At 42.0% G+C, this 487,019-nt stretch overlaps 3 protein-coding genes and 3 long non-coding RNA genes across 22 annotated transcripts; 4 read left to right on the plus strand and 2 right to left on the minus strand.

Annotated features, from left to right (window-relative positions):
• The first annotated feature begins 2,738 nt into the window (after window positions 1-2,738).
• On the plus strand, window positions 2,739-3,478 carry LOC113012208 (uncharacterized). Its single transcript, XR_003270664.1, has 3 exons — window positions 2,739-2,817; window positions 2,893-2,990; window positions 3,163-3,478. It is a non-coding gene; the product is annotated as an uncharacterized LOC113012208 (long non-coding RNA).
• A 2,065-nt stretch (window positions 3,479-5,543) lies between these two features.
• Window positions 5,544-20,068, plus strand: LOC113018638 (coiled-coil domain-containing protein 149-like). Of its 3 annotated transcripts, XM_026161829.1 has the most exons (13): window positions 5,544-5,716; window positions 6,642-6,803; window positions 7,216-7,254; window positions 8,859-8,966; window positions 9,053-9,169; window positions 10,834-11,006; window positions 12,262-12,334; window positions 12,515-12,599; window positions 13,189-13,333; window positions 13,522-13,598; window positions 14,717-14,749; window positions 17,843-17,947; window positions 18,872-20,068. In XM_026161829.1, the coding sequence occupies exons 1-13, from the start codon at window positions 5,666-5,668 to the stop codon at window positions 19,429-19,431; spliced, it is 1,728 nt and encodes a 575-aa protein (XP_026017614.1). In that variant the 5' UTR covers window positions 5,544-5,665; the 3' UTR covers window positions 19,432-20,068. The 3 variants fall into 3 exon arrangements, with proteins under 3 accessions (XP_026017614.1, XP_026017615.1, XP_026017616.1); XM_026161830.1 differs by lacking the exon at window positions 14,717-14,749; XM_026161831.1 differs by lacking the exons at window positions 14,717-14,749; window positions 17,843-17,947.
• Window positions 20,069-22,930: 2,862 nt separating this feature from the next.
• Window positions 22,931-32,213, minus strand: LOC113018640 (uncharacterized). 5 transcript variants are annotated; one of them, XR_003271835.1, is made up of 8 exons: window positions 31,686-32,213; window positions 31,383-31,499; window positions 29,274-29,335; window positions 27,057-27,127; window positions 25,850-25,932; window positions 25,579-25,771; window positions 24,948-25,067; window positions 23,772-24,256 (listed from the first exon to the last, which is right to left on the minus strand). It is a non-coding gene; the product is annotated as an uncharacterized LOC113018640 (long non-coding RNA). The 5 variants fall into 5 exon arrangements; XR_003271833.1 differs by lacking the exon at window positions 23,772-24,256 and adding an exon at window positions 22,931-23,765 and having other exon boundaries at window positions 31,383-32,213; XR_003271831.1 differs by having other exon boundaries at window positions 31,383-32,213.
• dhx15 (DEAH (Asp-Glu-Ala-His) box helicase 15) lies at window positions 30,465-56,443 on the plus strand. Of its 2 annotated transcripts, none has more exons than XM_026161833.1 (14): window positions 30,465-30,714; window positions 32,381-32,687; window positions 34,021-34,214; window positions 34,547-34,706; window positions 35,941-36,159; window positions 39,433-39,600; window positions 46,853-46,939; window positions 47,353-47,502; window positions 48,008-48,116; window positions 52,323-52,514; window positions 53,579-53,701; window positions 53,798-53,988; window positions 54,827-54,996; window positions 55,809-56,443. In XM_026161833.1, exons 1-14 carry the CDS (start codon window positions 30,704-30,706, stop codon window positions 55,924-55,926), a joined length of 2,199 nt encoding a protein of 732 aa, XP_026017618.1. In that variant the 5' UTR covers window positions 30,465-30,703; the 3' UTR covers window positions 55,927-56,443. The 2 variants fall into 2 exon arrangements, with proteins under 2 accessions (XP_026017618.1, XP_026017617.1); XM_026161832.1 differs by lacking the exon at window positions 30,465-30,714 and adding an exon at window positions 30,727-30,878.
• Window positions 56,444-65,473: 9,030 nt separating this feature from the next.
• Window positions 65,474-368,251, plus strand: ppargc1a (peroxisome proliferator-activated receptor gamma, coactivator 1 alpha). 10 transcript variants are annotated; one of them, XM_026161839.1, is made up of 14 exons: window positions 65,487-65,949; window positions 330,327-330,506; window positions 349,948-350,142; window positions 351,212-351,337; window positions 352,518-353,101; window positions 353,729-353,883; window positions 354,853-354,898; window positions 355,101-355,174; window positions 359,298-360,522; window positions 362,195-362,287; window positions 363,191-363,311; window positions 365,080-365,201; window positions 365,537-365,688; window positions 367,685-368,251. In XM_026161839.1, exons 1-14 carry the CDS (start codon window positions 65,869-65,871, stop codon window positions 367,786-367,788), a joined length of 3,258 nt encoding a protein of 1,085 aa, XP_026017624.1. In that variant the 5' UTR covers window positions 65,487-65,868; the 3' UTR covers window positions 367,789-368,251. The 10 variants fall into 10 exon arrangements, with proteins under 10 accessions (XP_026017620.1, XP_026017621.1, XP_026017624.1 ...); XM_026161835.1 differs by having other exon boundaries at window positions 65,474-65,949; window positions 352,518-353,883; XM_026161836.1 differs by having other exon boundaries at window positions 65,474-65,949; window positions 349,951-350,142; window positions 352,518-353,883.
• Window positions 97,268-99,819, minus strand: LOC113018642 (uncharacterized). The gene is made up of 2 exons (XR_003271836.1): window positions 99,098-99,819; window positions 97,268-98,203 (listed from the first exon to the last, which is right to left on the minus strand). It is a non-coding gene; the product is annotated as an uncharacterized LOC113018642 (long non-coding RNA).
• Window positions 368,252-487,019: the final 118,768 nt, after the last annotated feature.

A 487,019-nucleotide genomic window follows, 5' to 3' on the forward strand; every position in this document is an offset into this window, starting at 1 on the left:
CTGTTGTAAATCACAACAGAGATATCTGTTCTTACCTTTTGCGTCAGGGTGCAGACCCAAATGTACCTTCTGAACTCCTATGGGCACCTTTGCATTATGTCTCACTGTCCGAAGCACCTCTTTATTTTGTAGATCTATTGCTTGAGGCAAAAGCTAGCCTAGATGGATGGAGTCCTACTCCTCTGCAACAACAGATATTCACACCAATGCAAATTGCAGCCATTAAAGACAGGGAGGATATCATGAAAAGGCTCATCTCTGCTGGTGCTCTGGTGACACTGCCATCCAAAAAAGATGCTCAATGGCTTATGGAAAGTAAAAAAATATCTCAGATGATTAATCACTTTGCATCAAATGGAGATAGAGTGTGTTCCCAAATTAGACATTTTTTGGATATGGAAATTGCTATTTGTGAAAAAACATCTGATGAAGTTTTTAAAATGTTCAACAGTCACATGTTGTTAGAGCATCCTAGGTCTCATCTGACCATGATTGAAATCCTTTTTACTCTTACTGGGAGATGGAAAGATAAATACTGCCAGGCTTGCATTAAATGGCTAAAGAAAACTGGAAATGTGAATACTTACATTGAAGGTGCAGCCAGTCGCTTTCCAAACATCCCCAAGACACATGTAGGGAGGGCAGTTGAAAGTTTGAGTGCAGTTTTCTGCACAATGGAAAACATATCAAATGAGCATGCAGTAGCTGTAGTTCCACAACTACTGAAACTGCTTTGCTTAAAAGAGAGACCTGACATCTGTGAATCAGTGCTACAAACATTGTATGTGATAACACAGAAAACAAAAGGCACAAAGGACTGGCACGTCAACCTTTTAGAGAACTTATGCAGAAGAGTTGCCCCTTTTGTAAATGAGCAACACTCCACTAAGATCAGGATTTACACGTACGCTATATTCGCAAACCTGGTGTCAGTTGAACAGACAGCAAATATTTTAAAATCAGTGGGCATAACTTCAGTGCCCGAGGACATACTGACATCTGTAGAAATGGAAATAAATGAAAAACTGAAAGAGGTGCTGAGGAGTCTGAAAAAGTATTTCAGCAGGTCAAGCTCAGAATGTGAGGGAAATGCAGTCTCAACTTTAGTCAGGAAGAAGAAAAAGAAGAAGAAAAAGAAGGAAAAGGCCCAAAAGCAAGAAGACCCAAATGATGAAGTTTCCACTGCAGCAACTGAACCAACAACAGAAGTTTCTGTTATGGAATCAACTTCAAATTTAAAGCCTTTTGACTACAGCACCAATAAAAATGCAGAAAAACAAAAATGGCTTCCAATCAGCAACAGGTGGAAGGACAAACTGGAGATGCTTGCTGACACAGATGACAGTAAAATATCCAGAATCAGAAGCATTATTTATGTGAATGATGCAGAATTCAGAATAGCAAAGGGAAGTGATGGTACTGAAGTCTTCTTGGGGCTGAGAGAGGATGGCACAGAAGTTGCCATTAAGAGAATGTCTAAAAGCAACTATGAAGTGCTGAAGAACGAAGAAGGAATCCTACGACTTCCTGAACTCGATAATCCTCATATTGTACGATATATTGATGCTGCAGTGGACAAGAAGTTTGGATATCTTTGTCTGCAACTTTGTGAATACACCTTGGAAAAACATATCAAGAATGATGACCATGACCCACTGATGTTAAAGAAACTTGTCAGACAAATTCTTGAAAGTCTAAAGGTGCTTCACTGTGGAAATCCTAAAATTCTTCACCGAGATCTCAAACCCCAGAACGTTTTGATTGGTAAGACATGTTTGAAATTCAGAGAAAAACAAAACAAAACAGATGTCATGAATTAATGATTTATTTTCATGAGTTTTGTACTTTATGCCTCCTGCAGATGTTACTGGGAGGGCAAGATTAGCCGATTTTGGCATAAGCAGACGCTTACTCAAAGGCCAAACAACTCTACATACAAGCAGTGCAGGAACCAGATACTGGATGGCCCGAGAGACTTTAGCAGAAGAAGCGGAAGAATCTGTCATATCATACAAGTCAAGCACTGACATCCAGGTAATACAGGTCCATTAAACTTGATTAACTGAAAGATGCCTTGGTAAAAATACCTAAACTGATGTGTTATTATTAAGGTGGCAGGCATGCTGATTTATTATATCCTCTCTGGAGGCAACCATCCATTTGGCAAATCCTTTAAATGTGAGTCAAACATTTATGATGGAAAGTACAGTTTGGATCATGTTCAAGATGTGGTGGCAAAGGATCTCATCGAGTGGATGATCAACAAAGAGCCAAAGGACAGACCCAAAGTAGAAGAATGCTTAAACCATCCCTTCTTCTGGACTCCGAAAGAGTAAGGAAGTCATGCTGTAACAGAATCTGCGATTTCTAGTTTAACTTTAGTAAAGCAAGAATAGATTTGCTCATGAGAGCCTAAACTGTGAAGGATTTTCAATCATTTTCCCAGGCATGGGGGGAAAGTTTTCAGTCTATTGCTAGGCTTAATACATATGTTGGGAAAATGAGGTCAAACTGTCTTGTACTCAGAAAGGCATGTTAACATTGGCAGCAATTACTAAATTATTTTCCCATACATTTCTGTTCTTGTCTTTTTAAGCAAGACTATTTTGTGCCGCTCCTGTTATTATTCAAGATTTTCCTCTTAGTTTTATGTTGTTACTTATAAAGCGTAATGTCAACTTTATTTCCAGGCAGTTTGAATATTTGAGGAAGACTGGCAACAGGGAGGAGGTGGAAAACTGTCGAAAGGCTGATGAAAAGCTGATTGGTTCACTAGAAGCATATGCTAATGGATCCTTCAAACTGTGGAAAAATAAGGTGACTTACAGATGAGAGGTCAAACTTATGTATTCCTAAAGTCCAGTTCATGACCACCATGTTTTGTTGTTACAGTTTCCTGAAGAGCTGGTTCGGAAGATGGATGGCAGAAAGCCGTACCCTGAAACGACACTGGGATTACTGCGCTTTATACGCAATTTCCATGAGCATAAGTAAGTTAAACTAAATGAAAAACATTATTTCATGAACACATATTCATATGTGTATATATATATAAATTTCTTGTAACTATATGCACATATCACAAATATTTCTGATACTATGACAGATTTGGAAGCTTACTTCTCTGTTACTACTCATTAATAAAACTTTCCTTGTTCACAGTCGTGAGGACGCTCCTCACATTGACGTATTGGTGTTATTTCCTGATCTCTTTGGGTGTGTTTACAAGTTTAACAAGGATAAAGGCTGGAATTTAGAAGGAAAGAAGGAAATGTTTCAAAAAGAAGAAACAAAGGACATTTGTACCGCCTTTGCAATGATGTCTACAAGTACGGACGACCCTCTGAGTTTCCCAGTTCAGGAATCTCAATAGTGACTTTAAACAAAGTTGAATTCAGTAAGGACGAAGGCTGTCATAAAGGCCTGTACAGCATGACAACCATTCAGAGAAAATGTATATAAGCAAATACTATTATTAGAAGTACAGATGTTAATGAAAGCGTTGAAGGATGCTTTATTTTGTTCAAACGTGTGTATATATAAGAACACCACAGAAACCAAACTAGCAAAATCAAAATGTGTTCTACACAATAATCCAAAGTTTTGCACCTGTTGTTCATTGTGACCACTTTCCAAATCCTGATAGAAGGAGAGATGTTATTTTAAGGGAGCTACTAGTACTAGATGTCAGTAATGTTATTTGTATGGTTTTATAGTTAGTAGTTAATTTAAAATGTGCTATTATGGTGGCTGTATTTGCAAATGTTAGTGATAAAAATTCTTTGTTACTTTCAGCTTTAGTAGATAGATCAGTGGAAAAACGACAGGAAAGCAGGAGCAGAGAGAGAAGGGGGAAGACATGAGGCAAAGGACCGCGGGTCAGACTAAAACCTGGGCCGGCCCTTCTCGGCCATATGACATGTGGGCGCCTGCACAACGTGCTGAGCTAAACTGGCGCCCAATAAAAATAAAAATACACTGGCGGTACTTATGAATAAATTCTTCCACTTCTGTTTTTATAGACAGCGTTATTCCAGATAGGAAAAGGATAAATCTACTTTTTCCTTTTTTAATGTATTTTATTTTGGTTGTGTGAAGCAAATACATAGCTTAAGTATGCATTTTCATTTTTGAAAATTTATATATAACATGTCAACTGTATACTAGTATTATGCACTATGCCAACTTTTCTGTTCATGTATTTTGAATTAAAGTGAATGTCATTGAGAATTTACCAAATATATTAGAATTTGTATGTTTTATCAAAGATTTTATCTCATGTTCATTTTGTAAAAAAAACTGCAAATTTAATGTTTAGTAGCTAAATAAATTCCCTTTTTAAAAAAAAAAAAAGTTGAAAGATGTGCTTCTTCCGTTCGCCAGCATAGTTGAAATCAGGCTTCAGAATGTGGAAATGCTGAATTTCATTTAATTTCATTCAATTAAAAACATAGTAGCTTGCAGATCTGAAACCTGAAACCAAAACTGAAATGTCTTGAACCTGGGTTCTTTCTCAAGGCCAAGGGTGAGAAACTTGACTGGCTTTAAAAAGATGTCCAGTTGTACAGGGGCAAAATAACCCCTCAGCACTCTTGTGCATGATCTCAAAAATATTTTTCATGAGTTCATGACCTGCAGTCAATTGTTTTAAGTATAACTGAATACTAATCTGTAATGGTGGCTATATAGTGCCAATATATTCCATTTACATTAGCATCAAAAAGGAGGAGAAACAGCACATGCTTTACTATGTTATTAACACTGAATGAGCAGTGGCCCTTGTTTGTTTGTTTGTTTGTTTCAGGCTTTTTACAGTGAAAACGCCTGGCTTGAGGGTTCCCAGCAAGATTTTCCATAACAGGTTGCCTCTCAACAAGCTCCTGCCTTTATAAGCTGATATCTGGTGTTTGCGAGGGGTATCTGATTGGTATAAAGTTGGTTAATTTGTAAGAAATTATACACATTACGTGTCCTCCCCTGGAAATGATCACTATAGACCTTATAATTAAAGGAGCTTGCAAAGAAAAGCGTCTTGACTTCTTTAAGTTGCTTGAAGACGTTTCACCTCTCATCCGACAAGATTCTTCAGTTCTAAGGTCAAATGGTAGGGAGCCCAGATTTAAACCTAGTGGGAGTATCCCCCCCCCCCCCCCAAAGAGGGACAAAAGGACCCCCTTATAGACCTTATAGTGCCCAGGCCATCACTGTTTACAAACTTTACAGGGTCTATAGACATAAAGAAAACAGTGCATTTTCCCCATATAATTTGTATTATTTAAGCGTTTTGGTCGTTTCTCTCCAAAAAGTGCTGAAACGGAATTTTTTTTAGTGGAAGACTTTGTGCTTTTATTATGAAGGAACCCATTTCCGCTTTGTCATTGTCAGCTTCACTGATTCTCCACTATTTATCTCAAATCTCTTATATATATATATAACTCGAATCGTTCTTATAAAATCGTTTAAAACTTCATTGTATAAAATTGTCCAAAACTGAATTTCTTCTAATATAACATTATTTTCACAGACTTGCCGGAAGTCGTTTCCATATTTTGTCTTTCTGCGTAACTTGACAGCAGAGGCTAAGAAAGTGACGTTGCAGGATAAACAAACGGATGAGGAGAGGGGGGCTGGTGTGTCGTGACATTTTTGCAAAATATTACGAATAATGCAGTCTTCCAAGAGGAGTGAGAGTGACTGGCAGGGGCTAGTCAGCGAGGTAAGTGAGGGGGAGAGACCGTAAACAGCTGCAGACACTGACCGGTTTTATAGATGTTTCCCGGTGTCCATATGGAAACGAGCCTCTGTCTCTTAGCTTTCATACACCTGGACGTTCATTAATACACGCACGAGCTCAACGTTTTTTGACACCGGTGGGCTCTTCATTGATGGCTTCTGCTAGCTATTCCGTTAAGCTGATAGCATACGACTGTGTTGGTGCAAATACACCAACCCACCCCTATATGATGATGCTACTGTGTACTGATAGGGTAGACCCACCTGTGGGCTCGCGTTTAACCTGTTAAGAGTATTACCGAGTAAGCTATTTGTATATATGAAGGTAAGCGTGTATGTATTTTGGCGCTAACGCAGTAATTTAAGCTTGTAGGCTAATTTAATTAGCACTATATGCCGCAAATATCGAATAACCTGCACCTTTATAACATTTGACAGACCATAGAAATAAGAAAATAATTAGCATTTAACGCAGTAATGAAAAAAAAATGTTTGTTTGTTTTGATTTATTTTACTGTAACTGAAAGACATGGCAAGCACTGAACTTAACAAAACTACTACAGCACACCGTGCTGCATGATAGGAGCTGCTATTTGGTTATAAGCTGGTCTGACTGCTATCGGTCTCCACTGTTCATTATTGTGGGCCTTATCTGTACGTCAAACACTTCACTCCAGTGTGTTTTTCCACCTGTGGGAAACAGGTTAGGGTTGGTTTTGTTTGCACAATTAATGTAACCGTTCCCATCACAGAATAAGATAAACATAAAGATACATGATAAAACCAAGAACAAGCTTAATACAGATGTTACATGTCCAGCTGTGGTCCCTGAAATAAACATGACTGCCAATTCAGTCAACAGTAATAGATCTCATAGCACCATGGCTCTCGTGCATTGTTTGCTTAAGTTCTTGGTGTGTAAGCGGAAGTTGGAGAGTAAGAAGGAAGCCCTCCTCATCCTGTCCAAAGAGCTGGACACCTGTCAGCAGGAAAGAGACCAGTACAAGCTGATGGCCAACCAGCTGAGAGAACGCCACCAGGGACTCAAGAAGAAGTACAGGGAACTCATTGTGAGTGGTTCAGCCTTCAAGGTGGTACTTTTTTGTGACCACCCTTTAGCATGAAGTATTTTACAGCCATGAGCAAAATGAATCGACAGTCCGCTCCAAGATGTTGAAATTCATTTTCACACTTGTGGTATTTTTTGTCATGTTAACAGGATCATTACTTTGCTTAATATTGCAGATCCTGATCTGATTTTGTCTTTATGTATTTTCTAGATTTCTTGAAGGAATATCGATTTTTTTGTGTAATTCTGATAGAGTTTCTCTATTCAAGCCCACCCCAAAGAAAGAAAATATTTTAAATTTTTTGGCAGCAGCTAAACGTAGATATTCAGTTTTCCATTTACACGCTGCTACAGTTTATAGTATTTGCTGTATTATTGCAGCTGATGATAGAAGTCTTTTTTTCATGTTTCAGGATGGTGACCCCTCTTTGCCACCTGAAAAACGCAATCAAGTAAGTTTTAATTTTATTAATACATATGCTAATAGGTACAGTTAAATGAGGTAATGTCTATTAAAAATGTGTGTAATTCATAAACAGTTAATCCAATGCTTATGTTAAATTCACAGCTTGGTTGTTTATTTGAAATTCTTCGTGCTGGCATACAGAGGCCATTTCTTTTGTGCTGCAGGATAAATATCAGGGTGTATGTTAATCAGACTCCTCTCTCTCTCCTTATTGAATGCACTTAAGTAGGTGAGAATTCCAGACTATTGTTGTTCTAGGGTGGGTGTGTCTTCTACAAGTCCTGAGGCCTGCACTATGAAGCAGGATTTTGTATTTTCCAGGTAACTCCCTGGTTAAACCTGACTTTTCTGTACTGCAAAGGTGGCTCACTCCTTATCAGTGTACATCGCCATGGTAACATATGCTGTGAACCTAACCTGCTATGGAACAGGATGTTTCCCAGATTAGAGATCAGCAGGCATGAAATCCTCATCTACTGACTGCTCAGTTTTCTGGAAAATAGTGGCACTATCCATGGGACCTCTGTGCACGGGACAGAAGGACAGAATAGGAGCATCTAAAGTTTTTTTTTTTTAATGGCATCTGAAGTCTTTGTCTTTCCTTGATCAACATCAGTGATAAATCTGGATTCTTAGATGCAACTTTGTTCCATGATTTGTTTTCTGTTAGCTTCACTTCCACCAACACCACTAGATCTATAGCTGAGAAAATAAAAAGTGAAACTGCCCTCTAAACTTAATGATAGATTCATGATATTGACAAGTTTGTTAATATAGAGAGTTTGCATCTTCAAATAGCCTAAACCTTATTAATATTGTAAGCCTTTTCCTGTCTTACTGCCCAAAGCTCTGAAAGTGCTCACACATTCATTCAACACTAAACTGCTGTACAGTGCTTTTCCTGCCATGCTGCTGTGTTATCTGAGGCACTTGTGTTGGTTTTAGTCTGTATTATGTTTTTTTAACCTCTTCATATTTTTTGTATAGTATAGTTTTATTTTCCTATGCAAGATGACCTACTCTGATGCCAGTAAACCCATCGATAATTGCTATTTCTGAATGTTGCCAATGCCAACCCTTTCATGTTAACGCGCAGGGGAAACCTTGGATTAACTTAGCGCCTTGACAGCCAGCTTTGTGTGACTGCTTATCCTGACTGCCAGTGTTAGGTTAAGTGAATCCAGATAACAGAAAGATGTTCTGCTGAACTTGCTTTGTAACATAGGGCCCTGCATGACTCTGTCTTATTGTGCTTTCAGGGACATGGTGACACTGAACAGTTGCTGGTTGAATAGCACTATAAAATACAATGAAATAGTAACAAAACACCAGTGAAATGAAAAATGAAAATACTAATGTGTACACTAGATGGCACTAAATAATTGTCTCTTTCATTAGAACAGGATTGTGGACTGGCTTTGTTTTTATCTCTGAAATTTTGTGGATGTTAAGATAGGCATTTTTTTTTTCTTGAGTTGAAGAAGGAAAATGTTTGATGCTGATTAAATGTGATTTCCTGGGGTATTTGAACCTTGTCTGGCCTGGCACAAGCTGTTGTGCATTCACTCTTCTCCTCCTCCTGCTCCGCAGGTGAACCTGGCTCAGCTGCTGAGGGACTCAAGGGAACGAACAAAACAGCTTGCCGAGGAGGTGAAGGAGCTCACTCAGAGGCTTGCAGAGGCCCAGGGGGATAACAAGGTGAAGTAACCAGGGGTACTCGCACAAACGTACATGGAGATTAACTATTTAAGAGAAGTAAAAAGTTGAACTTCTCTTTTCTGCAGCTCCTGAGGATGACCATTACTCGACAGAGGCTGGGGGATGAAGAGGTCGGGGTGCGTCACTTCCCCGCCCATGAGCGTGAGGATCTGGTTTGCAAGCTAGAGAGAGCTGGGCTACAGGTGGACGTATTTCTTACCTTAAAGCACTTTGATACGTTTGGCAATTAATCCTCCATTTTCAGGTCCATTTCTTCTTTTGTGGAATATTCATTAGGATGTTGCTACAGGATTAAGGAAAAGGAGGGAACTCCATCCAGGGACATGTCATTTACAAATTTAATCCAAAAGAAAGAGTGTTTTTAAAAAAAAAAAAAGTCTAAATCACTACCTAGGACGTTAATTATTGTTAAAGTCCTAAGATCGCTTTGTAACATATTAGCAGTTGCACAGTACTGTCAAATAATACAAATAAAAGCATTTTCTATGTGGGGTGGTGGAGCTTGGTTTGAGCTGTTTAACCAGATGCTTAAAGTCCTGTTTTCTGACATATAACTCCATCAGTAATTTCCATCCACTGTTCACTTTTCCTGTCATAGGGAGTGCTCCAGTGACACTGACGATTGATGGAATAGTGAAACATGTTTGTAGTTTCCACATTTAGCAGGAACTTTTTTGTTGCATATCTTACAAAGCCTTGTGCTTAGTTGGAGATTATTGAAGTAGCTCCCTTTTTAGGCACTAAATCGCTCCAACATATACTTGGTCTTATGTCATTTTTTTTTTTATCACATAAAACTTTATGCCGGTGTTTTTGCAGATGACATGATATGGCACAGCTCTAGTTATCCCTGTCACTTCACAACAATGATCTAGGTTTGAATCTTTTGTCCATTCAGGGTTTGAAAATGTGTGTGTCATTAGGTAAATGAATGTAGGATGAACAGGGTGAGTGTAAATGGCAATTAAGTCCAGTAGTAAGTGATTCAGTAGTGACAATTTCTATTGAAAACCAGTAACTGGTGCAGATTGTAACTACTTTAGAGTGTTCTTTTCTGCTTTTCATAGTCTTGGTTGATTGGGTATTGTCGTAACCCTGATGGGTCGATGTTGACATGCAAGTTATTGAATTTGATAACTCGAGGATGAAGCAATGTAGGAATTTTAAATCTATTCCATTGGTGTATCTACTTCATGACCTCGGCTCAAGGTCAGGAGTCAAAGGTCAAGTGTTCATTACACTCATTCAAAGGTTAAGTTGTCCTACAGTTTATGTAGAGAACAATGTAGTGACTTGTATCATTTTTAACTACATATTAATAAGACTGATTTATCTAATTATTAAGTTTCTAAAGAAACCTGACGTTTCTGGAACTGTTCGTTTCTAGTCAGGGCCTCATGACAGACATTTATTATAGATTTCCTCAGTAGACGTAAGCTCAGTAATTCATTCATTTTGTTTAAAACTTTCCATAGTGAATCACACTTTTTGCTTGGAAATGCACTCGGCGCATTACTGTCCATGTGCTTTGAATTTAATTTCAGAGTAGAACATTTTATTATTGGCAGAATCCTCTCTGCACATTAAACACAGTAAATGTATTAGACTGATAAACAATACTTCCTCCTCTTTGAAACCCGCAGTGGAGCCACTTAACTGTTATCTACTAGAGTGGAAGCTGCTCACTTTAAAACAGCAGGGGAGCTCCTGAGTTGCTGAATGCTAAAAACAGTGTATGCAGCCTCAGCAAACTCTACTTTAATGAGCAAAAGCTTTGAAATATCCATCACGTGAACGTTTCCGTGGCTTCCCTCACAAACAGTTCTGCCTGTATGCCTTTTTCTAGATGGAGGAGATGGAGAACAACATGAAAGCACTGACAGACGAGCTCCAGGACGTGAAGGCAGAGCGCACTGTGTTCAGAGAGAAGGCGGAGCGACTAAATATGGAGCTGAATCATATTTTGGGGAACCATGAGGCTCGCATCATTGATGTGGACGCCCTGTGCATGGAAAACAAGTGAGTTAGAGATGTGCCAGACAGAAGTGTCATCATTTGACACTTTTTAAAATACATTTTTCAGTCCCAATACTATCTTCTAAAACATCAAAACTATTTAATACCAAACTTCGAATTTACCTAATAAACGTAATTAGTGTAAACCAACTAAAAGGTATGTTAAATCTTGAAAGTAGACATCTTTGACTTCAGTATTAACTTCATAAACTCCTGGCATTTTCTCAGCTACCTTTCATCATCACCTTTTTCAGCAGTCTTGAAGGAGTTCTCACACACTGAGCACCTCCTGGCTGTTCTTCCTTACTCTGTGGTGCATCTCATCCAAAAACCTTTTCAACAGTGGTTAGGTTTGGATGTCTGTGGATGCCAGGTGTTCCTGATTCTGAACACCATCCTTTTTTTGAGAGAGGGGCTTTAATGTTCCCCTATTGTGCAATAATAATAGAAGTCAGAAATTGCTGCAGGATGAATTCTGAGTAAATCATCATCAGTGTCACTAGCAGATGTCCTCACAGTATCACACCATCTTTGCCATAACTAACAATGAGAGACACGTGCATGTCCATTTCTTGTTTCTTAGATGATAAAGGTGTGATTTGCACAGTGTCCTCCAAACAGCTCCTGCTGAGATGTGTTTGGTTCCTATCAAACTTGAGGGCTCTAATCTGAAGTGCCAATGATTGACTTCTGAGGCTGTAATCCTAATAAACTTCTCTCTTGGTCTTCCTGTCTGGAGGCAATTGTCATGAAAGACAGTTGATAGATTTTGAGATGGCACTTGGGGAAACTGAATGAACTGACTGACCTCCTTTTTTTTGAAATAATATAAACTTGTTTCTCTCTTTATTTAGATGGCCATTTCTTGTTGCTTAACTAAGCAGTACTGGACATGTTCTTCCTTACTGTACATGCGCTTCAGTGTTTTTACCCACGTCTTATGTGGTAGTCATGTTTAATCGGGGTGGACGTTAGCTAACAAAAGATCAAAAAAGCATGGATGAAGAGAATGCTTGGTTTCATTTCCATATGAATGCATTTTTTATGTTGTGACTTCTGTGTTCTACATGGCAGAGGGTGAGCTAAATGACAAACAGCAAGACAAACATAAACAAGAGTCATTCACGTTACCAAATGCTCTTTTTGACACTGCCTCCTGCTCACAGTGCACAGCGATTATACATGTAATGTGGAACTCCTCTGTCTGTCATGTGTGTTTTGACTTTGCTGGGTGTCTTTCTAATCAATGTTCCTGTAGGTATTTACATGACCGTTTAAATCAACTGCAAGAGGAGGTGAACCTGCTGAAGTCAAACATCATGAAGTACAAGGTACAGATTGAATGCTGCAGTTAAAATGTGACACAGACATTGCCTGACTCAGTGCATGTAATTTCTTTACATGTGTATGGTTTTGTGAACGTTCTTAATGCAAAGGAAGTGACTTTTTACTAAAATGTTCGTGTGAATCAGCAGGGTGAGCTTTATTCTCTTGTTTTTCTGTCCCTGCAGACAGCCCTGGAGAGGAGGAAAAACTCCAGCACATATGGGAAATCAAATAACAGTCCTCTTACTGGAGTCCTCTCAGCCAAACAAGGTGAAAACACAACCTGTTCAGCTCACTTTGAGTTCTTTAAACTCAGACATAAATAGATGTAGTATTAGCTGATCTGGAAACTGCAGAAAGGCACTAATGCGAATGTTCTCAGGCCAAATAAACTCTACAACTGATGGCGTGTCTTCAGTATAACAACCACTTCCTTTGTTTCTACCCGTGTCTCAATGGATTATTTAATAACTTCTCTTTTTGCCGATCCTCCGAGCCACTGCCGGACACCAGCTGGGTTACTAATTGTATTCTGAGTGGTAAAGAGCACCACTGGCAGGGAAATGAGCCTGCCATGATGACTGACAGTTGCTGGCAGAAGCAGCACAGTGGGCTCTGGAGTTAAAGTTAGGAGAGTGTCACCTAGAAGACATCTGTTTCTAACTCTCCATCTCTGTCTTACTCTTATCATGCTGTGTTCCCTGTCTCTTGTTATATCACCCTGCTTTCTTTGTTACCTATTTTTAACTTTTGTGTAAGTTTTATTGGGGGATTATTGGCATTTCTCTTCCCTCCATTTGTGGCTCTCTGTCCCTTTCTCTTCCCATCCTGATTTTTTCCCCCTTTCCCTCCTTTTTAGTTCAAGAGATGCTTCTGGAAGAGCAGGGCTGCAGTCTACCAGCCACGCCTCAGTCAATCGCCGACCTCAAGTCTCTCGCCACTGCTCTCCTGGAGACGATCCATGAGAAGAATTTGGTCATCCAGCACCAGAGACACAGCAACAGGTATTAATAGTTCCTGCTTTGCCGCTGATGGCATCATAATGGTAATATTTCACCTTTAACCCCCTAACACAGTTACATTGTTTGTCTAGCTGTTACAAGAATTCTCCTCCTATAAAGCAAACACTGGAATATGACATAAGTGTGCGCACACACACACACACTGACCCTTCTTCTCACCTGGCCTGCAGGATCTTGGGAAATAGAGTTGCAGATTTGGAAAGGAAGCTGAAGACCTTGGAGGTTTCAGGATTATGGAGTCTTCCAGGTGGGTCTTTGAACACCTAAGCTGTTCCACCATCAAACCTTTTATGAATCCATTAAAAACTAAAAGTAGTTCAGCAATGTTTATTTTGAGACACTTTTGTGCTTTTGGAAAAATGATCACATATGATGAGTAAAACTAATGAATCATATTAATGTATCGTTTGAAGACTACCGCTGAGAACATGTAATCTTTCCCACATCATTAGAAAACATAAGTGTGTGTGTGTGTGTGTAGCCAATAAAACATTAAGATAAGCAAAAGATCAGACGTTGGCTGGTGTCAGATAGCTTTGTCTTTGCTCTGCTCTGCCTTGAAGACCAGCATCCCGGCATCGCCTTTTCACTCTTGACAATGAGACTGGTGTTATGTTTGTAACATTTAATGAAGCTGCCAGCTGAGGACCTGCGAGGCATCTGTTTCTCAAACTCGAGACTCTGATGTCTTCTTGCTCAGTTGTGCACTGGGCCTCCCACTTCTCTTTCTGCTCTGGTTAGAGCCAGTTTGCTCTGTTCTTTGAAGAGAAGTGCACACTGTTGTACTTCATTTTTATTTAATTTTTTTGGGGATTTTTCCTCATGGAATATCTTTCACGTCTAAGAACAAGAAAACTGAAAAACTGGAAAGTTGACTTGTTTTTTCTGTCTGTTTAAATCCACACAGGCTGAAGCTCCAGACACGCGACTACTTAAACTTTAAGCTAATCAGCTAAAACAGCTTTTAATAATCTTCTGTTACTATCATAGTCATCATCTACTACATAGATATTCCATTAAAATCAAGAAAAAGATAACAATGACTTTAAAGTTATTTTGATTTAAACAAATTAGGACCTCTTTTATTTTAAAGGTCTATGTAAAATCTCCTAAAATCATGGATACAGTATTGAAGTGCATCCATATAATAAATATGATTTTCAATTTAAGTTAAAATCATTTAATAATTGTCTCAGTGTTGTCCATCTGATGCATTTAAAGGTTGTTTAAATGACCCGGAGATCTTTGCTGGGATCGTTCTAGCTGGCCTGCTGGTTTAAATTCATTTCCTCTCCTGTCTTTTTCATTAATGAGCTTTTCTGTTCATAACACTGTGCCTTTCTCTCCTCTCTGGCTGCGTCTCAGGCTTGACCTACCACGTATCTGTGGGAATTGGGAGTATGTATTCCTTCTGCCCCACTTAGTTCATCCATGCCCTCCACTATGTCATGCCAGGACAAATCTGGGCAGACGCCCAGAAAACATGTCACCTCATGCCCACCGTTTACAATGTGTTGACTCCATTGACCACCAGCTCATGTGTCTGTTCATGATACCGCTGACTGAATCAGGCCGACGGAGTGCCACACACTGATGCTCTCGGTCCAGTGGACCTGTCTTAAATTTTACTCACAAGAGAAACCAAAAAAAAAAAAAAGCGCTTTCTTTGAGTGATGCAGTTGGGCTTCTTTTAAGGGCAGCACAGTACTGTTGAGTAGTAGTAGTAGAAGGATTCGAGGCTCTCATAATACAGATGAGAGCCTTGTTGAAGACAGTTTGTCATATACAGTTTTGGTATATGAGGGTGTAAAGTCAAAGTTCTTATTATTTTATCAGAAAGTGAATTTTTGCACCACTTTTTAACCCTTGATCCTATATTTGTATTTAAAATTGAAGTATAAAAAATGCTGTATCGGCTGTCAGATTTTCCTCAAAGACACAGCTCGTGACTTTTCCTGTCCTGCAAAGACGTCCGACTCTCAGTAGAGCAAAACCAGTCCAAAAATATAAAACTATTTACCAAACGTAATCGAAAAACATTTGCGGCCTGAAACAAGGGGACCGTGCTTGCTCACTTAGAAAGCAGTTCCCCTTTATCTCCACTGGAGGGAGATGTTGTGCCGTCTATGAAGCAGACTGAACGGTGGAGGGGCTGCGGCTGGATGGAGGTGCCCTGTCATGAGACCGTCATTCTCTCCGCCATAAAACTGACAAGCATCCATTACTGAAAATGATTGCCCACATTACAAACACATTTAGGGGAATGTGCCGTTATTAGGGAATTTGTAGACGAGGGCCCAGAGTGCCTGACGACCACGCTGTCCACCACAGTTAGGGAGACAGAGATATAGAGAGAGATGTGAGCGTCTGTGGCCTTGATGCGAGATGAAGTTGGGCTGATTGATATTAAAGGCAAACGGGATAGGATGGAGGGCCTTGGCTGCCTACCTGAGTCCCGGAAAACACTAGAGGTGACTACATTGTCTACGGATGAGAGAGAGCCAAAAACAATAACAGTGACATCGATGCGGTGAGTCAGATAAAGTTGTGATTGATAGCTTCCCCCACCCCAGTCCTCCAGTTCAGCGCCCCCACCTCCTGTGCTGAATGAGTGTGAGCTGAAATGTAACACTGCGAGTGAAAACCTGTCAGAGTGCATCAGAGATTGAAAAGACAGAGGTGGATACAGAATGCACCCTGTTTTGGTCAACTGACAGACTTTTTCCAGTTAAGAGGAAGGCATTTCCTGTCAATGTCGAGCTAGACAGCACTGCATAGTGTAAGCTCCTGTGACTAGCTGACAGCTATGTACACTTCTCCCGTTTGTGATATAGTCTTTAATATCCAGTATGATCTGGTGTCACATAATATGGAATAGTCCTTTTTTATGCGCATAAACACACATATAAATTTGCGTGTTTGTTAGATGTGTTTCAAAGAGGTGTAGAGGTGGTTAGATGATGATACAGGCAGCTGTCAGTAAGGGTTCAAAGCAAACCACTGGTGCCTCCTATCTCTGAGTTCTGCACGCCTCATGGAGACACAGCTGCTGTGCTCAGTCTGGGTCTTCGTCTGCATATCCAGTAACCAGCATCGCTTTATTACTGGCTTCAAAAGGCAGTCTGGTGAAGTTTTCCTCGACTGTTCTCCTAAAAATAAATCTAAACTGTCCTAACACAATTGCAAGTTTAGATGCAGTTTCACACACTACTGGCCAGTCCTACCTATGTGATGTCGATATATTGCTCAGCATTCTAGCATCTTCCTAAATGGCACTTTTATGTCTGCCCAAAATGGCCCATATCTGCATATCTTTGGCCTTGAATGATGGCAGTGGCTCAGGGTTGGTCTGTTTGCTTAGACTCAGCTGCTGCACCACCTTATATGGATCTGATGTTACGTGTGGGATTAGATTTGACAATACTTGCCATAAAACATCATCAGGCTCAGTTTTCTGACTCGTGGGTCAAGTCTTTTTCCCACAGCAGTTGTTATTAGTGCCAAAAATAGACCAGATCAAGCTCAAAGTGTATCTGGGTGAAAATATAAAAGCCTCCACAGATCATCAGTCTGTGTTGTACTGGGTTGTTGCTGTTTGCAAGAGAATAATCACAAATGATTTGTGGAAATATTGTATTGATTTTTTATGCTTTATTTAGCAGATATTTGGCTAATCGGGCTGTTTTTAGTCAAAAACAATCATAAAATTGATCTTGGTTTTGTTTTATGACAGTTTATTATTTTTAAATATCTTAGTAGTGGCCTATTGAAGTAACCAAAAGGAATGCAGTTTAACAGCCTAACAGCATATTAATGGCTAAACACAGTCTCACAGTTAAATAATTAGAGGAACTTTCTAGACAACATGACTTTTTTGTTTTTGCTTCTTTTGATTTACCCAGCTGGTACGACGAATTCTAACAGTCTCTCCCTCGCTCGCTGTTCCCATGTCAGTGTAAACATTGAGCATCCATAACAATATGGACTGTTTTCATAACAATATGGTGTCCGTTCACCATTCATGATTCTCATGCATTGTGTCTTCCAGTCATCCATTTTCTCGTTCTCCTGTTTGTTTTCTTGTCGCACACTTGAACGGTCGGAGACACACGCAGAGGTTCGCCTGTTCACAGGCTACGTGCGACGGCAGAGGCTGCTAACTTCCAGCTGAGTGTCTGTGCATATAGTTTTGTGTGTATACTCGTGACGTCTGGTTTATAGTGCACAGTCTCTTTTGAGTAGCATATGGTGTCAGCCTAAGAGGCGTGCAGCCATCACTAATGAAGACAGATGAGAGGGAGCTGGAGCCTCTTCCTGTGAGCACTGCAATGCATACGTGCGCCTGTGTTTGCATGCACCATCGTACATGTGCTCCATCCAATCTAACACTCCTCCACCCTCCAAAAAACCCTCTACATATCACTTGTTTGTTGTTCTCATTTGGACCAGAGAGTAACTGGGAGCGTTTTCTCCTTGGCGCTGATGTTACAGGGACAAGAGACAGTATCACACTAAATGAGAACCTTCAGCCAGAGCTCCGTCCTACACGTGTCACGTCTCAGCCAAACATGCAGCCCAGAGTGCATCCACCCAAAGGTGAGTGTGTAATTGCGAGTGACTGGCTTCTCCAGTCAATGATAAGAACTCCTACCGCTAATGGCGTAAACACTGCAATTAGGCATTGCATGCTAAACACTCCTTTCTACCTTCCATGTTTAACCCAAGTCCTTTCCCTTCCCGCCTCCACTTCTCCCTGCTCCTCATTGGTGCAAGATGCCCAAATGCCATGGCATTTTGGAAATGTGAGGCAAATTCTCGCCCACTGACATTCAGAAACTTCTGCCATGTTCTCTTTGAAAGAGGGTGGGGGGATCAGGGTGGGAGGACTATAAATATGGATGCCACTTCAAGTAATGTTGCTTTCTTCTTGCGTGTTTTTGCGTGTCTGTGTGTGCGTGGGGGTGGGGGGACTCTATGTGTGCAGTCTTTAACCTTTTTGCCTGCACATCCACAAATATGGGTCAGTAATCCCCAAAGTGAGAGCATATTTTGGCGAAGAAGCAGAACTAAGCTGTTGCTATTGCTGAGATGCAGGGCGTCACACTTGTCTTGCGTCCCCTTGTCTGGGGCACCGCTGCTATATTTAGCCTGTTGCCATGGAAGCACTTCAGTCACATAAGTAATTGAAATAAGTTTCTACATTGACACTGTGATCCAACTCTGAGAGAGGAAAGTTTTTCTAGCAGAATCAATACGGGCTTTTTCATTTGTGGCTGCTGTTTCGGTTTTTTCATGCATTTTAAACTCTTGTCTAATGCAATTTTTGTTATATTGTTTCGTGTGTGTGGTTTTTGGGTTGGTTTTTTTTATTACTGTTATCAGTTATGACAATAATTATTGTCTCTAGCTACTCATTAGAAAGTTTTCCTTTTTTCTTTTTCTTTAAAAAACTTTTTTGGCTCCAGCTTCAGATCAAGTGAGCGATTAAAATGACCAGTCATCTCATCTTCCTTTTCCCAGTTCTTTTAGACGACAGAAGTTCACATGAATCATCTTGGGAGTGCCACACCGCTGGCGCTGACCTTGGCACAGATGGTGTCAGCAGGGAAGACGCACCTGCACTGCACAGCAGCCTGGAGACTCTTGACAGGGTGGAGACGAATGGGATTGACAGAAGGGGGGGGGAGCTGGTGACCCTTACAGAAGATGCAGGCGTAGAGCTGGAGGAGGGGCGGAGCCCTGTGGAAGAGGCAGGGCATGAGATAGAAGGAGTTGATGATGATGAAGAGCTGGGTTCCACGGTGGAGGAAGGAGAGGAAGCAGCTCTGGCGCTGGATGTCCCACAAACTGAATCAGACCTTCAGTGGCTTTCAATTAAACAAGCTTCTGTCAGTCATTCGGAGGTGGGTCAGCGGCCCTGTGAATCCCAAAACAGTGAGTCCGATAATGTACCTGAACATGAAGAAGCCTCTGTGTCAACTCCAGAGAGCCAGGCTGCAGAGGTGTCGAGTACAAGAGAGTGGGACGTTCAGTGTCCCTCTGCACAGAGTGACTCCTGTCATAGTGACAACTTGGCATGATCCAACCGAGAAGCTTATTTAAATCCTCGTCCTTGTCGTCGTTATTGATGATTGCATTAATCATCCACTGTTGCATTCCCACAACACAGCCAGTGCTCACGAGCTGTCTTCTCCACCGCTTTAGTCAATAAAAGAGAGAGAAAGCACTTTTTCAGCCACCACTGACAAAGCTCGAAGTGCACTTTGTATCCAGACAAGCTTGTTGCTGCACAGGAACAGAAAATCTTCAAATCGATGGAGTTGCAAACTTCATGCCCTGCAGGAAGAATTTAGCTAGGAAAATAACAAATATGGCAACATGCGTTCCTATGCCCCATATTTCCTTTCCCCTGCGATAAGATAATCCCACTTGTTTGCTTTCTTCTTCCTAAGGGATGTTAATAAACTGAATGCTGCATTTTTTGTCACTCTTAGATGAGTTCAAATTTTCATACCAAAACTTGTAATGAATGTGCACATAATTGTGAATTATTTAATCTTAATACCGGAGATTCTATTGATGTCTGTTCAGCATTATGGGTGAATCTTATTAATGAGTCCATTTTTATTTTTCCATATTTAACAGTTGATTTTTGAACTACACTACATGTGCCTTATATGTGGAACTCGCTGATATTTATAAATGTATAAACCTGCAGCATTGGTGGTTGTCACTTTTCTTTTCACAGATTAAGCTAATACAGACTTTCAGTCATGTGAAAAAGAAAGTTTTCATAGGAATCTGTGCACTCTTATAAATACGTACACCTCATAATTGAGTAGCTTCTAGAGCCACATTTAGCAGTAATAACTTTACATAACTATTTTTTATATGATTTTATGAGTGTCTCACAGTCTCATCATTTATTCTGTTGTAGACTTTCACGCACAGCAGAAATTCAGACCAAGCTTTAGCTTTCAGACAGATGGCCTCATATTTGACTGAGAATATTTTGGTATGCGGCGTTCATGGTTGACTCAATGACTCAAAGGTCTCCAGGTCCTGTGGCTCCAAAACAATGCTAAATCGTCGTCCCTCCACCGCCATGCTTGAAAGTTGGTATGAGGTGTTTGTGCTGATGTACTGTTTGGTTTCCACTGAATGTGTTCCAGTGCAATATAGAAATATGGAAATCTCTACTTTGGTCTCATTTGTCCAAAGGAAATTGTTCCAAAAGTCTTGTGGTTTGTTGTCATGCAACTTTACAAACCTAAGCCCTGCTGCGATTCTTCTCTGAGAGAGAAGAAGCTTTCTCCAGGCACTTCTTACAAACAAGCCATACTTCAGCTTTTTGTAATTGTATTGTTCTGAACTTTTAACCTAACTGAGGCCCGTAGAGTCTACGTTGTAGATCTTAGGTTTTTGCAGCTTTTCTGAGAATTGCCGGTTTGCCTTTCAACTGAATTTGCTGGGCTGTTCTTTCCTGGGACGATGGTGGCATTATGTCAACACACAACAACGCCAGAGCAGCAAACTGTCCAAACTTCTCCTTTTATAGAGGTGCTCACACCTGCTGATGATCAGCTATTCAAGTGCATTTAATTAGCAGCACCTGGCTGCTATTTCTCTGACAATGCCAGTGGAAGTAGCAAGGGTGTACTTGGTTTTTCCACATGACTGTAACTTTATTGGTCCTTTATATCCTGCAGACACACACACACACACACACATCAAAAGTAGAACTTATTATTTTAAAAAGAAAGAAAAATGTTTATTTTATGTAGGCGGTAAACAGCGAGACCAAACCATTAAAATAGTTGAACTAGTTAGCCTAAAGTCATAAATGCAGGCTTTCTGCAAACATAATACCAAGCCTTCTGGCTCTACAGAATGAAAATAGTAGGTGGTGAAAAGTACATTTTTGTGCCGTGATTGATGAACATCCAGCTTCTACCAAGTGTTAGTAGCACAAACACAAAGTAGACCCAACCAGCTCCTGTACAAGAATATGACTACTACAATATTCACTTATTTTGTTAAGACTTACAATGAACATCTGGCTTACCATCAATTGAAATGTTTGGAACGTGATGGGCTGTGTCAAAGGAGTACTTCAGCTTATCTGACAGGGCTTTTGATATATAAGCGAAAGGTTGCGAACCAGTGGTCTTGTGGGATTTAAAGTTGGATGTTTGTAGCAGCTCTTAAGCTAGAAACCACCCAGGCAGAAATTTTATCTGATCAAAACTTCAGCCGACGGAGGCTGACTTTGTGAACCTGGTGTAATAGCTGTTTGAGCTTCCACACACACACACATTAAGGTTTGATAGTGATGTTCTGGACCAGAAAATGAAATTTGTTCCAACGAAGTGTTCACAAGGTTGGTGTCTCATTAATTCTAAATGGAGCAGCTTCAGTCCTTTACTGAGTGACAGATTTGAAGTGCTTAACTTGATTCTCTATTTAGAGCCTTACGTGTTCAAAGACAGTGTGATGAAGAAACATTTAGCAATTATTTATAATGATAATTTCACAGTTTCTCTGGATAAAAGCGAGAAAACGTATGAAAAAAATCAATTAAACTAAAAATATTGATACTGGCATTAGCTATAGGTCAAAAGTGGATGCTTGTATGTCAGGAATTTATTTGCTGCATGCCTTTCTAAAATCAACATCGTCAACCACATGCACATTTTGCTCAGTGTGATTGTTTATCTTCAACATAAACAAAGTTATAAACACCAGAAGTTGTCTTGCAATATAAAGTGGATGTGCAAACACACCCGTTTTGTCTTACAGCCAAAGTCCAGAGCCCAGTGTCTATAGAGAATCAGTGGCGAGGCCTACTCTGCCTGCATGCAGGTGACAGCTGGCCTCTCCAGGCAAACGCAGCGTCAAAGCCAGAATCTATGAACTGCTTATTCTGCAGAAGGCCACTTGCTATTTTTAATCTCTGACACAAAATAGAGGCGAGGAGAGGGAAAGAATTCAAGCTAGGAAGCCGTGGTGCGCACCCAGCGTCGGCCCCATGCCAGGCAGCTGATTTGGCACACTGCAGCAGGTTTAAGTTTATAAACCAGATGGAAACTGAACTAATCAGTTTGCAAGATGATACCAGCTTGCGATTCCTTTCCTCATAAAGTCATTGACCAGTTTTTGATTGTGTGCAAGCGTGTGAATCGCTTAAGGAAATTAGTCAGCTTTGCATATGTTAGAGAAGAAGTAATGTGTTGGGAGAGGCGGGTGACTGTGGAAGAATGAGCCACATCGGGTGCTCTTGTGGGCTGACTCCATGTTGCGTGTTTTTTGGGGGAGGTTTTGTCATATTTCTAACCATGAACTTAAAACAAGATTCTGAAGTATTATCAGAAACCAGGCCCATACATCTGCCATACATTTGTTTACTATATGTCTATACTGGTATAAATTATGGGCCACTAATCAAAAATAAGGTCCATTAGAGAATTAAAAGAATATCCACCTCTCCAGCACCACCTTTAGAGAGTCCAACTCCATTCCCATGACATTACTGGCCTTGCACATACAGTAAGTTTACTGAGTCTGTTGGCATCTGCGACCCTCAACCTGCTCCCCCAGCATGCAACAGACTCATAGAAAATCACGAGTACTCACAGATGTTAAAAGATCTCAGCCGCCTCAGAAAATACAGACGACTTTGGCCCTTCCTGTAGAGTGCAGTGGTGTTTTTAACCCAGTCCACTTTATTGTCAGTGTGTACTCTGAGGTATTTATAGTCCTCCACTATGTCCACATCGACCCCTTGGATTAAAGCAGGGGTCGCTGGTTTCCTGGTCCTCCTAAAGTCCACAATCAATTCCTTGGTCTTTGTCACGCTGAGCTGCTGATGATTCTGCTCGCACCATGAGACAAAGGAGTCCACCACAGCCCGCTACTCCATCTCATCACCCTAGCTGGTGCATTCAACCATCGCAGAGTCATCAGGAAACTTCTGAAGATGGCAGGTCTCTGTGTTGAGGGTGAAGTGGAAAGGGGCGAGAACGGTCAAACAACAAAGAACCAATTTTGAATTGTATGTTCAAGCATTTTGTGACCAGCACCTGCCATTTGTTCCCCTTTCTTTAGCTGAATCCAAGTCTTGTCAAAACGGATGGAATTATGAGTGCAGAAAAGGAGCATAGGTTTTTTTTGATTCACCATGCCATAAAATCAGCATGACAAACATGTTGCTAAGTCCAGTAGAAGCATAACTGGATAGTAAAAACACACAATTGAACACTTTCAGTCATGGATTGGCCTCCCAAGAGTTCCTACCTCAACATTATTGGAGCGGTGTGGGATCATCTTCACAGAGAACAGAACAAAACGTAGCCAACGTCCAAAGAAGAGCTTTGAATGTCCTCCAGGAACCCTCAGGAACTATTCCTGAATATTACTAAAAGACATGACAAGAAAGCTTATCTCAGAGAGTTCAGGCTGTGTTGAAGACTAAAGATTGTCAAAGATTGTGATTTTGAAGCTCATTAGATTCTACAAACTCTATTTATGCTTTATACGCTTCTTTTCTATGTATGTTTGCAAATGTTTCATCGCTGCACCTATTTCCCATTTCCTAGCTTTATATAAAGAAACTGTTTAATACTTGATTTTTTTGTTTTACAGTAATCTACCAAACACTGAGGTCAGTACATCCTCCAGAAATCCTGCATTAACCATGTTATGCCAGAAATACTCCAAAATGTTTTCTCAGTGAAGATGAGTTAAGTGTCGGGATCCGCTATTGAAGATAAAATACTTATCACTAAGATTAACCTTGTATGATGTTATAATATGAGTTTATACTTGCTTAGGATTCAGCAGAGACGCTGCCTCTTTAACTGTTACCCGTCAGAATTTCATTGGTGGGTGTTTGGTCTTGTCACCAAGCTGAAAGATTAAGCCCCCCCCCCCAGAGAGCAAAAGAAAATTGCTGAGAGCTGTTGTAGCCAATCATCACCACGACAGATAAAAATGAGGCTACAGAAGTAGCCCATGCCAAAAAGTAATCTTAGCCCCTTATCTTTGACAGCGACATCCCTCACTGTATTGCGAGTAAAAAATGTGCTGAAATCACGTAGGTGTGTGTTTGCATCTGTATATTTGTGTTAAAAGATATCAAGACAAGAATAATTCCTCTGTGTGCGTATGGCCATTCTGTGATTTCTGTCTCTTTGTGCTCATCTGATACCCTTACATGTTTAAGATGTTCAAATGCCTTGTGTAGTATTGTATATATTATATATAGGCTTGTCAGTATTAACTCGCTTTGTTCTGTTCCCTGGCCACCCATTTATCGCACTCTGGAGCATGAAAAGTGGGAGACACTGGCCAGGTCACTGCAGTGCTCACTGGCTCTAATAAGTGTGAGCAGGGTGCCAGGTGGATGTAGGAGATTTTGACACCCCATCATCTGTGGGTCTTCTGCAACTTCGAGGGATGGGGGCGTTTGAAGTCAGCAGTTTCCAGGCCAACCATTCAGCAGGGTTAATTACTATACCAACCAGGTGCCCCCTACCAGTAATGATCAGCGCCCTTACGATCCATTCACCATTCACTCACCTTGCTTTTTTACGCTTACCTGAGTTTTATATCATGTAGTCCCTTTGAGACACTAGAGTTCACAGAGCCATGCAGGTTTGCTCTCGGGGTGCTGCAATTTGAGGACTTTCTGCTCTGTTGCTGACAAGGCTGTTAATATCTGAGACAATAGAAGAAGAAGAAACACAAGATACATGTGTCAGTCATCTTTTCTGTACTTGTTAGGATGGAGTTTCTAAAGTATCAACGATGCACTCTGCATAATTGCCCCTTTTATATAAGCTGTTGCTGCAATGAGTGTGTTTATTTTGTATTTGTTAAAGTGGACTGTTTATCCTTTTCTTTACCATCTGTGTTACAGCTATACTGGCTGAATTCTTATTATGATGCCCACATTAAATATTGCCAAAGTTTGATATAATGATGTCAGCATATGTGCATGTAATCCCGATGGGTCACAGCCCTGGTTTTTGCTACTGTTTAAGCTATATGATGTCAAAAAGAAGAGATGTAGTGCTTGAAAGATTAGTTGTAAAACAGCTGGTTGATCATCTGCAGAGGAAAGGTTTATTTGAAGACTTATAGTCGGGATTCAGAATTCATCGCAGTACAGAAACAACATTAGTGAAGGTCACGAATGATCTTCTTATGGCCTCTGACAGTGGACTTACTTCCTGACATCTGGTTTGTCCTGCCAGATGTTAGTGCAGTGTCCGACATGACAAGTTTGGTGGTGGGTCAGTGATGGTCTCGGGACGCATATCCATGGAGGGATGTACAGTTCACTACAGACTAGGCAGTAGAATGATGAAATTCTTGGAGCCATTGTCACTCTACGCTGGTGCAGTGGGTCCTGGGTTCCTCCTGTTGCACAACAGTGCAGGCGTGATGAGGTGAGAGTATGCAATGCTCTGCAATGACATTCCAGGAAAACAGACTAACCTCCTGCTTCATTTTGATTTTTGGGCTGTCTTTGCAGGTTGATCATTTTCCTTTCCATCAAACGATGTGGCATCCCTGCATTTCTAACACATTAACCAGTCTGCATCAGTATAGATATCCAGTGTTCCTGTAATTTATCTGAGCAGTGTACGGTACTGTGCAAAAGTTTTAGGTAGGTGTGGAAAAAATGCTGTAAACAAAGAATGCTTTCAGAAATATAAATGATTGTTTATTGGCCCCAAATGTATTCTGCAGCAGGACAACAACCCCAAACATACAGTCAAGTGACCATATATTAAAATAAAGTCTAAAGCTAAGCTAACTTGAGCAGGCTGGACCCTTGTACGTATGAAGGTCATTATCACCCAGCGCTTAAGCTGCAACATAAAAAGGAGGCTAACAGAGTTTATTGAATATGTAAGATGAAATATAAAATATATAAACCTATATAATAATGAAAAATAAAGATACATCCTCGCAAGACAACTTAGGCATTCCTTCAAGCCTTATGCTGCCATCTGAACTTCTGACCTTAGAGCCCAGGCAAAGGCCAGTACCAATTACCAAAAATGGCATCAGTCATAGTAATAGAGAAGTTTCATCACAAAGTACTGTCTGCCCAACTCCTGAAAGTTCTTTGCAACCTGCAATGTATTCAGTTTCCAAATGTCTTAGTGGAAAGACTGAAACTGACAACACTAACAACAACATGGCTCCCGGGACCCTGCTGGGAAGCAAGGAAAGCAAACTCTGAATGTTGGAGGCACGAGAACTTGTGGACAGCCGATAAGCAAAAAGGCCACACGGAGGGTCAGCACGTAGTCACACCATACAGTCAGATCTCTATTAAGATAGGAGATGGTGGGCCAGTGTGATAAGAGCTGACAGGACCTGCTGATGTGATAACAGTGATGGGGCACCAGCTGCAGATGTCACTGTCCCTAACCAACAGGGGAATTGGACTGAACTTTTTCTGGATGAGAGCGAGGTAGTCCTCAATTATGCTCAGATTTCATAGAACTTTGGTAATTACAGGATACTGCTAATGCGGAAACATTTTCATATTTAATGGTACAGTGGGTCATTTTTTTAGTACATTTAAAAGAGAGAGAAAAATAATGCTGTATTGATTATTTTTGCTTCCTCATCTCAAGCCTCTTAACACTCAAAAACAACATAAAAGTTAAGGATATATTAAACAACTCACCTCTGTATCGCTGTCATTGGTCAGAAGTGACTCATCGACTTCTGTTGGGTTCCTCTCACAAGGTTTTATAGCTTCCTCCACAGTAAATGGACATAGACACATATTAACAGCAGAGTTAAATAGTGGACTGACAGGGTACGCTCACTACAGCAGCCAAATCAGAAACAAGGCTATAGGACTGTTTTTAAAGCTTTACACTCCCTGGAGCACAATGGCCTCATTAATCGCAAAACTGGGGAGGTTTGGATCCACCAAGAATCCTGGGATATGACCATCTGGCCAAACTGAGTAACCAAGCAAGAAGGGCCCCTGCAGAGATGGCAGAATGTGCCAGAAGGAGAACCATCGCAGCAGCACTCCATCAGTCAGGTTTTTATGAAGCTAGACCGAAAGAAGGAAACTTGCATGAAGGACTTCTGATAGTCTGCTTGGAGTTTACCACAGTGTGGCCATTTTAAAAGTGAAATGAGGAGCAATGCCTAATATTTGCCAGACATAGTTGTCATTCTACTGAGGGGGGGGGGGGTAAGGGGGTGCTTCTCAGCAGCGGGGACAAGGGGGGGCCAGTCTACGCTGAAGGGAGAGTGAATGCTGCCAAAGCTTGCAGCCAAGACAACACTGGGTTGGAGTCGTGAAGCCAAGACACTTGTCCTTGGCATCAGGACAAGCGTCTGACTGTCCTTAAAGCCCAGACTTAATCCTCCATACAAAATGGCATCCAGTGTGATGAAGCTTGACAGCATCTTCCAGGAAGAATGAGATAGCCTGCCCAAATCGAGGTGTACAAAGCCTGCATAGACCTAAGAGTCTCTTCACCGAGTCCTGCATGACAATGATATAACAGCTCCTTCTGTATTGTAAGCCCTGTGGTTTAAAAAAGACGGAACAACCAGCAGCTTCCTTCAAGTTTGTCTTAACTTTTCACTTTCGAATGAGCTGGACTTGTTTTCCCACTCCACTTCTCCGTCATGCATCCTCACTACTTCATTACATCCTCCTCATTCCCACAACCTGCAGCGTGCTTACATAGATTCCTGCTCATTTGTAGACATCAAAACCCGAATCATTTTTTCAGTTTGTAATTGCCTAAATAAGTGACTTTTCGCAGTTAAGCTAATTCTATATACAGCATTCTGAACGTTTGGGAAATGATTAGCATATTTCCCTGCAACGCCAGCTGCCTACGTGCTAAGCACACTGAATTTACCGTTGTTCAGTATTTCAAAACGCCTGATCCTTATGATATTTCATTGGTTGCCACAAGGCTTGTTAAAACTTCTTGTTAATACGGTATTGGTTTATTATGCAAAGCCACAAACTGCTTTGAAGTATGTGTAGCTAACATGGATACACGCTGATAAGATGGAAATACATGACCTAAGTAGCACAGCAAGTTCAAGTTAACTTAAATATTACAGAATTATTACTTATACTACAAATTACTCAGGCTAATTCACTGTGCCCCTCTCTCAAACTAAAAAAAAGGAATCATAAAACAACTACAATGTCATTTTGCATCTCTCTGTAGTTTTGTTTTGTGTGTCTGTGATAATTTGCCATCTCTTTGTGCTGGCTTTGCATAACGTTGTAGTCTTTTGTTGTCATTTTCTGTCTCTTTTTAGCTGCACTGTCTCTTCAGGTTGGGCTTCCCACTGTGTATTTCTTTTGTAGTACGGTTGTGCATCCACCTCTTTGTAGCTGCTTTAGCTTTGAGTCTCTTTGTGGTCATTCTGTGCTTCAGGTTCTGAAATGTTACTTTAGGTGATATAAAGGAAAGTTTCAACAAAAGTCCTGGATTTGATTTGGATTGAAGCGAGATATGTTAGCATTCACTTAAAACAAAGGCTGATGAGGACCTCATGACCCCTGTGATCCCTGGCGCTGGCCATCCTTTCTCCATATGTTCTATCCTAGACAGATTTAAGATACTGCCTGGCTATGTTGATTTGCCCCCCATCCATGCTCTCACTGCCAGATATGTTTGCCAGAGCTATTTCATACACAATTGCACTGATATTTAATAGCCTGTGAAAGAGAGGCAGACAGCAAGGTAGAAAATTGCCCAGTATTTTAAATTATCCTTAACTTTTATACCAATATTACTTTATAGCTGTAGCGTTGACTTCTCTTTAACCATCACCATCAATCCATCAGCTATAAGCAATGAACCATCTGCTATTATACAGCTTGTTAGCAAAGTCCAGGCTGAGTAATTACCTGTGTCAAAAGCGATGATTGTCTTCTGCGACGGATTATTCATCACTTTATAACTGCAGAGACTGAAAGAGGGATTTTGAAGTCATTCTAACAGAGCCTGCGAGTATTTTCCACAGTTGTCTGCTTAATTCACACAGACACACACATACAGCATGAATTATTGATAAGAGCCCTCAAACTTATTGGGTTAGTTTTAGACAAGTGGTACATGTGTATGAAACTGAAGATAATAATTAGGCTAATGCACCCATTAATGAAAAACTGAGTGCATGACAATACATATCCTGATGGAGGCAGCCAAAAAAGGGTTTTCAAAGAGTGTTAATTAAGAGGGCTTTAAATGGATACGAGGACCCTGCGACGGACCGGCGACCTGTGAAGGGTGGATGGATGAATGAATTGATCCACTCACCTCTTTTCAATCTAGATGTGTTTATACACCACTCTAAATTTAGTCATTAGTTATTATTAACTTCTGGAACTCTTCCACATTGAGTCGTTTGTCCTGTCTCCCTCCCCTCACCTCCAACTAGTCAGGGCAGATGGCTGCCCTTCCCTGAGCCTGGTCCTGCTGGAGGGTTCTTCCTGTTAAAAGGGAGTTTTTCCTTCCCGCTGCCGCCAAGTGCTTGTTTACTTTGTTTTTATTGTCTTTAACTTACAATAAAAAGTGGCTTGAGGTGACTGTTGTTGTGATTTGGCGCTATATAAATAAAATTGAAATTAACCGATGGATATAAGCTCATTACTTAAATCAAACTGCAAATTGTTTTTGCATGTGTTATTTGTTATTTGTGAAGTCAGTGTTTGCCTTAAGTTAACTGAAAATAACAGAATATATGAACATGCACAAACAGAGGCTTTTGAAGTTTATTAGGCACGTAGAAAAGCAACTTTGCAGTGGCATGTGAACCGGCAGCTCTGCTCTGGTTATGTGAAAAATATTAAGTAGATACAAATATGTAAATTTAAAGGTTAAAATACAGCCTTGAGTCCCCGCAGAGGCTTTAAGGGTCCCCACCAGTTTTACTCCCCAGAACAAATGTTTGCATTCTGATGTGTTCATATAGATTTTTTAAATGTATGCACATTAAAAATATTTCCAGATGATTTGATCTTTTGTTGACACAAAGCTCTGAACTGAAGGGGGCGAGCCTGAAGTAGTGCCCGTGTCTGTATGTGTGCGTATGATGTTGTTTGGCGGGCACATCATCCCGACTCTCCTCGAGAGAAGCAGCGGACCTCCTGCATCCTCCCCCACATCCCAAACCCGCTGCACCGTATCTGCAGGCACCGCGATAACCTTCATGGACCGCATTATGCGCACGAGTCAGTAAAGTCGGGACGATTTTGTTTGGGTTTTTTCTTTTTACAGCGTGCTTAGCGGGTCTCACAGTAAAATCGCGGCTTTCGAGTCATTTTTGTCAAGGATAATGATGATGAGGTAAGAGCTTCCGGTCGCCATTTTGCCGGTGTGTAACGGTTTGGGCAGAATCTGAATGGAATAATTAGCCGCTGTTTGGACTGATACCAGTGGGAGATGTCTAAGCGACATCGTTTAGATCTGGGTGACGATTATTCGTCGAGTAAAAAGAGGTCCTCCGATGGGTATGTGACGGTAGTCCTCATATTTTAGCGTTAAGCCGTTTTGCTGTTTTTAAACCTCTGCAGCCTGATTGTTGTTGCTCTGACGCTAACTAGCTATGCTAGCACGTATGCTAAACACGGTCAGCTAACAATTTAGCTCCAGCAGGTAACAAAGTGTTCAGTTATTCTACTGATGGGGTCACATATGGAGGTGAAATTTAGCAATGGTTCTCCACCAAAGCACTTAGCACACAGTCGGTCAGCCATCGGCCTGGTCCTTTCTGCACGTGGCTAACGTCCCATGCTAACCGGTGCTAAGTGTTTCTTTAGTGCTAAGGTCAAAATTTTCGTCACACAAACTCAGCAGGTGATGTTGAGTTCTCGGCTGGTATGGCGTGCAGCGCTTAGTAAAAATCGCACAAGGAAAGTTTCTTATGAGTTGTACACGGGACACCATGCTGGCTGGGTCAGCGTACAAAAGAAGACCCCTGACAGTCGCTGTCATACCCCGGGCTGCTTTGGTACCTTGTCTGCAAGGGTCCGCAGTGTGGATAGGCACCTGCCGGGCCTGGAGCAAGTTGAGGAGGACTCTTGCAGATTCAGCCTCAGGGTCATTGCTGTGCATCTCCCATCGCGTTTGACCTTAGGCGACAGAGAAATAAAACAAACACACGGCAGGAGGCGTTGAGATAAAACAACCCGTTATGTGACCTATAAGAAGTTCAGTGCCATTACTAACGTAAATAAGTGTAAATGAACATGAAGGAGCTATGCGTGTATATTGCAGCACTCCCACAGTCAAGGACGTGAATGCTAAGAGATGCTTACTAGCACACACAAAAAGTCTTGCCACCCCCTCTTCTGACAGTCATGTTTGGCCTCGTTGTCAGTGAATCTCTAGAGTTGTGTAGAGCTGAGAAGTTTTTAGTAGTTAAAATTTAGTTGCATTTGTATTACATATTTGATTAAATTCGCAGCTGAGCGTTTAAGGCTGCCCTGCCATACTGGGCACCACCTTGTGTATCAGAGGTACTAATGTGTCACGTGTTATATAAGCACAGCATCTGATGCATCTGGCCTGTGTGTGTACCCAGCATCACTGTCTAATAATGTCTAGTTATGACACCTCAAAGCTTTTTGCAGCTGATGCGACAGTGTTTATGGTTCTCGTGTGATCTTAAGGCATTTAATATATCCTTTTGCAAAAGAAGCAAGAATACCGTGGACGATTAGTTTATCTGTGACCTTTGCATGCTACACTTGATTAGATTGCTTTTTGCAGTGGGTAAGCCACCGTGAATAAGAATGTGCAGTAACCTTTTCATGGGATTTTTTTTTTTTTTTTAAAGAAAAGCTCTTGACGTGGCCTAACATTTGAGCAATGTTTGTCCCGAGTTGGGCCTCTTGTGTCTAATTATGTGCGTATCTTTGTTTAATGATGTGTTGTTGTGTCGCAAAAAAATCAGTTGGTTCGTGTGGCAGTGCTTCATGAAATCTTAAACTCATGCATCTCGCCCTCACAGGCGCGACAGAGACCGTGACGAGAGGTCGCGGGACCGCGATCGAGACCGTGACAAGGACAGAGATGTGAAGCCGTCCGGGGTGCCTACGAACCCAGCTGCAGGCATCGCCGGCTTCCTTAAGCAACCCGGTATACAGCAGCAGATCAACCCCTTCACTAACCTGCCCCACACGCCACGCTACTATGAGATCCTCAACAAGCGGCTGCAGCTTCCCGTGTGGGAGTACAGAGAGCGCTTCACTGAGATCCTGATGCGGAACCAGTCTTTTGTGCTGGTGGGAGAGACAGGCTCTGGAAAGACTACACAGGTAGAAAAGCAAAATATGCAGCAGTTTTATTTCTATAATTTTCCATTAGCCTCCTCCAATATATATATATATTTTTTAATCTTTTGATGAAACTGTGTCACATTAAATGAAAGCTAGAAATTCTGCGACTAAAATTGGTATAATTATATCTTTAAAAACAGGGTGGAATGAACAGATGATGCATTTTAAACAGTTCCGTTGCTGAGCTGATTCCCAGTTTGCGGTTGTTAAGTTTATTTTAAGTTCTTGAAAGAGCTGGGTTGTCTGTTTTTTATATTAACATGAGAGAAAATTAGAGTAAATCACTGGCTGAGCTGTGGCCTCCTCCTGAGGTGAATATAAAGTATCTTCCAAACACTTGTTAAAATGAAAACGTGTAATCTTGTCAGTGCTTTCTGCTTTGGCAATGGTATAAAATATGTGTTCCTCACAGTCACTGTGAATTTTAAAACCCAGCAGAAAAGCGGTCTCATATAGATGCAACCATAGTAAAGGACCACCAAAGTAAAAGTTGTTTTTAATGTGCGCTAAATGATTGTCATCTTATCACTTTAATAGTGATAAATCATTCAATTAAATCATTGTTAGTGGGTATGTGTGGACATGATTGTCCAGCTCAAGGTTGCAGAGGAAGTGGAGGCCATCACAACTGTCAGAAGGCAGAAGGCAAGATGCATCCTGAACCGGTTGCCAGTCATTCACAAATCCAACAGTTGAAGCTAACATGCATACCTTTGAACTGTGGGAGGAAGCTGGAGTACCCAGAGAACCCACACAGAAAGGCCTTGGCTGCCGTTTGAAGGAACCCTCTTGCTGTGAGGCTGCAGTACTAGCTGCTGTAACACTATAGCTCACTGCAGATCTTTTATTTGCAATGTACTCTGTGACTATTGAATGATTCTGCTGCGTCTTAAGTGAGTTTCTTGTCCTGCACATGAACTCCAGCATATTATACTTGTGCGACAGCGATCCTTGTTCTGCTTTGCAGCCTCGGCAAGCTTGATGTTGCGGATAGCAAGTCAGTTCCTGCTGAAGAAGACAGTGAACTGGGAGAGAATGGATGACTCTAAAAAATATCTTATGTAGCTCCTTTTGTTTTTAGCAGCATAGCTGCAGTAAATGTTTTGACTTTAATCAGTAAAGGCTTTGCAGGACCCAGCAGGTTGTATTAATGAACGCAGTATTGCTCTCTGTGGTTTTAATCAGACATCTGCATTTGACCTTCACATCCAGCGCCCTGCTTTTATCTGACCTGCAGTCCTGCTCTTGTTTCTCGCACATCTATAAACACTCTTTGGTTCAAACAAAAGCCGACTTGTCCGCTGTGTTCCAGATCCCCCAGTGGTGCGTAGACATGGTCCGGTCATTGCCGGGACCAAAGAGAGCCGTAGCCTGCACCCAGCCCAGGAGGGTAGCGGCCATGAGCGTTGCCCAGAGGGTTGCAGATGAGATGGATGTCATGCTGGGCCAGGAGGTGGGCTACTCCATCAGGTTTGAGGACTGCAGCTCTGCCAAGACCGTCCTCAAGTAAGAAGGGTGTTTTTCAAATTAAAGCCTACAGCTGTATTGAAACTGATAATTGCAGAAAACTGGCAAGAATAACAATAGCAGTTTGCTGGTTGCAGTTTCATTCAGTAGCCCGAGTAAATAAATAAGCTGTAATAAAGTAGTCAGGTATAATGTATTAACACAGTTCTGCCCAGAGCACTTTCAAAGGGGAGGATGTCCCTTTGGGATCCCCACTTGCTTCTATTTGAAGCAGGTTTTATTCAGATAATGCGGTTTTACGTAATGATAGAGGGTGAATATATGATCAGGCTTCACAAACCGTGTTTACTGCATGGATGCTGTTCTCCCAGGTACATGACTGATGGAATGCTGCTGCGGGAGGCCATGAACGATCCCCTGCTGGAGCGCTATGGTGTCATCATTCTGGACGAGGCCCACGAACGCACATTAGCTACAGACATCCTCATGGGGGTCCTCAAGGAGGTGGTCCGCCAGAGGCCTGACCTAAAGGTAAAAAAACAGCTTTCAGAAATACACTCAGTTCACTCAATGTTTTTGTTCCTATTGCCTTAATTTCATCATTAGTTACTGCAGTGCTTTTGGGCAGCTGATACATTGATTTTAAGGAGCGAGCTTCCACATGTTCCGGTTTTATCTGTCAATCGTTGTTTTGCATTATTTGCAAAAATGTGTTCCTCTTACGGTTTCTAAAACGCTGCTGGAGACGTACATAATACTTGCCCTAAGGATACATTCGCTCGCAGCCGGTGTTTATGTCCCTCTTCTGTCACTCGTCTCTTTTGTCACATTTGTTGACAGTGTCCTCATGCCTGACAGCTGTGTATCTGCTGAGGGAACGGGGGGAGGAAACAATCCTGTTAGCTTCAGAAATGCAGAAATGTGTTCTGCACTGCAGCAACGGTGGAGATTGCCTCTCAGAGACGTAGGGCTGTTTTTAAACCAGCTAACCAGTAGCAGAACAGCAAACGTGTCGGTGTGGATGGGAGCACAGAAGCAGGCAGGAGTTTTATAGGGTAGAGCGTGCCAGGCATAATTCTCATAAAGCAGATGGATAATGACTGGTTGTTTGTCAGCGTGGAATCAAAGGTTAGATTGTTGTTCGCAGACTGTTAAATGAGGTCTAGGTTATTGGGAATGATCATCCACCCACACCCCTCTATCTCCTTCATCCCTATCGCCTACCGAATTTGAAAGTTTAATTTGCCTTGATTAAGAGCAATTATGATGTCTCGCAGAGCGTAAAGCGAAATGCAGAGACGCTGGCCCCTGAAAATGTTTGAGATTGAAAATGGGAGACGTGTTTCCCATCAGAATCCTAATGCACTCTATCTAATGGATCTGGAGAGAACATTGTGTATCCAACATCAGGAACAAGGACTGTCATAGCTCTGTGTAGGTCACTGACTTGGATTGTAATGCCAAGTACCACATTATAGACGCCATCTTGAGTTTGTGCTTCAACCTAAATTCACAGCGTTATCCATCCCGTCCTCATCTATCCTTTAATTGCTCACACGTGTGTCTACTTAATATATGTCCTCATCCTCCAATCATCATCAAGCTATTTAAAATGTTAAATGATTCCTCATTCGAGTGCTCGCTGCCATGGTGATGTACACTCTGCTGTCTTTACGTTTTCTTTAACCGCTTTCACGAGCACGTTGAGCCTCACAGACGCGTTAACACGTCGCTCTCTCGATTTCCCGTGTCCTTCTCGGTTCAGGTCATCGTCATGAGCGCCACACTCGACGCCGGTAAGTTCCAGGTGTACTTTGACAACTGCCCACTGCTAACCATCCCGGGACGCACGCACCCCGTGGAGATTTTCTACACACCGGAGCCAGAGCGGGACTATCTGGAGGCGGCCATCCGCACCGTGATCCAGATCCACATGTGTGAGGAGGATGAGGGGGACGCTTTGCTCTTCCTCACTGGACAAGAGGTAAACTGCCTTGCAGATTCTCCAGATGTTACTGGTGTCATGTTCTAAACAGTAGAACTGAGTTTATTAATTTATAATTTTATGTCATATGGCCAATCCCAGTTTATTTATTTATTCATTTAGTTTTCAGACTAACAGTCCTAAACACAAATATGGTTAATCTGCTATGAAATAAAAGGTTTAAGCAGCTGGAACTCGTGACTGTGTGCTGTCTGTGCTTCATAGAAATTGAAACCATTAAATCAATTTCATCTTTAAGTTAAGCATCTGCATATTAATCTAATTACATAGATCAGTCGCTCGCATAAACTGTTTGGAGCGCACGCACACACAGGCGCGTACTCTCTGCACAGGAAATTAATAATTCTCAGATTGATAGATGCGTTTTTGGAAACCTCCAGGATTTGTACAGCGGCTGGAGGGAGGAGGAAAAAATAAAACCAAAAAAAAAAAGAAAAGAGAGAAGTGACCCAGATTCTGCCCTTTCCACAAATCTCAAAAATTAAGTCATTTATTTTTTTTTTTTTCCCCTCCCTGCAAATGTTGTCCACTGATGTGTAATGGAGGGCAGGGTCCATGCCCAAAGTGATGAATTTGGTCACAGCTGGGTGAACACACACGCAGACACACACACACAGAAAAGCAGCAACAAATGTTTCAATCTCCTGATCACTAGACAGGAGAAGCCTGACAGATCCAGCAGCGGCCGTGCTGGTGTGAATATCCTCTCAGCATTTTGACAAAATGGTGCTGAGATCATGTGATTAGTGGTGGATGTAAAGGAGGATGTAAGTTTACAATGACGCGTCCCCATCTTTCCTGCAACGTACTAGTTTGGTTGTTGTGGGTTTCTCATTTCCATGGGACAGTGAGGTGTTTATTAGCAGTAATTATTTGTCAGTCGACACCTACTTGGCTGTTGTAGTACACCTACGTCGGTTTCATTTGTCAAAGCAGGATCAATATGCAGCTTGTTACAAACAGGATAAAGTCATTGGGGTGGCATGGTGTTTGAAGTGGTCTCCTTTGAGGAGCGCTAATTGATTTTTAGATTTAGTGGCATCCCAGCTGCTCCGATGAATGAGAAGAAAGGTCTGGGATATTGAGAGGCTGTGCTTTTTTTTTTTTTTTTTTTCTCCTTTGTTTTTTAAGTTTAGATGTAATTTGTTGATTTAAAGTCCAGCCCCCCACACACCCACACCCACACGCTGTGTCAAGCTAAGGTATTACTGACCGCACTCCCACGGTGAGTTCATTATCACCCTCCCCTAATTGGGTTAAAGAAGTTAATGTGTGTTAGGTCTGGCAGAGATGGTTGTTCAAAGGGTGCAGCAGCACGCCCCTCAAGCGCTTCTTAACCTCTTCAGTCTCCCAGCAACTTTGATGTAGACTAATGATTGGGAGGCAGATCCACAGCAAAGCCATAGACTCTTTTTATCTGACTGTTTAATTTATAACAGACGGAGAGGAAATGCACACAACTCCCATCCTCTCTCTTCCGCAGTTTATTTTTCTTCTCTGAGATATTTAGCTTCCATAAACAAATAGAACTGAAGCACCAACTCCAAACAAGAAAGTCGAAACTTATCACAGCTGTCGAGCAAAGATAAGTCCTAATATTTAAGCTTCCCCCTCAGCAGCTAACATCAAAACATGATTGGCGGCGGGGGTTGTTTGCTAGTCAAGAGGAGTTCCTAAATGTGTTGGTTATTAGCTTGGCTGTAGATTGTTGCTTCTGGGGTCACAGGGAGAGCTGGTGGACAGGTTCCCGACACTGGCCAAGTGCCCCTGTGTGTGTACAGACACACGCAGGGGGACACGAACACACATACTTTGTCTCCATGTCCCTAAGGGACTAGACAGCCAGCTTGCTTCCAGCATTTTGGCAAAGAGGTCCACTTTTTTTCCCCTCCATGGCAGCTGCTGCTTCCAGAGGCTTGATAGGCTATTAATACTGAGGCTAATTTTACCAATCCATTCAGATTTACCGTTTTCCACTTGTCACTGTGTTGATTAAGAAGCACATGGCCATCAGCGGGGTTTGACTTAATGCGATGAACAAGGGGACAAACAGAGCTAGTAACACATTCGCAGTCCAGAAGAAAAACAGGGAGGGAGGGGCTTCACAGTGGTCTTTTCTCATATCAAGGTGAGTGTGGCTTCACACGGCGGCTCCAAATGAAGTCAGTTTTAGTCACGCTTAAACTCAACAAAAGCACAGTATGTTTTAAAGGAGGATGAAAAATCCCCGAGAAGTTCAGAATGCATATTTTATTTACGGACTTGGGGATGAAAAGGGTGTGTAGAGACCTCTGATGTGGCCCATTTTTATCTCTGTGAGCGCCACTAGAATAAGTTTGGAATCAAAGGGCATGCTCGTCAGTGCCTCCGCTGCTGCATTGCTCCCACGGGCCTGCAGGTGGTGCAACAGCATCAGCAGTAAAGTGACACCCGTAGCACTAATAATACTGCGGCTTCATGAGATTAAACGATTGGTGTTAAAGGAAGTAAGAGAATGTTTCTCAACGGTGGGAGCTATTCAGAAATGTTCTTTGGGGCCATGCAAGAAACTTCTTAAAACTTTCAGAGATGTTAAAGACATGAAAGTATATCTGTGGGAAGAGTGATAGTGATAATCATATTCCAGGGCTCTGGAATATTTAAGCATATTTAGTAGATTTAAAATGATATTGTCATATTCTTTGGAGAACAGGCCCTAACCCAGTGTTCACTATGGTGCTTTCCTCATTCCTAGTGCAACTCAGGCCTGCTGTCTGTCTGCCAGCCCACCGGCTCTGGAACGTTCAGCTTCACTAAACTGATCTGCCATGATTTGCCGCTGGTTATGCATCAGCGCTGCAGTCTCATATCACATTCCCCCTCTACAATACTGCACTGTGGAATAATGAACCCTGTTTGAGTCTGTCTGGCTCTGTGCGTGTGCCTTCAGAGCATGCGCGTCCATGTTTTCCATGATTGCTGCATTTGACAACAGAGCCACAGGGAGCTCAGCAAAGCATACTGCAGTCCAGGTTTAATTTCCTCCGTGAGATGGAGCGATAGTTAGAACAAATGTACTGTAGCAGGGAATCACGCTTTCCCCCGGCCGCCGCTGCCTCCTCCTCCTCCTCCTCTTGCCTTCCCTCTGTCATCCGGATTCACCGCCATTGTTTATCCAGGTGTTGTTCGCATCCGGCTCAATTTATTTATTTCTTTTGGCGTTTGCATACACAAGCAGCACCTGGATTAATTGTCGTGCTCCCAATCTTTCAGGAAATCGACGAAGCCTGCAAGCGAATTAAGAGGGAGGTTGACGACCTGGGGCCCGAAGTCGGAGATATCAAAATCATCCCGCTGTACTCGACGCTGCCTCCACAGCAGCAGCAGAGGATCTTTGAGCCACCCCCGCCCAATAAACCAAATGGCGCCATCGGAAGAAAGGTATAGCTGCCCTGTTGCTATAAAAACACACAGAGGGGGAGGTAGAAACGGGGAGATGGGCGGGAGGGGTGGAGGCTAAGTGAAGAGAAATTGAGTGTGGTTGGTGTAGAAAGGCCAGATGGGGAATAAGGTGGGTAAAGTGAGAGAGCTGGAAGGAAGGAAGGGACTGAAACTTTTTTCCCTTTCTCAGCTTTAGCACAGAACTGACTCACACAACATATGCTGCTTTTGTCAGCATGCAATTCTCTGCTCTAAATTATAACTGGGGTATTACTCATGCCCTCCGAGCCTGAGGAAAGTACTGCATTCTCAGTCGTTTTTATCTTTCCTCTACATTTACACAGAGCCTGCTGGTACTGGGGGGAAAAAAAACAGGCCTCAGACCTCTGCTTTATAAAACCGTGTAAAAGATGCACTTTATATGGGATGACCGAAAACAGGACTCTTCTTGCCGTACACCGTACAATCTTCCTTCAGTCACTTGATCGCAGAGGAGTGGATGATCCTTCTATTGATACAGACACGAAAGAGTTCCTCTCTTTTGTGTGACAGTTTCTATTCACAGGGGCTCATAACCACAGCAGCAGCAGCAGCACCACCTGCACCGTCACACTGTTGGCTAGGGATCTGACAGAATATCCGAATCTCATAGCTGCCAGCAAATGAGTAAACACTCATCCCAACATCTGATAGGGGACGGTGTTGATGAATGACTCATTGCTACAACCCCTCTAATTGAGGCAGATCAGGCTGACATATGAGCAGCGAAAATATTTATGGGCTGTCAAAGTTAAATATGTCACATTAAGCAGGTCGGCCATCAAGTTTGTATTTCTTATAGGCTTGTGTGGTATCTTTTTTTTCCCCCTAACTTACTGACATTTTGCCAGGGTTTATGGCATATGATGGTATTTATGTTTAATAATGAATAAAACCAAGAAAAAAACTGCCATTACACTCCGGCGAAGAGCAGTTTATTACATGACATGTTTCCTTACAAAAAAGAGAAACCTAAGAAATTGCAGATACATGTTTTCGTTACAAAAAGGACAGATTTTTAACTTTCCAACAATCCTCGAACTAACCAGGTGTAATATACGTTTCCTTCAGGAAAAACGACCACATATAAGCAATTTATTCAATGTGTCTCATTTAAAAAATGATCCTAAATTAAACTGCTGTAGATGATTTATAGAGGAGTGTGTAAAACACTTATTTGTAGCAGTTCTGAAAAAGAAAAATGGAAATGCATAACTGGTGGCCCGGTTATTATTTTTTCTTCCTGTGACTATGTTGTATACACTGATTCCAGTACTTTATAAATGTTTTAAAATCAACAAGAAATTAGAAAAAAAGTCCTTTAAATTCTTCATCTATATTGTTTTGTTTCTTATGGAGGCACAGGACTTTGGGGAATATAATACGTGAATGCCATACTATGTAACAGTGGTTACTATATACAGCTGGAGCACTGCATAGCCACGTCCAGTGCAGGTTAATACTGTAGACACTATGACTTGTAGAAAGAAAGCTGCTAGTGCTAGCTCTGCAGCATTTAACAGCAGTGTTTTGTCACATTTAGATGAGTTAGATTAGATTAGTAGCTAACTGCCTCTTTCCTTAGATACTTGTCAAACGGTCCTGTGACTCTGCTGCTGCAGGCACAGACAAAGTGGGCTGAATAGACACAATCCACCAGTGGTGTTGTCAAACTGGCATTTTAAAGAGTTACGCTCTTTAGCCACCTGTCTGTGGAGGGAAACAGTTGTAATTTCAACTGGCTCTTCACGAGCACATACTTCCTTCTTTTTGCTTTGTGTTTTTGTTCACTTCCAAACATCTGTGTTATTTTAACAGAAAGAGGAAAAGCTGTGATATTTATTTTAAACACTATCGAAAATCATACTGTTGGGATGTATAATACCCTGATGTACCAGCGCACTGCCCAAGCCTAACTTCCAGCAAGGCCCACACAGAGGTCCTCCCCTCGTGGTTTAGATCATACATTTGGGCACAAATCCCTCCTCCAATTACTGTCCTGAGCCTTGAAATTTCTTCAGGCTTTCTGTTTAAATGAGCTGCATGTGTGCTGCAGAGGCTTAAGTGGCCCAGTATTGGATAAGATCTTTTTCATAAGTTCAGATATCATTGCCAGTATTTTCTTTTGCCGTTCAAGGGGATGTTGATGTGAAGTATGGCCAGTGTTGCTTAGGGGAAGCCTTTTAATATTACTTTGCTCTGGCAGTGGCCCCCGTTTGGTTGCGGTTGTATATGGACATTTGTCTGATGTGCTAGAGCTCACCCCACTGGGACTGCACCACTTAAATAACAGTGATGTTGTTACCTTGCTCTTCTCTTGGTGGATAAATTTCGTCGATGTCTTCACGATACCCATGTGTTCAGTTCATACATGAAATAAAGTGAATTTGCTGGTCCTCACTGTTGAGCCGGCGAGCACTTTGAGCTTCAGAGCAGCAGTTTGTCCTTCCCCCCCCCCCCCACCCCCCATTTGTCACGTGCCTGTTGAATTGGTGGAGGTGGCATCTAAAGTTGCCACGCTTGAAGTAAATGTGCTTCTCCTCAGTGACTGACTGAGCGACTCATCAAGTGAAAAATGCAGAGATGTCATCTAAGCCAGCCCAAGAGAAAGTAGTGAAGAAGAATTAAGGTTCGCCACATCTGCCACTATGCATGCTAACGACTGCATTAGGCACCCCTCAATTAACATAAAGCACTAGCTCGTCATTGCTCTATTTCTCCAGGAAAGCCACTGATCTTCCATTCTGAGCAGTTTTATCATTTAAAATCAAGTCAGAAATTGAATAATTGCCAATAAAGACCATAATCTCGCTTTGCTTTCCAGCATCTCACAGATTGTCTCTAATAAGTGTGCTATGATGAGTGTTAGGATTGTTTTTTAGCATTGTCACGTTTGAAATATTTCCTCCAAATGTCACTTTTCTATTCTGTTTCAATGAGCTTTGAGTGTGGGTGCAGCGACTCTGCACGTTCTGCTTCCCTCGGTCAGGGGAAGGCTTTATTTGTCAACAAGCACGCGTTCCTCAGCAGGGGATGTGAAAGATGGCCCGAGTTAGCTATAGTACTTGCTCTCTTGCAGGTAATAACCCAGACATAACATGCAGAGATGATGTTCTAATGATATTACTGATGAAGAGGCCAGGGTTATCCAGTGCAGCAGCAGACTGGAAGGAGCAAGCCTGCGTTGAGTGTAATGGGCCTGGCCTGGATAATCCTTCAGAATCAATGCAGTCAATGAGGTCTCACCCATATGATCATGAAATGTGAGAGGGTGTCATGTGAGGCATCTGCTAGAGCAACTGACTGCATCCCAACACGCAGGAGGGTGGCAACCTTCACTAGGCTTTCTTTTTTTTTTAACTGGACTTTGAAGCTTTCCATGCCTTTCATTGCTCCCTGAGATGTTGGCCGCTGACATATCTGTCCGATCGCCTGATCTCGTCCCTTTTTTTGGCCGGCTACTTTAATCCCAGACTGCTGCTGCGGGTAATTGGTCTCCCAGCCATGTGGCTGTTTTCAAACTTTAGGTCACCAACAGCCCTTCAAGCTATTACCTGTCGTTGGGATCGTTTTTAGGTACCTTGTGATTCTTTGCTTTGTAGTTCAGAGCCTGGGATTGTATTTTTTTATATATACCTAAAAGGAAAAGGTGTCCTTCTTTTACATTTACATAAAACCTGTCTCCAGTAGCTTAGAGACCTTTTAAGAAGACGTTTCCACTACATGCATTGACTCAAGTATGTTTCACTTTGTTTGTTTTCCACTGTGATAAAATGCAAGAAATGCCCAACGTAGTTAGCACAAGGAAAGGATGAGCCATTACTGACCTGGATGGGGTATTATTATTACGCTCTTTATTATGTGGTTATATTGTCTTGTTAACTATGCAGAATATTTTTCACTACACTTCTTGGCCGTATGCTACACCCTCCATTTCTTTGACTTCACGTGAACAGTTTTGTTCGGAGCCATTCTCACTCCAGCTGTCTGTAAACAGCCTTGTTACAGTTGACCTCTTACGAGCGTTTTCATCTCCATTCTGTGCCACGAGATGACCGTACCCTTGTTTCTGTAGATCAGGGGTGTTCAATTAAAATTTAATGAGGTCTAGTTAGAGAACATTTCCTCACACAAAGCTTTGCAATATCATAAAGTATTAATATACAGTCAACAGTTGGCTGTCAAGTAAAAGGAAGTTAAATTCAGCATTATTTCAGTAATGTTTATTATTCATTTTCACAATAAAATAATAAATGTTCTTTTCTTATTTCAAGTAAAATAAGGTTTGTGTTCATAAATAAAAATTTTAAAAAAGCAGTTCAGGTTTCCCCTTCTTTTTTTTCATCAACTACATTTTCCATGTAAACTAAACTAAAATCTATTTTCTCTCTGATTCCCGGACTTACTGCTCTTACAGCTTGTGTCTCCTCACTTAGTTTTCCTTTTTCACACGCGCTCTGAATAAATCTTTTAATTGGCTGAGAAGCATCATGCGGGATAAATTACAATGCACACACATTGATTACCTTGAAGAAAAAGGAAAAGGCGGCGCAGATTCAAAGTAATCTTACGGCAAATATGAGCAAAGTTGTGCAGAGTAAAATCGAAGCGGTAATAAATTAAGGTCTAGTCGTGGCTTTGGGTTCTTGAAGAATAGCATCTTGGTCTGGAGCGAGGCTCATCCCAAGTTTAAACTGAGCATTTAGAGCAGTCTGAAGGTTTGAGTCAGGGGGATTTTTATTAATATGAGCATACTCTATTGTAATGACATGAAAAGCCTTTTTCATTCTGTCTTCTTTGTTTCAAACCTCCGAAATTACCTGAAACTTTGATATTTTTTTTTGCAGACTTAGTTTCAGGAAGTTGTTTGCAAAGTGTGTGAGAAACACTGGGAATAAACATTTTAATCTTTGACAGTGGTTTTATATTACTACCACAGATTCGCAGCCTATTGCTGTGGCAGTAGGCCATGATTGTACTTTTAGCTTTTGAACCGTTTGGCCTGTTATTTATAAAGCCTCTAGTACTTTCATTTAAATCTAAATTAAAATAGCCAGGAACTCCTTGTATAAAAGCCAACCATTTGGCAGATAGTGCCATGTGATCAGTTTCATACCAGCATTTGCCATCTCTCTATTTGCGGGCTTGCATGCTAAGGGGAATGTGGTTTCGACAGGTGAATTACTCGAGGTCAAGGGCTGAAAGAGGGGAAAAAAGAAGCCCTCTCTGGCATTAATAACTAAATAGTCAGGCATTCTGTGGCTGAAGTAAAATCCTCGCTTAAAAGGTGGGATTTAAAAGTCTCCAAGGCTCACAGCTTGAAGACAGCTGAAGAGGCACAGCTACAAAGGAAGTGTGTCAAGTGTGCAAAATTGGTTCTGTGGACCTGTATCAGCAAAGACCACAGAGACCTGTTTGGTTTTGTGCTTGGCATTTTATTATGAAGACTAACCAAGAAGCGCGGACAGCTACCACCAAATTGCTCCTCAGGTCAGCCTGCAGCTTGTTCCTGACCTGGTAAATGTTGAGCTGGCCAGAAGGCGGGGGCTAAGTGTGGAGGCATCTTTATTTTATTTTTTTCACCCCAGAAACCCTCAAATTTTAAACTGGCAGCTGCCAGCAGAGTGGGCTGTGACACTGCCCCCACCGCCTTGATGAGTTAAAAAGGTTTCTGTGTCCGGTCAGTTTCCAGCGTTATATAAGCAGAACTGAGCCTGGCAGCGGTCAAGGTTTGCGTGAGTGTAGCTGTAGATCTGCCTGCCTGCTACTTTCCCTCTGTTTGTGTTTATGCTGACAGTGAGAGACCCATAGTTTCATGTGACTCATTCAATGCACATCTTTTTTATTTGCTTCGATTCAGCTGTCATTTGTCATTGACATCTTTGCTGTTTGGGATCATTCATCATCTCATAAACCAAGCAGCTAATTTTCACTTATATTCTTATTTCCTTTCCCGTTTTTTCTCTTCCTTAAACTATTTTTAATCCATCAGCTCATAACTCCTGAATGCCTGGAATGAAAATAATTCTGCAGATTTATTCAGTTGCTTTTTTTATTAAGCGATATAAGTAACTACTATTTTCTTACAGCTCTTGCAATGATCGGGGATAACATTATGACTGCAGTGAATAACCCTGATTATCTCTTCATCGTGGCACCTGTTAGTGGGTGGGATATATCAGGGAGGAAGTGAATATTTTGTGCTCAAAGTTGATGTTTGAAGCAGGAATAATGGGCACGTGTGTGGCTTTGATGGGAGACTAACACAATGTTAGGCAGTTGGTTATAATGGTACGCCTGATTGGTGTACATATATTGTGTAGCAAAACCTTGATTGACACAGTCTTCCAGAATATTTAGAACTAAATTAAATGTGAGATATTTTCAGTGTTATTTGCCTCTGGTTGTGTTGCAAGTGTGGCTTTGAAGGAGCCGGCATTGCAGCGTTGAGGGGTAAGTTGGCATGTCTGCAGACAGCGGTGTCGCACATATCAAGAGACGCGTTTTCGGTTCACATGAGAGATTTGCAGCAGCCCTCAATTAGAGGGGAGGAAAAAGATGTTTTTGATGAAAGTGCTAACCACTGTTGCACACCATGTTTTAAAAAGCAGGCCACCTAACAGAACCCATTAAATTAAGACTGCTCTGTGGGTTTGAAAAGCTTTCCAAAAGAGGGAAGCTGACATCCCAACAAACCCAGCGACATGCCGGAGATAGAGACTCCAGCCACACACACACACGTGTGCACACAAAACTCGAGTAATTTTTATTCGATGAGACACCGAGCACCAAGCCAGCACTGTGCACAAATCTGTTGATAGCACTAGATTGCAGAAACTGTTGTGGTGTCGCTTTGTTGGGCTCGCTCGGCAGCCTGCAAACATTGATCTCTGCAGACTCATTGAGCTGGCTCACATCAGAGCAGACGCTGATATCCACGTTTGTTTTTCTCTCTAATGTTTAAGGATCACTGATTTCTCAGCACTTTGTATGAGGTTATCTGAACCTTTCTTACCAGAGGAACTTCTTTCTGATAGGTATAATGATGTTTTTGTATTTATGCTATGTTTTTTTATGCATCTTAATGGTTTGCTCAAACTATTTTCATGCAGTTTTATGTATCAAATTGTAGCAGACCAGTCTCGGGTCTCATCAGTCCCTTCAAAGTCCCCGGGCGGATCATTTCTTAACTCGCGTCTTCTCGTTTTCACAGGTCGTCGTGTCAACAAACATCGCCGAGACGTCCCTGACCATCGATGGGGTGGTGTTTGTAATTGATCCCGGATTTGCCAAGCAAAAGGTTAGCTTCCCTTTTCTCCCTGCCACCATCCCCCCCCCCCACATCTTCTCCCACCACTCTTTATCTGCCGCGATCATCTGCTTCTGTTGCCTGAGAATCCCCAGATAAACACAGCAGTGCACACCTGACAGCAGCAAAGATGGAAAAGCCTGTTATTTATTCCTCTGACATTTCACCAGCCTAGAGCCAAGTCATACACATGGCACAAAAAGAGATTATATATGCTCCAAGGTGGATTGTGCGCGCGTGTGTATTGTACGTCTTCTTTTTGTTTGCTGCTTGTATATATAGTAGATTGTAGGTGGGTTTAAAAAAAATGAATAAAAAATACTAGCTTTTTTTTTTTTTTTTTTTTTACTCTACCCTAGTTTTTATTCAGATGAAATGACTCATTGACCTCGTTTCCCTCTCAGGTGTATAACCCACGAATCCGAGTGGAATCCCTTTTGGTCACAGCCATCAGCAAGGCCTCAGCCCAGCAGAGGGCAGGCCGTGCCGGACGTACACGCCCGGGAAAGTGTTTCCGGCTTTACACAGAGAAAGCTTACAAGACAGAAATGCAGGTAAGAAGCAAAGCAGTTTGAAAACCATTAAAATTGTACAAGTTGTAAACACATGATTGATTCTCATATCTCACATTCTGCAGTGCCACAAGCACTTTGTATTCCCCCAGAGCAGCCTTCTAGCTGGAAAAGCTTTCTATTATGCAATATTTGCTCTTAGAACTCCTCGATTCCCAGTTCAAGCGAATTATCATTCCAGGAGCCCGGTGCTAAAACGCACCTTTTTTCCACCCTTCCTCATAACCCCCGTTAATGACACGGCCACCTTGTGACAAATGGACCCGTGGGGGCCCAGTTCTCCACTTTAACAAGCTAATTCTTTCACATCACGCCGAGTGGCAAAGGGAATTTTTTTAAACAAGTTAAATAGCCCTTTGAATGCCCCAGACCCCCGGTCTCTGTTCAAGTTGACATATGAGTGATGCATGAGTAGATAATAAGCAGGCCTGACGAATTCATTTTGAATTGTTCCTCGGGCTTCTTTTGTACCTCTTTACTGGCACAGGACAACACGTATCCAGAAATCCTGAGGTCTAATCTGGGCTCTGTGGTGCTGCAGCTCAAGAAACTGGGCATTGATGACCTGGTGCATTTCGACTTCATGGACCCACCAGGTTAGTGTAACACAAATGTTACTCTAAAACCTCCGGGTATGATCGGCTTCATATTGGATCCAAAACAAATATTGGAACCATTCCTAAACGCAAACGGATACATCACTTATGCTTCTGCTTTTTAAAACAATTCCAACACCATGTTATTTTTTTCTTAAGTAGCTTTGCATGATTAAAGTTTGAAATGATCCTTGTTTATCTCACGGTGGGCTATGTCCATCCACAGTCTGAAACAAGCAGTTTCAGCTCCCCTTTAAGCCTACCTCCTTCTGTTTGCATGGTTTAGCACAATAGCTCTTCTTTGTTCGATTTCATGTAGATTTATATTACTTTGCAGCTGACAGCGACCACAGGTGTCAGTTAACCAAAGAATCAAAGAATATTGAGATCTTGAATTTGATTAGCGCTCTCTGAATCAGGATGAATACACTTACAAACTGTTATGAAATCGAGCAACATTTAGTCGAGCTGCAGTTGCTTTGATGTACGATATCAAATCTGGGTTGGCAGCGTCACTTGGGAAAAACAACAAAGCAAAGAAGGGATCTTGGCAGACATCAAATAAAACATAGTGAATGTTTGGAGATCTGAGGATATGTGTTGTGATAGACATGGACTACACACTAGTATCTTGCAGTTTTTATGAGGAATCCGCTCTAAATTTCTATTATTGCTGTTCAGACTGAGAAATGACTGATGTGTGCAGTTAGTATTCTGGCTGATCACTTAGTTTATGCACCGCCTGTCACTGTTGCTTGAATTATATCCGAATCCTGCTCGATCTGTGCCAAAACACAGACCTCTTCTCCCTCGAGGTGCTAAGTTATGGCATTCACCAGGAGTGTGCGTGTGTGCGTGTGTGCGTGTGTGTGTGTGCGTGTGTGTGTGTGCGTGTGTGTGTGTGTGTGTGTTCCCACGTCTTCTGGAGGAGACCACCCCTCCTTTCCCAATCCTTAACCTCCTCCTCTTCCCTCCACCCTTTTTCTCACCATAATATAGTTTTCATCTCACCTCTGAGATTAAACCCATCTCTCCCCGTCCACTGTGGCAAACGCCATTTTGAGAATGAAATTGGTTACATCAATAGCAGTGCTATCACCTTGGCTATTGCCTTCCCTTTATATTCCTCCAGAGAAACGTGACTGACCTCCACCACCACCACTCCCACGTTTCTCGCAAAAACGCAAGGGTATACATCAACATACGAGGACCGGCCGAGTCTAACCGGGAACAGTCGGGCAAAAGAGAGGGGGGAGGATCACCTTTTTATTGATTTGAGCCACTCTCTGCAGAAGGTTTCTCCTAAATAGCTCCTGAGCAGGCTGGAAGCTGCAGCTAGTTGGGTGCAACAAATGAAGTCTGCTTTAAGTCTGAGGAGTTCCCAGAGAGGGTTTTATAACGGCTATTTACAGCGGATCAATTGTGATATGCCGTGTCAGAGGCCTGCCTCGGAGAAAATACAGGTCAGTGTAGTGTCTCTGGGCAGTCGGGAAATACAGTGAGACAATAGTCTCGTGATAGAATGTTTTTTTTCTTTGTTTTTTTGGCCATTGAACCCCTTTAATCATGTTTTTGGCTTAAAGGTGTTCGTTTCAAATTGGCAACTTTCTGAGGCAACTGTAATTATTGTTCGGATACAAGGTCGACATACATTTTTTTATTATTTCCACGCATATTGGATTTGAGTCCAGGCCTTTTCCCCAGTGATGATCAGCCTCCAAACCCAAAGTAGTTTTTTGTGTTTGCTTGTCTGTAATGTGAATTGGAACCTTAATCCTCCCCCCTTACCGTGAAATGCTCAAGTACGTAGGTTATTTCTTCCTTTGTCCACCCCGCTTCCTGCTCGCTAAACACAGGAGCGACAGTGCGAGCCAGACAACCAAATGGAAAATCCAAAAAGAAATCAGTAGCGATTTACACAAGGACTTGGCTGGGTGGGATTCATTTTCCTCGTGACATTTCCAAAGAAGTACCTTTCAAAGCCAATGTGGTTTAATGTACCTTTAGCCTTTCGCCTCATTGATTTGGCCCTTGGTTAATATATCGGATTCTTGTGTGTTGAGACAGTCAATACTTACTTTCTGATGAGTCGCGTTGGGTATAGATTGAATTTCCACTCGGGTTCTTAACGCTAGCGGTACTTGGAAATCAGATTTTCACCTTTTGTGCAGGCCCACACAAGCTACTGTTGTTGCTAAGTAATGTGACCGGCACTCACTTTGTGTATAGAAAGGAAAAAAAGTAGCGTTGATGCCCCAAATCAATATTTGTTAATCATAAAAAAACACCTCCCTGCTTTTTGAAATTGAATTTTTTTTTTGGGGGTGGGGGAAAGCACTTGAGAGAAACGAAAGAGAGCGAGCGCCGCAGCTTGAGCTAATTTTCAGTTAACATGCAACTGGTCATTAGGCTTCAGCTCTCGGGAGCCAAAGGTCAATAATTGCATCTGGAGGAAAAATCTTTTAACCAAACAGTGGAAGCCTTTTGTGTTGAAGCATTAAGTAGAAAGTTCCCCTGTAATTGCATTAGTTGTTTAGGATTGCCTGAGCGGAGGATGAAAAATGAGCTCTGCCATGATTACGTCTGGTGTAATTCTGGCCGTCACATAGTGAAACTTCAGAGCGCAGCAGGTGATGGAAACGCTACCTTTTCTTCCTTTTCTTTGGGTTTTTAACTTCTTTTAATGTGCTGGTTGATCTAATTTATGACTGATTCCATGGACTGTGCTTCTCTTTTCCAGGTCCTAGTAAGTCCTTGAATAAGGAAATCGCTTTTAGTCAGTACATTTTAACTCGTGACCCAGCTGTTTCCCCACATTTAAAGAGTGAAGTTTTGAAATGCAGTAGCTTGATTGTGATTGATTTTCTTTATGTACTACTTAAATTAACAGCTGTAAATTTAATCTGACCGTGAAGACACAAACAGGAAACCCTAGCGTGTCGGACTGCTCCTCAATTGCTCTGAATATTTTCGTCCAGTTGGCATTGATTAAGTAGATTAATTTATTAGGTGTGCAAATCAAAATAGGATGTTAATTAATATTGTTTGCTATAATCGAATCTGCAGATTAGGCGCTTTCTGCCAGGCCATTGCCAAGTGGATTTTATTTTACTTGTTTTTATATTCTAGATTTGCATTAGTTAATGCATCATTTCAGACTAATGTTACCAGCAACTATTTTTACAAATAAAAAAATGTTGCTGCAGATTTTTCAGCTGTGCATTCATAATGTGAATCTCCTGTTCCACCAACATCCCAAAGGTGCTCTAGTGGATTTCGATCAGGTGTCTGTGGAGGCCAATCATGGCTGTCGTATTTAAGAAACCTGTTTGTATGATTTTAGCTTTGTGACATGGTTTGTTATCCTGCTTGAAGTATACCTACAGTGTTCATCATCTTACATTGCTCAAGCAGGATGGAGCTGTGCTTTCATTGTCGATCCCAAACTCTGAGCCTGCCATCTGAATGTTGGAGCAGAAATTAAAGCTCATGAGAGCAGACAATCTTCTGTTGCTCAGTTTTCATAAGCCTGTGTACTGTAGCGCCTGTTTCCTTTCCTAGCTGAGAGGAGTGGGGCCCAGACTTCTGCGGCTGCAGCCCATCTCCTTTGGGTTTTGCGTGTTCAGAGATGCTCTTCTGCACCTTTTTTCTCTTGTTATGTTGTTTCATTTAAAGTTCAGTGGTCCATCTTTACCAAGTGTATGTTTCTATGTGCCTAAGTGCATCAAGTTGCTGCCATGAGATTGTCTGATTAAATCAGACAATCTGTGGCCGCCACACTTTTGCAGTCAGTGAAATAGCAGCAGTACATTAATAAAATTAATGAAACCTTCACACACTCCTCCTTCCTGTTGCAGCTCCAGGATCAAATGACTTCTCTTGGCAGGAACCGTGTCTCAGATGTTTTAGCTCACTGTCATATGAAACCCACAAAGCTGCGACTAGCACATTTAGCACATTTAGCTAAATTAGCTAAACGGTTAACTTGACCTCTTATCTCACTTCTAAATGTGAGCATGGAGTACGGCAGTATTAATCAATTCTGACATAATTGTGTGTGAATGAGTCCCAAACTGTCCTCCTCAAGTGTTGCTGCAATGAAAGAATGACAGTTCTGCAAATTGTCTGTTTCAGCCATCTGTGTGTGTTTTGCCCATGGGCTTGGAGCATTTTAATGGCCCATCTCTCCCGCTCTGTCTCCTCCAGCTCCAGAGACCCTGATGCGAGCCCTGGAGTTGCTGAACTACCTGGCAGCGCTCAACGACGACGGTGACCTGACCGAGCTGGGCTCCATGATGGCAGAGTTCCCCCTGGACCCCCAGCTGGCCAAGATGGTCATCGCCAGCTGTGAATTCAACTGTTCCAATGAGATCCTCTCCATCACTGCCATGTTGTCAGGTAATGCTCAGGGCTGGCCCCGCTGCTTGGGTCTGATCTGCTACTCTTTCCATTTCCTGTGCTCATTGGCCATTCCTCCCAAATGACCAGTGAGCTGTAAGGAAATTTACAGAGCAGCTTCTTTATCTTCTAAGAGCCCTTTATTCATTCTTTGACCCTTCTTGTTGGTTTAGTAGTGGTGACACAAGGATTTAAATGGGTCTATTTGATGCATACCAAAGCCCTGACTGGTTTCAGGTTTTGTGTGCGGTTATTAAAATATCAGCAGTCCAGAAGTTGAGGTCTCCTTAGTATTGGCGTAATGTGTACCTACTGAACTTCAGTACAGGAAAAGCAGTTGATAAAGTCAATGGTGTCAGCTGTTATTTGCGAGGAAGGGGAGGGGGGGAAAAAAACTACATGTCTGTACAAAATGTATAGGTGTAGCTGGAGCAGCACCAGCATGCTACAGCAGTAATTGCACTTTGGGCTTGCCAAAGCAGAATGCTGCTCATTGAGATGAATCTTGACGCCTTTGAAGGGAGCGTGAGGGTCTTTGAGAGCGGGGAAATGGATTTAACTAGGTGCTCGGACGTGGTGCGCACTTAAAGCAGGTGTTTCAGGATGGCAGGTTTTTGCTGAGTTCATTAAAGTAAGCAGCAAAAGTACACCTGAGAGCGGTGCCGCCACAGCAACCAACCATGAGGCTCAATAAACACAGCTTTTACCCATTAAAGCTACAATCAAGCAGGTTTGGCGTTAAGCAATTCAGAGCGAGTTCGTGCAGGGGGAGAGGGCAGAACAAAGAGTCCGGGGGAAGTCTACATCACTGTCAGGTGTAGGGTGGGAGGAACTGTTTTGACTGGCTGTAGCCAGAGTGTAGCAGATCAGGACAGAGAAACCCATCCTCCTTCCCTTCTCTTTGGACCCTCCTTTCCTTTTTCCACCGTAATCACTTGGCAATGCAGTGTGCCCTGTGAAGTGCTCTGTGCCTCTCTTGAGCTGAGGCCTTGTTCCTCTCTGTGGGATTTGCTTAACTTATCCCTATGGGCGGCTGTGTTGGGGCCTATACCAACCTTGTTTAGTCCCACAGTGCTTTGTGCGACCCACGGAGGCCAAGAAGGTGGCTGACGAGGCCAAGATGCGCTTCGCCCACATCGACGGAGACCACCTAACGTTGCTCAACGTCTACCATGCCTTTAAACAGAGTGAGCGGCCTGTTTCCCCACACGTTTCACTGATTAGATTCATTTTTTTCCTTTTTTAAATGCTCCTTAACCCTAAGTTGCTCTCTTCCCACACAGACCACGAGTCCACTCAGTGGTGCTATGACAACTTTGTCAACTACCGCTCGCTGATGTCAGCAGATAACGTACGGCAGCAGCTGTCCAGGATCATGGACCGCTTCAGCCTACCGCGAAGGAGCACTGAGTTCAGCAGCAGAGACTACTACATCAACATCCGCCGAGCACTGGTCACGGGCTTTTTCATGCAGGTCAGTGTGAATCTGGGACTTTTTTGTTTCTTAAGTTTTGTAAGGTTCGATGTGCTGTTTAGTCTCTCATCGTGTTGCCAGTGTCATTATTTTGCTTTCCTTTATTTATTTATTTGTTGTTGTTGTTTTGTGACATTTCATATTTGAGCAAACGCTGTCTGTATACAGCTCCTCTGCTAATCTGATGCTCATTGAAGTATTTTTGTGCCAAACATTTGTACAAACTGCAAATGCAGCCGAGAGCTGCCTGTTTTTCTTCTTCTTCTCCTTCTTCTTCTTCTACCCCAAGCAAACACACGCGCACTCGTGCACACGCACCAGCGAGCTGCTTGTTTTAAGCACATAACAAGAAATGAAATCAATTTGTTTCTCGCTCAGGAAAACAAATGGCAGTTTTGCAAAAAGCCATTTTCAGGGCTACCTGAAACAAGCAACCTGACAAGTTGAATTATGGCGTTAATATTTAAATATTTGTCAACATTAACCTTTATCTCGGAGACAAATTTGCAGCTCGTGTTCAGGCGTTCGCACTGTTTGAGATCATGTCTTTGTTTGGAAAGGCCTTTATTGAGACTGATTGCCTTGGTTAATCACAGCCGCCAATGCAGCTCGACCACAGCACACACAAAAAAAAACCTCACTCGCTACGAATTAGCCTCAAATGTCTTGCTACTTTTTTTATAATCAAAGCATTAATAATTTACTTCTTAGATTGTAATGGGACTGCATGATTAACACACACGCACACACACACCAGTAAAAGATGTGTGTGTGTGTGTACTTGTTTTGACTTTTTCTGGATTTCATGGGGTTTTCCGTCTTGCTGCGGTTTGAACAGATTGCTCACCTGGAGCGCACAGGCCACTACCTGACCGTGAAGGACAACCAAGTCGTACAGCTGCACCCCTCCACCGTGCTGGACCACAAACCGGAGTGGGTGCTTTACAACGAGTTTGTGCTCACCACCAAGAATTACATCCGCACATGCACAGACATCAAACCCGAGTGGTGAGTTTCAGCAGTTTCATTCTGAGTAAGGGGCACTTTAATTTATCAACCTGCACTACCTTTGTGCATTTCTGCCTCAAATGAGTGGTGCTGGTGCACGATAAACTACTGGTCACAAACATATCCCAATTGTGGCCTGCTTCTCAAAGGCAAATTGTGTCCGCCATAAACATCACAATTCCTGCCAGTAACATTGGTGCACTTTAAATGTTTACCAAGACTCTTCACCAGCACAGGCAATCACGTTGATGGTTATGAGGAACTAACGTTGTGCGTAAACATGACCCTGCTACACGTGAAAGTCTTTAAATGTTTTTAATTCTCAAGTTTTCATTTCAGCTATGAGTCACTGCAGCACACAGCCACTATCGGTTAATCTAGCAATTATTTTCACAATCAGCTAATTGTTTGCTCCATAAAAATGTTATCAAATGATAAAAAAAAGGCCTCCTATCACACATTCCCAAAGCTAATTGTGATATCTTGTTCTTTGCGACCAGCTGGAGCCACTGAAATGTTGTGATTTTTATGGTTATAAAAAGGCTGACAAAAGCAATTATGACAAGGATCTAATAAAAATAAGATTGCAGTCATACCAGCGTCGACTTATGAGCATCGTTGCGCTAGCAGCAAAACCGCAACAAACCTCGTATGCACGTTTCCCTCCTCCCCCTGTGACCTCGTCCAATTAAGGATCAAATTGTCAAACCCGCACCAGTAGTCGGAGTGTGAATATGGAAGAACGACACTCTCCCACAAGTAAACACCGAAGACAATTTTTGTGACTAATGTTTACTTGCTTTCTTTTCTAGGCTGGTGAAAATTGCCCCGCAGTACTACGAGATGAGTAACTTCCCCCAGTGTGAAGCTAAGAGACAGTTGGAGCGTATCATTGCAAAACTCTCATCCAAGGAATACACTCAGTACTAAGAAGGTTTGCATGTGCCGCTGCAGGAGCCGCGTCCTCGCCCGCCTGTACAAAATGAAGACGCTCTTTAGGTTTTCTGTATATTTTATTTGTTTTATTTTCATCGTTCTGAACTCTATTTTTGCTCCTGTGTATTGAATGCGTAATGGTTTTAAAATCAATGATGAATTGACCTTCGACGGCCACTTTGTTTTCTTTAAGCCAACATGGTTAGAGCACTACAAGAAAAAAGGACTACAGATGATGAGTGGTTATCAGGAGTTTAGTCATTAGTCATTTACACCTGAAGCATGTTGTTTCATGTGAATTTCAACATTCCTCTTAAAAAAAAAAAACACCCAAAATAACAAATCCCACCTTGGGATTCTTGGCTGTTGTTTTGCTTTGTTATGATGATCAAATGTAATTTATACTGCATTTTGATGCAGGTGAAATGTAATGTTCTCTTGTCATGGAGATAATTTCCTGTCACATTTCCTGTCATCTGTTCAACTTAATAAAATGGCTTTTGTAATAAGATGTTTCTTCCTCTGTCTGCGTTAAAATAACAGGATAATCTGTACATAAACTTTCTGTCTTCACCCTCACGTGCGCACACGTCCTGACTTGCCAAATCCAGCTAGTTTCCCGGCTCTTGAGGGAAGTTAAATCTTCTTACTGGGATATTGATAGCTTCAGAAACAGTTGGGGAGAGGGGGATGTTAATTGCAAATGTTTCGGAGCAAGATCAGTGTGAAATCCCTGCTGCGCTGGAGCCTGTTCTGGCTGTACTGCTTTGTGTCACTGCCTCTCTAATGTTGAAGGTAAACCTTGCGGTTGGGAGAAGTGTGCCTTGCTAGATTACACTTAGAAACTAGAAGTGATTCCTTATAAACGAAGTTGGTTGAGCTCTGACAAACTTTCTTGAGAAGCTTTTCCCCTCTCATTCTGTGGGTCAGCAGCTTAGTCTAGACAAGCTCTGTGTGGCTGGCGATGCATGAATACCACGAGGAGTATGAACAGCAGGACTCTTGAACAAGACTAAAGGGGAAAAAGATTCTGCTGTACCACCCTTGATGCCTCATCATCACAGCTTTGCAGGTGGCAGTTTAGTGCACAACAAGTTTCTGTCCTTTTAACATATAATCAAAGTGCTGTCTGAGCTGGAGAGTGAAAGCACGTAGCTCCTCGTTTTACCCTTTAATCTATAAACTGGCTTCCAGTGAAGTACTCCCAAATTATATTGGGAGTGCTTGTGTATATTTTAATCTGAAAGATATTTCAAATGTCACTTATATCAGCTTCACTTGCTCAGTAGTACAGTGGTATACACATATACTTAACAGACAAAAATTTAATCCAAGGAGGGGATACACGATCTTGGGAAGGGCAGCTGGTGTAAAAACCTGCCAAATCAAATATGTGGCGCCACCTGCTGTGATGGTCCCTTGTGAATAAGGGAGTAACCAGAACTAGCTTACTTAGGTTAGCTTACATATAGCCTGCCACAGAGAGCATGTAAGAGATGGATGGATTTTAACATCGTAGCTGTCACTGTCTTTATTTACTTGATATGGTGTGTGTGGACTCTTACTTGGTCACACTATAATCTTGGTTACCGAGCTGCATCCATAGATAGATAACTTTAACCAGGGAAGAAAGAATTGCACGTGGTGGCCTGCAAACACATTATAAATGATGTAATATGAAATGTGTGTAGAAGTGTGTACATATGAATACATAAATCTAAAATCCCACAGTTACACGAGTCAAGAACAAGCAGACATGTTAAGAAACACTGTTTGTGAATAACATCTAACAGAAACTTGAATGTTGTGCAGCAGCATACTGCAGTGATGACGACTTACACCAAACCATTCTAAATAAAGATTGTGTGCATCACACAGACACGGGTACAAGCTAATAGATTCTTAGTTAACATATGAACAATACTACAATCATTCATACTAGAATATGCCTGAAAGGCAGGAATTGAGGGATCCAGTTCAATGGTAAATGGTAAATGGCCTGTATTTATATAGCGCTTTTCTAGTCCCTAAGGACCCCAAAGTGCTTTACATATCCAGTCATCCACCCATTCACACACACATTCACACACTGGTGATGGCCAGCTACATTGTAGCCACAGCCACCCTGGGGCGCACTGACAGAGGCGAGGCTGCCGGACACTGGCGCCACCGGGCCCTCTGACCACCACCAGTAGGCAACGGGTGAAGTGTCTTGCCCAAGGACACAACGACCGAGACTGTCTGAGCCGGGGCTCGAACCGGCAACCTTCCGATTACAAGGCGAACTCCCAACTCTTGAGCCACGATCGCCCCCGACTTAAAGTAGCTGAGGTGAAGCTTCCTGCTGGCTCCCACCTGGCTGTAATTAACAATGCATCATTTTAAGACACTTCAAATGGGTGTTAAGAAGAAATCTGATGTCTTTAAGACTTCACAATGGAGTAAGCAAAGCAAACGGACATTACACTGTGGGCAAAGAAGGCACCGTGCTTTTTACTCGATTAAAAGAATTAATCCGTCATCAGAACGAGTGAATGTGCAAACAAACGCAATGTATTTAACCGCTTCTCTGCACCTTTCTTCTCCTGCAGGTGGACTGTCGACCGTATCACCATAACCTTCCTTTTGTCTCTTCTGCATCTCAACTTTACATCAATTGTAAGGAAATATACTTAAGCCTCAACTAAAGATAGAGGCAAAAAATGAACCAGTAAGCATTTTCACAATCTCTGTAGTGTCTGGATGTAGGCAGGCAGAGATAGTAGACCTGCTACTAAGGGAGTTTTAAATTAAGCCTGCAGATTGTGTAATATGCTAAGTCAGGAAATTAGCATGCGCGCTTCAATATTTTTGGACTTTTGGGAGACGAGTTTTTAAGTGGATGGCCTTTTGCTTGGAAACATCCACAGAAACCACAAAATGGTACCAGAGAGATTAGTCTTTCTCCGAAGTGAAGCCAATAGAAAACCCATTAGTTTGAGCTGATCTGGAAATTATATGGAATTGATCCTGGGGTAAGAACAGTTTTTCATGCTCAATACTTCCCATTGATTCACCCTGCCATAATTACAAATGAAAATCATTACGTCTCCAAGTTGTATTTTGTTAGTGTCTGATGTGAGGCTACATGAGGAGAGCAAGCGGTCTTATTTTCTTGCTCTTACTCTTGCGTCTGCACGGGGATGGATGTTCATACATATGAATACGCGTCTCTGTATTATTAACAGTGAAATCTGGACCGAGCTGGGATGCGCTTCATCCTTTGTTTGGCTATTAAAAGTTGAAGCCAAGGGCTTGCGGAGCACCGCATGAGAGTCGTCTCTGCATTTAATCCCACAGCTGTTACGCATCCATCCTTACACTTTGTGCTGATGTCGTGTGTGGAGTGGGCGGAGGACATTTATGTGGCTTTTTGACAGTAACTCACCAAAAAGTAGCAACCGCAAACAAATTCCAGACAGGTATTGTTCACTGTGTTTCCAAACAGTGTGAATCACCAGCTTGCTACAGCTCAATCTCCTACCACCCACAGAGTCCTGGATGGTGCCTCATCATCATTTGAGTCCGTGGGTAGGGAAGTTTATTGCAGAACACCTCAGCGTTTCAGGAAATCCATCCGCCCACCCAGTCCTCCCATCCCACGCCGGTCCTTCCCCCCACCAGCACCAAGACAGGTGTCTTATCTCCATCGCGCAGCACAAGCACAGCCAATCTTCCAGGAAGATGGCGACCGCAATGTGACAAATCCATCTGTCCTGGTTTGAATTTGTATGCTAATTTGAAGTAATAGCCCCTCTGGTGACAGTGCAAGGGAACAATTCAATCACGCCATCTATGACAGTTGCTTTCCAAGCCTTCTCTGTGATACAGGGAGTATATGCACGTACCGCCGGGTTAGGGCTTGATAGATTGGTTATGTAGGGGAGACGTGGCATGTAGACTGCATGTTTAAAAATGGCCTGCCAGTTTCGGACCACTCACGCAACTACCGAAGGCACCTGTGCAGAAACGTGCAGCCGCCACCTGTGGGCAGAGGGGGAGTGGGGGAGGCGACAAAATTTAACCTCATTTATTCCCCCACAACGCTGGTTGCCGCCCTGAACTTTCACCCAGTTTTGCTGCCGCAGCCTCTGTGAGAGATGTGTGAATGATAGAAGTATCCCCACATAAGATCACACCAACACAATTGTTACATTGTCACACTGAATTATCGCAGACTGCTGATTTGATTCAGTGAAAAGCTTTTATGTGTCACTGGGCAAGACGAAGAAACAAGTTGAAAGAACACAGAGGATCGAGGCACAAGTATAGGAACAAACCGAGCTGCGCCTCACTCTCAGAGGGAAGCCGGGTGCTATTTGTGATTTCTCTCGTGTTGCGGCACTCCACCACACCATACGAATGTATAGGGCTCCATAATCTTTAAATTAATCTACAGCACAGGACAGATTATGGCTGATGGTGACAGATAAGGCTAAAGAACAAGCTGCCATTCGTTTTGCTTGCATCATTCTTTTTCTTTGCCTCCAGATCAGAGACTGCTTTCCTTCGAGACACCGAGTTGGTTTGCCAGAATCCCGCCCATTCCAACCCCCGACTTCAGCGCAAGTGTCACGGAAAGATCAAAATCTTGCTAAATTCTTTATTTTAAGTTTTTTTTTCCCCGAACACAGAGGATTGTAATGTGTTTTATCATAATGTACGATGTTGACACCACTCGCAAGCCTCACGGCAATGAGCTAGATGAAACGCGAAGGCTGGGTTACGGCCAGTCACTGTAGCAAACATTCGCTGTCTTTCTCCCACTCTCTGCGGCAGTGAATTCTTGACAATTTCTGCATAGGAAAGAGAATATGCAACACTGTGCCAATTGACCATACTTCAAAAGGGTGCAGATCACGCATCTTGATCAAACGAAGAGGCCGGCGAAGAAGACTGACGCTCGAAAGGCCCGTCTGACTGCATGGGTCTCATATCACAATAAATGGTGTGCTAAAAGACAGTTCTTCAAATGAGCCCTGTTAGCAGCAAAATGAGAGATTGTCCGTGCTCAGCATGGCTGCACGCGGGTAACACTTATTCCGTGGCACAATGTTGTACTGGTTTGGCTTCTAAGGGCTTGTTTTCCCACAATGCTGTACAATTATTCTGATGGTTTGATGTGCAGTTAGGAATTTAGTCTAAAGCTGTAATTTCACTTTAATTGGGAGGCCTTTAATCAGTCATAATGGGCTTGATTCAGTCTGACGCCTCTATCTGTGACTTACAAAATGATAAAGCACATTGAAGAACACATGGAGAGCAGGGTTGTGAAGATTGAAATGCAGAAAAAAAGGGTTTTTAAAACAGAAATTTTAATATCTCAATCCACCTACACTAATCTTAGTCATGAAAGACAAGTGATGTGTCTAGAGTTGTTTAGCAGGTTTACATAAAGGAACACTTACTGCCCCCTTGTTGCATTGTCTAGATATATTGTGTAGCCCCATGGAGGCTCTGGAGTTATGAGTCAACCCTCCAGGATTTTCAAAGGAACATAAACTATTTTGAGGTGTAGTAACACCAGCAGCAACGTCATGATTTCACTTTAAACTTTAGTAAGACAGTATAAACACTACAGTGAGTTAATAAATCTTAAGATGTTCAGTAAAAACCTACAATTTTCCTTTAAAATGTCAAATTACATTTTTTGCTTTGTAAGTATGTGTATTATGTATGTAAATGTAAGTAGTTTAGCCATATTTTTTGTATAAGTTGACAAATTATTAAATATGTGGAGTAATTGCATGTGTATTTTGATTACAAGGCAATTCAAGCACTCATTATCTCATGATCTGGGAATAAATGAATTAATCTGCGGTTATATGTTCATCTGGTGCCATGTGCTGTTACATTTTGTACATAAGTTCTGTGAGACAAATATGGTGTACAGATGCTTTCAAGAGTTGACAGAAAGCTTCAGCAAGAACTTACTTTTGTTTACAGTAAAGGCCCATTTTACCTCTGCAGTTGTTTTGGCTTATTCCGAATGATTAAACCTCTGCCAAGGCTGGAGCTAGGCCAAGCTACGCCGGAAAATGGGAACTATGTGCTGTCAGCAGTCTTTGTGAATATATAGGACAAATAGTAAAGGTGGAGGTTGCCTCACACTAACAGGCACAAGAAAACTAACAGGAGAGCGAGAGAGATGTCAATCAACTCAGTACACAGGCCCACACAGATCTGAGGAGACACACGGTACACTCAAACACCTGTGTGGGTGCACTGTGGGTTTGAAAGTTTGCATGCCTTTTACATTTTAGCATTAGTTAGAACACAGAATCGAAAAAGAAAAAGCCCCATTTTGGATACATATTTTGGACAGAATGTAAGCTGGTGTTTTGTGGGATGAAATATCTTTAGTCAAGATAAATCCCAAATAGAGATCAGGATACATGTAGGCCAAGGCTAAGTACTGAACTCGTGTATTATGTCCTACAATATTTGTGCACCTTTTGACAGAACTGAGTCTGTTTTAAAAGAAGCAAAGGCGACAGTGACTTCTACGTGTTTCTTTCATGCACTGCCTACATCACCCCCCTATATTTTATGCAAAAAAGTCTGCTATTTTTGGATACATTTAAAGTATATGAAACACTGAGAAAAATCCATTTTGCACACAGACATTCATCTTTGGGTTTGGGGGACTAGTTGTGCTAGTACAGTAGGCTATGTTACAGTCAAAAAAAAAAAAGTCCTTCTAATTTTAAGAAAGAAGTAAACAAATTCATCAAAAAACTGGACTTCATGCTACCCCTGCCACACAGCCTGGAATGTGCTCCAAGGTTTCATCCATCCCTAAACTGGCTGGATGGATGTAAGTTTGTGCACACCGGACAGGTCAGGTAACTGGACAAGCCAACACAGAGACAGCCAATCACTCACCCAATTTAGAATCCCCAATTACCGGTAACTTAATCCCACTAACTGTATGTTTAGACTGTGGGGGGAAGCCAGTGTATCTGAAGAGAACATGCAAACGCCACACAGAAAAGGCCCAGTCAGACAGTGGATTCAAACCCAGTATCTTCTTGCTATTAGGCAGCAGCGCTAACCACTGCACAACTGTGCTGACCTGAGTGGCACAAAGTTACCAAAGTTAATCAAATCTGATAGTCAGCACATGTGCTTTTTGTGTTTACAAGTTTCCAAATTGTCTGTATAAGACTACAAATTGTTAAACCCATTAGAGACTAAATCACAGACAGCTCAGTTAAACTGGGAGAGAAGAGAAGTTATCAATACTTTTAAATGTACAAGATATTTATAGTGTGGTGATACCAATGTTACAACAAGGAGTGACTGCATTTATTTTCATTATTTTCATTTATTTTCAGTCAAATAAAATTACAAATACAATGAATTGCACGGCTGTTCACTGGTAATGGTCAGGAATCCGGTTGTTCAGTCTGACGTCACTAGCCGTGTCTGGGCCTAAACTCCGCTGCAGGTCCACATATCAAACGATCACTATGGCATTACTGAGAGTTGAAAAACTGTCTAAAGTCTTTCATCTTTAATAAAATGATCAGTGTTCTGCTCTACCAGGTGTAACAATTGAGTTTAACATCCAGGCATCCATGAAAACGGAATTTATGACATTTAACGGAGTTAGAAGTTAGCAGGAAGTTAGCTCGCTAGCTTCTATCTAAATACAATATAGCATGTCCTGACTGCGGGGTTTTGGAAACAAATTAAAACGTACAGCTTTGTTATCACTTCCAGCATAAATGAAGACAGAAAACTAAAAAGCAGTGACGTTTGTAGGGTTACTGAAGTTTGGCTAGCTGGTTTAAAATGATGTGCTACATGACCGCTAGCGACACAGCTATGCTAGCATAATATAAACAAGCTACCTTTTTTTCCACTTGATAAAAGTTAACATGAGTGTTCTCTGTGGTCAGGAACAAATGTAATCGCATGGCAGGATGCTGTAAAAGGACCAAACTTCAGCCAGGAGAACAACTGAGATAATCCATCCACAATACGAGGTTAGTCATTCATATACTGCTGCATGGGCTGGGCTGTAGTTACATCCTAAGGTTTTAAAAACTGAGCTTAAATAAATGATTAGTGGTAATAAAAGCCGAGGGAGGTCAGCAGTGATCACTGACTGTTTTAGGAGCTTTTTGAGATCAAATAGAAGAAAATACAAAACATTAAACATGTTAACAACACAAAAGCCATATTAAACGCAGACTACTTTTTTTTTTTTTTTTTTTTTTTGGAATACGTTTTATTGACAAAGCACAAAATACAGATATACAAATACAAAATAGCAAACACAATGTCAGGGGGTTCGTATAAAAAAGCAAAATAGACAGTCTATTATAGAATCACATGATATTGAACAGGGAACATAGGTTTATGGTTTTGACAGCTTTTTGACTTTGAGAATGTTGTATGGTTTTAACATATTGTTTGGTTTCATTTAAAAAGCACCGAAAGGATGGTTTTGCGTTAGAAATTTTTGACTTATGTATATGAAATTTAGCCAATAATATCAATAAATTAATCAAATAAAATTCGTTTGCCCTGTGCATGGAGTACTTAAAGAAACCAAACAATATTTTCTCGTAACAAAGAGAGAACTCAGAAAAGATAAAGGAAACAACAAAAACACAAAATTCTTGCCAGAAAAGATTCGTGTATAAGCATGACCAAAATAAATGAGAAATATCTTCCTTCACACAATTACAAAATGTACAGTTAACATCAATGTCCTTTTTATAACGTACAAGAAAAGACCTAGTTGGGTATTTTGTTATTTAATAGAAATTTCGACGGTAAGGTCCAAATCTTCTCCCATTCCAGGTCCTGGTATAAGTTATTCCAGTAGGCGACAGCTGTTGGGACACAAATTCTGTCTTTTTGAAACAGAGTTCGTATTTCACGGTTGTTTTTCCTCCTTACAGAGGGGAAACACACCTGACCGATATAAGTAACAGCAGGATCCAGTGGTAAAGGGGTCAAATTAAACGCAGACTACTTTAGGCCCGGAAGTAGGATTTGTCGCGTCATCACTGAACAACCGGATAGGGGGTTCATGAGATGTGGTTGCTGGTAGATAGCAACTATCATATAAACATAAACCTGTGAGGTCTGGAGGTGGACACATGAAAGTTTTATATGTAAAACTTTATATTTAGCAATGTATTTTAAATATAACACAGGATTCTGTGTCAGTTACTACAAAAATAGCCCTTTGAAATCAGATGACTTTGCTTATACATGCCATACACCCCACCCTTATTCTTGGTACCCCCTTTGTAAAAATCCTGGAAAAACCCTTGTACAGGTGCTAGCTTTTTGGCATACATATTAAGTGTTCACGAGGACATAAAAACTATTTAAAAGTTTTCTAATTCTTCAAACTTCCCTAAAGTGTTTTTTCTACCGGCATGTTTACCGTTTTCATGTCACTGTTTTCATAATGCCCCGGGTTTCATTAGCTGGGAAAGGAATTTTTGTTTAAAAAAAAAAAGACGTAAAAACAAAAAGCAGTTTTCTTATTTTGCTCACCGTGACCGAAAGAGAAACAGCTAACGACCACACTCCAGGCATCCAGTCGTTTCTCTGCCTTGTTATTTAAAGTATTTTTCATCGCTTTCGTCGGTAGCCACCGTTGACCCTGACACCTGAAGGCGGTGGGATGCACCCCGACACATCCCACTTTGGTTTTTTGGAGACGACGGCCACGTGACCGAGGTAACGGCAGCATCCGCGCGCACACCGCCGCTGTTCGTTTGATAGCATCCACGGCGCCGGACGGAGAAGAGAGCGGGACAGAGAGAGAGAGAGAGAAAGAGAGGGAGATAGGAAGAAGCAGTCGTCGAGGGAAGACTTGAACAAAATCTCCGTCTTGCTGACTCCTTCACCAGACGCGGCGGGCACACCATGGACGGCTATGGCCGGACCGAAGATGAGCTGTTCTCCTCCTGCCTCGTGAACCTCACCTGGGAGACGTGCTACGAGCAGGTAGGACAGGTCCCTCTCCGCGGGAGAGAACAGCGTCGTTGTTTCCGCTGCTGTGATTTAAAATGGCACAAATATATATATAGAGAGAGATATGTAAGTGTTTAAAGGGGGAGTTTAAAGGGCTGGTTTTTAATGACTGACTCAGCACGTGAGGTGAGAGCAGGTACAACTTCACAAACTTGGGGTTTTTGTGTTTTGCCAGCAGGGTCACACGAATACTTTCCTCAACTTCCCTTAAGCTTTCTGTTACTCAAACATTCTGCCTTTAAAATCAATAATGGATGAACCTAGTAGACAAAATAAATCTTATGCCGGGAATGTTATCAATAAATTAGAGGTAAACACACACACACACGCCATTATTCCTTTGAAGTATCTGAGAGACACGATCTTTTTGGTGTTATGAGTGAAGCTTTTTCAAACAGAGATCATAAGACACCGGCTTCTTACTAAAGATACCTGTGTACCTGAGACCCGTGGGTTGCTATGTGGGTCTGGAAATCAGGTAAGGCAGACTGAGATTGGAGTGAGTGTTGTTGTTGTTGCTGATGCTGAGCACTTTGATCCTGGAGTGTCGGGCCTGTTTCTCACACAGCAGAGAAGCACTGGTGTCTGTTTGGAGATAATTACCTAATTCATCCTCCCTCTTCCCTCAAGCTCAATCAGTTTTGCTTTTTAAAAACACACTTATCGTGCTATATGAAATCCCTCTTAATTCTCACATTCTAATTTGAGGGAGGAATGCGTGCGGCTAAAGTCATCTGCCACAAGAATGCCAATGAAATCATTCTCTATGAATGCTAAGAGGGCTCCCAGCTATTTAGCAGTTTATGCTCAATGATTGATGCCAAAATATTTGTACAGTGATTTTTATGGTAATTTACTTGAATGCCACCGTGAGAGCTCGGGATATATACGCGGGGAATTTATTTTTCTGTTATCAGTATCCAGGTTGCAATACAGAAGAGGAGGACACTTAAACAATCAATCTCCTGTGGTTTAGTGGGCTAGCATTTTGAATTACAAGTAATCGCAAATTAAAGAGGATTAGGCTCTTAAAGCCTGAGCTCCTGATTGGCCGTGCCGAGTGTCATATTGTAACAGTTATTTAGGCACAAGAAACAAAAGCCACCCCAAAAACATGACTCAGAAGTGCAAAGTCACTGTGAATGGCATTTTAAATGTGCAACAATTAAGCCTCGGCTGCAAAGTGGATTTCGGCACATCAGTCGAGTGCAAGCGCATTTACAAATTTAAGACACTGAAATCCACAGCAGAGAACTGACTTAGCGTTGTAGACTTCTGCTGCATTTGCATCAGTCTTCAGGGTTGGAAAGTTTAGAACTTTACGTCGCTGTTGTTCAAGGCTGAAACTGCAGACTGAAGGTAGTTCAGCTGAAAATATCGAGAGAAAAAAAGGCCATTACCTAGGTTTATTTTTCTTACACCTGCTAAAACGAACAGTTGATAAACTGATCAGCAGAAAATTAGTTTTTAAGTCTTTTTTTGTAATCAGTTCATCTTTCAAACACTGTCGCTCAGTCGATCGTTTTTACTTTTACACGTCACTTCAGATTTGCTGTCTTTGGGGGTTTGGAAATCTGGTCTGAAAATATAAGAAATCTAAGTTCACTTGGATGGATTCTTGTTTTTCTAGAGTGGGTGGTTCTGCTGTGTGGCTTAGGAGGTAGAGCAGGTCATCTACCAGACACATGGTTGGTGGTTTGATCCCTGGCTGTTCCTGTCTTAGGCAAGATACTGAACCCCAAGCTCCTCCTGATACCAGAGTAGAAAAGCACTATATAAGCCTAACCCATGTATCAGTTTGCATATCCTATTGGTCAGTAGTGGCCTGTACATTGGTATATGCTTATATTTTTTTAATATAATCTTTATATTTACAGAAAATCAAGATGTAGTCAGTACTTTTGGCTGTTTTTACACCAGCCATCCTTCCTGACAGGACCCTCCCGTTTTATCCAGGGTTGGGATCCGGTCTAGGTGTACACTTGTGCCCCCAGTGCATCTGCTCCCCAGTCTTGAACTGGGGATCTTTTGCACACAAGCGAAAAGTGTTAACCTCTGTAAAGCAGAGCTGCTATAATACTGGAAAAGGTGCTGGGGTATTTCAGAAATCATTTCATAATTTTCCCAGCCTGGCAGCATGTGTAGCAGAGTAGCATCACAGCTGAGCGGACGATGGTTCGAGATCTAATTTGGCAAATATATTGTTGATGAGTTAAACAATGTCTCCATCATTTTCTGTTTTTAATTGATCTGACATCCAGCGGGTAGCGCTGAGTATTTGATTTGGCAGATTTTTACGCTGGATGCCCAGCCTCATGCAACCCCTGGGGGATTTGTGCCTCCTCCTGGGATCAAACCAGGGGTCTTGCTTGTTAGGCCAATATGAAAACCACTACACTATGGAGATCTGTAATGAGCATATTTCTCCTTTCAGACTGGCTGATATTAGATTAACAGACAACACAACTGAAGCTTTAATCCACAGCGAAAAGGTTGGACTATTAGCCCTACATTCCCGTTCCTATATGAAGAGTTAACATAAAATGGTCTTCCTCAAATGCTTTCACATATTTTCCCAAATCAGCCTGGCACAGTCTGTATGCTTCCCATGAAAAATCTTTAATAAGTATCTTCCTGGAAGCAGGTCATCTGCTCAGCCACCACGTTGTTAGCCATGCACATATATCCTCTCTCGCCCTCCCCAAGTCCTAGGGCGGGTGGGTAAATAAATAAATAAGGCAGTAAAGGGAAATGTTGACACAGCCTGTCCTTGTGGCCAGATTATCCACTCATGCTTGAGCGCTGGGTAAAGGCCCTGCATTATTCAGCCTAAGACACAGAGACAGGGGAAAACCGTGGAAAAGCTGGGTCTTGCCGCAGGAGTGTGTGCGTATGTGTGCGTGCGTATGTGTGCGTGCGTGCGCTCTTTGGGGTGAGTGCTTCCACTTTTAAAAGAGCAGACATGGGGGATAGCTGAAACGCAAGCGGTGGGGAATATGCTGTCTTCGCTTAATTATCAAATGAACTTATTGCCTCTCCCTCCACTCCATCGCCTTCTTTTTCCCCACTCTCCACAACCCCCTCGCCAACACCTCCCCCTCTTAATCATCAGGCTTCTTGAGAGCTGCTGTCCGTGGTGCTGAAAGTTTCATCACACATTTTGTGCATGTCTTTTTGGAGTTCCAGGCTCCGGTCCCTTCCCAGGCTCCGTCGCTCTTCAAAAGCAATGTATTCAGTTTGTCTCGACAAAAAGCGTGCCAGCGCTTGGCAGTCCGACTCAAAAGGGTGAACTCTATCATTCAAGACGTTTCAAAAAAGCTGCAGGTAACACAGCGTGCGCTCAGAAGCAGTAAGAACTAATGCGTTTTTTTTATGTGTCTGCTTCTGCCTACAGCATGTTTCATCACAGCGAGGCTCAAGCTCCGTTACTACTCACTCAGTGGCTTGGTTAAATGAAACCTCCTTTGTGTGCGCTCTTATGTACAGTATTTGATCCACGTGAGTCCCTTTTTTTTCCGTGTAATGAGACAGTAGCTTCACTGTTTTGCTTTTTGTGGGTGGAGGCACTTTACAGCAAGGAAGGAATTAAAAACTGTTTAAACAGGGTTGTATTTGGAGAGCCTTTTGAGAGATCACAGACTCAGCAGAGAGCGAGAATGTGTTCCTTTCTTTGAGTTTACAGTATTGTACTCCACTTTTGGCAGGGGAAAGGGTAGAATTTCAAATATATTTAGTGTTCATAGCTAAGTATAAGAAAAATTGATTGTAAGCTGTCAGGATGCCTATGTGGCACTTGGGTTAATAAAAGCTCTCATTCAGAGCGGAAACAAACTCATCATCATTAGTCAGTCGATGGAATAGTAATTGGCAGCTGTTTGGTATCAATCAATTCATTATTTGCTTTTTTTTTCCAGTTCCAGCTTTTCTGTTTTTATAGCATTGAAACCAATTTTCTCAGTTTTATTATTCAAATGACTAATCGGTAAGAAAATTTGCAGGCTGGAGTCCTGCACATCTCTTGGCCTCTCTCTTTTTCAAATGATGGAATCCTTTTTAAGCCAGGATTTCCTCATTGTTAATCCAGTGTCTGCAACTGTCTGTACAAGAACTAGTCAAGCTAGTCTCCCCTACTGTCATGTACCACTTCCAGTTCTCGTACTACATCAGGATTATTCCTTGAAAGTTCTGTTCCAGTGACTTGTTGGCTTGCATTTGGGCTTTTCTGTCACTGTATTTTAAAAAAAAGATGAAAGAAGGAGGTTGCAGGGGGCCAGATATGGTGAAAAGGGCAAGCACGGAGCGCTGTTTGTATGGGCATGGCAAAGAAATCTTGTATTCTGTCACTGTGCAGATTTTTTTCTACTTATTTGTTCTCTTCTCAGATATCTCAGGCCTTTATTCTGTGGTGATGGTGAACTCTTGTGTCCTGTGGTTAAATTAAAAAAGAGAGGCTCCTCCTTATCTGGTGCACTTCCCCTCGCTGTGGAAGGCAAAGTTATGAGGGCTTGAACAAGGAAACTACCATGAAGGGGATAAAAGCCATATTTATTTAGGGTAGTTTGTGAAATTTTTCACCAATTGCAATGTGACGGTGGTAGCGGAAATTTATGGATTATTTCTTCAGGTAAAAGTAACAACACACTATAAAATAATGTAGTAAAAGTCACGCAATCAAAACTTTCATGGGACTGAAATGCTAGCGGCTAAATGATTAAAAGTAGAACTACACACGTGTGTAAAAGAGCTGATTTTTATACAGCTATACAATGGTCGTTTTTACTTTTTAAAAAAATCATCTGATATATTGATATTGTAGAAAGATATATCATGATAGGTATGTTTGTTATTATGGATGAGCTCATATAAAAGTTCCCATTTGAAACAACACATGGGTTTAATTCAGAAATTGTGTCAGGTGCACAGGGTACGCATCACTGCTGAGAATTTGACGGCGCTGTGCCGACTGGTAAAATAAATTGCTGAAAGATGAAACACTGTACAACTCTAACATAGTGCATGTGTGTAAATCTGAGTACGATGTCTAAAAAAAATATGGGCTGGTATGTTGATAACATCATCACCCTTAAAAATCAGTGCTCTACTTAAATATTTTATTTGTATCTACAGAAAACTAAAGCTTATGTTTTCCAGGCTGTACATATGTTTGATGTTTATATGTGAACTTGAAATGGAGCTATTCATTACGCCTGTTGAATTAAGGCAGCGCACTAGAATGCCAAAACATTGTAAAATGGATATATCAGTGTACAAGTACCTCAAAATTGTCCTCAAGTGCCTACGCTTATTTGCACTGATCAGTGGAGACCTCTTGTCCCTTTAACAGTGCAATGCGTCACTGACAACAATATGAGATGGAGCGCTTATTCCAAATAGAGCGAGAATGGCTAAAAGCAGGGGAGCTAAAGGTAAATTTTTAAATAGCCTCATTACCCGTTCCAGATTCCAGGAACTCACTTATTGTTTGTCATGCTTTCAGTCCGTGATATGCTCCGTGTACCTACCACCTCTCACAACCAACCCTGAAGGGGTATATCTAATTTTCACATTGGCACATCTTATTTCTTTTTCTTTTCTTTTTTCTTTTTTAATCAACAAGTGCGTGCCTGCTGAACACCTTGCTTTTGATAGCAACCCACAGATGCAGGGCCTGTCAGCGGTGTAATGAGAAGCGCGTTGTTCCCTTGCAACATATTGCCAAGATATGGATGGATAATTATCTAATCAAGACTTTGTGAAAGTGCCACCCCTTACTCACTGCTGACCTGCTAACCGTCTGCCAGAGCCTTTTTGCCAAGATGTATACTGCTAAATGATCATAGGGTACGTTTCAGTATTGGTGACAGTGTTGGTATATTTTAAGGCTAAAAAGGGGCATCAATTTAGAGGACTTTAAATTACTTAAACAGCAACTCTATTGGGTGTTATCTTGTTGTCAGTAGTTGTTGATCTGTGGTCATTTTGTTAATATTTAACAGTGAAGTTGGTGCTTAAAGTCGCAAAGAAACACCAGACCAGCTTATGTCGTTATTTATGAGGCATAAATCTACGCTAGGTGACACTTCATTTCATTTCCAGAGAGAAACGTGAACTACCAGAGAGAGCAACAAGCTTTGATTCCTGGTGGAACTATAAAATCTGTCATGCAGAATATCTAATTATTTGCAGCAGGAGAAGCCTTTTAACTACACCAGTGCATAATATGTACAGTTAATTGGTTAGCTGCGAAAAAACCCCAACTTTTATGCTCTTCTAGTCTCTCTGAGGTTCACAGCTAATTTAATGTAATCAAAATATTAGTTTCCAGTGATATTAATCTTGTTTTGTAGCTTTCTCGCGCCGCGCCGTCTGAATTGACGTCTAAGCGGGGTGAGTGCAGACTACATTCTTTGATTATGTGTGGGAAAAATGTCTTCCTCACCATTGACAATCTGTTGATACCTTGCAAAATCTGAGATGAAAGGAAATGCAGCTTAGACTGTGAAAAATCCTTGCCTTCTCACCGGGAGGTAAAAGTACTCTCACAAACATTGAATTGTACATCTGAAGTGTTATCAATTCCACCTGAAACGGAGGGCCCCGGTGGCAGAGCTGAACCCCTGCGCTTTTGATCGCACCAGCAGTGCCTGTAAACAAGTATTTTCCCATCTTCCTCTCCTCTGTCTGTCTCTCCGTTTCTCTGCTCTCCCTCTCCCCCACCAAGGTGTCTGGAGGGGGAGGTTCCTTTGATTATCTCTGCTGCCGATTAATTGCTTTTCTTAACCTCTGCACAGACGTGCTCCTACACCGCCCCAGAGCCTGCCGCACGCGCCCAGATGGACCCCTGCCAGGAGAAAAACAAACCGCGCCATGCTTCTTCCTCCCCACCTTCTCCCAATTACTGACCTTCATCCTTTCATTTTGCCTCGGATGTTATCGTCGGCATTATCAGGCGTATTTACTTTGTTTGTTTAGCTAGTGGCTTGGTGCACTGCAGCATTCTTAGCTACATTTTTATGGCACGCTGAGCATGTGTGATACATGCATTCATATATATATTTTTTTTTTTTTTTTTGAGGGAAGAGTTACAGGACCGGATGAGAGGAGTTTATGACATACAATACATTTACCTGACAACACAAAGTGTCTGTGTGTGACCAAGTGAAGCGGCAGGGCATGAATATTATACTGTCTTTTTTTTCTATTTCCAAACTGTCCTTATTCTATGATTAAATAGATTTTGGCCTTGAGTTGTGCTGGCCAAGCAATTTGAGTTCCTTTTTTTTTCCTCCAACACTGAGTGCTCTTTTCCATCTCACTTTGCCTTTGAGACATGCATGTGCATCACATCTCTGAAAAGGTCCCAGCCCTTGCCTCCAAATGCTGTCATATAGCAATGAACTCCCTCCTTCAGACCGTGGCCTGCTTTTTTTTTCTCCCACCCTTCCTTTAGGACATCCTGAAAGCTCGTCCAGAGGCCATCTCTCAATGATTAATGCGTTTCATCTCGCATGCAGACCACCTACTATACCTTTACAGTTTGGACAACGCTGTGCTAAAATGTTCTCAGGATGACCCAGCGGTTGGTTTGCCACGGGAGAAAGAAAGCTTTAATCAATTTTTTTTTTCAGTTGTTGCTGATTTATTTCCTGACTTTTTAGCACAGACTTGATAGGTCAAAATATAGACATGAAAGTTTCTTTTTTTAGCCTCAAGATGCTGGCAGAAAAGTGTTGGAATATAACCTTTCGAGTTCTCTAATCCATAACACTGACTTTTTAGTCTTGGTCTCCCTCCAGTTCATCATTTTCTCCATCCAGAGAAACTTCTCTTACAGCTTAAGTTTTGCGTGACTGTTTATGACATTACTGTACTTTGCTTTAGGGATTTTTTTTTATTTTTTTTAAGCGAATGTAGCCTAATTGGTTCAGGTGTTTGATACAGAGAGCACTGTGGGGCTCTAGTCTAAGAGGAGAGGAGACAGCCCACACATAACCACGCTCTGGATGCACAAATGCAAAAATCTGCATGTGAGGCATCAGCAGACACATAATGTGCACACTGACTCACTCATTCACTCACTAACAGGCTAGACTCTGAGGACTGTATGGCACAGTGTGGTGTTGCTGATTTTTTTTCCTTTTTCCCCCATCAGCAGAAAGCCGGGATGAGCTGAGCTAATTGAGCTGGGAGGCCCGGCGGGGGAACGTGGCCCATTCTCACACCAGCTCGTCACTTCCTTTCTTTACCCATCCACCCTTGCGTCTATAGTCCCATACCTCCAAACCACTCAGTGCTGCTTACAAGAATGATTTTACTTCATCACCCAGTGTTTGATTAGTGCTAGACTCATATTGATACGAGTTACAGGTGGATGAAATGCATCGCAAAGCCGCAGTTTGTAGAAAATGATAGCAGTTGCTCTGTCGACATAGTCGAAGCACATGTTGAAGTACCGGTTTGAATAATGTCAATGTGACGTGCATTAGTTTCGGACTGCTGTGTTGCATCGTACACTTTACACATTACAAGCTAAAACAGACAAACTGCGCTGTCTGAACCAGAGCAGACAAGGCGACAACAAAAGCAGATTACCTGTTCTATTTGAGGGATATTAAGACATTATATGCCATTCAATGGGCCCTGGGAGGCCCGTCATAAAAGCCACAGCAAGCTGTCGAGACGGAGACTCAGAGTTGTTTCCACCCTTTAGCTGCGTTTGGGGACTGATTATGGTCAGGCAAACAGCCCTTACCTGGAAAGTCACTTTCACTTTCTCGTCCACCATTTGTTAGTATGGCTAATGTCTCATTAAGTCTCACAGAGGGGAAATGATGTGCTCTTTGGGTGAAGGTTAGGCTCTCGGCTTATCATGAGACAAAAAGAGAGACTGATTATCACAACACAGGCGTGCCTTAGCCTGTGTCTTTCACTACAAGTCCTATTTGTGTTACTGCTCGAGCTGCTTCATTACCCATAATCTATTAGCCCTCCCTCCACCTCCCCCAAGTAAAAGTTAAAACATTTGGACTAAATGATGAATGCTTGATCACTTTCTGCACCGGTGTTCTATGGAGAGGAGTGAACGGAAAGGGGTGGGGGGTAAATTTTACATTATCAAGGAGATAATTACAAAGCAATCATAAACAGTTTCCAGTAAAGTAGTAAACAAGCCAAGGGCTTGTGCTCTTTTCCCAAGAATAATTAAAAGTTGCTTTGCATTCTATGCATCAGTGTCCTTTCCTCTGCTGAGTGGCCACCTCTTGGCATAATAAAGCTGGCTGAAGCATGGGGGGGGGAGTCCTTCACTCAAAGGTGATCGGGCGTTTTTTAGACCTTTTCCTGTCTCGTAATCTTCCCCATGATCTGCCATGGGAAACTCATTTTGAATTTATAGTTCATTTCCTTTTTTTTAAATCTTTTTCCCCCCCAGTCAACAGTCAGTTCTGAACAGCTGTGGACTGCTGTGTCACAAAGTGGGAACACTTCCAGAAATGGACTTCTACTTCTCCATGGCTTTTCCTTTAATGCCTCAGTAACGAGTTCATTCATTGATTGGTCTAGACTCAAGAGCACGGTGACTTGCCGACGAAGGTGTATAGGAATATTAGATGAGAAGGCCATCCTTTCTAGCTGAATTCTCAACCTTAAAAATGCTAATTAACTTTTAGGCCAAGTGACTCTAAAAACAGGTATTTTACTTGATATGGACAGTGGATCTTAGGCACAGCTTCATACTTTCAAATATCTTATTTTATTATGAAAGTATATCAATTTTATAGCTTGTGTTACTATTTATTTTTACTACCCCCTTCGTAATTGCTTTTAATAAGTGAATTGTTAGAACATCTTGCCCCAGTTTCAACCCTTTTAACAGAATCCAAAGCTGTCAGAACAGAGCAGCAGCTCAGGACAGGCTCCTTTGCACTTGATCAACTTCCTGTCTCAGTTTCCTGGTCTTCCTTAGAGCTTAAGATGCCTGCAGGCTGTGTCCCTTCGCAGCGCTGATGCGCAGTTGTTACTCAACTTCAAACAACACTAGAATCAGTCAATTATCCGTAGAATCGATCAACATAATGCCGCTCTCGCTCATTTAAAAGAGCCAATCAATCTGCATGAGCCTTTTTTTTCCTTGACGCAGTACTGCATTCATTTGTGTGCATGTGTTAGACGCTCATGATGGATCTACTCCAGTGACGGCTTACCTTCTGATTTATGATTATTTATCCCAGGAGTAAGACTGAAAGTTGACCTCTCATCTAGGCGTCTGCCTTCCCCGATGCCTGTAAAAACTGCATGTGGAGTCGCACAATAACATCTTGCTTGCTTAAAACTCCTAATGCACAGGAGGCAAAATTCGCTGCTTCTCTAAAAGCTCTTAATTTCAACTCGCTTGCACCTGTGTTAGCACGTGCTAGCTGCACTCACCAGCTCCTCTGTGACTTCATTACTAAATGAAGCAACCCATAATTCCACATCCCACCACAAATAAATGCTGTAGCGGCAGTCTGCGATGCGCCGAGGGTGGGGCTGGGAAAGGGGGACACCTCGTCCTCCATACCTGATGACATGCAAGGTTTATCACGTTGAGCAGAGACATGGTCACCTTACCCCGGGCCTCATTGTGACAGCCAGCAAGTCACTTGAGAGCACCATTGGAAATCAATATTCCTCCACTCTTTAATTGTTAGGAAAAAAACCTCCCCTGTTTACAGCATCCCATCATCAGTCAGGACAGTCTGACTTTCATTTATTTTTGCCTTTTCCTCTCTTCTTTCTGTCTCTTCCTCCTTCTTCTCTGTGGTGCGTGCTGGCTGGCTGAGTTTTTGCTAGATTACGTAACGGGAACTGGCTGGATTTCATTTCGGGGGACCTACTTTATATGCACACAAACGCTTTTCTGGGTAACTTCAGGGTCTTAAATCTGCTTAATCCTACTGACCACACACCCAAGAGGTCATTTTTTTCTTCACATGTTTTTTTTTTTTTTTTTTTTTTTAATCATTTGAAATTTTTATGACTTTGTCCATCAAGTTGTTTCTAATAACGCTAAATGATTGTTTTCCATTTCTGCTTTGATTGGTGTTTTTGAAAATATAAATGTTTTGGGCTCCCAGTGGATCCCAGTCTGTACAGCTTTAATATATGGAACTATTTATTCACTCTTTTGCAGCGAGTCCTAAGTTAAAGTAACACAAGATATCCAGGTAATACTGGGGCACTCTGTTATTTTAAAGGAAGAAAGACTCAAATGCAATCACTGCCTACATCATCTGGATGGGGAACTTCCCAGACTGGAAGCTATCAGAATGCTGGAGATGTAGCTGGATCTATTGTACCTGAGACAGCCGGGGCATGGCCTGGTCATGCCATAAATGACAAGGAGAGCTGTTACTGCTACATTACAAACCTCAATCTTAGGAGCTATGAACCTCCTAAGGGTGAGGAAAACTCCACCTGCTGATGTGACTATCCAACACTCACCTCAACAGGAAGGCATCAACTGTTTGCTTCTGCTGTGACATGCCAGCATGGCAGGAAGCAAATTGTGTCTGTCTGTTGTGTGTTCTTAGCTTTAGCTGTTTTTAGTCCTTTCTGCTCTGGTTCCTGTATAACCATGGTGAGAGTCAAGTTAAGATTGCCAGCAATAAGTAAGACTGAGAAGACAAAGTTTTTCTTTGTTACATATTCTGTTCATAATAGTTATGGACAGAAGTTCTAGGCATAGCCAATTTGTGGATGGTGAAGGGTTTGGTGGTCTTGTCCCTGCTGGAGATGATGGCTTTATTGGGCCATGACCTCCAGGTCACACTAGGGTAGTTTGCAGATGAGTGTCAAGCACCTCCAGGTTTGAATCCATGGCTCTCAGTTGAAAAGAGTGGAGTGCCAACTCCAGGCCAGGGATGAGTACCTGATCTGGAGTGGGAATTCAACTATTTTGGGGTCTTGTTCGTGAGTGAGGGCAGAGTGCAGCAGGAGATAGACAGAAAGATTGGCTTAATGTCTGCAGTAATGTTATACTGGTCTGCTGTGGTGAAGGGAGAGTGGATCCCAAAACTGCCACATTAACTATGATCACAAAAGTTGCAGGTTGTGATGAAAAGAAAGTGATTGTAGATGCAAGGATCTCTAAGCCCAGGACATTTGGGAAAGACTCAGGGTAAAGTTGCTATGCCAGATGAGGTGGTACAGCCATCTGACCAAGAGACCTCCTCGGTCAAGTGTTTCAGGCATTTAATGGAGGCCTCGGGGCAGAGCCAGGACATGCTGGAAAAGTCTCTGGGCTGGTTGTGTGTTTATTGGAATTATTTTATATTGGCGTCCAAATGATCCATCGTGGTTTCATCATGTATATACAACTCAAATAATATTTACATGAAATTACTGAAAACCGATTAATACCAGAATCCAAAAATGGTACATGAGCTTTTAATTAATAATGTGAATGTGCTTTGGTGTAGGTTTGTGTTTTACAAAATATGCTAATTCATTGTAAAAATTTTTTTTTTTAGATGACATTAATTACATAGCTAATAGTACTTGAAGCAGAGATAAGTTTTACTATTATTATTATTTTTCTGTTCTGATTGATTGTCACAGTAAAGTGTACTTGGTGTCCCGGGGGTCTTTAACCTCTTAAGACCCGAACTCTTCCATGACATGCATTTTGAATTTCTCTTTGATATTTGGGCATATTGGGACCCGATGAATGTAAAAATTAATTTACCAGATTTTTTTTTACCTTATTTTTGTTTTTAGGAAAAATAAGAGCCTCATATGAGGATATTTGTTTAAAATTTTGATAGAACAGTAGCAGTATAATGTCCTCGTAAGTGGATATCAGGCCCATGTAGAGCAAAATTGAGTATTTTGGCCTAAATAACCCAAAATGTGATGTCCACATATGTGGACGCCAGGTCCTAGGAGGTTAATTCATGTATGTAAAATGTCTTTGGGATGAAGTTTGAGAGTGCACGTCCTCTATTGTCTTGAGCAAACACGACATGCTGGATTCATGGCCAAATAACTTCAGGATGCAACTGCTTCACAGTCCTTGTTGTTTACTGATTTCATCGCCTTTACCTCTACAGTCCTCCTACTTATTCACAACTGTTATATTATGACCATTAAGAGCTAAGAAGTTCCTAGAAACAGACAATAAATAAATAAATATATTTATTAATATATATATATTTTCATGTTAAACTTTGTCAACGTTAAATGCTACCCATGACAAATGCCACAGTATTGCAAAGAAATAATAATAATTTGTTTAAAAAAATGTAATCTTTATGGTTGATTATTCTTTTGTGAAATGCATGTGTGGCACCTGTCTTTTGCTTTCAGTTAAGGAAGCTGTATAACCACCAGGATCTACTTTTATGTGTGAAACATGTCAAAATATGGAAGTTTACAAGTGCAGCTCTAGGGGACATCCCACTGGTATGTCTTGGAGGAGAAAAGTAAAGATGTGAGAAAGCTGGAGCAGATAACATTTGGCAGTAATGTGTCCCTACATCCTGTGTGTTGTGTGTTGTTTGTACCACTTGCAGTACTTTGTAACTTCTGTTTTTAATAGGAATGTCTTTATTTAGTTGCCATGCAAGTAAAAGGCATACATGAGGCGGGTGCTTGTTGATAGTTGATGCTAAGTGATGAAAACAGTCGCTGTGATGTCACCCACTGGTTTGTCCTCGACTTTAATTTTATGGCCAATGCCAGCTTGGATTGCTGGAGCATAGCAAAGTGACCATATATAGATGATATATAAGGGTGAATCATACAGATGCAGATACCTACTAATCCGGTCTTTAAGTCTGACGTCATTAGCAATTTCCGACAGTTATAAACGGTCTAAATTCTTTCATCCTTAATAAAATGATCAGTGTGGCTGCTCTACCAGGTGTAACAATTAAGTTTAACATCCACGCATCCATGAAAACAGAGTTTATTAAATTTAATTCAATTTCAATTCAATGCAATTCAATTTTATTTATATAGCGCCAAATCACAACAAAAGTCGCCTCAAGGCGCTTAATGGAGTTCAAAGTTAGCAGCAAGTTAGCTTGCTAGTTTCCACCTAAACATGATATACCATGTTCTGGGATTTCTCAAAAAATTAAAACGTACAGCTCTGCTATCACTTCAAACATAAATGAACACAGAAAACTAAACAGCAGTGACGTTTGTAGGGTTACTGAGTTTGGACTAGCAGGTATATAATGATGTGCTACATGATCACTAGCGACACAGCTATGTTAGCATAAAACAAACACAGTTAAGCTGGAGGATGAACGCTAACCTTTTCCACTCGATAAAAGTTAACGTGAGGGTTCCCGATGGTTAGGGACAAATGTATGTGCATGGCAGGATGCTGTAAACGGACCAAACTTAAGTCAGGAGAACAACTGAGATAATCCAACCACAACACGAGGTTAGTCATAAATATACTGCTGCATGGGCTGGGTTGTAGTTACATATAAGGTCTTAAAAACTTTAAAATGAATAGTGGTCATAAAAACTTGCCTTTTTTAGGGGCTTGTTCAGATTAAAAAGAACAAGATATAAAGCATTAAAACATGTTAAAAACACTACAGCCATAATAAACGCAGAGTAGTTTGGACCCGGAAGCAGGGTTTATAGGTCATCACTTAAAGACTGGATTAGAGCCATGTAGCATACAAATAAAATGCTACGATCAAAAATGACCATGAAGAGGTCCAGCTGACTGACTCTGTAAAGGACTGATGGGACAGAAAGGGGTAGGACTAGATGTTTTAGCAGCAGCTGAATTTTCAAAATATGGGCAAGGAGATTGTCTTTTGTCTGTTTTGGATGGTGCTGCAAAATGACCTGAAGCACCTGAAGGTTTTAAGGTTTTAGCATTGGTATAGTGAGCAGCACTAATTGTAACTTGGTTTACAAGAAAGTTCCACAGGCAGTTTTTAATCATCTTGTGTCCTGGCTGATTTGTCTTTCAACTCAGTGGGTATTTGAACCATCAGGTGGTGAACTACTGCCTCATGTGGAACAACTTTATTAAAAAAAAAACAAAAAACAAATTAAAGCTGACCAAATTCAAAAGTTATCTCTTTTAACACAGGTCAGCGCAGTCATGCCTTTCTTATGAGAAGCCCAAAGCCAATAGTTACCTTGTTTCCACTTCTCCACAAGCTTCTCCTATTAGTGTGTCACCTGGGGAGGACCACGGCTCCAAAACTGTGATTAGGCCCTCTCTGGCTAATTAACTGCTCGGGCCACAGTTGGTCATTTTCCGCCTTTAATGGAGGGATGATGCCGCAGCTGTCCTTCGTCTGTCATTCATCTGACTTGTGCCCTTTATGCCACAATTTGTGCCATAAAATTTCTAAATAGCCAAAGCTAGCATAGCATTTTTCACTCTCATTAAAGTGAGGGAGAGGTTGGTGCATTTAAGCAGCAGCAGCAGCAAAGGCTGTATTTTCAGTATGAGACATTGAATGTAAAAGTCTTCTCTCTTTGCAGAAGAGATTCCTGGTGATTCCCAGAGACGAGGTCTTATTATGACAATGTTGTGTTGCTTTAAAATGCTGCAAGCAGTGCTTATCGCTGTTAATTTTCCTCCATCCTCCCTCTTCTCCTTGGTTTCCTGCTATTCAGGGCAACAGGGTTCTTAATTATTTATACCTATCCATTACAGTGGGAAAATTGGGAGGACACTAACACACATTCAACACATGGAACATAATATTACTCATAATGTGTCTCGTTTAGAGTTTAAATCTCTACTGATCCTTCATCCTGTTTAGTGGGAATCTTAGCAGCTGAATCCAGTACCATGTAATGTGTTTTTTTTTATCTGCGTGTACGGATGCACCAACATGATCATACTCAATAAAGAGAACACAGTATAAAATCACTCTGTTATCTCTGTTACCCACTTAGTCACAAATGCCACTGGTACCACTGTGTCATCCAGTTGTGTGTTCATTAGACAGCTTGTGTTTGCCCACTCTGCCCTCTTGTGTGCATATTTTTTTCTTTTAACTCGTGCTGGTGGATTCTTTTAAAATGGTTTGATTTTATTCCTGTTTAGGACCATTTTTTTAAATGCAGCAATTTAATAAAATGGGACTAATAGTGATTTTTTGAAATTGTTTTTTAAAGGAAATATTGGTAGATATTGTTCATATACTCTCACACTGCGTTTCTGCAGCTTAGTCGGCTGTACATCCACGATGCAAATTTCCAGCCCCACCACATCCCAAAGGTCCTCTGTTAGATTGAGATCTGGTGACTTTGAGTACCGTGAGTACTCACTGTCACATTCAAGATACCAGTTTTAGGTGATTTGAGCTTTGTGACATCATTATAGAGCTGGAAGCAGAAGCAGAAGAAGAAGAAGAAGATGAGTGCACTGTGGTCATGAAGTGCTGGACAAACAATCCCCAGTTGGAACTAAGGGGATTGTTTGAAGAAAATACTCCCCACACCACTGCACCAGTATGAATTGTTGATACAAGGGAAGATGAAGCCATGCTTTCATGTTGTTTATGCCAACTTCAGACCATACCATCTGATTGTTGTGGCAGAAATCAAGACTGGTCAGACCAGATGAGGTAAATGAGATAATAAAGGTATTCAGCAGTACTCAATACATTGCAACCAGTGTTGGGCAAGTTACTTTGAAAAAGTAATTAGAGTTACAAGATTCTAAAAGTAATTAATTACTTGAAAAGTAACTATTGCGTTACTTTAAAAAAAATTTTTTTTAACCCTCTGGGGTCCAGGGTATAATTGGCCATTTTTAACTACTTGTGATTTTCCCTCCACATTTTACCTTTAAAAACTGTTTATTTGCCTTATTTGGTACCATTGTTTTCAGCACAACCTAACGTGTCTGAATTTACAGTTTTCATTTACTGTAACAACCACAAACATGTTTAATGAATCATATTTCATAAATTTAATTCAAATATAAATTGTAAATTTTAAAATCCTATGCACAAGTTTTGCAAACAACAAAGTTATTTGTAGCCATTTACCTTTTATCCTTTTTAAATAACCATTGCAAACTATTTACAGAACAATCAGCTGTTCTGCATTCGATAAGATGCCTCACAAATTATTTGTGCCACTCCAAATATTTCTGTCCATTATAAAGGAGAACATCACAGCCTGATACCTGCAGGTCTGACAGCAGCAGGGGTATCACTCCTGTTTCTACCTGGAGACAGCAGTCGCCTCATTGTCCTGACAGACAACACAAAACTATCCACAACACTACACACTAACTACACAAGACAACACATTAACTACACACTACAAACACGCTAAACGTCACAAATCTCTCACGTCTCAAAACTCTCTCTCTCTCTCTCTCTCTCTCTCTCTCTCTCTCTCTCTCTCTCTCTCTCTCTCTCTCTCTCTCTCTCTCTCTCTCTCTCTCTCTCTCTCTCTCTCTCTCTCTCTCTCCCTCCATCACTCCTAAAACTTCTTTTGTTTTGTTTTGGGTTTTTTTTGTCATAAGCAGAGAGTGCTTGCTAGCGCTGTCCTTAGTCAGTAAACGTGGTGAAACTATTGAGGAAAAAGCGTATATATTGTTTATCATGACTCTGGTTTTACGTGGCCTATCGACACAATTTAAAAACTGGTATATATCACCTTGTTGCTTTGTCATCTTGAAGTGGTCATGTGATTGGCTTACCACGACTGCTATATTCTTCCTCAGCCAAACAGCAGCACTCACGCGATTGTTTTGCTCCCCTGAGCTCCAGGTGTTGTGCCAAAAAGTGATCGTTGGGCAGATAGTGATTGCTGTCCGTTACTTGTAACACTGTTATTCCCATCACTGATTGCAACGCAATCGTCTATAATCACAATCATCTGTCCCAATATATGTTTAACTGCAGAAAAAAGTAATAATCCTAAAATGATGGAAATTATTCATTTATTCACTTTAATGTGTGTGTGTGTGCATGTGCATGAATAGTAATTGGTAAATTTTCTTTTCCTGTTGTTTGCAATTTTCCGCCTGTGACTTTGTTATTCACTGTAAGTTGAGCAATGTCCACGTGCTTTAGCCTTATTTAGTTGATAAGTGCCAGCATAAGGAGTTATGAAGTAGTAAGAGTGGTTAGAGCTATTGCATGCTTTAATAAACGCACTGATTTTGGTGGCATCGCCTCGCAGGAGCAAACAACACATCGAGATGTCAATATTTTGTCGTACCCCTCTTTAGTGCAAAGTCTTTATACTAGTTAAAGTTGAAACCTCTTTTTACTCTCTGGATGTTTATTTCCGACTACTTTCTCTTGTGTCTCTGACCCGCCTGCACTGCACTTTTTTTTAACACCCCTTCCCAGGGGGAAAGCGGATAGCACATGTGAACGGATCACTTCTGATTAGAGAGGGCGCTTTAGAAAGATGCCTGCAGTGTTTTTTGCCAGAAACAAACAGTGGTGCGGCTTCCCCAGGGAAGACTGCCATTTTCTTAGCACTGAACAACCCCCCAGTGAACTTGTATTGTTTCCCAGACACTGATAACTTTGGGCTTTAAAACGTGTACAGGCCAATGCCTTGTTTTTCACATCACGAGATGATGATATTGTTTAGGATGGCAGCAGAGCTGATTTTAATAAAGAGTGCTGGATTCAGCTTCATCTAGTCTACACGTAGAATGGCTTTTTAATTTTGTAAGAGCCTCACAACGTAAACTCACTGTCATTCAATTCTGAGACTGCAAATTTACATATAAAGTGTCTGATAAGCATATTTGCATGTTGCCAACACACTTTGCACAATTTGTGTCAACACATAAAGGCTGGGAGAAATTTGACTTTGTTTTGAATAAATTTGAGTCTTGTGACATTTTGTGTGAGAAGAGGCAGCAAGAGAAAAGATATGGGAGGTAGGTAAGTAGTGCAGGAGGGCGGAGAGCAGAAGCCGGCGACTGATTTGTCTCCGTTCTGTCGGGAGGATTTACGGTGCAAGTGTGTTGAGCCATCAATCAATTGTGGCGCACTCCAAGGACAACTTTGTCTCTTTATGCAATTTGTAAGGCTGTCCAGTCAAATTGATTCCTTAAACAGGAGCCGTCCAGCTCCCTCAGAAGAGTAAACCCCCACCCCCTTCAAAAGAAAAAAGACCATCAACCTCTGTGTTTGCTGTAAACCAGACAATAAATGATATGACTGTTGACTGTCAGTGGACAAAATCCAACTGCAAAATAAAGTGGGTGACAAAAAAACAAGATTGGAGAAGTGATTGATTAAATGTGAACAAGTGAGGATTGATGCTGTTGAGTCTCTGTGAAAAATGATTGTGGTATTATGACAGCTGTACTGAGTCCTTTGTGGATTACATCTCCATGGAAAACAAGTAAATTCCATTTTCAACAAAAAATGGACATTCATTCCCGAGATTCACTACTGGACAAACTTAGCCTTTGAAGTATGGAAACATTACTTGGGCAATTTGGTCTGAGCTTTCGTCATTTAGGGAATTAGTGTCAACGTGAAGGATTGTTATTGTAAGTTGTGTCTGTCATTTTAGCCCCAATAGTGGTGCTCCAGGAATGGCAGTGCTGGTTTGTCAGTTAATCCAGACTGAAATATTTCAACCATGGGATCCTGATATTACTGTTCCCTTTATCATCACCCAAAATTAATAGTTGTGATCATTTCCCATTTTTTAAGAGGCTAAAATTTGCAATTCTGAGTGAAGTTATGGGAGAGTACCTGGACTTTTGTGTACGGCAATTAGGAATTAAACACCTTGGTGTTGGACAACATTACTGCAAAGTGAATGACTAATCATCAAATAATAAAAAGTCAGTAAGCTAAACAAGTTAAACTTAGGCCTTTATGTTAAATTATATGGTGAACATGTTCAACATTACATCAGTAAAACGTTGACATGTTTGCATTGTCACTGTCAATGTGCTGGCTCAGTTCATGTACTTCTGCTGGTAAACATTTACTCACCTAAAGTGAATTAAAACACTATTATCTCCTCTATTCTACTATTAGCTGTAAATTGGTGGGTGGTCACATGTATTGTATATTAAATATGATGGTCAGGGAATTTCCTTTTGTGAAGCCCCTAGATAAGCGTTTTTTTTTTAAACTTTTACCATCTTAGTGTTTTGAAACTGGACAAGAGATGAACAGATCTGAGTGAGAAAGCATCCTCGGCTTAACTTACGGTAATTGGAATCAGGCTGTGTTCAGTGTGAGTTGAAACCAGACTGAGTGCATAAAGTTACCAAGAAAGTGTTTACTGAGGCCATAGATCTAAGGGCTGAGGGACAGATGGATGTTCTATGTCTTTTGTATAGTCTGTGGTGGTCCTTGTATTTCTGCTGTGTAGCCAAAAAAGCGGAAAAACATTGACAAGAGCTTTGGTGAGAAGTGTACAGTGTGCTTTTTGACCGCTGTGAGTACACCATCTTGCACTGCATGTAGCTGTACATTGTGGTGTGAAAGCACTCATGCACTCTAAACAGCAAGTGTAAATACAGAGGCATTTAGGATCCTGTCTTAGTATTAGAAGAGGAGTACAACCCTAAAACATCTTATTTTATTTGTCAGTGCTTTCTGGGTGTTACCTTAAATTTGAAAGATAATCAGAATGATTTAAAGTACATCCTGTTTGCCAGATCATATAAGCTTAAAAAATGAATAAAAATGCCTGAGGTAGATGCATGTTATCATTTCCTGCTGAGCATGCATTCGGTCTTCTTTCTTGTGGAGATTTGGGACGTTTAGCGGACAATAGGAGAGCGATTAAAAAAAACAGGCTGTACACTTGAATAATTGATGCCGGAAATCGTGCTAAGCTTTTCAGAATTCATAATGATCCCCCGTTATCCTTTACCCCAACATAGTCTCTCTCACACACATACCGTCTAATATTTCCAACAGAGGACATTACACCCGTTTATAATCATTTCTGGGACTCTTAGCCACTTGTTTACAGCCCAACCTTAAACCAAGTCCTCATAATATTATTATATAAACAAATGTCCCCACAACTGCAGTAATACAGGCACATAAACATACGCAACCCAAAATATTCAATTTGTCTACAAATGCCTATGATCAACAGCTATGACGTGTGTGTGTGTGTGTGTGTGTGTGTGTGTGTGTGTGTGTGTGTGTGTGTGTGTGTGTGTACAGTGATCACATTAATATGGAAATTTAAAAAAAAATTGCACATGATAAATTACACTGCTGAGCAAATGTCTTGGCATTGCTTTTAATATGGTCTTTAAGATTTTTAGATTAGCATCCCATCATTTTTCTGCTGTAAAAATCCAATTCAAGGGAACATTTTCCTTCCTTTCGACTCACTGAAACGACTAGAAACATAAATTTAGAAACAAATTGAGTCAAAGATTATCTAATGGAGCGTGCATCACTGCAGTTTGTCACAAGCTTTAGAGGAGTATTGCTCAACGGCCACAGTTCTTTAACTATTGAAACCATTTTATTTTCCAAATAGCATCGGTTTTGAGCTGTTGCAGCATACTTTATCATTCATTTAAGATATGAATACATTCTGCCACCACTGAGCCTTTGACAGCTGGGACAAGGCACATATCACATCCATATGAAGAATGGGTGATTTTGTGACAACAAATAGCCTGAAAATATAGTTCATTCCAATTTGATTGGGGGGGAAAATATTCCGTCTGAGGGCTGTCTGACAAACAGCACCATGACATGTCAGTCTTGCAGCACATTTTGTCTGTGATAAGGAAAGTCTAGAGGGAGGGAGATCCAATATTAACAACAGTGTTTTCTTTCACAAAAGAGATCTTTTTGGATGTGACATGTCAGGCAGTCATAAAAGAGGTGTGAAACATTAGTACATTATGTATGCAGTCTTTGGGACTGTGGCTGCTCCAGCAACGCACTTAAATTTAAGACTGTGGAAATATTTGAAAAATGATTTCCTACTAAAACCATGTGACAAGACTACTATTTGGTCAAATGTAGTTAATCGGTCAAGAGCTGCCACACAAGTAATCTGACCCTTACAGACCAATCAGCTACATATAGTTCACGAATTGAATCTACTGCTGATTTTCCTTCTCCTCTAACACAACTGAACTCCAAAACATGTTCAAGGAATTTTTTGTTACTTCTTGCACATAGGAGATGTTTTGCATTAGCGTTCTTGTTGAGGGAGACGCCTGAGTAGCGCATGCAGGAGGCAGGGCGCAGGATGGCCACTTGCTACCTGTGAATACACATGAGCATCACCTGTCGGATATTAACATCAGCCCAAATTCAGTCTAACATCAAACTAGGCAAGATATCACACTGATCATGCCCCCCCCCCCCCCAACCCCCTTTTCTGCCATGTATATGCTATTATAATGGAGGATGCTAATGTGAACTTGGCCAAAGTTTCAAAGGAGGACAGCATCAGTAGAATCAGTCCACATGATCCAAAAGCTCTGGCTTAAGACTGCTATAAACACTCAGTTTCAGGCAGTTTGGCTCTGTAGCAAATTATGTGAAGGGATTATTATAATATGGTCATATCACGCATACACCTCTGGCTGGGAGCAGAGGAGGGAGAGGGGCTTGACTCAGACAGCAGAAGAACAAAGGCCCAGTATGAGACATGTGAGTCTTGCAAATCAACTCTAGTCCAAGAATTAAATACACGGGAATGGAAATTAGCATAATGGGTCCCCTTGAAGGTTTTTAGTTTTTTAAACTTTTGTAATTATTGTCTGTTAGCATACAGGTTGAGGTATGACTGATGAATGTGAAATGAATGTGAAAATATGTGAATAGTAGCGTTTCACAAATCCAATTCTTAAATGAGGTTCGATGATTGATGCTCTCATAATCCCTGCCTCTTTTTTTTTGTTTTTGTTTGGCTGCATTTCCCCAAAATCACTGAGAGATGCACCTCTGCTGTTTATTGTTGGTCTAATTGTCTTTACCGCTCAGCTGTAAAAGGCTGATAGGGGCGGGTGGCGTGGACGCCTACGTTTTTGAATCCCATAACTTGAGAATGAAGCGATGTAGAAGTTTCAAATTGGTACCATAGGTGCATCTACTAAAAGTCTTGCACGAGTTTGACTCTAGATGACCTCGCCTCAAGGTCAGAGGTCAAGTTTTTTGAACATTTTGTGAATGGAGTAACTCGAGAAGGAAGTCACCGAGGATTTTGAAATTAATACCATAGGTGCATCTCCTAAAATTCTCAAATGAGGTGGAATCTCAGTTACCTTGACCTCAAGGTCAGAGGTCAAGTTTTCTGAAAATCTCGTGAATGCTATACTTGAGAAAAAGGTGATGTAGGATTTTCAAATTGATACCATAGGCGTATCTGCTAGGAGGCCGAGGGGTAGTACTAGCTGCTGTCAGTAGTTTTCCAATCAGGAAACACAAAAAATCCATGGATGCAACACTGGATAAATGAATTTATTGGACACAACTGACAGGTAGAGCTGCTTGACTGTGGCAAAATTGCTGATGTGATTATTATTATTTACCACTAAGTTAATCTAGTCCTCAAACCTGATATAAGAATAACAACTTAAATAGTAATAACACAAAAAAATGTAGACTGAACTAAAACGCTCTCAGCCTAGAGCTGTGGCAAAAATCACTGCTGTAAATGTGTTTTTTATTTGTTTGTGTACCTATTATTGGTACAAGCTGGCAAGCAGGATGCTAAATGTGAATAAGAGGTTATGAGTGAGTTAGAAGTTCTTTTTGTCTTAGGAAAAATACAAAATAAAATATTTGAATAAATATGAAGACAGAGGACAAATATGTGCCATGGGAGACTTAACCATGATCATTGGACTGGCATTGAAAACGCTAACCAGTGACTTGGCCACAAGGCAAGTTAGATGTTTTGCATTCAGGTAACAGCAGGACAGCATGTGTGCAGGAATGGATTTTTATTTTTAATTTTTATATTTTTATTGGATTATTTGGTCACGGTTTCTTTGTGTGGCAGAGGAAATGCTGTGGGATAATTTTGTCCTGGGTGTGAGAAATACACATGGCAGCCGTGTGGAAATAGGGCTTAGTTTAAAATAGGATGAAGTGACTGTGGTTGGAAGGAGTCATTTTTATTTTTTTTAAACTGTTGTGCTGTGCTCTTCAAAGACCCAAGACATGTTGCACATTATTTTGTCATGACTGGCCTCTATTGACAGATTTGACCAGTGACTGCTTTTGTTACCTGTAACCACACCTACTTCCAAACTCTGTCCGCGGCCGAGGGGAGTTCAGAAGAAACAGGTGCAGGGCCCAGCTCTCAGTAACCTCCTCCGTCTCTTCTTAAAGGTGGAGGAGGGAGATTTTCATTAAAGAAATGCTGAAAAATGAGAGCAGAGGTGCCATTTCACTGCAAGTAGGACTCCTCCATCTACAAGAGCTTTAGGTGGTCGCCATGTGAAGGATATCACTGTTATTTCTGCCACTTCTGACTCCATTATACTTTTTTTCAGCTCGGTCTCTCGCTGCTTATTTGACATTCCCTTCACCGGTGCATTTGCCAAGCGTGGCATTGTTCTGCTATTGACTGGCCGAGACCTGGTCAGTCGGGAAGAGTGTGTGCCCGCCAGGTTATCAGTGACATCACTCTTCAGAAAAGCAGCGTTCGCCTCTCCTTTTCCTTATCGACGGTTTGGGGAGTGCATTAAGAGTAGCTGCTTAGCCTGATTTACAGAGACACGCCAACACCTCTCTCTGCACCCTGAAGGCACCAGGTAGCAATCCAGTCTCACTCCCAGTGTTTATTTACTCGCTCTCAGGGAGGCGATGAATGTGGCTCTGACTGACAAACAATCTTATGATGCAGCCTTCATGTCAGGACTGGATTTTTGTCTCTTTCTCTCTCCTTACCAGTCTTCCTTTCTCCAGAATATCTCAGTCTGTTGTCAAGCCTTTTTTTCCCTAGCCATGGGCCCTGTTGACACAAGAATCCGTCACTTCTCACATGGGGGAGAGTGGGACAAGTTGGCGGCCATTACTATTCATGAGGCAGTGTGATCCACTCTGTCACCCGTTGTCAGCACGAGGTGTCTGTCTGCACCACCGCTCCCCTTACTCTTTATCAGCCAGGGGTGGCTAATGAGAAGCACCAGGTTAATACCACCTCTAGAACAGCAATGGCTTTAAACCTCTTAATTCATTTAGACATTGCTAATTGAAACCTATGTGAACTACACTCTGGACACCATCCATTTTCCTACAAGCCACTGCTGAAAGGGAAACTGTGTATGTGATTTGATCGCTTTTGTTTTCTGGTTTTTTTTTTCTGGTAGGTGATGGCAGGGTGAACTCACCTTGACCCTTTTCTCTTTTGAGTTTGTGTCTCTTCTGTTTTTTCGAGCAGTCCCTAGCCCTGCAAATGATAGCCATTAAATCTTGCAGGGAAATGTCACAAGACAAGCACAACCAAATAATATACTTAGAACCAGCAGTGACATGCAATACCAAAAATAACCAGCTTTGGGTAGTCAAAAACGTCTTAGTCCAATTAAAGCGAGCAAAAACAGCAGCCATGACTAAGACAAGACAACCTCCTGGATGTGGCAGAGTGTAAATTAAAAAAAGTCTTATTCACCCCGCAGTTGTCAGACATGACTTAGTCATCCTGCACTTGAGTGTTTAATCAACATGCAGCGAACACTGTGGGCCTGTTGACTAAAACCAGGAGTTCTGACTCTCCCTCCTTCAGCCCTCTTGCATATTTATCCTTGCAGCTTTTGTCAATGCTGCTGGAAATGAATATTGACAAGAGCAAGAGGGCGTTCTCCATCCCACCACACGGTCAACTAGGTGCATCAGGCACCTTGGGGCTTTTCTGTCCCTCACTGTGCGAGAGAGCTGAGCACAGTGCATGCCAATGTCTTTTTTCTTTTTCTCTCCCGCTGTCTTTGATGCATCTTTATGCTACACTGAAGGGCTGTGGCCTAATGATAGGAGATCATTCTACCTACCTTAGATGCAGCTGTAAATATTCAAATGAGCCATCATCAGTCGATGGTGAGAGAGATAACGGGTCCATCTTTTACCTGCCCCTTCTTGTGTGCGACAGCGGGATATATTTAGTTGACGGCATCATCGTCCCCAAAAGCGCTTGATTTGCGGGCATAAATTTCAGCAGACACGCACTCCCTCGCTGCGCCTGCAGAGGCAAATGCTTATTCATTTACCCGTTTGTCATTTCAATAGTTATTTTATGGTGGTGCTGTATTAATTGAACTGCTTCTACTGCACAACAATTCAAGGCCCAGTACATCTATTACAAAGGGAGTGTGCCGGAAACATTGCTGAACAGGCTCACAAATCAGCCTAAGCTGAGAGGGGAACCTCACAATAATGTAACACAATCGCACTAATCTTTCATTTGCAATGTGCTCCTACCTCAGCCATGCAAGGAAAATGTCTTGAAAGCTGCAGTGGAAAAATCAGATCGGTTGTATGGGAGTGCCACAAGATTACTGTGTATTCGGAGCTATTGTTGTTGTTGGGCTTCAAAGAAAGAAATAGTACGTTACAGAAGAATTAGAATGAGGTTTTCTTTCCTGCTCATCATTTGAGCTGCTTCCTTAGATGATCCTGTGAAATTGCTGTTAAAGGTTTTGTTTGATATCAATTTCAAATTGGGGTGAAATGTGTGAAATATCCTGGAAGTGCCTCTTATCTCATTATCATGGGTCAGGTAGTAGGTCATTTGAAATTGTCTGCTGCAACTTGAAGGGTAAGTATTTAGTCGGCTATCGTATTTAGATGTAGTTACAGTGCTGTTGTGATTTGGAGGATTTGTTTCTCCTGTCCTGATTTGGAATTGATTCACCTTTGGAAGACTTAGTGCTCCTTTTTAATCTTACTACTATTAATGGTAAAAACTATGTATTCTTTCCGATTCGATTTCACTTTCAAACAAATAACAGTAGTTTAAACTTGAGTTAAAAAAATAGCATCATGAATATACTGGAATTCAGGCAATTACGTTGCAGGTGGCTCAAACACCAAATACAAACTCCAGGGAGAAGTGCTAATGTATGACTTTTATTGTAGAGAAGATGAATAAATAAATGAAAAAGATATACAAGCACCTTAAAGATACTGCAGCAGCAGGACGAGAGGAGAGAGAGCTAAACAAAGAGCCAGCCTTTATAGACCCCCCACCCCCATATACAGACACACACGCACACCGCCCCCATGCAAGCCAGGACAGGTGCTAACCAATAAACTGATCAGGCTAGAGATAGAAATAGAAAACACCAATAAACAGGATGTAGCACTGTGTAAAGATGGCACCTAAAAGGTGACATTACTCATAAAAGCACAACAGGGCATCTGCAACAACATTTTTCTGACCTTTCTTATGACAGATTTTTACGTTTGGGCAATGTTGGCCCAGTTCTTTAAACCTGCCGTGTTTCTACATCACATGTTTACACCGGCCATACCCAAAGGGTCGGAAAAGGGAACTGGCATACGCTTTGAAGTGCCGAAGTGCCCACAGCAAAGCCAAGGCCTGCTCCTCAATAGTGCTGCAGTTTCTCCAGGCCTGTGAGAAATTTCACAAGGCAAAAAAATTACAAGATGTGAAAGATTCTGAGATTCGACTTTAAAAAAGAAGAAAAAACTTTAAAAGTTTTCCCCCCAGTAAAACTGTATCACTGTATAACTTCAGCTACTGGTGATGAAGTGCATTTAGTCTTTAGGGGATGCAACAGTATGGATGATGTAACCGGCGATATTTTTGCACCTTATTTCTAATTATGCTCTCATTACAAAAGCTTATTGCAAAGTAGACCGGAACTTGATCAGGCCATTGCATGCACAATCCATGTTAAGTCTTGCATTGTGTAATAGAGGTTGATCTAGCCTTGCAATGCCGTTCTTTGCGGGGGGAAAAAAGCAAACTTGTGTCTTCAAATTAATTATTTTTCTTTTGCACATAGATTCATAAACAAATCACTTTTAATACTGAAATTGTTTTTTTTTTTTCTATATATGTTCTGTTTCTCCACATATTGTAGAATCTTCTGTCAAAACCCCCCCAATTTCATCATCTTTTACTTTGAACAAACTGAAGTGATCATTTTTTCCTTGACTAAAGTACCGTCAGTATCAGTCCTCCTGCCTGTTATCAGCACCACTGCTCTGCCACATTGCTTGACATCACATATTCAAGTCATTGATGTAACAAGCTTTAAGACTAAACTAAAAAATCATTTAAATAACACTAATTTATCTTAGATATAGATTATGCCTTAACAGTGTTTTGAGTTCTCATTTTCTTAATAAAGCTGCTGGGGAAAAAAGCCAGCAGCCTCTTGCTCGCTTTGTTGCTTTAATTCATCTGTTATCTTCTGAAAGACTTAATAATACTTCTGTGACTCAGCATCCCGTTCTCTAAAACAAACAACATGCTCCAGAGCTGATGGGGACATCCAATTTAACTGCCATCTTAATGGAATCTATAATAAGCGCAGGGGCTCAATAATGGCAAAGCACTGCATCTTCTGATAACACAGCAAGCATCAAAACCCCTGTGATCACCAAACAAGTCCAGTTTTTTTTTCCCCCCTCAGAGAAGCGAAGAACAAAATGTCTAGATGTCATTGTCAAGTTGCTGGTAACATATTCCCTGTGGGTTCCTCACAGGGGGCTGCCTCAGCTCTCCAGTGGCCCTCACGCCATATAGAGGTAATCTGCAGTCTGCAGCACAGGGGTTTCTCTGCATTTCCTTCCACACTTCTGAAGCCCCCTGACTTTAATTTCACGGGCACCTGTTCCCTCATGTGCTCATGGTGGAGGAGTCAAATCAGACGTTCATATAGGAACTGGGAACAAACCACAGACTTGTGATTCAAGTCGAGCAAACATTGCCTGTGCTGCAGGACCACGTTACATGATGAACTTGTCTGGTTCTGACATGTAAACCAATGCTTGAGAGAGGTTTATATGTGTTGAGGTTTGTTATCACAAACGGGCGCTGCATTGTGGGAGTTTGATATACATATATGGCAATAAAATGATTAAGCTGTCCCAGATACAATATTCTTTTAGCCTTTGTTATTAATAAGCATTGAAAAATCGAGGGGTTTGCACAGCAGGGCTGGGGGGCCTACAGTGACTTGTTTGATTTTAGAAGCACGACAAAATCACCATACAAATGAGTTAAAGACAATGACTATGCTGTGATTTCTGCCACATAAAGGATAACTCTGAAAGAAAGTTAGAAGCGGCAGAAATTCTCATACTTTCTTCTTACAGCCAGTGCATGAGTGCTCACTGTCACTCTTTGAAGCCTGAAATTTTCCTCACCAAATGAACACAACAGAGGGAGAGAGCGGTGCTCCTGTGCCAGAAGAGCAAGAAGTCACTGCAAAGCAGTAGAATACTTAAAATAAATATTGTGTTGGAAACTATCCAGTAGTATGTAAAGTTGCTAAATCTAGCAACAGTAACACTAACTGATAGATGAGGAAATAAAGTCAAGGTGGAAGTGCCAAAAACTGTGCCCTTCATCTAGTGACTGGTCTTCCAGAACTGATCCTCTAACCACTTCAGGCTGGCTCCAAATGTCAGTAAATTCCTATAGACTCCCATGTTTACTGGTACAAAAAAATCTCTGGATAATTCCCTTGATTTGATTCCCTTAATTAGTACTTATAAGCAGATGTGTTGCTCCCATATACAATGCATCTGGACAGTATTTACAGCGTCTCACCTGTTCCACATTTTGTCATGTTGTATCCTTATTCCAAAATGGGTTAAATTCATTTTTCAACTCAAAATTCTACACCCATTACCACATAATGACAAAGTGAAAATGTTTGCTTGAAGTTCTTGTAACTTAAAAAAAAAAAAGAAAAGCAAAAATATAACGCATATATAAGAATTCACAGCCTTTGCCATGACACTCAAAATTGAGCTCAGGTGCATCCTGTTTCCACTGATCATTTTTCAGGTGTTCCTACAAGTTGATCGGAGTCCACCTGTGGTAAATTCAGTTTTTGGGACATGATTTGGAAAGACACATACCTGTCTATTTTTGTCAGAGCACAAACCAAGCCATGAAAGCCATGGAATCGTCTGTAGTTCTCCGAGACAGGATTGCATTGAGGTACTGATGTGGGAAAGATGCAGAAAAGCTTCTACACTGTTAAAGATCCAAGGGGCCTCCATCATTCATAAATGGAAGAAATGTGGAATCATCAGGACTCTTTCCGGGCACTCTGAACGATCAGGGAGGTGACCAAGAACCAGATGGTCACTCTGACAGAGCTCCAGTGTTTCTATGTGGAGAGAGGGGAACCTTTGAGAAAGACAATGGCTTCTGTAGCACTCGACTAATAAGGCCTAGATGATAGAGTGGCCAGACTCCTCAGTAAAAGTCACATGACAGCCTGCCTGGAGTTTGCTAAAAGGCACCTGAAGACTACTCGGATCAAACAAATGAAACTGAGATTGGAACTCTGTGGCCTGAAGCATCCTGACTGACCAATACCATCCTTGGAGTGAAGCATGGAAGGTGACGGCATCATGCTGTGCGGCTGTTTTTCAGATCCAGGGAAGGATGAATGCAGCATTTTGCAGAGACATTCTTGATGGCAACTTCTCCAGTGCTCTAGACTTCCAACTAGGGCAAAGATTAATTTTTCAACAAGACAACGACCCTTAGCACGCAGTTAAGATAAACAAGCAATGGCTTCAAGACAACTCTATGAATGTCCTTGAGTGGCCCAGCTAGAGCCCAGACTTGAACCTGACTGAATATCTATAAAGAGATCTGAAAGTGGCTGTGCACCAACGCTCCCCATCTAACCTGATGAAGCTTAAGTGGTTCTGCAAAGAAGAATGAGAGAAATTGCCTAAAAATTGGTGTGCCAAGCTGGCAGCATCGTGCTCAAAAAGACTTGAGGTATTCACTGCTGCCAAAGGTACTGTAACAAAGTATGTAACAAAGGCTGTGAATATGTATGTAGATGTTTCGTTTTATTTTTTTATTTTTAATAAATTTGCAAGATTTTCAATTCAAGTTTTTCATAAAAGGAGTTAAAAACCCCAGGCTAACCATCAACCTATTGGTTGATATTGGAAAGCCACACAATAGGACCTCTGCTGAACTGTGGTACATCCAATTTTTTTCTATATCCAAAATGCATTCATTGAGCCTTCTTATGAAGCAGTGAACTGAAAATTAAATATAGTTGCAAATCACCTGCATAGTCATGGAAAAAGATGTTATGTTGGTTGTGAGGTAGTATAGAGCAAGTGATAAGTAGACAGCATCAGCAGACTGGTCATACGTCTTCTAAGTGTACTTTATTTCCTGGCATCTCCATTCTACCATCTTAACACAACACTGGTTGTCAAAATCTCACTTGTTTTACACAAAAATGAACCTCATTAGTCTCTACCATTTAGAAATAGGTTAGACCAAACATTACAATCTAAACAAAGAAACAGGAATAAATTATTCATCCAATTGACAAACTTATTTACACAGCCAAATGGTTTGAAAATTAAAACACTGCATACAGTGCAATTCAAAAGGTTACTTTTAAGAAAATAAACATCACTATACAAAAGGAAAAACCCTTCATTTGGTTGTACCCAGTGATGCAGTCACGACCCTATATAAACAGGAAGTGCTGGGCTAGCCCCTCCCACACACCTGTTTTGGGTATAGGACCTGAACAAAGGGACAAACAAAAGTAAGTATAACCAAAGCGACATAAGCAAACATAATTTACCAGACATTTACCTGTCAACAGAAGAAAATTCAAATCTCCTGATGGTTCAGCAGTATTTACTTTAAAAGCATATCCATGAATGTAAATTGTAACGTAATGCCACCATAAACAAACCCGGGATAGTATGCATAGAAAAGTTACACCAGCAATGTCTAAACTAAAGCATTATGGCCACCTGTAAAATACATGGGATAAATTATCAATATGTTAAAGGTTAAAGTGGTAAATAAGTTTAAGCCTACCAATGTGCCACTTTGTCACATTGGTGAAGAATTTGACGGAGCATGTACAAAGAAAATAAGAACAGGTTTCAAGACAGACCACCGTGGAACTCCAGATGTCATAATAGCTGACACACAAGAGTATTTTCCAATGTTTACTGGGAAGGTTCTTTGCTTAATATCATATTTAAACCAGTTAAGAGCCAAACCCTTGACTTCTGCACAGTGCTCCATGTGCTCAATGAGTAGGTCAAGTCCAGCAGATCTATGAAAGAAGAATGACCAGAATCAGTATCAAGTAGAATATCAGTTTTTATTTTGAAAAGAGCGATTGAATACTGTGGAAGACCTTGAAAAGATACTGAAAGGTCTATAAAGGATAACGGTTAAAAATAACTTTTTCTCTAGAGTTGAGAAACCAGTGGGTGCCATCATCTTTTAAATATAGTCAGTGGTAGAGCAGTGCAAAATTATAGATCAAATAGAAGTCAGCGTTGAATTGGGGAGCTCCAGGAGCTCCAGTTGCCTAGACGAGGTTATACCATATTGAAGAAATTTGCTTTCGCGCTTAGGAGAAGCTCCTTCTTTGATCTCCTGGGGACCAAAGGTGAAACAGAGCACAAGGAAAACCTGAAGCTCAAAGAGCTTCAAGTTGGCCAAACATTTTAAAGCAAACAAAGATTGCCACAACTGGATGTGGGCGATCAGGCAGACTGCGCAAATACAGGCCCGAGGCAAGGACACGTGTGCAACAGCCTGATGAAACGATAGCAGCTTTGGCTCCTCAACAAATATTCAAATGAGATTACATGAAAGCTAGAGGAATGACAGACAAATGGACACAAATCGGGTTCCATTTGTTTACTCTTCTGCAATTGTGTTAGCCATCCCGCTCCTGGCTCCGGAGGTAATGATTGTGGTGGGACCAGATTAAAGGCTGTAGTCAGCTGTTTAGTGGGGCTCTGCTAACAGAGATTAGCGGCAGCTGCTTGGCGACAGACTTGTGGGGAGAAGGGGGGGAAACGACATCTCGGCAGAGGGTTTCATTGTCTCAGACCACAACCACCTTGATGAGTAAGAATCCCGACAACAGGAGGCAGTATGAGCATAGAGGATTGGCAGGCTTTGTTTTCTTCAAGCCACATCAAAACTCACTCACCAGCTTGTTGTCTTTCTCCTCTCCTTGTCGCTCTCTTTTCTTCCCTCTTTTTTTCAGCCTTCTTGGTGGTGTATGCATGGCAAGTCGTTGCAGATGTTGCCCGTAATGATGCAGACGGCACACACAATCATACAGAATGGAAGTAGAGCTGGCTGAAATTAGTAAAAATTACTTTCTCATTACCTCCCTCATTGCTCCTGTAAGTAGTCTGAGTTTCCGCACGATTAGGAGAACGAGCTGTGGAGCACCGTGGCTTACTGCACTCTCACACTCGCACATAGCTCACACACACAAACACACAGGGTGGAAAAAGTGAGTTAGGTTAGCCTTACTTCAACCACTTCTAAAATCCGCCCGAGCACTTGTCACCTCGTGTCACCTTCTCACTAGCCACTGAGCAAGCACCATGTCAGAGAGGGGACTATTAGACTCCAAGCAGCTGTGTCATGTTTCACATTTGGCCCTCACCTTCTTTTTTTTCCCCCCCTTTTCTAATTATTAACTTTAATATTTCAACCACTTAACCGTCAACCTTTCTTGGGCCTGACGGGAGCTAATTATTGCATGAGCTTCAATGAATGCATTGTGCCCATTTGTCCTTGTCTGAATACAATCAGAATCTCCATTGGCTCAGTTCTGAAAGCCTGGGGCCAAACACATTTAAATAAACCCACATGGTGAAATTACCTATTTTGCTCGCAGGTTATTATGAGTGATATACACTGGCCTCTCCTTTAGCCATCGACCGTGTTTCATAATATTTTAATTTTGAGACACAGACTTGATGGAGATGTAAACTTAATGGTTATCCACGCAGGGTATAAACAGGGCATGTTTATGCATGTGGACACTGGGAAAGAAGAAAAATCACTCATTTGTAATAGAAACATGCACCACAAGAGACACCTGGGATGAAATTTCTGATTGTGTGCCTGTTCTACAAGCTGCCAAAGCTGGAATACTTAAAAGGGTGCAGTTGGCACGGCTGAGTAATGGATCGCTCGAGATGGTCCGGAACAGTAGCGTGCCAGGATCGCTTTACATGAAACCCAGGAACAGAGAAAATGCAAGATTCGCATAAAGCATTGCAACAGGAAACCCGGAAACTGGTAGCTTGTGAACCACAGAAAAAAAGTTTTAAAGGAATGATGGCCTCTTTGTTTTTTTTCTTCTCTTGCTCTGAGTATGTGAGTGAAGTGTGCAAGGTGTGCTGTGTAAATCTAGGACATGGCACTGTGCCCAGGAAGGTGTTGATAATGTAATGAGCCTCTGTGTGCAAGAGAAGATATGAATTAGAGAAAGAAAAGAAAAAAAGTGTCCTCCTGTATTTGCTATGTGTAGTGGCTTCCTGAGCCAACAGATTCTGGTGTTTGTTCTGTTCACATTGATTCTTGTGCCCTGTTATTCATCTCTAGCTTGCAGAAAATGCAAGACAAACATTCATTTGCAAAACCACCGGTGTAATCTAATTCATCAGTGTAAATAAAGCAGATATGCATAATAGTCTTCGTATTATCACATTAGAAGTTTGTAATATAATCGTACTATCAGGGATGGCTTCTGTAGTCACTGACATGCCACAAGCTGTGAAGCTGATCTTTTATAGAAGTGGGGAACAATATCACACCCACAAAATTAGACTTGTTCTCCAGCCAAAAGCTTTGCAATGGCTATATGTAGGATATAGCTGTTTTAGCACCTATCCCTGGTGGCAGGACCTCATACAGTGTCAGATGTGTCATGCACTCATTTCTTCCAACTGTGTGGTATTTCTCTCTACTGTGCCTGATGCCTTGTAAAGCATTGCCCAAAAATAACTTCTCCACTGGAATGCTGGAATAGGAAGGAATCATGTTCATCCAGTCCCTCTCTGGGAACCCACGCATTTCATCCCAAAATACTCCACCTTGCGTCACTGGACCTTTTGCATAGGTTTAGAAAGGAACTGATGCCAGCTGCAGCGAGAGCATGAATGTCCATTAGCCTGTGCCAAGGTCTCATGGTGTGAAACATTGCCAGCTGACTCCCCTCCATGTAAATGAAAAGGGACTTTTTGTTTTGGCCGGGTCATAAGGTGGAGTCAGCTGAACGGGATTGTTGATCTCTGCGGGGGGGTTTTTTGTTGTTGTTTTTTTTCTTTGTGCCCTAAGCTTCAGGTTGGCACTTCTGAATGATCAGCTGTATTGCTCAGTTGAGTAGAGCTTTCCATGTAGGAACCAGTTCACATGTGCTGGATGTCAATATAATGTATAGTGTGTGTGTCCGTGTGTGTGTCCATGCACCAACTGCAATCTACTTCTTGTTTTGTAATTTTATGCTTCCTTCCTAAAGTGACCCTACTGTTGCCCAGCAGTTATTGTGTACACAACTGCTAACAACATCTCCTCAGAAAGGAGGAGGGCATGTAGAGGATGCACAGGAGGAATGAACATATGATGCAAAATGTCTGAAGAATAAGAGGAGACAGAAGCCTCGTCTTTTATGTTGTGTCTGAGCATCTGTGGCTCAGAGTCAGTTGAATGGTCGTCTGATAATTGGAAGTTTGGTGGCCCATCCGTCGCTCCTGCAGTCCTCACATCAAAGTGTCTTTAAGGAAGAAACCATATTGCATCTTGAATGTTCATGTACATTCAATATGCAGTGTGCATGTTCATGTGTGTGAAGAGGCAACATGGGACTAGAAAAGAGCTGGTCTATATCACCCGTTACAATGTTGCATTTTACTTTTTAGCCCATCCTGATTTTACGTCTTTACATTAAATTTGGGTGGCGTGGTGGTTAGCACTGTTGCCTCACAGCAAGAAGGTCTTGAGTCCAATTGCTCCATCAAATTTGTGCACAACACATGCATAATCCAGATATGTGATTAAAAACGCACGTACAGTATGACAAACTCAAAAGGTACTAAATGCTGCATACACTAAAACAGTAACTATAACTCTTCTGAAGAAAGTGTTTATTTAGTGTAAATTATTCACAGCCTTTTGTCTTACTGCCCATTTTCTGATTTTAAGAGAGACTCCGCTTCTTGGAATCGCCCCAGAAACTGTGTTTTCATAAGGAAAGGCAGAGCTCTTAATCTTGGTGTGACTGCGGGGGCCTGCGAGGACGTGGACTCAAACAGGCCTTGGAACAGCCATCGGGCTTCTGCTCTGGTGGCTGGCTTCAAGCGGTGACCAATAAATGATGGTCATTTTTTAATTTCCAGTACTCTTTCATTGGGCTCGCTGCGGGGGTATTGTAGAACAACTGATGATTTAAGACCATCTTTGATTACCCGGTTGCTCCCCCAGCATTCACTACATTCACTCAACCCTGCCTAATTAATTTGGAGGAGATCAGATTCTTTTTCTTTAAAAAAAATTAATATAGCTCTAAAATTAGACTATGTTTCCAAATTGTTCTCAGTGGATGGATATGCTTGGATACTCGCAATGAGTTTAAGTGTGGGCGTTATCTTTACCATTTAATGGCAGATGTACAATCACTGCGAGTGAACACAATTATGCTGCGAGGATGGTCTTTCAAATTACTGAGAAGCAATGACTGCATAAACTGCCCACAAAAATATATACGTTTTGCATTGTGTATATAGTATACTAGTATACTATAGTACTGTAATAACCTACTGCTTAAAACAGGACTTCAGCACATTTTGCCAGTATTGGCAGGCTAAGAATGACATTGTTTTAATAAGGGCCATGTTTTTCAAGTAGGTGTTTAGACTTTCAAGTTTGAAATGATAATATAGGGCATATAGGATCATGTACGGCACTATAAATGAGTAGGTGCATATAAAATGCAGAATATTTTTGCAGAAAGATATTTGGAACAAGAAGCTTTCTCGTTTCTGTAGTCTGCTTACAGTCCAAGCTGTCTTAGCCAGTAAATGTTTGGGGAAGCTTTTGTTGCATGAGGAGAGCAAAAAGCATCTCAGATGCTGGCTTTCGCCTGAGCTTTATAAAAATGTATAACATTTTTTCTCATTTACAAATAGGCGAAAATCCAAAACTCTGTCTGATTTTGTCACAAAATCAGGCATTAGTAAGTATGCAGATCCACGAGAGGTGATCGGTTTATACTTGATCAGACTTGGCAGAGGTACAGATAAGATCAGACACAAATTTGTCAATAATTATTTTTGTGCTAGAAATCGTGCTCAGTGCAACTCTGTCCGTTTAGAATCAGGTGTCTTGTGTCCCATCCAATACTTAATATTTGCAAGGACATAACACTTTTTTTTTTGAGTAAACAAAGAAGCCTGAGATTACTGTACACCATGTAAAAGCGATAATAACACCATGACCTCTGATCTGATTATTTACAATAATCCATGTATTTACGTTTATGTTCATTGTGAAAACAAACCTTCATGTATGAAAAACAAAACAAGGAAACTCTCACGAGCGCACATTTAGTTAACCATAAAAATAATAAACAGCATTGGCATTTACTGTCGCTCTAATAGTCATAATGACTATTACACTTATTAGCCTAAAGTAGTATGTACATACAATAAGTCACTGCTCTGTTTTTACGTGACACCATCCAAATATGTTAAAGATTTTCTTCTTGTTATTATCTGTTGTGGGGCGATCGTGGCTCAAGAGTTGGGCGTTGATTTGTAATCGGAAGGTTGCCGGTTCGAGCCCTGGCTCCGACAGTCTCGGTCGTTGTGTCCTTGGGCAAGACACTTCACCTACCGCCTACTGGTGGTGGTCAGAGGGCCCGGTGGCGCCAGTGTCCGGCAGCCTCGCCTCTGTCAGCTGTGGCTACACTGTAGCTTGCCATTACCAGTGTGTGAATGGGTGGATGATTGTGTATAGTGTAAAGCGCTTTGGGGTCCTTAGGACCAACTAAAGCGCTATACAAATACAGACCATTTACCATTTGTTATTCCTTGACTTTTCGTGGTGTTAGATTTTTCTAGCGTTGGTTTCAGGCTCTTTTAAGCATATCTAAATCATGACAAGACCTAAATGTATGACCTGTACACACAACATATGACATAAGCTTTTGATTCCATGATTGGGGATTGAGAATCGGCTTAATATGCCTTCAGCCTGCTGCCCTGAAACTGATCAAATCTCAGTGACAGCGCCTGTGACATTTCAATACGGCTTTGAGGCATTCCAAAATGAATTCTCCGTCCTGTAAAGCGATGGTCATCCTAATGAATCTGTGAATAGGCCTACAAGCTATTGATATTCAAATAATCTTAACCCTCCGGATTACTTGAGCCTTTCTAAATGGCAGGTTATGTCAGTGTTAATCTGCATTATGAGGTCACTCAAACAAGGTTGACATTTTGCCTGCCTGGACTGCCTCCCCGTCGCTTTGTGTTTGTGATACCAACCTATGTAAATAAGGGAGCTCTGCTCTTCTGTTCCGCATTGCTTCAGAATTTGTTTAGGATTAGAAATCTCATTTTGCCCCGAGCCCTGCTTGCTTTAGATCAGTCAGCTCATCTGCAGATCTCGGAGCAGATAAACACCGTCGTTCTCTGGGCCTCAGCGTTTTTTCTTTCTTTCTTTTTTCTTTTTTACATCCTGCAATTTGCAGAGAACCACTGTGCTCTGTTCCTGTCACATCACAGGCCGAATGGGGGTACAAGTGGGGGATGGGTTGGGGGGGAAGTGAGGAGGCGTTGGCACACCTGCAGGTCGTGACAAGTGTGCAAGGCATGGCAGAAAGAGTAAGCGCTCCAGGGGTTATCTACCTAATTTCAAATCCATTCTGGGAGGAAAGCCTGAGTGCTATTCCCATCTTTACAGAAAGATTTAGAGCGAGTCAGTTGACGGGGCAAAAAGGCAAGGACAGCCTTTGTGTGGGAGATGAGTGACAAAATGAGTCATGGCCGTCAGTTGGGTTATGGAGTGTGATGAGGAACAAAGAGACTGTACGCCTGTCAAAGAGCAAAGCTATTAGACCAAGTCTCACTCTACCTATCTTTACCACTGGACCACAATTTCAGATTTTCAGATTTTCAGGACTTTTGAGGGCACAAAAATATTACCTGTTGGAGTAAATAGTTTTCAGCACTGCAATCTGTTTAATAACGTTTAAAGAAAAAGGCAAACTCCTTAACAAAGTGAGCAGTGAAAAGGCGAGAGCCAAATTGGGAAATGAAAAAAAGATGCTAAAGCTACGGTTGACTGATGTCTCCTGCAGCTTTTGTTTTGTCACACTTCTCAGGTGCTGTCATGCATGGCTCCCCAACACTGTGCCAGCCCCACTGTGCTATTTCTGGGTGCAAAATATGGCAGTTACATAATTTTTATTTCTGTGGAACATGTTGCACAGGTTGCACTTGGGTCCTTCACCTTGCTACCGTGCAGAAACTGAGCTGGAAGGGGCAGAGCACTGAGTGTACTCGCTTTGTACGGCACACCAATCTGTTGGGGTTGAGTCAGAATGGCCACCCACGAACTACTTCCTCTGTATCAACGCAAGCTGGCCGCTCGCTGTGAGACGTCAGCCGCTAATCTAGCATAACGGGGAGTGAAAATGAAGCAGACCACAGAGTGGCGAGGTATTAGCATTTGAGCGTAGCGTGCAGGAGGAAAAGCTTTTTACCACCCCACTGCACCCATATGGCATTAGCACATAAAATGCCACTGTTGACATTTTGGAGGCTCGGTGGCTCTGTAAGTGCAGGGCATCGATATAAAAGCCATTAGAAAGGGTACTTGATCCTGTATTGATGGTAAAACAGTTAAGCGCCACCTAGTCAAAAGATTCTGCGGTTCTGGTGTTGCTTCTACTTCTATCGCATCTAGACTTCCTTTTTTTTGTTTTCCGTAGTATTCGGAGATACTAAGCTGTGAGAAATTTAATGACAAGCCAACAAAACCAGTCCAAGACCCAACTTCCTCCCAAACGCCTAACATCTCATACCTTCACTTGAAAGAATTCTCATGTTTATGTGGATGTTAAATGTGACCACAGCAGGATTACACCACAGCAATCATTACTTTCTCTTTGCTGCCTGATGCGTCGTGTTGCAAATCCTGCTCTTGATAGAAGTAGCAAATTAAAGCTGCTTAAAGGTCAGTTAAAGGTGACGGGCTTTCATCAGCAGCTCCCAGGGTCCTTGGTATGCTTTGTATTGATTTTTAGTGTTTTCGCTGCAAAAATAACCGTTTCTTCTTATTTCCTTTTGGCCTGAGACTAGACGAGAGTTGTTTTGCACCTCGGTGTAGAGATATATATATGCGCTTGGGATTTTTTTTCTCTTTCTTTCTTTGTTTAGATATCACAATATCAGGAAAAGATTTCAACCAATTTTTCCCTCCTAAAATGTCTTTCTGCATTGGAAAACTAGAACTGGGTACTTTTTATTCACCCCAGTTTTTGTGGGCAACTAAACTGCCAACTAAAGGCCATGCCACAGCATACAGAATCGATATGTGGCCCTCTCGGTTTTGTTTCGTTTGGGGATGTAGTGAAGCATAGAATATCAAAAGCAGTGTTGCACAAATATCTTACTAGCCATCTGTTATGACCTTGTGAACTTTATTCAGACACATTATTTTGCTCTACTAGACTGTCAAGAGTTTAAATCCAGTATAACTTAAGTTTTGTGAATGGGGTTTAAATTTGCAGATAAGGAATCTAGTAATCTGTCATTGGATTTTATATTGTAGTTCGGCTACATGGTCTTGAAATCTTCTATCATCAGGATGTTTTTTATTTTTATTTTTATCCCTGCACAGACATTTTGGCTCTGCCTTTCTTGCTGGACCAAATTTTTATGTTGAAAAAAATCAGCATCATTAAATTAGTGGTAGGTGGGGAGTCTACCAAGGTACTGATACCTCTCCTTGGCTAGCCTCTTTATCGATTTATCTGAAAACAAAATGAACATAATCTTGGTTGTTAGTTTTCTTATCTTAACACAACTTGGTATTTATTGCCACACATGCAAAGAGAAGTTTTGTGACAGCAAACTTAAACCATCACTGGACAAAAAAACCTAAAACAAAATCCATAATAACCTTTTAGCCTATTGGAACTCAGATCATCTCAAAGGGAACCAAACTCCTTCATCTCACCTGCTCGTCCAGGTTCCATTTTCAGGCTTTAAAAAACCAACCTGCGAGGGGAAGCTTTGGGGAATCACAGGTCTTTTCAGATGAGATCAGTTGAGTCGTATTTAAAAAACAAAAATGGAAAAAAACCCGACAAGGTGGAACAGGATAAACTGATGGGATAAAAGCGACTTTAATCTCAGAGTACAGGGTTTGACTCCCATATGAAGCCAAAAAACTGCTTTTTTTATGCCATATGGAACCTGAACACATCTTTGTATAACTTTGTGCATGCCTAGTCTGAGGAGCAGCTCAGAACAAAGAGGACCGATCTGCAGGAGGTGGTTTGAATATTTTCAGATTCTCCCTTTTTCTATATTTCTGCCAGCAAAACAAACTTAATGAGCACACAAAGTAACTACAGATTTAAAGACAATTTATCTTTACTTTTGTCTTAGCTGTAATCTTTGCTTTTTAGAGAATATACAAAATTCTTCATGACGCCACTCAAACAGCTCTTTATTGGAAATTATGTTTATTAAATGAAGCTGAAAGACACAGCAGATTTTTATTAAATCATTTACTGTTTTGGCAATGGACAGCATGGTGACGCAGTGTTTAGCACTGTTTCATCACAGCCAGAAGGTCCTGAGTTCGACTCTGTATTTTCTTGCTTTCTCTTCAGGGTACTCCGGCCTCCTCCCACAGTCCAAAGACATGTACTTAGTGAGGTTAGGTTAACTGGTGACTCTAAATTGCCCATGAGTTCGAATGGTTGTCTGTTTTTCTGTATTAGCCATGGGTCAGATTGACCCCACCTCTTGCCCTATGGTATCTGGGCTCCAGCCCCCCCCACTATGCAGAAGAAAATGGATGGATCCATTTATTGGAGTAAGATTTGTGGCTGTTTGTGTTGAAAGTTACAATTTTTCCTTGATGAACTCTCCCAAAAATGTATTTCAGCCTTATCTACAGAGTCTGCCTCGCTGTGTCTGAAATATTCATTTGATTATGTGACTGTTAAAATGCATCGCACCTAAAATGCTTCCCGTGCACACCTTTCCCTGTGTTGAACAATCTCTTTCCACCTTTTTCATCTTGCAGCCCCTCCTCCCCTAAATAATCTCCCGATAAGAAATAACACAGCTGATGATTAATTATAGCCATTGTGCTCATGGACTGATATACTCCCTCCTCACATCTATCTTTATTCCCCCTCTTCCCCCACTCGCGTTCTCCAGCACGTGACCATTTGGCTCTGAGGATAGCTTTCACAGGGACATAAAAGCGAGTCAGCTGTAAAGCTAAATGAAAGTCGTTTGCTCTCCACATAGTCTACTAATGTAACGTGCAGCTTTAGGGACTATTGGTCTTTCTGTAGTTATAAAGTAACACGCTCTTAAAGGCGGGGCTTAATAATTGAAAGTGATGAAAGGGGGCAAAATTAGAATGGTTGTAATTTTAAAGATTACGCGTTCATCTCTTTTTGTCTTTTTCTTCTCTCCTCGCACCGCCGTCTTTCTCTCCGTTCCTTTCATCCGTTCCCAATAAGGGATCTATACTCAGATAGATGGTGACAGTAATTTAGTTTTCCATTTGTGTATCACTCTTCATTCAGCGTGTTTTTGGTGGTTGTTGGCAGTGTTTGTCAGCGCGCATTGTTTGTTTCGCTCAATTGATTAAAAAAAGATGTTGTCTCATGCATTGTGACAGAGTATTTCCTCCCGAGATTGCAGAGTTATTACAGAGCGGCGGTCTGGACACCCGTTGATGTATTGTGCTGGGCTTTGGGACAAGGCGAGGTGAGGAGGAGGAGAAGCAGCGCTGGGAAAGGACGGGAGGGCGTGCTCAGTTAGGAGTTAAAGACGGAAAGAAAAACAAGTGGCTTGCAGACACACCAACTTCATCACACACCCCTCAAAGTGACAGCGACTAGAGCTGCATGTCTTTTGCCATGTTCCGTCCCCTCAATCATCTTTCCATCAAACACCCCCTTAGACACACACACAGACACACACGCTCACACATTACCTTACTAACAGGTTGTCATAGCACTGCCACTTGGTTGTCAGTGTCAAGGAATCCTCCACATGTCTGGAGCGGAGAAGGAGGGGAGGATGGTTTGCGTTGTCAGTGACAACACCTTGTCTGAGTTCTCCAAGGATGTGAGACCGAACAATATTGCAGGAGCCGAAAAGCCACAGCACGGACCAGGTGGGATGATAATCAGTGTGATCTAATGCCTGAAATAAGTGCGAGACGATTCTTGGTAAGCTGAAGAAACGCAGCGCCAATGTAATATTTAAAAAATGGGTATTTTCTTTTTCCAAGTATGCGTGATACTGTCAGGGACTGACTTAAACAATCACTTGAGCTAATTTCGATGAGGGCTGTCACAAAATCAAAATTCACCACAGTTACTTTTGGCAAAAGAATTCATTCTTTGCACTGTGGTAGGAAGCCAGGCTACCTACCACAGGGAGAACATACAAACTCCACACAGAGCGCTGGATTCTAGCTGTGAGGTCACAGTTAATCGCAAAAGCAGCGTATGCATATTAGCATCATTTACAGTGCTGATGTGACTCCTACTTTAAATATGTACATAAAGTTATTTAGATAGCAAATACACAGTCGTATTAACTGAAACTGAAGATAGGCTAACAATGTCTCTCCTTAACCTGTCCTTTGTTCTAACAGTCCTTTTTGCCAGACTGCTTAAATATTATTGGCAGAAAAGCAGCTGAACATTTCGTGCCTTGCCAAGTGAGGGCGAATGCACTTATTTGCATCTTTGGTGTGCACACATACATGGCGTGGACACAGTGGTGGGAGCATACAGTCTATGGGTGAGAGGAACAGAATTCTGATATGTGGATTCTCAGAAGTCTGTCAACTCTTTCTGGTTGTTGTTTTATTTCTGTAGAAGTTGCCGATTCCAGTGGCCTAAGTTCAAAATGAACCCTCAGGCCACAAAATATCACGTTGCTCCCATCATCAATGGATACTTCCCCTGCAATAATATCATTTTAATTAGGAACTCTAATCCTCTGATGTCCAATGAGTGGCACAAAGTCACTGAACTGAGTTATCTTGACTCTGAATAAACATAACATGAGGATACAGGGCCTTTCATTCAAAGCATTGATCCATTCTGGAGGTTTTCTGTCCTCAAATATCTGATGAGCTGTGGAATTCATTTTGTGTGTTTTTATAATTTATTTTGCATTTTTAAAAGAATTGATCCCATTTATAGAGTATATTCACCTCCTCGAAGTCTTTCAAATTTAGATTTTCACAAAGAAGATTGTTCCCGAATCCACTTGCGCAGGGAGAAGAAGGAAATGCAGGTTAGTGGGCAGGCAGAGCTCGAAGTGCATTTGTTGTACTGGCGCTGCTTTATGCTTCTGTGACTGTGCTGCAACAGCAACTGTGTTTACTGCTGGCTAGGTTTGTTTTTTTTTCATTTTACTTTTCCTACGGTACCTCTGTTCTGGCACGAGATGAAAGATTTGTGAGGGCTGTCTTGGAAAATTGGGTTGTTTGTTTGTTTTTTTTTTTTTTTTCCAAAGTTGGACATAGATTCACCCTGACTGCATTCCCTACGCAAGATCCAGATTTCAAACTATCTGAACTGGGGAAAAAAAGAGAGAAATAAGTTGATGACTAAATAAAAAAGTTGTTTTTCTAGCTAAGCAAAGCAGGAAGATATAAAAGAAAACATGACGATGTTTTTTTTTAGAATTTTATAATAGAAAATGGAAATTAAAGTAACCTGAAAAAGTATGATACCTGGCAACCTGCGTACAACTATCAGAGCTCTTTAAGAGTTGAGACCAACAGCCATCAGCAACTCCTGTACTGGGATTTCTGTCAGCCATTTTTGTCTCTCCCAAAACAAAATAACCAGTTAATCATGCAGCATTAACTGGTTCAGATTCTGTCGTGTTACATGTGAAATCTCCTTATTGCTATCAAAACATCTCGGAGCACAAGAATCATCTCCATTTAGATTTGTTGTTTGTTTCTTGCATCTCATGCATTTTAAAACGGTGGCTTGAATAAATAACTCCTTCACAGTCTGATGTAATACCTTCTTCCCCCGACCATTTCGTGGCGTAACGTGAAACGGTTTCCAAGCACGGGCGATGCATTTTGCAACTTCACAGCACTTTGCCGTTCCTCGCTCAGATTAAAGGGGCCTCGTGCAGCTCTGCGGTGACATGTTGCCGCTTCTCTAGAGATGAGAGGACACATTCGGGCAATCAGGATATTTAATCTGGTACGTGCATGACAATGGGAAGCATCCAGGTGACCTCTAATTGAATGGCCATTCATTCATCTGTGCCGTTGTGTTCTTAACCCGTAACTGATGCGGGCTTCGCTCAGCTTCGCCCCAGCGCCTCCCCCCCCACGTGCCTGCATCTGCAGCAGATGCTCGATTGGAGATAAGCGCTTGGGTCAATGTCGCACTCATCACGACGGGCCCGCTTTTGCCCATCGTGCCAGGTGACGGGTCCTCCCCTTTGCCGTGCTCTGACTGACAGCTCTCCGCTGACAAGGTTTATGGGGGTCAAGACCTTCTTCTGTGTCCCCTCTAATTGGAACACCGTAACCGCTGGACCGAGACCTTGGCCGCCAACAACTGGACAGTTATCCGTCTTTGTGTGAAAGACAATAGACCCCCTCTGATGAATTATCTACAGCCGCAGTCTTCCTATAGAGACGGCCCGATTGTTTTTGAGCAATCAGCATGTACTCAGTAAGCGCAGGTGTGTGTTCAATCAATTGTTGAGAGAAAACTACCTTGCACGGGCCGTTGAGAGGGCAAATATCCAAGTGTGTCAAGGCTAGCCTTGATAAAGCAGCGCCACTCAGCCCTAAACAAACAAATGAGTTAGAATAATTGACCTTCAGGCTGTGTTACTCTGTTAACCTATCCCGCTGGGAGTTAAACTCCACTCTGATTCTTTGCCCCCGCCCCTCCACCTTCCCCCGCCACCTTCCCACCGCTATGCCAGCGATTCCACACTACACGCGTCGCCTCACACACAAACACTGCAGGAGAGCTGACCAGATTTGCATAAGTCCGTGTAACTATGTAAGTGTGCGACCCCCGCCGAGCAGAGGTGAGGAGAGATTCCATAACCCATTAAGTGTAGGGAATGTACAATATGCGCGATAGTGGCTTGCAGGAGTACAAATATTTCCTGTACGGCAGACCGCGGCTTTGTGCGGGATTACAGCTAAATCTTATAATTAGCATGATAGGGGACAGAGAGAGGGAGAGGAGAATATGAATGGACAAGGGGACTGACCTCCGCTATCTCCCCCATGCATGCCCCCGTCGCTTATCTGGTTCAGCGACAGTGATGTTTATGTACAACTTAAGTTTCACGGTGACGTGCGCGCCCCATAAGCTGCAGCGTGACAGCCGAGCTTGTGAGTTGGCTTTTGATTATGGAGCTTTCAGAGAAGACTTCACTGATCCTGAGCAGCTCTTTGCTTGAATCTGGCTGATGCTGTTACAGTTTGTAGCAACGGTTTCGGAGATGTGAAGAGAGAAATAATGAAATATGAAGAAATGAAGCTAGCTTTTTTTTTTTTTAATCTTTTTTTTTTTTTGACATATTGATGAATCATTCAGATTTTATCCAGCTATCTATAGTCAGTCAGTGCAGCTAGATTTTGGACGGTCTTGTGAAAGCTGAGGTCACTGATGTAACGGCACAGCCTCAACTCTCAGGAACATTTGATTTACTCCACCGGCGAGCTCTGGTGCATCCTGCAGTGAAGTCCCCAGCACCAAGCGGTTCACTTTAACTTTCATTTAGCTGACAAAATGTATTAGTTGAATTGCTTGTGTAATCTGCGGGGTGGAGATTTTGCACTGCATTAGTCATTGTAGGCATATTTCTAACATAAGGGCATCAACTGGCATGGCAATTAGGCAGGAAATGTCCTTCCCGGGCAGAGCGAAAATCAACTTTCATCACTTTTCTGTTCATTCACAGGGCATGCATGTGTGGGATTTGATGGACTGGAGCTAATTCAAGGGAACAAAGACGATCTGATGGAGACTCATGTAGTGTCACACTTTGAGTCGTCCCCTTTTTAGATGATCAGATATTTTCTTGCTTTTTCTCTATGCCTCGGCTGTAGTTAAGTACACAAAACAGCAAAGCATAACATGAGTTACGTTGCTCTGGATGTGGAGTTTCTGATGGTGTCTGTTTCATTGATATTTTTTTTAAGAATTCCTTCCATATCCAGGATACTGCAATGAAAAATATCTGATCTGAAATTCGGACTTAGTTTGATAAATGCGCTCACGTTTGGTCATATCAAAGTTTGGCAGAGTTACGATAAACCTGAGGTGAAAATTAGCCGTGTAATCACGAATGGATTATGCAAATTAAAGATCAATAGCACATCCCTTGTTTTCCAGAAACTGTAGAGACTTTGTTTCCCCAAAAAAATAGAAAATAAAAAGGCCGTTTGGGCCTCAAGGTGAGTTTGCTGAGAGCCAGCGGGGTTCCTCATCTCCCTCCAGCAGGTAACGAGCTTATTTTCCATACGTAGCAAGGTGCATGTTTTAAGATAGAGCCTTAACAGCAGTGGCGTGGTAGTGAATTCCAATTGAGCCGAGCCCAGGTACAATAATGCTGTTATGAATGCAGCCCGTGATGTTGATGGCTTCCATATCACACTCAGAGGGACGGGGGGAGAGCCTGACATCTGTTTCAAGCACACTCCAGCCTTTACATCTCCCCACAAAGTCATGGGTTGGGAGGCGCACGTCTGGCTCTCCTAGATTAAAATGTGTCAACAAGCTTAACTGCTGGCTTTGAAACTTGCCTCTCTGCTTTTGTAAATTCCCCTGATGGCCGGCGGATTTCCATTTTCTTAAACGTACAGTTAACGCAGTCATTCAGGTGGCTCTTTAAACAACAATAATACCTGTCTCAGAGAATAAATGAAAATGGCATCCGAATGCTAAATTTTGCTTAATTTCTAATCATTGCGTGAATTACAGCACTTTGACTTAGCACAATGGATGGGTACAGCTCGGTGGCACTTTTGAGGAAATATTAAATGATGTTTATTTCCATGAGGATTGATAATCCTGCACAGGTCCTGAGGAAAGAAGAGGGTTGTTTGTTTGCTATCAAACCAGTGCTTTGGCTATCTCATCCTGTTAGAATTGGATATGTTTTTTTGGGTTTTTTTTGGTTTTAGTTATGGGGATTACTCTTTTGGACGAGCTTTAAAGACTACAGTGAGACGGGGAGAGGAAGCTGGGCTTAAGGATAGGATAAATCGGGGGAGTGTAGCAGTGGATAAAAGACGGGGAAACAGAGAGACCGAGGTGTTCAGTTGCTCAGGAAACATTCCCTTTCTCCGTTGCCTTCTCTTTCTTTTCATGGCTGAAGGTCAGGTTAAACAATCAATAGCATTAAAAAGAGCCTCCTGTCCCGGGTATATTGTGCCTGACTGAGACCTGGTCCCTATTGACAGCTAAAGGCCCCTGAGTCATTAATGTTCAAGTAGCCTAGAAACCCCTTAGCCATTGTTCCTTCTGAATGAGAGGAAATCCAATGCAGGTTTGAGGTTTGCCACACTCGGGTCATGACATTGACAAGGAGGAGGGGAAACGGAAGGAGGATTTGCAGCCACAGTGACGCTGTTCAGTCGTAAAAAAAAAAAAAGAGAAGAAAAAAATCTGAAGCAGAGGACGCCACCCTCTCACGCGGACTTCCCCTTACCCCCATTGACTTTACAGTTTTTTGAAAACGGAGTGAAAACGATTACATCGGCCTCGGCAGAAGAAGCCGGCGACCGAAGGCGGGCGAAGCGGATACGGGGGTGGGGTGGTGGGCAAAATGTGAAGACTGGTTCCTTTTCAACGTGCTGTGTCACTATCAATAGTGACACCTTGAACAATTCAGTCAGTGATATTGAAAGTGCTGTGTGTCAGCAACCCTGCCTGTGACACTCCCAGAAGGCAGCAGCTCCCCTGGTGGCAGGTCACACTATAAAAAGAACAATCAGAGAGACCTGATGGAACTAATTTCATCTGGCCTTTTTAATGTTGCCATCCTTCCCTGCTTTCACTCACTCACCACACACACACACATGCACACACACACATATATATACATGTACACATATTTATACCTTCCCATCTATACTCTTGACCCCCCCCCCCCCCCCCCCCCCTTCCCTGCCCTTTGTTTCGGCTCGTGATCGCCCCTCTCCTGCCTCACCTCTCCGTACCCTCCTTCCTCCGTCTCATCTCCTCGCCCCTCTGTTCTCGTCAGGCTTTCCTTACCTTTTGCTTTGCAGTCACGTTTTATCTCTGTGCATGACTCATTCTGCTCAATAAGCTCCAAAGTAAGCAGATTTGTCCATCTTCTCCTCTCTCTCTTTCGCTCCCCCTCTTCTCACCCCCCCCTCCTCCTAAGAAGGCTATTGTGATTCATGGAGGAAACCCTTCAGAGCAAATATTCTCTGGGCATTTCATGTATAAACATGCCTGACTTTCTATCACTTGGGGGGGAAAGAAAAATGAAAATGTACAAAAAAAGAGAAAAAAAATCGCTTTGTGTAACGCACTGATTCGATACATAACAACCAACAAATGTTTTGATTTGCATTTGGTCTGAGCCGTTTGGTCAAGTTAATGCCAAGTGTGATAAATAGATTAGTCTCTAGATGTTGGCCTCAAATGAGCTTCCTTCCAACGCTTAAGGCGGAGTTGTCATTCTAGCTAATTTGTAGGGATTTCGCCTGCCAAGAGTCCAACCGACGATGAAAGGAGTCAGCTCCTCCCTTTTAGCATTTAGACAGAAATAAACAAATTCAAACTCGGTATTAATATATATGTATTTTAAGTGGATGTGAAATCCTCCCTCCCGAATGCCATTGTCGGGATTAAGGGTCAGAAAATGCAATCCGAGTTGAATTAAGAAAGCAACCTTGGTGTCGATCTCACAGAGAGCACACTTAAAAAAAAAGAGCATTAGCTTTCTCACATTTGCATAACATTCCTATATATAGTGTTGTGGAGGGTTTGTGGAGTGACTAACACGTACAGAAAAGCATCAGAACGAGTGGGTTGTTTTAAAAGCGAAAGGGTGGGGGGGTGCGCAGTAGCTGTAATCATCCAGCAACATGGCAGACAGGCAAAGATTCATATTTAGTTGTTTTTTTTCTCCGAACATCTATTTCTTCCATCGTTTCATCAGCTGCCCAGCTCCCTAAATTATAAGAGCAACTCATTAGGAATGTTGACAATACAATATAACACGACTCTGGCACCACTCAGCAAAAAGTGCCTTACTAAGCAATGCAAACAACAACTTCAATTATGTTTTTTTTTCTTTCCTCTTCCTCCTCCCTCCCCACTCTTCTGTCACACAGCCATTTATTGCCTCAGATGATGTACAGTATGCTGCACTGGGACATACATATGGAATGGCTTGAGGACTTTAGATTAAAATTGATTTTCCTCCCCTTGGGAAGTGGAAAAAGTCAAAAATTGTTACATGCACATTTATGAAACAGATTTAGTCTGTTGACATTGAAGGCTATTTGATAAGTAATTAAATAGCCTCGACTCAAGACAAGGTGACAGGTAACCCTTTGTCATTCTTACACCCCCACACCCCCACCCAATCCCTGTATAGTAGCTCTGTAATGATGATATACAGCCCACAGTTTGTTGTTTTGCGTCTCAAACTATAAAGAGGATAGATCATGTTTTGTGGGCGCATTAGTATTTGTCAGCTGTGGTCATTTGTGCCAATTATCGAAAAGTTTCAGGCTGAAAATGTGACAGAAAGGAACAGGAAATAAGCTGTCAGATAATACAGAATTTGTCTGTGAGCTGCGGAGGGAGACACTTGGCGGCGGTAGCACCCTCCGGCTGGCGGGGTCCTCTGATTAATGAGTTATCCCAGCCTCGTAGCCTCGGACGGGCACGTGGCCGCACATCTGTGTGTCACTCAGGTCTGACACCTCCTCCCAGCCCGGCTGTCAGCCGCTCACCAAGGGATTTTCCAGATGTTTCAAGGTTTCCGAGTGCTGTGCTGGGGCCGCTGTCCCCGATTCACCATCCTGACATTGCGTTTGTGACACCTGAGTGTCTGTGTAGTGACTTTCCTCCAAAGTTCAGTGTATGCAAAACAGTTTTCCTTCCCCCCCCCGTAGCAGGAAATGCCTTATCGCTTCTGGTCCAGATGTTGGTTCAGCTCACAGGTGTTTGAGGTGTTTGTGATAAAGGCAGGTGCTTATGGTGACACGTTCAGGTTGAGATTAATTTGCGTTGTTAAGCCTCCTCAGTTCGGCCGGTTACCACGCAGAGAAAGACGTCACTTCGGCTTTTCTCCCCCACGCAGCCTCTGTGTCTTTACATGAAGCACTTGGACCCGAGTTCAAAATGAGGCCCCGTGGGGGAGCAAGTATCAATAGCCTATGATAAAAGTTCAGCAAGCAAAGCTGATATATTGCTGCTGTCCCCAAAGGGAGGATAATTTATAAAACCTTGTCCTCGGCTACCTTTTGTGCCCGTGCTATAGCTTTTACGGCGGAGCCAACGCTTCCAACCAGCGACTATATGTTGATGCCATTTTTATAATCTCAGTTTTCCCTTATTTCCTACAAATAAAAGAGGGGGGGGCTCATAATGGAATTCAGCCAAGGCATTGGATTATAAATGAGTTCTGCGCCAGGCTCATAACGTTATTTAGATTCATGTGTACAGAGACCCGTGTTCCAACTCCCATCAGCACTGCGACAGAATCAAATGTGAATATAAGCTGATATAGGGAAATTGGTTTGTAATGTGCTGATGCTTCGGAGTCCCTGTGCATAGGCGAAAAATAAAAAAAAAGAGAAAAACAGCAGTTCTCTGGCACATGCAGAGTGATGTTTTAATTACTTGAATTGGAATGATAACAGCCACCCCTCCCACCCCAGAATGAAACAAATTAAAGGGGTTACACAGAAAGTTACTTCTTTTTTTTTTCTTCTTCTTCTTCTTCTCCTTTTTTCCAAAGGTTGTTCTGTGTTGTTGTCCAACCATCTGCCTCTGGAGTATTTCTTCGTAAATCACTTTAGTATTTGAAAACCCTCCGTGTTTCTTGTGGCATTCGCTAACATGAAGCAAGGTGGCATCTGTTCCTCCGTGCCATGACTGTGATGAATCTGTGGCACGACAAAGACTGATTAGAAAAGATGGAGGGTGAGTAATGTGTGTATTCAGCCTGTTTGCAGACAGAGGGCCTTTTAGCATGTCCTACTGCATGTCCCTCAGCGTGCCACATAATGAATGTGTGCACACCGAAATGGATAGGGGAAAGAAAAACTGTTAGTTATCGAGCTCTTTAAGATTTCTCATTTGATGTTTAAAACCGCACTTTGATCATAAGCTGACTAAAAAGTGATATCAGGTGTTTGTTCAATTTTCTGTGAGTTGTAGACACTTGTTATCAGTGGTAAACAAGTTTGTTGCAGTCACACAAAACTAGATGGTTTTGTGTGACTGAACATGCCTTTTGGTTTTGCTTAATCTTTTTTTGTTACATACCATTAGCCATTTGAGATATGTCATCTGGAGTTAGCTGAACACCTTAGCGGTGATTCAAGTGTCACACAGCTGCCATGATCGGTTCTGTGGCTAGCACTGTTCCCATGTGGAGTCCACAAGTTCTCCCTGCGCCTGAATCGGTTCTCTCTGGGTACCTTCAGGTTATTCTGGCTCATGCAAAGAATGCGTGTTAGGTTAAATAGCGACTTGGCCATAGGTATGAATAGTTACCTGTCTCTCTGTGTTAGTCCTGGTTATAGACATGTGACTTTTCCAGGGTATGCCCAGCCTCTTGCTCTACTGTATGTGCCATAGGGCAAGAGGCTGGATTGGGAGTAGGCTCCTACGCCCCCGTGATGCTGATTTTTGATAAGCAGAAGTTAATGGGTGGAGGATTCTTAAGAGTATATATATATTTTTTCTTTCCAAGTTTTAATTTCTTGGCTTGGAATAGACTAGAGAAAGTTACTGGCACCAGCTAAAAGTCTCCCTCCGAACCTCCATGTACAATGGCAATGAGTTGTTTTTATGCTTTTAGATTGATTTGTTGCGGAAAGGCAGTTTAGCTACACTTGAAAAGTTCCAGAATAGCTAGGTCGCTCTTGCTGTGCCTCGAATCTCATGCTTCCACACCGGAAGCACACTACACGTACAAGGATGGTGAACTCATAATGGTCAAAAACTTGAGTTTGGAGTTCTGCTTGGTGTTCATCACTTAATAACCAGTAGGAGATATGGCATTGGTACAAATAGCAAAGATTCATTTGAGATTATCATAAAATTTTTGTTTTCATTGTAGAAAAAAGTATTCTGTTGCTGTCTGAGGCTCAGCTGATTTTAGATATTCCTGCAACTGCATGTGCTGAATCTGCTATCTTTAACCTTTATCATACAGGCTACCTGGACTTATTTTGTAATTCTGTTGGTAAATTTACAAAATATCATCTTATTGCATCATATTCATCTTTCACGAACCATTTGAATTTTTCTCCCCAGCCCAAAGTGGTTGAGGAGTTAAAATCCAAGCGAAGCTGATTTTTCTGTCTGCGTTCAGACAACATTACCTTGTGAATGTTTTGTGCTACTGTGACACATCAAATATCTCCATATAGCTTATCCTCTCATCTCTCCCGTTCCATTTGAATTTTGTGTCTAGCACAAATGGTATGGGGAGTTACGGTCATTTGAAGAATGCTTGCAAAATGGGCCTGCTGCTGGTTAAAAAAGGGTTAATTTAAGACTACACTAACTTTTAGATGTTTATGCACTAAACAATAAAGTGTGCAATGAACACAGTGTACTAATAGATATGTTAGAATTGACGCACAGCTGTTTATTCAAAGCCAAGTCAAACACTGACCCAAGGTACAGTACTTATTACATACATGTAAATAATTTCAAGTTTGTTTATTTCCCAGAATATTGGTTCAAATAATTGCTGTAGTTTAGTGTTGGGGCATAATAGCTAGATAGAAAGCTACAGGTTTTGACAGTATTGTGAGAAAGTACCAACCTTTCATCTTCGAAAAAAAAAAGAAAAGAAGCTTGCCCCTTGCCAGAATGGCTGCTTTTTTTTTTTTGTATAATTCGCTTGAAGTTGCAAAGAACATCCAAGCAGAGGAAAAGCAGAGAGACATGTCATGAACTGTTGTGCAGAGATGCAAGACATGTCGGTTTTTCCACCTTACTTGCTGCAAGGTTATCTTTGGGAATTTTGACGGAAGCGAACACGGACTGTTTTGGCAGCCAGTCCTGGAACACCTCAGTGGCTGGTCCTAAGAAAACAAGCGGTGTTCCCCTGCACTTCCAACCCAATTCACATGCTCAACTGCATAACATGCAAACTGAATAGACTTGGTTTCTAATCCATCCATTAAACGTAATTGAGACTGAAACGCTGTCTTAGAGCCAGTCTGTAGGATTGAGCTCACACGGAAATTGTGGGGATTAGAAAAATCTCAAATGTATGTATATTTTTCGTGCAGCGAGAAAATGCTGCGAGTCCCTCTGCAGAGCATCTAAAATTACCTTGTCAATCGTGCACCAGCTGCAGACTAGTTTTCTGCTCGTCTCGCTGGCACATGAAGAAAAGGGAATGTAAAAGGGTCAAAACAAGCTCTGTTTGGATGGCTTTCAGGGCCATGTGTCTAATGGAGGGTTTTTAATGAGAAGAGGCTATGACGCCTGATTTAGAACTGCAGTGACAGCCAGTCAGAGGAACAACGTGACCCCCACCACCACCACCTCCACAAGCACCAGAAAAACTGCATTGCGATCATTTGTTGTCTTGATGCAGACAACGCTCCAACTAAAATAGCAACAGAAAATCGCAAACATTCAACATTCATCCATTTCTCTTTTTCAAAAGTTGTCAGCTTTCTGTCAGTGGTGCGCTTAAGACGTATAGTTATAAGCCTGGAAAATGTAAGTGTTTTAGTCACCAGTTGCTGCTGGGCTTGGAGAAAGAACAATTTGTATCAGCCCTCCGTGTTTTCAGATTGACATTAATTATAATAACACCAAAGGGTAAGTCAATTTTAAAATTCTCAGAAATATTCTCATTGTGAAGTTACAAAGCGATGAATCATGTTGTGGATCTCGAGTGTAATACACTTACACATTGCAAATTCCTGTTTTGATGTATGTACATTCTGGGAAATGGAGGCAGTATATGGTGTCTTTGTATTGCTTCGTTTTGAGTGTTTTCCTTTTCCCTGTGCCTCCCTGTCTCTGAAAATCCTGCACTACCATAATTATACCTGGTATTTCAAGTGCATTCACAGTGATGCCAACCTGAAGTGCGCTATAAATATTCGGATTTGGAATCATAATAGCATGAACTTCAAATAACTGTCAGGCAGTAGGAGGAGGATATATTACCAGAATGGTTGCCAATCCTAGCTAGCTAAAAGAACCAGTTTTTTTTTTTTTCTTGCGTGCGTGGAGTTTCCTCCATGTTGGATACAAAACAATTGCAGCAGCTTTATAGCATGCCATTATTAAACAATGGTTGGTCTGGGCTCAGTGATGAATGCTTTCGAATGCAATTCTAGTTAAAGCTAGCTGCTTCGGAACATCCCTTAATGCAGCAGAACCTTAATGAAAAAACAAAACAAACACAACTAAAAGTTCATAGGAAGTCAACGTAAAGGCTGAAGCGGAATCTGGGTGATAAGTTCGTCTTGCTGCCAGCTGATTTTGAAGGATATTCCACAAGGCCTCCTGCATTTGGTTCTCACTCTCTTGTCATAATACTTTATTAATCGCGGAGGGAATTATATGTTAAACCAACACCCTCTTATTGTCTGAGTTCACCTGTACCTTTTTACCCTTCTCCCAGACGTACATGTAACATGCATGCAATCCCTTGGTCTTCTTGTGTTATTTCCCTAATGTTTTCTGTCACGTCAGGCACCAGGTGAGTGGACTCTGAAACAGGGCTCACAAAGGCAGTTCAAAGAGTTTATTTAGAAATAGGTGCTTTCTGGAGATCACGCAGACTAGTGAGGGAATTTTCAGGAAAGGGAAGGGTCCAGGGGAGCAACCACACTAACTTCCACTCCACACGATCCAACCACCCACACTCACCTTTGGGGGGAAAACACACTCTCTCTCACATTCTAGACTTGACAATACAGGGAAGCCACACAGGGAAGACGAGACACTGAGGTGATGCCAAGGGCATCAGTTGAGAAGAAGACACTCCTGAAACTCATTCAGGAGCCATGGTTTTACTACCAAAGTAGATCAACGTTCCAGCGATGACTGGAGCCCCCTGATTGCACTTTTCCCAAAGGTGGGGAACGAGCCACTTGTGAGTTGGGTAGAGCCTCAAGAGTCCTGCCCATAGACGACATAGAGAGAGAGAGAGTCCACTGGGGCGCCCGATTTTTTTTAAAGCTTAGGTTAAATTTTATATGTCCGTTTGGGTCCCAGTGCGGAAAATTCCATCATCACATTGTTAGCTTGAGGGTTGATGTGGACATCCACTGAAATTGCCAGACTTTAACTCTAGTTATTTTTTTTAACCTTTATCCTATTTACTATGTTTGCTGTCTGTTCTATTTCTCTTTAATAATTTTATATTTTGAAATACGAGACATGGCCATACGAAAAGTTCAAAAAGGGAGATATAAAAGAAGCACTCACTCGAAACATGAAATCTCTATGAAAAAAAATCACCCTAAGCCAATGACCCTAAAAAGAAAAGAAATGGTTCCAGTCCAAACACTCACATTTCTATTACTTTTTCCCTTCCTTTTCCTGCGCTTCTCCTTCCTCCTTCTCCAGTGTACATTGGGCTCAACTTTAGCTCTAATATCTACACAACTACATGCATCTGAGAACTTGAATATAAAACATGAAACATGCTAATCTTAAGGTTTTCTTCCTATCATTATATTCCACTTCTCCATAAGAACTGATTAAAGCTAAACCTGATTGTTGTATAATCTAGTATTCTCTTGTAAATTACTTGAGTGAATTTACAAAAAATCTTTTTTTTGGCTAAGGGGGACTGGTTCAATCATCAGCCCAAAATGTGATCTCATCAGACAGGGTCACAAGTGGGGAAAGGCGGAGCAACCTCACCTATTTGCCCAGAAGCGCTCCGTCTTCTTTATCTCATCATATATTTCAATCACAAGAGAGAGCTTGTAGGAATTTTGCCTGTTGGGTTGCAGCGCACACTTGACCCTCATCAGCACAGTAGAATTTTGTTTTTTAAAAAAAAACCTCTACATTTTTGTACTGCTGATGTGCTGTGGTGTCTGAAAAATGTAATTCATCAACGGAAGAATTTTAGCATAGCTGTGGGAGGGATACAAACGTCTCTGCTATCACATCCTCCATGTTAGGACATGCTTGTTAACTACTGCTTTATAATAACATAGCAGACAGACTCCTTGCAGAAATGAAGGGAACATAATGGGGATCTCCCTTTCTATTTAGCACAAACATGCCACCCGTTAGACGATCAGGTCCCCCAATGATCATTATTACAAGTCCAAAGTCCCTCGGCCCGGCACATTTGTGCGCACACACTTACATACCCATTCTGGATAAATATGCCATGGGTAATTATAGCAGAGAAGCGTGTCTTAGTGGAGCTGTCAGAATTGTAATTGCTAGAGGGATGGTGGGCTATCGAGAAGCGAATCGCGCTGCAAGTGCAACACTGGCAGTGGTGAGTGACTTTGATTATAAGAAGAGGGGCGAGAGATAGAGGTTATCACCCAACCCCTTCTCATATCTTGCATGTTAGGAACAAGGCTGTCTATTAAAGGCAAGATAAGAGGAATGTTTTAGAAAAGTGGCACAGTAAATACTCACATGCATTACCCTATCTGTGAATTTACTGCCCCCACCCAGCGACCCACCTCCTCCATCACTTTCTCTGACTCTGTTTTCCAGTGGATGGTCATGCCGGCATATTTTGTCCGGAGGGATATTACAGTGCACTTGTCTGGGCTTACAAAGGTAACATCCATACCTGTATCACATCAAACATGAGAGGAAAAACACCTCATCTTGTTAGAAGAAATTGCCAGGGGTAAATGTGTGCACTAGTGTGCTCGCTCAGCTTTGCTGTCATGAATTGCCCATTTCTGTGCCAGAAGCTTTGGAGGGGGGAGGAAAAAAAAGAGAGAGAAAAGGTTTGAACTCGAGCCAAAAATGGGATTTTAATTTCTTAGAAATTCCCATCTGTTTGTGCATGTGTGCATGTGGGAGCGCGAGGACAGAGAAGAGAGGAGGGTAAAGGATGAAAGAATTGAAGGAGGGGGAAAAAAAGAATACTATACCCAGAGTGACGGAAAGAACTGGAATCATGACTTTCAAATGAACAGCAAGCTTCTTCTCATGGAGATTGCTTGTTCAAATTACAAGTCATAATGTCATCAGGAAATCAATGGGGACTATAAAGGCAATCATAACAGTACATTGTGTGCGAGCCGCAGCCAAATTGCCACTCTGTTTGCCACTTTCCCCTCAGCAGATAATTGCACTGGACAACCTGAATCAAGTCTATTCATGCCGAAACACTTTACATACATCCCCCCTGTGCCATGAAGCTAATTGCATTTCAAAAAGTTATTGTGCCACAGCACCAAATATTGATTGAATGCTAAACATGCAATCTGCGAACGTAAGCATGTAAGCAAATTTCTAATTTGATTTCAGTCATTAAGGTGTGGATGGTTTCAGCCAAACTAACCTCTCCCGTCCGAGCTCAGTCTGAATCAAGATATGAAAGCCGCTGCATGCTTGGCTTTAAAATCGGCCAAAATATCTAAATTGTGAGCTTTTATGAAGAGAAAATGAACTTAATTGAAAGTGGCATGCAATTGGCCAGCATTAACCTAGCATGAAATTTGTCTTCAGCTATCCTGGGCAGCTTTGAGCACCAACTTTGCTACATCATCTTTAGAGTGACTGGACGATTTGTAATTGGTTTTGATCATTATGGCATGAAGTGGCTGCTCACCAACATCAGAAATATCATGGCGACGACAGACGAAACAGTTTCTACAATCGCAAAAAAAAAAGGTTTAAGAATTATGCAAATCAATTGAGTGTTAATATGCAGATGTCACCTGATTAGACATGATTAATAATCAGCACCAGTCCTGCAGTATTGTGCCAGAATAGGACCTAAAACCACTAACAGTTTTCCTCTTTTGTACCAGAGACTATTAGACAATTGTGTCACGTAATTGTCAGTCTGTATAATTAAACATTTTTACTTTGGGTAAATGTGTTTGAGTGGATTAATTGCCTTTTGCAAACACGATCACCAAATCATCCAGTGCGACAAAAAACAAGCACTACGTCTTTGCCCTACAATGGAAACTGAAACAGACTCTAGTAACTGGCACAGAAAACAATCTTATTTTCTCCTCATTCTTCAGCTTTCAAATTATGGTTTGGCAATGTTGCAAAATTGCTGTACATACACACAGTAGCAAAATTACTAAATAGTTTCATTTTGAGTTAGAGATGGAAACTATTATAAGCAAATTGTTGAAAAGTCAGTTTCTATATATAAATTCTCTGAATTCCTTTTTTTAGACTGAAGAAAACTAGTTAGGTCTGCCAGCCATGGGGCATGGAGGTAATCTGGTTGGTATCTGTTTATGTTAAACAGCCATATATCACAACAGACCTGTTTAATTGTTTGTCACAGGACCATAAACTGTATATAACCACCACTGTGCCTCACAGCAAGAAGGTTATTTGTTCGACTCTCCTGAGTGGCTCTCTTGGCTCAGGCTTTCATTCTTTGTGTTATAGAGATGTTATCCGTTACCCGTGACCTTCATCCACTCTAGCTTCTTCCCTCATTTAATTGATGACTCTAAATTGAGGGAGATGAAATGTGAATATGTGTTTAAACAAATGTGGCTTGTGGTCTAAAGCACTCCAAGTGGTCAGTAAGACTGGTATAAATTTCAGTCCATCTTCATTCCCAACCTGACATAATGAGTGATGGCTGGATCTGACTGAGAAACAGAAGACACAGCAGGCTTCTGGTAGGGTCTCAAAATAGCCCTAGGATCCTCTGCTTTATTGTCTGTTTAACTCTAAAAGACGTGATCATTTACAAAATGCATATGATGTTTTATAAAGTCAGATAATTGTTTGCTGAGGTTATAAATTAAATTCTCACAGACTTCTTTAAAAGTGGATACTTTTTCTCTTCTTTTCTTTTTTTTTCTTTGCGGGATTGAACTCTGACTCACTTCTGAACTTCTTCACTCTTCAGATCCAGAGGCTACTTCTTTCATATACAGTTTATGGTTGGGCTCATCAGTAACTTACATCTGTGTGGTTCAAAGCAACATTTTAAAAAATCTTCAAATAGTCAGAACTCTTTTAAAGCGCTGCAGACCCGACTGTGGCTTTAATGATTTTTGTGTTACTTCCAGTCCCAGACAACCCCAACATTTGAAAACGGCATGCATGTCTAAAATTCAAATTGTCCAAAAAAGTAATTTACATCAAATAGAGGATCTAGTTTGCTTGTGAGCTACTTCCTGCTGTGTGTTTTGGTATTTCATCAGAGATAACTTTGCCTGTTTACTCAAGCAGCACCGCTCTCTTTCTGCCGCATGCCAACTTATTACTGAAGACACTTGTAGCAGCTCTCAACAAACATCATATTGTCACACATGGGCGCCAATAATTGTGAACTCCACAATGCATGGGCGTGCGGTTGAGGCAGAGCCTCACGAAATCGCAGCTGCCACCGGCGCCTCGCCACCCGCCATGCAGAAGAAGGATTCTGTTTGCGCGGAGAGAGATGAAGGGGTGCCTCCCTGTCACGGAAACCTAACCATCTCTGATTGCATTCTTCAAGTGGTGTGTTTTTCATATGCTGTTGTTTTGAACAGATGTGTTGTTTGGAACAGATAAGAGCTACAGCGTGACGTGTACAAGCATTATAACTCGCCTTTTTAATGTTCTCCCTCAATCTTTTTCCTACCTACCCTCCCCCCTTTTTCTGGCTCTCTCCCACAACAGGTATCATGTGCCTCCGTCTGTTTATGCTGTTAGAGTAGCTTTTAAGTTAGATCCTTTGAAATGGAAACTTCGTGCGCTCTCTCTCTCTCTCTCTCTTTCCACCAGGCTTCCTAGAAGTAGACTCGTGCTCAATCTCGAGGCCTCGTTCTCATTTCATGATAATCAAGCGATACACAAGACAGTTCCTCTGCGTTTCCCTCCGCGGAGCCACGGCACATAATCTAATGCATAGAGTCTAATAGTACTATAAATATTACGCATCCAACAAAGGCCACTGTGTAATCTACTCATGAGGGATTTGTCTGTTGCTTGACTGATGGATCATTTTGGAAGGTAAACAGGACCAGAAATGATAGCCTGGTGTACAGTTTCTCCTCCTCTGGAAGTGCGTGTCTTCCCTTCGTGCATGCCACTCTTCATTTCCTTTCCCATTCAACTACCAGGGGGCAACAGACAGCATTCAATCATCACAGGACCTGATAGCTGTAAATTGTATTTGCGCGCCGAAAATGCATAATCAACAGCGGTACTTTCTTATTCATAATCTTCTCTGTGGCTCCTTTCGCTTAATGCATTCATATTCAGGTTTCCTAGATAGGAGTTGGGGCGGGGGAGAGGGGTGGGGGGACGGCAGCATGGTCTGATTACAGACGATGCTTTGAGCGCTTGCTGAAATGGAACCGACCCCCTTCTCTCCTCCTGGTTGTCCTTAGTTTTCTGCTGTTTGGTCAGTCTTCATTATTAATGGGATTGTCATGCCATATCTCTTTTATATATAGAACCTTCTAGTCCTCATTTCTTGTACTGCCTGCGTAGGTCTGTGTAGCTCACTCTGCTGACTTACATGTTCAGCACGTGATTAGTCCGTGTGCTTGTGAGGCACGCCATGTTTGGAGGCATCTTTTTTGTGTACTGGTTGTCACTTCACCACAGTTCACCATGCTGGATCAGAAAAAAATGTTATATTCATGAGGCTGTGTACAGTAGTTTTCTTTTCCCAACAAATGGCCCTCGTGGCAACATTACAATTCAGTCAGTGATGGCTGCTGCATGCGGACATGCAATACGCCCTGCTGGGAGACATTAGGAGGCCGTTGTGCCTCTTCTCGGCCACAACAAACATTTTTGGAATATGCCAAAGAGCTGGATTTCTGTGTTTTTTGTGAAATTGAGTGCACTAACCGGGTCGCAGCAGGCTAATAAAAAAACAAAAAAGAGGCCTATTTGTGCATGCTGCTGTGCATCCCCAATTATACATAGCACTGCACGATTTTTCTCCTGATGCACATATACATATTGTAAGCCTTAGCATGTTTTCCATTTGAGTGGTGATTATGGGTTTTTACTTGTGTGCGTGTGTTTGTTTATGGTGCAGGGCAGTTCCTTTTAGTTGTTTGGGGCTCAGTCAGTCTGCTTGTGCTTACTAATAAATGAAAATGAGCCTATGTGCAGTGTGCTCACATGCCGCAAACATATTTCGCATGAAATATTCACCTTACTTTGCCAAAGTGTTGTCTGTCCACTCCATTTTTACTCACTAATGCTGCAATGGGTGCTTAACTTCAGCATGCCCATATCTCACACAGACACACCCTGCGGCCAGCTCTCTAAAAGAGACTCTTAGACACTTACACACATGACTTGCAAGCCCTCTGTCTCTCTGTCTTGTTTTGGGACTAAATGTAAGATGATCATTCCTGGCTGACCTAATTTAACAAGGTTAAGAGTCTAACTTCATGCTAGTGACTCTGAGAGGCTGTGTTTGGTACAGTGGTGCTTTGAATTAAATGCTAACCCTTGCTAATTAGCTCTAAACATGGACTACAGCTGAGGCTGATGGGAATACTATTAGATTTGCAGACAACTGATTATCAATGGGAACTATAAGTGTGTGTGTGTGTGTGTGTGTGTGTGTGTGTGTGTGTGTGTGTGTGTGTGTGTGTGTAAAAGACAGAAGCAGTTTACAGGTCTGAAGAATGAAACCCAAGCCTGCCTTAAACCTGCCTTCTTTCTTATGGCCAGCAGAGGGCAGTGACTCTGGTTCCACAAAATAAGTCCGATTGTATGGACGTGTATGGGGTATGATTTAGGAGCTAACTGAGCACTTTTTGATAGTTTCAACATGATGACGATTCTGTAAATTATGATCAGAGTCAAAATAGACTGGTTTGGACTGGCTGATTTTCATAACACAAAAATGGCTCCCATATGGTCCTCGAGCCTCCTCTGTAGTCAGATCCACCACTCACATGTTGTATAAGTTTGAAAATGCTGTCTTAGCGATAGCCAACAAAAGTCAGCTTGAGGCTTCAGGACAAAACTTCACTACATTCATCTTTTCTATGACAGGAACATGCTATTTATCCTCAAAGTCTTGGCAGTTCCTGCCGTATACAGGTAGATATTTCACTGAATACCAGGAATCGTTCTCCAAATAAAGGCACGGGAATCAGAAATGTCATCAGAATCCAGTCTGGAAACAATGAATGTGTGTTTTAAATTTGATGGTTTTGGGGACATTTCATTCCAGACAGATGTGGCGAACTGCTGGATTGACATTACCAGTGGGGAAATGGAAGTGCCGACTGCGGGCAAGTTGAAGTCTGTCCTGCAGCCTTTACAGCTTTTTATAAAGTCTCTAATCAGAGCCATGAGTCGGGACCGTCCTCATCACAGACCAATCCCATCATAGTGCTCTTCCTGCCCTGTGCCGAGCTGTCCTCTTGACCTCTCCTCTCCCTGATAGCTTTTACCTTATTTCTTCCTCATCCTTTGCTGGAGCATGTTCTCGTTTTTATAGTCCTTTCCTTCTTCTCCTCGATTTCCTCCTTGGAGAGGTCATCTCTTAGCTCTTTGCCAGGCATTCACTCCTGAGATTACCTCTTCATTTACACACCCATGCAGACACCCACCCACCCACCCATCTAGACACACACACACACACACACACACACACACACACACACACACACACACACACACACACTGAGAACTCCTGCCGTCATTTTGTCCTTCAAGCTAATATCTCGTGTTTCGGCTTTGCTCTGGTACCCGCTGCACACCTAAACACAGACCATGCTCGGAGTTTGGCAGTAACTATCTTGCTCCATTTTTCATCACCATATCCTCCAAAAAAGGCTTCAGATTTGTCTTAGTGTTTTGTAGACAGGGTTAGACTGCAGTTTGGTTCAAACTCTTTATGACACTGTATCAGTTTTCCTGTGTGTGCACCTGGCTGGAGATACACTGGCTCAGGTCAATATATCATGCCTCAAGAGATAGCTCAGAGTTTGGTTTTTATCTCTGCAGTGTTGCTAAAAGCAGATTGTGGTGCATTGTGTGTGTGTGTGTGTGTGTGTGCACGCGTGTGTGTGTATATATATATTTATGTGTGAGGATTCTGCAAGTGCTGTCATTCGAGGGTGTCACACCAGGCTGCTCTCACAAAAGGACTGTTTTTAATGTGCGTCTGTGATACAAACTCGCCGAGACTGGATAGGTGACCTCGGAACCAGCTGTTTTCTCCTCACTGTACAACACGAGCACAAAGCGGAATGGCAGTAATTACTATCCCAGCATCACCTCATTGAGCCATACCGCTCAGTGTTGAACACATCGCTAATGTAATCACACTATGCTGCGCAGTCTTATGAGCAGACTTAATGTCGAGCGCGTGTCATTTGAGAGCCCGCTGCCACAGTAAAAGTTCCGGCTGGTTTATAAAGGCACATGTTTATTGTATCGTGCATTAGGCCCATTAGCCTCAGTTCTAGCTGAACCCAGCTGCTTTTCCCAGGGTCATTCCTTCAATGTGAAACTGAACTGCACGACATGGCCAACACCGACTCCTCTCAAAATACTTCAGAGCTAATGGAAGTCTTGGTAATTGACATCAATACTCACTGCTCTGGCTGTGGGTTGTCAGCACCAATGACAGAGGCTATTTTTGTCTTCATATCTCATGTGATCCATGTTTACCTTCTCCTGGAGGAGCTTTGAGTGTAGAGGTTATGTAGTTGCCTGCTCTCTCTTTAAGCAGTGGGGTTTTTTTGTATCCAGAGTTATGGATAGATATTTATGCAGAAGAGGCATATTCTTTTTATAACAATCAGTGGTCATACCCTTTAATTATCTGGCTTTTCAGTTGAAAAAAGCGAAGTTCCCAGCAGGGAATTAAAAGCTCTAGAGCATGCTGCAAGAGGCCCACAATGCTGATGCTCTACAATATTAATGCTTATGGAGCCCATCAGCTCTAATTATGTCAACCTTCCTCGATGCGATCAGGAGTACTCTTGAATATTAATGCCAAGCAACTCTTAACAGCAACGTCACCTCATCAGTGCAATAACATCATTAAGAGTGGTGCATTTGAATAGTGATTGATCCTGGGGTTTGGGTGAGCTTTAAGGCTAGCTCACTATGCACATTTTGGGATACCCATCTGGCTTTTTATTTGATAAGACCTTGGATCAGGGGGCAGGGTGGGAATTTGCCGTCTTCAAGGTGTGCAGTTCTTTCTCATGGCGGGTCAAATTTAATCAGTACTTGTATGTTTTCCTCAATTTATCCACACAGTGGAGGCAGCTTGCCATTATCATGCAGGGAAACATTTGTTGTCGCTTGATTACGCTAATGGGGAAGCACACACGAATATGAAATGTTGAACGTTATTGAAATTAGGCTTAATTGCTGATGGCATCTCAGGTTAATTTGTATTCCCTCGGTGTGAAATGTCTGTGTTTGTTTTTGTGTGCTGAGCTGCGTCTAAGTGACTGTAGATGCAGAGTACAGGAGGCCCCGAATTCACCGGGGTTCATTTTTGCTTCTCAGAAAAACAGAAAGAAATAAAAATAAGAGGACAGTTGAGCGGAGATGGTGGTGTAGATCTCTGCACATCGTTAATGATAAATAGCTTTTCGCTCGTGAATCTTCTCGTTTTTATCCCCTCAGTCCAGCCGTGATGCTCGGCCACCGGGGTGCTCCGGAGGGGAGGTGGAGTTGAAAGGAAGCACGTTTGGCTGCTTTACCGGGCGATGGCAATTTAAAAGCACTTCAGTGCACAGACTCACACACACTCCAGATGAGGTTCGCCTGCAGTGAAGACCTCTTTAACCAGGGGAGGAAGAAAACAGTTTGAAGATTTCAAGTAGCTTCTTTTATCACCTCATCTCAGTGCTAGACTTTTGTCTTTTGCTTCTTAATTATTGATGTTGATGCGATTCATTTCTTGCCAAGTTCTCCATTAAGGACCGGCTCTTAATTGTGGAGGCAAAAAACAAAGATAAAAGAAGGGCAATTAACTCCCAGCATTCCTGATGCACTCGTGATGTGCCGTGATGGAATTTTCTTCTCTCATAAATTTTTTTTGAACCTTATGGGTAACTAATAGCTTGAGATGTTACATATAATGCATGTAACTTACAACGCAGCACAAAACGGGTTGTAGGTCAGCCAGTAAAGCAGGGCATCTATGGATTGGAAGGTTGATGGTTAAATCCCTGGCTGCTGCAGTCTGCATTGCCTGAGTTGCACTTGATATGTTCATCAGAGTTTGGTTGTTAGACAGAAAGCATTTAGATGTGGAAGAAGGTACTTATATGAATGGAAGAGTGAGATGTGCTTTATAAAACACTGTATAAGAACACCCGTCTGTTTACCATCTGTCTATTCTTTTTCATTTCCACATTTTCTACATTTCGTTAATTATACTACACACATGTAAAAGGCAACACTGTGTAAATGGTTTGATATTTGGTTACCCGGCAGACTCATTTTTCAAGTAAAATGCTCCAATGTGAGCATTTTCTGTTTTTTCTCCTGTCTGAATCACAGTAAGCAGACTGTTTTGACTTTTTTGTCTGCTAATAGGTGGCAAAGTGGTGCGATGGTTAGCATTTCACCTCACAACAAGAAGGTCCTTTGTCCTGTACTGCCCCATACCTGCCTGGCTGCGTGGGCTCTCTCCAGGTACTCCGATTTCCTCCCACAGTCCAGAGACACGCATGGTGTTAGGTTAATTGGTAATTCTAAAATTGACCGTAGGTGTGAATGTGAGTGCGAATGGTTCTCTGTCTCCCTGTGTCAGCCCTGTGACAGACTGGCGGCCTGTCCAGGGTGTACCCCGCCTATCGCCCTATGACACTGGAATAAGCTAAATTAGTAGTTTCAAAAATCTGTCCTTTATTTCACACAGGAAACGAACTTCTGATTTTCTTTCACAGTAACAATATGTGCACCATGTGACACCAATTATAGTAAAATCTAAAGCAAAAAAAGCCGCATGCCAGCACAAAGCACTTGATGAATCAAGCACACTTCATTGGACAGTTGTTGGTTTTGTGTCTATCAGCAAGACGCCTACCTTCAGGAGCCCTGGTTGGGGGGAGGGGACCTGGATCAAGCAGGTCACATAACTCATCTTCTCTTAACACCTTTCATGACCTGTAATTTTTGGAGCTATTTTCAGCCGCTCACTTGTTATAAGGGCTCACCACAGCAGGTAGATCTGCATGCTTGATTTGGCTGGTTCCCATTCCTGATGGTACCTCAAAGAGGAATTGTGTCTCTGGCTGGAGCTGAACCAGGAACCGTGCACTTGCTGAACGAAGGTGCGAACTACTACACTACAGAACGATTAGTTTGTGTGTGAGTTATACTTTACTTTCTGCATATGTTCTACACATATGTGAGCTTGTGGCTGATGGACAAATGCTTTGCATGGGCCTTCCCAGTGAGCATGAATAAAGGGGAGTGGGCTTGTTAAGTAAAAGAGTATTGGCACTATAAGAAAAACAGCCATTTACTTTTATAAGTGCATATGGTACAGAGATACTGGACTCTGCTGCTATTGCTCTATTGTGTTATGGTAACCTTGTCTGTCTATACTTTGTCAAGCTTTCTTTGTTCAGCTCCACTGCTCTCATCAGTTTAATTTCCAGTGACTAAGACATTAACGTTTCAGGCCAGAAATAACAAAATGAGGTGTAGTAATTAAAATACACCAACCACAGAGGTGATTATCGCTGTCGATGTCCATCACATGTAGTCATTTACACCTTTGCAACCAGTAGGATATAGCAGCTTTAAGTAGCAGCTTATGTGTGCTTACAGACAGCAGCATCATGGCAAACCACATGTACCACATTAAGTACCAGTGATGTAGTGCAAACCTAAAGCCTTCATTTTCATGTTTTTTGGTGGCTCCCATGTAGTATGACAGTAGCAACCCATCATCAGTTCACATAATGCACAGCGTTAATGCAGGCAATGTAGGTCTAAGCAGCCATGCGGAAGAGAAGGTCAGGCTGGAATATACAGGATGGGAGAATTTGGCCTATCTGTGGAAATTATCCAATGTGGGGCAAGTCAGGAAAATGATAATGACTAAAAGATCTCATGCAGAACAGAGTCGTAAATGTGTGAATCAGTGTGGCACAAGGAGCCTCCTTGTGCGAGGCTATAAAGGTGAATATACAGTGACTGTGCAGCAATTTTCATTTCATTTAAAACTTCCAGTTGGTCAGAAAATGCAGCACAGATTGTTGCTGTTGAGGCTCAGATCTATGTGCTAGGTTTAATTGTGCTGTTTGAAATGAAAGCACAACAATTTTATAAACGTAGTATTTAGAGATATATAACTCTGGGTTTTAAGTGATGCTCATGTGTGCTGCTTTATTTTATTTAAAAAACAGTTTATGAATGATTTCTACACAGGGATGATGGGAGATAATAAAAATACAACTTATTTATCCCTCTTCCAACTCTTCTTCTTTTCTATTATTTCATTTTTTAGAGCATTTTGGGACAAAAGGAATGCACCGTATGTTCACACAGCACACTTCACTGTTAAAGTTTGCTTCACGCTGACCCATTTCACGGAGGTGAAATTCCCGGCTATTGTACTGAACCTCCTGTCCCCTCTTCTCTAGTCCCAGCTGAGTGGCTTCATCATCTCAGGGAGGGCCTCTGAATGGATGTTTACACATTGTGACTGTGTACATAGTCGACCTTGCAACCCTTTTCAAAGGATTCTGTTCCCCAGCTTGCATCAGGGTTTGGTCAGCACGGACAGGCAGATAGGCAATGTGGGCAGACCCGTCTGCTTTTCCGAGGAGTCTGTAAATTCCAGACTTCCCTCGACTGAAGCTGCAGGAAGGGTGACGGAGGGATGGACTCGGTGTGGGGAGCAGGACTCTGAGTTCAGGCTTTAATTCATACATTTTTGTGGATCTCTCTCGGAATGTTGCTGTGAACAAGAAAAGGGATCGGAGGCGAAGGGAGAGAGAAAATAACTTTCTGTGGCATGGACTGAAACATCCAGAACATCTGCTGGATTTGTCTGCTCTGTCTAGTCCAGGGGACTGAGACGACCTCAAAATAATTCATGTTACACCCTCGCATTAGTGATGTGCTGCTTTACTCTGATTCTGCTCTCCTTTCTTAAAGTTCTGCTTGTTAGATTTGCCTGAGAGCTATGTGTGTTTGAGTGTTGTGTTGTGACACTTTAAACTGTCAGCACCCTTAGCTCAGAGTGACGAAACACATAAAAGATGCATGTTGTGATATCAACTACTGGTTTAAGTCTCCAGTTTAATATTTTGGGGCCTCAAGTTGATCTAATGGCCACCTGAGGGTGTCTTCTAAAGCACGTCAGTTACCACGGACCAGGGGTAGGCAACTCCAGGCCTCAAGGGCCAGTGTCTTGAAGGTTTTAGATCTCACCCTGGGTAAACACACTTTAATCAAATAATGAGTTCATTACCAGGCCTCTGGAGAACTTCAAGACATGTTGAGAAGGCAATTTAGCCATTTAAATAAGCTGTTTTGGATTAAGGACACATCTAAAATCTGCAGGACAGCAGCCCTCGACGCCTGGAGTTGGACACCCCTGCAATAGACTCTGGTATTAAAATAGCCAGCTTCAGTTTTGCAAATGACATGTTTACAGTCTGGTACAAAAACTGTTTTGATTTTATAGCTCATTTTATTACAGTTGTGCAAATGCTGATTTTTTTCCCCCAGATTTAATTATTTTAGCTACTGTTAAGACAAAGTGATGCTACAGTGTATATAAAAGTTAGACACCGCCACCCTGATGTCACCAACCAAATTGTGTATTATGGGATTTGAAGGTAAGGATCTGTACCTGTCTGTGTGCGTAGGCCAAGGGAATCAAACATAAAGCCCAGAGGGCAGAATCAGCGTAACAAACGCTCTAATGTGGCCCACTGCATAGCTTTGGAAAATGTGAAAAAAAGGCATGAAGTTTAGACTTTTAATTGTTTTTTTCTTTAAGTTTGACAGCTTTTCCTACATTAATGCTATGTTAGGATAATTAAGCAATAGAAAAACGACTAAAAGTTCCTGTTTTTTCATTATTTACCGTGGCAATTTCAGGGGATATTTCAGGAAGGAAAAAAACGTTTTAAGTCAACAAAATCTTTGTTTTTTAATTGTAAGATATTTGATTCAGTGAGTTCCCAAAACTTTTGAGACACATATGATATGTTAGGAATAGTTAAACTTTTTTATACAGACAGAAAGGTCACACCGTGAGGTGGTAGTTGTTGTGATTTTGTGCTATATAAATAAAATTGAACTGAATTGATCCTGCTCCCTCGAGACCACAGCGGGCTTTATGTGGCCCACAATGTAAAATGAGGTTGACATCCCTGCTGTAGGCCTTTAATGTCCATTAGAGGAACTGCAGTTTTTGGCTCTCCTGGATTGGCCTTGTTTGTCGTCAACTGAGGATTTCACTCAGTAGTGACCTGCGTGTGGGCGGCTTCTGTTGCAGAGATGAATCATTATATAAATTCAAATGTAATCCTGTTATTTAACGTTGTGCGTTTTTGTATCATTTTGATGTTTTTGACCTGAAAGTTCAAGCTGCCGTTTGCAGTGGAGGGGAGTTAAAAGTGGTGCTCTGCAATGACTGCAGTGTTTTCCACAGTGACAAAGATGCTACTGGAGACAAAAAACTGCAAGTATAGTTGGAGTTTGGAAACAGGAGGGGATGAAAGAGAAAGTCAGGACTAAAGCAACAATAACACATAATCTGCAACTCTGCCACTTTTTTTCTTCTTCTGTTTTTTTTTGCACTTTCCTTACTGGGAGACAGCTGCTCTACCTTAGCTATTCCCTGGTGGTTTTGATGGATTCTTCCCCTCAGAAGAGGCAACGACTCCTTGGCTTTAACACAGCGTGCAGCTAGCTCAGGCCCAGCAGCATTTACACAGGAATGAGTCTGGGAGATGTACCACAGAAAAAAAAATAATTCTGTGTAACTCGGCTGAGTTTGAGTTAATAAAAAGTGTGAATGGTGAAAAATATTTGAATTCATCTGAGATGCTGAACAATAACCGGCTCGTGACCTCATTATGCGGATGTATACATCACCAAGTAAAAACCTCAATCTGACGTTCATGCTCCAAAAGAAAAATCAAACCCAAACATATGTTCTGTGATTTTATGCAAATATTCAAAGACAAAATTAGACTTTGGTAACGCTCTGAACTTTTTTTTTTCTTTTTCTTGTCTTTCAAGTACTTGCCAACTTTGCAGAAAAAAGAAAAGAAAACAAACACGCAGAAAAAAACAGCAGATTTTTTTGTCTTTTTGGTTTCCACTCAGAGAGAGGGAAAGCACATTGTAAATTATTTAGGCCACCTATGCAATATTGTAGTAGAATTTGTGTAATTCAAAGGAATACAGTGAAGCAAACTGCGGTATTCCTCTAGAAGAAGTCTCAAGTATTTGTTGAATAATGCATGCTACAGCATAAGACAGGCAGCCTCTGATACACAGGGACTGAGACTTGAGATTACAGTGGATGATATGACCTTTCCTTTCATGAAAAATTAACTGGCCTGATATTGAGCAGATGAAGCTTTATCCAGTGCAATCCTCCAATGAGAGCTAAGAAGCAGATGTGAAACACAGGAACTGCATCATTATCAAAAGCTAGAGAAATACTTTTACTATTAAACAGTTGGTTAAGTCTTTTTCTATTGTGGGTATGATTATTAATATTTTAATCATTACACCTACGTTTTTATTGCGTGACCTACAGAGATAACTGTGAACTCTTATTTTGTTGAGAACAGATACCTTATAAGGGTTTCAATGTGCCATTGTGCTTTCAGTCTCCACTGAGAACTTATCCATAGATGTATAATACAAAAAAGGGAGGTTGGCGAGTAAACAGTCTGCCAGTGCTAGCCTTTAGGTGCCAATCTGCCTGGTAGTTTGATGTCGGAAAACCTAAGATGCTTTCCAGTGTATCAGAATACCGTATCACCACTGCAAATCCCAAATTCGCTCCACGTACTGTATGCTTGTTTTTCAAAGCCCACAACAGCTTTAAAAAAAATTCCCAAACTTTCCCAACTACTGCTGCTGCTCAGGCAGGTATAAAATAAGCAGCGCTTTGATGTCATAAAAAAAACTTAGTCCCTGCTCTCGCCGTCATTTTCCTTTGCCAAATGAGTCACAGATGAAAAATACCATATTATACAGCAGGACCGTCAAGCTGTCACTTAGGTAATGAAGTTGGTCCAAACCATTTGTCTTATTTTGTCACGCTTTTTCCCCATTAGTCATACCGCGCTAACCATTAGCTCCTCAGGAACCCCCTTCACCCAAGGACACTTAGGCTCTCACTCCAAGTGCGACCGAGGCCGACTGATGCACCGTGGAAGACGACACGGCGGGCGCGGCGGAGGGGGTTGAGACTGATACCCGAAGAAGAAAAGAGCTGCAGAGCGTGGCACTGAGACTCGAGCGCCATCCAAAAGCAGCTTCAGTGGAAATGGACGGGTGGATTAATTAGTCAGAACTGACTTGTCTTAAAGAAGCGCTCATATTTCCAAATCACAGATGCATGATGCTGAAGTTGGAGATGAGAATTTGAACTTGTGCATCGGGATTTATGTGTGAGCTTCAAGTGAAGACTCAGGAGGGAAAGGAGGAGCACACTGGATAAAGACAGCTTCAGGCAACAATGGCAAGGATAACAGACCATGTTACTCTGACCAAGATAATCTAAACTATAGTGTAGCGTATAAGTAATAGAAGGCGAGCTCAAAGAGAGTGAAATTGAGAGAAAGGGAAGAGTGGGAAGAGAGCGACGTATGGAGGCTTGACCAGCGCCAATTTCTTGAGTTATATCTTCGGGGTACGGCGGTGTTTGCTGAACGACATTGTTATTACTCAGCCAAGTGTGGTAAACACTAACTGCTTTGTGAAAGCCAGAGGCAGGGCTTTTGCAATAAAAGTAGAGTGCCTTTGTTGTCGTATAACATGTTTTTAAGATACAGCACATCCATATTGAAGCATTGAAGGTGCATAGCATCCTTTTCCATTTAGAGGACTTCTTAAAGCACTGCTGATAGATTGGGCTCGAGGGGAAAGCAGTTTTTCTTTGGATAAGTTCAGTATTGTGGCAGGAAGTGGCCAGTGCAAGCTCAGGCACTGATCGTTAGGGAATGCGCAGCTCGGTATGAACTGCATGGCACAAGGGACTCCTACAAGAAGTTTTCTTAATAAATGGATTTGAGACTTGAAGACCATGTCTCATGTGGCTCATCTTTAAAAACGTGGTCCAACTGCAAGACAAAGAAATACACGTCCCTCACATAACTTGACCAGGTGTATGTTTAAGTGCAGGTGTGTGTGATTAAATAAAGCCTGATGCTTCTAAGTGAACTGCGTCCTTAGAGCTGGATGAGGGCCACGCGCGCTGTTATTCGCTGCTCCGACAGATGCCAGGGGGCAAGCGCGAGGGAGGGCACTAATTACCGGACAGCTGCCCAGCAGACCCTCACCCTGCCCTGGGGACAGACAGTCTATCTCATCCTAGCCCACACCCTCCTCCAAGCCTGGACCTAAGACCTGGCACCATCGTGGCCAATTTAAGTCTGTCTCCATCACAGGGAGTTGGCAGGGGAGCCTCAGGGGAGATGTGGTGGATCGGGATAGGGTGAGGAGCGGGGCTTTAAAAGCTAATATGTTATCACTCAGACATCCCGTGACGAATAAACAGCTATGATTTTAGACAAAGCTTATACCAAGTCACAAGCTCGGGGGATTGAAAGCTGAAGTCAGGGCACAACTTCAGCAATTAAATATGTTACAGCCAGGTACAAAAACAGTTTTCCTTTTAATTTTCTCCTTTACAACAACTTTATAAGCAATTTATTTAAAAAAACTAAAAAAAACTAAAAAGATTTCAGCAACTTGGGTTCATTATCTTGCACAAGGATACTTTGGCACGTAGAACAGAGCAGGGATTGAACCACAAACCTTGCGATTAGTTGATAAACTGCTCTACCTCTTGAAGCACAGCCACCTCAGTTAAAGCGAGCTAAGTTCCTCTCAAGTGCTTTTTGAGTTATTTAACAACATTAGCCTCGAGCCATAATGTTTTGCTAAGCAGTCAAAAACTCACAATAATGAAATCCATCAAGGAGCGCGGGCTGCACACTCCCCAAATGGTTGTCCATTTTTTGCCTTTCCATCAGCCATCAACTTAGCATGTGACCACTGCTAATTTCCACTATGGATATAAATAATTCATAGTTTGTTGCCACAGCAGACTAATAATATCTCAATTGATGCTTTGAGTAGACTGTGTCCTTCACCCTTCACTGGGATGGGTAGGAAAGGTATTTATAAGAAAATTGAGGTCACCACTGAGAGGAGGGCTGGCTCTTGGCCCAAAGAATATAGAGTGTTGGAGAGGTTCAGGCAGACTCATTTTGTTGGAATTGAGGGGCTAGCGAGCAGAATGCTCATCTTGCTGTTGGCATAAGCGTGAGAAGAGGAGCTAAAGGTTGAAATTATGCACCCAGAAAGCATTTGGCTCGGGTGAGGAAAAAGTGCAACGCAATAATTAAGCAGCACAATAAAAATGATTAGAACTGCTTTTGACATTCTCATTGCGAATAACTTGCGTTTAATTGCAATCACAAATTTTAAATGCCAGTTTTATGTTCCATGGCTATAAGCTGTTTAAAGTTCAATAGCTATACTCTTTAAATCTCCTTCCAATTTCTGCTGTGAGGCAGAAAAAAGGAATATACGCAGACAGAAGAGGAGACAAAAACTATGTGAAATTAGCCTCCGAAATAGAGAGGAAGTGGAGACGAAGGAGGGGAATGTCTTTCACTGGTAAGTACTGGACAGTGTGGCTTTGCTGGCCTGGAGGAGGACCCGTGTGGCTCAGCTCGAGGCTAGTTAGCTATTCAGCCACAGCATCTGTTGCAGGCTAATGGATGTTATAACCTCATAAACGTCATGAAATTGGACATTATCCCTTAATTAAAAGAACAGAGATGCATTACAATGATTAGAGTGGCACTCCAGCGAACCTGCCACACGCTCCAATAATGTTTCTAGAGGACGCAGAGCTCCTCGGCAAGGTGTTGGCGCAGGAGGGGGGTGTATAATATTTTTAATGAGCCCATTTCTGTTACGAGCTGCAAACTTTTGGTGCCCCGTCCAAACTTGGCGGGATCCTCGAAGTTCCTCCAAGCATCTTGACCTTTACCCCAATGCCTGTAGTGCTAAGAGAATAGCTCCAAGCTTGCCCTATTTTTCTCTTTTTTTTATTTGCATTTCAGGAGCTTTTGATAATGTGTCTTTGCAGTGATTATGTGCACGGCGCCAGCTCAGAGGAAACAGCTGTGCTATAAACCAGATATAAAAACAAGGCTTGATGCTTGTGTTCCACAGCACCTGGGCCATCAGTGCCCAATAAATACCAGCGGCCAATCAATCTCAAAGCCTTTCCCCGCTAAGGAGCTTCATGAAATCTTGGACAGAAAACTGCGACTAGATAATACAGCCTGGTGTGGGAAGTATTAACCCTCATTTTGGCCTTTACTCAGCGACAATTCAAAGCACTACAGTTGAAATTCCTGGACCGAGTCTGTGAATGTGCTGTAAAGGTCACAAGAGGCCTGCACTCACATATCTGTCATTGCTTGTCAAGTGCTCCGTGCATGAAAATGTCACATTGTCTGAGGAAGTTGTATGTCGCACAGGTGTCTGGTGACCTCTTTGGTACACATTGGTATCACATGATGTCATATCCATTTAAAGTGACCAGTCCTCAGTGTACTATAAATGCCTTTCTGTGTTATTTGCTTTTATGAGCAATGTGCATTGTGTCAGTAACCCTGTGTTATGCAAAACTGGGAGGAATAACACAACCTGCACGATATCGCTGCATGCGTTTGGTTGAACCAATTACATGCCAACATTCACAAGATGTGTCACCGGTACTGCGCGAGCTACGCGAGAGCGATCGCGGTGCCACTCTCGGCTCTGCAGGAATCCATGTGAAAAGTAATTGTGCATTTCTCATTTATGTATTAGGCAGTCTGTCTCCTCTATGATCTATTTTCTATCGAGACAGACACAATAATATAACACCGAGCACACGGCTTGATAAAGAGTCTATTTTTGCTCAAAGCTCCTTCCTCTGAATGAAAATGAATGAAGGCGTGTTGCAGTGGTAATGTATCAACATAAAATATTGAAATAGCCCAACCAAGGGCAAACTGCATGTAATTGAAACTCTCTCTCTGTACTGAGAACAAGGAACTGGTGTCCCCCGCATCTGAGATTTGGCAGAAGGGCTTTCAGAAGGCATTTGTTTCAGGTTTCGCTTCTTCTTCTCTTCCTCCCCAGAGTTAATTGCTTTTTTTTTTTGAGAAATTTGTATCCCAAGCATTAGGTTTCTGCTGCCTTTTTATTTTTTCCCCCTAACCTTTATTTTCGGACATTAAAGGGTACTTCCACCCCCATGCACGAGCTAAGATGATTGATTGATCTGTTCCGTTTAACCTTGATAAGGGAGAAAATGGAAAAACAAATTACAGTATCGACACTGCTGTGATGGCATGTCGTTTGCTCGGGTGACCCAGAGGTGAGTCAGCGGTGACTCTAAGGAAAAAGAGAGGCGCCGCTGTCCGGTACGGAGAGCCTCCTATCTATTTCCAGTCTCCCTCTAAATTGTGTGGTATTTGGGCCTTTAACGAATCCACTTATGCATAAAGCAAGCCGCGGACAATGCTAGGCTTCTTCTTCTACTTCCCTCACATTCAGCCTGTGTTAGAGAGCTTTAGTGAAATGAGGTGTGGGATAGAAGTCAATCTTTTTTAAATATATTTTGCATAACTGGAAAGGTGTCATCAATGCAAGGTGATTCATTATTTAAGGATTATTGTGTGTATTCAAGAGATTTAGGCACAGCTTTTAAGGTACCACTGCCAGTAAAAATAAAAAAAAATAAAAATCCACAATTATTAGAATCTTTATGCGCCTTCAGCTTGTCATCTCTTAGCTTATGTAGTCATATATTCTACATGTAGCGATGAATCAACACCTCCCATGCTTCTCTGATGGCTGCTTTGTCCTCTCCAGCATGGTGAAGAGCACCATGGGCTGGTCACCCCCTCTCCAGATTCCCTACATCTGGCAGCACCATTAATCTTCCACAGCAGCTGTGCCCCTTGTACCTGTCTCTCTTTGTGTAAGGGAGATGGAAAGTCATTTTTAGTCATTATCTTCCCCCTGGCATATGCTCATTCTGCTTATCGCTTTTAACCTGCACTTTGACGGTGAAACTAAACCCCTCCTGCCGATTCACTTGGACGGCAGCTGACCGGCAAGATGCTCGGCACAAAGGCTTCATCGTCAAAGAGGCGACTCGTTCGTTTTGACTGAACTTGTAAAAGTTAGCGAGAGAGACAGGAAGACTCGCTCAGTCCTCAGCAGGTCTGCAAGAATTCCAAAAAGGGGGACAGCTGGCGGACCACAAAGGAGAAAGAGGGCAGTCTAAGTGGTGACAGACTGCCCTCTATGTGGTATCAAGTTTACAGGGTGTAGCCACTGGAGGATAAACACATGGAAACCAAAGTAGCCATTTTGCTGGACTGCCCCTTTTGATGTGCACTCATCTGTCTCTGGGCAGACTGTGCGTGTTAAACTGCTAATTAATGGCTGACACCGAGGAGTGAAAAATGGTGCTTGTGAAGTTTTACAAAGACTGCTAGACGTTTGATGGAGCTTGGGTTGAAAAATGATTAAACTGTGGCTGGAAGCACGCTAGCTCTTATTGGCAGCTCACCCGCACAATTTTAACTGCATATTGAATCGACTATAGAGATTTAACAACCTCCTCCTTGGAGAAATGTGGAGGCTCACATCTTAAAGCATCTTCATTCAACTGCTAACGGCCAGCGAGATTTGGCCTCTGCTACTGCTGCACTGAAGCTTTGGCACTGCTTACTCAGTCCCGCCTATAGGTTTTTACCATATGCAAGCGGGCCTCAGAAAGATGTAGACCAGAAGCACAATCTGCCACAAATTCACGGGGGAGAAGCTGTAATCAGTGTAGAAAGTTTAGGTGGCAGCTCACCTTATGGCCTCTGCCCAGCTGGCTGCTGTTGGTGGTTTGAGTGGTCAGTGGGGTTGCCCGGGTTGAGTTAGCTTAGGCGGCAGCTAATTAGATCAGGGAATGGAAAGCTTCCTGTGGCTCGCCTTCACAGCCTGAAAGGTTATTGACATGGCCACAACAGCAATATCTAACGTCAATCCAATCTTAGTATCTACAAACATGAACACAGCGGCAGCCTTGGCTGACAGTCTTGAATTGATGGAGTCGAAATGTGAAGACTTCACTATAGGGTTCCTCAGACTAGTATACTTAATGCTAATAAATGTTTTTGAGTAGCGCTTTACTGGATAATGGTATAAAATTTTGGCAACAAAAAATAAGTTACTCCAGTAGGGGTTGTAGGGGTTGTTTTTTTTTTTTGGGGGGGGGGGTTGGATAATTGTTAGGACTTAGGCTAAAAATCTTTGCAACTAAGTGCTTTCATGAAATTTTCACATGCATATGTGACTACTGATGTGCTATAGACGATTTGATTTCCTTATTTGAGCCCTTACTTCTTCACCACAACTCAATGTGCTTTTTTTGTTAGTATAATCTCCATGTATACACTTGGTGTGAATTTAGTAAAGAAATGTGTTTTCTTCAAAAATTTGAATTCTAAAAGCTGATCTTTAATGAGCGTGGTCTTAACTCAGATCTTAGAAAAAAAGGCCAGTCATTAGAATGGACTTCACATCTGCTCCACCAGCGTTACTGCTGCATGTTCATGCTAATGAATTTTTTTTTTCTTGCAGCATGTGTCGTGCTGATTTGGTTTTTGTGATTTGCTGCAACTTCGCAGGATCAAAGCCAAGAAAAGCCGATTTCATTAACAATGAAACAAGAAAATTAGTTGAGCTGTACAGTGAACAGGAAATAACATACTGGTTGCCAGGCAGTCCAACTTGATGTCAGTCAAGCATGCTGACCTGTTCGTGGGTAATGACCACAAACCAGACACAAACTGCAAGACTATATCTTAGAATAGATAGTTCTTAGTGAAAACCCCTCACTAAACTCCTCCTCATTATATATATATATATATATATATATATATATCAACAGATTTCTGGCCCTCTCTTATTGTTTGGGATTTTGCTTTCAATAGATAGTGTTGTAGTAGTACAGAGTAGGCAGGAAAGTGTGAGAAGACACGCAGTGAAATACCTCAGGTCAGACTTGAACCCAGGCTGCTGGATTTAAGCTCTGGGGCAAATGGTGCTCAAAAGAGCTTTAAAATCAACACATAATGTGTGGCATGCAACTGCTCTCATAGGCATAAGTCTTACTCTGAGGTATTGGCCGAGAAGAATATTTACACCTGGATGTTTTGTTCCATTGTGCACCACTTGCACTGACGGAAACCCATGCAATCCTTTTGGCACCTTTATATTCACAACATCAGCTTTTTCCACAGTGAGAGATTAAATAAAGATCTATGTCTGTGAAAAACTAAGGCTATCACTGTTTGGAAGTTGGCTAACAGTTTCAGTAGAATGATCACATGATGTTGAGTCATCTCACTAAGATCACAGGTAACAGTAATGTACTATTTTTAATTGAAGGCAAAACAACAGTTGAGGAGTAAAGGCACCTTTGTTGCTTTTTAAAGTTTAGGACCTGATTTCTGTGGGGAACCTGTTTTGGACATCTGCAGAGCAAGCAATCAAAGATCACAGGTGTGGAGCCCAATTTAGAAACCCACATCATAAGAAGAGTTATTTATCTCTTCAAGAATCCCTTTCGCAGAACAGCTCCACCTAAAGCCCTCATGTTTTTGGAGATGATCAGCAATTTTACTTGTTGTCTGTTAGAGATAACCAGATTTGCCGTTTTGATAAAGGACAGACGACACTGTGTCACACGCATTTGACAGATTTCAACAATCAAGCAAATCATCTGGTAAACAAAACACTGGTAACCCGAGTGATGAGTTCAGAGGGTTCACTCCCGTAGTGGCCTATGGGAGTGAACCACTCAGCCACAAGGAGTCAGCAGGTTATGTAGCTGTCACCTGTCCTGTCAGGTGATACTACCTGAGAGCATCTAATGAGAAAAACAATGTATCCATTTATGTATGTATGTATGTATGTATGTATGTATGTATGTATGTATGTATGTATGTATGTATGTATGTATGTATGTATGTATGTATGTATCCATGTATCCACTGTATCCATTCACATTGTTCCCAAGGCGTCCACCAAGCGTGCAATCTGATCATGTTGTCTGACCAGTTGGATCCTGATGGCCCCCCTACTTGAGTCAGACAATACCATTATCAGAGAGCAGCGTAGATTGTAGTATATGCTCATGTTAGTGTGACAATCCAAGCTACTAGCCTTGTCTATGTTTTTATGTGGGTTTTTTTAATGTTTACATTAGAAAAGTTAGACTTGGCAGTTGTTTAAGTGCTATTAGTCTAAAAAATCCCATCTTATTAATATCACAGTTATCATCATCTAATTTCATATATAATTATATAACACGATAGTTTGCTTAAAGAATATTTATACTAATTATACTTTTAAGAAGCAAAGTGTATCCTTCTTGTAAGCCAGCGCGTCTGTCCTACAAAGGTACACAACAAAGGGCATCCTTTCTGTCCTCATAGAGATGGTGCTCACACGTCCACTTGATAAAGAGAGGCTCGGAAACACATAATCCCCATCAATCCCCTTACTTCCTCAAGGTTCCCATTATTATAATCGCACCTCTGAAGGAGACCCAGAACCCAGCCAAACTTGTTTTCACCCTTTCAAGTCGATAAATCAGACGGGGCTTCTTGGCGAGTGGTCACTCAAAAGTGGAGAAAAAAGGAAGCAGCGCGGTGTGGCTTCTCCTTGAAGCTGTTAAACCAGAGTGCAGTGCCTGAACCGCGCACTATGGCTGCCAAGTGACACGGTTGAGGTGGAGCTCCAGCTGGAGCTTTTGCCACACTCGATTCATAAAGGTTTCGAACGGCGCTCCTGAATGCCGATTACTCGGTCGAAAAAAGGATACTGTAACTGAATTAAATTTTTGATGGGGTACACGCAAGTTTAGAGAGGGGTTGCGCAACATTGTTTACAGAAGCCTTGAGGGTAATTCGAGCTTTTGTGTATCTGCCTGCTGTCAAAAGGAGGAGGTTTGTTTTGCTCCATCGAGAGACCTTTTAGAAGCTGCGGTTAGAGGTTAGGCTGTTACACAGCATGCATCTGCTTTGTCTGTGCTCCGTCTCCCCATAAGCACAAATACAGATGAAGTTGTTTTATGAGCTCGCCAAGTGAGAGGCACCCATTGTCTCTGTGTGAGGCTGATTCAAAATGGCCGCCCTCAGCACTCAAATTGATCATAATTGTATTCCCAAACTCCTGCTCAGCGGGGCATTACATTTTGTGTTATTGACTTTAAAAACACATTCAGCGATTCTACTTGCAATTTCATTACACCGCTGTCAATTACCACTCTGTGAACAAAACATGCCCGCAAATAAAATGTATGAGGTAATTTTCCAAATGCCACTTAGGAGGTACCGCTGTCTGAGCGATGGGCATGCTTAATTTGTGCACTTGCTTACTGCAAATCTGGTTATGCATAGGCAGCCGTGCACATTTCATTACCAAAACACTGGAGAATTGGGGTGATTGCCCTGGTGTTTTCACATCAATACATAAGAGGGCCGGCCAAGCCCAGGTAATTAGGCATTACAAATGTTTGAAAAAAAGGGAAATTTGGTGGTCGCCCCCCTTTTGTTTTTTTGTTCAAAGGAAACGCAAGGTGAGTGGAGAAATTATTGATCATAAATCCTGCTAACTAGACCAATTTACCTACACATCCTTTTCCTTACTTCTGCTTAGTGTTTTCTAGGTCTTCCCTCTTGCGTGTGTCCTCTTTTCTGCCATAAACAGGAAATAAACGGAGCACCAGCAGCTAATTTGGCAACCTCTCCGTCACCAATTTTAAACCATAGCCTTCCCTGCTTCCGCTCGCTTGTTTAAATCACTTGGGACTGAATATATCTATATATGTCAGTATGTGTGTTTCTTTTTCTTTTAATCTTACAGCGAGGTTTCCTCATATCGTCTGTCTGTTGGCAACAAAAAATGAAGAGGTCGTGTGTGTTGATGACCAGGTTAGAGGGCACTGAGTTGCTGGGGGCAGTGATAAGCACTTCAGAAACATATATAAAGAATAACAGCCCCCCCACCCCACACCCTAAACCTTAAGCACTGCTACTGCCAACATTTTCCCGCCCCAACCAATTACAGAAACTTTAAAGAAACTGTTGGACATGTAAGAGGATCTGAGACAGAAGCATGTGACATTTTCTATAAATTCACTGGCAGTCGCCGAGTTTGTTTGCGTCCGTCTGCCCATTTTGATGAATTTGAAGGATACTGTGTGCCTGAGTGCACTCTTCATAAAGAAGAGTGGAGCGACAAGGGCTTTCTGTTTCTGAGCCGGGCAAAAAAAGGAAAAAAAAAGTGCTGAAATGGGCTATATTGATCATCAGCAGAGGGGAGTCAGAACAATCACCATGAATTAAACTCCTCAAGGTCTTAGGCAAAGGGGATTAACAAAATTATCTGGCCTCTATTCTGGCCATTTATTGTCGGTGCTGCTGTTGACAAAAGCTTGGAAAGGCAGCAAACGGAGTCGCGGGTGAGGCAGAGCGAGGGTGGAGGGAGGGAGGGCGGTAATGAGGGAAGCATTCTTGATGAGAAACTAACAACAATGTAAACACAGCAGATAAGTGCTTTCTTGGCCCGGCAGTATTGATCATGAATAGGCTTGGTGCTCAACTTTACAGGGTGAATTGTATTTTCCTGCTGGGTTTTGATAGCCAGCTGTTAACACACTGCGCAATTACTGGCTGTGAAGACGTTTTGGTTTTTTTTCTTTCTGTTTTTTTTGGTGTTGTTTGTTGTGATGAGAGGAGGGAGGCTACGGTTAAATGTGTAGCCTCATTACAAAAATGCGTGTAAGTGGATGTGAGGCGCAATTAAAAAGTGAAACAAAGCCTTTGTTTCAAATCATCGGCAATGAAACCCGAAATTATCATTAGCACCACGGGTATGTTTGGTTGCACAATGTTCTTGAATCAAATGGCTTGCTTCTGCCTTTGGTGGTGTGGCCTCTCTCTTTTTTTTTTCTTTCTAATATTTCCTCTCCCCCACCCCTTCTTTCTCTCCTTTTACCGGTGGACTTGACTTGCAGCTAATTAATTTGCAAATTTTATTCTCAATAAAGTGCTTACAAAAAGATAATTGTGACTTTATTAACAGTTTCTTGGGCAGCAGATGGTGTTCTGCAGGCCTGCCATGTTGAATTAGTGATGACGCTGTCGTTTTATGCGCTCTCTACTGTGGCAACCCATAAAACTCCTAATTAAGGCTACAAATTAATACTACTTCTTCCCAACATTATACCCAGCCATTTCACCCAAAATTAGGGTAAACAAATACAAACACATACAGGTAAGTCTCCCATTAGTATGCACCCATTCTCTGTGTACAGTTGCTGCATTTATGTAAGGAATCTCTGTTATTATAATCATTTGTTCTATATTAAGAGCAATTAAATGCCTATTAAAGATGCCAGAACATTTGTTGGCTTGTTTGTGTTCGGCATTTACAAGACATCGGGTTCCTTGGAGCCAAATCTCGGTAAACTCCATCGACTTAATCCCTCCGATGTTTTATGAAAAACAAATTATGTCCGACTTCACCGCCGGTAATCCAGCGCATCAAGTATTGGTAACCGCCTGAAGGAGAAGTGCTTGCATTTTAATTAAGAGCCCAAGTAACGAGGCAGCAAAGTGCGCGGATTAGTGTGTTTACTTAGGAAGAGCAGAAGGAGAGAAAAAAAAAGATCTTCATTTCATTTTTTAATCTGGTCTTGGATCAGCTCCAAGCGTACAGTGACTTGACATATTTTGGGAATTGAGACACTGATCTTGTTTGGCAGAGAATACAAACCTGCCAGTGTTGGAACATCTTCAACATTTATTAATTTTTAGGTTCCAGGTGTTTGTCTGGTTTTTGTGTTTGTGTTTTTGGATGTGAATATATTTTCGCTAATGCTTTGTAAAAGTTACTTTTAACTTGACAAGTTAGAAACCTTTCTGTTTTCCTTACACGTATTATCTTCGGCTCTGTGGCCTTGCGACACTTGTGTCTGTTGGAATTTGAAACAGTTCTGTGGCAATTACTCTCTGAGGTGTTTTAAACTGCTTGCCACGAGGGTTTGCCAAAATTAACACATTAAAAATGAAATATCTCAAAATGGCAAAACTCACTATAAACTCGTGAAGGGGCAGCCGTACTTGCACTGTACTTACTCTGACAAAATTCCCTTAATACAAAGTCCAATATCTGTCTTTTTCTAGAGCTCTGACCCATGACTTAAAGTTTTAATGCAATCTAAACTTTAAGCTACAAATTTTAAGAATGGAAATACCTCAAAAAACTGCACTGCAGGTCCTATCATCAGTGGCGTGTCTAGAAAATTTTTGTTGGGGGGGGGCAGGTAGGGGCACAGATTTGGAGAAGGGTGGCAGATGTAATTGGCAGATAATGTTTAAAAAAAAATTCTACCAACCGTTAACCATAATTCAATAATCCTATAAACCTAATAACCGAATGCGCTTTTAACTCTTATTAGAATGAGATTTTAACCACTACGGTGCAAAGTTTTTAGATACTGCGTTGATAAAGTACAAGAGATACAATCAGTCAGTGTTTACTCAGCAGTCAAGGACATCAATATTTGCATAGTATTTTTACTGACATATAGTGCACATACGTATGTTTTGGGCAAAAACATTTTTGAATATTAAAATACGAACATTTGTAACAAACAATTGACAAATTAGCCAATTCCAATGTAAAACTTTATCTGCCTATTAAAAAAAGAAGATAATCTTCTCACAAACTGGTGTTTGATTTTGAAACAGGAAAAAAGTGGGGAAACAAATGAAAAGACTAACATTTGAATAAAACCTGAAAGCAAGTAAATACTTTCTATGCTGCCTTATGGTAAACTTTGGTAATATTGATCAAGAACAACACTGGCTGATGATAAAATACAGTCAGCTGGCATGGTGACACTGCCAGTATTAACCTGCAGGGCTGGACTGGGACAGAAAATCGGGCATTTTGACTACAGACCGGCCCCCCAGGTATTAAAGCCATAAAGCCTTTGACTGAAAACAAATGCTGTTGTGACAGTGATGTACACTGTCTTGTTGGTTTATGTATGATTTCTATACATTTTACATCAGATAAAAACTTTGGTTGTAAGATTTAAATAATTATTTAATAAAAGCGAGATATTTTAAATGAGAATAAGAAAGAAAAGTATTTCTTTGTGCCCCACCTCTCCCTGTTAATGCCCTACCTGGCCCCCTGGCATAACTTTGCTAGACCCGCCCCTGCACAGTTACCAACTGTCAGCTACATAAAAAAGGATCCTGGTGTTATTAGTCTCTCAGAAACAGTTCATAACTTCCCTTCAACTCATTCATGTCACCTAAAAGGTAAACCTGTTTCTCCATCACCTGTTCAGCTCTGATGATTCAGTAAGGACATCTCCTGGTTTCATCTTCATGTTTCCCTCTCACCACATATACAAACCGACATCATGACCAGCAGCTTTACAGCTGTGGCTCCAGCAAACATCAGCTGATACTGGAAATTAATATTAAATAAATTCTAACAACAGCTGATCAAGCTTAAACGTGCTGCTGTTGTTTAGCGCGACATCCGCTGGTTTCCTCTTTCTGGCACAAAGTGGGCGATAAACAAACAAGAGAGAAAAGCCGATCAGCTGATCACTGATCAGTTTCATGATTGAAGTAGCAACAGAAGAGGGAGGGGGAGATGAGAGAAGAGGCAGCTGTGCAGCGTAAACACACAGAATAAATCCAGCTTTGTCTTTTTCCATTCTAGCTAAAGTACGGGACAAACTGTGTTCCTTCTCAGCTCAATACCAAACGCGTAATATTTTCTCTGAATGAGGGACCATTCCATTTTTAAGGAGCCGTTGGCAACTCTACTAACTAACCTTATGAATAAAATAAAGTTCACTATCAGTAACATCATAGCAACTGAACAGCTGTACAGAAACTCCGTCATGCTAGCTCAGGCAGTATGAGTTATTGCAACTGACAGTAAAAAGTCAGCACAACGAAAATGAACTCCACCTAAACTTGGTTCATATCTGACCCAGATAGACTGCAGGTCATAACTTCTTACCTGAAGTTCAGTTCACCTGACACTCGGACTGGTGGCTGCCTCGGGGCTCTCCTCCTGCCTCCCCTTTCCCTCATCCACCTGCTGGCCTCTGTGGAAGCCCCGCCATAGCCACCACCAAACAACTGAGTTATTTTTACACATCGACCTGCATCTGGCCAATCCACCACCTCTCATTGTTCATGCCCGTGTGCATATGCCCGGTATGCCCGATGGCCAGTCCAGCTATGTTAACCTGCAACCAAATCTGCAGCTCCATACAGCAATGTTACGACTTAGATTATATCTTATAACTCATAACTCTTATGTTAGCTGCCCTCAGTAGCATACTGTCTGAAATATTCCACAGCTGCAATAATTCTTTAAGTGTTATTTTTTCCTTGGGATTCTAATTTCACTGAAGTTTACTAAACTCAACAAACTTAATATTACTTACCGGGACATTTATTCTGTCCTCATTTTCTTTCACCGAAAAATTGTTTCCTGCAGTGCCGTCTTTCGTGCTTGGCTCTCCTACCTCTGCTAACGTGATGCGCATAGCGCGGAAGCCGATGCTGCATTCACTTACACTCGGATATCTGAGCTTCACTGTGAAAACATAATCGGATATTTGATTGAATTTTATTGTTTTGCCTTTGGGGTGGCACCTGGGGTGGCCAGTCTGGTTGGGGGGGTGGCCTGTGCCCCCCCAGGCCACCCCGCTGGACACGCCACTGCCCATCATTGAATTCCTGTAGAGTCTTTTCAAATTAAAAGCCATCTAAACTGTCTCACGTTGTTTTGAGGAAAAAATGACTGAGTTCCAGACTGAGTGGACTTCGTAGGTGGTTACCGCCAAACTTGGTCACTTGCGAAGCACTCATATAATGAATGGATAAACATACAGTTGGTAACTAGCAGCTTTTACCTCCAAAATAAGGAAGATGGTCACGACTTAATGGTAAAGTGAAGGCTTTTGAAATAGACTTCACAACCAAGTGGTAACTTTTGTTACAACTTGTGATCATTACCACTGTATGCTGTTAGTGTTAAGGTGGAATTTTTGGAATACAGACAACCGACCTATTTTTAGCTAAGATCTACGGAGCTGCAGAGATTGGCAGATCCTACCCTTGAGTAACTCTACATACATACTATAATTGACACACTCAGACATAATCCGTTGTGGGACTTCCGCACTGTTCCCAGACTTCAGTGAGAGACTGCTGCCTCTCGAAGAAGTCATGACCACTGTTTGATCAAAGGGGCTCTGCTTCTAACGCCCACTGCTTTCTGCCAGTGCTTGATCTGGATCGATGCAGGGGTTAGTGTACAAAATCCCCAGATTCCTATAGCTGTGCAAACCCACTTCTGGTGTTCGGAAAGGAAAGTCATATTAAGTTCATGTTTGCACTCAGTCACATGTATTTCTTTTGGCCATGTGGCGTTTAAGTACAGGGGGCACCCTTAGCAGCAGGGCAGATTTGTTCCAGAAAGCCTCCGGGAGCTCCCGGGACAAATGTGTTTTATAGCAAAGCAAGACTCTGTTTCAAATGTAAAATATTTACAACAACTGAGAGTTAATAAAAAATATTGGCCTAATGAATCAATCATGTTTCTTCATGAATGCAGCAGTTTATTTCGCCTCCAGCTGTGGGTTGTTTGATACCACCGTATATGAGCTTCTGCCTGAAATTACAAACCGAAAGAGTTCTAACAGACATTTTTATTGTTTGTCTTAACTTTTCTAATAACAGGCACAAAGGCAGGCTTTGAGTTCGTATAAATGCTTCCTATTACTGTTAAAAATCTGTCTTTAGCCCAAGAACGCCAAACCAGCTCAGCTTGTTCCTTTATCAGCTTACAACCAGAGTTCTCTGGGTGCTTATAAATCCACTGAATATTGTTCATTGTGAGTTTCCCGTCTTACCAAACAAGAATAACAAGAAAAGGCCCATAATTACTGAATTTACTGCAGTTTGAGAACTCACCAGAAACTTTTCTGTTCCCATTAATGGAAAATATGGTAATTAGTTTTTCATATTCCCTCATACATTGGAGGTTGATATAACTTATTCATGACAGCAAAAACAAGAATTGCTGTTGTCTGTCCATTTTCTTTTCTGCACTGCTAGATGGAAGCAGGGGGCTTCACTGATTTCAGCAGCAACTGAGCCTTTGCCTCACTCTCTCCCTCCCTTTCAGTGTAATACCCACTGGATAAGAATCAACAGCATCATTAAACGGGGAACTGTTTCATCAAAGTGGGAATCAAGCCAAAAAGATTCCAATGGGAATGTAATCAGTTTGAGGGACGAAGGTTTATTTATTCCAGACAAAATGAAATTACACTCCCCCTTGAGTGGCATTTACGGGTGTGCTACCTGCAGTGCTGACATGTTTACAGAGTGACTTAAAAAATGCGTCTTCTTGTTTATTCAGGTGTTGCTGCACAGCACAACTCCTGACCCTGAAGTCTGTTTTAATAGATTTGTGCTTGTAACAGCAGAGAGAAATATATTAACCGCCTAGCACTTTTTTGAATAATTAAAAAGATATCAAGTTAGGTTTTAAAATTTGTGTATTAAAGAAAAGAAATAAACGAACGACATACTCTCTGCTCAGAAATGCTGTGGGCATATCCTTCGAAGGTTTTTACACCAATCCACATGAATCATACTAACGAGGCAAAATTAGCCGAGCTTGTTTTAACTGAACTTAGTTGTGAAACATGGTCTCTTAAACTCATCTGTGGGCACATACTGTATATACCAGGATGAATGCCCTGGAAAAGGAAGCGTCAGTACATCCTGTTCACCAGTAACTGTGAATTGTAAGTGAATCCAGTGAAAATCCAGTGAACACCAATGAAAGTTTGACAATCTACCCAAATTGTCACCGAGTTGGGTGTAAATGGTAATCCTCAGCTATCCATTTTTGTAGTTCTTCATAAAATCAAGACTCCTCTTTTTTGTAATTCTCTGGAAAAATTAAATGAGATGAAGCTGTTTTCTATGTTTCATATGGGGAAATTTTGGGTTGAAGGCAAAGCTAGCCAGCAAAGTGCTTAATTGCAGCATTTACTTGGAAGAATTATATCTGCTAATGCTAATATGTTGTAAAAGGGATCATTTTAAGGAGTTCCAATGTGTCTTTCCTGAGCACAAGGAGATGGAAAAACTGAAACAAAAAAGACCAAAATGTGGTACCAAAACCACTATTTGGATAACATTTGGGCTGAAAATGTGAAAATGTATTCAGTATAGTTAGGGCTGGATCAGGTGACGCTGAATCCTGCCTTAGTTACGCTGGAGTAGGCCTGGACTGCTCAGTGTCTTCCCATGATGCAGGTGCATGATGCATGATGAGTGTTTCTTCTTCACTCTCTCCATGTGTTTACACACCACTCCGCATTTAATACTTAGTTATTATTAATCTCTGGTTCTCTTCCACAGTCTGTCTTTTGCATGTCTTCCTCCCCTCACCCCCAACCGGTCACGGCAGACAGCTCCCCCTCCCTGAGCCTGGTTCTGCCTGAGGTTTCTTCCTGTTAAAGGGGAGTTTTTCCTTCCCACTGTCGCCAAGTGCTTGCTCATTGGTGGGTTCAGTAGGCTAAAAATAATGCTCAAAAAATAACTTTATAGTTTGAATTGGAGGCTATCCACATGAAAATAAAAGACTAAGGAAGTTTTATAAGGTGAACATTGCTCGGACCATCTCACAACTAATTATCTTAATTGGCAAGAAGTAAGTTGCTTCATCAGTTCAAAAATTATTTTTTGAAGTAACGGTGGTGAACGTCTAACTACTTTGTTAAAGACTTCTTGGCTAAATAGTTTAGGCATTTAAGAATATCACTATGAAATTGAAAATAATAAAGCTATTATGTTTTACATAGTGATCCGACTTTTTTGAGAGCAGTGTAGCATATCGTACATGTTGTTTTTATATTTCTTATATTATTTTTTTTAATTTGTTTTCCATCCACACACTTTAATAGACAAAACTGATAAGGTAGAAAATTGATCCAGGAAAAAAAAACATTAAAAATATTATGCACACCATTCTTTCAGTGACTTATGGGTATTTAAAGAACACAGAATTTACTTTAGTTTAAAGCTAGAACTTACATACATTTCCTTATATTGACTTCTGCATAAATTACACATTTTCCCCTCTGCTGTTTGCTGAAAATGAAGATTGTAAACCTTGTAAGTGGAGGCTGAGAGTGCTTCATAAATTAATTCTTCATCTCGATTAAATGACTTTGAAAAACAGCAGAACATTTTTGATAATAGCATGTATTTATGACCTGTTTACACTGGAAAAGTAATAAGTGGGCTTTGGTCAGAGGCAACAAATGCATCGAATTGATTTTAGTCTTCAAATGGGATTTGTTACTCAAAAAAACCCAAAACACTTAAACTATTCTTACTCCTTTAAAGACACATACATAAATTCAGCTGCTCCACAGTGGTCCACTATTTGGATTTATATGCACTTGCATTTGGTCTCATTAATCTGCTTCTGCTCGCCTACATCCGCTTCTGTCATCTTGATGTCTCAGCTCCAAGTAAATTGTCTCATGTTGTTAACAGACAATTGCTCATTATCTTACCACTCCCCGATCCAATTCTCAGGGATTATGCCTCAATTAAAGGTTATTTCGCCTCATGCTCATGGTGGCGTGGCCCTGATTTGAACCTGCTTGAGCACCAGAGGATAAGTGAATGACCCTAGAAAGAAGAATAAATCCCTCTGTTTGGCCTCAGCATGAAAAACAAAAAATGCTATGTGAAAACACCCATGCAGGAATCCTATAAATTACTGTTAAATACAGTGACTCTATTGGCATCGTGGAAGCATCTTCAGTAGCGTCTCGTCATTGTAGAACTTTATGGGCAAATGTGGGAGCTTCCCTATTAATGAAGAAGTGGTTAGGAGCCGGACACGGGCAGCGTAGCTCAGCGAACAATGCTCCATTGTTGCCGCTGAGGCTGGGCTGTCACACGGTGCTCTGATCATTACTTACCCACAGACGTCCAATGTCACGCACAATATCCCCAGGTTTGCCCTTCATAGGTTGTTGTGCATCCTCCGGTCACTCTAGCTTGCTTAATGATAACAGGCAGCAATCACACTCACATGCGTGCACACAAACAAGCCCGCGCACGGTACTGTAGTGCCAGAAAACAAACACATCTCTCACCCACCTGCTCGCCTTCTCCCTTGGCCTTTTTGTTTAGGAAGGAAGATAAATATCCCCATAATAGAAAAAGCCTGCTCCTGATGCATTTTCAACAGTCCACTGCTTCAATTACATGTATTTACTTACAAGTCTGGATTTATTTTCTGCCGACTGCAGTCTGATTTGTTTTGAATGGATAATGAAAAGGTCTTTGCTGCTATTGTGGCAATATTTTAATGCTCTGCATGCCAGCACACCTAGCAATGAACTTTATGCTTGTGAATAGTTTAATAAATCAAATAAGGGGTGAGGTTGTACGTCAAGCGGTTTGGGTGTGCTGCTCGTACGCTACGGTGAAAAGAACAGTTTATAAATTGCAGCCTCGTTGGTATGAAAGACCCCTACGATGCAATCCTGAGTGAGCGGGGGGGAAACTGGAGGAGAGGCCAGGATATTATTCACCTAGGGTTCTATGAGTTTACACAGCACTGCAGGAGCGTGCGAAGCAAGTCACACGATTGCTTTCCCAACTGGAAATGTTGGCAGTATGCAAAGCCATCTCTTCGGCTGCAGTTAGATTTCATGGGGCTGTACGCATATGATGTCACAGTATGGATATCAGGGGACACAACCGAGCTGGTTTGCTGGTAGGGTGTTACGCTTATTGAGATCATGATTATAACTGTGTCTAAACTCCAGTCCCTTTGTGACAGAGCCATTAGCAGGCTGTCACACTCTTCGGCGCGCTGTATGTATGTGACGGCTACTGCTAATACACTGACTGCAGCTCACATTCACACAATAAATTAGAGCCAACACCGTGGCATTGACCCTGGGTGCTTGGATACTTTAAGAAGAACTGGAAATAGCTTCAGTTCAATTTTTTGCCTTTAATTAGTTGCCTTTTTTTGTTGTTGTTGCTGCATAGTGATGCATCAGTTGTCACACATATCCACTTCTGTTTCCTATGTGCCTCTGCAAGGTTGCTATTACCATACATCAGTGGTTTATACAACCATGCCTGAGCATTACCAGGGCTGCAAAGTCACATTGCCAAATTGATTGCCCATTTAAAAGGATTGTGGCTTTTACAAGGTTTGGCCTCCTTCAGTTGAGTGCAAAACAAGTGCCACTATATTAAGTAGTAAGACTAGAGTGCTGATAGATTACCTTTGGCCACTCTGTTTAATTGTTGGACTTTGGTGGCAAACCTGTTAAAAAAGGGGAAAAAAGGGGGGGGGTGGACTAAATTGAGAATGTTAAATATTGAAGTGGTTGCTGGAGGGCTAATGAAATTAACAATGCAAGTAAACAGCCTCCTGCGAGTGCCACATCCTCCTCCTCCTTCCTCGCTTTGTCCCTTTATCTCATTGGCTTGTTGCGAGGAGAGCTTCGGGGCTGCGTGGAGGGAGGTGGTGTCACAGGTACCCATGCATGGAGGGTTTAGAGGGGCTGATCCAAGGTCAGAAACCCCAGTATTAACACCATTTCCATCCCACCAGACCCTCCTCCACAACGAACTCTATCTCCACCCTGCTGCATCAGCTCTATAATAACGTCAACCATAATCCGCTTCTCTGCCTTTACCTCTGGCCAAACAGCACAACTGAGCTTTGAGGCTTTGTAACAAAACTAGAATGATAATCTTTTTCATTTTAATACTAGTTTTCATTGTTTTTTGGATTTTATATTATTGAAAAGCATTGAGTCTACACATTAAACAGTTTTGTTTTTTTGGGGGGGGATCTTTGTTTTCCCTAAAAAGATGTATTTTTCTTACATATAGTTGTAGTAGAAGAATGAGGCACAGCCTTGCTTCCATATCTTTGTAGAGACTGAGCGACGGGGGAGCTTTGGCGATTGTGTTTCAACTTGAAATGGCCCAGTATGACATAATTATGTCAGTGCAGACTTACTGCTGCAGTTTTCTCAGATGCAGATGGTTTTAGCTATTGGACAGTTTGCTAGGAGCTTGGCTGTATTGCATTTGTTTTTAAGTTTAACTCGGGCCACACACATGCTCCTAATGTCCCTGCACGTACACAAGCACACAAACAAACACACACACCTGGAACACATCTGCAGTAAAGCTGATCGAAGCCAGGAGAAAGAGCTTATCCCCATTACACATTCTTCCTGAGGGCAGCAGTGGACAGCTGGCACGCATACTGTACTAGTGCACGTGAACACACATGCACACGCAATAGCCACATGTACATAGTAGGTAAATAATGCGGTCAGCACATGCACGCTCACACTGTGCACACTTTTTGTTCTGGTAATCCAGATGAAAACAAAGGCCATAAATAATCACACATGCACACACATACACAGGTATACAGATGAAGTAGGTTTACCACATGGTAAAGCTGTCCAGTTGGTGGGTAGCTGGCTTCAGAAGACACCCACTGGAGCATGACTTGGAGAGTCACTTCCATCCTGAAGGGGACTTGGTCTGAGCAGATGTGCATCTCAGGGGCATATTCTCAAATCCTATTCAACTGTAGCACCCACGAAAATGAAGAAGCTTAGTCCTCCCACTTTAATCTGCTTTCAGATTCTATTGTCATTTTCATTCTTTTCTTGGCTACCACAATCACGACAAGTTACCAGTGAATAAGAGTAAATAAACTGTTAACTTCTAACAAGTAGTTTCTAAATAACGACCAAATGGTAGAGTCAATTTAGCTTTCAAAAACATGAATTTCTTTTAAACAACAAAAGAGCTTGGCTTTGTTAAAAAGATGCTTTTAAATATCTGGATTTCACATTTAACATAGAAATAATACTTGATTTATTACACAGACAGTGTTCTGTCAGGTGCTTGAAGTGATACTGAAAACTCGCCGAGAAGACACAAGACACATCCAGTGTAGCTGCAGAGTGGTCTTACTGTATGTGGAAGTGTAAGACACCTTGTTCTTGGAAACATTCCTCAGAGATTTTGGTCCATGTTGGCATGATGACATCACACAGTGTTTATAGATTTGTGAGCTCAACATTCATGACCCAAAGGTGCCTTCATGGATTGGCTGTGGAGGCCATTCCATGAAGCACCAAATCACAACAGTCACATCAAGGTGCTTTATACTGTAAGGTAAAGCCCCTACAATAATAGAATGTCACTGGCTGATTATGTATTTGCATTACCAAGTAGTTTAGTTGTCAATGAGTGTAACTGTAGAGAGTTACACACCTTGTGAAACTAAAATCAGTCCTCCATCAGACTCCAAGTAACCCTTCGAACTTACTGAACTTACTATAGCAAATATGTTTTCAAATAACATCCCAATGTTAAAATCTTTGTAATATTAATATTAATAATATGCATAAAACCACACCGTTAACTAGACCAGTGGTCTAATTCTTTTAAAGTTTTCACCTTGCATTTGACTTCAACATGCTAACACATCGATCTAAAAAAAAAAGCATAAAATACACGCACGCACGCACGCACTAGTACTGTTTTCACCCATGAGTCTGTGTGTGTTCGTCATGGCGAACTGTGGTCAAGGAAGCCTACGCATCTACCCGGAACTCCTACAAAGCCAGGTTTGAGTGCTCTGACTAGTGTTTATTTGTCTTTCCGTTGACTTTCTTCCCCCAGTTAGATTAGTATCACGCTTGTAGAAACTACACTTTTACATGTGTGTAGCAGAAATTAAAATCAACCCCCAGCTTGAGGGTGGTTGTGAACTGACCCCTGAGCAGATCCCTACACCAGCTGGAATGCCGGTGGGTTCTGTAATGACACCTATCTTCTAACTTGGCTTTCCATTTTGGTCTCAGTTGCACTAATGTTTAGATTTGTTACTCCAGCTTGCACAGTTGTTTTCATGTTGACAAAATCTGTCCACAGACAAAAATATAACAACCATCCAAGGGATCAAACCTGTCTTTGCAGTAGCTCCTGCTGCAGTAGGTGTCTCCAGAATCACATTTTGCCATAGTGACACATACACACACACAGATGGGGAGACTCCCAAGGTGAGAACAATGCCAGCTGTGCCATCACGGCTGCTAATCAAGGACTGATCTCAGATTCAGAGGTATGTAGGAACTAGTTGCATTAACTACTTGTGCTGCCATCATTAATCGGAAGTTATTTCATCATCTCTTAGTGACTTGTAGACATTTTAGTATCTTATAGCCTGTAAAGTCTGACATAAACTGAGAGATTTATATCTTTAGATCTCTTTTTTTTCTGTTTCCTTCACACTTAAGGATATTAAATTCACACTAGGGACATTAAATTTATCACTTCAGTGCCTCAGTTAATGGTTGCCAGAGATGGTGCCGTTTACTGACCCATGTTGGTGCTTGAGCATGGGGCCTAGTTGATGTTTGCCAGGGAGGTAAACAACATTTCAGCCATACTGTTTCTTTGACGCCAGCCTTTTTAGCATCATTCACCACCACTGGTGGCAGCCATCTTAGCAGGCTGGAATCCAAGCCCCCTCCGGAGAGTATAGTCTTTTCCTGAACATGAGCCGGGGATTTGGTTTCACTAACAAAGCCATTTTCACAGTTTGTTGTGGTGCACATGAATATTCATGCGCTATTGCTTAGCTCAGTGTGTCCTCCATAAAAAACACTATGTTTATCCCCCCTCCTCCTATCTGTGTTGCATTGTTTCAGTTACAGCGGTTAGGCTGGTGGTTATACATGTGAAAGGGTAAAAGCATTTGGGTTTTAGTTTTCTATTATTATTATTATTATTTTGCTTATTTTTCTAAGCTAGAAGAGGAAATGTCCCAGTGGTTGATGGTGAGCATCATATACATTTTAGCTGGTTTAGTTGTATTTTAAGAGATAGAAACAATTGTCTTCCAAAATTATGAACAGAGGTCTCACATCCCATAACTTGAACAGCTTTGATCTCGATGTGTTTTCATATAGTCATTTACTTCTCATTTCAGCACTTTCACTCTACCTAGCGACCATTTCTCTTAATATAATACATGAAATCTCCGCCTGTTTGTTTGTTTGTTTGTCTGTGAACTCGTCCCACACAGTCAGGAGTTGAGCAACTAGTTTTGGCACACAGGTACATCTCAGGCCCCTGAAGGTTCCTATCTATATCAGTTATTGTGATGTCATCTTGATGCCCCCCTTAAAAAACACCTTATATAGCAAAAGCATTGTATAATTTTAATTTTACAAAAACATGTAATTTATATCCACAAAACTTGAATATTGAGATATATATGGTGCCATCACGTTGCCTGGTAACCACCTAACAGGTACTAAAATGGCATTTATATAGTAGAGCAGGGCCTGAGCATTGCAGGGGACACACAAAAATAGGCTAATTACTATACTTAATCACATTGAGAAAATGTGATTAAGTATATCAGTTTGCCAACAGCACCAACAGACCAGACAGTGCTGCAGCACGGGCATGTACTAGTCAAGAGGAAATTTGCAGGAGCATTTTACTTTTTCAATTTTGGTTGTTTTCTAAATACGTTTTGAGACCTTAACCTGGACAAAATGATTGGACTCTATTGTTACACTGTTTGCATATGTCTGCTAAATTTCTTATATGACTGGAACAATCTAAATCTTGATTGAAGGCTATTAAATATAACTGTTTGATGCTTTGAAGAACACTGACACGAAATATTATTTATTAAAATAGATTTAAAATATTTTGGGTTTTCAAAGCCGAACTAAAAACCTTGACTTCTTATCTGGTTGGGGGAAACAAAAAACTGTGTCTGGCTGATGCACCTTAAAGGCTGTGTCTCCGGTCCTCCCCTTATTTACATTATTTTGAAGGTAGTTGAGAATGCTGGTTGAAGGTGTTGAATACATTTTTCAGGCCTTTTCTTTGCAAAACATTTTTTTTTATTCACCTGACAGTGTTGAGAAAGGCAACACAGCCTGAATCAGTGACCTTGTATGTTTATCCACTCTATAAATGAATATTGAACAAAAGGCATTTGTGTGCACACCACTTTATAACCCACATTCTGCAATAATGCCATCAGTGTTAGGACATCTTCAGGACGTTACGCAAACAAAATAGTGGTAATATCAGTAATATGCTTTTTTTAATCATCAACTTCCTCTTTTACACCTGCTTTTAAGAAAGGTGTTGTTCAATGAAAATGTGTTATCCTGACAGAACTCAACAGATTAACCTTTGCAGTAATAAAACTATGTGTTTAGTTAAGAGTCCTTTTTTATCAGCTGGTCGATATAATGCTTTAAGGGTTTGTTCTGTTTGAAACCGTTATTCTTTTTTTTTTTTTTAGATTACTTAACACATTGTCTCATTTGAACTTCTTAAGTCAGGAGTGTCCAACTCCAGGCCTTAACGGCCGGTGTCCTGCAGGTTTTAGATATGACCCTGGGTCAACACACCTGAATCAAATGATTGATTCATTAGCAGGCTTCTGGAGAACTTGTTGAGGAGGTCATTTAGCCATTTAAATCAGCTGTGTTGGATCAAGGACACATCTAAAACCTGCAGTACACCGGCTGTTAAGGCCTGGAGTTGGACACCCCTGACTTAAGTGTTTCTTTAGCATTTATTGAGGAGGAGAAAACTCGTTAGTCAGTATTCTGTTGCTTTTTTTTGGGGTGGGGGGTTTGTGCTTATGTTTGGACTGAGAGTCCGTGTCCAGCAGTGTTGGTCAAGTTACTTAAAAATGAATTACTAATTACTGATTACTTCTCCAAGAAAGTAATCCCATTACTTTACTTTATATGATGGATTATGCAGAAAATGGAACTTCAGTACTTAATTTTCAAAAGTAATTAGTTACTTAGTTACTTTATAAAAACATGATACACAACCTGAATACGTTATAAAGCAATAGACCCTTTAGCCCAGTTCCATTTTCTGCATAATCCATCATATAAAATTGAATCAAATTAAAAAGTTTATTTTAAAAATTTTTTTATTAGTTTTAATGTTTTAACTTTATGCACATTGCATCACGCAAAAATGAAATTATATGCAACATTCTCTGACTGGAAGAAATTTGTATAACACTTAAACCAATTTTCTTCATATTCCAGCATATAAAATAAAATAATGTTCTGTGTTTACACACACTCTTTCAAATAGATGCAAGTAAAACACAGCAAAATTAAATACAATCAAAGATTGAGCAGCACTACGTCCTGTCGTTCTTAAATCTGTTTTCACCTGTTTAGCAGGAGTGAGGCTGGTGGAGGTTTGCCCGGTGCCACAGCAGTCATGTCAGTGGGGGGATCTGGGATTTTTTCTGTGAATTTCACATTCCCGTGGCAGCGTGCTACGTGCTTGCTCAGATTTGAATTTTCACTATAGAAAGAACTTACTTGAAAAAAGTAATTGGATTACAGTAACGTGTTACTTTTAACACGTTATTGCTCATCTCTGGTGGCCAGGCCAACGACCCAGTCTCACAGCCATGCAATAATTTATCAGCTCCACGACTGTATATGTAAGGCTCTAACGTAAAAGTAAAGACAACATTGTTATGTTCAGATTATTATTATTAATTAGTACGTGCAATTTTGCTATAATGTTGCACAACTGGGCCCATGACCACAACTAAGACATAGAAACAGACAGTAAATTTAGACATAGATTTAGGCCCATCTTTTACTTGATTTATTTTGATTGTGTGAATTATACGGTAACAATTGCAAAGCAATAAACTGACCGTTTGACCAACGCTGTTTGTTTTTGCTTTGTTTTTGCTTTCTTTTTTTTCCTCTCATGGCTTTGTGTGGTGACACAGTTTAAAAGGCATGACGTCTTGATAGATTTATAATTATTCCAGAACATATTCCATTAACACGTTAAGACTTTCGGATGATGTTTCTTCCTCCCGTGTACTCTTTCTCACTCACCTCTCCTGTTAGCTATCTAGCTCTGCATTACCTTCAGCTGTTTTAGTCGGGGGATTAACATAGCATTAACAGCTTACACCGTTTTCCTCTGTTGGTCTCCTACTCTGTTATCCCCCCTTCTCCCCAAACCTTTTACTTTTTCTGAGTTAAAATGGAGGATTTGATTTTTTTTTTTTAATGCAACATCAGAGCAAAGCCAAAATGAAGATGCCAGTTACATTAAGAGATATTCCACAGGGGGCTGGAGGAAAAGCGCACTGCTTTGACTAAGAAACAGTGAGGCACTGCAAGGCGCCCCCAGAGGACCAGCCTAGCGTCTGATGTTGATTTAACTGCAGAATGCTGGTTATTCCCGCACGCCACCAAATCTAGTTATAACTGTGCTGAATTAATTTGGCAGGCCTCTAAAGAGAACCAAACTGACAGAGGAAGTGAAAAAATACATTTTCTTCTTTTATTTTCGGATTTACGTAGAAGAGTAAAGGAAAAAAGCTCGAGTTTGTTGCAATCCAATTTGAGCTCAAGAAGTGTACACATGTTAAGCAAAGTAGTAGACTTACATGCCATCGGTCCTTTAACAAATTACTCTTTTTAAGTGATCCAAAGTGTAGCCTTGTCCGGCCCGCAGCAAGGTAGACCAACCTGGACTTTAAACTCCACGCTGCATATTAATGAGAAACAATTAGCATTTTTTGATTAAATGTGCACCGAAACTAAACCTTATTTTCCTACTGTTGTTAATAATACTTAGATGAATGCTAATGCCTTGCATAATATTAGCAAAGAAAGGGACAGTTATACTGTCCATTGATTTTACTGTTTATACCCATGACAGGCTTTGCAGTACCTGCTGTGTTCTCATATGCAGACCTGCTGTAGGTATTTATATCTAGTTTGTTTTATGATTCTTTTGTACATTTGTAGGGCCAGCAGGTAAGCAGCTGTAAGACTGTTAAAGGAGCAGCTTAAGAATAGTGCAGATTAGGTCAAAGCCTGCAGGGAGAGGCATGTGTTGCCATCAGATGCTTAATACTGTTACTGGAAATGTGCTTCACTTTTCTCCATGACAAATTGTTGGATTATTTTTGTTCTCTGGATTCAGTACAACTTTTGCCTGTGGCGCTGTACTTCTCCCTATCCGCCCTGTCCTTTAAGGCTGCTTGCGCGTGCGTAACGCATATTTTTTCAGCCTGTTTCCATCCGTGAACTGCAGCACGAGTTGTGTTTAATTGCATAGATGCATAGTGGGTAGAGATCCCTCGGGCCAAGCCTGCACGCATGGCCGCCCAGAGAAGACATCTGCCCCACCAACCACCTCGATGCCACCTAACGCTCATCCATCCCCTCCTCTTCAGCTGCACAGAGAGCTCTTGTGAACTGACATTACATGTGTAAGAGTTCCCCACAGAGTCCCACTTCATTGCCACTTTCACACTCGAGGCAAACACTTTATACACATGTGTGCATTACTCAATGAGGTTTTGTATTGATCAAGTGCAATTACAAGGTGTAATTAATGGCGTTCAGTTGTTAACCACTTTCATGCCATTACAATAACCCTTGTTTTATATGATGATATTGTCGTCTTGTGTGGAGGGAGCAGAAAACAATGGGTAACTTATTGGAATGGATAAGCTGCCACATCTAGTTATTTGTACCAAAATACATTTGTACCTGTAATGTGGTAATTAAAGTCACAATAGAAGTGTGTGCATGCAAACAGAGGTGCACACAAACCTTCTTATAAAAAACTATTAAATTACATGCTTATTAGGTGTTCCTCTACAAAAATCCAAGTATGTATTAATGAATAAATAATGGATCAACAGAACCACCTGTTTCTCCTCCTGCAGGTGCTGAGTGTTCTAGTTTAATAAAACTACATTTAAAAATAAACTAATTCTAACTCGAGATGACCCCAGTTTCACTTACAAAACTAAAATAAGTCTAACCCTAATAAACAAGTAATGCAGTAACTGCACACTTTGTTAGGTACACCTTATTAGTATTATTATTTATCCTTCAGAGCGGCCTTACTTCTTTGTGGCATTGATTCAACAAGGTTTTTCAAGATTTTGGTTCATATTGACATGATAGCATCACTCGGTTGTTGCTGATTTGTTGGGTTCACATCCATGATGCAAATTTCCCACTGGAATGTGCTGGAATTTTAGCATTTGCATGTTGTGTTCAAAGATGCTCTTCTGCATGTTGTACTAATTGGTTATTTGAGTTACTGTTGTCTTTCTGGCCATTCTCATCTGACCTCTGGTACCAAGAAGACATTTTTACCCAGAGAACTGCCGCTCAATGGATATTTTCTCCTTTTCAGACCATTCTCTGTAAGCCCTAGAGATAGTTATGTGGGAAAATACTAGATCAGCAGTTTCTAAAAAAGCCAGACCAGCTTGTCCGGCATCAACAAAAATGCCACGTTCACCTTTCTACCTCATTGTGATGCCCAGTTTGAACTTTAGCAGGTCATCTTTACCGTATTTACATGCCATGTGCCATGTGAGCTGCTGCCATGTGTTTGGCATTATTTGCATGGTGGTGCTGGAACTGTTGGATAGCAGAAGTACACATTCACTATAGAAGAACTAAGCGAGCCGGTAGGAAAAAACAGGACAGGAAGAGACAGGTCAATCTGGTTAGCACGAACTGACCTCACTAAATAAGAGGCAATCTTAAGTGACTCCACCCATCCTGCATCTCACATGTTCAACCTCTAGGAAACACTACAGGCCCATTCAAACCAGTACCAACAGACTCAGAAACAGTTTCTTTCCACAAACCATCATGATACTGAACACACACACACACATACCATACCAAAACTCACATACAGCAACACACACTCACGCATAAACATGCACATCACCACCACACAAGAAAAGTGCAGTGCTTCAGAGCAACTTTGCATATCTGTATAACGGTATGGTTAGTATTTTTAGATCTGTTCTTATTTTTAGCTATTTATTTGTTTGTATGGTTATTTATTCTAAATAACCATAAAAGGGAGGGCAGAGTGTCCTAAAATTAGTTCCCAAGTATTCTTGGGCAGGCTTTGCTCTATTTGGGGGACAAAGTCTATGTGTGGGTAACCCTCTTATTGAAACTTAGTCACTGCCACAGCAGGGGTCAGAGGTCAGCAGCCCTTGTAGTCCTTGACAAGCAGAAGCTGATTGGTCTTGTTTCCCTGAGGAAAGTTGAATGCCACAAACAAAGCATCCCTTGAGAAAACAAATTGGCCACCTAATGACTCCTGTCATTTTGAAGACTCCTTATAAGCCCAAATCACTGGTTGAACCTTTATGGACACCAGGTTCCCTGATCTGAAGGGCCATTCTGCACAAGAACTGAAGTGAGATTCATTTATCATTCAGGACTGAGTGGAGGGTTTTAAGATATGCAATATTTGTGTGTTGTGTGTGTGTGTGTGTGCGTTAGAGTTTGAAAACATGGCATGAAATGAAACATCTGTCTCTGTCCCTGCATTGCTCCAGGCCCTAAAGAGACGTTTATAGCAAGCAGCAAAGTAACAGTTTTGTTTGTCTTGTAAGTTACAAGAATCACACGATAAAGTCATTACTTCAAGGCAGCCCCCACCCCCATCTTGTCAAAAACTACATGGTATCCCTGTAAGCACACTTGTACTTTATGGCATATACAGGGAATAAACCGCAATCACAACACCGACAGGAATAGATTCCAGATTCATTATGACAAGATGAAGCCACATGCTCCCCCCCACACCCCCCCCCCCCACCCTCCCCTCCTACATCTTCGTGCTCAAATAGTAAGTCAATTTGTTGGCTTTGTCAGTCCCAGGGGACCTTTTTCAATGTGTCACATAAGCATTAATTGCCATAGACATATGAAACTGCACCCCTCTCCTCGCTTCTCTAGCGCTCGACAACCCCCTCCCCAGCGGCAATGACACTAAGTGCACCCCTGTGTTCCTCTCTGCATGGCTCCTCTGAGGATGTATTCTAAACAGGCTTTGACAAGGTAACTTACATTATAGAGCATGGTGATAGGTTCCTTCCCTGCTCGACAAGAAAGACATTTTGTCAGTAAACAACTTGGGAAGTGAAAGTCTCCTTGTATAATCTTGTGGAGTTTCTTATATTACAGGGAAACTGAAAGATGGAGCGATAATACGGAAGGTCAAGAAAAGTTTCGGGCTTAGGAAAATAGCCTAAAGTGAAAGGACGTGCGTACGCTCAAGCCTGGGGCTGGAGACATGAGAGAGGGGTTTTTGGACTGGCAGTGAAAGAATCATGTACTCAAGCCATCATCACAAGACAGAAGACTTTCTTCACCTTTTAATTAAACATGGAGGAAACAGAGTGGCGCCAGAGGCCCAATGCCCTTAATCAAGCATTGTAAGGTCAATGGAGAATGTTGGACTACCGCAAAAATGGAGTCTGTCAAGACGGTAGACAAAGTGATAATGAATGAGTGAGGGTGGAATGTACGGGGCTTTTAAGAGCTCGGATTACTGCGGGTTGCTTGTAGAAACCACTGCATCTAGCTAACATCAGGGACGGTGTGGAGAAACCAAGATGCAGAGTAACAAGCTGCATATTTAAGTAAACAGGGTGGAGAAAAATAGTCTAAAGGTTTCATTTATGTAAAAGTAAAAAGAGGTTTTCCTAAGATAGGTGGCATTAATGATAATTGCAAGGAGAGTTTTGTTTCCACTGTTTCTCTAGAGCAGTCCAAGTGTCATTAACTCTGGGCTAACAGAGCAAAGCATCGTTGTAAACAAGGCAGAAGTAATTTCTCTGTATAAAATAAAAGAGAAAAAGCAAACTCTCAGATAAAACATAGCAAGTTGGTGTTCCAGAAAAGGCACGCGGCCCTGAGCGTGTGTAATTGTACGTATATGTGTGGGAGGGGTCTGCTGTGATTTATCGCCATTGCAGGGCTCAGCAACAAGTCAGCTGTTAGTATTTTGACCAGGTGGCCGGGGACAAAAAGGGCAATCCCCCCCTCCAGAATAAGCTGGGACTCAAACTGTGCGTGTATTGTGCGTTTGCATGCAAATCTGTCCAATTTAGCCGTCTCCACAAGGACACGTGGAATCAAGCTGCTCTTCCGCAGCCTTCAGCGACAATTGCACCGCAGCGCTGTGCATACGTAGAGAACGGCATGCAGTGGCCGTTTCTTCTAAATGTGTCAACAGGATGCCGCTCTCACACTGTGCCTCCCAGAAGATTGATAATGAACGATTGGCTCATTAACAGAGACTATTAGCCATGTCCACATGTGCTGTCCCATGAGTGGGTAGAACACTCGCTGAATGGACACACTACAATATGAAGACTAATTGCCTTTGAAGACTGAGTCTGTATTTTCTCCTCTAATTCTCCTAGGGCCCAGAAGTGGACCTTAAGTTGGCAATAATTGCTGCAATTTTCAGTATCATTTACTCATTTCCAGAATGACATGAGCATTTGAGGACTTCTTCACTCACACCGTGACAGGCCGCAACTTCCCTGTGAATAAGTCTAGAGAACAGTGACTATGGTTCTCTGTCTCAGCTTGAGATCTACAACACACCAAAAGAATTGTGCTGTTTTCAGAGGGCTTCTCTTGCCTTTATTAGATTTTGGGCTTTTCATAATTTATTTGAACTGTTTGTACAGCTATGACTTTAGAATTTTCTCAAATCCATACGGAGTCAAAAGTGTACTAACATTTGTTTAAATGTCGCTTAGCAAGTTGTATCTCTGCAGGAAGCTATTGGTAGTGATCAACAAGCTTCTGGTGCAAGTCCCGGTTCAGACCAGGCTTTTAAGTATAGTCTACAAACTTTTGGGGCTTTGTGAAGACCATTCCAGAAGCTTATTGTTAGCCTGCTAAGTGAATTCTCATAGTCGCTCAATGCATTGTCCAATAGCGACTGAAATAAACACAAAAAAGGCTGAACTAGGCATTGCTCACAGACCCTGTTGGAGGTTCTTATCATATGATTATTGAATGTAGGCCTATTGAGGCCTGTATCATGTTTCATATTAAGCGCTCTATGAAAACAAAGCACCAGTGTGGGAGGCTCCGAAGTCTCCAGAGTTTTACCAGCAGCCCCATGCGTTACCTTGATTACTATCATTTACTAGCATATCACTTTCACTTTCTTCCACTATGCTGCATTACCTTGTCACCAATCTCACATCAAATTTTACCTGGAACACCGTGCGTGACCTTGATGTTTTCCAAGAAGGCCAAAACTTATTTTGTGTTTGTGTTAATTTCGGTCCATTTGACAACCTACTCACCTGACCTCTAGGAGTCAGAAAGCGAAACGCTGACACATGAGGAGCACTAAGAGATTAGAAAGAACAACAGAGAAGGAAAAAACAAAACAAAAACAGGATTGCTGTGCTACATGTTTTGTTTGTGGGTAGCCACTATTGCCATAACAACATATGGCCACCAAGCTGTAGATTCACTGAGCTCAGTTGTGCATTTGTTTGGGCAATATTCCCTCAAATGACATTGGCAGGTTTATTGTGTGAGGAATTAACCAATTTGTAAAGCTGAAAATCAGGCTGTTGCACAGTTGTTTGCAGTGATGTATCGGTGCAGAATCAGTTTGAGAGATTTGAACAGGTGCTCTGTGCTGGAATGTTTCATTCTGGACTATGCTGGGGCAAGATGGAATAGCTTTATTATGAACACACATGCACATAATTTCAAGTTAAGGGAAGATTTATACCCACTGCTCCAGTGTGACAGTAACAACAAGAAGGATAGGATATTACAAAATATTACCTCAGTGGGAAGAATTTTGTGAGATTTCTTACTTAGAGTTAAAAGCAGCCATAATAATTTGACTACCTAAGCAGGAAATGCTTCGATTTTTATATGAAAAGATTATAAATTCTCAGGTTTAAGACTACATAGTCCTTTGTGTCTGCACATTCAAACGATACAACAGGCATTCAGTGTCCAACATTAACCCACTAGTTGGCTAAAATTGCTGAGTAAATGTTTGTGGCATGTGCTTGGTCTGGTTTACTGTTAGCTGAAAAGACTCCAAATGTGGGTGGGTTGTTTTTTTAAATGGGTTTTGTCCCCTTTATGACAGTGTTCACTCTCAGAAAAATGGAGAGAGAGTCTGTAACCATAATAGCACAGAAGCTGTACAAAAAGAAAAACTTATGAACTTATTTCATTAGTAATACATCAAATATTATGGCTGTCATCATTACTGTTAGGCAATATACTGACACCCCTAAGCATTGAAATTTGTCCACTGTGATCATCTGACAGGAAGGCTGTTCACATAACAAGAGATAAGCTTGTCTAAATTCTGGGTTTTCAACTTTTCTGACCGAGTCTGACACACATTCAAGTGCTTTATTGCGTTTTCCCCCAAAACCAGGTACAATGCTGTCTGGTTATAAACAAATGGCACAATATTTGCATGACTTCAGCATTACTTCCACTAAATTCCTGTGTACACTGTGATTATCATGATTGTCCCTGACATAGAAAACATTTAAAAGTGTCATTACCAGCATCTACTCAGACTTTTAGTTTTGAATTCAACATGATTCCATATTACCTCAATGATTCTTAATAAAGCTAATGTATAAGTCACATAAAACATGTATTTTCATCACTAAAGGTGTGCTCGATTGATGCATTTTGTTTTTTATTATTTCATATTTTTGGCCAGTGAGTCAAAAACCGTCACACTCCTTCAGTATGTCCCAAGGAAAACGCTTCATGAGTTCAGAATTTGGAGTGTAATTTTGAGCTATAATGGTGATTAATTCCAGGAAGGACTTCCTGGAAGAGTATAGTTTTATCGCCATACACAAATCATTATTGCATTTTGTCCTTTTTTGGCTTTAGATTAGTTTCAACACAGCATATTCTTACCTTTTAATCTTGGAAACCACTCCCCCGTTCAAAGCTTAATAATAAAAATTGTACTACCGTTTATTGCAGTTAGAAACAGCTAGACAGAAGTTATATTGTATGGCCCTCCCCTTCCACCTGAAAGCATGAAGGAGAACTTTTGACCATGTAATTTATTTATTTGTTAAATTTCAAGAGATAAAGAGAGATTTAAAGAGCCTCTCTTTTATTCCAGAGCAATCTTAAAGCTAAACTTTCTAAACCTATTAGTGCTAGAAACGTATACATACCTTTGTTGGTAGTGAATCATCTCTTCTTCATTTGTCCAGGATCCATGGGCACAGTTTGTGTTTAAATTCATAAACAGTCCTGTACTTGCGTATAAGGAAAATATGCTGCATCCTGATAATCTCTTTAGACCCTTACGTTCTGCTTCCCAGTTACTCTTGACCATCCCACGGATCATGCTGTTGCACTTATTGCACCGAGACCCTGGCCTAATTTCCCATGTGGCCTCAGAAATGCATCAACTGTTCAGTTGAAGATGTACATTTCCATCAAGCGTTTGGCAGCTGCTGATCTGCATGACTGTGGGTGGAATACAGTTTGTTGTTGTGTTACTGTATTTTATGTAAGTAGTCTGAATATGTGTAGAGAGAGTCCAGGAACCCTGTTTTTCTTTTTCTCTCATTTTTCAATTGTAAAGCACTTACATAAATTCAATTTAGTTACTTATGGTAGCTTTACAGAAGGCTCTTTTTGAATCCACAAGTTGTCACTGGAACCCAGACAACTCGATGGAGAGGAAGCTACCCAGATCAGATCATCTTTAAAACGTATGTGTGGTTATGGATGACTGTTCTCGAGCAACCCTCGCTACCCCCACCCTCCTATCTCGGTCCCAAGAAAATAAAGTGTAGAAAACCGGACTCGTGCTTGCTTCTCTCTCCCCCTCTCTTTTTCTTCTTCTCGTAAAGTGACAGGTATGATGAATAACAAGTCATGTCTTGCCAGTATGATATCAAGTCTTTAGAGAAAAAAGGGCATTTCCCTCTTTTCTTGTCGGGAAATGACTAAGAGTTAGAAAAGGCAATTCTGATTTTCTGTCCAAATTCCCAGTGACGGTTTGGACACATGAAAAGACATCTTGCTGCGTGAGTGCAGGAGTGAGACGAGACCTTGTCGTCTTGAAGCCCCCCTGTGGTAATTTATGATGTCCGTTCCGGGCCTGTCATTACCTCGCCACCAACGCTTTCTTCCCGCGTCCATGAAGAGAGACGCGAGATAATTAATGCGTTTGTGAGTCCTCGCACTTCCCTGACACACTTGACTCTGTTTAATAAATGATGTCCCATATTTTCCCATTCATTATAATGTCATTAAGACATATTAATTCCCCCCGCTGCTTTAACCTTTTAGCCCGTGTTACCGCGCTAGCCCCTCTCTATGGATAGCCCCAGTTCCTTGTTCTACAGCGCTTTCATGTTGTACCATTTAAATTACATTGTCCTCCATGGGCTGTTATACAATAAGCCCATTTAGAAATAAACGAGGACAACACTTGGTGGCAAAGGCGAGCGCGCACACGGAACGAGAGTATTTTCAGACGCTTTACGGTGTGGATAAAAGTCAAACTTCAGAGAACGTGTTAAGCACATTCAGCCTGCAGGTATAAGGAGTGACTTCTCGAGAAGGAAAAGAAGCAGCGACAGTCTGTTGACCCAATTTGGAGCCCACACTTTCATGGCGCAGATGCAAGAGATGCTCTTTTTAAACACTAAAATGTACGGTGTTACAGTGCCGGTGGCGACACTGGGTCTGGTGGTTATGAAAAACATGCAGATTTGTGATTCATTGCCTTGGATGAGGATGAGGATGAGTCTCTGGTTTTAAAAAAAAAGTAATTTTAAAGAGTAATTTATTACCACTTACAGATTCAGCCCAGTCAGTCTGGTTGTACATGCAGTAGAGCAGATCTGTTCATTTCCCCACAGTGATAAATGTCCTTTTTGAGATTCTCTTTTGGACTGCCTTGCCACACAGAAGGAAGCCGTGGACCATCCGCTGGCCCGGCGACTTGCAGTGCGTGCAGCAGCACCTTGCACGCACTCGCAGCGACGATAGTGTGGGGAAACCTAAAAAGCGGTACGGTCGCTAGACAAGAAAGAGGTGGAGAGCTGAGAGTTTGTGTGTAGCTGCCTCATGCCCTTGAATTGGCCTGGGACCACCAATGCTTGACTCATTTAACTGCTCATTTATAACAGGTGGGCAGCATTAAACACTGCAGGTCCAAAGTCTGATCTCCCATTCCCTATTCATGCCTTAATCATAGCCGACTAAAAACCTAATCTGTCTCCAGATCAGTGGCCAGGGACCCATTTTATCTAGCCCCGCTAAACATATTGTGCAAAAGCCCATTTGCTGTAAATTGCAGCTATTAATCGTCAACTCAAACGGGCACCTGCACGGAATTTGGACATAGGAATTCATGGAAAGTTGGCCAGGCATGGTTATAAAGCATTTACTGCTGAAGGAGGCTGGTGCAGTTCGTTTAAAAAAAACAAAACAAGGAAAAAACACAGTTTGCCCATGACTCTTCAGCTTCATAAGGTGGCAATAAACAATTAATCATCCATCTGAGACCGTGTATAGCCAGAGGCAAAACATTCCCTCAGCTGAGGCTTTTATCTCGCGCATATCTTCAACTTTTGTGCTCACGTCTCTACCCCCACGTCCCGAAACATTCTCTGCTGCACTCAAGGACTGTAGTTACTACAGCATGCAAACTCTGACAAACCAAAGTAAAGCTGGAGCCTCCTTTACCTTGAGACTGTGACATTCACAATGCTAGCCCGGTAAAAGATATTACCCGTTTTCCATCGCTGCTGCGAGGACAGAGAGAGAGGGGGAAAAAAACCTGCTCTTGGACACCTTCAATTAGAATCTAGCCATAATAGTTCTCCAACTCATAACTCATTCTGTGTTAGATATAGTGCCAAATCTCATTTTACACTGTCTGATAGAGTGGTGCGGGATTTGAATCTCATCTGTCCCCTGTGTTCTGGCTCTACCTCAGCTTTCTCCAAAGGCACTAACATGAATTTTCATTTGCAGTCTTTGCCCTAAATAGACACACTGTACGCCTTCCTTGTTGGTTTTGTTTCAGTTCCATATATCGCAGTCTAACCACGAGTGTTTTTCTGTAAGTTTCAAAGCGTTCTCTTTGAAGTTTTTCATTCTGCTTGTTTGAGGAGTTAATGGTTGAATTGACGTAATTGTTATCTCTGCACTGAGTGAAATTGCTTAAAAGTTTTAAAGGGGATGGGAAGTTGCTCAGACTGAAAGTAAAAGATTTCAGATCCACAATGTTTAGACTGTGCAAACCAGGCTGTTATCAAAATCGCTGAAAAGGTAACTTCACATACACTGCAGATTAACATTTTAAGTGGTACTTAGAGTCCATAAGCTCACTTTGTGAAGTCTATCAACAAATCAACAAGCATGCTTGGCAGAAGTTGACCTAATAAAAATGTACACATCAAGTAAACTACATTTGTCTGCTTCTTGCGCCCCAGCAAACTTTAAACGCATCATTTATTCCATTGTTTTTCATTCTCCAGACACTTGTTGTACATTAGCGTTTTCTGAAATGTTTAAACTTCCCATTTCTGCAGCAAAAAGCCGTAAATGTAGGACGGCGTCGCCTGAGAAACATTAAAAGGTTTTTCTTCCTTGAATAGAAATGTGCTTTATGTTTCTCGCAATGCTTTTCACTCAGGCTTTTGACAAACTGGCATCCCTTGTGACCTAGTTTCAATAGACCCTCTTCGTCAGAGTATACATATCACATCAAAACACCTCAGCAGCTCCAAATCTGTCTCGCTTCCTCAGAATAACCCCAGATGTCAGTTGCATTGTGCGGACTGCCAAGGTGGCATTTGGGTTCCCCTGTTTTTGGCCGTGTTCAGTAAATTTACTCCAGCCAGATTACAAAGAGGCTGTATATTACCCACTATCAGCTTGGCAGAGGTGTCTCCCTGCATTTTTATTCCCCACCGTCCATATGGGTGGGTGACGTACTATTTGGTTTAGCCCAACTATATAATTTATCTAAAGCGAACGTGCGACATACATCACCACATGTATTATTCATGGCTAATATGTTTCCAGTAAGTGACACTAAATATACTGGAGGTTGTGAAGAATGGTTTGGCAAACTGCCTCACCCTCGCCACTGTCACCACTCGCCTCCCCTCAATCGTTAGGTTGTGTTATTTTGTGCCTGTTGCCTTGTAGACAGCTGGGCAATCCCTGGATTTTCCGTCACTCAGCAGACGTCGCAGTGTTTTTTTGCCTAAAGCGTATTAACCCAAGCGTCACCTCCCTCCTTTCCCGCTTCCACCCACCCACCCTCCCTGTCTTCCTAGCAGCGACTGCGACATCAAACTACATGTGCTGCATTCTCAAATTACATTTGACTCAGACGTGAGCGAGCCGTGGTTCCTTTTGGTATCCAGCACAAAAAGCTTTGTGCCACCCTAACCCCCCGAATGTTTCCTGTGCATGTGCCTGTATGCACACGCTGCATCCAGTTTCAGAGGATCCTTGACAGTATCACGCAGCCAATAAAAGACCACCTGTTCCAGTGTGCTAATCTAATCCGGCCTTGCACAGACTTGACGGTATTTCTTCCAGTGTCACGTTCCACAAGGGGCCCCCTCCGCCACTCTGTGGCAAAAGCCGGGCCGAGTTGTTAACAGAGCACCCCTGACACACTGTGTGACAATTTCACGCCCAGCCCGTAATCCAGCTGACACGGCTATCGACGCTCCTTTAATTGCCCTGTAGGTTTTTTGCTTTTTCGAAGATGTTGAGGAATAGAAAGCAGCGTCAAATCTGTTCCCGTGCCTCTGCTTGTCTGTCAGGCTGGCTGTCACCTTGTTATGATTAATGTATTCCCTGGCATGCACGTTTTTATTCTGGGAAAGCACACCTTTCTCCAGACGAAAGGACTGCTGTGAAGTCCTATCACGTTTTGCCTCGCTGAGAAGCCCGATATTGCACATGGCAAATACATATTTCAGAAACAACTACTTAAATTCATTTTTCAGGGTGTTGAATCAGCTTGTCTCAGTTTAATTCAGTTTTCTCTCAGGGCACTTTTGGAGCGGAGTTGAAGTGTACCAAATTGAGATATAGATTTTTCTGTCTCTTTGAGCTAGAAATAAGATCACTTGAGGAGTTTGTGAGAGGTGGGTTAGGGCTCATATGTTTTAAGTTGGAGATTGAATTTTGTCTGTCTTTTTTCACAGTCAAACATGCACATAGTAGTCGTTGAATGCACTTCATTACTAATGCGTACTTTGAAGGGAATTGAATTCTAATCCCACATAATGGCTTTCCTCAGCAAAAGAAACTTCATTTTTTGCATTAGATACCGAACTCTAATCGGAATGTTAAATTTTGTTTTGCATCACAAGGGAATCCGCTATATTACAAAGAATCACTCTATACTATTGATTGAAGAAAGAAACTATACGAATTGTAGATATTATGTGGAAAATCTGTTGCTTTTTCTTTTTTCTTCTGGCGTTACAAAATGCACATTCCTGTATTGCCACCAACAGCCACATTGTCGCAGGTAAGTATGATCGCAAGATGGAAAATATTGTGTATGTCGGACCATTACAGCAGCATTCATTTCACATCCGCTCAGAGGGAAAAAAAACAGCCATTTGAAATAAAGCCTGTACGGAGTGAAACAAGAAACAGAACCTCAGATGGCTTCACCTATCTCATTCTCACTGGGGGTCTTACAGGGACGACGAGCCGCTTCTCCTCCAGCCCAGTAGCAGATCAATACCAGGAATCAGGCCATTACGCTCCTTTGAAAGCGCTACGTGCACAATCGATATGTTATTATTTTTCATCTGTTGGCTGTATTTAATACCCTCATTATTTCCCCTCACTGAACAGAGAGGAAGCTATTCCCGTCCCAACTCGAATCTTTGTTTTTTTTGCAGTCTGGGATTGGTTCTCATTTACATTGTTGTGGAGGTATGTGTGGCAGTTCACTCCTTGTGCTTATTTGTGTGAGCTTTGTTTGGAGTCCTTCAGGACTGTGTGTTGTTAGCGAAAGCGCGTGGTCTCCTTAGATCTAGCTGGATGTTTTGCTTCTGCTGCGAGTACGTTCAGGAGGAACATGTGCAGTTTGCTTATTTTCATGAACTACTTTTGTCACACGTGTTATCCGGTTATTCAAATTTGCTTTATCCAACGCGTCGTGATTGCCCTTGACTGGTGAGGATGACTGACGTCCCAGAGCGGAGGTTAACCGAGAAAATGAGATTCAGCATAAACAGCTCTTTAGTGGTCTTTGCTTAATTCAGTGGATAATGTCTAATGTCCTCTTTGACATATAAATCATGATATATGCGTTACGCTGCATGTTTTTATGGGGAATCGCAGCGAGATCAAATGCGCATTAGCTCTTCTGCAATAAAGCACTTGATGTATGCCGAAGTGGCCGCGAACCAGGTGCGATCCGAAGCTCATGCATGGCACACGCTGTGTCCAAAATGTATGGGGCGAATTAACTGGTAATACTCATTTTAATATAAATGAGCTCGCTCATAATGATGTGAAGGTCTCCTCAACGCAGCAGGAGCGTGGCGTGGGGAGAGAGAACGGAAGGGCCCAGTTACCAAATGACAGTTTGGTGATAAATCATCTGTAATTAAACACTTTAGAAATATACGGACCACATCAGAGGGTGTGTGTATGTGGTGGTGGTGGTGGGGGGTATTAGATGGTAGGTGGCATGATAGCCGCATACATGGTGGCGTGTTAATGAACAACAAAGGAGGCGATTGGAGGAGTTGTGCTGTTGAGTCTTTGTGATCAGATAGCCTGGAGCTAAGCCTTTGTGTTCATTAGTCAGAAGCTTGTTCTGATTCATCTCCGCCGTTGTACCTGTTAAAACATCTTTTCTACATCTTTAAAATTTGACTGTGCCCAAGCCTGGCCTTTACCGTGTTTCTTACTCCTGGATAAAGATTAATTGCTCGTGATCTAAGTCATCAAGCAGAAGCTGCAGCGGGCGTAATAGACTCAGAGGAGAATGGCTTTCTCTATATGGGGGTGGAGGGAGCTTCAGGCTCCTATTATCTTGTCCTTCTTGTTCTTGGTGCGGGAAATTTAATTCTTTACCGTGCTTGTTATTTTCCACCGGTTTGGAGAACAAGCCTTCAATGTCAAGTTGCGGTGCGGACGAAGGCTGAACATGGAACGCTATCACAAAGTAGCAATTGAAGTGGAGGCCGTAGACTGGCTTATTGGGAAAGAGTATAAATCAGAGAGGACAAGTGACAGAGATTAATGCCAGCCAACCCCACAAAATAACCCCTCCAACCCACTCCAGCTTCACCCTACAACAACTTCCTGATAAAGCCACCAATGTGACACTACGCAAGGTACAATAATAGAAATGCATTACTCAAAAGCCCTTTGAGACATGTAGATAGGAGAACAGTGCCAAAGGAGAGACGTAGAAGACTACCTGGGCAAAAAATTATTTTCATGTCCTTCATAGGACAAATGGTTTCTTCAGACAGTACGAATGAGTTGAGAGGGTTTATGGCCCCTATCACAGTCACTCTCAGAGCAGATGTTCATTATGTGGTCATATTTATGATGTCCCACAGTAGAGGCTAATTTCTTTGATATATTTTTAAGTATCTGAGGTAGTTAAGCTTTTGCTGCATTCTTCTAAAGGGTCAGTCATTCTGTATTAGACTTTATTCCCTCGACTTTATTCAGATTTAATTAAAAGGGTTTAAATAACACTACTCTTTGATGTCCCCACTGTGATCAACAAGTATTTATTATAGGATTTGTTATGTAGTTTGATTCTGATGTTTTGCTTCTGGTCATAGGACCTTTCAGATCTCATTTAAAGCACCAACATGCCTTCATCTCTAATTTTTATGTTGATTTTTTTGTTTTTTAATGTGCGATTAACACATTTTCCACTTCTGGAGATAGATTTAGTCAAAAGTTTATTGCTTACTGCCTAATAAAAATGCAAGGTATAGTTGAAGTTCTCTATTCTACTCATTGCTTTTGTGATTCAGCTTCAAAGTCTCTGCAGCTCCATTTAAAAAAAAAAATCATTCCCATGAGTGACTATCTGATTTTCCTGTGATTGATTTGGAGCAGAACAGGCTAATATGGTTTGGAAAATTTAAAAACAAAGTAACTGTAAATCAATTCAACTCTTTACCATTTAAAATTAAGCGTAAATACAGCATGTTGACAAATGTTACATTTTATGGTTTACTTTGAAAAATATCAACTGAGAAAACCAGTTGCTGTAGTTTTTTGAAAGCAAAGTGTCACTTCAGTTTGCCTCATGTACAATAAGCTATTAAAGGTGGAAAAGTAAGTGCCTCCTTTATTGTATTTTTAACTTTATAAAGCTCCAATATTTTCACCTCGGATTTGCACCATTCAGTTATTCTTTCTCCAGAATGTTGTTTAGCATTACATTGTTAACATAAGTGGGGCCTTCCCTGAAAAAGACACAATCTAGCTGCAAGCATTGCTCTGAAACCTGCACCGTAAATTCTAAATAATTAATGTTACTAAGAAAACACACCTAAACGTATTACCTTAGAAATAAAAAAACAAGTAGGGTGCAATAGGAAATGTGTGTTTTCTAACAAAGGGTTTTTAATGTAGTTTAATTGCTTATTTAATTACTTAATATTTCAAGTAGCTGCACTTGTGACTAGGTGCAGCGATTTATAGAAACACGCACAAACATAGATAGAGATATGGCATATAAGGCAAACATATTCTAGAGAATAGTTCTCCAGGCTTCTTGAAGGACATGTAAAACTGTTCTTTGGGTGTTGGCTTCCTTTTGTTCCATTCTCTGAAAAGATGATCCCACACTGTCTTGATGCATGCTCAATCAATCAGCTAAGTAAATCCCAAAAGACTTAGAAGTCACTTGGATGAGCGATGAAACATTTCTCCCACTGAAAATGCTACGTCCAGATGAACAGAATCAGCCTTTTGGGTGGATCCCACACGGTTTCAATAATGTTGAGGCTCAGTCACCTCATGACTTATAGTGTTTTTCTATCCAGGTATGCTTTTACTGCATTGGCGGTGTGTTCGGGATCATTGTCATGCCTAAAAACAAAGTCTTTCCAGATGGTAATGCATGGTGGATCAAAATCTGACACTACTCTTCTGTATTCATAATTCCATCAATTCTGACGAGATCCCCATCACCACAGGCTGAAATGCAGCCCTAAAACACGACAGAGCCTCCACCCTGTTTGGTTGTGGCTGAAGACACTCACTGTTGCACCTCTCTCTACCCTTTCTATACATACTAATGATGATTTGAGCCAACATTTTCAAATTTGGATTCATCACTCAATAATACCTGTTGATTTTCAGTCTAGTTCTTATGTAAGTTGGCATACCTCAGCCTTTTCCCTTTTCCTTCCTTTCCTTCCTGACAGCCACCCTTTCAGTGAGAGTATTTCTGATGAGGCTTTGGTGAACAGTAGATGGATCAACTGAAGGGCCAGATGGATGTCAGGTCTTTGCTGGATTTTCCCCCCGTTTCTTAAGGACATGACTTTCAGATGCTGTTGATCTGCTGCACATAGTTTTGTTTTTTTTGGCCTGCCACTTCTTCCTTTACCTTGTTGTCAGAAAAGTAATATTTTATGCCTGTCAAACTGTGTTATCTTTGGCATTTTTTTTTGCTTCAACTAAAGAAATAGGAACAAATTGTGTTTTTTGCGACAGGCTGTCAGCAACAAATTGCAAAAGCCAGACTTTAAAATTGGTTCTTTGCTAAGTTGTCTGTTATATCTAGAGACAACACTGGTTCATCCCTTGAGTTGAGTTAGATGCCTTTGTTATACTCGAATGATATAGGTCAGTTTTAAGTGGCTTAACAATGCAAAACATTAAAACACTGCATTCTTTTTCTTTCTTTTCTTTTTTTTTTTTAACGGTTTTACAACGTGACTGAACTTTTTTGGGAAACTGGGGGAGAGCCTCTACTTTCTCTACACCCAGTTCACACGAACGCACACAAACTCTTCCCCAGCGACATAACACAATACTGCAATTTGATCCAGCAAACCTCTGAGCATACCTTCTCTTTCAGCTCTCTTCCCATTTCCTTTCATTTACAGGGCTTCTCTCGCCCCCCAGACAATCCAGATCCATCCATTATGTTCTTCCGCTCTTTAATTCAGTGGGCAAATTTAATTTTCAAATGAATAGCGTGCTGTTTTAATGCAAGCCACTGAAGATAAATGTGCTTTTGTGCTGTGGGTGTTTGATTGCTGACTTTGAAGAAGCAGCCTCTTTGTGTTTTGAGTCTCAGAGATTGACCCAGTAGTCCAGAGCTGCCGTAAGATGCTGGGTATCATACGTGTTACTGCTCACAATCATAAATCCGAGACAACGTGTACTTCTACTTCAGCAACTTTAATGTGTTTTGTGTGTCCCGGAGTCATGGTCGTAAGCAATGAAATACCTGTCAGAATTGTCAGGGATGTTGTTGTTGTTGGTGGTTTTTTTGGGGGGGGTTTTAACCGTTCCTGTCAAGCGGTCCGACGAATCAAAATGGCACATGCAGGTCAGGAAGGCAGTCATCCAATGCATCTCCCTGGTGCTGATTGTAAATGAGTAGAAGGTGGGTGCTGAGCTGAATGTTAAGGTCACTGTATTGTATCTTCAGATAATATTTACTGTAGATTACTGTCATTTCTAGTCACTGGATACTATACAACAAACAAGACTTTAATGTTAAGTTTTAAGCATCGATCGTCATTTTCTTGAATGATTTTTCTCTTAACTGTGACCTGCCACTGCTGATTTTTGCGATATGTCGATGGTTGCATCTCTTATTTCATGCCATTATCAGTAATTGAACAGATGATGACTCGTCAACGAAAAGTAACATATACCTGTATGTGGGCACTGCTTTAGACAGGATTTCTAGTCCCCTTGAGTTACCTGGGCTCGCTGCCAGAGTGCCAGAGAGATTAATTTATCTTGTTTGATGAACTGTAATTGTTGATAGAGTGGAGAATGAAAATGAAAATGAAAAAGATCTCCAAGGTGCAACTTTCTAGGAGTGCTCTAACAAAACTGGGGGAACGGAGACACGTGGGAGGCTCAGCGTGCTCTGATCATGTCGGAGTCGGCAGGATTGTGAAAAGGCATTAATTGAGGAGCATCAGGTTATCAGGCTGAAGAAAAAAATCTTCACAGAAGTAATCAAACCTTGATGAATTAAAGGAACGTGCTAAGCCCCTGTGTCCAGCCGTGATAGAACTGACCCTCAAGCTTAGCTGATAGCTTTATCTTCAGGATAAAGCTATCAGAATTAAAACACACACACACACGTACACAAATTCAGGCTTTATTAGCATCAGCATATTATGCATTTTCGAAAGAGGGCAAAAATACAGATGGTGCCAAAAATGGAACATGAAACTTGAGTGGAATGAAAATGTAATCACTCAAACACTCAAAAGGCTTTGGAGAGGATGCTTATGTAGCCCACATGCTGATCTTCTTTGGTAAATTACATTTGTCAGACTTTAAACATCTTAGTGGTTGATTTGATAGCTTGATTGACTTGATGAAAACAGTGCAATCTTGGGTAATGGGAATCAGCAATATTTTTGGCAAATACATGCCCTACTGAAGAAAATATTCATCTAAAATAGTCTGTGTCGATGCTGCTGCTGTTGACTTTCTGCACATGCCTTGACGGACATTCTAGTCAACATTAAATTGGATTTAAGAATAATGAATGTAAAGTTCTCGTGTTTGGATTTGCCTCCTTCTCCTTTTTCTTTATCAGTTTCTTTGCTCTTCGGTACATATCATAAGTAGCTTATGGGGTGTAAGAGCACATATGTTTTTCCAGAACTGTTTGACACACATGGCATTGTGTGGTTTGAAACACAATGTGATTGGATTGGGATGCCCTTTAAACCCACCTAGTCAATAAAGTTGCGCTCTCTGAAGTGCCAACAAAATTGTTTTGATAGTGCACCATTTGCTAGCTATAGGATGCTAGCAAGGTTAGCCTGTAAACAGAAGGGTTTTTTTCTACAATTTTAAAACTTAAACATAATGTAAACATTTTAATTGAGCAACAAAGATGAAACAACAAAGTTGGTATATTACTGGAGACTAGACAATTCTGTGTTTACCTAATATTCTTGAATGCAGAGTCTAATTTGGTACTGTTTTTGATGCTAAGCTAGTACTCTTTCCGAGTTAATCAGCTATAAGTGTGTTGTTAGCCCAGTTTTATCTGCAGGAGAATGTGGAGGCTTCTGTAATGTGCTTTACTGTCAAAGAGGAAATTCATGATGAGCAGAGAGATGCATCAGCTGTCGCTGATAATGAGCTGTGTCCTTAGTGTTAACAAATAGAGTGAAATGCAGTCGTTTTTAACGGTGACGTTGCATTCCTGGCTTAAATGTGCCTTAATGGGTCTTTTTTTGGTTGACTGATTTTATACTTGGGAGTAAACAGCTAAGAGTCTATTTTCACTGTTTGTACTACACATTTACTTAAACTCTTAGACTATGACCAGTTACACATATTTCCGCTTTTTCTCTTTTCTCTCAACTCAAAAAAAGAGGTTTATATGAAAGGATACATTTTATGTATGTTACATCTGTGCTTCTGATTATAAAAATGTAACTTTTGCAGTATAGCGGCAGTCTTTCACCTGAAGCAAAGTGATTATTAAAGGAAAAAGCACTCAAAGAATCCAGAGTAGTAATCTATATGAGAACTCCATTACTGTAAAAATGGTGGTTGTCCCGCTCCTGTCTTCAAAGAGCCTGTTAACAACCAAACCGGGAAACGTATTAGCCAATCATATTTTTGCACTGCTGCATGTGCATAGTACAGGTTCATGACAGTTTCAGCTATGTCATGACAGGCATATCTATTCATTACTGTAGAAAAGATGAAATAAGTCTACTTTTCGATCCCCATGGCATTTGTTCCGCTGCTCTGGTAGGATACACTGGAAAAGGACTGAGCCAATACTGAAGCTGCTGTGTTTTGTAACTTTGCACATGCACAGTATAAATGCAACTTGCAAGGGGGAAAGGCTTTAAAGCCTTATTTTGGGCTAAAAACTTCAAACTTTTGTAGCTGATTTAAAAAAAAAAAATTGTTGATGCTCTGCATGGAGTTTTTACAGTAAATCCTGGTTTAAAGAATGTATTGATCTTTATATTTGAGGAATATGTGGAATCCAAAATATTACAGTGAGCCTGCTTTGTCCTATATAAAGTGCAGCGTAGTTTCCTCCTTCCTAATTTATTTATTTATTTGTTTGGCATATTTGTCACATTTACATGTTTCAGATTTTAAAGGATGATTTCACTTGACTTTAATTAGTAGCAGAATATAATGATCAAGGTTCAGAGGCCACATCTCAACAGGAGAAAAAAAAAAGAGCCGTTCCATAATCACTGCACTCATTTGTTGTGACCTTTCCCAATTGCAGAAATTCAATTATTCAGTCAATCCTTTCTTGTAGTTTTTCTCAAGTATACACTCGAGCTGCACAGCTCAAATAACTCAACCTGACAATACATCCATATCTGATTTTACATCTTAAATATATTTGAAAACCTCAGGATTTGTATTTTTATTTTTTATTCCTTTTTGTGGCAACAGTAGCACCAGCATGTGTTAAAAGGCATGTCTTTCTCTCTAGCTTTACCTTCTCATCAGACATCACTGAACATTTAAACATGAAAAAAGGAAGAGAAGAACGTCAAGCAAAAAATAAATAAATTATCTTTTGGTATTTTTAATCTAATCTTTCCATCAAATCTGCCTCCGAGGAGTGCCACGATCACTCAAGGCAGCATTTTTAAGTTTTAAAAATAAAACATTTGAATTTAATTTCAGTCTCTTGTTCAGATGATGCACTAGTGCTATTTGTGTCAAATCCTATGGCGTTTATGTGCTCAATAATTGAACTGGTATGTCCATTCCCTGTAACAATCCTGAACAGGTTGAAGGGAGGCGATGTTTCAAGAGGGATGAGGGAGGGAGGAAATAAAAGAGTTAGCAAGTGGGTGCTGGTGTGCTTGCTGCGCGGGGCTGATATCATTAAGGACTCTCCATGCGTTCTGCCTTTACTCAGCTCAAAGGGCATGTTAGCCCCAGGTTCATCAGCTAGCTATTGTGTAGCGCTGGCTGAGAAAAGGCTGTGCAAGTGGCTCTGAACGGCCGAGGAGGAGGGTGCACGGGCGCTGGCTGTGTTTCCCATTTACCAACAGGGAGGGGGGTAAACAAACAGTTCGGCTTGCTTTCCCACACATATGCATGCAAACCTTTCTCCTGCACTGCCTCATTCTCTCTTTCCTGCTCTGCCTCACACTTTCGCTGGCAGTTTATGTTTCTGTCACCCACTCAGTAACTCCCTTCTTCTCTTTCCCACTGTTCTTCCCTCGGCCTCTGCTGTCTCTGTTTACCTCTCCTAAACCACCCCCACTTTTCTTTCACTTCCATTTCTTCCTCTGCCGTCTCTGTGCCTCTTGTGCTGTGTCTTCGTCCCCTAATTAGATTTGGCCTCAGTGCTATCTCATTTGGGCTCGTCTGTGGCGGTGTGCTGCCATGCCTCGCCGAGTATCCTGAGAAGGCTCTTCGTCTGTGTCGCTGCAGCCGTAACCACGTTAGCCGTGCTTAGGATGTCACCGATGGTTTGCCTTACAGACGTGCATCCGCCTGGGACCGTTGTCCGTTCCATAAAGTCTAATGGCAACAACAAAAACATGACTGAATATGAAAAGATGTTTGTGTATATCCATGAAGAATAACATTATCATTGCACTTTCTTTTTTCATTTCCATATCTAGTCTGTGTTTACATTATTATATATGCAAGTAAAGCTAATTATAGCTGTGTGTAAGTTATAAGTAATTAGTGATTTTTAGAACTGTTAAACCTCCAAGCAGAGCTACATTTGCTCCAGTTTCAGCTTGATGCTGGCTCCAAAAGAGGCTCAGTTCTCATAGACAGTTTCAGTTTTTAAAGTTTTATTTTCATATGCAGAGTAAAGAAACATATTTCCCTGTACAATGAAGATCTTTCTTTGCTGTCTACAACAAGCACAACCACATAGAATAGATAACTTGAGTAAAACAGAACAAGAAATGCAGCTAATATGTAAAGAATCATTATGTTTTATACCTTGATCTGAGCCTCTTAGTTCCAGTGATAATCATAGGTAATCATAGCCATTTTGGGCAATGCTCTGCAACCAAATTTGTTGGAACAGTTTGGGGATGGTCCCCTTCTGTTTCAGCATGACTGTGTCGCAGTGCACAAAGCAAGTTTCGTAAAAGCATGGTCAGATGAGTTTGATGTGGAGAACTTGACTGGCACGCATAAAGCCCTGACCTCAGCCCCATCGAAAACCTTAGGGATGAGGCAGAACAGAGATTGCAAGCATCCAACATCAATGTCTGACCTTACAAATGCTTTTCTGAATGGATGAATGAACAAAAATACCCACAGACACATTCTGAAATCTTGCGGAAAGTCTTCCCAGAAGAGTGGAAGCTGTTATACTGGAGCTGCAAAGAGGGGGATCAGTTTAGAAGGGATCATGGTCACAAAAGCTCCTGATAGTGTTTTGTGTAGGTGACTCGGTATTTTTGTCTAGACCCAAATAAAAGACTAATAAAATACTGAAATTGTACTCACAAAAAAAAATAATGCGAGTTTGGGTTTGACTTTTAGAACCAGCCTCAAGGAGCTGTTGAAGAACTGCAGTTTTTGGCACTTGTGTGTAGGCTTTATTTTTCAGTCCCAGAGGTTGCCACTTGGTCAGTCCTCAGTTCTTCTGTGTAAAAATGCCCAGATATATAGGGATGGAGATGCTTTGAGTGACAGCTCGGTGTTAGCTAGGTGACTAGGCCACTAGTTGTAAGCTAGGCTAACCTCAGGTAATTTGTGTCACTGAAGTGGGCCTTTGGACATCGTTGGTGGTGCTGGGGCCCAATGGACCATTTTTAATGCAGTTGAATGAAATAATATAGTTGAGATTAAATAACCAGAAAACTGGGTTCCATTTTTAGTGGGTGAAACTCCAGTGGAGGCACATGCAAATTAGTGTTGACTTAGCATGTAACTCTCTATTACATATTTGTTGACTTCTGTTTTCAAAAACCCAAACTAGCTGTGTCCATTTTTATGCAGTTTATAGCATATAGTGTTTGGGTTTGGTATAAAAAGCAAACAGTGCAGCAAAATCAAAATCACAGGAGAAGTGAGCCAAAAGTGTAAAAAATACAAAGTAAAAGAACCTAATTTTACTTCTTACTTCATGTATCAATTTCACTGTCCGTTTACTGCTTCATGATCAGTCATTTAATTATAAAACATAAACATTTTCAGGTCCTGAATCTAAAGTGAACACAAAACAACACAAAATGAAGAAATACTATTAAAAGACAACCCAAATAGACGTCAGTAATCTTTTTTCTTTTCTCCTAGTTTTTTTTTCCAAATTTAATTGCATTTTCTAATTTTTTAATCTCATCAGTTGTGCTCATTTGTGTGTTTGAATGTGGTGGAATTAGCAGAAACGTGTTTTGTCTGCTACCTGGACTTAAGATTGAGTAATTAAAGCGCCACCTGAGGAGGCAGAGTCCTGATTTGATGAGGGTTGCCAAAGATGAAGAGAATGGGCTTGATACAGCAAAAAAAAAAGGCCATTATATCACCAGCTTATTGCACTATTGTGCATTCCTCCTATGGGAGCTTGCCTTGTGTTTTTTCTACTTTATCACACACTCTCTTTGCTATCTCTCCCTCCCTTTCTCTTGCAAGCGTGTTCCCTCCCTTACTTTGTGTTATACCCCCTTCACAACCTGTACTCCTTCAATAGAGCCTGTCAGCGCTTTTTGCACTTTCCTTAGTTGTCCCTTTGGTTTCTTTCAGTTGATACACCTTTATATTTCTTTTCTTTTTCCATAGCACAATGAAAGCGTACTGGAACCTTCCAACAGTTAGCTGGAGCTAATTTATGTGTTTTCTGTCTTGGCTGATGTGCAGTGAGGAGAACATTTTGTTTGTGTTCCTGCTCTTGTCTTATTTAATCTATCCAGGATTTTAATGTAGCAACAATGTCAGCGTGCTAGCTGTGTTCTGTTATCTGTACAGTTAAATATGAATTACTGCCTAATGAGGAATGTATCTTTGTAGATGTAATGCCTATTTCATGTAATGTACTGCTCACTTGAATTTTAACCAACCTTTGTCTTTTGGGTTTTTCTTTTCAGTTTCTGTTTCTCTATCATTGATTTATTCACTGCATATCTGTCTCTTTTCTTATGCCCGTAACTGTCCTGTTTGCTCTGTACTCTCCCTCCCCTGTCGGCTACACACCTTTGGCAAACCCATCATTTCTGTCTCTTCCTTCTCTCCTCCTTCTTTTGCGCTCCCTTTCCTGTAAGCTGTGTTTGCCTCTCTAATGCTCTCTCTCCTTTTCTGTCCTTGTTTCCATCCAGCTGTCTGTTTCCCTTCTCACTTTTTCTCCATCTCTCTCTCTCTCTCTCTTACTCTGCGCCTGGCTCGCCCCGTCTGTCCATGGTGGTGTGTATGTCTTGGCTCTGGCTTCTATGGATATTAAGCTGTAACAGGCAAATGCACTGCGTTGGTCTCTGATGTATGTGTGACCTGCTTTCTGCCAGACCCAATCTCCAGCAGCCAGCCTGCCTGCCTGCTTGCCTTTTCTGGGTTAGTCCCTTCCAAGAGTAGCAGTAGTCATAGTCTGCATCCTGCAGCCAGCCTCATGGTGTAATAGCAGTACAGCTTTTATTTAGGCACTCGAACAGACTGTTTTAAAAGCAAGGGCAAACTCTGCATATATTTCTAAGCAATTACGTATGCAAAGGAAATTACACTGCCATGATATCACTTGTATTATTTGCAGTATGATAATACAAATGAGTAAAGACTTAAAGAAAATCATCTGGTTACGAAAAGAGCAAAAGTGCACAAATTGTGGTTTTTGAAGCACTCTCTTTAATCAGTGTCTAATTGATCTTTTTTACTCTACTGCCCTCTTTCACTTTCTTTGTTTTACATCCTCGGCTTGTATAGTTAAATAAAACAGAAGAAAGGGCTTTCTTTTCCAGTTCCCAGCATTTCTGCAGCTGCTTTTAGCCCTCATAACGGCCAGCCACTTGATAGTGCACAGAAAGTGATAGAGACCCGAGCATGTATATAAACATGCACCTGATCAGCGCCGTTGCATCATTGTTTTCGACTGAGTACATTTGCCTTCAGCACATCTAGAGATACAAAAGGTTCCTGTCATGCTCTCGCTGGCTCGTGGTGAGCCGTAGGAGGTACTGTGACCTATTATTACCTTATACCAGTAGGGGGCATACCATGTGGATGCCCTGCATCTACCTCAGCTGAGGGTCAACTGCTGTAGCATGAATCCCCATGGGACCCTGTATGGAGTTCTTCTTCTTCTTTTTTCTTTTTTTGCTGTCGCTGACAGGGCGACTAGAATCTGCCCATGATTTCACCTCTCTGTTGTTCTTCCTGTATCCCACCCAGCTTGCATTGTTGTGCTGCGAAAAACACGCCATCACCTAGGGTGATGATGCACAGCTTTGCTGAATAATGAGGCACAGTGGACTTTTAAAAGCAGGAATGCTGCATTCCTCGATTGCTTAGTGGGTTGGGGATTGGGGACTGTGTGTCATTGTATAGAAGCTTATAGAACACCATTTGAAAATCATACATCGTGCACCACAATGTTAATGTATTTGCATGCTTTCAGGAAGGTTTTATTTAAAAGTGAGTAAATCTGCAGGAAAGCATTTGATGTTCCACCAGCTTAATTTGGTTTCCTCCTGGAATATATAAATGCACACTGTAAATTGTGCTCTCAATTAACCCTGCACTACAGACCTACCTACAGCTGTGCATCGACTAACCTCACCCACAGTAAGGGTCAACAGGCACTTGTTTTTTTTTTTTTATAAGTAGGCCTTTCCATCATAAACTAACAGAGATCTCCAAAAACAATCTTTTTTTTTTCTTTTTTTTTTTTATATTCTTTAATCCTGGAACCAACAAACCAAAGGAAGCAAATGGAGATGAAAACCTAGAGGGGGCAGCCCTCTCATAGCGTTGTGGATCCACAGCAGATGTTTGTCACGCTGTTTTTAATTTACAATTGTTCTTCATGTTGTAAACATATTACGTCATTCTGTAGTGGAAGACAGGAGTTCCTTTCCATAAATTCTGCAGCAGTTGTCATATTATCCATTATTATTGTTGCTTCCCAGTGTTGCCTGACCAGATGTGATGTATGAATGGTGAGAAATCTGTGTAAACGACAGAAATACTATTGTTTGGGGAGGTTATTTGTTTTTTTTTCTTTAGAAGATCTTCATTTTGTCAGGAATGCTCACAATTAAGTGAGCGAAACTGACACTCTTTACATTTTCGGGTCTTTAGATGCCAGTCCCAGTTCGTGTTCAGCACCTGGCAGTGGCGTAAACGTGCATCTGAGATGCTCATCTGGCAGTCTAAACACGCCTCTGCTGTGTTTTTCATATGACAGCCGTGACTCATAGCTCCAATGACCTCTCTCCCTGGGGGGTAGCTAACATGATCTGTTCATCCCAACGCAGTCCTGATGGATTTCTTGCAAAGTTGCTCAGCGGCACAGGTGGGTGTTGGCGGGTGGGGGGGTTGTCCTAACGGATGCTCGCTTGCCTATAAGGAGGAGGGCTAAGCTGCTTTATAACAAATCCAGAGCAGTAAGGACGAGATGGAAGCAACACATCAGTTTTATTTATGGTGTACAGGAAGATCATTACGACCACTTCAATCTAAGCCTGATGGATGTCTCTAAGTGCCTCCTCTCTTGATCTTTAATGGTACCTTGTAATCAATGGAATACCTGACCACCACTGCCCCCCTTAACTTAATCCTACTGCCATCTTATTTTATAATTTTTTTTCTAAAGAGAGGTCCACGTGGATTGAGTTTTAAAAGGAGGTAATTAAACCAGTGGCAGCTGAGAACTTATTATGCCGGTGAAAGAGGAGCTGCCTATATGTTGGCCTGCTGATCGTTCAGAAGTTATCTTTAATCCCCCATAACATTAAAGGCTGGCCATTCATCAAGTCACAGGGCAGCTTTGTGCACTGAAAGGCTCCTGTTGTTGTCGCTTTTTTTTTTCTCCCCAGCAACATAATTGAAAATTTTTCCCCCCTCTTTCAGTAATACTCCCCAAAGCACTTCACCCCAAAATCGAAAACAAACCGGTATCAATAAATTAAGGCCGTATCTCAGGATACCGTGAGTTAACTCTTGCTTCAGGGTCCTTTCCTCTCCCCTTACAAAATAAAATTGTGAATATCACAGCTCATTGTGTTTTTTTGGTAACTTGTAATCCCAGTAGACACATTTACCCAACTAACCGTAATTATAATTTTGTAATTAAAACAGCGGTCAAGTTAGGAGATCATGCAGAGGTTGTTAAGCTGCATTTCTGCTGGCACGCAATCATAGCTGAACTGCCATCGGCCACTAAAAGGATGTTTTTATGCTTTAAATTAGAATATTCATAAGGAGTGTAAATGGGTGAGATTGAGTATTGTGCTCTCTCAAATGAGGATAAAGGGCATTGTTTATTGGTTTATTTTTTGCCATGGAGCCTCCACCCCCCATAAAACTGTATATGCTAGCTATTTAAATTGTTTTCAGGGACTCGATGATGACTTAAAAGTGCCAGATTTGGCCCTTAGCCTTTCTTTTTTCTTTCTTGGCTAATAAGTTTTGAAATTTCTGTCTTCCAGCTTATGTTCGTTGAGCATACTTTTTCACGCTTGGGAGTTTTGTGACCTGGCAGACCACCATCTCCCATTAAACATGCAGTACAATATTACCGTCACCACAGTTATTTATTCACATGAGAATGCTAATGTGGGAGACGAATCTGGTTCAGGCGAGGTCTGAGAGAGAGCATGACTACCCCGGAGCTATATATCCAGTCTGATGGGGTTTGGGACTAGGGACTGCTGCCATGTTCCCTTTGTAGTGAGGAACAAATGTTTCTGCTGCTGATGTGGTAAAAGCTTTTCCTCTTTTGTCACCTTCGCTCTTGGTTGAGCCCTGGCATCCCAGTGCTCTGTCACGATACAGTTTGGCCTGGGAACCGGTGACCCATGTTATTGGTTGGCAAGCCTACTTCTCACGGATGGTGGTAGGCTCTTTTCCAGCCTCCTCCTCTAATCCGCCAGCCTTTTTTGTGTTTATCAGAGACTTGTGATAAAAAAGACTCATAGGTATCGGCGAACACTAGGTGCTAAAGAAGAGAGAGCTTGATGTATTGTGAAAGCTGCCTCTTTCTCTCAGTCTTTCTTTTTTTTTTTGTATTCTCACCACTTGCCAAAAAGTTTTAAACAACATGCTCTTTCACTCTTCATCAAAGCAAAGTTAGGCCGGAGAGGAAGAGAGAGAGAGAGAGTGAATGCGGAAAGGAGAAGTTTGGCGGCTGAACAGCCATGAAATACAGCCCTCCAACAGTTATTGCTGCAGTAAAGGCAGATACATAAAATACAAAACAGAGACTGGCGTGTCTATTTATGGACCAGATTATCGGTGCATTAATCAGACTTGCTATTTGGCACACGCTGTACCAAGTCTGGGGCTGCTTTATGGGCTGCCTCAGATCAATGGGTGATCCATTCACACACCAACAACATCCAAATTACTTCTGGATAAACTTCACAGAACTCTAACTGTATTGCTTATTATTTAGTCAAGCATAAATCCACTTTAACATAATATTTCTGGGTTATTACAACTTTGGGCTTTTCGGGTAGTTCTAGCAAATACTGTCTCTTTCTGTCTCGTACATAATGTTCAAAGCATTGGTGGGATCCAGGAACATGGAGTCTAGACTCTTCTGTACACCTTTAACAATCAAGACATTCAAGAAGCAGTGCAGACTTTCAACTCAAATTCAAGGCATTTAACTAAAGTATTTCTTTAGCTGTTCAGGCATTACAGCCACGTTTTCAGAGGTGCAAAGGTAACTGGACAAGCGAACAGAATTTTAGATATATGAATTGTTTTTACTACTCAAATTAAAATCTATTGTTGTCAGTGACTGTATGAGGTCTTAACATGCTCTGCTAGGCCTTTGAAGCAGCTGCCTTCAGTTGCTGCTTGTTTGTTTGTCAAGCGCTGTCTGATTGGTTTTACAGCTTTTGAGTTAATCTGAGGAGAGTACAGCCCTGTATACTTGAGAGTCATCCTGACACTTCTATAAGGAATCAAATCATCAATAGATATTAGTGACCTGAATCCACTGGCAGCCCTACATCCAATATATTGAGTTGAATCTATAAAGAATACCAAAGGTAAAATAGCTTGACAGACATCGTAATACCAAATGAGCTATTAGATGAAATCTCGGTGCGGTGTGCAGAGAGTCCTTAAATTTTTTTGATGAAGCTTCAGTGAATGGTAGCTGGATGAACTGAGTGGTCAGGTGTATCTCTCAGGTGCTCTGTCAGGTCTTTGCTGTGTTTTTCCCCCCGTTTGTTAAGGACACGACTTCCAGATACAGTGCATCTGCTGTAGATAGTTTATTTAGCCCTGTCACTTCTTCTTTTGTCGTTGACTCTTTCATGGCTTAGGGATATGCCACGTTTTCTGCTAATGGTTTATGCCTGTCAAACTGTGTTATCTTTAGCATTTTTCATAGATTCAGCTAAATAAATTGAAACAGATTATGTTTCTGCAACAGGTTGCTAGTAACATAGTGCCGAATGTACACTTTAAAATGGATTTCTTACTAAGGTGACTGTTTACTGTAGACACAACATTGGTTCATCCTTTGTTTATGCTTAAATGATTTATTGCTTGCTATGAAAATGGTCAGATACAAAAGACTGGACTGAAAATGAGTGAAAAAGGAAAGTGTAAAGAAAAACTGAGAGACCTTCAGAAAGTCTCTTTCTGAACTTTAAAATATGACAAGAAAGTCAAAAATAGAAGATAAAGACTTTTGCAAACTACTTCACTCCTGGTTGTTTGTAATATGTTATAACTCAGCTGGCTGGGTGATTCAACCAAAAAAAGTCACATTTCTCAGAATTCCTACCCAAATATGATTTCTCTTTAGTGATGTCCCACGTCACTAATAATTAACGAAAATAAACTGAAACCATTTCCACAAATAACAGAGCTGTGAGTCGATGGTCCTTAAAAATTGAAAGGGTTAATGTTCCCAAACTAGCTCAGAGGCCTTCTCTATTATGTAGCATTGTTGACGCTCCGTCAGTCTTGCTCCAGTCTTCTCTGTCTCCCTCTTCCTTTTCTCAGCTCTCTGCCAGCCTCTACAATATTATCTCTCTCTGTGAGGCTTTAGGCTCTATCTCGACTAATTAGAATTTAATGGACCAAAAGTGATTGGTGTACTTCCAGAAATAAAGTGGGCTATTCATATGTAAAGCAAACAAACAGTACTTGGTATAGAAGTATTGTTTGGGTGCGTCTCGTGCCAGCGTCACAATGACACAGAGACTAGGGAAACATACGGGCTAAGAAGCATATTTAAATGCATGAGTTTTTTCTGTTCTTTTATCACACTTATTAGGGAGGAAACACATAATCTCTGCAATTGAATGTCTTGTAATTTTTCTTCAGCATATATTTTACTTCCTGCCATGTTTTCTTGACTTTGCTCTTTTTTTTTTTTCTCGATGTGGCCCCTGAGTGGGTGCTCATTCCACAGACCCTGAGTAATCATCATTATAAAATGATAAGAACCGTACCCTGACTGCTCCCTGTGGAATTAAACATTAGAGACATTTCTTTAGGTCTGCCTCACACAGTGGTCTCACTGTCTTACACACTCATTAACACTGTCTTTTTTTATTTTCGCTCCTCTTTTCTCTCTCTGCAGTTTGTCTAATTTTCTCCCCGTGACTCTCACACTGTTCTCTGCTTCAGTAACGTTCCCTCATTGCTTCCCTCTACTTGTTTCTCATACTAGCATAACTGATGGCTCCAATTTGTGTACTTTAAAGGGCCAATTCATAAAAGGTACTTAGGCTTGATAAGGAAATTGAAATGAATGACGACAGCCTTATCAAAACTCTCTCCCTCCTTGCACTCATCCCTGGGCAAGTGAGAGGTTGCATTGCTTTAGAAGAACACCATCGCAGTGAGAATTTAAATGCAAATCTAAATGCCTTGACGCTATTGAAGGGCCCCTCTTTTCAGAATCAATAATCATATGCGGGCACGGGGCACAGAGAACAAGAATTACTACGGGGAATTGATATACGCAAGGTTGTTTACATGTCGCTGTTAGGAGAGTGTGTGCGAAGGGACCGAAGAAAGGGATCGCAAACACACTGAAGTACCTAAAGACGCACAAGAACATAATTTTGCAAAAGCTTTCCAGGAAATATAGATTGTCACTTGCTTTAATTTAGCTGTAAACAAGACAGAGCTATTTCGTTCTCAAGGTGTAAATGATGCTGCCCAATTTTCCTTGGGGTTTAAATGAAACAAGATACATGCACAGGAAAGTTTATGACACACGGACGTATTCTTTCTCATTATACAGCAAAAATGTTTCACACAAACTGGGGGGAAACTAGACACAGTTGTAAGATATTTTACGTGGGACAAGATTTGTTGATTAGCTAATTCCTTCCTTGTTTAGGACCCTGGTACTTTATTGGAACTTATTCTGTCACATGCTGTTCTTAAAGTTAGGTCTGCTCAGCTTGTTTGACCAGCCATCCATATGATGAAGGGCAGACTTTGAGCTCTGACTGAATCTGGATTCCTTGGGCATTACCAAGGATTGTTTTTCCTCATTTGTAATGCTTTGCAAGGCCTTTGTTGCAGCTCTCTTTAGTTGTTGTCTTTTAGTTGTTCTTTCCGCCTTTATGTTTAGTCTCGGCAGGTAAAATGCTGGAGACTGATGTTCTCTTGAAGGGTTTTTTCATTTAATGGAAAGCATCCTGTGATCATCCACCACTGCATGTCTACAGTGGATGTCAGTACCTTTTCACTTTGACAACCCGGTGTGTTGTCTTTTCTAGAATGTGCCAGAAATTTGATTTTATCAGTCCTAATATTCCTTTTGTCTCTCTAATGGAATTTTCCCCTACATAAGCACGGCCTATTTCACTTCCATAATTAACTACTTTAACCAGATGTTGTTGGTTTAAATAGCAGCTTTCAAATATGACTAACATTTGGAATCACTTCATATTTTATATCTGCTTGATTTAAACAGAGAAACAGTCTAAAATGTCTAGTGAATGAATTATCTCAGGAATATCAAACTAATTTTATGGCGCGGGCCACATACAGTCTGCTTTGATCCTGACCAGTGAAACTCCCGTTTCTATCAGTATGCTGTAAAACTTTAGTTTAAGTCTAAAATTTATGTCCACCTTTACATTGTCCATAGCTGCCCAGGTGGCCAGATTAGACTCTTTGCTGGGCTGATTTTGGCCCCTGGGCCTTATGTTTGACACTCCTGGATCATCTCCTCAGTGGTTAATGCATTATTGTCATTCTAGTCCTGCAGTTCAAGACTAGTCAGCATATAACTCGACTATGAGAAGATGTTCGACAGAAATTTGGATGTAAAGTAGGAATGTTTTTTTTTTTTGTAAGTTAGTTCTGATTCTTGGAAATAAGAGGTTTCACATAATTCCCCTTCTAACCATATTAATATATTTTCTAATATATGCCCAAGTACTGTAAATTAAAAATGGATTATCTGAGAATACCTTACCAGGGCAGATCGAGATCAGTTACCTTGAAACGTAATAATTTAATGCAAAAGATGCTTGATGAGATTATCGCTGATGTGAAAAGACAAGATTTGATCTCTGTAAACAAACTTTATTGAATTGGTCCTTCTCAGTGTGTGTAACGTGTTTACATCTCTCTTCTTCAGGCGAAGAAACAAATAACGCATTATTGTTGTGCGTGTGGTTTTTCTAAATTTGCCATAACATTGCCAGAGCGTATAGGTCTCAGCTCATATCTTTATATAGCGGTGTCTAGTGAAGTGCAACGGCATGTTTTGACGCCCCAGCCCAGCTCAGCACGGCCCAGTGCCCAGTAATCACTCTGCGATTGGAGGGCTGGCATCAGCGGCTGCGCCCTCCTCACCCCCAACCACAGCCCAAACAACAGTCAGAGAGCTCTTGACAAATTGGAGCGAGTTAGCCACTCCTCAGTTCATTGCACAGCCCTGAACGCTAGCAAAACAACAACAAAATATAAAAGCACATAAAAGTAAGAGAGAGCATAGTCAGTTTCTGTCTCTACTGGCTATCTCCTCTCAACCGTCTTTTATTTCACTCTCTTGTTCTTGATCCCCCTAACCCTCAACTCTCGTCTGTTTCTTTGTACCACACACACACACACACACACACACACACACACACACACACACACACACACACACACACACACACACACACACACACACACACAGAGTCATCTAAAGAAGTGTTTGTGCTACAACCGAGCTCTCTCCCTGCGTCATGCTCAGAAATCAATCAGGGGTTAAGCTCACACCTTCTAACGAGCTCTTCTTAGAGGTACGTCTCAGCCGTTTGCTCGGGGCAGCCTCAGCCAAAGGTACAAACGCCCGGGAAACACAGAGCAGAGCCAGGGAGACGTGTGATGAAGAAAGAAAAGCAGAGTGGAGAAATGAGGGGGCAGCCGAAGTCTGATGGAAATGGAAACAAAGACTGCTTGTTCAGGCAGAACAAAAAGGAAGGTGGGATGGAGACAGATGGGAAAAGAAGGAAGCGTAGGTGAGGGCATTAGTCAAGTTGCTGGGTCTCCCGCCTTCCTACCGCAGCACACAGGTGTGTGCCTCACCTGCTCCTCATTAGCTATGCACCTGGGCCCTAATGGGGAGAGGTTGTCACAATGAACTAGGGTAAGCATCACCCCAGAAAAGATGAACATCTTCCTTGACTCGTCCTCGTGCAGACCCAAAACAAGAGCACAATCTTCTGTGAGTTACGTCGAGCAGGAGCCATTTTGCTTTGCAAACGCTCCCCGTCCCCGAGAAAGTCAGAAGAGCCGCTTCTCTTACCTGGGGTTTATTTCCTTGTAATTCGTTTTATTGTTGTTGTTCTGCACCTCAGCCCAGCTGTTCTCATCGAGTCTGGCAATTAATGTAATTTATTCTTTTGTGAGTTTAATGGCCTTGGGTGAGACCGAGACACAACAACGGCAGAATGACAAATGTTTGACAAAAGGTTTTTCTGGGCTTGGGTTGAGGCCTGCGCAGGAGTTTTGACAAATACTGGAGCCCTTGGAGCCTTCGTCTCACAGTTGGAAAGGAATTCTTCCACTAAACAGACACAAGCCTTGTTCTTCCTTGAAAATAGGATAGGAAGGATTAAAGGTGAAACACAGGTAAAACCTGAGATATGAGAGCAGGAGTCTCCTGTTTTCTTCCGCTCGACCCTCCCTCCTTCCTCCCCTTTCTCGCGTGCTTCCTTTGTTTCTTTTATTTTATTTTTATCCGCAGACGAATGACTAAAGCTGTCAACGTGTAGACAGAGTTAAAACTTTGACAAAGAAAATCACTCACTCCGTACTCTTTTATCACTAACAGCTTCTTCCTTGGCACCACGGTTGCCCCCTCAGTTTCACAAAGTTATTTAATCCTCTGTTGTGCGCTCTTTAAGCAGCGTGAGTATCGGTGTCAACTGAATAATAACAATAGCGAAGAACTGATATTGCATACAGCATGCGGTTTAACCGAACTGTCTAATTATTAACAGCGTATGACTGCTCACTGCCACATGATCGCCGAATCACTGTCACGCTCTCCAAAAGCTGTTGTGCTACGGTAATTGCTGCCCAGATGATAGCGGCACTGTCACCCAGAAAGAGACCCATCCTATCACCGACCAATTGCATCACGGGATGAAAGTGATTGCTCTGAATTGTAAGTGATTAGAGTTTGTCTAGACGTCTCAGGGAGTGATTGGATTGATTTGATGCCAGGGAGTAAATCGGACACTGTCACTGAATCACTTTTAAGTCTGTGTCATCAGGATTTCATACTACTGATATCATTTTTCTTATGGTAGCCTGTGTACTTAATCTATATGTAGTGATAGTTCCACTTTTTTCCTGTTTAAAGATCTTCAATTTGTACTCATCTTACTCTTTTCCTATTCTTCTCGTACACCGTGTCTCGTGTTCGTTTCCCTTCTCCTCATTCTTCTCCTTATTAGTCTGTCAGTTTTCTTCTTATTCTTATTCTTCTGTAGTGAAGCCAAAAAACCAAAAAGCACACAAGCAAATCATAAAAACAGAAAATTGAAACAGAAAAAAATCTCTGAAATATTTAAAAAATAAGATCTGTGCACCAACTGGTCTCACAGAAAAATACTCAGTGAGGGTATTTAAAAGCACAGGCTGCTCCATATTAAGATAAGAAATACTTTATTCATCCCAAAAGGTGGGAAATTACTGTGTTACGGCAGCCAAAGCATTAAAACCAACTTTTCTCGGTGAAATAAATAAAATATCACCGAATAAAATGGGTATAAAATTACACTGAAGGAAGAGCTCAATTGAATAGAAAATAAAAAAGTGGATAGCTCAATGATTCAAAAACTAAACAGGATAGAGTAAGCAGCTTAAAGTTAAAATGAATGGGGGTGTTATGGCTGTGTGGCAGCGGAGCTCAACCAGATACTGGAGAAAGTGTTCAGCTGCATGACCACTAAGCAGCTGCAGACGAAGGTTGGGATGCATTAATTAACCACAGACCTTCATAGTAATATTCCCAGGATTACACTGCTTTTCAATCACTGCTACTGCAATCCCTTCACATTTCTTCTCACTGCTCAGATTAACCTTCCCTTCTCTCTGTAAAGTCCCCAAACCAGATAGGGTAAGAATAGGTGTCGGGGAAGTGTTTTACCCTGTGGTGGGCAGGACAGTAACCCCACCTGTACTCTACTACTACCACAGGCGGTGTTGGGGAAAGCATTTTACAATGGATTAAATGTTCAAAAGAAACTTCTGGTTCATTTTCCTGTGGACAAATGCGACAAAAGTTTAACTTTTGTTTTAGAAAAAGGAAGGAACACCTGAATCTCATCCCATCTGTGAAACATGGCGGAGGGAGTATCAGGAACTGGCTAACATTAAAAAATTAAGGGAGTTGATACATTTATAATTGCATCAGAACATTTTTATAGGTGAATATCAGGGCAGCAGTCCATGACACGAAGCTTGGAAGAGGCTGGGTCATTAAAAATCAACAACAGAATGACTGAAGTGGAAGCAAGTTCTTGTTACAGGATGGCCGAGTGAACTCTTTAACTCTTTAACTCTTTTGAGATGCTGCATCACGACCTCAGAGTTGCCTGGAAATATTGATGAAGTCTCAAAAACACCTGCAGGAAATATCAAGAAAAGCTCCTACAAGTTGCAGAAATTAAGAGTTCACTTAGGTTTCTCAACCTGAAAACTGCGTGAATATGTTCAATAATAAAGATAAACAGGAGAAAGGTACAACTGTTTGTTTGTGTGTCTTTAGTTTAGTCGGTTTGTGTTTGGTTTCTGTTCAAAAAACATTTTTCTATATATGCATTTTGTTGTCGTTATAGTGCATGTAGTTTGTGTTTGTATCTCTTAACATTATTGTGCCTCGCAGTGCTTCTGTATCCAGGACAGGCTTGACAAAGTGCCCTTGGTATGTCCGAATTAATGGTTTGAGTGTCTATAAGATTGTCTGGTAGTGTCTGGAAAGGAGCGGAGAGCGCTGCCAAATGGCTCACGTCCAGCAGGTTGAAGAAGTCTGCTGCCATAAAGCGTACTCTACTATAATCGGAATTACTTGAAAACAGGTCGTTTAACTATTGCAGTTAACAATAAAATCATTCTCCCCCGTTCGTGACATCATATTCAGAAATGAAGTAGAATGTAGCTGACATCCTTTTACAGGTTAAAAGGGATAATTTACCTGATGCATACACCACAGCACTCTATTAGACCACTATTAAACCCATTCCTCTATTTGAGGATGAGCCATTTCCCTTAAACCACAACTCTCTTTACATGCCAGTCAAGCGTATGTTCCATTTAACTCGCCGTGGCTTTCTTTTTACTTATATTGCATTGTAAGATTGAGACCTGAGAAGAAAACCAGTCTGATTCTTCTCAATGTTCTGATCAGATTTGTCAGAATGCTTTTTATATTATGAGGGAATGATTACAGGAAAGCCAGTGAAACAAGGCAAAATCTGCATTGGGAAAAAAACCCCAAATGTTTTCTTCCACTTAGCTCATTTGTCATGCATGGAACAAAAGCTGAGAGAGGTTTCAAGGACGTCTGCTCTATTGATTGGTTAACGAGCCTGCATTCAGACCACTTCCACATCGAGGGGCGAGCGCCGCACAGACACAATGGAGCACATTTCCCCTGTTCACAATGCGGGCATGCAGCGGTCGGCTGCCTGCTGTGGAAACAGGCCCACAATCAGGCCCTCTGCCAGGGGGACACTGCCAGGGGTGAGGATGGAGAAAGGGAGAAGTGTCGAAAGGAACAGAGACAGAAAGATGTGGAAGAAGGTTGGATTCAAGGAGAGCAAAGGGCAGAAAGGAGAAAAGTTGAAGGGAGAATGATGTGCATGGTGTAGTGAAGAGAAATTGTAAAAAAGCTTAGAAAAGTGTGATCAATGTGTGGAAATGTATTTTAAACGTGGTGGACTGTAGGGTATAAAAGAAGTGCAATGAACAAGAAATGAGTTAGACTTGGAAGTGGTGGAGAAAATTTTCTTTTAAAAAGTAAGGGTGCACAGAAGAACTGCAGTGGAGTTAAGTTAAAATAAGAAGAGGAATAAAATACTAATTATCTGATCTAGTCTAAAGAAACCACAGCTTATTTGTCTGTGTGGAGGAAAATAAAGGTGTTGGGAGGTTTAAAGTTTAAATGGATGCTACAGGCAAAATGGAGAGCTGCCTTAGGTGAAATATGATGCACCTAAAACTGGCTGTACACCAATTTCTGCAGTCCCAGACAAAATGTGACTTTCATGAAATAATGACGATGGCTTTGGTTGCGGCTCCATGGTGATCCTGCAGAGCGAGAGTTCAAAATTCACCTTTTTATATGGTCTTGTGGTCAGAGACAGCTTGAAGGAATTTTAGGATGGTTACTTCCCAATGTAAACGCTGTGGACTTCATCTACTGACCAACCAATAACTGTGATTAAACAACCACAAACAAAATAGCATTTCATTCTAACAAAGAACGAAATCCAGGTGAGTGCTGGCCTTAGCTGGTTTAGGGAGTCACAAAATACACAACAGTTGCAGTACAGACTCAAAGTTTTTCTACTATTTAAGTTCACTGCCACCACCTTGGATTGTTTGGTGGGGGAGCTCCGACTTTCCAAGTTGGAAATTGTAGTATTTGCGACTTAACTTGGAACGTGCCAATAGTTAGGAGTTGGCAGTATAGAGTTAGAGCTTATTCGAGGGTTAAGATTTAAATGCAGTCAATTGAATCATTATTTTAGTGATTCACATCACTAAAAGTTAAACTAAAAGCTGGTGAATTGATCCATTTTGAGAAATTGTTCAATTCAAGTTTTAAGGCTGTCAGATATGAAGTTTTTGTTGACATATTTGTTAGGTCATGGCTTTTATTAGCTTAACTTTTCCAGTTATTTGCTTGCATTTGCAGACATTTTTTTGCAGGCTTTAAAGATGTATATTTTTAAAGCGCATACAGTTTATTTATAATTTTGACAAAGTTTTTTGCTGGAAAATCACATTTAATCACATTTAGGATACAAGAGGTCTTTCAGTTTTAATAAAGATGATTATGTTTTCTCAGATTATATTATAAATATTCAAATGAGCTGTTATCTCATTAAATAGGCACAGATTGGCGTGAACCTCAGAGACAGAACATTAAACAGCTAAATGTGTATTTTGGACATTCTCTTGCTCACAGAAGCAAACTAGCCTTAAATTTCAAAACTGTCCAGTTGATGATTATATGTTTTTTATGATCTGTCCTGTGTTGGCTCACTTCAATAATTAGTTGGATCTCTAAACATTTTCTTTATCCACGCCTCATCTTCTGACACATCAACATGTAAATACATTTTAATCTAGCCGGTTGTCGGCTGGGTAGTTTATTATAAAACTGTATTTATTAACTAATCGTATGTTTTTGTTCTGTTTCTGTTCTTTAGGAAACTATACTGACATTAGCCATTAAAATATTTATAAGTACAGTGGAGCAGAAACAACGCAAAACTCTAAAGCAGAGGTACGCCTGAAAATGCTGCTCGACTGAAAGAAAATGGTAAAAGTTTAATAGAAATATTTTGTAGGTTGCACAACTTCCCTCACTGCCTACTGTCCTCTCAAGTCTTTAAAAATACAGTCCGTCTTGTGCGCTTGACTTCATTGCATGTGACACGCTCCTGTTTCTAGCTCTCGCTGGTTAGCTGCGCTGTGTCCTCCCTGGGCTTCATCTGCCTTCCTGCCTGCTCGTCTTTCTGTCTGTCTGTCCGGGTTTCAGCTTGTCTCACCTGTCTTTATCTGTATGTATCATTGTCTTTTTCTCCAGTCTTCCCTTTATCTGCCTGTCTCTGCTTATTTTCCTCTTCCCGAATGTCTGTTTTTATTTTGTGTCACCAGCTGTCTTGTCTCATTCCTTTGACTTTCCTGATTGTTCTTTTCTTCTTCTTGTTTTATTTTTTGATTTATCGCAGGTGGAATCAAGGACCGATTCCCATCAGTACTGCTTTAGTCATTTGAGGTGAAAAGTGTTAATGTTTTATTAGAGTAAGCCAGACTAGAGGAGCGCACGCATACCTGCCAACACACATATGCAGCGGTAGCTTTGGTTGAGTGTCGAATGAATGAATGAGATGACTTGCTGAACACAAAAATTAAATTATTTGCAGATTAAGAGGAAAAAAAGCAGACAATCTGGAAAACAGCAAACACATATGTGGCAGACGCTGAGGAGAGATGGAGAAGCAGTGAGGGTGAAAAAGAGAGAAACCAGGGAGCACTACAGGACTTGATTTGTTGTTCCCGCTCCCTCCTACGCTTCTGGCTCGCTCCGGCGGTGGTGTACTTTAGTCCTGGGGAAGGGGTCATGAGCTCAACTCAACACTCAGTGGCTGACCTCTTTTTCTTTTTTCCTTTTTTTTGTCCGACAGCTTTTGTGCTTGTGTGTAGGGGAACACATAGAGCTCTCAAAATCCCCCTTTCCCCCCCTACCCAACCCCAACCTACTCCTATACTCAGATCTCATTTTCGTGGGCCGTAAAACATTGAGTTGTTAAATTTCTTTATGCGTCCTGCTCCCCTCGTGCCCCAAGGGCTCCTGGTGCGTTTTAAATTGAATGATTGCCTGCAGCTCTCAGATTGTTTAACCTCTGCAGTGGCACCAACTGCTCTGTAGGGCTGTATTTTTAGAAGTTTTGCTCGTGTTTCCCCCTCCCCTCCACCTGTGGTTTAAGAAAAAAAGAAAAAGAAATGAAGAGCGAGAGAGAGTGATGGCCATTCCTGGGGAGGTCCTCAGCCGAAGCGTGCTCGGCTTTGTGCGCTCGGGTGTGTTGTGTGTCTGTCTGCTTACAGTGAGGAGGAAGCAGAAGCGCCTCGAGGTGTGCACGCATGTGAGACAGCCAGCGCAGGCGTGCATGCATTACCGTGTGAGGCGCGTGTGAGGGCGACTACCGTTTTTTCCCTTATTTATGACCCTCACCTCTGTCCAGGATGCCAGTTTGTCTGAGGAGCAGCGGGAGGGGGAGACATAAGAGGGGAAAGAAGGGGAGAAAAAAAAAGCAATTGGGCGATTCCGAGGTGAGCGCTGTTCGGGGCCCGTTAGCTTTTATGGCCCACTAAAGAAGAAGAGAGAGAGAATGAACATCCTTCCTGCCTTGATTGACTTCTCCTTCGCTTCCCCGGCCCTGCTACAAGCTCCTTTTCTCTACTCTCTTAAGTAGCAATAATGGACATTCTCATATCTACTCTGGAAGCATTTCTCCAGGCTATAGGAAACCAGCAAAAATAAGTACGACAAATTACCTCCCATAATCATACCTTGGCTGTGGGGTTATTATTGTAGATTTAAACAGCTATACTTTGATGTCACACACAGGGAGTCAGCCCCTTAGGGCTTACCGGGTAAGCCAGATATGTAATAAAGAGCAAGTAAGCTGTAATTACACTCCGATAACTTTGTCAAGGGCACAAAGAAGTGTTTTTCATGTTAAGTTGTAAATCTGACACAACGGTCGTGTCCTGCAGCACTGGTGGCTGCTGCTCCTCCATCTCTTGGCTGGCTTTGTTTGGACACACTTTACCCCCCTCATTAAGTCTACCTGCGATATGACGAAGACCTCTTTAGTGGGAATGTGACTTTGATCCTGCTTCTGTGTATTTTCCTGCCTTTTTTTTCCAGTCCCACAACTCTTTTGTTATTGGGTGTGTTTTATGCGATGTATGCACAACTCACAGCCGCTGTTTATTTGTGTTTCTCTGCAGTTTTTGACAGCGTCTTGTGGGTTTGTGCCTTTATATTAGTTAACCATACCCTCCGTTCCTACACTATGCAATATATGAGAGAGCAGGGGAGAGTGAGTCCAGGCCGTACTTGTGATTCAATATGCACACCCCCATGGACCAAGGCTTAGGGGAGTGCATGTGCTGATGAAAAAGTAATGTAGTGTGTCTGCAAGGTACGGCTGGCTTTTCCCTCTCGCTTCTTCGACTACAAAACCTTGCCTTCCATACCAACCTGGGACCTATTCAGCTAAAAACAGCTCCCCAAAATGCTTCCCTGTTAGTTTGTCTTTGTCTTTTTTACTGTATTTCTGAGGGAGAGACATGTTTAAGATATGATTATATATACAGCAGATAAGCTATAAAAAGCATTTGTATGAGTTAGTGGAATATTTAAATAGCAACCAAAGAAAATCAACAATTAAATTTGGGAATTATAAGGTACTGTTTGGCTAGTATAGTAGTTTTGCAAAATAAGAGTCTCGGGTTTCTCCTTTTCTAATCTCTAAATATGAATGTTAATACCCGAACAGATTTGGGGGTCTATAAGTAATCTGTCACCTCAGAATTAAAAGGATCTTGGTTGTGAATAATAGAACTGCTTCATGCTGGAGGAGGATCAATACCACAATATGATTTCAGAGATTTCACAATATGGCAACCTGAAAGAGTTTGCAGTTTGAGAAGTACAGTAGAGCCTCTTCTTCCCCTTCTTGTATACAGTCTCTGTGTTGGGGTTGTGCTTCAGCCTTTCGTCAGTGTTGACAATCAGGTACTGATACCCCTCTACCCGCATCGGGTCAAAATGGTTCATGTCCTCATCTGTCTGAAGCAAGTCAGCATCTTTCTGGTCTATTTCACATTCAGAAGCAGATGATTACCAGACCACTTCCCAAAGTCATCTCTACTACTTGCCAATCACTTGTACATCTCAATACTGCTGAATCATTGGAATCAGAATATTTATGTACAGTTTCTGCATGACCCAGAGTAGAGCTGAAGGCTACGTTGTACTAGGTGAATAGAAATGGAGACAGCACAGTCTGTTATGGAGCTCCTGTATTGCACATATCAGACAGAGCTCTGCTCAATCTTTCATACCATGGCTTGTCCATCAGGAAGTCAGTAATCTACAAGATTGTGGGAGTGTTTATTGACATTTCCTGTAGCTTCTCAATCAGTAGCAACAAAGAAGATGAATGCCACCCTGCAGACGTCACTATCTATGCAGGAGCAGAGATGGGCAGTAACCCGTTACTTGTAACGCGTTACTGTAATCTGATTACTTTTTTCAAGTAACGAGTAAAGTAAGGGATTACTATTGCAAAATCGGTAATTAGAATACCGTTACTTTCCCGTAGGAACGCTGCGTTACTGCGTTACTAAAACCGTGATTTTTTTTGCGAGAATGTCTCATGACAGTGACGTAAGCGAGTGCGCCGTTAGTGACAACAGCTGTGTGCAGATCAACAGTGGATCATATATCGAGTGCAAGAGAGAGTATGAGCGTGCAGCGTTTAAAACGTGGAAGCACTGACCTTACTTTGAGTTTGATTCCATAAAAAGTGACAAAAACATTAGCGTCCGTTGTGCGTGGGAAGAAAACTTCTTTTTATAGCGAAAAAAACCCCCTAAACTTCCAAGCAAGCACCGAGTGCGCAAAGACGTAATGGGAAATTCACAGAGAAACTCGCGGATTCTTCCACTGACCGCGGCACACCTGCACCAGGGTAAACCTCCGCCTACTCTACTCCTGCTTTACAGGTGAAAATAGAGCAACAGGACCGCTAGTCTTTGACTTTATTTATTTTCTGCTGTGTTTTACTTGCATCTATTTGAAAGAGTGAGTGTAAACACAAAAAATATTTTATTTTATGTGCTGGAATGTGCAGAAAATAGGTTTAAATGTTAAACTAATTTCTTCCAGTCAGAGAATGTTGCATATAATTAAATTTTTGCTTGATGCATAAAGTTAAAAGATTAAAACTAATAAAACAAGTTAAAAAAAGAGACTTTTCCATTTGATTACATTTTGTATGATGGATTATGTAGAAAAAGTAGAATTGGGCTGAAAGATCTATCGCTTTATCACCTCTTCAGGTTGTAAATCGTGTTTTTAAAAAGTAACTAAGTAATTAATTACTTTTGAAAATAAGTAATCAGTAAAGTAACGGGATTACTTTTTTGGGGAAGTAATCAGTAATTAGTTACTGATTACTTTTTTCAAGTAACTTGACCAACACTGTGCAGGAGTAATATCTGTGTAGCATATAGAGGACTGTCTCATGCATTCCCATATTTGCTCAGGGTCTGTCTGCAAGCTGCAAAGAGTTGAGAGATGTGGTCTTGGTCCGACTGAGACTGCCCACTCTGAGGTGCAGGACTCTGTATGCATTTGAAACATTCGCACACAGCAAGAGTTGTCCTCTGCTGTCACTAGTGGTACAGTTACATGCTGTTGAAAGGCTGATAATGTTCTCTTCAGATAAACATCTCTATCTGCTTGCAAAGATCAGAAGCCAGATACTGTAGCAGTGTGGTCCAGGAATTTGATCTTCCATCTGGGTTTTAATTGACACTCCCAGCATTATCGTCGAAGGATTTCATATTCCCCATGGTGAAAACTGGAAGTGATGGTTTGGGATAACAGATCTTGTTCCACTAGCACTGGTGTACTTCCATTCATCCATCCATCAAGCCAGCTGCTTACTAACAGAAATGTCCTAATTAAATATCTCTTTCTTTACCAAGCTATAAAACATAAAATAATAAAGAATTAGCTATGGCTTACCACATTAATTCCAAGTGTCATTTGAAATCACAAAAAGTACCTCTCCTTTCTCTCTTAGTCTGTCTGGACCCCTCATTTATCTGGATCTACCTGTTAGAATTATATTATCAGCAGCTCTAATTTGTGTATTTTACGGGGTCAATTCACAGGAAGCACTTCAGGGTAAATTGAAAAAGTGAAATGAGTGCTGACAACCTCATCAGTACTGTTTGTCTTCCGCTTACATTCGCTTAAGCACACTTCCTCTGATGTCAAAGAGCCCTGGTGAAGAGAAACAGTAGCCACACCTTGGAGTGTGACAAGTGAGTCACTTAAAGTAACAGCATCCCTGTGATTGATGTCCTCTGTGCGTTTATGTTTGGCTTGCAGGTGGGAGGCGTGGAAGTGAATGGAGGGAAAACAGAGGGCAGACAAGGGATTGATATCCCACTAGAAAGTGGTGGGCCAGGTGAAAGAGGAGAGGAGCTGTGGGAGGTAGCAAGGGACTTGTCCCGCAGCAAGTTAAATCTATCTCCCTCACTACTTCTTCAACTATGGTCTCTCTGTCCTTGGGCAGGGAGTGCTGACGAGGCAGGGTTTGTCTTTGTCCCGCTAAAAAAAAGAAAGTACCAAGACTGCAGCCTTATTACAAAACTTTGCCCAAGGTCTCTGATTTCAAGAAACTTAAGAAAAAACTTTCAAAATTTGGATTGTTGAGAAAGTACCAAATTAAAAAATGCAGATCGAACAAGTTTGTCAACCCAGGGGGATACAGTATATACAGTAAAGCGCTGGACATAATGCTGCTGCACTGTTTTCTGTTTTCTCCATTTAATATCACCATCAGCTAATCTGCATTGTTCTGTAAACACGATCCATTCCCAACATTCATCTAACAAACCATTTCAATTCACTTCCCCAAGTCGCTTGCCAATTTCCTTAAGCATACAACAGAACGGAGCTGTCTGGAATTCATATGCTGCGCTATGTATATTCAGCGTAGCACTTTCTCCAAGGGGAGCCAAAGCCCATTTGCTGGCCAGGCTCGTTTGGCAGTCATGGCTCCGACACATACAGAACAGTACATTAGCATAAAATCGGGCACATCCGTGTGGCAAAGCTAGCCAAAAGAGACATAATTGCTATTGACAGAATTAACAAACACATTAAATCCCCACATTAATTAGAAAGTCAAATGTAAAAACTGTCAGGGGTGGCGGACAGCTGTCATCCATCATCTCTCTCATTGGAGTTTCATGGTAATTCATTTTCCGGCGGTTAATTTGCTTCATTTTTGCAGTGGACTTAAAGCACAGCATGTTTTAATTACGGTTGCCCTGAATGAAGTGGCCGCTCTCATAACCGCGCCTACTGAGGAGCGGAGATGTTGGTGCAGTCAGCTCCTGTGATGACCAACCAAATTAGGCTGTCAAGGCAGTTTAGCTTGCGGGCAGCTGATGGATTGATTATTTCTTCTTTAAATCGGACGATTGGTTTAATCATTAAGGATAAAACAGAAATCATGACCAAAACAAATAAATGTCTATTCAAATAAATATTGATGACCACAGAGAAGCAACACACGATTTACTCATGTGTCAAGGGAATTAAGTCTTCGAGATAATAGATTAAATGTCTTTGTTTCTTTCTCATAAGTTGTCTATTTCTTATCAATTACTGATCATTTTTTCCTTCTCTCTTCTATGTGCCTCTGCTTGGTGGCCTGGCTTGGTTTGGATACTGAAACGCCTTCACTTCACTTCTCAGGTAGTTTGATTTAATGTCTTTATTCTTTTATTTTCAATCTGTAAGCATCTGTGCAAAACTATACAATACTGCTTAAATCAAACAAAAATGTAGAATTAGTTCTTTTTCTGAAATAAAAAATTATAAGATTATAAGAAGATCTGGAAATGTTAGCTTATAACAATTAATCCCAAACATGTCATCCTGAGTCTATATTGTGTTTCACACTTGGCTCACATTTGTCAAGCAGTAGGCTGTAGTCAACAAGTGAAGCCCTTGCAATTGTTCTACATCATTACCCTCTATTCACCTTTGACCCCTTTCCACACTCTCCTGCAATACCAATCAAACAGGCATTAATATTTCAAAGCATCCTCACAAGGTACGTGAAAGGAGTCATTACGAGAGAAAGCATTTGCACTTGCAAATCTGAGTATATCTCATCTTTTAATGTAGGCTAGCGGTTGTTGGGCGTCTGCTCACCCCGCCGACTTTCTAATGTTTCTCCTGCTCCTCTGCAGAATTCATGTATTCATCTCTGTGTAGTGACAGGAATGACAGCCTGCATGCTGACGCCTCTGCACACAGAGCGGCACGCCCGGCACGCTAGCGCACACACCCCCCTCCTGTCAAAGAGGTTAAGATCACATGTTTGTCGGGGCCGTACCCCGGTGCCAGACTCCATAGAGGAACACGTGCACGGCGACAGGGCTGACCTCGGACAACATGGTTGTTATCCCTCGAGGAAGCCCAGCTGTCAATCATCTGATTGTACATAAGGCATTCTGTTTGATGATAAAATACACAGTGCTGTTATAAATAGTCATGACATTGTACAGAAAACAGAATGGTAAAAAAAAATATGGTTCAAATCTTGCTCTTGACTTTTTTGATCTTTCTTGGCTTTGATCGCTTCTCAGCAAAACTGTTTCCGCAGAGCGCTTAAACGGAACCGTAATATTGACGAGACGGAAGATAAAACAGAAGTGACACGCTGACGTATTTATGCTGCAAGTGACCAAATAACATAAAGATAAGATAAGAAGAACTTTATTTATCCCGAGGGAAATTCTTTTGTCATCGAGGGAAATTCTTTCGTCATTGAGGAGGTTAAAACAAATGAGAAGGTTAAAGAAGCGTTATTAGACGGTGCAAATTTGCCTCTGTTCAAACATTTCCCACATTAAACTGGTGACTCTGATGATAAAGTGACCACATTTCTCAGTCAAAGATCCCATAGACACTCGCCCTTTGAAATGGTAGGAAAAACCAAAACTCACTCCCCCCAAAACCCCCAATCCCACCTTTTGAACTAACCCTCTCCTTTCATCCCTGCTCTCTCTTTACATGTCCAATCGTTTATCTGTCTACCACCACATTCATTTCAATTAGAGCCCGTGCCGACTCTCTCTCCCTCTCCTTATCGATTGATGCCCCTGGCAACATGGGGCACAGGCGCTTTAGGACCTCCGCCGTTATCTTCAGCACGCACGCACTCGCGACCGCGTGTGCGTTTGTGCTGTTTATGGGCTTCGCCCTGGTCTCAGACGCAGCGGGCACCTTCGCCACTATGATCAACAATAAATATGAGCAGTGGCAAACAATTACCCCCTTAACGAGGGATTAATTGTGTCAAGATGGAGTGAGGTCAGCGCAGAGGTCGGTTAACGTCGTACATTCCTAATGTGTTTATTTTCATTAGTTAGGAACATTAGTCTTTCCCCTAGCAGCACCACTGTCCATTGATTTTTCTTCCTTTGGTTTTTTTGTGTTGTTGGTTTTTTTTTTTTAGAGACAGTATGCAAGTGTGTGCGCACTACTGCATGTAGTTATGTGTGCACCGCTCAAAGTAATATTATGAGTGTCTGAGCATAGAGCTGGCTATTGACTCTTGCTAGATCAATATTATAAATGCCTTTAACGGTGGCAGTTAAACTCATTTGTCATTTATTGGTGGTGGTGGTGTGCGTGCGGAGGGGGGAGAGTCCTCAGAGAAGCGACAAATGTATCAATCTATCGAAGCGCTAACTTCCCTTGCCGGCCTCTAAGTGTGTCATCATCCAGGATCATAACTTGAGGCGAAGCTCTGTCATGTTCACTGACGACAAGTGATTAGGTGGGACAGCGTCGTGGCGGGGCAGGGAAATGAAAGGACTGGTCATTTGTTTCTGGGTGGTAAAAATGAGGCGGTGTGCATCGAGCTGCCACCACCTGTCCCCCGTGGCTGATGGAGACGCGCCGTCTGCATGTTTACATTCGATTTGTGCGGACGTGCGTCGTTGAGGGCGTTGGAGAGAGAGGGAGGCGACAGATTTTGAAGGCTCGCTGCGAGGGAACGCGAGCAAAGCGGGTCTTAAATTGAATCAGTTTCTGGTTGCTGCAGTTGACATTGTTTAGACTTTGTCATTGACAGCCAGCTGCAAAGTTACAGTGAAGAAGGATGGATGCCGGCCTTTCAGGCCTACGCCGCAAAGAGAAACCGTTCACGGGAGGATTCTCGCTTTGCTTCGATTGTTCTTTGAACACATTTATCTACTGATTTAACTAGATAGATTTTTCAGAGCAGTAAAAAGCCTTTCCAGTCAAATATAAATTTACTTCGAGTTCCAGCAGTGATGAAAAAACATTTTTAAATCCAAGAAGAGCACATTCTTATGGATATCTACATATTTACATATTTAGGACTAAACCAAGGTTTGCTGTCATCTGTAAACATCTATAAGATGATAAAATACTATATTCAGCTGCATGTGGTTAACCGTGCTTTACAAGAATTCCAAAAAGTCGGCCCAGAGTTGGCCAAAGATGCACGATGAGACTCCCAGCTGTGCACAAACAGCCAAACAATCCAATCAAAAACAGCCACAGTTTCTAGTATTTCCAATCAGCATTAACTTGCAAATATCTGTCGCAGCAGTGTGCGAAAAATGTTTCTGATGTATGAACTGCAAATAAACATTTCAGTCACACATGCATAGGAGTCAGGCGGCCATATTTGCCCCCTTTCTGATGACGTCACATCCTCAGCCTGTGTCAATAACGGCGTGTGGACTGTGATTGATTGGCATTTTCTTGTAAACCTAGTTGATTTTTACCAGAACTTTAATCATTTATGAATGCTCTACAAGTAGGTGTTTATCTATTCGCATCATTACTAAACCACAGTCATTCAAAGAATGGACACGGCAAATTTAAGACTTCAAACTTGTTTTGTGGCTACAACACAATTTGTAAAAAGTTGTACCAGAGAATCCTAAAATCCATCACAGCATAAAATAATGTAACCTGTCAATCAATATTATAATATGAACTAAAATAAGTTAAAAAATGAGTCAAATTTTCTATAGATAGCACCTTTCAAGATAAATATCAGGGCTTCACAACAAAATCCTAAGAACACACAGACAAAAAGTTACCCAAAAGCAATTTTTACAAAGATTAGTTTTTAGCTCCTTTTTAAGCTTTTGAGCTCAGTGGGAGAGCGTACTCTCTACAAAAAGGTTGCTTTGCATTATCTCTGGCAAATTACAAGTCCTTTCACTTAATCTCTGGAAACCGATACTTGCATATGAATATGGAGAATTTCTACGAAAGCTTTCGGGTTTCTGTTTGTAGCCTAAGTAGTACTGAGCACACAGGTTTGAACAGGCTTTGGTTGCATGCAGGTAAATAGTCCCTGCAAAGGCCAAATAAAGGAGTATATTTTCTGAAATTCAGTCTAACAACCACTGGCTATCATTTGACTGAGATTTAGCTTTTTATGTATCTATTGAAATCCATATACATTATTAAACAGTGACTGGCACACAGAATAGAAGTTCTTGGTTTGGACATTATTAGGTACACAGCTCGGAAACACTTTCTGTCATAATCAATGAATGTATTATGCTTTAAAAAAGCAGGTAGTGAACTGAAGTGCTAGCATGTGTTGATGATTATGGCTGCTGTTTGTCATATTACCCTCTTTGACACCTGTACTGTCCCATCTATACGGAGCCAAACCACAGAGAGGCACTCTGACTTCTCCACATCCAGACGTCAGTGCCTTATGTGTGCTGTTTTTTCTTTCCAGAAGGTAAACAATTTCTCGTCCTTGTCAGACATGAAAGACAGATTGCTGTATATGTTGTGTGTATACATGTGTGTACCTATTAGCACACAATATCATCCCCAGGGATCTTTCTTCCCTCGTTTTCCCTTTCTCCTCCTCTTGGCATTCTCTTCTTTTCCCCGAAGCTGTAGCAAGCTATTTATAGTGAGAAGAAAGGAAAGACTATCAAAGCTGGTTCCATATATCAAAGCCGATCCGATCGTTTCCACTTCTCTAACTCCACAATGTCCTCCTTCCCAGCTCTGCTGTTCTAAAACAGGAAGGCAGGGAAAGCCCCAGAAGAAATCCTGCTTCCTCTACCCACCAGACACCTACCAGTGGGGAGGGGGAAAAAACTGATGAGGAGTGGAGAAGAGTGGAGTGAAAGTGTGGGAATGTGTGTGAGAGAGTGCGAAAAGTACGCATCTACATTTATGCATGCATGTGCTCAAATGTGTTTCTTTCGTGTTTATGTGCCGCACGCACACGTTGGTGGCTCGAGGGTTTCGGCGGCCCAGGGGTTTGATGTGTTGATGCGACATGGCCCTCATTGTCGCTGCAGCAGCTAATGAAATTACAATGAGGTCTGAGAGGCCCACAGTGGGCAGGCCCGTAAGATGCCACTGCCTGAATCCATATTAAACAAACAGTTTCCCCTCCAGCAAGCACCGCCTTCCCTGTACTCACCCTCATGCAAACACGCAGCAGGGGGAAAAACAAGACCAACGGCGAGAATCTAACGCAGCTTTAATAGGAGTGCAGCTCGAGTTCATTCACAGATCTTATGGAGGTGAAAGCTTGTTGCTCTGAGTACTTGCTCCTTTCCAAGTGCAGCAGTCCAGATTGAATTACTCCTGGAACTTTAAATGTTTCAGTTTATGCCCGTTGAATCGCTTTTAAAGCGGAGTGCTCAATCCATTCATCTTTTATGCTTTTATTTTGGGGAAGACTCTGAGAGAGACACACACACACACAAATAAGCAGCTAATAAATTTCGAAAACCTCATGAAAATGTGTTTTTCTTTTGCCCACTGGGGAGGTGGGGATGATGGTGTATTTATTTGTTTTGTATTTTTGTTATCAGGAGATAATGGCGAGAACAATGAGGAATACCCTCGGAGAGGAAGAAAGTTAAAAACAAACATTAAAGCATCTGCTTCATCAAAACCTGTAGGACTTACAGTTGCTTTATGAATATTATAATTATCTGAGTAACTAACTAACTGTATTTAGACTTTTAATTACACATCCCAGCTTTCTGTATTTTCTTACAGTGATTTTGACTTCCACAGTAAAAATCCACACGTTTGTAAGGCTTTTTGTTCACATTAGCTTTAATTACAAACCTGCATTTAGCAAAAGCTTCATAAACTATAATAAAAAACTGGAGCAGTAATGGATCAACAAAGATTTAAGAACCAAAGTGGCCAAATGTATCCTTACACCTTATTAAACACCTCTCCCTTCCTCCCAGAAAGTGTTGAGATTCCAAGCTTTGTTTTATATTAGATATACAAGTCTTGCATACTTGCATGCCTTCAGATTAAACAAGAAATGAAAAGAGCTCATTAGACTTATTAAAGCATTTGAGACAAACTTAGTGAAACCTCTAAATGTCAGTTAGCTGTGTGGCAGGCTGGTTGTGGACCCAAATGAAGATCTCGTGATGCAGAAGTGGAACCCTTATTGTGTCCTATAATTTAGGGGGTAAGCTCAAACCAGGGAGAAAACACATAGAGGGTTTTTTTTAAAACATGTATAGGAACTACGGAAACAGGGAAAACGGGAAAGGGGAGCACAGGGTATTAAGGGAAGACACAACAAAGGGCAAGGGGGAGACTCAGACAAAATATACACAGGGTAATGAGGCCAGGGGAAGACAGGTGGAGAAGGCAGGTGGGAAACACAACAGGAACAAATCAAAGATAATGAGACAAGGGAAGGTAAACTCAATACAAGGCATGTGAGACAAGAGACTATCAAAGTAAAACAAGAAGTAACTAATAAACGAACACCTGAGGTTGAGAAGGGGAGGCGCAGGGAAACTCCATTAATCAAAATAAATAATCACTGTAAAACCAAGAATACAAAAGTAACTAAAACTGAACTCCAAGACATACAGTAGAGAAGATGAGCTCTAGACCAAAGACTCAAAACATCTGAACATCAACTGTTTATAACCAAAACAGAGAACAATTCATATAAAGCTGGAATTTAGAGTTCAAAGACAAACTCTCATCAGAGACCAGCAGACTTGGAAGTGTTAACAAACAAGTGGATTGTAGTGCATTTCAAACAGGCTTTTTTCTTTAATTAGTACCATGTATGCCTTATTTTATCATTCAACCTGTTTAAATGGGCTTTCTGTGCTCTAAATCACCATGTGCGTACCAAGATAACTGTATAATCGCTTTTGTTTAAAAGCACTTTAGGAAACATAGTTACAAAACACTTGACAGTTGGAGTAATGCATTACATGCTATTTTGTTAGCAGCTTTGCCGCTGTGTGCTGGATTGAAGCTTGGCTAGGGCATATTGACGAATGTATGTGGAAAGCCAGTTATAATAACTAAGATCAGGAGAAATTAGACTGAATGTGGATAAAAAAACTTAAAAGAAGAAGAAAATAACTGACAAAAAAAGTCTAGGTGAAGTCTATAATACCATATAACTTGTTCCCGTGATTCCAGCTGCTTGTAGTATTAGGTACTTTAAGGTAGGGGAGGGTTTGTTGATTGAATACGTCACTGGTTTATTTTTTTGTCAGCAAGTATTAATAATTTATTCGTGTGCATTTCACTTGCTAAACCTGTAAAGCACAGCTGGAATGTGGTCTAGGATGAGTGATACACCAACATCTTCCAACTGGTCATCATCCCGCATCCATTAGTTGATGGTATACAGCAGTCATGGACTTGTGAATGTTCATTCCTCTGGTTTGAAAATAATACAGAATCACTCATTTGGGGTATTATAATCTGTAAACAACACAATCCATGATCGGACTGCACGTCTTGTAAGGTCTAGTGATGCCACTGAAGAAAAAATGGCACCTATTATGACCTATTATAAATGTGTTGTACACAGGAATAGAGTTTTTCACAGTATTGCTTCACTCTACAATGTTTAACATCAACCATGAAAAGCCAGATCTCCATGGGACTACATCCACTAGTCAAAGTGTGTATCAGAGTCTGTGTACAACTCGAGCTCAATACAATAACAAGGAAGGAAGTATAACCTGTTGACTCTAATTGGCAATTCATTTTTACACGTTAACTATTTAGCATACTTGCCAACCTTGAGACCTCAGAATTAGGGAGACATTCAAAAGTTTATTTATCGGATAAAATAAGTTCAATGTCACTGTTGTTATTGTCTGGCGGACCCAGCCTTTGCGATCTAAGTGGGCCACGTCCTCCAAAACCCAGGTTGACCGGAAGTGAGCAACTGTGAAATGGGACGGTCTTGCCTTCAGAATTACGTCACGAGCTCCCTCGGTGGAGTGAAACTCGTCGTCTGTTCCTTGCTGTCTAAAATATAACCGGACGCTGGCGTAAATTCTCGACCATCTCACACTTCTGTTTAATCAGTTTTCTGTTCGACGTTTATTCAGCTGTGTGAAAACCCTCCCGAGGGATTAATAAAGTTTTATTTAATCTAATCTAATCTACTAACTTTAATCTCAGTCAAACCGATTTACTCATGAACAAATAAAACACCGAAAAAGTTATTTAAGTGACTTGTCATGTTTAACCTGAGTAGCGAAAGACCGGGGGGGTTTGAAAACGATGTGCCGGGAGTTTGCTGTTCTCGCCGGCTCAGATATTTGAAGTTGACACAGCTACATTCTCACCTGGAAATATGTTAAAAGTTTATTTTGTGACCCAGAAAGAGAAATAAGAGTAATATTAAAACTAAATAGCTGCAGTAGTAGTAGTCATTGCTCGAAACTGGAATTGGCTGGGCCATTCTGGGATATGGTTCTTCAATTTTGTTGTCCAGGTGGAAAATCGGGAGAAATTCGGGAGAATTGTGGCTCCGGGAGATTTTCGGGAGGGGCACTGAAATTTGGGATTCTCTCAGAAAAATCGGGAGGGTTGACATGTGTGCTATTTAGTGTGGTGAACTGAAAGAGGCTGACTGCTAGGAAAATATAGGAGCAAAAACCACACAAACTGTCTTCAAATTGTCCAACCATCACCTCTGCTAGCAGGAACTGGACTTGGGTCCTATTATGCATGTTCTTGTACTGATTTCCACACAAAGCAGGGCGCTTACCGAAAGTCATATTTGTAAACTTTACCAAAAAAAAGTGTTTGTGCTCCCAGATCATTAGCATATGCTACCACCAACTTAATTTTTTCTATTCTTCTTTTTCTTCTTGTTTTCGTTCTTGTTTAAGGAGGCGTCCTCCATCTGATTGCTTTGTTTAGTTCGTTTGACTTGCTGTACAGTTGAGTTTAAAGGCAAAATAATTCCACATGGGTATATTTCGTGTTCTTTGTTTGCTGCAAGCTCGTCCATGATTGCATTTGCTGAAAATGGTGTGTCTATGATTGGGGGACTCACCCACTCCCTTCCTCCATGCACACTGCATACAAAGCTCACTGAATGATTGCCTGTAGTTTTACAAACTCCCTGGGTAGGGAGGCAATGGATAACTGACCCCAGTTTAAACAGGACGATGGTTTGGATAGTGAAAAAAGAACAAAAGGGGGAAAATACAAACATGCAAATTTGTTTTCATTACAATAACAGCACACGTCTCTAAGTGGCGTCCAGCATAGATCTAGGATCATCAGGATACTTCTAATAAAACTAAATGTTGTTCACCAAAGTACGATTTTTATACATCACTTTGAAGTCCAGCGATAAAATTCAAATGAAGAAAAAGATCAAGCTAAAGAGATGAAAGTGTTCCTGATTGAAATAGAGAGCTTCATTTTAAGGAAAGGGCAAGAATGGACCAACTAGGTTATGTCGAGGTACCGTTTTATTTTCCCATTCATGTATCTTTTCATAATTCACTGTTAAAAATACTCTCTCTTTATGTTACGATGGGTCCAGCAACAGGCTGTTTTAGCACCTTTTCTTTTTATTAACCTTTATTTAACCAGGCAGGGAAATCTTATGATCGACAGCCTAGTTTATGAGAGCATCCTGGGCCCAAATAGACAGAACCAACCTGGCATGCTAACTTGTTTTCTGATTGGCTGCTCCTCACAAACAGAAGGTTTGAACAGCAGGTGGGTGCCCATGATTGTTTATTCATATGGTGCACCCGGCATTTCAGCAGCTATCACAAATATGTCAAAACTATTAAATATTTTTTAAATTTTGGAGTAAAGCATTACATACATGCATTAAATATGTCACACTGATGACACTCTTAACTCTTAAAATCTTAAAAGAGCACAGATTCAACCCAAATGATGGGCTGAGGAAGGCTGCTCTAAAGTTTAGGTACTACATATAACCTAAGAAGCATTGTATATTTGGTCGATTTCTGTGTGGAAACATATTTCTTATGTGAAGTGAGTCTTGTGTGCATATATAACATTGTTAACCTCATGCAAAAAAAATAAATAAACTCCACCGCTGAAGTTATGTAGAGGACCTTGTTGTAGAGAGAGGTGAAGGTCGCTGTGATTTGATTACTTACTGGTGGGGTTGCTCGTATGTGCATGCTGTAAACAAGGCTTGATAGACAAAGCAGGGCTGGTTGCATGATAATGTGCGTGTGTGTGTGCCTGTGAGTGTGAGTGTGCAGTTTGAATCAAAAGCCTTGAAATGTCTGGTTTATGTAACAGATAACTAAAAATCATTCAAATATATTTTTTAAATTAGCTACAAATGCAATTACAGCCACACTTTGTTATTTTTCCTCACAGCTTGATGTCATCATCATATTGAAACCAATGTTGTGCAGTTCTGGTTGGGAGTTATTAAATGACTTGCTAGCTCTAGAGCAGCAGCATCTGTTGGTTTGCAGAGAGGGAAGCTAACGGTACGGGTCACTTTTAGGTTATCTGAATTTCAGAAACGAGCAGAAAAAACTGTCACTGTGTGCGGAAAGATGCCTAGAATATAATCTGCTGTTTGTGTATGTAATACAGCTGTGTGGGTATGGATGTGGGTGAATGGCTCATGCTCACTATACTGTTTCCCACAGTAATTACATTGTCTTATCTTATGCAGTTGCTATACCTGTCTGTGTTGTACCTCAGCTTCCCAAGGATGCCAGGGAAGCCCACGATAGCCCTCCCCTGTGTTCATCTCTGCCTACACTGACTTCCAAAAGAAAGATATTCCAACACAAAGCCACCATACATGCTTTATATTTTGTTGCCGGCCGTGTCATTGTTGAATATGCAAATGTGTGTGCTGAACATCTTCTTAGACCATAAACGGAGCCCTAGCCTCAGTGCGGGATATGCTTACAGTGCATGTTAGTAAATGAATAAACCTCAGCACATACAGAGCACCCATGGATATGTTAATACTAAACAAACGGAAACACGCGATGGAATAAATCTGGTAAGCTTTCTTTTGGAGATCAAATCTAGAAATCTGCTTTTTAAATGTGTCTCTGGAGACTCACAGTTTTTGATAGCATGTAGAAAAGCAGCACGCGGTGAGAAATTTTCACAAATACCAGGGCCTGATGCCGACGTTCATGATGTCTTGTGGATAAAATGTTCTGAAATAAGATTTTCTAAAAGAGCCAAAGAGCTGATAACAAGGGCACACAGCAGGGGAAAGATTTTAACTCTGGGGGAACCCGGGAACAGCAGGGTATAGCTTGTCTGTCTCACACACACACACACACATAGACACAAAGCTGCTTTTGTTTAGTTTAGCTGCTAGTTAGAGCCTGTGCCTTCAGATAGACATGCCTGTAGTATTTCTCTTCCTCCTTGTTTTCCTCCTGCTCATGTCAGTTTTAGGGCTGTGTGGGTGCTTCTGTGCTTTACATTTTTTCTCTCTCTTTTTTTTTTTTTGCTACAGCTTCCAGATTTTCCCTGCAAAGTTCACAATTTTTCTCATTTTGTTGTTGTTGTTGTTAATTAACAGGTTGCACGTATAAAAAAAAATGCTATTTAATATCCTGTGAAACATTAGCATCTGAGTGTGTGTGTGTGTGTTTGCACGTCTGTGCCATGTCTGCAAAAAAGTGACATCACGGAACCCCCGGACGCAATTAAGAGCCTGTCAGGCTGGTGTCAAAGGTGCACACAAGCCCACCCCCCCCCCCCACTACTACCACCACCGTGAGCACCTGCACAAGCAAGCGCCTGCACATCGAGGCACCCGACTCCGGCAGACCTACGCAGAGGTGTGTCGTCGCACCCGCGTTTGTGTGCAGCTCGGCGTGCGCGCACGTTCAGCCTCACACGTGTTGAAATATGGCTCCCATATTTCACTGCGCTCGCAGCATTTGTAAATGCCAACAGCTTTCCAGCACCCCCACCCTATCCCTCTCTCCTGCAATTGGACCATCCCAATGGAGGCTTCGGCTTTTAAGAAATTGAAGGAATAATCCACCAGGAATGGGGGTGGTGGTGTGTGTGTGTGTCTGTCGGGGGGGGAGGAATGGGTGACATGTGTGAGGGAGTGCTGTGAAATGGCTGCACCCTCTGCTTCCAAATATCAGGGAAGATATTGTAAACAAAGACAGATGCTCCAGTAAGCTACACGAAACAGAGGTCATTTTTCCTTCCTTTTTGAGCCAGCTAGAAGCCCTGAATTGCCCAAATTGAGACAGCAGCCATTTGTAGGTTTTGAAGGTTTAATGTCGTGTGAGAAGGCAAGGGGGGGGGGTGTTGGTTGTGTCTGTTGGTGGCCCCGATAAAAGCATTTTTGATCACAAAGGATGATGGGAGACAAAGATCAGAGAGCCGGCCCCTCCCACGGTTGCCCCCCTTCTACCTTCATCTTTCTTTCTGTGTATCTCAGCTTGCACGCCCCCGTGCCACACTCACTCAATTGCCTGAACCGTCACAGTAAATGGCCATCCTGGAGTAAATTTATAACTGCCACTTCAGCTGACAATCAAACGCTATCACTAGATTCTCACTGTCTATCACTTTGGCCCCTGCAAGCAGAGAGGACAGAGGGGCTGGGAGGGAGGGGTGGTGGTGGTGGTGGTGGGGGGCAAAAGGAATGGAAGGGCTCGGAGAAGGTAAGGCCGCCGTAGCTGGGCTAACTTTGCGCGATCGATGTGAGGTTGTAAAGAGTGCCCTTTCCCCGCCTCCTGTTCTCCCTCTGCCCCACCTCATTATTCCACTTCTCTTTCTTCTCCTCTGTCGTTTTCCTTACAGACTTTTTCTGCATTCACAATCTTTTCAACCCTTCTTAACTGGAGCCCTCCTGCCTTTATTATTGTTTGTTTTTACATTTTTTTTCTTCATTTCTGTCTATTCCCCTTCTTCCATCGCTCCCCACTTCACCACTTCTCCCTGTGTGGGCTGGCCCATGTCAAGGCCTCTGTCTCTCGCCCTCGTTTGACATGCTTCTCATAATGGTCAGATCGGGGAATACCACACTCTGCCTGTCTCTCTCCATCTCCTCCTCCTCCTCTATTCTGCTCACCCTCTTCCCTGTCAGGATGTCACCCTGTTGCCAAATGGAGAAAATCAATCGCATGTGAGCTCTCTGAAGGCTGTCTGTATAGATATAGCAAGCAGATTTTTCAAGCAGAGATTCGTGTATACGTCGGCATGCGTGCTCATACGTGTAGAAGTCAGAGAGGAGAGGAAAAAGAAGGAGGGAGGGGAGGTTAGTGACAGACTCAAGCTGGGGACGTTTGTCGCCGCTCGTCACTTTTCCCGTCAGCCAGCAGACATGACAGCCAAGGCGGGTGAGAGGTGAGTGGCGGGCTCTCAGGACCCGAGCAGGAATGAGCACAGTGTGACAGATGGCTCCTTCATGCTCAGGCCATCATGATGGGACTGGGAGAGGAGTGAGTAGAGCAATGGACAAAGAAGAATTGCAGAAAGGGGAAGGAAGAGATGTCTTTTGACAGTATCAAAACCCACCAGACATCCTTCCCCAGTCTGTCTGTCAGCTTTTCTTAACAGGGTTTGCCACTGGCTTAGTGGCAGCAGCTAATGCTTTACACAGGTAAAAAAGGCTCTGATAGACGTTAGTGGAAACCTACTGACAACGCTGCTGCAGTGTTAGGTCGGTTAAACTATTAATGCTATTACATTACTGCTTTGTTTTGAATCAAAAAGGCTAAATATTTTAAGCAGTTAAAATTGGTTAATTAGAGAAATGAAACTAAATTATACCTGATTTCTCATCGACATTATAAGCTTGAATGATGGGTGTCATGGCCAAAACCAGAAGCTTTGTGGCCATCCTAATTAATGACTCTTTTCTGTTACTTCTTCCATGTGTACTGCTGAGAGAGATCACAAGATTTTCACCTAACAATAAAAGATAAAAGCCTATTTCTATATTTGTGGTTTTTGTCCTTTGGACTTCTTTTTGGTGCCTAAAATCTAACTGAAAGCAAAAAAAGTGAAAACAATGCTAATCAGAGAGCTGGAACAAAGTGGAGAACACAAAGCTCTTAAATGGGTCACAAACCACATTCTTCTGGCTCCAAAACACGCGAGTTAGTCCGCCGACGCCACTCCAGTCTCTAAATGTGGACTTGCATCCAAAAAAACAGGACCATTATGTGTCGGTTTCCAATATTGCTGCAGCTGGTGCATCGAGACACAAACGCCAAAGGACCCTTGTGTGCATCTCTCCAGCTTGTGTGTTATCTGATTGAACAGCAGCATTTGATGCCTTGGGACGAGAATGCGTTAAAGTTTCACGGAAGAAAAAAAAAGGTCCCAAACTTTCATGCTACATTGTGGCAAAATCCTAAATTTCTTTAGCTTCCAGGTTTTCTGTACTGCTAGGAACGTGCTCAGCATCGTTCGCTAATTCTTCATCCAACTATCACCACTGCAAAGAGTGTGCTACTTTGTAGTGTCTGGGCTCAAATTATAATAGTCGTATTGCATGCATGTGAGAAGAATTTAGACCCGGACTAAACGTTGCAACGCCCTTGATTGAGAAATTACATGCATTTGGAAGACCCAATGAAATGGGCAGTGACAGTTGTCTCTGAAGATCGCTCAATCGCTCCATCATCCATCAATTATGAGTGGAGGAGGACAAAAGGAAAGGACATTCCTTAAACTGGGCACCAAGCCACACGTTTCAGCCCTTGGCAGGGAAGGGAGCTGTTGATGACGTTGCGAACCGACAAATATATTCATACGCCGGTGCTGCAAGGAGACTATCAGTAAGCTTTGAAGGGCTTGAAGGATTTGGGAAAATTGACATCCTAAAATCTATGACACTGAGTGGAGGTTGATGGTGGAAGAACAAATGGGATGCCGTTCTGAAACGCTTGACATGTAATGCATAGAGCTGTATATCAATTGAGAGAAATTAAGCAGCTGAAAGCTGAGATGTGCTGATTTAGCTTACGGGATTACGTGATGTGATTAAACTTGTTTGTATTTTAATTGCAGGTGGCACAAAAAGGAGGCTTTTTATCGCAAAGGCCCGCCCAACACTCTTAAACAAGAAAAAAAAAGGCAGGAACTTAAAGTAAAAGACATACCGCAAAAAGGCTCTTTTCCATTTTGATTCAGGTCACTGAAGGCAAAGCTGAAACAAAACAGACACACACAACCTTGTAAGACAAATGAGTTTTGTCATCCCCACAGAAGGCTCCCTTTTTGTCAAAGACCCAGAGGCTGCGGCCACGATGAATTGTGACATAGCCTAATTCCTTTGGAATTGCAGTACAGTCGATAAAGGAGCCAACGGTCTGGCAATGACCTCCAGGATAGTGTTATTGACCTATTTTGCATACACACTGGGCGCGGGGAACGGACAGGCGCTTTATTTGTGCTGTTATTTATTGGCCTGCAACATGACTGTAATGCCTGTCCAGGGACTCAGTTGGAGTGCAGTTATAGATTATCATGATTGCTAGTTATTAGTGTGTGTTTGCATGTGGGGTTCATGGCACACATACACACATGCAGGGGGGATGAGGGAGATTATTCCGAGCCTTTCTCTTTGAATAAAGAAGACGGGGGCAGTCTTGTACAAATTGTTATTGAAATAGTTTAATGCCAGTCCACCCTAACTTCAAGGACAAAACCCGGCACTACAGCAGATGACAGCTAATGCGTTAATATGATGTGTTATGTTTCGTAAGAGCTCGGCAGGACTGAAATCTTGTCACATGCACATCCCTTTACTTTTCTCTCTTCGTGTCCCTAAAAGAGACAAAACAGAGATGTAGAACCATTTCTTCAGCTACATGTCACAGTGCCAGACACTTAAGCCGTGCACTTGTTGTCTGTGGCACTGGGATGAACCCTTTCCACAAAAAGACAAGGGCCACCCCCTTCCATCTCATACTTTTTTTTCCTCCATCGTATTCTTTCGGCTCTGAATCAGCATCAGTGTCGCACTTAAGAACACTTCTTGGCACCGTCTGAAGGTCCTTTCCGCCTCCCTCGTCCGTGGAAATTCGGCTCTATAGCAGACTGATGAATGGCAAAAATAAATAAGACTTCCAGGAGAGCCCTGCGGACCTTCACAACAATACATAACAATTAGGTCTTCGGAGAATGAAAAGGCTAAAGCGGTCCACAGGCAATTAGCCGGAACATTCAAAGAGAAAATGGCACAACGTAGCTCAGAAGCAATGACAAACAACGTGCGTGTGAACATTTGAGCACACTTTATTGGATTCCTCGCAGTTCAGAAGTGTTAATCTCATCATATTCAGTAAATCAGAATGTGTGTAACGTTAAGGAAAGTTAAAATGGTAATCAGCTTCTTTTCCCACTTTGTTCTCTTCCCTTCTTCCATCTAAGTTTTTGAGGGTACATGGTATCTCCGTGGGATTAATTGCTCATTTAGTAACTCTTTTCCATATTTCACGCTTGAGAGAATATCCAAATTAGCTTTGCCATCAGAGTTCACTTCTTCCACTGGGGCTTGAATGACCACACTTTAGGACAGCACACTGAGCCAATCAGGCACTTGTAGCTCATCAGCTGGGCGGGCCACCAGCTGAAACCGCTGTCTGCTGCTTGGCTCTGTGTTGCCGAGTTGCAACGGGATGAATTGTTGTGGGACGACGAGGCAGATTGGTCGAGATTGGAGCTCCTGGGCCCTTGTTATTACTGAGACCATTTATTTCTTAGTAAATTAGAGTTTGACTGAAAGCGTCACAGGGTACCAAATGGACCCAGTTGATGCTGGTCTGGTGGACTGAGGGAAGGGCAGCGGGGTGGTAGGGGTTGCGACTAAGCGACAGTTATTATTCAGATATGGATGGCGCAGTGGCAGGCGTGCTGAAATCGACCTAATGGGGTGGGAAGGTGCAGTCGATGGCTCTCTCTGACGCTCGGCTGCACTGATATCTCTCCTGTTTTCCTCCTCTTTCAACCCCCACCCCTCCCTCGACCGGCTATCCATCCACACTGACGTATTCTGATGACTCGTGTCATTAAAGCTAACGTCCGCTGAGGAGGTAATTAGCCAAAGTATGGCATTAATCAGCGGCTAGAGCCCCTCACGCCTGCCGGGGTGTCTGCGACGTGCTTTTTGCAACCATGTTGGCCTCCCGTGGCCCCCCGCAGCTCCCTGTTTCACACATGGTGGGCATTAACCTTCGGAGGCTTGGTCGTTTGTCTATGACGGGCTTGTGCTCTCTTGTTCACAAGCTTTCTTTTTTGTATTTCTGCTACTGGATGGACCTTGTAAATGCCAGGGCTGCATTTCCGTCCGTAATGGAACTGGTGGAGCATGGAGAAAGGACATAGAAGAATATAGCAGAGGATATCTTTGTGTATTTTAGGTTCGTCTGCAGTTCCAGACAAAGTACCAAACATAGTCACTGGTTTGAGGTGAAAACACGTCTGCAGCTCTTCTCTCACGTGAGCCTGAGGCAGCCGAATGAGACTGAGTACATGTTCAATGAAGCAAGCACCTTTCTTTTACATTGGGGTTTTTAAGCCCCCTGTTAAAGCAGGTAAATGAAGTCTGTTTAGTGTTGACCAATAGGTCATTTATCTGTCCTCAAGCTCATCAGTGTCCTCCCAGACAAACAAATCACCGTGGCTTTGCCAAAACAAAATGGCCTCCATCAGTGCGCGCACAGTGACATCTCCATCTGCTGTCAGACAAACCATTAAAAGTGCAGGGCAAAATTTCAGCCCTGTCAGTGCATATAAAGTCTCTCATTTCTCTCCATCAGCACAGTCTACCAGTTCCGCACAGCAGAGATAGACTCAATCTAAAAACGGACTCCCATACTGAACATTTTGATTTCATTACCACCCGCCACTGAATATTCATATACTTCTTTTTCCCTTTTTTTTTTAAACTGCTATGTCAAGTCACACCTGGAACCAGCAGGGCGTCATACATTATTCATTAGTGGAAGGCAATGAGATGTGGTCTAATAGAGTTTACCGGGGGTGCCGAGAAGCTCGGTCTCCACTTCCTGATCCATTAAAGATGCATCTTCTCCCGCCAGTGGTACCGAGCGAACCTCCCCGCCCCGTGCGACACGGCCCCTGGGTCCTGAAGGAGCCGCTCAGCTCTCCTCGTTTAATTGTTCGGGCTCTGACCCGAACCAGGAGATTAGCACAAAGAGTAGGAGGCGGGGAGGGACTACAGCAGGCGTGGGATTTTACTTCTATAACCTCGGTGAATCCGAGTCCACTCTGGGGCTAGTCGGTGTTAGATTCAAGGTGATGTCGATCCAGATAAAGCGAGATATCTCCATAGGCACACGAGCAGCGTCTGAACTTGGATCTGACTTGCATATGTAAAAGTGTAAAGATAAAAACAGCACACTGGTAAGGCTAGGGCTTTCAAGGACCCTGTTCTACTTTGACCGGTTAACTCAGTCCAATCATAAATATCTAATCAAAGCTGAAAGAGGGGTATTTTTTTCTTTTACTCTTGCACGAGATGCAAAATTGATTTTGGCTGCAAGAAATTACATCAGAACAGTAAATCAATGAAAGAAATGGAACTACTGTAACTGGCAGAAGGTTTTAACATTTCAGCCTACCTTAGAACAGGATAATCTAAAAGCTGTCACTTGATATAACTGAGCTTTTCCTCATTTTTGTCCTGGAGCAACAGCATGCAGGTGATGATTGAGGCAACAAGATTAGAAAAACCAGGTCGTCAGTGAGCTGCTAGAACGGTTAATAACTGCAGTTAATATTCGCAGCCGCAAAGCACGCAGACAGCATCACTCGTATCCCGAAACTTGGTCCTGATTTTCCAACTTTTTCTTTTATGTCTTGCAGGCAGTGATCTTAAACTCTGCAACTCATTATGGTTAACTATGCTATAATTCTGCTTTGGGTGCAGACATTTTAATTGGCCGAGGCATGTGAGCCATGACACATTTTTCTCAGAAAGTGCCTCGGCTTAGGTTTTGTCACCTTTCTGCCCATTGCTATGCCGTCGTCTTCCCTGTCCCGCCACTAATCAGAGAAATTCACTCAGACCTCGATGGCAGAAGAGACCAGCGTTCACTCTAAATTTGGACCACATGTGGCCTCGCTAACATTAGCGGGCATCAATGGTTTCACTGATTTCAGGGTCATAGTGACCGAAAGCGTCATATCAAGTGTTGATCAAGGATCACCTACCATTATACCTTATGTTGTGAGCTTCTGTTCCTAACATTTCACACCGTAGTGACAAAGGTTGAACTATATATTAATCACACATGTATTAAAGCTCTTTTTCTTCAAAGAAATTAGATTTTTAGTTCTAACATTGTGTGCATAAAAAAGGTAGGAGTATATTTAACTTAGAATTTAAAAAGTCCTCAGAGAAGCACATCCAACATTGTTGTCCTGCCTCAAATGAACATGCTACTCATGCTTTGTGGTGATCAATGCATCGGTTTCACATTAAGACGCTTGATATAAAAGTTGGAATACTTCTAACATACAGGCAACAGATTTTTTTCCCCTTTTTTCTCACCTGTCTCTAGGAATAGTGAGAAAGCAGCAACAGCTGAGCCAACAGGCAAGTGCCAAAAACTGAACTTCCTGGAAAGACCCCTTAGTCTTGGCACCAAATGTGGGTTGAGTTCCACAGGCTCATACATTGAGTGCTTTTTATAGCCTTAAGCATTGTGACTGCTGTACAGTGGGTGTTTTTTCACCCATTTACATTTTATTAAAGCTTAAAGTTTGCATTATTGTGGCTGTGGCTGCTTGATTAACTTTGTAAAGCTTACGATACAACCTAAGAGTGACCAACATTGTTGCTGGCACTTGCATTATGTGTTGATTACTGTCCCCATTGTTTTATATGCAGTGACAGGCAACAGAACCAAATAAAAGGTTTCCACTCATCATGGTCAGTCATGTTTATCCCTCAAGTTTTTCCACTTCTTTGTACTTCTGTTTGTTCACATCCATTCCAATAGTTTGAGCAATTACCCTCTAGGAATTTGCTGACATGTGTGAGCCCCTATATTGGAGCTATGATTATTATTGCTTATACTGAGGCGATGATTGTTATTTCCTCATTGATAAATCCAAAAAGTGCAGCAAAAACGCAGCTTGAATGCACGGGAGGAATTGACGTTATGTTGTGTTGGCGCCTTTAGAGCATTTCCAAGTCCTTCTCTGACAAATAATTCAGCTTAGTGTGTGATTAATTGCCTATAACAGCCCATCCAAGAAGAACATGGTTCACCTTTGATGAGTTAAATTGACTGTATTTTACTAATTAGGTATCTGCTTCTTGCACTTTGCTGGCTTTCTAGTGTGATAGTTTTGCAACCCAGCGTTTCATCAAAGCACAAAATAAACAAACAAACAAACAACAACCTGTCTTTTATATACAGTCTTTGGGCATTTATACCTCTAACACTCTAACCTTTTCTTTCCCATATCTAATGTCAGGACCACCAGATGACCTTAAGCTAGTGTTTTCACTCGTTGCAGCACAAATTCACTCATTATGTGCACCGACCTGCTGTGTCTACACAGAGGAATAAGAGTCAACAAATACTAAATTGATACTGAAGTATGAACTATGGAGGGACGAGGTCTGCCTTTTTAACTTTTGATGGCAAACATTTTTTTTAAGCCCAAGCCTGAAAAAAATGAATAGATGAATAAACGGCAGGGGAGGGGGGGACCAATATTGATCATGTTTTATGAGCTCGCCAGTCTGGCTGGTGAGGCAGTGGCGAGGAGCTGCCACTTGTGTTTTGGTCCCGAGATCCTCCATCACACCGCTCATGTCCAAGGTAACAATCAATCTATCAATAAAGAGCAAAACAAACAAAAGGCAGAAAATGATGCATCACCCCAACAGTGCCACCCCCCACCCTCCGGCCTCCACAAACAGAAACAGTGACGACTGAATACATCTGAACTAGGCGCTTTCCAGGCATAGTTGGGGAGGAGGTTTTGGAGGGGGGACGCAAAACACAATTCGGCCTTATCGTGTTTCGTCGCCTCGCCTCCTTGAAATGATTGTTTCACTCAAATGAACAGATTGAATATATCATGCATGTTTGGCGAAGATGGAAATAAATCTTTCAAATCTGCTTTTTCTTCCTCTTTCCCTCTCCCCCCACTCAACAAAGCAATTTCTTAGCCGCCGTCTTTCTGACTGAGGGGGCCGTCTGTCATAAATTCACTCCCGCGAGTGCATAAATCTCACCTTACAGATAACATCAGGTGTGGATTGACGAGAGCCGGGGAGCGGCGGGGACGCGGTAAAGTCTACGCATGTTTGCACTGCGGGTGCAAGTCTTTCCGAGTGTGTACACATTTGCTGAGCACCTGCGACTATTTACCGTGCGTGCATTTTGTTGCAAGGTTTTATAGGTGCATCTGCCGTCTGCCATTTATTTTCTGCATCATACACATGTTTGCTGGCAGCCAGAGTGATTTATATGATTGATTTTAATGGGTGATTATCCACCTGCCATAATGCAAATGATCTGTCCTAATTTTGTAGTGGACAGCTCGGCCTCATCTGCGCTCGTTTCAGTTTGGTCTGGAGTCCATTCGTCCCCATTAATACGTTCTGCTGCGTTCAACTTGGTCCGTAACAGTCCTGCCCCATTTTTCTGTTAATCCCAATCATCTCTCCCACACACTCATCCTTATCCTTTTGTCTTTTCCTTCCTTTACTCTCCCTCCAGCTCCCTCATCCCTTCCCAGCGCCCCCACCCAACCCCCCACCTCCATTCTCCTCTCTCCCACCATGCAGCCCTGCGGTTACTTTCTGACTTGTGTGCAGTTTAATAATCATTAGGACGGGCCCTCTAATGAATAAAGTCACTCGGACTAATTGCTCGCAGTGTTTCAAGATACGAAAGAGCATGAAAGGGAATAAGAGGGGGACAAAAAACAAAACAAAAACGTAGACGTTTTAATAGCTTGTTTGCAGAATTTTAAGGAGGTAATTAGAAACACTTACAGTAGGATGACCACACGCCGCTTGTTTGTTTTTTTGCGGGACATGATAAATCTTTTGGTTGATGGAGCGAAACGATGCTAAGCCTTGGAAAAAGAATGTGCCAGAAAACTGAGGGAAAAAGAATTTGAAGATCATTCGGGTAGAAAATTAGACCACCGGGGACAAGAAGGGGGATCTATTTCACCCTGTGATGTGGATGTTTGACTGGGTTAAGCATGGCAGCCACTTGTAGATCCGTGTATTTAACACATCTGTGGTCACCAAAAGATAAAAAAGTTTTAGTAAGGTGTCTGCTAAATGTATATATTATTGGTTTTGAGGGATTTAAATTCTCTGGATTTAAATCCACACAGAGGATTTGAAAGCTCTGTGTTATCATGTTCAGAAACTCCGATGCTAGTATTATGTACACTGCTCAAAAAAAATTACATGAACACTTCTTAATCAGAGTGTAGCATCGAGTCTTCAACTTGATCTGGCCACGTCATTTTTTCACTTGATTTTCAGGGTGTCTTTAAATTCAGCCCTCTGTAGGTTGTTAATTTTCATTTACATCAAACAGTATAGCATCCTTCCATTCTTAACACATTCCCAATCCTATATCATGTGTGTTTTCAAAGTGTGCCTTTAATGTTTTTTTAGCAGTGTATGTCTTAACTACATCAGTATAAGCCTTAGTCCAACACACATACACGAATACACAACTTCAGCAGCACTTTAACCTCAGTAAAACCAAGAACTGAGAGTCTTGTCCCCGCAGCAGAAAATTGTCAGCGTTGTGAGGTGTGGACCCTGTCACTCTGGATCAAACATATTAGTATCCACCTAAGTGCAGGTGGACAGGTGTAGTTTAGGCCTGGGGCGACCCAGTGTCCTGGGGAGACCGTATGCTAGCAGAACACTGTGTGTGTATGGCTGTGCTTTGCTCCAAACACTCTCCAAGGAGAACGCAGGTGTATTGATTTTCAGCACTAGCCATAGAGGGGAGCAGATATTGGCATTAAACCCTTTTGACATGTTGCTCCCAATGAACACCACATTGTACACTTGATGTGACACACAAGCAAAGGACTTGTGCACAAGCTAGAAGCAGTGTTGCTATTACAAAGCATGTGGAGTACATGTGTATTTTGTGTGTGTGTGTACTTTGAAAAGTACCTTCACACAAACACATCCACTGTTCATACTCAGCCAAAGACAAAAATCACCCAGACTTAAATAAAAATATACACATCTGAACAGTTTCATTTATCAAACCTGCATATTGTGCACAAGCGTACCTCTACACCCCGATAAGCCGGGCATGCAAAGTAAGCTTCCTCCTCATGTTAAAACATGGCCCAAAGCAAGCTCTCATTCTCTCTCAAACTCTCTCAACCTCTTTACCTCAGTTTCTCTCCATTCATCTTTTTCCCACCATCGAGGTGCTTCCAATTGCAGGAAACTCATGTTTCCTCTTGCCTCACATCCCGGCTAAATGTCTTTGCCCTTTTATGTTTCTTCCTCAAGTGGCAACCCTTATCCCGAGGAACAAGCGCGATGACAAATACACATAGATTTAAAGTGACTTTGTTCCCTAGCAACAGAAGTCTGTATTATGCCCCTCCCCGATCTTTGTGCACCCTGGTGAAAGTTATAGCGCCTATATGCAAAGATTGCTTCTGAGCCTGACAAGGCCATATGAGTGGGGAAGGTGGGGTTATTGCTGGGTTTCAGTGTCCATCAAGGAGATGATGGTGCTGGACGATGGAGTGGGGTTAGGGGGTTTCGGGTAACAGTTGACGGTCATTCGGATATCATTACTTAAGCAGCCAGTTATCTTAAAAAGAAGGAAAATATCCCCCCTACCACTAACTACCCCTTTTTCCTTTGATGCTCTGTTTTATTCGTCTCTCAGCTCATTGCAAAAAGACATTTTCCAAATTAGCTCTTAGATCTTTTTGAGAGATGTAGCACTGAGAATTCATTGGAAATATGTTGTACCAAAGAAATCCCAGAGAAGTTCCTATGAAAAACCTTGCTGACAGGGCGCTCTGTGGATTGTGTTTCTGTTTTCTTTTTTTCCTCGTCTTCTTTTGTTTTCTCTCAAGGCTTTAAGCACCACAAATGAAATTCCATTCACTTCTGCTGTATTGGGGTAGCAGCATAATTTTCAGAAATACCAGTGCTGCATGAAATGAAGCATTAAGACCCTACATTAACACCGGGGAGTCACTGTTCTTCTTAATGCACACACACACACACACAAATTCATAAAAAAGAAAAAAACACAGCCACACACTTCGGTGAGCTCTCTGTAAAAACTGCCAGATATATTTATTTGCATAACCTGTTTTTCCTTGACTCTCACTTCAGTGTATTTTCTGCTTTTGGAATATGAGCATCAGTTCAGTTTAAGTGTTGTTTTGTTTTGTTTTTTTGCTGAACTCCTGTGGTGGACTTTATTCAAGGATACTCGCCTGCGATGGACAGCTGCCCTGTGGTCTGTAGCCCTGTGGTCTGTACAGAAGGTGTATACAAACCTTTGATAACTGTTTTCCAACTCGCACGTTTCTGAGATGGGTTGCCTGTTTGCCGCTCAGCATGGGGGCCCGCTGCGATTCAGTGAAAACCAGATGTCAAGAGAGGCAGACCACCTCAAATACAGACGGGCATTTGTGCTTCAGAATGTCATTTGTTTTAGCGAGTAATTACACATTAAAGGTTTGTTTTGGGCTAGTGATCTAGTTTGTGTGTCCACCGAGGATGTCATGAAGTGGTGACATATGTGCTCTTCATTGAAGTGGTTCACATACGTGAACGGTGAAGCATGTGGTGACAGAGACGACCCCCTCAAATGGCAGAATGAGCTCACTCGTAGATCCAGAGATCTGGCGTTGGTTCATGTGCGCCACCCAGCTAAAAATGAACAAAGATCAAGGCCAAACAGAAGAGCTTGCCTCTGCAGTTATGCCAGACCATCCAGTATTGTCTTTCCAGTTCTTACTTGAGGTAAATTTGGAGCCACCTGCCATTCCAAGCTGACACTCATTTAATCCAATCTGCCACGCTGCCCAAGATTGATCTTAGAGGTTGCTGTCCCCTCCATAGAAAACCTTATTTTTCAGCAGCAAGACCAGCAAAAGGCGCTGTTTCTCATGTTCCTAATTTAACATTATTTATCTACTGAAGGATGTCATCATCAGACAAACTTCTACTGACGGCTTTAACAAGAAAGGGGAACGCGAGAATCGATGTGCCACACGGGTGTCAAAAAGGTAGATGGCCAAAGGGTGAAACAAAATGTGATTGTTTGCAACAACTGCAGGCGTTAAAACGGGATCTTGTTTGAACAGTTGTATAGCTTTAATTCCATTGCCCTGAACACTAGTTGATGAATTGGGCTTTGTTGTCTTAGAGACAAGTGGCAATAAAAAGAGCATTTCTAATGTTTTCATGGCTGCTTTTGAGGTTGCTGAAATAAAAACAACCCTTCCTTTGTTGATATCAATTACCAGGTGACTGTTAATCAATTGTAGTGACGGCATAATGATTTGTTGTCAGATGTTTGAGGAATGAGCAATGGTGGCTTGAGTTGATTTTCTACCTTTCTCATTTTTCTTCTTCTTTTTGGGTTCCATTGACATTTCCTCTCAAGACAAAGACAACGTGAGGTAAACAGCCTCCTTTTGGGTTGGTTTCATCTCCGTTTGGATCCTTCCGTTGTTGGGCGACTCTTTCTTTTTCAGTATCACAGGAGAAACGGATTGTTCTTTTGCTCTGTAATTTTCTACTAATGGGCTCTGCCAGCTCCGTCTGCAGCCACAAAAGCTCGCTTGACAACTCAACAATTACCGCCACTCAATCGGGATGGAAATGCTGCTGCTGGTGCTTGTTGTTGTTGCATTGCTTTTCCTGCCTTTTTCCAAGTGGCACAACATTAAACGGTTCATAGTTGAAGCAGATTAAGATGCAATTCAGCTTCAGCATAGTTAAATTCTGAAACATGTTTTCTGCTGGTACGATTTGTCTGGGAAGAGTAATCATTGCAATTAAAAACAGTTCAGAAATCTAGCTTTGTAGACAACGAAAAGACATCAGAAAAAGTTAGTAAAAATCTTAGTTTGCTAATATATTCTCCTTTAAGGGGGACTATAACGCTAGTCCTTTTTTTAGGTTACAACCTGGAAGCTGATATTAAACGTGTCCGGTAAACTCAGCATATGTGCAAAAGCTCATGTTATAATTTTACTTAGGGCCAATATCTCTAATATGGTAATCATGTTTACCTCCCCTGTCCCCCAACTGGTCACAGCAGAGGGCTGCACCTCCCTGAGCCTGCTTCTACCGGAAGTTTCTTCCTGTTAAAAGGGAGTTTTTCCTTCCCACTGTCGCCAAGTTTTTGCTCACAGGGTTTCGTGTGATTGTTGGGGTTTTCCTTCTATTGTTGTATGGTCTTTAGTACCTTACAAAATAAAAGGCATTGAGTCGACTTCTGTTGTAATTTCGCACATTATAGATAAAACTGAATTAAATAGAATTGAATATGCTCATCTTAGGCACACAAGCCCCTCCCACTATTCCCTGATGCCAAGATAGTTTTTGTTTATCTTACTGTTAGTTTAGATTATGGATTAATGGGGCTTTCAAACACGGCTTTTAAAGGTTAAAGTTGCAGTATCCTGTTGATCAGGATACTGCAACTCATATCACACGTGATGATAAGAACTCTCCTCCTGTCGCTGCTAACTAAACAAGTTATCATTCCACAACACATGTATGTTACTTTTGAAAATGCTGTACTCGTGGTTTCCATGATAGAAGTCGAGTTAGACCGGTCCTCCTTCCTTACTGTTCCATTATGCTGCTGTCTCCAGAGCAGGAACATAGTTCTATTTGGAGCCCAGCAAAGCTCTCAGCTAATGCCCCCAGGGATGTAGCATCATATCTGGCCAGGAGCAATGCAGAGATGTCTAGTGGTGGAGTCTTTGTGGCTTGCCTTTTACCAGCACATCTGGCTGCAGAAGATTAGTGTGCTACTGGACCCCGGGAAAATACACATCACGTGTACTTAAAGGAACACAAGAAACAACAAGCCTCAGAATTGCTTTCCCGAGCAGTTTGTTGGGGGACGAAATAAAGCCCTGCCATAAACAGATTAGAGTATGTCAGAGAATGAATGCAAATATAAATGTAAATATGCCGAAATTAGATTTTTCAGGGAAGAGGGAGTTAATCATGTGGAAGTTGCTTTTAAAACATGCCATCAGTCGCCCCGGGTTCCTCTATTATCTCACTTGCCCTCTAATGTCTCTCAGCACTTTAGGCTTTTAATGCGCATCTTTGAAAAATGCCTGTTTGACCAGCACATTCATTTTTCCTTTCCTCCTTAATGACAATTGTGTATTTATCTGTCCCTGGTTTGCTGCGGTGTTAGTAAATAATACACTCTAGAATGATGAACAATCCATCGTTAGACATGTTACGGCAGCCTCGTAATGAACTGAAGTCATTTGTGTGGCAGTAATTACACACTCCTCTGATTAAAGATGGCTGCGCTGGATAGTATTTGGGTAATTATTCCCTTTTGCTCTATGTGATAAGCTCATAATGTCCATTCTGGAAGGGGGTGGGGAAGAGGAGGAAGTTAATGACATGCTAAGGCTGGTTGGAGTGAATATCCAGTCGCTTTTCTTCAATCACTCACTCCCTTGGCCTCTGTCGCCCCTGCAGTACGAGTGACTATCTTTATGTGTAGTGTCCCAGCATGTCAGCACTAGCCAGGCTAAAGTAATTGCTACCAACATGGCCTGGTTACACTGAGCCCTCGTTACATGAATGCTAATGACAACTAGCCTTAGCTCTTTGGGGTTAACACTAACATGTGACTGCCCCTCCAACAAAGCTAATTAAAGTCTATTTTTTTTCTTCCCTTCTTCCTCTAATTCTGTACTCCATGGTTGACCTAATCCCTATCCTTATCCATGCTTGCTGTTTGTAATTAACACTTGCCTCCCTCATCTCTCTATTTAGCTACTCTGGCAGCTCAGTCCCTCTTCCAAAGGCCTTGTCTCTTCTCCAGTAACGCACACTTTGAGTTTCCTCCGGTGAGACATCCTGTCATCTCGGCAGAGACTATTTTTTTTTTCTCTTCACGCCAGCCACGCCCCCCTCCCTGACTCTATCCCTTCATCCATCACACACACACACACACACACAAATGTTCATTTGCTACAACAGTATGACCCCAAGCACACTGTTGGATCACAGGGGAACTGGAAGCTAGTGATGTTAGCCAACAGTCAGCTTCATTTCAAATTGTTCTGGCATTAAGGAGACTAAGGCTGAGCAGACTTGGCATGTTACCTGCCGTACATGTTTCTCCGTTCACCTCACAGATCACAGAGCACTAGCTAGCGCAGAGGTCACTGTGTTATCGTTGTGTCTTGTGTTGGGTGCATTGTTGTCATGTTTGTGTCATGAACTAGCTGTGTGAAGGCAGATGAGGACCCAAGCGCAAAACTCACGGAGACAGGAGCTGAACTGAAAATCAGTGCTTTATTGCAGGTTTTACAAAGAAACAGAACTAAACCGGCAAAACTAAACTAAGGACCGAGGGAACACAGAAAGGCACACAGGTTCGGGGAGGAGACATTGACGACGTGACACTGAACTGAGGGAGACGTGGACATAAATACACGGAGGGTTAATGAGGGAAGTGGGAGCACACGGGGAACACAGCTGATGCAGATAATCATAACGAGACATGGCAGGAGTAAACACAACACTGACGGGAGACTGTCAAAGTAAAACAGGAAGTACACAGAGGTGCAGACAGGAGGAGAGAGAGAGAACAGACATAACGGGCTGGGGAAAACATTGAATGAAACACAAGGAGGGGAAATGAGGGCTCACAGATACACAGAGGGGCACACAGGGGGTAATCAAATAAGGAACATTTTAACAGGACAACCTGGGAACCAAGGCATAAATAAAGAAAAATACAAGACGCATGAAAACAGAATTCTGGGCCAACATGTCCCTATTGCCAGTCTTGGCAGCCAGGGGTCAGTCCGCCAGGGCCTCCGCTCCTGGCCGCCACCCGGCACACAATGCACCCGACCCCTATGGCGCCTCCTGCGGGTGGTGGGCCTGCGGGAGGATGGGCCCATGTCTCCTCTTTGGGCTGTGCCCGGCCGGGCCCCATGGACTAAGGCCCGGCCACCAGACGCTCGCCCTCGGGCACCCTCCCCGGGCCTGGCTCCAGGGCGGGGCCCCGGTAACCCTATCCCGGGCAGGGTAAACTGTTCCCTCGGTATCCTTTTCATAAGGGTCTTCTGAATCGCTCTTTGTCTGGTCCCTCACCCAGGGCCAATTTGCCATGGGAGACCCTACCAGGGGGCAAAAGCCCCCAGACAACATAGCCCCTGGGATCCCTGGGACACACAAACCCCTCCACCACGATAAGGTAGCGATTCAAGGAGGAGACGGATCGACAGACGGATTGGGGCTGCAGCTGCAGTAATGCAGACGCTGCACCGGTCCGTCGTGGTGAAGAGGGAGCTGAGTGTAAAAGCGAAGCTCTCAATTTACCGGTCGATCTACGTCCCTACCCTCACCTATGGCCACGAGCTGTGGGTAGTGACCGAAAGAACGAGATTGCGGATACAAGCGGCAGAAATGAGCTTCCTCCGAAGGGTGGCTGGCCTCTCCCTTAGAGACAGGGTGAGAAGTTCGGCCATCCGGGAGGGGCTCAGAGTAGAGCAGCTGCTGCTCCACATCGAAAGGAGCCAGCTGAGGTGGTTCGGGCATCTGACAAGGATGCCCCCTGGGCGCCTCCTGGGTGAGGTGTTCCAGGCATGTCCCACCGGGGGGAGGCCCCGGGGCAGACCCAGGACACGCTGGAGAGATTATATCTCTCGGCTGGCCTGGGAACGCCTTGGTATTCCCCCGGATAAGCTGGAGGAGGTGGCTGGGGAAAGGGAGGTCTGGGCCTCTTTGCTTAGGCTGCTGCCCCCGCGACCCAGCCCCGGATAAAGCAGATGAAGATGGATGGATGGATGGATGGGCCAACATGGCCCAGGACCATGACAGTTTGAGGTTGGGCTAAGGGCTACCATGTTGACAGGGGAAAAATCCCAAGGCCTTTTCAATCATAAGATACATGAATTGATTGATTGATCTGTAACAGTGAAAGAATCGTTCACTTTTAACGCCCTTTTACTAGGGCGTAGCTCTTGTTTCTCTTTTCTGAGATATTTTAATGGTCATCTAGTACAACGGAACCTATTCTAATGGTCATCAAATCACTTCTTTATAGTTATTATTCTTTGTCTTTATATACCGAGATGTCAAAACTCATCAGTAAGGGTACAGGGGAGGTCCTCAAATGCCATCTTTACTGGGGAAAAGAGTTCATCTTGTTTATTCAGGCATACATGACAGAATAAGCCACGGCTGGCACGGTATTTTGTGCAAGATTTGACGCTACATGAAGTGACATCTAATTCAAGCTTCTGGTTTTATTAATATTGTGGCTATATTTTGGTAGTAAACACAGGCGCACTTTAGTAAACGTATCAGACAGTTATTTAACTCTAGCTTACAGCATGGCAGCTTATTGCAGCTTAAAAACAGTTACTCTGCATAAGCCTGCTAACCTATGTGAAGTGAAGTGCAGTTCTGTCTGTTGGGGATAATTTGCTTTAAATAATGTACACAGTTACCAATGCTGTGCTAAATGCAACTCTTTGTTTGCAAAAATGCATGGAAACTCAGGAAAGAGTCCTAGAAGCAGCTGGAAGCATCACATTGTTATAATTTTGTAAAAACTATGTATTTATTTATTTAGACTTTATCCCGGAGCTGCATTTAATAAACACTTGACTCTATCATAGATATGAATGATGAAAAACTGAACAGAAAGGTGAAACTAAAGCCAAACTGAAGCAAGCTGTACACTGCCGATGTTAAGATATTATCAGAGTGGGGCAGACCACACACCTGGCAGCGATTCAAGCAGAGCTGGTCCTGTTTCTTCAGTTGCTTGAAAATCTTAACATAGTTGCTGCATTGTCCATTTGTTAACTTAAGATGACCAGGCCACCTAACACCAGTCCTGCACTGTAATGTGTTAATTGCACATTTATTTAATGGGGTTGGAGACAATAAACATAAGAAGCAATGAAATTGTTTAGTTGTGTGAGTGCTAGGCCTGAGCCAAAGTGGGCCATAACCACTGAAAAACACAAAAACCAGGTTCAAATGCAGCTTCGTGTAGTCGCCCTTTAAGACTTGGAACAGTGTCAACAGTGCACTGTTTTAAACTCACATAGCAAACAACAAAGAAAGAAAAAAACCAAGGCTCGAGTAAAAACCAAAATAGAATCCTGCCAATAGACCAGAGTGCAGTGCCCACAGAGGGGTGCTGTGGGGCACCATGTCAGACAGAGAGCGGCACAGGGAAAATCAGAAGAAAGCAAAGCAAATGGGCAGTGAGAGGTGGCCCCAGTTTATCGGCCGCGGCAGGCTTGGCGCAGCCTCCCAACGCTCTGGGGGAGCCTGGTGCTACCGTTTTAATGAATGTAAACGAGGACGGAGGGGACTTCCGTTGATGCTTAGCAGCACTTCGGAAGATGCCAGGAACTGGGGCTCCACTAGCCACTGTGGACCCTGGCAGCGGCCATGGCACACGCCCAGGAGAGAGGCGCCAGGAGCCGTTTGTTTGACAAGGCCCACAGATGAAGCTCATGCTAAGAACAGAGGGCCTTTGTAGTCATGGCCAGATACGCTGGAGCACAGGCCGGGCACACGCACTCGCACATATGGAGACAAACACAAATACGCATTTGTTATACCCATTTGATGGACTTGGGAGCTCAAAAAACAGATAACACACACTTTTTTCCTGTCTTAGTGTAGTGAAGTGCGCAGTCTACGTTCAGTTAACGCCATCATATCATATGCTCGGACCAAGAGAAGAAAACAAAAACGTAAACAATAAAGTCAGATACTCTCGCACATGTCATTGAGCCCTCCTCTTGCATACACAAACACACAGGCACACGCACAAGTCACTCCGGGCGCCGGTCATTTTTCCCATCATGATTTAAACTGTTGTTCCAAGGCCTCTTCCAGCCGCCCACTCGCAGCTCCTCCCCTGCACCCTTCGCCCGCTCCTCTTTGCTGTCTCCCTCACATCTTGCTGAGAATTAAAGTGACATTTTTGAGCCTGCATCCCTCAACTCGCGCTCTGCCGCGCGCCGTCTTGACAGCGGCACATTCAAGGCGGTGTCAGGCTGAAATTATACTGTCTGTGAAGCTCAGTAACGAGGCAAGGGATACAGACGCGGGCGAAGAACAGGCACACCCCGGAGCTGTGAGAGTCAACCTTCGCCTTTGAGGAGTGATGAGGAGTAGTGGGGAAGAATCAAGTGGATGAAATGAAAAGGAGTGTTTGTTTTTATGCCACAGTTTATGGAGTCTGTTTCATCTGATATTTCGAGATTGCAGGTTCAATACAAAGTCTGTGCTGTCTTTTAATTTACTCCATGTGCAATTTCCCTTTTTGGTGGTAACCCTTTGAGTAAATAAAAAGACGGGGATGTGGTTTTTGATATTGTGCCGCGCAGGGTATCATTTCAAAGGCAAGCGGCATTGAAAGCAGGTGTAATAAGTGCTTAATGTGGCTTACTTACTCGTACAGCCTCCAGGAGAACAGCTCTGTTAATTATGCAAATCGGCCCGGGGGGTGACGTCACAGTCAGCAAAATCAAAATACTCCTCAGAGCCTTCAGCTTCACCTCACTGACAGCTGACGCTGTGATGACCCACTGTCAGCGGGAGCATTGTTTCGTCAGTGCGATGGCTGTGTGCCGTTGTCATGCTCCGCAGTGGCACGGTCGCCTCTGGGATATGTTGTCAAACGTTGTGCTCACAAATCAAACTGCTCACTTGACCTCAATCTGATTAGGGACAGTTCAGAATATCGAAATGTTATGGATATCTAATACAGGATCAATTGAACGGCTGAGGGATTAGCCAGCGGAAAATGAAAAAAGTGGAACGGGATGACAAAATGTGGAAAATATGACCTGTTTCTCTCGTGTCAGGGTAGTGGTATCATTCTAAGTGCTGTGTGTGCGGCTCTTCCTTATCTGGCAGTGACTGTGCCTGTTGAGTCATCCCCTACTACTCTGACTCAAATCATGTGCTACATACTGCAGGCTAACTTTAATGGAAGATTCTTACCCAATCCTCTGCCCATGACGAGCGCTCTCCCAGGCCAAACTGCAACTGCTACTGACACAACTCGTGACACAGCCCAGGAGAGAGCCAAATGTAGATGCCGAGAGAGACGAGGGAGTAGAGAGAGAGGGGAGGGGGGGGGGATCTCTGGATGCCATGTGCTAAGCCTTCTAAAAACAAAAATCAGTGGCGTGTTTTTGCCACCATGGAAACATACCTTGTGACTGCACTTAACCTTTGCATTAGATGCCCCAGCCATGACCGACTGCATTCCAGGTCAAGCAGCAGGGGGGACAGGTTAGATTAGGTGATGTCTGTGAGAGGCAGGAATATGAGCGAGATTACGCACCCCGAGATGAGGCTAGAGTTACAGTCAGCTGGATAAGGGGCGAGGCGTTTGTGATGGTCCCTGGGAAAGTGAGCTACCCGTTGGGGATTAAGGCTAATGTGTTAAAGAAATGGGTAGGACACGTGAGTATAAAGTGTCCATGGATGAATCAGTCAGGTGGCGTAAAGGACATGTTAATGTTCAACACTAAAATCTGCAGGGTGTTAAAACTGTTATCAGGGCCATTACTTAATGTAGAGGAAATCAATGAGATCGCTCTACACAGAAACAGCGGTGGGGTAGGCTTTCCATAGTATGCAGTTCAGCTTTTCATCAGATGGTATAGCCCATATATATATATATATATATATATATATATATATATATATATATATATATATATATATATAGATATATATATAGATATATATAGATATATATATATATAGATATAGATATAGATATAGATATATATAGATATAGATATATATATACACACATGCACAAGCATACATAAATGTACATATCAATTACATAACATGTATGTGTAGACAGATTGCATTTGCTAAGTGCCTTATTGTAAAAATAAGGCATTTTGCTTCCTTTTCCTGTTGGATGGATGCCCCTCCCACCAACAGCACCGCCACTACCGCTCAATCAGAACCATCTACTGAAACAGTCTATTCTGTCGTCCCCTTTCCACAGAGCGGATGGAGTTTCAGTCCCATGACTGAGCTGCCGGAGTGGAATTGGAAAGCCAGCTTGCACTGGTTGAATCTCTCCCAACTGCCACCCCCTTTTCTCACTCGCACATTTGCCTTTGTCAGGGGGTATCGGTTTCTGCTTTGCTCTACATGTTAGGCACCACTGGACCTCTCCTCATACTGCTCCTTCTTCTCCTCCTGACACACACACAGACACATGTCACCGACGCTACTTTCTAATGATATGTCCTGCGTTGCCCCTGCAAAGCGAGACCATGAATGGGATGGAAAAGTCAGGCCTCACACAAGTGTGCTCAGCCTGTGACGTATTCAGTAAGAAGGAAACTTGAATGGGACGGGTGAATGGGTAGACTGAGAAGAGATGTCAGTGATAGAATATCCTATACGTAATGCCGAGGCACATGATTCCTTAAATTTTATATAACGGAAAAGAAAGAACATTTTAATCCTGTTAATTATTCAGAAGAACTGCTCTAAACCTTCTGTGCATTTTCAGACAGTTACAATTGATTGCATCTTTCAGATGCCCATAAGTTAGTGTCAAAGCAATGCTCAATGGGAAAGAAAGCCAACACGCTCTATCAGTACGTCCCTGAGATCGACATTGAGATGTGTTGCACCTCATTGTTTTTGACAGAGCGCTCCCAAACTGCTGCACAAGTCAACAGCGTTGGAGCCGAAGAAGCTTCAGTGCTAGCTTTGGGAATCTGCCCTTGCCCTTGGTGGACTTGTGTTTAAGACAGGCGGGCAGCTGTTGGCGCCGGCTGGAGGAGCTGCTTTAGAAGCAGGGGTCCATCCCGTAAATGGAGCCGTGCGGTTCTGATGGATCAGCACATCAGTTCCCCTCCTGCAGGGTCAAACAAATGGAGGGTAGCGCAGAGCCTGTATCACTCATGATGAAAGGAGCAGAGGAGGGAGACGTGGAAAAGATTAGAATAAGGAGAATAATCTTTTCCCTTTTCTTTGACGTGAGGAAACTTGATTCTCAAAATAGCTTTTGGTTTTTATTATGTCAAGTAAAAGGCTGGTTGTGATGAATGAACATGTTTGAAATCAATTTTTGAAGAGACCTAATTGGGACTTTTCAGAAAGTCCCCAAATACCTTACAGTGTTGTCGTTTTTTAATTTGACACATTTTAAGCAGTGCTGCTGCACTGTTAAATTTTTTCTCATCCCTTGCTTTTGTCTTTTGTTCTAAAAGTGAATGATTTGCACTGGTGAACTTTGCCACTGGCAGCTTAGCTTCGGATTTACCGTATACTGTCAGCTGTAAAGTAGAATAAATAACATGTTGTGTGTGACCCTTAAATATTAATTCACTCTAGTTACATATTATCCTGTCCTTCAAGTCTGGAAAATATCACTCAGGTTTTCCATGTCAAAAGGGCATACATTTGTAGGTTGGTGCTTTCAGCTGCTCTGTTGTTTTCCAATGGGTGACCAAGGAGATAGATCTGCATATTTGATTTGATACGGCCTTTTACATCAGAGGCACTTTCCTGAGACAACCCTTCCGTTAATTCAGGCTTGAAGGTATGAGTACATTAACCCCTGGGGCTGGGTTTGTGTCTCCTCCCAGTCTCAAAACCAGGATCTTTCACATGTGAATGTATTAATGTCTACTCTGTACACTACAAGGACATGTTCATGTATATTACCCCCCCCCCCCCAAAAGAAAAAAAAAAATTATACACAAGCTATGTTTATGCACCAGTTAAATAATTTTTTAAATGGTTATCGCGGTAACCCTGATATTCTTAAAATCCCCAATTGTTCTGTGGAATCTGGCACCAAGATCTTAGCCACAGACACTTTAACTTGCAAGGTGAGGCCTTCATTGATTGGACTTGTTTGTCCTGCACATCCCATAGATCCTCAGTTCGACTGAGATCTGGGAAATTTGGATGCCAAGTCAACACCTCAAACTCGTTGCTGTTCTCCTCAAACCATTCCTGAACCATTTCTACTTGGTGGAGAGGAGCATTATCCTGCTGAAAGAGGCCACAAGGAATACTCTTTCCATGAAAGGGTGTACATAGTCTGCAGCAATGCTGCTTAGGTAGGTGGTACATGTCAAAGTAATATCCACATGGATGGCAGGAGGTTTCCAACAGAACATTGTCTGAAGCATCACACTGCCTCTGGCATTGTGGCCATTGTTGGTGCTTTCACCTGTGGACAGGAGTCAGCATGGGCATCCTGACTGGTCCCATACACAACAAACGGCAATACTCTGTTTATTCTGACACCTTTCTGTCAGAACCATCACTAACCTTTTCAGCACTTTGAGCTACAGCAGCTCATCTGTTTGATCCGGCCACATGGTCCAGCCTTTGCTTTCCACGGCATCATGGAGTCTCCCAGGAACCTGTCACTCGTTCATAACTGCTCCTTCCATGGAGTAGTGGTGGACTTTTGATGGATACAGACACAGAACATCACAAGAGCTGCAGTTTTGGAGATGTTCTGACCCAGTCGTTTAGCCAGAACAGTTTAATCCTCATGAAACTTGCTTAAATCCTGACACTTGTCCATTTTTCCTGCTTCTAACATCAAATGTGAGGACAGAATGCTCACTTGCTCCAATAGTATGTCCCACCATGATGCCATGATGGACAGATAATCAGTGTTATTCACTTCACCTGTCTGATCCGTGTATTATGAAAATAGAGGGTTTTGCATGATCAGTGTTTGTTTCTCACAAAGTTTTAACTGATAACAAGAGTATTTTTAAAAACACAATAGTATGGCAAACGCCCAAAACATTTCACAAAAGCAGTTTGTAGTGGAGGATTTAGTCAAACTTTACTGTACATACATTTTTAACCAGCTATGAAAACTACTCATGTCAAGCCATGTTTGTCGCTGGAAAAAATACTCAAATACTCTTACCCCACAGTAATGCAGACAATGGCTGAACAACAATCGAATCACATCAAATTCTGGCACAGTTCATCACTTTCAGAGATGCAAAGTCAAGTAAGGTTTTAATATTCGTGCTTCAGCACGAGGTGCGCTCCGTGTGATGACAGTAAAGATGCTGATGGAGCGAAGACATCCTTCCCTTTCAACCCAGCCCCCACTCCAGTGCTTCATTTACCCCTCCATTTCTCTTTCCCAGTATTATAACCAGCCTGTAATTCACATGGCATCATAGGGTCCCTGTCTGTATAAATCAAGAGCCCCTATCCATGAAGCATATATTTTTGATAAAGCTGCCTCTTCATCAAGGTCTTCCGAAGCTCCGTTACTAACCGTATTGATTCCTCCTCAGATTATTTTCAGCCACGGGGGAATTTCTATTTTTCCCCCTCCTCTTTTTTTTTTTTTTTTTTTTGAAAGCATGACAGAAATGGATCTATGGTAATCATATTCCATCTGTGACACTGCGCTCACTCCGTAAATATACACTATCCTTGCTTAAGCCAGAGAATCTCTGTCTGTCTCTCCCTCCCTCTCTCTCCGATCGTACCTTAATTGTGCTGTTAGAGAAGCAGAATCTAATTCCGAAAAAAGCATCCACGCGCTTACCCTCCCCGCTATCTCTCTCTCCATTCTCCAGCCTCCCAGCTCACTCGCACACACACGCACACACACGCACACAAACTTTGGTCGACGGCAACTCCTAGAAAGCAAACAGGCCTTTGGCTGGAGGAGCCAGATAGGAGCTGGTTGGCTCCCACCAATCCTTTATCTGAGCCAGCGCTGCACATCAATAACACAAACACCACCACCACCCGCCCCCCTGTTCCTCCTCCCTTCCTCCTTCCCTCCCCTCGCTCCATCCTCTGTCACCAAACACCCTCCCCTCCTCCCCTTTCTCCTTTCCCTCCAGCTTGTACTCCTCCACTTTTAATCTTCCAAAACAAAACGCCAGAGCCCCCAATGAGAAACTGCATCAAGCTGAGAAAGTGATAAAGCAGTTATTTTATTGTTTATATATTTATATTTATTTATATATTTATTTCTTATGTGTTTGAGACCGGTGGAATGATTTGCACATTTCAATGTCAGGGCACCTTCCTGGGCTTTTTGCTAATAACCTGTTGATCTGTGCTTCTTGTTTGTGTCGCTTCTGTCAACTCCGACGCCACCGCACAAAAAAACAAAACAGACATTAACAAGCAAACCCTTTTTTAATGCCATCTTTTGGTCAGGCCAAAGCTTTTGTTGTAGCGCACGATTCACGCTTTGATTATACTTCTTTGTGTCCGGTGCTGCCTTTTTATGATGATGAAGAGAGACGTTTTTTTCCTTTTTCATACTTCAAAATGGAAGAGTGATAACAGCGTGTATTCACCCTCAAATCATCTGGATGCTCCTCTAATTGCATTCAGTTTGTTTGAGCTCTGCACCTTGTATCGCATTAAACTGCTGTTACATGCCAGATCATAACAATACGAGGGGTTTGTGCACATATACACACACCCGCCTTCATAGATGTGTGACTCTGTTCTTTATTTTAGCTTGCCATCGTCTTTTAAAGACTTTAAACAAAAAAAACAAAAACAGGTGTGTGGCTGACCCACAGGTAGAGCAGCCAGACAGTTTTTCACCAGCCGAAATTTCCCTAGTGAGCATTTCTATTCTTTCTTTCTTTTTTGGACTCGGTTATAGTGGTATCTCTTAAAAACGGTGTGTGCCTGTGCATGTTCACACAGCTTTGGGGGTTTTGCCTTAGGGGGGATAAAGACTACAAGACCTCCCGCAGACTCTGTGCACTTATAAAAACTCCTGTCCCAGCCAAATGTGTAGACATACTCCACGAAAGACTCTCAGCAATAACTGGGAATTCCCTCCAAAATTGCACTGCATAAATTGAGCACAAAAGCCAAATCTGCGCACTTCATGCAAGACCATGGGTGCAGGCAACATGCCACTTAAGGGAGCGAGGTCTCGCTCTAACTCTGCTGAATCAATAGTGCAGGCAAAATGGCACACTAATCAACATTCCATTACTGCTATTTGCATATTTGATCCAGGATTTGTTCAATGGATTATACATATTACCTGCATGATGTTTAATTGCCTTTTTAATAGACTCTGTGATTAAACAAGGAAGTTGGGTTAGGGTGGTGGTGGTGGGGAGACAAAACGGGGGTCGGGAAGGAGGTGGAGGGTGTGGGGAGTGCAGGAAATCTTATTAGAACAAGTTGCTCGCATCCTCCGGAAGACTGTGCGAAGGTGCTGGAATGAAATAAAGCAGAGATTCGTCTTGTGATAGAGGCGGCAGTGGCTGCTCAAAATTCATTCATTTGGCTGGTATTTGTTTAAGGAGATTGAAGAGGAGGCTGCTTGTTCCCTTCACCACTGAGTTTTACATCTTATCGTGTTTTGACAGATGAGGGGCGCGAGGCACTGGGATGCACACACGTGGAGTATGCATTCTTGCATTGTGGATATGCTCGACGAATTAAAGTTTTGGCTCGCACGTGAAGTTTTCATGTGCTTTTTTTTTTTTTTTTTTCTTTTGGCACGATGTGGGGGTGAAAGAACGTGCGGTTTTACCTGCGTATAAATGTGTCTTAAAAGTCTGCACCATGCAAATTATCACAACATTTTGTGTTGTCATGCAAATATGCTCAGGCAGCTATCAATGCTGGTTACCTGGCTTCCACCCCCCCCCCCCCCCCCCCCCCCCTCCGTGTTGAACCATTAATCACAGTGAAAGAATAAGAGAGAGAATGGAAGCTAACGACTACCGTTCAAGCATTAAGAGAGAAACCCAATGCAAGAAGCTAATCGCTGACAATAGACTCTCTTTAAACAGCAACAATGGGCTCACTAATCTTCAGAAGTATTAGTGCCAAGCTGTACGTAACCTAAGTGAAGCACTTCAGGACTTCAAAGTAAGCTGAATGCCTAATGTGTTGGGGCCAGAGTGTGTTTAAAGTTGTGTGTATACAGAAACTGCTCGTATGCACGAGTACGGTACACAATATGTGGATTCAGAAAAAAAAAGTTTAAAGCGCAACCAATAAACGTACCTTTTAATGACTTATTCTGAAGGCCAACATGCGTACAAAGACACAGATTCACATTCATACAGATACATCAACACCACATTTTGACTACACGTACATCATGTGGCATTTCCTAACAAGGGAAAGCTGGGGAAAAAAATCTCTCAGTGAGGTCACCCTCTCCTACAGTTAGCGGCCAGTCACCTGCTCTCATTAATAAGGAAATTAATGTTGCATTCCGTTTCAATTAACCTTCCCCGGCTACAGGAGCAAGACTGGGAGGGAGGCCCAGGCACCCGCCGAGGTCAAGGTAATTGAATTGGAGGTACACTGATCACGAGGCCAAGGAGTTGTTGCTATGGCGCTGGGGGCAACTGTTAACCTGCCATTAAGGTGGAGGTTGAGACTGCTATGCGTCAGGTCGTGTTGTTGTATCTCACAGATATGACAGTCAGCATCAGCGAGATCAGCCTTCGTAACTATCAGTTGCCAGATTAGGCGACTGACAGACTTGATTACTGGTTGGGGTAAATTTGCATAATGTCTAACGCCTGATCGTGGACTGCTGAGATGAACTGTTCAACATTAGAAGTGATGAAATGATGATCAAGCTTTTGATTCGGTGTGGTGTTTGTAAATCACATGGAAACAGAGGTTTATTTACACATTTTTTTGACGATGCAGAAAAAGATGTTTTCTAAGCTAAGACGTTTTGACCAGTTACATGCTAGGAAATTTTTCAAGGACACCTTGTAACTTTCACAAACGGTCACAAAACCAGTTTTTAACGGCCCCAAGATGACGGAAGTTGGACTAAAGCAGACAGGATATATTTGATGCAAGATACAGGGAATTACTTGCATTTGGAGCAGTTCTGCAACTTGCCATTTTTACTGAGGTAGAAAGCAGTGGAGATGCAGGTCAGCAGGGTGTGCAGCAAGAACATGTGTCACACTTTATGGATTGAAAAGCAGACAGTGTAATCTAGCTAGCAATTACATATTCTCCAAAATATATTTGCCAAGCCAATCCGTCTAATATATTTTTGCCGTACCTCAGTTTGTTTTGCATTTTGTCATGACGCAGACAGTGACAAATGAGATTATAGCCTTTTAGTGCTGTTAGTAATGTTGTATTCATATCGGTGATTTATTTTTATTTTTTGCACAAAATGTTACTTTGTGCAATTGCCACAGGTCCACTTTTGTCCCTTTGTCATTGTGTCATTTTCTTCCTCTTGCCCCCCCCACACACACACACACACACAAGCCACCCAACTCCATCTTCCTCTCTTTTCTCTGGTGTGTCTCTGATGATGGTTGTCTGCTCCTCGATTGCGCTGCTGAGCACTGGCCAACAGTAAAACACACCTGGGTGTGTCCAGCCATCTGATGAATGACCCTGCGGCTGGCGGTCAGATCGATAGGAGGAGTGTGTGTGTGGGTGCGCGCACACGCCGGAACATGTTGGGGGTGCGAGACGAGCAGGTGCGTTCTGCTGAGCTGGAAATCCCATTAAATCCTCGCCACCACGCAGACATACGCACATGCGCGCACGCACACACTCTCTTGCTTTCACACACTGCGTCCTCTGCTAACGCACATTAGTAAACACAACCACTAGCTATCTATGTCTTTACTGGCACACACCAGCCCACACAGAGCACGCTTCCAAACTCCACACGCAGCACAGGCTCTAACTTTGGTTGAAAGAGGCCAGCTATAATTCACTGCTCTACCTGTACTTGTACCATCCAGAGCGATACAAAGCTTCTGTTCTCCTCACACTAACTTAATGCAAAGGAACAGCCCTCACATCTCCTGCTTTTTGTCAGGGAAATGTCAAAATGCCTGTAACGACAGTATTCAAGCAGCACAATATGGTTGTTTGCATGTGTTGTGGCAGAGTGATATGGATACTATGACTCACATCTCTGCAGGCGCCCAGCAGGTCTTTTTGGCAACATGAAGCTCTGTGTGTGTGTGTGTGTGTGTGTGTGTGTGTGTGTGTGTGTGTTCTACAAACAGTCACCTCTCCGTCCTTACGCCTGCGCTAGGAGTGTGCAACATTGGCATTCGAAAAATAATCTTTTTCTATCTGTCTCCATGTGCTTATCCCCCACCCCTCACCCCCGCCCATCACTTGATCCCTCCTTTCCATCCTTGTCTCTCTTTCTGCCTAACACCTTCAATCCACCTGTTTCCCTCCATCCCACTTTTGTGTTCCGCTCTCTTTTTGTTGATCTCGCTTCATCTGTCATCGCTCCCCTTTTTCATCCCTCTCTCCATCCAGAATCCCCTAGCGTGACATTCTATCTCTGACACATCATGCATGTCCTGCTCCAATGATGCCAGCGCACTGACAGATCAGCCACAATGTGTGTCATCTTGCTGGAGGAGGGAGAGGAGGAGGACTGGGGTGGGGGACATATAGATAGGAAATGGCCAGCTGAACCACAGACGGCTTTGTTGTCTTAAGAGGTGTCTTCACACATGCACGGGACTTTTTTTTTATTTTACTGAAGGTATCCATGCACATATACATAGCAAGAAATGTAAGCAAATGTGTGGATATCAGATAGGATTTCACAAGATTGGCAGACAAATAGTGAAACATGACATGAAGACGCTGGGTGGGACTCACATTTTCTATTCCTTATTGCAGCCTTTCATTTTCTGTGGTAATCACCCTTGTCACTGCCATTACTATTTCCATAAGGCTGCACATACAATACATCTAGCTGACACAAAAGTGATTCTCTAAAACCTACAGATCTCTAAAAATAGAGAAATGATGCATTCCATAGCTGAAAATGTCTTTGATACAATATATAAGCAAAAGGTTTGAAGAGACTGCAATGTTCTTCACTCTCCACCGTACTATGGGTGAACCAAACAGCATGCTGGCAATTGTGCCAAGTTAATGAGGGTGGCAGAAAGGGAAATAACAGGCTTGGATAAATGCACTTGGCTAATTTTATAACAAGGTTTAATGAGGGTGATGCAATAGGAAACTTCATGGCATACGCAAAATGGAAAAGGCTTTGCTTCATCTTCACTTCAGTGTGATTGTCCGTAGCAAATTTGTCATTTAGTTCAAAATCCTTTGCCTTGAATACAAAAGTCCTGAATTATCATGCTCTGTCATATTTTAAAGAACTCAGAGTACTTTATTATCTCTTTAGAGCACTTCCCCTGTGAGGTTTTTTTTAAAACTGGCACAGCCTTCAGTTATCAGTCTCTTCTCTGGAACCAGCTTGGAGTTGGGATTTACAGTTTGGACTGGATCAGCTGACCCCAAACGATTCCATAGTCTCACCTTCTTCTCCACCCTTGAGTTTATATAATGCTGCATGTCATAAACCTTTGTCTACTCCCCAAATGTGTGTTTTGTCCTGTTTTTTGTCTTTCTGTGCTTTTCTTTTCTGTCATCTCTTCCCCTTCCCCCAACGCCGGTCACAGCAGATGTCTATCGTCTGGTTTTGTTGGAGGTCTCTTCACTAACTCTCCACTTTTCTAACATTGAGACTTAAAAAACATACAAAAACAAAGCAAAGAGTCATTCAATACACATCATCATTAAAAAAAGACAAAAGAAAGAAAGAAATACATGCATGTATTAACAATATGACCCATAAAAATACAGTTACAAACTTTTCCAAGATCATGCAGGATAATCATATCTTTAAAGTTAAATAACTTTTCCATATATATATCTATATATTTGGGCTCTATCTAAATTATACAGACTGATTTTTTCTGTCTTTTTGACATAAATTAGCTGCATTCAAATTAATAATGATTCTCACCTGTATGTGCCTGTAGCGCTTATAACATATTCAGCATCATAAAATCTGCTATAATTACAGGAATACCACTTCTCCACATCTAAACCTCGCCAAATAACGCCAAAAAACCCCCATCTAAACTACAAAAGTAATTTTCCAACTGGAATTCCTGCTTAAATATTCCATAATTTACACTGCGGCTATCGTTAATAGCCTTTAATAGCCCAGTGAAGTACTATATGATCCGAACTGAATTGAACTGAAGCGGTGTCGTCCCATAAAGTTCAACAGAACAGCAAAGTGTACGCCAAGCTACACACATTTTGGCAATCTGATCGGTGCTTGTACTGATACATTGATATGTCCCTGGTAATTGGAGCAAAAATAATATCTACACACTACAGTAGGAGAGTAGTTCAATCCACTCTGTCACGTCCCTATTTTTAGAGGAAAGCTGCAAGTACAAAACGAATCATGTTAACTCGAACCCTGCCTGATTTGATTACTGAGGCAGTTTGATCTCATCTCTACCCGCAGTCATCATTTGAACTAATGTGGTGTAAAGTAACTATCTTTATTCCACCTCTGAATATTTCCTACTTATCTGGAAGACTCTGAGAAACTTCAGCAAGTAAATGAGTGAGTGCGCGTTCATCCTGGATAAACTGCACACAGGCATACATATGGATAGCACACGTATGGATGCAAGCTGTTATACATAATGCATATGTGGAACAGCTGAGCTTATTTACAGTATACTGTCATTGGACCACAATGTGACTGACGGGCTCAGTGTCATCTCTGACCTCATTAACTGCCACTGGGTCAAAGTCGCACTAGAATGCCGGTTCGTCAAAGCGGTTACGTCACGCAAGGACGAGGAGCTTATAGAGCCCCTCTCCATCCACCCACCCACCCACCCACTCATAAGACACCTAGTCTTGTCTAGTCTAGTCAATCCCTGTAGTATTCCCAGGACATACTGCACACTTTCCAACAATAGCTAACCTGGATATGGCTAGAGCAGCTGTGTTACCGCTATTACACTGCACCTGTGGAGAGTGCGCTGTCCCGTTCCGTGGCCTCCCCGCTTCTTTCATTTAGCTGTCAAGTGTTGTATGCCCAAAGCTGGCATCGCTGGAGTTCCCTTTGTAGCTTTACACATTTCTGGGAAGCAGAGCAAAGTGGTTTGGCGTCGGATTTTTTTAGGACAATAGGCCTCTTGATGTGTCGTGTTAATTTTGTGTTTGTGACATGCTTTTTTTCCATTTCTAAATTGTTTTTAATTCGTGAATATACAGAGTGAATGTGTTTTAATTGTGTAATTCTAATGACTGTCATTCTGGAAAAACCGCTACTTGGACTGTCAAGAGAAATTTTACACATCTATGGTGTTAACTGGTGTGAAAAAAAGGCAGCTACTACAACTAAAGTAGCTCATTAGAGGAGTCCCTATATATTCAGTGGCTTCAGTCATTTTGCACGTCATGGTCTAATAGGCATAGTTAGAGTATTATGTATGGGACTGTTTTTGACAGGACATTAGAAACTGAACTTAATAGGTAATGTTTGTTTAACCTTTGCAATAGACGGTGAACTAAATACAAATGTGGAATGTCAGCATTACTTTAGAGATAGACAGTTTTTGCACTGTACCATATTAACATGCATTGGCTACCTTGCCAACCCTTTCAAGGCTCCACACTGCATGGCTTCAATTGTTTCAAACCTGTGCCGATGCAGATTCAAAAATCCATTGTTTTTGTTTAACACGGCGCTGTGACCGTGGCCCGAAGTGACAGCTACTTTCTCTTTCCTTCTCCCTCTCATTCTGTCTTCTCTCTCACCATCAATGTCACTCTCTTCCCCTGAAGCTTCTTCAATAGTAGCCCGGACCCCTTTGCCTTCTTTAAAGTGACTGGATTTGTGTCTCAATAATGAACTCAGTCAGTGGAAGAGAATGAGCAGGATTAATCCAGCCAACGGCAACGGAGGGATTTGATGATGTCATCTGTATGAATGAAGCAGTTAGTGGATTATTTCCTCCGAGGTGGAAGCGATCCAAATAAATGAATGCGAATGCCAGGGCGAAGGCTGGAAGAGTTTGAGAAGGAATGTTGAAAAGGCAGACGTGCGTTGTGCTCTTGAAACAGGTGGATGACGTGATGAAAGAGGCTCGCAGGGAAATGATAGGGGGGCAGGACAAAGGAGAAGGTAGCAACATAAAGTGAGTAAGTGTGGGTGAAAATGATTGATGGGGGAACCGGGGGAGACAAAAGAAAGGACAAATCAGTGGAAGAAGATATAGGATAGTTTCAAACCTGTGTCTTTCCATCTGTCAGGACAAATGGCATGGTGAGAGGTTGGTCTGGGCAGACAGTGCTTAGTGGGAGGTGTCAGCTTTGAGCTATGGAAGTGCTGCAGGAATCTCTCCCGGAGGCCCCAGCTGTGGCAATCACTGCTCAGTGGGCCGCTAGGCCAGAGCAATCAGGCCACCAACAGGCCATCAGCTGAGCTCTCTCCTTTCTGTGTGCATCACCCGGCTCTCCCTTCATTCTGATCACAGACATGTCGTGTTGCAACTGTGTAGCAATGGCAGTGATTTACCCTCCTGGCACAGTGATGCATCTTTAGCAACATCTGTAGTAAACACAGTTAAAATAGATTTCTGCTCATAAATAGAATTACCCTACAAATCATCTCCTCACACAAAAGTTTTGCTGCCGAAAGTCAAATACCCTACCACGCTCGTCACTCAGATGTTGTATAGGATGAAAACATATTGATGCTTTGATAATTTCCCTCTTCATTACTATAAATGAAATTCAGATTTTTAGCTAAGTGGCAACTAAAGAGCGACGTATTCTGGATGAGTTATAAGACGACTATAGTTGAACTCTTTGTGGGTCAAACGCATTGAATAATCACTTTTTAGTTTAGTCAGACTGTGGCTAAATTAGACTGAGATGAAGATCCTAATGTAATTTTTGAATATCCATCCCTGAATCCATTTTCTTTCGTTTATCCAGTTCAGGGTCACAGGGGAGCTCCGAGAGGCAGGCAACCATTCGTACTCACATTCATACCCATTAGCCAGTTTAGACTCACAAATTAACCTAACCGCATTAACTGGTAACATATCAGAAAACATTTTAGTTTTATTTCAAACTGTTCAGAACGTCATTTTTTCTTGCAACTGTATCGATCCTAACAGGGACCATTTACCATAAATCTGCCATCACAGACAATTTGGGCTTAAGATCAAATGTGCATCTTCAGAACCTCCATAAAGGGTCAAATCTGTAACTGTTCATTCTGACTTAAAGCCAACATGCTTTAGGGTAGCAGTTCGGACCAATATCACATTTGGGTACATTAGAGTACCCATTAATCTGATATTTTGATCAGATTAATGCTCTTTTCAGTAGCAATTTTACACAAGTTTCAATCAAGACTACAGCAGCATGCTTTCAGTTCTTGCCCAGGTTAGACAACTGGTCATTCAAATGCAGTGTGCGATATTTGGAAGAGGGAACCCTGCAAGGATGTTTACTCCGATTGCTGCACGATTAGCTCCATCGGATTGGTTGTGACATGTGCATGGGTTATGATCTGTGCATGAAAATCGTGAGCCTCTGTATGCACAGGGCGAAGCGTCTCGTCCTCCTTAGATTAAAAGCTGCTGGAATTGGATGAAGTGCATGACTCCATACACACTCCAGAGGAGAACAAGCTTGTACATCATTTTAAAATTCAGAGAGAAAAAGCTGCACTTAAACCCACCCGTGGGTAATCCATTTTAACTTGTGCTAAAACTCTGAAGGAAAGATCTAAAAGAAAGGCAGATATACAGATTCGTATTAAGAATGCTTTCCTGCTCTCTCCCTCTCCTCGCTCTTTCTCATCTCCCCCTTTATAAAGGTCCTAATGAGTTGTCGGTGGAGCTGAGGCAAGACATCCGTAATGTGCCATGAAATATGTAAGCCAGGCCTTTTGGAAAGTGTGTCTGTTTCATGCCTCCTCCTCCTCCTTCTATACCTCTTTCTCCCACTAGGAGAAAGAAAGGAGGTTCTTTCTGTGATTTATGCGCTTGACATTGGCAGCAGGGGCAGGTAAAGGGGCGTGGCGCAGTCCAACGTATGAATCTATCCCGACACCCTCACTTTCCCCCTAATTAGATTATTGGACTGATGAGGTAGCACCAAAGATTAAGCTCTTCATCTGTTCTGAGAGGAGAGGAAGAAGAGACGAGAGGGAGGTGCACCATCCGCTCTTTGCCCCCTCCATTCATCCATGTTTTTTCAACCTCTGTAACCCTGCAAGGCAATAGCAAGTGGCCAGAGATAATCTGCATAGTAGTAATAGTTAGAGCAATCTATATTAAGGATGTCTTTTAAATGTGAGGAGAAAATATGGAAGCTTGAAGTACCTGTACTGTACCTTCAGTTCAGATCTCAAAGAATGTACCTCGTAAAAAAAAATCTTTATAGAGGTATAACAAGACACTGTGCTGTTTCATGCAATGTTCTGAATCCAGCATATGTCAGTCATTTGAACTCCTGTCCTCAGCTTTAACTTTTCCAGTTACCCAGCAGGCTTATAAATTACCACTGCATGCATGGTGGAATTTTGGCTTCACAGTTCAGAGTGGCTGGCGGCCACCATCTCGCGTCATGCATCAGCTTACATGTACAAATGTGTGCACTAGCTTAGTACAAGTAAGACTCTGACCCCTCTGTTGGATGCAAGCCCAGCTCCTGTGAGTGAGGGAGCTTGGTGGAGTGATTGGAGGGCGTGGGGGTAGCAACTGCAAGACTGTTTGGAGTGTTTCGAGAGCTGAGGTTCCTGCATGTGCATGAATGTTGAGTCTTGATGGGGAACCTATATTTAAATCTACATGTGGCAGTATAACGGTCTTTTTACATGGTACATGTGAGCCATCTGAGAAAATTTCGATGTATTTTTATCTGTTTTTCATGAGATCGTGCGGCTGTTTTTGACAATCACTTCTTTTCCAAGGATGCCATTAGAATTATGAGTCACGATAAGACCCTTGATGTTTTGTCGCACCTCTCTCTAGATTGCGCTGTCACCATTTTATGAGACTCTCATAGTATGTTGCAGTTGGTGTGCAGTTGCCAACAAGAGCCAAGATGACAAGTCAAGCAATGTCCTTGGCTAGCACACTTGAAACAAAAGGTCTTACGGTTCATAACGCCATATTTTACCTTGTCAGTTTACTTCCTTTAGAAAAGTGAACCCAGCTACATGGAGACTCTTTGTTATAACTTTATATTCTATATTTCTGTGGTCAGATTTGATATTTTTCAATATAGAACCGTAAACCGCTACCCATCATACATTTCTTTGGCCACAGTAAATCATACAGCATTATTGGCTTGAAACCGGACTTATTAAGTTCTTGTTTATTTTCTGTCATGTATACATACTGTTACAATAGTGATGGTGCCCATGTCCAAGGAAAGTAATCCCTACAAGCCAAAAGCCAAATGAATGGATCACCTTAAAAGTAACTTTTTGAGGTTATTTAAAAGAAAATAACAAAGTTGTACCCATTCTCTGTAATCACATTTCCAACAAATTGATGCATTCTCCTTATTTCAGGTTGCCTTCCCACCTTAAATAAATTGCCTAGATGTATGTATGTCGCTAAACCAACCACATATGTGGTTCCCGTATAAGTTAAACATCCCAAATAGTGTTTTTTAAAGTATATATGGCCGTTTAATATTTGTACATGTATATTTTCATCATCTCTTTCTCCTCCCACACCACTGCTCTTTCCTCACTCATTTCCAGAGCTTAGGTCCGTTTAGTGGCTGCTCTTTTAGCTTATTTATGATCGCTGTTAGTCATCATGACATTACCATTATGTGGCCTTTGTTTGTGTGCAGTTAGTTGCATGGCTCTGAAACGACTTCCTCGATGATTTCCAGGAAAGTTTGTAGTTCGCTTTTGTGTGTCACGTGTGTATGGACATTAATGGATAAGTCAGCTCAAGGGCAGTGTATTTACAGTAGTCTCTCTCTCTCTCTCTCTCTCTCTCTCTCTGTGTGTGTGTGTGTGTGTGTGTGTGTGTGTGTGTGTGTGTGTGTGTGTGTGTGTGTGTGTGTGTGTGTGTGTGTGTGTGTGTGTGTGTGTGTGTGTGTGTGTGTGCACGAGTTATTTTAGAGTGTTTTTTCTTAGACTGGCTTCATGCCAGAAATCTGCTGGCTTACTGTTTAAGGTCAGTAAATTTACTAATTTACTGACCTTAAAGGCTTGTTTTCAAGACATGTGCATGATTCCTCTGAAGGAAACACATTTAGGCATCTATGAAGCTAAACTCTGTCTGCCAATCTTTAGCATTCCAACAGTAAAATCGAGCATATGTCAACCGTTTTTCCGAACCTGCTTACGTGAAAGCAGGTCTTAAGAATGCAATCTAAAGAAGAGTAAAACAGCCTGGAAAATCTGTAATGTTTGTGGAAGTACGCATTAGCATTGTTATCAACTCCCAGTATTTGTTCATTCACATCACTTGCTGCAGCCTCGACGAATGTAATGTGTTTGTTGGTCGGTGTGCGTGTGCGACTACGTGTGTTTTTGTAGGCTATTAGGCCAGAGGGGATGGTATCAATTGGAGCTTCCCGGGAAGATTTCCAGGAGTGTGTGTGTGTGTTCTGGGTGTGTGCATATGTGCACATGCATACACACGCTGTTTCTATTCTTGTGCTCTGCAGAGTTGATTAAAGACCTTGCTTTTTTTTCTCTTACCTTTTCCCAGTTGCTCACATTGTGACAAAGGCAAGCTTGTAACACCCAGTTCACATAAAATATCATAAGCAATTTGAACTGGAGGGTAATTTCACACTGTTTTCAAGGCCTTGTCCAGATGCTCAAGTTTGTTTGTGCGAGTGTGTTTAGTGTGTGTGTGTGTGTGTGTGTCTATGTGTGTCTGTGTGAGAGCGAGAGAGTGAGAGAAGTACCTCAGGTGTCATAAGGCTAGAAGTTATTACCTGATGACAACATTACAGCATCTCTGTCCCATGTAGCAGAGCATAGCATCCAGAAATGGCCGGGGTCAAGTAAACCCATGCTTGTTGCATTTCACAGCCAACTTGAAATAGTACAGAGGCACAATTTGTCCCATGGAGAGAACAGACAGAACATGTTCTGCACTTCGGCTCAAGCAACAACAAAAAGGGCAAGAGAGTAAATAGCTACGAATGCTAAAGATGCATGGACATGCATCAACAATTTTAGTTGTTAAACTCCTGAATCTCAGCCGCTTTTAAAGTTGCAAAGCTGTTAGAGCAGGTTGTTCCACGAAAGGGAATCTTCAAGGTGATTTCAGTCGGTCACTGAAGAGTAGATTCTTTAGTTTACATTTTCTATATTTTCTACATTTTAAGTTATGGATTCAGCTGGATGGTTAAATCACAACTGGCGCTGCTGCCAGATCTTCTTAGGATATATGTGCGTACATGCAAAGCCATCTTCAGCGCTCTCCAGAGATGCCGTTTTACTCAGATCCTGTCTCTGACTATGTCACTCCGTGGGCTGTTTGCATAAATTCATCAATAAGAAACCAACTCAACCAGACATACCAGTGAAAACAACAGCCATCCAGAAACGTAATTCCACCAAATGCATACCTGAGATACTAATTAGTGAAGTGGAGAAAATGCTTTGTGTTTCATTTCATCGCCTGGTTTCTGAAATCATGAACAGAAGAAAACCTACTCAGTGAAAACAGTAACAACAGCTCCAAGTGGAGAGAAAACAGCTTTGGCAGATTTTTTTTTTTAAAGGAGGACGGCGAGCAACTCAATGCCTTATCTGTGACGTATGAACACACAGCCTCTATTTTGGGGAACGCGGCTTTGTGTTGAATTATCGGTGACCAGGAAGGAACACAGATGCACAGATGGCCCATGGTTGGTTTTGTTAAACAGGTTAAACTATATTCAACAGTTAATTAATTAGCCTATTAAAATGTTCCACAACGCCAGAGTAACCATCCTTAGGCACGACCGTTACATACTGCTTCAGCTATTTTTATCTCCCAATAAAAAAAACAAAAAACAATAACAAAAATAACGATGCAGTTTGTAGATGCTAAAGGTAGTCTTTGTGTGTGTGTGTGTGTGTGTGTGTGTGTGTGTGTGTGTGTGTGTGTGTGTGTGTGTGTGTGTGTGTGTGTGTGTGTGTGTGTGTGTGTGTGTGTGTGTGTGTGTATAAACAGAATGATAATGATAACAAGAAGAAATGAAAAAGTGGTTTTATTTAAAGTTAAACTCTCTCTATTGCACTTGTGTTGAAATCATTCAAACATCTGACTACGGGGCTTTCACTGAGTGTTCCTGAAGCCACTCTTATGTTTTCTTGGCACTTTACTTCAGGACACCATGTTGTTGAAATATAAGCTGCCAGGCCCGAACCCTGAGATCCCAAGCACTCTGGAAAAGGATTTTACTCTGGATTGCTTTATAGTTTCCTGCATCCATCTTTCCTCCAGTCTGCATGCTGCTCCAGTCCCTGTCACGGAAGAAGCATTGTGCTACCACCACCATGTTTGCTGTAGGGATGGTATTAATAAAGAGATGCTTAGACCCAGGTTTCATCCACAGACGCCATTAGGAACTGTTCAGTCTCTCTTTCGTCTCTTTCGTTTTTTCTTCTCATGACTCATTCTCAAACTCCCAGCCAGCGATGGGAATCAAGAGTCTTTTGGCCATTTTAAAGGAGCCATGTGCCTCCAGGGTTATTGGCGCTGGCATTTTTTTCCAAACTGAAAATTGACAATCAATCAAGGAATCAATAATGGTTTGAATAATATATTATAAATATAGACACCCCCTCACTCCCAACAGACTGCCTTTTTGTAAGAAATGGCTTCCGTCTGACTCCTTTACACTAAGGGCCTTATTGGTGGAGTGCTGCACTTAGGCTTATTCCTCTGTAAGCTTCACCCATGTCCACAAAGAAACTCTGGATCTCATTCATAGTGGGAATTGGGTTCTTGTTTAGGCCTGCTTCCTTACTATTCCTGCTTCCTAATTATCCAGCCTGGCTGAGTGACCAGATTAAGAAAGAACATTTGTGGTTACTCTGCTTTTGTGTACTTCATACTGTATGATGCCAAAATGTCCTTGCATCCTTCCCCAGATCTGGTTTACAGACACTTCACTGAACCTTATGACCTGTTTTTCAACAACAGAGAGTTGAAAACCTTTCCTCTTAACTCCATTAAAGTCAATTACATGGACATGTGCACATGTGAAGATGTAGCTGCATATCAAGGATACAGATTCATTCAACACTGTCATAACAAAGGAGTTTGAACCTTTGTAAATCGTCTATTTTACTCTTTTGCTTTGAATCAATTAAAAATAAAAGTTATTGCTTTTTCATAGTGAAGTACAGTATATAGATTGATGATAGAAAAAAATAAGTAGAATTAGTTTCAGGAGGAGTCTAAAGCATAAAAAGTGGAAAACTTGAATTGATCTTCAAACTTTCCAAACACGCTGTTCATGAAGAATGTAAGTGATACAAAGGACTGATTTTTTAAACCTGCCGAACAATAAATATTGACGCAGCTATTTCAAAAAGAAACATAGCTTACATGGAGCAGAGACTGTGCTCCACGTAAGCTGTTAACATTTCTCTTTTTGTTTAGAGTGAACAAGTTCATACAGATGAACAAATGTAACCTGCAGCTGCTCTTCCTGAACTAATTCAATGTTCCACAGCTGTGATTTATGTTATTTCATCTTGTGTAACCTTTCTTTTATTTCTACTGTCAGAAGCCAAAAGTACAGAAATGTAATACTGTTGATTACAGAATTTGAATTTTTACAAAGTGGCTTTGTGGCTTCGTCTGAAGTTGACTGATTGAATATTTTTCCCTTTTAAGGATTAAAAATACACTTCGGCCTTTATGTGTTTACTTTGTCTTTGTTTTACATTTTTTATATAGTTTGTACTAATAATCTAGAAGAGTTTCAATTCCATCCACGCCTTAGAAATGCTCAAACTAGCAGTTGTCTAACACATCAAAAGTGTTCAGCTCTTTATTTATGTATACTATACGTAATTTTCACCAGGAGCACATGGACGGTCAAAAACAGTTTCCACCTGAGGTGACATGCTCATTGAAATTGGACTTTTCTCCCCTTATTTTTGGTCATTCGAGACCTTACTCTGTGTTTTGTTGCGTAACTGCACTCACGAAATGTGTGAAAAGATAGAGACAAGGAGAGCTACCTCCTCTCCAGCTGTGTTTCCCGGGGAAACGTACTGCCTCGATCCATGGTGAAAATAAAGGGAGTGCAGGGAGTGTGTTTTTTCCGTTTGGTGCCCCCACCCCTCCTCATCTTTCGTCTCCCACTCTCCCCAGGGTTTCAATTACTGTCTCCCTTCACCTCTCATTAGCACGAACAGGCCGCTCATTCTTAATGCTTGTGCATACACATGCACAAACACACACACATGCACACAAATATGGGGTGGAACACGCATTTGAACACAAATGGAGCATAGTGGAGTGTGCCACACACACCCTACTAATTCTCATATGTCCCATGTTAAGCTTTGTAAATACTGAAAAGAGCCGTTTTCCATGTGTCTGTAACTTGTGTGAACGGCGCTACTGGTAAACACCAGCTCCCTCACATCATTCTTATTCATCATTTTCTTTCAAATTCAGGGCACAATACCTGGAACCACCGAGCACTTTGCATGATTGATGGTGTTAATTATCGCAGGCTGATGTTTCACTTTCTTTCTCAAGGCAGAAAAAGTTCCTGCAGAATGGTGAAAGACAGGCAGTGACGACATCCTCCGTGGTACCATGATCCCTATTTTGGCATCATGTAAAACTTTTTTTAAAAATAATATTTTACTTATTTTAAATTTTCCCATAAGGGCATTTTACCACATAAGCAACTTTCAGTGAAAAGCACATTTATTAATGTACACTTGCATTCTTAACAGCTAATCTAAAGCTTTAAAAGGTCTTGAGCCATCCCTCTTTATGTTTTGCTTTCTTGTAATTTATTAAAGTGGTCCTAGGGAATAGTTCTCCAGGCTTTCTACAGGTCTTTTAAAGGTTTCTTTGGACATTGGCTGCTTTTTCAATCATTTCATTCCAGTGCTTCAGTGCCATTTTGTGGAGGAATGTTTTCTTCTCCTTATTTTTTACCATTTAACACTGACCTATGAATCATTCAAGCAAAAAAAAAACATCTAACTCAAGGGATGAACCAGCCTGCTGACTGATGACAGATAAAGGCGAAGAACCAGTTTTAGCCGCCTAAAATGTGTAATTTGGTTCCATTTCTTTAGCTGAATCAACAAAAAAGCCAAAACCCACCAAAGAACTGACACAGGAGCTGAGAGATGCATCTGAACCTTCAGCTGATCCATCTACTGTTCACTGAAGTCTCATCAGAAATGGTCTCAGTGGCTCGGGCTGGCTGTCAAAAAGCAATTTTTAGGGAAGGGAACAACACTATTGAAGCAGTATGGGATCATCTTGACAGAGAACAGAAAGAAAGGCTTTAAATGGCCAAGAAGGAGAACTATTCCTGAAGACTATGCAAAAAAAATTTATAAGACAGCTTAGTCTAAGCATAAGAGAGTTCAGACTGTGTTAAAGAATAAAGTCGGACCAAATACTGACTTTCAAGCTCTTCAGAATTGTATGAAGTCTGTTATTGCCTTATATACTGCATTTCCATCTCTGTTCGCATGCATCAATAAATTGCGGCACCTATTTCCCATTTTTCGAGCAAAATATTTAGAATGAGGCTTAAAACAATAAGTGTGCAGCTTTCTATTTACTCGGACTTTACAGTAAAAGACTCTTCATCCAGACCACACACAGCTGTCAGTGATCCTGTCTCCCCACATCACTGTGGTAGACAAGAAACAGGGCCTTCTGTTGAGACATCAGAGTTAGCCAGCAGGCTAATTCTGCTAATACAGATTAGCTCTCATGGGAACTGCCGTATTGATTGGACAACAAAGGCTTGTAGAAAAACGCTCCAACATTCAATTATCCACACCGATAGACATAATGCCATTCCGCTCCTCTCTCTTTCCCTCCAGTCCCCTCCTCCTCCTCCTTCTCTTCTTACCCCTGTCTCTTTCTCCTTATACCTATTTCTCTACTGGAAGGATCAGTGAGGTCAGAAGAGTGGAGCAGATAAACATGCAGGTGTGTGTGTGTGTGTGTCTGTTATCTGAAAGTAGAGGAGTTTTTTTATATACTTTGCCTCTCTCTCCTGTTTGTGTATCGCCCAAGTTTTATTCAAATTTCCATTGTTTGCGTATTTCAACATTTACATAAGCGTTGCCTGATATTTGGGGGAAATTGTGTTAATTCCACTTCTGTGCATCAAGAAATGATAACGATATAATGTCAACATGTGACACATATACAGTCGTCAGAATGGCAGGATTTCCCTTGAGTGTGCAGTTGTAATGGACTGCTTTGTGTGCGAAATATTAAGTGAGAGAGTGAGGCATGTTCCATTTTAATGAGTTGATTGTGACAGGGTGTGACTTAAGCATTTAAGCTAAGCTAAGTTATTCAAGGCACGTTAAATTACTTGATTATTACTCGTTGTGTACACTATTCAGAGTACCGTCTTTACTTTGTACCAACTTAAATGAGTACAATTTAAGCAGCTCATCTGTTTTCAGCACATGTATGTATGCAGTGCATCAGTGTGTATCAACTCAGCATGTTTGCTTTGGCCACGGCCCTGCACCCTCTTTGCACAGCCACAACGTTAGCCCTCTCTCATTAGCTCCGAACGTTAGCGCTAACTCTGATTGCCTTCGGTCAGAGCTGCACGACATTCACCTCCTATTCCTTGGGAGGCTGAGGTGAAGGTTTCTCATTTCCCACAGCCAATGACACGTGAAGGCAGTGGAGCAGGTAACAGACGCATCATCAAAGTATGTATAAGCACGCGCACGCTAGCACACGTGCAAACGTTTCGGTCACATGGTTACGCCCAGGTCATCACCATTAGACGAGCGTGGCAGTGCTTGATTGAGTGAAGTAAACGACTCGTGATCTGAGAGAATTATTAGCTAATAGCCGGAGCATGTGGACAAAGTGTGATCTCTTAGAGAGGAAATAAAGAAGGTAGGGGGGGGGGGGAAAGGTAGAGAAATAGCAAGGCAGCTCGAGAAGCACGCTCCGTGAGCACTTGCTCACTTGAATCAGCAGTGGGGTGTATTCATGTCTGTTACTTAATGTGAAAGTTGATTGGTGAGCTAAAGGTCTCTCTCTTCTGAAATGTCAAGGCTTATGAACAGGTGAGAGAATATTCTTAATGCAGGTTGCCATATTGCTTGTGCCTAATTTATTTCCCATTACAGAAAATGTTAACAAAGCATTAATGAGCTGCTGACTACATCATCCTCACTTTAAAGCACCATGTCAAGGGAACATCCGGTCCCACTTTGCATGCCATCGTGGTCTTCTGAGCGTAATGAGCTACAGAGAAAAATCAGTTTCACTGAACACCCAATGCTACAGCTCATCGTGTACTTCTATGCAGCTTAATTGCTTGGCAGAAAAAACATGAAGGAACATGCGTCGTTTTAGGGATTTCTGGCAGAAGTAGTATTGGTTGATAGGTTCCCCAGTGTTTTTATTTTCTAATACAATAATTCAAATGTGACCGGAGCCTGAAGAAGATAAACATGGTGTACTAGGTAAACTTCAGCACATTAGCTTTGTTAGCATGCTAAACTTTGCATTTAGCATGCTACTGTTCACATAGCAGCATAGCTGGAGTGGGGGAATGTGCAGACAAAAATATCAATGAAGTAAGCCCTCACGTCCAGTATCGCCAAGAAAAAACTGCAGCTAATGGCATCTTCCTAATCACTATAGCGGCCTTTTACTTACCCTCAGCCCGAGTGAAACTATTGCCACTTGGCCAGTGATAAAAAGACAGCACCATATCACACTAACGCATCACCCCTTTCACAACCTCCCAAAAGTAATTTCAGGGTTAGGGCAAAGAAGCCAACTTGTCCAAATGAAAAGGCCCTCGATGAAGAGAGGAGGCCATTTTCCCGAGAAGCCGAATTGACTGTTGCAAACAAGAGGCATGACCAAGATGAAATTGGCTCACCTGAATCCGTTACTGGGAGGGAGGGGGGAATGGAAAGATGAGAGGAGGAGGGAAGCATGACAGAGACTGGCAGAGAGAGACACGAGAAGACAAATGAGACCATGAAAGAGAAAAACGGAACGAGTGTGGGTGCAGGTGTGGGTTTAGGGCAAGTGGGGAGGAATAGGAATGACTGGAGAGGAAGAGCTGATATCATGTAGACAGAGAATGGAAGACTTAACTTTTCCACGTGGTTTGGTTTGTTGCTTTAAAGGCTTCGGTAAGAGTAATATCCTTTTTATCATAATCCCAGCGCTAGCATGTCTAGTGTACCTTTCATCATCAATAATAAAACCTAATCCCAAGAAATCAAAATGCAATATTTACCACTCATCTCCTGTGTACACTCTGTCTCTGGGTGAAATCTCTTCATACACATTTAGATAGTAATATTACTCGGATTAGATTGTGTTTGAAAACTGTTAGCTTATTGAGATTTGATTTGTACAAGTGATGCTTTAAATTAAAGCTCTGTATACCAAAACCCAGGAGTCATTATAAGGATCCAGCCATTATGTGTCTCATTCCAATCACTTCCAGTCTGGAAAGCTTGCATATTTAAACAGATATTAGCCTTGATATGACCAGAGATAAAAGCTAGCGTAAGTATGATGCAACATCTTTCGCCCCGTAATTACACATCCCATTTCTCAAATGAATTTCTAATCTGGAGTCTCTCCTCAGCAACTTGGAAACTCGCTGAAACTTTTTGCTCGGCCAGTATCACAGTTTTATAGCCCAGCATAATTGGGACCATAAACCTGGTCTGAGCCTCATTCAATAATGATTCCCTGCTCCAAATACCTGCTGGCCTTTAGCAGAATATTACTTATTAAGCACTCCAAAATCTAGCGGAAGTATTATCTGTAAGGTCAAGCGTGGAGAATCTTTCAGAGAGACTTTATGAGGTTGGCTTCTCTCACATCTGTATGCACTACAGATTGCATGCTAATGGACACGGCTGCCATTTTTAGGCTGTTTGTCCCCTTTTAAGATGCCGGTGGTAGCAGGCAAATGTGCATTTCCTGTTTTATGAAACACGTGTCTGCCCATCATGATGTCAATGAACTAAGCCAAACTTCTTAAATACCTTAAAAGTAGTGGCCAAGTGGTCTGCAGGGCTTACAGAACAGAGGCAATGTGCAAAGTTTGCTTGCCGCCATGGCTGATGCAAGTGGCAGTTTGGGCAATGTAGCTACAAGCAGTTTTGCCGAAGACAGTTCATAATAAATTTTGAGGGATTTTATCCCTCAAAAGGGATAAATCAAACAGATTCTGACAGAAAAACATCTCACGTTTCATTCAGAACAGCCATAAGCTTCAAATCTGATGCCTCAGTGCTGAGGCATCCGGCACGCTTGAGTCATGACGACAAGAAATCATTACTAAAGGTTAAGACCGCGGGTAAAGAGCCGTAAACGTTAGACAGCTATTTTACATTAACAAACTGATCTCTTTTGAGTTGGCCTAATTACACTGTTTTCTCTTAGACTTTGAAAGTAATTTGTGATTCTTGAGGGAGCAAACACGAATTTATTTAGTTTGGAATGTGTCAATTATTGGTAACGAATGAAGTGAAAGAAATGAACGCTGTAAACTTAGTTCGCGGTTCCAAATTGTGAACTATGAATGTGAGGTAGATGATTTTAATGCGAAGTCAAACTTTGCAAAGCGTGAACAATCAAGTGTGTGTGTGTGTGTTTGTGTGTGTGTGTGTGTTTAAATGTTGTTTTAAAGCAATTAGATGTCCTTTTTTCACTCTGGAACTCAATTGATGCAAATCTCCCACTGGGTGCTTGACTATCAATCAACGCAGACAGTTCATTATGATACTCAAGTTTCCACATCGTATCAGAAATAATATCAATAATATGATTTTTTTTTAAATGCCGTCTTCCTCCTGTATGCAGATTGTGGTGCCTCCTTGAGCACTGCTTGTGTTGAGTGCTGCATGTTGTTCTGGTAAAGACAGACAGCTGTTTCTTCAGCTGACTGGGCCGCTGGTTTCCAGGTCAGTCATAGCTGAAAGGAAGTGGAAATCAGGGGATGATTCGTATATATACAGATGGTTTGCTTCACGTTTTTGCTCCCATTAATGTTTAAGCATCAAAATCTGTACAAGCTTGTAATTTGGCTTTTTTTCATGTCTCTCAACAAGTCTATAAGCAAGACACTGCCCCCCTAACAGCTTCAGGAAATGTGTTTCATACTTGCTGACAGAAACCTCAAAATTAACTATTTCAAGTCTGCTCCTTGTTTAATCTGGTTCCTTTCAGCTTTTTTAATGTCCTTGTGTGATTTGAGGGTACACAGAGAGAGAGGGATAGGAGGATTTCTCTTTGAGATTCAATCCACTAAAGGGTTGTTTGAGATAAATCATCCCTGGTGTAAAAGGGGTTTCATGTTCGTAGCATAAGGTATGTTGGCCTACCTTGTAACTATTTCCCTGATTGCCTCATACTCCAAACATAGTCATCTGACATTGTTTTGTTGTATCCATCTCAAGCAGAGCGACGGTGGATTTGCTTGATTTCTTTAAGACAACAGTTCAATCATCCCTGCTATCCCACAGTGTCGCATCAGATTTTATCGCACAGGATATTCAAGGGTGTGCCGTGTGATTATCCCCTGACAATACAGATAAAAGCTATCTCTCTCTCTCTCAGTTTCCTAAACACATTGCTCAAAGATAGACACACACACACACACACCGATGATGCACCGACTTATTTACACACATACAGACACACACGCACACAATGAAAACCTTTAACGGTGTACAAACCACCACCCCCTGGCTCAACGGAGAATACCAGGATTCCGTAGAGGAGCAATTGTTTCAATGCGAGACCCGTAGTGTACCCATTGTGAGCCAAGGCCACCATCATCAGAGAGACAGAGAAGAGAATCATCCCTGAAAGAATGCCACAGATCGTTTCCCCTCCCTCGGCTTCATCCCCTGGGAGACTGGCAAACAACAAGGCGAATCCATCCGATCGAATGTCACGCAAATACACAACCCCCACGTCCAGAAGTCCTGTGATTGCTGTTGGTATACCCTGGTTATTGACCCATGCTGTGTGTGATGTGTGTGTTTCTCTGACTGTGTATATTCAGGGATGTGTATGTGTGTGTGTCTGTATTGTTTGTATCAGAGACGGATTGGAAGGCCATCACGGGCTGAGCTGACCCTATCTCCAAGGCTCGGAGGCTGCATGGAGAGATCAGAGCGAAAGCCAAACCCACTGTCTCCTAGTGTGATGGAGGAAGGATCTATGTCTGTATGTGTGTCTGTGTGTCTGTGTGTGTTTAGAGACAAGATGACATAGCCCAGAGCCCCTCTGCAGGTACAAAAGATAAGGGGGAAAGAGAAATGGGCAGCTCCACAGATGGTGGAGGGCTCTGGTGAAACAGTTTGCGTGTTTGAAAGTGTGAAGGATGACACTTGGTCACATGTATATGCATATTTAAGCACATAAATCTTGACAGAAACCTAAAGTCAAATGCAAAATAGAGTATCTAGTCACTTCAGGCTGACTTTACGGCAAGGTGATTTAACCTGTTGTTTAAAAAGTTTAAAGGATAAGGCTGCCATTTTTATCTAATACAGGACTGTGTGGAAGTGTTAAACCACTTATCTTATCTTTATATTTTACTAGGAAAATGGGAAATGGAAGCAGAGATTTACTGAAACGTGCAAACAGAAAGAGAAATACAGTATCTAAGTATCTAGATTTTGTATAATTCTAATGAACATCAAATCACACGATATTTGGTATGACCACATTTATTCTTCAACACAAGATTCTAAACTCTCTTAGGTAAGCTTTTTTGGGTAATTTCTTTAAGTAGTCTTCAGGAATAGTTCTCCGGGCTTTATGAAGGACATTTAAAGCTCTTCTTTGGATGTTGGCTGCCTTATGGTTCAATCTCTGTCAAGATGATCCCACACTGCTTTAATAATGTTGAGCTCTGGGCTCTTGGGAGCCCAATCCATGACTTATAGTGTCCCACTGTGTGGTTTTTCTATCCACTTATGCTTTGACTGGATTGGCAGTGTGTTTGGGATAACTGATGGAAAATGCTTTCCAGGTGATATGGTGGATCATAATCTGACCATACTTTTCTGTGTTCAACCAATTTTTATAAAATCTCCAACCCTCCAGCTGAGATGAGATTGCCTCCTCTTGACCTCCTCTGTACATATTTATGACATTATAAACCAAAATTTCCAAGTTTGGATTCTTCCCTCCACGAGACCTGTTGCTGCTGATTCTCAGTTCAGTTCTTGTGTAATTTGGCATTAGCTTAGTCTTTTCTCCCAGTTTGCCTTCCTAATAATGGTTTCTTGAGACATTTTGAAGAAAATTTTTATAAACTTCTGCCAGAAAAATCTGCAGTCCTGTGTTAGGTCTAATGGATTTTATTTGATGGATTCTCTTCATCTGCCACTTCTTTTGTTGTCTTGTTTTAATAAATACTTTTACTGCACACCATGCTGAGATAAAAATGTTCAGGTTAATAGCTCTTTACCTGTTGGTACAAAAATACTGTATTATGTCTGTCAAACTGTGTTATAATAATAATAATGGATTGCATTTATATAGCGCTTTTCAGGACCCCTCAAAGCGCTTTACAATACCACTATTCATTCACTCACTGGTGGAGGCAAGCTACAGTTGTAGCCACAGCTGCCCTGGGGCAGACTGACAGAGGCGAGGCTGCCATATGACGCCATCGGCCCCTCTGACCAACACCAGTAGGTGAAGTGTCTTGCCCAAGGACACAATGACCAAGACTGTCCGAGCCGGGGCTTGAACCGGCAACCTTCCGATTACAAGACGAACACCCAACTCTTGAGCCACAATCGCCCCATTATCACTGCCATTTTTATATGAAACTGAAGAAATGCAAAAACATGTTTTTATGTGTTTTGTGGTAACAAAGTGTCTAAAGACAAAATAAAAAATTAGTTAATCGCTAAGTTGTCCTTTAAGTGCAGACACAAAACTGGTTCTTTAGTTAAGTGCCTTTTTTATGCTTGAAGGACTCATAGCTAAATGTTAAGTCAAGTCTTTGAACTATTGTTCAAGACTGCTTTAAAAAAAATGAAAGGAAAATCTGGCTCATTGGATGCAAAATATAAAGAAATGAAGGGTGTCTTAAGACTTTTGCATAGCAGTGTGTGTGTGTGTGTGTGTGTGTGTGTGTGTGTGTGTGTGTGTGTGTGTGTGTGTGTGTGTGTGTGTGTGTGTGTGTGTGTTAGTTGCTCAGTGTGATCCAATTTTCTTTGTACTGAAGATGTAAATTATTAAAAACACACACAAAGTTTCATTTAAAAACCAGCAGGACGTCATAGTTTCTAGCGCGCACTACCAGAGACAGAGTATTAGTGGCATTAACGATGACTGTTTCGAGTTATGGCCTAGTGCAACTGTGCCCTATTTATCTGTTTCTAATAGTTAATTTACAAAGAAATAACTGTAGTTGGCTTATATCAGCCAGGTTCCAGCCCGCTGATCTGCTGCCCATCATTTCGTCAGCGATTTTGTGTCTCCACAGTGAGAAAAACAGCTGACAGTCAAGTCTTTATATTTAGCACTAAGAATAGAGAGGTTATCATCCTATATTGCAGGCTAAAGCAGTGTGATCTGTGAAATTGTCAAACATCCTCTGGAGCTATAACCTCAAGCCAGAGCTTCTGCTAACTGTGAATCACAGCTGCACAACTATAAGGATGAATTTTGGAGCACTCTTTTTTGCAAAGCTGCTCAGTCATGATCTTGGATATGCAAAAGATGTCTCTTCTTTCTTTGAAGTTGTGTAGTAGTTTTAAGTCTGTGGTTATTGCAAGGTTATTGTCTGACTGCATCACCAACCCAATGGAAAATTGTAGTTTTTTACATGAAGTAATTCCGCTGAAAAAAAAGAAAAGAAAAAGTCATTCTAAGTGGCTAAACAATAATGGCACCTGGAGTGTTTGGATTGCCTTTAAGCTTTTTGCAGTTCTGTCTGCCACTCCAAACAAAAAGAAAGGCTAAAATGTGCAATCAAAATGTAGCAAGGACAGCTTTTGTGTTTTTCCTGGTAGCTACTGGTAACTCTCCCCAGGGAGCTGGAATAGTTTTTGGTGGCACTACCAAAACTAGTGGTTTAGACTTTGGTCTAGACTTTGATTTAGATTCTTGGCTTGAAACTTGAGAGGAAAAGCAACATGCAGTTGGTAGTATTTCTGCTTGATTAGTAAGTATAAAGCCTGACTACTTATTAACCTATTACAAGTGTAGGTGTGAATGAAAAGCAATGTTGTCCTTGTGATAGAGGGCACGGAGGTGAAAGGATCAACACTGGGAATTCTATTTTTCCTCCAACGGGAGACTGTCCTGACCCAGATGCACCGAATCACAATGCATTTTTTTTACACTGCACTTGTTTAATGTTCTTTATTTAAAAAACAAGTTTCATAAGTTCACAACTTAATTTCTTAGAATCACTATGAAGGTGCTCCTTAGCCAGCTATGGGTATCGTCCGAGTATAGTCATGTGAAAGATTAAAATGTGACTGCTGGCATTGCTACTTCTCAGAAGGACATTTTACAAAATTATCCTTAAATGAGTAATTGGTTGCATTTAAATTCCACTGATGTGACGCTCTGCAAGAAAAGACAGTGTGACTAAGTATAGTTTTTCTCTGTAGAATTTTTCAGTCCCCCTTAGCGGCACCTCTAGTAGCTGTGTTTGCAGTATATTTCAAATTGATGAAGCCAGCCACAGCAGGAGGAGCTACACCGTGCATAATCTTATAAACTAGACAAACATTTTTGCACTCGACAAGGTTTCCTCAGCTAAGCAGATTATACTTGCAATGATGAAAACTGAATGGCTTCTTGTCTAAATTTTTAAGTGCTTCTTTGTACAATGATTCCAGTGGTTTTATGGGTGTATGGTGTATATTCAACTACTTTGTCAGACAGTGGGAGGGAACGATTAGTTGGAAGCATATTTTTGCTGTCGCACTTAATAGAAACTTTCTAGAAGAGCTGAGAATTAAATGTTACCTTATTACAGACCCTTTCATTACGAGTTTGGCATTGAGGTTTGACTGTAAATGTATTTTTAACATTTTTTGCAGTCTTTATCTTACACATTTTCTCGGTGTCTACGATGTGGCTTATTTTTGGGAGGAAAAAAAATGTGCTTTTGATGTATTTACAAATTTTTAATTATGAAAAAGAAGCATTCATTCCTTCATCATCACATTAAATTACCCATACACTGAAGCCAAATCATTTAATATATGTACCAAATAGGACTGGGCCCAGTATTGAACCCTGTGGAACACCAGTTGATAGATGCAGTTTTTTTTTTTTTTTATATAACTATCCATTTTGACAAATTTCTAGGTACATGAGAGGTGGGATTTCATTTCCTCAAATTTTCATTAAAATTTACATGCAGCAGTTACTGTTTAATTGATACTAAAACTAAAATTGTATTTAGTATAAGTAGAAAGCAGGAGTTTACTTCATTGAGAGTAATATAAAATGATTTGGGTAAGATGTATTCAAAAATAAATAGTAAATTAAAATGTAGTTTGTATGAATTACAAAACATTTTCAGAAGTGTAAGTAAAGATTAAATTATGATAGCTGCAAAATAAATCAAGTTAGAATAGCAGTGTATTTTCATGCCAAACATCATTATTGCATTCTGAGAGAGCCACACAAAGCCCTTCTGTCTAAAACTAGAGTAAATCCCACTTTGCTGTCTGCGCCAGTATCAATTATAAATCTATAAATGCTTTTGTTAGTGTAGCATGGCGACAGAAAAAAATGTCACGCTGTAGTCACTGTGATGGGTTCTTTTGAGATCTATATATTTTTTCTTTTTAAGTTAAAACAAATATTGCTTGCCCTCTCCTATTCAAACTATGTATTTTTAACTGCTTTTGACTAATCCCAAACACTTACACGTGACTCTTCATCAAATTGAACACACAAATAACCTGCAGTTAAAAGCGACTGGCACCATGGGCAACAGCTGCTGCAGGCCCGAGGTTCCCCTCACAGTGCTGTCTAATCCTAATGCAGGTTAATCTAACTCTGACCTCCTCTAGTCCTCACTGACCGATCATATCTCCACCTCTTCCTCTCTTCTCCGTACACTCTGCTCATACAGTCATTTTCAGCCATCCTTGTCTCCCATCACTTGCAATCTTTTTCTCACCGTCCTCCCTCTATCCGGTATACGTCCCTTATCTTTCTCTCTCCTACTTTTGACCCCACCTTGCTGTCTCTCTTCCTCTCCCCACCTCAGAGTTGCCTTAAGGAGATTTCAAAGCCCATTCGGCAGCAGTTCTAACTGCCAAACTGATGGCCAGATAAAGTCCCCATTTACCTTGTCCTCAGTTTCCCATTAAAGCCCATTTTTGGAGACCGTAACTTTAGAGGAAATGGGAAGGAGCGTGGAGAAAAAAGAAATCAGCCCCTTGGCCACCCTTAAGCCCTTTTTGCTGTTTATTTGCAGCAGCATGAAGGAGGAAGGGAAGTTTTTAGAGGAGGAAAGGAAGGAAAAGTAGAAATAGGACTGAAAAGGTGACTTGAAGTGTCAGTGGTCCTGTCCCTATAGGAAGGCAATGTAGTACGTAGCTGCACCCTCGGGCAAGGTAGCTTCATTGGCGGCAGAGATGGATGATCCGGAACACTGTACACTGTGTGCGTATAGAAGTTACAGTCATTTTGCCTGCACAAGGGCATAAGGCACTCTAAGTAGCTCAATTAAAATGTATATTTTCCTCATTTACTGCCCTCCTGGGTGAGCTGAAGAGATGACAGTGAGGGTTTTCTAAAGGTTGCACGAGCCGTTGTGCATGAGGGCATTTTGACAGGTGAGTGCATTTTAAGGGGCATATTTTAGGATAAAGGCAGGGAGTGGGTTGCTTGTTGGCACAGATGTATAACCGTGCAATGGTGCATACCACATGTGGTCCCCGGAGAGCCCGGGCAGGGTGCCAGCACAAGTTGGCACTGTCACCTTCAATGACTTGGGCATCACTGCCGCCACAGGGGGCCCTTTTTTTAAGCAGTGTATTTGTTCCCAGGGGATTGGCACATGCAGATAATTGGGTGTTAAAGGGAATTATTTTTGCTCGTTATAATTTAGCACACTCCATTACTCATTCATGTTAGCCACATTTTGGTTAACCCGTAGAAGCACTGTGTGCGACCTAAAAAAAATTTCTTGTCTGTTATGCACCCTGAAACAATGAGAATAATGTATAATTTGAATTATGACATAAAAAGCCTGAGGGAAGCAAGCCTTCAGAGTAAAACATCCCTTTTAAACGTTTCCATGAGCCACCAAAGCTCAGCTAATGCAGAACCCTAACCTGTTGCTGTCTGTCCAGTATGCTTATGACCATATGTGTGCTTTTGCACCCCACGTCCATATAAACTGACAGAAGCTTCCCATTCTAGCTGTCAAGGACACAGTTCAAGGAGCTGAGGGTAGTCATAAATACTTGAAACAAAGTTGAAAGGTCTCCACACCACTAGGCAGCATATTTACGAATTCCTCCTTCCTCGTCCACATGCTTGTTGTTCTTTTCCAGGGTGCACAGGGTGTTTCTGGCCTTCGACTGGAATCCTAACCCTAAACTGTAAATTTTGTACTCAAATACAACTCAAATATTTTTGAGTTGTGGTCTGCGTAAACAGCACTTCTGTACTAGGCTCATGTCCATCATATTATGTATTCCTAGCAATAATCTTCATAAGAAGATTGCTAAAACTTTGTGCTGCCTTTTGTAAAAATCAAGGCCTACTCACTCTGTCTGCTCAAGGTCTTTTTACCTTATTATTCAGCGAGATTGCTATTGATGGCCAGAGTTTTGGAGTGAACACAGTGCCCACAAATGATAAAATAAACCTTGCTCTCGCACATTTTTCCTCCTTTCCTTACTTCATCTCATGTATGCACATATGTAGTCACAAATATAAATCTTACCTGGGTCCCTTGGTATCAAAGAAAGACTACTTTTGGCCCCTTGGGCTGTTTTTCTGAGCTGTGCAGCAATCAAGGGCCAGAGAACTGCCTGTTAGTCCAGGATTAAAGCTAGCCCTCTCCACATCCATCAGGGGATAAGGCCACACACAGCCCCGCTACTCATGGGAAGACTGACACTAGCTCTGTCTTCAGGCCCAAATTGATCCCACCCAGCTATTTTATAGATTGCATCCAGTGGAGAACCGGCTTTTTGAAGGAGTGCTACGCCTGATACGGAGTTAGGTCAAGAACAAAGAAAAATTCTCTCCAGACGCACGGGCCATCTGCAAATCTTGAGGAGGGAATTGGCAAAGGAGTAAAAGAAAAGGAAAAATCTAATACTGATATCAAGGAATTTATAAACTTTTATTGCTATTATTATTGCAGAGTTCATAACAGATGCCCGAGTTTCTTTAGAGTTCATTTAAATGATTTCCTCATTGTCAGATTGCTGTTATCTACCTAACACATATGCTTAACTTATTTTCCCCCCACTGTGAATATATACCACGCACACGGTCAGCAGATATACCCGTTGCTATCTTTCTTTTTCAGACTTTTTCCTTCTTTTTCTCTTGCCATGCTATCGCTCTGTCCCTTCTAGGCCTGGGGAAGAAGGATTACTGCTTGTTGTCACAGAGCGCCCTTCACTAACCTGAAACAAGCTTGTTTTATGATAGGCCGCCTTTTTTCCCTTCCTATTCTACATACTGCTACATTGCCCCTTTCAAATGGAGGGCAACCCAAGCAGATAGCCTGGCCTTATCTTATCCTCATTCCCTCTTTCTCCCTGACAAGATGAAGGGGAAAAAACAAGGTGTTGTAGTCAGGAAGGGAGCTGAGATTCTCATGCCTTACAGTACCACTATTGTGCTTTTTTTAGTGGTTCATAATTTTAAAAAAAACAACAACACAGATCATCATCGTACTGTTTTGTTTTTGTTGCTTTTTTACATCTTTTAGTCTCCTCTCAGTTAGCTTGCTCTGACCGAGGCATTGGTTGCCCACAGGAGAAGCACGGATTTGTAACTTTGCAAACAATTTGCTACATGCACAAAAAAAAACCCTATATAATAAATACAAAAATCATAATATGGGCACTTTAACACTCTCCTTGGCACAGCTCAGTGTGTATTTATGCGTAAACACACTGGTTTAACTGTCTGATGCAAAGTGCATTGTGTGCATTGATAGCTTGCACTTTAAAATCCTGTATCATTAAATGCAAGCATGGATTCTCAGGGTGCATCAGGACCATTTTATATAACATCTCTCCCACATGCAAGAGCCTGCTCCCAACAAGGGAGCTACGCCCCAGGGTACCCAGTGCTGAGAACCCCCGCCACCACTCCCCCTTCTCCCCTTTCTGTTATCCCACTCTTTCCTTGACTTTCTTGTGATACGTGATTGATCTATGTGCTGCTGGACTCAGGTGGGCTGTTTTTATCCAAAGCATTTCTCAGAGAAGACTAGTGCTTTAAATGATTTATAGCTGCGTGCTCTTTGAGTGCGGGTATGTCTGTGAGCATTTTTGTGTCTTGGCGTGACCGCACGCATGTTAGCTGGCAAGTTTGCAGTTATTTGCGTCATGAAACGTCTGAAGTACAGCTTGAGGAAAGATTGCTTGCGCACAAGAAATACAAACAACGTGAACGGAGGTATAACAACAAAAAGCAGCCTGGATTTTAAATTTGTGGCCAACAGCATTCAAAGTTCAAAGTTCTAGTTGAGAGCTAGTAAGAAAGGAAAGGAATACATGGGAGTTCCCCAAGGTTCAATTGTAGGCCCTGTTGCAATCCACAGGAATCTCATCCCAGAATAATAGCAGGAACTTCCTTCAAGTTTACAGTTAACTATACTTACGGTTCAGAAAGCTGCTTCAGTATAGTGTGAAAGTTCCTGATCCACATAGAAAAATCTAATCCATTAAAAGCGTTGTCAGAAAGACCACTTTGCTCCCAACAGAGCATGCCAAACTAGGGCATGATTCTCACTTATACTGACCACCTGCTTTTTGACAGTCTGCCAGGGAGAGAGTGAGAGACCCTTTAATGCAGCCCCCTCCCCAAGCCCCGTGAATGAGGTCAGTCCATTTCCCAGGTGTGTATATGTGCACGTGTAGGAAGTGATGGAGGAAGGGAATGTCTGTGGGAGGGTTTCCACCTAAGTGCCAATTAGCGGCTAAAGTTATAATCATCAGTCACAGGAGAACAGGTGGAATGCTCTTTTGGAAATGCCTCGGTTAGATTTGTGATTCACGTCTCACTGAATTCTGAACTTATGAGAATCCATAACTATTTGATGAGCTTTTTTAAGATTATTTTTATGGCATTGCCGCTTTATTGGGCTGTAGTGTAAAGCAATAGCAAATAGGCAAGAGTTGGGGAATGGCTTACTGTGGAGCTTGATAGCTAGGCTTGATCTTAAGATGCCAAACTCAGACTCATAACTATACTATATTATCGCTATTATCCATCGCAGCATGACACTTTCCCACAGCGATGATGTTTTTCATAAGCCTCGAGTCCCTCTATGCTATTTCAAACTAAATTATCTCTGTGACTCCCTTCTCTTTCTGTCTGTTCTCGTCTGTCTGTACATGCTATGTGGAACATGGAGTCTCGCTGAGCGTTCAATCTTTCATGGTACCGCTACACTTCACTCCTGTTTTGACACTCTATTCAGTCAGCATGAGAGAATAGCCACTCACTCTGGCTGTCAGTCTTTCTTTTGTTCCTTCTTTTCTTGCTCGGTTCCCTCCATCTCTCTCTGCCACAGCGAGTCTAATGGCTGCAAACACAGGCAGCTCAAAATGCGTCACGAATAGGTGTGTTGGTACTGTATTTGTTGGAGTATTAGAGCCAAGGAGGAGATGAAGAAAGGCACTGAACACAATGATTAAGTATAAAGACACGCACGCACACCCACACAGACACACACACAACTACATTCCTAGTAAATGTCAACCTTTTTGATATTCTGATGGTTCACCCTGATTTCTCTAAGCAGATGATGCATGGCCACTGCAAATGAGAATGTACAACGAACACGCACCGTTTCTCTCTTATATCCTGCTAATTCAGCTATGAGTGAATGAAGAGCAAGTTGGCCCACTTAGCAGGACGTGTGGGGCCTGCATGAAGTTCAGAAAAATAAACAGTCGCAGGAACGGCAGATGCTGTACGCATGACACTTGTGTGTGAAGCGCAGATGGAAGATGTGAATGTTCATTTGTGAGTCATGAAGTGTTTATGACATAAACACGATTGTCAGATATTTACAACTTGGTTTAACGGTAGAAAGCAAGGTGCACCACATGACACAGTTAATCTGGGCGTTTTTAGTCTCGGCTTGTTATTGTGGCTGCTTCTAATTTACAGAGAATGTGTTTGTTGGTGGAGATAATGTAATATTTTTACAATGCATATACACTGATCAGACATAACATTATGACTCTCTGCTTAATATTGTGTTGGTCCTGCATTTTGCTGCCAAAAAAGCCCTGACCCATCGAGGCATGGACTCCACTCGACCCCTTAAGGTGTGCTTTGGCACCAAATGGTTAGCAACAGAAACTTTAAGCTTCAAGTTTGAGCCTCCGTGGATTGGACTTGTTTGTCCTGCACATCCCACAGTTCCTCAATTGGACTGAGATCTGTGGAATTTGGAGGCCAAGTCAACAACTCAAACTTGTCGTTATGCTCCTCAAACCATTGCTGAACCATTTCTACCTTGTGGCAGAGAGCATTATCCTGCTGAAAGAGGCCACAGCCATTAGGGGATAGTGTTTCCAGAAAGGGTGTACATGGTGTGCAGCAATTCTGCTTAGGTAGGTGGTACATGTCAAAGTAACATCCACATGGATAGCAGGACCCAAGGTTTCCCAGCAGCACATTGCCCAGAGAGCATCATACTGCCTGTGCCGGCTTGCCCTCTTCCCATAGTTCATCTGGGTGTCTGGTGTTCCCCAGGTAAACGGCACACTCACACTTGATGAGTTACATCCACGTGATGTAAAAGAAAGTATGATTGTTCAGCCCATGCCACCTTCTATCATTGCTCCGTGGTCCATATTGATCCTGATGTGCACATTGTTGGTGCTTACGCTGGTGGATAGAGGTCAGCCTGACTGACACAACAAACTGCGATGCACTGTGCATTCTGACACCTTTCTCTCTATTAATGTAGCGTCTCTACTTTACAATATAAAGTACCTTAAGGTGACTGCTGTTATGATAGATAAATAAATAAATAAAACTGAATTGAACCTTTCTATCAGAACCAGCATGAACCTTTTCTGAAATTTGAACTTTTTCTGTGAACAGCACTTGGTAACAGTAGGACTGAAGATACCTCAGGGAGGGCCAGAGAAGGGAAGAGGAAAAATGAGAGCACAGGGAGGTGGGAAAAAAAACAATCTTCTTTCCAGTTTCAAGACTCAACTTTCCTCCTGATTTCTTCCATTGTAAAATATTTTGTGTCTCATATTTCCCCCCCAAAAACACTAACAATAATGAAGAAAATTCTGTCTGCTGTACCAAAAGCCTTTTGTTTCTCTGCTGAGACTGCTTCAAAGAGCAACAGTGGTATTCAAATAAAGCACCAGTTGACTTAAGACATACTTTTTTTTAACCCCACTTACTGTCAGAAAAACCCGACAATCACAACGTATGACTAGTTTGCAATATATAACTCAACTATAAAAATAACAGCATTCACACATTTTCAATCCTAACTACAATAAGCCCTGACAGTACCCAAGAGTGCGTGTGCTAGCTTGAGTTGTTACTAAATCTGTTCCTTTCTGTGACGAGCGCTGGTCGGATACGCTGAATGTGTGATGACTGTATTTCTTTCTGTTACACAAAGCACTGCCAGTTACCTTTTATTGTTTTGTTGCTCCAAGCACATCGATATTCTCAGCGCACATAAATAATTCAAACAGTGACATGACAGTCTTTAGTTTCGCACTTTATTTTTTTTTGATTGGGACATTGCAACACTGTTTTCCAATTTGGATGGACTCATTAAGTTAAAACCCACAGTCAAGTCATTTGTGGTTATCAATTTATCAGCTTGTTCGGATTAAGAAAAGTTATCTCTTATTTTTCTGTTAGGCCATATGATTTATTGGATATGATTGAACTCCCACCAAAATAGATGTGCAGTAATAGATACATGGGAATATATGATAAAAGTACAGTAAATTTCTTTGTTCTTTGCCTGAAGTGTATACATAATCGAAAAAATGCTTTGTCTGTAATTTGTTCTTGTGAAAAGTTTCATTCAGCCCCCTTCTCACAAAATATTGCGTCACCGGGTCACGACAGTTTGCCGTTGCCCAACAATTTGGCCCACTGGATGGTTTTGCATAATGTGAAAGTTGCATAGAGAAAGGCATAATTGTTAGACTTTTCAGTGCGTCTTGCACCAGGAAGCTTTGTGTTGCAAGCCGTTAAAAATAGTTCAGATCATGAGTGGCTGTCTGTGTTTCAATTTCATCTGAGCCAGAGGCTTGAATCATTGTCAGTTTAACCTGGCAGTGGCATTACTCACGGCTTGCCATACCAAATCGAGGTAAGACAGTTATGCCAACGATCCGTGCCAGCGTGTTGCCTTGAATTGCAACACTAGCCTTTCTTTTCACTGGCAGCCGGCTGATTAAAACTCAGACATATTGTTGAAATTGCACTTTTTGTTTTGTTTTTTTTGTCTCTTAAGATATCTCAGGCTGTTCATCATTCTTTTTTGAAGTGGAAGGTGAAACATTTTTGGTGTTTTTGTAGTTTATTATGCAAAGGCTTTTACAGGCTCAGCCCAGCTGAGATGAAAGTGGATCTCATGAGCTAAAATGAGTTTGACAAACCTTGTCTTTGGAAATCTTCACTTTTGCATTCAAAACTCACTTAAAAATTCGTCATTTTGAGAATCAGGCTAGACTCAACCTGTCCTTAAAGTGTATTGTTGTTTAAGTTTATGAAATCCATGTGAAATGGAAGAATTGCAGCGGGCAGCTGATAACGCCATTGCAACTTCTGTTTCCCTTTGCCCTGGTAGACTCTACCAGAGTGCACGTTGCACCCCCATATCCCCATCCCCCCGTCTCACCGTCCCCTGCCAAAGTGTCACATCACTCACTGTGTACATTGCCAAATATTTGTGTGCGTGTGTGCGAGTGCACGAGTAAAGGGAGTGTGGGTATTAATTCCACCACTGTGAGTCAGTCCTTTTGCTGCCCTTTTCTTCCTCTCCCTCTTTCTCTCGCTCGTCCCTGTCTGGTCTCTCTTTGCTGAGCTCAAATGAGGCAAAGTTCAGCTGAAGGGCAAACCGACTTTACAGTAGTAGGCAAGAGAGTCATGTGTCTCACTGGTGCTGGAGGGCTACACTCCTAATTGACCCCCCCCCCCTCCAACAACCCTCTTCTTGCGCACACACACACACACACACACACACACACACACACACACACACACACACACACACACACACACATTCGGCCTCAGCGATTTCTTTTCTTTTATCTGATTCCATTCCACCAAAGCTGGTGTTGACAGCATAAAGCAGTTTATGGGAACAGCACGTCCATTCTTTCTAACGCCTTCTAATCAGTGGCACTCCTCCTTTCTGCTAAACCTGAAAGGGAAGAAATGAGGAGAGATTGCGGAAGAGAATCAAGGACTATAAAATGAGATAAAAAGAGAAAAATGAAAAATGAGTGGGAGAAGCAGGGGATTGCAAAAAGCAGGTGAGATTTTCTTTTAAAAAAAAGAAAGGAAATTAACATGTCCTATTTTTTTGGTAAGAGGTCTTCATTTAAGTTTCTTTTTTTTTTTTTCTTTTGTGGGGGGTGGGTAGTGTGGGTGATCAAGACCTTGTCTGTCTCTGTTATCTACTCACTTCTCTGCTACCCCATTTCCCATTCTGAAGCCAAGAGGTAAAGCCAAACCTCCAGTCAATCTAAACAGATACAATAGCTGCAGGCCAAAACAATGCACAGAGGAAAACAGAAAAAGAGCAGTGTAAGTAGGCAGAGATTGGGACAATGCGCGAGGGAGGCTGCTGTGAATTGCAAATATGGTTTGGATGCTGATATGCACGTGCATCGAACAACACACAGACACACAAACGGAAAAAAAGGGATGGGGTGGAACTGAAGCTGAGCTATATGTGCCTCCATGTGCTCAGTTACAAGATGCTTTCTGTTACCCAGTACACAAACAAAGGCACATTCACAGATCACATTCACATACTTTCTCTGTTACTGGACTGGGTACAAGTTAGGATAAAATCACTTTGATTATTGAGATAAACAGTAATTTTAACAGATGTTTTAATACAAAAGTAATTCCACTTATTTTATTATATGAAAAGAAAATGATGCAATTGGAATTTTATATTTTCACAATTTCTAACCATTTTTTTTAAAAAACAAATACTACTACTACTACTAATAATAATATTTATATTAATATTTATAAAGCGCTTTTAAACAAAGTGCTGTACAACTATTTGAAACTAAAAACATAAAAAAAAATAAAAGCGATACATAGCAATACAGGTAAAAGACACAATACAAGTTAAAAACACTAAAAATTTAAAAACTAAAAGCCATATAATTAAGACATGTAAGATAGGGTGAACAAATGTGTCTTCAGCTTAGTTTTAAAAACCTCCACAGAGCATGCCTGCCTAATATCTTGAGGGAGGTTGTTCCACAGAAACGGGGCACGAAAAGAAAAAGCTCTCCAATTGTCTTTTTTCTGGCTCTAGGAACCTTTAGAAGGCCAGAGTCCTGAGATCGGAGAGCACGGGATGGAACGTAAAGATGTAAAAGATCGGAGAGGTATGAAGGTGCCAGTCCGTTTAAAGCCTTGTAGGTGAGCAGCAGGACCTTAAAATCTGCTCGAACCTGACAACGTAGCCAATGGAGAGAGTTCAGTACAGGGCTAATGTGCTCAAATTTCCCAGTTCTTGTTAAAATGCGAGCAGCTGCATTTTGCAACATCTGTAGACCTCTAAAACTTTTCTTTGGTAGCCCAGAAAGAAGAGCATTGCAATAATCAATGCGTGAGGACACAAATGCATGGACAAGAACCTCTGCAGTGTCGCTTGACAAAAGGACTAAAGGTTACATTAAAAGAACGTAAAAGAACACCAAGAGGCAGCAGGTACATAGAAACAGCAATGGTCCAAGTACAGAGCCCTGAGGGACCCCATGCCTCACTGCACAGGTCTCGGAGAGATCATTTTTAAAACTAACAGTCTGAGACCTCCCAGACAGGTAAAATCTCAGCCACAATAAAACATTTCCTGTAATTCCAATAAAATGTTCAAGCCTATCTAATAAAATGCAATGATCCACAGTGTCTAACGCAGCACTTAGATCCAGCAGTAATAAAACTGAAGTGCGATCGTTGTCTGCATTTACCAGCAGATCATTTACCACTTTTACTAAAGCTGTTTCTGTGGAGTGATTTGGTCTAAAAGCAGACTGAAATGGTTCAAACAGATTGCTTGTTGACAAAATGCTCAGTGAACAAATTAATGACTTGTTAATGAGGTGGATTCCTCTTATTTCTTCATATTTTACTAACGAACAGGCAAAAAGCTGCAGAGATTTCTTGAAATGTGCAAACATATATGCAAATACAGTATTTTAGGCAAAAACAGAGTTTGTACATTTCGAATAAATGTATTTAATAGGACCACCTTTATTCTTCAAAACAGCCTGAAAGCTCTCAGGCAACTTGCTTGTATTTATTTAAGTAGTCTTCATTAAAAGTTTTCCAGGCTTATTGAAACTCTTCCTTGGATGTTGGCTCCCACAATGTCACAATGTGTTCTGTTGTGTGTTTTTCTATCCAGGTATGCTTTTACTGCACAGACAGTGTGTTTGGGATCATTGTCATGCTGAATCAGAGTATTATAGGGTGGATCAAAATCTGATAATGCCTTTTTGTGTTCATAATTTCATCAATTTTGACAAGCTCGCCAACACCACTGGATGAAATGCAGATCCAAACCATGATAAAGCCTCCACCATGTTTTACAGATGACTGTAGACACTCACTGTTGTACCTCCTCTGTACATTGACAATGATTTAAACCAAAGATTAAAAAAAACCCGACTGACTGTTTCCAGTCTAAACAGTCAGTCGTTAGGACAAACAGAAGTACAATACCTCACTGCCAGTGTTATAGTTTGGAAAAATAAACACACAGCAACCTATAAAACCCTCATAATAATCCATATAAAAAGGCACAGGACCAGGAAAGCTTAAGCTCGTGATTGTATTTCCAGAACAATCCCAACTGCCTCAAACTTAGTGACAGATTCATTAGGCTGTATACATGCACACCGATCTCATGCTGATGCCATGGCACACAATACAATGGTTTGCCATCACTAATCTGGCATTAGAAGCAAGGCAGCATATTCTGCAGTCCTGCAACGCAGCTTATGTTCTCTCTACAGGGGGTTCTGGCTGTGCTTCCTCTCTGCTTCTCTCTAGCTGTCTGTCTTTTTTTGTCTCTCCTACTCCGAGCCACACCAAAATAAACCAAGGCCAAAAATGCTGCAGTCTTGCATTGTTCCTCCAGCTAATTACAAGGCAACGCATGCTCAACCTTCATTTATTAGTGACAAAAATAACACCGAGATAGAGAATCACAGCACTCATTTAGAAAACACAGTGAAACAAAAGGGAGTTAATTAGGACATGAGGGGGGAAAAAAGAAGAAGAAACGGAGAAAATGTGAATAAAACAAAAGGCACTCATCAAAACTATCACTTCTCTTGACTGTGCAGCATGAAAAGGGCATGTCAGAGAATGAAGGGTTGGAGGGAGGGTAGAACAGGGGTTTTGAGCGATTTTTAAAATTTAGACAGTTTTGACTGGATGATCAGCCTCTGCTAAAGAGAGAGATTTTTTTTTTTAATGCCTCATGATTTTTAAAGAGTGACACCATGAAAAACATGCCATTAATGAAGCCTGTATTAACGAGCAGGCAGCAGACAAGAATCTCATCTTCTCCTCCCTTACAAGAAGCAGTTAATTTGACTGGCAATTTAATCTCCATTTTCTTTTTATCTGCACTCATTTCTATACATCTCATAATTGATTAGTTGGACTAATGGTACGCGGGGCCTGTGTTTTTAGATGTTAATCTGTATGAAACGAAATAAATAATTCATAACACGACATTGAAACCGAACGCGAAATTATTGCGTCGAGCTTTGGGGGGGGAAAAAAATTAAAAATGAGTGGAACGCCTGCATGTGAACGCGAACTAAAAGTGCCAGCATGTTTGCCAGTGTGACCATTCCCTGTATCAATTATTCAAACTGACAAATGGCCACAGGCCGCCTGGTGTTTTGGCCAATTACAAACGGGCATACTGCGGGGCTAAACAGGGCCAGTTTTGGCCTCGGGCATTTCTCCTGACGCCTCTCACACAGTGTGACAAGTCAGGACCCAAAACAGAGTCATTGCCACGGGTACGGTTGATGCCTGAAGTCGACCAAAACAAACAATCACCAAATGTCAAAAGGAGTGTGTGTACGTGTGTATTTGTGTGCGTGCGAGTGTGTGTTTGTGCATCACACTGCGGTGCTAAGAAAACAATGGGCCATTTCCAGGTGATTTAGTTTGTGTGTGTGTGTCTACAAACCTGGTGTGTTACACTAGACAGACGTGCTGTTGCTTTCTTTTCTTCCTGAACTGATATTTTCAACATATACTGACATTGTCATGAGCGCACCTCAAAGCCCGTATTTATGTTTCGGTGCTGCTGCTTTGTATGGGTAACAAGACAAAGGCTCATTGACATTCTAACACACAACGACGAAACACACACACCTAAAAAAAAAAAGAAGCTCCAGCTTCGAGGAAGCAAGTAGAAACAGATAGTAAGGCTCCTTTAAGTCTAATCTGATGGGCTAGTCACGTTTGAATCCGCTGTAAACCGTCCAGTAAACGCACACCTTTGACCACATAATAGTTGATTTAAATATTAATGCACTAACCAGAAATCATTTCTTATGCCGGTACTATAACTATACTGCTCCGTGGGACAATAATAGTTTGCGTCCATTCAAATATTACGGATGAAAAATAAAAGATTATGTCCTTGTTTTATATTACACCCATTTTTTTTCCTTTTTTGCTTTTGTTTTATAGAAGCTGTTATCCACAAGGGCCAACATTTAAGGACTGCCTCTCGTGGCTTATTGCTTGATTTTGATGTGCATTCTTTACCCAGCAGGGGGAAAAAAGGAAGGTGTAAGGGGGAGGTCATCCATTCTCTCTCTCAGCATCTTCACTTAGTCTGCATTAAGCACCTCTTTCCAGCCCACCAGCTCTGGTCAGGTTGTTTTATCCATAACGCATGGATTTGCAAATGAGCTGGGGGATGCGGGGTGGGCGTGGGATCGCTGATCTAATTTGCATAAAGACCCCTTCTGTGCAGTGTCGTTCTCATCACCCTGGACCCTGTGAGAGAGCACGAGAGAGAGGGGGAGAGAGAGCGCGTGCACGAGGAATAGAAGGGTGAGAAAAAGAGAGGGATTTGTCGTTCTGTGAGGCGTGGGAGTGGGAAAGCGTTTCCTGTCATGAATCACCTCACATTCGGCATCACAGTGGAGTGATGGGCCCAAAACAGCTGGCCCCATGATCAGTATTGATTTTTCTGTCCTGCTCACAGTGTGTGTGCGTGTGTGTTTGTGTGCAGGCGCGTGTGAAGGTTTGCGCAGGATGAAATTTCTGATGTTTGAGTTTGTAGAGAGAGAGAGAGATAAGTGAGAAAGTAGGCGGGAGGAGCGAGTGTGAATGATTTTCTTCCCTCTCACGTCTAGTGGTGTGCGATTGTGTAATTGGCTGGTATTCCTCCACCTCCGTGTACGAGTGCACTGTACGCGCGTGTGTTCATCACTCCACTATAATGTTTGCATAAGCCTGGTGCTGGTGACGTCTGTGGGAGGATAGTTCTCAGAGCCAAGCAGCCTGTTAGCCAATAACTTAGACAGACTAAGGCCAGTGTGGACTTTTACCACACAGACACTCAACCTTTGACCGGCCACTGGCTCGCACACATGACTATACATGAATGAGAGTAACGACTCCCTCGCCTCTTGTGTGCATTTACCTGTTTTTTAAAATTTAATTGGACACCTTTTTTAAAAGTTATAAATATGTAAGCCTTTATTTCCTGCAGCGCCTCAAAGGGCTGCAAATAAGCTTCACACGTATTTAATTCCTCTAAAACTTTCATTAATATTTCTTTTTAATTCACTTTTAACGTGGTCGCTTCCTATAGGTGAGCGAGCTGTAAATGATAAATGACTCATTTCAAATTCCCTTTGAAAGTCCACTCAATGGCTTTCATTTGAGCCTATTGACAGGACTAGTCTCAGTTTGGCAGCTGCTGGAAAGACAATTGCTTCCTGACACAGCCTCGCAGCAGAGACACAAACACACACACACACACACACACGTCCGCATGCACACACACACATGTGGTAATGAATAACCCCTGGTGGTCAAAGGGTCAAGAACCTTGTGTGTGGAAGATAAACTCTACACAAGGGTTAATGACTGCTGGAAAGAAAGAAAACAGGAAAGCAGAGGCAAGAGAGACAGACACACACATACCACTTTCTGACTGCACAAGTGTGCGCGAGTGTGGCGTTTTACAGCTGTCTGGGAGTGTGCGTGTGCGAGAGAACTATCTTAGATGACATGAAAATTGTTGCCTTTACAGCTGGTTGAGAAAACAACAATGTTGTGTGTGTCTTTATGATGATATTCTGCTTGCAAGGAGAGCCCAAAGAGTTTTTCCTGATGTATTTTTCTTTACTTTTTGATAATGACATAAAGAAAACCCTTTGTCCAGTCACTGTCGTACAGCAAGGCTATTAAAAAGAATGGCTGCTTTAATTATAGCCAAGGTATTATGTCAAGTGTGAGCTTTGGCCAGACGAGAGCTTCAGTGTTCAGTAGCAGAAATGGGAGGAGGACCAGGTGAAGTGACCACAAACACAAAGCCCAAAAATATGGCTGAGGCCACCTGCCCTCCCTCGGGCGACATATGAACCAACATTGGGAGGAGATGTGTCTTCTATGCTGACAACAGGTCCAGATTCTGGTGTTGCAGAATTATTAGTCCTTAAATGTTCAAGCGTGGAAACCACATGTAAGAGGGTGACACTATGTAGGTCCTTAAATCAGGTAGATATACTGTAGACTCCCTTAAACAGATCAAATGGAGAAATATGTATTCTCTGCAACTACAAAGAGAACACTTCTGCCGCTGCCGTATCTAATAATAGCTCAATTACCATATCCTCGAGGGCTGTATCTATGGGGAAATGTGCGCTGGCATGGGCAGTGAGATATAGCATGGAGTGTTGCTTAGCGTCATTCGAAAAAGCACTCATCTCCCTAACATTGTCACAAACAGACTTATGACACTTTAGCATTCCCGGCACATACACTTGTGGCACATTTACTTCCCAGCCTCCTCTCAGCGTTTGTGTGCAGTTTTCATGACAATGGATGCGCTGTTAACCGGAGCGCCTGACTCGAGCTTGAAGCCAACGCAGTGGAGGCACACACACAAAAAAAAAGCCTTTGATGTGACCGACACTGTGTTAGATTGCAGACTTGGTAGAGACAGTAAAGAGTGGCAAAAAAAAGAGACAGAAAGACCACCAGTGTTTGTGAGTCTTGTCAACTTGGATTTGATGAGTTTGTCTTTGTTTTGCTCTCTTGGAGCAAACTGTGCAGCGTTTATCGGATAAAATGGGCTCAATCTGAGCTTATCTCCTGGACCGACGATCAGCTTTGTCACATTTCAAGATGTCCCGTCCTGATGGAGTACTTTTCTCATACGCTCCTCCATTTTTTTTCTCCTCCTCTTCAAACAAATCAATACCCCCATAGTTTAGCCTTTCATAGGAAAGATTACAGAGAAATGGCTATTAAGGGCTTAGCCTCTATCACTTCTCCCATCTCAAAGCCACTTAAAGACTCTGGCAGTCTCGGGTTAGGATCCTGGACCCGGTGCCCCGTCACACTGCAGGGGTAGTGAGAGAGCCCGAGGATCATACTGACTTCAGAGACTCACTTGTCATTATGTGTGACCAACAACCAACCGGACCCCAGACAAAGGACTTTGACGGGACACGCTCTTAGACGAAAAACAACAACAAGAGAAACAGACAAGGGCAAGAAAAGAACATAAATATTGGTAATTGGCTTTTTACTTTTATTGCTCTTTTTTACTGAGTCACCAGACATTTTTCATTTCACTGAGACTGGCCACTCCTTCAAAATGGCTTCCTCTTCTATCAGGCTCCAGGAGGGTGTGTGACTGGAATAAGCAGCAGGCCGTTTGGCCTGAGCAGCCGGGGAATCAAAATAGCCACAACAATTGGTGCAGATATGAAAGGCAAGCCTCTGCGGCCACGGGCCTTTCAGAGGCAGCACCCCAGGTGATTGAAACAACCAGGCGCTCTGTGCACAGACCAAGTGTTGTGCTGGAGAGCAACTGCTAATGAGCTACAGTAGCAATAATGCTAAATGTTTTCTGAGCCTCTAAATCCTCATGCTGAATTTTGTTTTATTTTCCAGCACGGAGAAATAGCCTCGGAGAGTTACTCATGCATTGGCAGCGCACGCTGTTGCTCACACAATTAGCTGTCCGCAAAACGGCTACATCAGCTCTTGTTTCCGCTGCAAAGTGATGAGAGAGAACATGAATAGCATATAATTAGGGATGTTGGCATTGCTTCCTTGTCTTCTAGCTCTGTTTGTTCTATAGTCTTCCTTTTCACAAGCCTGAAAACCACAACGCTCATTTGAACAAAAAAGAACAAGATTTGTGTTGTTTTGGAATAAATTGCTGTGGCTTATTTGTTCAGTATTTCTGGCACTTGAGATTGGAATAGTATTGTGCTCGCTCTTTCTCTCTCTCACTCTCTCACTCACTTACACACTTAATCCTCGTGATTTAAAGTGCAGCAAATAGGTTTTTCTCCCTCTTTTTCTCATTTTCTCACATAGAAAATGTGTTGTCAGAAATGAAGCATAAATGATCACCACCAGAACGCAGTGAGGGGTAAAATGAAGCTACTGAACCGCACTCATGGGCGGGATTAGCATGCAGTCAATCATTCACTGATATAGTTCAATGAACACTCCTCAATCAATAAATGGCCCTGCTCCCTTCAGGTGAAAACCTTTAGGGCTACTACTTCCAGTGATCTCCACACACATTCAGATGACTAGCCTTCTGAGAAACCGCTACTTTGAAAACGTAATATGTGACTATTTACGACTCAAAGGAAGGTTATAGCGTGCAGAGCGATCACCTTTCAAAGGCTTTGCCCTTACTCGTATTTTAAAGTCATTAGTCGTAAAACTACACACATTTCACTGAGTGACGGATCAATCTAGTTTGTCCTGTGTGTTGTTTTATTGTCTAACAATATGCGAGGCTATGAGCGCACTGGCGGCTAATATGGGGACACACTTGACGCTTCGGCAGTCAGAAATGCTTTAATAGCAACCAAATATGATTTCAGTGTCCTCGGTCAGTAGAGCTGTGCAATACTGTAAATTTTAGTATTGATCTGATACCAAGTATTGGGTCAGCTTGTTTAAATGTGCTATAGGCTATAAATAAAACAGACTTGACAGTCAATGGAAAAAGTTCAGATATTTTTCACAGTGCATGTTTGAGGTATATGTTTTCCAAAAATTGAATAATTTATTTTACAGAATTCACTAGCAGGATACTTATCGTATTGCGCTAGTATTCATCCAGTACCAATACCAGAGTTGGTATCGATGCTATCCGTATTTGGATTGATGTACCCACCTCTGTCAGTTAGCTTTGCACTTGGTTTACACCAAACTGATTTATGCTAGTGCTGTTGGTAGGTTACAACAGAGAATATCGAGTTGTCAGAGTACACGCGATAACAAAAAAGTAACGATTTAGCAGTAATGTTTTAGGAAATGTAATAATTGGGGTTTTTTTGTCGCGAGTTAGATAAGAAAAACACTCCCAAGCAGGTTAGCTTGGCTTAGCAGAGTAGCAAAATATGTTGTTTTTGCTAGGCTAACATTAAATGTTTTCCTCATTTTATGCTCAACAAGAAAACAAACGGTCCAGTTATGGTAAATGGACTTTCAGGTTTACATTCATACCATTAAATTGCCAGGTAACCTAACACTCGCTTGTCTTTGACTGTGCGAGGTAGCTGGAGTACCCAGAGAGAACCCCCACAATCTCAGGAGAGCATGTTAACTCCACATAGATAGAACCCCCTTGCTGTGAGGCAGCAGTGCTAACCACTGTACCACCGTGCTGCCTGGGTACAATTGATAATGATCATAAATCCTGCTTTTGATTCTCAGACTTGATAGTTTTTCTTTCCAATTTGACAGCAAATGCCTTAATATATTTGTACACAGGCTGTAGAAACACTGTTGAAGTTAGACTTTTAAAGATTATACTTACCCATGTAGCACTGCAGCTAAATTTAAACCCCTTATGTTATCAATCTTCTTTGGTAATTACATTTTAATCAATTCTTTGTCTCAACTTTTGTGTCACTGACATTTAAGATATGGAAAGTGTACACACAATAGGTTTCTGCAGAGGTGCACCTCTGTGACATGCATACAATAGCAGGCTGAAACCAAATTCCTGCTATGATTATTTCTACAATGATATTCTGGCTTCCAAAGTGAAACCATACCATTTTGATCCAGCTTTCTCACAAGGCAATATAGAGCAAGTCTATGGAAAATTGCACCCTACAGCAGTACACCACACTAGTGTTATGGCGCTCGCATTTACGATTGGTGTTTGGGTGCGGGTGGGGGAGAGCTTTATGGGCAGTTTCACAAAGGAAGTGAAAGGACATCTTACTTTAGACATTTTTTCTTGGTTTTTTTTTGAGCAAGGGTAATGTCACAGAATGGGTGCAAGCTGGCCCCAGTTGTTCTGATCCATGATATTGCCAGATTTAACGCTATTTCCAGGATGCTTAGGTCACTCTTTTCTCTAGCGTTTTGCAAACCTGGCTCGTCTCAGGCTCTCAAGTGTGTGTGTGTGTGTGTGTGTGTGTGTGTGTGTGTGTGTGTGTGTGTGTGTGTGTGTGTGTGTGACTGAAAGAGCAAGTAAAAGAGTTTGAATTTTCATGCGTCAATGAGATGGCTTAGCCGTACGTGTTCACACGACATGCCGATCTACTATCTGTTTGAGTAGATGGTTTATATGCCTACATGCCTTTGAAGTGTTCTTGTCTCCACCAGGTAAAACCTAGTTGATTAGGTCTTTTTTTAATACCTCTTGGCTTCTTTTCTCTTTGTCTTTTTTCTCTCTCTCACTCTGTATCTGCCTCTCTGGCTGCCTGTGGCTCTCTCTGGCCGGGGGTAGCCAGGAACACGGGTGCTGTGATATGGACAGCTGGTCTCTCCATCTCCAAGGACCCCAGAAGGTGTGAAATCTGGGATACCTTTCATAGCACATTACCCTCATTTTGGCAAAAAGAGAGCGAGAGATAGAGAGAGTATGCAGCCAGGAGAGCAAAACCGAAAGAAGACAGTTATTTATACTGGAGTAAAAAAATCTTTTTTTTTGTTAAAGGACCCTGAATCACAGATTCTGTCATTAATAGACTCCCATTGACCAGTTTTCTTAATTGATTGAGGGAAAGGAGAGCTAATATTTGTCATTTTGACATGTCCATTATGGTCGTGGAGCCTCGTCCACTGGTGCTTTAGATGTGTCAATAGATGAGAATGAATTGCGAGGGATTTTGGCTGACACAGTGTCTGGTAATAGGGTCATTCTTGAAATGCTAAACTCATTCGCTGAAATTGCTGCTGATGTTGAAGTTACATCAGGGATGTGCAAATAAGAGCTTTGAAATCATCAGGGGGAGGGGGAAGAGGGGTGGGAGGTGTACGCAGTAAAACATAACCGTGATTACATTTTTTTTTTTTTTTGCCACAGCTTTATTTATTTCTGACCTTCTACTCATGCCAAAAACCACACCCCTCGTGTCCTTGTGTCAAAAACGATAGGAAGGTGAAGTTATTTATTGGCCCAACAGACTTTGAAGTCTGTTTGAGAATGGGATTTGTACTCGCTCAGGTTGTTGCTATTTCAAATCTCTCACTGTGACCGCGTACTGTAACAAGTTTATCGGTTATACTATAGTTTTATTGCGTTGGCAGATCTGTGCACTAAAATGCAACAGCTGCTAACGCAACTTGATGATGATATCTGTTCAGTGTTTTATTCATACTTCACTTTGAAGTGTGAATGAAAGGCAGGAATGAAGAAACTTTCCTCCCTGTGTTCAGCAGACCCAGATCAAATATGTGTTTCAACACTTTTGCCTCTCTGAGGGTCTGAGAACAGGAACTATATGGTCTCAACCACCAAAGCTCATTGGAGGGGGGAAATGTAATCCTACTGTGATCAAACAGATGAAGATGACCTCAGTCGCTCCCCACCACGGGTCCTCGATGCTTGCGCATTCCAGAAATGATATCAGAGGCAACGTTGGTGGCGGAGTGTGCAAAAAGGGAAAAGAAAAAAAAGGACCAAAGTTTGCTGATGTGTGAAGGCAGATAAAGTCGTGAGCAGCGTTGCAACTTTTTTTTATCTGATGGCGGGCCTTTCTAAATGTATCAGTAGCCTCAGTGGCTGTCCGGTGCGAGAGAAGATGCACAAAGATTCTCCCGTCGATACAGTCGGTTCTCATTCGATTAGCGTGCCCCTCAGCCTCCTCCCGTATCTGGATTAGTGGCCGGGCCGGAGCGGGTGTCGCACATGTACCGGGGTCTCTGCGTGTTCCATCCACAGCTTGTCAGTATGCGCAGAACACAGCGGATCAGTGTTTATTGAATCATTTTCCAAATAGGGGAAACGATAATTACAAGAAGTGGCGGCTCTGCACATTATGCAAGTGCTGTGCCATGACTTTGGAGCCAAACGGGCCTTCTTATTAAAGGCGGCTGGGCCAGCGAAGCTCCTAATCTATTTCCAAGATTTCCGAAGCTTCAGCAATCCAGGGATTAGACGTTTTCTCACAGATTTAGACCCCTCCCCTCTGCTTCACCCCGACTCTCTTCTATCCTCCACCCTTTTTGTTCAGCCTCCCCCCTCCACTACCACATGCGCTTGCTTTCTCACTCTCGTAATGTTGGCGTCTGCAGTTTGTCAACTTGAACCCTTTCTGTTCCAACACATTTACACACACACTCCCGCACAACTACACACACAAACTCTGACATATCCTTTAAATATGGAACACTTAGACTGTCACATGCCTGCCTCGATTTGTCTGTGGAGTCATGTGGGCAGGAGGATATGGAGTTTACGATAGCAATATCAAAGTAACTAAATGTGAAGCTGCCTCCTGGCTCCGGCATATGTTGCCACATGATGGGAGCATATAGCCGGGTGCAGTGTGTGTGCATGCTGAGGCAACATACTGCTGTGGTCAATTTAAAGTTTTCACCTGTCGCACAGGTACCCGCCACCATTTGCTTTATATCCTAAAAGCTACACCAACTCCAAAATGCACTGTATATTGTTTCCACATGCTAACGGCTAAATCCAATAATGCTGTTTACATATAAAAACAATATTAATCATAGCTGGAAATGTTCCCAATTTCAAAAACATATGTGGACTGAAATGAAAGCTTTTTTTCTTCTTGTTGTTGTTCTTTAAATGTCGTAAAATAAATGATTCAAAAGACTTTGCTCTTCAGACAATGTAAACAAATATGATTCATCACTCCAACCTTTATTTTTCTTTATTCGGTGGCATCTTATTTGTCACTGCAGGAACCATTTTGCTCACTAAAGAGAATGTATTTAAAAGTAAATAACAAAAAAAATGGGCTCCCCACAGTCTTAAAGAAAGGTCATTCCACAACAACAACAGCAGCAGAGGTAGCAGCGGTACTGTGGAATATGGTTTATGAGGGAGACAGCTGTAGTAAGGTCAAACAGAGGGGTTCAGAGAATATGACACGAGGGAGTAAACGGCCCTGTGTTGGTAGCTAAGAAAGGGTAGAGGTTTAGCACTGGTTGTAATTAGCTACACTCATGCTATGATCTGGGTGTCACTGTGAGACAAGTGAATATAAATACAAACAGCAGCATAAATGTTCATGTGTTGTAGCGCACAGGCGAAAACATGCATGCAAACATGTCTGACAAAGGTAGATACGAGCTGGTACCGGTGCACGTGTGCTACATGTTTGTTGGAGCTGACAAAAGCAAAACAATGCAAATCAGTTTGACTGCCTTCACATTTACATGCATGAGTTGTCACGCTGTACACTTATCTTTACTCTCGTTCTCTCGCTAATGGGATGCTGTTTAAACCAGTCCTCCTCCCTCTTTCCCTTTATCACGTGGGCTTCTTCCTTTACTGGTGACGAATTTACAGGCACGCAAACAAAAGTCACTGATTGAAACTCGGTAAGTCTAGATACTAACCACATCAAGCTTTTCAGAGGACCATTTTCCCTTGGGGTCTTGAGTTACCGCTATTTGTAGAGTCAATGCATTCATAGTGCCAAACGGGCTGGGGGGAGGACGTTTGCACTGGTGTTAATCAAAGAAACGGTTAATGCTTGGAGCTTGGAGGACTCCCAGAAATGATGCAAATTGAGAGGTTTAGCTTGTTGTAAATTCTGCGTGAGTTGACAAATTTGTATTGCCGGCTATAAAGAGGTTAAACGTTTCTAAATTAAAAAGGTACACAGTTTATTAAATGGAGAGTTGGAGAACTAAAAAAAAAAACCCAAAAAACTGTTGAATGAAGACAAGAAAATATGGAAATTGGGGGGAATACGGGAAATTGAGCTGCTGCTGTAAGCCTTTGGGGTGATACGCTTATCTTAGTTTGAACCGTTTTCATTTAACAGTCAATGCAAACAAAGAGAACATTTGATAAAATGCTGCAGAGGTAGGCTGACCACTTACTAAAAAAGAAGGCACAGGCAGACTTCATATAACAAACTACTCCAGAGATGCAAACTGAGTGTGACCAGATGAGACAGTAATAACACTCTTCCCCTTCGCCGAGTCTAACCCCCCCTTCACGGCACTCAGGTGGGACGTGCCCTCAGACGAGACATGTCACGACTCGCCTGATGGGATCCACGGAGCGGAATAACCAGGTCCGACAAACAGTCCCCCACCTCCGCCTGCCAGCTTCCTTGTTCTTCCTCTGTTCTCCCGAGCAGGCCGAACTTGACCAGCCACGGGATGTTGGGGAAGAACCCAGGGATGGGTGGGGGTGGCGGTTTGGATTAGGCCTGATCCCTTCAGCTTTCAGCACGAGCTGGAGGAAGGCTGGAAAAAGAGGCATTCTATCAGCGAATTAAACTAAGATTCATCCAGGGCTTATGTGATTAAAAGGGGAAGAGGACAGCATCAATTAACAAAATCCCTCCCCAACATTTTCGCCAATATTTGTTTGAGGACGTGCTGTCTGCAATGTAAGCCCCTTTTGATGCCACGCGCAAATATTTGGAGTTTATTTCACTGGGGCTTCTCACAGCAAATGAGCCCGTAGCTTTTAATGAGGATGGAAATTTAAAAGAACACTTGTGCATGTCAAGAAACGAACGTGTTTACACCCACGATGTAGATTACACCGGCTAGAAATAGCAACAAAACAGACTGTGTCACCAAACTTGACAATGCTATTTGCGTAACGCTGAAAAACCGAGTTTGTAGGGTTTGTTTCGAAAGCCAATTCTGCCTTATTTTCTCAGAAGACCTTGTCTTTGTGTTTCACCTCAATATGACCCCTGCTGAAATGTCACAGCGAGCCAGCCATCACAGAGAAAGGATTTTACAGCACCTTTGTGTACAGTGTGTCGCCATCTCATTAGCCCTACAATATGGTGATCTGACATCCGAGAGGGCTCCCTGCTCGTGAGACATTTGCAATCTCGGCTGACACCGCTCCCCCGTTCATTGTTTCTGGCACCATTGTTCACCCGCCACATCATCGACTAGATAAACCGCAGACATACCACTTACAACTGGCTCCCCCTGATTAGCTGCGCTGACAAACGCGCAAATAATACCCGTCCACGCGTTCATAAAAACACAGTCAGAGGACGCGTGCAAACAAGTGGCGTCTCATAACCGTGGCCCCGTTGCTACGCGAGTGCATTCTTAAAAGTTGATTCTTCAACTATTAATCCTAATTAATGGGCCTGGTGTGGAGGGGCGATAACCACTAAACAGAGATTATCAGCCAGCGGGACACTCAATAAAGAGCCACTCTGCACACAAAAGCCTTGGGTGCACTCAGTGGCTAGTCGAAAAGGGGAAGGGGTGGTGGTGGTGGTGGGGGGGGGGTCAAGTGTGAGGGGAGGAGCAGGAAAGGAAGGAGTTAAAAAAAAGTGTGAGTGATTGAGGCAGGCAGTTAAAACAAATGTTGTTGGGGGGGGGGAGCGCTGGAGAGAGAGAGGGGAGAAAAACTGGGTTGAGAAGAGAAAAGGGTCCTTTATCCCCGATCCCGGGAGTGTGGACTAGAGTGTGAGCAGCCAGATCAGAGGGCTCTACCAGCCATCAGGGGGTTCATGCTAGCGTGGCTGCAAAGCACAGCTTTCTGAGGAACACAGAAGTGGCCTCTGGGTACATGCTGGAAATAAGATGTTACAAACAGGTTTTGGGTATGGCTGTGAAAGCCCTGAGTTTTAGCCGGTGATGACTCTGTCAATCTGTCTTGCTTGATGACATACCCTGGCTTCTGTTTCTTTCCACTGTGTATTAAACTACAGACAGTTTCTGTTTATTAGTTCTGTTTTTATCTCTGTTTGCCTGCATTCTCCCCTTGTAACAGAGTTACATTTTCAGAGACGAATCCCAATGCGACTGCAACAATTCCACATTTATTCTGGTTTCGCTCAATCTGTCCATTTGCTGCGGGAGAGGAGGTGTCAATATTGTCTGTTTTTAGTAGCGGCTGAGTGAAGCTGTTTGACATGAGAAATAGACAGTACAAAGAAAAGTAAAAAAGAGAGAGGGAGGGAGAGTGAATCGCGACCAGAATTTCATTTTCACCTGAAATCTTTTACCTTTTTTTTTCTCTACTGAAAGCATCAATCTGATTTACTTGGTGTGTCTCAGTAATATTGCTTGTTGTGGCACCTTTTATGACTGATTATATTACCTCAATTCTTCTACCGAGCAGAAAGTGAGGATTTGCACAATTATGATGAGGGTGGAAATGGCACCTGGTCTAAAACAATATCATGGCTTGTGTGTTTTACCAGTAATGGGAACATGTACGTGACGGGAGATGATATGAATTGTGTCTCATTATCAGTCTCAGTAGAGACAATTCACACATGGCTCATCATTTCAAAGCAACTGGTTTGATCATTAAAATATTTATTTATTTATTTATTGTATTTATTCATTTTAATATAAGGTATAAGCTAGCAGATATTGATAAAATCATTGAGTTGCTTCCATTGCCAGTGTTACCATGTGTGATGCGTACATCCATCCACCCAGCATGCCCTGAGTCTGTCCCTAGGCTTTCTCCAGTGATGAATGCCTGCAACACCTTAGCTAAGAGGAATCTACAAGGCAGATGCCCAGACCGCCTCTGCTGACTCCTTTCGATGTGGTAGCGGCTCTTCTCTGAGCTCCTTCCAAATGACTGAGCAAAGGCTAAGGCTGAACCCTGGAGGAAACTCATTTCCACCACTTGTTTCCACAATCTCATTCATTCAGTCACTACTGAGTACCTGACCACAGTTGAGAATAGGAATCTAGATCAACTGGTAAACTGACACTCAGCTCCCTTTTTACCACTTTGGGCAGTAAATTGTTCTTCACCCAGAGTGGAAATGCTACCCTTTTGTCCCTTAGAACCATGTCCTCAGACTCTGATGTTCTACCTGTCATGCAAGATGCTTCATAAGCTGCAAACCCGTCTGAGCTGGAGTTCATCGCTCAATCGCCAAGGGATGAGTAGAGTAGAGATGAGATCCCGAGGCCATCAGGCGATGTCTGGTTGGACATCCTCCACAGACATGCCTACACATTCTATCAATAAACATCATGAACAGAATCAGTGACAAAGGCCAGGCCTGGTAAGTCTGACTTATTACTGACAATGTGCACCAAGCTTTCAACAATGGTTGTACAGGGACCAGATAGTCTGCAACAGTGGGTCTGATATCCCATACTGAAGAACACCCCCCATTTAGGACACCTTGAAAGATGTGGTCGAATACCTTTTCCAAATCCATATAACCCATCTAGACTGGTTAGGCAACCTACCATGTGCTGTCAAATATCCTCAAGAGGATAAAGAGCTTGTCTAGCGTTCCATGACTGGGACAAAAACCGCAATGTATTTTCAGCAGCTGCAAAGAATTTGCACGAGCAGTGCAACTCCTCAGTTATAACAAATCAAAATGACGGATCCATTGCCTATCTATTAAACATACTGATACTGTACCTTCACCATGGTCATTTATATCAGAGCGTGTGTTTTCTGTCGCTACTGTCAAAACACAAGTCTCAGCAGATCATCTCCTGTTCGCTTGTTGAGTAGGTGGGAGCTGTCGTCGGTTTATTGATGTAAAAAAAAAAAAAAAAAAGTCAACCCTGTTCTGTATGCTCATTACTGAAAACACGATAAAAAGCAAGGGTCGCAAATAATGTATCATTATCTCTGTCTCTCTCTCTCTCTCTCTCTATATATATATATATATATATATATTAGGGGTGCAACGATACACAAAATTCACGGTTCGGTTCGGTTCGATACTTTGGTGTCACGGTTCGATATTTTTTCGATACAAAAAAATGTTCATGCATTTTTAATTTGTCATTTATTAAAATTATAAATATATATTTTAACTCAAAAGTACAGTTTTTAAATTTAACCCTAACCCTTGTGCGTGTTTTTTATTTTGACAGCGAATGCGCACCTGCGGACCACTTATGTGCAGCCCTGGTTATTTAGCTCGTCATATTGCAGCCACAGAAATTCTTTTGTCCATGAAACCATAAAGCTGCACTTTCTTTTTGCCTTATAGTCTGATTTGTCATAACTTCTCCGTTTTGTGGTAAGCTTTTCTTTGGCTGTCACTTCTTCACCCTGACCTGTCTTATTTGGCTCAGCAGAACTGAAATGCTTTTACACGCTCACTCACATAAGCTCAGCGATTCTCTGCGCGATCAACCTCTCACATGTGTAAGCTGCGGGAGATTTCACTTGTCATGTTTGCATAGTAAGCTAACGATTAATAAGACGATGTCAGAGGAATTGGTGCACAAATTATCATCACTCACAGATCAGTGCTGTCGCTCTCTATACACAGTTCGCACGATTGCAAAGTGAAAGCAAAAAAACAAGCGCAAATTCAAACGCGACTTCAATATGTCACATATTGACAGTGGCTCACCGATGCCAATGACATAATTACCCAGCTACATTTCTGAAAGAATGCAAAAGCATTGACATATATTTTTCCTACAATAGCCCGACGGGCAGGGAAGAGAAAGATTTTGGTAGCCTGACTGAAAAAAATCGCTAGCTCCAGGACGTCGGGCTAGCGATATTGCAAGCCCTGTATCTGATTGAGGAATCACTCATCTTTGGAAAAGAGAGTTTATTACAGAGAAATGCCTCTTTCCAAAATAAAAGCTATACTATCCGCTTCTTCTGGGCTATATTCTCAGCAGCATAAGGAGAATCATGTGCTAACAGCTGTCTAAATGACTCGGCTAAAGTTAGTAGCATGCTTGCTTTTTTTTGTCTGCTTCCACTTGTCTTTGCACTAGGATTATGTCGGCGTAAATGTGCAGTCATATTCGTTGTGTTCCCACTAGTGCTTTCAGGTTAATCTCGTTGAAAAGACCTTAACGCCACAACACGGCAAATCTCCGTTAACGAGCTACCGCCGATCGCTCCGTGCATGGGGCTAGATGGCCAACACGTTAACGAGCTAACTGCGCTAACACATTAGTTCACACCAATGTAATTGAGCATTGCATGGCACATCCAACATACTGTTTTACTTTAGTCCATGACGCGCTTACCTTCAGGGTCATACGTCACATGAAAATCAAAATAATTCCAAACGCCAGATCTGAATGAGGTTCAATTTGCCTGTTGCAAGTAGAGCTTAACTTCTGTCTCGCTAGCTTGCCCTGCGCTCTTCCTTCTGACTATGCTGTCTGTGTTGAGCGCTCAGTGGATCTGCGCTCGACAGTGCAGCCTAGGCGGAGTAGTCGAACACAGATTCACTGAGCGCTCAACACAGACAGCATCGTCAGAAGGAAAATTGATAAAATAAATTACAAATGTTGTATTGTTCGATACATATGCGTACCGAACCGAAAGCACTGTATCGAACGGTTCAATATCGATACGAATATCGTTGCACCCCTAATATATATATATATATATATATATATATATATATATATATATATATATATATATATATCACACAACAGGTAGATCTCAAAATACTGTTTTTGTTGATTTTTGCAGAACAATTTGTTTCAGTTTGAGGAGGTTTGCCTGTATTATTTCTGCAACTCTTATCACAGCTCATTTCTTGCTTCTCTTCATCCACTCAGCCTTGAAATTCTTTTGAATTTTTTTTCTCCCAGAAAGATAAATATAGTGGTAGTGTCAAATACTAGTGTGGGTAAACACATTAACTATTTTTCAAATGTTATAAAAATGACTGGGGCCATGGCATTAAGGTATCTAATGTGTGAAAACCGAGGGCAGGGGGTGATACTACTGAGGGCAGGGGCAGGAAATGACACTACAAATTAGCTTGATGAGAGAGACTAGTCTGACTATGGGAGGGTCATTAGGAAAAAAGGAGCATCATTTCTTGCAGGATGTCACACTCCATCAGCAGCTTAAGGTGTCACCTGTCCTTGCTCAAAGGGTCTTTTCAACTCACATTCAGTGTGAAGGTGTTTGCCAGGGACACATGCACACAGTGGGTTTTTTTTTTTTAATTTTCCACAGCTTAGAGGTAGAATATCATGAAGTCTTATAGAGGATGGGGGAAAGCAACTGTTTTGGGTTCTGCTATTCCCTTCTGTGTTGCTTTAATTTAATAAGCCTGGCAGATAACGCACGTGTGACTGACTGCATGTTGGATCAGTGAACTGAGACATATGGATTATTATAAATGAAAAGAAAATGTGTCGGGTCAAGAAAAGCTATATGCTAGCACGTGACTCGAACCAAAGAGAGCTGCAGCTGAAAGACTCGCTCATCTATTATTTAAAAAGAAAATGGGAATGACATTTTCTGGTCATGGGTGGGTGCGTGTGCTTTGCTGTGGCAATGCCACATAGCCCCCGGAGTCATCGTTTGTGCTTACACACTCATCACAGTCCAAAGCAGTTCGGGCTTGCTCGTGACGTGATCTTTGACTCCGGGTTGCCAGTTTGGCACATACCTCCAGCGTTGCGCACCAGGAGAAGCCAGTTTCCCCAGGCTTCATATTTATTAGCACTGATGTGTGTGAGCTGGCGTGCAGCATGAGCAGCCGGGCGAGAGCGCAGCGGACGCAAACCATGCTTGACGTGGCCATCTCATGTGGAAGGCGAGAGTAAATAAGATTCCAGCAGGGAGGAAAATGCACAATCATTGCCTGGGAACTGGGGCCTCCCGTCAAGAGATTCATGCAAACCTAAGCAGGCTCCTACTTCGACTCTTCACTGAGGCTGAGTTAAAGTCTTTACTCAGTTAACCATCCTTTAGTGGTTACGAATTGACTTGAGGAATGTGCTTGGTCTCCTGCAGCAGCTAGCTTAGGCTAAAATCCCACACGTTAGCTTACCACTACCTCAGGTTGTGAGTGAGAAATCCACCGCTTTCCTCCCCCGTCCAGTTCTAAATGTCATTCCCCACAGTATCTTTCCTGTACAGATATGCTGCCCTTCAGCATGACTGGATTCTCTCAGGAAGAGATGTGAGAAGACACAAGGAAATTCTCTGATATCAACAGAAAAGTGTCCTGTGTTATTACAACACTGTGTGCACTCATGTAAAGGCTATAACTTAATCTTCGTGAGGAAATGGTGTTTGGGGCCTGGGAAAGAAAGGTAATTTGCAAGTCAGAATAGTCCCTTTAATAGAGGACTTGAAAAGAGGTTACTTGATATCGAACAAGTCTAAAAATCTGGTTTCCCAGCTATCTTGTATGAAGACCACGCATGACTTAAAATAGCCAGCAGAAGGGCCAATCATAATACTTTATTTTGAGAATGTAATTTTCTCATGCCTTGCCAGTAATTAACCTTCACACAATAAGGTATTGGAAGCACCACAGACACAATTCCAGACCCACAGTTTGTTTAAAAGACGAGGCTATATGATAGGCTGTGTGTAACAGGGGAATGGAGGAAGAAGAGAAAAAAAGGAGCCAAGATTCGACTTTATCTTCTGCAGGGAACCTTTTCTTTTGCATTCTCTGCCTGGTTTTATTCAAAACTGCTGTTTCTTCACTTCTGCTGAATTGGGTTTTGTTCCTGGCTAATTCCAGCCCGTCTCAGTCCAGGGGCTCGTGGGAACTGCCGCGATCGCTTACAATCACTTCAGTCAAACACCTGGGAGATAATTGACTGGGCTTCGGTCAAACTTGTTTTTTTTCCCCCTCTCTCTCTTTCTTTCCCTGAGTCTTCACAATGGAGACAAAGAACATGGGCACAAAAAAAGATCAGAATCACTAAATCCATTCCCAGACAAGGCACTGTATAGATGGCCCGAGAGCCAAATTGCCTTGCCCCAGTCTGGGCCAGCTGAATGTGAAAATGGTTGAGGAACAGTTGTGGTTTGAGCTTGGCCGTCTCAAAGGAGATGTAGTGTTGGAGAACATAACACATAAGACAAATGTATTGGTTTTTTTCATACCTTAACAAATGCTTTCAGGCTTTAATTCCCAGACCCAGAATCTGTAACATGGCAGAACTATACACAATAACTTACACACTAACACTGGCAGGGTGGTTTTACAGCTGGCTAACGTGCAGCAACATTAAAAGCTTCCTTTTATATAACCCTATTCAGTTTATACTACACTGGGTGTCAGCTTATGTTGAACAGTGATACTGCTCACATGATATGAAGCCCTTCTGCTTAATGGAGGTGCATTTGTTCCAAACATAACTGTCAAGTCCTGTCGTGTTACTTAGTTTATTATTAGAAACTTAAATGTCAGTTGTGTCAGTGTTTAAAAGTCTCCTTCTTTCGGATTCAAAACACACGTATAAGTATGAAAATTACATTTTCTAATATAATAATTTGTATGCACTGCAGCCACTGGTTGCCAGGGAAGATGTATATATTCCTGGTGGTTGCTAAGGTGGCTACCTGATCGCCATAGTTTGCATGCAAGACACCAATTTGTCTGCAAAAACTACTCATTGGCCGAGAGTGAAACTTCTGTGTTGTGTTGTGTCGACCTTTTCACAGTTTCACAACTGGTCTGCAACTAGTTGGTGAGGGTTTGCAGACAAGTCTGTGTTTTCTTTGTAAACTACAGATGAGCAAAGCAATTGCAAGGAGGGTGTCAGTGCAGCGCTATATACGTTTTTGCAACTGATTTCACCTTGTGATTGTCACATTCACTCGGCAACCAGTTATGAGTATGTTTTTTTTTCTAGCAACCTGGTGCTGCAGGGAGTTCCTGATATGTCTCTATGTAGACCTGTGTGACTGACATAATTATTTTAGAAAATGTCCTAAACCTAAATGTCCAAAGTAAAAACAAGGACTGACAGCTGTTATCAGACACCCACCAACATTAAGATTTTTCAGAATTTCCACACAAATGTTCCTCCACAAACACCACTGTGCACAGGACACACACACATGGGTAGTTTGGCCAAATTCACTTTGACTTTGAATTTCATATAATTAGAGATTGAAATGGCTGATCTCAGGGTTGACCCAAAAGGAAGCAGCATTCGTTTTTACTGTTATTACTGTTATTACTTTTTTTGGTGCCTTATACAGCTGCAGTAACCAGCAGTGAGTGTTTCCAGCTCAAAAGAGTTACACTCATTTATCCACATGGCAGAAATGTCACATTATCATTGGGTAGACTTCAGAGAAGCAGGTCAGATACATATGTGTTCTAAAGTGAATATAGATGCTTTACCTGAACAACATATCAGACGTGGCATCTCAAATATAGCCTCTATGGTAAGAAACCTCTGGGGTTATGCATTATATATAACTAGATGTACTGCCAAATCTTGTGCACGTGGTGCAAGCACCACAGTTTCTTCCATCAGTATGGTGAGCATTCCTGATTGAAGCCACGAGCACCATTAATATAATATAAAAAGTGAACCAAGTCTGAATAATAACTTGAACATATCGATGCAACCAGGAATGATATGTATCCCATTTCTGGAAAAAGGCTTTAGATCTAAGTTTCATCTTTTTGGAAAACCAAACTGTCCATATGTATATACTTTTAGTACTTTGGGATATTTAAACTAATACCTGCATGATCCACCATAGAAGATGCTGATCTGTCAGCTAAAAGGAAGTAAGACAGTGACTAAATACATGCTGTGAGAGTGTCTATAACATTGGCCACTTACTGTATTATCATGGTCCCACATTTGATGGCCCACATTTTTACTCAGTAAAGAAAGGGAACTACTAACTAATCATTTTTGAATTAGTGCATGGCAGCAGCAAGAGCAGTCATTAAAATCACACTGCTATTATTCATTAGACAGCACATAGACAGCACAGTTTTACTGTTAAACATAATCACGCCCAAGTTTCATTATCCGTGGGAAGTATTTATTATGAAACAATCCTGCAGCGTGCTCTTATCAGTGACTGCAATTTAGTGAATTCATGTTATTGACTCACTAATATTATTCAAGGTCATGATCCGCCATAAATAAAATCCATAAAAAGGAGCCTTGTAAACAACAGTGGACGAAGTTGACTTTTTGTCTTGCACTTGGCGGCACAGTAGTTCTCATACATATAGAAAATGATTTATCCTCCATACCATGTGGCAACCTCCTGATGTGAAATCACATTTTCGCACGGATGTGGTTATATTCTTGGACTGTTTACTCCTCGTGCCTCTGGGGCAGAGAGTAAATTGAGGGTAATTATTATTGGGGTATGGAAATGTGGACGGCCGTACATACCCGAGCGTGCCTCACTTACGAGATGCCTCACAAGAACACAAAGCGAGTAACTGACACTCGTCCACATGGGAGTCGCTCTCCCGCTGATGCTGACTGAAATCTGTAAAGTGTTTAAGTCGTGTCACCCCAATGCTACTTTGTGGATTGTGTCTTTTCATTAGGAATGTGGCCTCATCTATTTATATGACAGTCACTTGAGTCATGAGGCTTGAACAGCCTAACCCTAACCACAATGCTTTGCCAACACTGACCCCGACTGCTCCGATTTTTTTGTCTTTTTTCAGAGCTTTTGCCAAAATAATTATTTCCTAGTGTTATTTTAAAATTACTCACCTTATTCTTGTAAGCTTTTATCTCAACAATTTTCTGTCACACCCATGTCCAATCAACTATTTCCTCAGCCAGGTAATATTCTCCCATGCTTCTGTTTATATATCACATGCTTAGTGTTTCTTTGATCACCCTCCATCTTATGAGTAATTTTCTGTGAGTTTTCCGTAGTTGGAGTTTTGGATGATACCATTCTACACACCAAACCAAATCTCATACATTTCATATAGGATGTGCTGTTTTTTTTAAAGCTTTAGCCTGCACACAGTTGCTGCATATGTGCATGCCACTTTACAACCCACCTCCACTCCACTCTTTCTTTCATGCTGTGTCCGGCTTAATCTGTGTCATATGTGTTGTCAGTGACACCCACCCCTCCAGCTTTCCTTGTGTCCGTGGGGCAGGGAGGCCCCAGAGCAGAGCCATGCCACCGAACATAAATGGCTGCAGATGGAAATAGCAGTCTTTGGACTAAAGTGGTCCTTACTGTTTGTTCCCTACTACTGACTCAACTCTTGATTCAAATTCTTACAACGCTAAAGAAAACCACCACTTAAAAGACAGAGAGAAAAAGCAGAGGACAACAGTTATTGGGAAATATGTCGCATAGGTTGGATAGTCTTAAGCGCCTGGGTTGAAGGCTAATGGACTTCTTTTTAGGTTCTTGAAGACGTTTCACCTCTCATCTAAAAGGCTTCTTCAGTTCTGCATAGTACACAAAGGTTGGAGACAGCACATGCATGTACTAGTAGGGAAACAAAGTAGTCATTTGATTCTATGTTTTTTCAAATACTGCCTAAATTTTTCTGCAGTATTTTTCTGCAGTCTTTCTGACCTCAGTACTGGACACGTGACCAACTGTGCATTGGTGTTTCGTCACTAGTTGCTGGCATGTTTTCAAATTTAAGCAAAAACTAAAAGACCTAAAATGTTTCCTATATTTCAGTCTTTTGTGGATGCGCTCTACAGATAAATGGCACGAACCTAAAACATTTATATGTTTGTGCTAGCTTCAAACGTGAGAAGAAGGGTGTAAAAAAGAAAAGTTGTTGCTATGGGATGATACAATGTGAGCTATTCTGTCCCTCCCTTTGAGCAAAGTCTTGAAGTCTGCACATGTGATCTCTCCACGTTGTAACCTACTCGGGTTGCAGTTGAATGCATGCTTTGGCAGCTTGCATCTTAGCACTTCGCCTTGAAGCTATAAGAAGTTCAAGCAGGAGTCGTAATGATGTCATGACAGATGCTATAATCGAATGTCCTCCACCTTACACAACATTTGCTATACATTGCTTACAAAATACAACACAAAAACACCCCAAATAAGCCGCATCTGTTCTTGCTGGGGCCATTTAAGTTTCATTGCCTCTACATTTGTGTTATCATAGTGGTAGGTGCTCTCTCTCTTATTAGTATTGTGTCTATCATGATACCCTTCTACCTCATTTTCTATTCTATATTAGGATGACTGATGTCTTGAAATAAGAATTGAAACCACAGAGATGATTATCTTCAACACCGTAGCTAGAACATTAACAGATTTTCTTTCCATTATCAGCCAGGAGCAAGATTAAATCATGTCATCTTCTAGTTCCATATCTGTCTTTGTGCTATGGGCAGCATCCTAGCTGTTCACACATCGAGCTTTGGCTGCTAGAGGAATTTTTCACATTTCTGGCCCATTACGCTCGGCTGGGCCTTGATGAAGCCAAAATTACCTGCTTTAATTGCTGTGTTTTATAGACTGTACATGAGGCTACCCGCGCTAAATACAGCCTGCTTAAATTAATGGGAGCGTTCAGCGTTAGTGCATTTTTAATGAGGAACGGAGGCTGCCAGGATAGTTTTCTATATGATGAGGCACCCACTTTCCCCTTCGTTTGTGACACTGGCACGATGTGTTGTGGCGCCCCAGCACACACCAGCTGGTATCCAGTGTGACGCCAGGAGGAAGCCGGTGCGCCTGGTAAGGTGCGCCCCACCCAGCAGTGACAAGGAAACAAACTAGGCTCTCTCTTTGAGGCCGTTTTTTTTTCTGCAAGCCAAGCGGCGTGACATAAAACTTTCTGTCTGCGATGTAAATACCCACATTCACAGGCAACCTTTCACACAAATATACATGCATGCACATAGACGGCTTGGTATTTTTCCATGTTCGTAAACGAGCGTGCACCTGTTGTCACTGCAAACGCACACGCACACACATGCACGCACACGCATACATACAAAGCTTATCAAAGAAAAACAAGAGTTTACGGCGTTATATGTTATAGGATACAGGGTGTAACCCTGATTTACATTTGTATGTGGAGTGCAATGGAGTACGCAGAGTAGAAACGGCAGTCAGCAGAGAAGATAACCCCAAAACATTAACTCTAAATTTATGCCAGGATCCTATTCCCTCTCACTGAATTAATGCTTTAATCTCTTCCTCTTTGTTGCATGTGTACTTGGGCGCAGTGTGTGTTTGTGTGCTGGGAGGTTGGGGGTGGAGGATTATATTTCTCAGCAGCCACTGTTTTTAGTAGTTCTGTTGGAATGAAAGAATTTACCACAGAAGTCCGGCGCCTGAGAAATTGCACCTTTTTGCCATTTCAGTCTTTCCTCTATTCAAAGTCACACCAATAGTCCCCATCAGTTCTGCTGTCTTTGCATTTCCCCTTCCACAAAGAAATAGCTAGTGTTCTTTTAATGGGAGATTACCTTCAAATGCAAGCTTAAAAGATTATGCGCTTTCATATATGTCTTTGAGGTCCATTATTCGATGTCATTTCTTGAACATTCGGTGCTCTCCCTCACTTTTCCCCATCTCTCCTTTTTTGTATTTGTTCCGTGTATCTTTAATTCACTGCTTTATCTATTCAGATAATAGTCACCTGCTCCTAATGTGAAGCAAGACTTTCTTTTTTTCCCCCTTTTTTTTCCTCCCACTGGAAAATCTATGTCACATCTGTGACTTAACGTACTGCATCTTTGATCCCTTGGCTCACTCTGCATGCAGTACCACCAACATGTCCACTGACAGACCTTATCCATAATTTATTCCATTCTAAAATGAAAAATCAGACGTATGCCGGGGAATATTCATTTTTCCCATCACCGTCCTGCCACCTGAGTCATCGCTTTATGAATTATTTTGACGATTGGTAATGATGTCCTGTGTTGGTAGGCCATTACAGGAGAGGAACTTAATTCGCCCATTGTTAATTAATTGCTTCATTCTTGGTGGGAGTAATAAAAATGCTATTAAGTAAAATACCTCTATCATTAACCTAACTTTGTTAATATGGGTATCAGTGGGGCTCAATAAACAAAAGCTGTAGAGCCTACTGCTGCATAGGGGTAATTAAAAATTCACTGTCATTAATTATATTGGATGGAAGATTTTCCAATGAGTTTGATTCTAGTTAGCTATTCACAAAGATCTCCATCAGACTCTCAGCAGAAACACAGACTTTTTATCGGTCCTGGGCTTCCTGCTGTTTATCTGCACTGCGTGAGTCTATGCAGGTTTGTGCAAAAGTCTTCAGCATCCCTCATTGTTTTTATTTTACTTCCAAGAAGCCAGACTTTGTTCTGATTTTTAAAGTGGTCTTTTGAAGTTTTTCTTTGAACATTGGCTGCTTTTTTACTCATTTTCAGTCCATTGCTTTCACCCGACCGTTTTCAGAGGAATGTTTTTTTGTTAAGCCACCTAACACTGACCTATGAGTCATTCAAGCATAATAAAGACACCTAACCCAAGAGGTGAAACAGTGTTGTGTCTACACATAACAGACAACTTAGCAAAGAACCGATTTCAAACTGCATCTTTGAGTGCCTTGTTACTAGCGGTCTGTCACAGAAACACATCATTTGTTCCAATTTTTTTGTTCGATCTATGAAAACTGCCAAAGATAACATGAGAAAGAAAACATGGCATGTCGCAGAATAGTGTTTAGTAAGCACTTCGAGGAAAGTGGACAAATGGAAGACAGAAGAAGAGTCCTGCTTATAGAACTGTAGTGGATGGACAGCATCTAAAAGTCTTATCCTAAAGAAACAGGAGGCAGAGGGTGCCAAATTACACAAGAATTGTAACAGAAAATCAGTAGACTTTTCAGTCCAGTTAAACTCTCTCCTGACCTCCTCCAGTCTTGATTTTTTTTTCCTTCAAATTGGAAGAGAAAAAGGTACAACAGTGAGTGTCTACAGCCATCTGTAAAACAAGTTGGAGGCTATTCATAGTTTGAGGCTCAATTTCTGTCAGATTTCTGTCAGATTTGGATCCAACATGCAATATTGTGTGCAAAGCATCTGATTAGAAACTGCCTCATTTTTCAGCATGACAAACAGGCTGCCAGTGCAGTAAAAGCACACCTGGATAGAAAACAAACGGAGAAGAAACATCATGGATTGGCCTCCCCAGAGTTCAGACCTAAAAATGATTGAAGCAGTGTGAGATCATCTTGACAGAGAACAGAACTAAAGGCAGCCAACATTGCCAACATTTATCAAGAAGTCTGGAGAACTACCTCGAAATTCTAACTAAAGAAATTACAAGAAATCTTGCCTAGGGGAGTTCATATAATCTTCATATAATTTTAAGAAGCCAGTAAAAATACCACTGTTTACAAGATTATATTTTATCAGACGAGGTCCCTCATTTGGACAGGGACTGTGTACTACAACAAAAGATGTAATTTGCCAGTAGTCCTTGGACTATAATGGTCTACAAAGTGCACGTGGCAAAAATCTCGCAACCTGCCTATAAAGTCCGTAAAAACTCATGTAAAGATATCTGTTTATAGGGATTAATAATTAGATAGTGTGATAGAGCTTACATGTGCTGCTATACACGTTGGTGCTTATTGTGCCATAATGCCCCATAAGACACGGCTTGTTTGAAGGTTTTACCAGATGAAAGACTGGAATTATGCAAACTGCAATAAAATGTGTTTGGTCAAGAGACCATAAAGTAATTCTCAGGTTAAATATCTGCCATGTCGACCTGTATAAACAGACATGTTTGCACTGTAGATAAAACCTTGTGATAGCTGTAACATCTTTAGTGGAAGTTTTTGGAAACTGGGTAATTTTCCTAAGAAGCACAACACAGAGAAGGTAGCCCATAGAAGAATGCCATGAAAGAGGTAGCAGGAGTTTTAGTTGTAGTGCGTCACTGGTTCACAGTTAATAGGATCTCAGTGGAAAACGTTGACTCAACATCAGTAAATTCCACGGGTAACATTAATCAGCAGCTGTGCTTCTGGGAAGTAAAAGCACAGTTTTAGTAAAGGCGTAGTAAGGAAATAAGTCTTATTGCACTCAAAGCAAATCATTTTTTCTCAGTTCTCTGCAAACGTACCAGAAAGAAACGAGTGAATTGCCGGAGGAACTCCTGCATTGCATCAGTAAAATGAGATGTGGGCATCGTTGTCAGTGAAGATATTAGCTTAAGAGATTTTTTTCCCCCTTCCATTTGTTTGTTCTCGAGACAGCTCTGACAGCATGACTTCACTTGCACCAGGAACAGGCCTCGAGATTAACATCGAGATTAACATTGCCATCTTAATGCATCTCCAAGCTCATCGTTTTGTTTCTTCTCACTATCCCCCCGTCCCTTTTTTCCCCTCCCTGCTTTCTTTTTCCTCCTCCTTTTTCATCCCTGTCTCCATCTTGTCACATTTCTGAAAAACTGGCAACAAAGGCGTGAAATTGATGTGATGAAAAACAACTGGGATATCTCTATGAGCCATTTGCTTTGCCGTTATGGCCACCCTCTCTCCCCTCAGCGTGGCTCTAGGCTTTCTGTTGCGATTGAGGGCATACTGCAAATTAGCCAGCAGCTATCTGAGGTTACCAGCCAAATGCATGGCTGACCTCGCTCCCTGCCAAGCATAGCCCTCCTACCAGCTTTATGCCCAAACTTTGTTTCACTGATGCTGGGCTTTCATTGCCCACTTGTATTTATTTATTTATTTATTCTTTTGCCGTGTTCAAAATTGCGTTACAGACACATATGAGCCGCAGTATTTATTTACTTTGGCACACCTTTAATAATCCTGGAACAATTGAATTTAAAGAGAGGATGCGGTGAAAGTTTAGAATACCTAATGTTACTTATGTTAATATAATTCAAAATTGCATTTGCACTGACAAATGGCTGCAGATACTCCAAGTAAGAATAGGATAATAATAAACAGGGATTAATCTTTGCTGTGTTTCATGGAGCTTAGATTGAGTATTATGCTAAAGCCTGCTGGTTATCTTCTTTCTTTCTTTCTTTCTTTATATATATATATATATATATATATATATATATATATATATATATATATATGTATATGGCTTCTCTTACAACCAGTAAAACATAAGGTATATGAGAATTAAAAAAAAAAAACTCCCCTCGGTTATGTTCATCCCGACGCCTCCCTCGTGAGCCATGAAATCGGGCTCCGACTTTATCCCAGAGCCTCACGTTTACAAGGAGAGATAAGGGCAGTTCAGACCTATTGTTGCAGCCGGCATGACCCTAAACATAAAAGGCCATCTCGGCCATCTACCATTGTGTGCAGCTACAGTATATATTGAGCTGCATAAACCCATCCTTTTGTGTGAAGTGAAAAGAGAAGGGGCCTCTTAATTAAGCTGGCGAGAACGTAAGTGACTTCCTACGTGCATAAATGAATTCTCAAGGAAGTAACTGTGTCATCCTGGATGTGGATAAATGAATAAGTTGCTGAATGCAAGCGGCAGTAAGTGGGTTAGCATGTAAATAAATGAATAAGTTAGCAAATTAGAGTTTAAGTGTGTTAGCATGTAAATAAATGAATAAGCAAGTGAATTACAATGCGAGGGAGCTCGCAGGCTTGAATAAAGATGTTAAGGAAGCGAGTGTCAGCACTGCAAAGGAAGTTATCTCTCTCTTCAGAAAAGCCTTTGAGGACACAGTTGTTCCAAGCACGGCTTGTTGCAGGGCGGTGAGACGGCTACATCTGGCCCGCGCGCGTCATATTTTCTCATGTACAGATGACATGCCAATTACTCCTTAATTACACGCGTCATCTGGACCAAAGTGCCCAATGCCAGTGCTGATTAATCCTGTTTATTGTGGCACTGATGACAGTCCCGGTGGACACAGACGACCACAAAAGCACACAACGAGGGATTATGAAAGGCATCGGGAAAGGAGGCTGCAGGGACAGGGAAGCCAGGGCAAGGGTTGGCTGACTGAGCGGCTGCCTGACACTTCCCCAACGCTGTAAATTTCAACCACTGATAATCAGATATACTGAAAATAAGTGATGAAAATCGCTTTTATTTTCCAGACAGTGGAAACGGCTCGGGGCATAACGACGTCTGAGTGGAAAAAACGAGGAACGCTTTGGTTGCCAAAAACACTGAGGTTGCTTACTCACGAGGAAAAAGCCAGCATTATTGCTCAGCCCGGGCCCTGCAATGTGCTTACACACGCTTTCGTGCTGATGGACGGCTGCCAAGTCATTTGAATATCATGTCCAGTTAAAATCACGATTTTACACACATCAAAACCAATTACTTTCTGTCGTCTTCAAATCCGCATCTCATTATCTCTTAGTTGTTGTTGCTAACGAGAGAGAGCGGGAGAGTGGGGGGGGAGTATTTTTGCAACTCAGTTTTACTTCCAAAAATGTGACAGTCGCGAGGGGGCAACGAGGCCATGCTGGTGGTAGCGGGGGCCTGCGTGCGTATATCTGTGTGTGAAAATCTAGACCTTCCCATAAACGAACATGTAGGACATGTGAGGCAGATACCCGTCGTAAGCAGAAAGATATCAGACCGTGACTGGAATATGCGTGGGATGGGAGTGTAGTAACCACTAGATTTAACCCTGAGATACTGGGTGTGGACAGACTGGCACTGGGAAATCAAGCAGGGGATCGTGAGGTGGCTTATCTTTCAGATGAGAGATGGAACAGCTTCGGAGAGCGCAGGGAGACGGTCGTCGGCCTCCCATCGCTCTGACCCTTTGTCAGGCCGATACTTCCTGTCCCCCCCAATCACGCCTTCCTGTACTTAGGCTTCCATCTTCCTTCCCTTCCTTCCATATCTGCCTCTAATTCATGCCCGTCTTTGTCCAACGCTTTCTATCACTCACAGCAGCTCCCTCTTGCTTTTGTTACTCCCTGTCACACTCTCTTTCAGCGTTAGCTCCATCTCCATCCATCTGCTCCTTTTGTCTCTTTGCTCTTTTTCACTAGGATGCCTTGGCAAAAAATGGGTATTGACTGTGTCTTCTCTTTCCTCTCATCCCTGCTCTTTTTTTATCATTATTATTATTATTTTATTTCATTTTGTTTTTTAACGTCACTGTGTACTCCAGCACTACAAGCTCCTTTTAGGAGGTGATGTGAAGACTAGTAGAAATGCACCCTGTAAGGGGAAAAAAAGGTGATGATACAATCAGTTTTATTGTGCTGTAAGGATTTTTTTCAGGCTTGTGGTTATACACCCGGTATGCAGCAGGCTGCATGAAAGAATTGCAATTCGCATGCATTTTTCCCTCTCTCTCCCCCCCCCCCCCCCCCCCCTCTCATATTCCCCCCTTTTCCTTCTCTTTTCATTGCTCAAAATAATTAGACTGCAGTCTGGACTCAGGGGTGTAACGTTTCTGCTCACGTTTCTGTGATACAAGAGTGAGTTGAAGCACAAAAAAACCCCGGTTGTGCTGTTCCAGAAATTTCTACCTGTGCGCCACTAAACACGCCCCCCTCCCGCCTTTCCCCCTGATGCTGTTTTAATGTGGAGTTCCACAAGGTGCAGCGCACTTTAGCTGACCTAATTCTTCCTTGGCACTCTTCCAGTGTTAAGAGTTCATAAGGACTGCGCTGTCAAGGCACTGAGCCCTGCCTCTCTATTATTTTAGAAATCAAGCAACATCTGTTGTGCTGTGCCCCCACCCCCCCGACTCGTGAGTCACTGGAGATCATTTTGCAGTTTGCAGAAGAAAAAAAATGCACCTACATTTGCCCGCAGCCCAGTGATGAGACCCCGTTAACGTATTTTCACTTTGTTAAACACGATCCAACGAGCAGAAAACTGGCACTCCTGTTCTTCTGTTGCCTGTATGATTACTGTGCCGCACAGATCCGTTTTTACAGGCCACGGCTTTTTGGCTCACCAGCTTAAACTTTGCATTAAACTTCAAAAACTGCCTTAGCGGATAAACAGCATGACAAGCACTATTTTCACATGCCCTTTCAGTAGGAGAAAAAATAATAAAATTTATATGTATATATATATATATATATATATATATATATTTGACTGCGAAACAAGTGCATCTCATTTCCTCTAGTTACATCTTTGGGCATGTGGCATCTGTTTGGATTTTACAGCAATTTCAAAGTTTCGGGGTATGAAGCATTTTAAGCACAGGGAGTGTGCGAGTCTTGTTTATGTGTGCGCGCGCTCGCAACCCAAACCCTCATGGTCCATAAATTTTAATATTCCTTGTGAGTACTATACCCAAGCAAAACACAAAGTGCCTCACAAGTCCCTACACAGAGCGCTAGTTCTCCACCAAGATGCATTTCACACCAGGCCCGTGCTTGCAGTTACCCTCTCTCTCTCTCCCTCTCTCTCTCTCTCTCTGCTGCCACTTTCTACATGCATCTTGCATGACTCACAAGCCCAACAACAGCACCACAACACGCGGCTTCGGAGGGAGTCTACAACTCACTTTGCCATGTGACCGTGATATTATTTGAGCATAGTGGTGGGAGGGGGGCTGGTGATGGTGGTGGTGGAGGAACGGCCGCTACTGCTTATTCTCCACCTCCCCAAAAAAAACAGAGCTGGAGTAAGGAAAAGGGGGAGGGTGGTCCTGCGCTGCGCCCCAGGCTCCTTTTTTGTGTTTACCAGTCCCTGCGTGGGACTGATGCTATTTTCAATTCCAAGTCTCAGCCATGTCTAACTGGCCCTAGCCTCTTGATGCCATTTGCCTTAATAATATGGGCTGGATGCTCCGTGGGGAAAGTAGCCGCCATCCTGAGAGTGGCTAAATGACACAGTGGAGTTCATTGATGGAAAGGATTACATGCTTGCACGCAGGGCGGCGAGGCAACGGGTCCTCTGAAGGGCACTACAAAGAGAGGCGAATCTTCACAGGGGGAGAACGCACTAGCTTACTGTATGTCAAAGGGGGCGAGCGTCGGCATAATTTGTAGCGTCACACTGTTTATCTCACTTATAATGCATGAGTTGGCAGCCTATGGAGCCTGAGCAGATGTGTGGACATGCACTGCAGTGCTGAGAGGTAAAAGATGAAAACTGTTTTTAAAAAGTTGCCATACATTTAAAAGTCTAACCCATTTGTATTTTGTCTTTTTTTTTCTGATTTAGCAAAGCCTACTTTGAACACAACCCAGTGTATTAATTCGACACCATATCAGAAGCCCATGCATGCACTGTGTATCCATTACATTTCCTGTAGCCAGTTCTGTATGGCATTACATCCTATGTTATTGTAGAGCATTTGACTGTTGCGAAATGTGACCACTTCCTCCTCTGTCCCCTAATAAGGAGAAAACAATATGACTCATCCAGTGGAAAAACGACCCCCGTGCACCGAAGATCCGAAAGCACATCCACCGACAGCGCGCCATGCCAAGCATAAGCTGTCTTATTATAGGCCTGAGTGGCACATGAATAGATGCAGCACTCTGCTTTACCTCTGCCCTCAATTAATTCATATGAATCCAGCCACCATGTATTAAAATGGCCAGATGCTAGGATGGATTCAGTTGGGAGCAATGACATGCAACAAAGTGATATGAATCACGCCCCCCCCCCACCAGACACACACCCACACACCCATGGTGTGCAGAAGCACACTCTCAAAGGGCCAGTGACACAATTTAGAGATAAAGCAAAACAAGACACGGCCACTTAAAGTTTAAGTCACAGCTGACGCGGATTTAAACAGGATGCGTTCGAAGTCGACTCGTGATCTTAATTTCACCCGCAGAACCCGTCCATGTAAATTCTGCTCTTAAATAGAAATGTTAATATCAGATTCAATCTAAGACCAGAAATGCAAATAGGCGGCTCTGTTCCACGAGTCAGGCCATGTTGAATATTCAAACAAAGATAATTATCTGTGGATTAGACCCATTTTGGCTTTGATGACTTCTCTTGTCAACTGACTTTTCATTGAATTCCTCTAATCCTTTGTTTAAAAAAAACCATGTAGTTTGCCTCCTTGTGAAAGCACGTATGTCTCATTTAACAGATCACATTGCTTGATTTTTTTAGAGACTGGATCAGCGGTCGCTTTTCTTTCTTTCTTTATGGTCCATCTTGAAGCAGGTTAACGCTCAGCAGTTTGCAATATTCAAGCCGTTAGCAGCGGTTTTTTAGACATGCTATGCATCAAATAGGTGCTGGCAACTTTTCACACTCCATCTTGTAGATTTGGGCCTTTTGCGAGGTGATATCTATAAGAGCAGCTAAACGCAAGGGTGGTGAGAAAGCGAAGACCCCCGGGCCATTCGCGGGAGCAGAATGATTGAACACGTCGTGATGTTGGTCCCGTAGCTCGCAGTGCTTTGGCCCGACTTTCTCCTCTGACGTGGGCTACTAAACATCACCTATTTCTCATTCTGCACAAGCCTGCGTCAGTCTCCCCTCGTACTTAGCCATTCATTATCAGCTCTCTGCAACTGAAACAAAAGCTGTGGCATTTCAAAGATTACCTGTACTTCAGTAGGGCTGTAGAGCCCCGTTTTCCCCCCCACCTCTTTTGAAACGACTCCTATATCTACAAACATCTCCACCACTGCATACATAAACAGCCAGCCTACAGCAAGAAAGTGTTCGCAGAAAAAACAACAACAACAGAAAATGAATTAAAGGCCATTCAAGAAAGAAAATCATAGTACATCTATATTTAGCTTCTGTAGTCTTAATTGGCATGAAGAGTACAATCAGATAAGCCATTTGACTGTGACTCACATGCTGCTTCAGGAGAGGGAGAAATATCATTTACCGGCTTTGGTCTCTTACCAAGGTTTGTTTTTCTTTTTTCTTTTTAGTAAACCATGAACCTTAAAGTGTCTATCCGACCAGTATCTCCTGTCATTGCACTAACAGACATTTGTTAGACACACAAACAGTGTCGACCCACTTCATCTACACGTTTTTTTTTCTTTGATCACAGAAGGACTTAAGTCCAGGTTGTTGAGCGTTTTATCCGTGCCGCACTCACAAAGCCGCCTACCTTTACTCTCCATGTCACTCCCATGTTGCCCCTATATTACTAACTGTGTAGCGCTGGTCCATCTGGGCTCTGTGAGGTCACTGCACACGCCACCTGCTCCGATCAGGTTTCGCCTTGGCTCCTGGTTGGCATCTCTGGGCACGCGTGGAGAGGCAGATGTATAGATTTAGTGGTACACATGCCCTCACATGCCTATAAGCGTACCATACACACACTCATATGGTATGCACGCACACACACACGCACGCTGAGCATACACTGGTTTTCCTTGAACATAATCGGTGCAGTTTACAATTTGCATTTCCAGCTTTGTGTGCAATTTTGTGTTTAATGAGATTTATTGTAAGTGGATCGCTAATATTGGGAGGCAGCTGCTCCTTGCATGCAGGTTGGCTTAACAGACTTACAACGCGCGCACACACACACACATGCACACACAATCGGATAGGGGATGAAATATCCCGTCGAGCGAGTTTCTTATTGCAGAAATGTATTGTCAGAATTGAAGTTATTTCCCGAGAATAATATCCAAACAAGAAAATGCTTACATCTTAACAAGCGTTATTTGTTTACAGTCTAATGCAATAGTGTGGGTTTGTAATAGCATATTTCATTAAAACGCTGAGAAAATTCCCAACTGACGCTTAACTCCTGACGGCTTCAGTGCAGAACTGAGCTGTAATGGATGATGAAAGGGAGACAATAACATTTAGCACACAGTGAATTACTCCTGCTGAATTCCTGTCAGTGCTCCAACAGAAAAACCACTGTTTGAAATGTCCACAAAGCTTTTGTTTTTATTTTACTGAGGCACTGTTGCCTATACACCTCTTGTTTACACTGTATACATGGTTAATACTGCCACCTGTCCTTTTCTTTATTGCCTCTGAATGGACAAAGAATTACTTTCCAAAAGGCAGAATTACCTTCTTTGTGCTATATATTATATGCCAAAAAAACAAAGCTGTTTTTTCTTTTTTTTTTTCTTTTTTTTTCCAGTCATGAAAGAACAAACCTATTTTAGAATCTAAAAGGAAGGATTTCAAATGATTTAACCCCCATATTTACAGAAAATAATGCAAAGTAATGCTTGTGATTGTTGAATTGAATACTCTGTTTGGATTTGATGACATCACCACTTTCACAGCTGCCTGACCCGGTTGAAGATCTCACAGCTAATTAGGTTAATTGGTCAGTAATATGATTAGGTGTACAAAGAGCATGGCAGTGAGTCTTTAAGTAAACACTGCAGTGTTGATCTGTGAATATCAGCCGCTGTGCATTTTCACACCACATGCTGCTGAACCTCTGCACAGTATTGTTGCATTTTCTTTCTTACTATTTATGTTTATTTTTATACCTTTAGCTTAATCTTTTGAACACATGTAGAACTGCAAACCATATATGACAATAAAGTCTAGTCTATTCTACGAAGTAAAGACGGGAACAGTTTATCACTCTGCACAACCAAAGAGTGCAGCAATTTCAGAACATTTTCAGTAATTCAAACATTTAAACATTCTAATATCATTATTATTATCCCCTAATTATAATTCCATTATTGGATTTAGCTGGCAAGACCGAAAGCCAATTTTTTTTATGGCTGCGTTGCTGCATGAAGTTGAGAAAAACCTCTGAGAATCACTGTCAGTGAAGAAAGAAAAGAAACACATAAACAAGGTTGAAAGGACAACACGCGCAACAGCCTCATTTAAAAATGTACTCTGAAGGCGTCAGGAAATCATCCTGCGGTATGATGGTTCAGGATTAGAGGTTCTTTCTGAAAATCATGGACACTGCATCCTCCAACCCGAAATCCTGCAGCTTTGTTATCTTGATGTAGGTGCGCATGAGCAGGCACATCTGCGAGGGCACCATTAACGCTGAACAGTCTCTGCAGGATTCGGATCAGCATGTGCTGCCGACTAGATGACATATCTTTTAGGCAGAGACTGGCTTATTTCAGTAAGACGGTGCCAAACCACATTCTGCGCATATCACAGCAGCATGTCTGCAGGGGGGAAAAAGAGAGCCGGGGGCAAGGGGAGGGGTTGTAAAACGGGAACAGATCAGGCTGAGAAAGTACTTTAAATGAACAATCGTTTCATGCAGCAGAAAATGCAATATGTTCTTTGCTTATTGTGGAGAAAAAAAAACCTATAATTACAAAGCTGAAACTTAATATGACAGATTGCACTGGTGCTTAAACTCATTAAATTGTGCTTTACAGTGCTGGTGAGACATCATTTGACTTGTGCTTTCTCCATTATATGGTCTCCAAGTTTTCCTGGAATCAGTGATACAGTTACTATTAAGTTGCTGCAGAAGAATTGTAATATCAATATGCCTTGCACATTTGCAAACAAACTGAGATCACGAGGCTGAGACACAAGTTCACATCCAGAATCTTACTGATTTCGTTCTAGTTAATCTTCCAGTAAAGCAAGTAAATTGAATTAAGGACTGCTCTTTTTAGTCTGTGCAAATCCCACGAACCACCCTTCTTAACCTATTTTCATAATGCCCCCCCCCCCCCCCGCCCGGCATATGGATAGATGGGTTTTGAGTTTGGCATTTTTTGCAGTGCACGGAAAGGATTTTACTATGTGCGCAGCCAGACCCCGCCTGCTCAGCGCGCGTCACTGGCGAGTAGTGTGTGGACGCGGAGTCACTCCCCTGACTACTTTTAATAGCTTTGTCATGTGATGGAAAGCAGTTGTAAGACAGGTGCCCTCGGTTCATTCTCGGCGAGGGGCAGCAGTTGCCTCTGTGAGAGCGAGTGGGAAGCGTGTGTGGATTTCCTTTTTTTTTTTACTTGGTTTCTTCCCCCCCCCTTTTTTCTTTTTTTTTTTTTTCTTTTTTGTTTAATTTTTCGGAGCGTCATTCAGTGGCTGGATGGCGTGGGACAGGTGTAACCAGGACTCGGTGTGGAGAGAATTAGAGGTGAGCGCATCAAATAAAATCCGGCTTCTTTCATCTCTCTAGCCCTCTGGACTTTTTTTTCTCCCCTCTGGAACGATGGACAACACTGGCACGATGATCTCCACATAAGTCTGCACTCTCTCCCTCTCTCCCTCTCTCTCTCTCTCCTCCTCTTCCTCCTCCTCTGTTGCCGGTGCTGTTCGTGGCTTAGTGCGCGTCTGGACATGGTTGAGGATGCGAGGGATATACGACACGGGAATATATGACAAGTGGAGGGAATGTGCGGAATCTCCCTTTTCAGCCCAGTTAAAGATGTAGTTGTTGTAACGCGTGCACGGGCTCGGGACCATTGCTCTCCACGTAGGATCCCTGTTTAGTCGGAGCAAGTGCTTGCAAGCTGGCGGATATCTTTCCAACCGCGGACTGTACGCGCTCCGGTGCCGAGAAGGTTTTCGTGCCGAAATGACTGAAATGTCTCAAAGTCAGGTATTTCGCTGACGCATGAAATCCAAAGACGAAAATAATTCCTTTGATGTGCTGTGTCCAGATAGCCAGGTGATTTTTTTTTTTCAAATGCAAGTGCAAAGGTTGTCCACACTGACGCACCGGGTATCTGGCATTGCGCAGGAGCATGTTAATATTAACGGTACCGGTACCACGTCTGTGTGTCAACATTCCTGCCGGAGGAATGCTGCCCTGGCTGGACGGCAACATCGCGTCCAGCTAGAGTAGATCATTCCGTGTTCTTGCGAATTTATTTACAACATTCTGCTGATTTTAAACGCTTCATCCAAGTCATTAGCTCACTATCGCTCCTGTCTTTTTTTATGCAGCTTACTTTACCTGGTTAAAGCGCATGCAGACAATAACGCACATCAAAAGGATACTTATTCGTCCCCCCCTTTTTTTACCCCTTAATCTTCCGAGTCCACCCAGCTTGTTATACAGAGGTACTTGTCTGCGTTCATTATCTCAGTGATGCCTCAGAGAGGGTTTTTCACAGTAACTACATGACTGCAATCCGGCTGCACGGCTGCGATTTTGTGGTCTGCGTGATCAGATTATGAGAAAGAAATCAGCTCTTATCTAATTAAAATGCGGCTCTGTGTGTACGTGTGTTTGTGTATCTGTATATGGACGTGTGTGTGTGTGTTTTGCAGACCGTTTTCGGGATTGTTTGTTATTCGGACACCCTCCTTTGCACTTACTTCCAGGTACGCTCCAGGAGAGCATCGTTTTTTTCCTTATCTTTTCTTTTTTTAGACTGCGATTTTAGTTTCCACTCTCAACCCTACCAATGTGCGTGTCCTCCTTCAGCCGATCGATGCTGATAAAAAATGTATGCACGTATTAAAGCCCTGCTATTTAACTGTCAATCAGCGCCGCGCTCCTTACTTTAATAATCTCTCTAGCAGGTGCTTTTATGCGCGGTGCGTGCGTAAATCACCGGAGCGCTGTGGTGCACCCTGACTGTCTGTCTGGCGGCGCTATTTCATTTGTTCGCTAAGAAATCCATAAGATAATTGAGCACAGGGACGTCCATCCTCTGAATATCCTAACGGCTTTATTGCCATTTCTTCATTCCGTGTCTTGTCTGACTGGATCATCTGGGGGTGGGGGGAAACCTAAGACGCAGTGAATCTGTCCTCCTCTTCGCAGTCGCAACATAACGGATTTGTCTCATCACGGTCTTAAGTCATCGTGTATTCGTGTTGGTGCGTTTCCGAGGACAGATGAACTGTGACACCGGTGTCTGGGCGGTTTTTCCTTCTTGGCACAGCATCCGTCTCTCAGCTTTGCCCTGAGCCGAACCCGACTCTCACCCCTCCTCAGGCTCCGGGCCAAACACATCCGGGCTTCTTATGTCGTTCTTAAGGCCGGCGTTAATACATAAACAGACGCGTTGTCAAGGAGTGTGTAGACTACAGTATGAAGCTGTTTTCACAGGCTGGGTTCAGCATTTGCATAGTCAAAAGTGTAAACATGCAAACATCCCCCGCTCTGGGGGATTTTATTTTTTTAATTTTAATTTTTCCTTTTTAATGACCACTGACTCTCTGGTTCATAGTTTGCCCCAGAAGAAGCAGACTTTTGCTTGTTCAGCTGCTGGTTCAGGGGGGAAACAAACTCACACACCCCCACATCTGATGATTTGTGTGTGGCAGAAGCTGTAACATCTTCTGCATACAGGACACACTGGATAGATTACATAAAAGTGGCTGGTGAATAACAAAATGTCAACAGGCAGCATTTAGTAGCGGGGAGGCCGTTACCAGTGGCAGTGTAAGCAGCACACTGGGAGGCTGAAGAGAAGCTGAGTGGAAACAGGTTGCGGGGCTTGCACGTTGTTGTGCAAAAACAAGCCCGTCAGAAAAGCTGTTCCGTTACTTATCGATGGAGCGACAGTGAGAGAAGTCATGAATTCCAGCTACTTAGTGTGTCACATGAAAGTGGCAGATCAGCAGAGGCATCCAGAATGATCAAATGAGGGAATTAGAACGTGAATTGTCACTAAGACGAGAAGCTCGGGCTCATAATACAAATGTATGAGTTCCCCTTGTCATGCCCAGATTACCAGTCCCTCTATTCTTTTGCAGGATGGCTCAGATAATTCATTTTCTGATTTGCACATGAAAGATCTGTCATTTCTGTCTAACCATCCATGATGTTTTTCTTTTTTTAATCTTTTCTCCAGTGTGCTGCCTTGGTTGGTGAAGACCAGCCCCTCTGCCCAGACTTACCTGAACTTGACCTCTCAGAGCTGGATGTCAGTGACTTAGACGCAGACAGTTTCCTGGGCGGCCTCAAATGGTACAGTGACCAATCAGAGATCATTTCTGCTCAGTATGGGAACGAAGCGTCCAATCTTTTTGAGGTAAGTACATAAATACCACAAATCCAACTATTAACGGCCTTCATTAATGTCTTTCTCATTGTACGTGAATTATTCATAACACGGCTAGCAAAATGCTGTGGGACATTTTGCATCCATGGTCATTTCATTATTTGCTCTCCGAGGGGTCAGCACTGAGCTGGGATAAAAACACGGCCAGGCTATCGCATTCTTGAATGCAAGCCAAACACAATGCACAACTGTTGCCAGTTTACAAATACGCTTTTTGCAGGAGGAGTCGGTGTGAGGAACGATAAGCCCGAAAGGACTTTTGTCCCCTTTTTTGGACCCTGGCCGTGACGGGAGACAGCCTTATCAAATCCTGGAGCATTTATTTCAGTTCAGAGTTGGTAATGCGGCACACATCTGAAAGAACGCGTCCGTAGTAAATTTATAGTCGGGGCCACTGTGTTGCAAAATGCTTCTCAAAGGTTGGAGTGTAAAACTTTAATCTTTGCCCCGCTTCACTTCTCTCCCCCTCTGCTTCTCTCTCTCTGCACTTCTGTACTATTCTTTCCATTGGACTCTCTTTCTTTTCTCACCCGGCGACAGACGTCAGCGGGTGATGATCTGGCCGAGGCCATAAAGCCATTGGTCTTGGGACTGAGTTCCAGTCCCCAGTTCATTATAAGCCTTTATCAGTGCCAGAGATAGACAAGAAAGACTGAGATTGGATGCTTTAGCCTCGCCTCAGGAGGAAAAACCCCATCTGAGAAGGCAGTGCATGTGTGTACCTGTAGCGCAGTCCTGTAGTCACACTCCTCGGGTCTCTGTTGTGTGTTTTGTGCGGCTGTGCGTGTCCTCGGTGGTCTTGCAGGCAACAGTTGATAACAGACTAAATTCTTTCCACCACTACTACCACCACCACCTTTATATCACCAGACATTCTCCCACCGTGGACCACCCCAACACACACGCACACACACACACACACACACACACGCACACACAAAGGGGGGTGGTGGGGTCTTAAGTACTAGCTGGTGTGACTGTGGCTCCTCTGTCGTCTGAGAGTGATATGGCTTGCAGCCACCGAGTGGCTCAGGGGATGGATAAAAATACCAATGAGAGTGTATATGCGTGCGTGTGTGTGTCGTTTTTAAAACACAATGGAACTTAGCACCCACTGAGGACCCCGATGAGGGAACTAGCTCCGAGCGAGAAGCTGTGACTGACTTCCACTGTGAGCCTGAGCTTGTATTTGCGTGCCTACAAGTGCACATGCTCCCGCACACCTACGGCACGTGTCCGACAGCGCGTGAACGCCGTACGTCGCAGTAAGCGGGTGATGTTTTCATGCGCTCATCAAGCCAGCAGCTATTGTTTTATGCCAAGAATGTGGAAGGGCTTCCAATTAAGCAGTGAAAACTGGGGTTTCAAAGGAAGTAATACATTTCCCTGACCAGGGATTTTTCCATCTTTGGAAAGTTTCTAGTCACCATATGAAGCACTCAGTTCATCATACTGCAGGACCCAGTTAATCCTACTTAATCTGACAGAGGAAAGTTTGCTGCTCGGCAAGGATCAGAAGGCTGGGGGCTGCAGCTGTACTTCCTGCACCCCACCCCCTTGATTGGCTTCAACACAGAACAGAGAAGCATCCAGTGAAAAGTTAAAGATTAGAGAAATTGTTAATAACTGGCTAGATTTCAAGCCTGTAATTGTGTGTGTGTGTATATATATATATATATATATATATATTTTTTTTTTTTTTTAAATGCATGTTCCTCTCCTTCCAAATAAATAAACCTCACTCACTGAGTCTGACTATATGTGCGTTCTGAGAAAAAGCAGCTAGCAGATTATCAAGGCTGTCTCCAAAAACGTGTAACAGCTGGGTGCAGCTGTCAAGCTGATGCCCCTCTTTTTAAAGTTTACTCCCTGGAAGTTTGAACCTGCGTTCAGTTGTTAAGTGATTCAGCTGCTGAAACGGGTTGCAGCTTTGACAGAAGGAAAAACATGCCGCTGTTTCTTTTGCACCGGAGCATTTATTGTGTGGATGCTTTAAGCATCCACACTATTGAGTTCCTCTTGGGACTTCCGTACACTTTTTGGCACTTAACTACTTCTGCAATTTTCAGCCGATTTTCACCGTTCAAATTTTAAAATATTCTGCTATTTCTGCTAATTCCTGCTATGTCTTTTGGTATTTTTCACTATTATACTTTTTAAAATATTAAGCTTAATTTGTCCCATTGAAATGAATGGGAAACTTCTGCAATTCTGCTAAAATTTGCTTGTTTCTGAAACTTAACTACTTCCTCATATTTTCACGTAGAACAACCATTCAAACTTTAAAATGTTCTCAAATTATTGGGCTATTCAGGTATGATTCAGCTTTTTCAAATCTTTTGCCGTTTTACCTTTATGCCTCTTAAAGTTTTCAGTTGCAAAATTGTGATTTTTCACAAAATACATGCGTTGTTATGGTTGCTATGCACTTGGCTTCCAGTGTGCCACTGAAGGTTTTGCAGTCTTCTCTTCATGTCCGAACAACTTCTTGCTACTTGCTCAATCTTCACTCAACTTCCACAAATTATACATCAAAACATAGGTATTTTTGCTGGGTTTCCGAAAATGTCACTATCATGGTTGTGGTATTCATAGAACTTTCGCAAATCTCCTCAGACCAACACAATGTCGGAAAACTCTCCATATAAAGTCAATGGAGAGTTTGTTCAAAATCACCGCTGCATTTCTGTAATGAGAGGCATATTCGAATCGTCATATCTCCTTAACGAAGCAAAGTTAAGACATGAGGCTTGTCCCGGTATATCTTCAGACACTCGTGACGCTCACAATTCAAGAATTTCTTTCTCACGTATTACCGTTCTGAAATGAGTTGGACTTGTTTGAGGGTAGGAAATTCGTCCGTCGCTCAGATTTCTTCAAATTTCAAACCCTGGAAATGAACCACTTTTTTCTCTCGTCATAACTTTTTGTTGGATTTCCACAGAGACCTGAAAATTTCCATGACTGTTCACCAAAGCCTGCTGTCTCTTACGGTGAAAGAATGATATCGATACTCCAAATAGATTTCGAGTTACAAAGCGTTGTTTGAGGGCAAGTCAAGGCAGTTTTTGCTTTGCTCTACTCAGTTATGGTGCATTAGAAGTCAAATATCTTTAATAATTCACATTTTAATGATAAATTGTCAACACTGGAAGATTCCCCCATCTCTTCTGAACAAAACGGTGTAAGAATGACTGCTCTAGCCCCTACGGTTAGGAAATTATGGTCATTTGTTTGAGGGGAGTCGTCATTATGAGAAATAGGCTGCAATAATCCTGTGCCTCTCAGTGCTGCGTGTGTAAACAGATGCACCTGTTTTGGCGGGAAAAAGTACACAGGCTCTCTGATTGGTGGATTCAAATTCAGCAGCTCCCAGGCTGCTTGACTGAGCTAGAAACTTACTTCTCTCTCCCTGTGCATTTTTTTGCTGATTTTTTTCATTTAACAAGTATATTTGAGGGACCCTCAGCATGTTCAGCATTTTTTCAGCTGTCCATTTTGCTTTTCCAATTTTTCTGTTTAACTTATTACTATTGTGCTAAATCATACTATTTCTGCTATTTTATAAGATTTGTGCAAAATATAGTATTTCTGCCAAATATAGTATTTCTGATTATTTATAGTTTTTCTACTAAATCATAGTACAGTATTTCTGCTTTTTATAGGATTTGTGCTAAAACATAGTATTTCTACTAAATGTAGTATTTATGCTTAATCATACTATTTCTGCTTTTCATAGAATTTGTGCCTAATATAGTATTTCTGCTAAATTACAGTATTTATGCTTTTTATACTATTTGTGCTAAAACATAGTATTTCTACTAAATGTAGTATTTATGCTTAATCATACTATTTCTGCTTTTTATAGGATTTGTGCCTAATATAGTATTTCTGCTTTTTATAGGATTTTTGCTCAAACATAGTATTTCTACTAAATGTAGTGTTTATGCTTAATCATACTATTTCTGCTTTTTATACTATTTGTGCTTAATATAGTATTTCTGCTAAATTATAGTATTTCTGCTTTTTATAGTATTTGTGCTAAAACATAGTATTTCTACTAAATGTAGTATTTATGCTTAATCATAGTATTTCTATATATTTCTGCCAGGTCCCCAGGCAGCCAATCCTCTGTGAGGACTGAGACATTCAAATTTTCAAATCAGGGCCTGCACGGCTTCCCAGCCAATCATATATGTGTCCTGAGGCATTCAAATTTGCATATTGGGGCCTTCATGGCTTCTAAGCCAGCCAATCATATCTGAGGGCTGAGGAATTCAAATCCACAAATCAGGGCCTGCATGGCTTCCCAGCCAGCCAATCATATATGTGGTCTGAGGCATTCAAATTTGCATATTGGGGAATTCGTGGCTTCTAAGTCAACAAGTCATCCATGTCATATATCTCTAAAAATTCATATTTTAATGATAAATTGTCAACACTTGAAGATTCCCCCATCTCTTCTGAACAAAACGGTGTAAGAATGACCGCTCTAGCCCCTACGGTTAGGAAATTATGGTCATTTGTTTGAGGGGAGTCGTCATTATGAGAAATAGACTGCAATCCGGTTGTTCAGTGATGACGCGACGAATCCTACTTCCGGGTCTAAAGTAGTCTGCGTTTAATATGGCATTTGTGTTGTTAACATGTTTAATGTTATGTATTTTCTTCTATTTGATCTCAAAAAGCTCCTAAAACAGTCAGCGATCACTGTTGACCTCCCTCGGCTTTTATTACCGCTAATCATTTATTTAAGCTCAGTTTTTAAAACCTTACGATGTAACTACAGCCCAGCCCATGCAGCAGTATATGAATGACTAACCTCGTATTGTGGATGGATTATCTCAGTTGTTCTCCTGGCTGAAGTTTGGTCCGTTTACAGCATCCTGCCATGCAATTACATTTGTTCCTGACCACCGAGAACACTCACGGTAACTTTTATCAAGTGGAAAAAAAGTTAGCTTGTTTATATTATGCTAACATAGCTGTGTCGCTAGCGGTCACGTAGCACATCATTATATACCAGCTAGCCAAACTTCAGTAACCCTACAAACATCACTGCTGTTTAGCTTTCTGTCTTCATTTATGTTGGAAGTGATAACAGAGCTGTACGTTTTAATTTGTTTCCAAAACCCCGCAGTCAGGACATGCTATATTGTATTTAGATAGAAGCTAGCGAGCTAACTCCCTGCTAACTTCTAACTCCGTTAAATGTCATAAATTCTGTTTTCATGGATGCCTGGATGTTAAACTCAATTGTTACACCTGGTAGAGCAGAACGCTGATCATTTTATTAAAGATGAAAGACTTTAGACAGTTTTTCAACTCTCAGTAATGCCACAGTGATCGTTTGATATATGGACCTGCAGCGGAGTTTAGACCCAGACACGGCTAGTGACGTCAGACTGAACAACCGGATAATCCTGTGTCTCTCTGTGCTGCGTGTGTAAATAGATGCACCTGTTTTGGCGGGAAAAAGTGCACAGGCTCTCTGATTGGTGGATTCAAATTCAGCAGCTCCCAGGCTGACTGAGCTAGAAACTTACTTCTCTCTCCCTGTGTGTGTGTGTGTGTGTGTGTGTGTGTGTGTGTGTGTGTGTGTGTGTGTGTGTGTGTGTGTGACAGAGAGAGAGAGAGAGAGAGAGAGAGAGAGAGAAGGCCTTTTAATGGGATGATCTCATTCTAAGATTCAAATTCAATATATTTAGACTGGTTGACTGAATTGGATCTTGTATCTGATTGTGTGGCTGTTATATATTTTTTTGCTGATTTTTTTCATTTAACAAGTATATTTGAGGGACCCTCAGCATGTTCAGCATTTCTTCAGCTGTCCATTTTGCTTTTCCAATTTTTCTGTTTAACTTATTACTATTGTGCTAAATCATACTATTTCTGCTATTTTATAAGATTTGTGCTTAATATACTATTTCTGCTTTTAATAGGATTTGTGCTTAATATAGTATTTCTGCTTTTTATAGGATTTGTGCTTAATATAGTATTTCTGCTTTTTATAGGATTTGTGCTTAATATAGTATTTCTGCTTTTTATAGGATTTGTGCTTAATATAGTATTTCTGCTAAATGTAGTATTTATGCTTAATCATACTATTTCTATATATTTCTGCCAGGCAGCCAATCCTCTGTGCGGACTCAGACACATATCACATATCAGGGCCTGCACGGCTTCCCAGCCAGCCAATCATGTCTGAGGTCTTCCGTTTCCTCTCTCGTCATATCTCAGCGACGGTTGTACAAAGAGCAATGAAAATCGCAGTCAAAGTACACCAAAGTCCGCTGATTCACCCAGTACAAGAATTATGCCTCTAGTCCACCTAGTTTTTGAGTTACACAACGTTTTGTAACTCCAAAAAACTGCGTTTTTCGCCTCTCACCGGGATCTAATTCTGACTGCTCATCACCCTGTTTTTCAAAACGGCTCCTCTCTTTCCCAGTGGCACAGTTGGTAATGACACGAGTCTGCAAGCCAAAGATCGTGGGTTCGATTCCACCTTGGTCAACATGTTTTTTTCCCTACAAATTAATACACTGTCACAGACCAGTAATTCATATTCATCATTTATTACAATTCTGCAAACTTTTATGATTTTACCAGCTTTTCTAATATGGACCTCACATTCTTAACACTCCATGGCACAAATACTCTTACCTTTAGGCTCTGTGTATGTGTGTGTGTGTATCAATATTTCTCCCATTTTAAAGTATTACTCCTCCATAATTGTATTTCTGTTAAATCAAAGTACTTTTACTACATCTTAGTACTTCTGCTCAATCATAGTATTTCTGCTAAATCATTGTTATTATGCTATATTGTAGTATTTCTGCTCAATCATACTATTTCTACTATATTATATTTTTCTTTCTAAATATAGCATTTCTGCTATATAATTGTATTTCTGCTATGTTATAATATTTGTGCTAAACCAGAGTATTTGTGCTGTATCATAGTATTTCTGCCAAATTATAATATTTGTGCTAAAACATAGTCTTAATTTAAAATTACAATATTCATAGTTCATCACAGTGTCTCTGGTAAATCACAGTATTTCTGCTATGTTGTACTATTTTTCTAAATCATAGTGTTTCTGTAATGCTTAAGTATTTTTGTCTAAATATATTCTTTCTGTTATCTTATACTATTTCTCCTAAATTCTTGTATTTTTGAGAAGTTATGTTTCTGGTAAGTTACAATATTTCTGCTAAGTTCTGCTATGCTATTATATTTCTGCCAAGTATTATGTTTCCTCTAAGATATTGCAGTTCTGCTAAGTTATTCCATTTTAGCAAAGTTCCTTTGCTTCTGCAAAGTTTTTACAATTTCTGCAACTTTTCAGCTTTTTCAGCTACTTTTTGCATACAGCTTCAGCTTTAAAGCATCCACACTGCATTTTCGCAGGAAATGCAAATTTTTCTAGTTCTGGTTGCATTTTAATGCGACGCAGTACAGTAGCAAATGAGTAAACAGGGTCTGACTTGACAGTTGGGACAGGAAGTATTGCATCATGGAAATCATTGGGCCATTTTCACGCAGGGAGTGGGTAACGTCGCCAGCTTAAAGTAGGTTCGAGTACAGCAAGAGGTTAAAGTGATGGCGGTCCTTCTTTTACAAATACAGTGGGTCACTTTTACACAGCTTTATCTGGAGAATCTAAAGAAGCCCAAGCTAGGGTGTGCAAAGAAACAAAAAAACAACAAGAACAAAAAGTGGCATTTGAACAGTCGCCATTGCTGTTGTCATCACCACTAACAGGCCTCCTATGTGCATGCCTGTCTTTTAATGTGACTCTGTGCATTTCAGGCTAGTGCCATGCTAACTCTTTCCACCATAACACCACATTTGAAGACCTTCCCTGTACCATTAATGACATGCTTTGACTCATTCGTGTATATCAATCAAGACTTGGTTTGACGACCATTAGAATAGTTTCCAGGTTTTTCAAAGGGTAGCTGCATAGCCAGAGACCACCCTCTGATGCACACGCAGTCATTTTGTTCTATAAGCAGGCCTAAAACATGACAGAAACCGCTCAGTTCAGAACAGACCTTCAATGGTTCCTCATAGTTGGCTTTCAAGGGGTAAAGAGTTAAAAGTGATATGTGGCTTTTACTGGGTTGGTTGCATAAAAAGAGTGCATCCCTTTGAAGGTCTTTATTTTCTTATTAAGGGGTCGATGGGAAGTGTTTGCACACTTTTTAAGCAGCATGTGTGTGTAAAAATACTTTGTCTGTGTCTGTTTCTGTGTGTATATGCGTTCTGTTCTGGAAGCAGTGCTTGGTATTAGATCACAAGCTGTCCCCTGGCTGGCCTTTTGCTCCTTTCCCTGCCACTGTCCCAACTGTCCCTGACACCAATGTAGAGAATGATAGACCCCCACCTCCCCTCTGTAACACACACACACACACACACACACACACACACACACATAAAAGCTATTGCTCCTGGCCCGGCTTGTTTGACACCTCTTCAAAACGGGCCGACTGTGAAAGTCCACGGTCTATTTTGGGCTGCAGTTGTTGAGGGGTAGTTACTCCAATAAGTTCCCAATGTACTGCCAAAGATAACAGCATAGAAGTGTGACCCAGTGTCTTTGGAACCACAGGTCTCTACTCAGATTTCGTGTCGACCATTTGAGTGATGGAAATGTGTCACACTGGTCTGGGCTTAATTCAAATTCCACTGTGGACGTCCTAGCGGCGGTCCCTCAGGGACGTGGGACGGTCACATCACATGTATGCATGGGAAGGCATTTACAGCTGTTCTCTGCTGCGAGTCAGCCTGCGCTATTATGAAAGAAAACTGGCTCCGAGTGCAACTTTTGGCATGTCAGGGCTGCCTATACCTCGATACGTGTGAGATGCGCTTATGATAGATGGACAGGTGGAAAGACAGGACAAGGGTGAGATAAAGAGTGAAACAAAGAGGAAAGAGCAGCAAATGACAGGACAGATGCAGAGGCATGGGGACAGATGGATGGTGAAAACGTATAGACCAGGAGGGCCTTGGGCTTGTGCCAGCCCGAACGAAAGCCCCTGGATTGGAAGTAAAATGTTATGGGCTTAGTATGTAGTAAAATAAGAAGCCGAGGCTTAAAGCATTATTCAGATATCATACAGAGACGTGCTGTGAGAGCATGCATGTGGTCCGTGTCACATATGAAAGCTCTTTATATTACTCCAACAGGATGCTGTGTGTTCAGAATGTGTGTGTGTGTATGTGATGGCACTCGCCTTCAAAAGGCATTATGGTGCTTTGTCTTGTTTTGTTTTTGCCTTATTGGACAGATGCTCAGGCGCTTATTCTTAAGTAAAGGCAGATTAGATTGATTGGGTCATCTTTAGAAGGCTTTGATAAAACATGCTGTGATGAAATGTTTTCCTCAAGCAGCCCTGCCTACTTGTGTAAGCACAGATTAGCTCACACACTTGTTGGCGTTATAGCTCCTGTGAGCTGAAACAGGAACAAGCACAAAAAGCCATAGACCCTCTGAGAGGAATTGTCACGCCCACACACACACATATACACACACACACACACAGCAGAGACCCTTATTGTCCCTGTTCCTACTCCCTGCTGAATGCCGGTTGCGTTTATTTTGCAAATTTATGCTGACATTTGAGAGTACACCACCCGCATCAGTTCACTGCTCCAGCAAAGGGTGTATGAATTATCATATTCCTCTGTATAATATGATTTTCTCAAGTGAGTCTTATTAGAATACACCATACTTTCCTCATCTCGAGTTCCCTTCAGTTTTACTGTGCCGAGACATTGTTTGCACTGTCTGCTGGAAGAAATCCTCCATCACTGTCGAGCTGAAGGCAAGCTGCGGCTTTCGGGCCCGCAGCTCTGCTGTGCTGCTCCATTTCAAGACACATAAATGAGAGGGAGCGCAGACAAATAGGCTCAGATGTATAGTAGAGAGAGATGCCGACATGGGTTGTCCAAGCCTGTGTCATCTCGGAGCATCTGTCAGATCCACTCCACAACAAGAGCTCTCAACCCGCCTGCCCCATAACACTGTAGGCTCCCTTTTCCGCCTCTCTCCCGCTCTCTGTCTTTTCACTCCCAAGGCAAGGCATTTGTCCCTGGCTCATGGCAAGTTGGAACAGCAGTGGCTAAACAAATATATTCTGGCCCCCCAACAGTCGCTTCTGGAAGGAAAGGCTGGAAGGGAGATGGGAGCAAAGGAGGAGGGAAAAAAATAAAAGGATAGTAAGCAGAATGGTGAATATAGCCAAAATAAAGTCCCCACAGGGAATGTTTGGAAAAACAGCAAGGGAACATCTTTGGGTCTGGTGGTGGCTGCTTGGCTTCCCTGTCTAGTCCCCCCTTCCCTCATCTCTCTCTCACACACACTCAACACATATTCCCACTGGGCCACTGCTGCTGATTGAGGCATGGTTTGGTGTTCCTGCCCCAGCTGATCCCATGCCCCAAGTGGATACCCATCTCTCTCATCAGAGCGGAGCCTTCAGTGTGTGCATGTGTGTGTTTGTGTCTTTGTGGAATTGAGACGCCCAATGCTAAGATCAGATAGTGGGGTTTTTTTTTCTGGCCAGACACATCACGTTAGACACTTGCTTCCTGTCTCTGTGTCTGTGTCTGTGTGCGTGTGTGTGCACTGGGTGAAAATGACTATTTTTAGTACGTGGGGTAATCTTCACTAAGAGCCTTTCAGGGCTGTTTCACTTTAACCTGGCCAAAACACTAAGCCAATAATCCCCCCCCCCCCACCCACCGACTTATACTCTCACTCACACAGCAACATGTCACGCTGATGCCGCGCGATAAGGCCAACTTTCCTTGTATTATTTAACAGTGTACACTTTAGAGTGGAAGGAAGATATATAAACAGGGATTCCTGGAATGCTTTTATACTCTTTCTCTAATGCAACAAAGGCGGGAAGTGCAGGCTCCTCCTGGGCAAAGAGATAAAATGAGCTGATCAGACTGATAGGGAGAGATGAGCAAAGGTAAGAGAGAAAGCACTAGCCAGTAATGAGAAAGCAATATAAAATAACAGAGTGGAATGGGGGAAAAATATATATAGAAATGCTGAGAAAGAGGGGAACAGCATGGAGACAAGTCTTCAATCAGTGCGCGCCTCGATTTGGGGTGAAACGCTGTCAGTTTTGGACAAAACGCTGCTGCCCGTCTTCAGCAAAGGCCTGCTTATATTTTTATGCTGGTAAACCCAGCAGTTGTAGAAGTCTTCTACCCCGTTAGTCTGCCATATTCTGTCAGGCTCTGCTGGTTGTAACACGACTTACACACGAACTTGCACGACAGGTTAGTAATGAAATAAAAGCAAGTTTCCGTGTTTATGAGAGAAAGTGCTCTTTGATAAACGTCTATTTTGTTGTTGCTGGTATACAGTTTAGGTAAATGCATTTGTCCGTGTCTTATTGCAGTCTTGCACTGTACATGTGAAGGTTTTCCCTTGTTTGAGACTCAGTTTGTAAAAGCTGGAGGAAAAGAGAAAAAAAAGAGTAAAAAAAACCCCTCCCCATTTGAAAGGAGCTTTATTATGTGCACTGCATGCTCATAGCTCCAGCTTATTCCTGAAGCATTTAAGTCTGCACAGGCCTCAAATAGTTCAAGAGGCTCTCGGAGGCTCTGCAGATGCATGAGTGACTCGATGCTTGGATGACTCACTTGCTGCCCAATCAGTAGCTGCAGTAGGAGCTGATGCTTTTGCAGACATTTTGTCAGCGCGGAGGGAAAAACGCCGCTTTTTGTTTGACTTTTTGAAAAGCAAAAATTGAGCGTATTAAAATGTCATTTGGATTAGACTGAGACTTAAGAAGGAGACGTCAGTCGCGGGGGGGTTAGCTGTGTCAGAGATGGATGTAGAAACAGGCTGGGTGTCTCCAAAAGAATGGGGGTTATGGGTTGCAGGTGTTCAATTCAAAATTACGATGTACGTGTAAGCATTATTATTACTTGGCACAAACACATTGAAAACAGACTCCATTTAACTGTAAAATATGTGTTTTGTGAATTTGTGAAGTGGTGTATTTGGGATATATCTGCTGGATGTGTCTGCCATGATAGTGCTGTTGACATCAGGAAGTCAACGGCTCTAAAATTGTCTGCTTGTTGATCAGCTCTTTCCAGAAACCCATTTTCAGGCTACACACTGGCTTGCCAAACCTCTTTTCATATTGCTGTGGGCTTTGTTGTATAATAACTTGATGGGCAGATAGGGAAGGGATTTCGAGTGTTGGACGCTTGTCATCAAGTGGTCAACGACCATTGATCATTCTGTGTTTGGCAGACGTTACGCACTCTACTAGTGGGTGCAGGTGTGTCGGGTCTGCTCGGCTAAATGTAAATGTAAAGCCTATCCATTCAAAAAGGCAACATGATCAGTATTCCACAGAGAATAGATCCCAGATTAAGATGAAATTCAGCTCAGAATTCGGCGCTGGCAGCTACAAAGAAAGACCGTGAGAGCTTTCATGCCCCCACACATTCCCAACCCCTCATCCTTTCTCATCGTATCCCTGCCTCACATCGATGGGTTGGGATTGTATCGACTTATGTGCACCGTTCCTTTGATGTTTTCTTCATTTCTTTGCTTGTAAAGATGGGCGCACCCCCGCATTGTTACCGCTCACCCAACATGCGAGAGCTCGTGCAGCCCTACATGCTCGACCAGACGTGCAGCCCGCACACACACGGCAGTGGAAAGTGTGCGAGGCCAAAAAAAAAAAAAGAAGAAGAAGAAGAAAGAAACACTCAGATAACACGCTCGCAAAGTCACGACACGGATAAGAGGCGCACACGCCGCTGTGGCAGCTTTCTACCTGAATCCAAAAGCGACGAGGCGCCGGCTTGCGCGCACAAGCAAAAATCAAAGTGAAAGATAATGCGTTTATTTAGTAATCAGCAAATAGCTTTATGCGGCGGTTAAGTGGCGAAGCCTGCGAGGCCACGATAAGATCGTTTGCTTTCAGGTGTTTCCCTGTCGTGCCACATATGGCATTGAGTGCAAATTGAATAGGGTGACCTTTTTTTGCGCTGCGGAATCAAATTGACTGCATTTTTCCCCTCCCGAAAGATTGGGCCTTTTTCAATTACCATAAATTTCCGATATAGGGTCCCCTGTCGTGTGTACAAACACGCGCACGCAAAGATGCTCAGCGGGATAGTGACACAGGAGCACACCTCGAGGCGTCTTGTGGTTTGAAAACGCTGCAGACGACTATATCTTGTCCACTCCATCCTGGTTCTCCTCGGGTTGGCGTCTTTCCGAGGAAGACATTACCATGACAAATGAAACGCCACGAACTCTCGATGGGCTCGGCAGGGCCCGAAAGGTCAGGGAGCTGCATTGTGAAGGTGCGCGTGTGTGCGTGTGTGTCTAAAGGTGGTGTCAGCGGAGGATAATAACATTGAGTCTTCTTTGGGAAAAAAAACAACAAACTCTGGTTCGTTCTCAAATCTGTGTAAATGTCAGAACTGAAGTGGCCTGCATTCTCTTTGTATGTAATTGTTTTATGAATAGCTGCACTTGACAGCCGATGACAGATTTGCATTCCAGCCAGGAAATGTAGCGGCAAGATGGACAGTGGAAACACTGTGTCTGCTTCTTTTTTTTCTGCCCCTCTCTGCGCTCACTCTGTCCCCCCTCCCTGTGTTCCTCCAACACATTATCAGCAGTGTAACAGTAGGTTCAAAGGCCCCTTGCTTAGTAGTGCACATTCAGAGCTGCTGACTTAAGCAAATAGCTATTTGCATGCCATTAGGAAGAGAAGGGGGGAAAAAAGCAGAGAGAAGCACCATTCCTCATCACATCTCTGCATCTAGCTGAATATTCCTTATTTGAAGCTCCAAATCTCTGTTTTGCTCTCCCTCCTGCTGTGGCTGTCAGAGCAAGGCACAGTCAGAGCAATCACAGCAATCAGTGTTTCCACATGCCAAGCCGATTGGGAGGTAGCTGCCAAAACAAAAGAGTGTCCAATCATTATGATGGTGTGTGATTTGGTGGTGTTAGCAAACGGTTGCTTGGACCATCTGTTGGATGGCTGTAGAAGGAAAACAACAGCAGCTTGGGGCAGGACTGTAGATGGGGAGGCTGTACCGGGACAGACCGGAGCCTCCTGCGAGCTGTTATTTGGTTAGCTGTGCGAGAATGTGTGATATGTAGACGTGCGTGCGTGCGTTTTACGACGTGTTTAGATAGAGGTTACTGGATTATTTTACGGTTGTGTCATAAATAATGTGTTTCGACGGCAGTTTGCATTGTCTCTAGAGATGCTTTTTTTTTTTTTTTTTTTTGCAAGATTGCAAATCTTTCCGGGTCACGTGTGCTTCTGCGAAAAGGCACAAACCCCGAGACCGCGTGACCCAAAGTTAGACAGAAAGGGCTTGACGGGTCTGAAGGCATGTGACAGCTGATCTCAGCAGATGTGTGACAGAGTTCAGGTGGTGAGTTTGAGCAGCAAGGTTACCCGTCAAAGGATTTTTTTCCCCCGTCACAGAACCAGAAAGAACAGCACTGCTAACATCCCTTGGGTAGGTGTCACAATCGGATCTGGCCTGTGTCAAAAAGTGTAACAAGAGTTCTCTTTCTCTCTTCGGCTCACTCTGTCTCACACACACACAAACGCAGAGAAAGATATCCCCTCTTTTCACTTTCCCTTTTTCCTCTCTCATTCCCCCATCAACTCATCTGATAGTGCTGTAACAGTCTCAAATGGTTCCCCGGAGATGCATCAACTCCGCGCGCGCACACACATCCTGTTCCTTATTGATGGCTCGAACCGTTTCCTCGCTGATTTATAACTCACGTAGCCTTCTAAACCCGGATAGGCATCTGGCATCTAAGCAGTCGACTCCTGTGACATCACTGTCTCATTTACAGAGATGCCGTTTTTGTTTAAATGGAAAATAGTGACTTTGTGCCCGATAAAAAAGGATTATCCAGACCAGTTATGGAAATACAGCTAAGTAGGACGGGGAAGGCTAAAATCAGCTGCCTGGTGCCGGGGCTGGACAAGCTTGTCTCCATTTAGAAAGCAAAAGATTTTATACTACCAGTACTATGATTTTTTTTATTTTCTTTTTGGGTGTGTGTCCAGAACACGTAGAGCCACCATATCTACTTCATAGGATCATTTGCTTTGGAAATGGTTTCTAAATAACGAGATGCTCTGTTGACTTTGTAGTCACATGGAAAATGAGATGAGTGTTCAGTTCACAGCTACATGTCGTGAAACATTCACAGCCCTGACCACAATTGAGGTTTAACATTTAGTTTTATGATTTGGAACACCATCAGACTGTGTGCCACCGCCGCCTCGCTCGCGCAGACGGCCACGCGCGCACACACACTCACAGGAACTTAACAGTGTTATGTATGGTTTCATCGCTCCGTATAGGCCATAATCACCCTCTCTCCATCTCAGTAAGCTCATGCTAAATGACCAGACGTCTCTGGTGGCTGCCATGATTTGTCTCTCCACCGCGCGCCGTGTTGTACCTCACCCTCCCTGCCTCTCCTTTCTCTCTCCTTCCCCGCTGCCATATGTTGTGCCTGTGTGACCAGCCGACGTGTCAGGCCTGACTAACGCCTTAACGGCAAGCCTGACTTTGATTTATTTCCTCTGAAATCTGGGGGCCGGGGGTAATAACACAGAATGACATTATTTGTTTATCAAATCCAAGGCTGCTTCTCTTGGCAGAGTCAAGATGTGATGACTTGATACCACAACCCCACATGCTGCACACACACACACCCTTCAGTTTCTGATTGTGCCATGATTAGGTCTGGCCCGTGTCAAGCTTAACCTCATCCAAGGGAACGCTTTTGAAATCTGACAGAGAAGGGAGCAGAGTTGGAGGTGGTGGGGAGAACAAAGATGGAGATGGAGCAAAGCAATTAAATTGTCAGGGCGTAGCTTTAACCCTACCACCCAATTTTGTGGCCAATTTATTAAGCACGTTTTCTGTCTGCGCTAACTGGTTGGCGTGCTTGTATTTACAGAAAGAAAGAGCAGGAAGAGGCAGCGAGAATAAACAGCACTTTAAATACTAGATGACCCATTTTATGGGAGATATTTTATCTTCGCGCACCCAGAGTGTCTGTCACGTGTTCTGCTTCTCAATTTAAGATTGCGGAGGGGCTGTTTAGCCCGTCTAAACCCCGTCCCGATGTTACTCAGCCACCAGGTTTGTCATTCTGGCACTTTCAAAACACTTTTAGGTTCTTCTTAAACGTGTAAATCATCCATTGCCCCCGTTAAAATTTGATCGCTGGCAAATTCGCTAAGAAGCGTGGAATCCTCGGGAAGCAATTAGCAGATTTTAATTTGGCTATTTGCCCCGGCGTGCAGGAGCGAGTGTTTGTCTAAAGCAGCACCTTCACCTTCCGTTATCAGCCCGTGTGAATAGTATCTCCTGGAACATAATGCTGTGCTGTAGAACTCAATAAAAGAGTTAAAGGCAAGGACAATCTCAAAGACAGCCTGTCTGATAACAAAAGGGCCTCACCTAATAATGAACAACTGAAGTTGGCTTTCTTTGCTCCAGCGTGGGGGAGGCTGGGGTGAAGGAGGAGCGGGGGGTAAAGAGAAGCTCTGCCAGCACTTGCCAGCATGTTTTATGGCTAATTGAAGCATTTGGAATAAAACTGCTGCAAAACGGCACCCTTTAGAATTGGAGTGGGGTTAATATATTGTGATCCCACAATTAGCCCAGGATTGTTAAGATCTCTTTAATTCGGTGAGGTCCATTAAGCGGGATGGACGAGAAAGTGCTCCCGCCGAGACAATTTTTCTCTCCTCTCTTTGTTCTTTCTGTCCTCTTTTCCCTCTCAGCAGCTGCTGTAGTAATCAATATAAGCGGACGCAGGCCGTCAGCGAGGTGCTAGGTTGTGCTGGTGTTACCCCCTTTGGGTGCCATAGCTTCTGAGGTCCACCCACATGGAGACTTTGTTTATAAATAAACAAGTGGCCAGAGAGTCGCTGCCAGTAGATTGACTCTGGTGCACCAGGTGTGGTCTTTAAGCTGGCGTGGAAAAGCTCGTCCTCGTGGACAGAGGCATTAGATCATCCTCTCTCTCTCTCCAGAGCAGAGGTTTGCTCTTTACCCCAGTTTCTCAAATCCCCACTTGGCCTATGAGTGCCTCCACTAGAGCCGCAGCAGTGGCTGTTGCATGATCGTCACGACTCAGGGTTTTCACAAGTGTCTCTTACAGAATACGAGAGTCCCTTCTGGGTTATCTTTGGGGATACAGTGCGCCTGTGGGAGTCTGCCAATTGGTGGAGGATTTTTTGTGTGTGTATGTGTGTGTTTTTTTTAAACAGGACTACATTTGAGTCTGCAGAAATGCCCCAATCCCTTTCAAACCATGACATAACAAAGCCTGCACAGCTCTCCCAACATTTAATGTAATGCACTTTCTTCCCAATATAGATTTATTGGTTTAAAGTCGCTCTTGCGAGGCAAATAAAGCCACGCCTTAAACGGAGCATTGATTGAATGGTTAATGAGTGCCTAACCAGAAGGCCAGTTCATTAAAGACTCGGTTTTGATCATCTGAAATTGCTCCTAAATTTTAATTTCTCATGCTAGGATGTGCGTTTGGGTTAAGCCAAGGCTCCGGCTTTATCAGCAGTTAATACCTATCCGCTTAGTGCTCAGGTAATAACTTGGGATGCTGGAAAACGGTGAGCATTTCAATAGAGCGGGGGTTCCAGCACAGTGGATTTTGAAGCTTCTTGAAAGTAATTAAACAGCACGCCACCTCATACAGAGCAATTTCCTGCAAAGCATGTGCTTGCCAATGCAGCACAGCCCCAGCCTACGCCGCGTTATCTCTGTGAAATATGTCCCCTTTATCATTTTTTAATAATGACTGAGTGTTCGTGTTGTTAGGAGAAAATCTACTCAATAAACATCAGATTAACGTTTTCCTCACTGTTAGCTAGCTAAGTGAACGTCCAAGATATCTGTGTCATCTGTAAATGAAAATTGGAGGAGGGGAGGGTGGGGGTTGAGGCATTAAAATGGCCGCTATCTCGGCGGCAGATCCAAAACAGCGGCGTCCATGCTGTGTGTGTAATTGTGTTAAATAAGTGAGGGTAGATAGAAGCGTGCGCATGTGGGATTTTTCTGAGGAACAGCGTGGATATCTGAGAGGCGTAATGATGGCCGTGTGCCATCGCCGAGCCACGTGAATCCTATCGTGTGCTTGAAGGGATTTGCTCTTGTTGGGCTGGCCACAGAACGTCCCACGGTGATGAGGCTGTTTATCTCTCTGCTGTCCCGAAGCCCCGTGGGGTTTTTATGGCCTTGGAACCTTAAGTTCCTGTCGTCACTTGTCAATGCAAAAGAGAGCGAGCGAGAGAAAAGACACAGTCGTTCCTCACATGGACTCACACGCTCCCCTTTGTCAAGTGAGCTGCATTACTCTCAGTCTTAACATTGATCTATATACGTTCTCCTTTTTCTTTGTTTTTCTGTCTTTTTTTTCCCGACACGCATGCCGTTATTATCCCCGGTCAATAGCTGGCAGCTCACACCTCACCCTCCCCATCTCAAGGCCTTCTCCATACATTCATCTCTCTGTCTTTACTCCTCACACATTTATAAGCTGCGAGCGCACAACTTCTCCTGCACTTCAAAAAAGGGGTCTGAGTAGCAAAAACAAGCTTTATTTATAGCAAAGTGTTGAAGCTGAGTTCCCTCCCATTGTGAATGTCAGCCTGTCACACCAGCAATTTTAAATAAATCAGATTTATTTAGCTTTGGCGAGTTGTAATTTCTCCTTATCTGAGGGCCGCTCGCAAACATCTTGTCGGCAAGCGACGACTCTCGAAGCTGTGGGCTGAAGAGAGAGAAGAGCGAACTTCTGCGCATTGTTTCCTTTTATCCCCCCCCACCCCCCCACCCACACACACACACACCCACACACACACACACACACACACACACCATAAACCCCTCCATACCACAGCCTGCCCCAACCCATTGCTGTCTTCCCCCAGATACTTGCTACTTGTCAGCGTTGGTAATGGGTTTCTTGGGGGAGATATTATTTTGGTCCAGTAAGCTGTTCGCTTAAAATATGAGTGACAGGCTTGACTCACATGCACATGAGGCAAATTTTGTTTGGGTTTTTAGTGTTTTTGTAAAAAAGGCTGCCAGAACGCAGTGAGCTCAGCTGCTGCACAAAAATAAAAATAAAAAAAAACGAGAAAAAACAAATGTTTTCTATATTAACAATGAAAGCCAACCACCACCTTTACTTCCCCGAAATAAAGAAAAAGGGATGCAACTTCTTCTTCTGACTAAAATGTCCCATTCCCCCCCCCTCTCTTTTTTGTCTCTGTCTTCCCCCCTCTCCACCCCCCTACCCCCCCCCCCCCCCCCCCCCCCTCCTAAGAAGATAGATGAAGAAAATGAGGCCAACTTGCTGGCAGTGCTTACAGAGACCCTGGACAGCATCCCGGTGGATGAGGACGGATTGCCTTCGTTTGAGGCCCTGGCAGATGGGGACGTGACCAATGCCAGTGACCAGAGCTGTCCCTCCTCTCCCGACGGCTCACCGCGCACCCCAGAGCCCGAGGAGCCTTCCCTGGTAACAGCTACAGCTCTTCCTTATCACGATTCTCACACCAGCACCATCCTACAGTTCAGACATGAGTTATACCCGAGACCTGACCTCCGGTCTCGCACGTACTCACACGTACGCTGTGTTTTTGGCAGTCCAAAGCACACATCAGATAAGACTTCTCAACAAGACCAGAACCCCAGTAGCGGTCATTTGTCTGTGTGACGTTTGCCTGACTTCACACTCCGTATTTGCCACAATGTGTTCATTTATGTGCAGTCGCAGCAAGCAGGGATGCAGATGCAAGTAGGAGGGAAATGAGTGGAAAGGATCAGTGTGTTTGCTGCTCAGCGCTAATTACATAACAGCGCTATCGTGGCGCCAGTTCAGTGATACGAACGCTGTGGTTGGGGACAACTGCGGCTGACACAGTGCCACGGGCCCTGAAATCAAGCCGGGACGTAATGAAAGTCGGGGGGAAAAGGAAATCTATCTCATCTCGTCTGCTCTCAGCAGGGTCTCGGCTAATCCCCCTGTGTCATCTCTTTTGGCAAACACCCCCACCACCACAAATAAGAACTCGGCCTACCTTGGTGCTGTTATTTTTACACACATCCGTGCCATCTGGGTTTTTCTCTAGCTTATAGGCTTTGACCTAAAACGTTATGTTATGTGACATTGTAGTCCATTTTATTCCATGCTGGTCCCTTCCAAATGACCTTTAGCCAAATGCCTGAGCGTGTTTATTCAATCACATTAGAGAAGCCTAGTGGTGTGTACACAAAAACACCTGCACTGGAAAAAAAAAGAGGCTTGACTTTTCATGTCACGTAGCATGCACTTAAGTTAAAAAAAAGAAGTCTTTTTTTTAACTGCAGAGTTAGAAAATGAAAGCAACTGAAAGGCTGCCATTGTAAATCTTTTACCTTACAATGTAAAGTGCTCTGAAATGACTGCCGCCGTAAACTGGCACTGTTTAAATAAAGTCGAATTGAATTAAAAGGTGCCATTTGCATAACCCACGCTGACTCCCCGCTCCTCCTCCTCCTCCTTCTTCCTCTCCCACCTTTCTGGTTCTGTTTGGGTCCATTCGCAGCTGAAGAAACTCCTTCTGGCACCCGCAAACTCCCAGCTCAGCTATAATCAATACACAGGTGGCAAGGCACAGAACCATGCAGCCAGCAGCAACCACCGGATCAGACCACCACCTGCCGTCGTCAAGGTAGGGAGTCACACACACACACACACACACGCACACGCTGTTGATTTCACTCCCGTGCACACACTTTTTTTCCTGTTTGTGTTTGTTTATCTCTCTCACTCTTTTCTTGCTCTCTCTCGCTACTTGCTCACCCTCCCTCCTTCTCACTTTTTTTTTTTTTTTTTGCCTGTTTTGGTGGCCGCCTTTAGAAGATGTTAGACTTCTGCTCTAGCAGTCTACTGTCCCAGGGGGCCATCTCGTAATGAAAACAGGCTGATTGCTGTTGGGCTTTCCAGGCGAGGCGTCGGCACCGTTGTCTCATTAGCTCCACCACTTATCCGCCTTGGTATGGTGCCTGTTGGAGGACGGGAAAAAAAAAGAAAGAAAAAAAAAAAAGCAGCGACAGGCGCTCTTGCGGCGAGATTGATGCCTTGAGACGACAAGATCAAAATATCAGACTTGATGTACTCATTAGATGGCTCTGAAGAGAGTGTTTTTCTATAGGGGTGGGTTTGATTAAGATTTAATTTTAGTCAGCGTAAGTATCACAGGTTTTGTGAATTCTGCTAAATGAAAAAATGGGATTATTTCACTCTCGCCCGTTTGGATTTCACGCCAGAATGTGGCATACTGTGCATTCAGTGTCATATCAGCATATAGCACTTAATTGTGTTCTCTTGCTCGGTAGGACTGTCTGAAATCTGCATTTGTTATGCCTTAACGCATGCACAAAATCATCACAATGTAAAGAACATCTGTATCTCACTGTGTGGTGAATGCGGCGCAGACATATGTTAGCTCTGCGTACCGTGTTTGCACATGCAGTGCGTCAACCCTTCTTCACAGAGTCTATTTTCATACTGTGTCTTTGAGTCATCCGTTTCTGGAGCAGAGCGAATGAGGACTCCCGGAGGACGTGGTGTGCGTACAGAGTGGCGCGGTGGCGCTCGGGGGGCCACGCAATTAAAATGATGGGCGGACAGCACTCCCACCATCGCCTCCTAGACAGTTGGGCAACCACTGCGCTCGAGCTGTTTGAGTCACACTCTTAGGCTCTCCATGCCTCCGTCTCTTTTCTACTTTTGTTTTTGTTCCAAATAAAATACTTAACATTTCTCGCAACTAGATCAGCTGCACTGTGCAAAACTTTTTATTGGAGCTAACTAAGTCATTCGCTCTCTCTCTGCTCGTCCCTCCGCAGACGGAGAGCCCCTGGAACGGCAAAGCAAGAGGGGGCTCCAGCCAACAGAACCGCCCGGTGAGGCGGCCCTGCACCGAGCTGCTGAAATACCTAACCGCCACCGATGACATCCTCCTCCACGCCAAAGCCAGCGAAGCCAAGAGCACCTGGGGGGGTGCTAGTAGCAGGGACAAGAGTGGCATGGGTCTCGGTGCCTCTTCTTCCTCCTCTTCACCGTCCTCGTCATCCACTTCCTCGTTCTCCTCCCTCTCCTCCACCTCTTCCTCCTCTTCCTCTACCACCTCCAAGAAGAAGCCGGCTGTGCCGTCTCATCAACAGCAGCAGCAGCAGCCGCCACAGCAGCATCACCAGCGAGGTGAGAGCCGGGCTGGAGGCGAGTGTAGTATGGCTGGTCTTGGGGCTGGGAAGTGGCAGCGTTGCGCTCACGATGACGGGTTTGAGGAGTCGGAGGGTGCTACTATCCCTGTTGGCCACAGAAGCTCCGCCTGCGGCCATGCCCGCCCCAAACTGGAGCACGGGCCGCCCAGTGAAGAAGGAAGGCCGCCAGGCGATGCGGGCCGCCTGGCTGCCGCTAGGTTTATTAGGTATATGCACTCTTATTCCCTCCCTCCCCGAGAGGCGAGTCACAGCTGTGAGCATTGCCGAGAGGCTGCAGGCGCCACTCAGGCTAGTGAGGGCTTTGGCAGGCAAGGCCGTAGCAACAGTAACAGTGCCAGCCGTGCGCCACATAGGCACATCACAGTGACTATAAAGAAAAGAGACGAGAAGCCGGGGCACCCGTTACTTAGCCAGCTGCTCACCTCCAAAAACAGGCCCGCTCAGTATCAGGCCCGTGTCCTCCCGCATACTCCCATTACCCCTTTACGGAGCAGTAAGAGCAAATTAGCAGCGAGGTCTGAGAGTCCAGCCCGGGCTTTTTCTAAGGTTAAGGAGGAGAAGGAGCTCAGAGGGACCACTGATGATAGAAACAAGGGAGTAAATCAAGCTGAGGAGCCTGATTCAAGGCCCCTGTTGTCACCTCTCACCTTTGACCTAGAGAGCTGGGTTAACCAGCCAGATCCAGGGCTAGACATGGCCTTTGGACTAGATCTGGGGTGGCCAAGCCAGGGGGGCTACAGGGAGGATGTTAACCATGATGATGATGATGATGATGATAATGATGGTGTTGTTGTTGATGGTGATGATGATGATGATGACCATGTCATGGGCAGCCCCGCAGCGGTGCTCTCACAGGGCCCACCGAGCCCACTCCTCCCAGATACTAGCATTGCAGAGCCCACCCCTCCCTGCATCATACAAGGGCAAGGGCACCCACACATGCAGGCACTCAGCGAGCACCCCGATGACCAGGGCCACCCATTGTTAGGTAATCATGAACTGCATCCCCCCCACTGGCCTTATCTCTGCTCTCTTTTCTCCCTCTCTTGCTCTAACCACTTCCCGGTTTGATTTCACGACTAACCCCCTGTCCTAATTTGAATCTAACAAGTCATTGTTAGGGCATCAACAACAATGACAGCAAAACAGCCTGCTCGCCAATGCTTTTTGCTAGTCGCAGAGGCACTCTTTTCAATTTTCAAAAATGAGTGGGGTTTTTTTTTTGTCTTTGAAAAAACAAAGGAGGGGGTGGGAAAAGGGGTGAGCCATGTCTTGCTACTGTACGTCTTGTATTCGCAAAGCCAATCCTTGAATCATCTTTGGCTGATTGAGCTGAGTGTGCTGAATATGTACATTTAGACTCAGAGCCCCGGTGCTGCTCTCTAGAATCGCGCTACTAAAGCCACACTTCTCTTAGCTGGAGCACAAGCCGGCCAGAGCCTCGGGCAACTGCACAAGCTTCCTTGACTCTCCTTTCTTCCTTCTTTTTGTTTTTCTTTTCTCCCCCCTCCTCTGCTGTTGGTGCATGCGATTATGACTTTATTGTCTAGGGAGGGGCTCACCCACAGTCATGTGTCTTGTTTGTGGCATCGTCTCTCTCTCTGTATGTCTTTTTCCATTTCGATCTGTTTGTTGTCTTGAGCGTGGTGTCTGTGTCTAGACACCTGTGAAACACGTACCATCACTTCATCCTGCCTCACAGAGTGAACAGTCTATCCTAAGAGAATAAATTTTTTAAATGGGGTCAATCTAAAAAAAGATATACTCTGTACAATAGTGTCCATAGTAAGGCTTTCTAACTAGAAATGGGTGTTTTTTTTATTTCTTTTTTCGTAGTAATATTTGCATTTGTTGAGCCAATTTGGGATTAATTGTTGCAGACTTGTGGATCTGTTCTCTTCTACCATGAGTGTTATACTTAGATCAATAATTACCCATGCTCCTTTGTGTTCTGCAGCCAAACCAACCACCTTGCCACTTCCTTTGACCCCAGAGTCTCCAAAGTAAGTGTGAGAAGTTTTTCCACATTATTCTAGGCAAAAAAAAAGGCAACATGGAAACTACAGAAAAAAGACAAAATCAAAGAAAGCTATATAGACTAGAATCCAACCTGAGGCATTTTTGTGATTCATTTCCATTACATCTTTCTTTAGTCTTACTTTCACCTGTGAAGTAAGACGTTCTACGTTTTATTTTGTCTTCCAGTGACTACAAGGGATCACCGTTTGAGAACAAAACCACTGAACGCACATTAAGTGTGGAGATTGCTGGAACCCCAGGTAAGCAGACTTTTTCTGACAATATAAATTTTTTTTTTAAATGACCGGCCGAGTACTTATAGCTGTGGTAGGAAGTAATGGGTTCATTCCTTTCGGGAGCCTTGATAGTTCCATCACAGTTCAGAGTTCAAGGTGAAGACATAAGGAGATCAATTTTATGCGCCTAAGTATTGATTAGGTCTTCCAATCTCCTCGGCTTCTATTAGCAAACTCCTCCCATTCCTCTACCACGCCCACTGGTTTGTTAGTGAAGAGTTAATATACCTTTCCTTCCACCAGATCCTAATGCTCTCTGACTGACAGCTCACTCAAGCCCTCTCCAGGCGCAGAATACACAACTATGCTGGCTTCATCAATCTGTTCAAGTAATGGCATCCTGTCATTTAGACGTAGGTCACGGCTGCATTAAAGCTCATTCAGACATAACCGCGACAGTGACAAAGAAGCGCAAAGGAATCGTTGCGCACGTCCGCATGGACACGAGTGAAGTATAGTCAGGTGTTTGAAAACTTTGCAAAGAGCAGGGTCTTCGCGCGCTGCACGGTGCTGCTGAGAAAGCTGCCCCTGCCCCAATCACGCGGGCTCAGCGAGCGAGAGCTGTTGTTACGCACGCGTTAATTTTATTCCTGTGCTGTTCAACTGGTTCTCCTTAACAGTCATGTTTTACTGAGCTGAGCAATTCACGGGGGGCGTTTTGCAGTCGTGAAAGCGACGCGTGAATGTGTATGAGGTCCAAACTTGAAAGATCACCTTTGCAGTAATGGGACCAGGAGGCTCATTCATACATGAAACCAACATGTTCATACATGGTCAAATTAAATGGAAAGCAGTGTATGAGTAAAAGGAGCTTTAGCCTACACGTGGCAGGGAAAATTCAGATGGCTGCTGTTTTCATTGGGTTTTGCTGTGTAATTGAGTTTTGCCTGTATGATCAGCGCCTTCCTTACTCAAATTCCCTGTGGACACAGGCAGCTGCGTAGATGTTGCCAGACTGGGGATATTTCTTCATTATCAGTCACTTCATCCTTTCGTGTTATTGAGTTATGCTCAGCTAAATTAGAAAAAAAAACTATATGTAATTGGTATTTAAAAGACAAAAGGGATGAAAATGTGAGGGGAAAAGCTGCAGTATTGCAGGTCATCCATTTCTTTCACTCTTTATGTCAATGATGTTAGTAATTACCACGTTTTCTTACAATTAATTACCTAAGGTCAATAAAACAAAATAGCAGCCCTGGCCCTTTTGTCTATTTATTTACTAGCAAGGGAAATGGTCCTCATAATACCCCCTGTCTTCTACTTAGCTCCTGTGGGGGTGGAAAAGCAAACCTCCAGAGGTATCCCCCTGTCCTTCTCAGTTTGGCTGAAGTGCTGTTTAACCCATTTATGTAGATAAGCTTTCAGGGTCAGAGGGGGGATGTCTGTTGAGACCTAAAGATTGGAAAGAGCAATGCCCCTTAATCTCTGTGGCAATCAAACGCAGTTAATATTTCTTCCGCTTTTACTGCACGTGGGCGAGTCTGTTGACCTGTGGCCAAATCTAAGCCATCTGTTCTTTTCCAACACATCCATTTTATAAGCACGGTCAAATAAAGCCTTTCACCTGACTTAAACCCGTTCTGTGGAAAATGTAGGATTGAATATTAGCAGGAAAGTCATTAGTCCAGAAAGCTCTGGGCTGCTGAGCGCCTTTCTCACTTAGAGATTAGCTTTTGAGTCTCAGCGCTGTACGAGCCAGATGGATATAGATCCCAGTAAGCAGAGTTGTCAGCTTTTAGGTTCGGACTTACACGTTCCTTCGTAGATTTAGAGAATCATCCCACTACAATAGAGATAAAGGGTGGTGTTACTGATAATCAAATGGCAGTCTACCAGGTGGGCGGTCCCACCTTCTACTCCCAGGGCAAGTCGACCATGCGCTGGTGGAATTTTCCTTGACTTGCTTCCAGTAGTTTATTACTTTATGCCTTTTTGATGAGTTGTAGTAGTAGTAACCACTCATTAAAAGAAAGATAAATTTAACTGTGAGGACTTGTACACTTTGTACCTACTCGAATGATGATTAGTAGTTATTAATAGCGAGGTTTGGACTGTTTGACTGCATGTTTTCTTGACCCTTCTCGGAGAGGTACGGTGAGCACCCCCCCGGGATCTGACTGTTCAGACCTAATCTCTATCAAGCTAATAGATTTACCCTGTACTGCTGTGTTGTCTTTAATTACTGTATCTCATGACACAGAGGTGGTCTGTGTGTTGTTATTTGCCTAGCTTACTGCCGGATCAACTCTTTAAGCCTGGAGTTGTTGTTCGCGCCGAGGTCCCTTCACAATTTGCAGCTGGACGAGAAAATAGAACTATAAAAAAAACCCCCAAAAATCCCAAAACCTTGCCTCTTTCTGCCTCGATCGCTGCGCCACTGCTTTCTCTCCGGGCCCCGCATGATTGGTGCTCACACCTGCAGATCATCCATCACTAGCAAGTTTGACTGAGAGGCACATTTTTATCTAATTCTGATTTATTTCCGCCTATCGCTAATGGCTCCTAGTTTATGACCCCGTGCGTACGTTGTTTTGGACAGATGGCGTTTGATTGGTGAAACAGAAGTTCTTCAGGCATTGTGTAGCATCCACTCTCCCTCTCTGCGTCTCTCCTTTCTCATTTCCAAAGCTCATTTAATTGGCATAATGCAAATATATGTCTGTCTCGCTATCATGACTGGGGAAGAGGATTGGGGGGAAGTGAGCGAGAGAACGAGACAGAGGAGAGCGAGAAGGGAGAAGGAAAGGAAGGGAGGAAGGGGAGTGGGCGCTTGCAGTCCTACTTATAGGCACATCCAGATAATAAGTAGGATGATAAGCTGGTGGATCAGGCCTTCCAAACACAGCCGAAACATGCACATTTATGTTTTGCGATCCCACACGCTCGTTGCCAGGCTGTCTTTGCACATCCTAACACAGGATTTGATACTAATAGCTGTCATTTGGTGCAATTCGCCAGCAAGGGAAGAATGATCTGCATTATAAGAATGGCAAAGAAGAGGGGAGAGCGTAGGTGTTTCAAAGTGCCTGAGTTTGACTCCAGTGAGAGTCTGTTAGCGATGAGTGTGCCTGCGTGTGTGGGCACATTTGTTCTGCGGAAGATAAAAACAGGAAAAGATGCAGGGAGACAGAGCCGGAGAAGGAGAGATTGATCTGGTGGAAGGTGGCAGACGGGAAGAGAGAACAGGGCGGAACGGCAGACTCGAACTAAAGCGAAAAGGGGGCGATCGACGAGGAAGAGGAGGAAAGGGGAGAACGAGAGTAATGGTGTCGGCTGTTTGTGTGAGTGCATTAACAATGCTATAAAGTGGGCTCATCTCAGGACTTCCCATATAACTGCCATCTGTCTGGTTGTAAATCTGTGAGGGAGAGGGAAGCAAGAGGAGGCGGGGGGCACATCCAATAGGGACATGCCATCTGAAAGGAATGTTAACCTATTCCCAGTGCTTCCAGTGATCCACCACCAGGCTTGCTAAGGCAACATTAAGAGCGGTGACATCCAGTTCTCTTCTTACAGAAAATGTGGATGGTGCTGGCTAATCTTTAAACATGCACTGCGTCACACACACAATTGTTCTTTGAGACTACACACACACACATGCAAAAGGGTCTTGGCGCGGGACGGCGACCAATTCATCGGAATGAAACCAGACGTTTCTATGAAGCGGGCAGGGATATGATACATTCACTTTAATTTTTTTCCTGCCTGCTATCAGATGCATTACGTTTGTCCTTTCCGGGGTTATATTTTTTTCTTTTTTCTTTTTCCACGAAAAGGGATCTTTTCAAGGTCAGCGAGGTAGAGAATGGCAAGTCATCCGTATTACAGTGCAGCCATATCAAGTTACACCAAGCATTACATTAATCTGTCAAGATTGCAATAAAATAGGATTAGGCCGAGGGAAAGTGAATATTTTAATCAGCCATGTATCTGTGTCCACTGTCCATAAACTGACCCGGGAGTTTATAGAGGAGTGTGGGCGAGGAGGCAGAGGAGGGAGGGGCTAGGTGGGGAGGTTTGCGTTATGATTCCATTTTCATTTTACTGTTCCCAACCCAACCTGTGTCTCTTCCTCCCCTCGCAGGTTTGACACCACCTACCACGCCCCCACACAAAGCCAGTCAAGAGAATCCTTTCAAAGCATCTCTCAAAACCAAGTTGTCTTCATGTTCCTCCTCGGCCTTGGCATGCAAAAGAGCCAGGCTGAGTGAGTTGGGCCCCGGCGCTCTGGCCCCGGCCCCAGGTGCCTCAGGCAGGGGCCCCACCAGGAAGGGTCCTGAACAGACTGAGCTTTACGCCCAACTGAGCAAAGCAACCACCACCCTCCCTTACTCCGTCACTCAACACGCAGTGGGGGGCGGCCTTGAGGAGTATCGCAGCACCGGCAACACTAAGCGGGCAACGCCCCGTAACTACAGCGACCATGACTATTGCCAGGCAACAGCTGGTAATAAGAAGGATGGGGGCTCAGCCACTGTTACCACAACCACAGCTGTGAAAATGACATTCACCTCAGGTGCCACTGATGCTCCAGTGCCTGCTGAAGGCAAAGTGGAGAGCAGGCATGTGGAATTTAAGGATTCAGCCATGCCACCGTCATCTTCATCATTTCCTCCATCATCAGCTTCACCTGGTTTTTTGGCTAAACAGCAGAATTTTGGGTCTGTGGATGGAGAGGCGGGCCAGGTTCGGGGGTTAGGGGAGCACGCCCTCACACAAACCGCTCAGATCCCCTCACAAGAGGCCACTATTGACAGGGACCAACACAATCTTTGCGCCACCAGCCGAAAGCTCCTGTGCGACCAGGAAATCCGAGCAGAACTTAACAAGCACTTTGGCTACCCTTTGCAAGCCCTCTACAGCCCGGGTAGCCAGGAGAAAGAATCAAGCAGCAAAACGAACAATGCTACAGCTCCTCAGTCCCTCGAGGGGGGAGAGAATGACTGCTACCCCCAGAGGCTGCCTGCCTCCAGCTACCTTCACCCGGGGTTTCTGGCCTTTCACGACGAACTAGAGCTGGACGAGAGCCGTGAAAGTCGATTCCTCTTTCCATGGGAGGGCACCCCTCTGGATCTACTCTTTGACTGCGCCCCCTGCTCTCCCTCTTCTTCCCCACCATCCAGCTGCTCCCCTTCACGAGGCTCTGTCTCTCCACCTTCCTCCCTGCTCCTGTCACCCAGCAGACCTTCCTGCTGGGCCGGCAGCGGGTCCCGCTCTCGTTCCCGTTCCCAGTCTGGGTCCCGCAGCTCCTCTTCACGATACCGCAGGCGCTCTCTCTCCAGCTCACCCGACAGACGCCCGTCCTCCTGGTAAGTTATCGGTCTCTTCCCCAGACTCCCCCTTCTCCCTTTTTTGTTCTTTCACTTGGCTGCTCCACCTCAAAGTTATGCAGTTTAAACAGGACTCATAGCAAGCAGGAAACCACTTCTCAGAAATGTTTACACCACCTTGTATGCCCATTTTTAAAACAACATGGTCACGCCCTTCAACTCTCCCTTTCTGCATGTGATTTTGACTCAGAATATTTAAAAAACTGCCTCTGATAGACCGTGACCTGGCCTTTTTAGGATTTCTTCACCTCCTGCTATTCTGTGATGGAATAGATTCTAACCATATTGCAGTTGTTACACGACTCAGATGATGCCTTTATGCCAGGTGACACTTAGATCTGAGCTGACAATGGGGGAAAAAGATTAGTTGAATGGTCCCCCCCTAAACTAACAGACAAAGGACAAAAGAGAAAAAAAACAGAACATGAAAGGTGCCAGAGGCACTGGACTTTTGAACAGTGTGAGTTTTCATCTCTAGGCAGGGAGTTTTATTTGAGTGTCTTTCTAACACTCTCACCCACCCACCCCTTCTCACTCACTCCCTTGCATGCTCCCGTTTTTTGTTTGATGCTCGGGCTATTGTTTTAAGCGGCAGCTGTTGTTTTTACTGAGTGGCAAACCCTCGTCTTTTACATCCCCAGAGATGAAAGCGAGAACCAGTCTGTGGGAATATAGTCTCCAAACCCCTCTCTAAAAAAGACTCCTATCATCATAGCTTTCTGGGAGAACTACATTTCCCATGCTTCCCTTTGATCAGAGCCGAGGGGGATTCTGGTTGGGTTCTTTTGGTGAAAGAACAGAGGCAAACTGGAGTAACCGAGAGGGATGTGAATAAATTCAGTTTGTCAGGAACGGCTCATTGAGTGACTCCCAGTGTACGACTCCACCGCTGTGACTCAGTTTGTTTGCATGATTACTGAAAGGTCAGTTTACTCCGCGGAGCCAATAGAATCACTTTATTCTATTCGGGCCCTTGTTCTTCGCTCTCGCTCACATACAGTAATAGTCTCAAGGCGTTGCATCAAAATCTGACACTGACAAGCTTTCTGAAAACGCTGCATAGGGATTGGAGTTTGAACGTGACAGAGCAGTAAGCTTGTTATAGCTCCACGCAGGAGAAGATAAACAGAATTTCAGGGAAATAATTCTCTAAATCCCTCCTCACTGTTTTAAGATTTCGCAGCATAAGATCCTTGATCTTTCCAAACTGGCATTCCTTTGCTTCACTGAGCTTCCCAAACTTCTCTCCTTCCATTATTCAGGTCTTCCTTCTTCAGCAGCACTTAAATATTTAAGCATCAGAAGCTCGAGCAGTGTAGGGGAACTAGCTCTACAGTGAGGCCACTAAGGCCATAAGTATTGACCACGTCTTCATACAACATAGATAGCACGTGCACGTATGCTAGCGCAGATGCGTATAAAAATCCTGCAGCAAATCAAGCACATTTTCCGAGGGTTGTGTTAGGTCAGCACAAGGAGAGGAGACGATGCTCTTTAATGCAGACTAATGGGCCCTGTGCATATCTAAGAGGTTAATTTAGTTCTTAAAGCCAAAAGCAAATTAACCAAATGTCACACGTTTGCAACAGTATGAATGCGTTTCCTTTGTTTTTGCAAAAAAAGTGACTTTTAACTTTATTTTTCCCTTCAGGTCTCGTCACAGCACAGATTTGAATGCTTTTCGTTCCAGGAATCACAAGAGCCCCCACCCCCAGCCTCGATCTCCTCTGAGCCGCAGGCCAAGGTGATTGTTTTAAATGAATCATTTAACCTTCAATTTGTCATGTGCTTAAAACTTTTAGTTACACGCTTCAGGTCACGACAAATGTTTGGTTTTTCTGTGTGTTTTTTCTTCTTAAGATTTCTTAATGGCGTGCATGAAAGCACAGCACCACTTTTTGCTGTCACCGCTCAGAAATCCTTTGAGTTCTTTGTGAATGCCTTTCCACATCCTGTCCCAACGGGTTGGGGGATGGGGGGGGGGAGGTGACAAACATGCAGGGCAAATATGTTTAATTGATCGTGTTTTATTAGACGAGTGACAAAAGAATCACACTGATGCGCGTTCGTGCCGCACCCGTGAGCTGACGCTCCCAGCTGTATAATGCCACTTATTCAACTTACTGCCTCTGTAGTTTTGCATGAGCCACTGCAGAGGGGACCATTTCATATGCAGAGATGTACTCGCGCTGTGCTGAAACAGAGACAGAGAGACAGACTGACACCATCCCAGTGCTCCGAGCTGATTTGGCACCCACGCGCCTAATGACACCCGACAAGCCCGAGAGTCGCTCATCAGTCGAAAACTTAACGGACATGTCTCGTACTGTTCCAGGCTGGGGGAGAAAGTTGCACTTTCCTTCTTGATGAAGCCCTAACTAAGCAGAAAGTAATGACATGTGAAGTTGTGCTGACAGTTGCAGCTGCTCAGCTCCCCGACTGCGCTGCTCGCCGGCACTCCCGCGGGCCTCACTCGCGGGCTTCGCAATCGTGGCGGTGGCAAAAAAGACATCTTATTAACGTGTCCGTCTCCTTCTCTTTGCAGCCCTCGCGGCAAATATTGGTGATTGTTCTTCATAAGCATCAATGGGAAGGGCGAATTTAGAGGATGAGGGAGTGATCTCGCAATATGTCCTCGTCTCCACAGGTATGACAGCTACGAGGAGTACCAGCACGAGAGGCTGAAGAGGGAGGAGTACCGCCGGGACTACGAGAAGCAGGAGTTCGAGAGGGCCGAGCAGCGAGAGAGACAAAGGCAGAAAGCTATTGTGAGTCAGCTGACACAACTACCATCACATTCCCTCTGTAGCTTTTTTTTTGAGGGGGAAAGGGGGGGGGGTGGGGTTTGATGCTTGACTTTGGGTCTTCCTGCAACAAAGCTGATAAAAGACCACATGTAATCACTGCTGTGGCACAACGCACAAAAACCTCCCACAGACATGCACAGATTACTTGGGATGACACAGCCCTCCAGCCCGGTGCCATGTGCCACAGTGCGTCTCTCTCCCTGTGTGTGTGCGTGCTGAAAGAATACATACAAAGTGAGTTCCTGAATGATTCAGGCGACAGGCCCTTCCTCTTTATCTCTGGGTTGTGTATTTTTAACGTCTCCCGTCTGGAAACACTGTCGACTCTTATTAATCACACCACAGGGGCAAAAATGTTAAAATAGATGAAAACTAAGAGAGCAAAAAAAAAAAAAAAATGAGAGGATCTTTAATTTTAAATAAAAAGAAGGAAATAGCCACTAATTCCACTCCAATCTCTTCTTTTTCCTGTATCTACTTTAAAGAAAAATCATGCAGATTCAGTGAACATCACGTTTCTCCACCCTTATCTCCGCTCTCCTTGTCTCAGTGTGAAATTACTCGGGTTTCCAGCGGGATGGCGCTGCTACCACCCGTTGATAAAGCACACGTTAGGTGGCGCAGTAATTCGAACGATCTCGGCGATGGAGAGACGAAAGATTCCCAGCGGTAAAGCTCGAGCTGTCAAAGGGACGGGCACGCCAAGGCCGCCTTGTTTATCAGCCGTCAGCAACTACGCTCTACATTTTTAGCCTCCAAACAGTGTGCAACATTAAAGAGGGGACCAAGCACAGGACAGCCGCACGTGGTTAATCTTTACTTGCTTTCCTCAGCTGCAGCTCAAATGAGCAAAGGTGAACTTTGAGTTTAGCGCCAGGCATCCGATTTCCATACGTGTCACTACTGCCCCGAAGACAACTTTCAGAATTCCAACAGGCCTCAATGGACTTGCCCAGTAATGGCAAGTAAATGAATGAATAAATAAATAATACCAGTCATACACGATAGCCTCGGGCCTCAACTGTATTATATGATTAGCAGCTGCAATTAAAATACTCAAAAGCCAGCCTGGCGCAGTTTGTTCCTGAATTATTCCACTATGACCCTCACGTCCTCTGAGGTTCAGGGAGCAGGTTTTTTTTTTTTGCCCCGAGGCGCTCTGCTGCTGCTCTTTATGCTTCCTCTCTCTTGGATATGAATAACCTTACAATATTAACAGGCCTCTCATTTAGGGAACATCGCCAAGTTTGCTGTGTATTGTGAGTTGGACTCCCGAAAGCTGGAAAGAAAAACAGAAAGAAAGAAGCAGGCTTCTGTGATATATAGCTGAGTCACTCCCACTGCTTTATTTTTAGACTTCACAAAAAGGAAGAAGCAGCCCCAAACTTAAGACATGGCATCATTTGATAAAAATCGCTCTGCCTCTGCTTGATGAGTTGCAGAGAGAAAGAGGAATTGTAGTGCCAAGGCAGATTGAAGGCGCTTCCAAACTGCAACTCAATCAGATAAGAGGAAGCAGGCTGAACCAATCACAGAGGGAACACAACAGACAGATGGAAAAGAGGGACAAAAACAGGGGGGGCCCCCCAAAGTCGCCGGCAGTATCCACAGGAGTGATCAAGACCAATTCATTAGGTGCTCGGTGAAGAAAGGAGAAGGGGGAAAGGAAAAACAAGACTCCCCCTTTTAATCTCTTTCCCTCTGCGCTGTCTGTCCTCTTAACGAGCAGGAGGAGAGACGAGTGGTGTACGTGGGGCGACTGAGGTCCGACTGCACCCGGACGGAGCTGAAGCGCCGCTTTGAACTCTTCGGTGAAATAGAGGAATGCGCAGTGAATTTGAGGGACGATGGGTAAGGCCTCAGGATGTTCTGTCTTTGTGTGCATCTGTGTCCTATCTTGGCTTTAGTGTTGTTTTAGCACACTGTGGGGGGGGGGGGGGGTCTACTGTAACTGCTGAACTTACAGCAGAGGCCGGTGACAAATACAGAGCTTTTGCAATCTGAGAGCGTCTCCCGATTCATCTGCATTTAGGCCCGTGGAGCCTGAAAGACGCACCTTTATTGATTGTCTTTTGCATATAAATAGAACGATGGTCATGACCGACAAGGCCCCCACCCCCACCCTCGTTGAGTCATTGTTGCCCCACAGCAACACTCTGACGTGTTTATTTTCTATTCCTGACCAGGGACAATTTTGGCTTCATCACGTACCGCTACACTTGTGACGCCTTTGCCGCCCTTGAGAATGGACACACCTTACGCAGGTCAAACGAGCCCCAGTTCGAGCTGTGCTTCGGCGGACAAAAGCAGTTCTGCAAATCACATTACACAGACTTGGGTGAGTGCAGCTTTGTTGTTCTTTCCATCAGCCCCCTGCGGTCGTGCTGTACATTTGCATGCACGCAAGACTGTCAGCGGGACGTGGGGAGGGAAGGCGAATAAGCCTTGAGTGACGCTTCCAGATCAAAACGTACCCATCTCGGCGCTGATAGCAATTCCTACAGCCCAGAATGTGTCCGGCCGGGCGTTCCCGCCTCGAGATTGCAAAGAGAGTTCAGAGGTCGGGCTGTGAACATGCCGACGAGTAGCCTCGGTATCTGAAGCAAAACGAGGCAGACTCCATTACTCATGTGCACGTGAGATGCTTGCTTTTACTTTGTTGAGCTTAAAAGCAGATCTTGTGTGTTTTCACGTATGTGTGGGAATCTCATTAATAAGACAAGTCAGGGCTAGATGAAATTAGTAGGAGCGAGATGTTGTAGAAGAATGACAAGAAAAAAAGACGAAGAAGAAGAAAGTGGGAGCAAGGTGAAATCCCACAACCTCCCCACCCCCTCCACTCCCTTTAAAGTCCATCTGCTGCCAGCTGTTGTGGTGCTGAAACGAGGTAGATCCTTGATGTGGCACTTAGGGGCCAATAATTTACATTGGGGGGAGGGGCCGCCTCAGCAGCTCTCTGCCTACCTACCAGCTACTTCTGTCTGCGCTTATCTGCTGCTGCCTTTGCTGAGAGTGTGGAGGATGTAGCTGCAGTACAGCAGAACTCATTCAACATAAGTTATTCCTCAGAGTAAACATGCTTAGCTTCTATACTGGCCCGACACGTGAATCTCAATCAGAAACCCGAACCGCAGTGACGCATTTGATAAATAATGCAAGCTTATCTGTGAAATCGAGGCTTTTTTCTTCTTCTTCTGGTGTGATGCCCCGCTTCTGACATGTGGAAAAAGGAAAGAAATGCACTTTGATAAAAGGTGGTGACAATTGAGAAGCGAAGCAGCGTTGGGACTTAAGTAGCATGTGCCCCATTATTTTAAGTACTGCACAAACACAAAAGATCATCTGCTCCACTCGGAGACAACATGAAAGATGAGTATTGACTGCTCTGGAAGCAATATGTGAGGTCAGAAATGTAAAATGCGACGCTACGAGAGGGTCAGCGGGTCATTTTAAGAGAAAAAGAGCAATTTTCCCATTAAATGAGGCGGTTACTCTACTTCTTCAAAGCACGCTCTTGAAGCCGTTAGCCTTTTAAAAGAGTGCATGGCACACAGAGAAACAGTTGCTAATCCTGAAGCCTTGAGGTTAGACATTATACTGAGATTGACTAATCAGCCTGCTGGAATGGAAAGGCCTTCATTCGACAACCTCTTTGTCAGGAATGGGCTATTTTGGTCAGCCCCCATATTGATAGCACGAGATAAGAGATTGAGAGGAAGGGAGAATCTTTTAATAGCGAGGTATCCAAACCTCTTCCCATCTTCTCGTCTTTTTTTTTTCTTTTCAGAGACACTGTCCATTAGTTTTAAGTAGAGCAGCGGGGTATTTTTCATCCCTCAAGGTGTGCAGCGTGACACAATCCAGCCCTTGGCCATTGCATTAGATCAAACCGGCGTCTCCCAGCTGCCACGGTCATTCCCATTTCTCAAAGCACTAGGTGTGTGCTGCCGAGTCCTTTGGGGGGGCCCCATTTGTGAAGCTGTCTGTTGGCACAGATAAGATGCTCTTTATGTATTATCAGGTTGATCGAGAAAAACAGGAGCTATGAGAGATGGACGGACACATCTGCTGTCTTTGTGTAAAAAATATAGAAAAGCAGAGCATTCTGTCCTTGCGCTGTGATTCCTATTGGTCTGTTGCTAAAACGCAGGAAGCATAGAAACTATCGGTTTAACTTTAGAGCTGCACGTGACCGTAAGTGCAGAATATTCCCAGAGCCCTCACCGCAAACACTTCTGAGAACACAAAGGTGAACCCTGTTGTTTTATGTGCGACTTCTAAGAAATGCAGCTCCGCCTCACGCTAAACGCACAACCTTGTTGCTCCATTTCCAGACTCCCATTCAGACGACTTCGATCCAGCCTCCACAAAAAGCAAGTACGACTCCATGGATTTTGACAGTTTGCTGAGGGAGGCCCAGCACAGCCTGAGAAGGTAACCTGTTCAGTGGCACCTGCTGTCTGTCACAAAGAGGGACTTCTGATACCTCACGGTGGTTTCTCGCTCCTTTGATGACGAGACTACCAGAAGTTTTACACTCTGTCAAAGAGTATATAAGAATAAGTCTATAGACCTATATCAATATAAATGAATATATCAAAAATAAAGTTTACATGAACATAGCTGCTGAAGAGCTGGGAAGAGACATTGCGTTCTGGGAAGCCAGTGAACCCTCAGAATCTGCACGGGTTTGGTGCACTCTACTGCTGAAAGAAGAAAAAGAACTTTATTTTTTCTTTCTTTCTTTTTTGTTTTTCTTTCTTTTTTTGTTTTTGTTGTTGTTGTTGTTGTTGTTGCTCCAAGCACTACAATACCCACAATTCTTTTGGGGTGAGGAAGTGAAAACACGCAGCTTGTTTGGCCAGATTTGTTTTTTTCTTGTTGTTGTTGTTGACCTTTTTTTTTTTTTTTCTTCTTTGTTTGTTTATTCTTTCCTTTTTTTTTTCCCTTTTCAATCTGGTGTTTGGATCCGGTGTTACATCGCAAACAAAGAGTTTGGTGAAATTCTCAAGGTAACATCATTGTCTACATTTAACGGAGAATTGTAGCTGTGTATTTACAAATACTATAAAAAAAAAGGAATATTTTTATTTTATGTAAATATCAAAGTTCTTTATTTGTTACAGCTATGCACTGTAAAACGCAGCCTTTTTTAAAAATGCGGAGAACATTTCTTAATTCAGAATGTCGATCTGTAGTGATTACAATACTGTAAAAACATTATTGTACACCTACATGATGTGTAGAAGACATGACATGATTGTAGAAAAAAACAGAAGAAGAAGAAGAAAAAAAAGATGTGTCCGAATGCTCAGTTTTGGGGGAGCACGTGAACATGTGTCTTTTTTTTTTTTAAGTTATTTTTTTGTGGGAGAAAAAAAAAACAGTCAACCATGTGTAGTTTATGTCTGTTTTTAAAGTTTCTCAATCGGTGTTTTTTGCTTATACAGCCACTGTAAAATGCATTTTTAACGTCTTTTTCATGATTGCAAAGAACGTTAGCCCATTTTTTAACCCAATTGTTTCATTATATATATATATATATATATATATATATATATATATATATATATATATATATATATATATATACATATATATATATATAATATATATATATATATATATATATACATATACATATATATATATATATATATATATATATATATATATATATATATATATATATATATATATATATATATAAATAATGTGGCTTTGCATGGTCCTTGTTTGATTACCTTCAAAGAGAGAGAAAGCTGTATTCACATCTTTTCAATCAGTGTAAACACATATTTATCTATTTATTTTAATATTTGAATCAGAAAAAAAAATATTTATGGACTCCTCACTGAACGTGGTGTACCTCATGAAATTTATTTGCTATTTATGTTATGTCCTTTGATTTGTGTTATTTAACTCGCAATCACTAGACAGGGTGTACAATAAATGGTTTGGTGGGGATAATATTACCTTCTATGCCTTTCCGAAACAATCAAAACATTCAGCTAATCAGTCCAGCGGTCAGCCTCTCCCCTAACAGTCACATCTGCAGCGCATAAATCTTTTTGGGTTTATTTCTTTTTCTTCCGTTTGTTTCTTTTCCTCCCGTACAAACACAGAACATGAAGCAATAAAATGATTTTGCAGGAATTTTGTTGTGCCGTTGTGAACACACACACGCGCACACACACACACACACGCCGTCATCGCTCCACTCACGCTTGATTATGTGAATGCCAAACAAAAGTTTACAATTTCCTTTTCCTGAATTTTTTAAAAGATCTTGTATTTGATGTACAATATATATATATATATATATATGCATATGTATGTATATATATATATACATATACACATATATATATACACATATATATATATATATGTATATACATATACATATGTATATATATATATATATATATATATATATATATATATATATATATATATGTATATGTATATATGTATATGTGTATATATATGTATATATGTATATGTGTATATATATATATATATATATATGTATATACACATATATATATATACATATATATATATATATATATATATATATATATATATATATATATATATATATATATATATATATATATATATATATACACATATACATATATATATATATATATATATATATATACACATATACATATATATATATGTATATATATATATACATACATATACTACTAATATTATTCACAATAATGACAGGATGATTAATGATAATAATATAAATGAAAGGAAAAAAAACTATATAAAAAGCAATAAATTATTTTTCAGAGTTGTATTTTAGCTCCTATTGTTGTGTGATTTTTGGACTTGACCCATTACCCAGTCGCTGGTAGTTAGGATGACTCCATTCCCCCCAGCATCTCGGCATCTCGTCACCGTGGCGTGACCTTGCGCGGTAAAACACTTGAATATGTCGTCGCCCACCCGCTCTTCCCTTTAAGACGTAACTGAGTCTGTGTATGTCGTAATGCACGCGTTGCTTTGTGACATCAGTGCACATGTGACCGGCTCTTAACCCCAACCCCGTGTGTTTAAAATGTGTCGAGTTGAACGTGTTTGTTGTGTTAGTGCATGGCTATTACAGGACGACACGCCGGTGCGGTGTATACACCACTTTGGATAACTGCCTCTCAGCTCTTAACTTGGCAGATTTTAAATGACGCTCTATAAAGCCTAGTAGAAGAAGAAGAAAAAAAATCTACTCAACAATGTATCGCATGCTGCACCCCTCCTCCCCACTCACACACACACACAGTCCAGATATCACAGCGCCGTCGACATGACATAAAAGGTAACCTTGCGGTTTCTGGTTCAATTAATATCCCGTTTCGAGCGCGAGCCAAGTAATGAGAGAACCGGCTTCCATCACAGGAAGGAAAAAAAAAACTTTTGTATAAAAGCTTTGCTGATCACAAGCTTCCTTTCATCGAGTTTGATTGTGGAGACAAGAAACAGCTAATTTTTGTGATGCAAAGAGGCAAAAATTGGTTTAGGGATGGATTTCCCTCCAAAAAAATAAAAGAAAGAAAGAAAAAAAATCCCTTTACCTGTGTTTTTTAAGACATTGTTTTACTTTTTTGCTGTCTGTATAGCGTTTGGGTAATGGTGTCGTGTCCCATTTGATAGATGTGGCTTTAATCATTGTAATAATAAAGAAAAAAAATGCTTTGTAAATTGCGTAGAGTAGCAATATATTATAACACCTTATGGTTCAAATTTCAACTGTGGCGGACTTTTTAATAATATGGACGACATTGCCACTGCTTAAACGTTTGTTGGGTAATCATGTTTTCTTTTTTCTTGTTTTTTTTTTGGAAGGACAATATGTTTATTGGAAAATGTATGCGTGTGTGTGTATGTCGGTGTGTGTGTGAGTGTGTGTGTGTGTGTGTGTGTTTGTGGGGGGAGGGAGGGGAGGGCCAAGGGGTCGCTGTGGGTTGTTACCTGTTTGTGTCCTATCCACGTTGCCTTCTGCCAAGTCCTTACCAATGCCTTTGTGGTTCTACCTATTGTACGACTTTCTTGTGAATTTTATTTTTTATGTGCAATTCTCATCAGCCTCACCATGCCAATAAAGGGAAATGTGTTTGAAAAAAACAAAACCCAACCAAAAGAACTTTCTCTCCTTTCGGCGCCTTGCCTATTATCTTCCTTTCCTTGTGATGAATGTCCCTTCATCAAGCGCCGTTGTACCGTTTTCACTCAGCGCTGAGGAATGATTATGATTTCCTCTCCCTCTGATTACTATCAAGGAGACATCCTTGATTTTTTTTTCTCTTTCTTTTTAACGGGAGATTTAAAAGTTATGAAAACAATTCACGCCGCAAATGTGAATTCGCAACATATTTATCATCCTCCCCCCCACCCCCTTTCCTCCCGGCCGTGCTTCTGTATCACTGAGCTGACTGACGCGGGAGAAGTGACACAAGTCCGTCCTCAGCACATCTGTCTCCTAATAAAGAAAGTCGGCTTAATGCAGAGCAGCTTCCCCTCTTTGAAATTCACATCACCTGGGAGAGGAGGCGGCAGTCTTCTTTTTGTCTGTGTCCACAACTTGACTCCACACCACGAGCGTGCAAGTTAATTAAAAAGTTAGGGGGAACAATTTCATTAACACGATGGAGAGCTATAGTGAGTTGATGGTGTGCTTGATATTCAATGAGGCTTCATTATGACTATAACAATCCTGTCTTTTTCTTTAACACACACACTCACACACACTAACGCACACCCTCTAGCCTGGGAGATGGAATCGCACCAGGAGCTTCCACCGTCTCCTTTTCTTTTCTGCTGGCACAAAGGGAAATATGGGAAGAATGTGCATTAAACTGTAAGGTTGGGGGTCTGATTGTGTTTTTTATTAAGGCCGCTGTTTAGCCCCGGAGAAGAGAGCGGCTGGCTTTCATTTCGGCTTGGCTGCCGCGTTACAGCGGGAGGTCTCCTTCTGCTTGCCCTTTCCACAGAATGAAACTGTCCCTGGAAATCTCTGCTCCCTGTCATGATAGGATGGCTTCTTCTTCTTCTTCTTCTTTTTTTATCTGTTATATGTCTTTTTTATTATTATTAACCAGTAGATAAGCAGCTATCTCTACTCCAGTTGGAGGTAAGTGGTAGCCTTGGAGATAATGGGGTTTGATGGGGCTGGGCTCTCTGTGGGACAAACACTGAGATGCTGCCGCTGAGTTGTGCAGCTTGTATTTTATTTGGCATCTAGCTGCGGCTGTTGCTGTTGAAAATCCTGAAAATGGCACTAGCTGTATACACCCTTTGTTTCCAGCAATGTGATGGGAATGTTTAAATGGTTCTGGTGGCAAAGCAACTGAAAACAAAAAGAAATAAACTGCGCAATTTTGGCAGCTCTTTGGTGAACGTCTTAATATCTTGTAAGCAAGGCTGCGTGTGGGAAAAAGCAGTCTTTGATAATAAGATCAGACTACCTGAGACTAGTTAATTAAAGCCTGTGGGGTGGAACATGAGCGGTACTACTGCTAATTTACTATAAAGAGCCCCTTTAAAAAAAAAAAAAAGGGGGGGGGGGGGGGAGTCTCGGCCTAGCACAAGACTACCAATTTCCCTTCTCTATGAATAGACAACAAGTGACATTGAATCATCACAGATTCTATCACAATAATTAAAGTTAGCTGAAACTGATTATCTCTGACTAAAAGGCTGGCAGAGAGAATAACAACAAGATTAAAGTGTGCCAAAGACATGGGATTAGGGAGCTGTTGGCAATGACAAAATAACATCAAAGAAGTGATGCCAGGGTGCAATGCTGTGTCGCTGGGCTCTTGCCTCTAGTGTCCCTTCAAGGTTTCTCTTTGCTCAGTCCCCCAAACTCTGTCAGTGCCCCTCTCGCTCTCATTCTCGGTCCCTCCTTCTCCCTGTGCCCTTTCATTTTTAGGAGATTTCTTAAGCTTGTAGCATTAATCTGTTGCCAGGCGGCAGTCGGTGCCTAAGCGAAACAAGATCAAGAAGATTTTTGCCAGAACTGGAAGAAGAAGAAGAAGAAGAAGCAGGGTTTTGGAACATTATGATATCATAACCACAATAGCTGCGGGCGAGAGGCTGTTATTCCAATCAGACTGCATGTACAAGCTCGGGGATGATCGGTTAAGTCACATGGCCCGGTGGTGTTCTGTTGCAGGAGTCATGTGACCCTGCTGGCACCGATTTGATTGTTGAGAAAATAAACATTTCCCGCGGCGGTTTGCGGACCCATCGTCTCGAATAAAACTGTGCATTTGGTTCCTATCATTTCTGAAAGTGGCCTTTGATGAATCTAAACAGAATGAACCGCAAGATGTTGCCTGGCTTTCGATTATTGAAACGCTTCTTTTGTTAGCGCCATTTTTTTCCCTCTTTTCTCCTACAAGCCTTCCATCATATGGCACCTTATGGGAGAAGATAATGACAGTGCTATTAAAGTCGCAATCTCCCTATCCGGCATTCTAGTTTCAGCAGTTTTTGCTGTTAAAGAGTAATGAGGAACAGAAGGACAATATTCTTCTTCCCCCCCTCCCCAAACTATCAACTTTGGGGACTGAATGTATTCTTCGCTAGATAATTAATGGCTACAGACAAATGGTGGTTGATTGAGCGACTCATCCCTCTATTTTCAATCACCATCTGCTGTGTGTTGCTGGCAAAAAACAATGTTAATTACCTCGAGTGTGCCCAAGACGTGGCGTATTAATTAGAAAAACAAAAAAAAGGGAAACCTAAAAGATCCCAGTGTTTTAACGCCTGTAATGATGTGTGAGAATTCATACAGGAATCAGGCCCGCAAGGAGGTCACTTGGTAATTCGGCCTTTTTGATCATTTACCAACTTGCTCCTGTTGGTTGGTTGCTTGACGCGGCTAGTGTTTACCTGCTTTACGTGGCTCCGGGCCATGGCAGGCCTTTAAGAAGCCTGGAGCTTGCAACTCTCTGCCAGAAAGATGAATCTTCACGGTAGCCGCAGGGATGGCCAGCTGACAGAGCGGCGTTAGGATGCAGAAAGCCCAGCTTTTGTTTCACATTACCTGACCAAAAAAGAAAGAAAAGAGACGAGGCGCGACTGACTCAATGTGACAAGGCCGCGATTGGCGCTCTCTGGGTCAAAGCTGTGACGGCACCCTGCAGACGCTCCATCCACCTCGCCCTCAGACTCCCAAGTGTGCAGCTGGTGAGAGCGGATCCCGATCGGGCCCGGCATCACAGCGCCGCCATTAACGAGTTGATATAGAGAGCAGCATGTAAATGTGACGATGTGAGCAGCATATCATCAGTAATTATTTGGCAATCATGGAATAGCATCAATAACAATTAGTGTAATTTCCATGACTTCACTTCTTAATGACTTCATTCAAAATAGTGACAAATCAAATATGTTTGTTTCCTTCATACAAATAGGTCATTTACAGTCTGCTAAACACTGCCAATAAAAATAGCATCAAAGACCTGAGTTACGATGTGACTCTAGCTTTCGTATACATACTGCATTCTCTAGATCCGTGAGTATGAAATGTTTTTATCCTCTAAATAAAGCAATGCCAGATTTCTGAGATTTTTAAGGACATTTTTCTTCTCGCACATCAGAGCAAATGGTGGAAAAGAATATGGAAAATTCCAGAAAAAGAAAACCCACTCATGGGATTTAAACCCCTTATGGGAACCACTGCTTCAGAAAGTGTAAGGCTAGCCATGTACTTCATATTCTTGTTATTTAAACTGTCCCATACTAGTTGGATCTGGGTTTCATAATGGCTCCATTCAAGCATTCTTGACAAGATGGCTCGAAAAGAGAGAAAAGCTGAGTGCTCTCTCCCTGCCTGTACATACTCTTTCCGCTGTCCCTCTCCTTCTCGCTTATCTGCTCCTTGTATTTTTCGCAGAGTGGTCCTTGCGGATCGGGGCAGTTGTGTCTAAATCCAGTTCCGAGCTACTTAGCCCCCACCGAGCCTGCGCACACTGTCCCAAGGGCCCATAAGAGCATCTCTCCCTCTCTCTCAGACCCCAGCTTGAACCCATGTATCACACAAGCAAGACATCACAATACAGTAGAATGGGCACATGGACAGTTATTGTTTGTTTGCACTATTTACGTCAATGTACAGTCTGCAGCAAATGGCACCGTAATGCAATCATTCATTCCTGCCATTCTGTGCTCCCGTCCATTAGGCTAATGACATTCTTTAACCGTCCTGGCTTTCCTTGGCTGTTGAAATCACGAATGTGAGAAGTAGGAGAAAGTGGGGATGCCTGCTGCTTAATTGGAGAGCCATGATCAAATTCCAGCGTCTGGACACATCTGTCCCATGGTGACCTCGAACAATGATCCCCACAGCCGCTCGGATGTTGTTTTTTGGGGTTTAACCAATAGACCAAATGTAGAAAGTGGTGAGCAAAAAAAAAAAAAGCAAGACAATTCAGTGGCCTACATCCTGACCTTAGGGGATAAAAAAGTATCGACCCCATCGATAGTATTGATCCAGTACCGATACCTACATTTGTATCGATACCATCCATATTTGGATTGATCTGCCCACCTTTGGCATTAAATCATAAATGAAGTCACTCAGTAGGACTCATCATGAATATATGAACCAAAGTCTATATCAATTTACTCAGAATTTGTTGATACATTTGACCAATGAATAAATAGACAGGCAAGAAAATGTCTGCGGGACGACTAAAATTCCTCTAAATGTGCCAAATACATCAACAAAGAAATTACACTTTAAAGAAAGAAAGAAAGAAAGAAAGAAAGAAAGAAAAAAAGTCACGGGCCTTTATCCGCTAGCCCACATGGGTCCATATAAAATTTCCATGGTGGACTGACCAGCCCTAACAGTCTGAACTTTGTGGTGTATCCGGTAGCTGCTGAGAAATGGATACGGATTTTAAATTAAATTAGCATGAAATGTTCAAGAACCGTTTTCCGTACAACCTGAAAAATAAAAAATAAAAAGTCTCTTTGATTTTGGCTTTACAGATTCTCCCCTCTGATACATAAATAGCACCAAATCAAGGTCACGTCTTGTCAAATTAATTACCCGTTATCATCACATATCCTTTTAATCCTTATTTTATGGGCACAATTACAACAGAAATGCCAGTGTTATCCCAGAGCATTACAGATACATTCGCAGGTTTTTTTTCTCTGCATTTGGACTGTCAAAAATTTCAGCTCAAATCATCCTGACTAAAGTGCATTAAAATGCACAGACATTCAAGCTATAATTACTGGGCAAAAATACCCCATGCCTTAATCCACATGGTAATAACGCAATTAAAGTGGTGTTTCTCGGACTTGGTAATCTTCTGTGACAAGGCTTACAATTCAATTAACCCCGTTTTAACACTTTGTTTCAACTTCCTGTGAGGCTAATTTGCTTTAAACTTACTTCAGTTGCTATAATTATGCTTTAAGAAACGTCCAATTTCTGAATTATCAGTTGTTTATGTCAGTGAGGCACTGATTCTCAGTGGATAGGATGTGCTCTTATCCAGTGGGATGCCTTGAAGGCAAATTATTGTGCGTCTCCAAACTAAACAGAGAGCCTTATTGAGTCCTGCTGACGTATCATATACTCATACGCAGTGAACTGAACTTTCCCCTTTGAATCAAGGATTGAAATATTTTTGGAATGATTGATATAATAACTTTTTTTTCTTCCTTCGGTTCTCTCCTTTGCAAAGTTGCACGCGTTAGCAATGAGAGAATTTCACTTTGATGCGGCTTCAGATAATCTCATAGTACAACCAGAGCTGCACTTCTCCCGACATATACTAAAGCCAGCCGTGGATCCAACCCATTTAATCACTCTTGTTCTCTTTCTAAGCTCGTGCTGCCTGTGACATATTGAGCCGGCAAACTTTCCATGTTCTCTCAGAGAAGGTCATTGGGCCAGGCCCAATCTAGCCTCTGAAACCGAGCCAAGATTTCCACTGCTGTTGTTCAGATTAGTATTAGACGTGAGCGCCTTTCCTAAGCAAATCAGACAGTGTGAAGGACAGAGCCATTCTTCCATTCAAGCACGCCTGCTTCTTGTTAAAGAGAGACAGGGCAATAAGTTGTAGGACAAAGGGAAGTTTGTGGGAAGTCTTCACAGTTCATGAATGCTTATTTTTAAATGTGACAAGCCTCTTCATCGCGTTAGATGGCAACCAATTGTATTACACTGACTAGAACTATAGGAGCTGTCTATGCATATAATATATGTGTCAGTACTCGCAATGCATAGTCAAAATTATTATGGTTAGCAATTTGTCTTGTAAGTGTGTAAGGAATGCTTTTAATGTTTGATAATCTCAAGAAGTTTGAGCCACATGCTTCTTCTGAAAAGTACTTTTTAAGAAGAATTCAGTGCACTCGGTTGAGGGTTTTGCAGCAAACCATCAGGAACATGCAACATGCAGGAATCTTTCTGGGTGACACCCCTGCAGCCAGACACAGTGTATTGAATTCTGACACATGATACAAGGACAGAAGGATCTAACACGCACCGCTGAAGCGCAACACAGGACACAGGAAGTGTGCCGCACACTGCATGTGATGTCAGCCCACCGTGTCTGCAATGTGTATTTGACACCATTTCCATATAATAAAAAAAAAACCCCGCACAGCATACTGTAATTCAAGAGTTGGTTTTTTTTTTGCAAGCATGAACAAATTTGGCGGGCGATTTGTTATCGATTCACTTGGAAGGACAAACTTGCACCTGGACTCAATCAATGTTGATTGGGAGAGTGGCAACATGCCCACATGCAAACAGCGCAGCTGATAGGACACGCAGTCTAATTCTGGGGAAGGAGGAGAAGTTAATAATCGGCTTTTAAATAAAGCTTTCCCTTCGTAATTTTATGTTTAACTTGCAAATATCCAGAGGCATGCTATGCATTATGTCACACATTAGCCCAGAGCTGAGCTGAGCGAGCGATTCTTGTTTTGTTTTTATTTCATATTTCCATTGTTCTTCATCAAACAGAGGCAGGGGTAGAAAAACACCTCGAACCAAACAAACGAGTTTTTGGCTCACAGGACCTTATGCACGCTGACCTTGTTATGTGAAACTTAGGCCGTGTTAAATATGAACACCAGCATGCGCTTGCATTGTGATACTTTCCCTCTGCAAATCTGAAGCAGGAAGAAAGGTAACACGAAGCATGAGGCTCACATGACAGCCTGGCTTTAGCCCTATTTAGTAAACAGATTTTTTTAATATTGTCTTTATACCAGTACAGTGAGATAAAGCTTGGAGCCATTGGGCCAAACTACAACTATTTCCAATTAAAAGGGTATTCATCACATTGTGAAGCCACTTCCCTCAGCAAACACTGTCTTCCTCTACCAAGAACTTTTACACAACAATTAGTTCTTCTTTCTTTGCTAGTTTAGTGGTAGAAAACTCCAATTTTAGATACCTTGTCTGCAATGTTGTTGGCATGCTGTCTGGATGGCTCAGTTTTGGGATTATGTCAATGCCTTCAGCAGATCCTATTGCATTACATAAAGAAATATGCCATGCTGGAAAGCTTCCACTCACTCATAATGTGTGCATTCTGGCCACAGGCAACAACTTCACATCCACTCCTATCACTGACATGGCAACCAAGAATTCTGGGAGGCTTCCCAAAGCTGTTTTGCATCACTTGTCAAAAGGAAATTCTGACAGATTTACTTTAAGTTGTATTAAGTGATCTGTGACAAGTGGGGTAGAAAGACTCCAAAACAAACCGAAAAGAAAAATCTTTGATATCCATCACAGCTTCGTGCGCTTAGGGCTAACATGTTAATAAGCGGACGCTTTGAATACTCGTATAACATATCAAATATTAGAAGTTTCAGTGCTAAGTTAAAGCTCCCTTTATCCATTCCGCGTGTTTGTACTGCAGATCCCGGTGAGAATGTGACAGAAACCAAACTTTTGCGGCTCAGTGCGACTTTCAGGTCACTACTGTGATTGGCTTGTTGTTGTTCCGGCATTGCTTATTCCACATGCATCAGTAGGCAAAATCACAGGGACTGTTTTTAACTTTTGAGGCACACCTCAAAGTTAAGCTTGGCCACAATCCCGGGAGTTCAGCTGATGACTTAGGTGATACCCTTCTCCACACTCCTACCTTTCATTTGGCAAACCTCATATGAGTTCGTCTATTTAAGTAGCTTTATTCTGCTCACAGTTGGCACACATCTGCAAGCCACTCTGCAACCCACCTTTACCCCTGCTCCTCCTTCCTTTCCAACACTCAGCAGCACTTCACTAGGGACAGATCAATTGGAATAACTGAACAATTAAGAATTCAATTAGGCTATTTTGGTGATTAGATGATGAACCATCACAACAGAACAAAATCCCAGTGATCATAGGCATTAGATCAGGAGATTAGTCCAGGTGTTGGTGGTGGTGAAGATGAAGATGGAGCTATGTGTGACTCGGGTGAGGCACAGATGGGGTGGAGGTAGATTGCATGAATGAGAGTCTGAAAGGGAGAATGATACAAGAGCAGTGAGATTTAAACCACGCCAAGTGGAGGATGATTGGTTCGAAGAAGGCAGGCGCGAATATGATTGGACTAGAGCAATGGTGTCAGCATTTTACAGCATGGTAAAGTAGAAGTGATGTAAAGGACAGACAAGCAGCTGATCAGCCAGGAAAGCAGGCAAATGAGTGATTCCAGCGTCATTTAATGCGATGGATTCTTCACATAAACAGAGTGAAAGTGTATAAGGAGAGTAGGGTGGAAAGGCTGAGAGTGAGAAAAGACTCTGGCCTGATTCAGTTTTTCCCCACACACTCTCACACCCAGACAACACAAACTCCATGTGGAGTTTGACACATGCGGCTGCTGAAAGATTCCTAGATGTACTGAAGAAATACTCCAGACAAAAATACAAGAATAAGTAAAAGACAAGTACTAAGAAGTACAAGTAGGGACATCTATGAAATAAAACAAACGGGAACCTTGACAGCTTTAACAGTCTGAATTTGTCATATGAAGAGAGGATCCTTCTGAGGTAACATTTTTGGAACAAACGTCTCTCCTTTGTGTTTCCGTGAATGTTTCTTGCCGAGCTGCAGAGTAAGAACAGCAGCACAAAGGGGGGAAGTTTATACTGAAGACAGGAAGTTTGGACAGCACTCACCTAATTTGTCAGCTTGGACTGACTGGATGGCTTAAGGGGTGGCTGTGACTCAGGAGATAGAACAGGTCGTCTACCAATCGGAAGATCGGCGGCTTGATCGCCAGCTCCTCCGATCTGCATGTTGGCATATCCTTGGGCAAGATGCTGAACCCCGAGTTGGCCCCTATGATTCATGTAAGTGTGTGCGTGAATGTCAGATAAAGCCCTCAGGCAAAGAATAGAACTGTAAGCACTGTATAAATGCGCGTGTGATTGGGTGAATGGGGCTTGGAAAAAGAGCTTCGACCACTTAATTAAAGTGAAAGTGCTGTTTAAGTAGCAGTGTATTTACCCCCAACCACACTGCTAGAAACTTACCGTCTGATGTTGTCTTTCTCATGGTCCTAATGCACACTGTGGCTGTCACTGTGTTTTTATGATTTTTCCATCACCGGTGCTTCAACAAATATAACCTGATTCCTCTTCACATGATTTGCTATCCTGATTATCTCTTCAGCAAACTCGCTATCATTTTGCAAAGAGAACAATATGCTGCAGAGTAGCCCAAGGCACGTCTCTGTGTTAAAACTTACAAAAATGGGGCTGCTACTATTATTAATTTTATCTTCACTCCTAAAATCCAAAGTTCTGTAGTGCAATGAATTTTATGACATCTGTAAGCCTTTCTCCTTAAAAAATCAAATTTTCCCAGGTCTGATATCCCAGCGGAGGCACAAGCACAGGGTGTGATGGCAGAGAGAAACAGGCTAGCGCCGCTATTTTTACCTGAAGCCCAGGAGTGAGCTCAGCACAGGAGATGAGGCGGGAGGAGAGTGGAATTTGGGCAACGCTTGGGAATGTGAATTGGCTAACGTTAATCATCTGGACAGCAGAGACATTAACTGTGCATGAAGCCTGGTCTCTGGACATTGCATGTACAGTTCAAATACTGACAGAGGGCACGTGTGCGGATGTGTGAGGCTCGGAGCAGAGAGGAAGGGCACGCTGTGTTTCTTTGTGAATCTGGGACTAAGCGAGGACATGCTGTAGTGCGATCGTGGGTGTTTGTGCGTGCGTGAGGACGCCGTGCCTGTGCTGAGGTGATATACAGTGCCCTGACTTACTCTTGTAGATGAAGTGCACTTTGCTCAAAGCTACACACCCCCAAAGGAATAGAGTGTGTTTCCCAACTCACTTTTCGGGTTGGGAAACACACTGATGAAAAAGGATGAGGCTATAGCGGCGCACTCAGTCTTCGCAGGAGCCCTCGTCACACACTAACATCATTACAATTTCAGCCTCAGTGCCTCCTAACAAAACTCTGCATATTTACAGTGTGTGTGTGTGTATCCGCTATTGTCTTGTTAAAATTTTACAATGGCTGCAGAGCGCCTTCGCATGCTGAATGCAATATTGTGCCTTAATATGCCCCACTATAATGCCTACAGATTTGGAGAATGCTGATGTGGCACATCTCGCAGTGGGAGCGTCTAAGACGCACAAAAACGGAGCATTCACCCCTGAGAGAGCAAGGGCTCACCTTTTGTTATTATTTTCTGTGGCGCCGATTCGTGTTGACCTACTTTGGGAGCGGGGATTGTTGAAGCGCTGAGTACCAATGCAAATCGAATCTGTTGCTTCCTGCCTGTTGGATTTCAAGGATTTCCAGGCACATGATGCAACTGGGGGGGGGGGGGGGGGGGGGTGACTACATGGCCCACACTTAGTGCATTTCATGGATGCTGACTATTTTAAAGATGTTGTTTCAAAGCTGATCATGATACATTTTGTCTGGTGGTGGTTTTCTTGGAAAAGGTTTTGAATTGGTGATTTTTGAACGGTTTAAATTCTTGACAGTGTGCCTGGTTTGCCTAAGGACCTCTTTTAAACCTGCTCAGCATTTCAAATGACTGTGATCACACTCCGACTTAAGCACAACACTCCACCTGCTTGACAGGTATGTGTCAGAATGGGCTACCTGTCATTCTGTCAGCTCCAGAGCCCAGTCAGTATCTGCAGCTCCGTGTTTTTAACGAGGGATTTTGGTCTGAGAAGGAAAATGAGGATAGTGCAGTCATGTCATAAAGGAAAAAAGACCAAAACCAATGATACAGCAAGTACCAGACACATTAAAGAAATCATTGTTGTTAAAGTGGATCTGTATTTTCATTATTGTTATTTTCTGACACAGACATATACACTGCACAAAAAGATTAAAGAACATTTATTAAACACATCAGATCTCAAAAAAATCATGCTGGATATTTGTACTGATATAGAGTGGGTAATGTGATAGGAATGAAAAGACCCCACATCATTTAATGGAAATGAAAATGATCAACCTACAGAGGGCTGAAATCAAAGAGACACTTAAAATCAAAATGAAATAATGATGCGGTAGGCTAGTCCATTTTGGAGAAATTTCACTGCAGCAACTAAAAATGGTACTCAGTAGTTTATATCACCCCCACCCCCACATGCCTAGCTGATAATGTCTGAGCATGCTCCTAGTGAGCGATGGATGGTGTCCTGGGAGAACTCCTCCCAGATCTGGACCAGGGCATCACTGAGCTCCTGGACAGTCTGAGGTGCAACCATGCCGCGCCAGATGGACTGAAACATAATGTCCCAGAGGTGTTCCATTTGATTTAAGTGAGGTGAGTCAATGGTTGAGGTCAGCCAATAGTATCAATTCCTCATCCTCTGGGAACAGCCTGCATCCTCTCACCACACAAGTCCAGGCATTGTTGTGCACCAAGAGGAACCCAGGACCCACTGCACCAGTGTGGGGTCTGACAATGGCTCCAAGGATCTCAACAAGTGTGATGTCTAGCCTGTAGAGGTCTTCTGTCCAACACTGGGTTCAAAGTGTTTTTAAAGAGCAGCCAATTGGAAGAATGGTAGCTTAAATAGAGGAGGACTTGTGGGCAAAAACAGCTTGTTCCAGAGAGTAGGGGGAGTGAGGGGCCTTCACCAAGGGCCGATATAAGATAAACGCTGGTTATTTTGAACTGTAGCTAATGCAAATCTCGCCTTGTAGGCTTCAAGAATAAAAAGTATGTAGCTGGAAGTGAGCACGATAGGTCTCCTTTTAAATAAACTTTAATAAGGAATTGTTCATTTTACATACAGCTATTATACATTTGATAAATTCCACTTGTTGTAACTAAGTACGTGATGTAACTAAATACAAGATTTGAATTCCAGAGACTGTTTTAACTTTAAAACCTTTTCTTTCACTGTTACGTACATGCACATGTAGTAAGGTGGAAGTACTATTTCATGCCAGCGCTGGTACTATTTATTTTATTACATGCTGTAAAAGTAGACACATGGTTAGTAAGTGGCCATTTTCTTGGGTGGGAAGGAGAATCAGAGCCCAGAATGCCGTTGCCATTCCTGGAGGGGATGGAGTGTTCTAAATGTGGTGTGGCCTTTGTAGCCACGTGTGAAATATGATTTGGTGAAGAATGTCATTTGAAGGGGCAGGTTCTGCAGTTATGACAGCCCCCGAGCACTCCAGCCTCACTGTCTTTCCACTGCCTGTGTACCGCTATCTCTCTGCCAGCTATCTATCTTTCTATCCTTCACACATTCTCCCACACCTTTTCTCTTGCTCACTCCTCGCCTCCCAGTGGCTCTTTTATTGGTCTCCTTTAAAGCCAGATGTTCCCGTGCTGTGTGGATGAGCGGGGAGACAGCAGGAGGATGGCAGTAATGGGGAGGGGCAACCAAATGACATGTAGCTTCAGTATAGCTCATTCTTTTCACAATAGACTAACATCCTCTCTAGCGCTTCCTCCTCTTTTTCTTCTTCTTCTTTTTTCCCCCCCCCTTTTACCCCACGCCTCTATTTTTCATGTCTTACATTTTTCCACTTCATTTTCTTTTCCCATTTCTTTCCCAGGATCTCACTCACATTATAAACACACCCACATACACACGCTAACTTTCTCTGCCTCCCGTCTTGCCTGTCATGTAATGCAAGCGACCTAGTTCTACAGTGAGCCGACAGTTGGGAAAGAGGCAGTAGCAGTGATTTAGATTGTCTTCAATACTGCCACACCGTACACGCAGAGGAGATAAGAGGTGTGATCTCAGTGGCCTGGCCCTGTTTTCAAACCTAGATAATACTCGCTCAGAATCAGATTCCAACAACAGCACACTGGCCCCTGTAATTGTCTGCACTTGAGCTGCAGCACATTTCTGCCGCACTGAACTTTTGCACACTGTAGGGGAAATGAATAATTCTATTCTCATATCTGAAAACTATTTGAGACACGCGGCGCTTTTTTTTTATTCACTCGAATTTCCGAGTTGGAAATGTCAATTTGCCTGCTCCTTTCTCTCTCCTCGACTATAATCAACGACAGCTCCTATTTTTGCAGATTATACAGACATCGGTGTAAAGAGAGGAATAAAAATTGCCGCCATGCTGAGTTTACGGCTGACAAATAACATCCACGCGGAGATCTGACACTGCAATTTGCACTTACACACAGTGGCAAATCCTAGCCTTATTCAGATACATTTCCAGTACAGGCCTATTTTGCAAATCAATCATGCAGCACAAAACAGTGGCGCAGAGGCTTATATTTTCTGACTGACCAGAGTTGGAAGGCAGTAAGTAAATAAATAAATAAATAAATAGGTGCGATGTGGCAGGGTGTTTATGGAGAATATGAATGAAGGTAGCATGCAGCTTTTATGCCTCCTAATAAGCCCCCAAGGCTGGGGGGGGGGGGACATTACGACTCTACTGTTTTACAACCACTGATGGTCTGCTCAGAGATGTACACTGTGCACCACTTGGCTATATATGCATGAGTGTGTGTGTGTGTGTGTGTCTGTCTGTCTGTGCATGTGCGTGCATGTGTGTCTATGTGTGGATTGTATGGCGAGGGAGTCAAACCCATAGCTGTCTACTAAAGTGATACCAATGAATATCTGGCCATGAATCAGGTCGCCAGACTTCCTCTGACATGATCCTTCCTAAAAGTTATACGCTTAATAAAAACACAACTGTGTGTGTGTGTGTGTGTGTGTGTGTGTGTGTGTGTGTGTGTGTACCATGTTAAGATATCTTTGTGAGGACCACAAATTAGAATGCTACTATACTTGTGAGGACCAACAGTCACTTATGGGGACAAAATGCCTGTCCTCACGAGTTTGAAGGCATTTGTGGTTTAAGTATCAGGGTTACAGTTAGGTTATGATTAGGTTTAGGCTGAGGGTTAGGGTTAGGCATTCATTTTTGATGGTTAGGGTCAAGGTAAGGAGCTAGTGAAAGAATTATGTCAATTAGATGTCCTCACTAAGACATGAAAACAAGTGTGTGTGTGTGTGATCCGCAAGTGTGATCGCATTAGGTTTAGATTCAACTTTATTGTTATTACACATGTATAAACACAGGGTAACGAAAAACAATTTGCATCTAATCAGAAGGGCAAGAGCAGTAAGTGCAATAAGAGCAGATTATATACAGATAAGTTAAGTAGAGAGCAAATATACAGATGTACTACGGGCAAATGCACAGATATACTGATATCTACAGAAAAGGGTAGAATCATGGTCTAATAGTTATGAACAGATTATGTACAGAGAGACCAAATATACAGATGAACTACAGACAAATGTACAGCTGTATTGCTGTATATATATGCACAGATATACAGATGATCTGTATAGCATACAGATGTTCTATATTGCTATACAGACGGGCAGATATACAGATGTACTATGAACAATATAAATGGTAAATAGACTGGTTCTTATATAGCGCTTTTCTACTCTCACTGAGCACTCAAAGTGCTTTATACAACTCATGCATTCACCCAATTATACCCATTCACACAAGCACTTTACCTAAGGTCTTGATGCATGCTCAATCATCCAGGTAAGTAAATCTCCAAAAGTTGATTCTGTTCATCTGGATGTAGCATTTTGTGGGAGAAACGTTTTGTCACTCATCCAAGTGACTCCTTCAGGCCTCCCAGACCATTGTTCCTTCACTGGGCTGGTTTCAGTCATTATGCAGTGTACTGTTTATAAGATTGGGAAAACCTGCAGTCAGCTGAGAATGAAGAAGTCACTTGGATGAGTGACAAAACATTTCTCCCACAAAACGCTACGTCCAGATGAACAGAATCAACTTTTGGACACTTTACCCAAGGTTTGTAGTGCTTCTATCTAACATTCAGGTTCAAGGTTCAGTTTCGGGTAGCGCTGAGGCAGTTGCCATGCTGCAACGAGCTTAGCTTCTGTCTTGCTAGCTTGCGCTGCGCTCAGTGGATCTGCACTCGACAGAGCGCTCAACACAGACAGCATCGGCAGAAGAAAAGTTGATAAAATAAATAAAAAAAATTTGTATTGTTCGATACATATGCGTACCAAACCGAAAGCACTGTATCAAACGGTTCAATATTGATACAAGTGTTGTTGCACCCCTAATATATAGAGATGTGCCGGTGTGTGCTAAACAGATTTACATACTGCTTTGAATACATTTACAGTAGTGGAGCATAGGGCTCTGAACAGACTATAATAGTGAATAGTGTACGCACTATAACAGAGACTATGCTATGTCAGTGTCCTAAAACTATAAGGGTAACCAATGTGAGCATATGGTGAATGTGTGGAGAATGAATGACAGTAATAATCACGGTGATTGGGAGGGCAAGGGGGAAGGAAGAGTGTAGAAAGATCAAGTGAATGTGCATGGAAAGGTTCATCGGGGGACTGAGTTCAGTAGGGTGACAGCTGTGGGGAAGAAGCTGTTCCTAAACCTGCTGGTTTTAGTCAGTGGGGTCCTGTAGAGTCTTCCGGAGGGAAGGAGCTGGAGTTTATTGGCAGGATGAGAGGAGTCCCTGAGAATGATGCGTGATTGGCGTAGACATCTCTTCTTGTGGACATCCTCAATGGCAGGAAGTGGAATCCCTGTGATGCGGTGGGCAGTTTTCACCACCCGCTGCAGTGCCTTGAGGTCAGAAACAGAGCAATTCCCATACCAGACCGTGACACAGTTTGTCAGGATGCTTTCTATCGCACAGCGGTAGAAGTTACCCAGTATGTCAGTAGACAGGTGGTTCTTCTTCAGTGTACTCAAGAAAAAGAGGCGCTGATGGACCTTCTTGACCAGACTGGAGATATTACTTGACCAGGACAGATTCTCAGAGATGTGGGTCCCCAAGAACCTGAAGCTGGAGACCGTTCAACAGCTGTGCCATTTATGTAGGTGGGGGTATGGATGTCTCTCTTCTCTCTCCTGAAATCCACAATGAGCTCTTTGGTTTTGCTGGTATTCAGGAAGAGGTTATTGCCAGCACACCACATAGCTAGGTGCTTTACCTCTTCCCTGTAGTCAGATTCATTGTTGTCACTGATGAGACCAATCACCGTGGTGTCATCCGCAAACTTGATGATGGGGTTGGATCCATACCTAGGTCTGCAGTCATGGGTGAAAAGAGAGTAGGGCAGCAGGCTCAGCACACAACTCTGTGGAGTGCCAGTGTTGAGTGTGATGGTGGTAGAGCAGTTATGGCCTGACCTAACATGCTGGGGTCTGTTGGTCAGAAAGTCCATGATCCAGTTACAGATGGTTGATTCCAAGCTCCACAAGTTTGGTGATCAGCTTGGAGGGAATAACTGTATTGAATGCTCAGCTGAAGTCAAAAAACAGCATTCTTGCATAAGTATTCTTGTTGTCCAGGTGTGAGAGTACACAGTGAAGCGCTGTGGATAAAGCATCCTCTGTACTATTGCTTCAATAGGCAAATTGGTGATGATCCAGTTTGGGGGGCAAGCATGTTTTGAGGTGTGCCAGGACCAGTCGCTCAAAGCACTTCATAACTATGGGTGTGAGTGCAACAGGGTGATAGACGTTCAGGCATGTTGGTGATGAGTGTTTCGGCACTGGCATGATGGAAGTGGTCTTGAAGCACAGTTGTACTACTGTCTGGGCAAGCGACAGGTTCAAGATGTCTGTGAAGACCCCTGCAAGCTGCTCAGCACATGCTTGAAGCACACATCCAGGAATGTCATCAGGGCCAGCAGCTTTGTGAGTGTTGTTACTGTCCAATACATTATGGACATCTATGGTGATAAGAGTAAGGTTATGGCATTCATCAGGGGGTAGGGTTTTGGCAGACGTAGAAGTCATTTAGCTCATTGAGGAAGGACACATTCATGGTTGTCTGTGTGGAACTGCTGGGCTTGTAGTCAGAGATGGCATGAATGCCCATCTCTGTGTATGCATGGAAGGTTCATCACCACAAATGGATTGGGATCTGAAAGACCTTCAGGTAAACTGTGATGAACTCTTTCACACTCACAAATATTTTGTTAAGAAGATGTCTTGTAAGAACATGAATGTGTGCTTAAATCATGTCATAGCTGAGTGTGGTGTGGTGGTTTTGCAGAGTCTCTGTGTAGGCGTGCACCAATATGTGTGCGGAGCATGCTGAGGGTGCAGTCCATCACCCAACCAAGGAAGAACCTCATTGCTTGGGTCTGGCCGATGCTCCAGACTTTCAACTAGCTAAATTTACTGCCTCTTTATTTCTATTAATCTATAAGTCTTTTAATATGACAACAGGTAACATTTTGTCATAAATAGCACTTTCTATATACGCAACACATATCCTTCTCATCCAGCCATACAAGCACTTTTTTCTACACCGTAGTGCTTCTATCTAACCTTCATACACATTCATACTTCGATGAACACATCAGACGCATGAGACATCCCAACCTTCCAATTAGCAGATGACCTGCTCTATTCCTTGAGCTCAGTGGCGGCTGGCCCATAGGGGGCGCTCGGGCTCCGCCCCCCCAAATGTGGAGGAGTAAAAATATATATTTTTAAAAAATTCATCAATGATAGTTTTACTATGTGTGTGCCCATATACAGCCAGGCGTATTTTAACATTTTCACCAGCTGACTCATTAAAGTTCAACCAACAAACGGTGTTTTTCTTCTTCTGGGGCGCTCGTCAAAGCGCCCTTGATATGCAGCGAAATAGCCTATCATTAAATGGTTGCCAGGGGAAAATAATAAATATTTGACCTATCAGCGTCGCTGAATTAAATGGTTTGGGGGCGCTTAAAATTGCGCCCCTGCAGAAAACGCGCGAAGATTTGCTGTTCTAGAATTTTACCTCAGTCAGTAGCCTAAGTGAGCTATAAGGTCAGAGAGAGACGATGGCAGCGGTATTGTTAACGGTTGAGGCACAGCCTCCCCCAAATTCGGTTAGATCGCTTCTAACCTACCCTTTTGCCAGAAGGACAATGGCAGAAAAACTGCAAGTTAAAGAGTTGGGACCTGACAAGCCCGAAATTCAACTAACCCAGGCAACGAAGGAGAAGTCAAAAGCATACAACAGGACTTTTTGTCGGAGTTGGTTCCAGCGCAAGTCGTGGCTGACAGGCTGTGGAACAGCTAATGCACTTTTTTGTTTCCCGTGCATACTGTTCAAAAGTGACAAGTGTGATTTGACGTGGACACAATCTGGACAAACCGACTTAAAGCACCTCTCCGAACGAATCAAGAAACATGAAAGCTCACGAGTTCATATGGACAACAGTGTAAAGCTAGCTGTGCTAGGGAAAACTAGCATAGCGGCGCAGCTAGATGATGGACATCGGATTGCTTTAAGAAGGCACAACGAAGAGGTAGATAAAAACCGTCATATTTTATCTAAAATCATCGATTGTATTAAGTTTTGTGGTGCTTTTGAGCTAGCAATGCGGGGACATGATGAAAGTGATTCCTCAGACAATCCAGGGATTTTTAGAGGTTTAGTCGACTTGTTTTCAATAGTTATTTTTCATTCATTCAAAAAAAAAAAAAAAATCTGTTCATGTTCATTTTTACAAATCTATACAAATGGCCAGAATATGGTTGTTCATTTTTACAAATCTATACAAATGGCCAGAATATGGTTGTTCCATTTTACAACTTTTAAATTTTAAATTTAAATTTAAATTGTGTTGTTTGATGTACTCATTAAATGGGTCATTTTAGTCGATATCATAAAAATTGCCCCCCCTGAGATTTTTTTCAGGAGCCGCCACTGCTTGAGCTACATACTGTATGAATACAGTCAGTGATGGCTGTTAAAAAAGAAAGGGGGGTTTCTGTACTCCTACATCGATACCTTATAAAAACATGACCTATCGAGCTCGTTTTACAGCTCCATATTTTTATTCTTCCACTCTGCTTGAGTTGCTTTGCATGATTCACAACTGAAAAAAAATCCTCATTCCTTATATATTTTATGCATTCCCTCAGTTCATCCACAGTCTGAAATAAGTCCACTCTCTCTTGAAGTTTCTCACAAACTAGATAGCTTGAATAGCAGGTGGGTGGATCTTCTGTGCTTACATCTATACTGATGACTTGCACTTTGTCACATACTAAAGTGTAAACAACGAGCATGAATCAGAAATGCTGAATTTCTAATGTCCTGAGTTAATCTTATCAAATTCATATAGACTACAAAGATACAGAATACATTAGTTTTAGGGGGTAATATTTAAGTTGATCCTTTTGGCCCTTAATAAGCATATTAATAGTATTTTGTCATATAAATGGCTTCTAGTCATTGGGGTATAATTAAACCATGAGCTGTCGCGTACCATCATAAATAGTTTAAAGCCAGGACAAAAGATTGCAATATTTATATGATAGAGTAAGTTTATGCTGTATGCTTGTTTTTATTATTGTTTGTTGCTTAAACATGCATAACTTTGCATGCACTTCAGTGCACAGTGCAATGTGCAAAATAGCTTCTATTTATTCTTTGTTTTTAACACTTGGCCCAGTGGCTGTATAAGAGTTCCAGCTGCCACTGTGATAAAAAAAGAACTATCTTTTCCTTCAAAGTATACACTTTGATGTGTTAAAAGCCGCTGAATGTGAACCACTTTGATTTTAGGTACAGAACTCGCCTGCAGTACAGTTAGCCGCGGCAACACATATCTCCCAGGATATCTGCTAAATCGGCATCCAGCAATTTTCCAGAAAGATTACACACAACACACGCTATGCTATCAGATAAATCTGTGCAATTAGAAGCAGAGCATCGCCTCTTTGGTAGAATCTACTTTTGAATCCATTATTTACACAATTTAATGTTGGGCATAGTGCTAATTTGCAATAGTTTCATTAAAGAGGCAACGATGGATTAACTGCACAGAGAGATCAATTCCTTAAAGCATCCATTTGTGTTGTTTAGAAAAAAGTGAAGGGTGTTTTTTTTTGTGCATTCACATTTGTATGCATGCAGTGACTGGTTCAGGGAATGTACCAGAATGATTGTTTAAACCTGCTGTTTGTGTGTATTTTTGGTGCCGACTTTGCAATGTGAAGAAATAAGGATGCGGTATGTGCTGGCTGTTTGATCTGGCTTGCTGTTGTGACATTTCCTAAAGAACCAGTGGGCCTCCATCGCTGAAACAAACAGCAGTTACGAGATAACACTGAGCACCACTGCACTGCCAGTCGCATAAACTAGCGATGATTTAACCCCCAAATTATACAGGTACGCTTGTGTTTTGTAGGATTAAATAAGTATTCATTGGGGGTCTCGATGCTGCTCTGTGTACTGAGCTCTATCACCATACTGCTGATATGCAGACATTTCGTTGTATATTTGCACTAAAGCATGGAGACTCGCACACAGTTACATTTTTCTGTTAATGCTTCCCAGAACATACCGGCCGATATAATCAGTGGCTTTCTAAAAATATTTCCACCAGCGAGGGATCAATGGACAAGATCATTCCCATTCTGCTCCGATATGTATACATAAATAGACCTTTGATGGTACTGAGTGCCCTTAGGGCTCTATGCTTATGTTGCCTTGTTGTTGACGGGATGCTACTCCCGGAGCCTGTGCAGCCACTACTACTATATCTGGCTCCTCTTCCCTTGTGCACGTACAGTTTTTTACATATCATAATGCAAGGTTGAGCTTGTCTCAGAGAATATAAAACCTCACGCTTAGAATAATGCCTGTGAAAGGCAGCGCATGTCCTGTCAGAGACGCTTTTCTTTTCAATGTGATTATGTCGGGAGATTTTCCTTTCCTGCTACTTTCAGCAGAGGACGTATTTTTTTGCACTCCCATGGCAAACTTCCTAACACAGCTGTTGTCGAGTCATTTGCATTAGGCTTTCTTCTGAAGCCAGTTGATCATTATCTGACAATTGCTGGACCCAGGGGAAGTTGAACCAGTCTGAAAGTGTCAACTTTATTGCTAGAGTAGCAGAGGACTTGATGTCCACTTATATTTTTAGCAATCATAAGCTGCCACCTTTATTTTTCTGCTTCTGTGGTGTAAGCACTCTTGTATCTTTTCATATTTTGTCTGTCTTCTGCTCTTCTGCTCTAACCTATGTCATACATACTCATAAATTAGTAGAGATACATAATCTGTCTAAAATAGTTTGTGCATGACTTTTCTGAAACTTCAAGATGAGATTTTGTGCAGTTGCAGTGTTATGGAAAACAAATGTGAGAAGGAAAGGGTTGGATCTCACTGAGAAACAGAAGGACGCTTCATGCACATGGAGTGGATCGCCTAAAGCATGCTCTGCTTTCCAAACTATTTTACCAGAAATGGCACAAAAGCATTCAAAATGAACACAGTGCCGTATCAGCTAAGACTAGATTTGAGAGATTGAGGTGACTACCTTACGAGGAAACTGTACACTGACGTCATAAACTAGAAGTAACACATTTTCTGATCAACCAGAGTCGCCCCCTGCGGGCTATTTGAAAGAATGCAGGTTTTTAAGTACTTACAAGTTGACCTGAAGCCTAGATGCATTTCTATGACATTGGAACATATCATTCCATCAAGAGAAAAGAAAACCAGAGGAAATATGTAAATATATTGTATGTGCAAAATTAAATGAGCCACTACAACCAATTAATGTCTCCAGTGAAATTTTTTGTCAATTGAGGCTATGGCATAAAGTCACAATGGGTTACTCATTTGATCAATTTTCATCAAAGTTTTAGACAGAAATGGAAAAAATTTATTTACATGAAGATGACTTTCAATGAATAGCTATGTGGTTTATGTATACAGCTATATTCTGGTGAACTTGTGACCTCAGCACACACACACACACGCACACCAGAGTGAGAGAACAAAGCCAAAGCCAGATGCTTATTCACAAACATCTTTGGTCTTTGAAATCCAGGTGCAGGTGTAGCTGTCCAAAATACTGCATGGTGCTAGTCTTACTGGCAGGCATGAGGGAGGAAGGAGGACGTCAGATAGTGTCTGTCTGAAAGACTGACTGCTTAAGAAGTGACTGAAATTGTGACTTCAGGTAATAATGCAAGGGCTCCAGATTGAAAATGAAAAAAATGTTATTGGAATTTTTTTTTAAATAAAAACATTATATTTTGCAAATGGTTAAAAACTTGACCAAAATAACTAAATACGACAATCTTTTAAGTGTCTTGTATTAACGTATATAGCCCAAGTTGCTGTTATAAATTTCTGGGGCTCTACACCTAAAGTTTTGTCAGTATCGCACATATGGCCAGTATTGCATGTATTGGTAAGTTTACAGATTATATACAAAAGATGAAGGTAGCTTGTTGTTGTGCGATATGAAGCTAATAGCAAAAAGCATTGAACGTGCACTTTTCTAACAGCCAGAAGGGGGCGACTCCTCTGGTTACCAAAGAAGTCTGATTGCATGGAAGTCTGTGGAAAAACAACCTGATGAGTTTACTGTCTCAGTCAGTAGATTAGTCTTTGTGAATACAATGTAATGTTTATTTTGTAAATAATGGCCCCACATTAGCAATAAAAAGGGCCTACAAACTGCTAGAAACTCGCAGTTTTGATGATAGCTACATCCATCTTTCATATACAGTCTGTAGTTATGGTCCGTGCTACACAGCTATAGAAGTAAATCCTCTGATCACTGATGAGGACTGCTTTCCTAGAGGTACGTTTTTGTGAGTTGTCTTGGTAATAGAGAGTGCATGCACCAGGCCTCGCTCACTAACACAAGTCCCATTTGCGTAACCTGCCTAAAAAAAGGGAACAAGATTATGTGTTATAATTCTACAGTGGGTTTGAACACAGTGGGAAGCCTCTCTGTGCTCTAGCATGCTGTTCCACTTGGCAGTGAGCTACAATGACAACATCAATTTAAAAAGAAATCAGGCTCATATTCGTGTGTCCAGCCTGTGTTAGCTAACTGACTGTGCATTTTGCAAAATAAACAAAACAAAAAGCGAGGGGGGGAGGAAATACATGCATTTGGCAGTACCACAGTGCTCTGGAACTAATTTGAGAAACAGAAATCAATAAAAAGAAATAAGAGTGGAATGAGAGCGAAGAGATGAATGAAGGAGCTGAGGACTGTGCTACTGAATATTTGTGTTAACACACTGACTGAGTACCGTTTTGTCCACATGGACAGCCTGGCTGTCAGAGATAGGTCAGGCTCATATATGATTAAGGAACATGTGTAGTAAAACTTCTGAGTCTGCCTGTACTAGAACGAGGCATCACTGAGCTGCTTTATCTTCATTATCTCAACTTCAGTCCATCACTCGCGTCTCTCTAATAGGATTTGTCCGGCAGTATATTGCAGTGTTGCAGTATATGTGCTCTCATCTGCAGGTTGGGAACTTAAAGATCATGTCTGTTGACAGGGGATATATGGAGGGCATTACAGCATGGAATTAACAAGCTCCACAACACTGCTCATAACTTAGCTTGCTATCAGAGGATGTTGCTCTGGCCGAGCCATCCTTCCTGCGGAGCTTCGTAAGCTGCCGGATAGTTTGGTTGGAAAACCTTTTTATTCCTTGATGCCCTCCTGACCCCCTTCTTCCCCATATTCTGCCTCCTAAAGGCAATGCTGCAGTTACTAGGCAACAAGAAAGGGAGGGGCAGCAGCCATTATCGAGGCCAGACAAGCTGTTCCCAGTTATTATAAAAGCTATATACATGATCTACATCTACTTAGGCTCTACATTTACATTGCTGTTACTGTGTCTGTATTACTTCCAGACAAAGAACAGAACTGTGAGTTCCCCCATTTTTATTTTCATATCATTATGAGACAGCATTAGCCGACCATTTATTTATTTAGTGAAGGGTTACCCCAAAGTGCTTGTTGTTATGAAAAAAAGCAGCATTAAATAAAAATTTTGTTTAGGCACACCCCATTGCTCCATTTGCTTCCTCCATTAAATTCACTCAAATTCACTCATGTAGGACAAGATTTCTAATTGCCATATTTAATGTGTTAATGATTTAATTATTCTTTTAATTAATTTGTTACGACTAAATGACTGACTTAATTCAAGGGCTCTTGGCTTGTCTTCAGAGAGGGTGGTGGGGTGTGGGCGCTTGGGGGGGGGGGGACACCGGGCTCTGAAGATGACTTACTGATGCTTTTCCATATTAAATATCAGGAAGAAGTGGGGAAAAAAGGCAGAATAGAGAAGTCGCGCAGCAAACACATGCCGGCTTTTCTCTTTACAAAACTCAGAATTTCCTGAAAGGTTTGCAAACCATTCGTGTTTATTTCAAGACAGACAAAGTTTTTCCCTCCCAAGTGAGAAATGACTGTGGACCTAATCTGAAGCAAGCAGCTTCTCGAGGCCTCTCGGTGGGGGCGTTGTGGCTTTTCCGAGCACATCAACCACTCAGGCCTCAGCATCAAAGGATCACCATTTTTAACTGAAATGTCCTTTTAATGTCTAATATAGCTCATTTATATAATTAAGAGTTGATGGCCATAGAAAAGGAATCAAGCTGGAAAGGTCAGACTAAATATAAGTATTCCAGAGCACTCCGGCACTCTGTTAGTTTTTCAAACAAATCTACCTCTGCAGAGTATGAAAATGTGGCGTGAACATTTTTGGGCGGCAACAAATTGCTTCAAAGTTTTATTGATGATAGAGTAAAAAAAAACAACAACCCCTCAGTTGATGGATAAAGAGGCTTCTGTTCAGTATGCGGGGGACACGGCGTGGAAGTTGAAGGGAAGCTTTTATCTCTCTCCTTGTAGCTAAGGCTCCACATTTCCTTCCTACGTGCCATGCGGAGGTTATAAGCAGATGTAAATCACTGTTTCACTGCAAATCCAAAACACTTACCTCCCCATCCTTTAGAATAAGGGCGGGTGCCGTTTGCACGGTGTTTCCCGCATAGCGATTGCCATTTTGTCGCGATGACAAGGTTAAAGGTGAGATCATCAGTGTGGCGGGGTGGCTGTTCATCATCAGCAGCACTAATGGGGTGTCAGTTACTTGTGTTGTTGCGGCATCATTAAGGTGTTTCCGAAAGTGGCTCAAAGCTGCATGGTCAGCACCAGGAGAAGATCAAGTACAAGCAGAAAGGTGAGCCAAACCATTTATCTGTACGTGTTCACTGCCTCCTCAAATGAATAGTTTAGCTAATTAACAGCTGGGTGCCCAATGTCAGGTGGGACAAGACCAATTTGATGTGGGGGGTGAGGGAGGTCCTCTATTTTGTCTTCTATTTTGCATGCTGTTGAGCTTTCAGTTGATGGTGCACATCCTGAGCTTGTGCTGCATTTGCATTTATTTGTTTTCTGTCTTATATTCGTCACAAAAAAAAATGACTGCTCCCCCTACATCCCCTACATACTTGCTTCTATCACTTATACATGGCCGACAGCTGTTGATTTTATCCATCAGTAGATTATCTAACCTTACAAAGGAAAGGTCCACAACTAGCAGATGTGTTCTGCATTACTAGCCAAGAGCGATGCAAGGCAGACACCCTTAGCAAGCTAGCTGTCATAAGCATGTAACTAGCGTTCCCTCCCAAGTGAGTGTGTTCACGTTGTCATGAGTATATTTATACTCATAGACATACATAAGAACTGGGATATCATTAGTAAAGTTGACTTTTAATGAAATGTTTGTATTTTAATTAAAAACAAGAAGCGCTCTATATCCTCTGTACTTGTGATCCTTTGGAGTTTGCTACTATTCTTCGTCTGGATGAAAGGGCTCTTTACTCTAGGACAGAGGCTCTCTAACAGATCATTACTTCCAATGCAATTACTTGCAAACCTCCTTGTAACTCAGGACTACTCAAGTGTGCCCCTATTGGCTTTGCATTATTGTATTTCTCACAAACTAGTCAGCCTCTCCGCACACTGTAGCTAACTCGCCTGATGGAGAGGCACAGGATGTAATCTGGGATTAATTACTGGAATTCACCGCACCTCGCTATGCCTTTCTTCTTCTGCCGGCCGTGAGGCATCTGGCGGTGTCCGGGCTAATCTGGATGACGGTGGATTTGGATGGCAGCTGGAGGTGTCACTCAGTATATGTAACACTGTTCTGAAATCAAAAATGCGTATGCATGAGGCTTTGGGATAATTGTAGAAGGTATTGTATGGTACACTGTGTGCAGGTATGCATCATTTTACTTCTTGTATGTGGTTTTATATTCATACGAGCACATATTTGCTCATGCGAAAGAGTAGGTAAGTAGTAAGTGGAAAAGCCTGTGACAGGAGGCCCACGCAGACTGTCGAGCCACGGGTGTTTACTGTTAAAATATTTGCCTGTCTAGGGGATCTGAGGAGCAGGAGATAAGGCAGAGACAGGCCCTGTCATGAACAGAACTGTCTGTCTCCCTCCCACCCAAGTCCTCTTTATTAAAAGAACATTGATTTCTCTTAGCCTTTGATAATCCCCCCCACCAGAGTCTAATCAAAACACATCAAATGTTTGCCACCAAGGACAACCACGTCGAAAGAATTCCTCGCTCGCTGGCTGCCTTGTTTTGCAGCAATGCTTTTGAGAAAGTAGTTTTTGTTATTGCAATAGCCTAAAGTGACAGTCAAATCAGCAGCCTTGTGCTTACTCACCTATTTTTATTATTTTTTCAAAGAATTTGCATCGCTGGAAAAACTTTATCTTAAAGCTGCCATCACTCTTGCCCAAGTTGAAAACGCCTGCTTTTTAAACTTTCTCCAGTGGAGCTCCTCTCCTTGAGATGTGTGCGTGCGCATGTCATGTCTGATTCTAAGCTTGTGCGCGCGTGTCCACGAGAAGCCTTGCTACCTACCCTCGACGGGTTTTATTATTTGATCGTGTTTCCATGGTGACAGGGTGGTCCATATCAGGGATGCGGGGCGAGTGCTTAGAGCTGTAGCCTAAGCAGGCATCTGGGCTCGTCTCCCAGTTGTCGGGTTGGGCCCCTCCTGGGCCTGGCGATGAGCGAAATTATTTTTAATGGATCTTCATAAAACCATCTGTATCAGCGCACCTGCACACTGGAAGGCTATCGACAGAATGATTATGACCGCGGGACCCAGAAATTGCTCTAAAATGTGTAATCATTTTGTTTGCTGTATCTACGCCGCCACCCCCACCCCAACCCCTCCCTCCTTTTTCTTTCACATATCAGTATTCTTTGGGCCTGGTTCAACAAAGCAAGGTTATTTTCTTTCGCTTGGGTCCGCGGCCTGCACAATTTCCATTTAGATTTGAGGCTGTGTTTCTAACATATCACAGACCTCTGCTCTGCATTCAAGGATGCTTTATATTAAATGTCATGCAAATGGGCTGTCTGACCTGGCCAGAGGTGCATTGTCTGCAACAGATAAAGGTTAATTGTGGATGTTAATTTCCACAGATTGTGGATATAATGAAGCTGATTTGCCGTCCAAGTTGCATAATGTCCCGCTATCTTTCAAAACAGCGTTGACAGTGGTTGGCAGCCACTTTGGCAGCCTGTTGAATTCTCAGTCACTAAGTGTGCATGTGCTGGAAAAAAATAAATAAATAAGAAAATGTTTAAAATCCCTGTTCAGTTTGTCAGTTTGTTGTCATAACTGGTATTGCTGCGATAGAGAGAAACAGCTAGATTTACAATTATGCTTTTTTCCCCCCATCTCCTACCAAAATCATAGATCAATCCCCTGCTGACAGATCCCGGTACAGTCTTAGTCTTAGTTGAGAGGTTCGACTGTTTCTCCCGCACATCCCCCCCCCCTTATTTCTCATCAAATTTGATTTGTATGAAGATGGAGCTGATGTTTTATTTATTTCTGCCCTGCGAGACAACCTGCGGGTGCCCTCTGGGTGTCATGATTTATACGTGCTGAACAAAAACAAAAGGAAAGACAGCCACTGTCCTTGCACCTGCTGGCATATACCTTAATGAAATTCAGCGAGATGAAATTTAGCGCAACCTCTATTGGGCTTGGCCGTATCATTTTGAAGTGCTTCATTACAGCAATGGTGGTGGCCTGTGGGATATCTTCATTTGGGATGTGACATGCCTCATTCATCACAATGAGATAAAGAACCAAAGGCCACAGTTTCTGCCATAACAAGTTGCAAGTTGTTTTTTATTTATTTCTCTTTTTGTTGAATCCGGTCACACTGGTTTCACTACTCTGTCCTGCACGTGATGAAATTAGAAAACTAGAGCGATCTGACAGCACTAAATGCGCTCGTCTAAAACATTATCGCCGTCAGATCTGTAAAAACAACAGCGGGTAATCGGTGTTCAAGAAAATGTTGTTGCTCTGCAGCCGTGCCGTGCTGTGTGAACCGACTCCCACGGGTCCCCCTGGATAACTTATTGAGGCGTGTGCCCAATGTGTGTGTCTGATCTATGAATGCCTGTCCAGAGGTCTTTTATTATTCTTCAGGGCCAGATGCCTCTGTGATTGGAGGATGAAGGAGGCGCGAAGAAGAGGAGGAGAGACAACGGAATAATGAGGTTTGCTGCAGCAGAGTAGCCACTTTCTGCTGCTGTTGCACTCGCTCTGCAGCGCAGTTTGCCACTCTGCTGTGAGTTTTCTTCTGTTTCTGCAACTCTAGTGCGCCTCTTATCTCCCTCCCAGATTTATCAGTTTTCCGTCTCTTCTGCTTCCCTGCTTACTCTCTCCACCCCCGTCTCCCCCCACCCCTTCATTCTTACTGATGTGAAGGCAGATGCTTCGGGCCCCCAGAAGGAGAGTATCTCTGATATAAAAAGGCCTAATGAATGGGAGCCGCCTGTTTGTGTGCCTGCCGCCAAGTAGTGCAGCTGCACAGGCGCTGGATGGCACAAACAAAACCCTCGCCCAATCCCCCCGTCCCACCCCCCCCCCGCCTTCTTTTTTGGAAATCCACAGCAAAAAGCCAGGATGCTGTGCACGTGCGGGGCTTCAGATTGAGGCAGATGAGTTAATCCAGAACAAGACCCAACACAAAAGCAAACAAGTGAGCTTTACTCATTTGTAACTGTGGTCTAAAGGGCTTTGTCTCCGCTGAAGGTGAAGTTATTGATGCCACAAGGCCGCTAGATTATTTCCACAACCTCACTGTCTGCACACTCCAAACTCATGCTGGGGTACCGTCACTATGCTGATTTCTCTCACAATTCCCCACCTGTGTTCGGGAGCTATTTGCGATTAATTACTCCTAATGATTTTTTTGTATCCATATTGTCCTCTAGAGCGCTGAAGAGTGGCCTTGTGTCAAAATCACAAAAAAAAAAACAACAACCGCAAAAAAAAGACATTTTTTTCAGTCTCTAATCAATGTGTCAGTCTGTCTGGTCTGCTTTTTCGCTTTTTTGTGAGTTCGTGGCATTGTTTCCCCCACATTTGTTTATTCCATTATCTTAAAGCTTTGTTGGGGGTGTAATGGAAGCTTAGAAGAACAGGTGATGAGGCTAATTAGTCATTAGCGAGGAGATTAGGGTCCCAAATGACAAGTGCATGCTTTACAAGGTCATAATTTGATTAAAGTCACTGCCAGTTGATGGGAGAAGCTACCCTGAGATGATTAACTTGTCCCCCCCGTTCCTGTGTCTCTTTCTCTCCACATGCTACCGAGATGATTTCTAATTTAATGACACATATAGAAGCGAGCACGTGTTTTAGTTTTTATGTGACAGGCCAATATGCCACAGAGAAGACTCAGCCTATTTAGCTGTCTCTAAATAATCCGAGGTCCCTCACCGAGATGACAGTCCGTACTGTAAGTCGATCTGTGTCTGTGTACTGGATTGTTTTCATAAACATAGTGCAGTATCCAGCAGCGTAATGGCTCACCTTGAGCCACGCTGGCGTTTGAACTTTTGTGCTGCTGTGCTTGTTGTTTGTGTATTCAGCTGGGGGATTGTTGTGTCACGTGTCAATCTCCATCTCCCACTTCCCACATTTTGTGTTATCTTCATGCCATCGCTGACTAATAAAGGAATAATATTCCCCAAACGTCTACCGTCATTCTTTTTAGCTTCAAAAAAACAAGTTTAGGAAATCTTTAAAGGAAAAAAAATGCTTTAAAGGGCACAATGAATGTGGGTGTAGGCTTACATAAAATAGCAACTCAGTGCAAAGATAAGTGTAGTGGTGTATGTTGCCCTTAACAGTCTTGCATGTGTTGATGGCGCTAAAGTATCTTTTTTTAAAGTACACCCAGTTGTTTTTTTTTTAGTTTATTTAACAGAAAAATAATGTTGTATCTATAAATACGCATAGATTAGGGCGTATATCCAAAAAAGGCTTCTCTGGCCGGGATGGACATTACCGTTCCTCCTAATTAGTGTGGCCAAAGACAGGCCATATACATACACAAAAAGCAGAGGAGAAGACATCTTGCAGGCGTCTAAAGCTAGGGCGTTTATAATTTTGTGTGCAAAAACAAAAAGACTCAAGATATGAAGGATCATACCTATTTTTTATCATCTGAGAAGAGCTCCGTATTACCAAAGAAGAAAAACACTACCAGCATTTGGATAAAATCCCATCCTTTTTCTCCTCGCATCAAGTCTCCTCTCCTGAACTGAAATCAGGGCTCAAAGAAAAGAACACGTGCATAAACATGCTCGTGTATGCATGGCATTGTTGCAAATACTTATTGACTGCAGACATGCAACCCTGCGCCTCTGGACAGCTAGCAATCAGCATGCTAAACAAAAAGAGCAGATTGTTATAAGCTAATATTGTGGCAGCTAATGTTACACTTGAGTGTCCTAAAAAAAAACACACTTTCCCCCTGATAAACAGTTTGATTACATTCTCACATCATGTGAGAACATATTTGCTAGGTGTTTGAGTCCAGAAATATTAGTAGCTAACAGCAGCTAACAGCGGCTAACAGCAGCAAAACAGCAGCACTAACCAACAGAAAACTTGGTTAGTTCGGGCTCCTTTCACAAAGTTTTAAAGCCTCTCAAGAATAAATGTAACATGGACACATATTGACAGCTGAGGTAAACAGTTGACTGACAGAACTACTCACTCACTACAGATGAATAGCAGCCACTCTGTTTGTCCTACAGTGGCCACCTTAGCTAGAATTATGTACTTAAATTAGGAGGGTCCAGAAAGCAGAACTCACTTGATTACGTAACATGACAATCTCGCCGAGATTTATTTTTCAAACTGTAACCTCAACATGTTGTTATAGTAAACCTGAAGTAAATGCAAGGATATCATCTGCCTGAGCATCACTGGGTCCAATCAGCAAAAGTAAAATGAATAAACATGTGGTGGAGCAGGCACATTAATGGGGTCATTCTGATGATTTTTGTTGGGGGGTTTTCATGGAAGAGAAGATTTTTTTCTTAGATTACCAAGTTTGTGTGAACAACTTAAATGAGAATCTGAAGTTGAGCTCGGAATATGATCTACAGGCTATTAACTTTCTGAATTTACAGATCTATTTCCATCTTCAGAAAAATGACTGACCGCGACACCATATTACAGTTTTCATCCCCCACGGCTCATTAAGAATATCCCTTTTGGACAATTTCAGGGACTAGGACGCATATGAGATTCTAATCAAGACTTGCAGTTCTAATCTCTGGGCCTATTGCAGTGTTTTAGACAGAGAAGATGCAAACACCAGCTGCCCACTCAGCCTCAGTCAAGGCTCTCTCACTTGACAGGAGGAAACTGTTAAGCTCTAAATGGAACCAGGAGCAAACTTAGAGGCTGTCCTGATCAGAAGTATTATAAAGAAAAATCAGGACATTATTGAGAGTGACACTTCTTTGCTGCAGGTTTGTACTGAAGCCCCAGGAATCCCAACAATCAAGGGTAAACTAGTCAGGAGTTACCTTCCTGCTCTTAAACCTGAAACTTCACTGGCCTAAGGTCAATTTTTGGTGCAGTAATTGCATTTATTACGAGAATATGGTGAAAACACTTTTAAAGATGTGTTTAGCAATAAAATATATCCTTTGGCCAGTTTCATAAATTGTAACAATAATCATGTCATATATATACTTGGATTCACTTGCGGTTGTTTGTATGTAAGTCTCACTTGAAGGAAGCTGGGGGACAGGAACTGAAGTATCCCATAGCCAAACACCACACAAAAGCACATGGTGGGAGTGACTCAACCTGAAAAGTCTGATATTGAGACTATTACACTTGGTGCCAGGGATGGGGATCAAATCAAACACCTCAAACAAAAAGAGTCATGCTGGATTTATGACCTAAAGTCTTAATAAGCACTTACACCTCTCCTGTTTTTTATAGTAAGTACATGGGTCACTTTCTTTGTAACAGCTACGTATACCTGTATTTCTGTGGCTTTTGTTCTTTAATCATGTTTATTTTATTACATATTTTATTATCTTATCAGTTCACCTTTTCAATGAGAAATGTAAAGATCATAATCTGTTTTATTCAAGTGACCAGCATAGACACCTGCCATTCAAAATATGTTCTAAAAATATCCCAAAATATCATGGAGCATGCCAGTACACCCTGTCATTTGAAATCAACTTATATGAGATGTAGATTTTAATACAGAATATTACATATGATCAAACTCCACGCAGACCACGAGTTGAGCACATGCTAAATCCTAGTTGAAGGTCCATCAGCTTGACAGTGTTGTGATTATCATACCAGCAAGAAGATACCCAGCATCAAATCTAGGTGAGTACTTACTAACCACTCAGGAAAACCTGAACTGAAATCTATGGGAGAATTTTCCAGCAGCAAAGATGGTATTACAGGTATAACTTCTAATGCCATTTTTAACCTAATTCGAAACTCTTTAAAACCTCATTTTCGTGCAAAGTCAGCAAGTTATTTAAAAATTCTTCTGCTTTTTTTCTTTATCAGCATTCCTGATGATTCTATAGAGATGGTGTTTATTGGAGATTATGTATTGGAATTTCAGGAGCAGGACCACGCCTCCAAACACACTCCTTCCGGTTGTCATCTACATAGGTTCCCCCAGTTCTGCAAGCTGTTCATTCTCGTTTACGTGCCCCACCCTCCCTACCTCCTTGTTCTCAATTCTTTAACTTCTTCATTTCTATTTAGTACATGGGGATCTGCCAGGCCTGGGAACCATCGCCAGTCCCCTTCGAGACCTTCCCCAAACCGCAGCTCAGTTCATGTCAAAGCATTCACTTTTACCTACTAAAATGCTGTCAAACGTAAAATGAGGACGTGGGCCCAGCTAGTGAATGTATAAGTGTCCACTAAAGTTCAAATTAATTTGGATAAATCTTGTAACTTACTGCTCAAGTAACTGTCTGGATACTATGTGATGTGAAGTGTTTACAATGACTTTGGCCTGCAATGAATGGGAGAAATGTTTTTGTGTATTATGCATAATTTTTGAGAGAAGGCATGCATAAAATGTAGGAGCAAAGGCCAACCTAACGTCTAAGCATGAAACTGGCATGCAACAGTTTCTAGTATAAGTATTTTCCAAGCGTGCGGTTCTTTGGACTTCATGAGTCCTGCCCTTCACCTATCCCCCGAGTCACCTTCTCTCTCTATTGTTTACTAGTTGCTATTCGCAGCTATCAAATATTGATAGAGGTCAGTAGCAGACCAAAGTCACCCCATCTCAATTTTTAATGTATAATATAGCACTGCAAAAGGTGTTCCCTCCACTGTCATGCTTCTGAAGGCAAATAGTTTCCTACCAGTGCCACCGACTCAGTTCATAAATGTGTTCCCTTAGGTCCATTGAAAACCACACTGCAGCTTCATATATAGTGAACAATGCCACCAGGGGATCAGAAATACACTGAATCCCCTTTCAAAAATCAGTCAACATATTTCCTCTGTGCATCCTAAGAGGTCTTTTGGAGAGAGTAATAACCCTGAATATTCTTTGAGGAGAATGAAAAAAACTGGAACAGGGCCAGAATAGGCAAAGCAGACTCAAGACGGTAGGTTGTGGCAGTGAAGTGACTACGTTTCAAAGAAGCCACGAGCGGGATAGCGAGCCCATCTCATTTATGTTTAATGCACACATGGACGAGAAGTCAAATTAGAGATGTGGGGTCAGTTTAGGTAGGTCGCTGAGCATTGGGGACTGAAAGAAAAACATGAAAAGCGAGACGATGAGTGCATCTTTGCTATATGTGTGCATATGAGGTAAACAGGTTTGTGGCTTTGCTGGTTTTCTTCTCAGCTGTAGTTTTCTTTACATTCCCCTACCCATAAGCAGCCCTGTCTTTGAATTCTGCACATATAACCTAATTCTTTTTCCCTTTCCCTGCCCATTAAGGTTCTATATGTCTTTCTTACTGCTTGTCTCCATCTTCAAGCGGGTCCTCTTTCATTTTGTTGCCCCCTTGGTGAGGCAGCAATAGCTCCTCAAGGGCATCAGTCGCCACCACTTAAAAGATGAGCATATGTGGAAAGACCTAAGGGGCAGAGGATGCTCAGACAGAAGTGGCTCGAGCATCTGAGTAATTCGACACCCCCGCTGTACACGTTCAAAAACACATTTTCAAAGGTGAGCGATCATACTGCCAGATTAGTAAAGTCATTATACTCATCTTTTATACTCAGCAGCTAAGATTGTTGCTTTCTGGAGATGTAATTATTAGATGATAATTATTCAATAACAGCTGTGTGGAGATGGCATGCAATAAAGCTTAGACTCAAACTGGCTTACATCCGCATCTTTAAGCTATGGAGGCATTCCATTTATTGATGTGTGGGATGTTTAGGCAACAAACACATCGTCCTAGTTTTAGGATAAGGTCGGGTTAGGCAACACAAACAGTTACAGTATGTCTCATCCACCTCCCCGACCGCACATTTGCGGTCAGCGCTGCTACATACATTATATGACATAGTACAAGCAGTGAACGCTGGTTGTAAATTGTAAGGTGCAGAATCATCCGATGACAATGTAATTCCAAGCATACACAGCATACACAACCAGACACCCAATCCATTACCCTTTGCCCATCTCCCTCAGTGAACTCATTCTTACCTCTGCCTCTCTGTGGTAGAACAAGTACCAATGTGAAGAGATCGCCAAGGGGAGTCATGTCTCCTGTGGCTTTCTGAAGGCAATTCTGCCATTGCTTATTTTAGACACAGCTTGTCTCCGTGGCACAAGGCGGGGTCACTTTACTTGGACGACCAGGCCGTGAAACTCTATCCAGCACTCATGGAATAAGAATGCAGTTAGGTGAATTGATGGCCTCTCGCCTCTTTTGCCTGAAAGCGGCCTTTTGAAGGGTTAGCGATTCTACTCTGAGTGAAAGCCATTGACACGGTACAGTGTAGACTGGGAAAGGTTACACACAATACAGTAATTTAGAGTTCTTAGACAAGGGTCATCACACAGTTTAAATGTATGAAAGTCTCTTGAACATCTGACATCATCTTTTGACTGAGCTGGATGAGGCAATACATAGCAAGTAGTTGGTGTTTTATTAACTGGAAAAACATATTTTATGAGCAACTAATCTGAACATACAGTCCTCTGATTTCTTAGTTTTTTGCATATTTTGTCACATTTAAATGTTTCAGATCTAAGTGTGACAAAATCTTATAGCTAAAGATAACACAAGTAAATAAAAAGTGCATTCTGCAATCAATCAGAAACTGCAATCAATCAAATTAACTGAATTAACCATATTTTTGGAACGTTGGTTCCGGCCCTGATTACTGTTGAATCAAGAAATCACTTAAATAGATGTAGGCTAAAAGATCTCCATATGCAACAAATCATGTTATGACATAAAGAAACAGCAGAGAAACAAAATTATTGACATCTGTCATTTGGAAGAAGTTGCACGGCCATTTTTAAGGCTTCGGGACTCCAGTAAACCACAGTGAGAGGCATTATCAACAAATGGAGAAAAATTGGAACAGTGGTGAACCTGCCAGAAAATGCTCAGGATTTTCTATGAGTCTGTTGTGGCCAGTGCGATCCTCTATGCTGTTGCATGCTGGGGGAGCAGGCTGAGGGTCGCAGATGCCAACAGACTTAATAAACTAATCCGTAAGGCCAGTAATGTTGTGGGGATGGAGCTGGACTCCCTCAAGGTGGTGTCGGAGAGGCGGATGCTGTCCAAGATAAAGACAATGTTGGATAACACCTCCCACCCACTCCATGACATGCTGGTCAGTCACAGGAGCTCGTTCAGTGAGAGACTGAGATTACCGAAAAGCACCACTGAACGACACAGGAAATCTTTCCTGCCTGTGGCCATCTCCCTGTACAACGCATCCACTTAACACACTGGTTACTGCTACAACTACACGTTTCTTTTCCAGCTATTTATTTATGAGTGACTTATGTATGTATGTATATATATGAATATATTGTACTATTCTTAGTTAGCGTATTGTCTGTCTTGTCTTAATGTTGGTTTATGTTGGTTTATAATGGAGCACTGTAACAAAAAATTATTTCCCCCAGGGATCAATAAAGTATTCTGATTCTGATTCTGAACCTTCCATGGAGTGACCGACCTACCAAAATTACTCCAAGAACACAATGATGGCTCATCCAGGAGGTCACAAAAGAACCCAGAGCAACATCTAAAGAACTGCTGGTCTGGGTTTTACTGCATATTACATTGCATTTAGCTTTGAGGACCTTATTGAATCAACCACGTTCACTGAGCAAGAAAAAGGCCGGCCACTCCTGGTGCACAGCCTTTTGTTACCTAAGCAGCTCACACTAATACACCCACTATTCTCAGTACTGCTGATTCTGCCAGGAACCTGGGAATTCCCATACACAACACGTGTGAGAGCTCCAAGGTGAAAACGACTGCTGACCTCAAATATCACAAAGGTTCTTCTCACATTTGCCAAAAGAGATCCTCATGATTCCCAAGATTTTTTGGAAAATATTCTGTAGTTTAAAAAGGTAAAAGTTGAACTTTTTTGAAATGGTTTGAATTCTGGTACATCTGACATAAAGCTAACACAGTATTTCATAAAAAGAGAAAAAAGAAACTCAAGCTTGGTTCATGCAGCAGGACAGTTATCTGAAACAAACCAGCAAGTCCGCCTCTGGACGGTTAGGGGCCAATTAGTTTTCACACAGGGCCAGGTAGGTTTGCTTAGCTTGTGTGAAAAATGTGCAAAAAATGAAGAAATCATGTAGGGGGGAAATACTTTTTTACAGCACTCTACCAAGAATGTTGGATCTGGTAGGGTAGAGAAAAGAAGAAGTAGATAGTCTAAATACTTTCTTTTAAAGGGTTAAGCAGTTACTTAGTCTGTAAAACTGGCACTTGATGAGCTATTTCCTAATCTGCTGCTAAATGCTTCATTAAATGGGAAAAGACAATGCGAAACAAGCTGATGAGCATTGCCAATGAAGTGAGAGAATCTGTTTTTGTTGTTTGCCACGAATCACATAATGGGATAACAAAGCAAGCACTTGGTACCAGCACAACAAACCCTTGGATTTGGAACTACAGAGGAATCATGTAATGCTATAAGATTTGGGTCCTTGCGTTGGGAAATAAACAAAGAGCTGCACCGAAAGTTGACAAGAAAATGAAGAAAGAACAAGTGAAATTGTTAGACACTCCCCATTTCAGCAATTTCTCATGAGAAAATAGAATAGAGGGGAAAAAAACAACCTCTATTTCTATCTATTGGACCAGCCAACGGCACATCAACTATTTTCTCTCCCTTTCTCCCCATCGTCACTGAAAGCAATCATTTTAGAATTGATTTTCATGGCTCAGAGAGAAATAATGGGAATTCTTTCTAATGTAGAAATGTATGTGTTCCTTTTGGTTAACCAGAATAGACCATATTTCAAGCTTGTCAGTTGGAGGAGTAAAAATACCTCTCATCTTTTGCTCAACTTTTTTCTCTCATCCTATCCCCACTGTCTAAAGTGACAACTCATCAACTCTAAAAATCAATCATATAATTCTACGTTCTCCAGACTTCTGAAATGATGGAAGAAGTTTGGTTCTTTTTCAACCATCCTCAGGTCCACATTTGTCTATGTTTTGAGGAGATAAAATGGCATGCCAAGCAGCAAATCAATCTTCATGGTGGCGACAGGGATGGGGGGGAATGACAATTGCTTTAACATGCCCCAGTTAGCACTCACCTAATACATTCTCACTCCCTACTAACACGCCAGCGTCTCGTTGCTAAGGGACTCAAGTTAAATCTACATGTCCATCTCTCGGTTTTCAGTGCCCACCAGCACCCCGCTGTCTAATGTGGAAAGCTCTTTTCCACCTGCTCTGTTCCATTCTCCGGCACTTCCACTCTCCGGCACTGGCCCCTTTCACCCACTGAGGCTCGAAAAAAGAGGCAGTCCAAAAGCAGCAGCTCCTCTCCCCTGGATGAGCTCAAATCCATTTACCTAGGGTTTATCCATCAGCAGCTGTCGAGTGTGTAACACCCTGCCCAGGTGCCATTACTGTACCATTACATACCAGATTCCCTCAGTTTATTACCACTATAGGAGCGTGTCAGCTATTATTAATGATAGCTCAACCCCATGCCGATGAAAGAGACTATTGATTGACAGAGGAGGTGAGGAGTTTGGGGATAGCCCAGACATTATCAGCATTCCTTTTTTTTTTCCCTGGAATTTAAAATACTGTAGCTCTTCAACAGCGCTCTGCAAACTGGGACAAAGTGTACTCTATAACTTATACAGTTGCTGCTATTTCAAAATACTCTGCTGCTGAGATTCAGGTCAGCAATATCTAATGCAAGGCTCCTTGCATCTCTGAAAAATTAGACTGTGCAGATGCAGAAACAGATTGGTAAATGCGTTCTAGTGGAACCTTAAAAGATGAATTTGATAATAGTGCGCAGATAAATGCAGAACAAGCTGCCTATCATTTCATCTGTGGTATAGTGACAGATTATAGAGAAAATGATCCGGTGTTATTTTGATGTGCTTCTGAAATAAATGAGTACTTTCACATTAAATTACAAAGGACACAGTTTTTAAAGAGCTGAAAATATTTGGTAGGTCTCCTGTGGATACGTCTAATCAGATTATTAAACTCCAGTCTTTGTATTTAACCCTGAATTTCTGTCACTCCTGATGACTTCATGTTTAGACATCACACTGAAACTGTTCATAATACTCATATAAAACACATAAAAAATTTCTGTCAGTATCCTTTTTTTACAGGAAACAATAATAATCTTTTTCACCTTGATTAGTTCTTCTTTACAATGTTTGCAGGCACGTTTATGCACAGCTCTCCTAATGGTCGACCACAACATCAGATTGAAGTCTAGACTCTGACTGGGCCGTTGTGGCACCTTGATTTAATGATTCGATGATATCAAGTTGCCATCAGTTGTGCACAATATACAAAACAAGATGTCAAATGCATTTAGTGTTGGACATGATGTGAAGGGAGGGGTGGGACTTGCCCAAAGTCATAATCCTTTTCATCAGTGCCATGCTTTGTTAAATTATCATCAGGCAGTGTCAGGAGCAATCTGCAAGTGGCCACTTCCGAATCCCAATGAGAAAAAGGTCTGTTGGTCCTCATGTTGACCAACGGAATATCAATGAGCACTTAACTACCCGAAGTGGATGAAAGAGAACAAGAGAGTAAATGGGGTACAGAGATGAGCAAAGAAAATACCCAGGAGGCTTCTATAGAGAGCGTTTGCATTTCCTTTCCCTGACAGAGGAGCGAGATGACTGGAAAAGTAAACAGACTTTGTCTTGCAGCAAAAAGAGAAGTTTGGTGACAGCGCTGGCCTTTATCTGACAAGCAACCCCCCTACCACCTACACCTAAAAAAAAACCTTTCCGATAAGGAACAGAGGTAGTTATTAAATTGTAAAAGCAGGAGAGAAGCATTACTCTGAGGACTGTATAAAGGAAAAAGTACAATTTCTCGATTAAAAGGACACAAGAGATGGAGAATGTCCTGTTTCTATCCTGTTGTCTCCATTTTCCTTATTTGCTGTTGTGGTGGATCAATGATAGTGTACAGGCGTAACCTGGCAAGGTTATTTCCTCAGTATTACTGTCTTATCAAGCTGAGTGAAAACGTGTTGGTTCTGTCTGCAAGCTCAGCCAAGCACCGGGCTTACGAATGCTGACGACTGTGATTGCTCGCCTGTCGAGAGGTCATCTTGCAACACAGGGAACATTTGGTCCTTGAATAGAAGACATCTTTTGCAGGCAAAATTGTCACACAGCAATTTGGAAAATAGAAATATCACTGCCACTCATACCACCTTTAAAAGAGTCCTTTGGAAGCAGCACACAGTTGTAAACAGACTGGTGAACACTCTTTTGTGGTGCTTTCAACTAGTGACTAAAAAGAACTTTAAAGGAATTCATAGAGTTTCACAGCTGTACTCTTGTCAGACATTTGTTTTGTTTTTTGGTGTGAACCAAAACAACCCAGACCCAACCGAATCCTGGACCCAGCTAAGAGGTGTAACTGTGAGCTAAGCAATTTTTGTATCCAGATTAACTTTGTATTCCAGGATTCACAAAGCACAGCAGTGGTAGCCAGTGTTGGTCAAGTTACTTTAAAAAAAGTAATTAGTTACTAATTACTGATTACTTCTCCAAGAAGGTAATCACATTATTTTACTGATTATTTATTTTCCAAAACGAAATAGTTACTTTTTTACTTAGTTACTTGTAACTAAAAGCACAACCTGAATACGTAATAAAGCAATAGACCTTTCAGCCCAATTCTAGTTTTTCTGCATAATCCATCATATAAAACTGAATCAAATGAAAAAGTCTCTTTTTAAAAATTGTTTTATTCGTTTTAATCTTTTAACTTTATGCACGTTGCATTAAGGAAAAATTAAATTTTCTTTGACCTTGTAATTTGAAATTTGTTTAACATTTAAACCTGTTTTCTGCATATTCCAGCATATAAAATAAAATAAGTTTTTGTGTTTACACTCACTCTTTCAAACAGATGCAAGTAAAACACAAATCAAAGATTCAGCGCCATTAAGTCCTAACACTCTTAAGTCTATTTCCACCTGTTTAGCAGGAGTGGGGATGTCGGAGATTTGCCCGGTGCCGCAGAGGTCATGCCAGTGGGAGGATCCGGGGGTTTCTCTGTGAATTTCACATTCCCGTGGCAGCGTGCTAGGTGCTTGCTCAGATTTTAAGTTTCATTTTTCGCTGTAGAAGAGTTTACAGCAGAAGATAATTGTTTTGTCACTTTTTACAGAATCAAACTCAAACTAATGTCAGTACTTCCCCGCTTTAAATGCTGCATGGTCGTACGCTCCCCCGCGCTCCATATTATCCATTGTTGATCTACACACGTCTGTTGCTGCCACTCACGTCGTTCGTCATGAGACACTCTCACAAACAAAATCACAGTTTAGTAACACAGTAATGCAGCGTGCTACCGGGAAAGTAAATGTAGTCTAATTACTTTTTTGCAATATAATAATTACTTTACTCGTTACTTGAAAAAAGTAATCGGATTACGCATTACTGCCAATGTAGGGTGGTAACAGTTAGCTAGTAAAAGAAAATAGTTTTACTAGCAACTTTCCCCTTGGATGTATGCGTTAATCAAGAACTCAAGACCTTCTTCCTGTATTTCCTTTCCCGGTTTCTGATGTCTCACTTTCTCCTTCTTCCTGTATAAATTTATATCTACGCAAACATACCGAGTATGCTATAGACTTGTGAGCCACTTTGTTAGGTACACCTGTTCAACCGCTCATGAACGCAAATATAAAATCACTATTAAGCTACAACATGGCAACAGCTAAGTGCATATAAGCATGTAGACATGGCCAAGACAACTTGCTGAAGTTCAAACTGAGCATCAGAATGGAGAGGAAATCTAATTTAAAGTGACTTTGAAGGTGAAATGTTTGTTGGTGCCAGACAGGCTGGTCTTTGAGTATTTGAGAAACTGCTGATCTGCTGCAATTTCCCCACACAACCTTCTCTAGGGTTTACAGAGAATGGTTTGAAAAGGGGAAAATATCCAGTGAGCAGCAGTTCTCTTGCTGAAAACACCTTGTTGATGCCAGAGGTCAGAGAAGAACGGCCAAAATGCTTTGAGCTGACAGGAGGACAACAGTAATTCAAAAAAGCATTTGTTACAGCCGAGGTATGTAGAAGAGCATCTCTAAATGCACAAGACCTCAAACCTCAGTCAAGACAGGCTATAGTAGCAGAAGACCGCACCGAGTGCCCCTGTCAGCTCAAAACAGGAAACTGAGGCTACAATTCACACTGGTTCACCAAAATATGACAACAGAAAATCAGAACAACATTGCCTGATATGATGAGTCTCAGTTTCTGATGGGCAGACAAAAGGGATAGAATTTTACATAGACAGCATAAAAGCATGGATGAATCCTGCTTTGTATAAAGAGTCTAGGCTGCTGGTGGTGTAATGGTGTGGGGGATATTTTCTTGGATAGTTGGGCCCATTAGTACCAACTCAATATGATTTAAACACCACAGCATACCAGCATATTGTTGACCATGTCCATGGCTTTACAACCACAGGATCTCAAAGCTCAAATCATCTCAAACTGGTTTCTTGAACATTGAACTGCTTTTCACAAACAATTAAGGCAATTTTGAAGACGTTGCTAAATGTCAACAAAATCTTTGTAAACACGGTTCAGTTGTTTAACTCTACATCCTAGAGAAATGGCTAAAAAAATGAGGGAAAACACAATTTCTGCTTCAACTGCATTCCCTGGAAATGCTTTTATGGTGTTAGAAGGGCTACATTTATGTAGTGCACTTACAAGGATGCACAGGGATGTTTTCATGGGAATTCCTTTAGATGTAGTGGTGCATAACATACACTATATGACCAAGCTTGTGTAGGCATGCAGGCACTTACAGCAACATCAATTAGATTCAAATTGTAGATAATGCAAAATAATACACCTTGTGTATATAATTATTGAGACAGCAGCTTTTCAAGATTAGGTTTTGCTGTCTTCTGGCAGTGTGGTCCTGGGATTTTTTATCTTTTTTGCCACTACAAAGTGTGTGGGAAATGAGCCATCTTTGTAGCAGCAGTTCCCTTTGGTTTACAAAGGCTAATCCTGATTGAATGAGCAAGTATGAAAATAAATGCCTGTACTATTGCTTCGTTAGACTGACACCGGAGCAAAATACGAGATCTCAGTTCTTTAAAAAGCATTTCTCTTGATTATTGAAAATGAAGGCAGACTGCCAAGAAGAACAGCGGGTTTGGCTGCTGATATGGAGTGGTACTATCACTTCCCACTGGGGTTGTGAAGTATTACTTAAACATACATCTTGGCCCTCGCAAGCTCTTTGTTGTGTCAAGGCTTTCACTCGGGAATACGCTGGCTAATCTGAATTTCAAATCAAAATCAATTATTCATTAATGACTAATGCTGACTAATTGTGACCCTTTTTTGTTGTTCATGATAAGACATTGTGAAAGCATCTGACTCAACTTTTGTTGAAGAATAAGAGTGACACTTGTGACTTTCCCAGGACACTTAATGTTTTCTGTGGACTGTGGGTCTCTGATTCACTTGGATTACTTAAATACTACTTTACCTTCAACTAAGGTTTATAAGGCTTTGTGCCTGGCAGTAGGTACATCAGTATTTTGTTGCTTTCTTTTCTTTTTTAATTGCCTGTTATTTAAAATTGAGCTTTTTTGTAATCACCCTCTTTAAAACATCAGGAGGCAAATATCCGTAAACAAATATTTTAAATACGGTAAACCACCACAGTGGATTTTTAATCAGACAATCAAGATGTAACTGAAGTCCAGACATTCAGCTTTAACTCAAGGGGTTAAACAAAAGATTTGCATTAACCCTCTCAAGGCAGGCGTAGTTAAAAACTAACAACCTGATCACCCCACATACATATTTTATGAGTTTTTTTTTACTCAGAAGTACCACTGCAGGACTTGGTTGTGCATTAGCAACAAAAAGTTTAATTTGAGCCTGAGAGGGTTAACTGGACAAACTAATATAACTTTATAAGCATTGTTTTTGTTACTTGGATGAAACTCCTTTGACTTAAGTCTAAAATCTATGGGCATCACCAAATGCTGCCTTTCCTCCCTTGAGATGCTTTGCAGGCCTTTACTGTAGCCACCTTCAGTTGCTGCTTATTGTGGGTCTCTGCTTGGTTATGCTTGGTTTCCTTCACCGTACTTTTGTCTTCCTATCATGTCAGCAAAGTCTAATCTGTCGTTCTCATTCGTGAGTGCAACCAGTGGTTTGCACCTTATTGAAAATACCCTCTCTATTTCCATTCAAGGTGTCGCTTGATTATAGACTTTGACAATGAAATGCCGACCTCTTTAAGAGTTTTCTTAACTTGATTAGATGCTGCAGAGTTTGTTGTAACCAATGAAAAATGTTGTGATCATACATTTTAGTTTTCTTCTTTCGTTTTTTTCAGACCGTTTGGTGTGGCTAAGCTGATCAGTGTATTTCTTCTATTTAAGAATGTACTAGAGTGTTGACTTGGCCCCTCCTAAAGTTTTCTGCTATTAGTCACATCAATCGCTGGCAGTGCTTTTTTCTTCCCTCTTGGTATCCTAATGATCTGTCACTCTTTCTATCTTTGTTCTACTGCCCCAAAGTATGCATTATAACAAATATTATTTCTTACCCAAAAAAACATTTCTAATCTGAATGGCAAAGATTACTGTACTGCCTCGTGAAACATTCACTCATGCTTTGCACTAGTGTATACATCAACCATCTGACTGGTACTCATTTTCTCAAGCTTTCAACATTTGTGAGGTTGCCCCAAAGAACAACACATCACTGTCATCCTTCTTGCGCATGATGACACTTGCTGTGAATGAAGGGTGATTATAAAGAAACTATTTGCACCATAATCGACAAAGACAATACTTTTTATCACAGCGGGCACAGCTATACAGTTAACCATACAAAATGGCACTAAATAAAAGCTGCTCTTCTCTACATAAATTACACATGCAGCAAAACATACACTGATAAGACTTTAGTGAGACTTCATGAAGGCTTCCTGACAAATGTAACATAATCAAGAAATTACCATTAAAATACACCCATTAGCATAATTGCTAATTTGCTTCCATGCTATTACTGTGGCTCTTTAGCAAAATATCATTCATTTCCACGGTTACAGCTCCTGTGCAAAATGGTGCGCTGATGGTAACATTACCTTTTTATGCTCTTTCTGTATTTTTATTGGTAAGATGTAACTTAACATTAACAAACAGCAGATTTACTCAAAGGCAGCAAATCGAATACGCTCAAAATGTATGACCTGCTTACCAGCTAATGCACACTTATAGCTAATGTTCTCACAGGAATTTAGCATAACAACTACAAATCAAAATGTGATGTAAACTATGAAGTGGCATTGTAGTCGATTCTGTATGCAATGAGAATGAATAGCAATTTAAATGCATATTTGTTCATTATGCTTTATCATTTTAAAATGTGCTAATCATATTCATTTCACTGAGGTTTTGTCTGTGGCAATGAAGTCTATAAATGTCCCCCTGGTTTGAGCTTCTTAAAACTGTTGAGTAAAATCAGTCCAAAACCAGTTCAAAGTGTCATTTAAGATGCTTGAATCACATTTGAACTGCATGACAGATGTTGGAACGGCATGCTCCTGCCCAAACTGAAGGATTAAAGCCGTTGCCTTTGGAGGAGTGCCATTCAAGACCCAGTTGGGATGCATTAACCGGAGTTAATCTGTAAAGGTCTGTGAACTGCATGTGGTTAGAAACAGTAAGTTAAAATCTAAGTGCTCAATTAAACTTTTGACTGATTATAAATCTTTAGACATTTGAAAGAAATCCATAACATGGCTTATATTCATACTAAAAAAGCAAAGTGGGATTCCATTTGAGTAAGATGTTTTAGTATTTGCTGGCTAAATTTTTTATGTCAAAATAATTGGTCCATATTTGATGAGTGTATTTGCACAAGGCTGAAAGAGAAGCAGAGAGATATATGGTTGCTTGGGGGCTAGGGCAAGGGCAAGGTTTTGGACAGTGGACACAGGTGTTGTGCAGGAGGGTGGAGGGCAAGGCTCTGTGGACTACAGCCATTACTTTATAACTAATGAGGAAAAAGATGGCCAAACTCCCTGTGGCATGTGTGCCTCATGTGGACAGAAGCATGGACTGGGTAAGGTAATGGCACAGTAGGACTGTGCCCTTAGGCACGCCAATTGTGCCCATGTGGTCACGGCCCAGGAAGCAAGTGTATTCGTGAAAAGAAAGTTCATATCTGCAACAATGAAGTACCTTTTCTCTGCCGTACTCCTGAGAAATGGCACAGCCTTTTGAGGACACAGATAGCAGACATACTGCAGTATTATCAGGGGATATAGGATGTGTGTGTGTGTTTGTGTGTGTGTGGTTGCATGCCGCCTGCGTGCGTCAAACAGCTCTATTTGAGGTGGCAGGCACAGGTGCGTAAACGGCATGGTGGGCTCAAGCAGGTTATTGGCCGACAGATGGAGCGGAAGGCGGAGTGTGCTGCGGGGACAGGGGCGGCTGTAGGGTGGAGGGGTAGGAGCTAGAGGAGGGGTGGGTATTGTCAGTTTTCAGTGGGTATCTGCCAAGAGTGGCAACTGGTATGTCAAAGCTTTACAATCTGCATGGGCTGAGATTTCTGAGCAATAATAAAAACCTGTTCTCACTGTCAGAGATGGGCAAGGAACCAAGGTAAGTACATCGATAACACACGTGGACTATTATGAATTAACTGCCATAAAATATAGAGGCCACGCAGCACTGCCTGCTTTGCTGCATGGGGATACTAATGTAAACAGAAAATACTAGCACGCATCTGGCACATTTGGAGTATATTACCAGGAGAAGCACTCATAAATATACATAGATTAGTTTGTAATTATGTCCTTCAACAAACCGACGTGTTCTTTTAAACTTGATTAATCCCTTAAAAATAGATTGGAATGGGTTTGTGATTTGTGTTCCCCTGCCATAGTTGAAAACAGTAGCCGAGAACTTTTTTTTTTATATCCAGCCCTGCATGGCAGCTTTTGCAATTAGAATTATGATCTAAATGAAGGTATGTAGTATACAATATAACAATGTCTAAGGCAAAACAGGCAGGAGAAAAAAGGGGTGGGGGGCAAGATGTAATAAAAGGACCGAGCACAAATAGAAATGCAACCCAGAACCAACAAGCACTCGCATCCTTGGACATTTACTTTCTGAATAATCCTGCGGAGAACAAAAGAACATTTCAATTCTTGTCTAAATCTTCAGACTCAAGATATGAAGGACCATGTCCGAGTCCACCATAGTTAAATCCACTTTAAAGAAAGTTTCGTTAATGTCGGCTAACAGCAGCTAGCCTCGGCTAATTTCAGCTAACAGCCACAAAAACAGCAGTTAGCATTTTCTCAACAACTCAGACGTCAGAGTCAGAAGTGAGCGTTTTTGACTCATTAACCCGTACAACTCCTTGCACAAACTAGAAAGGAGACGTTGACGCATCTTACCCGACATTGACAGCTGAGGTAAACAGCTGTTTTTAATCATAGAAACACGCTGGCCATTATAGTTTTGTTTTTTTTCATCTCTCTTTGGTGAATTAAAGACCTTTGTCCTACAAGGCCACTGTAGGATTATCACTTGAATTGGGGGGGGGGGTAAAAAGGGAGAACTCAGTTGATGGCGAACTGCAGTCTACTGACATCTGGTGGTGAAAGTTTTACACACTGTATCTTTAAGAATAATGAATTTAATAAACTTTGCTCTGCATGGCTACATGGTTAGCTGCTGTAGTTGACCATTAATCACACCTTTGCCAATCACAGAGGTGACAGGTGGGTGAGTCAGAAAACCCTGTAATCTAACAGCATTGTGCTTCAAATGACAAAAAAATATAATCATTAATATTAATATAGAAAGAGTAGAATTGGGTATAGGAAAACAGAGATGTCAGAGGTTGGGCAAATCAGCTCTTATCGAGTTTAATACCAGTCCCTCTGTAGGGCTCATATTTTCCATTAATCTGCACCGCATGAATACTAATAGCCCCGGTAGCTTAATGGCCCTGCCCAAATCCCTGTATTTGATTTCCACTTCTCAAAGTGACCTTTTCCCCGTGTTAATGGGCTTACCTGTGCTAGATCATGTTGGAGCATGAGAAGGGATGGGTTGACTTTGCCACTTTCAGCTCATTCCCTTTAAAGGAGACCCCTGGATTTCAGCACAACGCTTAAGTGATCAGGCAGAAAAACACATACAGAGGCACAAGCAAAGGTATGACACGACCATCATACCTTGTCATCTTATTTAATAGTATATTATGAAAAGCCAGGAAGCAGCCAAGTTATAATAACATAATAAATTTGATTCTTTGGTGAAATAGCTATTGGGTAGCATTAATTTTCTTAGCTCAAAGTTATCTTGAATGCATTTCAGTTCATCTTATTTTTGCGGTGGAGTATTAGGGCCACTTTAAGAAAACAATGGTGTTAATCATTTTGAGAATGAAGTCGAAATTTTGAGATTAAAGTTGAAATACAGTTTCGAGAAAAAAAAGTCCAAATGTGGAGATTACAGTTGTTGCTATGCCCTGTGTAGATGAGTTAGTGAAATAGTACGTCAGAATCATTTTTATTTACAAAGAGATGATTTATCCACAGTTTGCTGATCGATATAAGAAAGCTGAAAAGATGGTGCAGGTCAGAAGGAACAAAACACAAACTTGGAAGAGTTGGGCGGATTTGTACAAAATGAATTGGCGCGCAGTGGACAGATAGAAGGATATTGATGGCTACACCCTTGTGCAATAAACAGGTTGTATGTTGTATCACAAGACACAATAACACGGCCGATCAATTTGTTTTCACTAACTCATCTACACAAGGCATTCTAGAGGGCATAGCAGCCTCGGCAGTTTGCCTTGGAAAAGCCGTAATCTCTCCATTTTGCCTTTTTTTCTCTGAATTTTGACTATTCTGAAAAATCATCAATAATACTTTGTTTCTTAATGTGGCCCTAATGCTCAATGTTTAACACTGTCAATCAAAGATATAGGATGGCTTTTTTGTATTAAATTGCTCACACTACTTTCTGCTTTGGTTGTCGATGTGTTTGTGTTTGCCACTGATATACTGCTGTTCTTTGCATAATCAATTAGTTGATTTATTTGTATAGCATACAAACAGACAATGCAATGTCTCGCAAGGTTATGTGCAAACAAGCTCTGGATGCATGTTACAATACTAATTAACTCTTCTTCCATTTCTCTGCCAAAACCTGTACAAGTACATTGAGTTAGTGGCTTGCACTCTTGACCTACATCATAATGATACAGTATCTACTACAGTCCTCTTGTCAATACAGGGCGCAGGAAGAATTTAGATTATGGGTGGCAAAATACTAGATGAACCTAGCAATGGACATTTTCAGAAGATTAAACTTTGTCAGCTGTTAAATGACACAAAATGATCACATTTCAAGCAGAGAAACTAGCAGTGATCATGAGTTTCATCAGCGCCAGGACCAGGAGTTCTGCTGGGTGTCATTACTTTACGCATTTGTAGAAGAAACAGTACGTATACTGTATTCTTATTGACTCTAATCCATGAAGATGCCTCTAAGCCATCACCAGTGTGGGCTAGATAGGATGAACTACTGTTAACTGTTGCAGTTAGCAAATAGTGAAGAAAGGTGGAAGATGTGAACAGTTGTAGACCTTGAAAGAAAGGCAAGGAGGCTGCTGTTGTCCAGACAAGAATAATAGGGTAGAGGCAGACTAAAGGTGGGACAAAATGTCATGAAAGTGGTTTGTTTGGACCCATTTTCTTGGATTTAGTTAGAGCTGATAAAATGGCCACATGCAGAGGCACACAAACACAAATTTGGTTGTCTTAGCTGAATTGGTCCAATTGCTTATGCTGCACAAAATCAAATATTTGATTGAACTCAACTGGGTTCGGCCTTTTAAAAGGGTTGATGAATAGTAATTTGGTATCACACTGTGTTTTACTTTTACAGGTTTTTGGTGAGAATGTATTTTTAGGATTCACATGCGTCATTCGAGAGATTTTTTTTCCCCCTGCGTCAAAGGCACCAGTTGAGATTGTCAGGCATTTGTTCTGAATCCTAAGTAATGAACCTTAAAGCAATGGGCATGCTGAACATATACATGCCAGCCCTAAGTTCAGATTTTTGTGTTTAGTGTCTTAAAAACAACCCATTTTATATCATTTGTACTCTCACAGTAGTGTAGAAAACACAGAATACAGAAACAAAGAAAAGCTTATGCAGTTTTCTTTAAAGAGTCTTTTTTAAACCAAAGCATAGGAACTTGATAAACATGAATCCTGGTCTAAATACATGAAAATAGCTACCTCCCACCAACTATTGAATGATTCCATTGGTTCCAACAGCATTTATCCTTACATTTAACTCACTTTGACCTTCTTCACCTGTCTGGCAGCTGTGGGACATAAGGAGGTCTGTCATCAGGAACCTAGTCTTGGCCTCCTCTGTCTCCTGTTGTCACATTGCTGATCTCTGCAGGTGTCAAGACCCTGGGGCTTTGTCAGTGACAGAACTATGTGAGCCCTTGCTGTCCCCATAGGCTTTAAGGTGAAAGGGGTCAAAAATCTCCCAATGCACCACTCCCCTCCTCTCTAAATGGATCTCCTTTAGGGTCTCTTGTGGAATCCTTCATTTCCTAGCCGGTAATAGAATGCAAGAAGGAAGCGGAATGGATGGGCTACGTCGCTGACAGGATGGGATGTGGCATATTTATGATGCTAGCAGAAAATCACAGGGCTTTACAATTAGGCTATCATCTGAAGATCCCTGCATTTATGTGTAGGATGCAATGGGATGTAAAGATATATGGCAGAGTAAAACAGATTTTCTCACTCAGTATTAAAGCATTCTTCTCCATTATTGTGCCTTGTACAAATCAGATGATATCCATTATGTGGGAATATCTCTAGTCCTTACAAAGACTGCAGAAGAAGTGGTAAACATGGAGACCGTGAATCTCCTTCTCTCTATTTTGCTGTTTCCCCTTTGTGTATTTCTACTTTAAAAACCACTTGTATATATGCTTGCGCACCTGTCAGACGTGTTTTTTTCTTACCCACATGAATTTTAATATCAAAGACAGACTCTGAAATTGGCACCTAACGCGCAATGCATACCCATCACCTCATTTTGAACGGAATGCTGCAACAATAGGATTATGTTTGACTGTTCATATGTAGTCAGAGATGAGCTAGATCAAGCCATGTTTTAAGTTCCTATTTTCAAAAGTGTGTGATCAGAGAAATATAATACAGATGAAACAAAGTACCTTGGAGAGAACCATTAAGGTAGTAAAGACCTGGATGAAATATGTCTTTAACAATAGCCTTCATAGCCTGTTATACTCGAATATTCTGGCTAATATAACAAAATATATACTGGCTCACATGATCCGTGTCATCCATTTCTTGATTATTTAGTCATATGTGTCTTCAGTTACAATACTTTCTGAAATCATGTGCACAGAGGTGTCTCATGTGCATATTGTTTGAGAGTTGTCCACCGTATTGGATGGGATTGAACCAGTCTTCAGAGAAAAAATATTCCTTCCCCAACTGGTTCGAGAGTTGTTCCTGGAGACTGCTGGATGACGCTAGCTGAAATTGGTCACAAAGAGGATGCTGCTTCACGAGCCTCGTGATTGCTTTGGTTGCTAACAGGTACGATGGTATCAGTTTGTGTTGGAATCTTTAGGGTTTCACTACTACTCAGAGTAGCAAATAGGTGTTTGTAAAGAAGTCTACATGTTTCATGCAAAAAAAGAACCAAAGCAATCACAATGATGGGATATATATTTCTTTTTCCTAAGGATCAGTGGTTGGCAGGGGATTACTAACCAATCTCTAGGCTTCTATGACTGGGGCTTGCCAACAGGTTGGGAATACATGTTTTTCCCTTATGACTGGTGGTTTTGAGATTTTCATAGACTGGGCTCTAGGTCTGTGTGACTGAAGCCTTACCCACTTGACCCTAACAATGTTAGCCTTTTCTGAAGCTATAGGGGATTTATGGCATCACTCTGGGCTGGAAGCAGTGCTTAAACAATGGAAAAAACACACACTTTGTCCAAAAACCTCTCATGTTTAGCTGTTTTCCACTTTTTCTTTGGTCATTTTAGCCTTTTTGGCCAGGGTGAAGGGAGCTCTGCCATCAAACAAGAAGACAGCCTCATGTAACTATGACGGTGTTTGCTAGTTCACCTTACATGCATTAATGTAATAACGTGGTTAGCCTACTCAACGTAAATTACACACGAACAACATTAAGCTACTCACGCAGAGAAGAACGGCTGCTGCCGTCATCATCCGTCATCATTTCTGCTACACTGACAGGGCTAGGGGCCAGGACTCTACTCTTCGGGTTTTTGGGGGATGTTGCTAACTCCTGGTCCGATAACAGGCACCACACCCGCAGTAGATGTGCTCGGTGTGAGGTCTTGCAGCAAGCTATCAAATACGGCGCATTTCTCGGCTTTTAACAAAATGCACTACGTCGCCAGGTGTTTCATCAGATTCGAGGTGTTGCCTCCTTTGCACAGTATCAGCTTAAAGCACTTGCTGCAGGCTGCTGAGTTTGCATCTTTTGCTGTGAAGTACAGCCAGACTTTGACCGCTTCGCCTTGGGCATTTTTAATCTGTAGCTCTGCTCTAAAAGAACGTACGTACCTGGGCCCGCCTACTACGCTTGCAAAGGTAAAATGATTGGCTAGAATCCAAAGTGTATGACATCTCAGGAAAAAAAAGCACCGAAATAAAGCACCGAAATGTGCGCTGCTTTTCAGTCTGGTTACTACCGTTTATGTCAGAACCGGTGCCATAATGGCACCGGATACCGGTACCCATCCCTCCATATGACCACAAGTGAGGGCAAATTAGAGCCGCATGATTCCTTCCTATCACTTTTCAAAACAATTTTCCTTGACTTCACTGGAAAACCGTATCAAGGAATGACAGGAAACATGTTAAGGAGAATTCACAAAGAAAACCGTGGTGATCAAAGAGTCGTCACGACACAGGTGGTCTACTGTTTTGAAAGTATGTTGTTCTGAAGATAGAGTTACAGGCAGGTTATAAACATGGGGGAAGCATTATATCCTTCGTTTAGTTAAATATATACTAAAGGAGATAAGAAAAAAAGCACGGAAATACATTTCATTAATATTTATAGCATTTGACCGCCTCTTATTATTGCTGATCCTGAGATACTTCTGGGTCATTTCATTCTGGTATTAACCTTCCTAAGCAAAAAACACTATTTGACCGCAACGCAAGCTATTGCTAGGGTTGAGCCCGAGGATAAGCACAGGGTCATCACGCCTTCTCTTACTTTCGCAACAAAACTATCGGGCCTAAACCCATCATCATTATCATCTTTCAGCTCTATTGCACTCATCTTCTGTTTTTTTCCCTCATCATATGCATTTTCTCTCCTCTACCTCTCTCTGCATCTCTCATTCTCTGTCCTTCTTTCTACATATCCTACTTTCTCTCTTGTTCATGTTGCCCCGCCCACATCTTACTTTCACTTTCTTCCCTTCAAGGCCGGTCTTCATCACAGCCCTTCTCACGGCCCACTCATCCATAGGCCCCATCCATCACCATCATGCAAAAAGAAGAGAGAAGAGGGCTGGGGGAGGGGGCAATGAGACATTGAGTGAAGAGACGAAGAAAAAGAGATGCACAAGATCCACAAAGACAAAAAGTTAGGTGTTGGCAGGCGGAGAGGGCGGGGGAACAAATGGAGACAGAAGAATATAGGAGGAGATGGCAAAGAGTGTAAATGGGACACCGGGTGAAAAGGGTAAAGAGAATGAATGCACTTTTGGCAAGGCAGAACTTGAAGACAGAAGAGTACGATTTATCCTCAGATATGAAACCAGTCATCGCCGTGTGTTGCATCAGGTGCACAAGATTGTAAAACTAAGAAATGGGTTAGAGTCTAAAAACTCTTTACCGATTTCTTGAAAACTTTGATTTGTGTCTCTGTGTCTTTTTGTTTGCGCTCAAGGCTGTGACCTTTTGACAGGGCTCTCTCTCTTTTGTCCATAACTGCCACGGGTAAGGCTAGCAAAACCAGCCCAACGCCAAAAGTGATAAAGATGTTATACACAGTGGCAGACACTTTCTGATAGATGTGAGATAATTTTACAGTACTCCTACCACGAGAGAAAAAACGACAACAAAGTTGGTTGATGGGGATAAAAAAGAAAGAATGTCTACGAAGAAAGAACAAGATGGTTGAAGGGGAATCAAAGTCAGGCAATGGGGCCCAGTACCATCCTCCAGCTATGCCTGGAGGCCTAAATGTCTAGCTGACAATGTCTATATCCGTCAGAAAATAATGGGCTTTAGAAATCGACCCTTGTGCCTTAAAACCTCAATCAGCTTAGCTGGATTTCCTGCAATTTGACAAAATTGATCAGTAATAGAGTTGTCAGCCTTGATTTCTTTTTTTTTTAAATCTGAGCATAGTATGTGCTGAATGTAAATATCTCATCTGACACCATTATATTTTTTACAGGTTCTAGTATGTGAGTACAATTATGACACTTTATAATATGTCCTATGTGTGTATAGTCATATAAATATGTTTTTTTATCGCTATCTGAAGATGATGAGTTACTGTACAGTATAATCAGCATATTTATTTAAAAACGTGGTTTGCCTCTTCTTCTATGGCTGCGTCTCTATCTTGTGTATTCCTTTTTCTCAATTTTTTTGCCTCCCCTTCTTGCAATCTCTTCTTTTCAGTGCCACAAATATAATTAATGGCAGAGCGCAAGGAAGCATGTTACTGGTTTATGGATTTTTGATGGTAATCTTGTGGATTAATTATGTGATATATGTGCCTTGTTAAGTTAATCGGGCTCGGGTAAATACAATGCATGAACTTTGATAGCAAACTGGCAGGCATTTCTCCCCTGCCTCCCTAAATCAATTTGCTCCGTTCCCCAAGTCATTCCTGCATCGTTTCACACAGAGATACTGCCAGGTATGAAGGTTGCACGTTCATTGAAAGACCCAAAAGAGGGTCAAATGATTACAGTGATTACAATGATAATGGCACAGTAAAGCCCGTGCAATCGCTCATCAGCTGCACTATAATAGACACCTCACACACCAGTATGTTTAGATGCATCTATACTGTAAATTCAGTTTCATCAACATGGAAATTGAATCGGGGTGGTGGTGGGGTGTATATCATGAACGCGTGGAGCAGCCAATTCGTTTGGCTGAAAATGGTCTGAAGTGTGCGTGTGTTTGTGTGTCCGTGTGTGTAAATTTGCATATGTGCTCGTAAGCCCACAGATGAGTACACAAATGGCATCTGTGCATTTCTGCCTGTGAGGCGAGCTGGTGTGTAATGGGAGGCGAGCAAGCTGGCAGGGATAGTAAAGAATACACGAGGACTGTGGACACCCACCCAGGGCCGGCGGACAGTCAATCTTCCTCGCCGCATCACTGAAAATGCCACTCCGCAACCAAGGTTGTTTAGCAAGTAAACAAGCCTCTGGCCACCGTGCATCCAAAGGTGTATATTTCCCAAGGTATAATGGCCAGGCAGAGGGGGGAGAAGGTAAATTGGGCTCTGCTGGCATCCTGCTGATCTCCCACACAGCCAGCTGATAGGTTTTGCGCATCTTTTCAAACGTTTCTCATAGCCTACCTCCACACACAGGGACAAAAAAAAAAAAAAAGATATATGCACTCACACCATCTCATCTCCACACACACAGGTCATGGTGAGGAGGAAAAGCAAGGAGATATTTTCTGATTCCTCCCTTCCTCCAGGGTCCCTGTTGACAGCTTTGATTTGAGTGCTGTGGTGGCAGAGGTACTCCCAGGGCCTCATCTGTACTAGTAAATCACACGTGTTCGTGTGTTTATGTGTATGTGTGTGTACATACAGGCACAAGATGGGACATCATACTGGGTGACTGAATATGTGTGTTTATGGAGTGTCAGCGGTCTCCGGGTTTAAATTGTGTCATTTTTGTGTACAATATTTACATGTAATCATGGGGTGGGTTGAGAAAGTGATAAACGCATACAGATTTCTGCATTTTACCTTTCGCACAGATCTTGATTTACTCTCTTTCCTTTTAACCAAATTATACGAGGACAGCGGTGACCATGTGTTGATCTAATACCAACACAGCGATGTAGAGTTTAGAAAATGGATTAAACTGACAAAAATCTATTTAGGCCAAAGCAAGCACTGGCTGGTGACTGAACGGGGTCCCTCACAGGCGCATAAATAAACCCAAGCAATGGTAAAACTAACATGTACTTGCGCGCATTCAGCCGTGCCTGCTTTAAGGATGATTCTTTGAAGTTGGCTGTAATTCTGAGGACCCCCTTATGCTGTTAGCTATTTTTGAATTGGCAAGAGCGGGGTGGCAAGAGTAAAATCACTTAAGCCTTGCAGCATGAAGAAAAGACTGCTTTTGACATGTGCCTCTACTAATGTTTACTTTTCTTTAAAAAAAATTAATTTCAAATTTCAGTTTAATTTGAAAGGAAACAAAATAGCACATTTCAAACACTTTTTGGACATTCACCTATAAATGGGCAGGTTGTTTTTTCCCTCGTTGCATGCTTCTGCTGTAGTGTTCCCAGGCAGGTAGTAAAATTGTTAGCAGTGGAGCATGGTTCTCTCCCTTGTTCTGTCTCTCACACTCTCTCTTTGGTTCGGTAGTCAGTTATTGGGACTTCTGGCTTTAAAAACAGTCTAAGCACAGACACACACACACACACACACACACACACACACGCACATACAAGAAGCCTCCACTGCCCCAGTGGAGCTAAGGGCCATTCACACAGCCCCTGGGCGTGCTAGAGACTCCGATATGGCCTAGTGGTGCGAGCCACACGTGGCTAGCACTATTGTCCCATATTAATACACTATCGACCCACCCAGACATGCTTTGTCAATGGAAGGTGCCGCCATACCAGATTTTCTCTGCGTCGTATTGATGCAGGGGCACCAGAGGAAGGCAGTAATGGATACATAGCCTGCAATAAGAACCTCAGCCAAGCTTGGGGGAACAGACAAAGATGGTATTTTTTTTCCTTCATCCCATAATCTTCGAGCTGCTCAAGGGTCCTATAGAAAGCATCCTTGCAGTCCAGGCCAGAAGACACAGCCTGGGTTGTCCACAGAGGTTTAGGGCTGCTATTTCAGTTTCTGGGCATGATGGATCGTTTCTCGCATCTCTTTCTCCTCCTGTCGCCAGCCATGCATCTCAGCCGCCATACTGATTTGGCAAATAGGAATGTATATGTTTACATTTGTGGGTTCAAATATAAAAATGGGAGGGGATGAGGGGAAGTTTAACTCAGCACTTTGCCGTCCCCCGATGCCTTCTCTCTCCGTAAATATCTCCAGACAGCCATGTCAGGGATTTATGTGAAGATGACAATACCAGAACTAGCTGTCCGACTGTTTCACTCAGCTCCTATCAGAGCTGTGTAGAAATATATGAAACACATGAGACAAGTATGCAAACTGCAACAACAAAACATAGTAGTCGTTTCATACACACGAATCAGATACTGTAGACACCAAATTCACAAACATTCACACACAGCAAAGAATGATTACTGGACATATTAGTCAGGATATCAGGTGAAAATAATCATTGATCCCTTTTTAAACTTGTTTATGGTCTTTTTCAAGCTGTATTCATATGTGTCAAATGAAGCAGCATTAATAATATTAATTAAGCAATTAGGAAACAACAACTGTAGCTTTGGGTTAAAAAAAAACAGGTACACAGCATGAGGCAAAGTTATGCCAGGCAAGATACTGGAATAGACAGGCAGAAACCCTCTGAGTATTCAACCATAATGACCTAAATGCAATTAAACATACGGTAGCTACTGAATATCAAATATACTTGGAAAAAGCTACTGGGTTACAGTAAGGACCTGGCCACTAATGCACTAACATACAAATAAATGCAGCCACACAGCTCAGCTTATCTCTATTTCAAGACTAAAAGCAAACTCTTGCAGTCCAGTTCATCTCTCGGCTATCCTGTTCTCTCTAGTGGTCCTTTAACAAAATTGGCAAGAGGCTGGAATCATACGGAGTATGGCCTCAGTCACACAGGCCTAGAGACTGGTTAGCAACCATCCGGGAACAACTGCTGGTTGTGAGAAAAGTGCGCATTCTCTGCAGTGACTGAGGCAGATAAAAGGAAAATACAATCACTGAACCTTTACTTCTCTTTTACATGGTGGACTGAGTGCTAACTATGCTAGACTGTCTCGCTATCCCATCTTGAGGTCTAAAGAAGCATTATACACAAAGACACACAAAGCATGCTAACTTCAGCAGATATCTTTGTGACAAGGCCTCTTTGACGTAACATGATAGCTGTCAGATTTTTTCATCTTTGAATATTTTAAGCCGGTTTCCCATCAACCCATCAATCTTGTTTTCAGCGAGAAGAAGCTCCGGTAATCCTATTGTGTGGTACAGATGAGAAAGTTTTGCATCTAAGTAATGAAGCAAACCAATCATCTAGCAAGCTAGAGACACACATCATATGTCTCATGATGTGTGTATGTATGTGCGATAATGTGCGATATGTATTCCTCTGCTCAGAGTAACCAAACAAACTACTGCAGGGCATTGTACACTTGAGTTTTACTAGTTCTGTACAATTCTGTGAAAGCCACACAGTGTGACAAACTCGCCAACAACTTTCCCTGATGTCGTACAGTAGCTGTGTGTTTTCTATTTTTCCCTTTCACAGCCCTTTGTAACTTCCTCGGCGACCCATAATGTCAGTTTTATCGACCTCAAGTGAAACACGAGGCGAGAAATGAGAACAACAACTTAGCAGGTTAGAATGCAGCTCTGAGAGACGGGCACCCATGTTTCCCCGCAGTTACAAGCATCTGAAAATTGCTTGATGCATACACAAGCAGAGAGATTGGACACAGGTGTCCAGGGTATGACAGTGCCTCTGTGTTACTCTGTGTGCAGCAGGCTGATGAAGGGAGGTCAGCCGTGCTGCCAGGTTAGGACTCTGTGACCAAGTCTTCGGGGATGCATGGGTGATGTCCCATGACAGCTGACCTGAAAGCTTCAGGTGGCTTACATTTCTACCTCTGCTTTTTTTTCCTGCTGCTGGCGGATTGCTCACTAGGTGGATGGATGAGTGAAAAGATACAGGGACGCAGTGGAAAGAGCCGACAATTTCATTTCCCATCTGCCACGTTAGTGCAGCATCAGCAAGCGTTTCATTCCCTAACCTATTTTGGTCTGTATACCAACTCCCCCCCCCCCCCACGAAACGTATCTCCCATATCAGCATGTTTCAATCAGCATAAACAGAGGTTATGTAGGGTTTGAGATCCGGCAGGTGGTGTTTAGGCCCCCCCCCCACCTCCCCCACGCCTCCACATATGGCGACACCCACCAGACCGTTCTCTTAATCTGAAAGGCCGCGTGATGAGTCAGCACGAGAAGTGTGAGATGTTGGAGTGAGAGGTCTGGCTTATCAGTGTGTCAGCCAGCAGCTGGAGTCTACATGCTGAGAGACCCTCGCTGGCAACGGAGGGAAGGACTGGCTTCATTAAAACATCTCAGGATTGGGTGACATCACTGGTTTGGCTGATAAACCAGCTGAGGCCAACTGTGGAGATGTGATAAATGTCCCGTATAACAACTCCAGAGCAGGGGTGGACTCTGTGCTCTAAAGAGGGAAATGTAAAAATTTGTCTTCATCTTGCAAAAACAGTCAAACCGGCGATGTGTGCACGCGTGCAGCTGTTTATTTCAAAACTTCCCTATTTCCCCAATCAAAATGAACCCGATCACTTTAATGCAATAATTTCCAGCACCGCAGCATCATTACCGTAAAGGCAGATTGATACGCTGTCCAGGCAAAATGGTGGAAATACAAGGGGAATAAAGTCACACAAACAGACAGCTCATTAATTTTCCCCCCCGCCTGTGCTCGAGCCTGGTGACCTGAGTTTTTCACGCGAGGCGCGAGGAAATTTACTGCTTTGACAGACTAACCAAGCGCGCTCCTTCTAATTTGTACCAGCTCAGATTTGTTTTTGTTTTGGCATCATCTTTATTTTTTATTGCAAATTACAGAGTGCCCCGAGTAATCTGGTGGGTCCACTGAATGCTAATGAGCTCCACGCAGGACTTACTGTTCAGGGAATATGAGTCGGATGTTTATGATTATTGGAACTTTTCCTCTGAGTCAATGTTTTCTTTCTTTTTTTCCCCCTTTTCTCCCCTCTTCCTCTGATGAGCTTCCTGATCGTCATAAATCTTGAGCCAGTAGTGTCCCCTGAGTGGAGCTACTGATCTTGTAATCCACTGTACCTCCCATGCAACCAGTTTTTAGTGTAAAAGGGGGAATTGTTTCTATGGGAAGTGTCAAAAAGAGGTCAGAATATTTTCAGTGGAAACATAAATCAGCTGAGAAATAGCTGAGAAAAAAAAATTCCTGCACTATAATAGACCAAGTCTATTTGGGCTCAGTCTAAATAAACCAGTCTTTCTTGGCATTGCTGTTAGGTTCTTGAAATCTTCTGGCTGGCTGTACGGGACTGAACAAAGTTTGTCTCCAATAGGTGGACATGCCTTCCTTAACCACCTATTCTGCCTCATACTGTATACTGTAAACACGAGAGTGTTGTACTTATGGGTGGTTTTTAATAAGGAACGGTAATGTCATTAAATAAACAGACAGATTGTGAGTAGTAGAGGCAAATCAAATGATTCCAGAAACTTGTCAAGGTTACACGGGCAGATGCAATGCTAAATTAAATTCCACACTGTCACTGCTTGAAGGAAAATTGAAAAGCACTAAATAGAGTTCACCTCGTATGCAGCTGGTATAATCATCTCAGTGCGTCCCTGCAAAACACGTATCGCATTTCTCTTACACACGTTCTCTAATGTTATTCATTCACACGCAAGCTGGAAATGTTACTTTTTTTCCCTTTACACAGCACCGGGATGTCTCTTTGCTTGTCACAACAGGAGATCCGGTTCAAGGGCTGATAAAAAATGACCAAAAAAATGGGTAATAGTACAATAAAATAATATCATGCATAAAGCCGGTTTAGTGCATTTTAGCTCAGTTTCAAGGAGCTTTATTTAACTCAAATTTGATTACATTTTAATTTTTTCTTACACCTGTGACAGGCTGGTATAGTCTGCCCCACCTTTAGCCCTCTGACAGGGTTCCCGCTCCTCCCCCACCCCTGTGTTGGGTAAGCAGTTAAGAGAATGCATGGATATGATATATATTTTTAGATATATATTTTCAACCACTGAATCAGAAATGGCCCAGATATGTGTACTGCCACACCGACAAGAAAAAATGAAACATTGGGAAACTCTTTATCCAGTCCCCAAGGAGGATAAATGTTTCACTTCCTCAGATAGCCTGTTTTTCAGCTTGATTCTCGGGGCAGCGTGATCCATCTATATTTGGTACTTTCAACTAAGCTACTGTATATGGTGATGTCCTTATAAATAAAACTGCTTGAGGTGTTAGTAATTTTCTTCAAATGTGTAGTTAGGCTTCAGTGTGATTTGAAAATGCTGTTACTGGCTAGTGGTAGCTTTCCTAGTTTCAGGTTCGCTTCCCATTAATGCTGATGTAGAATCATCAAACAGAGAGGTGTGTGGTGTCAACATCATATTTTGTACATGCAGAGGGGGCCATTTGCCACAAGGCAAGGCAGGCAACAGTTTGGAGCCCCAGGACAGTGGGGGCTGTCAAACTTTAAACTACAGCAGTGGCAATGTGCAAAGCTTGTGATAGTGGCAGTTTTAGAGACCAGAACTCCTTAAGGGGACTACGCTTGACTCCACTGTCTGCCCTTCCAAGGGCCGTCCATGGTTCTGATTAACCATGAAAAGCCTGAACCATGAAAATAATTGCCAGAAAATAAATTCTGGGGGAAACTGGAGTGTTTCTTTACCTTCTGATAAATGAAAAAAAGAATATTGAAGCATTAATTTGCAAACATTAATTTATATTTGTATCATATTTGTTACATCCAACATTTTTTTAATTTAGTTCTTAAAAATCTTTTGTGCAATGGGGATGGGGGCACACTAATCATTAAGACAAACCTAATGACAACTCTCAACGAAAACAGAAATTGAAAAAAAGAAGAAAGAGGAAGACTAGGAAAAAAGTTCAGTGGAGCAGATATTAACATTTAAATAATCGAAACCACTAAATGCTGATGACTGTGTGGCCGAGCCACTTGAATGACTTCCGGAAGCATCAGATTACAGATTACTTTTCAGTTGACATTGTAGGGTTGCCAACTCCCTGAAAAATAAATAAGGGACACCTCGTGGCCAGGGCCGGGCAACCTAGTTGCCTTCACCCTTCCCAGTGTGGTAGCTCTTTTTTGTGTGTGTGAAATTATTTTTTAACCATTTGACTTGAATTTGATTTAAGCAGATGCATATTCTTTGTGATATGACCATATGGGAAACAAATGATCATTTAGCCATTTATTTTTAGCTCAAAATGACAACATTAACACAGTAAAACAGGTCTCCTTCTTAAACAGAAGCCTGTCATGCTTAACTTTTGAGAATAAAAGTAAATCTTTCTTTAAAAGAACTCTGTCCTGCTTAACTTAAAATTATATAAATTAATAGAAAGCAATAGAACGAAAAATATTCTTGTAACTGTGCACATTTAGTGCATTTAGTACAATTGGCTTCAGTTGAGGTATTATTTCAGCTTTTCTAATGCTAATCAGCTGCTCCTGTTTGTAAACCCGCTTGTTCCCATGATTACGCATCTTAACTCATCATCATTATTCATCTATGTATTACTTTTATGTATTAGTCATCTATTTGTTGTAATCATCTATCCTTGCAGCTGTTTATTACACAAAATAAGTTATATTATCACACTTCTGGCCACATAGCGCTGATATTCACTGCACATGCCCATATTAACCTTAACCAGAGGGTTTAAAAAACAAACCAGTGTTTACATACCATATCTGCTTCTGCCATGGCCTGGCGGACAAAAAATTGGTAAAGGGTTCCCCGAGCTTTCACGCCCCTCATGTTCTTCATGTGCCCACCATTAGAAGCATGCCTATGGAAAAAGTGCGCCGGCACACAGTGCAGTGCGCTTTATAGGTGTTATGGTGACCTTTTCCAGCCAGGTGTTTTCCTTTTCCCATTCCTCCCTGTGCTTTTGCAGCCTTTTTTTTCTTTCTCTGAGCGAACAAACATTGCTGCTCTAATGCTGGGCTTCTGGCCCATTTTGAGACGATTTTTGAGTCGTGCGACCGATTTGGTGATCGGCCCAATTTTGGCCTTCATCGTGCGTCGTGTAGTATACGTGGGGTAACGAGAAGCGATTAACACCTCGAGCAGCTCCCGATCATCAATCGCTCGTGAGCCGCTCACACTGCTCACTCGCAAACACGTAAACGTCGGTGAAAAAGATGGAGCAGCACGGCTGTGCAGCGTGTGATCTGGACACCAGCGATGGAGGCACAACTTGTAGAACTTCGGAAAGCTCATCCGAGCCTTTTCGATGTGGCATCACAAAATTATCACGACCACAACAACCGTGAAAATAGTTGGATTTACACTGCTGCTTAATCACAGCTGCCTGATCAGTGTTTTTCATTAGCAATTTAGCAAAGTTGATGGTGGTGGTTTGTGTGTCTGTGTGAGTGAAAGACAGAGCGACAGATTTTCTGTTATAACCTTCATGTTATGGAGGCACAGTGTGAGCACTCGGGTCGCATCAGAGCATCGGGTGGTATAGTGTGAGACCTGCATCGTGACCTACCAACTTCTAACCCCTGCGAGTCAATCGTGCAGTTTGAGCAGGAGCTGAATAACGCGACTGAAAAAATCACACAGTGTCTGCCCAGCTTTAGGTGTACTGTCGGCGTTTGTTTCCCTGTTGGCCATGCTTCTTGTTGTGGTCATCTGTTGTCTTCCGGTATTTTCTCCGCAAGCGACCTTTCCTCGACCAATGAGATGAGCGGTAATCTGAATTGTCATAAGTGTGCTGTCAGCTCATTGGTCACAAAGCAGGAGAGGGGCTGGGAGTTATGCTTTCAAACAAAGCGTTAATTCCATTAACATTTATAGACTACTTTTGATTCTCACTGTATTACGGGACAAAGTGCGTCCCTTATTAGCTCAACACGGGACGTGTGCTTTTGTTTCTAAATACGGGACGATTCCGTTTTTTAAGGGACGGTTGGCAACCCTAGTTGACATGGCTAGCATAGTTTAGCTAGCAACGTAGCCTAGTGTATTCAGCTACTAATCTAGCAAGTCAGCACTAGCAGCTGCATAGCATAGCTAGCATCCTGAACGAACGTAGAAGCTAGCAGGGACAGGATTAATACTTCATCACCAGCCAACTCTGTCTTGGTCATTGTTACCTAAAAGGACAGGTCTCTGTTATTTTATTAATAATAGAAAATGTCATTTGCACTAGAATTACCACTGTGTACTTGCATGAATGAAAGGTAAAAAGTCTGTTTTTAAATATCACTTTGAAACCACTGATGACTTGGATCCACACTAGGTTAGTAACTAAAATACTAACTTAACAAATGTTAACGTAATCTCTACAAATAGGTGTGCTGTAAGTACTGGGCCACCTACACTTTACACCTACAGGAGTTTTTTGGCCCTGGAAACCCAAGCCACGAAGCTCCCGGCACACAGCTTTTGTGCTGATGTTAATGCCAGAGCAGGTTTGCAGTTATTGGGCAAGAAGAGCATTGTCGATTTGTACACCTCAACAATCAGTGATACACTTTACACGGTGCAAGTTCTTAGATGCTTCCACTTCCAATCCTTGATATAGCTAGGAGTTAAGAAATATAATAGACTGGCTTGTTGCAATGGTGGCATCATATTAGTAGTCAGCCAGTAATCCATTACGCTTTTTAGAATGACGCATTCTTTTACAGATGTTTGTGTGGCCAGATGTTTCATTTTATATAACTCTAACAATGAGAATTTAAAGACTAAGAGATGTGGCTCAATGGAGTATTTTTGTCCATTATATATACACAATCTCTATGGCAGCAATTTCTTGTTTCATTTATTCATTGTGTTTTACTGGAAAATTTATGGTTTTCATCTATAGTCAGTTTGTAGTTTGGGCTCTATTGATGAATTTTTAGATTTTGGAAGATTTGTTTACATGTAAGTTGGTGACAAAGAGTTTCAAAATCCTTGATCATACCCTGATGATGACTTTGTTTAAAAAATGATCTGGATTGGCAAACAATGACTGAAAGACAGAACAAAAGCTTGCCTGTCTGCTGGCTATAAGACTTAAAACAGTTATTGTCTCCAGAGGCTGATGGGTTAATGTTAAAAATGTAGCCTGCAGGGTTTTGGAAAGGTAATTGAGTTTAATCAGAACATATAAGCAGAAATAATTTGAACATAACTTTGTCTTGCATCCTTGACTTGTCCTTTTTCCCCTTTAGTCTCTTGTCTTTATTTTAAACTGGATGGTGCTGCAGGTACGAGACTTCATTTAAATCCTCCCTCGGGCTTGTCTTCGCCAGTAACACTGTATTTGTTGTGTTCACAAGGGATGGGGTGGGGGGGGGGGGGGGGGGGGGAGTAATAGCTTATCACACACCAGATAACCAGGCACCAAAACGAAGCAAGTGGCACAGGTTACAGATTAGTTTTCAGGATTAAGCATTTCTCAAAGGTTAATCTGAGGAAAGACAAACAAGAGTCGCACTGCCCGCCATGTGCAGATGGAATCACGCTGCAAGTTTGTTTAAATTAAATACAAAAGTTCTGGAGCGCACACATCACGAGCACGCATTTGCGAACAAACGCGTGCACATACGTGTGAGATTGCAGGCACTGCACTTGCTCATGTCATTAGTATTCATAAGAATGTGACTGATGACTTTCATTAACAAGATTGAGCAAGGATTGGGGCCCTTCAGTGTTGCCTTCTCTCACTTTTACTTTACGCTAATGATTTTTGTCCCTACATCCTTTCCCAAGGTTGACCCTGTCAATGGCCAGCACTTTCTTTCTTTCCTTATTTCATTTTTTTCTTTTGCACACACCCTCAAACACACCTCTGTTTTATACCTATGCACCTACACGTGCAATACACTCACATTTAACTGGGATCGGATAAGGCATGTGGTGTGTGTGTGCGTATGTGTTTTGTTAGGTAAACAAAGCCTGGCTCCTTTTACTATCAATGAAGCATAACCAAATCAATTTAGAAACAGCCTTATCTGCTCACAGGAACGCCGGTAGCCCAGGAGCGATTAACTCCAGAAGCCGTTAACTCTTTGCATACATAACTGCCATCGCTAAGCTATTTAAGCAATGGGGAAAGGTGGGAAGAAGTTGAGGGGGAGAAAAATGAACTTCATTTGTCCTCGTGCATATGCGTCTGCACGTGCTCGCGTGTTTGTGCGTGAATTTGTTTAGGTGAATTCTCTGTGATGGCATGTAGGTAAATGTGAGGAGATATATGCAAAGAGAGAGAGAGGAAAGGGGAGAGGAAGAGTGAGTAAGAGTGGAGGAGGGGTTCGGGGGAGGGTATAGGAGTGAATTTCGACATGTCATTTCTGAAATTGAGTTTTGATAACTGACAATTTGTTCAGCTAGTGAAATGTCAAGAGTCCAAAAAGATTGATGAAGTGCATAATAGATGTCTCAGATTGACTCTCCGCTGTGGGCTTGAGTCCCACGCACGCATCAGACCACCGAAACGATACAGAAATGAGATCTCACGCACACACATGCACGCAGGAACACAAAGTCAAACACACACGCAAACAGATACACACACACTTGACTGCTGCAGAGCACCTCTGATATGGAAAACTGGTCCACGTCAATTTAGTTGGGCGGATGTGATTTCTGCCTGAACACGGAAGTGTCATTCAAATGATGGTGACCACTGACTGAGGGCTTGTAGATTTATTAGGAGGCTGAGTTGTTGTAATAGTCTATGTAGCTGTGGGTGGGAGCACATTAAGATGAGCTGATTTTTTTCTTATTACCACTAATGTGATTTACATAATCTCGATGCATTTAAACACCGGACTGCCACAGCTCTTGGTACACCTGTTTAAAAGTTGGAGCGCTGGGATTGTCTTTCTCTCCAACTTATTGCAAATTCTGGCGCTGAACAGCCATCAATCAAGTTTCCCAGCTGACAGTACAGACATTTGCCGAATCAGTGTGCATACAGTGTGTCTACTGTATGTGGCAGCTCAGAATAACTGATGTCCAAACTTGCAAACACTTGGGTGGTTCCTGTTATATTCTTTTGCTTTTCACTCTCTTTCTTTTCTGCACATTGAAGTGAGGCATGCAACTCAGGACATGATATCGCCCATTGTTTTAAAAAGGCTAATTCTGAGGCATCATTGTTAGTATATTAGCTGACACCGTGTTGTTGTTTTTCTGAGCCAGAAGTGATCAGCTTTCTGCCAGCTGGAACGGTACAATGCAAATATCTAATCGGGCAATCATCAATTAATCAGGTCCAAACCAGGCATCTGAATGGTGAAAAAGGGGATTTGAGTGATTTTTTACTACATGATCATCTGTGGGTTTTACAGATAATAGGCCAAAAATGAGAAGATTTCCTGTGATCAGCATTTTTTTGTTGTCTCTTTAATGCCCGAGGTCAGAGGGGAACTCAACAGGGACTCAAATAACCACTGGTTACTTTATTTCTATTTTTAGTTGGTTAGTTTCCAGAATGGATTTCCTTCTTTTAGTTTTTATTGCTTGAAAATGTTTAATTCACTTTAGTTTCTATTAGCTGCAGTGTTAGCTTTGGTTTTTTAATTGTTATTGTGTGGATGGCATGTCAGAGACAGGATTTAGGAAAAATCAGTCAGAAAACACATCCACCAAACCAACATCAGTCAAGTTCACAAACTAGTTTCGGTTAGTTTTATTGTTTTTTTCTAACTCTATTTTTTTTTATCTTTAAACCTAAAATTATTTTTCACACCTAATTCGAGTTTTTAATTTACTTTTACTTAACTATAATAAACAATATATGCAGAACAGCATCTCTGAACACAGGTCAAAGCTTAAAGAGCATGGGCTACAGCAGCAGAAGACCACAATAGCTGCCACTCCTGTTAGCTTAAACTGAGGCTATATTTCACACAGGATCGTCAATATTGTGTTATATTATATATGATATTTAGATGATAAGATCAGAATTTTGGGATTTTTGGGATGCAGTGGAATGGGAGAGTGTAAATAAATCCAGTAACTGTCAATATTGACCAAAATCTCTGACGAAAGTTTCCAGAACCTTGTTGAATCTGTAAAAATTAAAGGCAACTCTCAAGGCAAAAGGGGGTCCAACCCATAAATAGCAGTTTGAAGTAGTCAGTGATATACGGGATTATTAGGTATTCTCAAAGGATTTACTAGAAATCAAAAGCGGTTATGCATCTCAGTGTGTATGTTATGCATAATACAATAGGCATCACATTTTTAAAAACACAACAGTCTAAACAAAGTAAACATTGTTCAAGAAATTAGTGAAAGTTTGTTGCAGTGGGGTGTTTATTGTTATACTGGTATATGGTGAAGTTACATAGTGTAGATATTAGAATAGAATACAACAACATACAGTGGGAAAGTGTGACATTTATACAGCTTATGAAAAGAATAGGAAGGGATAGCATGTAAATGCTTTAGTAATGCTTAGTTGGGTTTGACGTATGTGCTAAGATCTGATAGGGTTTGCAATAACAACGGTAGATTCAGTTGAAGGCTCTGGTTGACAGTTAACCATAACAAAGGACTGCTCAGCCCAAGAGGTCAAAACACTATGATGTAGAGAGTGTCTCCTTACTTAGCTGGTTAGCTCATGTAAATGGACTGATTCTTATATAGTGCTTTTCTACTCTCCCGGAGTACTCAAAGCACTCTATACAACATGCCACATTCACCCAATCACTTTATCTATACTCAGTGTTACCTAAGTACATTCACACGCCGATGAACGCATCGGAGAGCAACTTGGGGTTAGTAACTTGATACTTGAAATGCAGACTGGAGGAGCCAAGGATCGAACCACCAACCTTCCTGTTCTACCTCCTGAGCTACAGCCACCCCCTATGTCATAATGTGGGTTTGAACCCAAGACAAATAGCAACACTATAACAAAAAAGAATGTGTCTTAGTAATCAAATAGAGAGGAGAATATAGCACTGAGTTATAAAGAGCAGTGTACTCTGTGAAACTGTAGTCACAAGATATTCAGCACAGTTATCGACACAAGATAAACATTTCAGTGGTATTATTTTACTTACAGCTTGCCACTGCTGACTCGTCAACATTTCTTTTCTTTTTTAAGAAATCCATACAAGTTTCAGTTGGCCTTTGGAGCCTGAAAATATGGACTTGCAGAGCACTCCTATATAGAGTGTTAGAAAAACTTTTTCCAATGTATCTAATGTAATCATCAGGCACTACAATTATTTTTAGATTTTTCTCATAAGAATAATACGATTTTAAGATAAGAAGAAAATCAACTGACTTATTTTTTCCACTTGTTAGTCGTCTGTGGTGGAAAACATGATTTGTTGCCCTCAGCCACACATATGGTCTTCCAAACCTATTTCTGCAATAGCACGAGAGGATTTTAACATGATGCGTGTTTGACAGCCAGACATCATATTAAAATCCTCTCACACTAATGCAGAGGTGCATGTGGTGTGTTGGCCATGTAATGATAAACATAAATGATGTCACATAGGATAAGCACCACTAGCGGAGTAGCTCCCATGCTCTCGTGACGCATTAATCATTGTCGACACCGCCACATGTTGCAATAATCTGCTGCTGACAATTCAAGCTGGAAGTGAGTAACATTTTATTTAAATTTAGTGAAATCTGAATTATGTAGGAGTAAACTAAATTAAAAGAAGGGGAAAAAAACAGCTAAGAGGAAGCAGAGCGGAGGCTTTGCAAATGTAAAAGATGAAACGAGCTTTCAGCAAGGCTGAGCATCTCTGAGCTCACCGGAATAAGCCAAGACATCCCTCTTCTGTGTTTGTCTAGCTCGAGGGTGCGACTCACAAAGGTCACACGTGTCATTAAAATTAAGGCATCGATAGATGGGATATTTTCACAAAGGTGACAAGATCCCATCCCGGCATAATTAGCCTCATTTTTATAGCAAGCAGGTCACTTAAAAGTCAATTTCGGTGATCACGCCAATGAATCTTTACACCATGTGTTATAAACCTGTTATGCTGTGGATTCGAATCCCAGTGCACCACATGGCTAACCACCGTAATACCTCACTTTAGGAAGTGGTCCAACTTTTCCTGTTATCTTTGGGTGTCCTCTGTGGGTTGTGTGGATGCATCACTCCAATAAGCCTTAAGGATATTGGGAGCAATCCAGGAAATCTATCTGACATAACAAAGGAGTTTTGAAGAGCAAACGCAAACGGCCTTGACAGCGCTGGAGATGTAACTCTTTCAATTGCATTTTTTTCATTAGCGACTGAGTCATTCTGTATGTACACATGGTAGCTGCTTTAAGGCTTTAGAAAAATTACATGTGGATGTTTGATGATCTCTGACAGTGGCTTAAAGGAAACGATGATTATTCAGAATCAACATGGAGGGACTCTGCTGATGATGAAAAAAGTTTGCTGTCCTAACACATCATGTCATTGTTACAGTTTGTTTTAGTTTAAAGAGTACAAAAAAGCACAAAGATATACTGCAGTAATAAGCTCCCATGGTGCCAGTAGGTGGTTTTTGACATTTGAACCATTTGTTTTGTGGGCGATGATAATACGCCCTGCCACCAAGCAAAAATGGTTCAGGAATGGTCTGAAGTGTTGATTTGCCCTCCAAATTCTCCAGACCTCAATCCAGTTGAGAATCTGTGGGATGTGCTGGACAAACATGTCGAATCCAAGTCCAAGTCCTTGCACCTTACAACTTACAGGACTTAAAGGTTTAATTGCTAACTTTTTGGTATCAGATACCACAGCACACCTTCAGGGGTCTAGTAGAGTTTGTGTATTTGTCACGGCCAACCATGAGGATGTGAGGAAGGAGGACTCTTTAATGAAGGCAGTGCATTTATTTACAGTGAAGTAAATAACAAGAACACAATAAATTCCCGTTAGCTCCCTAGACTCCCGTGTCGTGTCTTCGCTCAAACGTCCGTGCTCGTGCTCTCCGCTCCTGTGTTTCCGCACTCCCCGTGCGTGCTGTCCTTTTCTGCTCCACGCTCCTCCTGCAGGGAAACAACAGAGGCAGCCGTCAAACATTGACTTCCGCGGGCCGGCACGATACTATACTTGGACACACACTAACTTGGAGTGCAACTCAACGATCCCGCCTCGAGGAGCTCTTAGCTACACTCCTATGTAGCTCCCCCGACGAGCCAGATCAGCTGCAGGTGTGTGAGGTCCTCAGGCGTGGCCAGCCACCTGGCAGGACACACAAGACAAGACTCCTGTAGACCAGTGCTCAGCACACAAACCAGGAAGACGAGGAACAGCAGCACCAAAAATACACATGTCCAGAACTGCCCAGGGCGACCCAGGACCCTAACAGTCTTGTTAGATCAGGGCTGCGCAGCAACCGACGACCAACACAATATAACACATGGTCACAGTGTTATGCCTGGTTGCTTTTACAATCTTGAATGCTCACACTGAAGTTGGCCAAACTCAAATAATAACGATGCAAGGCTCCTTGTTATGTCACTTCAGACTGCTCTAAATGCTTGCTCTGGCTGTAACTATAGAAGCCACACCCACCGGCTGTTCAGACCTTCTGCTTATGAGGAGAAAAGTCAAGAAAGTTTGCTTTAACAACCGAAAACAACTTGTTTCCGATATTGGATGTACTGTCTAGTTTAACATAAAGAAGGACTATTTTGAACTGTGAATCGTGTAAAGTTAATCTCGTACATTACGAGAACAAAAATATGGTACTGGGAGGGGGGAAAAGCACGACAGGCCCACTTTAATAAACATTACATTTAAGTTTTCCTTTGATTAGAATATAGGCCAGTGAAAACTAAGCTTCTGCAGAAGGTCTCAGTGTAGCCCCCAATTCACTCTACTGTATGCAGAGTGTATCTCCAGCGTAAACACGCTATTAGAGTTTAGAGCAGAAGAGCTTGTGCAGCTCCTCTTATCTGCCAAGGATGCCTCTGATGGCTCCCGATTGAAATGCCAGCTCTGAAGTTCTGTGCTCAGCCACACGTGTAAACGCCGCAACAGAATGTAACTTATTCCCTCAAAGCGCTTGTTTTCTCTCCCCAGGCAATTGGAGATTAGTTAGTTCAAATTCTAGACGGGTGCTTTTTGAAGAAAGCCGTTTTCGGGGAGATGCGCATGAAAAATTGGCAAGCAAGCATTAATATGTATAATTAATTTTGTTGTTATCCACATATTTGAGCAATGAAGGGAAAGGCGCAGACAGAATTCGGAGCCCGTGCTCACAGGAACCCAGGGACGGCATGTGGATCATTTTTAACATTTACATTCCAATTCAATTTGCTCAACTGGAATTATCTGGCTCCCCTTCATGGTGGAGATTAATTCAGCTTCCTTGTTGTTCATTTCTAAGTTTAATAACATAACCCAAAGGTATTTCGTTTCCTTTTTTTCTTTGAACACAGAAATTTTCATGAGCTTCTCCTCTGCAGTTATTTTTGTCTCCTTGTAGATTTCGAATTTTGCATTCCCTATACATGAATACATTATCAATTCTCAGAGATTATCATTATGCTCGGATCTCGGCCAGCAGCCAGAATTTGACAAGACAATCAGCCTCTGTGGCAAGAAAATAGGATGTTCTTGCAGTTCATCGTCGAAGTTCTTTAAGCGCATGTATGATATATTTAAACGCACCCACATGGTGCAGAAAGCTCACGCAACATACAGCCGCGGGAGAGGAGATCGCAGGGCCAATTGCAAGCGGCTCGTGCATCTGTTCCTCCTTGTCTTCTCAATCAGGATCAATTTGACACCTGTTTGTTGCCAACAGAATTCTCGGTGATGCCCACAGATCCGCTTTCCAGGTGTCTTAAGGCCTCAAAAGACGCTCGTCGTTCGTCTCATAGGTGGCTCGAAGCACATGCCGGGGTCGCTGGTGCCTTCCCTGCCACCCCCTCATCAGGATAATTAAGCTTTCTCAGCCTGCTGCACACAAATGGGGAATTTCGCCAGCCCCTCCAAGTTGTACAGATAGTCTGCAAATTGCCTCTGATTTGCCACCTGATTGTGCTATGATTATGTTGTCACTGGATGCTGTGATTATGATGGCCCATAATTGCTGGTGTGCATTAGCTGCTGCACAACGCCCCCCCACCTCCCGATCTCTCTCTGTCTACCTGTCTATGTATCTATTGACTTCCTTTCCCTCCATAAATCTCGCTTTTATTTCCCTCACCGTGTCACCGCTCTGTCTCAATTTATTTTTATTTTCCCCCCCTTTCTTCGCTAACTCAAATGCTGATTCTACTTGTGAAGCGCTTTGATGTCATTTAATGTAGGCTTGCGCGCTCTCCTCTGACGCATTTCGAAAAAGATTCGTCTCACCTGCATTTATATCTGCATACTTTATGCCTGCGCCATAGAACTAAATTCATGTGTTTTGTTTTATTTGCTTTTTAAATTTGTGATTAAAGTAAGCAGCATTTCATTTCCTCCACATATATAGGCTTAAAAACAGATTCACTAATTAGTCATAAACCTTTCTATTCAAATCTATCTTAAAAGCAAAGACTCCCCATTATGAGGAAAATTAAACTTCCCAACATACATAAAAACACCTGGTTTATCCAGTGATTCAGCCAAGGTTTGGGTTCTGTGTGCGCTCTTGGGAAGAGATGGCATTGGGGGTATTGTCTTACAAGATGTACAAACACCCCCGTCCAACACGCATGCATTGGAAGTATCTCCTCATGGCACATGATTCTCATTTTCGCAAAAGACATTAAGTCACCTGCGGCAAGCCAGCTGAATGTGCCACGTCTTGGCACGTTGGGAAAGCCATTTGTTTGTGCGGCAAAAACAGAGAAGTGTTTATTTGGGCTTGTTGGACTGACAGTGTCCCCTGTCAAAGCGACGCTTCAGCTGTCACCGTTTGAAAAAAAAATGGGGACTAATTTGCATCTCATTAATCCCACCTCCCCTCCCAGCTCTTCTTGAAAAACTCCACTTTCTCCTCCTCCTTCTTCTCTCTAAAATCCCTCGCTGTTCCATGCCACAGTACTGTCTTTAGCCAAGCTCATTAAAATAAACACGGCACTTTTCTCCGAGTCCAGAATCACTTCTAGCTCCTCTCGCTGCTGCCGCCGAATGACTGATGTACATGTGTTTTTTGCTCTTTTTCAGGTCTGGTGTGCCTGATTAAAAAGGCATGACTTGGACCATTGATGAGCATATGGATTAAAAGTGTTCAGTGATTGCCCGGCCATTCCCCTCACTCTAATTGAAAGCCTAATGTGCACCCACCACATATTAATTAAAACCAGAGGTTATAGGCCCTTAGGGTGCACCATTTAGGTCTCTCATTAAAAATTAATAACCTCAGTTAATTATTATTATGGTGTTGTGAATCACATCAGCAAATAAATAAGACAATAAGGCTGTCTTGCTCTATAACACCCCCCAACAGGCGGAGCATTTGTTGGGAGGGGTAACACGCAACCCAGTTTTTCAATCAGAGAATAGCAAGTATATCTTTACTTTGTTCTTCTAGAGGGGTCTGAAAGCTTTTAGCTCACAGTCATTGACACAAACTACAGGGTGAACAGGGAATTCAATCTAGGATAAATGATTAAAAAAAAAGACTTTAATCTATAGTGAACTGTGACTACTCCAATTACAGGAAAAATAAGGTTATATAAGGGGGCGACAATAGAAGATTACAGACTGTCAATCGAACTGCTCTGACAAACTCTTTGAATTACATATAAGTATTTGGAAAGGTGCTCTACTTCAAAGGCCTTGTATAGACTTACAAAAGGTTAGGATTACATTCTTGCACGTGCATTACATTAGCAGCGAGGCCTTCAATTTTAGAACTGCTGCATGACACGAGCCTCTCGAGCACAAATAAGCGTTTTACAGCGTGTTTACAAATGTGTGCAGAAAGGTTTTCCCCTCATTATTTTGTGCAAGTATCCATAAAGGTTGTGCATGTGCAGAAGATCCACTCAAAAAAAAAAAAAGGTAACGTACAAAGTAGAAATGAGAATCTATATTAGGACTATGAATAATTCTTAATTTTCACCTCATATAGTTATCTCGGTTGGCTGTCTTTTTGCATTTCGTATTCACATGTGTGTGGTCTGTAGCTCAGGGATTTCATTAGTCCTAAGGTCAGACTCAAAGGCTCACACTGCCAGGCTAACACTACACTTGGACTACATCTCCCAAGTAGTAAACCTCATACTTGGAAAGAACTAGTGATTTTAAACGAGACATTGCAGGATCATAGTACAGTGGTGTGAAAAAGTGTTTGCCCCCTTCCTGATTTCCTATTTTTTGGTATGTTTGTCACACTTAAATGTTTCAGATCATCAAACAAATTTAAATATTAGACAAGGTAAATGCAAAATGCAGTCTCTAAATGAAGGTGTTTCTTATTAAGGGAGAAAAATCCAAAGCTAGATGGCCCTGTGTGAAAAAAAGTGATCATCCCCTAAAACTAATAACTGGTTGAGCCAAGCTTAGCAGCAACAACTGCAATCAAGCATTTGTGATAATTGGCAATGAGTCTTTTCCAGCGCTGTGGAGGAATTCTGGCCCACTCATCTTTTCAGTTTCTGTAATTCAGCCTCACTGGATGGTTTTTGAGCACGAACCTCCTTCTTAAAGTCATATCACAGCATCTCAATCGTTAGGACTTTGACTAGGCCACTCCAAAGTCTTCACTTTGTTTTTCTTAAGCCATTCAGAAGTGGACTTGCTGGTGTGTTTTGAATCACTGTCCTGCTGTAGAAGTTCACTTCAGCTTGAGGTCACGAACACATGGCCAAACATTCTCATTCAGGATGTTTTTGTAGAATTCATGCTTCCATTTACCACAGCAAGTCTTCCAGGTCTTGAGGCAGCAAAATAGTCCCAAACCATGACACTACCACCACATTTAGCTGTTGGTATGATGTTCCTTTTCTGAAATGCTGTGTTAAATTTATGCCAGATGTAATAAGACACACACTTCCGTAAGGTTCAAATTTTGTCTCATCAATCCAAAGAGTATTTTCCCAAAAGTCTTGGGGATCATCACAATGTTTTTGACAAATGTGAGACGAGCTTTTGTCTTCTTTTTGGTCAGCAGTGGTTTTCTCCTTGGACTCTCCTACAGAGGCCATTTTTGCACAGTCTCTTTCTTATTGTGGAAGTATGAACTCTGACATTAACAAGTTTGCAGTTCATTAATGTTGTTCTCAGTTTTTTTTGTGACCTCTTGGATGAGTCATTGATGTTCTCTTGGAATAATTTTGGTTGGCCAGCCACTTCTGGGAAGCTTCACCACTATTCCATGTTGTCACCATTTGTGAATAATGGCTCTTACTCTGGTTCAATAGCATCCCAAAGCCTTAGAAATGGCTTTGTAATCCTTTACAGACTGATAGATGTCAGTGACTTTGTTTCTCAGTGGTTCCTTAGATTGTGGTATGATGTGTTGCTTTTTTTAAGATCTTTTACCCTGCCTTACTTTGTCAGACTGGCTCTATTTAAGTGATTTCTTGATTCAACAGGGCTGCCGGTAATCAGGCCTGAGTGTGTTTAGTGAGACTGAACTCAGCTTTCCAAAAAATGTGGTTAATCAAAGTTAATTCATGATTTAACAAGAGCGGAAATTACTTTTTCACACAGGACCAGGCAGATTTGGATAACTTTTTTCCGTTAATCAGTGAAATTATCATTTAAAAACTGCATTTTGAATTTACTCCAGTTAACTTTGTCTAATATTAAAATTTGTTTGATGCGTGTGACAAATATGCAAAAACATTAGAAAATCAGGAAGGGAGCAAAGACATGCCACTGTAAGTATATTTGCACTCTTGCAGCAATAATTGCGATGGAATTTAAACTGTTTTCTGCTAAGCAAACTTTATTCATAAAACACTGTCTGGAAAGCCAGACAGATGAGAAGGGCCTTAGAGAGCAGATTTTAACAGTTTAGTTCTGTCAAAAGGTTAAAGCATTTGCAGCTTAGGCATTTTCAATTTCATTCCCAAAATGTCTCTGACACCCACCCATATATTTTTTGAGGTTTTGCAGTCATGTGACCACTAGCCATGTGACCAATAACTATGTGACCAATAACTATGTGACCAATAACTATGTGACGTTAACTTGTCCACCATTTTAGACATAATAATATTCTGTCAAGTTAATAAGACCTCTGTCACACACTGGCCAGAGACTGGTCTGCCACCACCTGGCAACCACCTGTTGCAAAGGAACAATGAATTCTCTGGTTGGCAAAAAAACCAAAACGTCCTTACAGTTGCTTTTGTTGCTAGCAGCTTGCCGCAGTGACCTGTAGTTAGGACTGACCGTTTTGACTTATCTGCAAACACTCACCAGCTACTCTCTGAGTGGTAGTAAAACTGAAAAACGTGATACAGACCAGAGATGAAATTTGCTTCCTTTGAAGTTAAAATTGTATCTTTAATGTGTTGTGTTATGTATTGGCCGCATTGTTGAGGTACAACTTTTACATTGGAGGCAAACATTATGTCATGAGTGAAAAGCAACTCATCATCTTCCATGCATACGGGCAACCATGGCGATGTGCTAGAAGCCAAAGTGCTCACATGGTGGTTTTTGGTGCAGCATCCTCATTGCGATTGACATCACCCAGCAACAGCCAGCAACCTCCAGGAACCATGCACAAAATGATCGGAGAATACACTTTTTCCCTTAGTGACTGAAGTTGGTCTTACATCTAATATGGCAGACAAATCTCAATGAAATGCAGTATGCTAACCACGCCTGCTAGCATTAGCTAAAAAGTTAGCACGCCACCCTCTCATCCAAATGTGGTCACTTCTAGCCCCCTTTGTTGATGCTTTTTGAAATTGTTTCACAAACTATGGCTATGTCAATTTTTCTAATGTATTCCCAATTTGGGGATTATTATCTTAAGTTTTCCTTTCTCACATGGAGCACACTGCTAGAACAGGGCAATCACTCACCGTGTGTAATTTCACAGGACAGTTACCGCCACTGTTTTCATGTATGTGCAGTTCTGATATCAAGTGGATTTTGACCTGTTTGTGACTGTGTCAGACATTGGCACTCTCACTTGTGTTTGAAACCAGCTCATGACTGGCCACAGCTTGCCACAACTGGCATTCTTTTTGGTCTCTCCTGGACAAAGTGCAAAAACTCCATGGTTTCTGTTAAGTGCACTTGCATGGAATAAGCCACACCAACCATGTGAACATAACCACAATGCAACTGAATATTTCAGAGGACACTCTAATAATGTGTCATGTCTACAGCTTGGAGACTGTTACATTTCCATGATGTTTTGATTCTGAGAAGCAGCTCAAATAGATCGATTTCCCAAATCACTGAGCATTGATATTTTATTAATGTGGACCATGGATTTATATTCGAGCCAGCCTTGATTTTTTTTTTAGTTTTTTGTTTGTTGTTGTTGTTTAAAGTCTGCAGGAACTGTGTTGAATCTTTGTGGGAAAGGCCTCTTTTCACTCCACTTATTTTATTCCTTGCCACCTGAGCATAACCTATGGCGGGGTGCCCAGATGATTTCCATGCTTATATATTTGATTAACGACATGCCAGCATCACTGTCAAGTTCAATGCCATTCAGTGCTGCCAGCTACAAAAGAGTGCTATTACCTTACAGCAGATAATAGAACAGAGGAAAATCAGGGCCACTGTTATTTCAGTTTCTTGTCATGATTTCTTTTTTCCCCTTGTTTTATTTGTTAATTTCCCTCTTTGAAGTGAGTAATGATCACCTTACTTCACAGCATTGTCATCATCATACCTGTCAGCCTTTTTGCAGCTTAAGATGTTCAGAGCGAGGAAACACAACGCATCTGCTTACATTGTTTTTGTCTGGAGATCAAAGACGCCTCTGACTGCAAACAACTTCAGCAGATGACACGAGGTGCCAAATGTTTCCTCGACATCAGATGGCTTCCACTGCGATCCATATTGCATTCTAGGCCAAACCTCCCGAACACCATCACAAGTATTTCCCCTGAGGATCCCCGCCTCTACCTACCTCCATTCATGGTTGTGAAACAACCCTGGGTCGAGGGTGCAACACATGAAGTTAAATGGTTTTGAGGAATAACAATCGTAACATCTGAGTTTTGCACAACACCAATCCAAGAATCAAGACAGAAGAATGGGCCAGATCTGGGGAAGAAAAAAGCCCCCAAAAAACAAGATATGATGGAAGGGAATCGAAGAGACGATACAAATTATGGCACAAAGGCGGAGCTGCTGTTGGATTCCTCATAAGAATTATTCAAGGAGAAATGGCACCTGGCCTGGGGGAAATCAGCACTGCCTTCAGCCGGATTAGTCCTGGCACAATCTGGACACAGTCTTGTTTGATGTCCCCCACCCATCCGTCTTGTATGTAGTCTTTTATCTCACTCTAAAGTAATATAGTCTTCACTGCAATTCAATAATGGCCCAGCCGAGCCTGTCAGACTGCGTTTGCCCGTTATCTCACAAAGGCCTGTCCACTCCAGCAACGAGCCACCCGATATTTGTGTGTGTTTGTATATATGTGTGTGTGTGTGTGTGTGTGTGTGTGTGTGTGTGTGTCTGTGTGTGTGTGTGTGTGTGTGTGTGTGTGTGTGTGTGTGTGTGTGTGTGTAAGTGATTGCATCCCCAGGGGAGGGACTTCCTGCTTGTGTATGTGATTGTGTGTATGAAAGAGAGAGAGAAAAAGAAGGAGACGGGAAGAGAGATGCCAAATCAATTGATGTGTGTCTGCACCATGTGGCAGACAGAGGGGGAAGTGGGGAGACAGACGGTCTATTTATCCCTCGGTGTATTTGTATGTGTGTTTTGACCGGTTATCCTACTTGAGATCTAAATTAAGAAATAGCGCGGCCGATGGGGCAGATGCAGCGGCCATCACCTGTGCTTGCGCATGTGTGTGTGTGTGCGTATGTGTGCGCATGTCTGTCTGTGTCAGCACAAGTGAAGGGTTTTAACTCATTTCCTAATTGGATGAAAGGGGCAGATATGGCGTAGTCTGACCCAGGCATGCTGCAGGACAGTGGGAACCACAGTAATTTACCCACAGAGTGACAGCCTTACTGAAGCATTCCGGTTTCCCTGCTGGAATCCGGAGAACAGTGGGTCGGCCCTTAGTCAAATCCCAAATTAGATGGATGTTGGACTATAGGATTGACCGACTGGGGAAAAAAAATAGACTTGCTGATAGGAGGATGTGCACTTGCAGAAAAAAAGGGAGGGGTGAAGGATTGATGGATGAACCATAAATACACCAAAAATGCATGGATATCTTCATAGCTACACTTCTGCATAATGATGTGGGCCATTTTCGCTTCATGTCAGGCTGTAAATGCATCTGCATAAGCAAGCGGCTTCCATTTACCTTGCAGTCACGGGGCATCATGTCCCACAGCTCATTCAGCGCATGCTAATATATGGCGGCACAGGCCTCCCCATCATAATCACCCATAACACTAAAATGAGACGCATGACAGTAAATAGCAGTCAAGCCTTACAAAGACTATTTGGTATGGGAATGATTTTTGTTGCCAGCAAACACTTCAGATGGCAATAAATAAAACAGATTTTTTGATATATTAAGCTGCTTCTTTTATTGTCATGCCTCACTGCGGTCTGTGCATGCAAATAAAGAGATATATTCACTGTACATATGGATAAGGGGGGGAGAGGAGAGGGGAGGAAGAGTGAGATGCTGTTTCAGGAGTCACATTGCAAATGGTGAGTGATTTGCTTTTGCAATCAAAAAAAAGAATTTGATTTAAGAGCTGCAAGAGAGCAAAACACTCCCCCCCTTCCCCATGCATAAGCAAACAACTAAAGAGCTGAGGAATGAGTGCACACATTTCTCATTCGTGTTCTTTGCAATCTATTATTACTTTATCACTGTTTGCATTCCCGTGCTTACTGTACAAACCTGAAACAGCTTTATTTGTCATACGGATGTTCAATTTAGTCCAGGTCTCCTGCTGCCTTAACGTTTTCCGCTAAAACATGTCCGCGTTATTAAACATGGCGAACACGGCGCGGCCATATGCGCGTAGTGTGATACGCATGGCAAAGGTTTGCACATAGAGCACGCCGGTGCTAGCATCTGCATGGAGGAATGTGACGGAAACACCCCGCTGATGCTGGGGGCTCTGAGGGGTCAGCTAGACTTAATTGCACTCAGGGAACATGTGTGCTAGCCCAAGCTGGCGGAGCCACTCTGCGAGGGGGCCGGCCATCTGCCGCCCTGCATTTCTAAATCCCGAGGACCAGTTTGGGTTTATTAAAGGAACCGACACAACACTGTTAAATAACTCAATTTCTGTGTGTGGCTGTGGCCTCGTGCAGGTAATGGAGAATCTTTTGGAGCTGACCCCACGATTAAGTTAGATTTAAGAGCTACAAGATTAGTGTTTTTGAAGTTAATTGTGGATTTCTGGTTTGGTTCACTTTGACTGAAGTATTTTTGGCCTTACAAAGAAACCTGTTTGCTTATTTTCTACTTTAATGGTTGTGAATGGAGTTTTAAAACGGCTGGTTTTACTGTATTTTGGGTTTTTTTGTTCTTTTGGACCAAAAAAACTTCTGAAACCTTAACATTGTTGTTTTACTCCCACTAGCAAACTCCCACTACTACCACAGGCTTTTGCTTTGGTGTCAGGTCAATAAGCAACTGTTAAGAGAATCATAATTATATTTTCTTAATTGTGATTATATAAAATGTTTCACAGATGTTTATTTTAGTAAGTATATGTATCTTTTTCCTCTATGTTTCATATGGACAGGTTTTGCTAGCCCGCAGCGCTTGTTTGATCACTGAAAATGTGATACAGATTTTTGCATGTTAATCCAAACGTTGTCTTCTTAACCAAACATGTAACTTGATCAATAATCAGCAGCCGCTCAGCTGCTCTGGGAAGATTAAAAATTTGTGCTGACTGTTTAAATACACAGCGTGCACAAGCTGTGCGAACGTAGCATGCACACTCGAGACGTCAGCAAATATGTACACGGCAAACGAAGTTGCATGTAGAAATGTCAAATGTGGAAATACGTATAGCTGTGGAATTTTGATAAAATATTTGCATGTGCCATGTAGAAGTAGGCACTTACAATGCAATAGGCAATGTTTATGCAAAGTTTCATCAAGACCGGTCAATGTACTAATATGTATACATACGCTATTATCAATATAATATGTTAAGATCGTTATTTAGCAGAAGTAATTTAGCAGCCCCTGAAAAATCTTCTTTTTTTTTTGTTCTTTTTAAGCGACACTGGGTGTGGTTACAGATTACAGGTGCTGCACAAGCCACGTCCAGACAAACAAAGCCAACTTGAAGAAAACCTGAAGGATGGTTGCAAAAATTGATTTTCACAGACTCCAAAATGTTAAAATGTTCAACTTTAGACAGAAATAAACACATAAAAAAATATATAATTGGTTTCTATAGTGAATTTCCATCTTCATGACAACTGTAAAGGAGGTATATTTGCTTAAAGTTAATGCTTTGTGTGACAGGTCAAAGGAGGATGTAGCCGCTTCGGCTTATTTGAGTCCATTTGTAGCGATTTGGAGCATTTCTAATGAAATTACCAGATACATTTTATGGCTTGCTGTGTCAACATCTGTAGAACAGGTTTCCTCAGTTAAATTCTAGCATTTATGCATGTTATTTAGCAGTGATTTTTAATACACCCATACATTTTATGGACTAGCTAGCGTTAAGTCATTACTTAGCAGTCCACTCCTTTGACCCAGCAAGGCCTCAAGTTGGGCAAATGGGTGATTTCACAATGGCTGCATCCCGCTTTGAAAACAGTCATTCGTGCTACACACCGAACCACAGCCTGTAGAGGATTTGCGTGTGGTCCGAGGTGAACAAAGCTAAAATCTTCACCCAGAAAAGACAGAGAAACACTGCTTCGCAGCGTGGCGTTAAGCTCGCCTTTAAAATCAAACCAAGCAGCTAATCCCTGCTTTTGAGAGAGTTTCTAATGATGGGCACTGGTTAAGGCTTGATCCCACGAGGGCAAAGACTGATCATATATCAACACAAGCTTTGGAAAAGCTTTGTTTCTATGTGTGCGTTCTCAAAGATGCGTCAGTGCAGTTTCATCAAATAAAGCGACTTGTTAGTCGTGAGTTATTTTCTACATATATTTCAGTTTCATTTCTTGTAGAAGAAAAATAAGAATGTAAGAATGAATGAAAAGAGTTTACTATGCAAGCTTTAAACTGCCCTTAATTGAACTCAGACCTGATCTTTAATGTTTGTCCTTGTAGTCTGGTGTATCTCATTCTGCACGTGGTCCCTAAAATAACCTTCATCAAGCTAAAGATAACCGTTTTGGACATGAAAAGACACAGCTATGTGGACTGATAATAAGAGGTGCAAGTCGCCAAGTGCCAATGCCACTGTTGCATGTGAAAGCTTGTATTCTGACTGCGTGTCTTTGTATCTATTTTTACACCACACCCTATTCATTAAGGATGATGACTGATAGGCTACTTTGTTGGCAGCCTGCGTCCAAAGTGTTATGCAATGACCTTGGGTTCTAATCTATGGAGACTGGCCTCTAAATAAAGAGCAGGTTGCCACTGAGTTGATATGAGTATTCCATACGACCAAAGCAGCAGCTTTTAGGCAATGGCCACACGCAGATCAATTACATGGACACGTTACAGTTTCTCGCATGTAGCGGTGGCGTGCATGATTGATGTAAGTTAAACTGCTTTGACTTTCAAAACTGCTGTAGTAGCTCACTGCTATGTGAATACAAACAGTAAAACAACTGCATCAGTAACACTAAACCCATAAAAATGGCCTTGAATGTACTTTGAGATGACCAAACTCAAAAGAGACTGTTCAAATGCAGTAGTAAATACGACCCTTGGCTGTCGGATGAAACGTTTTCACGTTGCACGGCAGGGGTGCTAAACACGTGAGATTCTTGTCAGAGGTCTGAACCGTTGTCAGGCTTCCTGACAAAGACATTATCTGTGCCCTGAAACACCACACTGAAGTAAGACGGGGAAGTCAAGCCAAGCATTGACACATTTCTTTGATTTATTACAACGGACTGACTATATGTGGATAAAAATGAGAAACTGTTGAAATTTTACTCACTCGGCTGTTAATGGATGGTTCATTAAATGTGAATTACTTGTACTTCTCTACACTAAAAGAATCAAAAGAATTTTATTATTATTATTATCATGTTACTTTACTGTCTACTTTATGTCAGTTTGGTGCACATGAACTACAATGAATTAATCCTAATATTGGGAAATACGCAGTGGTGTCACTGTGTGATGATTGTTTGACCCTATTGTCCTTTAAAGAGTAAGTGTTTGTTTTCTTTTAACTGTCCAGGATAAGGTGATGAGTTGAGATGACTTTATTTATGCCACAATTGACTAATTCTCTTGTTACGACAGTTAAAATGTTAATGGAATAATATTAGCATTACCTGGCAGACACTTCTCTGCCACATAGATACCGTATAATATAAGAGTATGATACACTGTATTGCCAAAAGCATTCACTCACCCACCCATATCATTGAAGGCAGGTGTTCCAATCACTTCCAAGGCCACAGTCTAGCTATGCAGACTGTGGGAGTGGAGCTGAATCAGTCTGTCAGAGATTTCAGTGCAATTTTATTACATTCAGTTGAATTTATATAGCAACAAATCACAACAACAGTCACCTCAAGGCACTTTATGTTGTAAGATAAAGACCATACAATAATAGAGAGATAACCCCAAATCTCAGCCAACCCCCTATGAGCATGGTGAAAGTAGGAAGGAAAAACTCTGTTTTAACAGGAAGAAACCTCGGGGAGGGACAGCTATCTGCTGTAACCAGTAAATGGTGAAGAGAGAGTGATAAGAGAGAGGTTTAATTAACATAACAACCAATGATGTTAATCCAAAACACTAGATTTTTGCCTTGAAACTCAGGCATTGTAACCATAGAATATCTGACCTTGCTATTGGCTTGCAGTCAGACGTTTTCTGTCAGTTCATTTGTACTCCAGGTGCTTCTGGAATTCACATGCTATCCATACATGGATTACTTAAATACAAGCTTCAAAGATGGGATGTAATCCAATTTTGATGATCCTATGGCTTACAAGCAGGGTTAAAACAGGGTTCCTTTCTAAACTTGTAAAAGATACACATTATTACATAGACTTATGGTGAGTAACTATGCAACCCAAAACCAGCAGATAGTTACTCCTCCCTGATCCCAGTTCTTCCAAAGGTTTCTTCCTGTTAAAAGGAACTTTTTCCTTCCCATGCTTACCAATTGCTTGCTCAAAGGTTCTATGATTGTTGGGGCTATCTCCCTATCATTATGGCATCTTTACTTTACAATATAAAGTGCCTTGAGGCAACTGTGGTTGTAATTTTTCCGCTATATAAAATATATAAAGAAAAAACTGAACTGAATTGAATTTTGATTATTTCATCAAAATAATAGAGCTTATTACCTTTGATTAGCTACTTTGGGAGATTTATTCTAACAAATGATCTAAACTTGGGCAACAACAAAAAAAATCTACAACAGGTTGTATATGTTTCTTTCAGTTTGACATGGAGGATGGCCATGTTTCCAGCTTTTGCACTATGGGTAAACAAGTTCAAATCTGTAATATTACAGCCCCTTTTTTAAATTTCAGGGAGGTAAAGCACTGATGAATTTACAGCACTTATTGTGGAACAACAAGTCCACCCTCTCAGGTGCTTAGACACTGATTTGGCTTCCAAACAACAGGCGGTGCAAATTCTAACAAGAGAACCAATCAAAAACAATTCTTGTCCAAACTTAGAAAAATATTCCCTGTAAGTTAGCCTACCTGGATGACTAGTAAGACTGATGATTATCCTAGTTACATATGTAGAAAGAGATCACCGGGGCTACAGATACATTTGACTTAGTACTGAAGTATATATTGTCTGTTTTGACAAATATTACAGTGGTGGCAAGGAAGATGAGCACTGAAAAGTAATTTGTTACTTATCTCGTTAGTGAAAAGCTTGCATGAAATGTATATGTGACTCTGTGGGCTCAGTCACACTGCTGTTCTTTAATGTTAGCTCTCTTCTTTTTTGTCCTGTGGTACTTTCTTCACTTTCTTTTTTTGTGATTTTATGTCCAGTAATCAGGTACAAACCTTGCATGACTGCACACAATAGACTCAGAGAAAGGGGAGTTTTAACCAATGGGACCCTTGGTGTTAATGTCTGTTTTCAACTCGGGAGGTAAGACTCAGGAATGAAGGCCTTCACTCATATCACATCACGACTCTCCCGCTTCTCCATTTCCACTCATATTTCCCTGACGGTCCATAAAGAGACAGCCATTTGAGAGGGTGCATTGATTTCTAGGCATATCTGGTGATAAAATGCGCTTCTCCGCCCGCAGCTCCTTTAACTACCCAATTTGAGGGCCCCTGATTTGGCAGGGCCATGCAGGAACTGTAAATAGAGCTGTGAATCAGAAGGGAGTAGGCAGGAAGTGAGGACAGCGTCTTTATTAAAGACACGTACAGACAGTAGGGGCACAGATCAAGCTGAAGAGGGGTCCCCTTATGGATTTCAAGGCTTGCTGCTATTGGAGGAAGGAGAAAATGTCCACAAATACAAAAGAGGAGGCGGCAGACTGTCTTACCTACTAATCATCCACATACACTGTAAGCTAGCTTATATCTTTCCAAGCAGAAATGCTCCTCTGCAAAATACTTTGAGTATTTGAGTTTGCCATTTCTGTGAAGTGTCTGCCCTTCACCTCGTATTTGCTTCAAATTTCTGCCAAGTTGAAGTCGGCCACATTTGAAAAAGAAAAAGGGGGATGGGGAAAAAAAACCCTGTTAAAACCTTATTGAGCTGAAGATGAGGGGGGGAAAAATATTGTAACTTCAGAAACCCTCCCCAGCCTGCGTCCCTTTCTGGCCATTAATGAAGCATTGTCCCAGCAGCACCACTTTATCATGATCTATGAATCTCTGATTTTGATGCAACAGAAAACCAATCACTTGCAGCAAGTCTCCAGGCAAAGCATTCGTCATCATGTCTTTGACACCACCTACGGATTGGGTCATTCTTTTAAATTAAAAGCCCTCATTTGTAAATATACACTTGCAGACAAAAAAAAAGACAACACTCACTTCTTATTTTGATGTATGAAAGAATAAAGCGACAATGCTCAGGTGAATTAATGCCTACCCACAATGCTGGGACATTCACAAACCGCACCTATGCAAGGAAAAGGGTGGGGAGGAGGAGTGGGGGATGCAGATGATTGAGCACTTTTGTTTGAATCTGGCATTTTGAAATTCTTACTCTTCATTAGGATTATTTATCTAAGCCACTGCGTCCTATTCACCATGTCAGAGTGTACATTAATGGCCGAGGGCTGAGAGATGCCAATAGGATGCCAATATATGCTCTGTCTTTCATTCCTCTGTATCTTATTTTTCATTAAGTCTCTCTCCTCGACATTATTCGGGTATATATGTTGGTTCTCAGCTGGAGAGGCTCAAGTCAAGAAACTTAATCTGTGTTGCTCAATAGAGAGCTCCTGTCGTCTGATGAGGTCTGGCGGTTATTGAGCACCTGGGGTGTATTCAATAAACCTAAAGTTTGTTCCTGCTTTAGTTCAATAAAGGAGCACTCTGTATCAATTTGCCCATGAGATATGTCTCGCATAACTGATATTGAATTGCCAGATGCTCAAGCAAACAGCTGTATTCTCATCACACGATGTAATAGCGGTCCATTAAGAGTCCACTTAGGTTGCGTTCTCAGATAGGAAACAATGGGCTATAACTTTCGGCAGAGAGGTCATCGTGAAATGGCGACTTTTAAAAATAAGTATGAAAGGTTACCTCTGCAAATTCAGTGGCATTTCTTTGCATTTCGTTGGCACCGGCGGTCAAAACTGCACCTGAAACTCTGACTGAGCTGTCATTTATCTTTCGATATCTGGCCCAGTTCATCTTGACACCCAGTTCTGTAGCTTATCCGTACTCCCAGACCCAATGAGGGACTAATCTGGTTATTTCTTCCCAATCGATGTCTCTGTGCTGCCTTGGCACACCTATCATTAGGGCTGTCTCATTGAGTGAGAGGAAAAGCATCAAACCCCAGGAGCCTCACACACGGGGCTTTAATGCCAATGAGCTCGGCAAATGTTTTTAGACGGCCACAAGTTCGGCCGCTCCTCTGAGCTTATTGTCTTAGGGGTGAGCCAACAGTCACTGCGCAGTCAAAATAAGAAAACTTCACACTTACAGGTGGAAGAGGCACGAAAGGCCATCTCAGCCCACTGATAATTATTTCATACCGGAAAGGCGTTTTGCTCAATCAAACGGGGTGCTCCAGGATAGCTGCGAGAGAGCGTAAGAGTGATATTTGTAGCGCTCATTATTGGGACAGGATGGCAGGACTGTCTTAAAAAAAACTTTTAAAAAAACGGAAGTAAGGAGGGAAAGCTGAGGCGGTTGTGCCGCTGTACAGTATGAGGGAGTTGGGGAGTTAGCGGTGGAATGCTAATCAGCCTCTGGGGTGCTGAGCCGCAGCAAATCAACTCCTCAGAGCGGATCATGGCCCGGGCTGACATTAAACCCCCCTCCCCTCAGCCCCCCTCAAACACACATTCTCATCTTACTACTCACAAGAGGAGATGAGGTGGTGAAGGAGAGAGGGAAGGAATGAGGGTACAGTGAGTGGAGGACAAGGTGTGATTACGACTATGACGAAGGATAAGAGAAGCAGACAGAGAGACAAAAAATGCAACAATACAAAAAAGAAAAGGCAGGCTGAAAAAAAAATTGAGGAAGACAAAGTTTCGAAAAGAAAAAAAAAGTTTGGGGGGGGGCATCTTTTCAGTGTTGCAGCCTAATTGACTGTTCGCTAGGCCCTGCACCCATTTGTCACTGTTGCTACAGCTGCCAAGTTTTCCACTTGCACAGAGCAGAGTTTACAGTATACAGTTTGACAGATTTACCTAAATCTAAATAGTCTCAGGGCTTTTCAGAACAAGGGACCCTTGATTTCATACATTGATGAACAAAAGCAGCCATCGCAGTTCTAGCTGGCTGCAGCTGATTTATGTTCGGTTGAAATGTCAGCTGACTGGCCAATTTTATCTGGGATTAGGTAGCTTTATTCTTCTTTGTGTCTAAAGTTTGGCATTTTAAATTGAGAACTTTGTAAATATGCACTTCATGAAACAAAACACTATCTCAGATAATGGATTTGGTTGGGGTTGTTGGAGGACACACTTCCCTAAGTCCAACAGGAAAAGGAGAGAACTACCATAAACTCTGATACAGACCACAGTTGTGAAGAAGCTTAGGTTCCTAGATTTTAAGGTAGCCAGCATGACTTGTACAAATACAATCATGTAAAAGTGAATGTAAACCGATGATATAGTAGCTTGTAGAACCATCTTTGGCAGCAATAACTTGAAGTAAGTGTTTTTAGTTTTACGTTATCAGCCACCTCAACATTGTGGAGGAATTTTGGACCAGTCTTCTTTACAATATTGCTTTAGTTCAGTGAGGTTTGCAGGCTTTCATCTATTCACAGCTCTCTTAAGCTCTTGCAACAGTATTTCAGACAGGTTGGCAGCAGCATGCTCAAGCACTTGACATTCCAGCAACCACAAAAATTGTCAAAAGGCTCTGAAGTGTAGCTTCAGGCAGATTATATAGGCCTTGGAGACTATCCATTGGCTGCCAGAATCAGACTTCAGCCAATGACATGAAACACAGGAACATCTTCAGCCAGTATAAGGGAGGGGTGGGACAGAGTTTGGGTGTTGTGGCAAACATCTCCAGCTTAGTCTCATCAGTCAAAGGACATTATTTAAGAATTTCAAGACTTTGCAAACCTAAACCATGCTGTCATGTGCTAGAGAGAAGACCCCTGCCAATTCTTCTAAACAAGCCATAATTGTTTGGTCTTTTTCAAATTAAACTTAAATATTTAACATGCTATCTGATGTCTACAGAGTCTGAGACTCTTAGAAGTTTTGAAATTTACCTGAGAAAGACTGTGATTATGATCCAGAGCAGGAAAGTGCCAAAACTTCTGCTTTTATAGAGGTGCTCACACTTGCTGATGATTAGTTAACCAATTGCATTGTATTAGAAGCAGCTAGCTGCTGCTAACCCTTTTATTTTCTATTTGGTCTTTAAGTCTGACGTCATTAGCCGTGTCTGGGCCCAAACTCCGCTGCAGGTCCATAAGTCAAGCGATCACTACAGCATCACTAAGAGTTAAAAACAGTCTAAATCCTTTCATCTATAATAAAATGATCAGCGTTCTGCTCTACCAGGTATATTTAACGGAGTTAGAAAGGGCAGCACGGTGGCACGGTGGTTAGCACTGTTGCCGCACAGCAAGAAGGTCCTGAGTTCAATTCCACCATCAGGCCAGGGTCTTTCTGTGTGGAGTTTGCATGCTCTCCCCGTGTTTGCGTGGGTTCCCTCCGGGTACTCCGGCTTCCTCCCACCGTCCAAAGACATGCAACTTGTGGGGATAGGTTAATTGGATAATCCAGATTGCCACTAGGTGTGAATGTGTGAGTGAAAGTGAGTGCAAATGGTTGTCTGTCTCTGTGTGTAGGCCCTGCGACAGACTGGCGACCTGTCCAGGGTGTACCCCGCCTCTCGCCCTATGACAGCTGGGATAGGCTCCAACGCCCCCCGTGACCCTGAAAAGGATAAGCGGAAGTGGATGGATGGAACGGAGTTAGAAGTTAGCATGGAGTTAGCTCGGTAGCTTCCATCTAAATACAATATAGCATGTCCTGACTGGCGGATTTTTGAAACAAATTAAGACGTACAGCTCTGCTATCACTTCCGACATAAATGAAGACAGCAAACTAAACAACAGTGACGTTTGTAGGGTTACTGAAGTTTGGCTATCTGGTATATAACAATGCACTACATGATCCCTAGCGACAAAGATATGTTAGCATAACAGAAACAGTGAAGCTGGAGGATGAACGCTAACTTTTTTCCACTCGATAAAAGTTAACTTGAGGGTTCTCGGTGGTTAGGGACAAATGCAATTGCGTGCCAGGATGCTATAAACGAACCGAACTTCAGTCAGGAGAACAACTGAGATAATCCATCCACAATACAAGGTTAGCCATTAATATACTGCTGCATGGCCTGGGCTGTAGTTACACCGTAAGGTTTTAAAAACTGAGCTTTAAAATGATTAGCGGTAATAAAAACCGAGAGAGGCCGACAGTGATCACTGACTGTTTTTAGGGGCTTTTTGAGATTAAATAGAACAAGATACAAAGCATTAAAACATGTTAAAAATACAAAAGCCTTATTACACGCAGGGTAGTTTGGGCCCGGAAGCAGGATTCGTCACGTGATCACTTAAAGACCAAATTGTAGCGGTATGGGTGACTCTTTACAGTTGTGTGAAAATGTATTTTTTACTCTATGAATTGATGTTACTACAGCACCAATGACATCTGTTCTAACACGGGACAAAATCCAGTTTGACAGTCCTGTTGTGCCTACAGATGCTAAGCTATGACTGGACAATATCTGTGCTGGGACAAAATCTAGCCAATGGTCAATTAGCTAATGGCTGTCTCAATAATTTTGTGTACCTACTCTAAAATTGCATTTGTTCCCCAAAAAGGTTTGTGGGGCATCCACTTAAGACTTTTTATAAAAAATTTATTTTGTATTCAGACAAAAAGCAGTCAAAGAAACAGATGTGGGGACAATGGAACAAAACTACTGGGTCGTGAATTGTAGCCAAGGTTGATGGGTACAACAATCGGGGCTCCAGAAACATAATTGTGAACTATCTGATTGTATGTGTGTGTCTTTGTTTGCAACATTAATCCTTGGTAATACTGGAACAAACCTTTTTTTATGTGGGCGATCGTGGCTCAAGAGTTGGGCGTTTGCATTGTAATTGGAAGATTGCCGGTTCAAGCCTTGGCCTTGGCCGGCTTGGACAGTCTCGGTCGTTGTGTCGTTGGGCAAGACACTTCACCCGATGCCTACTGGTGGTGATCAGAGGGCCTGGTGGTGCCAGTGTCCGGCAGCCTCGCCTCTGTCTGCGCCCCAGGGTGGCTGTGGCTGCATCACCAGTGTGTGAATGTGTGTGTGAATGGGTGGATGACTGGATGTGTAAAGCGCTTTGGGGTCCTTAGGGACGAGTAAAGCGCAAATACAGGCCATTTTACCATTTTATTTTCAGAGAGAACTTTTTGAAATGTCCACCAGCACCGGTCCTTGTCTCATAGCTGATGTTTAAATGAAGCCTGTCAAAATAACTAATCATTGTAACAAAGGTAATTTGGAGAAAGTGGCAGCTTGATGAATTAGAGTGATTCCGGCACATAATGTTTTTGTCCGCCGCAACAATGTCCGCCAATAAAGGCATCTGGAAAAGTAGGAAAACCTGTGCGTTTTGAAACACATGCATAAATCTACGCACAGCTGCCAACAATCAAAGACAATGACACACAAACAAATTACTTTGCTCTGCTCTGTTCTTTGTGGAGGAGCATGCTTGCATCAGCATGCTGAGCCCACAGCATCCCTTCTCACCTGGGAGCTGTGTTGGACCACCGAGGTGTGGTAAGATACTACACGCTCCAGGGCGCCCGTGACCTTTGAATTATGGCCATCAGAAACTGCGAATGTGTGCGTGGGAGAGCGAGAGAGAGGGAGAAAGAGACGACGGGGACAGGAGACGACAGAGGGAACAGAAGGCGTATGTGCTTTTGCCATTCCACTGACAGTGTAATACTGCAAATGACTTTTCCCTCTAACTAGCATGAGAATCAGTTTTTGTTTATAGCTGCATCAACAGAACAATTGCCCTTACCTGTACGGAGGCTCAGTGCCCTTTTCCGAACCATAATCATATTCGCACACACTGTACTGGTGCCACTTACATCCGAGCCTCTGGGGAATACACAACTGTGGTCGCTGAGTATCTCTTTGTAGAATTCAAGTACTTTACAAGTGGAGTTACTTTGGTACAATGACATAAGGACATTATTATACTGAGCATTTCAGAAAGTCTATCTAAAATGTTCCACGCTGTATGTTTTTATGGGTTTATGTCTGCTTTATTTTTTGTTCCTAATAATAATAATTATTATTATTATAATGTCCTTATCAAGTTAATTGCTGTGATTGTGGAACAAGGCAAGACTGCAAACATTGATCAGACTGACTAGGTTATCCAAGTTTAACTTCTATTTGCACTGATTGTAAAACTTTTATTTATTCACCTTTGACCAACCATAACATTCTGTCAAAGCTGATAAAATCGCACCACAGTGACCATTTAGTTCTTGTTCTTGGACACGAAACCTGGAGTTTTTCTCAGTATTATAAATGGGTTAGGCAATACAGGGTGTATCAGAAAGGATCATATGATTTCAAAAAGCCATATTTTTTAATGTAATGGACATGGAGGCTGCAGTAAATTTAAAAATGCATGGCGGAATATAAAGTTTTACATACAGAGCTTATAATGTTTTTAAGTGTCACCCACCGGAGCAGGGCATATGCCTATGAGATAGTATAACATGTCCTGTACTTTTGCCAGCATGTCTTGAGTCACTGCTATTAGGCTACACACCAACGATCACGTAGCACTCATGAATCTGCTCTTTGTAACAGTATGCGTTTTTCTTACTGGTGGACGGTTGCCCAGTTAAAGCACTTTGAAATCGAATGATTCTCTTTGATACATCCTGTATTGTGGTATTGATGATTACTGTTTTATTTAGATATCAAAACACAATTATATATGTTAATGAACCAAAAAAAAATCACCATGATGGATAGGTCTTCTTTTCAGTAACGCACATTCACAAAACATTCACAAAGATTGCAGTCGACATAAACAACAGTGCAGAAGGAGGTTTTAAGATCTTATTTTGTGGTGAAGATAGAAAGCCTTTTACACTGTTTGTACAGATAGATAGCTAGATAGGTAGGTAGGTAGATAGATACTTTGTTGATGCTACAAGGGAAATAATTTCACTAGTTATTACTATTAAGAGTAAAGACAGTGAACTGCCCAACAAAGTTTCTGAAGACTTTTAGAAAGACTTTGCTTAGGCTGAGTCACTCACACGGGTGCAGATAGGCTGTTGTTATGCTGTTGACTTTAGCTCTTGAGACTGACCGAAGAGATTTATTATCTGCATGACTCTCCACTTTAACACACAGGTGTGTCTAGTTGTGGCTGCTTTATTTGAATCACAGTAGTGCGATGCTCTATTTTAGCAGTAATTCAATATTTTGTGTGAAAACTGAATGTAGTATGCATCCGTGATGCTTGTTTATACTGGCTTAACATGTCTTTTCTTAATTGTTTCTTTTTTTTTTTTGAGACTTATTAAGTATTTCTAGGCGAACTTTATACACTATGATGGTGTTATTACTTTCCGATAATGGCATTTACTCTGATTTGATATGCCAGTTACAACCACCACCACCCTGCACCCCACCCTGCTCCAGAAAACACTATAAAACTAAGGTTGGGGAGTGTAGTATAGCAAAATCTGATAGTTATAGTATCATACTCTTACGTATTTATATGTTTATTCTCTGTAAAACAAGAAGATTGTAGTGTGGCCAGTTTTACTGGAACTCTTAAAGTGGTTTGGATAGTCTATCTATATTAAAAAAAAAAGCATGAGAAATGAATCTGGTGAGCAGAGGTATCATAGCCAACAGAAATATTGACCAAAACCTTGACAAGTCATCATAAATCGAAATAACCAATTTTTTGTCTTGGCAGAAAAACATATTCATCTGTCTTCACAAAAAAAAAAAAAAGAAAAAAAATTTATATATATATATATATATATAGTTCCTATCTGTTTGAGTAACCTGAATATATTTATCCAAATGTGTACCCAAATGTCTTCAGTATGTTGTCAGCATATGAACAAGGTAAACAAATTTCTTCTGCACGGCATAATCAGTATGCTTTTGACTACTCTGGAAATATGAATCTGTTTTATTCCTTTGGTCTTAAGAAGCGATGTGGTAAGGCTCCTTTAAAATAGTTAATGTTTTGTTACTCCCACGCACACAAGAGCAGCGACAGTCTCCCATAAGATGGAGAGCAATCTGATATCTCTAAGCCTGCTTCATTTAAAATATAGTAAAGCCTTCTGCTTTGCTTCTGAGAGATGCTCCCTGTCTTGTGTGTGTATGTTTGTGTGAGCGCCTAAGACTCAGGGATGATGCATAGACTCTGACACTTTGACAGATGAACAGATTTAGAGTGCTCGAAGGACCCAGCCTGTTCAATATAGGCAGGAGCAAGAGTGTGAGTTTGTTAGCGTGTGGGTCTGCTTGTTTATATGTGGTTGCTAAGATTTGCTAAATGTACAGTTCATGCCACCTTTATTTCTGCTCGTTGATACATAAAGTCATGTAATGGGTAGGGACGCATGGCTGTGTCAGTCTAGTCCAGTGATGTGATTAAGCAAAGGAGATTGCCCTGTACCTGTGCATGTGCAATGACAATAAAGTTGAATTCTATTCTATTCTATTCTATTCTATGTACTGCAATCTAATGGAGTTTATGTAACAAGTAACCTACCGCCATTACAACACAGTGACCAAACCCATACATAGTCATATACTAGTATCCTTATTTAGATTTAAAACTACGCCCCAGTTATAACTTGAGCTAGCAAGTGCATGCTAATGTCCTCAACGTATGCTAGCTAGCTAAGTTTCTGACTGGGAGATGGTATAAAATAATGCTCTAATTTATGTTACACGACTGTAACACGACATGACACGACACGGTTTAACACGACTGTAAGGAAATCAAAATATAATTTCCCACTATTTTTAAAAGTATACTGCTTTTTCTTTGCTAGCAGCTTTGTACACACTTACATATTTTTTAACCAGTCACCTGGAACGCTTAACTAAGTGTTGAAGGAGTCCTCATGTGCCGAGCCTGTTGGATACTTTTCTTTCCTCTAGGTCATTTGATACAGCACTCCATCACTCTTCTTCTTCGTCAGATAGCCCTTACAAACCCTGACAGAGTGCTTTGGGTCATTGGCCTGACAAATGATAGTCACGCTATGCTTAAACCAAATGGGCATGTTGCTACAAACCATTGTGACAGCCATGTTGGTTAAGCATAGATGTGTTAGTACAGAATGGGAACCATGCATGCTTATGCAATTTTATATTTCTAATTATTATGGGTATAGTAGCTTGCACTAAATATCCTGTTTGATGTGCATTTCTTGTGTTACTTTTCCCAAGAAATTCCCCTGTTTGTAGTTTCTTTGCAGCAGTTTGAACAAAAAGTCTATTCAACTGTCACGTCCCAACAAATATGAGATGTATCTGAAATGTGAACCTTTGATGTAGGCTCCAATCTGGGGGTGCCATTAATTGATTTTGAGGCAGGTAACTAATGTGGGTATGTCTTCATCTTCCTTTGCTTGGATGGTAACTATGAGAGAAAGTTTTTGTTGCAGAGAATGAACCAAGTTTTTGAAATTTTCTGAACTGAATGATCTTTATAGCTTAACATAATTTGGACTTTCTTTTCTATAAGCTGACCATGCATTGCCATAATACAAAAGTACTAGTACAGCAGTTCAATAGGGCTGTTTGCTGTATACCAACACAACCTCAGCACAAAACAGATGATGTTCTCAAACATTTTAACAAGACAGTCTTACTTAGACTTAGATCCTCCCGCGCCCATCGGCGCATCGGGCGACAAGAGAACGCCATCGAACCCGGTCCATCGCAGCGGTTGTTGCTTCATCCCATGACAGTTCGACTGAGAGTAAATCTTCAAGGAAAGTCCTCCTCCATGTTATTTTGGGTCTTCCTCGCCGTCTCTTTCCATTCTTCGGGTTCCACGAAATCGCGACATGGGCAGGTCTTGGGTCGAAGGATGTGACCGGCAAATCTGAACCGACGCTTGGTGACTTGGACATGGAGCGGCTCTACTCCCGCACGGCGATAACAAGACAGTAAATTCCACCAATTACCTTTCATAAAGTTCACCGTTTACATGAACACCATTTCAGTTTCAGGACTTTCTCATGAGGGTAATCTATTGCCAATATTCCCAAAAGGTTGATTGTGTTCATCTGGATGTAACATTTTCAGTGGGAGAAACATTTCGTTACTCATCCAAGTGACTTCTTCAGTCTCAGCTGACTCCAGGTTTCCCCAACCTTATGAACAGTACATTGCACAATGACTGAAAATAGCACCACTGAATGAACAATGGGCTGGGAGGTCAGTTCCTTGATCATTAATATGGAAATTCTCATGACTATTGATCAACAAGCCCATTGTTCATTCAGTGGCTGAGTTGAGACTGAAGAAGTCACTTGGATGAGTGACGAAACGTTTCTCCCACTGAAAACGCTACGTCCAGATGAACAGAATCAACTTTTTGGGATTTACTTACCTGGATAATTGAGCATTTATCAAGATATTGCCAATATTGTAATTTTAGAAATAGCATATTATGCATTATGCATTGTTTAACCCTCTCAGGCTCAAATTAAACTTTTTGTTGCTAATGCACAACCAAGTCCTGCAGTGGTACTTCTGAGTAAAAAAAAACTTGTAAAATATGTATGTGGGGTAATCAGGTTGCTAGTTTTTAACTGTTGCAAATCTGCAACGCCTGCCTTGAGAGGGTTAATGAAACAAGTCAAGAAATCTTTATCCAGCAGTCTGGCTCCTCTTCATTCTTTCAACAACTGCTTCAGACTTGATGGATGTATCGCTGGGGACTGCAGTACTTGGATGAGTGGTTTTATTTTTTGGCTAAAAGTATTTTTTTGTTGTACTTTCAATGGCTCTCGCTAGAATGAATCAGCCACATCTACTCTGTTGTTGTTGGCTGTTTTGCTGTCACTGGGCCTTCGCTGTGTGAAGGAGTGCGCACAACAGGGCTGTTTTCAGACCCCAGAAAAATGCTGCAAAAAGATTGTTTAAATAGAAACATGGGTGCATTGAGCAACCTGCTATGTTTGCCAACCACAGCACCTATAGAAGGTTATCTGCTGGGAGCTCACTGTATTTATACTGAATACGCCCCAAGTTTTCAGTGCTTGCAAAGTCAGATCATTTAGTGTATCCTCAGCTCATCTGGCTACAGTTGAGGCATCTTTTTTTATTATCACAGCAACACACATACCATAATTGTCATAATCAAAAGGTACAATCTGTATGTTGTTTTAATTTAAACTCTTGCCTTTTCGTAACTACAAAGCCCGCAAGATCAGAGCTCTCTCCTGATACTCCAATTGTGCTCCATCTCGTATTGTATTACAGATTTACCAGCTCACATAAATGTTGAAATATGTTGTCAGACTCTGCCTCACACGGAGCACAGTAAGCTGGCCTTCTTTCTTTGACTTTAGCTGTAGGAGAATCCATACAATTTACCACTGAAAAACGAGGAGTACTCACTTTACACAGGAAACTTTATTAATTATGTATATCTCCAGACAGGCTATAGAACTCTTGTGTAGCCTTATTAACCTACATGCTTTTTCTTTTACAAGGAGAGCAGAGCCTTTTTACATATTCCTTCAATGAAATCACTGTGAACAAAGCACTTTTGGAGTGAATTTTACCCATGCAGTATTTTATATTTCATATTGTACAAGCAAACAGAAAATCTTGAAGTTATTTAATTAGATGATGAACTTCCTTCCTATATATACTTGTGTATTTTACCTGCTCAAAGTATGTCTTTTTACAGGCCCAAGTAGTTAAGATCTTGGTTTTCTCTCTAAATTTTGCCCCTTCTTCTTGAAAGATACAGTTTAGAACATCACTGGAGGAAACCTAAGCAGAAATGATCTGTGAGTGTGACTGTCCAGCAATGCGGAAAGAGGTTATATTAGGGTTAGAATAGCTGTCAGCCTTGAATTTCCCCACATTGTTAAATTCTAATTTTGTTTGAATGTTTCTTTATCAAATGTCAGAAGTTTAACAGGATCACTGAATCACATTTCAGCCTACAAGTCAAGACTTGCTTGTTTAGTGTCCACGCAAAGACTGCAAAACTGGCACCAAAGGTACAAGACTCCAGCACAAACTCACATATACTAAAAGAATATTGTAGGGGAAAAAAGTTATTCTATTAATGAGTCATAAACCCGTCTTTACGTCCCCAGTTATCATGCTCTAGTCCCCATACCCTCATCCGGACACAATGTTCTCCTGTCGAAAACTGCCGAACACAGACAAAACGCTCGCTTTGTCCGCCTAAGCAAATAATTACTCCGATTAATTAGCCATGCTGTGGATGTGATAGCTGGAGGCAAACATTCCATTAAAAAGAGCTAAAACACAGCAGAAAATAGCTCTACCATTACCACTGGAGGGTGCTCTACAGTGACCTTCTCTGACAAAGCCTGGGAAAGCAGATGATGTATAGGATGAGCTCCATCCAGACACGGGACACTTTGACCTGTTGCCTGTTCCGCCTTTGAATAGATCTCATTCAGGTTTAAAACATGGGTTTAAAACATAGACTATGCGTACTTGATTTTGCTGGATAAATGAGAAGTAAAAGCTGCTTTGGTTAATTATTCTTAGGTGGTCAGTTTTCTTTGGTGTGTGGAGGAGAAGACTTTCTAAGAGACAGAAGTTCCTCTGTCATGCGGGAGCTTCATTTTCATCGCTGCATAGTTTGTTTTCACTCACTTTTACATTAAGTTTCAGTCACGCTTTTATTGGTTTTCTGCACCAACTTTACCTGGTTAGGTTTAGGAGAAGATCATAGTTTAGCTTTAATGATGTAAGGGCTGGATGAATCCTGTACATTAATAAATGATCCAGTGTGTTAAAATGTAGCCAAAAATTTCTGTCCAAATGTTGATTGGTGATGAGTTGGTAGTGAGACCAATCTTGTTGAGCAACACACAACAAAGTTACCCACTACCTGTTAGATGTAGTGGACCATCTTTTAAAGATAACTAGGCAGGTTGTTGCATTGCTCCCAAGATGCTAAATGATGAATTAATTTAATAATGCAATTAATGCAGTACACTTGGTATTAAACATGAATGTCTACTTTTTTGGCCCCATTACTCACTGACTGACTAATGTCTCTTTGTAATGTTTATTATTTGTGTCCAAAGATGAGGGAAGGTTTCACTGATGCAGTGTACCAAATTTTTAACAATGACAAGCAACTACCAGTGTGACCTGTTCATCTTCCAGTAGAGCGAGAGGAATGAAATGCAGAAGTATGATGAGGGGGGTTTGTTTCGTTTTTTTGCGTAACACCCATAATTTGCAAGAGAAGTTTCATTCAACACTCTGCAGTCTATCCTATAGTGTGTATACTACTATACTCCAGTCATTTGTCTTATTTAGCTTGCATCTATGTGCACTAAACCTTTTTTTTACTTTTATGTTAACATATACTCACAAGTACAATGTCTTCTACTTTCTTTTCCTGTTTTCCACTTTTTATACTTTTTATTGTATTTTAAATTTGAGCTTCTTTTCGGACATGTTCCACTTTGTGATGATTGAATGGACACTGGATTATAAAGGCACTGGATTTTAATCAATATATGCAATGAACTGACCTGAGGACCTTACAAAGTAAGGATTCAGTTATAGAGGAATTGAAGCAGGCTCTTTGGGACTAAAAACTTTTACACCCCCTAGTGGATCTCATAGGAATATCACTCTGTTTCACCCACATGGATTGTACATTATGTTTGTTCCTATTTGCCTATACTTATTGAATCATAATGGAGAGCTCTTTAGTCATCCACATTAAAGACTTTACTTTCTCCGTGGTTCTGTGTGTGTGCGTGTCCGCTGCAATTCCTGCACACAGATTCCTCACAAATGATACTTCCGCTCTTTGCTTGGGCAGGGCGAGAAAATGATCTCATTGGGCAAGACTGCAGTAATTTGATGTCTGTTTTCAAATGAGTTTTCTCTTGTTTCATTTTGCACTATTTCTACGTGCTTTTGTCACTGCTTCATCTTGTTCAATAAAATGAAATAGACATTTCCACGTGCAACACGCAACGCTCGGCTCCCCCAATTTCCCTTTTTGCACAATCGCTGATTATCAAGGAACGACAAGAATTTCATCTGTATGTTGCGGAAGCGCTGATATTCTTTACTTCCAATGAGCACTATTCACCAGATATGATGGACTTTATTCGTAATGGGATGTTTGTTTCAATTATTCTGATGGTGGACACACATGGCTAGATCCATCCTGGTGGTAGTGGGGTGTCCAGTAAAAGCACTTTGCCACCTTAGCGTCACACCACAGGTGGTAGGGTAATGTAACCAAATATATTCACTATATTGCAAGATGTGTGGCAACACTCGCCATGCTTGTGGCGAAGTTAATTTAGAGCTCTAACAGGTATGACAGAGCAAGGGAGGGTGTGCAGGAACAACTCCTCTCATAAGGGGATCACGGGCCAACGTCTACATATGTATATGTCATATCGGCCTCTTCGATTTGGATTGGTATCTTTAATTAGAACACAGTTGCATTGCATGACAGACAAAATCAACCTTATGACTGATTCCTCATGGTCAGACAGAGCCAGTGAGGAAAACCAAGGCTAGAATTTGTCTCACCATCTTGAAGGAACCCTGTGAAAACTTGATACCGCCAACCCAACACCCATCCCTTCACCCTTTCCTTCCCCCCCCTCCTCACGATCCAATAGATGGAACGCTTCTTACGCCCGCAGGAAGCAGCAGAGGCCGTCTCGATAGCATCCGCCATCTATTTTATTTTTTCTTATTCTTATTTTTCAATTTGGTGTCTGGGGAAAGGTCAGGATTAGTTATCGACGTGGCTCTGTCTAAGCCAGAGACAGGGAACCACTGCCGCTGCCATGGGTCCCCTAAAGCCATTTTCCTCAGTCCCAGCAGTAGCCTAATCTGTGTGTAGGTGTGCGAGTGCACGTGTCCGGGACTGTGGGCATCAGTGAGTTTATGGACCTTTCTGTGTGTGCTCTTAATATGTAGAAGCGTATTTAAGTGAACGCTCACTTACGTTCATATTCTACCCTACATTATGTTTCGTAGACAAGTCTTCACATCGTGTACAATGTATATGTATCCCCTCACGAGGGTATATTTGCATGTATTTGCACAAAAATTGAATGAAGCCGCCCAGTGCCTCACTCTGCAACTTAGCATTCCAAATACATTTCAATTCAAGTGCTTCCAAATGCTGTTGTGTACTATTTCAATCAGTCTGTCAACTCACCCGCTGGCTTTGGCCGGTAGTTCTTTAAGTGGCAGAGTCCAGTCCACAAAACTGATTACATTCCACTTTCCTGTAGCATCCTACCTTTCTTCTTTTATCATCTCCCATCCATTCCCAAACTAGCAGTGATTCCCACTGCGAGAGACTGCTGTCTCACAGTCCCAGACCTGTGAAATGATGATAGAGGAGCAGGAGCTCTTTACCCATCAGTCTTTATCTCTCCCTCTTTGCCCTCCCCCACTTCCACGGCCGCCACCACAGTCACCTCTCGTATGCTAGGCCGAGTTCTGGTTGTGGTCAGTCTGATGGTGACGGATGTTCCTGGTCGGACGGGGCTGGAGAGCCCCCCTAAGGTCATCTCAGCCCTCACCTCAGCTTTCTGGCCTGCTGGTCCCCCAGCAATGACTCTGTAGGTTAGAGGTCAGAGAGTGATGGAAAAGGTATAAGAGAGAGAGAGAGAAAAGCGCTGGAATGGGGAAAAAAAAGTTTACTAAATCCTCCTCTTTAAAGGTTTTGTCTCCTCCGTGTTCTTCTCTGGGAGAATTTAAGCTGCGGGAGTGGTGTGATTTGTTTCATGTCATCAATTTATTTTGAGTAGTGCATTGCATTATTTAGATGATGCTTATCTCACCCTCAGAATTACTATCTTGTCTCGACTGGCACAGAATAGCATCCGTATCTCTTGTGCTCATCAAGGCATCTCATTTATTAACCAAAAGGAATTCTGAGCAGAGGAAGATATGCAAGAATGATTAGACGCTCAAAAATTTGATGCTATCTGTCAGCAGTTGGTTTTTCTTCATCTCCCTGTAGCCGCTAGATCTTTAAAAGACATTAGCCACATACTGTAAGAAATAAATCAAACAAATGGATTAGCAGAGCTAAATAGTTGTCAGGAGCCTCACAAGGCCTTATGAAGACAGATCTGCCTCTTATGGAGGCAATCAGGTATGGAACTTATCATAACAGAAATTAGGAGTGAGACCAATTTTTTATTCCACAACCCCAAGGCTATATTTCCATAAAAACTAATGGCCAAGTATATTACTCAACTATGCTGACTTATGTGCTGGCTCCCCTGTACTTTAAACATACATATATGTGTATATAATTTTAAAATTGTGAAGATTAATGCGGTGCTGCATTCAGAGATAAGGTGGAGCCGGGTAATACGATAGGCGTGCTATTAATGTGTGCCGTTGCGGCTTGGCATGGGAATAGCAGTGGAAGCGGCAGTCCGTGTTTGTGCTCTCTGAAGAAGGGCCGCATTACAGTAAAAACAGATGTGCAGTTCACTTCTGGGGACACAAAACTCACTTTAAACACTGACACACTGTAGTTTCCTGTTTAAAAAAAAGAAGAAGAAGAAGCTATTATGATTTTCTTGTTAGTGGAATAGGAGACTTAGTGAGCCAGTAGACACAGCACAGCATCATGAATCCTGGGTTGTGAATCCTGGCAAAGGGCAGAATTCACTACTTTTATTCTTCTTGTGTTTTCCTGGAGGAAATATGTGGCTCAGAAGCTACGGTGCAAAATGCTCCTCTACTTTGTCTGTATCAGCTGCCTTGCTAGTGCTACCTGGTTTGTGAAAGGCAGTAGTAATTAATTAATCATTAGTTATTATTAATCTCAGGCTCTCTTCCACAGTGTGTCTTTTGTCCTGTCTTCCTCCCCTAAACCTCAACCGGTTTCAGCAGATGGCCGCCCTTCCCTGAGCCTCGTTCTGCACGAGGTTTCTTCCTGTTAAAAGGGAGTTTTTCCTTCCCACTGTCACCAGGTGCTTTCTCACAGGGTCATGTCTGATTGATGGGGATTTTTTTTGTATAATTGTCGGGTCTTTACCTCACCCTATGGCAAATTTTGTCGTGATTTGGCGCTATATAAATAAAACAGAACGACCAATGAAAGTAGGGAATAGTTGGGAATAGTGGGCTGTAAGAGAAAAAGGCTAAAAAAGTTGTTGCTTTAAACTGAACTACAGAATCAGGCTCAAAGGAACTATTAACCAACTATATCATACACTCTGTAATATTTCACTCATTGCAAGTATGGGAAATAATGATTATTGCAGCTTTGCTAAGATGACAAAGAAATGGAGATGTTGGACATGCAGGAGACCACATTCTCTTAAGGTGCCTAGAGACCACATGAGATTTTAGCAATCTCGTATGACACGACTTTCTTCGTTGTTGGAATCCCAGTCGTTTTGCTTTGTGGATACCTATTAGTTGATGAGGTGTAAGTTGTCACATCGTGAGTCTTATTACAACTTTTACAAACCCTGTCAAGATTCTGCCAACCTTGAAAAGTGAACTACAGTTTTAGAGCCATGGGCAAGGCAAATTAGCACAATTGTTAGCGATCATTTGTCTATGAAAATCAAGCACTGCATACACGCATTTAGCAAAGTTTCTAAAGACTTTACTATATGTAACTCTTTACTATCCTTTTGATAAATTATCAGCAAGTCTTGCTACGCCAGAGGTTTTGAGGTGGTTATTTGGGCAGTTAATTTGAAGGTCTTCTAAATAAAGTAGAAGAGCACTAGTTGGATCTGGTAAAAATGCCTTAAAAGACACGTTTTTCCCAGTCGTTGTTTCTTTTTTTTTTACTACAGCCAAAACTACTGTGAACTTCTACTGTCCACATGTGTCAGTGCAATAACACGATTGGCTCATAGGTTTCCTGGTTCAGCTGTTGATAGGCTCTTTGGGAACAAGGAAGGATAACAATCACCTTTGTTTTTCTATTTCTATTCACCGCCACGTCTCTCTGTTACATCTCTTGATGCAGCCCTAATTGTAGCCGATAGGACCCGGTGTTGTAAATCATAGAAACGCCTGACTGTAGTAGCAATTGCCTGTTTGTTCCTTTGTGCAAATTCTAGCAGAGCATAATGAAGTAAATTTTAGACTCTTCTCACTCTGTATAATCACCTCCGGAATGGTTGCCGTTGCACAAGCACCCTCATTTGTATAGTTTACGTTTGTGTACTACATGCTTGGATGCAAATTTCATCGAGCCTCGCATCTGTAACTGGAAGAGGGTGATGATTGTTTTAGAGAGTTAAACTTCAAAAGCTAGACAGGTGGCATGTAAAAATGTCATCACTGTAAAACTCCCCGCACGTGAAAATGGGAAGGGGAGGGAGGGGGGGGGGGGGATAATGCGGGGGGGGGCACAGCACAGCAAGCCAAAAGGCCATTAAAATCTGCGATCATTTATTTCCACTCCTTTGTCTAATCCATCTCTCTGGGGAATGGTTCTGTCCTTATCCACCCAAGGCTACCAATCTATTCTCCTGTCTGTCTCCATGCATCAGAATTAACCTGTGAAACAGTCAGACATGCTCTCTTTCTCTTTTACCCCTTTCTCTTCTTCTGTCGCTGTCTCTCGTTGGCTCAACCTCCTTTCCTGATTTGTTTCCTTTTATCTCTCCTCTTACTCATTCCCACAGTCTGTGATTGCGCCAGTGTCTTCTTGTTCTCACCTTTCCCTTCCCTTCCCTACCCAGCACCTGTTCTTCCTCTCCCCCCCCCCCCTCGCTCCCTTCCTCTCTCGGTGTCAGAAATGCCTGCACAAATTCAATTCAAATCATATCCAGAAAAGAGCGAGCAACAAGACTTTGTCAATGGCAATTTAATCCATGGTGAGCAAGGTGTATGCAATGCTGTGCATGTTCCAGGAAGCTGTCTGATTGCATTTGGATTTGTGCAGATCTGTCTGCTGCTCGCTTATTGAGAGAGGAAAATTATACAGAAAGAGACACCTGACTCATTTTTCACAATGTACTTTAATTTAGTTCTCTGTGTATTTTTGAGAGGGATGTTTGTTTAAGTTTTTGATAGATTTGTTTTTCCAAAAGAATGGATGGACTTTTGTGCACAGGGAGAGTGGGGTGGGGCACTTCCCTCGCTAACCTTGTGTTTTGGGATAATAAGAATAAGAGGTCTGAAGCATGCAGCTCATCATTCATTGCCTCACTGGTCATGAAAAGCCAGAGAATAAAAGAAGTGCCTCAAACCAAGGTCCAATTCCCCATCAGGCTACATCCCCAAGGTTAGCTACACCATTGCGCTGTCACGTCAAGAAATAAAAAACTCCCGTCTGGCTCCCTGCCCGACACAAACGTCTTTTCCTAATGGCTGCCACAAAGTCCCACTAAACATCAAGTGAATATTTATAGACTATTAATAACCTATGTGTAAACGGCTAGTGTCACCAACCGGCTGAAGCAGATGATGGGGAATCATAGTCAGGGAATTGATATTGGCTCAGACTTCCCCAAAGGTAGATAAATGGGCCTTAGTAACTCAGACTCGTGTGCACATGGGATTGGCTGCCAGGAATCCCAGACGGAGAGGTCTGTGATCTGAGCCCGTCCAAATTCCTGCAATATAATTGGTGTAATCGTGTGATGAATTGCAGCCATTTAGCTTCCCTTTTACTATCTGCAAGCTTCAGCAATTTTTCTTATAAAGGTATAACCAACTGAGTTCATGGGGCATTTTCTTATAGGAGAGTTGGGAAAGGACCGGGGCGACGTTAAATATGTACAATTGGGCAAGTAATTAGATTAATAAGGCCTAAATGAGCAGCAGGCCAGAAAGTGAAACCCAAAATCCCTCATCCTTTGAGAGTCTGGGGTGAAACACATTCTGCTCTAAGTTTAAATGAAGCCTGAAAAAAGTTTCCACGCTGCGGTTGCTTCGCTCATTTTCTCCCCTGGACCGACTTTAATTCCTCCCCCTGTTCATCTCTCTGTTCACGAAAGAGATGTTCAGCAGAAGTAATAATGAAGCAAAACTTGTGAAGCTCTGAGGGGAGAAAGAAGTGTGAGAGAAGACGAGGCACTTTAGGGTTACTTAACTCTAAACATTCGCAGGCTGCATAAGTCTCGTGTCAGATCTCTGATTCAGGTAGTTACAGCATCATATAGATTCTTTTCATACCTGAAGGTTTTATTGATTAAAATGTATGGGCCAGCCATGCTGAATGCACAATCTCAATCAGCAGTGAATGGCCTAGGAAACCCCATAGATGCTTCAGAATTTTCTTCTATGAGCAATATTATAATATAAACTCTTTATATAATTATAAAGAGTTTATGAAAAGATTACGAGACACACACACACTATCACACAGGTGAGGCCAAAGCTGCATAGTAGCAAATAAGTCCAAAAATGTTGCTGTTCATTGACTCACAATGACAAATTTCAAATGAGCTGCTGGTGGCACTACAGGACAAATCAGAGGATCACTAAAATGATTATAGATTCACCCTTTGGGGCAATGCGAATATATTTGCCAAATTTAATACCAAACCAACAAACAGTCCATAGAGCATATCAGTATTCATGAAGCTAAAAATGTCCATCTGCTAATGTCATAGAAGGTATCATCACAATTATTAGGATGCTTTAGGGGAATGTAGTTATGAAACAAACGGCTGCATAAAACTTTCTGCCTGATTAAACCAATAACTCCCAAGAGCCACAAATAGGGCTGAAAAAGACAAAGATATTTAACTTATATGTGCCTATCACATTAGTAAATGCTTCTACTGGGGGCATCACCAGAACTGGTACTTGGAGTATCTTTCAATACCAAAATTCTAAATGTAATACAGGTATACCTAGTGGGGTTGTCAGGAAAAAAATAGATACTCAGAAACCAATCAATAGGAAAAATGATGGGAAAAATGATCGGATTAGATACTCATTTATTACTGTATGGACACCAAAAAGGCGCTTTCGCACAACTTAATGCAGGACCGCAGAAGACAGGGAGTCATTAGCAGATGAACACATGAACAGTAACACAGCAACCTTGGCGATGCACCTTAAAAACTGACACCCCAGTCTTTATAAAGAATTTTGTTAGGCCGAAGTAGTAAACAGATTTATAATCATAAATGTTAACCTAGGCGTTGCACACGTTCACGCTAGCTATTAGCATCTTTGTAACAGCAGTCTGGCGAGGAAGGAGCGGCTAGCAGGTTCAGCGAGCGTGTGGTATGGAGGTTAGGCGGATAACTCGAAACCAGTTGGTTAAATCAAACAACAGACCTTTATTCGCTGTCAGCAACATTACACCTTACGAGCCAGGTCTCCACGGCTGTACTCGTGCATGCATACATGCGCGGAGATCGGTATTGCCGGCGCCAGCCCGTTACAACAGTACGGTTTTTCCTGAGAATGTAACACGAGCAGCATGGAATGGCTACCGCTAAAAACACACACCCACTAGGAGAGTCCCACAACTATTACAGTAGTAGGGCAAACCCCCCCCCCCCCAATAGTGCTATAACCCAATAAGGGTTGTTACACTAGCCGTTGCACACGTTCACGCTAGCTATTAGCGTTTACCAGCATTAGCCACTATCATTAAGGTAGCAGCCTGCAGACTGGCTAATAATAATGAAACAACAAGTTTAACGTCGGAGACAGACAATACAAAATTAACACGACAGTTAATTGTGCCTAAAAATTCCTGGTTTGAAGCTGAGAAAAGTCAACCAGCAACTGCTCAGGAACAGTGGCAGCCATTATATCAACCAAAGATAGGAAGGTAATGAACGTTTCACCTCCATTACACCTGAAAATTGGCTGTAGACACTTTTATTCTCCAAACTTAACTTTTTGTAGCAGGGCAGCAGATTCTTAACAGCTTTAAAAAAATTTATTTGGATCACACATTTTAATTTCAGTTATTTCTACACTCATGATTTGATTACCCCAGTTGAAATTAAGGTTATACTGTGGCCATATACTATATGAGCCCAGCAAGCTATAGAGTGAATACAGATATATAAATATTTTGTTCCACCCACACTAAAAGGCCGCTTCTGTTCTATATTGGAGAAAGAGCACAATGGGACAAATGGAGCTTTAGCAGGCTTTAGAAACATGAAAGTACTGTAGGAGGACCCCGGCTCCTTGGGGGTTCCAGATTTCCTTCATGAATGCAAAACAATGTACCACAGCCGTGTGTGTAGCATGAAGTGGAGCGGGATGGGAAGAGGGGTGCTATCATCAAAGGCACCTCATACTTCAGCTCGTTTCCCTTCGTTTTTCCTTCTTCTTCGTCTCTGACCTGACATGGATTAATTACAGCCCTGTGCAATTTACACCCTGCTGTAACTGTGGCGGAGAATAAAGAATGGTTGAAATGTGAGCCCAGTGACAGGGCGTTAGAATGCTGAATTGCTTTGCGCTGCACGTGCCGCGCCTCTATTGCTTTTGCAGGGAGCATGTTTACGAGGCCCGGCTCAGAGGTGAACTCCCAGGCCTTAAAGTGACAAAATGCCCTCACTTAGATCAAGACAGCCAAAGAGGTTTATGTACTACATGGGATCTGTTCCATTTTTGTCTTCTACCAGCTGTGACTTGACCAACCTTATCTAGAAATTACAGCATGTATCTTAAATCATAAATGCAGCTTGTTTCTGCAATCCTCCATAGGCTACATTATTTACATATCCAGTTGACAGTATATTTCAAATACTATCAACTAGTACATATAGAATAGGAAGTAAATGTATTCTTATTGGGAAGGCGGCATCAGCAGACACTTCAACTAGTGCCAGCCTGGCGCTGCCAAGGAGATGTCAGCAACAACTGGCAAAGTGGGCACCCTGCCAGTCCGCCTGGCTGCCCTGACTATGAATGGTGCTTTTGTCAAAGGTGGCAGTGAGGACACTTGAGAGGGCTGCAATTAACACTATCTAAAATTAGAAAGCATAACCCCGTGCATCTGGTTTGGAAGAAAAGCCGCCGTTCCTTTTTTCCCCCATCATTATTTAAGGCAATTTTTAAAAGCAATATTTTCAACAGGGCCATGCACAGAGCTGCCAGAGGGCTAGGGCCCAGGTGGTCACCAAGTGCTCAGGTGAGCAGGGTGGGAGCAAGCAAGACGAAGGAGCCCATCTTGGACTAAAGTGTCCGGTGGATCAATGCACTAAAAGGCAGAGCCAAAGGTCATGCTGTTCAGTCGTAGCTCTGGGATTCAGTGTGACAGCCACCAGGATGAGGGAGAGTCTCCACTTTCATGTGACCACACTCTTAACAGACCACTGTGAAAAAAACTGCCTTAAAAACTGAATGCACAGGCATAAACATTACTGCAATCACATAACGGTGCATGTATTTTTTTTATTAATCGGGTTTGTAGTATACGGCTGGCCAAAGGCCTCTCACTACCTGTGATTTTAAATTGCTGACTTGCTTCCAAATGGGATGCGTAAAAGCAACAGCTTCTTCTTAGAAATACTCATCTCCCTCCAAAGGTTCTTTTGGCTTGAGGACAAAGCTGTCCATATGCTGGTCTGAATACCTGCTTTGAAAACCACTTCTGTTGAGTGGCATAGTTGGCAGACCACTCCCAAAGCCAAAGTGGGCAAACGGACAAAGGAGCATCTTTTACACAAAACCTAACCCTTCAACTCTGAACAGTTGTTTGGCAGGGTAAGCCTTAAGCTTTTATCTCATGTACTGTATATTGCTTAATACTATAACCCTATTCAGCTTCTTTTCATAAGTTTCAGTTCCTCTGTGTATGACTTTGATTGTCCCCTTTTCTTTCTCCCTCTCACGGTCACCCTTTTCCCCACTTTTCTCCTTTAGCAGACTATAACATCAGACTCTCTTTCTCGCTTCCATCTGAATTATGTCGGTGTGGTTGGCAATGAGATGCAGCTTTAAAGCATGAAATAAACAAGATGCACACCAAATTGAGAGGAAGGGAGTCCCCCTGCTGTGCATTCAAATTGGTCTACGCATTTTGACAGGCAACTGTCGAGCACATCTGTGAGGCCCAAGACGATGTTTGTGTCCGCTTTGTTTCCACTTTCATCCACAGCAGATCAGTCTCTCCCTCGACCACCGCAGTCACTTAATTATACTGCTGCTGGCTACAGGACTTGTATCAGGATCGAGCAGCAAGCTTCGGGACAAAAAACTGCAGTTCTTAAAATTGCCACTTGAATATAGTTTGATAGCAAGTCAATTCCCATAGCCATGTTAAAATATCAAAAAATGACAGCAGAAAGATACAAAACATTGCTTTGCTCCCAATCCAGCCGTTAAGTGATGACGTGACGAATCCTACTTCCGGGCCTAAAGTAGTCTGCGTTTAATATGGCTTTTGTGTTGTTAACATGTTTAATGTTATGTATTTTCTTCTATTTAATCTCAAAAAGCTCCTAAAACAATCAGTGATCACTGTTGACCTCCCTCGGCTTTTATTACCGCTAATCATTTATTTAAGCTCAGTTTTTAAAACCTTAGGATGTAACTACAGCCCAGCCCATGCAGCAGTATATGAATGACTATCCTCGTATTGTGGATGGATTATCTCAGTTGTTCTCCTGGCTGAAGTTTGGTCCTTTTACAGCATCCTGCCATGCGATTACATTTGTTCCTGACCACCGAGAACACTCACGTTAACTTTTATCGAGTGGAAAAAAAGTTAGCTTGTTTATATTATGCTAACATAGCTATAGCGGTCACGTAGCACATCATTATATAGCAGCTAGCCCAACTTCAGTAACCCTACAAACGTCACTGCTGTTTAGTTTTCTGTCTTCATTTATGTTGGAAGTGATAACAGAGCTGTACGTTTTAATTTGTTTCCAGAACCCCGCAGTCAGGACATGCTATATTGTATTTAGATAGAAGCTAGCGAGCTAACTTCCTGTTAACTTCTAACTCCGTTAAATGTCATAAATTCCGTTTTCATGGATGCCTGGATGTTAAACCCAATTGTTACACCTGGTAGAGCAGAACGCTGATCATTTTATTAAAGATGAAAGACTTTAGACAGTTTTTCAACTCAGTAATGCCATAGTGATCGTTTGATATATGGACCTGCAGCGGAGTTTAGGCCCAGACACGGCTAGTGACGTCAGACTTAACGACCGGATAGCTAACTTCATGGCAACTACAATAATGGGATTTTTTATATAATTCACCTGTTTAAATTGTACTAATGCTTAAATTTATGTGTGATTAAGGGTGTGGCATTTTTAATGATACATGATTACAAACAGCTGTACTGAGTCACTACACCAGACCAACTGTGTTTATTGGATTAGTACTTTTAAGAGTGTTTTATTGAACTTTTCCTACAAATAATATGATTTCCTGTGTACTAGTCTTAACTCCACTTTTTCCAGTGAGCAAAATCTAAGCATTATTTATTAAATGGAACGGACTCATTCTTATACAGTGCTTTTCTAATCTACTGGAACACACTTCATACAACATGCTTGTGAGTGCTTTCAACATTCACACACTTATACTCCGATGGACGCATCGGAGAGCAACTTGGGGTTAGTATCTTTCCCAAGGATATTTGGCATGCACTCTGGGGTAGCCAGCGATTGAACGACCAACCTTTTAAACAGGAGATGACCTGCTCTACCTCCTGAGCTACATTATTAGCACTAATTAGAAGATATCTGTGTCTGTACAATGCTCCCATACGGTAATTAGCCAGGCTAGCTTAACTTGGCATTCTACACTCTTGTCCAAGTATTGTCCCTTCTGCCTCCAAAATGGCCAAAACAACTCAAGGCTTCAAAATACTAGTAGGCAGACCAGTGAGTCACTTTCTAGCAGCTAAATCTGTATCTTATGGTGGCTTTTACAAAAACAGGCAAGTAAAGAAGAAACCCAACCTCATTTCAAGAGACAATCGCCAACTGTGGCCAGAAGATGGCAGTAATTTAAAAGATAGGTGCAAATGGGCAAGAAACTTTAATTCTTGAAACTGAAAGAAGCTTAATTACTTTCACTCTGGTTTTAATTAATCTTTATTTTGGATTTTTATTGGGCAAGCATTGCCTTCTTACTTGCCCTCATGGAAAATACAGTAAAATCAAGAAGGAGTGAAAATCAAGTCACCTCAGTTGTGATGTGTTTCTTTTCTATCAGTTTTGCTCCAGACAAACAATGTTGTTGGAGATCTGTCATGATAATTGTAGTGTTATCTATTATTAACTATTTAATGTGGAGCTTTGGGCACTTCCTACTTATTAATGTTTAACTTTATATTTATGGATTTTTGACATTTTGGATTTTTGGAGGAAGATATAACATCCTGTAATCAAAATTGTAAGGCTGTTTTTGTTTTTTTTCTTTCCCCCCCCCCCCCCCCCCCCCCAAAGCTGTTAAATCACAAATAATAGTAAAAAGCATTTCTCTCATCCAGTATTTTGCTATTCCTTCAGCTGTGAATAGTGCTGCACAAACACAGAATCACCCCCCTCTACGCAGCCTCTATTTTCCCTGGGATTGCTGGACGCCAAACAGGCAAGAAAAATGACCAGCGTGCTCTCCTTACTCCCCTGAGAAGTGAGTCCTACACATAGAGATGTGGCTATTACTTATCATCATCAAAAAGTGCTTGTTTGGTGATAATAAGGGCCTGGGATAGATATCTCAGCTAAAGGGAGGGAGGGGACTACCTGAAGTAGCAACCGAGGAATCCTTCCTGTGCTTACCCAAGCAGTTTCTGGCTCTCTGTAAAACGGAGGGCCAGCTCTAAGACCCAGCTTAGCACAGAAATAGAGGAAGATAGGAAAAACTGCTATTAGCCACGGTTAGAAGGACGAAATAAGATAAAGGATAACAGACAACAACTTTAAATGTGCTTACTGCGCAAGAGACAATCGTTGGGGAATACGTCCGAGGAGAGAGTATACTAAAGCTTTGGGTCGTAGTGTCTTGTTATCTAACATTCTTTTACTGGAATGGTAAACATGAAAGTAATATTGCTACAGACAGAGAGGCTGTCAATTTGCGAAGCCCATCTTGAACGATATAAAAGGAAGTGAGCAAAATGCTTTTGACTGGACATGCTTTACTGAGTATTCTGCCCGAGCAATATTCAACACGAAGCGTGGTAACATAGTAGCATTTATTCGAAAGGGAAAGTCACAGCCCGCAAATTTCCAGTTACCTTTTTTTTCTGCAGTGGATCAAGAGGACTGTGCTCCCAGGGGGAAAGCAGAGCAGTTCCCAGCTGAACATGAAATATAACTGCCATGCTACGCGGGGAGAAAGTTCATGGAATACATAAATTTGGGGTCATATGTTACATTTTCAGCATGGGTCATGCTCGATAAAAGCCCAATTGCAATGCAGGGCTAGCGGGCCTTATCTGTAAAAGTTTTCAACAGTGCGACACACGGCTCCCCGCCTCCCTCTGCAAGCAGTTCACGTTCCTTGTTTGTTTTATCTATTGCCATTCAGCTATTTGAGTTTGACACTAGGTTCATGACCACTTCAATTCACCTCCTGGTATCTGATGATTCCGTCGCTCACACTCCTCTAATGTATTCTGAGGAGAGAGGGGATACGTGGTGGGGGGAAAAAGGCACACGTCCCATCTGATTGCAAGGTCTCCTCTGATGAATCGTGCTGCAATGGACATCTCGGCTATATCAAAGGGTGCTTTCCATCTCGGTGTGATTAATCAAAAAGGGACTTTATTGTTAACATAAAAAGTCACTGCAGATCACAGAAAGACTCATAAAATCAAGCATTTATTCACTCTGTCTGTTGATGAGATGAGACCTCAGCATAGTGGGATGATGCACCAAGGCCAATTTTTTTTTAAGTTAATGTTCGGTGCCTTATTTCTTTTTTCTTTCTTAT

The sequence above is a fragment of the Astatotilapia calliptera genome, chromosome 3, assembly GCF_900246225.1.
Source record: "Astatotilapia calliptera chromosome 3, fAstCal1.2, whole genome shotgun sequence".
NCBI classification, from domain to species: Eukaryota; Metazoa; Chordata; class Actinopteri; order Cichliformes; family Cichlidae; genus Astatotilapia; species Astatotilapia calliptera.

Bases quoted from the DNA above. Each gene is read 5' to 3' on its own strand.
- LOC113018638 (XM_026161829.1), top strand. From the start codon at position 5,666: ATGCAGTCTTCCAAGAGGAGTGAGAGTGACTGGCAGGGGCTAGTCAGC. The intron at 9,170-10,833 runs GTGGACGTATTT...GCCTTTTTCTAG, and splicing joins TAGAGAGAGCTGGGCTACAG to ATGGAGGAGATGGAGAACAA. The intron at 14,750-17,842 runs GTATGTATTCCT...CTGATGTTACAG, and splicing joins CGTATCTGTGGGAATTGGGA to GGACAAGAGACAGTATCACA.
- ppargc1a (XM_026161835.1), top strand. From the start codon at position 65,869: ATGGACGGCTATGGCCGGACCGAAGATGAGCTGTTCTCCTCCTGCCTC. The intron at 355,175-359,297 runs GTAAGCAGACTT...CTCCCCTCGCAG, and splicing joins GGAGATTGCTGGAACCCCAG to GTTTGACACCACCTACCACG. The intron at 365,202-365,536 runs GTAAGGCCTCAG...ATTCCTGACCAG, and splicing joins GTGAATTTGAGGGACGATGG to GGACAATTTTGGCTTCATCA.
- dhx15 (XM_026161832.1), top strand. From the start codon at position 30,811: ATGTCTAAGCGACATCGTTTAGATCTGGGTGACGATTATTCGTCGAGT. The intron at 32,688-34,020 runs GTAGAAAAGCAA...GCTGTGTTCCAG, and splicing joins GCTCTGGAAAGACTACACAG to ATCCCCCAGTGGTGCGTAGA. The intron at 39,601-46,852 runs GTATAGCTGCCC...TCGTTTTCACAG, and splicing joins ATGGCGCCATCGGAAGAAAG to GTCGTCGTGTCAACAAACAT.